The sequence below is a fragment of the Dysidea avara genome, chromosome 10 (genome assembly GCF_963678975.1).
Source record: "Dysidea avara chromosome 10, odDysAvar1.4, whole genome shotgun sequence".
In the NCBI taxonomy this organism is placed as follows: Eukaryota; Metazoa; Porifera; class Demospongiae; order Dictyoceratida; family Dysideidae; genus Dysidea; species Dysidea avara.
In genome coordinates, this window is record NC_089281.1 from 16,463,988 (window position 1) to 16,971,578 (window position 507,591).

The 507,591-nt window shown below is 38.4% G+C and overlaps 22 protein-coding genes and 6 long non-coding RNA genes across 45 annotated transcripts; 19 read left to right on the forward strand and 9 right to left on the reverse strand.

The window, feature by feature from the left end:
- The first annotated feature begins 7,293 nt into the window (after nt 1-7,293).
- LOC136236460 (uncharacterized) lies at nt 7,294-12,828 on the forward strand. The gene is made up of 2 exons (XR_010692134.1): nt 7,294-11,006; nt 12,523-12,828. It is a non-coding gene; the product is annotated as an uncharacterized lncRNA (long non-coding RNA).
- An 896-nt stretch (nt 12,829-13,724) lies between these two features.
- LOC136237080 (uncharacterized) lies at nt 13,725-17,225 on the reverse strand. Of its 2 annotated transcripts, none has more exons than XR_010692303.1 (5): nt 17,070-17,225; nt 16,146-16,194; nt 15,959-16,096; nt 14,184-14,236; nt 13,725-13,869 (listed from the first exon to the last, which is right to left on the reverse strand). It is a non-coding gene; the product is annotated as an uncharacterized lncRNA (long non-coding RNA). The 2 variants fall into 2 exon arrangements; XR_010692304.1 differs by having other exon boundaries at nt 17,065-17,225.
- A 746-nt stretch (nt 17,226-17,971) lies between these two features.
- On the forward strand, nt 17,972-203,984 carry LOC136237086 (uncharacterized). Of its 2 annotated transcripts, XM_066027363.1 has the most exons (17): nt 17,972-18,055; nt 39,675-39,777; nt 40,783-41,014; nt 74,399-74,609; nt 75,495-75,683; nt 75,731-75,814; nt 114,923-115,025; nt 116,030-116,261; nt 153,122-153,332; nt 154,218-154,406; nt 154,454-154,537; nt 168,128-169,820; nt 170,219-170,577; nt 195,682-195,870; nt 198,205-198,546; nt 201,590-201,858; nt 203,655-203,984. In XM_066027363.1, the coding sequence occupies exons 1-17, from the start codon at nt 18,043-18,045 to the stop codon at nt 203,667-203,669; spliced, it is 4,518 nt and encodes a 1,505-aa protein (XP_065883435.1). In that variant the 5' UTR covers nt 17,972-18,042; the 3' UTR covers nt 203,670-203,984. The 2 variants fall into 2 exon arrangements, with proteins under 2 accessions (XP_065883435.1, XP_065883436.1); XM_066027364.1 differs by lacking the exons at nt 17,972-18,055; nt 39,675-39,777; nt 40,783-41,014; ... (1 more) ...; nt 75,495-75,683; nt 75,731-75,814 and adding an exon at nt 92,264-92,347.
- A 4,705-nt stretch (nt 203,985-208,689) lies between these two features.
- Nucleotides 208,690-216,876, forward strand: LOC136237138 (uncharacterized). Its single transcript, XM_066027436.1, has 5 exons — nt 208,690-208,789; nt 211,359-211,634; nt 211,684-211,986; nt 212,738-212,884; nt 216,314-216,876. Exons 1-5 carry the CDS (start codon nt 208,777-208,779, stop codon nt 216,625-216,627), a joined length of 1,053 nt encoding a protein of 350 aa, XP_065883508.1. The 5' UTR covers nt 208,690-208,776; the 3' UTR covers nt 216,628-216,876.
- A 2,123-nt stretch (nt 216,877-218,999) lies between these two features.
- LOC136237139 (uncharacterized) lies at nt 219,000-231,099 on the forward strand. Its single transcript, XM_066027437.1, has 8 exons — nt 219,000-219,124; nt 221,088-221,193; nt 224,454-224,679; nt 228,916-229,129; nt 229,886-230,083; nt 230,137-230,211; nt 230,355-230,636; nt 230,692-231,099. Exons 1-8 carry the CDS (start codon nt 219,112-219,114, stop codon nt 230,982-230,984), a joined length of 1,407 nt encoding a protein of 468 aa, XP_065883509.1. The 5' UTR covers nt 219,000-219,111; the 3' UTR covers nt 230,985-231,099.
- A 2,852-nt stretch (nt 231,100-233,951) lies between these two features.
- LOC136237140 (uncharacterized) lies at nt 233,952-243,442 on the forward strand. Of its 7 annotated transcripts, none has more exons than XM_066027443.1 (8): nt 233,953-234,097; nt 236,647-236,955; nt 240,098-240,387; nt 242,366-242,416; nt 242,471-242,625; nt 242,747-242,896; nt 242,978-243,169; nt 243,227-243,442. In XM_066027443.1, exons 5-8 carry the CDS (start codon nt 242,482-242,484, stop codon nt 243,263-243,265), a joined length of 525 nt encoding a protein of 174 aa, XP_065883515.1. In that variant the 5' UTR covers nt 233,953-234,097; nt 236,647-236,955; nt 240,098-240,387; nt 242,366-242,416; nt 242,471-242,481; the 3' UTR covers nt 243,266-243,442. The 7 variants fall into 7 exon arrangements, with proteins under 7 accessions (XP_065883510.1, XP_065883515.1, XP_065883514.1 ...); XM_066027440.1 differs by lacking the exon at nt 242,366-242,416 and adding an exon at nt 236,376-236,437 and having other exon boundaries at nt 234,021-234,097; XM_066027441.1 differs by lacking the exons at nt 233,953-234,097; nt 242,366-242,416 and adding exons at nt 234,194-234,333; nt 234,385-234,561.
- A 6,634-nt stretch (nt 243,443-250,076) lies between these two features.
- LOC136268935 (uncharacterized) lies at nt 250,077-251,142 on the forward strand. Its single transcript, XM_066064410.1, has 4 exons — nt 250,077-250,278; nt 250,406-250,555; nt 250,660-250,845; nt 250,903-251,142. The coding sequence occupies exons 1-4, from the start codon at nt 250,138-250,140 to the stop codon at nt 250,939-250,941; spliced, it is 516 nt and encodes a 171-aa protein (XP_065920482.1). The 5' UTR covers nt 250,077-250,137; the 3' UTR covers nt 250,942-251,142.
- A 4,676-nt stretch (nt 251,143-255,818) lies between these two features.
- Nucleotides 255,819-256,871, forward strand: LOC136237144 (uncharacterized). The gene is made up of 4 exons (XM_066027448.1): nt 255,819-255,992; nt 256,103-256,252; nt 256,355-256,540; nt 256,596-256,871. The coding sequence occupies exons 1-4, from the start codon at nt 255,852-255,854 to the stop codon at nt 256,632-256,634; spliced, it is 516 nt and encodes a 171-aa protein (XP_065883520.1). The 5' UTR covers nt 255,819-255,851; the 3' UTR covers nt 256,635-256,871.
- A 5,079-nt stretch (nt 256,872-261,950) lies between these two features.
- On the forward strand, nt 261,951-262,972 carry LOC136237143 (uncharacterized). Its single transcript, XM_066027447.1, has 4 exons — nt 261,951-262,136; nt 262,229-262,378; nt 262,494-262,679; nt 262,737-262,972. The coding sequence occupies exons 1-4, from the start codon at nt 261,996-261,998 to the stop codon at nt 262,773-262,775; spliced, it is 516 nt and encodes a 171-aa protein (XP_065883519.1). The 5' UTR covers nt 261,951-261,995; the 3' UTR covers nt 262,776-262,972.
- Nucleotides 262,973-264,685: 1,713 nt separating this feature from the next.
- LOC136268908 (uncharacterized) lies at nt 264,686-267,690 on the reverse strand. Its single transcript, XR_010707143.1, has 3 exons — nt 267,448-267,690; nt 264,896-264,992; nt 264,686-264,840 (listed from the first exon to the last, which is right to left on the reverse strand). It is a non-coding gene; the product is annotated as an uncharacterized lncRNA (long non-coding RNA).
- A 6,236-nt stretch (nt 267,691-273,926) lies between these two features.
- On the forward strand, nt 273,927-274,980 carry LOC136237142 (uncharacterized). The gene is made up of 4 exons (XM_066027446.1): nt 273,927-274,136; nt 274,243-274,392; nt 274,511-274,696; nt 274,754-274,980. The coding sequence occupies exons 1-4, from the start codon at nt 273,996-273,998 to the stop codon at nt 274,790-274,792; spliced, it is 516 nt and encodes a 171-aa protein (XP_065883518.1). The 5' UTR covers nt 273,927-273,995; the 3' UTR covers nt 274,793-274,980.
- Nucleotides 274,981-277,339: 2,359 nt separating this feature from the next.
- LOC136268993 (uncharacterized) lies at nt 277,340-284,932 on the reverse strand. The gene is made up of 2 exons (XR_010707182.1): nt 278,608-284,932; nt 277,340-277,593 (listed from the first exon to the last, which is right to left on the reverse strand). It is a non-coding gene; the product is annotated as an uncharacterized lncRNA (long non-coding RNA).
- Nucleotides 284,933-287,513: 2,581 nt separating this feature from the next.
- Nucleotides 287,514-288,973, forward strand: LOC136268991 (UDP-N-acetylmuramate--L-alanine ligase-like). The gene has a single exon (XM_066064459.1). It carries the CDS (start codon nt 287,545-287,547, stop codon nt 288,880-288,882), a length of 1,338 nt encoding a protein of 445 aa, XP_065920531.1. The 5' UTR covers nt 287,514-287,544; the 3' UTR covers nt 288,883-288,973.
- On the reverse strand, nt 288,875-306,652 carry LOC136268989 (alkyldihydroxyacetonephosphate synthase, peroxisomal-like). Its single transcript, XM_066064458.1, has 21 exons — nt 306,533-306,652; nt 303,593-303,709; nt 303,451-303,543; nt 303,118-303,208; nt 302,132-302,252; nt 301,555-301,629; nt 301,349-301,500; nt 300,184-300,264; nt 299,397-299,522; nt 299,238-299,346; nt 294,051-294,178; nt 293,941-293,992; nt 293,658-293,731; nt 293,537-293,599; nt 292,031-292,080; nt 291,903-291,972; nt 291,789-291,850; nt 289,845-289,934; nt 289,229-289,328; nt 289,120-289,177; nt 288,875-289,069 (listed from the first exon to the last, which is right to left on the reverse strand). Exons 2-21 carry the CDS (start codon nt 303,703-303,705, stop codon nt 288,936-288,938), a joined length of 1,842 nt encoding a protein of 613 aa, XP_065920530.1. The 5' UTR covers nt 303,706-303,709; nt 306,533-306,652; the 3' UTR covers nt 288,875-288,935.
- LOC136268992 (uncharacterized) lies at nt 303,757-305,359 on the forward strand. Of its 8 annotated transcripts, none has more exons than XR_010707175.1 (7): nt 303,757-303,931; nt 303,978-304,153; nt 304,201-304,312; nt 304,361-304,454; nt 304,504-304,743; nt 304,799-304,972; nt 305,029-305,359. It is a non-coding gene; the product is annotated as an uncharacterized lncRNA (long non-coding RNA). The 8 variants fall into 8 exon arrangements; XR_010707181.1 differs by having other exon boundaries at nt 304,054-304,153; nt 304,233-304,312; XR_010707178.1 differs by having other exon boundaries at nt 303,758-303,931; nt 304,054-304,153.
- LOC136268988 (metal cation symporter ZIP14-like) lies at nt 306,075-324,556 on the forward strand. Its single transcript, XM_066064457.1, has 9 exons — nt 306,075-306,931; nt 306,982-307,206; nt 318,451-318,858; nt 320,495-320,789; nt 320,836-321,008; nt 321,202-321,369; nt 321,572-321,899; nt 324,137-324,327; nt 324,373-324,556. Exons 1-9 carry the CDS (start codon nt 306,785-306,787, stop codon nt 324,523-324,525), a joined length of 2,088 nt encoding a protein of 695 aa, XP_065920529.1. The 5' UTR covers nt 306,075-306,784; the 3' UTR covers nt 324,526-324,556.
- Nucleotides 312,524-313,944, reverse strand: LOC136236709 (uncharacterized). Its single transcript, XM_066026939.1, has 4 exons — nt 313,738-313,944; nt 313,594-313,686; nt 313,475-313,542; nt 312,524-312,700 (listed from the first exon to the last, which is right to left on the reverse strand). Exons 1-4 carry the CDS (start codon nt 313,871-313,873, stop codon nt 312,671-312,673), a joined length of 327 nt encoding a protein of 108 aa, XP_065883011.1. The 5' UTR covers nt 313,874-313,944; the 3' UTR covers nt 312,524-312,670.
- Nucleotides 324,557-326,683: 2,127 nt separating the features above from the next.
- LOC136268987 (metal cation symporter ZIP14-like) lies at nt 326,684-338,759 on the forward strand. The gene is made up of 9 exons (XM_066064456.1): nt 326,684-326,861; nt 326,913-327,137; nt 334,978-335,388; nt 335,680-336,004; nt 336,061-336,233; nt 336,438-336,593; nt 337,140-337,461; nt 338,195-338,385; nt 338,443-338,759. Exons 1-9 carry the CDS (start codon nt 326,715-326,717, stop codon nt 338,593-338,595), a joined length of 2,103 nt encoding a protein of 700 aa, XP_065920528.1. The 5' UTR covers nt 326,684-326,714; the 3' UTR covers nt 338,596-338,759.
- On the reverse strand, nt 328,797-329,938 carry LOC136236926 (uncharacterized). 2 transcript variants are annotated; one of them, XR_010692237.1, is made up of 4 exons: nt 329,798-329,938; nt 329,529-329,726; nt 329,099-329,175; nt 328,797-328,936 (listed from the first exon to the last, which is right to left on the reverse strand). It is a non-coding gene; the product is annotated as an uncharacterized lncRNA (long non-coding RNA). The 2 variants fall into 2 exon arrangements; XR_010692236.1 differs by having other exon boundaries at nt 329,529-329,925.
- A 7,640-nt stretch (nt 338,760-346,399) lies between the features above and the next one.
- Nucleotides 346,400-356,854, forward strand: LOC136268994 (zinc transporter ZIP6-like). The gene is made up of 6 exons (XM_066064461.1): nt 346,400-346,625; nt 346,672-346,844; nt 347,038-347,205; nt 347,409-347,736; nt 356,361-356,551; nt 356,597-356,854. Exons 1-6 carry the CDS (start codon nt 346,400-346,402, stop codon nt 356,747-356,749), a joined length of 1,239 nt encoding a protein of 412 aa, XP_065920533.1. The 3' UTR covers nt 356,750-356,854.
- Nucleotides 356,855-359,378: 2,524 nt separating this feature from the next.
- LOC136236344 (uncharacterized) lies at nt 359,379-361,708 on the forward strand. The gene is made up of 4 exons (XM_066026488.1): nt 359,379-359,610; nt 359,671-359,735; nt 359,788-359,976; nt 360,035-361,708. The coding sequence occupies exons 3-4, from the start codon at nt 359,911-359,913 to the stop codon at nt 361,559-361,561; spliced, it is 1,593 nt and encodes a 530-aa protein (XP_065882560.1). The 5' UTR covers nt 359,379-359,610; nt 359,671-359,735; nt 359,788-359,910; the 3' UTR covers nt 361,562-361,708.
- On the reverse strand, nt 361,603-363,698 carry LOC136236343 (uncharacterized). The gene is made up of 2 exons (XM_066026487.1): nt 363,313-363,698; nt 361,603-363,112 (listed from the first exon to the last, which is right to left on the reverse strand). The coding sequence occupies exons 1-2, from the start codon at nt 363,524-363,526 to the stop codon at nt 361,704-361,706; spliced, it is 1,623 nt and encodes a 540-aa protein (XP_065882559.1). The 5' UTR covers nt 363,527-363,698; the 3' UTR covers nt 361,603-361,703.
- Nucleotides 363,699-364,239: 541 nt separating this feature from the next.
- Nucleotides 364,240-377,373, forward strand: LOC136268995 (metal cation symporter ZIP14-like). The gene is made up of 9 exons (XM_066064462.1): nt 364,240-364,424; nt 364,476-364,700; nt 373,731-374,132; nt 374,322-374,646; nt 374,703-374,875; nt 375,073-375,228; nt 375,780-376,101; nt 376,835-377,025; nt 377,083-377,373. Exons 1-9 carry the CDS (start codon nt 364,278-364,280, stop codon nt 377,233-377,235), a joined length of 2,094 nt encoding a protein of 697 aa, XP_065920534.1. The 5' UTR covers nt 364,240-364,277; the 3' UTR covers nt 377,236-377,373.
- Nucleotides 377,374-386,899: 9,526 nt separating this feature from the next.
- LOC136269094 (zinc transporter ZIP4-like) lies at nt 386,900-414,949 on the forward strand. Its single transcript, XM_066064554.1, has 9 exons — nt 386,900-387,106; nt 387,160-387,393; nt 396,267-396,710; nt 399,656-400,019; nt 412,491-412,663; nt 412,792-412,959; nt 413,771-414,104; nt 414,480-414,670; nt 414,723-414,949. Exons 1-9 carry the CDS (start codon nt 386,939-386,941, stop codon nt 414,873-414,875), a joined length of 2,229 nt encoding a protein of 742 aa, XP_065920626.1. The 5' UTR covers nt 386,900-386,938; the 3' UTR covers nt 414,876-414,949.
- Nucleotides 414,950-445,578: 30,629 nt separating this feature from the next.
- Nucleotides 445,579-452,501, forward strand: LOC136269095 (zinc transporter ZIP10-like). Its single transcript, XM_066064555.1, has 8 exons — nt 445,579-445,692; nt 448,901-449,317; nt 449,504-449,810; nt 449,881-450,053; nt 450,367-450,534; nt 451,406-451,730; nt 452,005-452,195; nt 452,251-452,501. Exons 1-8 carry the CDS (start codon nt 445,666-445,668, stop codon nt 452,401-452,403), a joined length of 1,761 nt encoding a protein of 586 aa, XP_065920627.1. The 5' UTR covers nt 445,579-445,665; the 3' UTR covers nt 452,404-452,501.
- Nucleotides 452,502-460,755: 8,254 nt separating this feature from the next.
- On the reverse strand, nt 460,756-471,754 carry LOC136268973 (cytochrome P450 4F4-like). The gene is made up of 14 exons (XM_066064444.1): nt 471,548-471,754; nt 466,605-466,746; nt 466,378-466,550; nt 463,389-463,513; nt 463,264-463,326; nt 463,114-463,210; nt 462,945-463,058; nt 462,785-462,872; nt 462,052-462,154; nt 461,865-461,995; nt 461,744-461,808; nt 461,068-461,150; nt 460,950-461,015; nt 460,756-460,902 (listed from the first exon to the last, which is right to left on the reverse strand). Exons 1-14 carry the CDS (start codon nt 471,710-471,712, stop codon nt 460,797-460,799), a joined length of 1,521 nt encoding a protein of 506 aa, XP_065920516.1. The 5' UTR covers nt 471,713-471,754; the 3' UTR covers nt 460,756-460,796.
- A 655-nt stretch (nt 471,755-472,409) lies between these two features.
- On the reverse strand, nt 472,410-480,708 carry LOC136268974 (cytochrome P450 4B1-like). Of its 2 annotated transcripts, XM_066064445.1 has the most exons (14): nt 480,517-480,708; nt 478,801-478,942; nt 478,578-478,750; nt 478,324-478,448; nt 478,215-478,277; nt 478,070-478,166; nt 477,910-478,023; nt 476,561-476,648; nt 476,300-476,402; nt 476,118-476,248; nt 476,003-476,067; nt 472,874-472,956; nt 472,756-472,821; nt 472,410-472,708 (listed from the first exon to the last, which is right to left on the reverse strand). In XM_066064445.1, exons 1-14 carry the CDS (start codon nt 480,682-480,684, stop codon nt 472,609-472,611), a joined length of 1,518 nt encoding a protein of 505 aa, XP_065920517.1. In that variant the 5' UTR covers nt 480,685-480,708; the 3' UTR covers nt 472,410-472,608. The 2 variants fall into 2 exon arrangements, with proteins under 2 accessions (XP_065920517.1, XP_065920518.1); XM_066064446.1 differs by lacking the exons at nt 472,410-472,708; nt 472,756-472,821; nt 472,874-472,956 and adding an exon at nt 475,184-475,900 and having other exon boundaries at nt 475,950-476,067.
- Nucleotides 480,709-490,371: 9,663 nt separating this feature from the next.
- Nucleotides 490,372-505,601, forward strand: LOC136236123 (cytochrome P450 4A25-like). Its single transcript, XM_066026224.1, has 14 exons — nt 490,372-490,680; nt 494,407-494,548; nt 495,255-495,427; nt 501,651-501,775; nt 501,824-501,886; nt 501,939-502,035; nt 502,083-502,196; nt 502,278-502,365; nt 502,917-503,019; nt 504,026-504,156; nt 504,975-505,039; nt 505,091-505,173; nt 505,289-505,354; nt 505,409-505,601. Exons 1-14 carry the CDS (start codon nt 490,510-490,512, stop codon nt 505,512-505,514), a joined length of 1,527 nt encoding a protein of 508 aa, XP_065882296.1. The 5' UTR covers nt 490,372-490,509; the 3' UTR covers nt 505,515-505,601.
- Nucleotides 505,602-507,591: the final 1,990 nt, after the last annotated feature.

Consider the following 507,591-nt stretch of genomic DNA (forward strand, 5'->3'; position numbering starts at 1 on the left):
AACAGTGTGTAACAATTACGCAATCGAGATTAGCTAATAAAAAAAAAACGACTGCTTGCCACGCCTACCAGATAAACCGCTTGGGGTAATGCTTTGAAAATCGTTGTACAGATGGAGTAATTATCTTAGAAAGGCTCATCAATTGTGTAGAAGAATCAGACTTAAAGCCACGGAGTTATAACACGAAATCCAACTTGGTGCAGTAAGTGCGAGATCGAGATACTCTAATAGAGCAGTCATCCTAATAGAGCAGTCACCCTGAAGAGAATTCAAGAGATCAGCTAGAAATAAGAAACCTGTATAGAGATCAGCTACACACAAGTCACCCTGTAGAGAGATCAGCTAGAAGAAGTTACCTTGTAGGGAGTTCATACAACTATGGAAATAGATAGTTCAACTAGAAAAAATCACCTTGTAGAGTTCAGCTACAAAGAAACCGCCATGTAGAGAGTTCAGCTACAAACAAATCGCCCTGTGGAGAGATCAATAGAAGAAGTTACCTTGCAGAGAGTTCAGCTACAAAGAAACCATCATATAGAGAGTTCAGCTACAAACAAATCTCCCTGTAGAGAGATTAGCTAGAAGAAGTTACCTTGTAGAGAGTTCAGCTACAAAGAAACCATCATGTAGAGAGTTCAGCTACAAACAAATCTCCCTGTAGAGACATCAGCTAGAAGAAGTTACCTTGTAGAGAGTTCAGCTTCAAACAAATCACCCTGTAGAAAGATCAGCTAGAAGAGGTCACCTTGTAGAGAGTTCAGTTACAAAGAAACCACCATGTAGAGAGCTCAGCTACAAACTAGTGACCTTGTAGAGTCTTCAGCTAGAAGAAGTTACCTTGTAGAGAGTTCAGCTACAAAGAAACCATTCTTTAAAGAGCTCAGCTGCAAACAAATCACCTGTACAGAATTCAGCTACAAATAAATCACCCTATAGAAAGATGAGCTAGAAAAAGTTACCTTGTAGAGAGTTCAGTTACAAAGAAATCACCATGTAGAGAATTCAGCTACAAACTAGTGACCCTGTAAAGACATCAGCTAGAAGAAGTTACCTTGAGAGAGTTCAGCTACAAAGAAACCATTATTTAAAGAGCTCAGCTGCAAACAAATCACCTATACAGAATTCAGCTATAAACAAATCACCATGTAGAGAGATCAGCTAGAAGAAGTTATCTTGTAGATAGTTCAGCTACAAGCAAATCACTCTGTAGAGAGATCAGCTAGGAGAAGTTACCTTGTAGAGATTTCAGCTACAAAGAAACCACCAAGTAGAGAGTTCAGCTGTAAAGAAACCATCATTTAGAGAGTTCAGCTTCAAACAAATCACCTGTAGAGAGTTCAGCTACAAACAAATCTCCCTGTAGAGAGATCAGCTAGAAGAAGTTACCTTATAGAGATTTCAGCTACAAAGAAACCACCAAGTAGAGAGTTCAGCTCCAAAGAAATCACCCTGTAGAAAATTCAGCCACAAACAAATTGCCCTGTAGAAAGATCAGTTAGAAGAAGTTACCTATTAGAGAGTTCAGCTACGAAACCATTCTGTAAAGAGCTCAGCTGCAAACAAATCACCTGTACAGAATTCAGCAACAAACAAATCACCCTGTAGAGAGATCAGCTAGAAGAAATTACTTTGTAGAGAGTTCAGCTACAAAGAAACCACCATGTAGAGAGATCAGTTAGAAGAAGTTACCTTGTAGATCGTTCAGCTACAAACAAATCACCCTGTAGAGAGATCAGCAAGAAGAAGTTACCTTGTAGAGAGTTCAGCTACAAAGAAACCACCATGTAGAGAGTTCAGCTGCAAAGAAATCACCCTGTATAAAATTCTGCCACAAACAAATTGTCCTGTAGAAAAATCAGTTAGAAGAAGTTACCTTGTAGAGAGTTCAGCTACAAAGAAACCATTTTGTAAAGAGCTCAGCTGCAAACAAATCACCTGTACAGAATTCAGCTACAAATAAATCACCCTGTAGAGAGATTAGCTAGAAGAAGTTACCTTGTAGAGAGTTCAGCTACAAAGAAAGCACCCTGTAGAGAGATCAGCTAGAAGAAGTTACCTTGTAGATCGTTCAGCTACAAACAAATCACCCTGTAGAGAGATCAGCAAGAAGAAGTTACCTTGTAGAGAGTTCAGCTACAAAGAAACCACCATGTAGAGAGTTCAGCTGCAAAGAAATCACCCTGTATAAAATTCTGCCACAAACAAATTGTCCTGTAGAAAGATCAGTTAGAAGAAGTTACTTTGTAGAGAGTTCAGCTACAAAGAAACCATTTTGTAAAGAGCTCAGCTGCAAACAAATCACCTGTACAGAATTCAGCTACGAACAAATCACCCTGTAGAGAAATCAGCTAGAAGAAGTTACCTTGTACATAGTTCAGCTACAAACAAATCTCCCTGTAGAGAGATCAGCTAGAAGAAATTACCTTGTAGAGACTTCAGCTACAAAGAAACCATTCTGTAAAGAGCTCAGCTGCAAACAAATCACCTGTACAGAATTCAGCTACAAATAAATCACCCTGTAGAGAGATCAGCTAGAAGAAATTACCTTGAAGATAGTTCAGCTACAAACAAATCACCCTGTAGAAAGATCAGTTGGAAGAAGTTACTTTGTAGAGAGTTCAGCTACAAAGAAATCTCCCTGTAGAGAGATCAGCTAGAAGAAATTACCTTGTAGAGAGTTCAGCTACAAACAAACCATTCTGTAAAGAGCTCAGCTGCAAACAAATCACCTGTACAAAATTCAGCTACAAACAAATCATCCTGTAGAGAGATCAGCTAGAAGAAATTACCTTGTAGATAGTTCAGCTACGAACAAATCACCCTGTAGAAAGATCAGTTAGAAGAAGTTACTTTGTAGAGAGTTCAGCTACAAAGAAACCATTTTGTAAAGAGCTCAGCTGCAAACATATCACCTGTACAGAATTCAGCTACGAACAAATCACCCTGTAGAGAGATCAGCTAGAAGAAGTTACCTTGTAGATAGTTCAGCTACAAACAAATCTCCCTGTAGAGAGATCAGCTAGAAGAAATTACCTTGTAGAGAGTTCAGCTGCAAAGAAATCACCACTGCCCAAATTTCAAGGCAATGGCTCTTTCCAATCTGAAGTTATCAATTGTCAAAGTTGGCAAATTGGATGTGTGTGGAAGTCCCCTTTTCGCAAATCCGGTCACATATGTATTATATATATAATTTGTACATTTACTGATAAAATATTTAAAGTACTTCATCTTTTCTTCTTCCTGTAGTAAAGAAAAAAACATAGGTTAAAAAAGTCCCAAAGCTGGCCATAGGCTGGCTTTGGGGCATACAAATACAAAAAGAATTGAAATCTAATCCAAAACAGCCAAGCTGTAAAAAAAGTGTGCGGCCCTCAGAAAGGCTATGGCGAAAAAAGATGTGAAATCCAAGGTGGCAGCCAAGAAATGGCTGTGATGGTAGGTTAATGGTAAAAATTTTAATAACGACAATTCAGGTGAATTTTTGTGCCGCTTCACAAAATTTACCTGAATTGTCATTATTAAAATTTTTACCATTAACCTACCATCAGCCATTTCTTGGCCGCCACCTTGGATTTCACATCTTTTTTCACCGTAGCCTTTCTGAGGGCCGCACACTTTTTTTACAGCTTGGCTGTTTTGGATTAGATATATAATACATATATTTATTACAGAACTGTCCATGGTGGTTTCTGTGTAACTGAACACTCTTCAAGGTAACTTCTTCTAGCTGATCTCTCTACAGGGTGATTTGTTTGTAGCTGAACTATCAACAAGGTAACTTCTTCTAGCTGTTCTCTCTACAGGGTGATTTATTTGTAGCTGGATTCTGTACAGGTGATTTTTTTGCTGCTGAGCTCTTTACAGAATGGTTTCTTTGTGGCTGAACTCTCTACAAGGTAATTTCTTCTAGCTGAACTCTCTACATGGTGGTTTCTTTGTAGCTGAACTCTCTACAAGATAACTTCTTCTAACTGATCTTTCTACAGGGCAATTTGTTTGTGGCAGAATTTTCTACAGGGTGATTTCTTTGCAGCTGAACTCTCTACATGGTGGTTTCTTTTTATTGTAGCTGAACTCTCTACAAGGTAATTTCTTCTAGCTGATCTCTCTACAGGGTGATTTGTTTGTAGCTGAATTCTATACAGGTGATTTGTTTGCAGCTGAGCTCTTTACAGAATGGTTTCTTTGTAGCTGAACTCTCTACAAGGTAACTTCTTCTAACTGAACTCTCTACAGGGAGATTTGTTTGCAGCTGAACTCTCTTCATGATGGTTTCTTTGTAGCTGAACTCTCTACAAGGTAACTTCTTCTAGCTGAACTCCCTATATACATGGTGGTTTCTTTGTAGCTGAACTCTCTACAAGGTGAGCTGATCTTTCTACAGGGTGATTTGTTTGTAGCTGATTTTCTACAGGGTGATTTGCTTGCAGCTGAACTCTCTATATGGTGGTTTCTTTGTAGCTGAACTCTCTACAAGGTGACTTCTTCTAGCTGATCTATCTGCAGGGTGATTTGTTTGTAGCTGAACTCTCTTCATGATGGTTTCTTTGTAGCTGAACTCTCTACAAGGTAACTTCTTCTAACTGAACTCTCTACAGGGAGATGTGTTTGCAGCTGAACTCTCTACATTGTGGTTTCATTGTAGCTGAACTCTACAAGGTGATTTCTTCTAGCTGAATTATCTCTTTCTATAGTTGCATGAATTCCCTACAAGGTAACTTCTTCTAGCTGATCTCTCTACAGGGTGAATTGTTTGTGGCTGATCTCTCTACAGGGTGACTTGTTTATAGCTGATCTCTATACAGGTTATTTGTTTCTAACTGATCTGTTGAATTCTCTTCAGGTGACTGCTCTATTAGGATGACTGCTCTATTAGGATGACTGCTCTATTAGAGTATCTCGATCTCGCACTTGCTACACCAAGTTGGATTTCGTGTTAGGCCACTCCAATTGGTAATTATGTTTCTGGTCCTTTAAAATCAATTTTAGGTGCGGGCGGGCGGAATTCAGCAACAAAGCAACAATGAAGTGACTGCTCAATTAGAATATTTTTTTTGTGATTTACTGACTGTTCTATTAGAGTATATCGATCCGTACTATACACTCTGCCCATTTCTTGCAGGTTTTCACTGATAAAATACAAATCATGACACTTAGATAGTTAGAATTAGCATACTTGTTGCAGCCCAATATTTGTTTCTGAAATCCAAGTTTTTCAAAAAGCTGATGCGGGCATTTTACTCATGTATTTCTGAAATTTCACTTTCTCCAAAAAGGATGCGGGCGGTGGACCAGAAACATAATTACCAATTGGAGTGGCCTTATAACTCCGTGGCTTTAAGTCTGATTCTTCTACACCATTGAAGAGCCTTTCTAAGATGATAACTCCATCTGTACAGCGATTTTCAAAGCATTACCCCAAGCGGTTTACCTGGTAGGCGTGGCAAGCAGTCGTTTTTTATTAGCTAATCTCGATTGCGTAATTGTTACACACTGTTGGTTTTTTCGTTGTATCTTCCTGGTTTGTAGCTCGATTTCTTTCAAACAACAAAAGGTTTGAGGTTCAATAGTTAGCCTATTCACCCACCGATTTTCAGCTTCTTCCCATACGCGGTTTACCCTGTAGGCGGGACAACATATTGGTGTTATTTTTCGTGAATAATCGCTCATAACTCTTTGCCTGTTTATCGTATTCCAGCCAATGTTGGTACAGAGATGCGCCTTTATAACCCCCTTCTGTGTGCCAAATTTCAAGGCGATCGGATATGGCTTTCGCGTTTTATAGCAGTTTTTGTAAGTGTGCGAAAAGAGGAAGAAAAATAAGAAGAAAAAAACAAAACGAAGAAACTAAGCCAATTTTTGAAGTCGCATATCTCGGGAACGCTTGAAGCGATTTCGTTCAAATTTTGAATGTGGAGTGCTGAAGGTAGAGGGAGTGTCCACAGCAAAAATCGTCTTGTTTCATCAAGGAAGCACAGAGCTACGGAGGTGCGAAAATTGCGTTTTCTTTCTTCTAGTCAATATACTCACGGGTGTTACGCGCCGGCTTCTTGGGCCGCACGACACACTACCGTGTGTCTTGATATAGTAGGATCCATCACAAATTGTAGACCAGCAACCTCTGCAACTTAATCTGCACGCAATTGTCCCATGTGGAATGATAGAGAATGCTATGTCTATGGCAGCAGAATTGATTTTGAGGTTTTGAAGAATGCTGAGATTGAACGATTTTATCAATGCAGTTGAGTCAAAGTAGGGGCAGTAACCAGTGGGTCTCTGAGGTTTCCAAAATCTGGTCTCAGGTAGATTACAAGGTAGCTGCAAAAAGTTTTGATCAAAACACCTAGAGCAGTTAATCACCTTAATAAAACTGTCATATGTTTATATAGCTAAGTAATTTACCTGTAATGACACAGTGAAAGTAGTGGGATCTTATTTTCTGGGAACATTATCCTGCCCTCTAAGAATTGCATCCTTGCATGCTTTAAACTTCACATTGCTAACCCTGATACTCTACATTGTCCTGATATTTAAGCAAGCAAAGGAGCCTAGCTATGTCAATAAGTGTTCACAAATGTGATATGATTTATTTACTATCTACTATGCTCATGAAGATTGACACAAACTGTGAGGGAACCATTACCAAACTCTTAGTCTTTGGCATTTAAGCTAACAGTTAGACCATGAAAACTTGTCTTATACTTGCATGGCTAAAACTAGCTATATGTTTTACAACTAGCCCCTGATAGCTGTAGCTAAGTACTTCAAGATCCATGCAGGCTTGAGATATAGCTTTTCTTCAAGACTTTTATAGTCCATTTGGTTTCTTACAGAGCACTAGTGCTGTCAATCAAATAAGTAGCTACTTCTTTAGGCTGGGCCCAGCCTAAAGAGGTAGCTAGTTATTTGACCGTGTAAGAAACCAAATAGACTATAAAAGTCTTAAAGAAAAGTTATAGCTATATATACTGGATCTTGAAGTACTTATAGTCAAACAGTAGACCATATATGGTCAGTATTGGGAAAGTTACTGTTTACAAGTAACTATAGTTACATATTACTTGCAACTGAACTATTTAGTTACAGTTACATATTACCCATAAAATAAAGTAACTATAATAATACATATTATATTACTTTGTGTCCACAGCCTTGAGCTGTCACGTGTGAAACTACCACCTTATCACGTGACATGATTGCGTTGTAGGACAATGTGCAAATCTTGGTTTTATAATGGCCGGGTGAATAAGCTTCATTCAGTAGGCTTCATTACTTCATTGTGGCTAGGCGTTACTCAGTGGATAAATAACGAGATTAGTAACTTCGTTACTTGTAGTAATAATATTACGTAATATTAGACTCGTTACAGTAACTATATTATTTAGGTAACGCGTTACATTTGTAAGTAAAGTAACTTGAGTTATATTACCTGTTTTTATAGCATAATTCTTTATATTACTTAGTTACCACATAAGTAATATTACGTAATGCGTTTCTTATGTAACGCGTTACTCCCAACACTGTATATGGTGCATGCAGCATGCTATTTTAGTCTGACTTTTACAAAGGGGTGCTTAGGTCAAGGCCTCAAGGGACAATATTTTCAGGCTTAAAATAAAATTTTACAGATTTTCAAACATTCCATATGTAATAATATATGGAGGTCTAACTTTTCAAGGATAAAATTTTCACTGATAGCTAACCGGGACTTGCCTCAGTCTATTTAGCTATTTTCTCAGTTTGCTGAGGATTAGCGCTACACAGTTTAATGTAATATGTTGCATTACAATGTGGTTGATTGAATGATTAGCTATGGGGTTACTGAATGGTAGGGGAAAATTGGTAGGGATCACTCTTGTCCGTCGCCATTTTATTTTGTGACGTAATCCCGAATAAGACGGTAACGAGATAAGTTAGACCACGTGATAATGAGCGTCACGGAAGACGATACACAGGTTCTATTGGTTTTCAATCTCGTTATGTACAGACTTGCTCAACCACAAAGTTACGTAATACAGGAAACTGATTAATCACGTGATGACCGCACATTGCTGTTGTGGTCAATCACGTTTTCTGCGTAACAATGACGAGTGAGTGACTTTATAAAGGAGATAAACTGGTGACTGTTATGAATATGGAAAGCACCTTGATTATTATTATTGTTATTATTGTTTACTGTGCAAAACCTCTTACAAAGAGTATATACAAGCACAGATAATAAATCAGCAAAATTAATTATGTGGTTAATTGATGTTCAGCTAGCCTTGCTTTAAATTGGTCTAAACTTGAACAGGTGATGAGGTCGTTGGGTAAGTTATTCCAAATCTTTATACTTGAAGGGAAGAATGATGGAAGGTACGGTAACTCACCCCTGTGTTAAACTAAATTTGTAGTGACTTGCGTATGCACACATTCAAAGGCGTAGGAACGATTTTCAGAGTGGGGGGTGGGCAAAGATAGCCATGACCAGTTAACCATAAAACCATTAATCAGACACACAGGGTCCCATTGATACGGTTCCTCTGTACCCATGCCATACGTACGTTTATATAAAGGTGTTGTGGGGTGTGTTATCACTAGCTAACAGCCCTGCACCTATACTGCATAGCGATCTTCTGTGTACACCCTCCAGAGCCTAACTGGTAAAGTAGATAATAACAATAACAATCTCTTCACTCCCTACACCCGCCGCTATGCTCCTCTACATTTACTGCATGTGCTTGATGCATGTATGTATCACATGAGAAATCATGGTCACGTCAAGGTCTTTTCTTTATGCGAGCTTTACGTACTTCACACTACAAGGATTACAGCATTAATAGTTGTTATCAGCAAAGTGAAACATTGTTAGTGTTACCTTTATGCACCTATCAATGTTTTGCCCCACTACTATGAACACGGGCAGAAGTGGGGGCTAGGCGGGGATTAGTCGGGGAATCGACCTCAACCGTGCCCCAGGTGGTGGGGTATTTGATGCTACGAGGGCACGTAGCGGGTGTTTCGGGGTCTTTTACTGGAGGATAATTGGGGGATTCGACATCAAAAGTAGCCCCAAGCAGTGGGGATAAGAATTTTTAAATGTTCAAATCCCCACCTATCCCCCACCTCTGCCCGTGTTCATAGTAGTGGGGCAAAACATTGATATGCGCATTAAGGAACTATAAGCTGGGATGTCTGTTCTAGCAGGTGTTCCCAAACTGAGTGTAGATCAGGTGAATACTACACTGCGTTCATGGTTGGCCACTTTGATATTCCACATCCTTGTTTGTTTCTCTTCATAAATCAACTTCACCACAAAGTCTTAGTAATGTCTGGTTTAATCGTTGGTAGTCAGCAGCTCCCATACACCCATGCACTACAGTGTGACTGCCCTCTTAGACTTAGATCTGTTACCACCCTCAATTCAAGTTCAATCTTTCCCACATCACGGACATGACACTCTTTCTACTGTTCAAACTTCTCACTGCACGGGATCCAGGAAATATTTGAACAACAGGTATCATGTGCAAGCAGAACAGAAATAAAATTGCAGGTGCTTTTGTGTTTAATACAGTGCCTCGTATAGTACAATGAATGGCTTGATTGCGGTGGACCAGGGGCGGATACAGGGGGGGCTCTTGCCCCCCCCTCCAAAATTTTTTAGTATACAAAGATCGAGATACTCCAATAGAGCAGTCACTCTAATAAAGCAGTCACAGTATTAGAACAGTGTTTAGTGAGCTATTTAAGGATTTTTATGTACTTTATCAGCTATAAATGCATGGTTGGTGAGGTGGGCAGCTATTGTCAGCTGGCTGTGGCCTTTTTAAAAATTATTTTTGGTCTCACCGTATCAAACCAGAGGCAATGTAGTGCCTCAGTTCATTTTTGACCCCCCCTTTCTATAAGTCTGGATCTGCTCCTGCGGTGGACTGGTGATGCCACACCCCAGAGTGCTATTGCGTGGTGGTTGTATGGCTTGTATGGAGGTATGTATTTCTGTGTGTGTATATAACTTTGGCTGATTGGCTACTAGTACTTGGCCCAAAAAATGGGGAGTAAAAACATGCTTTTGAAAATAGTGTGGGGGCCCAGCCCCCGGTTTCGATGCCCTTGGACACATTCATAGTGATGAGTAGTCTGGCGGCGCCCGCCCCATTGCATAGAATAAGGGCGGACGCCGCCAGACTAAGTGATGAGCAAGTGAATCACTATCTTGTAACTTATACTGAACATAATGTATGGCATTGCTTTCAGATGGTTACCAATGTGCCTGACAATGTCATACATATTTAAACTGTAAGCTCACTGGTCATGTACACATGGGGCAAGGTCAAGTACAAGGTTGAGATTTGAACTATGATGAGCACAGCTGAATCTCTGCTTTGTGCTGTTGCAGTTTCACCGTAAATTCTTACTGGTGAAACAACATAACCAAATGGTTAGGACAGTGGCTTGTATGCCCCATGATGCTGGCCGGTTCATGCTGTTGCAGTTTCTTGCACTACTTACCATGACTATAACTGGTTATTATGGAACTTTGAGACAGTTTCTATCCGTGTTAACCTCCTGCAAGTTACTAGTCTTGTCCAAGGTGGATTTGCCCGCACATACTCAAGTGCTTAGGATACTTTCCTCAGCAGATTCAAGCCTAATAGAGCTTTATATGACATGCTTAATATAATGCTGCAGAAATGTTCATTTGATATCTAGCTTTTAATGCTGTGTACCCCCCGACACTAAACAAGACTATGGGACTGGCCATAATTGACGCAGTAAGATACATGAATTATGGTTTAGCTTTTTTCATTGTACCAGTGATAGACATGATGTCATGCACTTATCCAGTATTTTCTATAACACAAACTGAGTACGTATGTAATATTTTATCTTCAAATGTTTAGTAAAACACTTGTTCGTATTCTCCCTATTGTGTTGTGTGTATTGTCAATCTTATATCAATTGCTTTATTTTACAGATTATTGAAACAAGATGCCATAGAACTTGCCAGCTTGAGCAATCTTAGTGTAAGTGTATTTTGTTTGTGATCTTACAATAGACCATATGCAATGTTGGGGGTATGGCTTTGTAGTATTGATGCAAGAATATTATAGGGGTGGGCAATTATCCATTTATCGTGATAATTAGGGCTGGGCGGTTTCTCGGTATTATAGTAATACCGCGGTATTGCAATGAAACGATATCTGTATCGCGTAGATTTCGGTGAAACGATAATATCACGATATCGATATTATTACGATTTTTAGTGTTTGTGACAGCTTATTAAGCCCTTAAGGTTGTTATAATGCACCTCAAATAATCACGTGATACTACTGCAAACAAGGACCTAGTACTAGCTAATCAATAGATCGAGATACTCTAATAGAACAGTCAGCTAGGTTCGAGATACCCTAATAAAGCAGTCAGCTACTCTAATATAGCAGTCATCTTTAATAACCGCGATAAATAGTAATATCGTGATATATTTCTGCACGATATATCGTGAAGCGAAACTCCAATACCGCCCAGCCCTAGTGATAATCATGATTATTTAGTTGGTAATCGTCTAATTTTCATTAACTAGTGATAATTAAAATTGGCAATTATCACATAATCGATCATCTTAAATATTTTTGCCGTTTAGTTGAATATTTTAGGGTTTTTTGTTACAGTACAGTGGTTAAATGTACAATAATTGTGATAATGGCTCATGACAATAATCGTATGACAGAAATGTCAGTACCTCCTATCCCTAGAATACTATAGTCAAACTTGTCAGATGTTCCCTTAAGGTATTTTATAGCTACAAATACAGATTATTGTACACAAGTTAGTACTAATATAATTCCCTACCCCAGGAATTAATAAACCCAGGACCAAAGACCTGCAGGTTCCAGAAAATTTATATGTTTCCTAGTGTTTACACATTCTATAATTGTATTAGATGCCTCTGCAAGTCACAGTGTCTCATCTTACATAGTCATAGCACTTCTGGACCATGCATCACATGACGTCTATCATCAGGTCTGGACTGGCTGCTCACTGGTTACAGCTGGCTTTCTGTATGACAAGTACACTAGTATTGCTTAACTGGAGAAATTCTGTATAACAATTTTTCCAGGAAACATTTTTAGTGAAAGGGTGACTGCTGGCAAGAGCTGCTGGTTACACAAGCAGTTTGACAAAATTATAATAGCTTCGTGTGCTTCATGAGAAGTTAAACTTCTAGTATTTATTAATATTAATGGTGCGTATGGTACCTGGAGATGTGAAAATGAGCACCCATCAGAATGGCCTATGCTAAGCAGTCCAAACCCTCTTTCAGTGTAGGCATTAAATGCTAGGGATTGTGTGAGGCACCATGATATAGAATAAGTGATCTGGCCATGCAAGATGGGATGCTGTGACTTGTAGAGGTAACAGGCATGAATGTGAAGTACCAATTGAGTTCATTTCCAGGTCCACTGCTTATACTACCTCATATTATTTACACATCACATATCACAATAATAATTATTATTTTTGTTAGCATTTATATTCCAGGAAGTGAGTAGTCTATGTGATAGATGATGATGGCCTATAAGTCAGTCCACTCGCTTCAGCAGTGATAAGCCCCCTGCCTATAGTATGGTGAAGAGCCTTAGATGATCTGTAGATGTCCTTATACCAAGAAGCTTAAGACAGCAATCAATCTGCAGCAATTGGTGACTTAATTGTGAATTAGCCGATTTCGACATGTAACCAACAATTCCTTTGTAGCATATCTAAGTGTGTATTACATGTGTTTATGTATAATGTACTGTAATGATACAATGTAAGGAGTGAAAAACATAATGAAGTGTCCATTTATATGTTGGTATTATTCTTCACTTGTATTGTACAAAAGTGTTTGTGGAGCCATCTAGGGACTTGCAATTGTCGTTTGCAACACACACTTGAATGTTGCAGTAATATTTATACAGTCAGAAGTTTTGTGCTCCAAGTATGAAACTTACACATCTGGTTGATATACATGTACTGATAGTACATTTGATAAACTTGTCTTACCACTATTTCATTTATTGTGTTGCAAGCCTTGATTATTGCAAGTGCATCATTTTGAAAAAACCATTGCATCACAGCAGTGAGTGTTATGAAGATGATGTTGACTATAGAGCTGAAACAAACATTCTGTATACCAATGTGTGGCAATGACCATAATACAACAAGACATCGAGATTGGGAAAATGGGCTGGAACGCTGTAGCCTTGTGACCTGACCCTTAATCTGTCGTGTGAGATCACATGACCCTCCGAGATTGGGTCATGGTAAATGTGTACCTCAACATCTATGATAAAGCTCAGGCTGGTATATTTGGTGGTATGCCAATTTACCCCACATCGGATGCCCTATATGATCCCTCCTAACTGATATGCTACAACGCAGCCCATATCCTACTAACTAGCTGTAGTTTGGTACTATGGACCTTTGGTGGGATAAAAAGTTTCCAGCACTGCAAACAATTAGTGATAACGCTGCTCCTTTACTGCCCTGCTATAGCATAGAATGATCTAGAACAGGCAGGCTGCTACATATGGTACTACCCCAAACCTGTTGATACCTTCTAATGAATATCACAATGCATAGTGATCAAGCTAACCCTACTGTTTAGATATTTACTGAATAGTGCATAGTGTTCAACGCTAGTTCCCATCTATTAATGTTATTATGGCCACCTTCAAGTTAACCTTCGATTAAACCTGTAATATGCAACAGGTCTGAACAAGTGATAAAAATATACACAACTCAATCAATATGACAAACAAAACTTAGTTACAGAATAAGTTACAATACACACTATTATAAACCAATTGCATCGTGTGTGGTGTCTTCCCATAATCTCCAGAACACCTATATATCAAGATGACAATTGCTAATAATCATAGAAATAAAAGACCACTAAACAGGTTACAGAAATTGGACAATCAAATCAGCAAATGAAGCCAAAATCTCACTAGCCAAATCAACACTGTTGCAGAACTTCCCAGAAGCATTTTAGGTCACTCTGAAACCATAATAATTTTCCAGTGACATTGTAAGGCAGAAAAGCGACAATCTACATCATTCTTACAATAGCACTGAATGAACTGAGCAAATGACAATGCTCGATTGATGATTTGATTATCCATATGGTACAGTATATACACAGCTGACAATAGACTTACCTCAGCAGTATGCACATGACTCCAATGAATAAATATCTGTGTGTCACTAGCACCTATTATAAAGAGGAACATTCATCACTTGTGACAACAGTTGCTGGTCTTAACTAAAAATCAGCACAATAAATTCTGAAGGTGATTTGTGATGTGTCTGTTGTTGGAAGCTTTAAATATGGGTAATGATTGATGGTACACACCATAGTCCCTTCTTAACATTTCATCGCAATGGATAATGGATATCCTACCATGTTTAATATAGTAGACGATAGTAACAAATTATTATTTGTTGTATGTTGTGAATGGATAAATGTATCACTCATTTCTACATATGTTAATATACCTTGTAGTAGATACTATGCTGCTACGTAGAACAAAAAACATTTGACAACTCACAACCAAGGTTATAACAAGTAGCTCCACTAATGACTACACCAAATTAAAGCAGTAAATGTTCCTCACTATTTTTATATTAGTAGTGCAAAATGTATCCATTTGATGAATCACTGTATTTCAGGGGCATAGCTATACCCGGGCCTCCCTGGGCAATCGTTGCTGGTGTTCAGGTAGCAAGCTCGGTAATGGCTGCACCCATCCAGGTGCACCCGTAATTAATACAGACTAAAAAAATATACACCTTCTATCTCTTTGGAGCATCTAGTAATATTTTTCAACAATAGTATCATAAAAAATCGAATATACTTGAATTTACCAAGATTCCTCTGTCTTCTATGTAATGCTCAGCACCACATGATTCTATATTTGGGTGGTTGAAAGTCAAAACAATGTGCTATAATTTGGTGAAACTGCTCAGTACTGGACGTGTAAAGTAATTGTTAAGGAATATTAAGGAGGATTGTTGTTTACTCAACTTCTCAATGTTGGTTATGAAGTACGCTAAAATGCTCAGTGTGTGTCAGTAGAAAAGACAGAAGAGTGAAGACAAAGTACGATATTGGGGTTGGAGGCTAAGTTAGTCCATCTAAGCTTCGGTACTATTTGTGCAGTAGTATCTTAAGCTGTACAAACAGCAATGTAGTAGCTAGCTAGGCATAACTTCCTTTAAAGCAAATCTGTAATGAAGAGTCCACAGAGATGGGCTCGCATTGCTAGTTAAAGGAGACAGCCAGATCTTGTGCCTGGGTACTTCAGAAAGCTAGCTACACCCCAGTGTGTTTTGTTACAGAGGAAAAAACTTGGACTATTTGCCAAATTCAACTACATTTTACACTGCCTAAGTTATTTACTGTACGGTAACTTTTAGACCTTACCCTCTAGGATTGTGATGACCGACAGTTTAGGCCTTGCTTAAAGGGTGGTACAAATGTGAATGTATGTTAGTGGTGGGGTAGGGGGCTTAAAGCAATCTCCTTACTGAGGACACTGTATTTGTTGTTATAGACTATGTGCAATCTAGAGCATAGTCTCATATATTCCTGAGCAAGAAATTCTATACTGGGAAAATTTTAAATGCTCATACTCTTGATGAAAGGAACATCCCGAGAAGTTACTATAGCATTCTTGCAAGACATTCTGGTTACAGATTGCACACAATCAATACTACAAAGCCATACCCCCAACATTGCATACAGGGGCGGAGGAAGTAGTTGATATGAGGGGGGGCTGGGCTGACCCAGACTTATCTCTGATTTGGTAAGGTGAGACCAAAAAAAAAAAAAAAAAGGTTACAACCAACTGACAATAGCTTTCCACCTCACCAGCTACGCATTTATAGTTGATAAACTACATAAAAATCCTTACATAACTCACTACATACTCACTGCTTTATTAGAGCGACTGCTCTATTAGAGTATCTCGATCTTTATCACGGTTTTCAGCCCCACTCCAAGAAGGATAATTCCGGTGTGATATCAATCTGAGGGGGGGGTTTAGCCCCCTAGCCCCCCCCTTTCCGCCGCCTATGATTACATATGGTCTATTGTAAGATCACAAACAAAATATACTTACACAAAGATTGCTCAAGTTGGCAAGTTCTGTGGCATCTTGTTTTAATAATCTGTAAAATAAAGCAATTGATATAAGATTGACAATACACACAACACAATAGGGAGAATACGAACAAGAGTTTTACTAAACATTTGATAATAAAATATTAAATTTTGTTGCATATGTACTCATGATCAGTTTGTGTTATAGAAAATACTGGATGAGTGCATGACATCATGTCTATCACTGGTACAATGAAAAAAGCTAAACCATAATTCATGTATCTTACTGCGTCAATTATGGCCAGTCCCATAGTCTTGTTTAGTGTCCGGGGGTACACAACATTACAAGAGAAATAAAAGCTAGATATCAAATGAACATTTCTGCAGCATTATATTAAGCATGTCATATAGAGCTCTATTAGGCTTGAATCTGCTGGGGAAAGTATCCTAAACACTTGAATATGTGCAGCAAATCCACCTTGGACAAGACTAGTAACTTGCAGGAGGTTAACACGGATAGAAACTGTCTCAAAGTTCCATAATAACCAGTTATAGTCATGGTAAGTAGTGCAAGAAACTGCAACAGCATGAACCGGCCAGCATCATGGGGCATACAAGCCACTGTCCTAACCATTTGGTTATGTTGTTTCACCAGTAAGAATTTACGGTGAAACTGCAACAGCACAAAGCAGAGATTCAGTCGTGCTCATCATAGTTCAAATCTCAACCTTGTCCCTGCCCCATGTGTACATAACCAGTGAGCTTACAGTTTAAATATGCATGACATTGTCAGGCGCATTGGTAACCACCTGATAGCAATGCCATACATTATGTTCAGCATAAGTTACAAGCTCGAGACAAAAATTAATAGTGATTCACTCGCTCATCACTATGAATGTGTGCATACACAAGTCACTGCAAATTTAGTTGTGAGTTACCGTACATTCCATCAAGGTGCTTTCCATATTCATAACAGTCACCAGTTTATCTCCTTTATAGTCACTCACTCGTCATTGTTACGCAGAAAACGTGGTTGACCACAACAGCAATGTGCGGTGATCACGTGATTAACCAGTTTCCTGTATTATGTAACTTTGTGGTTGAGCAAGTCTGTACATAACGAGATTGACTCTAGTAGAGGACAATCACTATGTTATGCACAGTTACACTATAATATATGCACGCATACCTGTTTATGCATCAAGCAAGACTCCAGGTGGCAGATTTCTCTGCACGGTGCTTATCGATTAGAGATATTAAACGCCTGCTCCTATCCGAGGGTCTGGGGACTATACAATAGAAAAGTTCTGTGCTTGGGTAGGTGAGCCGTTGATTCACTTTCATAAGAAGCGTGCCATAATAGCCACAGATGGATCCCTATGGCTTCAGACTCGTCAACCCACTGCTTTTTTTTTTACCGTAAACGGTTTGTAATGATCAAGTAGTTATTCCTAGTCACTCCTCTTATAAAAGTGGTCAAGGGACAATCAACGCTCACCTACCCAAGCACAGAACTTTTCTATTATAGAGTCCCCAGACCCTCGGATAGGAGCAAGCGTTTAATATCTCTATCTAATCGATTATCGCCGTGTAGAGAAATCTGCCACCTGGAGTCTTGCTTGATGCATAAACAGGTACTGCGTGCATATTATAGTGTAACTGTGCATAATATTGTGATTGTCCTCCACTATACTGTAGGCTGATTTCGTTTCGTTTCCCATTTCGATTCCGGTTTTTATAACTATCCTACTTTTTGCGCGTCGACAAATTTAAAGCGGAAGTCACGTGTAGTAATTGTAGTTTGAAGTTCAAAAATAAATCGATTTGATTGGTCGAAATCCTATGCACGTGCTTTCGCTTGTTTTTGTTGTCGCGCAAGAACTATTAAAAGCTGTGTACAGTGTTAGATCGATACGATGGCCGCCAGTGGTGAGTATTATGGACAGAGTAGATATATCTTTAGATTCGTTAAATGTATATATGCTGTAATTTCTAGTATCACGATCTAGATGTTATCGGCGGCTTGTACGTTGCAGTGGGCGGAACCCCGGCTGGGTGGCTCCACTCAGCGGTGAGGCGTTATAGAGCTTATCCAGGGGGAGTGGTAATTACGACTACGCGCCGGGGCGCAAAATAATTCTATTGGCAGCCGCCATTTTGAGTGGAGAAGGCGTAAAATGCAGAGGAGGGCGGTCACGCTTTAAGCGCTGCTAAAACGTATTGTACAAATGGTTCCTTTATAACGTGCTGAAGAACACTAAGCTAACAACAGGAGTTACCACGTAATGTTTATTGCTGCTTCGTATCGTATGCGAAGGACTGAGGAAATTACGCATGATATACATGACATTGTCAATATCGCCATAAACCAAAGGGTTTTTGAAAAACCAAACGTACCATCCTAAAACTTACACTAACCCAATTCGATTATCCAGTAAACCCCATTCAACCCCACCGTTTGCTAGATTTGTACTGGGTCTATTGAGGCTCACGTGAAATACCAAGTTCAACTATGCAATTAAAGAAATAATTTTAAGTAGCGCTTAAAGCGTGACCGCCCTCTGCGTAAAATGAGTGGAACGTTCTCAAAGTACTACCGTAGGCGGGGAAAGTTACGCGTGGGAAAAGTTTCACGAATTGCACTCTACTTTGTATACTGGCGTAAAAGTTTCACGATAGCTACTGCAATCGCGAAATTCGCGAAACTTTTCCCCACGTAACTTTCCCCGCCTACGGTATTCTGAGCTGGAAAGTGACACGAGGGAGAGATGTGATGAAAAGCTAAGACTGTTAAAAGCTTCAGAAGACCCCTACTATCTGTTTGAACATAGAAGTTGGTTATCAGAAAGAAGATAACGTGTCTTGTGCATGTTGAATGATTCGAGTCGCCTGAGGGAGAAGCCTGACATATTTTTTTTTGCATTACTTGCGTTACGATATAATTTACAATTATTGGATTCTGAACCCCTAGCTATTGTACTAAAGGGTTACAAAAGCTTGGATGGCTATAATTCTTTTGCTAACGGTTGGGTGAGTGACCAAGGCAGCACGCAGGAGCTACTAGACACAGTATTCATTTGTTTGCCTCGCTTGAGAGGCACTCCCAGAGTTTGTACAATTGGCATTGTGGCAGGAATTGTAGACGCCTGTACACACACTGCAGCACTTTTCACTGCAGCAAATACACAAGCTATCCAAAGGCTCACCTGTAATCATATCATTAATAGCAGAGTTTACCAGTGTGTATGTGCCAATATATGAAAAGGGTTTATACCTAAGCTACTTAACAGAACTGCTGCAATGAAAATGGCATATCCAAAAAGATGTGAAAAGGTATTTTCATCTGTTTAATTTTCATTCGGTCAGGCTCAATTAGAAGAGAATACATGGAAACAACGAAGTTGTAGAGTGTGGTTTCAGCAGCAGGTTGGACATATTACAGCCTCTCTATTTTACATGCTGAAGTTTCTCAGCCATCATTGTGTGGGCTGGAGAATGATGCTCCATTTGCTTGTTTCTAAAGGTTGGGATGTCAGAGCCTCCGATGTTTGAAAACTGTGGCCTGTTGCAGAAACTCTTGCCCAGTGACATGCTACTTGCAGACCATGGCTTCACCATACAAGGATTATACTGTGCTGAAGTACGCATTCCACCATTTACAAGAAGTAATTGAAACAACTGAGTAAGGTAGTGATGGAGAAAGTGATCACTTATCTACATGGCAAGAGTAATAGAACTTGTTGGCAGAGGTACAAGATGCTACAATCCATCCTACCTGTAAACAATGTCTGCTGTAGTGAATCAGATGAATTTTCTGTCATTGATAAAATAGAGACTATAATTATGTTCTCCCTTGCGAATTGTTGTGACTTGGTCGTTCCTTTTATTTAGCTAATGTGTGTTGTATTCACTATAGAGAGCTCATATTACTTTATCACAATGCATCTGCTTAGCACGTGATTGTCCTGAATGTAATTTAATGCTTGATTTTATAGTTATGCGTTTATTTTATTTATTTAGGCTTTATGGTGTGAAAACACCAAGTCTGTTGGTTGCAACCAACAGCCATAACAACATACAATTATTAGTAACTACTTAAGTAATTACGTAGTTACGTACAAATCTTGTAGCTATATGTTCTTAGTCAAGACAGTTGGTCAGGATGTGGGATGGTCATTTCAGGAGAGGAAGTCTGATAAATGCCATGTGTTCATTTGTATGTCATGTTCTGGTTTATTCTTGTAGTTTACTTTCCATGTTTGTACTGTGCATTTTGCATGTATGGTCATATGTGTCCCGAGGTATTGTAATTGAGTTTTAAACATCCTAATGATGGTTTTTCTCTCCCAATGCATCTGTATTAACAACATGTGAAATGTGTAAAGTACATATATAATGTATATACGTACATAATCAACACAAGTTTGAAATACAGTAAATGGACTGTGGTACAATTGTAGGTTTCAATGCCTGTTGCAGGGCTACAATTCTTTTGCTAACGGTCAGGTGAGTGATGTACAAGCTATTAGACACAGTATTCATTTGTTTGCCTAGCTTGTGAGGCACTCCCAGAGTTTGTCAAAGCCTCCTTTAAAGGTATGGGTGGCTACATATTCTTCAGAGAAGTCTGTACACAGCACTTCTTTAAGTTTGCTGCAGCAAGTTAAGTCATTTTCCTGACATCTAGGCTTTTGTAAGCCTTTAGTACAAAGCTAGGGGTTCAAAATCCAATAACTGTAAATGATATCATAACGAAAGTAATGTCAGGCAGGCTACTCGAATCATTCGACATGCGCAAGACACGCTATCTTCTTTCTGATAACCAACTGCTATGCTTAAACAGACAGTAGGGGTCTTCTGAAGCTTTTAACAGTCTTAGCTTTTCATCATACCTCTCCCTCGTGTCACTTTCCAGCTCGGAATAGTACTTTGAGAACGTTACGCTCATTTTATGCCTTCTCCACTCAAAATGGCAACTGGCAATAAAATTATTTTGCGCCCCGGCGCGTAGTTGTAATTACCACCCCCCCTGGATAAGCTCTATAGTGAAAAGTGGTCTTGGTATTACACTACAGGCTATGTGTGTCCAGCTAGCTAGCTATAGTCATTGTTTCACAATTGAATCTTACCGACAAATATTCTGTTCACCACATTTCATGACGCTTACATGCATAACTATGAATTTGGTTTTATGATAGGGATCATAGCTGATTGTTGTGTCATAGTGGTAATGCACCTTACTTTATCATACAGTACGATAGTACCGTATATTAGGGACATCGAAGGTGTGGGGGTGATCCGTGATATAATATAACCCAAAAACCTACCTTGATTTTTCCTCACAATGACATGGCAGTATTGGTTGGGTAAAACCAAGCTCAAAAGTGTCTTCAGATCAACCCAAAACGTTTGCGTCAAGTTGCTACAGAATTTAGAAGAAAAATTATTCAACAGAATTTTCTACTGCCTGCCTGCCTGATGCCTTCAGTCAAGCGTAGCAGAAAAGTGGCTACAGCTACAGTCCTAATTTTTTCGCAGAAATGTTTCTAGTTTGCTTAAGAAAAAACTTTTGGTATATTGATAAGCATACAATGCTTGCGCTATTGTCTTACCTTTTATCCTTCTTTACCATGGCCATCAGTCAAGGTTCTACCGCTGAGTGTTAATAGACTAGTGTACGGCTTCCATACCAGTGTATATTGCATTAAACTATTCGAATACACGTGGTCGCCGGTTGCACCAAGAACACATGTGTATGTGACTCGCTGTTGATATCAATCAGAGAGAGCAACTCACGGTGAACTATATAGCAATGTGTAAGTCAATAAATATAGTTTATTTAGTAACAATGTTAAACCGAGTCAGGTCATCCAGGTCCTGCTTTACAGATTATTCGGGTCTGACCCCACGTGCTAAATTAAATGTGGACGTGTTACTACACGTCATAGTGTAGCTCTGCTTCTTTCATGAGCCACGTCCACTTACGTAAATTACAGTCTGTAGACATATGGTAGCCACGTCCATTCATCAGTGTGTAGGTATGCACGAATCCACGCCCACTTACGTAAATTACTGTCTGTAGACATACGGTAGCCACGCCCATTTATCAGTCTGTAGGTATGCATGAATCCACGTCCATTATTGCCTGTAGGCTTATGTAGAGCCATGCCCACTGATCAGTTGTTATTGAATGAGTCGTAATCTAGTATAATAGTGCTGTGAGTAACTCAGCAGATATTTAGTGGTCATGAGCTTGCAAAAAAAACTTCACAAACAAGTATAAGAAAAAATTTGGAATTTTAAATTAGATTAGGGACAGTGTATAATGCTGCAATAAAAAGAACTGAAACAAGCTGGATCAGAGTAGACGTAATGTCCAAATACTGTAAAACAATAAGAAGTGAATATCCCTACTGTGCATTGAGTATAGCACAGTAGGGATATTCACTTCTTATTGTTTTACAGTATTTGGACATTACGTACTACTCTGATCCAGCTTGTTTCAGTACTTTTTATTGCAGCATTATACACTGTCCTTAATCTAATTTAAAATTCCTAATTTTTTCTTATACTACAATGCTTGTAAGAAAAAGACTGAGATACTCTAATAGAGCAGTCAACACTCTAATAGAACAATCACTTTATATTGCATTTATGTCTTTTTTGCAACCTTTTATTTGCAGAGCTTTTAAAACATCAATTTTTTTCTGGGAATCTTGTCCTGGGAGCAACACCCCATAAATAACATCCATAGCTTTGTGTGTTTTATTCTTCAAACTCCACCGTGTAACTTTTACTGTCACTGTTGGGCCCCCCACTCTTCAGCCTGAATTACCTCCCCAGTATACTGAAATTATACCAAGAAAGTCAATTGATTCATTAATAAGTTACTTGATTCATTTGAGAAAGTAAATGTATGGGGTGTTAGTCAATTCACAATGGAACTAGGTTGTATAGGGCTTACTGTCATTAGGATGCTTTTGGGGCTCTCAAAAGGTAACTTGTGCATGTTTATAACCATGCTCAGTTGAATGGAATATCTATATATTTATTCTCGCACAGATTTTCAAACATAGTTTCTTTGTTCTTGGTTGTGTAGCATTGGGCCCTTATAGGACTCCACGTGACTAGCCTATATAACTGATCATGACTTGTAAAGCACACATATTTATAGACAGAGTACAAACATACAAGTACAGTCATATGATAGACATGTGACAGGATGCAGGTGTTACTCGTGATAGTCACATGTTCATTAACATATCACTACATCTCCCTTTCTTTGGTCTTCTTCACCGGAATAGCTTAGACGACGTGTTACCTCAAAATCTGTGGCATCTCTCCAGGCCTGTTCAGCTTTGGTAAAGATCCAGCAAACATCATAAGTCGTGTTTTCGCTATTGGCGCTTGCTCCATCTCTATTACGGGGTTTGGTCTTTGATATTGTTGATCTAGCATCTATGTTATGGTCTTCACTTTTAGCGATAGTCTTTACTCTCTTTGGAATCGTAGGGGAACGGTAGGAACTGTATCCTTCTCGTCCTCTTCTTCTGTCTGATCTTCTCATGACCAGGAGTTATTTCGCTCCTCTCTCGGGTGAGCTCGTCAGTAGGCACCGTAGACTAGTATCTGTTGTCTGATATATAGCCTGTCCGTCGTCTCCCATTGACGGGTGGCGTAGAACTGTCCCTCTCGGACACTAAGGTTTCTGAGGAAACGGGGTAACTGTCTCTTATCTGGAGACATCAGGACGTCTGCCTTTGCTAGACGCCTCACTGTAGCCTTTGCTAAAAGACTCGCCTTGCACGGGCCTTCTTTCCTGCAGCGAACCACTTCTGACACCATGTAGCATTGGGCCCTTATAGGACTCCACATGACTAGCCTATATAACTGATCATGACTTGTAAAGCACACATATTTATAGACAGAGTACAACCATACAAGTACAGTCATATGATAGACATGTGACAGGATGCAGGTGTTACTCGTGATAGTCACATGTTCATTAACATATCACTACAGGTTGGATGCACTTCCCAGAAGTACGCCTTTAATCTATGTTGAAAGGCACATCCTTTCGTAAAGGTTTGGTGGTAATTTATTCCCATGGATTTGTCATTGCTCTCTGGACCACACTGAAATTTGCTGGAGACTCTAATAATGGTGCCAGCCTGCTCCATAAATGTTGTCATTGTTTTGTTGTGCCTTACCCTGTGGTTGCCTGACTGGAAAATCAAGAATTTTAGACATAAACTCATTCTACAAAACCTCTCTAGGCCTACTAACTGCATAAAACTGCATAACTGCATAATGGTTTGGGTAGACCAACAGCACTTGATATCACACTCAGAATCTGGAAGCTCTGGACATCTTCTTTGGAGCGCACGGAATAAAGATCAATCACGTGAAATATTAAAATCCGCGTGTTGCTCCAACAAGGGAACTCAGTTCCAAACCAAGGGTAGTATTAGCGATGGGGCACCAAGGGTAACATACTACAATAGTTGGGGATTTGTTTCTTGCAACTTCATTTTTCACGTTATATGCACGCAGTACCTGTTTATGTAGTCTCGCATGGCCAGACCGCTTTTTTTCTCTTTGTCATTGGGTAGGGAGAAAAAAGGGTCTGGAACAGTTCAAATCCCACAATCGTCTTGACACGTCACGAGGCTACGTCACAAGTATGCAACCCATGCGCTTATACTCCATTGTAACAAGAATGCCACAGCACAACAATAAACAAAGACTTAGCTTACCTAAACAACTAACATTCGATTCAATCTATTATCGCCTCAAAGGCAGCTTTAGATGCTGATAGGTTTATAAATACGCGCTTGAAATTGATTGACGCAAGCGGCTACTATTTGAAAACGCATCACGTTTCTTTGGTTAACACCCCCGAATTAACCGGGGAGTGCCAAGACGAGTGTGGGATTCGAACTGTTCCAGACCCTTTTTTCTTCCTACCCAATGACAAAGAGAAAAAAGCGGTCTGGCCACGCGAGACTACCTGTTTATGCATCAAGCAAGATTCCAGGTGGCACATTTCTCTGCACGGCGCTTATCGATTAGAGATATTAAACGCCTGCTCCTATCCAAGGGTCTGGGGACTATACAATAGAAAAGTTCTGCGCTTGGGTAGGTGAGCCGTTGATTGTCCCTTAACCACTTTCATAAGAAGTGTGCCATAATAGCCACAGATGGATCCCTATGGCTTCAGACTCGTCAACCCATTGCAGCCAATCATAACCGTATACGGTTTGTAATGATCAAGTAGTCACTCCTCTTATAAAAGTGGTCAAGGGACAATCAATGCTCACCTACCCAAGCACAGAACTTTTCTCTATTGTAGAGTCCCCAGACCCTCGGATAGGAGCAGGCGTTTAATATCTCATGTAATCATTGTAACTATGTTTGTAATTGCTAAATTTTTCCTGAGCTAATCAGCACTGAGTGCTGCCTGCTCTGTAATAATAAATAAATAAATATCTCTAATCAATTAGTCTCGCGTCGCCTGACCCTAAAAGTGGGTCTGGTGAAATTGTGTACAATTAGCACATTTGTCGAATCACGTTTTGTGGTTGTTGATGTTGGTGACATCAACATTTATATTTTTGGCAGGTGGTCAGGTTGTTTCATCACGTGATCCGGTGTCACGTGATCCCCTCTCAGTGCAGGTCGGTGACAGGCGCGTAGCTGCTTTTCGAGCCTTTGTTGTAATCTATATGACTCGATGTTGGATTTTTGGCTCCTGCAGCTAACTCGAGCCTATCTGGGCGAGAGTTGCATAGCCCAAAGAAAGCCCATAATGGGGTAGTACGGGTTATAACTAAATGGCTAGTTGAAGTGTAAAATGATCATGTTGTTTGAGCTTAGTTTTCCTGTTGCCCAGATGAGGTCTTGTCACCTTTGATAGGTGCTGTTAAGTGTTAGCACGTGTGTCTACCTATTCGTGGTTGACCTGGCCACCTTGATGCAAACCATGCCAGCAGCGCCGTTAGGAGCTGCAATTAGGTAATGGTTGTTGATACTGACCAGCATAGAAAGGTCAGATGTTTCTGCCACCTTTATTGTAATTGATATGGTCTGATGCCACCTCCTCTGTAATTGATATAGTCTGATGCTAACAGTATAAACTGTATGATGTTACTGGTCTAGCTGTCTTGTTCACTGCAGCTGATCATGGTGCAGTCTGGTGATGACATAGCTGAGGTATGGTTGCTGTGCTGATGTTTCTGCCACCTCGTTGTGATCTGGTCCCGTGCTAATGATATATGTTTGAGTGCTACCAACGTACGTAGCTCGTGTGTGAGTGCTACCAACTTAGCTCACCTTGTGATATGTGGCTCATGTCTAAGTACTAACTTACCTCATTTCAGCCAACATATATAGCTCATGTTTGAGTGCTACCAACGTAGCTCATGTTTAAATGTTACTGACATAGCTCCTGTGTGAGTGCTACCAACGTAGCTTGCATTGTGATATATAACTCATGTTTGAGTGCCAACTTACCTTGTTTCAGTACTACCAGCATAGCTGATGTCTGGCTACTACTGATGTAGTTCATGACTGAGTGTTGCTGACAGCTCATGTCTGGGTATTACTGACATATTGAGTGCTACCGACGTAGCTCAGGTTTGTGTACTAGTGAATGTAGGTGCTACCGACGTAGCTCATGTGTGAGTGCTACCGATGCAGCTCCTGTTTGAGTGCTACCAACGTAGCTCTTGTTTGAGTGGTACCAGTGCGTATATCTCATTCACTCAAGATATTGCACAGTTAGGTGTGCGAATTTCGTATTTATAATATGGGCACGAGTGATCTGCCAGAAATGTATGTCCAAAGTCCTCGGTGCAAGAGTGCTACTGATGTAGCTCATGTTTGAGTGCTACTGATGTAGCTCATGTTTGAGTGCTACCGATGTAGCTCGTGTCTGAGTGTTACCAGTGTAGCTCATGTGTGAGTGTTACCGACGTAGCTCATCACATTGTGACATGCAGCCCATGTCTGAGTACCAACTTACCTCATCTCAGCACTACCAATGCCGCTCATGTTTGAGTACTACTGACATAGCTCATGTGAGTGCTACTGATGTAGCTGATGTGTGAGTGCCACCAATGTAGCTCATGCTTGAATGCCACCGATGCAGCTCGTGCGACCAGCATAGCCTGCATCACAAGATGCAGCTCATGTTAAGTACCATTTGAGTGTTGCCAACATAGCTCCCACTGTGATATATAGCTTACGTTTGAGCACCAACTTGCCTCCTTTCATCAGTACTACCAACATAGCTCGTGTCCGGCTACCACTGATGTAGCTCATGTCTGAGCATTACTGACATATTGAGGGCTACCGGCATAGCTCAGGTGTGAGTACTACTGGCATAGCTCATGTGTGAGTGCTACTGACGTAGCTCATGTTTGAGTGCTACCAGCATAACTGATGTGTGAGTGCTACCGATGTAGCTCATGTTTGAGTGCTACTGACATAGCTCATGTTTGAGTGCTACTGAGGTAGCTCATGTTTGAGTGCTACCAATGTAGCTCATGTGTGAGTGCTACCAACGTAGCTCACATTGTGATATGTAGCTCATGTTCGAGTACCAACTTACCTCATTTCAGTAGTACCAACGTAGCTCATGTTTGAGTACTACTGACACAGCTCATGTTTGAGTACTACTGACATAGCTCATGTGAGTGTTACCGACGTAGTTCATGTGTGGGTGCTACTGATGTAGCTCATGTTTGAGTGCCACCGACGTAACTCACATTGTGATATATAGCTCATGTCTGAGTACCAACTTACCTCGTTTCAGTACTACCAACATAGTTCATGTTAGAGTGCTACTGACACATCTCATGTTTGAGTAATACCCAACTGAGTAATACCCAACTGAGTGATACCGATGTAGCTTATGTGTGAGTGCTACTGATGTGGCTCATGTTTGAGTGCTACCAACGTAGCTCACATTGTGATATATAACTCATGTTTGAGTACCAACTTACCTCATTTCGGTACTACCACCATAGCTCATGTTGGCTACTACTGATGTAGCTCATGACTGAGTGTTGCTGACAGCTCATGTCTGGGTGTTACTGACAGATTGAGTGCTACCGATGTAGCGAGGTGTGCTACCGAAGTAGCTCATGTTTGAGTGCTACCAATGTAGCTCATGTTTGAGTGTTACCGATGTAGCTCATGTTTGAGTGCTCCAGGCATAGCTCATGTTTGAGTGCTACCAACGTAGCTCATGTTTGAGTGCTACCGACATATCTCATGTTTGAGTGCTCCAGGCATAGCTCATGTTTGAGTGCTACCGACGTAGCTCATGTGAGTGCTACCGACGTAGCTCATGTGAGTGCTACCGACGTAGCTCATGTGAGTGCTACCGACGTAGCTCATGTTTGAGTGCTACCAATGTAGCTCATGTTTGAGTGCTACCGACATAGCTCGTGTTTGAGTGCTCCAGGCATAGCTCATGTTTGAGTGCTACCGACGTAGCTCATGTGAGTGCTACCAACGTAGCTCATGTGTGTGCTACCGATGTAGCTCATGTTTGAGTGCTACCGACATAGCTCACGTTTGAGTGCTCCAGGCATAGCTCATGTTTGAGTACTACCGACGTAGCTCATGTGAGTGCTACCGACGTAGCTCGTGTTTGAGTGCTACCGATGTAGCTCATGTTTGAGTGCTACCGATGTAGCTCATGTTTGAGTGCTACCAACATAGCTCATGTTTGAGTACTCCAGGCATAGCTCATGTTTGAGTGCTACCGACGTAGCTCATGTTTGAGTACTATCGGCATAACTGATGCGTGAGTGCTACCGACGTAGCTCACATTGTGAGATGTAGCCCATGTTTAAATACCAACTTACCCCATTTGAGTGTTTCCAATATTGCTCACATTGTGATATGTAGTGATACAGCTTATGCCTGAGATGTAGCTCATGTGTGAGTGCTACCAACGTAGCTCATGTCTGTGAGTGCTACCGGCATAGCTCATGTCTGTAAGTGCCACCGACATAGCTCATGCCTGTGAGTGCTACCGACATAGGTCATGTTTGAGTGCTAGCGACGTAGCTCATGTTTGAGTACTATCGGCATAATTGATGCGTGAGTGTTACCGATGTAGCTCACATTGTGAGACGTAGCCTATGTTTAAGTACCAACTTACTCCATTTGAGTGTTTCCAACATTGCTCACATTGTGATATGTAGTGATACAGCTCATGTATGAGTGCTACCAACGTAGCTCATGTCTGTGAGTGCTACCACTGACATAGCTCATGTCTGTGAGTGCTACCGACATAGCTCATGTTTGAGTGCTACCGATGTAGCTGATGCATGCTACTGACGTAGCTGATGTGTGAGTGCTACCGATGTAGCTCATTGTGAGATGTAGCCCATGTTTAAGTACCAACTTACCCCATTTGAGTGTTTCCAACATTGCTCACATTGATATGTAGTGATACAGCTTATGCATGAGATGGAGCTCATGTGTGAGTGCTACCACCGACGTAGCTCATGTCTGAGTGCTACCAACATAGCTCATGTCTGAGTGCTACCGACGTAGCTCATGTCTGAGTGCTACCGACGTAGCTCATGTCTGAGTGCTACCGACGTAGCTCATGTCTGTGAGTGCTACCGACGTAGCTCATGTCTGTGAGTGCTACCAACGTAGCTCATGTCTGTGAGTGCTACCGACGTAGCTCATGTCTGTGAGTGCTACCGACGTAGCTCATGTTGAGTGCTACTGATGTAGCTGCCAATCCACCTGTCCCTCACTGAACCAAGCCTAGCTAACATCCCCTTTATTTTATTCCCCTCCTACGAGCTAAAACATACAAGAAATGTGGAATCCAATTTAATTTGTGGTCAGCTCATGCCTAAATTCCTTTAAAAAGAAAATTCCAACAACCTTACCCTAACAGGCCAGGTACCCTCTACACCTATCTCCAGGATTTAGTATATTTCACTCCCTTCCTGTTTGAAGGGAGGAGGCACAGTATTAAACCGGTGACTGGTTTGTGGGGACTTCTGGTGGTAGGTGACAACTCACCCGGCGATACGATACTGGGGGATCGATCGATAGAATCAGTTGTTGATCTGTTTGTGTGTATCAGTGCCACCACGGCTAGAGCACTATCGATCAACTAGTGCAACTTGCTTGAACATCTTTATGGTCACAAACTGACGGCTGTCACAGTGGTTCACGGGGAGACAAAAACCTACTGTAGGATATCGTGAGGTAGAAATGTCATTGTTCACCGTCTCACACTTTTACGCACGACAAGTTGAAGTTCGATCACACGAGTCAACAACTGGCGCATTCTGCATCATGTGTGTGATTGGCTGGAGGCGTGCGTGATTCTTTGTGTGCTAACCACGGTTAAACTATTAACCTTCATTAAGTTTGGCGCTGCCGGAATGTTGGAAGCTCCAATCAGATCGCTCCATTTCAAATTGATTATGTATGCGTACATTTCAAAAGATTCGCGGCTTACGGTTAATTACATCTAATCCAAAACAGCCAAGCTGTAAAAAAAGTGTGCGGCCCTCAGAAAGGCTATGGTGAAAAAAGATGTGAAATCCAAGGTGGCAGCCAAGAAATGGCTGTGATGGTAGGTTAATGGTAAAAATTTTAATAACAACAATTCAGGTGAATTTTGTGCACCTTGGATTTCACATCTTTTTTCACCATAGCCTTTCTGAGGGCCGCACACTTTTTTTACAGCTTGGCTGTTTTGGATTAGATTTCATTTCTTTTTGTATTTGTATACCCCAAAGCCGGCCCATAGGCCAGCTTTGGGACTTTTTTAACCTATGTTTTTTTTCTTTACTACAGGAAGAAGAAAAGATGAAGTAGATGTACTTTAAAAATTTTATCAGTAAATGTACAAATTATATATATAATACATATGTGACCGGATTTGCGAAAAGGGGCCTTCCACACACATCCAATTTGCCAACTTTGACAATTGATAACTTCAGATTGGAAAGAGCTATTGCCTTGAAATTTGGGCAGTGGTGATTTCTTTGCAGCTGAACTCTCTACATGATGGTTTCTTTGTAGCTGAACTCTCTACAAGGTAATTTCTTCTAGCTGATCTCTCTACAGGGTGATTTGTTCGTAGCTGAATTCTGTACAGGTGATTTGTTTGCAGCTGAGCTCTTTACAAAATGGTTTCTTTGTAGCTGAACTCTCTACAAAGTAACTTCTTCTAACTGATCTTTCTACAGGGTGATTTGTTTGTAGCTGAACTATCTACAAGGTAATTTCTTCTAGCTGATCTCTCTACAGGGTGATTTGTTTGTAGCTGAATTCTGTACAGGTGATTTGTTGGCAGCTGAGCTCTTTACAAAATGGTTTCTTTGTAGCTGAACTCTCTACAAAGTAACTTCTTCTAACTGATCTTTCTACAGGGTGATTTGTTTGTAGCTGAACTATCTACAAGGTAATTTCTTCTAGCTGATCTCTCTACAGGGTGATTTGTTTGTAGCTGAATTCTGTGCAGGTGATTTGTTTGCAGCTGAGCTCTTTACAGAATGGTTTCTTTGTAGCTGAACTCTCTACAAGATAACTTTTCTAGCTGATGTCTCTACAAGGTGACTAGTTTGTAGCTGAACTCTCTACATGGTGGTTTCTTTGTAACTGAACTTTCTACAAGGTGACTTCTTCTAGCTGATCTTTCTACAGGGTGATTTGTTTGTAGCTGAACTCTCTACAAGGTAACTTCTTCTAGCTGATCTCTCTACAGGGAGATTTGTTTGTAGCTGAACTCTCTACAGGTGATTTGTTTGAAGCTGAACTCTCTAAATGATGGTTTCTTTGTAGCTGAACTCTCTACAAGTTAACTTCTTCTAGTTGATCTCTCTACAGGGTGATTTGCTTGTAGCTGAACTATCTACAAGATAACTTCTTCTAACTGATCTCTCTACATGGTGATTTGTTTGTAGCTGAATTCTGTTTAGGTGATTTGTTTGCAGCTCAGCTCTTTAAATAATGGTTTCTTTGTAGCTGAACTCTCTCAAGGTAACTTCTTCTAGCTGATGTCTTTACAGGGTCACTAGTTTGTAGCTGAATTCTCTACATGGTGGTTTCTTTGTAACTAAACTCTCTACAAGGTAACTTTTTCTAGCTCATCTTTCTACAGGGTGATTTATTTGTAGCTGAATTCTGTACAGGTGATTTGTTTGCAGCTGAGCTCTTTAAAGAATGGTTTCTTTGTAGCTGAACTCTCTACAAGGTAACTTCTTCTAGCTGATGTCTCTACAAGGTCACTAGTTTGTAGCTGAGCTCTCTACACAATGGTTTCTATGTAACTGAACTCTCTACAAGGTGACCTCTTCTATAGGGACCCGCCGATTATGCTCATTATTTTACCTATTATGCTATGCTGCACTGCTCAAAAATTTACCTATTATGCTTAAATTAATGCTTAATATTTACCTATTATGCTCAAATTATGCTGAATATTTTTACCTCAGTTCCCATGTTTTTCTAATAACTTTGCATTTTATGGAAAAGCAGTAAGTGGTTGAAGCACAGACTGTAAATCCTTGCTTGTCAAAATACATGTCACAGAAAAGATCGATATACTCTAATAGAACAGTCAGCTACCTGATAATTTTATTAGAGTTACTGACTGTTCTATTAGAGTATATCGATCTTTTTGTTGGTTATGTATTTTGATAAGCAAGGATTTATAGCATTGCACAACTTTTCTGCCTATTATACTAGCATTATGCTCAATGCTTTCAGGCACCTATTATGCTCATTATTATGCCAGCATAATCGGCAAGTCCCTACTCTTCTAGCTGATCTTTCTACAGGGGGATTTGTTTGAAGCTGAACTCTCTACAAGGTAACTTCTTCTAGCTAATCTCTGTACAGGGAGATTTGTTTGTAGCTGAACTCTCTACATGATGGTTTCTTTGTAGCTGAACTCTCTGCAAGGTAACTTCTTCTATTGATCTCTCCACAGGGCAATTTGTTTGTAGCTGAACTCTCTACATGGTGGTTTCTTTGTAGCTGAACTCTACAAGGTGATTTTTTTAGCTGAACTATCTCTTTCCATAGTTGCATGAACTCCCTACAAGGTAACTTCTTCTAGCTGATCTCTCTACAGGGTGACTTGTGTGTAGCTGATCTCTATACAGGTTTCTTATTTCTAGCTGATCTCTTGAATTCTCTTCAGGGTGACTGCTCTATTAGGATGACTGCTCTATTAGGATGACTGCTCTATTAGAGTATCTCGATCTCGCACTTGCTGCACCAAGTTGGATTTCGTGTTATAACTCCGTGGCTTTAAGTCTGATTCTTCTACACCATTGATGAGCCTTTCTAAGATGATTACTCCATCTGTATAACGATTTTCAAAGCATTACCCCAAGCGGTGTATCTGGTAGGCGTGGCAAGCAGTCGTTTTTTTATTAGCTAATCTTGTTTGCGTAATTGTTACTCACTGTTGGTTTTTTCGTTGTATCTTCCTGTTTTTTAACTCGATTTCTTTCAAACCACAAAAGGTTTGAGGTTCAATAGTTAACCTATTCACCCACCGATTTTCAGCTTCTTCCCATACGCGGTTTACCCTGTAGGCGTGACAACATATTGGTGTTATTTTTCGTGAATAATCGCTCATAACTCTTTGCCTGTGTATCGTATTCTAGCCAAAGTTGGTACCGAGATGCGCCTGTATATTCCCCTTCTGTGTGCCAAATTTCAAGGCAATCGGATATGGCGTTCGAGTTTTATAGCAGTTTTTGTAAGTGTGCAACAAGAAAAAGAAAAATAAGAAGAAAAAAAACGAAGAAACTAAGCCAATTTTTGAAGTCGCATATCTCGGGAACGCGTGAAGCGATTTCGCTCAAATTTGGAACGTAGAGTGCTGCAGTTTGAGGGCATGTCCACAGCAAAAATCGTCTTATTTCATCAAGGCAGCATAGAGCTACGGAGGTGCGAAAATTGTGTTTTCTTTCTTCCTGTCAATATACTCACGGGTGTTACACGCCGGCTTCTTGGGCCGCACGACACACTACCGTGTGTCTTGATCATAGATATACTATCTATGATTACATCCGGTGACTCTGCCGCTTAAACTCATTGAGAAAACAACCATACAATTCTGTTGGGTTCGTTTTAATGTTGAATAAATAAAGTAGCGCTATTAGTTTGGTGATGCTGTAAGCGGATCTGGTTGAATGGATTTCGTGACGTAAACAGTACACTTAAGTAAACAGTGCACTTACGTAACACGTAAAACGTCATTAAACATTCCAGAGCTCAAACTTTTTTCACCAGACCCACTTTTTAGGGTCGGGCGCCGCGAAACTACTAATCGATAAGCACCGTGCAGAGAAATCTGCCACCTGGAGTCTTGCTTGATGCATAAACAGGTACTGCGTGCATATAGTATAGTGTAACTGTGCATAATATAGTGATTGTCCTCCACTAGAGTGTAGGCTGATTTTGTTTCACTTCCCATTTCGATTCTGGTTTTTATAACTATCCGCAGAGAAGGGTCACCCGCCAAAGTTGCATTCACGTGATACAGCGGTGTGAACTTGTATATGAATTTTCATTAATAATTGTTACAGCGGTTCTAAGAGACCTTGCGCGACAACAAAACAAGTGAAAATCACGTGCATAACAGTTCGTCCAATCAAATCAATTCATTTTTGAAGTTCAAACAATAATTACTGCACGTGACGTCTTGTTGCCGCGCAAGGTCTCTTAGAACCGCTGTACAGTATCTATATATGCGTTTAGCTACTGAGCTTGAGGTTATGATAGCGTCCAATGGTAAGTATATTTCAGTTGTAAGATGCACTCGTGTAATTGCGTGTGTGTGTGTTTTCTGATTTAAAATTTGCTAATTCACTGCATTTTCTCGGTGGGCAACTTTGCGCCTGTGTAGTTATTGTAGTGGGCGGTACCCGTACAAGGGGGTGACACACAGCACTCACTGTATAGTCTCGCGTGGCCAGACCACTTTTTTCCATGTATTGGGAGGGGAAAAAAGGGTCTGGTGCAACTCCAATAGCTGTTTACTTCTAAGCCGTCCCCAGACTCTGGGGACGCTAATTGAATAACATTGGCCGCAAAGGAGGCGCCATGACGTCAGTAAAACAATGAAATATTTGTACACTCCTGGTCCGGTTGTGAGTCTTGTTTCAAGATGCTATAAAAAAGACATTTAAAGGATAAACAAATCGAATCCATCTTGAGTTTACTTACTGACGTCATCAGTACCTCCTTTGTGGCCAATGTTATGTAGTCTCGCGTGGCCAGACCACTTTTTTCATATTGGCTGGGGAAAAAAGGGTCTGGTGCAACTCCAATAACTGTTTACTTCTGAGCCGTCCCCAGACACTGGGGACGCTAATTAAATAACATTGGCCGCAAAGGAGGCGCCGATGACGTCAGTAAGTAAATTCGAGATCTGTTTATCCTTTAAACGAATCCTAATTTGCTCCGATGTCTCTTTTATAGTGTCTTGAAAGATCATCCTCATCGTGTAACAAGGCCCACTACCGGAGCAGGAGTGTGGGAATACTTCATAGTTTTACTGACGTCATGGCACCTCCTTTGTGACCAATGTTATTCAATTAGCATCCCCGGAATCTGGGGACGGCTCAGAAGTAAACAGCTATTGGAGTTGCACCAGACCCTTTTTTTCCCCACCTAATACACGGAAAAAAGTGGTCTGGCCACGCGAGACTAAATGTTATGAGGACGCTCAGAAGTAAACAACTATTGGAGCCACCAGACCCTTTTTTCCCCACCCAATACACGGAAAAAAAGTGGTCTGGCCACGTGAGACTACTCACTGTAGGTAGATCTGCGACCGCAGTCAAAGTCTTGACTGGCTGAAATTTCGCTTTGACCAGTGACCAAGAGACTTTTTCGATCGTTGACCAGTGACTTAGTGACGATATTTCAATACTTTTCGATTGTGGGTTGGAAATTTTTACCCTTGACCGTTGACTTGGCATGATTTTGGTTGCCTTTGACTTAGACTTTGACCGCAGTCACAGATCTACCTACAGTGAGTGCCTGTGTGTCACCCCCTTGCCATATGTAGTCTCATGTGGCCAGACTGCTTTTTCTGTGTGTTGGGTGGGAAAAGGGTCTGGTACAACTCCAATAACTGTTTACTTCTGATCCACCCCCAGACTCTGGGGAAGCTAATTGAATAACATTGGCTGCAAAAGAGGTGTCAATGATGTCAGTAAACCAATGATGAGGTGGAAATATTTGTACACTCCTGGTCCGGTTGTGAGTCTTGTTACATGATGAGTATGATCTTTCAAGATGCTACAAGAGAGACATTGGAGCAAATTTAGATTCATTTAAAGGATAAACAGATTGAAGCCATCTTGAGTTTACTTACTGACATTTTTGGCGCCTCTTTTGTGGCCAATGTTATTCGATTAGCATCCCCAATGTCTGGGGACAGCTCAGAAGTAAACAGCTATTAGAGTTGCACAAGACCCTTTTTTCCACTTAATACGTAAAAAAGCAGTCTGGCCATGCGAGACTAGTCTCGTGTGGCCACTTTGGTGTGTGGGCGTGTAAAGTAGGGTGTGGTACAATGACAATAAAAATTCTGTTCATGCTTTCACCAGTTTTCAGTGAACGTTGATTGGCTAAGCAGCCCTAGATTTCCCACCCACACACAAAAAAGAAAAGTAGTGGTCTGGCTATGCGAGAACCCTCATATCAGTGTAGACTACAACATGAGATTTCATCACGTGATCAAAATGACATAACTTCCAGGAAGTAGCCCTTTTGTGTACAGGTAGTATGGTGATATGTGCAGCTTCAGCCGACAGTCTTAAGATTATTGGCTATGCTTGGTTACCTATGGTGGTGTGGCCTCTATTGACACTCAGACTATAAGGCACCCACAAATATTTTAATACATGCCCCTGCCAAGATTAGTCCGGATTATTCTGCATTTTAATGACTTGTAGAGATGGCTGGTTGTTTTATGCTGTGCTCTTGGTTCATCTTTTTGCTGTTTCTCCAGGCCCACCACTATGAGTGTTTGTTGTATGATTGGTAAGCTTTGCCAATAAAACAGTAATTATCTACACACTTGGATGGCTTCGCGTTGCGTACTGCTTTTAGCCAAGGAAAATAACTGCTGTTTCCCGCCCTTGTCAGATAAATAATAGGGTTGATAATGTGGCTTGATCATTGGACAGTGTCCTCAAGATAGTTCAGTTGTATATCGGTGTATCGTATCGGTTTTTAGCAGCAATATCGGCTCCCACCGATATAGTAGAAATGTCTATATCGGCCACCGATACGATATGTATCGGTATATCGGTACACCTCTACTTTCAGATACAACATTACAAAAAGGCAAGACCGTACCCTCGATCTCACAGCTCATCAGTGGGTTTTACTGGAAGAGTTAGCTAAATTACTTGAAGCATTGGAATTAGCAACCATTTTCTTTGTACAGAAAAAAAAGTGTCAATATCTTGCATTTTGCCAATAATGCATAATGTGTTTACTAGCATGGACAGTGAGGAAGGTGATTGAGCAAGTATCATTGCATTCAAGACTGCTGTTAGAGAATCCATCATGAGAAGATGGAGCTTGGATGGAATTGTACCGGATTCACCACATGTGTTAGCTGCTGCGTTAGATCCTCGATTCAAGAGCTTGAATTTCTTACGGATGACGTAACAATCAGTCAGAGAAGAGCTATCACAATGGAAGGATGTTGATTGTAGAAACCCTACCTTTTAGTGTGGTGCTGTCAAAGAGAAGGAGCCATCTGAAACTCAACCTGCAAAAAAAGAAAAAAAAGCAGCATTGGATATGTTGTTATGAGATGACAATGACTCAGAGGGCTCTGAAAATGATACAGAACTTGAAGAATTTTTGCTTGAGAAGTCACTACCTCGTAATTCTGATGTAATGGTTTGGTGGAATATGAACGAGTACAGGTTTCGAAACTTGCTAAGGTTTACCTTGGCATACCTGCTACATCTGCCTCTTCAGAGAGATTGTTTTCTAAAGCAGGAATCATAACAGCTAAGCACCAAAATTGTTTAAAAGCCAAGAATGTAGGCGGATACAGGGGGGATCAAAGGGGGCTCTTGACCCCCTCCAAAAATTTTTAGTATACCAAGATCGAGATACTCTAATAGAGCAGTCACTCTAATAAAGCAGTCACACTAATAAAGCAGTCACAGTATTAGAGCAGTGTGTAGCGAGCTATGTAAGAATTTTTATGTATAGTTTATCAGTGATAGATGTGTAGTTGGTGAGGTGGGTAGCTATTGTCAGCTGGCTATGACTTTTTTTGGTCTCACCTTACCAAACCAGACAATGTGGTGCCTCAGTTCATTTTGACCCCCCTTCCATAAGCCTGGATCCACCACTGAATTCAAACATTTGTTTACTTTATTTATAGAATATTCGAATGTAGAAAATTGACATTTGTCCCAGCACTAGTTCCTAACCTATGGCCATTTATGACTGGATCTGTGACAACCCGGCACAATCATGCATTTTTCAAATTCCTGTTTATGTATAATCTACTTAGCCAAATGCATGCTCTGGCAAAGCTTCAGCCTGATAGAACACTCACCTAAACAACACCTTAGAAAGATCCCAATCACAAAAGAAGCCTTAGAAGTTAATTTGAAAGTATAGGTCCAATGGAAAATATGAAGTCAAATGGAACCAATGAAAATAAATTGAAATATGCCATTCTATTCATCTTATTGTTATTAAAAAACACAGCATGCAAACAATATCCTATCAATACTGGTAGAGCAGCCTGATCCAGAGAGTTGCAAAATCTGTCATAGAATTCTTACAGTTTGAAGCAGCACTGACTTCAGCAAAACATATGTGTTCAGAGATGTCACACCAACAGATTTGCAGAATGACTGGAACTGCTTAGACACACAACCAACGGAGCCAATCACAATTAGAATAACAAAGGTTTTCTTGTTCCACAAACATTTTAGCTCAAATTGGTGATCTTGATACTTATTTATCTTTTCATCCTTTTTTATGACAACTCTTGGATCTGCTTGAATTGAAATATCAATTAATGACACTGTATACAAAGACTTGTCAACAACAACAATATCAGGCTTCTTAGCATGTATAGTATGGTCTGTGTAGATGATGTAATCCCAAAGAATTTTAACCACAGAGTTTTTCACCAATTCATAGGTCTCCCCAAATCATACTTTCCACACAGATGCCAATGAACATTTGATGCCACTTTGTCATGTTGCAACTTGTATGAGCCACCTGTAAGCAAAGAGCACCCACTTACTAGGTGGGGGTATACGTAGGTATAACCTATTATAGGAAGTTCAGTGCCAAAATAAAACCTTTAGAGTGTTTAGAAAAGTATAACAGTGTCCAGCTAGGCAATAAAAAGCAACAGCATCAATAACAGCAACATCAGCATAATATATAAAGTTCACCTGTGGAATCACCTGTAGAAAACTTCTACAATTAATTTTAAAGGTGATCTTTTAGCATTAATAGTGTTATTCATGCTGTGCAGGTGATATGGTTGAGTATCATGAGAGCCTCAAGGAAAGTGGAAAAGAAGTATTTGTTTTACATGAGAGTTTGTTCTCAGAAGTTTCCAAAGCAGTTTGTCTCATGTGAGTGCTATATAACTAATTACGAATGAAAAATTTTGATGTGCTATGTTGAAAACCTATTCCCTAGTTAATGCTCTAATTAATCAACTATGTACTTTTCATATCAATAATATGCATTATGAAATTGTTTGTTTTAGCTAATTTGTTTTTATTTTGTTAATTATCAATTTTTGTAATTTCATGTATTTTGTTCCCTCTTTGCAGCCAGCAATTTTTAATAGCAAAGAAATTTTTATTCAACATTTTCATCACACCCTCCATACCAGAATATAGTCCGTTCTACTGTTTACACTCTCATGAGAATGTAACAGGGTGGCTTGGTGACATGGCAACTTAATGTGATGCAATGAATTCATCTTATTGAGGTCTTGTATAAATGAAACATAGATCCCCAAAATATCCCATTTTCACCTAAACATTATGTTCCTTTCCTAGTATGTAGGCAGTTTACCCCTATTTGCATGATTCAATATAGGCCCCCTGCATTCACCGAATGTCTAATTCTGTCTGTAAGTATAACTTGGGTCAAGCAATCAAAATCATTAGTCCATTTATCTTCATGTTCAAATCCTACTGCTTTAGCGACGTGGCTAACTTTGGCTAGCTCTACCCGCCTGAAATAACATATTATGGATGTGTCTCTTTGAGCACTGGCACATTTCATTTTGCTCTGAAATTACAATTAAAGCAAAGAAAATTTTATTCTATGTGTGACTGCATAATTGAATAAGTAAATAAAGTAGAATGCCTGTGTAATACTGAAACTCCAGGGAATTTCTCTGCAAAGAATTGAAGGAAAGCACTGAGTTACAAATGTGTGAAGATCACCTAGCTTGTTTTCAGTTACATTTTATACCATAATGATCTGTTGCACTGTTACTCAGGCCATATGACATGCTACTATGTGTCTTAATTTTTATATTAATTTTATACATTGTGTTATCTGGTGGCTGAATTTTTAAATGCAGATTAGACATCAATATGCTTTTCTGTCTATTCCTCTAGAACTGTGGAGTGCGGCAGAGCGAAGGGTACTGGTTTTATAGGCCATCTTTCATTGGATGGTACACACACTGTTGTTTTGGTTACTACTCATTATATCATAAACACCATGGATATTGCAATAGCTTCCAGGTATACTTTTCAGTACTATAGAGTACATCATGAAGTAAGAAAAGGAGTGATTGTGGAGGGTGCCAAATTGTTTGACGGATGTAATGGTGTTCACAGGCTATTGGTAGGCTATGGAGTAGTACTAGTATTCTCTTTGTTTTGATCGTAGTAGATCTTAAGTAATTGATGTAGTGTAATATTTAGCTTTTTTTGTGGGGTACTGTCCTTATTAAATTGCTGCAGTGGCATGCAATTGTTTGTGCATAAACGAATGCTAGAATTGAGCATTCAAATGTTTGAATGAAAAACTGCAGATTATTTGAATGTTTCTAACATTTAAAACCCACAATCAAAATTTTAATTTATTGAATTTAATGAGTAAGACCTATAGGCCAGTTTCATGTAAGGGAAAGTATTTTAATTGATCTTTTAATTGTGGTTGTGCAACCACTGGATGCTGTGGTTAGCCATAAAAATGTACAGAAACCATTGGGAAACGGACAACCACGGACACAAAATCTATTGTCACATAGAATCTAATGGAAATATCTGAGTTTTTAAAGCAGCACTGTAGACTGCATTGATTTCTACGCCCTGTGGTGTTTGTCTGCCGTAAATACGCTAAGTCACTAGCGAGTTATGAGCCAATAAAGGTTAGAATGCGTGATAAAAATGTTTTCTGGAGACGAAACACACAAGCAGCTGCTTGTTATTCTTGTTTACCAGATGTACAGTACAAGAACAAGCCGTACTATCACCTGGATGATGTATCTGGGCTCCCTGAACACGCTGTTAGCTTATTAGCTCTCATGCCAATTCAGCGCTTTCCTGCGAAGCGATTTGCAACAAAAACTATTGTTAAGACTTGTTGAAGTTCCTGTGTTATTTTCTGACTTCGAACTTACAAATATCAGCTGTGGAAGGCCTTGTCTGGTGACATTTCTAACTTCACCACCCTATTAACTCGGGCATCTTTCATCCTATTCACAGCGGACAACCACGAAACGAAAGAGAAATCAATGTAGTTTCTTTCCATGTACAGAAAATTAGAACATACCGTATACTTTGTAAGTTACCAAAGTTTTGCTGCCGGTTATCATCGTTTTCCCAATGGCTTCAATACATTTTTATGGGCATCCACAGCATCCAGTGGTTACGCAATAGACAATTAACACTGATTGCATTCTTAAGGCCTTATGTGAAACTGGCCTAGGGTTCTATGCACTTATTTGTTGAAATACTCTTTGATATAGACAGTAAAGTGAGTGTAAACAGTAGTGAAGTAGTAGTTTATCACTGTAATCAACCTCATACCTTGTGGTCACATGTAGCGTTTTTGACTTCACATGCACCTGACTATAGACAACAGGCTGTTAACTAAGTGTAAACAATAGCGAAGTTCATGTTAACAACTTGATACCTGGCGCGTGTTGTGTCCTGTACTATTTTCAACTGCATGTGACCTAATTAGCGCCCGCCCTAATTAGCGCCCGCGTACAGGATTCTAATGTTATGAATTCGTATTCGAATGCTCCTAAACAAATAAATATTTAAATTTCAGAACATTGGTTTATGCACTAGCAATTGTACATGCAGAACATCTATACCATCCATGAATATTATTGACTGTTCTATTGGAGTATTTTAGTGCAGAGTGACTGCTGTATTAGTTTAATAACCCTTTATTTCCCGCCCCATAGAAAATGTGGACAGAATAGGGCTTGATCTTTAGCATTTTTAAAAATATACATTAAGCGATTTTGCGTGACATTTTTAGATTTTCAGGAAGTGGCTATATGGTAACACCTAGAAATAGTAGTCAGGGTGGTTCTAAATAGCACTTGGATGAGAGAAGAGCTGAAACACTACATGGTTGTTGTTTTTTATATTACGCGTGCCTCAAAAACAATGCAGGTGAGTGATAGTGACAAAGAAGAAGGATATGGATTGCTTAGAGGCCAATTTCCACTGAATTTTCTCTCCCTGGTGTCAAACCATCGAATGGGCTAGTTGTGGAAAGATTTTGCTGTCCGTTTATCTTACAGTAGGATGGATAAAATGATTGAAATACTTTATTGATTATTGTAAGCACATGCATGCTTTTATACTGTTGTAAAATCATTGTGGAAAGGTTTATCAACAATTATATTATTTCTACCTGTTACTCATACCTTACTGTTGCTGTGTATCAAGTTGGGTTTAGGAGGACCATTTTAAAAAATGTTCAGTTTTTGTTTACAAGATCCATGTTGATCTTTTTCATGCCATCAATTGGAGAAATGCAGTAGCATTTTATAAATAGATTCTGTGGGTGCTAGAAGCCTAATTGAAAAGCCCATCTAGTCAAACAAGTGCTACTAGTGTGTGAGGACCTTTGAGAGAACAGATTCCATTGGTGAGGAGACGGTTTTTTTTAAAAAACGTGTCTGCAAAACTTGGGAAATGAAGGGTTAATTAGGAAAGATTCAGCAATGCTGCAAAGAAGCATTTTAGTGTAATAGACTAGTTAACTGTTGACGCTGAAAGGTATAATTCCATTGAAAACATACAAGAGTTGAACAATAAAGAAGAGGTATACAAAGTATTATTTATTAAAGTGCATGACAGCATCTCTAAATCTGCAAGAATTCCACATATTAGTGTAAGCTTAATTTTACAGTAGAATGCAATAAGCGTAATGGTAGAAATATTTACAAAATTTTAAATATCTTTGAAGTTTTTTGGCACTTGTTTCACATTGAATCAGAGGCATGTTCAGGAAACCCTTTCTGAAATTTTAACTTGTAGGCCTGCAGCAGGAACACCAGACTGTCATGGTTTAGTAGCACAAACATACAGAACAAATGGGAACAGGACAGGGCAATATAGGTACAGTGTAATAGGAAATTTACATTGATTCCACAAAAGGGAATTAGGGGAGAACAAGGGAAAATCTTTATAAAGATTGACATACTCCAATAGAACAGTCAAAACTATTCTAATAGAATGTTAATAATAATAATGGAATGCTATTTTAAAATAGTAATTGAAACTTACAGTAGTAACTTGAAATTTAAAGAATAATGCAACTAAATCTTGTTAAGTCAATTGGAGAATTTGGTTGACTATTGTCAATGCCTAACCAGTCGTAAACAATAAAAATTGCCATATGTGACTGGATTTTGGGAAAACAATCCAAATCGAACATTAGAAGTTTTGAGATAAACAGTTTTAAAGAATTCAAGTCAGCATAACTTGCCAAGGATAGCAAGTACACGTATGAAATTTGCACAAGAAATGCATCGATCTACAGTATTACCTTTCATACCAACTTGTAGCTGCTTGTAGAGTTTCCCACCAAATAAAATAGAATATCTGAGCAGTTGGACAAGCAAAGTAGTGTCATAAGGGGAGGAAGGTGGTGGCAGGTGGGAAAGAGATAGACTTCAAAATGGAGGTAGACCACGATTGAAGTCCAGACACAAGATTACAGGGCTGTGCTGGCTTATTAGTGGCTAATATGCAGAAAATCAACAGAAACTCTCAAGGTGACGGAAACAAGGAATCTTATTATGTTAGCCTAAAAGCTCCATTCAGCTTATTTTTCTTGCCTCACTGAAGGAGATAGCTGTTTTAACTGTAAAGGGTGTGTCCCTTTATTTTGCCTTATTTTAATGGTTATCACATTGTGTCCACACAGTTTTCAATGACTGATGGAAATACTGGTAATGTCTGTAATGTCAACTGCAGTAAATTAAGTAAAACTAGATTTCTCTCTCTCAGCTACTAGTAAGTTGGCCTCTGATAATTGGTGGTATCAGACTTGTGTCAGTTAAGCTATACATACCTGATACAAACCGATACTTTAAATGATATTGTCATTTAATTACTTTTCAAGATGGTGGTGTACATAGCGCATTGAACGGAGTAGAACAAGAGCTGATATAAGCCATGAATTCTTTGAAAGAAGCCAGCCACTAGCACTATTAGTACAGTGGAAATGGCAGTAAGCCACAAAATAAGATTCATTGTTATCCTTGTCACAAAACCAGTTGATGAGATTAGCAAAATATACCTAAAACAAAAACAGCCTTGAGGCTGTAAAAAAAGTAAAGTAGGATCAATCTAACAAGCTTATTCAACACAAGTGGTAAGGACAAGGACCAATGCCAGGTTGCGGCCAACTAGATTGGAATATTGCCATGATCATTCTTGGTAAGAACAAGGACTGATATCAAGTTACGGCCAAGTGAATGCAGTATTTCCCATTCTCTTTGTATCTAGCTGTAGCTATATAATAACACTAGAGCAAATACACATGCAACTGTCATTAAATTGTCTTTTGGCCGCTTTTTAAAATCACACACTACAAAAAAAAATGGCCAAATGACAATTTAATAACAGTTGCATATGTCTGCTCTAGTGTTATTATATAGCTATAGCTAGATACAAAGAGAATGGGTAATACTTGGCTGCAACTTGATATCAGTCCTTGTTGTTACCAACTGTTTTACAGATTGATCATGATAATATTCCAATCTACTTGGTTGCAACTTGATATCAGTCGTTGTTCTTATCCAGTCTTGTTAAATAAGCTTGTTTGATTGATCCTACTTTGCTTGGCAGCCCCCTTTATTTACAGCCCCAAGGCTGTTTTTGTTTTAGGATATCACACATTTTTGTAACTGACTAATATCAATCAACACAAAAAAAAAATTTATGCATAAAGCTAATAGTTTCATACAAGATTATCACAACAGCTTCAACAGTTATTGTGTGTATTGCATCATAGCGTGGGACATGAAGTGGCAAAACCATAGTGGTGCAGGTACTTGTCAGTGTTGCAACTTCAATAGGGTATGGCTTCTGGCCACCATTAAAACCATCAGTGAACAGATTGAGTAAAGGCCATTTCCCGGCAAGTGAGAATGTGCCCCAAACTTCTTATTACTTTGTAACATACTGGGTTGTCCCTTGAAATGCACAAAAAAAAGCTGTGTTGTGGATTACGTTAGCTACTTCAGACCCATAGTTAAATAACAACTGAATAACAAACACAAGAATAGCATGCGATAGCAAGTTCACCACACTGATTCACCTAGTGTTGAATGGCCGCATTCACCAAGTTCACTGACTGTAAATAAATGCTACTGTAGTTAGAGGTGTCTTAAATGTAAGATAGGGTTCTAAAAGACCGCAAAAGAAATCAGCAATTAGCGTAGGCAACGTTATTATCTTATGAGTGTGCTTATGGAAATTATCTCGCCACTTCCCAGGAAAATGGCAGGTCATAATCAAGTGAAACTACTCCATATGTTTATTTACATATCAAAGATTGTCCCATGAAGCTCAAGAGTAAATGAATCAAACTTCGAGAAAATCACTTATGGTGGCTCTTGCAAGAGAGGTGGAATTCCAAGATTTGTACTGAAGAAACTTAACTAGCCAAAGAACTTGTGATAGTAAATCCAAGGCTGTTGAACTAACACATTCTAAAATATAAGCATCAAAAAATGGGTGGCTCACTCTAGCGAGTATGCAAAGGAGAAGAAGAATACGACATTTTCCATGTGGCATTACTAAAATATAACAGGGATTACTTGCTTGTAATATGCTTATATAACAACATACCAAAGGCTTTTTTGTTGTATTGCAAATTTTTTTTTTACAGAAGAATATTTTAAAGGTAGGTTTTAGGTGTACATTCTATTAGAGTTAGTCGTTTGTGTAAATAACTCACTTGAGTAGTTGCGCGCCCTACTTTCCTTGGCTGCGCAACTCACTACCGTGAGTCTTGATTGATTTCTGTAATCACGTTGTGACAGCAGTGGTCGATTGAGGGATACAATACAATAAGTGATTTCTGGTCTTTTCCTAGTGTTGTATAGAAATGCTGCTGCACAAGTATGGGCACACAACTGTATTGTAGCAACTTGCTATGGTAAATAAAGATCCCCCTCCTGATTGCTCAGTACCTAATCTTAAGATTGTCAGTATTCTCTCTTCGGCATAGTTGTATCTTTCTCACAGCCTGTAGCTATGACATTCGCAGCTGCTATTATATACACAAATAAAGAATGTTGCACTAATACATAAGGCATCAGGCATACAGCTATATGTTATCCAATATATAATCTCCAGTATATCGAGTTACAACAATTCCGTATCTTGATATATACATAGTCATAATCATTGTCATCCTGTCTTGCCGTAAGTGCATGCCTTCATACAAACCGCACATGCTATCCCAATGTACAAGCAATTTGTTACACCTTACCTATGGAGATAGTACATTTTTCAAATGCATTACAATTCTTCAATATGGATTAAAAGTCTCACCAAGTGAGCTGTATCAATTTCTGAAAACCAATCATCCTGCAAGAATGGCATTAGTCATCCAATGGTTCTATAAACAAATAAACAGTAATTTTAACTGTTAAATGGTCTGCATCAAAATCAAGGTTGTAGTTTTGTTAATATATTTGTGTGTAACATTATAAAAGGTTAAACAAGTCAGTCAGCATACTGCAGACCTGCAGGATTGGAAGCCCTGACACAGGATTGGAAGGCGAAATTCCAGAACTTTGCCCTATAACCAGACATTAAACCACTCAGGCCATCATCGTTTCTGTGTGGGAGATGTAAAGAAAGTATAGAGCTAATAAATTTAGAATGTGTCAGTGCACTGTACAGAAAATGGTGCATGTAGGTTACTAGGAAGTATAACTAACTGAAAAGGTATGAAAGTATAGCCATCACAATCACTTCAGTTGTCATCTCACTTGAACTAGATATGCTTTACTGGTGTGCACAAATTATTCAAAATGCGCAGCGCAATTTATAAACTGCACAAATTCAAAAATTGCGCCTAACACCGGGTAATATTGGAATGAGTGTATTGCTATGAGGGAAGCCAGACATCAGGTCTTGGCATTTAATTAAGTAATGTGTTAATGGTTTGGATGTGACCAACAATGCCAGCAGCTGTGAGGTTTCAGGTTACAACCTAGTGCCAGCCTACTTGTATCAACTGTATGTATAAGTAAAGGTGTTTTCACACTTGATGAGAATTAAATGCTGATTAGCTCTAGTTACATTGTAACCGAATTGATGGTGTTTCACACTTGCAAAACTAAACTGCATTGAATGATGACATTCAGTAGATCGCGTGATAACCATTGCACCATTAATTATCACACAATAACAGCATCATTAACATGTGATAAGTGTTAAATGACGATGGATTACGTGGCAGTGTGTTTAGCATTGTTCTTGCTTTAGAAATATGAAGCCCTTTGTAAAAGATATGTGTACGTTTGGCAAGGGAGGCATTAACTACTGTAAAATATAATTTTGATTACTTGAATACACTTGACCTGTTTCTGGAAACCTTAGAAACCCCCTAGATCCGCCCCTGAAAACATTGGTACAGTGGAACAGAAAGGTGGAACGAAGAAGACAGATGCGAAGGCAAGTTCATCGATCCTCAGATTTATTTATTTATTATACTGGACAGCCAGTAATTGCTGATGTGTCCAGGGGGACCAGCCCCAAGAAAAATCAAATGCACACGTACAGATTGTGTATCAAAAAGGATTTTACTCAGTTCTGTTACAAGCTGTGGTGGACTCGCAGGGTCTGTTCATCGATGTAAGTATAGGGTGGCCAGGCAAAGTACACCATGCTCATGTACTTGCAAGTTCATCATTTTGCAATAAATATAACAGAGGAATGTGCTTTCTTGACTGGACTAAATGTATTAATGATGTTGACATTCCATTGCTGATTCTGGGAGATCCTACTTATCTTCTACCATGGTTGATGAAGCCTTACCCAGACACTGGCAACTTAACAAGGCAACAACAGCACTACAACTATCGCCAAAGCAGAGCAAGAATGGTGGTAGAAAATGCCTTCGGTAGAATTAAGGGATGGTGGAGGTATCTATTGAAAAGGATGATCAAGACTCACGGTAGTGAGTCGCGAGGCCAAGAAGCACAAAGCGCGTGCCCACAAAATAATAAACACGCGACCACTACTGTGAGTCATTTACATGAGGGATCGATTACACAATCTTTTAAAATCCGCATGGCGAAATCTCAGCCTTACTAAAAGATTCCGCCTCGAAACCAAGGGCATGTAACCTTTGTATAATGAGTAACTACTACACGAAAAGTCAGGTGAATTGTTGGAGTAGTTTGTTCCATCGCCCACCCATTTATAATGCATTAATTAAATTATTTATTCAATTGTGCATTGTTCTTTTTTTCATTTTCTTCGTCATCGCATCCCATTGGAGCGATTTTCTTTCAACCATGAAGTTGTATTGTAAAAAGGCTGCGGCTATCAGGGGCTTTTTACATAATGTATCTGTACGTTTAATTTCGCTAAGAGTTGTTCGTTGGTTTATGAGATCACTTTTGTGCTCTTTGAAGATTCGAACTTGCCGCCATGACGTCGAGATGTGAGGTGCCCGCTTCAATTCCCAAACCCAAAACAGTGTGGAAGTGGTTAGCCATAGCGAGCTGGCTGATTTCATTGTGCTATCAACTCTTGGTTTAATTGTGAGTCCAGTCACTGATTTGTTTTAAATTCGCCATGGTATGCCTCCACTGACTCGTTATAGCGTGACTCCGCGGCCCATGCAGGGCCGTACATAGCTATAGCCAGCTGTTTCATACCCGCTGTAGTGATGTAGTTGAAGTAACTTACTGCTACATTACCCATGCACGTCTTTAATCCCGCCCCAGCCCTTCAGTGCCTGTGAAATTTCAGTGTTCACTTAAAAGCCAGCATCAGCGCGTCACCTTTCAGTAACCCACAATTATAGACCGAAACTCTTTAATGATAGCATAAATATACTGTAGTAGTAAACATTTACATTATGATGATCCCATAAATTTAAAAAAAAATGACTACAATAGCACAAGAAGCCAGATACACTAGCGTTTGGCTATGAAGTACCACCAAGAGTTCATAATATAGTAGTGGGGTCTTGGTAGCTACCACATATTAATTTTTCTTCACCATTTACGTGATTTGTCCATTGACCATAAACTCACCCGCCAACAGTCACAACATCAGTATCCACCCTGCACATACAGAAAGGGATACAGTATGGTAAGGCACAGCAACTAAAACCATGTAATCAAAAAATATAGTCAGACTAACATGTCAACAAACACTTAATTCCACTGTTATGATTATTGTTAAAGTGAGCATCCCACATAGCCATTCCCAAGATGTATTCAGCATACTGCAGCAGTTGATGACCAATTTTGGAATATAATACTTGACTTGTTTTGTGGTTCTCACCTACATTATTGACATAACAATTTTTGTTGCTAGGAGACATATAAACTAGGAGGGACTAATGGTTATAGCATAATGGTAAACAAGTTACACAACAGCAAAGGAAATTTTAATTAAACTAGCAGTGATTGGATAGTTGATAGATAAAAGTAAAAGACAATTTGTAGTATTTCCAGTCCTGATTGTTTGAGAATAAGTACATTAGCTGCTATAAGCATGAAAAAAGCAAGACAGACTAAATTTTAACATGTAAACTCATTATGCACCTACCAATGTGTTCCCCCCTTGGATGTAATGCCTATAAGTGGGGCTTTACAAGGCGAATTGACATGAAACTGCTGCTTCACTATGGGGCATTTGACAATCATTCATTAAACACCCAAGTATTTTTTCTATGCTATGTCAAATCCCCCACATTGCAAGTGGAGCCAGTGGTGTGGTTTAGACACAATAGGTTTGTCCTACCATGGGGCATTTAACATTCGGTTGTGCCCACTATAGCCCTATATATGCCCGAGGGGGAGGGAGGGGTTAGTAGGGTAATACATTGATATGTGCATTATATATAATATGGTGCATCTACTGGGGTAAGTAGATTAAGCCTGTACCTTGCAGGCCTAAGCATGTTCCTCTCCTGCTTTAAAAAATAATCTTTTATTGCCTGCCCCTAACTGGAGTTTGCCTGACACCTTCAACATCACAAAAAGCTGTCTAAAATGGTTAATTTAGCTTTGACCATTGGCAAACTACAACACTCAATAATTATATCAGAGTATACATAACTCTATATATCTGCCCAGTTACTATATAGTAGGGTCCATGGTTGTCTCAGATCTGCTTATATTATTATCACATCAATCAATCGATGCATATAGTAATTACGGCCTACTGTATGTACGCATTGAGCTGAGCCCTCAAAAATATTAACTCATTTGTAGTATTGACTTACCCGCTAATCATTCAAATGCCTGACACACTATTTATAGCCAAAGTTTTCACCATACATTATAGGAAGCCATAAAAGTATATAGCCTATTAACCTTTCCTGAACTGTTGGTGGAAGCACTTGTTTGCTCTTGACATCTTTGTTGTCATCACCAACCATCTTGGTTGGTTGAAATGTTGAGAAAATATCCTCTTTCATTTTTAACTGTTTTCTCAGGGTTCAGCTCAACTTGTTCATGGTCTGACCCACGCAGCTAAAACAAGCCAGCTACAAGGCTCTGGCAAGGGGGTATCATGTCGGCTCACGCTGTAGGTAGATCTGCGACCGCGATCAAAGTCTTGACCAATTTTCACCTTGGCCTTTGACTTGCAGCATTTATCATCGTGACTTGAGCATTTCTTGTTGAACTTTTGACCTCCACTTATTTCTCTATTTTCCTATACGCACCTGCACTTGTAACCTAGTATGATAATTTCTTAGTGCGTGCTACCAGCAGCTGGGAGAGAAAAATCATTATAATTACGGCGAAATGCCTGTTGGAGCTTTAAAACATCTTGGAGATCCTTACTTCTTGTGAGTTACGTATAATTCCGTAAACTTGATAGTAGCTACGTATAGTTTTCGATTGTGGGTTTCAAATCTTCCGTATCGTCTTGACCCTTGACCCACTGTAAGAGCTATTTTGTGGCCTTGACCGTTGACTTAGAGTTTGACCGCGGTCGCAGATTGACCTACAGTAAGAGCCTGAGTGACACCCCCTTGCTCTGGCCTACATGCACAAGCATAGTATATAATCCCAGGAAGCTACCATGGCATGGGAGATTCCTGTCTAAAAATACGACGGTAATTATATAGCCGTTTACAATGACTTAACTATACATGAACTTACCCGGAAATTTGCTGGGAGAATAGTGTGATGCATTCAGTGCCGTCAGGTTTCATGTCCATTCCGAGGCATACATTCAGCAACAACTCGCAGCTGATTCGGCTCCACTTGTCACGCACAGATTTCGACTGCACTAGTTATATCACCAACCCACTGCTTCAGCAAGAACAGTTAAGACTGTAGCCTTGACTTTGCCGGTTCTTATCTTACGTGAAACATCACATGGGATATCACGTGAGTCCTTGTGGGAATTTGAACGCTAGGCGACCGCAGGAGCCATACCAACAGTGTGACCTTCACACTTCTGGATTTACAGTGTATGTAATATAATACCTAGCTGTATGTTCTCTAGTCAACAAAAAGTAGTGATATCCTGTGCCAAAAACAGCCCAGCTGTAAAAAAAGCGAGGCCAAGAATGCACAAGTACATGTTCATGGAGTAACCAAAAGACACAATATCAAAATCTGGCCAAGAAAGCATTTACAGTATAGGCACTTTTATGCATTCATTTTCTATATGCTTCACATTATCACATCCAGCTAGCTGTACATGTGTGCTTGCAATATAAACAATACTACTGAGATGATAAAAGATATTACACTGCATTGTTACCAAAATTAATTTAACTAAAAATTTACAATTGGTTTCTACTTGGCCATCTTTTTATTTTAATATACAGTGCAAAAAGATGGCCAAGTAGAAACCAACTATAAATTTTTAGTTAAATTAATTTTGGTAACAATGCAGTGTAATATCTTTTATCATCTCAGTAGTATTGTTTATATTGCAAGCACACATGTACAGCTAGCTGGATGTGATAATGTGAAGCATATAGAAAATGAATGCACAAAAGTGCCTATACTGTAAATGCTTTCTTGGCCAGATTTTGATATCATGTCTTTTGGTTACTCCATGAACATGTACTTGTGCATTCTTGGCCTCGCCTTTTTTTACAGCTGGGCTGTTTTTGGCACAGGATATACAATACACTACTGATGTTATAGTAACATGTGTTGTTTTTCACAATATATGTCCAAGACGATGCACTGGAGCTGCTAGCAATGTCAGGGAAACACTGAAAGATTACCTATACTCACATCAGTAAAAACCTTTACACAATCATTACCACCTTGTCATGCCCTTAGTAAAAATTACAATCCTTGCTAACCACTGTTATATTGTTCAGTTTGAATGTACGCTGTCAGTACCATCATGACTTGAAGGGGATGAACAATGACTAATAGAATGATCAAAAGTTGGATACTCTGTAAAATGATTCATAAAGAAACATATTACATTGGTACCCCATGTAAGGAGCTGCAGGGTTCGTGACTCTTGATAGTTGACCAATCAAAGTACCAAACATAGTCATTATTCTCTCCTCATGTTGCTGCTCCATCTTCCATTGTCTCATTTCTCTTTCCTCTTCCATTTCAAGCCACTTCCTCGTCTGATCCTCTGATCTCTTTGCTGCTTCTTCATCTAGCTTTGCCAATTTTTCAATTAAATCTGAATTATCTTTGGATTTTCGTTTCCCTTCTGTATACCAAACATCATGCTACACTCTACTCGCTGACAACGTACTTTTAATGGTAGTTTTGTATCAGTAGCTTTACTAGTAGTGGACTTCACATCTGTCTCAGCAGATGTTCCAGTAGTAGATTTCAAGCTAGTATCGGCTGGTGTACTAGAAGAGCCTAAGGAAATACAGTGGAGCATGTCTCAATGGTGATTGCTATACTCTTTATAAAGGACAACTGTATTCCCAAGGGCAAATATTCTACCCATTAGTGGTATATAACAGCGTTGAAACTGGTTCGGGTCATCCAGGTCACATTTTCTCCGGGTCATCCGGGTCTGACCCGGTTTACAATTTATCCGGGTCTGACCCGGATTGGGAGACAAAATTGTTTGTTTGATGACGTGGAACTTATAAACGCTATCGCGTAGCTCTTTAATGAGCCACGCCCACTTATCGCATTACCAACATATGCTCAGCCACGCCCATTTGTTAGTAAGTGCAGTATGTAGCACGAAACTGAGGGTATCTTTGGTGAGGGGTAGCTATTGTCAGTAGGTGAAAACCTTTTTTTTTTTTTTTTTTGGTCTTCAACCTACAGCTAGGCTGAAGTTGCAATATTTACTCAACATGAATCGAACGCTCAAAATGTAGACTCGTTCGCTCGCTCGAGACTAGCCGAAACACGTCTCGGCTTTAATTAATCCGGGTCACATCCGGGTCAGTGGGTCATCCGGGTCAGCAGTAGTGACCCGGTTTCAACGTTGGTATGTAACCAACTGCTTATTTAAGGCCAAGAAAGTTTGGCTTGTATAGGTGACCAAATGAGACAGGTTACTAAAATACCAAATAAATACACAGACTAACTTGACCTCAAGTCTGATTTCTGGATTTCACTGACTGGGCTATTTGCATTTTGTTCTAGTGTCGCAGTGGATTCTGTACCGTCTGGCTCCTTATCAGCATCTTCAGACTCACTTTTAGGATCTAATGTTATTAATTAAACAAAATACCATTAAGATAACATAGAACAACCTGCTAATCGCCTCAAGAATAACCACAGGCTGGGAGGAGGCTCTCTTGGCCAAAACAGCATCTAGTTCTTCATAATATGGGCACACCTGACGTTTATTGCCCATTTGCCGATTTTTATTTTTGGTCTGCATCATACTTACAATCTAGCAGTGTATATATGTTTTTGTAGGCCCTTACCTTTTGGTACCTTTGTGTTAGGTTTTTTGCTTTGGTTCTACATTGTTCCCACGTGAACATTTTTTCAGCTATGTCTTCATAAATGATCTAGTTTCTCTTAACTGAGTCAAGCTTCTGTTGTACATAGACTTACCCCATATAGCTATCAACACACGAGTAGCGCTAGCACTCCATCCTGATGCTGCCATGCTTCCTGTGCGAGAAGTGTTACATGTATTCATGGCGTGCGTCAACTAATGTGCATTGCGTCCTCACAAACCACTTCAAACCACTTCCACAAGTGGTTTGACAGGTATGCGCATTGGATGGTAATTCAATTACGAAGTGCTTCAAGTATGAAAGCGTGAATTCAGTTTCAATCTAAGTAAGTGTAAAAATGCATTTATAGCCTGTTAGCCATGAGTATCTTTTACTTGTGTGGTATATACCCAACTTTGAATCAAGACACATGATAATGTGTCGTGCGGCCCAAGAAGCCGGCGTGCCACACCGTGAGTATATTGACAGGAAGAAAGAAAACGTCATTTTCACACATTTGTATCTCGGTGATACCTCATCCGATTGGAACCAAAATTGCAGCAGAGTTACCCGCCAGCTAGGGGAGTCTACATTCCAAATTTGAAGGAAATCACTCAAGCCATTTCCGAGATACGAGTGGCCAAAGTTTGGTTTTTTTCTTCATTTTTTTTTCTTCTTCGTCTTTTCGCACACTTGCAAAAATTGCTATAAAACGCAAACACGTATTCTGATCGCCTTGAAATTTAGCACACAGAAGGGGAGTCCAAAGGCAAATCCTAGCATCAAATTTGGTGCACATTCGATGAATGATTCAGGAGTTATTACCGATTATTCACGTAAAACAAGATCGATTTGTTGTCACGCCTACAGGGTAAACCGCTTCATGGAATGAGTTGAAAATTGCTATGTAGATGGAGTAACCATCGTAGGAGTGCCTTTTGGTGGTTTGAAAAGAATCGAGATAAAGACCACGGAGATATGACACAAAACCCAACCTGTGTCACAATTATGCAATCGATTTTTAGGAATAAAAAAGTATTAGTTTTCACGCCTACTAGGCAAACCGCTTAGAGCAATGAGCTGAAAATCGGTGTATAGCTGGAATAATCTTCATTGAAAGTCCTTGCAGTAGTATAGAAGAATTGGAGTACAAACCACTGAGTTATGATTCGAAAGCCAACTCCGTGTAGCAAATGCGAGATCGAGATACTCTAATAGAACAGTCACCCTAATAGAGCATTCAGCTAATTTATTTACTCCATTATAGAATTCTATTACATTACAGGTTATTCTGTAGGGAGTTCAGCTGCAAACAATTAATCTTATAGACAGTTCAGAAAGAAGCAAGTCACCGTATAGAGAGTTCAGCTACAAATATATCGCTGTAGTGATTCAGAACATTACAAGTCACACTGAAGAGAGTTCAGCTATAAACAAGTCATGCACCCTGTAGAGAGTTCGGCTACACTCTCTAGAGAATTCAGCTACAAACAAGTCACTGTGGAGAGAGTTCAGCTACAAAGAAACTACCCTGTAAAGAGTTCATCTATACAAACAAGTTACCCTATAGAGATCACCTGCAAACAAGTAACCCTGAAGAGAGTTCAGCTACAGACAAGTCACTTTATAGTTTATACAGTGTTCAGCTACAAGTAAGTCACTCTGTAGAGAATTCAGCTACCACCAAGTCACTATGTAAAGAATTTTGCTACAAACAAGTCACCGTGTAGAGAGCTCAGCAACCAAAATACTACTCTGTGAAGAGTTCAGCTATACAAACAAATTACTCTGTAGAGAGATCTGCTAGAAACAAGAGAGAGTTCAGCTACTATAGAAGAAGTCACCCTGTAGAGAACTCAGCTGCAAAGAAACCCTGTAGAGAGATCAACTACAAACAAATCACCCTGCAGAACATTCAGCTATAAACAAATCACCCTGTAGAAGGTTCAGGTACAAACAAATCACCCTATATACAGTTCAGCTACAAAAAAAATCACTCTGTAGAGAGTTCAGCTACAAAGAAGTTATGCTACAGTGAGATCAGTTTGAAACAAGAGATTTCAGCTACAAACAAATTAACCTGTAGAGAGTTCAACTATGAACAGATCATCCTGTAGATAGTTCAGCTAGATACAAGTCACCCTATAGAGAGATCAGCTAGTAACAAGAGAGAGTTCAGCTAGAAGAAGTCACCCTGTAGAGAACTCAGCTGCAAAGAAACCCTGTAGAGAGATCAACTACAAACAAATCACCCTACAGAGCATTCAGCTATAAACAAATCACCCTGTAGAAAGTTCAGGTACAAACAAATCACCCTATATACAGTTCAGCTACAAAAAAAATCACTCTGTAGAGAGCTCAGCTACAAAGAAGTTATGCTACAGTGAGATCAGTTTGAAACAAGAGATTTCAGCTACAAACAAATTAACCTGTAGAGAGTTCAACTATGAACAGATCATCCTGTAGATAGTTCAGCTAGATACAAGTCACCCTATAGAGAGATCAGCTAGAAACAAGAGAGAGTTCAGCTAGAAGAAGTCACCCTGTAGAGAACTCAGCTGCAAAGATCCCTGTAGAGAGATCAACTACAAACAAATCACCCTACAGAGCATTCAGCTTTAAACAAATCACCCTGTAGAAAGTTCAGGTACTAACAAATCACCCTATATACAGTTCAGCTACAAAAAAAGTCACTCTGTAGAGAGTTCAGCTACAAAGAAGTTATGCTACAGTGAGATCAGTTTGAAACAAGAGATTTTAGCTGCAAACAAATTAACCTGTAGAGAGTTCAACTATGAACAGATCATCCTGTAGATAGTTCAGCTAGATAAAAGTCACCCTATAGAGAGATCAGCTAGAGGAAGTCACCTTGTAGAGAGATCAGCTAGAAAAAAGTTGCCTTGTAGAAAGTTCAGTAACAAAGAAACCATCCTGTAGAGAGTTCAGCTACAAACAAATCACCCTAGAGACCAGCTGCAAACAAATCACCCTGTATAGAGTTCAGCTACAAACAAATCAACTTGTAGAGAGATCAGCTCGAGGAAGTCACCTTGTAGAGGGATCAGCTAGAAACAAGTAACCTTGTAGAGAGTTCAGGTACAAAGAAACCACCATGTAGACAGTTTAGCTGCAAACATATCGCCTGTAGAGAGTTCACACAGCTAGAAACAAATCACTCTGTAGAGAGTTCAGCTAGAAGAAGTCACCTTGTAGAGAGTTCAGCTACAAAGAAACTATCATGTAGACTCTGAGAGTTAAGCTGCAAACAAATCACTCTGTAGAGAGTTCAGCTAGAAGAAGTCACCTTGTAGAGAGTTCAGCTACAAAGAAACCATTGTGTAGAGAGTTCAGCTACAACGAAACCACCATGTAGAGAGTTTAGCTGCAAACAAATCACCTGTAGAGAGTTCAGCTAGAAACAAATCACCCTGTAGAGAGATCAGCTAGAAGAGGTCACCTTGTAGAGAGTTCAGCTACAAAGAAACCGCCATGTAGAGAGTTCAGCCTCAAACAAATCACCGCTTAGAGAATTCAACTACAAACAAATCGCCCTGTAGAAGGATCAGCTAGAAGAGGTACCTTGTAGAGAGTTCAGCTACAAAGAAACCCATCATGTAGAGAGTTCAGCTACAAAAGAAATCACCTCGTAGAGAGTTCAGCTAGAAGAAGTCACCTTGTAAAGAGTTCAGCTACAAAGAAACCACTATGTAGAGAGTTTAACTGCAACAAATCACCAGTAGATAGTTCAGCTAGAAACACATCACCCTGGAGAGAGATCAGCTAGAAGAGGTCATTTTGTAGTGAGTTCAGCTACAAAGAAACCACCACACAAAGAGGTCAGCTGCAAATAAATCACTTGTTGAGAGTTCAGCTACAAACAAATCCCCCTGTAGAGGGATCAGCTAGAAGAAGTCACCTTGTAGAGAGTTCAACTACAAAGAAACCATCATATAGAGAGTTCAGCTACAAAGAAATCACCCTGTAGAGAGTTCAGCTAGAAGAAGTCACCTTGTAGAGAGTTCAGCTACAAAGAAACCATCATGTAAAGAGTTCAGCTGCAAACAAATCACCTTGTAGAGAGATCAGCTAGAAGAAGTTACCTTGTAGATAGTTCATCTATACAAACAAATCACCCTGTAGAGGGATCAGCTAGAAGAAGTTACCTTGTAGATAGTTCAGCTACAAACAATTCACCCTGTAGAAAGATCAGCTAGAAGAAGTCACCTTGTAGAGTGTTCAGTTACAAAGAAACTGCCATGTAGAGAGTTCAGCCTCAAACAAATCACCCTGTAGAGAATTCAACTACAACAAATCGCCCTGTAGAGGGTTCAGCTAGAAGAAGTTACCTTGTAGAGAGTTCAGCTAGAAGAAGTTACCTTGTAGAGAGTTCAGCTACAAAGAAACCGTCATGTAGAGAGTTCAGCTACAAAGAAACCACCATGTAGTGAGTTTAGCTGCAAACAAATCACCTATAGAGAGTTCAGCTAGAAACAAATCACCCTGTAGAGAGATCAACTAGAAGAAGTCACCTTGTAGAGAGTTCAGCTACAAAGAAACCATTGTGTAGAGAGTTCAGCTACAACGAAACCACCATGTAGAGAGTTTAGCTGCAAACAAATAACCTGTAGAAAGTTCAGCTAGAAACAAATCACCCTGTAGAGAGATCAGCTAGAAGAGGTCACCTTGTAGAGAGTTCAGCTACAAAGAAACCATCATGTAGAGAGTTCAGCTGCAAACAAATCACCCTGTAGAGAGTTCAGCTACAAAAAGATCACCCTGTAGAGAGTTCAGCTAGAAGAAGTCATCTTGTAGAGAGTTCAGCTACAAAGAAACCATCATGTAGACTCTGATAGTTAAGCTGCAAACAAATCACTCTGTAGAGAGTTCAGCTAGAAGAAGTCACCTAGTAGAGAGTTCAGCTACAAGGAAACCATCGTGTAGAGAGTTCAACTACAAAGAAACCACCATTTAGAGAGTTTAGCTGCAAACAAATCACCTGTAGAGAGTTCATCTAGAAACAAATCACCCTGTAGAGTGATCAGCTAGAAGAGGTCACCTTATAGATAGTTCAGCTACATTTCAAGTCACCCAGTAGAGAGATCAGCTGCAAAATAATATCCTGTGGGGAATAATGGGCATGTAAAAAATATATGTATATAATTTGTATAATTACTAATAAAATCATAACTAATTGAAGCATTAAAAATCTTCTTTAAGTTTTTTCTTCTTCCTGTGGTAAAGAAAAAAACACATGGGTTAAAAAAAACCCAAAGCCAGCCATTGGCCGGCTTTGCAGTATACAAATACAAAAAGAAGTGATATCTAATCAAAAACAGCCAAGCTGTAAAAAAAGGTGCAGCCCCCACAAAGGCAATGGTGAAAAAAGATGTGAAATCCAAGGTGGCGGCCAAGAAATGGCTGTGATGGTAGGTTAATGGTAAAAATTTTAATAACGACAATTCAGGTGGATTTTGTGCCGCTTGGTCTTGGCACCAAATTCACCTGAATTATTGTTAATAAAATTTTTACTATTAACCTACCATCACAGCCATTTCTTGGCCGCCACCTTGGATTTCACATCTTTTTTCACCATGGCCTTTTTGGGGCCGCACCTTTTTTTACAGCTTGGTTGTTTTTGATTAGATAGTAACTACAGATTAACACTTGACTGTTTATTAGGCCTGCGCCTATTATGCCGGCATAATTTTGTGAGAATAATTCCGGAATTATAGGATAGTTACAAGCATAATTTTAGAATTATTTGACATCCACAGGGGTGGGGATGGGGGGGGGGGGGGGGGGGGTAAACTGGGACGGGGACACAAAGGGTAAAAACATGACGGGGACGGGAACAACCCTATATAGCTGACCTGCAGAATATCAATATAATGCTCAAATACTCTAATAGAGCAGTCAGGTCGTTTCATGTTAACAATCTGCAGCCAGCATCAGGGATTTAACTGCATGATTATCTGTAAATCTGAAACTTGTACTTCTTATACCAATGTATCTTCTTGAAGACTTTGAACATAATCATTGATATCACTATGTACCAAACTTATCATGTAGCTATAGCTACAGAGCTCTTTAATACACTAATAATTGAAAACTCTTGAATTATTGCTGCAGATAGCTATTCTAAGTCTGTTGCAACTACTTATGGCTAGGAATATGATGTGTAAGATGGAATGCTTCATTTATGGCTATTAGATAATTCTGGTAAAAGTACTTATTAGGCTTAAGTCTATTATGGAAATTGTTTTTTTATTCATCAAAATACTATCTACCTATTATTCCTAAAATCATTCCTGAAGATTATGTAAGTGACTGTTATATTAGAATTATGGGCTCAAAGTTGACTGCTCTATTAGAGTGAATGATTGCGCTGTTAGAGTAAGTGACTGCTCTATTAGAGTATCTTGATCTTTTCAACCGTTTTTATGCTTGCACTATTTCAGTGGTGTATTCAAAAGATTTTTGCATCAGGCTACAAGGAAAAATTTCTACCAATTATTCCTGGAACTCATCTGATTATTTCAGAATATCCTCCAATTCTTTCAACCACCTATTTTTCTCAAAATTATGCTGGCATAACAGATGCATGCCTATATAATCATGGTTCTCTGATAGTATTTGGTCTCTCAGTTGTGTTGGAACCACAATCCTTCTTCTGGATGGCATCATAGCATCTTATTGATACAGAATTCAGTCGACCACATAATAGCCTCTGTTACCGTGACTCACTACTTTCTTAGTGGCAGTGTCATCATCAGCTTCTATTCTACATAATCCAATAATTGCTTTACTTCTACATCTCCACTTTGCTGCTCTTGAATTCTCTGGTCTTGCACTACTACTGTATGTACTTCTGGCTCTCCAACAGGAGCTCTAGATAGAGCATCTGCTACTACACTTGCTCTACCTAGCTTGTACTCTAGTTTCACTGTTGGAAGAAATCTTGCCAGTCGTAAGTACCAACATGCATGCTAAAAGACCTTTAGTCTGACTCTTTAAGTACGGCAAGTATGACTTCACTACCGCTTGATGGTCGGTATGCACAGTCACCTGATTATCCAGAACATACACTTCAAAGTGCTCTAGTGCAAAAACTAGACCTACTACCTCCAACTCTGTAGCGGCAAACTTCTGTTCTGCTGATGAAGTAGGTCTACTGACAAATGCAACAGAGGCTGTCATTCCATCACTAGTCTCTCTTGTTCTAAGACTGCACCAAAACCAGCAGTACTGGCATCCACCCACAAGAAAAATGGCTTTGTCAAAATCTGGTGACTGTAACACTGGTGCTTTAGAAAAATGACTCTTGATCTCCCAAAATGCTTTCTGGCATTCTTCTGACCACTTAAACTCTACAGTCTTTCCTGTTGCTTTATCTGTTCTGGTTAACTCAGTTAATGGCTTTGCCAACATGAATTCCTAAGTCTTGAACATGACTTTGATAGAAATTAACTAGTCCTAAGAAACTCTTGATTTCTTGAGCAGATTTAGGCTGAGGGAACTCTTGTATTGCTTTCATTGTTAAGCTTAACTCCACCTGGGGTCAAAGTGTGTCCAAGACATTCAATCTCAGTTCTCGCAAAGTGACACTTCTCAGACCTCAACCTTAAGCCTACCTTTGTTAGTTTAGTTATCACTGCTGACACATGTGTAGAATGTTCTTCAATTGGCTTAGACACTATGAGTATGTCAACGAGATATGTAAACACAAATGGCCACTTCTTATTGAACAACTTGTCTATTAACCTTTGAAATGTGGCTGGAGCATTTATTAGCCTGAACAGCATTCTTCTGTACTGATGCAATCCTTGGTGACACACAAAAGCTGTCTTGCTTGTCTTCATTTCTAACTTTGACCTGATGGTAGCCCTTCATTAAATCTAATGCAGAGAACACTTTGGCCTTACAACTACCCACTTGATCAATCAACTCTTTTATTCGAGAGATCGGATACTTATCTGGAATTGTATCTCTGTTCAGTGCTCTGTAATCAATGCATATGTGTAAGCCACCTCCATTCTTACATACAAGCACCAATGCTAATGCATATGGGGGTGTTAGACTCTTCAGTACATCCATACCTCTGTAAGTTCTCTAACTCCTTCTCCAGCTCTTCTCTTAGCACATACAGTATTCTCCTTGGACAAGTAGATATAGGTGATGCACCCTTGGTATCAATAACATGCTCTACAATGCTGGTCTCTCCTAGATCCTTGTCAGTCTGTGCAAATGCCTCACCATGTTGCAACAGTAGTTCCACTAATGTTATCTTCTCTACATCACTGACTGCATCTCCAACCTTCGACTGTTCTCTAAGTTGTTTACTTCTGTCTTCACTACTGATGTGGCAGACTCTGGAATTAGCTTCAAATTCAACTTTCCAATGACGATCATCTTGTGCTACAAGCTCAACATGCTCAATCTCACCAACCTGACCTTTTTTTTTCTTCACCAGTACAGGCATATTACTCTAGTTAGTTAAAGAAATCATCACATCCTTCTGTCCATTCCATAATTCCTCTGGAAAATCGTAGTTACTTGCTGCTAGAACTGCATCATTCGGACTCATGATTCACTTGAGGAGGAGTAACAATTTCTCCATCAATAGTGGTTGGAACCAACTTACTACAGCCTGGTTTCAAGTGAATACTCTTCTTCAGATCTATCTTCAAACTATGTTTCTCTTCACTAGAAGTATTAGCCTGGTCCTTGTAAACTGGATGAATTGGGACTTCAGTATATTAAAATTATAATTTTAAAAATGGAGTAGGGATCCAAGCAATCAAAAGTGGTGAAACAAGAGATGAATGATGGTAGCTATTACAGCATAGCTCCTTGAAAAATCCCTACTTTGGCACTGAACACAAAATAATTGTTATACCATGCCAAAGTAGGGATTTCCCACTGAGCTATGCTGTAATAGTTACCATCATTCATCTCTTGTTTCACTACTTATTATCACTTGGATCCCTACTTCATTTTTAAATTTATAGTTTTTAATATTCTAGTTTGTTTAGTTTTCTTTTGTTAAAGCATACAGCTAGTTATTAACGTGTGATTGTTCTATTAGGGTGACAGCTGTATTAGAGTATCTCGAGTCAGCCTACAAAGGTGTGTGCTTACCTTAAAAGGAGTGTGGTCATCGTGGTATCGATCAATAGATCGATAATGTGCGTAGAATAAAGAATGAGCGTGATCTTGTGACCTATTGTGAATACACAGGTATCTAGTACCTCCGTACTGTAGTGTAGTCTGATCTATTGTGAAGATACAGGTATCTAGTAGACAAACCTCCATACAGTAGCGTAGTCTAAGCACCTTAAATAATTTTGTGGTGTCAATTATGCTGCTCAAATAAAGTATTGATATGGAACATTAATGCCTCAATATGGTTTCGTTGCATGAAGAAGACAGAGGAACAGTTTGATTGAAGATAAAAGGAAAGACAAGGTTCAGAGGGCACACACTCATCAGGATCCCAAAAAGGCACATCGCACTGGTGAGTTTGTTATTGTGGCATAAAATTGTGGCTGTGCACTGCTTCGTTTGGCCTCTAGGCTTGCAACTGTGGTCAGTGAGTGAGTGAGGGAGACGGAATTTTGAGTTTTGGCAATTTAAAAAAAAATTCTATATCTGGCTGCCTATAAGTGTTTTCTTGTTTTTAATGCTACATTTTATTCCGTAGAGCTGATTTTCGTCTCGTAAGATGTTTCTAGGCTGGCTTTTAAAGGCAGAATTTTTGCTTGCACACATCATTTCGAGCAATCCCTACTTAAACAGTACTACCGTACTGTTTGATAAGCAACTTTAAATCCAAAATCAGTGAGAGCATTTGTTCCTAGCAGCACAACACAATCTTTCAACTCACCTTGCCACAGTGGCTTGATCGAATCTAGTACATAGCAAAGGATTTCTAAGTTCTGACCTGTCTCATCTATTTCCATCTGGAGAACAACTATTCCACAGGTTCTCAGTTCCTTTCCCATTGCTCCAATAGGTTGAGCACCGGCCCACCACCTTGCAATATGTCTTAGCTATACACTGCTGATCTGACCATCCTTGTTTGTCTTGAATCTTGGGCAAGAGTTGATGTCAAATTATAGAGATTTGTGAACCATGATCAAGAAAAGCTCTTGTAGGAATACCTCTCACAGTCACATCCACTTTATAAATTGGACCAATTGTATGTGTTCTGGGTTGATGCTGCTCATCAGACTGACTGAATGTTAGAACTCTAGTCCATAAGGTGATCTCTTCTGATACTGTCTGATTATCAAATGTCTGAATTTCTGATGTTGTCTCTTCATTTCCTTCCATACTCACTTTAAATGAACCTTTCTTAGCCTTGGGGCAAGAGTGACCTTTCTCATTGCAGTTAAAACATTTAATGCTCTTCGCTTGCATCTACCCAGTGGGCTTGTCTCTGTATGTCTTACTCTTAGCTTGTGTAGATTCTAGTCTGTGCAGGTAGTTTCTTTCTAGTGTCCATGGTAACTTCCTTCATTTCTTCATTCAAGTTATTCCCTGGCTGTCTGGTACTCACTGACTGCTGTCGTCTCTCTCTCTCTTGTACCCAAGCCTCTGCCTTTAAGCAATCTCTGAAATAGCTCTTGGAGTGACCATTCTTTCATTTCACCAACTTCATTCTGCAATGTAACTGGGACTTTGTTTCACAATATTGATTCAAGATTTGTATTTGACAACTTAATAGGTGGTAATCGTTGGTACTCCCTCATCGTCCCTAGTAATTGTTAATGCTTGCACAGATCCCAGTTCTTCATATTGTAATTCATGGCATCTTAAATAAGCAGTCTGTGGATCCATGTGTGTGCCATACTGTCCTTGGAAGATATTCTTAATTGATATCCAGGACCCACGTGTAGCGTCACGGAATATATAGTTAACAGTCTTTATTAGCGATATAACAACAGCAATGAATACAGGGTGCAACGCAACTCAATTTATACTACAACATGAATACATATAGATACACATGTTTACAAAAGTGTTAGTAAGTATATTACAAAAACAACTGTGTTTACCTATTACAAGATTGCCATAAAATAATGTGTTAATACATGTATAAATTACAACCCAATTATGCATACACAGTAAACAGTGTGTGTTGCAGGCTTCTATCTAATTAGTATGTGCATTATGTCACATCTCCCTTCTGAGCTTAGTCATACCTCAGTCTGTTAGGAGGTCTAATGTCAGTACCTGTTTGAGTTCTAGTCATGATTCCGTCTCTTGGAGTCTCAGTAGTGTGAGATGTTGTTGAGGTATCAGGAATATCTGGAGTGCTGTCATTAGCTGTGCTTGTTCAGTCTATGTTTAAGGTATTGTCTGTGTCTGCGTACTTGTCCATTAGGGGTAGACATAATATATGATCTTGGAACGCCAGCATTGGATACAACTCTTCCTGATATTTGACTTTTGCCAGTTCTTACCCACACTGATGATTTATCAGGTAAAGTGTCAGTTGGTCTCACACGATGTTGACGATCATAGTTCTTTTTCTGTTTACTTTTAAAGTCCTTGTCCTTTTGTTGAAAGTCTGGTATGAAGTTCCATTGTGGGGTCAATTGGTTAGCTGTCTGGGGTATGTCAGTCTTCACTTTTCTTCCCATCGATAGCTCTGCAGGACTACAATTGCACCATGGCAGTGGTGTAGATCGGTAGCTAAGCAATGCCATATACGGATCAGTGGTATGTTTTAGCAGACCTTTCATTGTCTTCACTGTCCTTTCTACCAGACCATTGCTCTGTGGGTACCAGACCATTGCTCTGTGGGTAGTGAGGGCTGCTTGTGATGTGTTGGAAAGCATAAGTATTGGCAAACTGTTTCATCTCACTAGAATCAAATTGTGGTCCATTGTCACTCAATAGCACTGAGGGAACACCATGGCGAGAGAATATTGATTTCAGGCTAGAGATCACAGCTTTTGATGTGGTAGAATTGAGTTTTATCACTTCTGGATACCTTGAGAAGTAGTCCACAACTAAAAGGTATGTAGAGTTGTTGAGTTGAAATAAATCGGCTGCTACTCTCTCCCAAGGGTATTTTGGTAAAGGAGTAGGCATTAGAGGTTCCCTGGGGTTTAGAGTCAGTTTTATACATTCAGGACATTGTTGTATAAAGTGTTCTAATTCTTTTGAAATACCTGGCCACCAAACTGAAGAAGCTGCTCTGAGGCAACATCGTACAATGCCTTAATTGATGGCCAGTGTGAATCTTCTGGAGGATTTGTTTTTGTAGCTGCTTTGGAACCACTGTTCTTCCTCCATAAAGCAATAGCTCATCATGAAGAGTGAGGTTGCCTCTGACAGTCCAATAGGGCTTCAGTTCAGGATCATTGCAGTACTTTGGCCATTCTGATTTGCAGTAAGTGATGACTCTGGAGCAAACTGGATCTGCTGCTTGAGCCTTCTGGTACTCTTGAAGTCACTGTTGGCTAGCTGGCAAATGGGAAGTAATAGTGCTAATAAATGACTCTACCTCAGATTGTCTCTGTAAGGTTTGGGCATCAGATTCTCTCTCAGTGGAACTCTAGACAGTGTGTCAGCAGCATACAGAAATTTTCCAGAACATGTTCAATTGAGTAGCTGAATTGCATTAGTCTCAAACAGAATCTCAGCACTCTTGGTGGCAGGTTATCAAGGTGCTTGTTTCCCAATAGTGGAACTATAGAGGTTTGTGATCAGTCTCAATACTGATGTGCTTTCCCAGAATGTAGGTAGAGAATTTCTCACATGCCCATGTGATAGCAAGAGCTTCTTTCTCAATCTGAGCATACCTAGTCTCTGTCTCTGACATAGATCTAGAAGCATATGCTACTGGTCGCCATTCTTGGTTTTGTTTTTGTAGCAGCACAGCTCCAAGCCCATGGTAAGATGCATCAGCAGAAATTTTTGTGTCTGCCTGTGGGTCATACAAAGCCAAAACTGTGTGTGTTGTTAGTTCAGCTTTCACCTTGGCAAATGCTTCTTCTTGAGCTGGCCCCCAGTTCCAGGCTCGTTTGCTGCTGAGTAGTTCTCTCATTGGCTTTGAAAGTTCAGCAATTAGGGGAGAATATTTTCCCAGCTGATTGACCATCCCCATGAAATGTCTTAGCTCAGTAGTAGACTTAGGTGAAGCCATCTTGTTGATTGCTGCTGTTTTCTGAGGATCAGGAGAGATTCCTTTTCCATCAATAGTGTGACCTAGGAAAGTCAATGAGGTTTTATTGTACTCACATTTGTCCTTGTTGAGTGTCACACCAGCTGCTTGGATTCTTTCCAAGGCTGCAGTCAGTCTAACGTCATGTTCCTTCTGGTCTTTGCCAAAAATAAGAATGTCATCTATAAGGCACAGGACACTTACTAGACCATCAAGGACAGTGCTCATTCTTTTCTGAAAATTTTCAGGACCACTTGAGATACCAAATGGTAATTTATTAAAACAATAGCGCCCAAATGGTGTAATAAATGTGGTCAACTCACAGGACTCCTTTGCCAGTGGTATTTGCCAGAATCCACTGTTGACATCTAGTTTGCTCATCACAGTAGTTCCAGTTATTTGTGCCAGTGTCTCATCTACTCCAGGTAGAGGATGTGTTTCTCTGAGAACACTTTCATTGAGAGGTTACAAGTCAACACAAATTATGACATCACCAGACTTCTTGGGAACCACCACCATTCCAGCACACCAAAGGGTTGGTTTGTCCACCTTGGATATCACACCAAGCTTCTCCATGCTTTCCAATTCCTGTTTGACTTCTCCCTGAGTGCTATTGGAACATTTCTTGAGTGTAGAGAGCATAAGGCTTAGCATCGGTTTCAACTCAATCTGGTAATCTCCTTTGAGAGTGCCCAAGCCTTGGAATAATTTAGGAAAGCTCTGCTGAACATTTCCTGTTTGTATGCTATCGACCTTAATCAGTAGTTGTAAGGCTGTGATTGCTGGTAGTCCCAATAAATTGTTTTTCAAGTCCTTTATCACGTAGATTGGCTGTTGACAGGATCTCCCGTTGTAAGTGAGTTGTATGGTTGCTTGGCCCAATACTTTTAGACATTGATTGTTTGGTCCACACAGAACTTTAGCTGTCTGCAATAGCTGAATGTTTGTGAGGGTTTTGAATGTCTTCATTGATACTGCAGTAGCCTCAGCTCAAGTATCCAGTTTGAATACTATTTCTTGGCCATTTACTCTGATTGGAGCAGTCCAAGAAGTACCTTTTGTCTCACTTATACTGTCTAGAAAGCCATTGTCCTCTGGTGTCTCTTCAGAAAGGTTAGCAACTGTTTTGCTGTGACAAACTGAGCTGTAATGACCTTTTTTCTTGCATTTATGACACACCACTTCCCTGGCTGGGCAGGATTGTTTTGGGTGAGGCCCTTTTCCACAGTAGGAGCACTCTTGACCACTTTTGACGGGCTGAGGAAGGCACAACCCTCGACTATTTGCAGGTCACTTGAGTGGCTTCCATGATGTAAAGCTTGGACGGGAGTTCCCCCATCTGGTTTGCTCAGGATTGCCTGTTGTCCTCGTACAGCTTCCTGTTGCCGAACCAGTCGTTTTGCCTTTTCAAGGGTAAGTTCTGAGTCCATCTGCAGCTTTGCTGAGAGTGAGGAGTCACAAATACCCACGACAATTCGGTCACGAATAAGCTGTTCTTTGAAGCCGCCAAATTCACAGTCTGCTGCTAGGCTGTAGAAGGAGGTAATGAACTGTTCTGCAGTTTCTGTTTCTCCTTGAGAGCGTTGGTTGAACCGGGCTCTTTTGAAGACTTCTTCCGGGCTCTTTTGAAGACTTCTTCCAGACTTTGAAGAACTCATCAAATTTCTGGATGACGTCTGCATATTTCTTCCCGTTTTCAGGGGTAATGTTCGTTGAAGTCAGCACATCATCGGCTTCTTCCCCAAGACAGTAAAGCAGAGTGCTCACTTGGCATTCATCATCTTCTTTGTCAAGACCTGAAGCTACTCGGTACTGTTCGAAGCGTCTCTTCCACTTCAGCCACTCATCAGGTGAGTTAAACGTGAATGAGGCAGGAGTCACTGCTGGGTATGCCATTTGACCATGTCCCTCAGCTTCTGACACCATGCAGCATCATGGAATATATAGTTAACAGTCTTTATTAGTGATATAACAATGGCGATGAATACAGGGTACAATGCAACTCAATTTATACTACAGCATGAATACATATAGATAAACTTGTTTACAAAAGTGTTAGTAAGCATATTACAAAAACAACTGTGTTTACCTATTACAAGATTGCCATAAAATAATGTGTTAATACATGTGTAAATTACAACCCAATTATGCATACACAGTAAACAGTGCATGTTGCAGGCTTCTATCTAATTAGTGTGTGCATTATGTCACACCACATTCCTCTGTCGACAGTGTATGCTGCCAGGTGGCCTTTGCTGGACCTTCTACAAACCATGAGAACCAGTTGGCATGTGTCTCACTACTCCAAGTGAAGTCATCAGTTGCCTCTTCAAAGTCAGCTAGCCATAGACCAAAATCTTCATCACATTTTCTGCCACTGGACTTGCCCACTCTTGAGCAAATTTCCTTAAATCCCAATGGTTGAACTAAATGTCGTAGATTTCTTGAAGGTGTTCTCAGGCCTTGGCTGGTATTACTGTCTTCAGACTCACTGGAGTGCTCGTCAGACCTTATGCCCGACGTTAACTGTAATGTCGAATTTGGTTCATTACTCTGTGTAACAGATGCCCTCTCACCCACGTGAACCACTGAGTGCTGCTGCACAGGTGACGTCTTGCCTCTATGCATTACAGCTTCCCACTGTCGGGTTAACCTTTGTTTGTCTTCTAACAAACTATCTATAATATGTTGCTGTTCCTCGAACAAGCGTTCGCTGGCTGGCTGCAGCACGCGCACTCTAACTCTAATTTGAACAGCCGCTTCCCCAAAGAGCCTTTATTTGTACAGGCTCTGCACACATGCACTATACTCTTACTACTACATATAGTAATACTGTGGTATAGATCCTCGGTGAATCTGTCTTCTTCTCGGACACAATACTGATGCTCCCATACCGTATGAAAGAAAACTTTGGCAAATTTGGCGAATCAGTAACAATTCACCAAAGTTTTTGACCTAAGATTATCTCGTGTGAGATCTCGTGAACAAACGCATGTGTACTAAATCTGATATGTTATGTCAATTCTAAAATATTTAAGCGTACTGACAGTAAGTTTCGTCCCTCTGCAAGTGTTTTACCAGATTCTACAGGGCCATTAAGCTCGTAAATTTTGACGGGAGTGATCGCTTTGGCAAACGAACAAGTTGCTGACATAATAAATACATCAGCCGATAGTAAGAAAGGCAGCAGAGGACCATATCAGAAACTAACGTCAGCTCAAAAACTGCTAGTTGCCCGGAAGGCTGCGGAATATGGGACAACAACTGCCATGAAGTTCTTTGCAAAGAAATATCCACAACTGTCGAAGCGGCTAAAAGAAACTAGTGTCCGTCGGCTAAAGAACTTGTATCAAGAGTATCTGCCAGTCCAGGGTGATGTTCCCAGTAAAAAAGAGTTTGAAGAATTTTCTTCAAAAAAAAATGGCCATCCCCTGAATATAGGAGAAGAACTGGATAAGCAAGTCAGAGAATATGTCACCTATATGAGATCTACTGGAACAGCTGTTAATACCACAGTAGTCATGTCATGTGCTGAAGGTATTCTGATGCATGAGGATGCAAGCTTGTTGTCAAGAGTAGATCTGAACGAAGGCTGGGCACAATATATACTTCACTGAATGGGTTTTGTTAAGCGCAAAGCAACTACAAAGGCTAAAGTCACTGTGGAAAATTTTTGCTGAATTGAAGTTTGATTATTTGCTGGAAATCAAGAATGTAATGATAATGGATGAAATTCCAGCAGAGCTAGTATGACCAAATAGGCTTAAATATTGTGCCAACCTCGGATTGGACTATGGAGGCTGAGTGCAGTAAAAGAGTTGAAGTCATTGGGAAAGATGATAAGAGACAGCTCACAGCAGTATTGGCTGGTGCACTTGACGGAGATTTCTTGCCTTCCCAGTTAATTTATCGAGGTACAACTCCATGCTGCTTGCCTAAATATGAATTTCCAAAAAAATGGCACATCACATACTCCGCTAACCACTGGTCTAATAAGGAGACAATGACAGAATATTTAGGCAATGTCCTGGTTTCATTTGTTGCAGAGAAAAGGGAGAGTCTCAATCTTTCTGAAGATTATCCAGCCTTAGTTGTTTTTGACAATTTTAAGGCTCAGTGCATCTCAGCCTTTCTCACACAATTGGATCACAACAACATCAACGTGGTGCTTGTTCCACCTAACTGTTTGCAGCCCTTTGATGTCAGTGTGAACAAGGCAGTGAAAAACCAACTTTGTGCTGAGTTTCAGCATTGGCATGCCCGCCAGGTATGCCAACAACAGCGAGAGGGACAAAGGAAACCTATCAACTTGAAAATGAGTGCCGTAAAGCCACTGAGTGCAAGTTGGATTGTGTCTGCATGTAGTTATGTAAAGAACAACCCAGAGATTATCATTAATGGTTTCAAGGGGTCTGGGATTGCTTCCTGCATCTAGTTGCTATGTACATTAATAGACTGACATGATTGTTATAAACTTTTTTCCAATTATTGCAACATTATTATTAATTTGTAAGAATACAATTAAAAGAATGAATAGAAATGTAGCAACAGCAAATGTTTACAAATTAAAGTGATTTTGTTATTAATGTTACTTGCAAGCGCATGGAAATGGCGTCATCTTTTGTTTTGTAAAACATTCCACTAAGTGAGACCTCATCTTTTGTTGCATGAATTTCAGTTTACTAGGGCATTAATTAAACACCAAGGCCACAGCGAATGCTATTGCAAACAACCCACAATCCTTTCCACCAATTTGTTTTTGACATCTGCTCATAATGATCCTTATATTTTCTATGTCACGTTGATACAGACCACGAACGATTGCCTCAGTTTCTTTGTCACAGTTAGTGAAAACAGAATCAAGCACTCTAACTTCACCTTCCTTACAGTTAATAGTAGAAATAGTTATCCAATGGTGTCTTGTTGAACAATGTACAATCTGAACGCTATCCTCAATTTCTGGAATTTTTCCTATGTACAATGTTGTACAGAGCCCATTAATCTTTGGATGTTTCTCCTTTAGTAATCGTTGAGCATAATTGATTTCGATATCTGAGAACTCTTCTCCCATGATGATTTTCTCAGCATCAAATATCTTTTGCTTTTTGGCTGGTGGCTCGTCAACACTACAACTTTCTGTAATATCTACACTCAGATCTGATAAACGGTCCTCAATCTTTAACATCGGAGCCGGAGAATCAATTGGAACATCACTGTCAACGGGTGTAGAGCTTGAAGACTGATCTTCACTTTGGTTACTCACCATTGGTACAACAACTTCGCTTGATGGCGTTGTAGTACCGGTACACTCGGAAGTACATGTTTGTAATGTAGATTCTAACTGTCTCCTCACCTTGCCTGCTTCATTTAAATTACTCGCAGTGAACTTCAAAATGGAAGATATTTCAATTCCACCTTGTGGCAAATCAGACGAGTATCTACAGGAACCACTTACGAAGCAGACAATACTACCACCACGCCTGATGAATATCAAACATGGCAGAAATTTTTCTTGGGATGTGCCCAACAGTTTTAATGTCTCCTTCGATGGTTTTCTTAATTGCCACAGCATGGGTGTCATAGCAATTACCAATCTCTCATTTGCAAATCCAACTTCCACCAATGCTTGGATTCTCCCAAATACTTTTATATTCATGATAGTCATGAATCATAGACTCCACAGAAAAATCCCACTGTTTCCATCTTCACAAAACAGAATCACACTTGCACCTGGGCACAAACGGCACACGCGGAGCTACGTTTTGAGCTTTAATTAGAATCACGAAGCTAATTACTGATTCCACAATTGTAAATTCGCAAAACTTTTTGATCGCCAATGTTTTCTTCCGTACAGTATCTCACACATTTCGCACAGAAGTGCTTTATCATCATTCTTGACAAGCTGAACAACTTACATAAGGTCTTTTGTAGTTGGGGAGCTTTCTAGAGTGGTGTTTAAATGGGTGTTGTATTAGCAAAAAAAAACATAGACGATCAACTGTGGTTCACAATAGTCCTATTGTGTGTGCATCAACAAGTTCAAAGTGTTAGTAATTACAAAGGCTTCATTGCAAATGTAGATAGCTACAAAGACTGTATTACAAAACTAATGTTGTACTGTTACACAGTAAAGAAAAAAAGACATGGAAAAAAGAAGCACCAAAACTGACTACATGCCAGATTTGGGGCTTGTAATTACAAAAAGAAGTGATACGTATGCCAAAACAGTCAAGCTGTTAAAAAAGGGTGTGACCCCTAAAGAAGTCAGGGTGAAATAAGTTGTGAAATCAAAAGTGGTGGCCAAGAAATGGGAATGAAGAGTGTTAGTCATCATCATTTCTTGGCCGCCACTTTTGATTTCACAACTTCCATGCTGACTTCTTTTGGGGGTTGTACCCTTTTCTACAGTACATGCAGCTTGGCTGTTTTGTTATAGAGTATATCTTACTTTGTTATCACAGGCTAGTCCCTCTGGACTGGATTATTTTATGGCCAAGGTGAATATTGATTATCTTCATTCACTCAAAGATGATACTGGTCATCCACTGGACATCACACCTATTGATCTTATGGACACAGTAGATATTCATGATAATAATGTGGCATATATCATAAAACACTCGGAGGCAGGACCAAGATGCATATCTGCTGGCATGATCATTAGTGTAATTGGTATGCTAATGTACTGTATTGTAGTTATCCCATGAATAAAGGAGGAAACATCACACAGTATGGTTGTATTGTATAGTAGGGATCATGAAGGTTTGGGCTTTTCTGTCCAAAATATCACATTAAAACCATACCATCCTGACACCTTGGCAGGGTATAACCAAACCCAAAAGTGCATTCAGTATGACTCTAAATGCTTCCAAAAGATTGTTATGAAATTTAATTTTTTTATTTAATGGAATTTTTTACTGACTAGCGTAACTCAATAACAGCTAAGGCTATGGGCTTGTTTTTTTTTCACTGTTTGATGTCACTTCATCCCGAGACGTGCCTTTTGGCATACTGCAGTATATACAATGCACACATCATGAACTTACTCCTTTGTGTCCCATTTCTTTATGCTGACAACCCAAGGTGTCGATAAATAAAGTTCAAGAAAAATGTAAGCAAGTCAGGTTTTTGCTCAGCATGTCACATATAATTCGATAGCCATCATTCTAAAGTACCAACAGCATTACAAAAGTTTGAGGAGACAATATAAAGCAAATATTGCTTCCTTCTAAAAGGATATTGCCAAAATTCTTGATTAATATTTTCTGTATTTCCAAGTGTTTGTAGTTACTCACTTCAGGGTTAGTAAAATACCATGGATTGAGATACTCTAAAAGGCTATATGTGTGCTTATCTAATGACCCGTGCAGACTACATTGTATTTTTGAAATGGTACTGTAACTATATCAAAGAAAATCTACTTTATAAAATCAATAGTGATCATCATTTTTGAAGTGTATGAGAAACTTTGTAAATGGTTATAACTTATTGTAAAAGCACTGCTGTACTAAAAATACTCTACAAATAAAGATTACTGATTTCTCTTATACATTACAGGTTCACTGTTGTTTTACTCTTGTCATACTGGTAACGGATCAGGTGGTAGTCCAGTGTTTGTGCAAGTAGACAATGCTGTAAAGCTAGTAGCAGTACACAAAGGTGTTGCAGGGAAATTTTCTGGTGTTAAAACAGGTAGCTTTATATTGTCCATACTTGATCATATAAATCATGGAAAAGTTGGAATCGGTAAGTTTCCAATGTTTAGTTACGTATCTTATTAGTTTTGTTTGCAGCGCCAACAGATGAACAGATTCGTTTGGTAGTCCCCAAAATACAATACAAGCAGAGAAAATACAAGATGCAGAAAGAACCAGAAGGTAAATGATAATAGTGGTACTTGGCAAAGTATAATGTATTTCTGTATGATGTTTATGTATATACCAAAATGTATATATTTGATAAGTAACCGCTTTATGCTTACCATATATTTCACACATTCCGCAGAATCCTCACCTAAACAGTTAACAACTTTCTATTAATATTACTCCTAGCTTTTGCTCTCCTCCACCACATGTGCCTAGACACAGGGTAGAATCTGGAGGACGTTATCATCCAGTCAATGATTGGATGGTGGTTTGGTAGGTGTACAAGAGGTTCCAGCCGTAGGGGGGTTATTGAATCAGGCAAGAAGGGGTAAACTGCCTACCCAGCAGGAAAGGAACATAATGCTTAGGTTCAAAACGGACTATTTTGGGGATTTATGTTTCATTTATATTAGAGGGCATGCAGCTGCCTAATTGAACCTCAACTGTACTGTCACATTCCGAGGAATGGACAATATATATATATACTAACCACAGAACATCTCTTGTTACTAGTAAGGAGCTCTGCATCAAGTGTTTTTGTCTCTGTAGAGCCTTCCTACTACCACATAGGAGAGGACAGAAGACAAGTACCCAAAACACAGTACTATACCAAGTAGAGGCTCCACACAACCACACTTGTAGTTACCTGCAACCTTCATGTCTTCCTACTACCATGTAGGAAAAGATGGGGATGAAGTACCCTGAGCACTGTACAAACACCCCAAGTAGGGCCACACATTAGCAACACTTATTCACTTTGGTGCCTTAAATTCCTACAGAATTATGAAACTGTCTTTGTTGCCAAACAAATCACCCTGTAGAGATTTCAATTACAAATAAGTCACCCTGTAGAGAGTTCAACTACAAACAAGTCACCATGTAGTGAGTTCATTTACAAATAAGTCACCCTGCAAAGAGTTCAACTACAAACAAGTCGCCCTGTAGTGAGTTCAGTTTAAAATAAGTCACCCTGGAGAGATTTCAGCTACAAACAAGTCACCCTGTAGAGAATTCAGTTACAAACAAATCACCCTGTAGAGAGTTCAATTACAAATAAGTCACCCTGTAAAGAATTCAACTACAAACAAGTCACCCTGTAGTGAGTTCAGTTACAAATAAGTCACCCCGAAGACAATTCAGCTACAAACAAGTCACTCTGGAGAGAGTTCAGCTACAAGCAAATCACCCTGTAGAGAGTTTAGTTACAAATAAGTCACCCTGTAGAGAGTTCAACTACAAACAGGTCACCCTATAGAGATACAAACAAATCACCCTGTAGAGAGTTCAGTTACAAATAAGTCACCCTGTAGAGAATTCAACTACAAACAAGTCACCCTGTAGAGAGTTCAACTACAAACAAGTCACCCTGGAGAGAGTTCAGCTACTGTACAAACAAATCACCCTGTAGAGAGTTCAGCTACAAATAAGTCACCCTGTAGAGAGTTCAACTACAAACAAGTTACCCTGTAATGAGTTCAGTTATCACCCTGGAGAGAGTTAAACTATGATCAAGTCACCCTGTAGTGAGTTCAGTTACAAATAAGTCACCCTGGAGAGAGTTCAGCTACAAACAAGTCACCCTGTGGAGAGCTCAGTTACAAATAAGTAACCCTGTAGAGAATTCAACTACGAACAAGTCACCCTGTAGTGAGTTCAGTTACAAATAAGTCACCCTGTAGAGAGTTCAGCTACAAACAAGTCACCCTGTAGAGAGTTCTGCAACAAGCAAGTCACCCTGTAGACTTCAGCTACAAACAAATTACCTTGTGGAGATTTCTGCTACAAATTAGTCTACCTGTAGGAGAGAGGACATGTGATAAGTTTCATACAGTATTAATTTTTGTGAAAAAAATGCATTATTATAAAAAGTGTCCATAGAATTTGGGTCTTGAAGCCTTCTCCTTTCTGCAGAAAAAGTCAAGTAAAAGAACTACAAAGGTGGCCACAGGCTGGCTTTGGAGTATACAAATACAAAAAGAAGTGATATCTATACAAAAACAGCCAAGCTGTGAAAAAAGGGTGTGGCCTTTTTTCAGAGTTGGCTGATTTTGTGTGTATATATATCTAATCCAGAACAGCCAAGCTGTAGAAAAACAGTGCGGCCCTCAAAAAGGCTATGGTGAAAAAAGATGTGAAATCCAAGGTGGCGGCCAAGAAATGGCTGTGATGGTAGGTTAATGGTAAAAATTTTAATAACGACAATTCAGGTGAATTTTTGTGCCGCTTGGTCTTGGCAAAAAATTCACCTAAATTGCCGTTATTAAAATTTTTACCATTAACCTACCATCACAGCCATTTCTTGGCCGCCACCTTGGATTTCACATCTTTTTTCACCATAGCCTTTTTGAGGGCCGCACTGTTTTTTTACAGCTTGGCTGTTTTGGATTAGATTTCATTTCTTTTTGTATTTGTATACCACAAATAGGCCGGCTTTGGGACTTTTTTAACCTGTCTTTTTTTTCTCTACCACAGGAAGAAGAAAAGATGAAGCAGATGTACTTTAAATATTTTTGATTTTATCAGTAAATGTACAAATTATATATATAATACATATATTTATTATAGAACTCTCCATGGTGGTTTCTTTGTAACTGATCACTCTACAAGGTGACTTCTTCTTGCTGCCCTCTCTACAGGGTGAATTGTTAGTAGCTGAACAATCTACAAGGTAACTTCTTCTAGCTGATCTCTCTACAGGGTGATTTGTTTGTAGCTGAACTATCTACAAGGTAATTTCTTTTAGCTGATCTCTCTACAGGGTGATTTGTTTGTAGCTGAATTCTGTGCAGGTGATTTGTTTGCAGCTGAGCTCTTTACAGAATGGTTTCTTTGTAGCTGAACTCTCTACAAGGTAACTTCTAACTGATCTTTCTACAGGGCAATTTGTTTGTGGCTGAATTTTCTACAGGGTGATTTCTTTTGAAGCTGAACTCTCTACATGGTGGTTTCTTTGTAACTGAACTCTCTACAAGGTAATTTCTTCTGGCTGATCTCTCTACAGGGTGATTTGTTTGTAGCTGAACTCTCTACAGGTGATTTCGTTGCAGCTGAACTCTCTACATGATGGTTTCTTTATAGCTGAACTCTCCACAAGGTAACTTCTTCTATCTGATCTCTCTACAGGGAGATTTGTTTGTAGCTTAACTCTCTACAAGTGATTTGTTTGCAGCTGAACTCTCTACATGATGGTTCTTTGTAGCTGAACTCTCTACAAGGTAACTTCTTCTAGCTGATCTTTCTACAGGGAGATTTGTTTGTAGCTGAACTCTCTACAGGTGATTTGTTTGCAGCTGAACTCTCTACATGATGGTTCTTTGTAGCTGAACTCTCTACAAGGTGACTTCTTCTAGCTGATCTTTCTACAGGGAGATTTGTTTGCAGCTGAACTCTCTACATGATGGTTTCTTTGTAACTAAACTCTCTACAAGGTGACTTCTTCTAGCTAATCTTTCTAGAGGGTGATTTGTTTGTAGCTGAATTCTCTACAAGGAAACTTCTTCTAGCTGATCTCTCTACAGGGAGATTTGTTTGTAGCTGAACTCTCTACAGGTGATTTGTTTGCAGCTGAACTCTCTACATGATTGCTTCTTTGTAGCTGAACTCTCTACAAGGTAATTTCTTTTAGCTGATGTCTCTACAAGGTCACTAGTTTGTAGCTGAACTCTCTACATGATGATTTCTTTGTAACTGAACTCTCTACAAGGTGACTCCTTCTAGCTGATCTTTCTACAGGGTGATTTGTTTGTAGCTGAACTCTCTACAAGGAAACTTCTTCTAACTGATCTCTCTACAGGGAGGTTTGTTTGTAGTTGAACTCTCTACAGGTGATTTGTTTGAAGCTGAACTCTCTACATGATGGTTTCTTTGTAATTGAACTTTCTACAAGGTGATTTCTTCTAGCTGATCTTTCTACAGGGAGATTTGTTTGTAGCTGAACTCTCTACAGGTGATTTGTTTGCAGCTGAACTCTCTACAAGGTAACTGATGTCTCTACAAGGTCACTAGTTTGTAGCTGAACTCTCTATATGGTGGTTTCTTTGTAACTGAACTCTCTACAAGGTGACTCCTTCTAGCTGATCTTTCTACAGGGTGATTTGTTTGTAGCTGAACTCTCTACAAGGAAACTTCTTCTAGCGGATCTCTCTACAGGGAGATTTGTTCGTAACTGAACTCTCTACAGGTGATTTGTTTGCAGCTGAACTCTCTACATGATGGTTTCTTTGTAGCTGAACTCTCTACAAGTTAATTTCCTTTAGCTGATGTCTCTACAAGGTCACTAGTTTGTAGCTGAACTCTCTACATGATGATTTCTTTGTAACTGAACTCTCTACAAGGTGACTCCTTCTAGCTGATCTTTCTACAGGGTGATTTGTTTGTAGCTGAACTCTCTACAAGGAAACTTCTTCTAACTGATCTCTCTACAGGGAGGTTTGTTTGTAGTTGAACTCTCTACAGGTGATTTGTTTGAAGCTGAACTCTCTACATGATGGTTTCTTTGTAATTGAACTTTCTACAAGGTGATTTCTTCTAGCTGATCTTTCTACAGGGAGATTTGTTTGTAGCTGAACTCTCTACAGGTGATTTGTTTGCAGCTGAACTCTCTACAAGGTAACTGATGTCTCTACAAGGTCACTAGTTTGTAGCTGAACTCTCTATATGGTGGTTTCTTTGTAACTGAACTCTCTACAAGGTGACTCCTTCTAGCTGATCTTTCTACAGGGTGATTTGTTTGTAGCTGAACTCTCTACAAGGAAACTTCTTCTAGCGGATCTCTCTACAGGGAGATTTGTTCGTAACTGAACTCTCTACAGGTGATTTGTTTGCAGCTGAACTCTCTACATGATGGTTTCTTTGTAGCTGAACTCTCTACAAGTTAATTTCCTTTAGCTGATGTCTCTACAAGGTCACTAGTTTGTAGCTGAACTCTCTACATGATGGTTTCTTTGTAACTGAACTCTCTACAAAGTGACTCCTTCTAGCTGATCTTTCTACAGGGTGATTTGTTTGTAGCTGAACTCTCTATAGGTGATTTGTTTGCAGCTGAACTCTCTACAATATGGTTTCTTTGTAGCTGAACTCTCCACAAGGTAACTTCTTCTAGCTGAGATCTCTCTACAGATTTGTTTGTAGCTGAACTCTCTACAAGGAAACTTCTTCTAGCTGATCTCTCTACAGGGAGATTTGTTTGTAGCTGAACTCTCTACAGGTGATTTGTTTGCAGCTGAACTCTCTACATGATGGTTTCTTTGTAGCTGAACTCTCTACAAGGTAACTTCTTCTAGCTGATCTTTCTACAGGGAGATTTGTTTGTAGCTGAACTCTCTACATGGTGGTTTCTTTGTAGCTGAACTCTCTACATGGTAATTTCTTTTAGCTGATGTCTCTACAAGGTCACTAGTTTGTAGCTGAATTCTCTACATGATGGTTTCTTTGTAACTGAACTCTCTACAAGGTGACTCCTTCTAGCTGATCTTTCTACAGGGTGATTTGTTTGTAGCAGAACTCTCTACAAGGAAACTTATTCTAGCTGATCTCTTTACAGGGAGATTTGTTTGTAGCTGAACTCTCTACAGGTGTTTTGTTTGCAGCTGAACTCTCTACATGATGGTTTCTTTGTAGCTGAACTCTCTACAAGGTAATTTCTTCTAGCTGATCTTTCTACAGGGTGAATTGTTTCTAGCTGATCTCTATACAGGTTACTTGTTTCTAGCTGATCTCTTGAATTCTCTTCAGGGTGACTGCTCTATTAGGATGACTGCTCTATTAGAGTATCTCGATCTCGCACTTACTGCTCCAAGTTGGATTTCGTGTTATAACTCCGTGGCTTTAAGTCTGATTCTTCTACACCATTGAAGAGCCTTTCTAAGATGATTACTCCTTCTATACAGTGATTTTCAAAGCATTCCCCCTAGTGGTTTATCTGGTAGGCGTGCCAAGTAGTCGTTTTTTATTAGCTAATCTCAATTGCATAATTGTTACACACTGTTGGTTTTTTCATTGTATCTTCCTGGTTTTTAGCTCGATTTCTTTCAAACCACAAAAGGTTTGAGGTTCAATAGTTAACCTATTCGTCCACCGATTTTCAGCTTCTTCCCATACGCAGTTTACCCTGTAGGCATGACAACATATTGGTGTTATTTTTTGTGAATAATCGATCATAACTCTTTTCCTGTTTATCGTATTCCAGCCAAAGTTGGTACAGAGATGTGCTGTTGTACCCCCCTTCTGTGAGCCAAATTTCAAGGCAATCGGATAACGCGTTCGCGTTTTATAGCAGTTTTTGTAAGTGTGCGAAAAGAGGAAGAAAAATAAGAAGAAAAAAAACGAAGAAACTAAGCCAATTTTTGAAGTCGCATATCTCGGGAACGCTTGAAGCGATTTTGCTCTAATTTGGAATGTGGAGTGCTGAAGGTAGAGGGAGTGTCCACAGCAAAAATCGTCTTGTTTCATCAAGGCAGCACAGAGCTACGGAGGTGCGAAAATTGCATTTTCTTTCTTCCTGTCAATATACTCACGGGTGTTACGCGCCGGCTTCTTGGGCCGCACGACACACTACCGTGTGTCTTGATATATATATCTAATCCAAAACAGCCAAGCTGTAAAAAAAGTGTGCGGCCCTCAGAAAGGCTATGGTGAAAAAAGATGTGAAATCCAAGGTGGCGGCCAAGAAATGGCTGTGATGGTAGGTTAGTGGTAAAAATTTTAATAATGACAATTCAGGTGAATTTTTGTGCCGCTTCACCTGAATTGTCGTTATTAAAATTTTTACCACTAACCTACCATCACAGCCATTTCTTGGCCGCCACCTTGGATTTCACATCTTTTTTCATCATAGCCTTTCTGAGGGCCGCACACTTTTTTTACAGCTTGGCTGTTTTGGATTAGATTTCATTTCTTTTTGTATTTGTATACCCCAAAGCCGGCCTATGGCCAGCTTTGGGACTTTTTTAACCTATGTTTTTTTCTTTACTACAGGAAGAAGAAAAGATGAAGTAGATGTACTTTAAATATTTTATCAGTAAATGTACAAATTATATATACTGTATAATACATATGTGACCGGATTTGCGAAAAGGGGTCCAATTTGCCAACTTTGACAATTGATAACTTCAGATTGGAAAGAGCTATTGCCTTGATATTTGGGCAGTGGTGAGCACCACTATAGCTGAATACATGGTGAAATGTTCAGGTTAATAATTATGTTACTTGAACACTGAGTTATGGTCTCCAACATTTACGGAATTGGATGTGTGTGGAAGACCCCTTTTCGCAAATCCGGTCACATATATTGATTACAGAAATCTCCATGGTGGTTTCTTTGTAACTGAACACTCTACAAGGTGACTTCTTCTAATTGCTCTCTCTACAGGGTGAATTGTTTGTAGCTGAACGATCTACAAGGTAACTTCTTCTAGCTGATCTCTCTACAGGTGATGTGTTTGTAGCTGAATTTTGTATAGGTGATTTGTTTGCAGCTGAGCTCTTTACAGAATGGTTTCTTTGTAGCTGAACTCTCTAAAAGGTAACTTCTTCTAACTGATCTTTCTACAGGGCAATTTGTTTCTGGCAGAATTTTCTACAGGGTGATTTCTTTGCAGCTGAACTCTCTACATGGTGGTTTCTTTGTAGCTGAACTCTCTACAAGGTAATTTCTTCTAGCTGATCTCTCTACAGGGAGATTTGTTTGTAGCTGAACTATCTACAAGGTAACTTCTTATAGCTGATCTCTACAGGGTGATTTGTTCGTAGTTGAATTCTGTACAGGTGATTTGTTTGCAGCTGAGCTCTTTACAAAATGGTTTCTTTGTAGCTGAACTTTCTCCAAGGTAAGTTCTTCTAACTGATCTTTCTACAGGGTGATTTGTTTGTAGCTGAACTATCTACAAGGTAATTTCTTCTAGCTGATCTCTCTACAGGGCGATTTGTTTGTAGCTGAATTCTGTACAAGTGATTTGTTTGCAGCTGAGCTCTTTACAGAATAGTTTCTTTGTAGCTGAACTCTCTACAGGGTGATTTGTTTGTAGCTGAAATCCCTACAAGGTAACTTCTTCTAGCTGATCTCTCTACAGGGTGATTTGTTTGTAGCTGAACTCTCTACAGGTGATTTGTTTGTAGCTGAACTCTACAAGGTGATACTTCTAGGTGATTTCTCTACAGGATTCCTTGTTTCTAACTGAACTCTCAACAGGGTGATCTGTTCATAGCTGAACTTTCTACTGGGTGATTTGTTTGCAGCTGAACTCTCTAAATGGTGGTTTCTTTGTAGCTGAACTCTCTACAATGTGACTTCTTCTAGCTGAACTCTCTACAAGGTGACTTGTTTCTAGCTGATCTCTCTACAGGGTGACTTGTTTCTAGCTGAACTCTCTACAGGTGATTTGTTTGTAGCTGAACTCTCTACATGGTGGTTTCGTTGTAGCTGAACTCTCTACAAGGTAACTTCTTCTAGCTGATCTTTTTCACTGCATATTTGTTTGTAGCTGAGTTCTCTACAGGGTGATTTGTTTGCAGCTGAACTCTCTACATGGGAGTTTCATTGTAGCTGAACTCTCTACAATGTGACTTCTTCTAGCTGAACTCTCTACAGGGTGACTTGTTTCTAGCTGAACTCTCTACAGGTGATTTGTTTGCAGCTGAACTCTCTACATGGTGGTTTCTTTGTAGCTGAACTCTCTACAAGATAACTTCTTCTAGCCGATCTTTCTACAAGGTGATTGAGTTTTTTGCAGCTGAACTCTTTACATGGTGGTTGCTTTGTAGCTGAACTCTCTAAAAGGTGACTTCTTCTAGCTGAACTCTCTACAGGATGATTTGTTTGCAGCTGGATTCTCTACGTGGTAGTTTCTTTGTAGCTGAACTCTCTACAATGTGACTTCTTCTAGCTGAACTCTCTACAGGGTGACTTGTTTCTAGCTGATCTCTCTACAGGGTGACTTGTTTCTAGCTGAATTCTCTACAGGTGATTTGTTTGCAGCTGAACTCTCTACATGGTGGTTTCTTTGTAGCTGAACTCTCTACAAGGTAACTTCTTCTAGCTGATCTTTCTACAGGGTGATTTGTTTGTAGCTGAATTCTCTACAGGGTGATTTATTTGCAGCTTAACTCTCTACAAGGTGACTTCTTCTAGCTGAACTCTCTACAGAGTGATTGATTTTTTTTGCAGCTGAACTCTCTACATGGTGGTTTCTTTGTAACTTAACTCTCTACAGGGTGATTTGTTTGTAGCTGAACTCTCTACAGGGTGATCTGTTCATAGCTGAACTCCCTATAAAGTAACTTCTTCTAGCTAATCTTTCTACAGGGCGATTTGTTTGTAGCTGAGTTCTCTACAGGGTGATTTGTTTGCAGCTGAACTCTACATGGTAGCTTCTTTGTAGCTCTACAATGTTACTTCTTCTAGCTGAACTCTCTACAAGGTGACTTGTTTCTAGCTGATCTCTCTACAGGGTGACTTGTTTCTAGCTGAACTCTCTACAGGTGATTTGTTTGCAGCTGAACTCTCTACATGATTGTTTCTTTGTAGCTGAACTCTCTACAAGGTAATTTCTTCTAGCTGATCTCTCTACAGGCCGATTTGTTTGTAGCTGAACTCTCTACATGATGGTTTCTTTGTAGCTGAACTCTCTACAAGGTGATTTCTTCTATAGCTGATCTTTCTACAGGGTGATTTGTTTGTAGTTAAACTCTCTACACGATAGATTCTTTGTAGCTGAACTCTCTACAAGGTGATTTCTTCTATAGCTGATCTTTCTACAGGGTGATTTGTTTGTACCTGAACTATCTACATGATGGTTTCTTTGTAGCTGAACTCTCTACAAGGTAACTTCTTCTAGCTGATCTCTCTACAGGACAATTTGTTTGTACCTGAACTCTCACATGATTGTTTCTTTAAAGCTGAACTCTCTACGAGGTGATTTCTTCTAGCTGATCTTTCTACAGGGTGATTTGTTTGTAGCAGAACTCTCTACAAGGAAACTTCTTCTAGCTGATCTCTCTACAGGGAGATTTGTTTGTAGCTGAACTCTCTATACATGATTTGTTTGCGGCTGAATTCTCTACATGATGGTTTCTTTGTAGCTGAACTCTCTACAAGGTAACTTCTTCTAGCTGATCTCTTTACAGGGTGAATTGTTTGTAGCAGAACGATCTACAAGGTAACTTCTTCTTACTTATCTCTCTACAGGGTGATTTGTTTGTAGCTGAACTTTTTACAAGGAAACCTCTTTTAACTGAGCTCTGTACAGGGTGAATTGTTTGTAGCTGAACTATCTACAAGGTAACTTCTTCTAGCTGATCTCTCTACAGGATGATTTGTTTGTAGCTGAACTATCTACAAGGTAACTTCTTCTAGCTGATCTCTCTACAGGGTGATTTGTTTGTAGCTGAATTCTGTATAGGTGATTTGTTTGCAGCTGAGCTCTTTACAGAATGGTTTCTTTGTAGCTGAACTCTCTACAAGGTAACTTCTTCTAGCTGATGTATCTACAGGGTCACTAGTTTGTAGCTGAATTCTCTACATGGTGGTTTCTTTGTAACTGAACTATCTACAAGGTGACATCTTCTAGCTGATCTTTCAACAGGGTGATTTGTTTGTATTTGAACTCTCTACAAGAAATCTTCTTCTAACTGATGTTTTAACAGGGTGAATTGTTTGTAGCTGAACTCTCTACAGGGTGATTTGTTTGTAGCTGATCTCTATACAGGTTACTTATTTCTAACTGATCTCTTTAATTCTGTTCAGGGTGACTGCTCTATTAGGATGACTGCTCTATTAGAGTATCTCGATCTCGCACTTGCTACACCAAGTTGGATTTCGTGTTATAACTCCGTGGATTTAAGTCTGATTCTTCTACACCATTGAAGAGCCTTTCTAAGATGATAACTCCATCTGTACAGCGATTTTGAAAGCATTACCCCAAGCGGTTTACCTGGTAGGCGTGGCAAGCATAATAATAATAATAAAATAAAAATATTAAAAATTAGCTAATCTCGATTGCGTAATTGTTACACACTGTTGATTTTTTCGCTGTATCTTCGTGGTTTTTAGCTCGATTTCTTTCAAACCACAAAAGGTTTGAGGTTCAATAGTTAACCTATTCACCCACCGATTTTCAGCTTCTTCCCATACGCGGTTTACCCTGTAGGCGTGACAACATATTGGTGTTATTTTTCGTGCATAATCGCTCATAACTCTTTGTCTGTTTATGGTATTCCAGCCAAAGTTGGTACCGAGATGCGCCTTTATACCCCCCTTCTGTGTGCCAAATTTCAAGGCAATCGGATAACGCGTTCGAGTTTTATAGCAGTTTTTGTAAGTGTGCGACAAGAAAAAGAAAAATAAGAAGAAGAAGAAGAAGAAGAAAAAAAAAACGAAGAAACTCAGCCAATTTTTGAAGTCGCATATCTCGGGAACGCGCAAAGCGATTTCGCTCAAATTTGGAATGTAGAGTGCTGCAGTTGGGGGGCATGTCCACAGCAAAAATCGTCTTGTTTCATCAAGGAAGCACAGAGCTACGGAGGTGCGAAAATTGCGTTTTCTTTCTTCCTGTCAATATACTCACGGGTGTTACGCGCCGGCTTCTTGGGCCGCACGACACACTACCGTGTGTCTTGATATATATATATATATATATATATATATATATATTAAGGCTCAAATGATTATCCGAATATTTGGATCAATATTCGATTGCTTTGTAGCCGAATAATACAATTAACAAACGATTATTCGCACATGATCATTTATATGGTGACACGCGATTAGCTGTCAGTGATTAACGAAGTGGAAGACGATGTTAAGGGTGCCCTGTACAGTTCGTACAAGGCTTCCCAAGACATACCGTATAACGGGTTATTTTCGAAGAAGTTTAATTTTCGAATGATTCGAAGAACACAGCTCTACGAAAATTTAACTCTTCGAATATAACTATGTGGTTGAATACCACAATCGATTTCGATCTTTACGTGATACCTCGTGCAGTCGGAGAGAGAGTGATAAGCATTTGATACGTCATGGCTTTGCATCGCTATTTTAAACCTATCTCCAGTAAGCTACCAGATCCCAATGGCCCTTTGTCAAAAGAAATGCCATCAGCGGCGATCAGGGAGGCGAACAAAAACGTGGAGAAGACTAGGGCTACCGAAGCACAGAATAGTGAAAAGCCCAGCAGAGGACAATATAGTAGATTTACACCTACACAGGCAGCTCAGGTCGCAAAGTATGCCGTTCAGCATGGCAACCAAGCGACTATAAGTCGATATAGCGAAGAATTTCGCGTCATGAGGATAAAGGATAGTACACTAAGTACCTGGAAGTCTAAATATTACGATGCAATTAAGGAGTTCCAGAAAGAAGGGAAGTACACTGAATCGGGTGAGATTGTTGTGACCAGTTTACCCAGCAAGAAACGAGGAAGACCACTGCTACTTGGAAACAAGCTTGACAAGCAAGTTCAGAGTTATGTTCGTGCTACACGTGACGGAAAAGGAGCTGTTACCACCACAGTAGTTTTGGCAGCGGGAGAAGCTATATTAAAGCATTGCAATAAAAAGCTATCCCATGATAATGGAGGACCGATTAAGCTCACAAGACATTGGGCTAAATCTTTGCTTGATCGAATGGATTACATAAAGCGAAAAGCCACTACTACTGCAAAAATAGTCCCATTACATTTTGATGAACTCAAAGAGCATTTCCTGTTAGATATAAAGGTTGTGATAGAAATGATGAAAATTCCTGGTGAACTTGTGTTTAACTGGGATCACACTGGGATCAACATTGTCCCTGGATCACAATGGACTATGGAGCCAAAGGGGTCAAAGAGGGTGGAATTAGCTGGTCTCAATGATAAACGCCAAATAATGGCAGTATTTTGTGCTTCATTAGCTGGTGAATTTTTACCAGTCCAGTTGATTTACCAGGGCAAGACAACAGCCTGTTTGCCAAGGTTTGTGTTCCCAGACAATTGGGACGTCACATTTACTCCCAACCATTGGAAAAATGAAAACAAGATGAAGGAGTACATAAACAACATTATTGTTCCATACGTTCAAAGAAAAAGGAAGGATCTCAAGCTTGCACCAAACTATCCAGCTCTGGCTATTTATGATGAGTTCAAAGGCCAGCTTACCCCTGCTATATTTTCCTAGTTGGATTCTCATCACATCTTTGTGGTTGTAAAGTTCCCCCAAACTGTACTGACCGTCTTCAACCTATGGACTTGTCAGTGAACAAAGCTGTGAAGGAATTCTTAAGAAAGAAATTTCAACAGTGGTACTCCAGTGAGGTTGAAAGTCTCTGCCACAAAAATGGAAAATTTACTCCTGTGGATTTACATATGAGCAAACTGAAACCAGCCGGAGCAAATTGGCTTGTGGAAGCACACCGTTACCTTCAGAATAATCCTTCATTGGCAAAGAATGGATTTCGTGCAGTAGGAATTACGAGTGCCCTAGAACTGTGATTAATTATGTTTTATTGCTGAATGCTTAATTATCATGATCATGATGTACATTATATACTGCAATAATCATTGTTACAATTTACTTAGCTAAATACGGTTAAGAGTGCTGCACAAATGGAAATGGTAAACAAGCACCCTTTTCAAAACACTGGACCAAGTGGTGACTCATCACCCCTTGGTTAAAAGGAGCAACAAGTTCCTGTTTAAAACAAATGGCTGTTGCAAATGCAATAGCAAAGACTCCACAGTCTGTAACTCCATGCTGCTTTTGTATTTGGATAATTTCTGGCATTGCTGTTGATCCAAACAGACTACGTATGACTGCCAGTGTTCCAGCATCAATGTCATCATACAATGAATCATACACCATTACCCTACTTGAGCTTTCGTTACGGACAGTAGAGGCAAGGATCCAGTGATTGCCACGACAATGTATCACCTGTAGTTGTGATTTCTCTCCATCCACCTGTTTCTTTGCTTGGAGCAGCGTGTTTTGGAGTCCGTTAATATTAGGAAATTGTTTTTTAAGCAACTTTTGAGCAAAGCTCATGATGGCATCATTCAATGGGTTCCCGTGTAATATTGTGTTCTTGTGAGAGTCGAGTAAAGTCGTACGACCAGTTTTAACCCACTGTGAATCGACATCTTTCTTTTCAGCAACCATTAAACTAAACTGGGAACCACTACTACATTCTTGGCCCACCATCATTACTTCGTCGGATTTCGGCTGATTGATGCTTGGTATTGGTATATCAGCTGCTTCCACGGGCTCTAGCTTGATCTTCTTCAGTGGCATTTCAGAATCACCCTTCTTTATAGCAAGATCTAACAGTTTTCGTGTGGTCTTCATAAGTTCTTGATCCGAACAGGAAAATCTCAGCTTGCACGGAATGTGTAAGCCGCCTTGCGGTAGGTCCAACAAATACTGCCTACTACCAGTAACCTCGCACCTTATTGTCCCTGACAAAAGAAATATTGAACAGATGGAGGAGATTTCTCTCCGTACGTGGCCAACAACTTGACTTTCTTTAATAACGGCAACGGCAAATCGATCGTGAATATTAGCTATTTCACGTTGACAAAATAGCATTTCTCCTAGTGGAGCGGTCCATATGTCTTTATAAACATGATATCCTCTAATCACTGAATCGATTTCGATCATACCGCTACACGTGGTCGCCATCTTCACTTGATTGGACACGTCAATAACGAAATTATATTTAGTGGCGCTATGCAAGATGATCGAGCATTCGAAAATAAAACCTTCGAAATTTATTTTACCAGCTGCTTTTCGAAAATTTCCCCTTCGAAATATATCCGTTATACGGTAGTCTGTTATACACTAAAAGAAATATTATGGTCACTTAATTAGTCTGTGACATGTTGACATATTTTAGTACCTGTAAATTAGGTATCCCATAGTAACAAGCACACACATCTTGCTATTTTACACCCTCTCACTTAAATTAGAACTATTCCGTCAATTTTAATCCAATAGACATGAAATTTTCACACAAACTACTTTTAGTAATTTTGCCAAAGAAGAGCGTTTGCCATTTTGAAATAGCAAGTTCAGATGATGAATAACGTGGAAGTAAAGAAAAGGATTTCTGGGAGTGTCAACCCGAAAGATAAATATGTGATGATTGAGAAGCTGAAAGACAAAAATAAAAACACACAATGGTTTGTGCTGTTTAGCATAGTGTATCATAATAGTATCAAGGCTCTTGTATGTAAACTGTAGGACTAGTTCTATAGTATAAAGGGGAAAACTGTAACTCATGTTCTAAAGCAAATTTAGCAGTTGGGTTTGGACTAAACTGTGTACTAGTGTTAGCTTATTTCCAGTAAAGAAGTACAGAACATTTGCTAAAACCATTTGTAAGTTATAGAACAAACAAAATTTCGTGGGAGCCATATAAGCGGACTAAACAGAGCACCCTTAATGAAAATAACAAAAAGGAAAGGACTATGGTGATAAAGGGAAGAGTAGTAATAGAATTAGGCAGCCACTAATTGGTGAAGCTGTACAGTGAATCGCCTTAAGCACAAGACTTCGTACAGATTTGTGGCTTACTTCAGGTACTTCTACTTTGTTAGAATCACTTTCTATCACAGTATCGCTGTGATAATCCTTTCAGATAGGGAATTATGGCATCTCTTTCTTAGTAAAGTTATTCATACGAAGCCACAAAGCTGTTTGTGGTTATTTGTAGGCTTCTTGGTAGAGGCCACCTTAATTACTGAATTGTAATGAAACCTTACACCGATTATACGACTAATTTCGTTAGAGTGAGCGAATATTCGAATACAGTAAACCACTATAATATATGCACGCATACCTGTTTATGCATCAAGCAAGACTCCAGGTGGCAGATTTCTCTGCACGGTGCTTATCGATTAGAGATATTAAACGCCTGCTCCTATCCGAGGGTCTGGGGACTATACAATAGAAAAGTTCTGTGCTTGGGTAGGTGAGCCGTTGATTCACTTTCATAAGAAGCGTGCCATAATAGCCACAGATGGATCCCTATGGCTTCAGACTCGTCAACCCACTGCTTTTTTTTTTACCGTAAACGGTTTGTAATGATCAAGTAGTTATTCCTAGTCACTCCTCTTATAAAAGTGGTCAAGGGACAATCAACGCTCACCTACCCAAGCACAGAACTTTTCTATTATAGAGTCCCCAGACCCTCGGATAGGAGCAAGCGTTTAATATCTCTATCTAATCGATTATCGCCGTGTAGAGAAATCTGCCACCTGGAGTCTTGCTTGATGCATAAACAGGTACTGCGTGCATATTATAGTGTAACTGTGCATAATATTGTGATTGTCCTCCACTATACTGTAGGCTGATTTCGTTTCGTTTCCCATTTCGATTCCGGTTTTTATAACTATCCTACTTTTTGCGCGTCGACAAATTTAAAGCGGAAGTCACGTGTAGTAATTGTAGTTTGAAGTTCAAAAATAAATCGATTTGATTGGTCGAAATCCTATGCACGTGCTTTCGCTTGTTTTTGTTGTCGCGCAAGAACTATTAAAAGCTGTGTACAGTGTTAGATCGATACGATGGCCGCCAGTGGTGAGTATTATGGACAGAGTAGATATATCTTTAGATTCGTTAAATGTATATATGCTGTAATTTCTAGTATCACGATCTAAATGTTATCGGCGGCTTGTACGTTGCAGTGGGCGGAACCCCGGCTGGGTGGCTCCACTCAGCGGTGAGGCGTTATAGAGCTTATCCAGGGGGAGTGGTAATTACGACTACGCGCCGGGGCGCAAAATAATTCTATTGGCAGCCGCCATTTTGAGTGGAGAAGGCGTAAAATGCAGAGGAGGGCGGTCACGCTTTAAGCGCTGCTAAAACGTATTGTACAAATGGTTCCTTTATAACGTGCTGAAGAACACTAAGCTAACAACAGGAGTTACCACGTAATGTTTATTGCTGCTTCGTATCGTATGCGAAGGACTGAGGAAATTACGCATGATATACATGACATTGTCAATATCGCCATAAACCAAAGGGTTTTTGAAAAACCAAACGTACCATCCTAAAACTTACACTAACCCAATTCGATTATCCAGTAAACCCCATTCAACCCCACCGTTTGCTAGATTTGTACTGGGTCTATTGAGGCTCACGTGAAATACCAAGTTCAACTATGCAATTAAAGAAATAATTTTAAGTAGCGCTTAAAGCGTGACCGCCCTCTGCGTAAAATGAGTGGAACGTTCTCAAAGTACTACCGTAGGCGGGGAAAGTTACGCGTGGGAAAAGTTTCACGAATTGCACTCTACTTTGTATACTGGCGTAAAAGTTTCACGATAGCTACTGCAATCGCGAAATTCGCGAAACTTTTCCCCACGTAACTTTCCCCGCCTACGGTATTCTGAGCTGGAAAGTGACACGAGGGAGAGATGTGATGAAAAGCTAAGACTGTTAAAAGCTTCAGAAGACCCCTACTATCTGTTTGAACATAGAAGTTGGTTATCAGAAAGAAGATAACGTGTCTTGTGCATGTTGAATGATTCGAGTCGCCTGAGGGAGAAGCCTGACATATTTTTTTTTGCATTACTTGCGTTACGATATAATTTACAATTATTGGATTCTGAACCCCTAGCTATTGTACTAAAGGGTTACAAAAGCTTGGATGGCTATAATTCTTTTGCTAACGGTTGGGTGAGTGACCAAGGCAGCACGCAGGAGCTACTAGACACAGTATTCATTTGTTTGCCTCGCTTGAGAGGCACTCCCAGAGTTTGTACAATTGGCATTGTGGCAGGAATTGTAGACGCCTGTACACACACTGCAGCACTTTTCACTGCAGCAAATACACAAGCTATCCAAAGGCTCACCTGTAATCATATCATTAATAGCAGAGTTTACCAGTGTGTATGTGCCAATATATGAAAAGGGTTTATACCTAAGCTACTTAACAGAACTGCTGCAATGAAAATGGCATATCCAAAAAGATGTGAAAAGGTATTTTCATCTGTTTAATTTTCATTCGGTCAGGCTCAATTAGAAGAGAATACATGGAAACAACGAAGTTGTAGAGTGTGGTTTCAGCAGCAGGTTGGACATATTACAGCCTCTCTATTTTACATGCTGAAGTTTCTCAGCCATCATTGTGTGGGCTGGAGAATGATGCTCCATTTGCTTGTTTCTAAAGGTTGGGATGTCAGAGCCTCCGATGTTTGAAAACTGTGGCCTGTTGCAGAAACTCTTGCCCAGTGACATGCTACTTGCAGACCATGGCTTCACCATACAAGGATTATACTGTGCTGAAGTACGCATTCCACCATTTACAAGAAGTAATTGAAACAACTGAGTAAGGTAGTGATGGAGAAAGTGATCACTTATCTACATGGCAAGAGTAATAGAACTTGTTGGCAGAGGTACAAGATGCTACAATCCATCCTACCTGTAAACAATGTCTGCTGTAGTGAATCAGATGAATTTTCTGTCATTGATAAAATAGAGACTATAATTATGTTCTCCCTTGCGAATTGTTGTGACTTGGTCGTTCCTTTTATTTAGCTAATGTGTGTTGTATTCACTATAGAGAGCTCATATTACTTTATCACAATGCATCTGCTTAGCACGTGATTGTCCTGAATGTAATTTAATGCTTGATTTTATAGTTATGCGTTTATTTTATTTATTTAGGCTTTATGGTGTGAAAACACCAAGTCTGTTGGTTGCAACCAACAGCCATAACAACATACAATTATTAGTAACTACTTAAGTAATTACGTAGTTACGTACAAATCTTGTAGCTATATGTTCTTAGTCAAGACAGTTGGTCAGGATGTGGGATGGTCATTTCAGGAGAGGAAGTCTGATAAATGCCATGTGTTCATTTGTATGTCATGTTCTGGTTTATTCTTGTAGTTTACTTTCCATGTTTGTACTGTGCATTTTGCATGTATGGTCATATGTGTCCCGAGGTATTGTAATTGAGTTTTAAACATCCTAATGATGGTTTTTCTCTCCCAATGCATCTGTATTAACAACATGTGAAATGTGTAAAGTACATATATAATGTATATACGTACATAATCAACACAAGTTTGAAATACAGTAAATGGACTGTGGTACAATTGTAGGTTTCAATGCCTGTTGCAGGGCTACAATTCTTTTGCTAACGGTCAGGTGAGTGATGTACAAGCTATTAGACACAGTATTCATTTGTTTGCCTAGCTTGTGAGGCACTCCCAGAGTTTGTCAAAGCCTCCTTTAAAGGTATGGGTGGCTACATATTCTTCAGAGAAGTCTGTACACAGCACTTCTTTAAGTTTGCTGCAGCAAGTTAAGTCATTTTCCTGACATCTAGGCTTTTGTAAGCCTTTAGTACAAAGCTAGGGGTTCAAAATCCAATAACTGTAAATGATATCATAACGAAAGTAATGTCAGGCAGGCTACTCGAATCATTCGACATGCGCAAGACACGCTATCTTCTTTCTGATAACCAACTGCTATGCTTAAACAGACAGTAGGGGTCTTCTGAAGCTTTTAACAGTCTTAGCTTTTCATCATACCTCTCCCTCGTGTCACTTTCCAGCTCGGAATAGTACTTTGAGAACGTTACGCTCATTTTATGCCTTCTCCACTCAAAATGGCAACTGGCAATAAAATTATTTTGCGCCCCGGCGCGTAGTTGTAATTACCACCCCCCCTGGATAAGCTCTATAGTGAAAAGTGGTCTTGGTATTACACTACAGGCTATGTGTGTCCAGCTAGCTAGCTATAGTCATTGTTTCACAATTGAATCTTACCGACAAATATTCTGTTCACCACATTTCATGACGCTTACATGCATAACTATGAATTTGGTTTTATGATAGGGATCATAGCTGATTGTTGTGTCATAGTGGTAATGCACCTTACTTTATCATACAGTACGATAGTACCGTATATTAGGGACATCGAAGGTGTGGGGGTGATCCGTGATATAATATAACCCAAAAACCTACCTTGATTTTTCCTCACAATGACATGGCAGTATTGGTTGGGTAAAACCAAGCTCAAAAGTGTCTTCAGATCAACCCAAAACGTTTGCGTCAAGTTGCTACAGAATTTAGAAGAAAAATTATTCAACAGAATTTTCTACTGCCTGCCTGCCTGATGCCTTCAGTCAAGCGTAGCAGAAAAGTGGCTACAGCTACAGTCCTAATTTTTTCGCAGAAATGTTTCTAGTTTGCTTAAGAAAAAACTTTTGGTATATTGATAAGCATACAATGCTTGCGCTATTGTCTTACCTTTTATCCTTCTTTACCATGGCCATCAGTCAAGGTTCTACCGCTGAGTGTTAATAGACTAGTGTACGGCTTCCATACCAGTGTATATTGCATTAAACTATTCGAATACACGTGGTCGCCGGTTGCACCAAGAACACATGTGTATGTGACTCGCTGTTGATATCAATCAGAGAGAGCAACTCACGGTGAACTATATAGCAATGTGTAAGTCAATAAATATAGTTTATTTAGTAACAATGTTAAACCGAGTCAGGTCATCCAGGTCCTGCTTTACAGATTATTCGGGTCTGACCCCACGTGCTAAATTAAATGTGGACGTGTTACTACACGTCATAGTGTAGCTCTGCTTCTTTCATGAGCCACGTCCACTTACGTAAATTACAGTCTGTAGACATATGGTAGCCACGTCCATTCATCAGTGTGTAGGTATGCACGAATCCACGCCCACTTACGTAAATTACTGTCTGTAGACATACGGTAGCCACGCCCATTTATCAGTCTGTAGGTATGCATGAATCCACGTCCATTATTGCCTGTAGGCTTATGTAGAGCCATGCCCACTGATCAGTTGTTATTGAATGAGTCGTAATCTAGTATAATAGTGCTGTGAGTAACTCAGCAGATATTTAGTGGTCATGAGCTTGCAAAAAAAACTTCACAAACAAGTATAAGAAAAAATTTGGAATTTTAAATTAGATTAGGGACAGTGTATAATGCTGCAATAAAAAGAACTGAAACAAGCTGGATCAGAGTAGACGTAATGTCCAAATACTGTAAAACAATAAGAAGTGAATATCCCTACTGTGCATTGAGTATAGCACAGTAGGGATATTCACTTCTTATTGTTTTACAGTATTTGGACATTACGTACTACTCTGATCCAGCTTGTTTCAGTACTTTTTATTGCAGCATTATACACTGTCCTTAATCTAATTTAAAATTCCTAATTTTTTCTTATACTACAATGCTTGTAAGAAAAAGACTGAGATACTCTAATAGAGCAGTCAACACTCTAATAGAACAATCACTTTATATTGCATTTATGTCTTTTTTGCAACCTTTTATTTGCAGAGCTTTTAAAACATCAATTTTTTTCTGGGAATCTTGTCCTGGGAGCAACACCCCATAAATAACATCCATAGCTTTGTGTGTTTTATTCTTCAAACTCCACCGTGTAACTTTTACTGTCACTGTTGGGCCCCCCACTCTTCAGCCTGAATTACCTCCCCAGTATACTGAAATTATACCAAGAAAGTCAATTGATTCATTAATAAGTTACTTGATTCATTTGAGAAAGTAAATGTATGGGGTGTTAGTCAATTCACAATGGAACTAGGTTGTATAGGGCTTACTGTCATTAGGATGCTTTTGGGGCTCTCAAAAGGTAACTTGTGCATGTTTATAACCATGCTCAGTTGAATGGAATATCTATATATTTATTCTCGCACAGATTTTCAAACATAGTTTCTTTGTTCTTGGTTGTGTAGCATTGGGCCCTTATAGGACTCCACGTGACTAGCCTATATAACTGATCATGACTTGTAAAGCACACATATTTATAGACAGAGTACAAACATACAAGTACAGTCATATGATAGACATGTGACAGGATGCAGGTGTTACTCGTGATAGTCACATGTTCATTAACATATCACTACATCTCCCTTTCTTTGGTCTTCTTCACCGGAATAGCTTAGACGACGTGTTACCTCAAAATCTGTGGCATCTCTCCAGGCCTGTTCAGCTTTGGTAAAGATCCAGCAAACATCATAAGTCGTGTTTTCGCTATTGGCGCTTGCTCCATCTCTATTACGGGGTTTGGTCTTTGATATTGTTGATCTAGCATCTATGTTATGGTCTTCACTTTTAGCGATAGTCTTTACTCTCTTTGGAATCGTAGGGGAACGGTAGGAACTGTATCCTTCTCGTCCTCTTCTTCTGTCTGATCTTCTCATGACCAGGAGTTATTTCGCTCCTCTCTCGGGTGAGCTCGTCAGTAGGCACCGTAGACTAGTATCTGTTGTCTGATATATAGCCTGTCCGTCGTCTCCCATTGACGGGTGGCGTAGAACTGTCCCTCTCGGACACTAAGGTTTCTGAGGAAACGGGGTAACTGTCTCTTATCTGGAGACATCAGGACGTCTGCCTTTGCTAGACGCCTCACTGTAGCCTTTGCTAAAAGACTCGCCTTGCACGGGCCTTCTTTCCTGCAGCGAACCACTTCTGACACCATGTAGCATTGGGCCCTTATAGGACTCCACATGACTAGCCTATATAACTGATCATGACTTGTAAAGCACACATATTTATAGACAGAGTACAACCATACAAGTACAGTCATATGATAGACATGTGACAGGATGCAGGTGTTACTCGTGATAGTCACATGTTCATTAACATATCACTACAGGTTGGATGCACTTCCCAGAAGTACGCCTTTAATCTATGTTGAAAGGCACATCCTTTCGTAAAGGTTTGGTGGTAATTTATTCCCATGGATTTGTCATTGCTCTCTGGACCACACTGAAATTTGCTGGAGACTCTAATAATGGTGCCAGCCTGCTCCATAAATGTTGTCATTGTTTTGTTGTGCCTTACCCTGTGGTTGCCTGACTGGAAAATCAAGAATTTTAGACATAAACTCATTCTACAAAACCTCTCTAGGCCTACTAACTGCATAAAACTGCATAACTGCATAATGGTTTGGGTAGACCAACAGCACTTGATATCACACTCAGAATCTGGAAGCTCTGGACATCTTCTTTGGAGCGCACGGAATAAAGATCAATCACGTGAAATATTAAAATCCGCGTGTTGCTCCAACAAGGGAACTCAGTTCCAAACCAAGGGTAGTATTAGCGATGGGGCACCAAGGGTAACATACTACAATAGTTGGGGATTTGTTTCTTGCAACTTCATTTTTCACGTTATATGCACGCAGTACCTGTTTATGTAGTCTCGCATGGCCAGACCGCTTTTTTTCTCTTTGTCATTGGGTAGGGAGAAAAAAGGGTCTGGAACAGTTCAAATCCCACAATCGTCTTGACACGTCACGAGGCTACGTCACAAGTATGCAACCCATGCGCTTATACTCCATTGTAACAAGAATGCCACAGCACAACAATAAACAAAGACTTAGCTTACCTAAACAACTAACATTCGATTCAATCTATTATCGCCTCAAAGGCAGCTTTAGATGCTGATAGGTTTATAAATACGCGCTTGAAATTGATTGACGCAAGCGGCTACTATTTGAAAACGCATCACGTTTCTTTGGTTAACACCCCCGAATTAACCGGGGAGTGCCAAGACGAGTGTGGGATTCGAACTGTTCCAGACCCTTTTTTCTTCCTACCCAATGACAAAGAGAAAAAAGCGGTCTGGCCACGCGAGACTACCTGTTTATGCATCAAGCAAGATTCCAGGTGGCACATTTCTCTGCACGGCGCTTATCGATTAGAGATATTAAACGCCTGCTCCTATCCAAGGGTCTGGGGACTATACAATAGAAAAGTTCTGCGCTTGGGTAGGTGAGCCGTTGATTGTCCCTTAACCACTTTCATAAGAAGTGTGCCATAATAGCCACAGATGGATCCCTATGGCTTCAGACTCGTCAACCCATTGCAGCCAATCATAACCGTATACGGTTTGTAATGATCAAGTAGTCACTCCTCTTATAAAAGTGGTCAAGGGACAATCAATGCTCACCTACCCAAGCACAGAACTTTTCTCTATTGTAGAGTCCCCAGACCCTCGGATAGGAGCAGGCGTTTAATATCTCATGTAATCATTGTAACTATGTTTGTAATTGCTAAATTTTTCCTGAGCTAATCAGCACTGAGTGCTGCCTGCTCTGTAATAATAAATAAATAAATATCTCTAATCAATTAGTCTCGCGTCGCCTGACCCTAAAAGTGGGTCTGGTGAAATTGTGTACAATTAGCACATTTGTCGAATCACGTTTTGTGGTTGTTGATGTTGGTGACATCAACATTTATATTTTTGGCAGGTGGTCAGGTTGTTTCATCACGTGATCCGGTGTCACGTGATCCCCTCTCAGTGCAGGTCGGTGACAGGCGCGTAGCTGCTTTTCGAGCCTTTGTTGTAATCTGTATGACTCGATGTTGGATTTTTGGCTCCTGCAGCTAACTCGAGCCTATCTGGGCGAGAGTTCCATAGCCCGTGCTGTGGAGAAGGGTCCGACCTTTCACCTTATTCCTTGTCTATTAGGAGTAAGGGAGTATGTGGTGGAATATGTAGAACAGGGTTGGGAGTGGGCGGGGCACTTTTACGCACGACAAGTTGAAGTTCGATCACACGAGTCAACAACTGGCGCATTCTGCATCACGTGCGTGATTGGCTGGAGGCGTGCGTGATTCTTTGTGTGCTAACCACGGTTAAACTATTAACCTTCATTTAGCACATTTGTCGAATCACGTTTTGTGGTTGTTGATGTTGGTGGCATCAACATCTATATTTTTGGCAGGTGGTCAGGTTGTTTCATCACGTGATCCGGTGTCACGTGATCCCCTCTCAGTGCAGGTCGGTGACAGGCGCGTAGCTGCTTTTCGAGCCTTTGTTGTAATCTATATGACTCGATGTTGGATTTTTGGCTCCTGCAGCTAACTCGAGCCTATCTGGGCGAGAGTTGCATAGCCCGTGCTGTGGAGAAGGGTCCGACCTTTCACCTTATTCCTTGTCTATTAGGAGTAAGGGAGTATGTGGTGGAATATGTAGAACAGGGTTGGGAGTGGGCGGGGCACTTTTACGCACGACAAGTTGAAGTTCGATCACACGAGTCAACAACTGGCGCATTCTGCATCACGTGCGTGATTGGCTGGAGGCGTGCGTGATTCTTTGTGTGCTAACCACGGTTAAACTATTAACCTTCATTTAGCACATTTGTCGAATCACGTTTTGTGGTTGTTGATGTTGGTGGCATCAACATCTATATTTTTGGCAGGTGGTCAGGTTGTTTCATCACGTGATCCGGTGTCACGTGATCCCCTCTCAGTGCAGGTCGGTGACAGGCGCGTAGCTGCTTTTCGAGCCTTTGTTGTAATCTATATGACTCGATGTTGGATTTTTGGCTCCTGCAGCTAACTCGAGCCTATCTGGGCGAGAGTTGCATAGCCCAAAGAAAGCCCATAATGGGGTAGTACGGGTTATAACTAAATGGCTAGTTGAAGTGTAAAATGATCATGTTGTTTGAGCTTAGTTTTCCTGTTGCCCAGATGAGGTCTTGTCACCTTTGATAGGTGCTGTTAAGTGTTAGCACGTGTGTCTACCTATTCGTGGTTGACCTGGCCACCTTGATGCAAACCATGCCAGCAGCGCCGTTAGGAGCTGCAATTAGGTAATGGTTGTTGATACTGACCAGCATAGAAAGGTCAGATGTTTCTGCCACCTTTATTGTAATTGATATGGTCTGATGCCACCTCCTCTGTAATTGATATAGTCTGATGCTAACAGTATAAACTGTATGATGTTACTGGTCTAGCTGTCTTGTTCACTGCAGCTGATCATGGTGCAGTCTGGTGATGACATAGCTGAGGTATGGTTGCTGTGCTGATGTTTCTGCCACCTCGTTGTGATCTGGTCCCGTGCTAATGATATATGTTTGAGTGCTACCAACGTACGTAGCTCGTGTGTGAGTGCTACCAACTTAGCTCACCTTGTGATATGTGGCTCATGTCTAAGTACTAACTTACCTCATTTCAGCCAACATATATAGCTCATGTTTGAGTGCTACCAACGTAGCTCATGTTTAAATGTTACTGACATAGCTCCTGTGTGAGTGCTACCAACGTAGCTTGCATTGTGATATATAACTCATGTTTGAGTGCCAACTTACCTTGTTTCAGTACTACCAGCATAGCTGATGTCTGGCTACTACTGATGTAGTTCATGACTGAGTGTTGCTGACAGCTCATGTCTGGGTATTACTGACATATTGAGTGCTACCGACGTAGCTCAGGTTTGTGTACTAGTGAATGTAGGTGCTACCGACGTAGCTCATGTGTGAGTGCTACCGATGCAGCTCCTGTTTGAGTGCTACCAACGTAGCTCTTGTTTGAGTGGTACCAGTGCGTATATCTCATTCACTCAAGATATTGCACAGTTAGGTGTGCGAATTTCGTATTTATAATATGGGCACGAGTGATCTGCCAGAAATGTATGTCCAAAGTCCTCGGTGCAAGAGTGCTACTGATGTAGCTCATGTTTGAGTGCTACTGATGTAGCTCATGTTTGAGTGCTACCGATGTAGCTCGTGTCTGAGTGTTACCAGTGTAGCTCATGTGTGAGTGTTACCGACGTAGCTCATCACATTGTGACATGCAGCCCATGTCTGAGTACCAACTTACCTCATCTCAGCACTACCAATGCCGCTCATGTTTGAGTACTACTGACATAGCTCATGTGAGTGCTACTGATGTAGCTGATGTGTGAGTGCCACCAATGTAGCTCATGCTTGAATGCCACCGATGCAGCTCGTGCGACCAGCATAGCCTGCATCACAAGATGCAGCTCATGTTAAGTACCATTTGAGTGTTGCCAACATAGCTCCCACTGTGATATATAGCTTACGTTTGAGCACCAACTTGCCTCCTTTCATCAGTACTACCAACATAGCTCGTGTCCGGCTACCACTGATGTAGCTCATGTCTGAGCATTACTGACATATTGAGGGCTACCGGCATAGCTCAGGTGTGAGTACTACTGGCATAGCTCATGTGTGAGTGCTACTGACGTAGCTCATGTTTGAGTGCTACCAGCATAACTGATGTGTGAGTGCTACCGATGTAGCTCATGTTTGAGTGCTACTGACATAGCTCATGTTTGAGTGCTACTGAGGTAGCTCATGTTTGAGTGCTACCAATGTAGCTCATGTGTGAGTGCTACCAACGTAGCTCACATTGTGATATGTAGCTCATGTTCGAGTACCAACTTACCTCATTTCAGTAGTACCAACGTAGCTCATGTTTGAGTACTACTGACACAGCTCATGTTTGAGTACTACTGACATAGCTCATGTGAGTGTTACCGACGTAGTTCATGTGTGGGTGCTACTGATGTAGCTCATGTTTGAGTGCCACCGACGTAACTCACATTGTGATATATAGCTCATGTCTGAGTACCAACTTACCTCGTTTCAGTACTACCAACATAGTTCATGTTAGAGTGCTACTGACACATCTCATGTTTGAGTAATACCCAACTGAGTAATACCCAACTGAGTGATACCGATGTAGCTTATGTGTGAGTGCTACTGATGTGGCTCATGTTTGAGTGCTACCAACGTAGCTCACATTGTGATATATAACTCATGTTTGAGTACCAACTTACCTCATTTCGGTACTACCACCATAGCTCATGTTGGCTACTACTGATGTAGCTCATGACTGAGTGTTGCTGACAGCTCATGTCTGGGTGTTACTGACAGATTGAGTGCTACCGATGTAGCGAGGTGTGCTACCGAAGTAGCTCATGTTTGAGTGCTACCAATGTAGCTCATGTTTGAGTGTTACCGATGTAGCTCATGTTTGAGTGCTCCAGGCATAGCTCATGTTTGAGTGCTACCAACGTAGCTCATGTTTGAGTGCTACCGACATATCTCATGTTTGAGTGCTCCAGGCATAGCTCATGTTTGAGTGCTACCGACGTAGCTCATGTGAGTGCTACCGACGTAGCTCATGTGAGTGCTACCGACGTAGCTCATGTGAGTGCTACCGACGTAGCTCATGTGAGTGCTACCGACGTAGCTCATGTTTGAGTGCTACCAATGTAGCTCATGTTTGAGTGCTACCGACATAGCTCGTGTTTGAGTGCTCCAGGCATAGCTCATGTTTGAGTGCTACCGACGTAGCTCATGTGAGTGCTACCAACGTAGCTCATGTGTGTGCTACCGATGTAGCTCATGTTTGAGTGCTACCGACATAGCTCACGTTTGAGTGCTCCAGGCATAGCTCATGTTTGAGTACTACCGACGTAGCTCATGTGAGTGCTACCGACGTAGCTCGTGTTTGAGTGCTACCGATGTAGCTCATGTTTGAGTGCTACCGATGTAGCTCATGTTTGAGTGCTACCAACATAGCTCATGTTTGAGTACTCCAGGCATAGCTCATGTTTGAGTGCTACCGACGTAGCTCATGTTTGAGTACTATCGGCATAACTGATGCGTGAGTGCTACCGACGTAGCTCACATTGTGAGATGTAGCCCATGTTTAAATACCAACTTACCCCATTTGAGTGTTTCCAATATTGCTCACATTGTGATATGTAGTGATACAGCTTATGCCTGAGATGTAGCTCATGTGTGAGTGCTACCAACGTAGCTCATGTCTGTGAGTGCTACCGGCATAGCTCATGTCTGTAAGTGCCACCGACATAGCTCATGCCTGTGAGTGCTACCGACATAGGTCATGTTTGAGTGCTAGCGACGTAGCTCATGTTTGAGTACTATCGGCATAATTGATGCGTGAGTGTTACCGATGTAGCTCACATTGTGAGACGTAGCCTATGTTTAAGTACCAACTTACTCCATTTGAGTGTTTCCAACATTGCTCACATTGTGATATGTAGTGATACAGCTCATGTATGAGTGCTACCAACGTAGCTCATGTCTGTGAGTGCTACCACTGACATAGCTCATGTCTGTGAGTGCTACCGACATAGCTCATGTTTGAGTGCTACCGATGTAGCTGATGCATGCTACTGACGTAGCTGATGTGTGAGTGCTACCGATGTAGCTCATTGTGAGATGTAGCCCATGTTTAAGTACCAACTTACCCCATTTGAGTGTTTCCAACATTGCTCACATTGATATGTAGTGATACAGCTTATGCATGAGATGGAGCTCATGTGTGAGTGCTACCACCGACGTAGCTCATGTCTGAGTGCTACCAACATAGCTCATGTCTGAGTGCTACCGACGTAGCTCATGTCTGAGTGCTACCGACGTAGCTCATGTCTGTGAGTGCTACCGACGTAGCTCATGTCTGTGAGTGCTACCAACGTAGCTCATGTCTGTGAGTGCTACCGACGTAGCTCATGTCTGTGAGTGCTACCGACGTAGCTCATGTTGAGTGCTACTGATGTAGCTGCCAATCCACCTGTCCCTCACTGAACCAAGCCTAGCTAACATCCCCTTTATTTTATTCCCCTCCTACGAGCTAAAACATACAAGAAATGTGGAATCCAATTTAATTTGTGGTCAGCTCATGCCTAAATTCCTTTAAAAAGAAAATTCCAACAACCTTACCCTAACAGGCCAGGTACCCTCTACACCTATCTCCAGGATTTAGTATATTTCACTCCCTTCCTGTTTGAAGGGAGGAGGCACAGTATTAAACCGGTGACTGGTTTGTGGGGACTTCTGGTGGTAGGTGACAACTCACCCGGCGATACGATACTGGGGGATCGATCGATAGAATCAGTTGTTGATCTGTTTGTGTGTATCAGTGCCACCACGGCTAGAGCACTATCGATCAACTAGTGCAACTTGCTTGAACATCTTTATGGTCACAAACTGACGGCTGTCACAGTGGTTCACGGGGAGACAAAAACCTACTGTAGGATATCGTGAGGTAGAAATGTCATTGTTCACCGTCTCACACTTTTACGCACGACAAGTTGAAGTTCGATCACACGAGTCAACAACTGGCGCATTCTGCATCATGTGTGTGATTGGCTGGAGGCGTGCGTGATTCTTTGTGTGCTAACCACGGTTAAACTATTAACCTTCATTAAGTTTGGCGCTGCCGGAATGTTGGAAGCTCCAATCAGATCGCTCCATTTCAAATTGATTATGTATGCGTACATTTCAAAAGATTCGCGGCTTACGGTTAATTACATCTAATCCAAAACAGCCAAGCTGTAAAAAAAGTGTGCGGCCCTCAGAAAGGCTATGGTGAAAAAAGATGTGAAATCCAAGGTGGCAGCCAAGAAATGGCTGTGATGGTAGGTTAATGGTAAAAATTTTAATAACAACAATTCAGGTGAATTTTGTGCACCTTGGATTTCACATCTTTTTTCACCATAGCCTTTCTGAGGGCCGCACACTTTTTTTACAGCTTGGCTGTTTTGGATTAGATTTCATTTCTTTTTGTATTTGTATACCCCAAAGCCGGCCCATAGGCCAGCTTTGGGACTTTTTTAACCTATGTTTTTTTTCTTTACTACAGGAAGAAGAAAAGATGAAGTAGATGTACTTTAAAAATTTTATCAGTAAATGTACAAATTATATATATAATACATATGTGACCGGATTTGCGAAAAGGGGCCTTCCACACACATCCAATTTGCCAACTTTGACAATTGATAACTTCAGATTGGAAAGAGCTATTGCCTTGAAATTTGGGCAGTGGTGATTTCTTTGCAGCTGAACTCTCTACATGATGGTTTCTTTGTAGCTGAACTCTCTACAAGGTAATTTCTTCTAGCTGATCTCTCTACAGGGTGATTTGTTCGTAGCTGAATTCTGTACAGGTGATTTGTTTGCAGCTGAGCTCTTTACAAAATGGTTTCTTTGTAGCTGAACTCTCTACAAAGTAACTTCTTCTAACTGATCTTTCTACAGGGTGATTTGTTTGTAGCTGAACTATCTACAAGGTAATTTCTTCTAGCTGATCTCTCTACAGGGTGATTTGTTTGTAGCTGAATTCTGTACAGGTGATTTGTTGGCAGCTGAGCTCTTTACAAAATGGTTTCTTTGTAGCTGAACTCTCTACAAAGTAACTTCTTCTAACTGATCTTTCTACAGGGTGATTTGTTTGTAGCTGAACTATCTACAAGGTAATTTCTTCTAGCTGATCTCTCTACAGGGTGATTTGTTTGTAGCTGAATTCTGTGCAGGTGATTTGTTTGCAGCTGAGCTCTTTACAGAATGGTTTCTTTGTAGCTGAACTCTCTACAAGATAACTTTTCTAGCTGATGTCTCTACAAGGTGACTAGTTTGTAGCTGAACTCTCTACATGGTGGTTTCTTTGTAACTGAACTTTCTACAAGGTGACTTCTTCTAGCTGATCTTTCTACAGGGTGATTTGTTTGTAGCTGAACTCTCTACAAGGTAACTTCTTCTAGCTGATCTCTCTACAGGGAGATTTGTTTGTAGCTGAACTCTCTACAGGTGATTTGTTTGAAGCTGAACTCTCTAAATGATGGTTTCTTTGTAGCTGAACTCTCTACAAGTTAACTTCTTCTAGTTGATCTCTCTACAGGGTGATTTGCTTGTAGCTGAACTATCTACAAGATAACTTCTTCTAACTGATCTCTCTACATGGTGATTTGTTTGTAGCTGAATTCTGTTTAGGTGATTTGTTTGCAGCTCAGCTCTTTAAATAATGGTTTCTTTGTAGCTGAACTCTCTCAAGATAACTTCTTCTAGCTGATGTCTTTACAGGGTCACTAGTTTGTAGCTGAATTCTCTACATGGTGGTTTCTTTGTAACTAAACTCTCTACAAGGTAACTTTTTCTAGCTCATCTTTCTACAGGGTGATTTATTTGTAGCTGAATTCTGTACAGGTGATTTGTTTGCAGCTGAGCTCTTTAAAGAATGGTTTCTTTGTAGCTGAACTCTCTACAAGGTAACTTCTTCTAGCTGATGTCTCTACAAGGTCACTAGTTTGTAGCTGAGCTCTCTACACAATGGTTTCTTTGTAACTGAACTCTCTACAAGGTGACCTCTTCTATAGGGACCCGCCGATTATGCTCATTATTTTACCTATTATGCTATGCTGCACTGCTCAAAAATTTACCTATTATGCTTAAATTAATGCTTAATATTTACCTATTATGCTCAAATTATGCTGAATATTTTTACCTCAGTTCCCATGTTTTTCTAATAACTTTGCATTTTATGGAAAAGCAGTAAGTGGTTGAAGCACAGACTGTAAATCCTTGCTTGTCAAAATACATGTCACAGAAAAGATCGATATACTCTAATAGAACAGTCAGCTACCTGATAATTTTATTAGAGTTACTGACTGTTCTATTAGAGTATATCGATCTTTTTGTTGGTTATGTATTTTGATAAGCAAGGATTTATAGCATTGCACAACTTTTCTGCCTATTATACTAGCATTATGCTCAATGCTTTCAGGCACCTATTATGCTCATTATTATGCCAGCATAATCGGCAAGTCCCTACTCTTCTAGCTGATCTTTCTACAGGGGGATTTGTTTGAAGCTGAACTCTCTACAAGGTAACTTCTTCTAGCTAATCTCTGTACAGGGAGATTTGTTTGTAGCTGAACTCTCTACATGATGGTTTCTTTGTAGCTGAACTCTCTGCAAGGTAACTTCTTCTATTGATCTCTCCACAGGGCAATTTGTTTGTAGCTGAACTCTCTACATGGTGGTTTCTTTGTAGCTGAACTCTACAAGGTGATTTTTTTAGCTGAACTATCTCTTTCCATAGTTGCATGAACTCCCTACAAGGTAACTTCTTCTAGCTGATCTCTCTACAGGGTGACTTGTGTGTAGCTGATCTCTATACAGGTTTCTTATTTCTAGCTGATCTCTTGAATTCTCTTCAGGGTGACTGCTCTATTAGGATGACTGCTCTATTAGGATGACTGCTCTATTAGAGTATCTCGATCTCGCACTTGCTGCACCAAGTTGGATTTCGTGTTATAACTCCGTGGCTTTAAGTCTGATTCTTCTACACCATTGATGAGCCTTTCTAAGATGATTACTCCATCTGTATAACGATTTTCAAAGCATTACCCCAAGCGGTGTATCTGGTAGGCGTGGCAAGCAGTCGTTTTTTTATTAGCTAATCTTGTTTGCGTAATTGTTACTCACTGTTGGTTTTTTCGTTGTATCTTCCTGTTTTTTAACTCGATTTCTTTCAAACCACAAAAGGTTTGAGGTTCAATAGTTAACCTATTCACCCACCGATTTTCAGCTTCTTCCCATACGCGGTTTACCCTGTAGGCGTGACAACATATTGGTGTTATTTTTCGTGAATAATCGCTCATAACTCTTTGCCTGTGTATCGTATTCTAGCCAAAGTTGGTACCGAGATGCGCCTGTATATTCCCCTTCTGTGTGCCAAATTTCAAGGCAATCGGATATGGCGTTCGAGTTTTATAGCAGTTTTTGTAAGTGCGCAACAAGAAAAAGAAAAATAAGAAGAAAAAAAACAAAGAAACTAAGCCAATTTTTGAAGTCGCATATCTCGGGAACGCGTGAAGCGATTTCGCTCAAATTTGGAACGTAGAGTGCTGCAGTTTGAGGGCATGTCCACAGCAAAAATCGTCTTATTTCATCAAGGCAGCATAGAGCTACGGAGGTGCGAAAATTGTGTTTTCTTTCTTCCTGTCAATATACTCACGGGTGTTACACGCCGGCTTCTTGGGCCGCACGACACACTACCGTGTGTCTTGATCATAGATAGTATATACTATCTATGATTACATCCGGTGACTCTGCCGCTTAAACTCATTGAGAAAACAGCCATACAATTCTGTTGGGTTCGTTTTAATGTTGAATAAATAAAGTAGCGCTATTAGTTTGGTGATGCTGTAAGCGGATCTGGTTGAATGGATTTCGTGACGTAAACAGTACACTTACGTAAACAGTGCACTTACGTAACACGTAAAACGTCATTAAACATTCCAGAGCTCAAACTTTTTTCACCAGACCCACTTTTTAGGGTCGGGCGCCGCGAAACTACTAATCGATAAGCACCGTGCAGAGAAATCTGCCACCTGGAGTCTTGCTTGATGCATAAACAGGTACTGCGTGCATATAGTATAGTGTAACTGTGCATAATATAGTGATTGTCCTCCACTAGAGTGTAGGCTGATTTTGTTTCACTTCCCATTTCGATTCTGGTTTTTATAACTATCCGCAGAGAAGGGTCACCCGCCAAAGTTGCATTCACGTGATACAGCGGTGTGAACTTGTATATGAATTTTCATTAATAATTGTTACAGCGGTTCTAAGAGACCTTGCGCGACAACAAAACAAGTGAAAATCACGTGCATAACAGTTCGTCCAATCAAATCAATTCATTTTTGAAGTTCAAACAATAATTACTGCACGTGACGTCTTGTTGCCGCGCAAGGTCTCTTAGAACCGCTGTACAGTATCTATATATGCGTTTAGCTACTGAGCTTGAGGTTATGATAGCGTCCAATGGTAAGTATATTTCAGTTGTAAGATGCACTCGTGTAATTGCGTGTGTGTGTGTTTTCTGATTTAAAATTTGCTAATTCACTGCATTTTCTCGGTGGGCAACTTTGCGCCTGTGTAGTTATTGTAGTGGGCGGTACCCGTACAAGGGGGTGACACACAGCACTCACTGTATAGTCTCGCGTGGCCAGACCACTTTTTTCCATGTATTGGGAGGGGAAAAAAGGGTCTGGTGCAACTCCAATAGCTGTTTACTTCTAAGCCGTCCCCAGACTCTGGGGACGCTAATTGAATAACATTGGCCGCAAAGGAGGCGCCATGACGTCAGTAAAACAATGAAATATTTGTACACTCCTGGTCCGGTTGTGAGTCTTGTTTCAAGATGCTATAAAAAAGACATTTAAAGGATAAACAAATCGAATCCATCTTGAGTTTACTTACTGACGTCATCAGTACCTCCTTTGTGGCCAATGTTATGTAGTCTCGCGTGGCCAGACCACTTTTTTCATATTGGCTGGGGAAAAAAGGGTCTGGTGCAACTCCAATAACTGTTTACTTCTGAGCCGTCCCCAGACACTGGGGACGCTAATTAAATAACATTGGCCGCAAAGGAGGCGCCGATGACGTCAGTAAGTAAATTCGAGATCTGTTTATCCTTTAAACGAATCCTAATTTGCTCCGATGTCTCTTTTATAGTGTCTTGAAAGATCATCCTCATCGTGTAACAAGGCCCACTACCGGAGCAGGAGTGTGGGAATACTTCATAGTTTTACTGACGTCATGGCACCTCCTTTGTGACCAATGTTATTCAATTAGCATCCCCGGAATCTGGGGACGGCTCAGAAGTAAACAGCTATTGGAGTTGCACCAGACCCTTTTTTTCCCCACCTAATACACGGAAAAAAGTGGTCTGGCCACGCGAGACTAAATGTTATGAGGACGCTCAGAAGTAAACAACTATTGGAGCCACCAGACCCTTTTTTCCCCACCCAATACACGGAAAAAAGTGGTCTGGCCACGTGAGACTACTCACTGTAGGTAGATCTGCGACCGCAGTCAAAGTCTTGACTGGCTGAAATTTCGCTTTGACCAGTGACCAAGAGACTTTTTCGATCGTTGACCAGTGACTTAGTGACGATATTTCAATACTTTTCGATTGTGGGTTGGAAATTTTTACCCTTGACCGTTGACTTGGCATGATTTTGGTTGCCTTTGACTTAGACTTTGACCGCAGTCACAGATCTACCTACAGTGAGTGCCTGTGTGTCACCCCCTTGCCATATGTAGTCTCATGTGGCCAGACTGCTTTTTCTGTGTGTTGGGTGGGAAAAGGGTCTGGTACAACTCCAATAACTGTTTACTTCTGATCCACCCCCAGACTCTGGGGAAGCTAATTGAATAACATTGGCTGCAAAAGAGGTGTCAATGATGTCAGTAAACCAATGATGAGGTGGAAATATTTGTACACTCCTGGTCCGGTTGTGAGTCTTGTTACATGATGAGTATGATCTTTCAAGATGCTACAAGAGAGACATTGGAGCAAATTTAGATTCATTTAAAGGATAAACAGATTGAAGCCATCTTGAGTTTACTTACTGACATTTTTGGCGCCTCTTTTGTGGCCAATGTTATTCGATTAGCATCCCCAATGTCTGGGGACAGCTCAGAAGTAAACAGCTATTAGAGTTGCACAAGACCCTTTTTTCCACTTAATACGTAAAAAAGCAGTCTGGCCATGCGAGACTAGTCTCGTGTGGCCACTTTGGTGTGTGGGCGTGTAAAGTAGGGTGTGGTACAATGACAATAAAAATTCTGTTCATGCTTTCACCAGTTTTCAGTGAACGTTGATTGGCTAAGCAGCCCTAGATTTCCCACCCACACACAAAAAAGAAAAGTAGTGGTCTGGCTATGCGAGAACCCTCATATCAGTGTAGACTACAACATGAGATTTCATCACGTGATCAAAATGACATAACTTCCAGGAAGTAGCCCTTTTGTGTACAGGTAGTATGGTGATATGTGCAGCTTCAGCCGACAGTCTTAAGATTATTGGCTATGCTTGGTTACCTATGGTGGTGTGGCCTCTATTGACACTCAGACTATAAGGCACCCACAAATATTTTAATACATGCCCCTGCCAAGATTAGTCCGGATTATTCTGCATTTTAATGACTTGTAGAGATGGCTGGTTGTTTTATGCTGTGCTCTTGGTTCATCTTTTTGCTGTTTCTCCAGGCCCACCACTATGAGTGTTTGTTGTATGATTGGTAAGCTTTGCCAATAAAACAGTAATTATCTACACACTTGGATGGCTTCGCGTTGCGTACTGCTTTTAGCCAAGGAAAATAACTGCTGTTTCCCGCCCTTGTCAGATAAATAATAGGGTTGATAATGTGGCTTGATCATTGGACAGTGTCCTCAAGATAGTTCAGTTGTATATCGGTGTATCGTATCGGTTTTTAGCAGCAATATCGGCTCCCACCGATATAGTAGAAATGTCTATATCGGCCACCGATACGATATGTATCGGTATATCGGTACACCTCTACTTTCAGATACAACATTACAAAAAGGCAAGACCGTACCCTCGATCTCACAGCTCATCAGTGGGTTTTACTGGAAGAGTTAGCTAAATTACTTGAAGCATTGGAATTAGCAACCATTTTCTTTGTACAGAAAAAAAAGTGTCAATATCTTGCATTTTGCCAATAATGCATAATGTGTTTACTAGCATGGACAGTGAGGAAGGTGATTGAGCAAGTATCATTGCATTCAAGACTGCTGTTAGAGAATCCATCATGAGAAGATGGAGCTTGGATGGAATTGTACCGGATTCACCACATGTGTTAGCTGCTGCGTTAGATCCTCGATTCAAGAGCTTGAATTTCTTACGGATGACGTAACAATCAGTCAGAGAAGAGCTATCACAATGGAAGGATGTTGATTGTAGAAACCCTACCTTTTAGTGTGGTGCTGTCAAAGAGAAGGAGCCATCTGAAACTCAACCTGCAAAAAAAGAAAAAAAAGCAGCATTGGATATGTTGTTATGAGATGACAATGACTCAGAGGGCTCTGAAAATGATACAGAACTTGAAGAATTTTTGCTTGAGAAGTCACTACCTCGTAATTCTGATGTAATGGTTTGGTGGAATATGAACGAGTACAGGTTTCGAAACTTGCTAAGGTTTACCTTGGCATACCTGCTACATCTGCCTCTTCAGAGAGATTGTTTTCTAAAGCAGGAATCATAACAGCTAAGCACCAAAATTGTTTAAAAGCCAAGAATGTAGGCGGATACAGGGGGGATCAAAGGGGGCTCTTGACCCCCTCCAAAAATTTTTAGTATACCAAGATCGAGATACTCTAATAGAGCAGTCACTCTAATAAAGCAGTCACACTAATAAAGCAGTCACAGTATTAGAGCAGTGTGTAGCGAGCTATGTAAGAATTTTTATGTATAGTTTATCAGTGATAGATGTGTAGTTGGTGAGGTGGGTAGCTATTGTCAGCTGGCTATGACTTTTTTTGGTCTCACCTTACCAAACCAGACAATGTGGTGCCTCAGTTCATTTTGACCCCCCTTCCATAAGCCTGGATCCACCACTGAATTCAAACATTTGTTTACTTTATTTATAGAATATTCGAATGTAGAAAATTGACATTTGTCCCAGCACTAGTTCCTAACCTATGGCCATTTATGACTGGATCTGTGACAACCCGGCACAATCATGCATTTTTCAAATTCCTGTTTATGTATAATCTACTTAGCCAAATGCATGCTCTGGCAAAGCTTCAGCCTGATAGAACACTCACCTAAACAACACCTTAGAAAGATCCCAATCACAAAAGAAGCCTTAGAAGTTAATTTGAAAGTATAGGTCCAATGGAAAATATGAAGTCAAATGGAACCAATGAAAATAAATTGAAATATGCCATTCTATTCATCTTATTGTTATTAAAAAACACAGCATGCAAACAATATCCTATCAATACTGGTAGAGCAGCCTGATCCAGAGAGTTGCAAAATCTGTCATAGAATTCTTACAGTTTGAAGCAGCACTGACTTCAGCAAAACATATGTGTTCAGAGATGTCACACCAACAGATTTGCAGAATGACTGGAACTGCTTAGACACACAACCAACGGAGCCAATCACAATTAGAATAACAAAGGTTTTCTTGTTCCACAAACATTTTAGCTCAAATTGGTGATCTTGATACTTATTTATCTTTTCATCCTTTTTTATGACAACTCTTGGATCTGCTTGAATTGAAATATCAATTAATGACACTGTATACAAAGACTTGTCAACAACAACAATATCAGGCTTCTTAGCATGTATAGTATGGTCTGTGTAGATGATGTAATCCCAAAGAATTTTAACCACAGAGTTTTTCACCAATTCATAGGTCTCCCCAAATCATACTTTCCACACAGATGCCAATGAACATTTGATGCCACTTTGTCATGTCGCAACTTGTATGAGCCACCAGTAAGCAAAGAGCACCCACTTACTAGGTGGGGGTATACGTAGGTATAACCTATTATAGGAAGTTCAGTGCCAAAATAAAACCTTTAGAGTGTTTAGAAAAGTATAACAGTGTCCAGCTAGGCAATAAAAAGCAACAGCATCAATAACAGCAACATCAGCATAATATATAAAGTTCACCTGTGGAATCACCTGTAGAAAACTTCTACAATTAATTTTAAAGGTGATCTTTTAGCATTAATAGTGTTATTCATGCTGTGCAGGTGATATGGTTGAGTATCATGAGAGCCTCAAGGAAAGTGGAAAAGAAGTATTTGTTTTACATGAGAGTTTGTTCTCAGAAGTTTCCAAAGCAGTTTGTCTCATGTGAGTGCTATATAACTAATTACGAATGAAAATTTTGATGTGCTATGTTGAAAACCTATTCCCTAGTTAATGCTCTAATTAATCAACTATGTACTTTTCATATCAATAATATGCATTATGAAATTGTTTGTTTTAGCTAATTTGTTTTTATTTTGTTAATTATCAATTTTTGTAATTTCATGTATTTTGTTCCCTCTTTGCAGCCAGCAATTTTTAATAGCAAAGAAATTTTTATTCAACATTTTCATCACACCCTCCATACCAGAATATAGTCCGTTCTACTGTTTACACTCTCATGAGAATGTAACAGGGTGGCTTGGTGACATGGCAACTTAATGTGATGCAATGAATTCATCTTATTGAGGTCTTGTATAAATGAAACATAGATCCCCAAAATATCCCATTTTCACCTAAACATTATGTTCCTTTCCTAGTATGTAGGCAGTTTACCCCTATTTGCATGATTCAATATAGGCCCCCTGCATTCACCGAATGTCTAATTCTGTCTGTAAGTATAACTTGGGTCAAGCAATCAAAATCATTAGTCCATTTATCTTCATGTTCAAATCCTACTGCTTTAGCGACGTGGCTAACTTTGGCTAGCTCTACCCGCCTGAAATAACATATTATGGATGTGTCTCTTTGAGCACTGGCACATTTCATTTTGCTCTGAAATTACAATTAAAGCAAAGAAAATTTTATTCTATGTGTGACTGCATAATTGAATAAGTAAATAAAGTAGAATGCCTGTGTAATACTGAAACTCCAGGGAATTTCTCTGCAAAGAATTGAAGGAAAGCACTGAGTTACAAATGTGTGAAGATCACCTAGCTTGTTTTCAGTTACATTTTATACCATAATGATCTGTTGCACTGTTACTCAGGCCATATGACATGCTACTATGTGTCTTAATTTTTATATTAATTTTATACATTGTGTTATCTGGTGGCTGAATTTTTAAATGCAGATTAGACATCAATATGCTTTTCTGTCTATTCCTCTAGAACTGTGGAGTGCGGCAGAGCGAAGGGTACTGGTTTTATAGGCCATCTTTCATTGGATGGTACACACACTGTTGTTTTGGTTACTACTCATTATATCATAAACACCATGGATATTGCAATAGCTTCCAGGTATACTTTTCAGTACTGTGGAGTACATCATGAAGTAAGAAAAGGAGTGATTGTGTGTGGTACCGAATTGTTTGACGGATGTAATGGTGTTCACAGGCTATTGGTAGGTTATGGAGTAGTACTAGTGTTCTTTTTGTTTTGATCGTAGTAGATCTTAAGTAATTGATGTAGTGTAATATTTAGCTTTTTTTGTGGGGTACTGTCCTTATTAAATTGCTGCAGTGGCATGCAATTGTTTGTGCATAAACGAATGCTAGAATTGAGCATTCAAATGTTTGAATGAAAAATTGCAGATTATTTGAATATTTCTAACATTTAAAACCCACAATCAAAATTTAAATTTATTGAATTTAATGAGAAAGACCTATTGTTGTGAGGATTCTATGCACCTAGTTATTTGTTGAAATACTCTTTGATATGGACAGTAAAGTGAGTGTAAACAGTAGTGAAGTACGTAGTAGTTTATCACTGTAATCAACCTCATACCTGGTGTGGTAGCCGTCACATGTAGTATTTTTGACTTCACATGCACCTGACTATAGACAACAGGCTGTTAACTAAGTGTAAACAATAGCAAAGTACATGTTAACAACTTGACACCTGGCGTGTGTTGTGTCCTGTACTATTTTCAGCTGCACGTGACCTAATTAGCGCCCGCATACAGGATTCTAATGTTATGAATTCGTATTCGAATGCTCCCAAACAATAAATATTTAAATTTCAGATCATTGAATTATGCACTAGCAATTGTACATGCAGAATATCTATACCATCCATGAATATTAGTGACTGTTCTATTAGAGTATTTTAGTGCAGAGTGACTGCTGTATTAGTTTAATAACCCTTTATTTCCTGCCCCATAGAAAATGCGGACAGAATAGGGCTTGATCTTTAGCATTTTTAAAAATATGCATTAAGCGATTTTGCATGACATTTTTAGATTTTCAGGAAGTGGCTATATGGTAACACCTAGAAATAGTAGTCAGGGTGGCTCTAAATAGCACTTGGATGAGAGAAGAGCTGAAACACGACATGGTTTACGCGTGCCTCAAAAACAATGCAAGTGAGTGATAGTGACAAAGAAGAAGGATATGGATTGTTTAGAGGCCAATTTCCACTGAATCTTCTCTCCCTGGTATCAAACCATCGAATGGGCTAGTTGTGGAAAGATTTTGCCGTCCGTTTATCTTACAGGAGGATGGATAAAATGATTGAAATACTTTATTGATTATTGTAAGCACACGCATGCTTTTATACTGTTGTAAAATCATTGTGGAAAGGTTTATCAACAATTATATTATTTCTACTTTTTACTCATACCTTACTGTTGCTGTGTATCAAGTTGGGTTTAGGAGGACCATTTTAAAAAATGTTCAGTTTTTATTTACAAGATCCATGTTGATCTTTTTCATGCCATCAATTGGAGAAATGCAGTAGCATTTTATAAATAGATTCTGTGGGTGCTAGAAGCCTAATTGAAAAGCCCACCTAGTCAAACAAGTGCTACTAGTGTGTGAGGACCTTTGAGAGAACAAATTCCATTGGTGAGGAGACATTTTTTTAAAAATGTGTCTGCAAAACTTGGGAAATAAAGGGTTAATTAGGAAAGATTCAGCAATGCTGCAAAGAAGCATTTTGGTGTAATAGACTAGTTAACTGTTGACGCTGAAAGGTATAATTTCATTGAAAACATAAACATTGTACAAGAGTTGAACAATAAAGAAGAGGTATACAAAGTATTATTTATTAAAGTGCATGACAGCATCTCTAAATCTGCAAGAATTCCACATATTAGTGTAAGCTTAATTTTACAGTAGAATGCAATAAGCGTAATGGGGGAAATATTTACAAAATTTTAAATATCTGTGATGTTTTTTGGCACTTGTTTCACATTGAATCAGAGGCATGTTCAGCAAACCCTTTCTGAAATTTTAACTTGTAGGCTTGCAGCAGGAACACCAGACTGTCATGGTTTAGTAGCACAAACATACAGAACAAATGGGAACAGGACAGGGCAATAGTACAGTATCATAGGAAATTTACATTGATTCCACTAAAGGGGATTAGGGGAGAACAAGGAAAAATCTTTATAAAGATTGACATACTCCAATAGAACAGTCAAAACTACTCTAATAGAATGTTAATAATAATGATGGAATGCTATTTTAAAATAGTAATATGAAACTTACAGTAGTAACTTGAAATTTAAAGAATAATGCAACTAAATCTTGTTAAGTCAATTGGAGAATTTGGTTGACTATTGTCAATGCCTAACCAGCCGTAAACAATAAAAATTGCCATATATGACTGGATTTTGGGAAAACAATCCAAATCGAACATTAGAAGTTTTGAGATAAACAGTTTTAAAGAATTCAAGTCAGCATAACTTGCCAAGGATAGCAAGTACACGTATGAAATTTGCACAAGAAATGCATCGATCTACAGTATTACCTTTCATACCAACTTGTAGCTGCTTGTAGAGTTTCCCACCAAATAAAATAGAAAATCTGAGCAGTTGGACAAGCAAAGTAGTGTCATAAGGGGAGGAAGGTTGTGGCAGGTGGGAAATAGATAGACTTCAAAATGGAGGTAGACCACGATTGAAGTCCAGACACAAGATTACAGGGCTGTGCTGGCTTATTAGTGGCTAATATGCAGAAACTCTCAAGGTGACGGAAACAAGGAATCTTATTATGTTAACCTAAAAGCTCCATTCAACTTATTTTTCTTGCCTCACTGAAGGAGATAGCTGTTTTAACTGTAAAGTGTGTGTCCCTTTATTTTGCCTTATTTTAATGGTTATCACATTGTGTCCACACAGTTTTCAATGACTGATGGAAATACTGGTAATGTCTGTAATGTCGTACATAGTGCATTGAACGGAGTAGAAAAAGAGCTGATATAAGCTATGAATTCTTTGAAAGAAGCCAGCCACTAGCACTATTAGTACAGTGGAAATGGCAGTAAGCCACAAAATAAGATTCATTGAAGCCCTGTTATCCTTGTCACAAAACCAGTTGATGAGATTAGCAAAATATACCTAAAACAAAAACAGCCTTGAGGCTGTAAAAAAAGGGCACTGCCAAGTAAAGTAGGATCAATCTAACAAGCTTATTCAACACGAGTGGTAAGAACAAGCACCGATGCCAGGTTGCGGCCAAGTAGATTGTAATATTGCCATGATCATTCTTGGTAAGAACAAGGACTGATATCAAGTTGCGGCCAAGTGAATGCAGTATTTCCCATTCTCTTTGAGCAAATACACATGCAACTGTCATTAAATTGTCTTTTGGCCACTTTTTAAAATCACACACTACAAAAAAAAAAAAAAACCGGCCAAATGACAATTTAATAACAGTTGCATATGTCTGCTCTAGTGTTATTATATAGCTATAGCTAGATACAAAGAGAATGGGTAATACTTGGCCGCAACTTGATATCAGTCCTTGTTGTTACCAACTGTTTTACAGATTGATCAAGGTAATATTCCAATCTACTTGGCTGCAACTTGATATCAGTCCTTGTTCTTATCCAGTCTTGTTGAATAAGTTTGTTTGATTGATCCTACTTTGCTTGGCAGCGCCCTTTATTTACAGCCCCAAGGCTGTTTTTGTTTTAGGATATCACACATTTTTGTAACTGAGTAATATCAATCAACACAAAAAAAAATTTATGCATAAAGCTAATAGTTTCATACAAGATTATCACAACAGCTTCAACAGTTATTGTGCGTATTGCATCATAGCGTGGGACATGAAGTGGCAAAACCATAGTGGTGCAGGTACTTGTCAGTGTTGCAACCTCAATATTGTATGGCTTCTGGCCACCATTAAAGCCATCAGTGAACAGATTGAGTAAAGGCCATTTCCCAGCAGATGAGAATGTGCCCCAAACTTCTTATTACTTTATAACATACTGGATTGTGCCTTGAAATGCACAAAAAAAAGCCGTGTTGTGGATTGCGTTAGCTACTTCAGACCCATAGTTAAATAACAACTGAATAACAACCACAAGAATAGCATGCGATAGCAAGTTCACCACACTGATTCACCTAGTGTTGAATGGCTGCATTCACCAAGTTCACTGACTGTAAATAAATACTACTGTAGTTAGAGGTATCTTAAATGTAAGATAGGGTTCTAAAAGACCGCAAAAGAAATCAGCAATTAGCGTAGGCAACGTTATTATCTTATGAGTGCGCTTATGGAAATTAACTCGCCACTTCCCAGGAAAATGGCAGGTCATAATCGAGCGAAACTACTCCATATGTTTATTTACATATCAAAGATTGTCCCATGAAGCTCAAGAGTAAATGAATCAAACTTCGAGAAAATCACTTATGGTGGCTCTTGCAAGAGAGGTGGAGTTCCAAGATTTCTACTGAAGAAACTTAACTAGCCAAAGAACTTGTGATAGTAAATCCAAGGCTGTCGAACTAACACAGTCTAAAATCAAGACACACGGTAGTGTGTCGTGCGGCCCAAGAAACCGGCGTGCCACCCGTGAGTATATTAACAGGAAGAAAGAAAATGCAATTTTCACACCTATGTAGCTCTGTGATCCCTTATCAGATTGGAACCAAATTTGCTAGAGAGGTGCCGGCCAGTAGGGGAGTCTACACACCAAATTTGAAGAAAATCGCTCCAGCCATTTCCGAGATACGAGCGAACAAAATTTCGTTTAATTTCTTCATTTTTCTTCTTTATTTCGCACACTTCGCAAAATCCGCCATAAAACACGAATACGTGCTCGGATCGGGCTGAAATTTGGCACACTTGAAGGGCTCATTAATGCGGATCTCTGTACCAACTTTGGTAGGAATCCGATGAACATTCACGGAGTTATGACCGATTATTTGCATAAAATAAGGTCGAAGGTCTGTCACGCCTACAGGGTAAACTCCTTTGAGGAATCAGTTGAAAATTGATATGTAGATGGAGCAACCATCGTAGGAGTGCCTTTTTGTGGTTTGAAAGGAATCAGGATAAAGACCATGGAGATATGACACAAAACCCGATCTGTGTCAAAATTACGCGATCGATTTTTATGAATAAAACAACTATTAATTTTCGTGTCTACCAGGCAAACCGCTTAGAGCAACGAGCTGAAAATCAGTATGTAGCTGGTATAACCATCATAGAAAGTCCTTGCAGTAGTACAGAAGAATCGGATTACAAACCACTGAGTTATGATTCGAAAGACAACTACGTGTAACAAATGTGAGATCGAGATACTCTAATAGAACAGTCACCCTAATAAAGTATTCAGCTGCATTTATAATTTACTCAATTATATTACATTGCAAGTTATTCTGTAGGGAATTCAGCTACAAACAAGTCATACATTCTGGCTATTGAACGGTCAGTTGATCCTCTGATTATAGAGCTGCGACATTCTATTTTAGCTAACAGATCCGATATCTCTTCCACTGTCCTTGACTGTTTATCTGCTGCTAAGGCTTCAGTTGCCAACATTCACTCTGCAATTTTCAAGAACCATGCTCGTCACAACTTACGTTCTGCTAACATTGAATATTGGAAATCAAAACTGGAACCATTAACTGTTCAAAATAAATTTTTAGATATTGTAACTCTGGAGCAAGCTTGCCCTCTGTGGAAGAGATTGATGTATGGCCTCCCTGAAAAACAGCAGTCCTTCCTGCTACGTGCTGGTTGTGACACTCTACCAACCCCTATGAACCTGGCCAGATGGAACATCATTACTGATCCTAGATGTGCTCTTTGTCAAGCTCCTCAACCCACAACAAACCATATTTTGACTGGCTGTCCTGCTGCTCTAGATCAAGGCAGGTATACCTGGAGACATGATTCAGTTTTACAGGTCCTTGTTCATGGGCTCCAACAGCATTTACCTGAAACATTCAAACTTTACGCTGACCTTCCAGGTTATCTAGCTAGTTCCAGCCCCCCTAGTACCATCCCAACCAATCTTTCCTCCACCCTCAGCAGGCCTGACTTGGTATTGGTTTCTAATGATTCCATTTGTTTGTTCGAATTGACAGTACCAACTAATACCCAGCAACATCTTCTTGCTGCTAGAGCTAGAAAGGAAGATCGATATAGCTCCTTGCAATATGACCTCCAGCTTTCTGGGTTAACTGTCAATCTTGTTCCAATTGAAATTGGTTGTTTAGGCCACTTTTTGTCAGAAACAATTGCTCAAATGGCTGCTGCTTGTGGAGTGCCAAAGAAAACCATAAGATCCTTGTTTGAGCAGGCAGCTCGCATTGCTGTGTCCTGTTCTTACAGAATTTTTAATTCTAGAGCCTCCCCGGGCTGGGATCTTTTAGACCACCTTAGGTAACTTAAAGTATTACATATATGTAGATATAGTTTTTTTTTTTTTGTGTATTGTAATTTAATTTACCTTTAGTTAATGTAAGTCTTGCCAGGGCTCCTGTACTGATCCATCAGCACATGGTACCCCTGTGTCTAGCCCCCTGTATGCTTGTAATGTATATTTTGTCTTAATCATTAAGACGTTTATTCTCTTCTCTCTCTCTCTCTCACCCTGTAGTCAGATCAGCCAGAAGAAGGTACCTAATAGAGAGTTCAGCTACAAAGAAACCATCATGTAGAGAGTTCAGCTCAAACAAATTGCCCTATAGAGAGATCAGCTAGAAGAAGTTACCTTATAGAGAGTTCAGTTACAAAGAAACAATCATGCAAAGAGTTCAGCTGCAAACAAATAACCCAGTAGAAAGTTCCGCTATGAACAGATCACACTATAGAGAGTTCAGTTAGAAACAAGTCATCTTGTAGAGAGATCAGCTAGAAGTCACATTGTAGAGAGTTCAGCTACAAAGAAACTACCATGTAGAGAGTTCGGCTGCAAACAAATCACCCTGTAGAGAACTCAGCTACAAACAAATATGCCCTGTAGAAAGATCAGCTAGAAGAAGTTACCTTGTAGGGAGTTCAGCTACGAACAAATCACCCTGTAGAAAGATCAGCTAGAAGAAGTTACCTTGTAGAGAATTCAGCTACAAAGAAACCACCATGTAGAGAGTTCAGCTGCAAACAAATCGCCTGTAGAGAGTTCAGCTAGAAACAAGTCACCCTGTAGAGAGATCAGCTAGAAACAAGTCACCCTGTAGAGAGTTCAGCTAGAAGAAGTCACATTGTAGAGAGTTCAGCTACAAAGAAACTACCATGTAGAGAGTTCAGCTGCAAACAAATCACCCTGTAGAGAACTCAGCTACAAACAAATATGCCCTGTAGAGAGATCAGCTAGAAGAAGTTGCCTTGTAGGGAGTTCAGCTATGAACAGATCACCCTGTAGAGAGTTCAGCGACAAACAAATCACCCTGTAGAGAGTTCAGTTACAAAGAAACCACCATGTAGAGAGTTCAGCTGCAAAAAAATCAATCACTCTGTAGAGAGTTCAGCTACAAAGAAACCTCCATGTAGAGAGTTCAGCTGCAAACAAATCACCTGTAGAGAGTTCAGCTAGAAACAAGTCACCCTGTAGAGAGATCAGCTATAAACAAGTCACCCTGTAGAGAGTTCAGCTAGAAGAAGTCACATTGTAGAGAGTTCAGCTACAAAGAAACTACCGTGCAGAGAGTTCAGCTGCAAACAAATCACCCTGTAGAAAGTTCAGCTATGAACAGATCACCCTGTAGAAAGATCAACTAGAAACAAGTCACCCTGTAGAGAGTTCAGCTAGAAGAAGTTACCTTGTAGAGAGTTCAGCTACAAAGAAACCACCATGTAGAGAGTTCAGCTGCAAATAAATCACCCAGTAGAAAGTTCAGCTATGAACAGATCACCCTGTTGAGAGTTCAGTTAGAAACAAGTCATACTGTAGAGAGGTCACCTAGAAGTATCACCTTGTAGAGAGTTCAGTTGCAAACAAATCACCTGTAGAGAGTTCAGCTACAAAGAAATTATCATGTAGAGAGTTCAGCTGCAAACACATCATCCTGTAGAGAGTTCAGCTATGAAAAGATCACCCTGTAGAGAGTTCAGCTATAAGAAGTCACCTTTTAGAGAGTTCAGCAACAAAGCAACCACCATGTAGAGAGTTCAGCTGCAAACAAATCACCCTGTAGAGAATTCAGCTACAAACAAATCTCCCTGTAGAGAGACCAGCTAGAAACAAGTCACCCTGTAGACAGATCAGCTAGAAGAAGTTACCTTGTAGAGAGTTCAGCTGCAAACAAATCACCCTGTAGAGAATTCAACTACAAACAGATAACCCTGCAGAGAGTTCAGCTAGAGTCAAGTCACCCTGTAGAGAGAATCCTGTAAAGAGTTCATCTACGTACAAGCAGATCACCCTGTAGAGAGTTCAGCTACATTTCTCAAGTCACCCAGTAGAGAGATCAGCCGCAAATTATCCTGTGGGGATTAATTGACATGTAATAAATATATGCAAGAGTTCATAATAACATAATGAACTCTTGATATATGCATTATATATATAATTTGTACATTTACTAATAAAATCAGAATGAGTTAAAGTATATATAAAATCTGCTTCATCTTTTTCTTTTTCTTTTGGTAAAGAAAAAAAGATAGGTTTAAAAAGTCCCAAAGCTGGCCATAGGCCGGCTTTGGGGTATACAAATACAAAAAGAAGTGGAATCTAATCAAAAAACAGCCAAACTGTAAAAAAAGGAGTGCGGCCCTTGAAAAGGCTATGGTGAAAAAAGATGTGAAATCCAAGGTGGCGGCCAAGAAATGGCTGTGATGGTAGGTTAATGGTAAAAATTTTAATAACGACAATTCAGGTGAATTTGGTGCCGCTTGGTGCCGCTTGACCAAGCGGCACCAAATTCACCTGAATTGTCGTTATTAAAATTTTTACCATTAACCTACCATCACAGCCATTTCTTGGCCGCCACCTTGGATTTCACATCTTTTTTCACCATAGCCTTTTCAAGGGCCGCACTCCTTTTTTTACAGCTTGGCTGTTTTTGATTAGATATAAGCATCAAAAAATGGGTGGCTCGCTCTAGCGAGTATGCAAAGGAGAAGAAGAATACGACGTTTTCCATGTGGCATTACTAAAATATAACAGGGATTACTTGCTTGTAATATGCTTATATAACAACATACCAAAGGTTTTTTTTGTTGTATTGCAAATTTTTTTTTTACAGAAGAATATTTTAAGGGTAGGTTTTAGGTGTACGTTCTATTAGAGTTAGTCGTTTGTGTAAATAACTCACTTGAGTAGTTGCGCACCCTACTTTCCTTGGATGCGCAACTCATTACCGTGAGTCTTGATTGATTTCTGTAATAGCGTTGTGACAGCAGTGGTTGATTGAGGGATACAATACAATATGAGTGGTTTCTGGTCTTTTCCAAGTGTTGTATAGAAATGCTGCTGCACAAGTATGGGCACACAACTGTATTGTAGCAACTTTCTATTGTCAATGAAGATCCACTCCTGATTGCCCAGTACCTAATCTTAAGATTGTCAGTATTCTCTCTTCGGCATAGCTGTATCTTTCTCACAGCCTGTAGCAATGACTTTCGCAGCTGCTATTATATTCACAAATAAAGAATGTTGCACAAATACATAAGACATCAGGAATACAGCTAAATGTTATCCAATATATAATTTCCAGTATATTGAGTTACAACAATTCCGTATCTTGATATATACATAGTCATAATCATTGTCATCCTGTCTTGCCATAAGTGCATGCCTTCATAAAACCGCACATGATATCCCAATGTACAAGCAATTTGTTACACCTTACCTATGGAGATAGTACATTTTTCAAATGCATTACAATTCTTCAATATGGATTAAAAGTCTCACCAAGTGAGCTATATCAAAATTAATTTTAACTGTTAAATGGTCTGCATCAAAATCAAGGTTGTAGTTTTGTTAATATATTTGTGTGTAACATGAAAAGTTAAACAAGTCAGTCAGCATACTGCAGACCTGCAGGATTGGAAGCCCTGACACAGGATTGGAAGGCGAAATTCCAGAACTTTGCCCTATAACCAGACATTAAACCACTCAGGCCATCATCGTTTCTGTGTGGGAGATGTAAAGAAAGTATAGAGCTAATAAATTTAGAATGTGTCAGTGCACTGTACAGAAAATGGTGCATGTAGGTTACTAGGAAGTATAACTAACTGAAAAGGTATGAAAGTATAGCCATCACAATCACTTCAGTTGTCATCTCACTTGAACTAGATATGCTTTACTGGTGTGCACAAATTATTCAAAATGCGCAACACAATTTATAAACTGCACAAATTCAAAAATTGCGCCTAACACCGGTAATATTGGAATGAGTGTATTGCTATGAGGAAAGCCAGACATCAGGTCTTGGCATTTAATTAAGTAATGTGTTAATGGTTTGGATGTGACCAACAATGCCAGCAGCTGTGAGGTTTCAGGTTACAACCTAGTGCCAGCCTACTTGTATCAACTGTATGTATAATAAATGTTAGTAAAGGTGTTTTCACACTTGATGAGAATTAAATGCGGATTAGCTCTAGTTACATTGTAACCAAATTGATGGTGTTTCACACTTACAAAACTAAACCACATTGGATGATGACATTCAGTAGATCGCGTGATAACCATTGCATCAATAATTATCACACAATAACAGCATCATTAACATGTGATAAGTGTTAAATGACGATGGATTACGTGGCAGTGTGTTTAGCATTGTTCTTGCTTTAGAAATATGAAGCCCTTTGTAAAAGATATGTGTACATTTGGCAAGGGAGGCATTAACTACTGTAAAATATAATTTTGATTACTTGAATACACTTGACCTGTTTCTGGAAACCTTAGAAACCCCCTAGATCCGCCCCTGAAAACATTGGTACAGTGGAACAGAAAGGTGGAACGAAGAAGACAGATGCGAAGGCAAGTTCATCGATCCTCAGATTTATTTATTTATTATACTGGACAGCCAGTAATTGCTGATGTGTCCAGGGGGACCAGCCCCAAGAAAAATCAAATACACACGTACAGATTGTGTATCAAAAAGGATTTTACTCAGTTCTGTTACAAGCTGTGGTGGACTCGCAGGGTCTGTTCATCGATGTAAGTATAGGGTGGCCAGGCAAAGTACACGATGCTCATGTACTTGCAAGTTCATCATTTTGCAATAAATATAACAGAGGAATGTGCTTTCTTGACTGGACTAAATGTATTAATGATGTTGACATTCCATTGCTGATTCTGGGAGATCCTACTTATCTTCTACCATGGTTGATGAAGCCTTACCCAGACACTGGCAACTTAACAAAGCAACAACAGCACTACAACTATCGCCAAAGCAGAGCAAGAATGGTGGTAGAAAATGCCTTCGGTAGAATTAAGGGATGGTGGAGGTATCTATTGAAAAGGATGATCAAGACTCACGGTAGTGAGTCGCGAGGCCAAGAAGCACAAAGCGCGTGCCCACAAAATAATAAACACGCGACCACTACTGTGAGTCATTTACATGAGGGTTACATGAGGGATCGATTACACAATCTTTTAAAATCCGCATGGCGAAATCTCAGCCTTACTAAAAGATTCCGCCTCGAAACCAAGGGCATGTAACCTTTGTATAATGAGTAACTACTACACGAAAAGTCAGGTGAATTGTTGGAGTAGTTTGTTCCATCGCCCATCCATTTATAATGCATTAATTAAATTATTTATTCAAATGTGCATTGTTCTTTTTTTCATTTTCTTCATCATCGCATCCCATTGGAGCGATTTTCTTTCAACCATGAAGTTGTATTGTAAAAAGGCTGCGGCTATCAGGGGCTTTTTACATAATGTATCTGTACATTTAATTTCGCTAAGAGTTGTTCGTTGGTTTATGAGATCGCTTTTGTGCTCTTTGAAGATTCGAACTTGCCGCCATGACGTCGAGATGTGAGGTGCCCGCTTCAATTCCCAAACCCAAAACAGTGTGAAAGTGGTTAGCCATAGCGAGCTGGCTGATTTCATTGTGCTATCAACTCTTGGTTTAATTGTGAGTCCAGTCACTGATTTGTTTTAAATTCGCCATGGTATGCCTCCACTGACTCGTTATAGCGTGACTCCGCGGCCCATGCAGGGCCGTACATAGCTATAGCCAGCTGTTTCATACCCGCTGTAGTGATGTAGTTGAAGTAACTTACTGCTACATTACCCGTGCACGTCTGTAATCCCGCCCCAGCCCTTCAGTGCCTGTGAAATTTCAGTGTTCACTTAAAAGCTCTTCAGTGCCTGTGAAATTTCAGTGTTCACTTAAAAGCCAGCATCAGCGCATCACCTTTCAGTAACCCACAATTATAGACCGAAACTCTTTAATGATAGCATAAATATACTGTAGTAGTAAACATTTACATTATGATGATCCCATAAATTAAAAAAAAATGGCTACAATAGCACAAGAAGCCAGATACACTAGCGTTTGACTATGAAGTACCACCAAGAGTTCATAATATAGTAGTGGGGTCTTGGTAGCTACCACATATTAATTTTTCTTCACCATTTACGTGATTTGTCCATTGACCATAAACTCACCCGCCAACAGTCACAACATCAGTATCCACCCTGCACATACAGAAAGGGATACAGTATGGTAAGGCACAGCAACTAAAACCATGTAATCAAAAAATATAGTCAGACTAACATGTCAACAAACACTTAATTCCACTGTTATGATTATTGTTAAAGTGAGCATCCCACATAGCCATTCCCAAGATGTATTCAGCATACTGCAGCAGTTGATGACCAATTTTGGAATATAATACTTGACTTGTTTTGTGGTTCTCACCTACATTATTGACATAACAATTTTTGTTGCTAGGAGACATATAAACTAGGAGGGACTAATGGTTATAGCATAATGGTAAACAAGTTACACAACAGCAAAGGAAATTTTAATTAAACTAGCAGTGATTGGATAGTTGATAGATAAAAGTAGAAGACAATTTGTAGTATTTCCAGTCCTGATTGTTTGAGAATAAGCATATTAGCTGCTATAAGCATGAAAAAAGCAAGACAGACTAAATTTTAACATGTAAACTCATTATGCACCTACCAATGTGTTCCCCCCTTGGATGTAATGCCTATAAGTGGGGCTTTACAAGGCGAATTGACATGAAACTGCTGCTTCACTATGGGGCATTTGACAATCATTCATTAAACACCCAAGTATTTTTTCTATGCTATGTCAAATCCCCCACATTGCGAGTGGAGCCAATGGTGTGGTTTAGACACAATAGGTTTGTCCTACCATGGGGCATTTAACATTCGGTTGTGCCCACTATAGCCCTATATATGCCTGAGGGGGAGGGAGGGGTTAGTAGGGTAATACATTGATATGTGCATTATATATAATATGGTGCATCTACTGGGGTAAGTAGATTAAGCCTGTACCTTGCAGGCCTAAGCATGTTCCTCTCCTGCTTTAAAAAATAATCTTTTATTGCCTTCCCCTAACTGGAGTTTGCCTGACACCTTCAACATCACAAAAAGCTGTCTAAAATGGTTAATTTAGCTTTGACCATTGGCAAACTACAACACTCAATAATTATATCAGAGTATACATAACTCTATATATCTGCCTAGTTACTATATAGTAGGGTCCATGGTTGTCTCAGATCTGCTTATATTATTATCACATCAATCAATCGATGCATATAGTAATTACGGCCTACTGTATGTACGCATTGAGCTGAACCCTCAAAAATATTAACTCATTTGTAGTATTGACTTACCCGCTAATCATTCAAATGCCTGACACACTATTTATAGCCAAAGTTTTCACCATACATTATAGGAAGCCATAAAAGTATATAGCCTATTAACCTTTCCTGAACTGTTGGTGGAAGCACTTGTTTGCTCTTGACATCTTTGTTGTCATCACCAACCATCTTGGTTGGTTGAAATGTTGAGAAAATATCCTCTTTCATTTTTAACTGTTTTCTCAGGGTTCAGCTCAACTTGTTCATGGTCTGACCCACGCAGCTAAAACAAGCCAGCTACGAGGCTCTGGCAAGGGGGTATCACGTCGGCTCACACTGTAGGTAGATCTGCGACCGCGATCAAAGTCTTGACCAATTTTCACCTTGGCCTTTGACTTGCAGCATTTATCATCGTGACTTGAGCATTTCTTGTTGAACTTTTGACCTCCACTTATTTCTCTATTTTCCTATACGCACCTGCACTTGTAACCTAGTATGATAATTTCTTAGTGCGTGCTACCAGCAGCTGGGAGAGAAAAATCATTATAATTACGGCGAGATGCCTGTTGGAGCTTTAAAACATCTTGGAGATCCTTACTTCTTGTGAGTTACGTATAATTCCGTAAACTTGATAGTAGCTACGTATAGTTTTCGATTGTGGGTTTCAAATCTTCCGTATCGTCTTGACCCACTGTAAGAGCTATTTTGTGGCCTTGACCGTTGACTTAGAGTTTGACCGCGGTCGCAGATTGACCTACAGTAAGAGCCTGAGTGACACCCCCTTGCTCTGGCCTACATGCACAAGCATAGTATATAATCCCAGGAAGCTACCATGGCATGGGAGATTCCTGTCTAAAAATACGACGGTAATTATATAGCCGTTTACAATGACTTAACTATACATGAACTTACCCGGAAATTTGCTGGGAGAATAGTATGATGCATTCAGTGCCGTCAGGTTTCATGTCCATTCCGAGGCATACATTCAGCAACAACTCGCAGCTGATTCGGCTCCACTTGTCACCCACAGATTTCGACTGCACTAGTTATATCACCAACCCACTGCTTCAGCAAGAACAGTTAAGACTGTAGCCTTGACTTTGCCGGTTCTTATCTTACGTGAAACATCACGTGGGATATCACGTGAGTCCTTGTGGGAATTTGAACACTAGGCGACCGCAGGAGCCATACCAACAGTGTGACCTTCACACTTCTGGATTTACAGTGTATGTAATATAATACCTAGCTGTATGTTCTCTAGTCAACAAAAAGTAGTGATATCCTGTGCCAAAAACAGCCCAGCTGTAAAAAAAGCGAGGCCAAGAATGCACAAGTACATGTTCATGGAGTAACCAAAAGACACAATATCAAAATCTGGCCAAGAAAGCATTTACAGTATAGGCACTTTTGTGCATTCATTTTCTATATGCTTCACATTATCACATCCAGCTAGCTGTACATGTGTGCTTGCAATATAAACAATACTACTGAGATGATAAAAGATATTACACTGCATTGTTACCAAAATTAATTTAACTAAAAATTTACAATTGGTTTCTACTTGGCCATCTTTTTATTTTAATATACAGTGCAAAAAGATGGCCAAGTAGAAACCAACTGTAAATTTTTAGTTAAATTAATTTTGGTAACAATGCAGTGTAATATCTTTTATCATCTCAGTAGTATTGTTTATATTGCAAGCACACATGTACAGCTAGCTGGATGTGATAATGTGAAGCATATAGAAAATGAATGCACAAAAGTGCCTATACTGTAAATGTTTTCTTGGCCAGATTTTGATATCATGTCTTTTGGTTACTCCATGAACATGTACTTGTGCATTCTTGGCCTCGCCTTTTTTTACAGCTGGGCTGTTTTTGGCACAGGATATACAATACACTACTGATGTTATAGTAACATGTGTTGTTTTTCACAATATATGTCCAAGACGATGCACTGGAGCTGCTAGCAATGTCAGGGAAACACTGAAAGATTACCTATACTCACATCAGTAAAAACCTTTACACAAACATTACCACCTTGTCATGCCCTTAGTAAAAATTACAATCCTTGCTAACCACTGTTATATTGTTCAGTTTGAATGTACGCTGTCAGTACCATCATGACTTGAAGGGGATGAACAATGACTAATAGAATGATCAAAAGTTGGATACTCTGTAAAATGATTCATAAAGAAACATATTACATTGGTACCCCATGTAAGGAGCTGCAGGGTTCGTGACTCTTGATAGTTGACCAATCAAAGTACCAAACATAGTCATCATTCTCTCCTCATGTTGCTGCTCCATCTTCCATTGTCTCATTTCTCTTTCCTCTTCCATTTCAAGCCACTTCCTCGTCTGATCCTCTGATCTCTTTGCTGCTTCTTCATCTAGCTTTGCCAATTTTTCAATTAAATCTGAATTATCTTTGGATTTTCGTTTCCCTTCTGTATACCAAACATCATGCTACACTCTACTCGCTGACAACGTACTTTTAATGGTAGTTTTGTATCAGTAGCTTTACTAGTAGTGGACTTCACATCTGTCTCAGCAGATGTTCCAGTAGTAGACTTCAAGCTAGTATCGGCTGGTGTACTAGAAGAGCCTAAGGAAATACAGTGGAGCATGTCTCAATGGTGATTGCTATACTCTTTATAAAGGACAACTGTATTCCCAAGGGCAAATATTCTACCCATTAGTGGTATATAACAGCGTTGAAACTGGTTCGGGTCATCCAGGTCACATTTTCTCCGGGTCATCCGGGTCTGACCCGGTTTACAATTTATCCGGGTCTGACCCGGATTGGGAGACAAAATTGTTTGTTTGATGACGTGGAACTTATAAACGCTATCGCGTAGCTCTTTAATGAGCCACGCCCACTTATCGCATTACCAACATATGCTCAGCCACGCCCATTTGTTAGTAAGTGCAGTATGTAGCACGAAACTGAGGATATCTTTGGTGAGGGGTAGCTATTGTCAGTAGGTGAAGACCTTTTTTTTTTTTTTTTGGTCTTCAACCTACAGCTAGGCTGAAGTTGCAATATTTACTCAACATGAATCGAACGCTCAAAATGTAGACTCGTTCGCTCGCTCGAGACTAGCCGAAACACGTCTCGGCTTTAATTAATCCGGGTCACATCCGGGTCAGTGGGTCATCCGGGTCAGCAGTAGTGACCCGGTTTCAACGTTGGTATGTAACCAACTGCTTATTTAAGGCCAAGAAAGTTTGGCTTGTATAGGTGACCAAATGAGACAGGTTACTAAAATACCAAATAAATACACAGACTAACTTGACCTCAAGTCTGATTTCTGGATTTCACTGACTGGGCTATTTGCATTTTGTTCTAGTGTCGCAGTGGATTCTGTACCGTCTGGCTCCTTATCAGCATCTTCAGACTCACTTTTAGGATCTAATGTTATTAATTAAACAAAATACCATTAAGATAACATAGAACAACCTGCTAATCGCCTCAAGAATAACCACAGGCTGGGAGGAGGCTCTCTTGGCCAAAACAGCATCTAGTTCTTCATAATATGGGCACACCTGACGTTTATTGCCCATTTGCCGATTTTTATTTTTGGTCTGCATCATACTTACAATCTAGCAGTGTATATATGTTTTTGTAGGCCCTTACCTTTTGGTACCTTTGTGTTAGGTTTTTTGCTTTGGTTCTACATTGTTCCCACGTGAACATTTTTTCAGCTATGTCTTCATAAATGATCTAGTTTCTCTTAACTGAGTCAAGCTTCTGTTGTACATAGACTTACCCCATATAGCTATCAACACACGAGTAGCGCTAGCACTCCATCCTGATGCTGCCATGCTTCCTGTGCGAGAAGTGTTACATGTATTCATGGCGTGCGTCAACTAATGTGCATTGCGTCCTCACAAACCACTTCAAACCACTTCCACAAGTGGTTTGACAGGTATGCGCATTGGATGGTAATTCAATTACGAAGTGCTTCAAGTATGAAAGCGTGAATTCAGTTTCAATCTAAGTAAGTGTAAAAATGCATTTATAGCCTGTTAGCCATGAGTATCTTTTACTTGTGTGGTATATACCCAACTTTGAATCAAGACACATGATAATGTGTCGTGCGGCCCAAGAAGCCGGCGCGCCACACCGTGAGTATATTGACAGGAAGAAAGAAAACGTCATTTTCACACATTTGTATCTCGGTGATACCTCATCCGATTGGAACCAAAATTGCAGCAGAGTTGCCCGCCAGCTAGGGGAGTCTACATTCCAAATTTGAAGGAAATCACTCAAGCCATTTCCGAGATACGAGTGGCCAAAGTTTGGTTTTTTTCTTCATTTTTTTTTCTTCTTCGTCTTTTCGCACACTTGCAAAAATTGCTATAAAACGCAAACACGTATTCTGATCGCCTTGAAATTTAGCACACAGAAGGGGAGTCCAAAGGCAAATCCTAGCATCAAATTTGGTGCACATTCGATGAATGATTCAGGAGTTATTACCGATTATTCACGTAAAACAAGATCGATTTGTTGTCACGCCTACAGGGTAAACCGCTTCATGGAATGAGTTGAAAATTGCTATGTAGATGGAGTAACCATCGTAGGAGTGCCTTTTGGTGGTTTGAAAAGAATCGAGATAAAGACCACGGAGATATGACACAAAACCCAACCTGTGTCACAATTATGCAATCGATTTTTAGGAATAAAAAAGTATTAGTTTTCACGCCTACTAGGCAAACCGCTTAGAGCAATGAGCTGAAAATCGGTGTATAGCTGGAATAATCTTCATTGAAAGTCCTTGCAGTAGTATAGAAGAATTGGAGTACAAACCACTGAGTTATGATTCGAAAGCCAACTCCGTGTAGCAAATGCGAGATCGAGATACTCTAATAGAACAGTCACCCTAATAGAGCATTCAGCTAATTTATTTACTCCATTATAGAATTCTATTACATTACAGGTTATTCTGTAGGGAGTTCAGCTGCAAACAATTAATCTTATAGACAGTTCAGAAAGAAGCAAGTCACCGTATAGAGAGTTCAGCTACAAATATATCGCTGTAGTGATTCAGAACATTACAAGTCACACTGAAGAGAGTTCAGCTATAAACAAGTCATGCACCCTGTAGAGAGTTCGGCTACACTCTCTAGAGAATTCAGCTACAAACAAGTCACTGTGGAGAGAGTTCAGCTACAAAGAAACTACCCTGTAAAGAGTTCATCTATACAAACAAGTTACCCTATAGAGATCACCTGCAAACAAGTAACCCTGAAGAGAGTTCAGCTACAGACAAGTCACTTTATAGTTTATACAGTGTTCAGCTACAAGTAAGTCACTCTGTAGAGAATTCAGCTACCACCAAGTCACTATGTAAAGAATTTTGCTACAAACAAGTCACCGTGTAGAGAGCTCAGCAACCAAAATACTACTCTGTGAAGAGTTCAGCTATACAAACAAGTTACTCTGTAGAGAGATCTGCTAGAAACAAGAGAGAGTTCAGCTACTATAGAAGAAGTCACCCTGTAGAGAACTCAGCTGCAAAGAAACCCTGTAGAGAGATCAACTACAAACAAATCACCCTGCAGAACATTCAGCTATAAACAAATCACCCTGTAGAAGGTTCAGGTACAAACAAATCACCCTATATACAGTTCAGCTACAAAAAAAATCACTCTGTAGAGAGTTCAGCTACAAAGAAGTTATGCTACAGTGAGATCAGTTTGAAACAAGAGATTTCAGCTACAAACAAATTAACCTGTAGAGAGTTCAACTATGAACAGATCATCCTGTAGATAGTTCAGCTAGATACAAGTCACCCTATAGAGAGATCAGCTAGTAACAAGAGAGAGTTCAGCTAGAAGAAGTCACCCTGTAGAGAACTCAGCTGCAAAGAAACCCTGTAGAGAGATCAACTACAAACAAATCACCCTACAGAGCATTCAGCTATAAACAAATCACCCTGTAGAAAGTTCAGGTACAAACAAATCACCCTATATACAGTTCAGCTACAAAAAAAATCACTCTGTAGAGAGCTCAGCTACAAAGAAGTTATGCTACAGTGAGATCAGTTTGAAACAAGAGATTTCAGCTACAAACAAATTAACCTGTAGAGAGTTCAACTATGAACAGATCATCCTGTAGATAGTTCAGCTAGATACAAGTCACCCTATAGAGAGATCAGCTAGAAACAAGAGAGAGTTCAGCTAGAAGAAGTCACCCTGTAGAGAACTCAGCTGCAAAGATCCCTGTAGAGAGATCAACTACAAACAAATCACCCTACAGAGCATTCAGCTTTAAACAAATCACCCTGTAGAAAGTTCAGGTACTAACAAATCACCCTATATACAGTTCAGCTACAAAAAAAGTCACTCTGTAGAGAGTTCAGCTACAAAGAAGTTATGCTACAGTGAGATCAGTTTGAAACAAGAGATTTTAGCTGCAAACAAATTAACCTGTAGAGAGTTCAACTATGAACAGATCATCCTGTAGATAGTTCAGCTAGATAAAAGTCACCCTATAGAGAGATCAGCTAGAGGAAGTCACCTTGTAGAGAGATCAGCTAGAAAAAAGTTGCCTTGTAGAAAGTTCAGTAACAAAGAAACCATCCTGTAGAGAGTTCAGCTACAAACAAATCACCCTAGAGACCAGCTGCAAACAAATCACCCTGTATAGAGTTCAGCTACAAACAAATCAACTTGTAGAGAGATCAGCTCGAGGAAGTCACCTTGTAGAGGGATCAGCTAGAAACAAGTAACCTTGTAGAGAGTTCAGGTACAAAGAAACCACCATGTAGACAGTTTAGCTGCAAACATATCGCCTGTAGAGAGTTCACACAGCTAGAAACAAATCACTCTGTAGAGAGTTCAGCTAGAAGAAGTCACCTTGTAGAGAGTTCAGCTACAAAGAAACTATCATGTAGACTCTGAGAGTTAAGCTGCAAACAAATCACTCTGTAGAGAGTTCAGCTAGAAGAAGTCACCTTGTAGAGAGTTCAGCTACAAAGAAACCATTGTGTAGAGAGTTCAGCTACAACGAAACCACCATGTAGAGAGTTTAGCTGCAAACAAATCACCTGTAGAGAGTTCAGCTAGAAACAAATCACCCTGTAGAGAGATCAGCTAGAAGAGGTCACCTTGTAGAGAGTTCAGCTACAAAGAAACCGCCATGTAGAGAGTTCAGCCTCAAACAAATCACCGCTTAGAGAATTCAACTACAAACAAATCGCCCTGTAGAAGGATCAGCTAGAAGAGGTACCTTGTAGAGAGTTCAGCTACAAAGAAACCCATCATGTAGAGAGTTCAGCTACAAAAGAAATCACCTCGTAGAGAGTTCAGCTAGAAGAAGTCACCTTGTAAAGAGTTCAGCTACAAAGAAACCACTATGTAGAGAGTTTAACTGCAACAAATCACCAGTAGATAGTTCAGCTAGAAACACATCACCCTGGAGAGAGATCAGCTAGAAGAGGTCATTTTGTAGTGAGTTCAGCTACAAAGAAACCACCACACAAAGAGGTCAGCTGCAAATAAATCACTTGTTGAGAGTTCAGCTACAAACAAATCCCCCTGTAGAGGGATCAGCTAGAAGAAGTCACCTTGTAGAGAGTTCAACTACAAAGAAACCATCATATAGAGAGTTCAGCTACAAAGAAATCACCCTGTAGAGAGTTCAGCTAGAAGAAGTCACCTTGTAGAGAGTTCAGCTACAAAGAAACCATCATGTAAAGAGTTCAGCTGCAAACAAATCACCTTGTAGAGAGATCAGCTAGAAGAAGTTACCTTGTAGATAGTTCATCTATACAAACAAATCACCCTGTAGAGGGATCAGCTAGAAGAAGTTACCTTGTAGATAGTTCAGCTACAAACAATTCACCCTGTAGAAAGATCAGCTAGAAGAAGTCACCTTGTAGAGTGTTCAGTTACAAAGAAACTGCCATGTAGAGAGTTCAGCCTCAAACAAATCACCCTGTAGAGAATTCAACTACAACAAATCGCCCTGTAGAGGGTTCAGCTAGAAGAAGTTACCTTGTAGAGAGTTCAGCTAGAAGAAGTTACCTTGTAGAGAGTTCAGCTACAAAGAAACCGTCATGTAGAGAGTTCAGCTACAAAGAAACCACCATGTAGTGAGTTTAGCTGCAAACAAATCACCTATAGAGAGTTCAGCTAGAAACAAATCACCCTGTAGAGAGATCAACTAGAAGAAGTCACCTTGTAGAGAGTTCAGCTACAAAGAAACCATTGTGTAGAGAGTTCAGCTACAACGAAACCACCATGTAGAGAGTTTAGCTGCAAACAAATAACCTGTAGAAAGTTCAGCTAGAAACAAATCACCCTGTAGAGAGATCAGCTAGAAGAGGTCACCTTGTAGAGAGTTCAGCTACAAAGAAACCATCATGTAGAGAGTTCAGCTGCAAACAAATCACCCTGTAGAGAGTTCAGCTACAAAAAGATCACCCTGTAGAGAGTTCAGCTAGAAGAAGTCATCTTGTAGAGAGTTCAGCTACAAAGAAACCATCATGTAGACTCTGATAGTTAAGCTGCAAACAAATCACTCTGTAGAGAGTTCAGCTAGAAGAAGTCACCTAGTAGAGAGTTCAGCTACAAGGAAACCATCGTGTAGAGAGTTCAACTACAAAGAAACCACCATTTAGAGAGTTTAGCTGCAAACAAATCACCTGTAGAGAGTTCATCTAGAAACAAATCACCCTGTAGAGTGATCAGCTAGAAGAGGTCACCTTATAGATAGTTCAGCTACATTTCAAGTCACCCAGTAGAGAGATCAGCTGCAAAATAATATCCTGTGGGGAATAATGGGCATGTAAAAAATATATGTATATAATTTGTATAATTACTAATAAAATCATAACTAATTGAAGCATTAAAAATCTTCTTTAAGTTTTTTTCTTCTTCCTGTGGTAAAGAAAAAAACACATGGGTTAAAAAAAACCCCAAAGCCAGCCATTGGCCGGCTTTGCAGTATACAAATACAAAAAGAAGTGATATCTAATCAAAAACAGCCAAGCTGTAAAAAAAGGTGCAGCCCCCACAAAGGCAATGGTGAAAAAAGATGTGAAATCCAAGGTGGCGGCCAAGAAATGGCTGTGATGGTAGGTTAATGGTAAAAATTTTAATAACGACAATTCAGGTGGATTTTGTGCCGCTTGGTCTTGGCACCAAATTCACCTGAATTATCGTTAATAAAATTTTTACTATTAACCTACCATCACAGCCATTTCTTGGCCGCCACCTTGGATTTCACATCTTTTTTCACCATGGCCTTTTTGGGGCCGCACCTTTTTTTACAGCTTGGTTGTTTTTGATTAGATAGTAACTACAGATTAACACTTGACTGTTTATTAGGCCTGCGCCTATTATGCCGGCATAATTTTGTGAGAATAATTCCGGAATTATAGGATAGTTACAAGCATAATTTTAGAATTATTTGACATCCACAGGGGTGGGGATGGGGGGGGGGGGGGGGTAAACTGGGACGGGGACACAAAGGGTAAAAACATGACGGGGACGGGAACAACCCTATATAGCTGACCTGCAGAATATCAATATAATGCTCAAATACTCTAATAGAGCAGTCAGGTCGTTTCATGTTAACAATCTGCAGCCAGCATCAGGGATTTAACTGCATGATTATCTGTAAATCTGAAACTTGTACTTCTTATACCAATGTATCTTCTTGAAGACTTTGAACATAATCATTGATATCACTATGTACCAAACTTATCATGTAGCTATAGCTACAGAGCTCTTTAATACACTAATAATTGAAAACTCTTGAATTATTGCTGCAGATAGCTATTCTAAGTCTGTTGCAACTACTTATGGCTAGGAATATGATGTGTAAGATGGAATGCTTCATTTATGGCTATTAGATAATTCTGGTAAAAGTACTTATTAGGCTTAAGTCTATTATGGAAATTGTTTTTTTATTCATCAAAATACTATCTACCTATTATTCCTAAAATCATTCCTGAAGATTATGTAAGTGACTGTTATATTAGAATTATGGGCTCAAAGTTGACTGCTCTATTAGAGTGAATGATTGCGCTGTTAGAGTAAGTGACTGCTCTATTAGAGTATCTTGATCTTTTCAACCGTTTTTATGCTTGCACTATTTCAGTGGTGTATTCAAAAGATTTTTGCATCAGGCTACAAGGAAAAATTTCTACCAATTATTCCTGGAACTCATCTGATTATTTCAGAATATCCTCCAATTCTTTCAACCACCTATTTTTCTCAAAATTATGCTGGCATAACAGATGCATGCCTATATAATCATGGTTCTCTGATAGTATTTGGTCTCTCAGTTGTGTTGGAACCACAATCCTTCTTCTGGATGGCATCATAGCATCTTATTGATACAGAATTCAGTCGACCACATAATAGCCTCTGTTACCGTGACTCACTACTTTCTTAGTGGCAGTGTCATCATCAGCTTCTATTCTACATAATCCAATAATTGCTTTACTTCTACATCTCCACTTTGCTGCTCTTGAATTCTCTGGTCTTGCACTACTACTGTATGTACTTCTGGCTCTCCAACAGGAGCTCTAGATAGAGCATCTGCTACTACACTTGCTCTACCTAGCTTGTACTCTAGTTTCACTGTTGGAAGAAATCTTGCCAGTCGTAAGTACCAACATGCATGCTAAAAGACCTTTAGTCTGACTCTTTAAGTACGGCAAGTATGACTTCACTACCGCTTGATGGTCGGTATGCACAGTCACCTGATTATCCAGAACATACACTTCAAAGTGCTCTAGTGCAAAAACTAGACCTACTACCTCCAACTCTGTAGCGGCAAACTTCTGTTCTGCTGATGAAGTAGGTCTACTGACAAATGCAACAGAGGCTGTCATTCCATCACTAGTCTCTCTTGTTCTAAGACTGCACCAAAACCAGCAGTACTGGCATCCACCCACAAGAAAAATGGCTTTGTCAAAATCTGGTGACTGTAACACTGGTGCTTTAGAAAAATGACTCTTGATCTCCCAAAATGCTTTCTGGCATTCTTCTGACCACTTAAACTCTACAGTCTTTCCTGTTGCTTTATCTGTTCTGGTTAACTCAGTTAATGGCTTTGCCAACATGAATTCCTAAGTCTTGAACATGACTTTGATAGAAATTAACTAGTCCTAAGAAACTCTTGATTTCTTGAGCAGATTTAGGCTGAGGGAACTCTTGTATTGCTTTCATTGTTAAGCTTAACTCCACCTGGGGTCAAAGTGTGTCCAAGACATTCAATCTCAGTTCTCGCAAAGTGACACTTCTCAGACCTCAACCTTAAGCCTACCTTTGTTAGTTTAGTTATCACTGCTGACACATGTGTAGAATGTTCTTCAATTGGCTAAGACACTATGAGTATGTCAACGAGATATGTAAACACAAATGGCCACTTCTTATTGAACAACTTGTCTATTAACCTTTGAAATGTGGCTGGAGCATTTATTAGCCTGAACAGCATTCTTCTGTACTGATGCAATCCTTGGTGACACACAAAAGCTGTCTTGCTTGTCTTCATTTCTAACTTTGACCTGATGGTAGCCCTTCATTAAATCTAATGCAGAGAACACTTTGGCCTTACAACTACCCACTTGATCAATCAACTCTTTTATTCGAGAGATCGGATACTTATCTGGAATTGTATCTCTGTTCAGTGCTCTGTAATCAATGCATATGTGTAAGCCACCTCCATTCTTACATACAAGCACCAATGCTAATGCATATGGGGGTGTTAGACTCTTCAGTACATCCATACCTCTGTAAGTTCTCTAACTCCTTCTCCAGCTCTTCTCTTAGCACATACAGTATTCTCCTTGGACAAGTAGATATAGGTGATGCACCCTTGGTATCAATAACATGCTCTACAATGCTGGTCTCTCCTAGATCCTTGTCAGTCTGTGCAAATGCCTCACCATGTTGCAACAGTAGTTCCACTAATGTTATCTTCTCTACATCACTGACTGCATCTCCAACCTTCGACTGTTCTCTAAGTTGTTTACTTCTGTCTTCACTACTGATGTGGCAGACTCTGGAATTAGCTTCAAATTCAACTTTCCAATGACGATCATCTTGTGCTACAAGCTCAACATGCTCAATCTCACCAACCTGACCTTTTTTTTTCTTCACCAGTACAGGCATATTACTCTAGTTAGTTAAAGAAATCATCACATCCTTCTGTCCATTCCATAGTTCCTCTGGAAAATCGTAGTTACTTGCTGCTAGAACTGCATCATTCGGACTCATGATTCACTTGAGGAGGAGTAACAATTTCTCCATCAATAGTGGTTGGAACCAACTTACTACAGCCTGGTTTCAAGTGAATACTCTTCTTCAGATCTATCTTCAAACTATGTTTCTCTTCACTAGAAGTATTAGCCTGGTCCTTGTAAACTGGATGAATTGGGACTTCAGTATATTAAAATTATAATTTTAAAAATGGAGTAGGGATCCAAGCAATCAAAAGTGGTGAAACAAGAGATGAATGATGGTAGCTATTACAGCATAGCTCCTTGAAAAATCCCTACTTTGGCACTGAACACAAAATAATTGTTATACCATGCCAAAGTAGGGATTTCCCACTGAGCTATGCTGTAATAGTTACCATCATTCATCTCTTGTTTCACTACTTATTATCACTTGGATCCCTACTTCATTTTTAAATTTATAGTTTTTAATATTCTAGTTTGTTTAGTTTTCTTTTGTTAAAGCATACAGCTAGTTATTAACGTGTGATTGTTCTATTAGGGTGACAGCTGTATTAGAGTATCTCGAGTCAGCCTACAAAGGTGTGTGCTTACCTTAAAAGGAGTGTGGTCATCGTGGTATCGATCAATAGATCGATAATGTGCGTAGAATAAAGAATGAGCGTGATCTTGTGACCTATTGTGAATACACAGGTATCTAGTACCTCCGTACTGTAGTGTAGTCTGATCTATTGTGAAGATACAGGTATCTAGTAGACAAACCTCCATACAGTAGCGTAGTCTAAGCACCTTAAATAATTTTGTGGTGTCAATTATGCTGCTCAAATAAAGTATTGATATGGAACATTAATGCCTCAATATGGTTTCGTTGCATGAAGAAGACAGAGGAACAGTTTGATTGAAGATAAAAGGAAAGACAAGGTTCAGAGGGCACACACTCATCAGGATCCCAAAAAGGCACATCGCACTGGTGAGTTTGTTATTGTGGCATAAAATTGTGGCTGTGCACTGCTTCGTTTGGCCTCTAGGCTTGCAACTGTGGTCAGTGAGTGAGTGAGGGAGACGGAATTTTGAGTTTTGGCAATTTAAAAAAAAAATTCTATATCTGGCTGCCTATAAGTGTTTTCTTGTTTTTAATGCTACATTTTATTCCGTAGAGCTGATTTTCGTCTCGTAAGATGTTTCTAGGCTGGCTTTTAAAGGCAGAATTTTTGCTTGCACACATCATTTCGAGCAATCCCTACTTAAACAGTACTACCGTACTGTTTGATAAGCAACTTTAAATCCAAAATCAGTGAGATCATTTGTTCCTAGCAGCACAACACAATCTTTCAACTCACCTTGCCACAGTGGCTTGATCGAATCTAGTACATAGCAAAGGATTTCTAAGTTCTGACCTGTCTCATCTATTTCCATCTGGAGAACAACTATTCCACAGGTTCTCAGTTCCTTTCCCATTGCTCCAATAGGTTGAGCACCGGCCCACCACCTTGCAATATGTCTTAGCTATACACTGCTGATCTGACCATCCTTGTTTGTCTTGAATCTTGGGCAAGAGTTGATGTCAAATTATAGAGATTTGTGAACCATGATCAAGAAAAGCTCTTGTAGGAATACCTCTCACAGTCACATCCACTTTATAAATTGGACCAATTGTATGTGTTCTGGGTTGATGCTGCTCATCAGACTGACTGAATGTTAGAACTCTAGTCCATAAGGTGATCTCTTCTGATACTGTCTGATTATCAAATGTCTGAATTTCTGATGTTGTCTCTTCATTTCCTTCCATACTCACTTTAAATGAACCTTTCTTAGCCTTGGGGCAAGAGTGACCTTTCTCATTGCAGTTAAAACATTTAATGCTCTTCGCTTGCATCTACCCAGTGGGCTTGTCTCTGTATGTCTTACTCTTAGCTTGTGTAGATTCTAGTCTGTGCAGGTAGTTTCTTTCTAGTGTCCATGGTAACTTCCTTCATTTCTTCATTCAAGTTATTCCCTGGCTGTCTGGTACTCACTGACTGCTGTCGTCTCTCTCTCTCTTGTACCCAAGCCTCTGCCTTTAAGCAATCTCTGAAATAGCTCTTGGAGTGACCATTCTTTCATTTCACCAACGTCATTCTGCAATGTAACTGGGACTTTGTTTCACAATATTGATTCAAGATTTGTATTTGACAACTTAATAGGTGGTAATCGTTGGTACTCCCTCATCGTCCCTAGTAATTGTTAATGCTTGCACAGATCCCAGTTCTTCATATTGTAATTCATGGCATCTTAAATAAGCAGTCTGTGGATCCATGTGTGTGCCATACTGTCCTTGGAAGATATTCTTAATTGATATCCAGGACCCACGTGTAGCGTCACGGAATATATAGTTAACAGTCTTTATTAGCGATATAACAACAGCAATGAATACAGGGTGCAACGCAACTCAATTTATACTACAACATGAATACATATAGATACACATGTTTACAAAAGTGTTAGTAAGTATATTACAAAAACAACTGTGTTTACCTATTACAAGATTGCCATAAAATAATGTGTTAATACATGTATAAATTACAACCCAATTATGCATACACAGTAAACAGTGTGTGTTGCAGGCTTCTATCTAATTAGTATGTGCATTATGTCACATCTCCCTTCTGAGCTTAGTCATACCTCAGTCTGTTAGGAGGTCTAATGTCAGTACCTGTTTGAGTTCTAGTCATGATTCCGTCTCTTGGAGTCTCAGTAGTGTGAGATGTTGTTGAGGTATCAGGAATATCTGGAGTGCTGTCATTAGCTGTGCTTGTTCAGTCTATGTTTAAGGTATTGTCTGTGTCTGCGTACTTGTCCATTAGGGGTAGACATAATATATGATCTCGGAACGCCAGCATTGGATACAACTCTTCCTGATATTTGACTTTTGCCAGTTCTTACCCACACTGATGATTTATCAGGTAAAGTGTCAGTTGGTCTCACACGATGTTGACGATCATAGTTCTTTTTCTGTTTACTTTTAAAGTCCTTGTCCTTTTGTTGAAAGTCTGGTATGAAGTTCCATTGTGGGGTCAATTGGTTAGCTGTCTGGGGTATGTCAGTCTTCACTTTTCTTCCCATCGATAGCTCTGCAGGACTACAATTGCACCATGGCAGTGGTGTAGATCGGTAGCTAAGCAATGCCATATACGGATCAGTGGTATGTTTTAGCAGACCTTTCATTGTCTTCACTGTCCTTTCTACCAGACCATTGCTCTGTGGGTACCAGACCATTGCTCTGTGGGTAGTGAGGGCTGCTTGTGATGTGTTGGAAAGCATAAGTATTGGCAAACTGTTTCATCTCACTAGAATCAAATTGTGGTCCATTGTCACTCAATAGCACTGAGGGAACACCATGGCGAGAGAATATTGATTTCAGGCTAGAGATCACAGCTTTTGATGTGGTAGAATTGAGTTTTATCACTTCTGGATACCTTGAGAAGTAGTCCACAACTAAAAGGTATGTAGAGTTGTTGAGTTGAAATAAATCGGCTGCTACTCTCTCCCAAGGGTATTTTGGTAAAGGAGTAGGCATTAGAGGTTCCCTGGGGTTTAGAGTCAGTTTTATACATTCAGGACATTGTTGTATAAAGTGTTCTAATTCTTTTGAAATACCTGGCCACCAAACTGAAGAAGCTGCTCTGAGGCAACATCGTACAATGCCTTAATTGATGGCCAGTGTGAATCTTCTGGAGGATTTGTTTTTGTAGCTGTTTTGGAACCACTGTTCTTCCTCCATAAAGCAATAGCTCATCATGAAGAGTGAGGTTGCCTCTGACAGTCCAATAGGGCTTCAGTTCAGGATCATTGCAGTACTTTGGCCATTCTGATTTGCAGTAAGTGATGACTCTGGAGCAAACTGGATCTGCTGCTTGAGCCTTCTGGTACTCTTGAAGTCACTGTTGGCTAGCTGGCAAATGGGAAGTAATAGTGCTAATAAATGACTCTACCTCAGATTGTCTCTGTAAGGTTTGGGCATCAGATTCTCTCTCAGTGGAACTCTAGACAGTGTGTCAGCAGCATACAGAAATTTTCCAGAACATGTTCAATTGAGTAGCTGAATTGCATTAGTCTCAAACAGAATCTCAGCACTCTTGGTGGCAGGTTATCAAGGTGCTTGTTTCCCAATAGTGGAACTATAGAGGTTTGTGATCAGTCTCAATACTGATGTGCTTTCCCAGAATGTAGGTAGAGAATTTCTCACATGCCCATGTGATAGCAAGAGCTTCTTTCTCAATCTGAGCATACCTAGTCTCTGTGTCTGACATAGATCTAGAAGCATATGCTACTGGTCGCCATTCTTGGTTTTGTTTTTGTAGCAGCACAGCTCCAAGCCCATGGTAAGATGCATCAGCAGAAATTTTTGTGTCTGCCTGTGGGTCATACAAAGCCAAAACTGTGTGTGTTGTTAGTTCAGCTTTCACCTTGGCAAATGCTTCTTCTTGAGCTGGCCCCCAGTTCCAGGCTCGTTTGCTGCTGAGTAGTTCTCTCATTGGCTTTGAAAGTTCAGCAATTAGGGGAGAATATTTTCCCAGCTGATTGACCATCCCCATGAAATGTCTTAGCTCAGTAGTAGACTTAGGTGAAGCCATCTTGTTGATTGCTGCTGTTTTCTGAGGATCAGGAGAGATTCCTTTTCCATCAATAGTGTGACCTAGGAAAGTCAATGAGGTTTTATTGTACTCACATTTGTCCTTGTTGAGTGTCACACCAGCTGCTTGGATTCTTTCCAAGGCTGCAGTCAGTCTAACGTCATGTTCCTTCTGGTCTTTGCCAAAAATAAGAATGTCATCTATAAGGCACAGGACACTTACTAGACCATCAAGGACAGTGCTCATTCTTTTCTGAAAATTTTCAGGACCACTTGAGATACCAAATGGTAATTTATTAAAACAATAGCGCCCAAATGGTGTAATAAATGTGGTCAACTCACAGGACTCCTTTGCCAGTGGTATTTGCCAGAATCCACTGTTGACATCTAGTTTGCTCATCACAGTAGTTCCAGTTATTTGTGCCAGTGTCTCATCTACTCCAGGTAGAGGATGTGTTTCTCTGAGAACACTTTCATTGAGAGGTTACAAGTCAACACAAATTATGACATCACCAGACTTCTTGGGAACCACCACCATTCCAGCACACCAAAGGGTTGGTTTGTCCACCTTGGATATCACACCAAGCTTCTCCATGCTTTCCAATTCCTGTTTGACTTCTCCCTGAGTGCTATTGGAACATTTCTTGAGTGTAGAGAGCATAAGGCTTAGCATCGGTTTCAACTCAATCTGGTAATCTCCTTTGAGAGTGCCCAAGCCTTGGAATAATTTAGGAAAGCTCTGCTGAACATTTCCTGTTTGTATGCTATCGACCTTAATCAGTAGTTGTAAGGCTGTGATTGCTGGTAGTCCCAATAAATTGTTTTTCAAGTCCTTTATCACGTAGATTGGCTGTTGACAGGATCTCCCGTTGTAAGTGAGTTGTATGGTTGCTTGGCCCAATACTTTTAGACATTGATTGTTTGGTCCACACAGAACTTTAGCTGTCTGCAATAGCTGAATGTTTGTGAGGGTTTTGAATGTCTTCATTGATACTGCAGTAGCCTCAGCTCAAGTATCCAGTTTGAATACTATTTCTTGGCCATTTACTCTGATTGGAGCAGTCCAAGAAGTACCTTTTGTCTCACTTATACTGTCTAGAAAGCCATTGTCCTCTGGTGTCTCTTCAGAAAGGTTAGCAACTGTTTTGCTGTGACAAACTGAGCTGTAATGACCTTTTTTCTTGCATTTATGACACACCACTTCCCTGGCTGGGCAGGATTGTTTTGGGTGAGGCCCTTTTCCACAGTAGGAGCACTCTTGACCACTTTTGACGGGCTGAGGAAGGCACAACCCTCGACTATTTGCAGGTCACTTGAGTGGCTTCCATGATGTAAAGCTTGGACGGGAGTTCCCCCATCTGGTTTGCTCAGGATTGCCTGTTGTCCTCGTACAGCTTCCTGTTGCCGGACCAGTCGTTTTGCCTTTTCAAGGGTAAGTTCTGAGTCCATCTGCAGCTTTGCTGAGAGTGAGGAGTCACAAATACCCACGACAATTCGGTCACGAATAAGCTGTTCTTTGAAGCCGCCAAATTCACAGTCTGCTGCTAGGCTGTAGAAGGAGGTAATGAACTGTTCTGCAGTTTCTGTTTCTCCTTGAGAGCATTGGTTGAACCGGGCTCTTTTGAAGACTTCTTCCGGGCTCTTTTGAAGACTTCTTCCAGACTTTGAAGAACTCATCAAATTTCTGGATGACGTCTGCATATTTCTTCCCGTTTTCAGGGGTAATGTTCGTTGAAGTCAGCACATCATCGGCTTCTTCCCCAAGACAGTAAAGCAGAGTGCTCACTTGGCATTCATCATCTTCTTTGTCAAGACCTGAAGCTACTCGGTACTGTTCGAAGCGTCTCTTCCACTTCAGCCACTCATCAGGTGAGTTAAACGTGAATGAGGCAGGAGTCACTGCTGGGTATGCCATTTGACCATGTCCCTCAGCTTCTGACACCATGCAGCATCATGGAATATATAGTTAACAGTCTTTATTAGTGATATAACAATGGCGATGAATACAGGGTACAATGCAACTCAATTTATACTACAGCATGAATACATATAGATAAACTTGTTTACAAAAGTGTTAGTAAGCATATTACAAAAACAACTGTGTTTACCTATTACAAGATTGCCATAAAATAATGTGTTAATACATGTGTAAATTACAACCCAATTATGCATACACAGTAAACAGTGCATGTTGCAGGCTTCTATCTAATTAGTGTGTGCATTATGTCACACCACATTCCTCTGTCGACAGTGTATGCTGCCAGGTGGCCTTTGCTGGACCTTCTACAAACCATGAGAACCAGTTGGCATGTGTCTCACTACTCCAAGTGAAGTCATCAGTTGCCTCTTCAAAGTCAGCTAGCCATAGACCAAAATCTTCATCACATTTTCTGCCACTGGACTTGCCCACTCTTGAGCAAATTTCCTTAAATCCCAATGGTTGAACTAAATGTCGTAGATTTCTTGAAGGTGTTCTCAGGCCTTGGCTGGTATTACTGTCTTCAGACTCACTGGAGTGCTCGTCAGACCTTATGCCCGACGTTAACTGTAATGTCGAATTTGGTTCATTACTCTGTGTAACAGATGCCCTCTCACCCACGTGAACCACTGAGTGCTGCTGCACAGGTGACGTCTTGCCTCTATGCATTACAGCTTCCCACTGTCGGGTTAACCTTTGTTTGTCTTCTAACAAACTATCTATAATATGTTGCTGTTCCTCGAACAAGCGTTCGCTGGCTGGCTGCAGCACGCGCACTCTAACTCTAATTTGAACAGCCGCTTCCCCAAAGAGCCTTTATTTGTACAGGCTCTGCACACATGCACTATACTCTTACTACTACATATAGTAATACTGTGGTATAGATCCTCGGTGAATCTGTCTTCTTCTCGGACACAATACTGATGCTCCCATACCGTATGAAAGAAAACTTTGGCAAATTTGGCGAATCAGTAACAATTCACCAAAGTTTTTGACCTAAGATTATCTCGTGTGAGATCTCGTGAACAAACGCATGTGTACTAAATCTGATATGTTATGTCAATTCTAAAATATTTAAGCGTACTGACAGTAAGTTTCGTCCCTCTGCAAGTGTTTTACCAGATTCTACAGGGCCATTAAGCTCGTAAATTTTGACGGGAGTGATCGCTTCGGCAAACGAACAAGTTGCTGACATAATAAATACATCAGCCGATAGTAAGAAAGGCAGCAGAGGACCATATCAGAAACTAACGTCAGCTCAAAAACTGCTAGTTGCCCGGAAGGCTGCGGAATATGGGACAACAACTGCCATGAAGTTCTTTGCAAAGAAATATCCACAACTGTCGAAGCGGCTAAAAGAAACTAGTGTCCGTCGGCTAAAGAACTTGTATCAAGAGTATCTGCCAGTCCAGGGTGATGTTCCCAGTAAAAAAGAGTTCGAAGAATTTTCTTCAAAAAAAAATGGCCATCCCCTGAATATAGGAGAAGAACTGGATAAGCAAGTCAGAGAATATGTCACCTATATGAGATCTACTGGAACAGCTGTTAATACCACAGTAGTCATGTCATGTGCTGAAGGTATTCTGATGCATGAGGATGCAAGCTTGTTGTCAAGAGTAGATCTGAACGAAGGCTGGGCACAATATATACTTCACTGAATGGGTTTTGTTAAGCGCAAAGCAACTACAAAGGCTAAAGTCACTGTGGAAAATTTTTGCTGAATTGAAGTTTGATTATTTGCTGGAAATCAAGAATGTAATGATAATGGATGAAATTCCAGCAGAGCTAGTATGACCAAATAGGCTTAAATATTGTGCCAACCTCGGATTGGACTATGGAGGCTGAGTGCAGTAAAAGAGTTGAAGTCATTGGGAAAGATGATAAGAGACAGCTCACAGCAGTATTGGCTGGTGCACTTGACGGAGATTTCTTGCCTTCCCAGTTAATTTATCGAGGTACAACTCCATGCTGCTTGCCTAAATATGAATTTCCAAAAAAATGGCACATCACATACTCCGCTAACCACTGGTCTAATAAGGAGACAATGACAGAATATTTAGGCAATGTCCTGGTTTCATTTGTTGCAGAGAAAAGGGAGAGTCTCAATCTTTCTGAAGATTATCCAGCCTTAGTTGTTTTTGACAATTTTAAGGCTCAGTGCATCTCAGCCTTTCTCACACAATTGGATCACAACAACATCAACGTGGTGCTTGTTCCACCTAACTGTTTGCAGCCCTTTGATGTCAGTGTGAACAAGGCAGTGAAAAACCAACTTTGTGCTGAGTTTCAGCATTGGCATGCCCGCCAGGTATGCCAACAACAGCGAGAGGGACAAAGGAAACCTATCAACTTGAAAATGAGTGCCGTAAAGCCACTGAGTGCAAGTTGGATTGTGTCTGCATGTAGTTATGTAAAGAACAACCCAGAGATTATCATTAATGGTTTCAAGGGGTCTGGGATTGCTTCCTGCATCTAGTTGCTATGTACATTAATAGACTGACATGATTGTTATAAACTTTTTTCCAATTATTGCAACATTATTATTAATTTGTAAGAATACAATTAAAAGAATGAATAGAAATGTAGCAACAGCAAATGTTTACAAATTAAAGTGATTTTGTTATTAATGTTACTTGCAAGCGCATGGAAATGGCGTCATCTTTTGTTTTGTAAAACATTCCACTAAGTGAGACCTCATCTTTTGTTGCATGAATTTCAGTTTACTAGGGCATTAATTAAACACCAAGGCCACAGCGAATGCTATTGCAAACAACCCACAATCCTTTCCACCAATTTGTTTTTGACATCTGCTCATAATGATCCTTATATTTTCTATGTCACGTTGATACAGACCACGAACGATTGCCTCAGTTTCTTTGTCACAGTTAGTGAAAACAGAATCAAGCACTCTAACTTCACCTTCCTTACAGTTAATAGTAGAAATAGTTATCCAATGGTGTCTTGTTGAACAATGTACAATCTGAACGCTATCCTCAATTTCTGGAATTTTTCCTATGTACAATGTTGTACAGAGCCCATTAATCTTTGGATGTTTCTCCTTTAGTAATCGTTGAGCATAATTGATTTCGATATCTGAGAACTCTTCTCCCATGATGATTTTCTCAGCATCAAATATCTTTTGCTTTTTGGCTGGTGGCTCGTCAACACTACAACTTTCTGTAATATCTACACTCAGATCTGATAAACGGTCCTCAATCTTTAACATCGGAGCCGGAGAATCAATTGGAACATCACTGTCAACGGGTGTAGAGCTTGAAGACTGATCTTCACTTTGGTTACTCACCATTGGTACAACAACTTCGCTTGATGGCGTTGTAGTACCGGTACACTCGGAAGTACATGTTTGTAATGTAGATTCTAACTGTCTCCTCACCTTGCCTGCTTCATTTAAATTACTCGCAGTGAACTTCAAAATGGAAGATATTTCAATTCCACCTTGTGGCAAATCAGACGAGTATCTACAGGAACCACTTACGAAGCAGACAATACTACCACCACGCCTGATGAATATCAAACATATGGCAGAAATTTTTCTTGGGATGTGCCCAACAGTTTTAATGTCTCCTTCGATGGTTTTCTTAATTGCCACAGCATGGGTGTCATAGCAATTACCAATCTCTCATTTGCAAATCCAACTTCCACCAATGCTTGGATTCTCCCAAATACTTTTATATTCATGATAGTCATGAATCATAGACTCCACAGAAAAATCCCACTGTTTCCATCTTCACAAAACAGAATCACACTTGCACCTGGGCACAAACGGCACACGCGGAGCTACGTTTTGAGCTTTAATTAGAATCACGAAGCTAATTACTGATTCCACAATTGTAAATTCGCAAAACTTTTTGATCGCCAATGTTTTCTTCCGTACAGTATCTCACACATTTCGCACAGAAGTGCTTTATCATCATTCTTGACAAGCTGAACAACTTACATAAGGTCTTTTGTAGTTGGGGAGCTTTCTAGAGTGGTGTTTAAATGGGTGTTGTATTAGCAAAAAAAAACATAGACGATCAACTGTGGTTCACAATAGTCCTATTGTGTGTGCATCAACAAGTTCAAAGTGTTAGTAATTACAAAGGCTTCATTGCAAATGTAGATAGCTACAAAGACTGTATTACAAAACTAATGTTGTACTGTTACACAGTAAAGAAAAAAAGACATGGAAAAAAGAAGCACCAAAACTGACTACATGCCAGATTTGGGGCTTGTAATTACAAAAAGAAGTGATACGTATGCCAAAACAGTCAAGCTGTTAAAAAAGGGTGTGACCCCTAAAGAAGTCAGGGTGAAATAAGTTGTGAAATCAAAAGTGGTGGCCAAGAAATGGGAATGAAGAGTGTTAGTCATCATCATTTCTTGGCCGCCACTTTTGATTTCACAACTTCCATGCTGACTTCTTTTGGGGGTTGTACCCTTTTCTACAGTACATGCAGCTTGGCTGTTTTGTTATAGAGTATATCTTACTTTGTTATCACAGGCTAGTCCCTCTGGACTGGATTATTTTATGGCCAAGGTGAATATTGATTATCTTCATTCACTCAAAGATGATACTGGTCATCCACTGGACATCACACCTATTGATCTTATGGACACAGTAGATATTCATGATAATAATGTGGCATATATCATAAAACACTCGGAGGCAGGACCAAGATGCATATCTGCTGGCATGATCATTAGTGTAATTGGTATGCTAATGTACTGTATTGTAGTTATCCCATGAATAAAGGAGGAAACATCACACAGTATGGTTGTATTGTATAGTAGGGATCATGAAGGTTTGGGCTTTTCTGTCCAAAATATCACATTAAAACCATACCATCCTGACACCTTGGCAGGGTATAACCAAACCCAAAAGTGCATTCAGTATGACTCTAAATGCTTCCAAAAGATTGTTATGAAATTTAATTTTTTTATTTAATGGAATTTTTTACTGACTAGCGTAACTCAATAACAGCTAAGGCTATGGGCTTGTTTTTTTTTCACTGTTTGATGTCACTTCATCCCGAGACGTGCCTTTTGGCATACTGCAGTATATACAATGCACACATCATGAACTTACTCCTTTGTGTCCCATTTCTTTATGCTGACAACCCAAGGTGTCGATAAATAAAGTTCAAGAAAAATGTAAGCAAGTCAGGTTTTTGCTCAGCATGTCACATATAATTCGATAGCCATCATTCTAAAGTACCAACAGCATTACAAAAGTTTGAGGAGACAATATAAAGCAAATATTGCTTCCTTCTAAAAGGATATTGCCAAAATTCTTGATTAATATTTTCTGTATTTCCAAGTGTTTGTAGTTACTCACTTCAGGGTTAGTAAAATACCATGGATTGAGATACTCTAAAAGGCTATATGTGTGCTTATCTAATGACCCGTGCAGACTACATTGTATTTTTGAAATGGTACTGTAACTATATCAAAGAAAATCTACTTTATAAAATCAATAGTGATCATCATTTTTGAAGTGTATGAGAAACTTTGTAAATGGTTATAACTTATTGTAAAAGCACTGCTGTACTAAAAATACTCTACAAATAAAGATTACTGATTTCTCTTATACATTACAGGTTCACTGTTGTTTTACTCTTGTCATACTGGTAACGGATCAGGTGGTAGTCCAGTGTTTGTGCAAGTAGACAATGCTGTAAAGCTAGTAGCAGTACACAAAGGTGTTGCAGGGAAATTTTCTGGTGTTAAAACAGGTAGCTTTATATTGTCCATACTTGATCATATAAATCATGGAAAAGTTGGAATCGGTAAGTTTCCAATGTTTAGTTACGTATCTTATTAGTTTTGTTTGCAGCGCCAACAGATGAACAGATTCGTTTGGTAGTCCCCAAAATACAATACAAGCAGAGAAAATACAAGATGCAGAAAGAACCAGAAGGTAAATGATAATAGTGGTACTTGGCAAAGTATAATGTATTTCTGTATGATGTTTATGTATATACCAAAATGTATATATTTGATAAGTAACCGCTTTATGCTTACCATATATTTCACACATTCCGCAGAATCCTCACCTAAACAGTTAACAACTTTCTATTAATATTACTCCTAGCTTTTGCTCTCCTCCACCACATGTGCCTAGACACAGGGTAGAATCTGGAGGACGTTAGCATCCAGTCAATGATTGGATGGTGGTTTGGTAGGTGTACAAGAGGTTCCAGCCGTAGGGGGGTTATTGAATCAGGCAAGAAGGGGTAAACTGCCTACCCAGCAGGAAAGGAACATAATGCTTAGGTTCAAAACGGACTATTTTGGGGATTTATGTTTCATTTATATTAGAGGGCATGCAGCTGCCTAATTGAACCTCAACTGTACTGTCACATTCCGAGGAATGGACAATATATATATATACTAACCACAGAACATCTCTTGTTACTAGTAAGGAGCTCTGCATCAAGTGTTTTTGTCTCTGTAGAGCCTTCCTACTACCACATAGGAGAGGACAGAAGACAAGTACCCAAAACACAGTACTATACCAAGTAGAGGCTCCACACAACCACACTTGTAGTTACCTGCAACCTTCATGTCTTCCTACTACCATGTAGGAAAAGATGGGGATGAAGTACCCTGAGCACTGTACAAACACCCCAAGTAGGGCCACACATTAGCTACACTTATTCACTTTGGTGCCTTAAATTCCTACAGAATTATGAAACTGTCTTTGTTGCCAAACAAATCACCCTGTAGAGATTTCAATTACAAATAAGTCACCCTGTAGAGAGTTCAACTACAAACAAGTCACCATGTAGTGAGTTCATTTACAAATAAGTCACCCTGCAAAGAGTTCAACTACAAACAAGTCGCCCTGTAGTGAGTTCAGTTTAAAATAAGTCACCCTGGAGAGATTTCAGCTACAAACAAGTCACCCTGTAGAGAATTCAGTTACAAACAAATCACCCTGTAGAGAGTTCAATTACAAATAAGTCACCCTGTAAAGAATTCAACTACAAACAAGTCACCCTGTAGTGAGTTCAGTTACAAATAAGTCACCCCGAAGACAATTCAGCTACAAACAAGTCACTCTGGAGAGAGTTCAGCTACAAGCAAATCACCCTGTAGAGAGTTTAGTTACAAATAAGTCACCCTGTAGAGAGTTCAACTACAAACAGGTCACCCTATAGAGATACAAACAAATCACCCTGTAGAGAGTTCAGTTACAAATAAGTCACCCTGTAGAGAATTCAACTACAAACAAGTCACCCTGTAGAGAGTTCAACTACAAACAAGTCACCCTGGAGAGAGTTCAGCTACTGTACAAACAAATCACCCTGTAGAGAGTTCAGCTACAAATAAGTCACCCTGTAGAGAGTTCAACTACAAACAAGTTACCCTGTAATGAGTTCAGTTATCACCCTGGAGAGAGTTAAACTATGATCAAGTCACCCTGTAGTGAGTTCAGTTACAAATAAGTCACCCTGGAGAGAGTTCAGCTACAAACAAGTCACCCTGTGGAGAGCTCAGTTACAAATAAGTAACCCTGTAGAGAATTCAACTACGAACAAGTCACCCTGTAGTGAGTTCAGTTACAAATAAGTCACCCTGTAGAGAGTTCAGCTACAAACAAGTCACCCTGTAGAGAGTTCTGCGACAAGCAAGTCACCCTGTAGACTTCAGCTACAAACAAATTACCTTGTGGAGATTTCTGCTACAAATTAGCCTACCTGTAGGAGAGAGGACATGTGATAAGTTTCATACAGTATTAATTTTTGTGAAAAAAATGCATTATTACAAAAAGTGTCCATAGAATTTGGGTCTTGAAGCCTTCTCCTTTCTGCAGAAAAAGTCAAGTAAAAGAACTACAAAGGTGGCCACAGGCTGGCTTTGGAGTATACAAATACAAAAAGAAGTGATATCTATACAAAAACAGCCAAGCTGTGAAAAAAGGGTGTGGCCTTTTTTCAGAGTTGGCTGATTTTGTGTGTATATATATCTAATCCAGAACAGCCAAGCTGTAGAAAAACAGTGCGGCCCTCAAAAAGGCTATGGTGAAAAAAGATGTGAAATCCAAGGTGGCGGCCAAGAAATGGCTGTGATGGTAGGTTAATGGTAAAAATTTTAATAACGACAATTCAGGTGAATTTTTGTGCCGCTTGGTCTTGGCAAAAAATTCACCTAAATTGCCGTTATTAAAATTTTTACCATTAACCTACCATCACAGCCATTTCTTGGCCGCCACCTTGGATTTCACATCTTTTTTCACCATAGCCTTTTTGAGGGCCGCACTGTTTTTTTACAGCTTGGCTGTTTTGGATTAGATTTCATTTCTTTTTGTATTTGTATACCACAAATAGGCCGGCTTTGGGACTTTTTTAACCTGTCTTTTTTTTCTCTACCACAGGAAGAAGAAAAGATGAAGCAGATGTACTTTAAATATTTTTGATTTTATCAGTAAATGTACAAATTATATATATAATACATATATTTATTATAGAACTCTCCATGGTGGTTTCTTTGTAACTGATCACTCTACAAGGTGACTTCTTCTTGCTGCCCTCTCTACAGGGTGAATTGTTAGTAGCTGAACAATCTACAAGGTAACTTCTTCTAGCTGATCTCTCTACAGGGTGATTTGTTTGTAGCTGAACTATCTACAAGGTAATTTCTTTTAGCTGATCTCTCTACAGGGTGATTTGTTTGTAGCTGAATTCTGTGCAGGTGATTTGTTTGCAGCTGAGCTCTTTACAGAATGGTTTCTTTGTAGCTGAACTCTCTACAAGGTAACTTCTAACTGATCTTTCTACAGGGCAATTTGTTTGTGGCTGAATTTTCTACAGGGTGATTTCTTTTGAAGCTGAACTCTCTACATGGTGGTTTCTTTGTAACTGAACTCTCTACAAGGTAATTTCTTCTGGCTGATCTCTCTACAGGGTGATTTGTTTGTAGCTGAACTCTCTACAGGTGATTTCGTTGCAGCTGAACTCTCTACATGATGGTTTCTTTATAGCTGAACTCTCCACAAGGTAACTTCTTCTATCTGATCTCTCTACAGGGAGATTTGTTTGTAGCTTAACTCTCTACAAGTGATTTGTTTGCAGCTGAACTCTCTACATGATGGTTCTTTGTAGCTGAACTCTCTACAAGGTAACTTCTTCTAGCTGATCTTTCTACAGGGAGATTTGTTTGTAGCTGAACTCTCTACAGGTGATTTGTTTGCAGCTGAACTCTCTACATGATGGTTCTTTGTAGCTGAACTCTCTACAAGGTGACTTCTTCTAGCTGATCTTTCTACAGGGAGATTTGTTTGCAGCTGAACTCTCTACATGATGGTTTCTTTGTAACTAAACTCTCTACAAGGTGACTTCTTCTAGCTAATCTTTCTAGAGGGTGATTTGTTTGTAGCTGAATTCTCTACAAGGAAACTTCTTCTAGCTGATCTCTCTACAGGGAGATTTGTTTGTAGCTGAACTCTCTACAGGTGATTTGTTTGCAGCTGAACTCTCTACATGATTGCTTCTTTGTAGCTGAACTCTCTACAAGGTAATTTCTTTTAGCTGATGTCTCTACAAGGTCACTAGTTTGTAGCTGAACTCTCTACATGATGATTTCTTTGTAACTGAACTCTCTACAAGGTGACTCCTTCTAGCTGATCTTTCTACAGGGTGATTTGTTTGTAGCTGAACTCTCTACAAGGAAACTTCTTCTAACTGATCTCTCTACAGGGAGGTTTGTTTGTAGTTGAACTCTCTACAGGTGATTTGTTTGAAGCTGAACTCTCTACATGATGGTTTCTTTGTAATTGAACTTTCTACAAGGTGATTTCTTCTAGCTGATCTTTCTACAGGGAGATTTGTTTGTAGCTGAACTCTCTACAGGTGATTTGTTTGCAGCTGAACTCTCTACAAGGTAACTGATGTCTCTACAAGGTCACTAGTTTGTAGCTGAACTCTCTATATGGTGGTTTCTTTGTAACTGAACTCTCTACAAGGTGACTCCTTCTAGCTGATCTTTCTACAGGGTGATTTGTTTGTAGCTGAACTCTCTACAAGGAAACTTCTTCTAGCGGATCTCTCTACAGGGAGATTTGTTCGTAACTGAACTCTCTACAGGTGATTTGTTTGCAGCTGAACTCTCTACATGATGGTTTCTTTGTAGCTGAACTCTCTACAAGTTAATTTCCTTTAGCTGATGTCTCTACAAGGTCACTAGTTTGTAGCTGAACTCTCTACATGATGATTTCTTTGTAACTGAACTCTCTACAAGGTGACTCCTTCTAGCTGATCTTTCTACAGGGTGATTTGTTTGTAGCTGAACTCTCTACAAGGAAACTTCTTCTAACTGATCTCTCTACAGGGAGGTTTGTTTGTAGTTGAACTCTCTACAGGTGATTTGTTTGAAGCTGAACTCTCTACATGATGGTTTCTTTGTAATTGAACTTTCTACAAGGTGATTTCTTCTAGCTGATCTTTCTACAGGGAGATTTGTTTGTAGCTGAACTCTCTACAGGTGATTTGTTTGCAGCTGAACTCTCTACAAGGTAACTGATGTCTCTACAAGGTCACTAGTTTGTAGCTGAACTCTCTATATGGTGGTTTCTTTGTAACTGAACTCTCTACAAGGTGACTCCTTCTAGCTGATCTTTCTACAGGGTGATTTGTTTGTAGCTGAACTCTCTACAAGGAAACTTCTTCTAGCGGATCTCTCTACAGGGAGATTTGTTCGTAACTGAACTCTCTACAGGTGATTTGTTTGCAGCTGAACTCTCTACATGATGGTTTCTTTGTAGCTGAACTCTCTACAAGTTAATTTCCTTTAGCTGATGTCTCTACAAGGTCACTAGTTTGTAGCTGAACTCTCTACATGATGATTTCTTTGTAACTGAACTCTCTACAAAGTGACTCCTTCTAGCTGATCTTTCTACAGGGTGATTTGTTTGTAGCTGAACTCTCTATAGGTGATTTGTTTGCAGCTGAACTCTCTACAATATGGTTTCTTTGTAGCTGAACTCTCCACAAGGTAACTTCTTCTAGCTGAGATCTCTCTACAGATTTGTTTGTAGCTGAACTCTCTACAAGGAAACTTCTTCTAGCTGATCTCTCTACAGGGAGATTTGTTTGTAGCTGAACTCTCTACAGGTGATTTGTTTGCAGCTGAACTCTCTACATGATGGTTTCTTTGTAGCTGAACTCTCTACAAGGTAACTTCTTCTAGCTGATCTTTCTACAGGGAGATTTGTTTGTAGCTGAACTCTCTACATGGTGGTTTCTTTGTAGCTGAACTCTCTACATGGTAATTTCTTTTAGCTGATGTCTCTACAAGGTCACTAGTTTGTAGCTGAATTCTCTACATGATGGTTTCTTTGTAACTGAACTCTCTACAAGGTGACTCCTTCTAGCTGATCTTTCTACAGGGTGATTTGTTTGTAGCAGAACTCTCTACAAGGAAACTTATTCTAGCTGATCTCTTTACAGGGAGATTTGTTTGTAGCTGAACTCTCTACAGGTGTTTTGTTTGCAGCTGAACTCTCTACATGATGGTTTCTTTGTAGCTGAACTCTCTACAAGGTAATTTCTTCTAGCTGATCTTTCTACAGGGTGAATTGTTTCTAGCTGATCTCTATACAGGTTACTTGTTTCTAGCTGATCTCTTGAATTCTCTTCAGGGTGACTGCTCTATTAGGATGACTGCTCTATTAGAGTATCTCGATCTCGCACTTACTGCTCCAAGTTGGATTTCGTGTTATAACTCCGTGGCTTTAAGTCTGATTCTTCTACACCATTGAAGAGCCTTTCTAAGATGATTACTCCTTCTATACAGTGATTTTCAAAGCATTCCCCCTAGTGGTTTATCTGGTAGGCGTGCCAAGTAGTCGTTTTTTATTAGCTAATCTCAATTGCATAATTGTTACACACTGTTGGTTTTTTCATTGTATCTTCCTGGTTTTTAGCTCGATTTCTTTCAAACCACAAAAGGTTTGAGGTTCAATAGTTAACCTATTCGTCCACCGATTTTCAGCTTCTTCCCATACGCAGTTTACCCTGTAGGCATGACAACATATTGGTGTTATTTTTTGTGAATAATCGATCATAACTCTTTTCCTGTTTATCGTATTCCAGCCAAAGTTGGTACAGAGATGTGCTGTTGTACCCCCCTTCTGTGAGCCAAATTTCAAGGCAATCGGATATAGCGTTCGCGTTTTATAGCAGTTTTTGTAAGTGTGCGAAAAGAGGAAGAAAAATAAGAAGAAAAAAAACGAAGAAACTAAGCCAATTTTTGAAGTCGCATATCTCGGGAACGCTTGAAGCGATTTTGCTCTAATTTGGAATGTGGAGTGCTGAAGGTAGAGGGAGTGTCCACAGCAAAAATCGTCTTGTTTCATCAAGGCAGCACAGAGCTACGGAGGTGCGAAAATTGCATTTTCTTTCTTCCTGTCAATATACTCACGGGTGTTACGCGCCGGCTTCTTGGGCCGCACGACACACTACCGTGTGTCTTGATATATATATATATATATATATATATATATATATATATATTAAGGCTCAAATGATTATCCGAATATTTGGATCAATATTCGATTGCTTTGTAGCCGAATAATACAATTAACAAACGATTATTCGCACATGATCATTTATATGGTGACACGCGATTAGCTGTCAGTGATTAACGAAGTGGAAGACGATGTTAAGGGTGCCCTGTACAGTTCGTACAAGGCTTCCCAAGACATACCGTATAACGGGTTATTTTCGAAGAAGTTTAATTTTCGAATGATTCGAAGAACACAGCTCTACGAAAATTTAACTCTTCGAATATAACTATGTGGTTGAATACCACAATCGATTTCGATCTTTACGTGATACCTCGTGCAGTCGGAGAGAGAGTGATAAGCATTTGATACGTCATGGCTTTGCATCGCTATTTTAAACCTATCTCCAGTAAGCTACCAGATCCCAATGGCCCTTTGTCAAAAGAAATGCCATCAGCGGCGATCAGGGAGGCGAACAAAAACGTGGAGAAGACTAGGGCTACCGAAGCACAGAATAGTGAAAAGCCCAGCAGAGGACAATATAGTAGATTTACACCTACACAGGCAGCTCAGGTCGCAAAGTATGCCGTTCAGCATGGCAACCAAGCGACTATAAGTCGATATAGCGAAGAATTTCGCGTCATGAGGATAAAGGATAGTACACTAAGTACCTGGAAGTCTAAATATTACGATGCAATTAAGGAGTTCCAGAAAGAAGGGAAGTACACTGAATCGGGTGAGATTGTTGTGACCAGTTTACCCAGCAAGAAACGAGGAAGACCACTGCTACTTGGAAACAAGCTTGACAAGCAAGTTCAGAGTTATGTTCGTGCTACACGTGACGGAAAAGGAGCTGTTACCACCACAGTAGTTTTGGCAGCGGGAGAAGCTATATTAAAGCATTGCAATAAAAAGCTATCCCATGATAATGGAGGACCGATTAAGCTCACAAGACATTGGGCTAAATCTTTGCTTGATCGAATGGATTACATAAAGCGAAAAGCCACTACTACTGCAAAAATAGTCCCATTACATTTTGATGAACTCAAAGAGCATTTCCTGTTAGATATAAAGGTTGTGATAGAAATGATGAAAATTCCTGGTGAACTTGTGTTTAACTGGGATCACACTGGGATCAACATTGTCCCTGGATCACAATGGACTATGGAGCCAAAGGGGTCAAAGAGGGTGGAATTAGCTGGTCTCAATGATAAACGCCAAATAATGGCAGTATTTTGTGCTTCATTAGCTGGTGAATTTTTACCAGTCCAGTTGATTTACCAGGGCAAGACAACAGCCTGTTTGCCAAGGTTTGTGTTCCCAGACAATTGGGACGTCACATTTACTCCCAACCATTGGAAAAATGAAAACAAGATGAAGGAGTACATAAACAACATTATTGTTCCATACGTTCAAAGAAAAAGGAAGGATCTCAAGCTTGCACCAAACTATCCAGCTCTGGCTATTTATGATGAGTTCAAAGGCCAGCTTACCCCTGCTATATTTTCCTAGTTGGATTCTCATCACATCTTTGTGGTTGTAAAGTTCCCCCAAACTGTACTGACCGTCTTCAACCTATGGACTTGTCAGTGAACAAAGCTGTGAAGGAATTCTTAAGAAAGAAATTTCAACAGTGGTACTCCAGTGAGGTTGAAAGTCTCTGCCACAAAAATGGAAAATTTACTCCTGTGGATTTACATATGAGCAAACTGAAACCAGCCGGAGCAAATTGGCTTGTGGAAGCACACCGTTACCTTCAGAATAATCCTTCATTGGCAAAGAATGGATTTCGTGCAGTAGGAATTACGAGTGCCCTAGAACTGTGATTAATTATGTTTTATTGCTGAATGCTTAATTATCATGATCATGATGTACATTATATACTGCAATAATCATTGTTACAATTTACTTAGCTAAATACGGTTAAGAGTGCTGCACAAATGGAAATGGTAAACAAGCACCCTTTTCAAAACACTGGACCAAGTGGTGACTCATCACCCCTTGGTTAAAAGGAGCAACAAGTTCCTGTTTAAAACAAATGGCTGTTGCAAATGCAATAGCAAAGACTCCACAGTCTGTAACTCCATGCTGCTTTTGTATTTGGATAATTTCTGGCATTGCTGTTGATCCAAACAGACTACGTATGACTGCCAGTGTTCCAGCATCAATGTCATCATACAATGAATCATACACCATTACCCTACTTGAGCTTTCGTTACGGACAGTAGAGGCAAGGATCCAGTGATTGCCACGACAATGTATCACCTGTAGTTGTGATTTCTCTCCATCCACCTGTTTCTTTGCTTGGAGCAGTGTGTTTTGGAGTCCGTTAATATTAGGAAATTGTTTTTTAAGCAACTTTTGAGCAAAGCTCATGATGGCATCATTCAATGGGTTCCCGTGTAATATTGTGTTCTTGTGAGAGTCGAGTAAAGTCGTACGACCAGTTTTAACCCACTGTGAATCGACATCTTTCTTTTCAGCAACCATTAAACTAAACTGGGAACCACTACTACATTCTTGGCCCACCATCATTACTTCGTCGGATTTCGGCTGATTGATGCTTGGTATTGGTATATCAGCTGCTTCCACGGGCTCTAGCTTGATCTTCTTCAGTGGCATTTCAGAATCACCCTTCTTTATAGCAAGATCTAACAGTTTTCGTGTGGTCTTCATAAGTTCTTGATCCGAACAGGAAAATCTCAGCTTGCACGGAATGTGTAAGCCGCCTTGCGGTAGGTCCAACAAATACTGCCTACTACCAGTAACCTCGCACCTTATTGTCCCTGACAAAAGAAATATTGAACAGATGGAGGAGATTTCTCTCCGTACGTGGCCAACAACTTGACTTTCTTTAATAACGGCAACGGCAAATCGATCGTGAATATTAGCTATTTCACGTTGACAAAATAGCATTTCTCCTAGTGGAGCGGTCCATATGTCTTTATAAACATGATATCCTCTAATCACTGAATCGATTTCGATCATACCGCTACACGTGGTCGCCATCTTCACTTGATTGGACACGTCAATAACGAAATTATATTTAGTGGCGCTATGCAAGATGATCGAGCATTCGAAAATAAAACCTTCGAAATTTATTTTACCAGCTGCTTTTCGAAAATTTCCCCTTCGAAATATATCCGTTATACGGTAGTCTGTTATACACTAAAAGAAATATTATGGTCACTTAATTAGTCTGTGACATGTTGACATATTTTAGTACCTGTAAATTAGGTATCCCATAGCAACAAGCACACACATCTTGCTATTTTACACCCTCTCACTTAAATTAGAACTATTCCGTCAATTTTAATCCAATAGACATGAAATTTTCACACAAACTACTTTTAGTAATTTTGCCAAAGAAGAACGTTTGCCATTTTGAAATAGCAAGTTCAGATGATGAATAACGTGGAAGTAAAGAAAAGGATTTCTGGGAGTGTCAACCCGAAAGATAAATATGTGATGATTGAGAAGCTGAAAGACAAAAATAAAAACACACAATGGTTTGTGCTGTTTAGCATAGTGTATCATAATAGTATCAAGGCTCTTGTATGTAAACTGTAGGACTAGTTCTATAGTATAAAGGGGAAAACTGTAACTCATGTTCTAAAGCAAATTTAGCAGTTGGGTTTGGACTAAACTGTGTACTAGTATTAGCTTATTTCCAGTAAAGAAGTACAGAACATTTGCTAAAACCATTTGTAAGTTATAGAACAAACAAAATTTCGTGGGAGCCATATAAGCGGACTAAACAGAGCACCCTTAATGAAAATAACAAAAAGGAAAGGACTATGGTGATAAAGGGAAGAGTAGTAATAGAATTAGGCAGCCACTAATTGGTGAAGCTGTACAGTGAATCGCCTTAAGCACAAGACTTCGTACAGATTTGTGGCTTACTTCAGGTACTTCTACTTTGTTAGAATCACTTTCTATCACAGTATCGCTGTGATAATCCTTTCAGATAGGGAATTATGGCATCTCTTTCTTAGTAAAGTTATTCATACGAAGCCACAAAGCTGTTTGTGGTTATTTGTAGGCTTCTTGGTAGAGGCCACCTTAATTACTGAATTGTAATGAAACCTTACACCGATTATACGACTAATTTCGTTAGAGTGAGCGAATATTCGAATACAGTAAACCACTATTCGTTTGAGCCTTAATATATATATATATATACATATATACCACTTTAGCGTGGGAGTTCAAAGGCGCCGCTCAGTGTTTAACTCGCATATTGCCCAGGCAATATCATGGGAAAGCGGTTTGCCAATGACTTTGATACCCAGCCAGTTCAAAGAATCAATGCACTTTGACTAGTTATATTGAGCGACATAGAGCTTTGTATTGTGCGACTCGGTTTTGTGGAGGTTGCTAAGCTTAGTACATAGGCTAAGATAGAGTAGTTGGTTGTTACTAAAAGATAATGAAGGCACAAAATAATTGTTTGAGCGATTGTGGATGCGTATTTCTACCCACCATGTATCAGCCTTTGAACAGACCATGGAACAGCAAAGCTACTACCTCTACGTTGAAATAGGTTAGTAACTTACAGTTCTAAGTACTTAACTTAATTTAATAACTTACTTACTGTCCCAATAGTGAAGTTAGTTGGCTTAACTTAGTACAAAAATGATAACAATATAAACTCCATCCAACAATCGCAAGTTTTCTAACATTGCGTGTTGAAGCATAGTAACGTATTAATGACATTTTAACGTATGGACGATGCTACTGTATAAAACAAATGGGATGAGTTCTCGTTACTTCTTTCACCTTCACCTAGTACACCCCAAGTGATATATATCACTTGTACCATGGCTGCTTGGGATTTTGCTGACATATACACCCGCAGCCCTCGGGCCTGCGGCCCTCGGGCTTAGGGTGTATATATCAGCAAAATCCCTCACAGCCATGGTATAACTATTACATATATAGGCATGTACACTTGTGCAGCTATGTGATCACAATAAGTCAAGTATGCAAGTGGTACACAACAATGCTGTTGTTCTGGTATGAACTTAATATACTGTGGTTAAATATAGGTAATGATATAGGGTTTCCAAATAAACATGTTAACATGAATAGATTGGAAGCTCATTAACACAATTAACACATTGGTTACCCTTGCAGATGCCAAGCCAGAAGATCAATGGCAAAGTGAACCTACAAGAAGCAAATTTGCTTGAGAATGAGTGTTATCATTGTAATATACATTTAAAAATAGGTGAAGAAAGACATAGAAAGGAAAGTTATGTAGTTTTTATCCCCAAAAAGTTCTCACATTTTGCTCCAGCCTTGTGGAAAAAAAATAAAATGAACAAAATGGCACATTTCAGTTATTTAAAGATTTTTTTATTGGTTCCTTTTGACTTCATATTTTTCAGTGGATCTACACTCCTTCCTAATTAACTTCAAAGGCTTCTTTGTGGTTGGGAGGGCTTCCTAAGGTGGTGTTTAGGTGTGTGTTCTATTAGGATTTTGGCAAAAAAAAACAAAAAACATAGGCAATCTTTATTATGAACCACTACCGTGGTTCATGACTAGTATATCTGTAGCTGTAGATGACCTCCCTTGTTTCCCTACTTTTTGTATGATCCTTAATCAAACTTAAAATTCATTTTCCCTTACGCTTGTTTGTTTACTTTTTGAACCCATGCATACTGCATCGAAAGAAAAGATGACACCAGAGTTAATGTTTTCATCTGAACGTGCACCCCAGCTATCAATTACTGGCTCGAAAGTGAAGTGACCATTATGCTTTGCTTTCAACTATGTTCACCCCATAGTAGAAGAAGTACCTGTGCAATCAGTCCAGTCACCACGAAAAATACAGACAATTCATGTGCCCTAACTATCAATTACTGACTCAAAAGCGAAGTGGCCATTACGCTTTACTTTCAGCCCATTACACAGCGTTACAAGTAAAGAACAGTATATTAGAAGCACCTCTGCAATCCATACAGTCACCACAGAAAATACAGACAATTTTCATTCACAAACATATAGGGAAGCCATGCATTGTGCTATCGCGAATTGACACCTTGGGCTGTTAGGAAAAAGGAATGGGACACAAAAGGTAAGTAAGTCCATGATTCATGCATTGTATGTACTTCATTATGGCAAAAGGCACATCTCAGGACAAAGTGACATCGAACAGTGAATAATCAAGCCAATATCCTTAGCCATTGTTAAGTTATACTTGCCTGAAGGTATCAGGCAAGCAGTCAGTAGAAAATTCCATTGAATAAATTTTTTTTTTAATTTAGTAATAATCTATTGGAAGCATTTAGGGTCATACTGAAGGCACTTTTTTGGGCTTGGTTATACCTAACTAATACTGCCAAGGCACCAGGATGGTATTGTGAAGCTGGGTTTTTTGAGTGAATTTTTTTGCCAGAAAAACTCTTAACCTTCATGATCCCTAATACACAGTATTGTATGATTATTGTAATACTCAATAAATAAACTTTGACAGTCTGGTAGATTAATATGCTGTGAATGTTTCTTAAATGTGTCACTGTTTTCTTCATTCATCAGGAAGTGATATATATCTATATACCTAAAACAGCGAAGTTGTGAAAAAAGGCTGCGGCCTTCCAATGAGGCCAGGGTGAATGACAGCCAAGAAATGGCTGCAATGATGCTAATGCCAATCAAGTTTTTGATTGGCATCAAAAATGATTCGCTAAAACATTTTCACCTTTGATTTCACAACTCTTTTTACCTTGGCCTTTTTGGAGGACCGCACCCTCTTTTCACAGCTCGGCTGCTTTAGTACAAATAATAATCACTGCCCTCACGTAACTTAATGCTTGTTTCTAAATGTACTGTGTAACTTGTAGTGCATTGCAACACTTACTAGTACAGATAATATGTAGCAAGTTACATTTTTAAAGTCTTGATCCAAGTCCTGAGTAATGTGTAGTTTTATAAAAAGCAGCTACATAAGTAGTAGGTGACCACTAAAGCTGTATATTTACCTTCATGTTTCTTTTACAGAGAATGAAGACATAAGAGAAACCATGGCTTACAACTTGGCAGTAGCAAAAGGAGAAACCAATTCTTCCAGTTTCTCTATATATGTGCTTGGTCAAGAAAACTCTGGAAAGACTTGTCTAGTTGCGACATTATTGGGAGAAGATTTTACAGAGAACATTGCTACTCATGGTACTGACGTGACGGTGTGCACTACGCATGCTTCCTCTAGCTGGTGCCGTGTGAAAGCAACTGAGGTTTCTACAAAGCAACAAAAAAGGTATCATTGTAAGTTACGGGTTGCTGCTTCTGCTGAAATTACAATCATGACTGAACTGGCATTTACTACTGGTGAAACTAAAACACCACAAGAACTCTTAAAAACCTTACCTAAGCTACCTGATTCAGTATTGCATCAAGTAGAACAAGCTAAAGTAGCAGAATCAGTAGATGATGATGGTATTAATACAGTTATCTGGGACTTTTCTGGTCAGTCAGTCTATGATGGCCTGCATTGTATGTTCCTAAAACAGGGCAGTGTAATTGCCATAGTGTTTAATGCTTCCCAAGATTTACACAGCCCCACTGAATGTAGAGATAATAGCAAGGATCCATACACAGAGCAGTCTATCAATCGGAAAACAACTGGCTGTGGATCTGTTTGCTATTGGCTGAACACCGTACATTCCATTTGCTGTTTTAAGGATGGCAAGTTGCTTAGGGCTATGTCAAAGTTTGTTCCTACTGTCTTTCTTATTGCTACTCACATTGACAAAATTGGAGATGAAAACGAAATAGAAAAGAAAAGGAAACAAATCATTGATCAGTTAGTTGACTTACTCAAAGGTCATGAATTTGCTCAACACTTAGCTGGTATAGGGCATGACCTTCGAGAAGCTTTAGAGCAGTTTTGTTTTTTCATAAGCAACAAAGAACAAAATGAAAGGAACAAAAAAGAGGTTGACCGACTAAAGCGTGAATTGGTTGGGGCAGCTCAGTATATCCTTGAGAAAAAACATCCAGTCATCTACCTTGATATTGAAAGAAAATTGCAGGAGCAAGTAAAACCAGTTATCACAACAGAAGAGTTTCATACTATTGCCATTGATAGTGGCTTTTCTGCAAAACCACAAAGTGAAGAGTTTAAGGGTGCGTTAACACATTTTCACCATAAGGGAGCAATCTTGCATTTTCCTTCCACTGAGTTGCTACAAAATTTGGTGGTGCTCTCTCCACAATGGCTCACCAAATTAATTTCCTACGTGTTAGTTGCCCATCCTTACAAAACGTCAGGGAGCTGCCATGATGGCCAGTATGATCTTCTGCAGAAACAAGGTATCTTGATTGAAGATTTCATTGTCTACATGACACAGAGATTCAATGAAGACCAGCAACAATTCGGACTCTCTCTGACTTCCGAACAAGTTATAAATCTTGTCAAACACTTTAAACTTATTGCAGAAATAAACAGGAATACACGTCTCCCGGGGAATAAAATTCAAATACCATTAAATGATAAGAAGATGTATATTGTCCCATCAATGCTGCCTTTAAATTTGCCTGATCATATCAAATTACCATCTCCCAAAGACAAACATGCTTGTGTAATCCATTTCGAGTTTCATGAACGTTTTCTTCCTCTAATGATGTTTTATCAGCTACTGGCTGATTGCATTGAAAGAAACATAGTGAAAATGAAGAAGAAGAATGTACGCCTGTAAGTTTTTATCTACAATGAAACCTCTATTGTGTGACACTAAAAAATTGTGTTGGATTAGTGAGAATATTGAATTATCAAGAAAATAATACATAGAAAAAAAGTCTTATTGGTGCAGCAATGTTAGATAGTAGAGGTGTCAGATTAGAGAGGTTTCACTGTATTAGCAGTTAGCAGCCATATTGGTAGTCGTTAGAAGAATGACAGAGTAGGCATTCCTGCTCTGAGTCTTTGAAGGGTGTCCCTTAATACAGAGTAAAGTAGCAGCTACTTAGCAATTTGGTATTGCATATACACAAACTTGCACCATGATTAAAGGCTTTAATAGTGTTAGTGGTGGTTTATATTTTGTTATATTTTATTAATGATCATTATTATTATTATGCAATTTCTGTTAGCTTGACAAGACATCACATCAGTTTTTTTTTTGGTGATAATCAAGTCTGTTACATTGGGTTGTGTGACAAACTTGAAACTGTTATATTGTCTATCACACCAGAAGAGAAAGATGAACAAATTAACTTTAATGAGAGATTGGAGTTAATTGAATTTGTTTATAGCAAACTTCAGGATTTGGTTAAAACATTCATGAAGGCATCTCAACCTCCCACACCATACATTGTCTGTACATGTACATGTTGTAATGAAGAGGTACACATTAAGCTGGATGATATTTTGAATTGTGATGAGCTTGAGACTCCTCGTTGTGACAAAGGAAAAAAAGTGAACGAAGAATATTACAGTGGACTAAGACAAGGTATAAGTTTGTATCCTTATGTACTGTATGGTAGCAGAATCACAAAGATTTATATTATTCTGCCAAAAATGATGAGAAACTATCTTTAAATATCCATCATGCTAACTTGATAAATTACTTAAGCCACTGAATAAGTGCCTCCTATGGTATGTACAAAACAGCTAAAAATTAAAAGCATGCAGATTTTTTCTCGAGACTCAAGAGAGTCAACATTTCAACCAACCAGATAATTAGTGGTGACAGCAAAAGTGTCAACAGCAGACATGCATGGTTTGGCTCCATTACACGTTCGGGAAAGGGCTGTAACAGACACTGTACTTTTATGCCTTCCCCATAGGAAATGTATGGTAGAATTTTTGGTTGGCCATAAATATTGTGTCAGACATTTGAATGAAAAATTTTTGAAACATTTTTAGCGGGTCAAGCAGTTCTACAAATGAGCCAAACTTCAAGATCATGTGTAATTGCATCCATGAACTATTAATTGTTTTGAGGATCCAGCTCAATGCATACATACTATAAGAGTTTGTGTCAAATCAAAATTGTTACATATTTCAACCAATATTGTACCGACAGACGGACCAACCAACCAAAAACCATGCACTCCAGGCATGACAAACTAATGTATATTTTACAGGAACCAGAAAATGCTGTTTTCACGCATCTGTAGCTTAATAATGGTTGGACAGAAATTAGCTATTTTTGTGGTGGAAAATCACTCGAGGTAAAGCACCTCCCATTCCAAATTTGAGGTGAATCCTCCCATCCATCTCTGAGATACACGCCTTCAAAGTTCATCTTATTTTCCTTCTTAATCTTTTTTTCACATCAGTAGTTTACAAGGAATCAGATTAAAAACCACTGAGTTACACAATGAAAGTCAACTAGGTGTAACAAGTGTGTGATCAAGGTACTCTAATAGTGCAGTCACCCTAATAAAACATTCAGCTACGTAATAAGTCACTCTATTAGAATGTCCAGCTACAATCAAATCACCATGCACAAAGTTCAACTGTGATCAAGTCTAGAGGTGTACCGATAATCAGATCAGCTACAATATCGGCCACCGATATGGTATTTTTTACCAATATCGGTATCAGCACAGAACAGCAGGAGGACCGATATCGCTACCGATATTTATACAGTAGCAATAATTTGTACATAAACGGATTTTGCATTGGTTTTCTATGTTATCCATGTGGCTCTGGCTTATTGTTCACTTTGCAACTAGCGCTATGCTACGAGAAGCCATATAAATACACGCGATTCTAGTGTTTGTTGCTGGAAAGTTTATCACAGTCTTTACAAATGAAGCAGTTATAGAGTACCTTTGTAATAAAAGAAGGATCACAGGATAACCAAGGAAACTTGCTGTACCAGCTTTCTCACAAGCCTTTAGAATGCGGAGTAATGCAGAAATATCCATTTAAGGCTTCATGGGAGTATACATAAAAATGTTTGTGGGTACCTAATTTTCTGGATTGCACAATAGAAACCCAAGCTGTATACCACCACAGGCAGAGATAGCAATGAATACATGCACATGTTGTTGTAGGGTAGGTAAATGTACACTTTCGTTTGCTTAACATATTAATGCAAATACCAGATCGACTATCGGTTATCAGCTTCTTTTGGTTGCATCAATATCAGATATCGGTACATGACAAAAACCTATATCGGTACACTTCTAATCAAGTCACCCTATAAAGAATTCAGCTATACAATCAAGTCATCCTGTAGATCACCCTGTAGAGAGATCAGTTACAAACAAGTCACCCTGTAGATAGTTCAACTACAAACAAGTCACCTTGAAGAGAGTTTAGCTGCAAACAAATCACCCTGTAGAGAGTTAAGTCACAAACAAATTGCCTTGTGGGGAGTTCAGCCACAAACAAGTCACCCTGTAGAGAGTTCTGTAGAATAGCGTGGTCGATCACATGATTATCATTACAATTAAAGCACACCATACATATAGAGGTTACAACAACAAGCATACATTATAATACACATAGCTTACAACACAATATGTTACAGTTTACATGTTTCCTCTTAGGTCAATACCTGAGACGATCAGGTGGGTTTACAACAGTTCCAGTTTGGGATCGGGTGACTGGTCTACTTGGGCCAGCAATGGACTCAGCAGGAATAACAGCCTGTTCAATTTCAGAGCGAGTTCTTAAATTGGCACGGTTCCTTCTTACTTGGCCCGAAGCTGTTTCGACTACATATGATCTTGGTGCATCAGCTGCATGTGAAACTCGCCCCGGTGTTTGAAGTCCTCTTGTTCCTACCCAGACTGGCTGATCTTCTGGCAATGGTGGTAGTGTTCTTACTCGGTGGCGTTTGTCATAGTGTTCTTTTTGTGATTGTTTGTATCTCTCATCTAGTCTTCTAAAGTTTGTAATGTGAGGCCATTCAGGTACATAGCTCTCCTTCACCTGGGGAATGTCTGTCCGTATTCTTCTCCCCATCAACAATTCTGCAGGGCTAAGTGCACACCAGGGCATAGGTGTTGCCCTATAGCTGAGGAGAGCCTTGTAAGGGTCTGAAGAGTTCTCAAGCAGACTTTTGACCATCTTTACTGTTCTTTCCGCCAGCCCATTGGCTTGTGGATAATGTGGACTTGTTGTTATATGTCTGAATCCATAGGTCTCTGAGAACTCCTTCATGTCCTGTGAGCTAAATTGTGGCCCATTATCTGATACCATTTCAGCTGGTATACCAAACCTTGCAAAAATAGATTTAAATGTGTGATGACACTGGATGATGTTGTCGAACTCAGTTTCTGTACTTCTGCAAACCTGGAGTAATAGTCAACTGTCAACAGATAAGTAGAATTCTTAAGTTCAAACAGATCTGAAGCAATACGTTCCCAGGGATAGCTAGGTAGTGGTGTACTAATCAGGGGCTCTTTGTTAGGAGCTGTAGTTTTCTGACAGACAGGACAAGATTTTATAAAGGTTTCCATTTCCTTAGATATCCCTGGCCACCAAACAGAAGTAGAAACACGCATCCTACAACGTAGGATTCCCTGATGTCCATGGTGAATCTTTTCTAAAGTAGCTTGTCTCAGGTTTTCTGGGATTACTATCCTAGATTGGTACAGTAATAGAGTTCCACTAAGTGTAAGTTCACCACGAAATCTCCAGAAGTCTTTCAACTCCCTGGACAATTTGTTTCTACTAGGCCAGCCTGACATACAATACTCAATTAGTCTTGAACAGATACTGTCCTCAGCTTGTACCTTGCGATAACCGTCCAAACGGTCAGGGCTTGCGGGAAAAGCAGCAGTGATTGCTTGCATAAATTGTTCAATTTCTTCAGATGATGAAGAACTGCAAGCATCTGGGATTTCTTTAAGTGGTGCTCTTGACAAGGTATCAGCAGTGTAGAGAGTTTTCCCAGGCACATGTTGAATGGAATATTGGAAACGCATCAAGCGGAGTCTGAATCGGAGTACTCGAGGTGGAAGCATGTCTAGGCTCTTCCTGCCTAAGATAGGCACTAGAGGCTTGTGGTCGGTCTCTAATATAACACATTTGCCAAGAACATATTCAGCAAACTTCTCAAGAGCCCATGTCAAAGCCAGTGCCTCTTTTTCAATCTGAGCATAACGAGTTTCCGCTTCATTGAGTGTGCGTGAAGCAAATGCCACTGGTCGCCATGCTCCTTGTTGTTGTTGCATCAAGACAGCTCCAGTTCCATAAGCTGAGGCATCAGCACTGACTTTAGTCTTGGCCTCTATGTCATAGAGAGCAAGTACCCGGGGCGAAGATATCTCCCTTTTTAACTTAGTAAATGCCTCTTCTTGGGCTGCTGCCCATGTCCATGAAATCTTTGAGCTCAACAATTCCCGGAGTGGCTTTGAGATGTGTGAAATATTTGGGGAAAATTTGTTTATCTGGTTAATCATCCCCATGAACCTTCTGAGTTCTGTAACAGAGGATGGTGGTGCCATCTCAAGTATAGCAGTGGTCTTCTTTGGGTCAGGTGAGATTCCATCCTTGTCTATTACATGACCTAGGAAAGATACACGAGACTGATTAAAGCTACATTTACTTTGGTTCAAGGTGATACCAGCTGCCTGGATCCTTTTAAGTGTAGCATGTAGTCTGGATTTGTGTTCTGTCAAATCTTTACCATACACCAAAATGTCATCAACATGGCAAAGTACTCCTGGAAGACCTGAAAGCACATTGTTCATATGGCGTTGAAAGATTTCTGGAGCACTAGAAATTCCGAAGGGTAGCTTATTAAAGCAAAACCTTCCAAAAGGAGTTATGAAGGTAGTCAACAATTTGGAATCCTTGGCTAGTGGGATCTGCCAGAATCCACTATTGGCATCCAACTTGCTGAAAACTGTCGCTCCTGATAACTGTGCAAGTGTGGTATCCACCTTAGGCATAGGGTGTACTTCTCTTAATACGCTTTCGTTTAGTGGCTTAAGATCGACACAGATCCGGACTGCCCCGGAGTCCTTAGGTACCACCACCATTGCTGTACACCAGGGAGTTGGTTCTTGGACAGGTGAGATTACCCCCAAAGTTTCCATCCGTTGTAATTCATTTTGTACCTTTGATCGCAGTGGGAGAGGGATATTTCGTGGAGCATTTAAAGCAAATGGCTGGCTGTTCGGTTTTAGTGTGATAGTGTACTCACATGCAAACGTTCCCAACCCTGTAAACAACAATGGATACTGTGAAATGATACTTTTTCCATTTCCAACAGAGCATACATTCATCAATAATTCCAGTTCCTTAATTGCTGGCAATCCCAAAAGGTCACTCTTCAGGTCTTTGATAACATACACGTCTTGTGTGCAGCACCTCTCATGGTGGGTGAGGGTCAGGTTTATCTTGCCAATGATCTTCAAATGGGTCTGGTCTGGACCATAAAGTGACACTCCTGTCTTTTCTAAAGGCTTGGTGAGGTTTAGACTTCCAAGTAGAATCCGATATGGCAGTAACCTCAGCACCAGTATCGACTTTGACAATCATTGGTTTTCCTTGCATTAGAATTGTTATAACCCACATGTTCTTTTTGCTGCCTTCCACAGTGTCCAGATATTTGTCCGGTGTTTCCAGTTGTGAGTGATCTGACTGACTGGAGAGTTCGTGTACTCCCCTAGTCTGAGGAGCAACTGTGTTGGATAAACACTGACTGCTATAATGCCCTTTTCTGTTGCAGCGGTAACATAGCACTTCTTTCGCCGGGCACAATTGTCGTGGATGGGAGTTTTTCCCACATCTTCTGCAAATCTGTTGAGCTAAGGGTTGTTTCATTGGTATCGCTGGTAGTTTCCTTCTGGGACCCATTTTAGCTACTGTATCTAGAGATGTGTCCCCTTTACTTGGTTGTTTCAGCTCTTCTTGTTGCTCCTTCACTGCTTCACGCTGACGGATTAACCTTTTGGCTTTGTCTAACGTGAGCTCTGCTTCCATCTGCAGACGTTCTGATAGGGCATGGTCTCGAATCCCCACTACTAAACGATCTCTCAAGAGTTCCTCTTTCATTACTCCGTATTCACAGTTATCTGCCAGACTGTGTACATCAGTAATAAATTGCTCGACAGACTCGTTGGGCAGCTGGCATCTCTTATTAAAGCGCGCCCGTTCGAAGATGATATTCTTTCGAACCTTGAAGTAATCGTCAAATGCGTCCACAACTTTGTTGTACTTCTTATCTTCCGATGTAATCCTTGTAGTATCCAATACGTCTTCCGCGTCGTCCCCCAGGCAGTAAAGAAGAGTGCTTACTTGACGCTCGTCTCCCTTGTCTACTAGCCCCGACACCTGGCGGTACTGCTCAAAATGACCTTTCCATTTAGGCCACTCATCTGTCTTGTGGAAGCAAAACGGAGCTGGGGGCTGTAGGTTTACTGTAGACATTACGAAACGACAGTCACTTCTGACACCATGTAGAATAACGTGGTCAATCACGTGATTATCATTACAATTCAAGCACACCATACATATAGAGGTTACAACTAGAGGTGTACCGATATACCGATACATATCGTATCGGTGGCCGATATAGACATTTCTACTATATCGGTGGGAGCCGATATTGCTGCTAAAAACCGATACGATACACCGATATAAAACTGAACTATCTTGAGGACACTGTCCAATGATCAAGCCATATTATAAACCCTATTATTTAGCTAACAAGGGCGGGAAACAGTAGTTATCTTCCTTGTCTAAAAGCAGTACACTACGTGAAGCCATCTAAGTACGTGGATAATTACTGTTTTGTTGTCACAAAACTTACCAATCATACAACAAACACTCAAAGTGGTGGGCCTGGGGAAACAGCAAAAAGATGAACCAAGAGCAGCATAAAAACAATCAGCCATCTTTACAAGCCATTAAAATGCGGAGTAATCCGGACTAATCTTGGCAGGGGCATGTATTAAAATATTTGTGGGTGCCTTATAGTCTGAGCTGTCAATAGAGGCCACACAACCATGGGTAACCAAGCATAGCCAATGATCTTAAGACTGTCTTCAGTAGTTTCTTCAGTAGCTAAGTTAAACATGGCATATGTGGTTCCTCAAACATAAATAGCTACACTTAGTTATATCGGTATATCGTATCGGTATTGGATCGGTTTGAAAATGATTAATCCATATCGTATCGGTATCGGATTGGTTTAGTTTTCTTATATCGGTACACCTCTAGTTACAACAAGAAGCATACATTATAATACACATAGCTTACAACACAATATGTTACAGTTTACATGTTACAAGTTCAGCTACAAACAAGTCACCCTGTAGAGAGTTCAGCTACAAACAAGTAATTTTGTGGAGAGTTCAGCCACAAACAAGTCACCTTGTGGAGAGTTCAGCTGCAAACAAGTCACCCTGTAGAGAGTTCAGTTACAAACAAATCACCCTGTAAAGAGTTTAACTACAAACAAGTATTCAGTGCTGGTCACTGTAAAGCATTAGTTGTACAACCAAGTACTAAGAGTAATAAGAAATGCAGTCGAGATTATGTCATAAAATAAACAGTATAAGAAAAAATTAGGAATTTTAAATTAGAGTAGGGACAGTCAGTATACATAGTGCTGCAATAAAAAGTACTGAAACAAGCTGGGTCGGAGTAGTTTGTAATGTCCAAATACTGTAAAACAATAAGAAGTGAATATCCCTACTGTGCTACACTCAATGCACAGTAGGGATATTCACTTCTTGTTGTTCTACAGTATTTGGACATTACATACTACTCCAATCCAGCTTGTTTCAGTACTTTTTATTGCAGCACTATTCACTGTCCCTACTCTAATTTAAAATTCCTAATTTTTTCTTATACTTGTTTGTGAAGTTTTTTTTTTCAAGTTCATCACCACTAAATAGCCTGCTTTTCACAAAACCAGTCACAATATTTTAAGAGTTAATCGCAGCACTATTATGCTAGATTATGACTCATACAATAACAACTGATCAGTGGGCGTGGCTTTACCTAAGCCTGCAGACAATAATGGACGTGGATTCGTGCATACCTACAGACTGATGAATGGTGTGGCTACCGTATGTCTACAGACAGTATTTTACGTAAGTGGGCGTGGTTCACGAAAGAAGCAGAGCTACGCTATGACATGTAGTGACACATCCACATTTAGTTTAGCAAGTGGGGTCAGACCCGAATAATCTGTAAAGCAGGACCTGGATGACTTGACTCGGTTTAACATTGTTACTAAATAAACTATATTTATTGACTTACACATTGCTATATAGTTTGCCGCGAGTTGCTCTCACTGATCGATATCAACAGCAAGTCACGTATGCATGTGTTCAAAATAGTTTGGTGCACCTGGAAACCATGTGTATTCGAATAGTTTAATGCAATATACACTGGTAGATGGAAGCCGTACTGTAGTCTATTAACACTCAGCAGTAGAACCTTGATTGATGGCCATGGTAAAGAAGGATAAAAGGTAAGACAACAGTGCAAGCATTGTATGTTTATCATTATACCAAAGGTTTTTTCTTAAGTGAGCTAGAAACGTTTCTGCAAAAGAATTAGGGCTGTAGCTGTAGCCAGTTTTCCGCTACGCTTGACTGAAGGCAGGCAGGCAGGCAGGCAGGCAGGCAGGCAGGCAGGCAGGCAGGCAGGCAGGCAGGCAGGCAGGCAGGCAGGCAGGCAGGCAGGCAGGCAGGCAGGCAGGCAGGCAGGCAGGTAGTAGAAAATTCCATTGACTAAATTTTTTTAAATTCTGTAGCAACTTGACGGAAACGTTTCGGGTTAATCTGAAGACACTTTTGGGCTTGGTTTTACCCAACCAATACTGTCATGTCGTTGTGAGGAAAAATCGCGGCAGGTTTTTGGGTATTATATCACGGATCACCCCCACACCCTCAATGTCCCTACTAAACAGTATCATACTGTATGATAAATAGTGTTTGAGAAAGCTGCAAAGCCTAAGGATTTGCACCCACCGGGAATAGAATCCAAGTTGAATGAAGAAACAATCATATAATGGGCGGGTATTTTCATGGAGGTGATAGAAACAGTACGATGATTATATTTAATGCCAATTAAAACAGCTAGTACATGATACCCATTACAAAGCAGTTAATCAATAACCTTATTAATATACTCAACCCCACACCAACCACACCTGATACCTCCCAAGTAATAAATACAAGCTCCCTATATTAGTAGAAAATAACCAACGAACCATTTAATTGTCCTAAAATTAAGCCAAATTATAATTAATTTGCTTAATTTTAGTGAATGCAAAAATGGAATGACTGGGAAAATGTATTTATTTAAGTACACTTTTCCATTCAGCAATTCACAAAATCTTAAAGTAATTTAAGATTTTGCTAAGCAAAATTAATTTATTATTGGGGCAAGCCTGAGCGAGCCCCACACTAGGGAGTCAGCGGTGTAATGGACACGTTTACAATAAATTACGATATAAAGCAGATACCTTACACATGCTTCCAGACCATTCTCCTTATATGGTGTGCATAGTCCATACAAGTGCGCGTAATCATTCATTCCACGGAGGACTTAACGCGCAGATTACTACTTAGCCATATTTGGTATGTGTAATGGTTCATTTCACAGAAGTTAACAGCGTAGACTACTGTTTAACCATATTTGGTATGTGTAATGGTTCATATCACGAGAGTTATCGGTGTAGATTACTGTTATGCCATGTGAGTAATGTCTGGCCACGTGTAGCGATTGAATGGATTCGGAGGAACGTCTTCGACATAGGAGGGAGCATTACAGGCTCAGCAAAAACTCCTGAAGAGACAGAAAGGAGAAACTGATCATTTGTTTTTGAAAGTGTTGCCAGCTGGCATACTAGTCTCAAGTCACCACTCCACGTAAAGGACAAGTTTATGGGTATGTTACAGGTTTTTTTGCAATTGAATTTGGCGACTTTGCAATTGAATTCATCCCGTTTGCAATTGAGTTCGTCGCTTTTGCAATTGAATTCGTCCCGTTTGCAATTGAATTCGTCGGTTTTGCAATTGAATTTGTCCCGTTTGCAATTAAATTTGTCCCGTTTGCAATTGAATTCGTCGCTTTTGCAATTGAATTCGTCGCTTTTGCAGTTAAATTCGTCCGTAACAAGAATGACAGCTGGAGCAAACACGAAAACATGATGTAGCAGCTGCTACAAAAACTTGTTCAAGTACAACAGTAGTAAACAACTCTTTATAAGGCAATAATTCTTCCTTTGCAGCCTCTCCAACAACATTCCAAACTCTACTACGCCATTCGCGATGGATGTGGTCACTCGCTAGCAAGCTAATTAACTTGTCAGACAGCTATCAGCTTTGCATACCACCAGCTTCAATTACCTTCTAGTGTCTCAAGTGTAACTCTCCAAGGCATAAATAGTCCATCTCTTAATGAACGGGTTGGTTTCTTGGAGCCGTTTTGTTTATGACGAATTGTAATGCAAACGCGACGAATTCTATTGCAAAACCGACTAATTCAACTGCAAAACCGATGAATTCAATTGCAAAACCGACGAATTCAATTGCAAACGGGACGAATTCAATTGCAAAACCAACTAATTCAACTGCAAAACCGATGAATTCAATTGCAAAACCGACGAATTCAATTGCAAACGGGACGAATTCAATTGCAAAGGCGACGAATTCAATTGCAAAAACCTGTATCATGTTAACAGTATCGTTTCAGTGTTTGTTTATTAGCATAATATGTATTAATGCTTCATCCTTCACCTGACATGCTAGCTGAATTAGTATTTTCTACCTTCAGCATTGCCGATATTGCCTTGCTTCACTTGATACACTAGCACTACTATATAGCTACAATAATGTGAAGCTGTTTGTTGTAATTCTGTCTTTTCTCCTGGGTACTGACACCAGCTGTGCTGTCTGCCTACATAAATAAATATCTCCTGTATGTTGTGAATGCATATACAATAGTTTGTACACATCACTTTGCCATTGCCATACCACTGATGTACCTGTCTTGGCTACCGGCAGTGGCAATAGGGTTTGTATTTAATGTGCCATAATATTGTATTGGAATCATAACCTGGTTGTGCTGGCCTTCACCACCTTGTCATGAATAGCCTCACTTCTTGAATGAATCATCTTCAGAGGCATCTCAAACCAGCAATGTAAGCAATACAAGCTAAAAATGCAAGTATGCAATGCAACTAATATCTCTGGCATACTTGCTTTTGAATTTTAATTCAAAGTTGTAGCGTTGTGATTGTCAGATACCAGTTAAACCGCTTGCCTGTGTATCTGTATCATTTCCACTGGCTAGTGCTGGCTATGGTGGCACTGTTTGTACATGTCCCATCGGTAGGTTGCCACATTGGTGTATGTACTTGGTTGTATGTGATGCAGTCCTAATAATAATAATAGTACAGGTTCCCTTCACATAATTTTTTAGGTTTTGTAAAATGAATGTATAGACATCATGTTTGTTGTTGGGTTCCCCAAAGCCTTTAGACTTAGTACATGCATAGTAGTAAGCAATGATATGATCAGGTTATTAACAGAAAAAAAAATTCTGGGACCCTGTACAGTGTACACCTACCAAAATAATTGATGGAGGTTGGTTAGCATACTTCATATTACTTCATGGTTGTGTAAAGTGAGCCACATTAACAAACTAAATGACTAAAGTTGGAATCGATTTTTTTACCAGCACATATCATACTAAAATTACTATATTGTAGCACATGCAATAGTTCTACCTTTACAATAACCACAACACCTAGAAGTATTTACATTGTATTCATACAACATCTCCTATGCAAAGAGTCCGGTGGTTTTAATATCTCCTTTCTAGTTTCTATACAGTCAGCTATAAATCTATTTTCAGTAGAGATTTTACCTAATCTGACTTTTTAACTCTATGTAAATCCATGTAATTTTGTAGATAGCTGACTAAAACATCAATTCAGGGTGTTGTTAATGAGTAAAAAGGATAAAAAGATGAGTATGGCCTGGAGTATTGTTTAAAAGCTGTTTCCAGCTCAGTGCGTGAGTCCAGTCCGCGAAATACATTAGGCCATTGAATTATGAGAATTATTTAAATGCTCTCATTCACCAGTTTGGTTTTTGCTATATACAAAAGCAGAACTGTTTTGTCATCCTTGCTATCCTACAAGTTGAGAAATGTTAGTTCCACAAGTGTTTCAGTATGTTATCAATTACATACCAAATCCATAATATGAAAAGTAACTATTCTACAATGAATAAACACTGTGTCAATACCTTACATAACAGGCTTTTTTAAAAAGCACTTATAAATTTGCCAAATTGAGTTTGTCCATACATGATATCCCTGGACTTGTCCATTCATCCTATTAAACATTGCCTCCCAGAGTTGAATTTTTCTGGCTTGTGTTTATAAAATACAGCCAGTGGTTGAACCCATATCAGCCACCTACCAAAGAGTATTAGTCTGCTAGGGGCATGGCACACATCCATTGTATCATGGGGTTTAGTGGTTAACCTAATACATATGTATACCTAATTATGATGGCTACATTCTGTATTATGTAGTATGATTTTATTGGAGCAGTAATAGAATACTTATGTAGTATTGATAGTGTATTTGATAGGTGTTATATACATTTTCCTATATTTTCCCATATACTAATACTATGATGGTTTGTAGACCCTGACATAGCCAATGCAGCTTTAAAAGGCCAACTTGTTACAGAAGATGAGGTGGAGGTGCAACCAGAAAGAGTATCACCATCCTGCTTGGATGAAAATGTATGCCTGGCTTCTTGCCAAAAGTACTTCATCATTGATGCCTGGAAGGCTGTTCTTCAAGTGGTAAATGTCATCAAAAAACAGCCAACATTTTAGCACTAGTGCTAGGGTTGCAGAGATGAGCCAGTACTAATTCTTAGCAGGGTAGCTATAGGTGGCACCCGCCCAGTGAGGTGGTGATGGGGCTATGCAAATAAACTGGCTCATCACTACAGGCCTAACACTAGTGCTAAGTACTGAAGCAACAAAGGAAAAACATCTAACCTACAACTATAGCCTCTATCACACATTTTTACTGCTAGTACTCGTGTATTCTTAGTGCACGTGCTAGTTTGTTGACTTGTAAAGAAGAGCAGTACCAGTAGCCCCATATCACGCTTTATCACTATTAGTACTCGTGTATCATAGGTGTATTCTAATTAATTAGTGCACGCACTGGTTTGTTGACTTGTAGGAAGAGCAGTATCAGCAGTTGTGGCTTGATAGTGGTGTCTCCAGTGTTGCAAGAGATGGATAATGCCTGGATTATTGTTTAAAAGCTGTTTCCAGCATCCAGTCTGCGAGTCCAGTCCGCGAAATACATTAGGCCTAATTCAATGTTTGATAGGAGCCATGGAGTGTTTGGTAAACAAACAACATTTTGCAACTTAAATCTGCCACATCTTCATCCAATAATAATAATAAATACTGTATGTAAATTGCAGTTTATTTACTATGGTTTCTTTCTACAAAACGTTCCTACTATACAGTACTAGATTTTCTTCATAAAGCAGGTGCTCCAATAGGTGGATAAAAGCATTATTTAAGGTGGAAGGCAAGCATTGGGTTGCATTAGGTCAAGTTATATATGCGACCTAGTCTGGGAAAACCGGTCTTATCGTCTATTTAAAAGTATCGAGAAATGCCAGTTTAAAGTATTTAGAGTGTTGTAGCTCGCCAATAGTTGAAGTCAGGTGTACCAAATTTTCACACATTTTACACAAACACCTTACCATCCAGAACATCCACTGTACAAGTAGCCAACAGCTTAGTTTTTAAACCTATATCAGGTGAGCCCCAAACGGAGTGGGAGGCAGAGACCCAGAGGAGGGCAAGAGGCTGTTTAGAAATATTAAAGAAGAAAGCGTAGGGATGAATAGGCCAAGTTATGGGCCATCCAGATATCAAAATGAAAGGAAACTTACAGCACAGGTCTTTATTCAACACCACGGAGCTGTACAGCCACATACAGCCATCCCCATGCTGACCAGAGCTCCATTAAGGCCCTAGACCACACGTACAGATCACCACCATGCTTGGGAAAAGCAGCCAGACCACTCAAGTCTAGCTGATTTTGATGGTGCAATTTGATAGTTTGGTGAACATCAAATTTGCTGTCATGGGCGATAAGACCGGTTTTCCCAGATCCAGTCACATATTCTGGTAACTGCTAAAGTCAGTCATATCCTGACAGTTTATTATAGGCATGGTTTGTAGTCACTGCTAAACCATCAACACATGACTTAATTAAAATGCCAAATAACTTATGTCTAACCTCCCCCACATCATTATATTACGCAGCACAGTGGAGATTAATATCAACTTTGATTTAATCAAAACCGATTAATCAGCTAGTAGCTAACATAGGCCGATACTGATTATTGAACCGATTATCGGTGCAACACTACTCAGCACTACTTCATCACCTAGGTCTTGCAATGAGTGTAGCAACCACAGAGGCAAGCTAATTAAAAATTCATGCAAGATCAGTTTAAAAATTAAGGGGAATGACCGCAGGGCTGACCAAATATGGTTATCATAAAATGATCCAATTGGATTGTTTTTTCTGTGACAAGACCCTAGATCTCACCAAACATTATGTCAGACATGAACCGTTGGAATTTGTTGCATTAATATCAGGTACACATTTAAACTAGAACTGAGCAATAGTTGTGATCTATCACTTATCATGATAGTGAGTAACAATCGTGATATGATAGTCTACAATTGTACTATCGCATTATATTAAACACGTCTGTGCTTAGTCAAAAACCATGGATAACAGAAGCAAACATGATGATGGCATTGAAGTTGATGAAACTGTGCAAGTCTAGTTCACAATGTTTACCAAACAAGTGTTTAAAAAGCAGATGTAATTGGATTATTTATATGCTATTTACATGAGGTTAAGTGTCTTTGATAACTGCTAGTACTATCGTGATACTATCGTTATCGCGATATAAAAGTTACTATCAATCGTGATAGTGATACATAGTTGTACTATCGCTCAGTTCTAATTTAAACACTGTGCAGACACATGTGCACATACACAGCACAAATATACATACATACATACATACATACATACATACATACATACATACATACATACATACATACATACATACATACATACATACATACATACATACATACATACATACATACATGCATACATACATACATACATACATACATACATACATACATACATACATACATACATACATACACATACATACATACACATACACACATACATACATACATATACATACATACATACATACACACACACACATACATACATACATACATAGCTACTTACATACATACATACGTACATCAAGACACACGGTAGTGTGTCGTGCGGCCCAAGAAGCCGGCGCGCCACACCGTGAGTATATTGACAGGAAGAAAGAAAACGTCATTTTCACACCTTTGTATCTCGGTGATCACTTATCTGATTGGAACCAAATTTGCTACACAGTTGCCTGCCAGCCAAGGGAGTCTACATTCCAAATTTGAAGGAAATCGCTCCAGCCATTTCCGAGATACGAGCTGCCAAAGTTTCGGTTTTTTTTCTTCGTTTTTTTTTTCTTCTTCTTCGTCTTTTTGCACACTTGCACAAATTGCTATAACAAGCAAACGCGTACTCCGATCGCCTTGAAATTTGGCACACAGAAAGGGAGTCCAAAGGCAAATCCTAGCATCAAATTTGGTACAAATCCGATGAATGGTTTAGGAGTTATGACCGATTATTCGCGTAAAACAAGATCGATTTGTTGTCACGCCTACAGGGTAAACCGCTTCATGGAATGAGTTGAAAATTGCTATGTAGATGGAGTAACCATCGTAGGAGTGCCTTTTGGTGGTTTGAAAGGAATCGAGATAAAGACCACGGAGATATGACACAAAACCCAACCTGTGTCACAATTACGCGATCGATTTTTATAAATAAAAAAGTATTAGTTTTCACGCCTACTAGGCAAACCGCTTAGAGCAATGAGCTGAAAATCGGTGTATATCTGGAATAATCTTCATAGAAAGTTCTTGCAGTAGTACAGAAGAATCGGATTACAAACCACTGAGTTATGATTCGAAAGCCAACTCCGTGTAGCAAATGCGAGATCGAGATACTCTAATAGAACAGTCACCCTAATAGAGCATTCGGCTAATTTATTTACTCCATTATAGAATTTTATTACATCACAAGTTATTCTGTAGGGAGTTCAGCTGCAAACAGTTAATCTTATAGACAGTTCAGCAAGAAGACAGTCACCATGTGGAGAGTTAAGCAAATATACCACTATAGAGATTCAGAACATTACAAGTCACACTGAAGAAAGTTCAGCTATAAACAAGTCATGCACTGTGTAGAGAATTCAGCTACAATTAAGTCACTCTCTAGAGAATTCAGTTACACAGAATTCTGCTACACACAAGTCACTGTTGAGAGAGTTCAGCTACAAACAAATTACCCTTTAGAGTGATCAGCTACAAACAAAACACTTTGCAGGGTGTTCAACTGCAACAAATCAATTACCTTTAGAGCGATCAGCAATGAACAAATCAACACAAATCTACCTGTAGAGAGATCAGCTAGAAACAAATCACCCTGAAGAGAGTTCAGCTACAAAAAATCACCCTGTAGAGACATCAGCTAGAAACTAGACACAATGTAAGGAGTTCAGCTACAAGCAATCACCCTGTAGATAGTTCAGCTAAAACAAATCAACCTGCAGAGAGATCAGCTACAAACAAATCACCTTATAGAGAGTTCAGCTACAAACAGATTACCTGTAGAGAGATCGGCTACAAACAAATCAACCTGCAGAGAGATCAGCTATATACACACAAATCAACTTGTAGAGAGATCAGCTACAAACAAATCACCCTGTAGAGAGATCAGCTAGAAACTACACACAATGTAAGGAGTTCAGCTACAAACAAATCACCCTGTAGAGAGATCAGCTAGAAACTACACACAATGTAAGGAGTTCAGCTACAAACAAATCACCCTGTAGAGAGATCAGCTACAAACTAGACACAAAGTAAGGAGTTCAGCTACAAGCAAATTACCCTGTAGAGAGTTCATCTACAAACAAATCAACCTGTAGAGCAATCAGCTAGAAACAAATCACCCTGAAGAGAGGTCAGCTACAAATAATCACCCTGTAGAGAGATCAGCTAGAAACAAATCACCCTGAAGAGAGGTCAGCTACAAAAAAATCACCCTGTAGAGAGATCAGCTACAAACAAATTGCCCTGTAGAGAGATCGGCTACAAACAAATCAACCTGCAGAGAGATCAGCTACACACAAATCAACTTGTAGAGAGTTCAGCTACAAACAAATTACCCTGTAGAGAGATCGGCTACAAACAAATCACCCTGTAGAGAGATCAGCTAGAAACTACACACAATGTAAGGAGTTCAGCTACAAATAAATCACCTTATAGAGAGTTCAGCTACAAACAAATCACTCTGTAGAGAGATCAGCTAGAAACTGGACACAATGTAAGGAGTTCAGCTACAAGCAAATCACCCTTTAGTGAGTTCAGCTACAAACAAATCAACCTGCAGTGAGATCACCTACAAAAAAGCACCTTGTACAGAGTTCAGCTACAAACAAATTACCCTGTAGAGAGATCGGCTACAAATAAATCAACCAGTAGAAAGATCAGCTACACACAAATCAACTTGTAGAGAGATCAGCTAGAAACAAATCACCCTGAAGAGAGGTCAGCTAGAAACTATTCACAATGTAAGGAGTTCAGCTACAAGTAAATCACCCTGTAGAGAGTTCAGCTAAAACAAATCAACCTGCAGAGAGATCAGCTACAAATAAATCACTTTATAGACAGTTCAGCTACAAACAAATTACCTTGTAGAGAGATCGGCTGCAAATTAATCAACCTGCAGAGAGATCAGCTACACACAAATCAACTTGTAGAGAGATCAGCTACAAACAAATCACCCTGTAGAGAGATCAGCTAGAAACTAGATACAATGCAAGGAGTTCAGCTACAAGCAAAATCACCCTTTAGTGAGTTCAGCTACAAACAAATCAACCTACAGTGAGATCACCCACAAAAACGCACTTGTACAGAGTTCAGTTACAAACAAATCACCCTGTAGAGAGATCAACTACAAACAAATCACCCTGCAGAGCATTCAGCTATAAACAAATCACCCTGTAGAAAGTTCAGGTACAAACAAATCACCCTATATACAGTTCAGCTACAAATAAAATCACTCTGTAGAGAGTTCAGCTACAAAGAAGTTATGCTACAGTGAGATCAGTTTGAAACAAGAGGTTTCAGCTACAAACAAATTAACCTGTAGAGAGTTCAACTATGAACAGATCATCCTGTAGATAGTTCAGCTAGATACAAGTCACCCTATAGAGAGATCAGCTAGAGGAAGTCACCTTGTAGAGAGATCAGCTAGAAAAAGTTGCCTTGTAGAAAGTTCAGTAACAAAGAAACCATCCTGTAGAGAGTTCAGCTACAAACAAATCACCCTGTAGAGAGTTCAGCTGCAAACAAATCACCCTGTAGAGAGTTCAGCTACAAACAAATCAACCTGCAGAGAGATCAGCTCGAGGAAGTCACCTTGTAGAGGGATCAGCTAGAAACAAGTCACCTTGTAGAGAGTTCAGGTACAAAGAAACCACCATGTAGACAGTTCAGCTGCAAACATATCGCCTGTAGAGAGTTCATACAGCTAGAAACAAATCACCCTGTAGAGAGATCAGCTAGAAGAGGTCACCTTGTAGAGAGTTCAGCTACAAAGAAACCATCATGTAGAGAGTTCAGCTGCAAACAAATCACACTGTAGAGATCGAGTTCAGCTACAAAAAGATCACCCTGTAGAGAGTTCAGCTAGAAGAAGTCACCTTGTAGAGAGTTCAGCTACAAAGAAACCATCATGTAGACTCTGAGAGTTAAGCTGCAAACAAATTACTCTGTAGAGAGTTCAGCTAGAAGAAGTCACCTTGTAGAGAGTTCAGCTACAAAGAAACCATCATGTAGAGAGTTCAGCTACAACAAAACCACCATGTAGAGAGTTTAGCTGCAAACAAATCACCCTGTAGAGAGATCAGCTAGAAGAGGTCACCTTGTAGAGAGTTCAGCTACAAAGAAACCGCCATGTAGAGAGTTCAGCCTCAAACAAATCACCGTGTAGAGAATTCAACTACAAACAAATTGCCCTGTAAAGGGATCAGCTAGAAGAAGTTACCTTGTAGAGAGTTCAGCTACAAAGAAATCGCCATGTAGAGAGTTCAGCCTCAAACAAATCACCATGTAGAGAATTCAACTACAAACAAATCGCCCTGTAGAAGGATCAGCTAGAAGAGGTCACTTTGTAGAGAGTTCAGCTACAAAGAAACCATCATGTAGAGAGTTCAGCTACAAAGAAATCACCTTTTAGAGAGTTCAGCTAGAAGAAGTCACCTTGTAAAGAGTTCAGCTACAAAGAAACCACTATGTAGAGAGTTTAACTGCAACAAATCACCAGTAGAGAGTTCAGCTAGAAACACATCACCCTGGAGAGAGATCAGCTAGAAGAGGTCATCTTATAGTGAGTTCAGCTACAAAGAAACCACCACATAAAGAGGTCAGCTGCAAATAAATCACTTGTTGAGAGTTCAGCTACAAACAAATCCCCCTGTAGAGGGATCAGCTAGAAGAAGTCACCTTGTAGAGAGTTCAGCTACAAAGAAACCATCATATAGAGTTCAGCTACAAAGAAATCACCCTGTAGAGAGTTCAGCTAGAAGAAGTCACCTTGTAGAGAGTTCAGCTACAAAGAAACCATCATGTAAAGAGTTCAGCTGCATACAAATCACCCTGTAGAGAGTTCAGCTACAAAAAGATCACCCTGTAGAGAGTTCAGCTAGAAGAAGTCACCTTGTAGAGAGTTCAGCTACAAAGAAACCATCATATAGAGAGTTCAGCTACAAAGAAAGCACCCTGTAGAAAGATCAGCTAGAAGAAGTCACCTTGTAGAGTGTTCAGTTACAAAGAAACCATCATGTAGAGAGTTCAGCTGCAAACAAATCACCCTGTAGAGAGTTCAGCTACAAAAAGATCACCCTGTAGAGAGTTCAGCTAGAAGAAGTCACCTTGTAGAGAGTTCAGCTACAAAGAAACCATCGTGTAGAGTTCAGCTACAAAGAAACCATCGTGTAGAGTTCAGCTACAAAGAAACCACTATGTAGAGAGTTTAGCTGCAAACAAATCACCTGTAGAGAGTTCATCTAGAAACAAATCACCCTGTAGAGAGATCAGCTAGAAGAGGTCACCTTATAGATAGTTCAGCTACATTTCAAGTCACCCAGTAGAGAGATCAGCTGCAAAATAATACCCTGTGGGGAATAATGGGCATGTAATAAATATATGTATATAATTTGTATAATTACTAATAAAATCAAAAATAATTGAAGTATTAAAAATCTTCTTTAAGTTCTTTTCTTCTTCCTGTGGTAAAGAAAAAACACATGGGTTAAAAAACCCCCAAAGCCAGCCATTGGCCGGCTTTGCAGCAGTATACAAATACAAAAAGAAGTGATATCTAGTCAAAAACAGCCAAGCTGTAAAAAAAGGTGCGGCCCCCAAAAAGGCCATGGTGAAAAAAGATGTGAAATCCAAGGTGGCGGCCAAGAAATGGCTGTGATGGTAGGTTAATGGTAAAAAATTTAATAACGACAATTCAGATGAATTTTGTGCCGCTTGGTCTTGGCACCAAATTCACCTGAATTGTCGTTATTAAATTTTTTACCATTAACTTACCATCACAGCCATTTCTTGGCCGCCACCTTGGATTTCACATCTTTTTTCACCATGGCCTTTTTGGGGGCCGCACCTTTTTTTACAGCTTGGCTGTTTTTGACTAGATACATACACCACACCAAACACTAAAATCAAAGTTCGATCAATACCAAATGGCTAATACAACATTTGATACACACATCATAGTATAGCTGTGTAAGTACCTCCTGGAAAAATGGTTAATCCAGCTTAGCTATCCCAGTACACAAATTTGAACGATGTAGCTAGTTATACCAACCTTTGCTGCTTCCTCTGGCCTGTACTTCTTTGGTGGTATTTTTTACCGCCATAATTACACGACAAGCAGAGAGAGTAGTACTTTAGGTCCTTGCTATGATCTATGGAGTGAGCCCTTAATTAATTAACTGGGACCACGTGATGACATGCCTGAGCAATGGCCTGTGAAAGTCGGGTCTGGCTGCCGGAACAATAGCAACTTCGTAAAATCTTTGCTTTGTAAGGCAATTACGAGATATAGAGCTAGAGTCATGGCTTTGAGATGCCACAAAACCATAAAAGCAAAAGTACAGCAGTTTTTAAAAATGTCATTCGAAGCAACACACGGGACTAAAACTCATCAAGATGTATTAAACTAACCATTAAACATAAATGCTACTCACTGAAATTTGTTTCTGAACCTTTTAGAGTTCTTCAACTCACGTTAGTGAAGGGGGTGTGGTCCATATCCCATCACTGAAACTGCATTCCAGGCACTTTCCTAAGGGCTGCTACAGCCGTTTATCAGTCAAGAATCGACATAACAAGCCTTGTAAGCTATCAGAAATAGCGTAACCCTTTGAATCGAAAAGGGGGTGTGTCCCTTTTGTACATGATCGAAAATTAAAGGCAGCTCCAAAGCTTTGGGGAAAGAATTTTCGAAAGAAAACATTATCACCTTCCAGGATATGTATCAGGCCTTGTAAGCCACCGGAAATTTAATTCAGAAGGTTGTTCAACATCTCTACCTCAGTGTTACAGGCGCTTGCGGGGTTGGAGAAGAAGAAGATGTATGAAGAGAGGGTACAGACATGGGACTTTTACTCCTTTAGTCTTTTCATGCACTGGAGGAACGGGCCCAATGGCTACTGTGGTTTATAAGGGTATTGCTTCTTTGTTATCTGAGCATTCTGGGTAGTCGTACAGTAGAACACTTCACTGGCTGAGATGCAAGTTAACTTTTTCTTTACTTCGATCCATGATCACATGGGGTCTAGGTTCTCTTACCATCGTTTTCATTCTTCTTTTAAGGAGTCAGCAGTAGACCTAGTTTGTGTGGAGAGTTGCTTGGACCTGACTGGATAATTTAATTTATTTTGGTTGTTATTGTGCATTGTTTGTTGTTTTGAAAAAAGTTGTCTTGTTTTTAATGAAAAAAAACATGCTATTGATGTTCAACGTGGCAATGCTGCTTCTGTAATGGCAACAATTCCATCATCACAGGTTTGGGCAGAGTTTGCCTCTCTACCCACTGTTTGAGTGTGAAGACCCTTTCTTTCATTAATATCATCTTTTAATTATATTAAACAAAAAAATTCCATCATAAAAAAAAAAAAACAGAATTAAAAAGAGGAAGTGTCTCCTTTGTACATGGTCAAAAGACTGAGAGCAGTTGCCTTAAGGGTCTGTTTGAGGGAAGACTAAATAATAGCTACAGATAGCTACTTTTTACAGATTGGTAGGGTTTTCCAGCTATATAATTTCAATGCCTTTATTGTTGTGGATCAAAGCATTTAACACGTTGGGTGAATGCAGCCTGTGCATGATCATACCTTTTCAGAGTCTATAGCTATTCCATAAGACTGATCATGAGTACACACTCTATCTGTAGCTAGTAGACAGATGCTTGAGCATCATGAAGCAAGCCTTCGTATACTATATTACTGCTGTACTATATATTACTTCAGTACTATATTACTACATGGAGTGCACACCAGCCATAAAATTGTGTTGTCCAAAAAAATATCAGAAACTATGGGGGAAAAAAATTGTAAATTTAAACAAGTAGAATAAGAATCGAAGTTGTGATTCTGAAAAAAAACTGCGTAAACAAGAAGTAATAGGGATGGTGATTCACAATACTGCTTAATACATCAATACAAGCCAAGCAGCTTGATTTGTGTACATTGAATTTAAGATTCCTATTTCGACTGTTCAAATAAAGATCCGAAATAGGAATCTTAAATTCAATGTACACAAATCAAGCTGCTTGGCTTGTATTGATGTATTACACAGTATCGTGAATCACCATCCCTATTACTTCTTGTTTACGCAGTTTTTTTCAGAATCACAACTTCAATCCCTATTCTACTTGTTTAAATTTTGCCCCCCTAGTTAGTATTAGATCCTTTTAACCAACATCTGTTGAATATCTACTTCAGTTCCGAATAGTGCGATGGGTGCTTTGTTTATAACGATATAATTATATAGATGAATAAAAATTGGAAATTTTAAAATGGGAATAGGGATCGCTGAAAAAAGCCACCAAACAAGAAGGGATCGCTGGGGTGGTAATGCAAACTACAAATCCCTATTTTGACCCTCTGTCATAAATATTTAGTAACATGCTCCCCTGAGTCATTTTAAAATGAGTCAAAATAGGGATTTGTGGTTTGCATTACCACCCCAGTGATCCCTTCTTGTTTGGTGGCTTTTTTCAGCGATCCCTATTCCCATTTTAAAATTTCCAATTTTATTCATCTAGTTTGTGTACTTTTTATTAACCCAGTAATGGATTTGTTTTACTGATAATGATAATTGTTGTAGATATACGTAAAGCAGTTTACAATAGTGGCTGTCAAGTTCAGTGTAAGCTTTGTTGTTATAAGACACACTTGACTGCATTATTAGAGTATTTACCTGACTGCTCTTGGCTGTGGACGAGACTATACATTACACACAACAGTGAGCAGCTGTTGTCTAACTTGTCTTACTACATGTGTCAGGACTCTAGTCTCTTACTCACATTAGCATCCTAATGCAGTGTTCATGAATATACACACACCAAATGGTATGATACTGAGCTAGCTACCTGTCATAAGACATTGAAGACATGGAACTCTGACAAGCATATAATTATAAGTTAAAATAGTCAGTGGCTGTGCATTTATTATTTCAGCCAAGACCGTACACAATAAGAAGAATCATAATATATTATACAGATTTCCATGGGTGCATGGACTACAACATTGGCTCACTGGTGCACAGTAGTATAAATGATAATATAATGCTACGTACAATATAGTTTGTGTAGCTAGAGTTTGTTGTTCATGTGAGTATTATATTCATTGAGTATACCACAGTGAAGAAATCTATGTTGACATGTATATGAATGCATGACTTCCCACAAACAATATGTGTTATTAACACTTTACAGTGACCAGCACTGAAGGTCTGAAGCTAATGTGCATGCACACACATCATTCACAACAACAAAGTCAGGTACTGTGTATAGCTGGAATGCCTATTATAAACCATGGGTTAGCTATAAACAGCATGAAGCCATGTTGTTTACACAATGTAGTCAGACAATTAAGGCACTCACAAATAGTTTTAATTTTAATTAACACTAATACTGACTCCACCCAACTTTAGGCTTTACGTGGAAAGGAAATATGGTTTATAGAAACTATTATTCATAACAATGAATAATCTCTGGTGTCAGCGCTATCACTTCTTTATGTCCGCTCTGAGAGAGCGCTTGTATGGTCGCTCGTAGTACATCGCGACCGTGTGCTTACAGGAAGAAGTAGACTATACTTACCACGCAGAAACGCTATGCGAGATCTTCTAAGTCTAAGAAGTGCTGTTGAGTACTTGATTAACACTGCAACAAAACCCAAAGGAGCTCACACAATGGAATCCTGTAATTTTATTGTTATACGGCTTCTTTAGTATACGGAGCTGCTGCCAATAGTGTAATGGCGAAGAGAACGAAAATTTTTGAGGTGTAGGGTGGTTGGCGATCTGTGGAATACAGGCTTATTAATAGGTCATGGACATGCGGAAGGACTCAGTAAGCATGGCTATATAGTTTTTAGCGCGAAAAAGTGGATAACTTTTGCTGTACATGAGTGAAACAAAATAATATTATGAATAATAAGAATAATAATATGAACAAAACGTCAAATTTCAGTTTTGTCCCAAATACACATACTGTTTCCTTTTCACTTGATACTTACTAGTGGACCAATCCTAATTGCAAATAACCACCAGAGGGTTGTTTTGAGTTGGAGGATGCTTTCCAAGGTGGTTTTTAGGTGTGCGTTCTATTAGAGTTTTTGCAAAAAACATGGGCGATCCCTATTATGAACCCACTATCATGGTTCATGATACTAGCTTAATATACTACCTTTCTAGCACAGGGTCATTGTATTACAGCTGCCATGATACCATGTAGATCCTTCTTTTTGTAATGTAGCAGACTAATACCCTAGAATGTGAAACATTGTCAGTGTACATATTAGGAATCTGTCCGAGAGCTTTCTAAATTAATTATGGATGAAATCTCACAAATGTCATACATGTATCAGTAAAATAAGTTTGCTAAGACAGCATATTGCATTGTCATGTCATATTGGAATATATCATTATGGAGCTTTGAGTCATTACATAAATTCTGTTACAGCCAAGCAGCTAATTTCTGTTTCTATTTTATCATGTTAGTTTACATACCTCTGTAAATGCAGATTTTGTGTGCAAACAACATTTCTATTCATCTCAGTGTACCCAATGTTTTAACAAAGAATGAATTTTGCATTATTTGTATTTTGCAGCAAAACAGCTTGCACTGTCATCTGTATCTCAGCAACAGGATGGTAGTGGGGCCTCCCCTAACATAGTTCATCCATCTCTTAGTCAGGTCATGACCTCTCAAAGGAATTTTCAACAAGGCAGTCACTTTTTGGGTCCACCTATTCAGCAGCATCACCAGCTTTCCAATGAGTCAACCATGTTACAACAATGTGAGGAAATATTGTAGCTATGCATATTATTCTACCTTTTCTATGTACCATAATTTGCTTGTCTGTATATTGTAAACATTTCCATAATTTAAACTGAACAAAATTTGTTTGATGCTTTAAAAGTTTTGATGTTACTAATCACTTATTATCCCCTTGGGGATTTAGTTAAATTTGCGATAGCAGGTGGTAGTGTCAACAAGTGGATGTGGTGACAATGTCTAGCTAGCTTTGAATACCTAATTTTAAGTGATTGTTTTACAGTATTGCTTGAGTTTGATGCTTCCTGGTTGAATGTAAATAGCTACAATATTGAAACCATACAGTTAATTTTGCGATACTGTAGCAGGAGAGGTCTTTTTTCATAGCAAATCAAAATCAACACCTAGTGCAGACAGTTTTGTGCAGACAGTTTTGTACAGTACCCATGCACAAATGACGAAATTACATAGCAACAAAGTGAAAAGCATTTATTGGCCTTCCTTTGAATACATCAAGGAGACTGTAACTCGGAGGTAGTTGATTACAAGGAATGCATGATTGTTGGTCTTGTATATAATCATACTTGCTAGTCTGGTTTACATAGTTGCCAGGGTGAAAATTTACTTGAAACAAATTTCCAGGCCATAATTCAAAACAATCCAGTAACTAATGGGGTAATGATTCCAATTATTCAGCAAGCCAAAATAATAAAGTGAATGTTATGTTAACTTGATGCATGAAATCCCTAATAGATCTAGATCTGTTGACAGACAAAAGCAAGTCCAAAAGCTGGTGTACTGCCAGCTTTGGGACCTAATTCAAAACATCTAATAGATGGAAAATGATATGGCAGCCTTCAATAATAGTTAGTGGTAAAAATGTGAAATTAAAGGTACCAGTTTCCTTTATACCAAACAAAATCATTTTAAAACTAGGCACGAGCCCACAGCTGGCGCTATGGGTTTGTGCTTGTTTCCTAAAATTTTTTTCCATGGAAACATGTGTGTGCATGTGTGTGCCCATCTATGTTTGTCTGTATGCACCCAACTGAACAAAAACATTAACTGGTACTGTAAAAGCAGCCAGTATGTCATAATTAAAGGCTAAATGAAGCTTGTGTTAAACTTTTATACTGGTATGCTTGGCTTTGAGGAGGTTTCTTTTGCTGGTTTGAAATACGGATGTAGTGACTCTGTAGACTTTGTGAACATCCATGTCATCAAGATTTTGCAGGTATGTATCAACCTAAAAGGCTCTGCAGGCTACTGGTATCCCATTGAGTTGAAGGGGGTTAGGTAAAGTGGTCTGTTTTAGTGCATAAACAAATGTTGATTTAAAGCTTCCAAAAGGTTTGGATAGCTATAGCTACAGCTTTTTTTGTAGTTGTTCAAGTTATGCCTCCTTAGCAATGAAAATTAATTAATTACAAATTAATTATGAAATACATTGAACATTGTAAGCTTTTAAATACAAAATAAAGCAATTTGACTAAACCATACAATTTAATCTAATTTAATAATTAGTGTATTAATTACATGGGTGTCATGGCTTTTAAAATATGTAGCTCAACATTAAGTTGTTTTTAGTTTGTGAAATGTGCTACATTGGGATCAAAGGGAGAATACAGACACATAAGCAAATGCAAATAAAGTACATCTGTACTTTGAAGCATGTAAGAGCACTTTAACTCTTTGGGGTAGTTGGAAAAGGCGGATACGGTCGGACGCGGACACGGACACGGACATTTTCAAAAAGCATTTTTACATTTATATAACAGTTATTTTTCATACCTAATGCTGTTTTTACTACAGTCTTCACTTCCAGACTCAGGCATCGATCTTTTCATAGCACTTATCCATTTATAAGCGCACGTGCAAAGGATAGACTAGCACTCTAAAGACCATTATAGTGTTGTATATGTGCTCTAGAAATCTAATTTAGAGTCACAGAGATTAATCTAGCATGTCCCAACGTAATCTCGTAGGCCAGGTCCTTGAAACCCTCAACACTCGGTATAAGCGCCTGCTCCTTATACTGAAAGGCGTAAGATTGTGGATTTGGCCTGCTAAGCTAAGTTGCATGGGGCATACAAGCTAATCTCTATCACAATTATCACACTTCCTGCCTTTCAATGAATGCTATATAATCTATCAGGCTTCAAAAGCAAGTCCAAAAGCTGGTGTACTGCCAACTTTGGGGCCTTGTTCAAAACATCTAATAGGTGGAAAAATATGGCAGCCTTCAATAATAGTTGGTGTAAAAATGTGTAAAAATGTGAAATTATAGGTACGACGTGCATGTTATATGTGCAGTTTTCTTGTTACACTGGAATACCAAAACTGTTCATCTTTGTAGCAAACACATCTGCACTGCCAACTGCACCTCAGCAAGCAGGACTACAGAATATGCAGTATGGGATGAACCCTTCCATCTATCCTACCATGCCTTTGAACCCTGCTGGAGCATTTTTACCCTCAAATCATCTTTCTAGCCAGTTTGTGGTGCCACAGTATTACTTTCAACAGCAACCACAACCACATCAGCCTATTTTTACTCAACAACAACTGCAGTATTTTCAGTCCCAGCAACCTCAAAACCAAGCAATGACGTTGCACCAAGAAGGCTATCCACAGAGCCAGCCGGGAATGATTCAACAAGATCATCAGTCCTCTAAACTACCAATTACATTGCAGCAAGGTATATGCAGGTGTTGGAAATATTTATACTTAATATTTTATTACTAAGAGAAGAGATCATGTTGTGGGTTGACTCACTAATGTAATGTATGATAATTAGGAAGCAAAGTGTCACTTGATGATGTATTTGTAACTAATTATTAGTGTATAACCAGCCAAATAATTTACTAGTTTTCTTTAGACCAAACAAAATTCATTTTAAAACTAGGAATGAGCCCACAGCTGGTGGTGGGTTTGTGCTAGTTTCCTAAAGTTTTTTTCCATGGAAACATGTGTGTCATGCATGTGTGTACCCATCTATGTTTGTCTGTATGCACCCAACTGAGCAAAAACATTAAAATGGTACTGTAAAAGCAGCCAGTATGTGACACTTAAAGGCTAAATGAAGTTTGTATTAAATTTTTGCACTGGTATGCTTGGGTTTGAGGAGGTTTCTTTTGCTGGTTTGAAATATGGGTGTAGTGACTCTGTAGACTTTGTGAACATCCATGTCATCAAGATTTTGCAGGTATGTATCAACCAAAAAGGCTCTGTAGGCTACCGGTATTGTTATTGTTATTAAAGGTATCCCATTGAGTTGAAGGGGGTTAGGTAAAGTGGTTTGTTTTAGTGCATAAACAAATGTTGATTTTAAGCTACCAAAAGGTTTGAATAGCTTTAGCTACAATATTATGCAGTTGGTAGCTAATGGCATAATTTTGAATGTATTGTAGCTTAATTCTTTAACAAAACAACAGTCATCATTTTGGCTCCCTTAAGCAAATCGAATTTCTTGTGTTGGCACTATAATTCGCCTGCATGTGTAACAAGATTGGCAGCTGGAGAAAGCACAAAACAAGATCTTATATAGACCTGCTAAAAGACCTTATGGCTGCTGCTAAAAGACCTTTTATACAACTAGAACAGTGGTACACAGCTCACAAAAATTCTTCCTCTACAGCTTGCCCAGCAACATTCCCAACTGCCCTTCACCATTAAGCCACTCCAAATGAGACTATAGTTTCTCATCCTGATGTTTTCATTATTTGGTGCAGGAGGGAGGCTTATTATCATTGTTCATTATTAAAGATGTGACTGCTCTATTAGAGTATCTCGATCTTGAGAGGATTTCAAGGTCATGAAAATGGATTCTTTGCAAGTTAGCAACTACCAGAACTGTCCAATTTTAGGTTTCATTGTGCTTTTTAGCAATGCAAAATAAAAGGCTCAAGAAGTTTTCGGCAGAAAGCAGCACAGGAAGTGGTTTTGGAAAAATAATGACAATAATGATATGCAATGCGGGTGCCCAGACATGATGCAGGCGGAGGACTGGAAATTACAGTCTCATTTGGAGTGGCCTTAAATAGCAGTGGGTGTGGTCACTCGTGGCACAAGCTAATTAATTTGTCAGACTAGTGGCTTTATACAGCTTCCTTTGTTTACTTTCTAGTGTCTCAAGCGTAACTGCATGTCCACAGTGAAAATAATTCAGGAAGTGATAAACAGTCAGATTATTGTTGTAATTTCAATCACCAATATGATCCAGGTTGCGCAGGCACATATTCGAACATCACTTATATCATTCAAATAATACACCCTTCAAACAATTGAACAAATGCAGTACATTCGTTTATGCACTAGTTTGTTTTGTCATATGAGGTACATGTCCTTAGCTTGAGCAGTGCATAGCAATGTAATTAATAATCAGCAATGTAATTATATAATTGATGAATTACAAATACATTAACTAATATAAATAATCTGCATCATAAAACAAAATAAGTAGTAGTTAGCTACAACATACTAAGCCACTTGCAGCTATCTAGTATTAAATCCCATGCATCCAGTTCAACTAGTCTCGTTTCCAGTTCATATTCTCCAGGGCTGATGCTTAACGATTAGAGTTTTTTTAACAATGAGCCCGGTTTATTTATCGTTCGATTGATACATATAAACTAGTTCAAAATTGTGACATGACAAAACAATTACCTGTGTTAGTGTTTGTTAATATGTAGCTGCACATTTAACTGTTATTCTTACAAATGAACTTTGCTACTATATATAGGACTAAATGCTGTGTCCAAAGTTTAGCTCTTGACATATGCCTTTGTTTTAGTTAAACTGGATCACATCCAAGTACCATCCAAATTACCGTCTGGGTCCAGGGTCAATGGGTCATGGGGTGAATCATATTGTAAAGTAGTAAGTCTTTAATTCATGATAGATTTTTTTACTAACAAGGATTTAGTTCAATTAGAATTTTGAAGAATTGGTCATCAATATTTGTATATGCACATACTAATTGACCAGTAAACCTGAGGCTGTGTTTCATTCCTTACTCCCCAGGTTTTTCTAACTATTGACAGTATTCCTCTAGATCTCCACTGCTATTGCTAGGCTATAGAGTGTAAATTTAAAAAGTTTAAATCTATATGAATGCAGTTGTCAGAGAGCTGTTATGATGTCACCTAACTTATCAGTTTGTATAAATGTTGATTAAAAGTACCATTTTTACACCTATCCCTTCTAAAGGCAGGTAAGTATCCTACATATTCGTACGGCAATAGCTATACTCAGTTTCGAAGCACTCTGTTTCCTTGTACTCTATATTTCACCGGCTAAAACATTATACTTTAGCTACTCAGAATACTCACCCACATGCACTTAGCTACATACAAAATGGAGTTATAAAGTTGACTTATACATCTTGCTTATTCAAACTATTTTTTTTACCGCCAGTCCCATCAATATATTTCTGTCACTTTCAACTAACCTTTAGGAACAACTATAAGTGTTGTATGGTTGTCGTATAATATACGTAATAGGCAGCCACAAAGTGTTTGCATGTATTGCCTACCACTTCTTACTCATTAATTTCATTGATTTGAGATGGACATGTACTTACACTTTTGAATGATGAAATATAACCTTAATTGGATTGTAACACTGTAATTATTATGGACTTTTCAGTGCTCATGTCTGTTTAAATTCTGCTATAGTGGATAGTTTGTAGTTGTGCACCACAGACAGTCATTTAATAATTATGAATGTATTTTTTACTATAGGGACAGGAAATAAGCCGCATTTGCAAGACTTGAGTAAGTATGTACTCAGAATTGGCAAGAACTGGTCTGATTTGGGAATACAGCTACTTGATCGCAGTGTTGTAGATAAACTAGATATAATAAAGGAAAATAATCCTAAAGATGTTGAAGCTTGCTGCACAGCAATGTTCAAATTTTGGATTTCTAACAGTGAGGATGCAAGTTGGAAGATGTTGGTAGAAAAATTGAGGAAAATTGATCTCAATGTGCTGGCCAAGGAAATAGAAAATGTATGTCTTCTAAAGTAGCAGCATAATGTATATGCAAATATGATAGGAAGCTACTAACATTGTGTAGTTGTGTAAAATGTATCTGTGAAAAATCATGCAACCAAGTTGTGTGGCCTTCAAAAGTATGTGTAAAAAAGTAGAAGATAACAGCCAAGAAATGGCTGCAATTGCTAATGAATTTCACAAATTTATTTGCATTAACATTGTTAGTTATTTCTTGGTTGCCACCTTTGATTTCACAACTTTTTTTTAGTTTTAAAACCCACACCTTTCAGACATACATATACTACAAATCAGAGGAAATTTTCATGTAAAAATTTAGTAATGCTATACGAAATTAAATCACATGAAATTTATTCTACTGTGAAAAATTTTTACACTGTAGTTTGTGAACTACCAATCGTAATAATAGCTGTTACCTTCCAGATCACAACATAGGACTGCTAGCCGGAGCCGCCCGGAGATACAGCTTTGTACATGTAGACATACACCATGTAGCTGGCTAGCTGATGTGTTAATGAGCTATATTAAAATATTAGTGTCATGCTTTAGAAATTGTTTCAGCATGCATGGAAATCGGAGGAAGTAGTAAAGATTTATGGCATGTACAATGTGTGCATGCATATCTCTAAGCAGCCTTCACTACTCACCAGCATTAAAGGACAAAGTGGTGAATATGACAAAGAATATTCTAGCAATCTTGTTGTTCGGTTTGCTCATGGTTCACCACTCTTTTAATTCACACAGCTATAAAGGATATGCTGCATGCATGTGACACCTTAAAGTCCATAACCATACCTTGGGACTCTCCCAGGGATGGCTACACATAATTGTTATGATTATGAAAGTAGTCGCATACACCATAGATATACTAACCCATCTATATGCATACACACGTGCAACTGGAAAGTCCATGTGGTCTGTACTTATGCACATAGCTAGCATGCTAGCTAGTAGAATTGCTGTTATAATCTGCTTTTGTATCATGCTGCACTGCTGATCTTCAGCTGCCAGTATGGCTGACAGTTGCCAGTTTACAAGGAGAAAACAGTATGCAACACAAGTGACTGTGTGTTACATATATACCAGTACTTCTTGCTTTTTTTTCACAATATTTTGTGAGTAATATTGAGGATTCATAATTTTTTGCGATAAAATATTTTCATACTGATGGACCTTGACTTTTTTAAAATTAGAACATTCCAGGGTAAATCTCAAAAATTTACTGGAGGAGTGCCTCTGTGTTGGTGGAAACCCCTTTGGAAAAATCTTGCATGCGCTTCTGCTACTCAACCATTTAAAATCCTGCATGAATACCTGACACCACTCACAGAATACCACAGGACCTCAGAGAACAACATTCAAAGGATCAAACCAGGTGATATGATCTTGATACATGATGATTCTCAACGGAACAGGCTTAATTCTATCATTCTATCCATGAAGTAATCCTCCTGCAGATCTGTATTGACAAGCCAGTACTATAAACGCCAATCCTTTATAAAACTTTCATGGTCCCTACTTACAGTACTATTGTACACTTACAGTACCACTGTACGAACTATGTATAAAATATATACACACTTATGTGCATTTTCTTGAATAATGCAATTTAGAATATGGTGCTCTCATGATTATTCAATTTCCTCAGACAATATTCAAAACAGTTTGGATATAATTTAGTGTATATAAAGCATATCACAGTCACTCAAATGCAGATAACCAAGGTCTAGAAATAATCAAGAGAGTACTGTTTGCAATGAATGACTATTATGTTTTTTTCAATTTTGTTCCAGGAACACTGCAAGTGATTTGTTGAGGATAACTGAAACTCATACAAGTTTTGTGACTATTATCTATATTATAATACAGTGCACACATTCCTTGTACCTCTAGCTACATGTAAGTGTAGAGCATGCATATACATTTACTCAATATTATTTTTATAGTTTTGTTGCAAAGAAGGTACATTGGAATTTTAGCATAAGCCCCTATTTTTCTGCTTCTTTTTGTACTACTATATATTGTATACCCCTTAGTTTCGCACCAATAGTTTTTGCCATACATTTTTTGATTTCATGATAATGTTCATTTTTAGATGAATAGAAACAGCTTTAATAATAACATACATTTTTATTGTATCAGTAACCTCTAAGCAAACTTAAGAAATAAAAATTTCCTTATAGGGATCTAGTACAACAAGGTATTGATATATATTCTTATATATCCCCGCATCTACGTCATGACAGTATTTTTTTTGTAAAACCATCATAGAATAATCTTTTGCACTGAATTTTTTTCTGCTTGTGCCTAAATGGTGTAGCTACCCAGCAAACTTGTAAATAAACAGAGTGAATCTATTGTAATAAATTCTTATACATTTAATTACATCATATTTCTAATTAGATTAATCAATCACCATCCCATTTACACCACTAGTGCATAATTATGTAGAGAAGTGCTGCTAAAAATTTGGTGATGATACCTGCAACTATACAAGAGTTATAAGGTTATAAAGCAAGGAGTGTAATTGTTTGGTTAAAGGAATTTGGGAAACGAAGGGATACACAAATAAAATTGTACAATGATTACTATAATTGCTGAATAAGCAGTGCTTAAACTACAGAACTAGTTTACAACAATCAGACAAAATTACATGTGAAAGATTGGCGATACTTTGGTACAATTTAGTGTGCATGGCTCTGGAGGTTTTCATAGAGCTCTGATTTTTTGATATTCATATACTGGTTGTTTGATGTTCTACAAAATAACACAGCTGATCACAGGGGCGGATCCAGACTTATGGAAAGGGGGGGTCAAAATGAACTCTGAGACATTACATTGTCTGGTTTGGTAAGGTGAGACCAAAAAAAAAGGGTCACAGCCAGCTGAAAATAGCTGCCCACCTCACCAACTAGGCATTTATCACTGATAAAGTACATAAAAATCCAGCGGCGGAGGAAGTAGTTGATATGAGAGGGGCTCCGCTGGGCTGACCCAGACTTATTTCTATAGTTTGGTAAGGTGAGACCAAAAAAAAAAAAAAAGGTCACAACCAACTGACAAGAGCTTTCCACCTCACCAGCTACCATTTCTAGTTGATAAACTACATAAAAATCCTTACATAGCTCGCTACACACTGACTGCTTTATTAGAGTGACTGCTCTATTAGAGTATCTCGATCTTTATCACTGTTTTCAGCCCCACTCCAAGAAAGATAATTTCGGTGTGATATCATTCTAAGGGGGGCTAAGCCCCCCCTCAGCAGACCGACGGGGGGCTTCAGCCCCCTAGCCCCCCCCCCTTTCCGCCGCCTATGTAAAAATCCTTACATATATAGTTTGCTACACACTGCTCTAATACTGTGACTGCTTTATCAGAGTGACTGCTCTATTACTGTAGGCATTCCAGCCCGATTTTTAAATTTTGGGAAAATGGGCTTTTTATATGCTCAATAGATCGAGTATTGATTGCCGATCTCAGAAATATATAGTTTGTTGGGTTGGAATTAGCTACTTTGGCATGCACAGTGCTTAAAAACTGAAAAAAGGTCCATTTTTTCTCCAGGGCTCCCCATACATTTTAAAGGGAAAAATGGCACAATTGAATCAGGAAGCCATCTAGTAATCTGGACTATCTTGAAACTACAGTTGCTTCTAGCTGCAAGTTTGTACATGTAATGAGAGTAAAATCTCAATGTAAGAGAATCTTTGATTTAGCAGCGGCAATTTCAATATCCTCTTCTAGGAGAATATTTATGGCGAAGAGCTGCCAAGAATGGTGTGTGGACTTTTGAACATTATGTTGGCAAGACATTTTTCATTATTAATTGTGTGTGTGTGTTTTGTTTTTTGTTAATTGTACTCCTTGCCATGCCCACCTGTGGGGCTTTTTATGCCCTATTTTTGTGGTAGCATGTGTCCAAGGACATTTGATTGTAATTGTTTGTGTCATCAATAATACTGATGGTTCTTCTCTCTCAGATTGTATCAGATCTCAGCGATCTTTGTATGCTTTGTGGTGAGCAAATATGTTTCACCTACTGTACACTTCTCAATACAATGGTGTAGCTATACCTAAAGGCAAGAGGCTATCTCAAGTAAGTAAAAACATCAAGTTAACAACTTATAAAGGTAAAAAACTAAAGTGGAGGTGCCACAATGATGCAACAATACCTAAGGTGAAGTTGTGGGCTGATGACACAGCTATCAGAAAATTGCTCTAGAGCTGAAAATCGCTAACCCAAGCGAAGTAACTACGCACTTTAAAATAAACACCAGTGACTACCTTCCACCCGACAGTAGGTTTTTTTAAGTTTTAAAGTATTCTACATACATTATTATAATGCACCTATCAATGTTATCCCCCACCTCCCCCCTCCCGGGCGTAGTGGGGGAAATGGTGGGGATTTGACTTTTTGAAAAATCAAATTCTCCACCCACTGGGGAACAACTAGTGGTCAAATCTCCGTGTAGTATCGCTGGAATAAACTTTAGGAAACAGATTAATTTTCATAGCTCGCAAGCCACGCCTAAAATTTCGAACGGTCAAATTCCCCACTAGTGGGGCAAAATTTCTGATCAAATCGGCGAAAATCTCCCACTAATCCCTTAGTAAGCCCGGGAGGGGGGTAGTGGGGCTTAACATTGATAGGTGCATAAGGCTTGAAAAGATTACAAAACAACACAAAACTTACTTATATGTAACGCGCACGATAAAACTAAGATTTTCATGATGATCAGCGTGTGGACAAACCCCACAATGATTTTCATCCTCATTGGAGCTCGGACGACGGAGCAATCCGTTATTTTGTGCCTGGGGAATATACGGAGAATTTTTTTATTAAAAAATCTCGGATACTGGAATGCCTACTATTAGAGTATCTCGATCTTCGTATACTAAAAATTTTTGGAGGGGCCCCCTTTGAACCCCCCCCCCCGGGCTGATCAGCGACTTTTTACATGTACCATACGTGCATGTGTATCTTGTTTGATTTTAAACATGTCTATACGACGTAGTTACACTCATCGTTCACTCAAATATGCAAATGCTGAGAAGTGTCAGTTGTCACAAACTCTTTAATTCCTTTGTCATTACTAAATATTTATCTTGCTTCAATGAGTACCTAATTAAATGCATGCTGTTCAAGTTATATACACGCGTGCACACACACACGCACACACATATGCACACACACACACATACACACACACACACACACTGCACACACACACATACACACACGCTCATACACATACATGTGTATGTATATATGTTGGAAGTTTGACTTCCTTTCATCCCAGAGTACAGTTATTTTATACATACGTACGTGGCTCCATTCATAGGCACATATTACAGTACACGAGTACTGCAAACCACTCCTCAGCATCAATTATTTCATTTTTAATCTTACTAATCAGGGCCTTTATGGATGGATTCGAAAGCAGGGCAGTAACAACAAAACCGTAATTTGCTTTTTTATCGTTGTAACTAATAATTTTCGTATGCAAAACTTGTGAGAAAATTTCTGACAAGTTACATAGATTGAACTACTCTAATAGAGCAGTCATTCACGTAAATCTATGAAAATATTTAACACGAAAATTTTTCACGGTTATTTTTTTTGCACAAAAATAAAAGTGAATTACGGTATTCGTAGTATACATGAATTAGAGCTGCAATTCTTAACAGAAACAGAACTCAATTTTTTGTGAGTTTTTTGTTGTTGCGATTATTTAACATGCACCAATTAATCCTTTTTGAATTCCATTATGGTAAAAGTAGCCAATATGATCACTCTGTATAATAGTATTATGCAAGGAATCAGCTATAAAACATTGTAACAAATTTTGTACTTTAAAATCTAAGTTGAGATCTGTGATCCTGACTGTGGGAACTCTCCTTTATAGAGAGGTTAAAATTTATGAGCAGAGGATTCTGCATACAAAGAATTGGACACAATTAACTATAGACACCACGTCACACAGCTACAACATAATATGTAGATGTCACACAAAAGGAATGCACAGACACACCAGCTTCTACATTGTCAAGTAAAAATGTGTCAAATAAAAGCACCTTATAAGTGTTTTAAATGGAATAGGTAGCTATTTTTATTTTATTCTGTTATTAATTAGCAAAGCCCACCAGGGGCAACACGCTAATGTACATTACAAATCACAAATTGTTTAGCTTATCTACAATGTTGTTATTATTATTATTATGTTTGTATTATTATTAGTACTTGGTTATATAATTATCTAATTTGTCAAAATGACAGGGTGGCACCAAAAGGCATAGCCTGTACAAGGGTGCTTCCCTATGTTCTTAAAAGTGTCAAGGTTAATTGTGTCAATGTTATCTATTTTCAAGTTATTCCTGGCAATCAATTATTGTTCTTGGCAGAAAAGAATACTTGTATAAATCAATTCTGCTAGTTATTGTTATCTCCACTACTGGTTAGATTTACTGTCATTTGCTCCCGCAATAACTTGATAATTAAAATGATGCTTGCATGGGTATATCATCAGAAATTACTGGATAGTATAGTCTCCAAAGTAATCTATAACTATATAAAAGGAATAACTTCAGGTACTATAAAAAGTAACACAATCTTTCCATTATTGTACAAAGGGACCTGCAGAGAGGCAACAAATTAGCCTGTAGCACGTGGAATCAGAAACATGAACCTGAAAACTATGCTGAATGCAGGAAAAAATGCCAGACCAGGTAGTGACTTGATTCACAGACAGCTTGCAGCTGTTGCAGTCTAGGCAAGTGCCCGAGGAATAAGTATTTAAGATGTAAACTATTAAATTATTTAAAAGAGAAGCAAAAGTTGACTCACGTGATTACATCGATGGTGGCCGGGACTTCACACTCTAGGACTTCACCGTTTGGCGACCAAAACTGATATACATGGCGTCCAATAGTAAGGGCATTTTTTAAAACTAGTTTTGTGTATGGTTAACTCACAAGTTGCGTTGTAAACCAGCTGTGACCCGAACTATTAATAGTGCACTGGCCGAGGCACTGGCTGGTCAGAGTCCCTCTAATACTGAATTTTCATACACAGTGCAACATAGGGGTCTTGTATTATCTGTGGTGCAACATAGTGTATACATCATCGGCTCACGAATTGCCATGACTCTAGTGGCGATTTGATTCACGATATGATGTAGCCTGACCACACCCAATTGACATATATCTATTGTTGTGTGTTTAATCATAGATCCTAGGGTCTATGCTATGGTTTAATCCATTAAAGGATCCTAGTATTGCATGTCATACCTATACTTGTACGGTACAGGTCAGTACTGCTGATCTGCTAACCACACACTATAACCATAGATTTATGAATAGGGTCTGGTGACAATCACATTGCTAACTGGTTTGGTATTAATTTAATATGTCACTGACACCACCTAGCTGGCCTAGACTTACTAGTAGTAAATGTAGCAGTAAATTTTTCGGTGTACTGATGGCTGAGTGCGATCCCTGTTGTCACCAAATTCTCATCTACAAATTTTACAATAATAAAGTTATTCCCAGTAGGGTTGATTTCCTTCACACTTTTCAAGTATGAAGTTTGATTGTTTCAAACATCGAAATGAATTATTGCAAGTACACTCGAGAAGACTTTGCAGCAGTGCAAACAGTTTTTTCTAGCACGTGGAGGCCAAAAACTAATAATTGACAAGCACATTATAGTATTGTTAACATATGTAAGCATACAACTGCATTAAGAAACAGCTATACATGATATTGAGACATAATGGTCAATATTGGTATGATGCTCTTTCTGTAATGTGGCAGTATTAGATACTGTCAGTAGAAATAATTGTTATTAATATAATACCCAACCCTAGTTCCATACCATTTTTGGAAAAGTCGCTTACATTTTCTAATTGATAAGTACTGTGCTGAGAAAAAGTGATCTAGCTATGTGAGGTTACATCCATACGCATTATCAAGCACGATTAAGCTTGATTAATTTATTGTCATATTTGATCCATTGACATGGATACTGTATAAAGAGGATGAGATCACACAAAATGTGGCCCAGATATATCGCTTGGATCCGGTTTCAATCATGAATTGTACAAGCATCTGGTGGAAGCGCTACAAATGTCTTGTAGAATTGAGTTGATAAGGATCAATAGTGCCTCAGGGTGAAGGGAATCGTTAATTGTTACAAACTAATGTATTCTTAAAATGAGGTAGCCCCAAGTAAGGACGCATTGTTAAAAAAAGTTGAGTGAGATGATTTTATTGCCTCAGCACATTGCACTGTTGATGCATGGTAGACTTATATTCCCAACATTGTTTAGAAATGGATATACTAATACAGGTATATACACTATATAGGAACATCAAAGAATAGCAAAGTGCAAGCTACATCACTGCACATTAGTTTGGTGGTCAGGAGATAAAAGTCATGACCCAGAACTGTTGTCAAGAGTTTATAGGGACTGACCTAGCTCCTAACTGTTTGAACTAAAGGGCACTACCTGCATGCATTTTACTACAAATGCTATACTCATGCATCGTGAAGTTATCAGTTACTGTGGGATATTTATTGCAACAATTAATGAAGTCTGTAAGGGATACCAGATATATAGTAGTCATATATGCACAAATTTAACATGTTTAAATGTATTATTATGTATACGTTACTTCCATCAAGAAAATTGAGCATTGGAACTGTCAATGTAGGTTACTAAAAATGACACCAACCCTAAAAACTGTCCTTAGCCCAATTAAAAATAGGTAGACAAAATTTGGTCAATAGTCCTTATATCCACAAAGGCACTCCACAGCTTTGTGTGTACAGAAGTATCTACAGAAAGAACAATATAAGCTGGACTAAAATGTAATTTGACAGGACACTGAGCAGTTGAACTTCAATTATGATGATCCATTTCCTAATAAGGTACCAACCCATCACCAGATACCAGAAATAATTTTACAAGGGACTAGAAACTGATTTTACAAAGTACACGCTTCAACTGGAGTATTCAAGGCCTCTCAGTGGCTAGAGGCTGTGGATATGCTCACATGTACTCACTTGAGGTCTTTTGTATTTGATACACATTTTGTTGAATAATCTTTGAATGAACACGAGCTGTACTAAGCCAAAAGTGGTGGCAGGTACAATGATGTTAATATCAACCAAGATTAATAATTACAGCATTGGAATATCATTATTAATTTTTTACGTTAACATTATTCACAGCTTGGCAATGTTGGTCTACTATTTCATATTTTAAGGTGATGGTGATAGCTACAAAGTATGTGCATGATAGATAGCCGATAGTGGTAGGAAAATTTTGTGAGGTAAAGGTAAAGATTGCTACATGTTGCTTTGGGATTCTTGTACACAAGGGAAGATAACACTGCTAGTGCCATGAGCTGAATGGCATGACACACTTTTATACTATGGTATTTTCTTTATGACATTGATAGCACTGTTAGGTGGTATTGTTGTGTTGTTCTTATAGAGGAAGGAACATTGTTTCAAAAGATGTGGCCTTTCCTTCAAAAGATTGAAGCAAAATGGAAGGACTTTGCCTATCATTTAGGAATTGACCCGTGGAAGATTGATAATATTAAAGCTAATTGTTTTGCTGGAGCTAATAATAAAGACAGCTGTAGGGAAATGCTGTCCCATTGGTTAGTTGTAACACCAAAGGATAAACGTAAATGGTCTACAATCAAAAAGGCAGCTAGTAATTTGGGACATGAGGTTTTGGTTAAATCACTTGCAGGTGTTAATGGTATGACCAATATTACATGTCATACATGTTATTAATGATATACTGATAGATGAAAAAGAGCCAACCATGAAAGAATTTCTTGATCTAGTAATTTCTAAAATCACTGATAACTGGTTTGAGTTTGGAATCGAGCTTGAGATCCACATTGATAAACTGAACACCATCAAGAAAGATCACAGTGGGGGTGGAAATAGCGAGTGTATGAAAACTGTTGTTTATCACTGGCTCAAGAGTCAGTCTAATTCAAATGCTTGTTGGGAGCATGTGATATCTGCTTTAAATGACATAAAAGAGATTCGTTTAGTTGAAGAAGTGGAGAAATATATTGCACAATTGAAAGAACAGACTAAAGGTAAATAACATGACTGCTATTAGCATAACACAGTTAGGGCAAGTAAACTATGTACTTCATATAATGAAAAATCATTAATTTTGGATTTTGTTTAGGTATAACTACATGCACTATAGAATTGTTGCATGCAATTTTGGAAGGAGAGGTGACACACTGTTAAACTCCATACTTTATAGAGTGAGGGTTTGACGAGTTTCACGTCAAGCTTTTAATTGCGTACTGCATGACTCCTCCAAACACAAACACAAACACACAGACATTAGTTTAATTCACATGCATTAGCTATAGCGATCAGTGTTCTGTATATTTTCTAAGATTTGTTATATTTAACATTTGTTATAGCTATTAAGTCATGTGTCTTGTACACCAGGTAGCTAACTATACATTAAGTTTTAAAAGGCATATACTACAAGGTTGAAAAAAACATTCCACCAAGAATGCTTGCAAGGGGCACCTCATACAAATTATAAGTGTGATTTACAATGGAATGTAATTAAAATCTTGGTTGCTATGCTAAAGCCTCGCAGAAGACAGTAGATAGCAGTTAGAAATAAATTTCTGACAATGAGTGCCCCAGAAATTGCTTTCATCCATGCAACAGTTGGCAATGCACTTTTTCTGCTTTGCTTGTTTCTGCACATGCAGCAGTTGGTGGCAAGATAATCAAATTCCTTTCAGCTTTGTATACTATCAATTATGAAGTTCTTAATGAAATAATAGTGACTGTTAAGGTATTTTTGTTTTTTTACAGAAGAACCATTATCAGTACCTCCACAACAGAATGGCAGTGGGACCAACCTTGACATAACTCAACACGCACAGAATCAGCTGATGACCTTACCAACAGATCCTCACCGAAGCAATCATTCATTACAACTTGTTAATGAATCTATACCAAGTAAGAAAGTGTTGGGATTATCACCTACACTATATAGTACACATTCAATTCCTATACTTCAGTCGTATAGCTGTATAGCCATGACTGAATTAAGCAGGGATTAAATGTCCATCTGCAAGTATAAGTAATCATCCCGTGTTTCATTATTTCTTATTTCTATGATCAAATTTAAAATTCCTTAATTTTTCCTTGTATTTATATTTGTATAATGTATTTATAACTAGTGAATTACAGATACCACATCAAAGGAAAGAGTGGTACCAAGCATATCATAAAGCAAATATCGCATGCCCTGACTATCAGTTATACTAAAAGCAAAGTGGCCATTTCATTTAATTTTCGGCTATGTTTCACTCATTACACAGTGTTGCAAATGAAGAACAGCACAAGAAGTGCGTCTACAAGTAATTCAGTCATTATGGAAAATTCTGACAGCTGACAATAATGTAGTAATCATAGAATATAAGGAAAAATTTACATTTCAGTAGGGATCATAGAAGTATATACACAAAGCATTGAAGCAAGGGAGGTCTTGTGCACCTACAGCTATACTAGTGGACATTTTAATTCCATATATATATATATATACATGTAGTAGAGCAGCTAAGTGAAAAAATTGTTCACTTTTTGATAAAAGCATCAAACTTGGTACAATATTTGTTTGATTCATACTATTTCATATTAGATACAGTGCCATTAAAAATACTAATCATGCCATGCTCAAAGAACCTGGCTGACAAATTAAACCAATGAAAAATGTATGTGAGAAGCAGTGTTGGGCAAGTTACTTTGTAAAAGTAACTAGTTACATATTACATATTACTTGCAACTGAACTATTTAGTTACAGTTACATATTACCCATAAAATAAAGTAACTATAATAATATTACATATTATATTACTTTGTGTCCACAGCCTTAGGCTGTCACGTGTAAAACTACCACCTTATCACGTGACATGATTGTGTTGTTGGACAATGTACAAATCTTGGTTATCACTAAGAAGCTGGTGAATAAGCTTCATTCAGTAGCTTCGTTACTTCGTTGTGGCTAGGCATTACTCAGAGGATAACTAACGAGATTAGTAACTTCGTTACTTATAGTAATAATATTACGTAATATTAGACTCGTTACAGTAACTATATACGCGTTACATTTGTAAGTGAAGTAACTTGAGTTATATTACCTGTTTTTATAGCATATTTCGTTATATTACTTTGTTACCACAAAAGTAATAATATTACGTAACGCGTTACATAAGTAGCACGTTACTCCCAACACTGGTGAGAAGCCATAAAAGTATGCAATAGTAAATATACTGAAACTTTGCATCTGCATAGACAAGTAAGGGATGGTCATATCCAAAAGCTGATCAAGGGAGGTGTCCATCCAGGTCTTTAGCTTGCAATTTAAGAAGCACGGAGGGTCAAGATATCAAAGCTATAGATGTGCAATTGTACTTTTTATACTGAAATATTGCCTCTATTACAAGTGTTAAAAACAGATTATTTTACCACATTTTAAAAGATTTTCTGATTGCACAATTTGAAATACATAAGCTGAAACGATGACATTAGATGCACTTGTATGGTTTCCTGACCAGCTAGGAACAAGCTTATAACCTAGCTTTAAAATTTCCAAGCATGCCCTAAGGCAATGATTTTGATGTGGCACTGTATCTCAAATGATTTAGTGTACCTTACTCAATTTCCACAGAAAATTATCACAAAGTGAATGACTTCATCAAAATTTGTTGATTAGCCGCTCTACTAATGCAGCATGCATGTCAATATATATGATCCCTAATTCAATTGTGTTACATGTGTTATTAAATAGGGTATAAAGGTACTATTTTGGTGCAAATTCAATAACCATCACAGAGCTATGAATGTAAAAACACCAATTTTCCATCCTTAGAAATAAGTTAACAATCCGTTTGAACTATCATAGCTCAAACATTTCGTGGTTTTAAAAAATCTATGCCACGGTAATGGCTATGAAGTTTACAAGACAAAACCCAAACATGTTTAATAAATCACAGCTAAGTGGTAGAAACATGAGGGTGGGAGATTAGAGGGTCATAGCCACATATCCTACTTTTGCTTCAACAAATATTAATCTACTCTAATAGAGTAGTCTCTCTCACACTAATAGAACAGTCACATTTATATCAAGACACACAGTAGTGTGTCATGCAATCAAGAAAGCCAGTGTGCCACACTGTAATGGTATATTGAAAACACACACAATGTTTTCACACATGCATAGCTCCATGGTTCCTTATTCAAAGTACACCATTTTTGCATTATAGTTGCCTGCCAAGTAAGGCAGACCACGCACTAAATTTAAGCAAAAACTCTTTATGGCCATTACTGAGATATGAGTGGCCAAAGTTTCATATTTGTCTTTCTTCACATCAGGTTTTATACTGAGGCCAAATTTTTTCTTGTTTTAGTGGGCATTTCTTGGATTGCAAAAATCCTTTATCTCCTAATATAACCAAGTGATATTTGAAGCCAATAGCCATGCTAAATCACCTTTACTTGTGCTTTGATGGGACATGGAGTTCAGATAAATTTCATTATGGTCAGACATGCATACGATATGTATATATGGATTGTGTCCCGTGTCTAGCCATTGTCTTAAGTCTATGGCATGCATGCATGCCTTTTCCACTATGTATAACTTTCATTGCCAAAGTCACTCAAATTAAACCAAAAATCATAAATTAAACCTTCATGCACAATATTTTGTAAGGTTATGATTGATGTATTAGATATAAAATAACTAAGATCCTGCATGTTGTCTTGAATAAGTCTAATATGGTGCATGTAGAGAATAAGTGAAGACAGGCACTATAGGCTGATAAATGGTGCGGCCTTAAAAAGCCTGGGTGAAAAAAGTTGTGAAATCAAAGGTGGCGGCCAAGAAATGGCTGCAATGATGTTAATGCTAAAAAATTTTAATAATGGCTGTGTGCATTGTTAAAATTTATTAGCATTAACATCATTGCAGCCATTTCTTGGCCGCCACCTTTGATTTCACAACTTTTTTCACCCAGGCTTTTTAAGGCCGCATCATTTTTTCACAGCTTGGCTGTATTTTGTGTGGATTATACATTTCATTGTGGCTATTGACTGGGCGCCATCCTTAATTATCAACATTTTAACCTAAAAGCTTTTTTCACAGCTTGGCTATTTCAGCGTGGATATCATCATTGTAACAGTTTTTATTCTAGTATTATTAGTCAATTTCCAGATATTAAAGGAGGTGAACTAAGAATTTTATAGCTAATAATGTTGTTCCAGGTCAATTTTTTGATATTTATTGTCACAAATATAGGTTCCCAGTTGAGGTGGCAATTGCATGGCATGTAAATAAATTGGAAAAGTGATTTTTATGTTTTATGCACATGATTTGTATGCCTTAGGTTCAAGGCAGAAGCAGAATGTGGAGGATGTGCTAAGGAGTTTTAATCAACGACTAGTACCAGTCTTGCCTATGGAAGATGCAATTTTTCTATCTAGCTTGGATACTGCAGGCCTTTTCCCTGGTGATTCAAAGGCCACAGTGCAGTCTATAGATACATCAGCTGCTAAAGCTGGCTATTTCATAGACAGAGTAATTCTCCCTGATGTGGCCAGTAACAGAACCAACCTTAACAAACTGTTAGCTGTGATGAAGAAGTTTAATAATTCTACTGTAAAGAACCTGGCCGCAGAGATCCAAAAAGCACTACAATAGTGGAACCAGATGTATTCAGCAAATTGTACTATATAATTAACATAATATTTCCTCTATATCACACATACACTCACATTATAATAATATACACATTAAAAATACTTACATATATGTACACCCATTTTTGTACCCTTAATTTCATGTAAACAACTTTAGCTATAGGTGTTGAGATTAGATAATTTGGCTGTTGAAAACAAAACAAAATATGCATCAAATCACTCTTCATAAACCATGCAATCATTCTGTTTTATGCATGGACCCAGCTGCAGCTGATTTTCACTATAAAACATTATAACGTATTCTGTACTTTTCTGAGGTAAAATTTAAGTGGGCATCTGTGGGAACTCTCCTTTATATAGAGAGAGATGAATTTTGAAATTACAGTATATCTTTTATGAGCAGAGGATTCCACATGCATGCACAACTACACACAGCTACAGTAGCTATAAATGTCATTTAACTATGCACTACTATAGCTATATGTCACACAAAAGGCATGCGCAGGCAATAACTTCATTATTTTGTTGGGTACGTATATGAAAGACATGCAGGAGCAAAACTAACCAGTGGAGATAAGAATAACTACTGCATATAAAATAGGAGCTTTTATTTTATGATAGCTATAGATCCTGAATGATTGATGCGGCAGATGTTATCAGAAAGTATACTCCAAATGGAAAATTAGTCTCCAAAGTAATATTTTTCTGTGCTGCAGGCATGCAAGGAAATTTTGATGTAAGAGCTGGTCACTGTAAAGTGCTAATAATAAATAAATAAATAATAAGAAAAAAATTGACGAATCAGCTTATTCATCAAATTAAAATTTGTCAATGCCCATAAGCACCTTTAAAAGTACACATTTGTTTTTTTTAATTTCTAGCTAGCTACAAGTTCTTGATTTTCATCAACATTTAATTTGTCAAATCTGATAAAGTGTGAATTCATCAAATTTTTATTATATTCCTTGCATACGGTATAACTTGAGACACTAAAGTAACCTGCAGTCTTTCAATGGGTGGAGACGCGGTCTGGAATTTAGCTAGATGCAAGGGAGCACTGGATTCTAGAAACCCCATTTTGAATTGATACTCTCTAGCTACACTTAAGGCCACAGGGATTTTATGTGACAAAAATAGTGTTTAAACTGATAAGCAATTACTATAGTAGAGCAGCATAGCACCAAAAAAATGGACATTTCGTGCACTTTGTGATACAATTATGAAACTTTCCACATAAATTGTACTCCTCGCGACATATGTTTTTTGATATAGAGCCATCACAGATTTGACCGTTGGTGACCTTTAGAGCCATGTTTTCACTGAAAATTAATCATTTTTGTTTTTATCTCCCTGAGGCATTATTTTACTGTTAAAACATGGTATCAAATTAAAGGTGTTGATCTAAGAACTATATTGACTTTTGTTTGAAGTTTGTATCTCATTCCACTACAAAGTTATGATCATTTTTGTAAGTCATGAAATTCTTTGCCCTTGGGGTATATATAAATTACTAATGGGCAAGTAATTCATAGAATTTCATGGCATACAAATCATCGTAACTTTGGAATGCAATCACATATTTACTTCAAATAAAAGCCGAGTAGTTCGTTTTAGCAGTAGAAACTGTGCAAAATGATGCCTCAGGGTGTATTTTCAATACAAAAATGGCAAATATGCGATGGCTCTATATTCAAAAATTATGTCACAAGGAGTACAACTTATATGGAAAGTTTCATAATTGTATCAAAAAATTGCACAACTATCACACTTAGTCTCGCGTGGCCAGACCCCTTTTTTCCGTATATTGGCTGGGGAAAAAAGGGTCTGGTGCAACCCCAATAACTGTTTACTTCTAAGCTGTCCCCAGACACTGGGGACGCTAATTGAATAACACTGGCCGCAAAGGAGACGCCGATGACGTCAGTAAGTAAACTCGAGATCTGTTTATCCTTTAAACGAATCTTAATTTGCTCCGATGTCTCTTTTATAGCGTCTTGAAAGTTCATTCTCATCGTGTAACAATACTCACAACCGGAGGAGGAGTGTAGGAATACTTCACAGTTTTACTGACGTCATGGCACCTCCTTTGTGACCAATGTTATTCAATTAGCGTCCCCGGAATCTGGGGACGGCTCAGAAGTAAACAGCTATTGGAGTTGCACCAGACCCTTTTTTCCCCACCCAATACACGGAAAAAAGCGGTCTGGCCACGCGAGCACACTATGCCGCTCTACTACTACGATGTTTTATTCATGAATTATGAAGGCGCTTGCACATCAATCTTTAGGATAGTTTCACCAGCTGCAGACCAGTCTGTGTTCTTTCTTCAGTCGGGGAGTTGGACTATATAGGGATGGTTGTGCATGTGAACATCAACAGTGAATACACAGGTACTAAACTATGGTGCACGTGTGATCTATATACGACTCACGTGATAACATTGTGGTACTTCACCGTTTGGCGACTTCAGATCGATCCAGTATACATGGCGTCCAATGGTAAGAAAAGTTGTGTGCTAGTTTTAGTGTATGATTATATAAACCGACCCGAACTATTAGGTCGTTGATTCAAATAACCGATAGGCCGCGGTGTGTACTGGCTGGCCATGGGTCCTAAATCGAAACTCGGAGTACTGAATCTCTCGATAATCTACCTATGACTGAATTCTGAATTTTCATACACGTACGGAGCAACATGCTCACTAATCTTGACCATGCATTTGCTTGGCAATTTGATTCACGAACATGATTGGCCACACCCAACTGACCATGTAGCATCATGTCATACAACGTGTAGATGCATTGCATGTCGTATCTGTACTTAATTGTACCAGGGTGTAATGGGTCAGTGGTACTGACCCAATGACCTGCACGGTAAGGCCATTCCAAGTCAATTCGCTGTTTCCCATTTCCTGCCCGAATTTAGATACTCTTCTGCATAGTTTTATAAACACAACCCATGGAGACACTGGAATGACCACCTACTAACAAAGCTGTCAACAATGTTACCATAGCAATTAACAACAAATTAATGGCTGTGCATACAAATGTTTGTAATTCCACTACAATAATCATACAATTTAGTCTTAACTTATTCACTAAACTGTCCATCATTGTAAGTACAGTGAATTATTTAGTGGCTGCATGATAGTGACACCTTAACTTCATTGCATTGATGACCACACTTGTGAACAACAATTAGATAGCTAGCCTTCCTCAGTCGTTCTCTTGTCCCACTGCTAAGTAAATTCTGGATCTGATGGATCACAAAATTAACCATGTGATAACTCCGCATTAATTTCTACAGAATAACCTGCTGATCACGAGTAGGTACTAGTTTTTTCACTGTCATCGTGGCATTCCAGGTCATGATAAACTGTATTAACGGTTACCTTTTCAACTCTGGAATCATACATTAAACCAGTTAAAGCACTACGTATGCTTGTGCACTACAGAAAATATAGCACTTTGGTGTGGTCTTGAGCCAAATATAGCACTCGGCTTCACCTCTTGCTATATTTATCTCTTGACCATACCCTAGTGTTATATAGTAATATAATTGCCCTCAGAATCCACAGAACTTTTACCGTATTCTTAGTTTAATATTTGCTATTTGTAGCTCTTAAAGCTGTTGTGTAGGTCATAAACTGTGAAATCATTGGCAATTGCTATAATAAGTAATGAACCGCCTGCCCACATATATTTTTGAGGTCAGTGAAATGGGAAACAATGAATCTGTTGGAGTGGCCTAATCTGGATCTGACACGGTTTGATTTAAAAGCATGCATGTGTTGAGCATTAGCTGCCTTATTTGCAATTTCAAAAAGTAATGTCGTAATCGGCAATAGTGAGGAACTTTATCATGCATTTAATGAACTGAATGTTTTTAGTTTGACTTGATAACAATGGTAAGAGGTAGTAAACATGTAGTGCATTCCTGACCAATTAAGTTATTAAATGATATGCAAATATCCTAGTGCAAATATCCCGAGAATTTTTGATGCTGAACTATCATAAATCCAGTACGAAAGTATGGCTTGCAAATATGTGACTTGGACAATAACTCACCAGTATAAATACAGAGAGGGCTCCTCCTTCCGGTTACCCTACTATACAGGTAATGCTGTAGAGAAGTCCTTGCAACTGATCTATTTTTTGCTATTTGCATTTTCCTACATACGTATACCCACAATAATTACCCAGTTGATCTGATCCAGTTTCCATCAAGCATTCAAACCACCAGAGAAGCACTACTGTCTTGTTCGATAAGGATTAATAGACTCTCGGGGTGAAGCTACATAGATACTATCAATAATTCACTACATAATTTCTCTTGATCATCAAAGGCCTGTCTCTTATTGCAACATGAGTGTGTGCATTCTCCTCCATGAGACTGTAGTTCCAGTGTTTAATCTGCATAATGTGTTTTGTACCTTCATATGTTGTATTTATCATCACATAGGTGGCAATGTGATAGATCATAATGAAGCCTTAGTTAATAATGACAAGGGAGGAGGTATTTATAGTGAGAAAGTGCTCTCGGAAGTCTTAAATACAGTTTGCTTAATGTGAGTATTGTGGATAAAATATATAAATAATGTGCTATTCTGTTGGACTACATTGTTATGTATGCTAGCTATGAAAAAGTCTGGGTTTAAACGTTAAGGATGGCGGCTAACACTACTGGAAGAGTACCCATGAAAACCCAATCAAATTAGTACCTGCCCTCCTGTGATAAGTCAATGGTGGCCTTTCAACACACAATGAAATTTTTTCATACTATGGAATTTCAATTTAAATTTTCATTGAAAAGTCCATAAATTTCAGTAGATATTTTAAGATTGCAACTTTTCTTCACAGCTTGGCGTTTTTGTGTGTCATTTCTTTTTATTTGCAGTCTCCAAGGTTAGCTGTAGGGGCTTGCTTTTACCTGTCCTTTTTCTTAGCTACAAAATATGCTGAAAATAATGTATTGAATTCATATCACTCTAACTGAACAGCACAATTTGAAATTATCATGTACATTTTGTGTGACTGTTCTATTAGAGTATCTCCATCACACACTTGTATTACACATATTTAAGTTTTGCTTTATGACTTTGTAGCTATTACTTTGACTTCATTTAAACTATCTTTTGAGCTAAGATATGTTTCCTAATTGCAGATCAATTTTCACCATTTTTCTATAAGTGGTTTATCCTGAAAGCATTACATACAAAACATCACACTTGTAATGTTTAAAATTGTTCATAATCTGTCATTGCTCTCCTGGCATGACCAAGCTATGTACATAATCATGAAATTCACGTGACACTTGTCTGTCACACACTCACACTGCATGACTTCCCTTCGCTGCGTACCACACTATCATGTGTTTTGATACTGTACTGTATAACACGGTTGTTGTGGTATGTACCTGCCCTTCGTATGAAGTTCCTGGCCTTCTTGCAGGCGATGAGTATTGTATTATATTTGTTTGTACTTAACCATACATGTATAGTAGAGCGGCTAAGTGAAAAAGTCATTCACTTTTTGATAAAAGCACCAACCTTGGTACAACATTTGCTTAATTCATACTATTTCATATTAGATACGGTGCCATTAAAATTACCAATCATATCACGCTGAAAGAACCTGAAAAGTAGTATCAATAGAAAATATGTTGGGGAAGCCATAAAAGAGATCTGAGCTGGCTCAATAGTAAATATACTGAAACTTAGCATCTGAATAGACAAGTGAGGGATGGTAATATCCAAAAGCTGATCAAGGGAAGTGTCCATCCAGGTCACTAGCTTGCCATGTTAAGACGCACAGAGGGTCATGGTATATGAAGTCATAGATGTACAATACATTGTTTCTATTGGGTCATATCTGTACTTTTAACACTGAAATATTGGCTCCATTTGAAAAACTGGTTATTTGAACACATTTAGAAAATTTTTCTGATTACACCTGTAAATTTGAGATGCATTCATGCCATTTAGGTCAAAACGGAGATCCTTAATGCATTTGTGTGGTTTCCTGACCAGTTAGAAATGGACTTATAATCTGGTGTAAAAGTTTCAAAACATGCCCTAAGGCAATGATTTTGACGTGGCACCATATCTCAAATCATTTAGTATACTTTACTCAACTTTCACAGAAAATTTGGTGCTTTTATCACAAAGTGAACAATTTCATCAAAATTTGTTGCTTAGCCGCTCTACTAGTATTATTGTTAAGCAAAATACACTCTAGTGTCCATGTCTATAATCCATTTAGCTCACCGACTGTAGCACTAATTGATGCAGGATATGTTCAAGTTTATGTATACTCTTTTACAGTGATTATACACACGCACATGCATTTGTATTTGTAAAAAATAAAACAAACTGCAAGTGTACATATGTAACATATGGACGTATGGAGTAGTTTGTGCATCCATGTGATTGATCAGTTGAATACGAATTAAAGTTGCCAGCTAGGTGATTATCATGTGATTTCGGGCATTAAAGCTAGTCTAAGGGCGGGTCTGCAAATACAGTTGTTTTCCACTGTTATCCATCTGCTGCACCCATGTGTAAACTATTGGCTTTGAAATTCCATCCTGCCAGCTGTAATTCTCTTGTTCTAACATATATGGTCAATTCCAGTTCCCTCACTCCTAGCCTCCATCACTGCCAGTAGATAGGAACTTCTCAATATTCAAAGCTATGTTGGTTCCGTTTGTCTTTGGCTCACTCAATGCTGTGTTCCTATCCCGTCCCGTTCTGGCCGGTGCTGTTTTTAGCCTTCTCCCGAGTTCATATTCCAGGTGGCTAAAGATACCACCCCTGTTCACATGTCTGTATTGTTTGGCATGGATGTTTTAAAATGGACGTCACTCCAGGCAGAGATGCCTCATTGTTGCTCTTCTACTTTGCTTGTGATCCACCTATTTCCCATTCTAGAAGCACAGAAACTCACTTTATTTCATAGCGCATTGTTTAGAATAGTTCAACACTTCACACACATTTGACATCATTACTATTGACATAGCAATGGGATTTCAAGGTAACTATGTTCCATAAATTTACTTTATTATACTTCAATTTTCCTGTCTGTTTACCTTCATGCTGAATTGTAAGGGTACTTTATTAGTTATACTGTAGGCGTGAATTCCACCAAGGGATATGCAGTTTGGGATAGAGAGTAGGCTTGTAGAGTTTGAAGTTAATTACTGATGAAAATGTGGGCGTGGCACATGTCAGAAAACATTGAAGACTTCTATTCCATAGTGACACCCTAGCGGTAGAATTCGCCATGTAACTACCACCAAAGGGGGTGTTCATTATAATGTAAATCAACGGCATAGGGCTGCAATCGCCATTCCATGTTGTGGGAAGTAGCTGGGCTGGAAACACCTGTTAACGAACTTGTGGTAATGGTGATTTTTCAGTGCTGTACAGCAAACAGAACATGCCAGAAATTTCCAGTAATAAACTTATTGGTGCCAGCAATTAATATGCAGCAAACTGAGGGTCAATCAGTGCTACAGTTCGGAAGTTGGCGGGATCAAGGACAGACAGACAGCTTTTCAGCTCAGCTTTATATAGTAAAAGGGACCCCCTAAAATATAGCATATTTCCATATTCCCTTTCATATTAGTGTGAACATGTTTACTCTGCTGAATTCAGGACGACACCAAATATGAGTTGTTATGTAACATAGGAGTAGAAATTGTATTCCAGTGTCAATTAAGAAATAGTAATTGAGTATCTGAACAAAAAAATAATATTAGTTTTTCAGTAGAAATATATATCTGATGGTATTTAAGGTCTTGTGATTTGTTGTTATTGCTCTCCTGTAGTAAGACTAGCACCCAGTGTGGTACTGGGTTTATAGGACATCTCCCACTGGATGGCAAAGACACTGTCGTGTTGGTGACTGTTAATCATGTCATAAACAAAATGGATACTGCATTAGAAAGTGACTTCACTTTTCAGTATTGTGAAGAAGGACAAGGAGTGGTTGTGAAGGGTGCTGACTTGCTTGCTGGATGTGATCGGGTCCACAAAGCATGTCCCCCAGTAATGGTATGTGATTACTGGTCCAACTTTAGTGGTAGCTCCTAACACAGCTTAATGTTATGATTCATTGTATGGACCAGTTATTAGTCATTTATCTGGTGAAAAACATGTGTCATTTAATTGTGACTTATTTAAACTAAACATTAATTGTATAGTTTTGTCATGCCCAATAGGTGGACATCCACGCTACATGTTAAGCCACACCAGTACCCAGATACTTAAGTAGCAAGTTACATTTATAATTAACCACAAATATCATTTGGTATAAAATCCTGTATCAGTATAATTGACAACATACGTAACAACTCTATTACTAGTATATTAAAAATTTAAAAGTGAAGAGTAAGGATGTACACCACAGTAGTGAAACAAGAGATGAATAATTGTATTGCAGCTTAGCTTGGTGGGAAAATCCCTACATTGGCATGTATATAACAAGGGTTTTGTTCAATGCCAAAGTAGTGATTTTCCCATCAAAGTATGCTTGTAATATCATTATTAATCTCTTTATTATTATTATTAGCACTTTACAGTGGCTAGCACTGAAGGTCTGACATCAACAGGTGGTGCAACCTTTGGATTGTTTCACTACTTTTTATTGCTTGGATTCCTACTTCTTTCTGAATTAATAGCATACTAGTTTGTTTATTTTTTGTTGTAGCATACAGCTATACATGTGTGATGTTTTTATTCCACCTACCAGATGGTGTGGTCACTATTTTATGTTTTCATACATATCATAAAATTTTATTAGTGTCTGAACACATGCCCCAACTATCAATTACTGAAAATGAAGTAGCCATTACACTTCATTTTCAGCTTGTTTAGTCCATACAGCATAACAAACAAAGAACAGTACCAGAAATGCCTCTGCAAGCGACCCACAGGGAAGCCTTACACACAACTGTAAATCAGTACTTTGCACTGTTACCAGAAAATGGGACACAAAGGAGGATATATCCATGATGCTTGTAAGGCTGGACCGATTCTAGTATCGGTATCAGGGCAACACTGCTATTTTCATAAGGTATTGAAATTGGCCAATCTATTGCAGCAGGTACCGGTTATCATGTACACTGGACAAAATGGCATCTGCTTGTACTAGTTTATTTACAGGCACAACAGATGCTTGAAAGCATCAAGCATAATGCTGGTAATAACAGGCAAAGTCATTCTTCTTTGCTGAAAGTTTCTCTGTGATCCACACAATCTGAGGAACAGATTGATATACTCTAATAGAACAGTCAATAGCTCTAATTGAGCAATCAGGTTAGTGGTTTGTCATGAGTGTTTTATCATAGTACCATATAGTGGAAAATTGTTGAAAGGTTAAATTTTCAAAATTTGTTTTTGAAAATATTTTTTCATAATTTAACAGAAATAGCTAGCTAGCTACAAGGACAAACATTACATCTTAGAAGTGACAATCAAAGAAAGTATATTATAAAGTTCGAGTGCATGTTTTCTACTTTATCAGTAACTATAGGCCCCAGACTATAGGCCCCAGTATAACTAGGGCACTGGTCCACTGGAAGACGAACACAATTCAAACTATACCAAGAGTGATACCATGAGTCTTGAAGCCTAAGAGCTCGAGAAGGGCTGAAAAAATGCCATGGCTCCAGAGGCCATTTGGATTAAGGCCAAATACCATGGATCAAGCTACAAAGGAAGAAGAGGCAATTCTGCCAAAGCTAGATGGGCCTTTATCATTATCTATGTTGAGCAATCAGAACAGCAAATTCTACTACATGTGATCAACGCAACCATTGTTAGCTTCCTCCAAAATTAATTATCTATGGTGCGGCACAGTAAAGAGTAACTGTTCAAAAATATTTTTTCAAACATTCAATCAAGAACTCTCTTTCAAAATTCAACCTTTTGAAAATTTCCCACTATACGGTTGTATTTCTGAGACAACCATTATATAAACTTTTTTTCAAGCCATAGTAAAGCATAAAACACTACTTGAGTAGCTGCTGAACCGTTTTGCACTTCACTAGTGAAGCTTGAATTTGTTAGTCGGTCTAATTACAATAATTTATTCATTATTGCGTTAAAACTTGTACAAGAGTACCATGACACAGCTAGGGCTTCATTGGGGGGGGGGGGGGGGGGGGGGGAGGCTTATTTTTAATAAATAATTATATATATATATATATATATAGTTATCTTATGATGTGCATTAAAAATAGCTAAAGTGTGCAGTGATGAAGTAGCTAAGGTACTTGGTATTGGCACTCGTACTTGCAGATACTTCCAAGATAAGCACTTGGTACTTGAAGTATCAGTAAAAAAGTGAAATACAGCCCTAGATGTATGCATTGTATGTACTCTATGGTATGCCAAAAGGCATCTGTTGGGCTGTAGTGACGTCTACCAGAGAAAATCAAGCTTGTAGCCTCAGTCGTTACTTTCATCAGGCAGTCAGTCAGTGAGTTAGTTGGTTGATTAGTTAGCCAGCTAGCTAGCTAGTTGGTTAAATTAGTTATTTTAATTAGTTAGTTAGTTAGTTAGTAGACATTCCAGTTTTGTAGAAGCGTTTCTGATCTCACTGAAAGCGTTAAAGCATGTTTGGAGGTTCTCACTTTCTCACAAAAAAACTGAACAGAAACCAGCCACACATGGTGCTTTGGCAGTATTGGTTAGGTATAATCAAGCCCATGATCCCTAATTTACAGTACTACCATAAACGGCCAAGCTGTATAAAAGGGTGCAGCCTTTAAGCAAGCCATTATTAAAATTTATTATCATCAACATCAGTGCAGCCATTTCATGGCCGCCACGTTTGATTTCACCACTTGATTTTTAAAAGCCTCACTGGCTCAGCTGTTTTTGCATGGATTTCACTTCTTTCATATTAAATAAATAGCTACTCCAAAGCCAACTATAAACTGGCTTGAGGCTTGTTTTTACACAAATCATTGTTCTTATCTATGCAGACATAGATATAAGACAAACTAGTGCTCTACCAATACAGAAAAATACCTACTGATCTGATACCAAAGCCAAGCCAGAATCTATGTTAATACTGATAACTAATTGTTCTATGATTTTGTGCTTGCTTGTTCATGGCTATATATAAAATTAGTGCTTGTATAGTGTTTATAACAATGTAAATTCCTTCCAAGTTATGTATACATGATTGTACTATTTGTCTCTTAGGATTTTGCAGTGACTGTTCTATTAGAGTATCTCGATTTTTCATGCAAAATGTGATAAGTAGCAGTTGCTCAGTTATTAACAAAGCAAATCCTGCACCTTTGATGCTAGAATACAATTTTCAGCCTGTTGTTACAAGTATATTGCTTTTATGATGATGACAATTGGCATGAGTAGGTAGTGTACTACCCCGCTGATCTGTATCAAAATGGCTATAATGCCTGCTTAGATTTGATAGAATGCTGGAGAAGTTACAGTGTTGTTGTATTGCAGAGTTTATTTGATTACTTTTGTAATACTCTAATAGAGCTCACAGTTTTTTTCAAGGATTTCTAATAGATCGCACATAGAATGTTCTAGAACAGTGTAGAACTTTTACTATTGAGTAGATTTTAACTAGAATTTTCATTTATAAAGTAGAAATTAAGTGAGTTGAACAGCTGTGATAGCAGCAGCTCAGTGGTTACAGGATTTTGGTGTTCAGTATGGAGGTCCCTGGTTCAAACGCTACATAGTAAGTTTTTTTCCGACATTATTCAGTAACTCTATATAAAGTTATTCTCATAAGCGGTTTACCCTGTAGGCATGACAACAAGTCAGCCTTTTTAAGCTCTATGACTATTAATCAGATTGCACCAAACTTGGTACGTGATTATGCTGCAACACGTTCTTAAAGTGTACCAAAGCTCAAGAAAATCGAGGTACGCATTTGTGTTTATAATGGTTTTTGTAAAGTGTGCGAAAAGAACCATTTAAGCCCCAGAGTCCCGTAAACGAAGAAAAAAATGAAAATATTAAGCAAATTTTTGAAGACTCATATGTCACGGTTGCATTAGCAATCATGCTCAAATTTGGTATGTGGAGTGCTGAAGGTGGAGGGTGTTTGCGAAAAATGATAGAAGGAGCACTGAACTACATATGCATGAAAATTATGTTTTGTTTCTTCCTGTAGATATACTCACAGTGTGGTGTACCAGCTTTCTTCGCCACGCGACACTATCGTGTGCCTTGATATGTGCACTTAGGCTTTTAGATATACTGCTAGAATGTACTTTATTGCTCATATTTATATTATCACAGTTTGATGGTTCACTTGGACTAGACTATTTCATAGCAAAGATAAATACTGACTATCTGGACTCACTCACAGATGGTGCTGGTAAACCACTGGGTATAAAACCCATTGATCTCACAGATACAGTTGATGTTTCTGAAGGTCATGTAGTGTCTGTCATACAACATCCAAAGGGACAACCAAGAAGTATTTCTTATTTCACAGTTACTAGAGTTATAGGTAAGCTATTTGGATATAAATGGTTTTGACACTTAAAATAACTACAAAAAGGGAAAAGAAACTGATATATGCATGTTAGTCTTTTTACTATTCAAAAGTGTTCTATTTATCTGCATAGCTATACAGTCAAAGAAGTATAGAGGCTACACAATATAACGTCAACCTCAATTTTACATCACTATAGTTTATTCTCTCATGGCATCTGTTCTCCAAACTGTGGCAGTACTCTAACTATTATAACCAACTATTGTATTTAAAAGCACAAAAAATTATAGAGTTAATATGTGACAATGACAATAAACCTGTGATGCACTAAAACATCGGATGTCATGCAGTTTAACTGTCAACTTTTAGGTGTCTGGCAGTTGATAGCAGATATATTGGCAGATTAATTTTACTAATCCTAATGACATTATGCTTATGATATTCAGAAAGAAATGAAAGAAAGATATTGCAGAAATTAAGTAAATATAAGTATTGGATAGGCTGTTTAGAAATATTCACTACCTCTCAACATCTTTAAGATCCTTACTCAGTGCTGCCATTGGAAATCTCCTTTGAAATCTACTGGTTACACTCCTGTGGTGCTTGTAGTTGACTGTTCAATGTGTCCATTGTTGTCCTCTAATCTCTATCATTACTTAGTAGCTATAGTTAAATGGCTATTAGCCTAAATGACATAGTTGAAAGTAAAATAGTCAACCGTTACTCCCTAGGAGTATGAGGACTGGTTTCTTCACTATATCTACCCTATAGGCTCACTGTTATTCTACCAATGTGATACAGAAGGTGGATCATCTGGGTCACCAGTTTTTAAAGTTGTAGACAATGTTCTGAAGATAGTGGCAGTACATAGGGGAGAGCGTTCAGCTAAGGAAGGATTCAGTGGTGTTAATATTGGCAGTCGCGTGTCCTCCATACTTAATCACATAAAGACTAAAGACTTAGGACATAGTAAGTTTACACTTGGGAACTCTATCACTTTGTACTTGTCTCCTATTCTGTAGTGCCTACACCACAAGATGTCAAACTGTTGGAGGAACTAAAACTGAAGAAACCTTTTACAAGAACTGATATACAAGGTACATATTACATGTTTTTGTAATTGTAGTCTGAATGGTGATTGAATATAATATTTTGTATTCCTACCAACTATATAAACAAGTATCGTTTTGTTGGTTGACATAAAAGTGATCATAAACTATAGATGCCATTGTTTTTGCAGACAGAGATAAATTGTTCCAAGAGCTGTGGCGTTTCCTTCAGAAGATTGAGTCAAAGTGGATAAAATTTGCTGATCAGTTGGGAATTGACAAAAGGAAGATTGATAATATTAAAGCTGATGGCTTTTCTGGAGCTGATAATGAAGTTAGTTGCAGAGAAATGCTGTCCAAATGGATGGAGTCAACACTACGGGCTGAGCGTAAGTGGTCTACGATCAAAAAAGCAGCCAAAGAACTGAAACTCAATAATCTGGTGAAATTACTAGAAGAAACAGGTGTTAATGGTATGATAAACATAAGTGTTGTGCTTGTAATCAAATTATTATGTGTTATTGGTAGATGATGACGAGCCAGAAATGAAAGATTTGCAAACACTGGTGATTCCTGAAATCACTGATTACTGGTACGACTTTGGAATGAAGTTAAAAGTCCGTACTAATAAACTGAACACTATCAAGATTAATTATGATGGAGGTGGTGGAAATAAAGAGTGTATGAGATCTGTTGTTGATCACTGGCTCAGATCTACTCCAGGTGCTTCTTGGGATCATGTGATCTCTGCTTTAAAAGAAATGGAAGAGATTAGACTAGCTGAAGAAATAACTGATTACATGTCACATCATGTTAACTAGGTGCTATCTGTTAAGTTTAAGATTGTCTTTTACACAGTTTTGTAGCTTAAATTGAAACATGATATTCATGCATACCATTGTCTATGACATAAGATGAAGAAATACATAAACATTATACTAGCTGGGTATAAGTAGCATAGGAACAGCTTTGCAAAGTAATTGTATACATGTATAGGTACTTTAAGTAATAATTCTTGACTGTTCAATTGAGAAAATGGAAACCTGCAGAACTTATAATAGTAGACAACTTGTGTTCACAAGTATGGCAAAAAAGCATGGTAACCATTAATTATTCTTGGCCATGATTTTGTGTAAAATGCATGATTAGAAAAAATATATATTTTGGAACTACATTTGGCTTATGGCAACAAGCTTAAGAATGCTTTCATGTACTAAAAACCTCTCAATGTATAAGTAAATGAATACTATACCTACATACATGTAAAATATAATCAGTGCAGGATCCAGGTATGTGGCCTTTGACAGGTACCACCATATTCAGCAAATTTGAGGTCTCTGAAAATAATATTTGATGGTGCATGTTTGTGCATATCTAAAAAAGCACTATTATTTAAAGAGTTAAATTAAATTTATATACTGCATGAGTTATGGCTGCATACTACTGTATGCAAGTGTTACTACCACTATGATTTTAACAATGTTCACTCATGTACGGTGACTTTAAATCTGGTTGCACAGTATATATACCAGCATGGTATAATTTAAGTTTTTTTAATTTTATTTAGCGTTAAACTTCTAGCTTGGTGCTCAGTCAAGCAATGTTGAATTCCAGCTTAAGCTTGTTAGCAACAATAAATATAAAGGACCAATTCTTGCAGAGCTGACAAGACACTCAGGAGTGGGGAATGGCCAGTATATGTAGTCCTGCACAAGATGCTGGACCAAATACATGATGAGCCACAACAAACTATGCTTTTGCTGACTGCAAAAGCATGTACAAACATAAAACAGGACACAGTCACCCCGCCACAGTGTACATTCAGGCTAAACTGCTGGATCTTTAGAACAGGAGCAGTGGCGTAGCCAGGAATAATTTTTTATCGAGGCAAAAGTTTATACATTGACCTAATTGAAAGGGTCTGCTTCTGACTCAACTGATTCACAAATACTTTAAAGTATGGGTGGTACAACATTTACATGCTGACTCTCTGGTTGGATGGAAGAAACTGTTTTTCTACATGTCATAAGTAATGCTCCAGCGTACAGTATACCATGCTTCAATTATTAACTAGCTTAATTGCATTCAACAAGTACAAAAAACTGAATTACTCCAGAGATAGTTTGAGTGGTCAGGCTGCAACGGAAGTCATAGTCGTGCACACTATACTTTTATTGATCTGTTGTGATATTTAATCCAGAGATTATCTCTTTCATGTGATGATCAACTGCATGTGTTAAGTGTGTCAAGCAAGGGAGTCTGGGGGCATGCTCCTTCAAGGAAATTATATGCTTTGAAATGACATGTGGAAGCTATTTTTTTATTGTAACTGATTTGTATGATCAATTAGCTCAATGCAATGATGCCATACAGTTGACTTTTGAAAAGCAATTTAAATAAATGTAAATAATTCAGACCAAGCAGTGTAATGAGAACAGTGGCTAATCTGTACTGAATGCCCTATTAGAGTATATTACAATGAATGCTCTATTAGAGTATCTAGATCTTTTGAGTAGTTGAAAAGTGGTCCGGCACCATGTCGCTGTAGGCTCTGGCTCTGCTTAGTACTACATGATACAGTAATGCTGTCTAGTATAAACGATTGAGTAGAAAATCAGGGGTGCCAAAACTCAGGCCTGCTCAGCCTGCATGTTGTTGAGAATTTTTACCGAGGTAGCTGTCTCGGTTGCCTCAATGGTAGCTACGCCACTGCCTGAGGAATCTTAAGGGGTGCTATAGAGTGGTGCTCTAGTGCATGCATATGCATGGTGACTAACCATTCAGTGACTGGCTGAGAATATACATAAGCATGCACATACAGACTGCACCCCATCGTCCCCATGCATCAAATAACAGGTCATATATCTCAGAATCAGAACAAATTTTAACTTGACAGAAGTTCATAATAATAATAAAGATTAATAAGGGATGAAGACTACATGACATAGCATATATATAAATTCATAAATTTTTGGGTTTTCTTGGAAACCTTCTCTAAAATTTATACTGGTAGGCTTGCAGCAGGAGCACCTAATGTCAAATAACTGAAAAGGCGGCACAAACAAGGTAGCTTTCCTGCATAGCTTGGATGGCTCAGAGTCCAAAAAATATAGCTTTCTGGCCAAGTAACCAGCAGATTACCATTTGCAATAACTTAGTATATACTTGACTTGGAATCAATCTTTTCACTAACAAAGCACATGCAGTTAGCTACTAAAATCTATATCTGCAAGCTTCTGCTGGCAACACTTCACCAATAACTATTTAACTCTGTGATAATTTTCATACCGCTTTCCATTTTGTTTGCCCTTGTAGCATCCACTCCAAGTTTTCCTACTTGCTAATTGTCATGTATTTACCTCGCCATGTCACTTTTAAGCATCTTTTTGTGTAGTTTTCTTTGTATGCCTAACTAACTTACTTTTGTGTAACTATAGTTTTGTATTACTGTATTTTCTTTTGTTTCAGTTGTCTGTTTTTGCCATGTAGCTACCTTATTATTGTTGTTTGTTTTACTTTTGGAGGTGGTACTCCTATAGGCTTGTTGCCTTTTGTATTCACCTTACCTTTGTGGTTAAACTAATAAAAATTAATTAACATATGTTTATTTCTGTCTGCAGGCACAGACCTTTAATGCAGGTCAATTATAAATAGCTATCATATAATAGCTGCTACTTTCAGCCAAACTAAAGATGTGGACTGAAGATCAGTAGCTAACTGAAAGCTATGTCTGCAAATCATATTATGTTTTTATCTAATTTACGTGCCCATACTACAATGTCCAGACAATGGAAGCGTCTATTATCTATGGCTGGACAGAGTAACTGGCCGGTCAGACCTAAATTTCCGCGTACGGGGCTTATAGATAAACTGGCAGACTTGTTCACTGGATCACATTCATGCTGTGTCTTGTGCTGGATGGCGGTATCCAATAGTGAGTTGTGCGTAAACTATGATGTATCTATCAATGATTAATTTTGTGACATGATCAGTGTGTTATTTATAATTTAAAGACTCTATCTATGACATTACGATTTCCTTGAGGAATTCCTTAACAACATCCGGTACCCGTACGGCTAGTTTAATCCTTGTAAAGTTGTCTATGTGTTTAGAAAGCGAGTTAGTAAGTATGGTAGTGATTTCTAAAGAGTAGATACAAAGAAACAACAAGTAAGGCTAAATAATTATTTATTTAAATGATGACTGAGGGTCTGGTTTCAGCTCAATTGGCAGTGATGTTAGAACTTGACCAAAGCATCCCTTACTGAGAAGATCTAGGTCCTCGTAAACATCTGATGACAGAACGCAGAAGGAAAAAAGATATCCAGCACCTCACCCATCGCTATGGATACTTCGAACAGGCTCTGCCTTCTGTGTACACCCTCCAGTGCCTAACTGGTAAAGTAGATAATAACAACAATAACATCTCCAAACTGATTTTGGTATACGTATGCTTAACGTCATAATGATGTTAAGAGGGGAGGGGGGTCAGTCCATGACGTATTAATTTTTATTAAGCAGTTATAGTGTAAACAGCTAGGAATAGAGAAAGTGATGTGATTAAGCAGCTAAACTAGTACTGTTTGTGGACTATGTTTTCATGTAAAGATTATAACATTTTGTGCTTCTTAATTGCCAACACATTGTTTTCATAGTGTGACGTTAAGGAGAGGGGGGTCTGGTTAGCGTTATTATGACGTTAAGCATACCAAAATCAGTTTGGAAATTCCCCCTTACGGTAGTGACTTGGTAGCTACTCAATTTTTTTCCGCTTTTGCAGTAATTAAAGAAATTTATTAATTTAATTTGTATACCCATGAAGAAGATCAGGATTTGCTATGTGATTGTAATTTGAATACATCATATTAATAGTAAATAATAAAATTTACTCTTGGTTGTATCAAGTTGGTAAGTTAGTCCTTTCATTGATTGATCTTGATTGTAGATATAAAATGAGAAGGGTGATACTGTCATGTTTCTCTTAGGATCGATAGGAATGTCTGCTTGATGGTGACTTTTTTTTGGTAAATCTGGAGATTTCTAGGTGACAGTTGATTCGATATTGATGGAGCTAGTTCTATTATAATCACTTAAAACCCATTTAGCTTCTTACAAAATTAATTTTGAATGCCTAGAATTCTTGAAATAAATCTTCAAGAGTCCTGGCCTTTACGTTTCATGTGGCAGTGCAGTTATTTTGTTTTATTTGGTTGCACTCAGGGAATTACCTGCAAGTACTAGAGTCGATTGAGCAAGACCAATTTTAAGTATCAAGTATTCCAGATTGGCAAAACAAGGATGTGTCATGTCAGTATACACTGTAGGTATTCACATTTTCTTGTAATATCAACCAAAAACCAACCTCATCTTTCTTTACAGCAACATGACAATATTGTTTATAATCAAGTCTGAATGTGCCCTCAAAACAAACTGAGATGTTTTCTACTGACTGATGGACCAAATGATGCCTTCAGACAAGCGTAACTCAATAACAGATGATGCAGCAGGCTTGATTTTGATTTTTATATAGTTACACTGTAGATGTTACTTTGACCCGACATGTGCTTTTTGGTATACTGCAGTAGGTACAGCTCATACATCATGGAATTACCTTTGTTCTCCTAAGTCTTATTTCTTTAGCTTGCAGCACAAAGGTGTCAATGGCTCTGTGTACTGTCTATCTTGGGAACAAACAGGAATTGTCATAATTTTGTACCACTCCTCCAACAGTCATAGTAAGCAGATTGGTTCTAGGTGAATGTCATATGTTTGTTCTCTGTATGTAATGGGCAGTAAATAGTCCAAACAGCAACATATAGTTCATACCTTTGATGTAGTGTATGGAAGTTCACACAAGAATAGGAAACTTACTGTAGGGATTTTGTATTAGGGATTATAGTTCATAAACGAGGAGACCAATCACTTGACATGTAAATTTGATCCCTACTTTAGCCAAAGATCAAGACAAACTTTAAATCTTGACCGTCATTCTGATTGTGGTCCCATGCAAATCATACTATAGTTACTATTGATCGAAGTAGCATACACATGCACCTCTTGTTTACTTAGAAAGGCATCGATGGCTGTCCTAACATTCTAATCAATTGCTATCCTGTGATTTACATTATATATATTGTTGAAAGTGCATATGAACTCTAGTATCTATGAAAACACTGAGTGGGGGTGTAATATATTATGTACAAGTTATGCAGTTTGTAGAAGTCACCATGGATACATTGAAGGAGAAGCCACTATAAATTCTCATGATATATGGGTTAGTATCTTATATAAGCATATCTGGCAGTGTTAAGCTTCTCTTGATACATTTGTGTGAATAGAAACTCATAGACTTATTTAACTAATCACTTGCATGTTTATATGCACCATATACTCAATTCTGAGTCCTGTACATTACAAATAAATAAATAGACACTGAAAATTGGCCAGAAACATCAAAAAGTTTTTTTTTTTTTTTTTTTGCAGACTGTCATTTTAGCAAAGGCCGGATGAAGATACTTACTATATACAGTTCAGACACTTAATTTTGAGGTCTCAAAATATTCCTTTTGTATGTAAACTGACATGGAACATCAATCACTTGATGACAATGGAAGTTTAGTGTTGTTACTATTGTATTCTTCTGATGTGTTACATTGATATATGAGAAATTTTAGTCCATTATTATGGTACAGGTAGTATGATACAATACAATGATAGCCTGGTAAACAGTGGAAGAGGTGGTGGTAGTGCACATAAGACTGAGTTTGTTCTCAGAAGTTGCCAAAACAGTTTGTGAGTATTGTCACTAATGTATAATACACCTGTAACAGGAAAAAATTTCAGCCATTTAGTGGAATGTTTGTAATATTTGGGTATTTGTTATCGTCATCACAGCCGAAACCCTTTATCCAAAACTATCCTTGTAGGTAATGAAACAGTAAGAAGCAATGCCAATTTCATTATTAAAAAACACTTTCTCTTCACTTCACTACTGGTACTAAATAACCTTCTCAAGCATGTTTCTAAGTATGCACTAACTGTGCATTCTGTTAGGATTTTGACAAATCAACAGGAAATCTCTGAACTGCTATCGTAGTTCGTGATAGACACCTATAACTTCCTGTAGTCAATTACATGCCAATCCAGTAAAGTGGTAATGATAAATGATAGTAGGAGTTTATAAGTTCCAAAGCCTTTGATGCTTATAAGCTCCTGATGATAGGAAGCATTATGTTACAATGATGACGTTGTCAATAGTTTTAATGTGAACTGTGGCTGGTTTCTCTAATAAGTCTATTCATTACACCCACCATATGCTACCTGTATTGGTTAATTTTCATAAATTATTTTACCAGTGTATCCTTTCTAGTACGGCCATATTAACAGCTGATATGTCAGTTATGGGGAAGGAAGCCACTTAATTGACGTATCAGTATTTGGTGAGATAATTTTAGCACTTGTTGCAGGCTTTATGATGACCTGTCACAGTGAGTTGCAGTTTGTAAATATGTCAACGCCATATTTATATAGCTGTTTTGGCATTACAAGGTCCTGTGGAGTCTGTTGTGATTAGTGAAGCTAGCCATCACTACCATACTGTATGATATGTGCCTTATCATCCTTGAAATAAGTGTTTGTTTAAGCCTTATATGTCCAAGATATAAATCTTCCAGAGTTTCCACGAATAATTCCAACATATCATATTTATTTCAAGGATATGCCCTGAACTGAGTTGTTGATCCATACTTCATGCTTGATCAAGTATGAATGTATAGTATAACCATCAACCCCCCAGGGATTGTAGTCTATCAGCCTCTTGTAAGAATGTAATGAAGTATATGTGTAGTATTTTGTGTGTGTCCTAAACTCTTCCTTTGAACCTTGTACTTAACTTGGATGACTAAGAATGTACTGTATGTATCGTGACCTTGCCTTATGAGAAAGCACACTGTGTTCTTTAAACAATGCTGACTAACGGAAAAATTGTTGTAATTTGATATACTATGATGGATTCTAATTTTGTTACTGAATAAAGTAATTATGTTGATTATCCTCATAGTCAGATGGTTCACTTGGACTTGACTATTTCATGACCGAGGCAAAGGTGAACTCTGGCTATTCGAACTCCCTCAAAGATGATACTGGACAATTGTTGAGAATAAAGCCCACCAACCCCACAGAGACAGTGGAGTTGCTGGGATATAACACTCAAAGGGAAAACCATAAAGCATTTCTTTTCGTACACAACTACTGATGTTCTAGGCATGAGTTCTATAAAAGTTGTACTTCATTGGTAATTACAAAGTGCCCAAGATGTATGGCTCCTCCTCAGGCTACACGTGAGAACTATTCATATCTTCATTTATGGACAAAAGTATGAAGACACCTCATTCTCTTGTACTATTAGAAAATTAATCTCAACAAAGAATTGAATTGTACTCATAACGATGTTTGAATGGCATTTCTGTCAACACTGCACATTCACTCCCACCACATACTATGTTGTTGGAATATCGTGTGACTATAAATTATCCATAAAAGTCTTGGTACATCATCAGTAGTTGTAACACAATCAGACTAATCCAACTGTCATCAACATTTTGTGCTGCTTCTTCATGGTGGCAATCTGATACTATAACCATGTAAATACTTTCTGTGTATATATACTTTATGAATATTATAGACTAATGTCCTAGAGTTTTTGTTAGCAAAAGAATGTTTCATTTTTGGCTCCATGATGTAAGTTCTACTCAGCTGCTTAAATTTTGTTTGGCAGTTTGTGATTGTTGATTGCTTCACTGGTCCCACTAATATTCTAAGAATTCCTTAACACAATTCATAACTATTCACCTATATAGTTTAGGAAATGACTCTGCTTTACTGTCTGATACTTAAATTTAGTCTACTACCTAGCCACTGTGGTTGATGTAGTCCTAACTTGTAGAGAGATATAAGATACTCTTTCTGATGTAATTTATAATGTCTTATCTTCACGTTTCATACTGTGTGGTATTATAAAGTAAGTAGGAAGCTAGGTTGTTATTCTTTCAGTAGAGTGGTGTCTGATGGTAGACAGTTACCGTACTTGGCATTTCCCACACATTCCACTGCAATGATTGTCATTTGTTAGCACATTTAACAAAATTGTTCCTGTAAGTTAATAAATAAAACTTCTTTGCTTTGACAATAGGACTGGTATCCATGTGCAAAACTATCTTAAACATTTACAAAATCAATTCTTGTCTGTATATAATGGATTATTGATTTACAATACTTTCAACTGTACAGTGGCTTATGCTAGGCCTAATTTTTTTGAAACGATATCCAGCTAAAATTTCTGTGATTGCTAAACTATAAGACCCATGAATGATTTCTCTGTAATTCTATGTATCACTATTGTTGCATTGTGACAATAACTTTAGAACCAAAGAGCTGTTTTCAAACTACTGTTCATTTGAAATACAAATTTATAAGAAGTTTAGCCTTCTAGCAGATATCTTCGCAGGTTTATTGTTAACTACTTTGCAAATGTCACAGATATTTGGACCTCTCACAAATAACTTGCTGTATGGTAAACATGCACATGCACCGGTATTTGTCATATCTGTACTAAGGAAAACACTTTGTTAAACTTGATATATACGTGTACACCAAGTTGCCAACCAAGGCTTCATTTGTCTGTATTTGAAGATTAATCACTATAATTTTATTTTCTGTTTCCCTAATTGAATCCTGTCTAGTTGATAGTTAATAACGATAGAAGCCTGTTTTTGTGTAACTGAAGATGTTTGAAATACAGACAAAGAATCTTGTGTACAGGTTTAATGAAAAGCCACACATGATGTGTTTTAGCTACATAGTGAATTCCATTCTAAGCCCTTGTCATGTGTTAGCCCACCATTCCTATAATGTTTACAATGGACACATTTTACAGGTTCACTGTAATTCTATCAGAATGATACAGAGGATAGATCATCTGGCTCTCCAGTGTTTGAAGTAGTAAGCAATGTACTCAAGGTGGTTGCAGTATATAGAGGAAGACGAAGGACTAATGCCAGGTCTGGTACTAATACCAGTAGTTGTGTGTCACCAATGCAGTCAGTGAAGTTGGACGTAGGTTGACAATACAGTGAAGCCTTGGGTATCCCTTGACCATGATGAATCCAGATTTTAGATTGCTTAACATTTGGGCACTAAAGGAACCATCGACTCCTGATTTTCAAGGTGTCTAAATTTTTTGTGTATCTTATTTTGAGGGGTTCAAACTATATATATATATATATAGTTCAGTGTTGAATCTATTGATATATTAACAATTGTTGAACTTCATCTGAAACTTGCAATGTTTGTGGTGGCCTCAAAAACAGTCAGAGAAAAAAATGATAGATTCTTTAACTGGAATGTACGTTAATGTTAGTACCAAATCAGAGGACATGCACTTTCATAAAGATTGGTGTAATTGTGGTGTAAATGGGTTAGACTCAGTCTCATCACTACTCAGGTACATTTAGTATAACAACAGGAAGATGGTATTAGTAGAACTCTTCTGTACTGAAGTGTTAGGTACTCTGTAGCTTCTGTGGGACTGCCCATATAGTTATGATCACTTCCAGCAGTTCTGTATTATTCGTCCAAACAAGTTGTGGCTTACCTTTGTCACAACTGGGTGATGAGAAACAATAAAGATGGTATTTGTGGTGATTATGTGAACTCCATAAATTGTATTGCTTCACATATTTAAGGAATGGCATTTGTATATCTTCACCTTCTTTGTACATGTTGTGATATGTCACCAAATGGTGAATCACACAGAACAATGGACCAGTAGAAGCTGTTCCTTACACTTAATCTACACCTATTATCATTAATGGGTAGAGTGTGGCTAATGAAGGGGATATGTGGTTCTGTTTAGTATTATGACATCAGATGTATCGTTGAAACTGAAGATGATACCCAACCAAGTGTTCTACTCAGTGTGTTTGTGTCTATTTACGTAGACTAGAACTATTGATACTTGTTGGTGTATTATATGTAACCAGCTATAATGAGCTATTGATAGAAAAACTCTGTTAGGCAATCGGTTTGTGTGGCAAACACATTAAACAGTTCACAACTGTACTATATATTTCAATGCATCCACGAACAACTCACTACCACACAAATCATGTCAGTGAATATGTAACTTTGTCCCTCATCATAAAAATAATATTCTACATGTATGTGTGTGCAATGATGTGTTGGAGTGTTTGTATGGGTAGTGACCTAATTATATCCGGTCATAATTCTAGTAAAATTATATCATAGTTCTCAGTGTTAAGGTTGGGGAATCACCAAGCTTGATATACTGCAAAATGTAGTTAAAATTCATAGCAAATCTGATGTGCACTAATTCAATTTTAATTACTTGGAAGGAAATGTTATAGAGCTGATTGCTGCAAGGGAAGTAGTAACTGTAGGGATGCACATAGTATCAACGGCACCAGGAGTTAAAACGAAAGTGGTATACAATTAAAACAGCTGTAAAACACTTACACCATGAAGATTACTAGCGGATGAAGGTGTTGATGATATGATTTTTATTAGTACATGTTTGTGATGAAGTGATAATGTGTTTACAGATGACAGAGAGCCTGGTATGAATGATTTAATGAAACTGGTGCGTCCCGATATCAACAGACTCTAGTATTATTTTGGATTACAACTGTGTCTTCATGGGGATAAACTGAACATTATCAAGAGTGATTACAGTGGGGGGTAGAATGAAGAATGTACAAGACATATTATCCTACAACTACTCCAGATATTTGTTTGGAGAACTTCAAATGAAATGGAAGAAATTAGTTTAAGTGAAGCAGTTACAAGAGAATGTATTTCAGTACCCTAGTTGTTACATATATAACATTCAGTTTTGTATTTTAAGTATCATGTCGACCTTACAAACAGCTTAATGTATAGGTACCATTGACCACTATATATTACTAGGCCTATAATGTATTATAACAATATGCACTTGTCTGGCCATAACCCATGAGATGCTAGTTGCCATGGAAGAACACTTCATTTCCAAACCATATGATCAACAGATGAGTTAGTAGTTTGGTGTGAACTATGTTTGGTATCTTAGAATTTGTTGAATCCTTTAACAATAGAAATTGACAGTCATCCTTACTACCATATAAAGTAAAGTGTTATGTTATCACAGGAAATAGAATCCCTGCCAGGTTATCATACAAAAGCAGCTGATAGCCATGCTGTAGGCATAACAAGTTTTAGTGTGAACAATAGTAGTAGTGTGATTATCTTACAGGATCTGCAGAGATGGAAACAACAGACAGGGCAATAAGGATATCTATTGCTAGCCAACTGGACATCATCGATGTTGTAGAGGAAGACAGCAAAGCAATAATGTTGTATACTGACAAGAGTATCTACAACATGCTGAAGAGATCAACAGCCAGCAAGGTAAGAAATCAACAACTAGAGCAACACTAACTCCAGCCTATAGGAAAATATACTATATTGAACAACTATTGAGCTCCTATAGCTTGTAGTAGCTTTACTATACTTTGTGGTTCTTCTATAGCCAACATACTCCAGTCTTGGACTGCAGGATGCTGAACATACAGTGGTCCTTCAGAAGACAGGCCCTTGTCCAAGGTGGTACTCTAGATGGAGAACAAGAGAATTTGCTCTGAAAGGAAACTTCCTCTACTATTACAAAGCACATTTTAAGGTATGAACAATAGCTAATTGTGTAGCTAGTTGCCGCTTATATATCAATAAAGCAAATAATTACTGTCTCCTATTACTGTAGTCCAAACTAGATGATAATATCCCAGTTCTTGGTGCTATCTACATCAGAGGAGCTGCCATTGATGAGGACACAGTTAAAGGATCAAAAAATGCCATAATAATTACTCCACCAGTACCCAGGAGGGTTGGTATGAGAGATGATGAGACATCAGTGTTCTATATCAAGTGTAGTAGTGCACAACAAAGAACTGAAGTAAGTTAAACATCTCTGATCACACCCACACTGTTTTATTAACTCTCTTTAATATAGTGGTGCAAAATACTGAAAGCAGTTGCTAACAAAAGATGATATTTTTGCTACAACAACTGCCAAATGGCTGGCACAAACAATGCACAGGATATACATGAGACATTAAGATAACTAAGTGTTGTGTGTGTGTGAGTCGATTGACCATGTAGTTGGTAAATAACACTTGTATGGTATGTATGTTATTGGATTTTGATAAAATAACCTCATCATTTGCAATTTTGTTTTTGTGAAGACTGTGTGGTTTTGGCATACCACTTATACATATACCATACTTTGGTATACATATCATACATACACTCTGCATATGTCTAGTAAGTCCAATAACAAGATTTGCCATATGCAAGTATTGTGATGGATTCTAACTGTTGCGGTGACAAGTTAATGAGCTGGTGCATTAAGTGTTGATACAAGGTGTCTATAAGTGAACACTGACTATCTGAACTCACTTAAAACAAAATGTTGCATGATGCAGTATACAAACTGCTAATGCATATATATAGAGATGAAATTTATGATACTCCTTCATTTTTTGAATCTAGTATTACTTTTTGTGTTTGTAAGATGGTTGTATGGCTCCTTCTTAGGTAACTAGCCTTCATGCATGTATGCAAGGTCATTAACACATGCTCTTTAGAAAGATGCAAATTCGGACAGATTGAAAGAATTGAATAGTTCTCATCGGGTTATCATTACAAATTAGTTTGAATGGAGTCTCTGTCAACACTGCACATACACTCCTACTATTCTCTTGTTGCAATATCAAGTGACTGATTGGCATATCTCACCAATTCTTAGTACATTGACAAGTGTAACACAATTGAGACTAATCCAAGATATTCATCAACAGTTTGTGAATGTGTTTCTTCATGGTGAAAATGTGATACTAGTCAAGTTATATGTGTACAATAGGAACCTACATATTTTTGTATGAGTTGTCATTTTGAACTGATGAAAAAGGTTGATGTTAGGTCCATATGACTTAGTGCTACCCAGTTGTTCACTTTTACTGTTTGCCAGTATGTGTGTGTGAGTAGATTGTGAGCATTCTTCACTACATGCATACCCAAAATAATATATTACTAGCAAATTGTGAGTGTTCTTCACTGCACGATCCTACCGATATTCAGTTATGGATTCAATGAAATTCACAATTGACAGCATGCCATTAGGTAAGGAAATACTTCTGTTTCACGTACCTGACGCTGTACGTAGTTTTAAATTTTTAATCACTTCCTTAGTCACTAGCTGTAATTGATATATATATAGCTCTATCCTAGCCATGCATGGATGATGTGTACCGTGTACTTCTTTCTTTTGTCACTTGTAATATAATAAACCCTATTAAAAAATGAGAAGTCACAATTGTTAAGTACTGGCTGAATGCAGAGGAAATACTGGATCCCAGGCTGTGTAGCTCCTCAGCACTTGCCTATACTGCAAGCTGTTCTGTGGATCAAGTCACCACCTGGTCCGGGATTTTTTTCTGCATCCAGCATAGCTTTCAGGTTCAGGTTTCTGACTACCTGTGTTACAGGCTAATTTGTTGCCTCCCTGTAGTCTCCCTGCTGGTCCCTAGAGGGTTATATAATTGAACAATAATAATATATACCTCATCACTCACCCTTGGGACATTTCCTTTATAATAGGAAGGTGAACAGTAATACTTCTTACAGTTAATTTCTCCAGTAACAGTGTAGAAAAGAGTATTGAAGCTACACTCCATTGAAATGGCTGAATTGTAGAAATGATTATTTCACAGTACATATTAATTAGGATTTTTTCTTAGACATTAGGACAGGTATATACTGATGGGTAAAATCATACATTTCTTGCCTGTAGCATACAACAGGAAATTTTGACAAAAAAAATGACATTTCGTCAAACCCTATATCAAACATCCTCTAAAAAGTATATGTTTAGATCTATGATTTCTCAATGTTTAATTTCTCAATGCTGATGAAGAGTGGATTCGTCAACTTTCTTTTCCTCTCCTCTAGTACAGAGACCTTCAGCACTTTTGCTGTAAGGCCTTAAAATAAATAAATACATAGATGAAAGACTGTTCGTGTAATTTAGGTGTTTAAGATAGAGACAAAGAATCTTGTGCAGAGGCTTAATTAATGAAAAGCCAAACATGGCTTGTTTTTTTTTGGCTACATAGTAAATTCCATTCTAAGCCCATATCATGTATGGACATCAACCTACCATACTTTTTGTTCACTTTGGACACCTTTTATAGATTCACTGTAATTCTACCAGTGTGGGTGGTCATCTGCATAGTACTATAACGGTTATGTGTCATCAATGGCTTTGTTGCACAGTCATTGGGGAATTTGGGTAGGTTGACAATGCAGTGGGACTCCTTGTATTCCAGACAACCTATGTAACCATGTACAAGCCTCTTGTCCTGATTATCATAGCGTCTACCATTCAGGGTAGCATCATTGAAGAGGTGTATTCTACTATACTATGTATAGGAAGAAGCAAAGCATGCATGATATTGCTGAACAGAACAAAACCTTGAAACTGGCAATGTTTGTGTAGAACGCTGAATGCATAAGTACTGCATGGGAATATAAGCATATACATGCTATTACATATAATATACGCAATCTGATCTTTGGTATAACTTTGATGGCAGTCTTAAATCACACATAAATGTCTTACAATTATATGAACCATCCCATAACTTTACTCTTCTTTCCATTGCTACTAAAACCCCAGACACATCAGTTCCAGCAATTCTGTAAGCTACAGCCTACCTTTGTTGTCACAGCTGAGTGATGAGAAACAATAAAGATGGTAGTCATGATCTCCATAAATTGTATTGCTTCATAATAACAGGAAGCAAATGAAGGAATAGTACGTATTTGAAATGTCTAAACCTTCTTTGTGATTTAACCAAATGGTGAATCACACAGAACAATGGACTAATAGGCCTACCAGTGGTAGCAGCTATTCTTTTCATTTGATCAACGCCTATCATCATAAGTCAGTTCTGTTTAGTGAATAAATTACATCAGAGGTATCATTTAAATATTACTTAGGTGACACCCAACCAAATGTGCTACTGTTTTTGTATTCATCCTGTATTCTATGGAATGCCAAATGCGACAAAAATCAGGCAAATCTTTTATTCAACATCATATTTTGAATTCGATAAGATCTGTTACACCAATGTTTTTAACTCGATCTGATCGATGTTTTGTAATCGATGTTACAGCATCGATCATATCTTCAATGAAAACATTGATGTTTTGTGATCGATGATTTGTGTCTTTGTAACAATGGGTCCCCAGTCAAGAGAAGCTTAGAATGTATACCTTGTAGCTAACCAGCTATTATTAATGAGCTATTAATACAAAACCAAGGATGATATGCTGCAATTGTGTGGCAAACACATTAAATAATTGCCAGCCATGCAACATCCTCAAAAATCTGATATACCACATTCATATAACTGCCTTTGTTCCCCATTACACTACATACATGCTTGTGTGTGTGTGTGTGTGTTGTGTGTTGTGTGTGTGTGTGTGTGTTTGTGTGTGTGTTGTGTGTGTGTGTTGTGTGTGTGTGTGTGTTGTGTGCTGTGTGTTGTGTGTGTATGTGCCACAATGCATGTTTGATTTGTGTCAACGTTGATGTTCTGTACAGTAAATATATCTAATATTACAATCAGTTCTATTGAGATGGAAGAATTACCACGCTTGCTATAATACAGCCTTGAAAGTAAAAATTCATTACAAATCTGATATACAAAGTATCAACCTAGATCATGCAGTTGAAACTTCTGTAATGAGGCTATGTTTACACGGTAGATTTTTACAAGGACACATTTCGCCTGATCCTGGCCGTTTAGTAGTAATGCATATAAAAAGAAAACCAGGGCACTTTAATAAGCCTTGATAGAGTATATAAAGAACACTTTCATGAGTGTCTGCATTATACACAAGCTCCAGGTCACTATGAATGATTTAATGAGATTTGTGTGCGTTATAAGAACTTGGTATAAATGTAATTTATTGTATCACAATAAATTGAAGTTAATATGCATGCTGCAGATATCACGATATAGCACTATAAGAACTTGCACCGTAATTTCTGTGACCTAAGTGCATGCTATAGTGTAAGGGTGCGCTATGATCTAAGCATGTGAAGTAATGTTGAGATGGTTTCAAGTATTGTGTAATCAACAAACTGATTTAACAGGTTTGCTGTCACGTGACATGCCATGTTCTTGAAAGGTGAATGGCCGCTGAAACCATCTCAACATTACTTCACATGCTTAGATCATAGCGCACCCTTACGCTATAGCGTGCACTTAGGTCACAGAAATTATGTGCAAGTTCTTATAGTGGTATATCGCGATATCTGCAGCATGCATGTTAATTTGTACGTAACATGGTATACCTCAACCGATATTTAATTTGGAACCTTAATCCCAGACAGCTCTCAATGTAAAGCTTTTAATTTTCTACTATGTACAGCTACTGTCCTGAAAGGTTTACAGATTACTCAGTTACACTTGCCTTCGTCAGTACATAGTGCCTGTGTGCACAAGAGTATTTATTGTACTTTAAACTTGAAAGCATCTGCATACAATATAAACTGCTACGTGTCTAAAATCATTGCAGGCTTTTATACTACATAAGTAACCTCTTTAGCTCTAATTGCAAGTTTACTCGTGCTTACCAATGTCTGTATGTATAGTACTTGGCTGTATTCAGACTTGGAATACAACTGTTGCTGCTGCTTATGGGCTTTTACATTTATGTTCTGCTTACATGCTTGCAAAAATGCATATCAGTATTTGTAAAGTCACTTAATGCTCACTAATATGTATATACGTTTGTTGCTGCATACAGGTAGTTGACATTCACATACAATCAATTGGAAGGCCTACTGTGTACATTGCATTCATGTCATGTTTACACACTCCTTTATACTTATGCTATACCTGCACACTCCTTGGTACTCACAGGTTCTCAGGCATTAGTCCCTGCTGGTCCTGCAAAAACTCTGCTTAGTAAGATGCTTACCGCTATCGGTACACATACAGGCTCACTTAGTTGCATTCTCATTTGGTATTGTCGTAATTTTCTATATACCATCGGGATGTGTCATATACTTCATGCATACTTGTGCTATGTGTGGTTATTATAACTACAATAATATCACTGTCTAAGTACTATTATAATTCTATATGTGGGGTACAGCAAGCTCGGGAAATTTGGAGGAATTTGGGTGAATTAGATGCTAGTTATGTAGCTGTAATGCTTTATCAATTGATACCAATATTAATGTTCATGACATAGCTTGGTCTGTCATTTTGGTTGCTAGTGATCAATTGCTGCGATTTGACGTGTCTTAGCGGTTTGCTATCATCCCTTGCAAATGCTATGTTCATTCATCTACCCTATTTATGGAAGAACTTACTGCCCGCCCTATGATTTCCTCAGTTGCCCATTATTCATCCAAACTCATCCTCTCTATATCATGATCTATATATATATATATATATATATTAATCCAACAACTGAATGTGTTACTGTATAATACTCTCAATAGCAGCTTGACGTATTATATTGAAATACGTCAAGCGATTAGCCAATAGAATTAGTATTACACTTGTTTGTAAAGGTCCCATGACAAAAATCTATAATACTAATTTGATTGGCTAAAAAAATAGTGTGGTGTGTTTATATTAGAAATAAATGTCCGGCTTGACAACTATTGTTACCATAGTGATAGATGCCCCCAGGTATGACACAATATGGTTGCTTAGCAACGGTTTGATAGGCAACCGATGGTAAAAGTCTTTTGAGACCATAGCAATGGTTGCCAGGCAACGGTTGCTAAGTGTGATAGGTATTTTGCAATGGCTATTTTTTGAATTTCTGTTGCCTAGTAACAGTTACTATGGTTGTCGGATTAATTTGCAATAGGACGGATGGCTGTGGTATTCGGGATTAATAGTTCTCACATTGTAAACAGGAAGGAAATAGTGCGAGGCGAAGCACTATTTTACTTCTTCCTGTTTACAATGCTCGCACTATTAATCCCAAATACCACAGCCATCCATCCTATTACATATACATATATATATATATTGTCATGTCATGCACGATCTCATGTAGATATAATCTTACTTGCTATTATGGTATCATTGTATTCTTGTTGCATGATTGTCGAACTTGTGTATTGTCACGTATACTACGGGCTTTGTGGGAAAATGTTATGTGATTAACATTAGGAAAAAGAGTAGGCAGTGTAGAGCTTGGTGCGGTGGAGGGGTGGATAGCTAGGTAAATAAATGCATTATATATATGAGCACATATGTGTAATTTAATCCTCTATAAATGGTGGCGGTTGCCACTATTCCCAGGGGTGGGCCCCAGCAACCAACATGTTAACTTTGGATTATAATTCATGAGAATATACTTACAGCATGGGTGGATTGTTAACTATTTGTAACAGTTAGGTGGATGACATTTTATGTTTCTTTAAGCTATGCAATTTTAAAGATTTTTAACATGTTTGACCTTACAACATCTGATGTAATGATTAACGTAAGTAGATATACGTAGTTACATAATATAAAAGCAACACCTGATATTAGTCTCCAATATATAGGTGATCACAGTTGCCACGGAAGAACACTTCACTCACTAAACCATGTAGCTAGTCAACAGATGGGTTATGGTGTGAACTATGTGTAGTATCTTAAACATGTTAAATCGTTTATCAACAGAAATTGACTGTCTTCTTCACCACCATTTAAGGTAAAAGTATCATGTTATCACAGGAAATAGAATCCCTGCCAGGCTATCACATAAAAGCAGCTGATAACCATGCTGTAGGCATAACAAGTTTTAGTGCAGTAGTGTGATTATCCCAAAAGATCTGCAGAGATGGAAACAGAGAGACCAATACGGATATCTATGGCTAGCCAACTGGACATCATTGATATTGTAGAAGAAGACAGCAAAGCAATAATGTTGTATACTGACAAGAGCATCTACAACATGCTAAAGAGATCAACAGTCAGCAAGGTAAGAAACAAACAACTTATATAGCTTCAGCCTTTAAAGGAATAATTATATTGCCTGCATATATATATAGCATATAGTACATAGATAAAACTTTACCATATACATATACTATGTGGTTGTTCTATAGCCAACATACTCCAGTCTTGGACTGCAGGATGCTGAACATACAGTGGTCCTTCAGAAGACAGGGCCTTGTCCAGAGTGGTACTCTAGATGGAGAACAAGAGAATTTGCTCTGAAAGGAAACTTCCTCTACTATTGCAAAGCACATGTTAAGGTATGTTCATCAAGTATTATTTTTCCCACAAACTATGTATGTAGCTACCTTCCCATGTTCAGGCATTGTGTAGCAGGGAGTTACACTATTTCCTATTACTTTAGAACAAAGATAATATCTCAGTTCTTGGTGCTATCTACATCAGAGGAGCTGCCATTGATGAAGACACAGTTAAAGGATCAAAAAATGCTATAATAATTACTCCACCAGTACCCAGGAGGGTTGGTATGAGAGATGATGAGACATCAGTGTTCTATATCAAGTGTAGTAGTGCACAACAAAGAACTGAAGTAAGTTAAACATCTCAGATCACCCCCACACTGTTTTACTATTTCTCTTTAATATAGTGGTGCAAAATATTGAAAGCAGTTGCTAACAAGAGATGATTTGTTTCTACGACAACTGCCGAATGGCTGGCACAAGCAGTACACAGGATATATACATGATACATCTCATAACTAAGTGTTGTGTGTGTGTGTGTGACTTGATTGACTAGCTGGTCTACAGCTGAACATTAACACTTGTATGGTATGTACGCATGCGATAATTGTGCTGAGTAAATTGACAGCAATTAATTAACCCTATAAGTGCTAGACTACATCTTCATAATTAATCTAATACATAATACTATTATCATACTTTGGTTGCCAAGCAATAGTTATTAGGGTCTGGTTGTTCTGACACAAAATAATGGAGAATCAAATCAGAATAGCCTGCAACCAAAAATTTTACCCATTTTCAATGCAACACTCATGGTATTTATCCCAAGTTTCACTGTTACCCATATCATGCTGTTACTAGCATTTACTTAGTTTAGGAGCTTCTATAGAAGCTATTTTATCGGCCAAGGACTATCTCTGAAGAGGATGTAGTAATTGTACACTGATGGAAGTTTGTTCTCAATAAATGTTAAAACAGCTGGTAGCAATTAAATATGGGTAGCACATACAAAACATAATCGCTGAAACCAGAAAACGATGAAACAATATTACATACAATCCGGTTTCTGAACATGCATGGCACAAGAGCCATGGCCGGTGCAGTTCTCAGTACCAACAGAGGTACACTATCTATTTCAGCATAAATATCCCTTCAACAAGACAGCAATGGTTTACTTTCTACTACTATTTCCAGTGGCAACATTTGTATAATCAAGTGATTGTTCTGGGTGGGATCTTGGACAAGTCAGTATATCTCCTGTAGGTTTTTCAAGCTCATATACTTTTGAGGCATGTGGCAAGAGCTCTTCCATTATTTACTCTTGTGTGTGGGTATTGTGCATTCTTCATCTTCCTCATGCACTTAATAACACTACTATCATTTCTCCTTGTAAGAGCGTAGCATATCTAATACTTCAAACAAACCTATGATTTATATATATATATATATAACAATCAGTTGCTTCAGGAATTGTGTTAAGTTCCTTCTCATCTATATCTGACATGTGCACATTACGTATATAGCCACACTGGAAAGGTTCTGCTGATGCTGTAGATAAATGTATGGAAATTAACCAACAAAGGTTGGGTGTGTATGTGAATACATGTGCACCATAAAGAAATCACAATTCGGTGTACAAGTTGCATTGTGTTAGTCAGCAACTAACTTCACTTTTTTGTAGTGCCTGTATATTTTGCATACATACCCATTTCATCACATCATGATGTTACACAGTACGGTCATCCATGAACCTGTTTGAAGTCACTGGTGAGGCTTGTATTACCACAAGTACATAATTATAACTCAACATATGTGATAAATATATTATAGTGATTCATTAATGCATGCTGAGCAGCAAGCACTCATGCAGTATAGAAGAGCTAAATATATCAAGAAGGCTTGTGACTAAAGCAACACATTTTTGTTAATAGTTATTGGCACTACATTAGTTCTGTGAGAAATACTGAGGCATCATCAGTACATAGGACAATTGCATGAGTACACTGGTGTTTAGTGTTAGAGACAATCTGGTAAGTTCACTGTATAGCACAATAAAGAATCATTAAATTATGGAATGCAGTATAGTAAGTGCTTGTGCATTATTCATATACGTACAATAAACCACAGTAATTCATCATTAGTTTACTGTTGTTTTTGTGGACACTGTTTAGTGCTGTCATGTACTTGTAAAAAGAGATATTCATACCATATTATCAGTGAAAAGTGTTTGGTATCCTGAACTTTCCTTTTGACCTTTTGTATACTTGACTTGGATACACATGGCTAATAATAGTACTGTATCATGACCTTACCTTATGAGACCTATACACCTTGCATGTGTCTAGTAAGTCCTAACATCAATAGTTTCCTTACAGTACATATAATATTGCAAGTCAACTCTTGAGCCTAATTGTAATTTGATTAACATTGGTGGATTCTAACCATTAATTGTGATGGGTTATCAATGAGTTTGTGCATTGGATTGATTGTAACAATGTGTAATGTATCTGAACTCACTCAAAAGATGACTCTGGACGATTGTTGGAAATAAAGTCCATTGATGTCACGTGGCCATAGTACACATCTAAAAGAAGAATAGTTATTCCAGGTAAGCTCCATGGTGAAGATTGTTAGTATTAGGTTTTAGACTAATTATGTTTATAAAGTATGGCTTCTGCTTAGGCTACAGATGAAGTCTTCATGTGTGTATATACGTATGTATGTATATGTTAGACTTGAAATACACATATTATTAGTGGTTGTACTAACAGAAAGAGTATCTTGAATAGTTTTCATAGCAATGTCGGGTTTATGTTCACTTTACTTTGAATGGCATTTCTGTCAACACTGTACATACATTCCTCCACTATCTTGTTGCAAAATCAGGTGACTAATTTTGCCAATTTTGTCCATATCATACTTCGGTAAGTGTAACACAATCAGACAACAAGATAATCATCAGCATCTTGCACTACACTGATGAATCTGTTTCTTACAATCTGATATCAACCAAGTTATGTGCTGTGCACATCAGTATGTATTTTTATATGAGTATATAGTCATATTGAATAAAATGTTTGATATTTGGCTCATGAGTTGAGTAAGCACTACACAGATGTTTACTTTTACTGTATGTTTGACTGATAAGAAGTCCGAACCCAAATGTTATTACTAGTGGATTGGTGTTTATGTCTTCACTGCACGGATCTATATATGTTAGTACAAACATTCTGAAAGTGTTCTTCAATTATGTTCACGATAAAATTCACCATTGATAATATTCTGAAAGTGTTCTTCAATTATGTTCTCAATAAAATTCACAATCTACAGCAAGGGCTGAAATACCTCTAGATCTGCTTCACTGTCTGATGTTGTAGTTTTAATTGTCTGCTTAGTCACTAGATGTAAATGGCATATATATAATTCTATCCTAACCATGGTGTGATGTGTAATATACTCACCATTCGTCCTGTGGGAAAGATAGGAAGATATACTGTACAGTACAGTGGTGCAATAATATCAATAGCAGCACTGATAGCAAAGAGTAGGAGCAATTTTCATACACATTTCATTAAAATTAATGATTATCATTTATTGGCACATATTCTGTCAATTACAATCCATGCTTTGACATTATATAGGACACGTATTAATGGACAAAACCATAAAGAAACCTTTCTTCTTATCCTGTATATAATATATTGTCTGCAATAATAATTCTGTACTACCGTTTTGTTTAATAGTTCATCACTGTGACCTCAAAGTATCTAGCTATATCCATGTGCAATGCCCTAAGGAGATATTCAGCAAGCAGTTTTAGATAGTTTGTTTTTGAAAATTATAAGCCTCTCTACTTAAAACAGATGGAAGGCTGTTCTGTTGTGTTGGTAACTCAAGCTGGACATTTGAGATATATTTTGTGCTAAGCCGGGCTTAATGAAAAGCCACCTGTTTTGGCTACATAGCAAATTCCATTCTAAGTTCCTATCATGCATTAACATCAACCTACCATTTAAGACTCTGTTTACTATGGACACCTTTTACAGGTTTACTGTAATTTCACCAGTGTGGTACATCACACAGTCAGTGGGTAAGTTGGGAATGGTAGTTTCAGTTGAAAACACAGTTGAACCCTTCTATTCTGGATATCTTAATTAATTGTAACCATATTGAAGTATCTTCATTTGAAAAGTCAGCACAATGTCTGTACATAAAAATGTATTACCATTAAGTCTTGTGTCCTAATTATCGAAGTTTCCACAATTCAGGATAGCCTTATTGAGAGGGTTTAAGCTTTTAATGTGAAAAATTGTGGCCACCTTTGTCACAGCTGGGTGATGAGTAACTCTATAGTGCTTCATAATAATAGGAAATAATTTAGGAATGGCATTTGTATATCTTCACCTTCTTTGTACATGTTGAGATATATCATATGTCACCAAATGGTGAATAACACAGAACAATGGACTAGTACGTAGAAACTGTTCCTTACCCTAGATCAACACCTATTATTATTAATGGATAGACATCACTAGCATGATTAATGCGGGAAGGGTAAATGATAGCACTATGACATCAGAGGATGGTATCTTTAAATATTACCCAGATAACACCCAACCAAGCTTTCTACTTACAAGAAACTATTCACCTTCTGTGTGTAAGATCTTCAAGGGGATAAATTGAATGCTATTACAGCAGAGTGAGTGGAGTGGAGTTATGTAATATTGATTACAAATAGCTGTAGATGCTTGTTGATGTCTACTTTAAAGAAACAAATTCCCAGTAAAACAATTGCAGAAGAATCTACATGATATCAATATATTGTGGCATTGTAATTCTTAGTTTTGGGAACCAGTTATGTGGGTGGGTTTTGTTTTAGTAGCTAATACACACCAGTACAAGATGAGTGCATGTTGTATAACTGTTATATTGCTACCATTCACCTTTGGGTGAAGGTGGCTTGCAGGACAGCTATGTATTTTATGAAGGCCAGGTTTCAATAGTTCTAACAGATTGTGGGTAGCCAGAGGCAGGGCTTTAGCATCAGTATATTCTAACTACATAATATATACATATAGAGTAAAGCTACATATCACAATTGCTATGGAAGAACACTTCATTTGGCTAAACCATGGTGTAAACTATATTGGTATCTTAAACTTGTTGGATTGTTTAACAATTGAAATTGATAGTCGTTCTTACCACCATTTAAAGTAAAGCATCATGCAATTCCAGGGAATAGACACTGAAACCCCACTGGTTATCCTATAAAAGCAGGTGATAACCATTCTGTAGGCATGAAAAGTTTTAGTGTGAACGATAGTAGTAGTGTGATTATCTTATAGGATCTGCAAGGATGGAAACAGAGAGGTCTATTAGGATATCTATTGCTAGCCAACTTGACATCATTGATATTGTAGAGGAAGACAGCAAAGCAATAATGTTGTATACTGACAAGAGCATCTACAACATGCTAAAGAGATCAACAGTCAGTAAGGTAAGAAACAAACAACTGTATAATGATACATATACACCTGTATAGCTCCAACCTTTAAAGATTATTTTATACCTGTAGTTCATAACATATACTTTGTGGTCATTCTTTAGCCAACATACTCCAGCCTTGGACTGGACGATGCTGAACAAAAGGTGGTTCTTCAGAAAACAGGGCCTTGCCCTGAGTGGTATTCTAGATGGAGGACAAGAGAATTTGCTCTTAAAGGAAACTTCCTCTACTATTACAAAGCACATGCTAAGGTATGTCCATCTAAAACAAGCTACATATTTTCATACAAATTGTAGCTACCTTCCCATTAGTGTGTTGTGTAGCAAGATGTTAAATATTTCCTATTACTGTAGAACAAAGATGATATCCCAATTCTTGGTGCTATCTACATAAGAGGAGCTGCTATTGATGAGGACACAGTTAAAGGATCAAACAATGTCATAATAATTACTCCACAAGTACCCAGGAGGGTTGGTATGAGAGATGATGAGACATCAGTGTTCTATATCAAGTGTAGTAGTGTACAACAAAGAACTGAAGTAAGTTAAACATCTCAGATCACACCCACACTGTTTTATTAACTCACTTTTATAGTTGTCCAAAATACTGAAAGAGATTGCTAACAAGAGATGAACGACAACTGCCATGCTGGCACAGGCAGTGCACAGGATATACATGAAACATTTTATAACTATGTGTTGTGTGTATGTGAGTTGATTGACTAGCTGGTCTACAGCTGTTCACTTGTATATAATTATTGCAAATTAACTTATAAGAGCTAGACTTCATAATACTAGTTACTGTCATTTACTTAATTTAAGAGCTTTTATAATTTATAGTTATTGTATCAGCCTCTGAATGAAGAGTGTGTGGTAATTGCATAAGAGTATATACCAAACAATTGGTTGAAGTTGAATGTGGCTAACATGTGCATCCCTGAATCCATGGTATACATTAATTGCATGTAATTGTGCATGTTGAGTACTGAACATGCATGGCACAAGAGCCATCCATGGTCAGCATGTAGCACCAATGAGTGTGTTCACTATACTATCTATTTTCAGCATAAATCGTTCATCTAAACAATAGTACCAGGTGGTTTGCTTTCTATACTACATACTTGTGGCGGTAGCAGTTCCCAGCAGTGGTGGCTTCTTGGACAATCTTAAACAGATCAGTAGATTTTAAATCTTTTTAGGCCCGTAGAGACCTACTGTTGGGGTGTGTTGGCATTGTGCATTCTTTCATCTTCCTCATGGACTTAATGACATTGTAATTGACTGCATTCACAAGAACATACCTAATATTCCAACAAACTTATAACATTGTATATAACTATAGATCTGCCAGATGAATTGTGTTAAGTGACATATGTCATACATATAGCCACACTATATAGAAAGGCTCCACTGATAGATAAATGTATGAAAAACTAACCAAACAATGGTAAAATATGGTTGGATGCATATGTGATTACACCTTAAAGAAATAACAAAGTGTCTTTTCATGTATGTACAAGTTGCATCATTTTGTGTATAGCATTGTGTAGTATCAAAATTTTGCATAGTGCCTTCACCCATGAATCTGACTGGTGATGCTTGCGTTATCAAAACACCACAAGTATGGCTCAACATAATAATTATATTACAGTGAGATTCATTATTAATCGATCATTAACACATTCCAACTAGTCACGTAACTCACAAATAGTAACTCAGCAGCAAGCACTATAATAGCTTAGGGTTTGTGGCTAAAGCAACATAGGTTTGGGGATATTTATTAGCACTACATTCCTGTGAGAATAACTAGTACCTAACATGTACACTGTTGTTTAGTGTTAAAGACAATCTGGTAGGTTTGTTGTATATAGCATAGTAAAGAATCACCAAATTATGTAAGGCAGTATAGCAAATGTTTCTGCATTATTGTAATGAGACAGAAAAACCTGAGTGACTCGTCATTGGGCCATGCAAAGTTGATTCACGGTGTTTCAAAAAAGCATGAGGGTGGGTGGTCATTTTCATCATAAAGACTGCCTACTGCAGAAGTCATGGTGTCTATCAGAGTCATGATGCTAATTGAGTACAGCACTTACTCAACCTAACGTCAAGCATTGTTTTTCAAAATGACTATAAATATGTACATACATACATACATGCGCACATCACGTAACTTGGCTGGTATCAGATTATCAATATGAAGGAGCAGATTTATGTAGGATTACCTTAAATAGTAAAATTAGATGATTTAGTCTGATTGTGTTTCACTTCAGTATCAATGTACAGTAGTACTAGTACATGGACAAAGTGGCACATTCAGTTGCCTGATATTGCAACAAGATAGTGGTAGGAGTACATATACAGTGTTGACAGAAATGCCATTCAAAGTAAAATAAATGCAAACCTGAGCTGACATCACTATGAGGAACATGTCAGTAATTCTTTACTGAATAATCTTTATGTTAGTAGAACCAGTAATTTCTATGTATACTGATCAATTAAGACTGGTCAAGTTGTCCTCATCTGTAACCTAAGCAGGAGCCATACAATGACATCTTATAAACACATGTACAATTAATCCTAACAGTCTTGCTACGGAGCTTACCTACTACATATAGTTGTCTTTTTAAATATTAACTGTTCTATCACATACATGTACCATATCTCTATTAACAGGTTTTACTGTGCCATGCAACAATAGTCCACAACCATCTTTTGAATGGGTTTAAATAATCATTACGTAGTGTTTACAAAGAAAGCACATCCTGCATGGTTACTAGTGTGGATTGTGAGTGTTAATATCTTCACTCCTATGTACCAAATATTCTGAAAGTGTTCCTCTTAACTATGTTCTCAATGAAATTCACAATTGACAGTACACCATTAGGTAAGGAAATACCTCTGCTTTACTACCTGATGTCATAGTTTTAATTGTCTGCTTATAGTCACTAGCTGTAAGTGGTATGCGCATTTGTAATTCTATCCTAACCATGGTGTGATGTGTAATATCACACTTGTGAAAGATATACTGTAATGCTTCCAACACATTAGTGCAATAGTACTAGTAGCAGCACTCACGATCAGTGATAGCTAGCAAAGAGTATAGGAGCAATTTTTTACACACATTTCATTGGCATAATTAGGACAAGTATCAATGGTTGATTTCTGTTATCTTTTATATAGTTACAATACTAAATTCTGCACTATGTTATATAGCACAGTTTTGCTGAATAGCTTATCACTGTGACCTCTCTAGGTATCTATCCATGCATGTGCAATGCTACAAGCAGCAGTATAGAATTATAAGCGGCATGCATGTCTACTTAAAACAGATGGAAGGCTGTTTGTGTAACTCAAGATGTTATTCTGAGGCTTAACATGATGAAAGGCCATCAGACATGGAATGTTTTTGGCTGAATAGCAAATTCCATTCTAAGCTCCTATCATGTATTAATATCAGCCCACCATCCTAACTCTGTTTACTGTGGACACCTTTTACAGGTTTACAGTAATTTCACCAGTATGGTACACATCTGGTACTAACATTGGTAGTTTTGCATGTGTCATCGGCATCAGTATTTCATCACACAGTCAGTGGGGATGTCAGGCATGGAAAGTTTTCTATTCTGGATACCCAGGGGCGGATCCGGGAGCTGGCAAGGGGAGGGGCACAAACAGACTAAGTTGTAAGTGGTTTGGGAGAGCCAGATTCTCTTGTTAGTTGCTGCATTTTTGAAACAGCAAAAACAACCTCTTAGCAGTGTCACACTGTTGATTTTTGCCATTTTGACCTTTGCAGATGGTTGTGAAGCCTTAAACGCTGTTTAAAGGCTCTGAATGTCTTAAATAATAGCAACACAGTAATTATTTTTAGAGACGCTTAATAAGCATGAAGGTGCTAGGTGACAATTTCGCTTTCGCAGCTAGTTTGACTTTGAATTGGTTTGTTTTCAGGTGAATTTGTAATAAATGGCTTTGTTTTCAGGTGAATTTGTAATAAATGCTAGTAAAATGTGCATATTTTCATGGGTTTTATAAACTGATCTTGGCCTGACAAAGTTTAGTATTTTAATCAGAAGTGTGGCTGGCCCCTCCACAAGGAGGGGGGGGGGCTTTGCCTCAAAATGCCCTATCATGGATCCGCCATTAATACCTTATTTGTAACCATGTTGAAGTATTCATCCAAGAAGTCAGCACAATGTCCCGGGTGGCCGGTGTAATGCACAAAAAAATGTAACCATGTGTATTGTATCCTAATTATCATTTTAGCTTTCAATATGATATATTAGTATGTATAAAACTGTATGTGGCCACCTTTGACACAGCTGGGTTATGAGCAACTGTAGTACTTCATCTTCACCTTCTTTGTATGTAGACGTTTGTAATTATCATATGTCATGTCACACAGAACAAAAACTTTTTACATCACTGAATGGACTAGCATGGGTAAATGATATATTCTGTTTAGTATCATGACATCAGTATTTATACACACAACACTCCAGCAAAATACTCTCTTAATATCTGCTACTAAAAATCCATTTCAGTACTTTTCCAAAAAAGCTGAAGTAAAAATCTTACCATCAGTAGAAAAAAAAGTCTACAACACAGGTATTCCCAGGCAGTCACCCATCCAAGTACTAACCAAGTATTCCCAGGCGGTCACCCATCCAAGTAGTAATGATACCAATGGTAAAACCGTACCATTGGTATCATTTAAATATTACCTGGGTGACACCAAATCAAGTGCTCTACTAATAAGAAACCATGCATGCACCCACTTATGTCTTGGTAATGTGTGCTTATAGCTGTAGGACAGGACGAGGAGTATAGAATACATGTTGTGGTGTAATAACAACTATCTATAGGAAATGTTATACCTTTGTGTGGTAAATGCATTAAATAGCTCCCAGCCATATATCATCTGTACAATTTATGATGTCACTTTGTAGTCCCTCGTCATAGCAATAACATTATATGTGTGTGGTGATATGTTGAAATACTTGTGTCAACACTGATGTTTTGTGAAATAATTTGTGACCACTCTGGTCACAAATGTGTATATACTCATGATATGACTTTATAATCAACTTGACAATCCAAAGTATTTCTTCAAAAAGTTAAAGGAAAATTAGCTTGATAGTAACCTATTTCAATTTTTAGAGATGAACATATCTTGTGAAGCTTATGAAATGTGGAAGGAAAGGCAAGTAGTGTACAATTAAAACAACTACAAAGCATCTACTGTAGATTACAAGAGGATGAATACACAATATTAGCACATTGTGGCATTAGTTATGTGAGTGGCATTTTATTTTAGTAATACACACAAACCAGAGCGGGACCCTCATGCTCATGCATATATATATATCAGGTAACACACTAGTGCATGTTGTATAACTGTTGTGTAGCTATACTATTCACTTAATGGATGAAAAGGAAACGTATAGGACATTTATAAAGCTGGTTTCTGTTGGCAGCCAGAGTCTATTAAATGTAGCAATAACTTTCTCACTACTTCCTGAAATATTAAATTTGACCTATACAAATACGCAAGGCTTTATACTAACCTTCATCTGTTGCCATGCCCAACATACCATATCATAGGAGTATATCATTGATTTCATCGACCTGTGATTCTCTTGAGCATCAAAACAACAAGTACATCACTGCAATACCTAACTACATAATGTGTAAAAGCTATCACAGTTGCCATGGAAGAACACTTCATTTACTAAACCATGTAGACCACAGATGGGTTAGTAGTACGTAGATAGGCGTGAACTATGTGTGGTATCTTACACATGTTGAATTGTTTATTAACAGAAATTGATAGTCATCCTTACCACCATTTAAGGTAAAGTATCATGTTATCACAGGAAATAGAATCCCTGCCAGTTTATCCTATAAAAGCAGCTGATAACCATGCTATAGGTACAACAAGCTTTAGTGTGGACAATAGTAGTAGTGTGATTATCACATAGGATCTGCAGAGATGGAAACAGAGAGACCAATAAGGATATCTATGGCTAGCCAACTGGACATCATTGATATTGTAGAAGAAGACAGCAAAGCAATAATGTTGTATACTGACAAGAGCATCTACAACATGCTAAAAAGATCAACAGTCAGTAAGGTAAGAAATGAACAACTTTATATGTATAACTCCAACCTTTAAGGATTATACCTATAAATTTACCACATATTCTTTGTGATTATTCTATATAGCCAACATACTCCAGTCTTGGACTGCAAGATGCTGAACATACAGTGGTCCTTCAGAAGACAGGGCCTTGTCCAGAGTGGTACTCTAGTTGGAGAACAAGAGAATTTACTCTGAAAGGAAACTTCCTCTACTATTACAAAGCACATATTAAGGTATGTTATCAAAGACTAGGTACAGGTATTCTTTGCACAAATTATGTACATAGCTATATACCTTCCCATCAGTGTATTGCATAGCAATGTGTTACATTATTTCCTATTACTGTAGTCCAAAGATAATATCCCAGTTCTTGGTGCTATCTACATCAGAGGAGCCGTCATTGATGAGGACACAGTTAAAGGATCAAAAAATGTCATAATAATTACTCCACCAGTACCCAGGAGGGTTGGTATGAGAGATGATGAGACATCAGTGTTCTATATCAAGTGTAGTAGTGCACAACAAAGAACTGAAGTAAGTTAAACATCTCTGATCACACCCACACTGTTTTATTAACTCTCTTTAATATAGTGGTGCAAAATACTGAAAACAATTGCTAACAAGAGATGAAGTTTTGCTACAACAACTGCCAAATTGGCTGGCACAAACAATACACAGGATATACATGAGCTGGACATTTCATAACTAAGTGTTGTGTGTATGTGGTTTGATTGATTATATAGCTGGTCTTCAGCTGAACCTGTATGTGCATATGTGAAAATTGTACTAAGTAAATTAATTTTATTTATTATGTGGACAGCAGCAGACGTACACTTAATTTGGTATTAGATAGTCAGTATAAAGTATTATCAAATGGCACGATCTTGATGGATAAATTTTAATGTGGGTTTTCATTAGTTAAAGCTATTGTTTTTGTGAACACTATACCATGCATGCAAATACTATATCACCCTTAATACATGTACCTTGCTTGATACATACTTGTGCATCTTAAATATGCCAAAGATTTAAATTTCTAGATTTTCCATGAACAAAACACAACCTTGCGGTGAATCATGCATTGTATTTTTTCTGCCCTGCAGTTGGTGATACATATACTTCTGCTAGCTTGTATGTATAGTGTATTACTGACATCATCACCCTCTATGGATCGTAATCTATCAGTTGCTTGTAAGAATAAGTGGAGTCTTTATTGAGTCTCCTTCCTAATATGATTCTTCCTTTCGGCATAGCCTACTTGACTTGTTTGACCCTTTATTCCATGCACCTACACACCATATCTTCTATAATAGTAATGCAAACATCAAGAGTTCATGTACAGTACTGGATGGTACACCAAGATTTTCTTTATCAACAATTCAGCCACACATAAGCAACAATGTAATATATATTATAGACTTGCATACTTGTCAAAATGGCCACCACAACAAACTGTGCCCATTGTTCATCGTCTGGTCCCACCATTGAGTTTAGGTATTTTCATTAAAGTCCATAACATGGATGCATGTTCTTGCTTCCCTACCACAATGTTTTCACGTGGTTGACCACATAATAATTTCATTTACCATCACTGTGCAATATATGTGTAGATAAATGGTGTGTGTTGTGTGTATTGTATTAGTGTGTGTGTAGTAATTGTGTTAATTAAATTAGTGATACATGTACTTTCAATTACACCAGGCTTGACTCCTTATGTGTGTAGTGTATGTGTGTTTTTATCAGATCTTCTTAAACAGCGACCTCAACAATATGCCGTATTTGTACTTTCCATTCAATTCCTGAGTGGATGCCGTGTGAGGCAGCAGAAGATCAAGTGAAGTATGTGTGTGTGTGTGTAGTGATGGTGTTAATTAAATTAGTGATAAGTATTACGCCAGGCTTGACTCCTTATGCAGGTGTAGATCTCAATGTTTATAACACAAAGCACATAGGATTCATGCTACACTGTATGTGTGAGGGTATTGACAATTGATGTGGTGTTAATTCAATTAGCTGTGTATATTTGGAATTTTAATTAAAGCCTGGTTCAATCTGTTCAGTAGTTGTATGCTCAAATTTAGTTTGTTGTCTTATAGCTCTAGCATGATTATAGAGTTGGTTGTATGTGTGTTTAATTGAATCAGCATTCCACACTACACCACTCATTGAATTTTAACACCATTACCCCGGCAGTACTCACACACATAAAACCAACACTTTATCAATACTCACAAAAGCTTGGCACCATTTTATGCTCAATTTGGAACTCTTTAAAGCAAATGGCACATACATTTTTTTTAGTGTGACATACCTGTGGAGTGGTTCCACCTGTCTACATACGTATACACTGTGTTGCATACATTGTAGGTCTCCTGTTTGGTCTGCTATATCAAGTTGGTTTATCTTCTGTTGAGCAAGCCAACTTGATGTGTTGATTGCGTGCGTGTGTGTGTACATGCATGTCTCTGTGTGTGTGTGTTTGTGTGTGTGTGTGTGTGTGGGGGGGGGGGTGCGTGGGTGCATGCAAACGTTCATTCATAATTGATCAAAGTAATATTTCTTTCTGGTAGATGATCTCTGGACAGATAACATGATAGAGACAATATGCCGTATCTTGCATAAAAACAGAATATAACTATAAATATATTAAAAATAATTACTCTTGATCTTTATGTAATCATAATGGGTGTAGTATCTATGATGTAATCAAGTATTTCTTGTTGTTATCATGTAAACAATGATTTATTCACCTGCCAGTTCCAACAAAATTGATAACAAGATCACGTGATCTGGCCTGCCTTTTCAATTCCATCACACTTCCTATCTACTATCTGTTGGGTAGCACGGCTAATAAGAGAGATGGTAAATACAATGCAGCACTGGGCATATACTCATTTCCACCCCACGTGTATAATTACCGCATCACATGATCTACATGTTTACACATTCCACTAGCTTGCAGTTTGCCATTACTACTCAGTAAGGCATCGATTGATTACTTAGTACCTTGTTTCTTTATTCTATCTTCAAAAACAAAAGGAGTGTTTTTGGTGGTAGAATGAGCTAGCTACCCTTTGAATTCCATCATACACTAACAGCTATCATTTGCTGAATAGGGTACCACCCAGGGAGATCCCCTGGCAATGCCCATGTATGCTTTGGGAGTTGTTCCTTTAATTAACACCTTGTCTGATGATTTTGTTAAGCAAGTTTGGTATGCCGATGATGCTACAGCTTGTGGATCCTTGCCTGATATTCGCCACTGGTGGAATGAACTTGCTTCTATTGGTCCTACCTATGGTTATTTCTCTAATCCATCTAAAACTTGTTTGATTGTCAAGCCTTCTCATTATGATGCTGCCATCCCAATCTTTCATGGTACAGGTATCTTAATCACTGCAGAGGGAAAGCGTCATTTAGGGGCTGCTTTAGGCACAGCCTCTTTTGTTTCTTCCTTTGTTAACCACAAAATTTCTGTGTAGAAGCATGAATTAGAAGTTCTGGCTGATATATCTGTGACACAACCGCATGCAGCTTATGCTGCTTTCACACATGGTGCTATCAGTAGATGGAACTATCTGGTCAGATGTATTCCTGATATAGGTGATTTACTTGGTCCTTTGGAGGAGGTGGTTCGTACCAAGTTGTTACCAACCCTGACTGGACAGTGTGCATTTAACGATGTAGAACGTGAATTGCTTTCTCTTCCTCCTAGACTTGGTATAATCAGTCCATCCAAATATGCATCTCACCAATTTACTTCTTCATTTAGTATTACTGCTCCTTTGGTGGATCTTATTTTACAACAATCTTCCTAATAATGTTTTGGAGCTTCAACTTGGTACTAAACAGCAAGCCTTTACCAACTGTCAACAGTTTTTATCAGGCTTGTATAATCAACTCTTACCTATCCTTTCACCCAAGTTACAACGTTCTCTATTACTCTCTAGTGAGAAAGGCTTGTCTAGCTGGCTTACTACCTTTCCTCTATCTGAGCATGGCTATACTTTACATAAAGGAGCCTTTTGTGATGCCCTTCATCTTCGTTATGGCTGTCAGCCCACTTCCCTGCCCTCAAGTTGTGTTTGTGGGAAATCAATGACTGTTGAGAATGCTTTCAGCTGCTCCTTTGGTGGCTTTCCCTCAATAAGGCATAATGAATTGCGGGATATCACGGCATCCTTGTTATCAGAAGTCTGCCACAATGTTCGCATTGAACCATCATTACAGCCTTTGTCAGGAGAACAATTCCATTATAGATCTGCTAACATTGAAGATGGTGCTAGGCTTGACGTAAGTGCAGAAAGTTTTTGGGAGCAGGATAGGAAGATGGCCTTCTTTGATGCAAAAGTTTTTAACCCTTTGGCTGCTTCCTATGCCTCCTCCCCTCTGGCTCAATGCTATCGTCTAGCTGAACTGGACAAGAAGAGAATGTATGATGAGTGAATACGTGAGGTAGAAAGGGGCACTTACTCTCCTTTGGTGTTTTCATGCACTGGGAGGGATGGGCCCAGCTGCAACTATTGTCTACAAAAGACTTGCAACTCTTATTTCTGAGAAACGGGGTCATCTATATAGTCAAACTCTACTTTGGATAAGATGTAAACTCTCTTACTCTTTACTCCGCTCAGCAGTTATGTGTTTAAGGGGTTCAAGATCGACACACCGCAGATGTAATATACAATTGCAAGATCCAGCTATTGACTTGGCCTGTTCCAACAGTATGGAACTTCAATAATTCATTATACGTGTGTTTACATCCAAGAAGGAAGCAGCTGGCCGTCACAAGAGGACTTGTAGATGATTTATTACCGTTCTAAATGAGTCTACATAAGTTAGAAAATGCGAGGTGAATGCGGTACGTTTGTTCGTACCGTGTAACAGTATTGCAGGGCGATTTATCTGTAAAAGCCCTATCCTACATGCACTTTAGTAAGATACTCAGTTGGCAGTACGCGGAAGGACATAATCCTACTACCCAGGGTACCAAAACCTTACTGGTGGCGTGTATTACTCTGCCAGAGATGCGCATCCGTACTAGTATGCCTGTCTTTTTGTGGGCTCAGTTGGGCTCTGTACTTACAAATGATTAATGCTACTTAGGCCATACCTGCTGGGTCTTATGTTGCACAGGCAAAATTTGGGTAGGTAGGTCGATTTGATAATGATAATAATAATTAGTACATAATAGAAAATTCAAGTATTATGGTGAAATTTACCATACAAAAAGAGCAACAACTACAAAAAACGTTGCATGAAACATATGCAGCACCACAATGTATTACTGTACAATGAAACAAACCTCTTGAGTATACGAACTACTTCGTTTGGAATATTTTCACCATTAAAGCTCAACCTTTTGAAGAGTTTAATGCCTAGAGAACTTATCCCAATAGCTGATTTTCACTAGCACATACGAGATTGACCATCTTGCCACACGTGATCCTATATCACGTGATTATCATTATCATTTCAGGTCATGAAAAAAGACAGTTGGTCGGGCCCGTGCAACATAAAATCCAATAGGTATGGCCTTAATGCCATGTCGCTGAATAGTTGGGTATGTATATGGCTCACCATTTAATGTATTAAAATAGCTCAGAAAACATATTTTTGTGTATGTTTTTCATAATAAAGACTAACTTGAATTCTAGGTCATTCGTTGTACACATACAGAGCTTCTATATGCCTCACCATTTAATGTATTAAAATAGCTCAGAAAACATATTTTTGTGTATGTTTATAACAAATACTGTTTCATAATAAAGACCAATTCTAGGTCATTCTTTGTACACATACAGAGCTTCTATATGCCTCACCATTTAATGTATTAAAATAGCTCAGAAAACATATTTTTGTGTACGTTTACTGTTTCATAATAAAGACCAATTCTAGGTCATTTGTTGTACACGTACAGAGCTGCTGACCATAAGCAACAATGTAGTGTATATTATAGACATGCATACTTGTCCCTAAAGTATCCTAATAAAATGGCCACCACAACAAACTGTGCCCATTGTTCATCATCTGGTCCCATCATTAAGTTTAGGTATTTCCATTAAATTCCATAACATGGATGCATGTTCTTACTTCCCTACCACAATGTTCTCATGTGGTTGACCACATAATAATTTCATTTACCATCACTGTGCAATATATGTGTAGATAAATGGTGTGTGTGTGTGTGTATTGTATTTGTGTGTGTGTGTGTAGTGATTGTGTTAATTAAATTAGTGATACATGTACTTTCAATTACACCAGACTTGACTCCTTATGTGTGTATTGAGAGTGTGTAGTGTATGTGTGTTTTTATCAGATCTTCTTCTTAAACAGCGACCTCAACAATATGCCGTATTTTTACTTTCCATTCAATTCCTGAGTGGATGCCATGTAAAGCAACAGAAGATCAAGTGAAGTGTGTGTATGCGTGTGTGTATGTGTGTGTAGTGATGATGTTAATTAAATCTAATCCAAAACAGCCAAGCTGTAAAAAAAAGAGTGCGACCCTCAAAAAGGCTATGGTGAAAAAAGATGTGAAATCCAAGGTGGCGGCCAAGAAATGGCTGTGATGGTAGGTTAATGGTAAAAATTTTAATAATGACAATTCAGGTGAATTTTGTGCCAAGACCAAGAGGCACCAAAATTCACCTGAATTGTCGTTATTAAAATTTTTACCATTATCCTACCATCACAGCCATTTCTTGGTTGCCACCTTGGATTTCACAGCTTTTTTCACTTTTTTTACAGCTTGGCTGTTTTGGATTAGATTTCACTTCTTTTTGTATTTGTATACCCCAAAGCCGGCCTATGGCCAGCTTTGGGGCTTTTCTAACCTATCTTTTTTTCTTTACCACAGGAAGAAGAAAAGATGAAGCAGATGTTAAATACTTTAAATATTTCTGATTTTATCAGTAAATGTACAAATTATATATATAATACATATGTTTATTACAGGGAACTCTCTACATGGTGGTTTCTTTGTAACTGAACACTCTACAAGGTGACTTCTTTCTAGCTGATTTCTCTACAGGATGAATTGTTTGTAGCTGAACTATCTACAAGGTAACTTCTTCTTTATGATCTCTCTACTAGGGTGATTTGTTTGTAGCTGAATTTTCTACAGGGTGATTTGTTTGCAGCTGAACTCTCTACATGATGGTTTCTTTGTAGCTGAATTCTCTACAAGGTAACTTCTTCTAGCTGATCTCTCTACAGGGTGGTCTGTTCATAGAGCTGAACTCACTACAATTTGATTTGTTTGCAGCTGAACTCGTGGTTTCTTGTAGCTGAACTCTCTACAAGGTGTCAGTGAACATTGTATAAAGGTGTTGGGGTGGTAAATTTTTGATGGCAAATGTCCAGAAATTTTATTAGCAAGTTTTCTTTTTTGACATATAAGCAGAACATTAGCTGCACAGATTGCTTTGGAAATGTCCAACGTAGGTGCTTCTCTCAAATGTTACTGCCTAGTCACTGAAGAAATTTAGATTATCAAGTATGGTAGTTGTCTATACCATTACATACCAATGTGCACATACCATAACATTACATACCATACATACATAACATAACATACATACCATAACTTCCTATATATTTCCTTTAGGGAACCTGGGCCATAAGAAGGATGAAAGATGAGATGCATTATAAGTGACACAAGAAAAATAGAACTTACGTTTGGACATCCTTATGCATGCAAGGTGGTTAGGATACATATTATGATTACACCAACTTCGGTAACAGCATAGGCAATTTGCACACATTCCATTGCAATGACTATCATTTGTTGGCACATTTACAAAATCATTCCTGTAAGTTGATGATTGCATTCATGTCACTATGACACGTATCCATGGGAAATACTGTCTGAAGTTTTATACAATTAAAGCAACAATTATCAGCATTCTCTAGTCCTTAGTAGAAGCCAAGATGTCCAATACAAATGAATGGAAGGAAGCCTCAGAGGATACTTCAAAGGTTTCCAACTGTAATATAGAAAGCCAATGCAGGAGTCTGGCAGGCTCTGAACATTAAAATGATCCAAACTGTAGAGAATTCCATGACATTCCCCAAATGAATTCATTCAGGGATGATTTCATAACTTCCCTAAAGAATTCCTCTTTCAAATTTGATGATATAAACTGGGACTTGCTTGATAGTTATTCACTTCTGTGAGATCAATCATTTTTGAACTAAATCTCATTCAATTAATTGACCAATCAACTCAGACTGCTGGCAACATCCTAGACCTTATTTTAACTGACAGTATTTTTCAATATACACATATGACAATCCTCCACTGCCCATCCCTTAATTCTGATCATCACAATATTACAATTGATATTTCTATATACCTCTTGAACTCCAAGCAATATCACCGGACCCACACAAACTTCAAGACTACAAGGGTCTTTGTTGTTTCCATGCAGAGTGAATTTAATGACTTTATCTGGTCATAAGTGGATGGATGCTTTCCTGTTGCTCCAACACATCACAATAAGCAGTTACAGCCTGCCTGATTTAATTCACTGAGATATTCAGCACTATGTAAAATTGTTTTAGAACACTTACATGCAAACTGAACTTAACAAATATGCTACTACAGACAAAGTACAATAACTTCTCTAACCTCCTTCAAGCTAAAATTAATTTAGCCTATAAACCCAATCTAATAACTTCATTTACTAATGCTATGTATGAAGAGTCTATCTAAATCCCATATCACATAGGCTGCATTAATATTACTGACTCTTTAATGATTACTTTACTACAAGCCCCATCTGATCCTAGTGACACTTCAACTGTCCCTATAAATAAATGTAATTTTATTTCTTTGCCCATGAAGTCAGTAGGTATTCATTTTATCTATGACTGTTCTATTAGAGTACTTTTGGCTGCTCTGATCTAGTATCTCAACCCTTAAATACCCTGGTATAGTCTCAAAGAAACTGTTCCTATAGAGAAGACTGTTGCTTACTACAGACACATTTCACTGTTATTCTACCAGCATGATACAGAGGGTAGATCATCTGGATTGGATATCTACTGTTGGAGGCTGGAAGTAAAAACATACTTAAGTTGATGAGGGCATGATAACACTGGTGAGAACTGGTGTGAACCGTGACATTGTTATCTATAATACCTTATCACACAGCCAGTGGGGAAGTTGAACATAGTACATGGGGGACCTCTTCTGTATTCTTGACCTTGTGGCAATGCTGAAGTGCAATTGACTCTTAAAGTGACTCGACATTGCTAAGAAAGTGTTTTGATTATGGTGTATGCGCAAATGGAACTCTGGACAAGTGTCTTGATTATTATGTGTCCACATTTCAAGGTGGAAGTTTTGAGAGGTTATGCTGACTGTACTATACGTAGTTGTTGTAATCCAGTATTTAAAGTCTAAACTGATCACCTGAAACACTTGCAACAGATGTCAGTGCAAGCAGCTGCAGTCAAAGAAAGCCAATAAATCATTTAACTGGAACACATGTGGGGTACCAAATCAAAGGCTGAGCACCTATATTCTTTGCATTGTAAAAGACGACGGCATATTAGATGGGTAAATTTAACCTCAAACTGCATAATATATTATATGTATCAACTTTGTAGCAGTTTTATTACTGCGCTCTTCTGAATATTGTACAGTAAGCCTGGTACGGCCCTTATTGTATTAATGAATCAGTTCTTGCACTTCTGTGTTATCTTTGTGTACACCCTACCAGTCAGTCTATAACACACAGCTGGGTACCAAGAAAAAATAAAGATGGTATATATATATTCATGCATGGTGGCTTCATAAACAGTGTGGATAATATGATACTTCCCTTCAGTTTTATTACATCACAGGTAGCAATTACATATTACCCTGGTGACACCCAATCAAGTGTTCTACTACTTTAAGAAACCATACAGCTATTAAGTCTGTCTGTGTCACTTTCTAAGCAGTGCTGCAGTGTGTCTTTATATTGGCCTGTTGCCTGTAACATACATGTATGCTCATTGATTAGTCCCTATAGCTATATTGAAGACTTACAGGATGAGAAATACAGAACTCGACACATAATGTGGTCATGTGGCCCAGTGTAATATGTTACCAACTACATACCAATAGAAAAAACAGAAGTGGCTTTGCTAGACAATTAGAGTTTGTGTGGTCAACACATTAAATAGTTCCCAGCCATGCAACATATCAACACATGCACAAACAACTACCACAAACAACTACCACAATCATGACATCATGTTTGTATGTGAATGTGTAACTTTGTCCCTCATCTATATGTGTGTAATGATGCATTGAAATATTTGTGTTGGCAGTTATGTTTACAAATAGACCACAGTAAATATAATAATATATTACAAGGAGAAAACATCCTGACTGCCTGGCAGACTCCTGTAAGCATTCGAGTGTTAATCGGATGACTGCAGGTTCAAGGCAGTCATGGGTTTTTACTTCTTTCTCCACCTTTTCAAACATATTTTATGTAACAACTTTAAACAGGCTGTAGGACCAGGTGTCCTACAGACCTTCAGCACTTGTGCTGTAAAACCTTAATAAATAAATAAATATAAATAAATAAATAAATATAATCCGGTATTGATTCTAGTAAGAAATATATCATAATTCTAAGGTTGTTGATGGGGAATTACCATGTGCTGAAATTCATATACAGTAAATTTGATAATACTAGCTAACTCAATATCAATTACAGTAAAAGCACTTACAACTTCCCACAAATTTAATAGTGCATTTAAAACAGCTACCAAATTGTATACAGTACACAGGCACTTTGGAAAGAGAGCATATAATCCAAACATGTGAAGCCTTCTAAAATTTAAGATGACAATTTTTTACAGGTTATCATAACACCTTCATAATCTGCCCATGGGTTATACGGGCAGTTACTACAAACATGGACAGAATTGTAGAAACGGAATGTTCTGTGAAGCCATTCAATGCACAGAAGAAAAGTTACTTATTGTGTTTACAGATTCCTCAAAGCAACATTAATATTAGAACTGATTGTTGCAGTGCAACTAGTGATTATGCGGCTGAGACATCAGGAGGTAGAAAGAAGGCACTACAACAAATGGTTTGTGATAAAGTGATAATGTGTTTACAGATGACACTGAGCTTGGCATGGGAAATGATTTTTAAAATTGGTGTGCCCCAAGATCAGCAGAAACTGATATATAATTTTGGATTAATTACAACTACATCTTCATAGGGATAAACTGAAGAGTGACTACAATGGGGGGTGGAAATGAAGAATATATGTACAAGACATATTGTCACTCTTTAGCTACAAACAACTTCGGATGATTGTTAGGAGAAAGTGATATCTCCTTTATAAATGACATAGAAGAAATTAGTTTAAGTGCAACAATTACAAGAGAATGTAATTCAATACACAAGTTCTTACTTTAGTAAACCTATCTGTATTAATTAGATGAATGGCATTTTTTTGTGTTCTTATGTTTAGAAGGGTCAAAAATGATGAAATATTTAACATTATTAATAGTATAGTCAACCACTATGTCATTCGTATGATAAAATGGTCACAATCCTTGAGACCCTCCATACAGCTGCCATGGAAGAACACTTCATTTACTAAACTATGTAGTCAACAGATGGATTAGTAGTAGCTTGGTGTGAACTATGTTTGGTATCTTAAACTTTTAACAATAGAAATTGATAGTCATCCTTACCACCATGTAAGGTAAAGAATTATGTAATCACAGGAAATAGAATCCCTGTTGTTATCATATAAAAGCAGCTGACAACCATGCTGTAGGCATAACAAGTTTTACTGTAACATAAGTAGCAGTGTCAAAAGATCTGCAGAGATGGAAACAGAGAGACCAACAAGGATATCTATGGCTTGCCAACTGGACACCATTGATATTGTAGAGGAAGACAGCAGAGCAATAATGTTGTATACTGACAAGAGCATCTACAACATGCTAAAGAGATCAACAGTCAGTAAGGTAAGAACTATAAAAACACTTAGCTCTAAGCAGCCTATACATAGATGTACTTACTTAGCTTGTGGTAGTTAAATTACCTTTACTATAGTTCTTGTGTTTCCTTTAGCCAACATACTCCAGTCTTGGACTGCAGGATACTGAACAAAAGGTGGTCCTTCAGAAGACAGGGCCTTGTCCTCAGTGGTACTCTAGATGGAGAAGAAGAGAATTTGCTCTTAAAGGAAACTTCCTCTACTATTACAAAGCTCACATTAAGGTACGTACACAAAAACTAAATACAAGTGTATATATTCTTTTTCCACAAATGACGTAGCTTATATACCTTCCAATAAGTGTATGTAGCAATGTGTTACATATACTCCCTATTGTTATAGAACAAAGATAATATCTCAGTTCTTGGTGCTATCTACATCAGAGGAGCTGCCATTGATGAGGACACAGTTAAAGGATCAAAAAATGTCATAATAATTACTCCACCAGTACCCAGGAGGGTTGGTATGAGAGATGATGAGACATCAGTGTTCTATATTAAGTGTAGTAGTGTACAACAAAGAACTGAAGTAAGTTAAACATCTCTGATCACACCCACACTGTTTTACTATTTCTCTTTAATATAGTGGTGCAAAATACTGAAAGCAGTTGCTAACAAGAGATGAATTTTATTACACAAACAACTGCCGAATTGGCTGGCACAGATGATATACAGGATACATGAGACATTTTATAACTAAGTGTTGTATTGTGTGTGTGGCTTGATTGCCTATATAGCTGGTCTACAGCTGAATGTTAACACTTGTATGGTACGTATGTATGTTATTGGATGATTGCACTGTATAAATTGAAAGATTCTTATATCATAATGTTAAGGCTAAATCATATGCTGTAAATAGCCTTCAAATGAATATTACAAAGTGTAAATCATATCAAATGCTTGGTCAAGCTGCTAATGGAGTTAGCAGTTAATTTATAGCCATTACACCTAGGGCAGGTACCTGGGTGGAGAGATGTAAATTGGATGCTTAACTAAGTGATGTGGTGAGGCAAAACTAATGGAGCATAATTGTATTTGATGTTTTAGGTTGACCAGAAGTATAACTGAATTTTTGTTGGGTTGTCAGGTCACTCTAACATAATTTATTCCACCAGTAGCAAGAAAGTTACAAGTTGGCTACTGGGAACAGTAGCAGGTATGCATAACTGTCTGTACATTCATCATACATAAATGAAATCACAATGAAAGTGGAGGAAAAGAATTCTTTATAGTGCCCATATCAATTAAGACAAGTTTCTGGTGGAATTTATGTGAGAACTCTGTTGTTACAATGTTTTGCCAGGCTCACTAGAATATCATACAACTTACGCACACAGAAGTCTAATGATTATCACAATGCAATGCATTTTCCTATACCAAGTAAAGCTCTACTGAAACCTCTCTAAGGTTGCTATATACATAATGAGCAAGGCCAAAAGTCAACTTACCATGTTCCTAAGTATGTTTGTTATTTTAGTTCAGAAAGCAACCATGTAATATTCACACAGTGCACTACAATGGAGGCAGCATACAATTGGCGAGCATGCAAGTACATACCACACAACAACCATTATACATATTATACAATCATGTAACCCATTATGATCAGTGTTCAGTCAATCACATGACCATACACATTCATGTAGCAGTGAGAATACACACAGAAGATGCCTTAGGCACTAAGGGACAAACAGTCAACCTTGTACATACATACTTACGCAAAGGTATACTTTCTGCCCATGCATAGCTGAGGGTATATTGTCAGGGTACGCTAAGAAACAAACAGTCTTAAATGCTACATATATCTTAGGTAGATCTACTTGTCTCTGAAGTTTCAATTTGATCCTTAGCTTCCTATAGTCTGTCCCTTTGTCCATGTGATAATACATCTGATAGACAGTTCACAAAGAAGTGTAAACAATAACTGCTGACAGATTTTAAATTCATGGAGAGCTATCCTAACAGTTCAGCTTTTTTACGTGACATAGAGGGGATCACTAATTTAATAAAGTACTGATGAATATGTTAGAGAGTTAGTTTAGTGCACAGCATGAGACACAAGGTCATGTCACAGTTCATTAGGCAAACACTTGCCACCAATACCACATGTAACAGTCATGTGTGGGTCAATGGATGCTTAGCATAGTTTAATAAAGTAAGTTATTTTAGTGAATGTCCTTCACAGATGTTCTTTGCCAACATTTAACCAAAACATTTCCATTTCAATTTCTATGCAATGCTACTAGTTGTTTGCAATGGTGCGTGAGATACTGTATATCATATGGTATGTACATCTAAGGTTGTTATTACATAAACTCATCCCTAATACCAGTATCTACGTAACTGTATACACATACAGTAGAGCATCTGAAGTAGAATTATAGATTACTCTGTTCAAAAGAAAATTTGGATAAAATGCCTCAGTGCAAACATCATAGAACTAGTTTAAACGTCCATTTCCTGAGAATGAGGAAACTTTATATTCCACTGAAAGATATCTTGTATCACTGGCTGATCTAAGATTTTCATTGGAATATTTCCACTTGTTGAGGGCAAATGTACAAAATTAAAAGGTTTTAAATGAATTTCACTACTGCTATACCGCTAGTAGCTGGCCCTACATAAAAGCCTAAAAACCTCACAGTATACTTTGGGGTGGCATATGTCCACCACAAAACCATCAACACATAACTTAATAATTAAATACCAAATACTGTATGTCTGGCCTCCCCCACATAATTATACTGCTATCATGATACATCGATATAACTGATTGCCACCACCTTATTATATCAATACTATCGATATACTGTGGTAACACTATTTCTATTATGTTTGTACCGAGACATTTCAATTGCTTTCACACAGTGCATTACTAAATCCTCAGAAATGGTGGTGTAAACATTATACCATGCGATGTATCACAAAATAATAGCATGTATACTTAAAGATGTAACTAAGTGTTACTTCCAGCACCACCCTGCATGATTAAGCAAAGGATATGATGTAATAAGATCATAGTTTTTTATTTTTTTTACTTGGATACCTGCTAACATACCATCAGCCCATATCCCTTGACAGTAAGCAAGATAAAATGATACAAATACAACACTTCAAAGGATTATTAATGTTTTGACAAAATCAGCTCAAAATGTATGCACATGAAGTTAAGTTAACTCTGGGTGCCAGTAATATAGTATGTGTGAAACACCCAGTTAAACAGCTAGCCATGCATGAGAGCAGCATGATGTATATCAGTGTGCACAAATATGTGGTGTGCATGTGTGCATATACAGTTTTCATACAGTTATAAATGTTGCTAAAAGAAGGTGTCCTCAAAACAGCCATGTAGCCATATAAGGTAATGTATGCGTGTCACTGTTCCATCATGGCATCATTGTGTTCCAATAGTAGAATACCATGAACCTAAACAAAACAATAAGTCAAAATGTTGCAGTTCTTACGAAACAGGTTCCTACATTAAGCAGTATTAAGAATTCTAAGACTCCTACACACGACACAAAAATGAGTAACAATGATTCCTGGTACATAGTTTAAGGATATCCTACAATTTAAGCACATAGAAATCTCTCTGGCAAACTTCAATAGTGTATATATTTCCTACTGTCTCTATAAAAGTCATATCATGGGTACTACATTTCCTACGCACAGCTGCAGGTAAATTTTGGCACATTATCCCATATTAAGGTTGGAACAAGGTCAAAGTAGCTGAGTACCTGATTTGTACATTTGATTTGTATATATTTATGCAGTTATGTGAGAATGAAATCCCCAGAAGGGTAACTAGCATCACCATGGTGACTATAAAGGTGTAGGTTAGATGCTAACATACCCCTCCACTGAGAACCATCTGGTCATAATCACATCTCTAATTAGTACACCCCATTAGTTTAGGTTAGCTCCATTACTGTGTCTAGCCAATATTAGTGAGAAAGTTATCACATGAATGTGAAGTATTCAATACAGTCTACTGGGTCGTGTCACACTCACTTACACACTTCAGACTCGTGTGGTATTAACAAAGACAAGTTACACAGAGCTGTGTCATCAGTGTACTTGTGCAGTCATACAGTAACCAACCAGCAAATTATTGTGTGTAACCATCCCTGCCATCAAGTTACATGAAATAAATCCTGAACTTTTATTGCAGCACAAATGTTGAAGGTCTGTAGGGTCACCTGGTCCTACAGCCTGTCTATTAATGTATGCACTTTCTCTAAGTACGTATCTTGTTTCTTGTATCTTGCACTCTACTGGTATATATTCAGCATTTAAAATATAGGTACATGAATGGTCTTAACTATATCCCTAAACAACTACACAAGTAGCCATATAAGGGCTGGTCCATTATGGTTAATTACATTTCATGGTCTTCATACAGTTCTTGGTAAGAGGCAAACGTATTATAATGTGACCTACCATAGTGAGGTGTCTTCCTCAAAATATGCCCTTCGGCTTTCTTTCATAAAATCAAATTACATGCACTTGAAGAAGAGATCAAAATCTGTGTGGGCAAATTAAAGACAAAACACAACATCAGTTAGACATTGGCCACATAACAGAGTGGAGTATGAACAGTAACGCACAAAATAGCTATACCATTTAACATTAATAAGCTGGTAGCTTTGAACTACTTAATACGTCTCAAATTACACAAGCTATAGCATTTTCATGGTAAAGACAACTAACTGAGAAAAAAGTTAATCCATCACCTTGACTTACATTAAAATTGTGACATAGACATTGAGATATTATTTCACTGACAAGTAATTAAATTCTTGGTTCATAATAAGCATTACATTTACCACACCTAGATAGCTGCTTTATATTCTGTGCCTTATAGTATTTGGAGTAGCAGTTGGGCTAATTTTCTTATCATTGTGTGAAACAATCAAACACAAACAAGGCGATCATAGCAAAGAAACCTAATCGTCAGTCCTGAATGAAAGGGAATAGAAAAGTGAAGATATCTGACAGTAGGGTTACTATATTGTGTCCTACAGGCATTACATTACAATAACAAGGCACTACATTAACAACTAAACATACTAAGAGTTAATGCCCATTATAAACTCTTGGACATACGTACAGATTACTCAGCAGGCAGATGTGTACATTGATTTTATGAATTTTCCACAAGAGCAAACTTTAAGTAATATATCTCTTGAATCTCTTCCTGACAATTTTTCATGCCATGCAGTGTTGATAGTGAAGTGTACATGCAACCTACCAAAAAATTCTGTATAGGATCAAATTTATAAAAAATGCAAGCTGCCCAGAGTGTACTGAACAAATATTATACTCGAATCTAGGGATCTGTGCACCTCACCTGCCCTCAGTATCATTATTTGTACACGCTGTCTGAAAACCACATGAACTTATCTATGCACGTAGTTTGTTTTACAAAAGGGTACTGATAGTGCAGGAAAATTTAGAGGGAGAATAGTCCTTGCTAAAAAAAAAGGCGATGAAATGCTAAAATTCCGGAGTGTGGGTGGCGTCATATGACAAATCGCGCTGCTGAAAATAAATCACAACATTCTCTCTTCAACTAACTTTCCCTACTATATATGGTAATAAATTTCAGCATTCCAGCCCACTATTGCAGCTGACCATTTTACAGTTCACTCACTATTCACGCAAACAATGGGTGCTTTGAGCACTTCACATTATCAATGTTACAAATATGTCTTATATCAAAGCAATGATAAACACAATAACCCACTACAGATAGTTATCACCAGACTATCATGATGGACAATAATAAACTATTATCAACATGAAATGAACACCAAATTGTTATTAATTGGTAACACAGGTGTGTTAATTCAACACCAATCGCATATGTCACAAGGTATGTCATCATTTAAGCCTACAGATAACTCTCGCATACAAAACCCATACTATTTAACACGTACCTCTTGATGTTACACATGTATGTAACTGAGCTTATCTACCTACACTGCTACTCAGTAACTGTATTTACTGTAGTAACAATGTACACAACCATTAGAAACCATGTGACTACGGTACTGACCATGTGACTAAGGTACTGACCATGTGACTAAGGTACTGACCATGTGACTAAGGTACTGACCATGTGACTAAGGTACTGACCATGTGACTATGGTACTGATGATTCTGGACATATGAAAATTTGATATTAATACGTGTGATCTAATTTCACTAGCCAACACTCTGTTGACTGATTCATAGAAAAGCAACACATTCATTAAAAATATATCTGGCTTTGCAGCCACACCAGACATAGCTTAACGATAGTTCACAGTATGCAGAAAATTATGTGTTAATACGTATCACAGTAGTAAGTCTGTAATTCAAGTACAAGAACTGCAAAAATACGTATGGCTGCGTGAGATTAACCCAGCTCCCGCAAATTCACTGATGTATATTTGCACATTAACACTATATTATTCACCACTAAGCGTCCTCCAACCACATGCATAACATGTATTTGTAATCAAACAGACTGTCGAGGTGCTATGATTAAATAATGTGATAATTTAAATATCACGGTACACAATCAAAATAACATTGCATATTTGTACCATTTATAGAAGCTACAAAAAGTATTGAATTAGTAAACACACAAAGTGTTAAAGTGAGCAATATGATACTCTGCACAAGATAAAGGCAAGGACATGACTGTGACAATGTTAAACTAGATGTCAATAATACAATAGCCATGTACATGTTTCATCATACAAATGGGTTAACTGCAGTACTTCTTCAAACACTTTATATTCACCATGGTGATCTGTGATATCACAAGGTTTCAATCTATACAGTGAACTACTAAAACCACTGTGTAATAAGGTCACCAGTTGCGCAACTAAAAATCTCTAACAAAGATGTTATGCAATAATTAAATGATGGCAGCTAAAGATGTTTAAGACCTGGACATCATTGAACTTTCTCATTATTATTAAGACTGGATAACTAGCAATCGTTCGCATCAACAGTCCAACAAGTAAATATGCAATTACAATCTTATTCTTAAAGTAGTTAAATTCATTGTAAAATTGAACTGTGCTATAATGTGAGCCCATAAAGTGCTGCAAGTTTTGGAGCACTAGTAAACTTTGAAAAGCAAAACCATTTTATCAAAACAGGTTAACAATCCATTAATCCTTCATATTTCTGTGATTGTGCAGTTTTAAACATAACAAACTAAATCTTTATCACAAATGTGTGCATGTAGTATATATGATTATCACACAGTTCAGCTGTAAAACCAGATGTAGTCAGAGATGTGCGATATGCCTGAAACAATGTATCTGTATCTAACAGTTGCGTAGTTGTGATACAGTACATTTTGTACATCAAAGAGTGGACGGCTAAAAATTTTTCAATCAACTGGCATGCAAGCTATCGGTTATCCCTGCAGCTGTAGCGCACAAGTGCAACTAGGGTGCTACTAAAGGCCTGAGGATCTATAAATTCTGTAGATTCTGTGTATGTATGTGTAGAGTATTATTTTGTGTGTATGCATGAGCGTGCTTGGTGTGTGTGTGTTTGGTGAGTACTGCATAGCCGGAATCTTATGACGGAATTTTTTTTTGCACATTTCATGAGTGATAAGAACAGCTTTACAAAAATACTACCATACATGTACTACTATTAATTGTTCCTGGGATATTGTGAATAAAAAGATGTACAAAATTTGCAAATCTCCACAAAAATTTGTCCCTCCAAAATTTCTGGCTATACAGTATGTGTGTGTGTGTGTGTGTATGTGTGTGTGTGTGTGTGTGTGTGTGTGTGTGTGTGTGTGTGTGTGTGTGTGTGTGTGTGTGTGTGTGTGTGTGTGTGTGTGTGTGTGCGTGTGTGTGTGTGCATGTGTGTATGTAGCAACTAACTGTGACTCCCAGCTTATATGTAATGTGGTTAACACAGCTAACGCCTAACTCTTATATTTTTGATAATAATTATGCTGTACACAATGTATCACTAGTATGACCAAACCTATCTCTTAATGTGTTGGCTGTTTACAATAAAAAATCAATACTACAGTGGAGCCTGTCAATCAGGACACTTGAAAAGGCAGATACCTGCATAATCTGGACACTTGTTGATGGTCCCAAAGTATCCTTTAACATGTAAACTGACCTGGAAAAGCAGGACATCTTGATAATCAAGACAATTTGGGTTGCTCCCAAGGTGTCCTTAACACACAGTTTTTACAATAATAATAGGGTATGATGTGTTGAAAACTTCCTAAGAAATACATACAAAGTATGTATGTCTTCAAATTGCAAATCATTTCTGATCTATAAGGAATAAGGTTCAGGTCACGATACAATAATATGTGATAGTATGGTATGAGGAATTAAACACTAGCTAGTACATCTTCTCTTGAGTACTTGCATGCATGCAGACCACCAAAATCATTATACTGGCATAACTGCAGAAAATAAATTCATGTATGACCAGAGTCACATAAGAAACAACTGCAGGCTGGAATAGTGGAAAACTTAAGAATAAAAATGAGGGTCCATTGTCACCAGTTATAAGTATAGTAGCATGCTTCAGTGCTAGAACTGTTACGTATCAATTGTGGGTGCCTTCAATACCAAAATACTGTAGATCCAGCCTCATAATTCCTTCACAGTGCCTTGGCAGTATTGGTTAGGTCCAACTCTAAAACAACCTGAACCCTTCTGGAAAGTTTCAGCTATGATGTTCTGTTGAATACCATAGTACAGAAAATTTCTAACAGTACTAAAAAAAATAGCATGAGTAAATTTTTTTTTCAGTTTCAGGACAATACATAATATTCGACTGTACGAAGTTCTGCCAAAGTGCAAATTTTATGTCAAAGGTGTTTGGTAGTATTCCTCATTTTAGAGTATGATTGGCTCATGTCCATCCTAATGAACCTTAAGCCAAATGAAATCAGCCCACTTCTTGCCTCTTCCATGTGCAGCTCCTTCTTGCTACAAACAGCAATTGTTTGAAATATCAATTTGGTCTGGAATTTGAGTCAGTTGTTTGCTTTTTTGTGTTACAAATCTGTCATAACTGGGCTATGATCCTGAAACTCTAGTATAGCATAGAGCTAGTACTTCATAGCTATGGGATTTGATTCCCAGTGTTGGGGTTTCCAAGTAACAAAACACAATACTAATCATAGTGTGGTAAATATAACTTAAGTTACTTTTTAAGAAGCCATGATCCGTTACTACAGTAGTAATGAGAACAGTAATATTATTGCATAACGCAAAGTCACTATAATCATAGCTAAGTGAGTCCAGTCTTGTCTACAAAGCTGAGATAAAGAAAGCAGCCCATGTGGAAGTACCATCAGTTCCACAACACATGTAGGGAGACTTTTACTGTAGTTGGCCGGTTGGCCTTAACAAAAGTAACTTGATGTAAGATATTAAGTTACTTTTCATTGGAGTAATATGTAACTTTAACTTATCACATTGAAGGTTGTTAGGTGCATGGTAAGTACATGTGCCTAATCATACAGTACGGTAGTACTGTATATTAGGGATCACAGAGGTTTGGGTCTTTCTGGCCAAAAAAAATCACCCAAAAACCAACTTCACAATACCATCCTGGCACCTTGGCAGTATTGGTTAGGTATAACCAAGCCCAAAAGCTCCTTTAGTATGATCCCAATAAATTGTTATGAAATTTAAAAAAAAAATTCTATGTAATTTTCTACTGCTGTCAGCATAACTCGATAATGGTTAAGGCTCAGGCTTAATTTTTTCACTGTTCGACGTCGCTTCGTCATGAGACGCGCCTTTTGGCATACCACAGTACATACAATGCATGCATCACGTACTTACTTTTGTCCTCCTTTGTGCTCCGTTTCTTTTTGCTGACAACCCAAGGTGTCGATTCATGGTAGCACAATGCATGGCTTTCATACATTTGTAAACGGGAATCGTCTGTATTTTTGTAACTGGATTGACTGTAAAGGCGCTTCTGATACTGTTCTTCATTTGTAACGCTGTGTAACAGGCTGAAAATAGTTAAAAGCGAAGTATAATGGCCACTTTGATTCACTTTCGAGTCAGTAATTGATAGTTAGGGCATGCGAATCATCCATATTTTTCATGGTGACTGGATTGGTTGCAGAGGTGCTTCTCCTACTGTTCTTCGTTTGTAACAGGTTGAGCATAGTTGAAAGCAAAGTATAATGACCACTTTATTTTAGAGTCAGTAATTGATAGCTGGGACACGTGTTCAGATGAAAACATTAACTCTGGCACTATCCTTTCTTTTGATGCAGTATGTATGTGCAGGTTCACCAGTCATAATAATGTTACAAACAACCCATGACTGAATTAGGGATTAAATGTTCCCTAATATATCTGCAGGTGTAGGCGACCTCCCCTATGATCCTTAATTGAACTTAAAATTCCTAATTTTTCCTTTACTGTATAACAAAAACATCGTCATTAGGAAAATGAATTCACTCTCTTGGGTGGTGTGATTTGCAATCACTACATGTACTAATATTTTGACTCCAGTTTCTGTGCAAACCCTTCCTGTGGAGCATGATTCCCATACTGCATTTCGCTTGGTAAGCTTAATGAAAGGCACATTATTTTGGCCATGTACCACATAGAATTTTATGCCTTGCACCATTGAAAAACCTCTAGTCTCTTGTATAGCTGCACGTCATGTTGGAACTTCATGTTCATCCACATACACTTAACAAATATTATGTGCTTAATATATACATACACTTAACAACCAGATTCACTCTATGGTACACGATATACATTACACTCACCAAGTAACTTGCCAAACACTGTTGATTGTGAGTCAGCAGCTGGGGCAAATAAAATGCTGTCCATGTGAAAGTACACGTACTCCCCTACAATTTTCAGTAGATCCTCAGTTATCTGATACTCATTTATCTGTACTTTGTTAATCTGAAATTGAAAATGACTGTTCTATTAGAGTATTTTGAGTTTTGAGTGCAGGTGTATGTTCTATTAGAGTATTTCAACAGTGTTCTGTATATAAAATGTATGGGATTCAGTTATCCGAACAATTCACTTGTCTGGAAGCTTTACCATTGCCTGGGTTTGGATAACCGAGGGTCCACTGTACTACAGGTTACTACATACAAACACTCTAATACAGGTTTAACTCAGCATGAATCTTCCGTGAAGGGCACAGTATTCAACATCAGATACATGCGAGTATAATTAGGAGCTTCAACAATTTCATATTCACAATAGAATAAGAAAATGATCTCACTTCACCATGCAAGTATCAAAAATTGTATTTACTGTAAGCATAGAAATTTTCGTCATGTATAAATTTTTGTGGATTTTGTGGTTTTCAGCTGATCCACGAAAATTAATCCACATAAAGCTGATCCACGAAAATTAATCCATTTAGAAACTCACGTCTCAGCTCGAGCAAACCTATTAACCGTTGCCACCAATACACTTTCCTTATACTATTAACGCGCATGATATATTAATTCTATGTAATGCGCTACACGCGACCTGGCAACGATACGTGCACCTGTTCACCACGTGAATAGATACTGATGGCCTTGTTCAAGTATCTAAGACCCGTTTCCTCTGATTCCAGCTGGCAAGATTCTTTTGTGGTGAGTCAACCCCGCGAAATGGTTTGCTTAGTCCCAGATAAGTACGCCAGCGTAAATTTTAAACGCGACCTTACAGCACGAATTTTGCTCCCCATTAATTAAACCACAAAAATTTTACCCATGAAATTTAACACGCTTACGGTGTCTTTACCAGTTGGGCATTACAGTAGTACTACATTACAGGCATATACTTACACTGTAAAATATTTTGTCCATTATACTGCATAGCTAGATTTTTTTGAGGAGGAAACTTTTTCATGGATTGCCACCATCCAAAATTTTAAGGGGGAAATTTCACTTCTTCAGGGTGTCTATAATACTTATTTTGAGGGGAAAGATTACTGCCAATCCATGAAAATTGCAAAGTTTTTTTTGCCCTTCGAATAACTACCCATTATATGGTACATTTTTGTCATGTCACCCCCCCCCCCCCCCCCATCTACATCAGGGGAGTAGGACATGATGTCGAAGTGCATACGAGTTTGCATAATTCTGCATTATATTATGCAAAACCAAGCTTTGTAGATGCTGAAATTAATTGCATTTACTACTAATGACTAAGAATACAGAATACATGTACAGTGAACAATAACACACATAATTGAAAATATGACCAGCACATATTCTAAATAATGCACTATTGCCAAATTCACTGACATCTCTGGGGCACACAATTTCTTAGAGTAGTGAACACGACGCTAAACTTCATGGTTTACTAGAACTAAGCCCTATGGACAAATGTACAGTACACACGTTATGCAAATATTGTGACGTCATGTCCTACTCTGAGGTCAGCTAGTAGGAACTGTGGTTTAATTGATTGGCAGGAATTTCTATTTGGTGGTTTTTAATAAATGGTGGACTGTTAATTGACAAAATGTATTGCTATACCGTAGCTATTTAATAGCATTTGGAACTGGTGGAAGATTACACATAACGCTAATTCAAAATCCATTCTCCAACTCAAATATTGTCCTCAGCTGTAATATACAGAACACTCACCATTCCCTAATCTGAGGATAGGTGAAACTAGTCTCGCACAGCCAGACCACTATTTCTCCCCACGGCGCTTATCGATTAGAGATTATAAGCATCTGCTCGAAATAGGGTCTGGTACACTTCCAATAGGCCAGTTGTGACAGCACCCGGCAGGAATGTGAAGGGTCGATTACGACGCTCAAAAAGGCGTTAACAAGCACACGTAAGAATTCGCCATTGCATGCTGGTTCTTTTTTATTTAAATTTTAATCAATACCTATAAATTCTAATCGAGGTGCTGTCACAACTGACCTATTGGAAGTGCACCAGACCCTATTTCGAGCAGGCGCTTATAATCTCTAATCGATAAGCGCCGTGGGAAGAAATAGTGGTCTGGCTGCGCGAGACTAAGGTGAAACCACAGACAGTACAATCTTAATAACGAAGATCTTCACCAGATCATTATAGTAAGCAACCAAACTGTGTTGACAGTTAACACTGCCTAGCTTGTCTTTCTCACAGTTCATAAGCATATACAGAAGTATATTCTTCATACCTGTGGCATAAGTGACACACATCATGGCAGAATCTCTACTCTCAGCCGCTCAGTCGTGAATCTATATAGTCTAAATAAGAACATTTTTAACCTACAGCTAATATCATAATCGACCTTACACTGTCATCCACCATACAGATCATAGGACAGGAGGATAGTTTCTTACTTCTAAATAGTGCCCTGTCTTGCTCTATTTAACGATCACTTAAATATTATGGAGATAGCAGGTGAAAATCTCAGTCGCCCGACTCATTTCTTAGGGATTGGCGGGATAGGAATGAGCGCCCTCGCTCACATAATGTTAGAACGAGGTAAAGAAGTGTACGGATTGGATGGAAAAGAATCACAAATTATTCGGGATCTTCAAACTAAAGGTGCCAGGATTTTCATAGGGGAAGAAGTTCATTTTGATAGCACAGCACAAATCGTGTACAGTTCGTCTATTAAAGAATCCCACCCCGCCCGGCAAGCAGCCAAGTATTTAAACTGTCCAGTGTATCACCGATCTGTCTGCTTGAGCATGCTGATGGAGGGAAAGCAATCACTGTTAATAGCTGGGACTCACGGAAAGACTTCCACAACGGCCTTGCTGTCTTGGGTCCTCAGCCATGCTGGTTTACAACCATCTTATGCTGTTGGTGGAATTCTAAGGAACATTGGCAAAAATGGTGGTCATGGGACAGGCCCACATTTTGTTGCAGAGGCAGATGAAAGTGATGGGTCATTTTTGAATTACAAAGGACACTATGGTATCATCACTAACATTGAACAAGAACATATGAGTTACTGGAAAACCGAACAAGCTTTGCTTGAAGGGTTTAAATCATTTGCCTCCCGTGTAGAAAAACTGCTTTGGTGTGCTGATGACCCTTCTCTCCAATCCTTGAAGTTAACAGGGCAAAGTTATGGTACTAGTGATGAAGCAGATTGGAAATTATTTGATGTTTATCATGAAAATTTAGAGGTTGTTTTCTCCATTGCACACGATGGACAGTCATTTGAGAAAATAAGGTTGCCAATAATGGGTGCACATCAAGCATTGAATTCCACAGCTGTGTGGGCTGTAGCCTGCAAGTTAGGGCTACCCGAAGATAAAATACGTAAAGCATTTTTATCATTTCATGGAGTGCATCGACGACTAGAGAAGAAGGGTGAAGTTAGAGGGATTGTTGTTTATGATGATTACGCCCACCATCCAACTGAGGTTGCAGCTATTTTGGTGGCACTGAAACAAGCAATGAAAGATTGTCATGTAAAGGCAATTTTTCAAGCCCACAAATACACACGTACCCGCGACTGTCTACATCTTTTTGCTGCTGCTTTCCAATCAGCAGATGATGTTTACGTCACTGAAATATATTCTGCTGGAGAGCAACCAATTGAAGGAATTACAGGACAAGTGTTAGCAGCAGCAATCCCTAGTAGCAGATTTATGACTGAAGATGAAATTCTGGAGGATTTGAAAATGACTTCAAAATCTGGTGATGTCATTGTTACCATAGGAGCAGGCAGTGTAACATTTCTAGGACCAAAGATATTGGACATTCTTTAAATTTTCACACCTAATGTTTTTATATAAAGATTTTGTAACTTTGTATGCATTTTTCAAAGTTTTGACTGTAAAAGGTTTCTGCATCCAAAAATGTTTTGAGGGTCTAGTTCTTTTTTGACTGCTTCCAACATTTTCACACCGGTATCTGATAAGCTATCTTTCAACCAGCGTTTTCTGATCTTCCCAACTACAATAACATTCAACTTTACGAACTAGCCACTCAAATAGTTAAATTACCTCCATGATGGTGTGATAGACTGCCCCCTCCTGCAAGGATTTCATCACGAGCTGCAGCCTGAATAACAATGTGTTAAGGCACAACTGTAAAAAAAGATATATAACTTACTTCAATCTGTTCATATACATGCACTGGATCACCAAGTCCAGCGTACTTAAATCCAAAGTAGAAGTACATACAAGCACCAGCATCATATGTCTGTGTTACCCTATAGAATGTCATTGGAGGTGAGATTACACTGGGAATAAATTTGTTAATAAAAACCAATGAAATGCATTAAGAATGAAGATTTGTACTCGATGTGTCTGGTCATAGAAATATCATGGTAAATCCCCAATACCAATCAAAAATCCTTGCATCTTCATGGGATCAAATCATGCATGAAAATGCAACTATGAGTCAATTTATCATGCGTAAGCGTGCACTTATTCCAATAGAATGCACACCTTTCAAAATACTAAGTCACCTATGGTATTCAGGTGATTGATGTTCAACTAACTGTTTGTCATGCCATCTTCTAATTGCCAATGAACTGACATGGGATCAAGTACTAAAAGGCTTGGGGCAAGTGCTTGTGATTCACCAGAATTTGCTAATACTTGGTCCCAAGCCATGTGGGTTTTAACGTACCATTTAAAGCTCACTCTTTTGTTAGGGATGAAACACAAATAATTGTGTCCAAGTGGTTAACAATAGCACAGCATTGACAGCACTATATGCTTACCTGGCTGATATAATTGGGCTAGCTCGTACACCAAGTCTTTCACACTCTCGTTTGATTCTATCAATTACATTGCGTCGAAGATTGATCACCCTGAAAATATAGAAAGCATAAAATTAGGGTGTATCCATTTACTGGACTGGACTACTGGACTCAAGTTTTTTTTTGTTGTCTTGCCTTTTATTGCCAGACTCAAGTGTCTTAGAAACTGACACCATTCACCATGAGGCATAAAACTTGTACATTGATCACAAAAACTACACTAAAACCTTGGTGCAGTTCTTTATTGTAATTTGCCTACTGCTAGCAATGTTTCAAGCACTGCGCACTGTTAACACTGCCATCTTATCTATTTAGCTATTTGTAAAATAGCCACCCTATATACGTTTTACACCATTATGGAAATTGCCTGTAGTCTGTGCATTCACTCTTGCTTTGCCGGCTCTTTGGTTTATAATGTTTGTAAATAGCAACAAGTGTGAAGTGTTAAAGAATTGCTTCCCAATGCACACACTTTCAAACAGGAAGGTAAGGTTACACATATTTGCAAAAAATACAGTGAGTGCAACGGGTTCAAACCAAAGTTATAGACCTCCAAAACTATATAGCACCTTTTTCATACATACTTAATATAACATCTTTAAACAGGCTGTAGGACCAGGTATCTTACAGACCTTCAACACTTGTGCTGTAATGCCTAATTTAAAAAAAGATACTACAGTTAGCTGTATGTGCCTCTTTTTTATTCAAGACAGGACATGGAGAGGAGAGCCCTAGCTTCAAGTGTGGCGTACTACTCTATGAAATCACTTTTAGTGGTTGAAAAAGGTTGAAAAAAATGTGTTTGAGGAAATTTTATGCGAGTCCAGTAGTCCAACCCAGTAGTCCAGTCCAGTAATCCAGTCCAGTAGTCCAGTCCAGTGAATGGATAATTATGTAAGTGAACTGCAAAATACATTTCAGCATAAATGTTGACAATTCAATTCGGATGTATCCATTCACTGGACTGGACTACTGGACTGGAATACTGGACTAGTATATTTTTGGTTTTTGCACATTCTGTGGTTAAAATTTATTGAGTCTCACAAGTCAAGGGTCCTGAGGGAACCTACAGCCCACTACTAAATGCTGAATATGAGCAGTAGAGTATGCGATAACTGTCTTTTAATATTTTCGCTGTGATTTATTATGTCCTACAACACTTATTCCCTACCCTGGTGTACAGTAATGCTGTAGGGAATGTATATCGGCAATAATTAACCAGCGATCGACTTGCCAGTTGACAATATCCTTCAAGATATTCTTAGTGTGAGCTCAGGAATTGAACTAGCATGGACGGACTTGTTTTCAGTGCCACAGGACGCAATGATTATAATTAAGCACACGCTGAAAACTTTCTAATCGCTAAGCCTTTCTCCAGAAGTAAAGGTCTTGCCACGCAAGACTATACTATATATAGCTTGCTCCTTGAGCTCACACTAAGGATATCTTGTCAACTGGTGAGTTGATCGCTGGTTAACTACTGCTGATATACATTCCCTACAGCATCAGGGTATGGAATAAGTGTTGTAGGACACAGCAAAAATATTAAGACAGTTATCGCATACTCCACTGCTCATATTCAGCATTTAGTAGTGGGCTGTAGGTTCCCTCAGGACCCTTGGCTTGCGAGACTCAATAAATTTTAATCACAGAATGTGCAAAAACCAAAAATATGCCAGTCCAGTAGTCCAGTCCAGTATTCCAGTCCAGTATTCCAGTCCAGTAGTCCAGTCCAGTGAATGGATACACCCATTCAATTCACCACTTTGTAAAGATGACTGGTACCCATGCAGAGAAATTTTCATTGTGAATACTAACATTCCCACATGCAAAATGACAGGCTAAAATTGAATTCCTTTGGAGCTCTGAAACTTTCCCCATGACACTTTGTGAATATTTTCTTACCTGTCCCAGGGTACAGAGGTCTCAAACGATTCACCAAGGAAGCTGTAGTCAAACCCCATGTCCTATACACACATCATTACTATCACATTACACATATACACAAATACAGCTCACTCTAATGTAGGCTATGACAAACGTCAGCATGTATCCCTTCTTGCCATTTTCTTCACCACCAGGTATTCCCCTGTTAAACAATGACCAAATAACATGATGCCAGTATATAAGCAATTGAACTTCCATACCCATATTTGGCTGCTATGCTGTATAAACGTTGCTCCTGAGTAGACACTTCCTACAATCGCCCAATACCACACAATACATCTACTGTCATACAAGTAGTAAAAAAGGATTTCTACAACAAAATACAGGTGCGTAGCTACACCTGGGCCTGTCCGGGCAGCAAGTCTGGTAATGGCAGTGCTCCTGTAATTAATACAGACTAAAATACATACTTTCTATCTTTTTTGAGCGTCTTGTACTTTCCAACAGTTGCTATAATAGTATCATCAAAAATCATGTATACTTGAGTTTACCAAGATTTGAGCGGTCGAGAGTCAAACATGTTCTACAATTTGGTGAAACTGCTCAGTGGACAACAACTGCTCAGCACTGGATATAAAGTAGGGCTGGGATGAATATTGAAATTCACCTTCAAACATTCGCTAATAAAATATTTGAACATTCGAAGCTTTGGTGTTAGCTTTCAGGTTACAGGTTTTCTTGTATTATGTACATCTTTCTTAAGTTTTATCTTTCTAAACCTATTTAATAAGTTTGTAAGCATTTGGAAAGTGCATAGCAGCAGTACTGAATAACGCGATCAATTGATTGCAAATGGGCGTGTCCGCTATACTGCAATCATGCATAGGTAAACACCAAGTAGTGGCTAAAAGTACGTTTCCATGCATTATCTATCACTTTATAAGGTGTTTTAAGGCTGTAACTATGGTAGCAAGCTGAACTGCAATGGTTTAAAAGTGGGCGTGGCACACGAAGATCTATCGCGAAGAGATGAACATTGATCACGCAAGAGGAATAAGCAGCTGCAATAAAGATAACGTTTATTTGTAATTCTTTTGTAGACTATGAGTGCACAACGAAGCTTCGAAGGATACTTTTATAATTCAAAGTTTACTTAACCTTTGAACCCACAAAACATTCAAAGCTTCGTCCCAGTCCTAATATAAAGTGATTGTTTTATTAGACATCTAATGGTAGACTGATGAAAGATGGACAAAAGCCAATTCCTACAGTCAATGGGAGGAGCCAGTTGTGGTGCCCATCTTTAGGTGGGACTAAGGAGGATATATGATTGTTTAATTATTCAAGCTTTCTCAGTGTTGGTTAAGAAGTATGTATGCCTAAAGTGCAGCAGCGTGTACAAGTAGAGAAGACAGATGAGTGAAAAAGAAGTCTGATATTGGATGAAGTCAGTCCGTCATTGTTTAGTTTTAGTTTCTATATTATTCATGCAGCAATAGTTCAGTCTAATATAGCTGCACAAACAGCACTGTGTACGCTAACTAGGTACATCTATGCACTTTTAAACAGTTTTTTTGAAAGCAAACAGGTAATAAAGAGTCAAAAGAGATGGGATCGTGTTTCTTGCTAAATAGTTTGCATGGGGACAGCTAGACCTTGTGCCTGGGCAATCCTGAAAGCTAGCTACGCCCCTGACATAATAATTATTATGACATCTACATGACACCCCTAGAAATTTTACTAAAATGTCACACAGTAAGACTCACTGCTGCTGTTCCCTCCAGCAACAACGTACAAGCTGCAATCTTGTCCACTTCATAACCTTTGAACTGCGACAAAACACACACACACATTAAGTACAAATACCACTCAATACATATCACACACCCTGGTCAGATAAACGAGCTTCAGTTTGTCAGTAAATGACTTCCATAGTGAGCTGGCAGGACTCATGGCTTGACCTACATAAGTACAATGACAGAAGTGACACTCAAGAAATGTATAGTGCACATACAGGGAACTTCATGGTGATTTTCTCACATTCATTTTATGCTGATATGCCCATGTTTAGGTGGCATTCAACATAAGTTATAAAGTTCAATATCAAGCACACAAACTTCTGAACAGTTGCCTACTCTAATACAACACACGGTATCTGTTAGAGACTGACCTAACAAGAACTGATCATTGTCCATCAATCTAATGGAGGCTGGAGCACAACGCTGCAATGACACACAAGATCAGTGATCATTACAGAGCACATCTAATTGTGAGACCAACCTGTTTAGCAACTTCTCGTACAAACCCAACCCCCGACTCAAAGTTAGCAAACACCACTGAGCCGTACTTCCTCATCTCTGGAAGTGGCCTGATCTTCATTGTGACCTCTGTGATGACCCCAAGTATACCTACACATGTCACACACACAAAACATACACACAAATATAACTAACACACACAAAAGCAAAAAAGCAAAGCCTTCGGCTACCACTAGTGCAGTGACACCTACTTTGTGTGGTGGAAAGTGTCGCCATGTACTGTATTTTCCATACAGTACCAACTACCTGCAAAACTGTACTGTATGAGTCATACAGTACAAGTACACTTATGCAGCTAATTGGGTAATTACAGTACAGTCATGCGGATAATTGGGCAGATACACTACACATGTATCAAAACTCAAATCTGTATGATGCATGCATGTACACTGTAGCGCTAGCCAATTTTGAACTATCATTTTCAAAGCAAGGCTCAGTGAACTTCTACACTAGATATGTTAAAGGCAAATCCAAGCCACACACACAACACTACTACATTTATTATAACACTACCAGGATAGAATCAAAGTAGAAAGAATGCATTACATGCTGGTCTTGTGATCTATTATGTCACACAACACATACACTTGCACAGGTGCTACAGCAGGACTTGCAACTGAGTCCATTACTGCATACAGGTAGGGTTTTTATTTTCGGATATTCTTCTCTTTGAAAATAAATTCCTAAGTCTTGTTGTTCTTCAAAAATAAATTCCCACAAGTAACAGTAACTTGTCTTCATGTGATCCAACATTTTGGCAATTCACTGATGTGTTTTAGCTCACTATTAATGGTATAATGAGGACGATAGCGGTGAAGACTTTTACGAGAATATAACCAGTGAAGGTGAAACATTTGCCACATCAGATAAAGAGGATGCTGAGTTCCTTCAACTGGCACTTGAAGCACTTACACTTGTTCTCCTTCGAAGTGGCAAGCAAGGGATCCAGCTGAAATGTCATCATCCTGTTGCTGGACAAAGATTTAATGTCTGAGGACGACGTAGATGATCTAGGTAATTGTTTATTGTCACCATTTGTGGTACTAATGCATTCTTTTGGTTTTTAGACCACGAAAGTGCAATTTCAGAAGTGTTTGTGCAAGTGGGGTAGATTGTAGGACCACCACAACATCTGAAGATGAAGAAGGCTTACCACCAAGGAAGAAGCGAAGAAAGACGAGAAGTGCAGCTGCTGTGTCCACCAACAAGAAAAATGACCTTAGTAAACCAGACAATAACGGAGATAAAGACAATGTGCAAAGCCAGAAAAGAGTTAAAAGCAGAGGAAGACTCCGTAAAGGCAAGAAGGAGTCTGGTAGTAAGACACAATGGAAAGGTAGAGGTGGTGGACAAAAGGAGAGTCAGGGAAAAGAAAATGATGTTACCAGTGAGACACGGAGTGTTCCCGTGTATGTGTGGATAAATGTGTAAAACATTGATTTCATTTCTTTCCCCATGCACAGCCCCTTTTCATAATTCACTTTGGCAGTTGATGGCTTTAAAATTTTTCAAGTCCATAGCATTTCTCATTATAAGCGAAATTAGTCTGTATGCACTTGCCCATATGCAAAGGAGTACATATGAAGGAACTACTTTTTGGGCTTCAGTCTCTTTTCTTCAATTCTAAGTAATACCTTTTGAGATTGTGGACCATGTACCGCCTTGCATGAAAGGAACTGCTTTATGTTAGGTTTGTGGATTGGGAAGTGGGCTTGGGTGCTGTGACTTTACACATCTGTATTCCTATCTGGTAGTTTACATTGGGACGGGGTCATGAGGGTCTCGATGAAGTGTGCATGGCTTTGGGACATGGAAGACAGTACAATACAGGGCTTGTGAAGTTCTTGTAAATCCGAACATATGCTCATGCGTATTGTTTGCAGCACAATTTTTAGACACAATTGCGTCAGCCATGTTTACGTAAGCTAATGTACACTTGATTTACATGTAGATAATTGTAGTAGAGTACATTCACATTATGACTAATAAATCTTACTAGAACAATAAACTTGCACTATTAATTGTAAAGACATTTTTGTTCTCTCCATTGTAATGTAAGTAAGTGGTAATTGTGGTTGATTATTATAGTACCTAAGCGTTGATAATCTGGCATCAACGTACCTAATGCATATTTTTCTTATAGAAAAGAGGGAGGGGACAATTGCATTAAATGGAAGACAGAACCAATGAAGACTACTGTTGAAAACCAGCCAAAGCCAAAAGAATTGGCAGAATTTGTTCATGTTCAGGCACTTTTCCTAGCCAAAACACTTTTGGAGATATTTCAATTACTTTTTACAACTGCTATTCTGAGCTGTATTGTGGAGCAAACTAAACTTTTCACGTCCCAGAAAGGAAAAACTCTTGAATTTTGCAATCCAGGACTTATAATTATGGCATTTATTGGCATCAACATCGCCATGGGGACGCTGCACTTGCCACAAGTTAAGGACTACTGGTCTACAGATAAAATTTTGACAACACCTTGGTTTCCGGGAATCGTGTCCAGAGACTGCTTTTACACTATACTAAGATACTTGCATTTAGCTGATTCAAAATCCCAAAAACAGAAAGGTGAGAAAAGTTATTCAAAGTTCGAGATTTAATTGATCACTTAACTGTTGTGTTTCCGCAGTATTACTATCCATCATGCTATCTTAGTATCGATGAAATGATGGTCAATACTAGGTGCTGTATTTCTTTTTTTGCAATATCTACCCAAGAAGCCAACAAATTTGGAATCAGAGTGTGGGTTAATGCTGAGGCCAATGTTCTAAACTTCCAGATATACACTGGTGCTGACATCAAAACGAAGGAGAAGGGCTTGGGTCATCATGTTGTTATGGAATTGATGCAACCTCACTATTTTAAGAACATTGTCTGTTCATAGACAATTTTTGCACAAGCGTTAGATTGCTAGGAGACTTACTCAATAAGGGTACAAATTGTGTTGGCACAGCCCGTTCAAACAGAAAGCATTTTCCATCAGATCTTATCCCAACCAAGGATGATGATAAAGCAACACCAGGAAATTTTCGATTTGCAATTGGTACATGCGTTAGATCCAGTGAAACTACTATAGTAATGGAAGCAGATGAGTTGTCAGTTGGTTACGCTGCTACCATTTGTCCTGTTGAGGCTCCTCCTAAGGTTTCTGTTAATGTAACTACAGAATCTCAAGCTTTTGAAGCTACTGTGGGTCAAGGTGATGATCAAGGTGACAGTCAAGGCAAAATTTCTGCTTGCCAAAACAGTGGGCAAGGTAAAGATGATAAGATAATTGCTCTGTGGTGGCGGGATTGCAGGGATGTTTTGGCTTTGACTACAATATACAACACCTCTGCCTCTGTAATTATGAAGCGTGCAAAAGGAAGTCATGACAAACAACCCTTGCCCTGTCCAACAGCTATAATTGATTATAATCAGTATATGGGAGGTGTGGACCTCATGGATCATAACTTAAGCTATTATTCCTTGACTACAAGATGCATTTTGAAGTGGTGGAAGAAACTCTTTTGGCGATTAGTTGACATCAGTGTGGTCAACTAATGGATTATCTTTTACAAATTAGTACTCTATGAGTTCTGTATCATTACAAGTACACAAGGAATCTTCAGCTAGAGTAGGGACCATAGCACATCGATAAAAAGTACTGAAACAAGCTGGAGTGGTGCATGATATTAAATCACAGTAAAACAATAAGAAGTGTTATATCTCTATTTCCATTATGGTATCTTGAGCACAGTAGGGATATAACACTTCTTATTGTTTTACTGTGATTTAATATCGTGCACTATTCCAGCTTGTTTCAGTACTTTTTTTGATGTGTTATGGTCCCTACTCCAGTTGAAAATTTCAGTTTTTTTTGTGTACTTGTTTGTTAACTTTTTTTGTAAAATAAAATTATTATGACTGGTGAACCCACGCATACCACACCAAAAGAAAGAAATGGCGTTGCGCGCCCCAGCTATCAATTATCGTCTGAAAAGTGAAGCATCCATTACGCTTTGTTGTCAGCTATGTTCAACCTGTTACACAGCATTATGGATCAAGAGCTGTTCAAAAAGCACCTCTGCAATCAAAGTAGCAACTATGAAAATACGGACGATTTCCATTACGAAGGGAAGCCATCTCGTGCTACCGCCAAATCAACACCTTTCACTGTCAGCAAAGATGAATGGCACACAACGGAGGACAGTGGTAAGTCCATGAAGAATGCATTGTACGTACTGCGGTATGCAAAAAGGAATGTGTCCGGCTGAAGCGATGTCGAACAGTGAAAAAATCAAGCCCGTAGCCTTAGCCGCTATCGAGTTATGCTTGTCTGAAGGTATCAGTTACTCAGTGAGTCACTAGAAAATTCCATTTAATAAATTTAAAAAAAAATTCCATAGCAACTTGTTGAAAGCACTCTGGAGGCTTGTTTGGGCTTAGTTTTACCAAACCAATACTGCCTTATCATCATTAGGGAAAAATGAGGCTGGTTTTTGGGTGATGTTTTTTCATATGCCACGTTTGTGGTCCCTACTATACAGTGCTATCGTACTGTATGATTACATACATCAATAGCCAGTAAACAGCTGATCTGGAACAGCCATTGTTGGGAATTGATGCTGTCTACTAGCATAGATACGATTGAGTCAGTGGCCGATTACAGCATTCACTCGATTCGTTTAAGCCTCCCCCAGCCTTCTCTCCAATGTACAGGGATGGGGATTACTTCATCAGTAAGTCATTTTTTTGGCAAGCATGCACATATCTTCATAATTTGTGATATGAATTTCAATTAATTGGAAATCCACCTGGACTTCCAAATATGAAATGTACAACGTTTGAAATACAGATGTTGCCTTTTCTGCAAACCTTCTGCTTTGAAAATAACCCGCTATACAGTATATGATTGTGTACAAGCAATGTAACACCAATATAGATCAATCAGATAAAGAAATAGCCTCACAGTTCTAAAAATAACATGTTACAGCAGCCATTGGCCAATGGTAATTTTCCAAATAATTTCATCGGCAACAACCAGTTCTGACCCTTAATAGCACTGACAGTACATAACAAAAATAGACTGTTAGTGTTTTCCCCAATTCTGGTTGTTTAAAACTCAAGAAGATAACACTTAATTACACACGTGTAACATTACCTTCTGAGCCAAGAATAAAATGATGGATATCTGGACCGATAGATGTCCTTGGTCCTTGGCTTGACTTTTCTATAGTACCCTGAGGGGTTACCATTCTCATACGAACAACCTGCAGACGGGCTATCATGTTTCTGCATACAAAACATTACCTATTATTACCAGATCTTCGATGTTGCCGTAAACGTTCTTTTTCATTCCAGACGATCGTGTTGCTACCCAACCACCTACTGTACTGAATTCCTGAGAGTCTGGTTCATGACCAGTGCAGAAGCCTCTCTCTGTAAGCTAGAAAGGGGCAGGGCTCAAACAACATACTGTACACAAATGCACTTGTAATATAACTAAACCAATAGAAATGTAAAACTGGTGTACAATAAAATCATGTGAAGCTCTGGGGCCTTCATAGCCTGTTACAGTGGAACCATTTGTGAAAGGACACCATGAAATGTGGACACCTTGATCAGTGCACTTGTCCACTGTCCCAGTAGTATTAGTGTACATATTATCCCATACAGTGTATGTACACTTGAACACCTGAAATCAGGACACTTCCCTAATAATGGCACTTTTACTATACTCCCCAAGTGTCTGGAATAGAGGGGTTCCACTGTAGACAGGTATCCTATAGATACAGGATTATCATGTGTGTGTGTGTGTGTGTGTGTGTGTGTGTTTGTGTGTGTGTTTGTGTGTGTGTTTGTGTGTGTGTGTGTGTGTGTGTGTGTGTGTGTGTGTGTGTGTGTGTGTGTGTGTGTGTGTGTGTGTGTGTGTGTGTGTGTGTGTGTGTGCATTTAACAGTGCACTATATTTCTGGGACAACAAGTAAAAGGGTTCAAAGTTCACATATTGTTATCACAAACAGTATTATACACATACTGTATATGCTACAGCAGTGTGTATGTGTTCATTTCATGTTTCCAGTCATGCGATTACATTATGGACTAACCTGTCGTTCCAAGTCTTGTCCTACTATACCAGCCTCCACATGAACTGTCAAGTTTTCCTCATCAATCCACAAAATTTTATCCTAAATGTGAAAAACACAGATTTATGGTTACAACTCAAGATTTTCCCCTTCAGTACATATGTATGTAATTTATGTACACTGTAGCTTCTACCAAAACTATTATGTACGTTTTATCAGTTTGTGACACTGTCTACACCGATTGAGCACAGTGCCACTACACGTACATTACATGCGTCTGGGGGTCATCTTCACTGCCAAGACTCTCCATGGAAGGTACACACTCACCCAGCCAAGGGACGCTGAATAACATACAATTAAGCCAGGTGGGAAGCCCCCAGAGGAATTGACGGGCCACAGACAATTACAGGAACCTAGGTTGGTGGCTTGGTCCTCCTCATGCAAAGCATGGTATATGCATGATGCAAGGTCCTCTTGGTGGCTTGCAAGACCAGATCTCTACCATATGGCAGAGTCAGGGATGCTGCCATTAGCCACATCATCTACAAATGATGTGTTACGTGTCCACCATGCGGGGGCTAACGGTAAGGACACCGCACACGCACGAACGCACATGTGCACACACACATACATGCGCACACACACGCACGCACACACAAAGCCTACAACCATGCGAAACACAGCTATTGCTGCCCAGCAAATCAGTACTGGGATGCCTGTGCACCACTCAGATGCTTGAGCCTTGTGCAGGCAAATCCTCCTAGGGCAGGGCTAGTAACTCACAGGAGGACCGTCCAGGTCTCACGGAGAGAGGTCGTGGAACCCAAGGTTCCACAATGACCCCAACACCGCTAAGCGAGACAAGGACAGTTGGGAATTTACTTCCCCAGTAAACACCAGGTACCCATTGATGTTACAGCTGGGTGGGCTGCTTACCCAGATGACAACAGGCCACAAGGTCCCCAATATACAGCTGGGTAGACTGGAGCAATGTGAGTAAAGTTTCTTGCTCAAGGAAACAACAACACCAAATTGGCACAACCAGGACAACCAGGCATCGAACCTGGAACCTTTCGATTACCAGGCTGATGCTCTAGCCACTTGGTTATGCTGCCTCAGTAACACAACACACACACTACTACTACTACTACGCACAAGTGTATATACTACACTACAAAGAGTTTACCATTTGGGTCATATCAAGGGATACTATAGTTCTCCTCTCTTCCTCAGGACACTCTAAAGCACCAGAGACATTAGTACCACCCCCAAATGGGATTACACACACGTTGTGCTTTACAGCCAATGAAACAATCTTTTCAACATCACTATGGCTGCCTACACAGTAATGTGTTATTACCCACAATGACAATCATTAAGGTATTTACGTACCTGGCCAGACTACATAGTCTGGGAACCTGCCAAAGTTTCCAGTGCGCAGAGAGAACAACTCATGGCAAGTATGTCCTATGGGAAGATAATTTTTTAATGGTACATTACATGTACAAGAAAAGGTGCCTCAAACTCAGAGGATGCAAGCAACTGGAAAACACATACATTAACACTTATACCCCAGTACATGGTAGTGCACTGGGGGATAACTGAGTTATAATCCACCAACTACAGGTATGTGTGGAAGTAACATAAGTTAGGCATATATGATATAGATTCATTGCTTGATATTTAGTAGTAATTCAAGGGAATACATACATCAGCTTAAAGATGGTCTAAAAATGATGATTTGAGCTAGTGCACCCTGGCATTATCCTACAATGTTGCCCAGGATACAGTAAAACCTCTCCGTAAAACCTCTCCTAATAAACATTCAAAATTAGGGGGACACCACAGGAAAATTTCCATAATAAGGACACATGTTTTAGGCTCCAGCAGGTCTGGCTTTGTACCTCAGAAAGGGAAAACCTCTATACTACAGCAAATCCGGTTTAAAAATTCTTGTCCCTCCACTCACCATGAGAGTGTACTAGACGGTCCATACTATCTTCACTGATCTTAACACAGTGTGGACGGACGGCATCCACAAACAGTCGGTGAGGAACAATCTTAGGAACAGCAGAAAGATCTGGTGGAGGCTATTGTAAAGACAACAAGACACGACATAAAAACTTAAACCTGTACAGCAGAGTGAAATTTTCAGATCAGATGGTGACTTGTAGTTAACACAAGACACACTGATTTGTTAATACTGCTGCTAGCATGCCATTAGTGCCTACACACAAACTGTTACTCTTGGTTGGTTGTAATCCAAATCATGTGTGATTTTCAACATTATTTAAGGAGGCTGGGATGCCAGTCCATGGTTTGAAGTGTGCAAAATTTATAGTTCGAATGTTGTTTAAGGTAGGGTGTGCCATATTCCTACCTAGTGGTAAATCGTACAAAATTGCTAAAGTGACAGTTAGTAACATACTAATAGTTGTTGTAAGCCAGCCAAAATATGGATTACATGCAGTCAAATTACTTTCACTCTGCAGTTAACATACGTATGCCTACGTACTTACTTCTAAGGTACGTGTAGCAATACCATAAAATAATGTGAATTTGCGTGGTTATTTCTAGGGATAGGGATGTGATTTTCAGGAAAGTCCACTTTCAAAACTATTGTATTTCAGAGTTGACACAAACACACGCAGTTGTCACCAGAAGCAAAAACTATTAACAAGACTGCAAAAAATGTGCAGCACGTGTTATCATATACACATGCAGCACAACATTTTGATAATTCTAATGAGATGTATCATTCTAGGGACTAACTGGATGGGAAAGTGACTTGTAATCATCTCTCTCATTTATTGTCAGATCACTCTGTCAGCTAGTATGGTCAAACTAACATTTAGCAGGACAACCTATTTTAAACTAGCCAATAAAATTATTAGGCAGTAATAACGCAACAACACCTGCAAGAATTCAGTCCCAGTTCCATTATTGTACACTTACTTGTGAAAAGGTTTTCAAAGTTGTATCAAAGTTAAACGTTTCTTCTAGGTATGGTTTGAACTTGTGCAACTCAGTTCCAGACAGGGTGTACCTAAAGAATAAGTACACTGTGTTAACAACTCTGCTCGATAGGTCTGGCATTTGACAAAATAGTATACAAAATTTCCGGATTTTTCCAGCGAGCAAGGTTTATGATTTCTGATTTCACCCGTGCAATAGAAAAAAATTAAGGATAAATTTAGCATCTAAGACTCTTTCAAATGTTGCAGGATTTTTTTTTGGCATTCACAAATGAACATGCAGCACCGGACCACAATTACACAGTGGAGATACCTTCCTTTCCCTGTAAACTCTATGTTTCCTTTATCATTCACCACAAATCCTGAATCTCTATACCCCCATCCATTCCACTTCAACACTTCTTCCCTGAGGATTGAAAGAAATGGCGTAAATACACCCATCAAATGTGACTCACCTTTTAATAGGAAACGCTTTTTGCACTTCCACTTTACTACTCGAGATGGGAGCACTGGTTTCTTGCGCCTTACAAGGCTGCATCATCACTCTGCGATCTGCTTTCTCCGTCATTTCACTGTAAGGTCAAATCAGGTAATTAACGAAATAAGGTAAGTAAGGGGGTTTCCGGACAGCTGGGTATTCCGGACACTTCGTTTTTAATCCGCTACTGAAGGATGGAATGGAAACCAATCAGGCTATGGTTTGAGTGCCTAAGTACCCCACTTGTGTGCTATAAATACCAAAGTTTTATCTCGATAGCTTCCAGGATTAGTGAGATTCGTCACGATTTGCTTGCGTATGTAGAATATTTTTGTGTAAAAAACTTTCTATACGCGTGTTAGCTAACAGTAGATTGAGGGCATCGTTCGTAATTCTGAGCGACCGTATGCACCAAAAATTGTCAATCACACTATACAGTGAACGGATATATGATTTAGAGATAGTACAACTGGATTCCACGCCGAGCGTTCCACGCCCATTACCCCTAGAAAGGCGATTTATTTACGCCAAGAAAAAGGTACAAAATGCACTTTGCACAAGCCCGCTCAATTCTGTAATCGTCAGGTAAAAATGTTCACGAGTCCTTGTTGATACAGACAGTTTTAACCCAGATACTATCAGACAAGATCCATTCATTGTACGGAAGGGAGGAAATCTATCGCTCTGAAAGATTTTGGTAAGTTAAATTTTGAAACCTGGAACTTTGTCACTTACTCCGTCTTAGGCCAAACTTAAGAATGATGGTGTTTTCTCTGGGGGTAGAACATTGCTTTAAAGAGTGATATGGGATTTAAGTACAAGACAATTAATGACAAGAGGTTAGCATTGAAACTGTTTGTGCTTTAATTTCACTACACGTATGTGCAGGGTATGCTATGAGCAGCCCTGCACAGTCCATCAGTATCATAAATATTAAAGACGAACGAGGTGCAACAGAACTGAAGGAAGACCAGTTGTGTATTTGGATGAGACTTGGGTAATGAAGAACTTCTAGAGCAATTCCTCATCCAAATCGGCAGTGATAGTGAAGATGGTGATGGTGGTATTAATGAATTGTCCACTAGCAGCAGCGGGTCCAAGTCTTCTTCTGGGCTTACTTCATCTGATGTAAGATTGTTTGATATTTGCAGCATTGGTGTTATAACTTGATTTTGTTCCCCAGGAGTCATCGGGTAGCTGGGATTAAACTCTGTGAAGTACATAAAAATACAGATGAAGTACGTGTAAGTGTGTGCACTTTAATAAAAAATATCATTGCTTTATTGTGCTATCCGAAGTTGAACATACCATCCCTTGTATATTTAATCAGTGCAGGAGTGTTTGGAAGTCACTACAGGTACTATCAGCCCAAATTCATACAAACAGTATTATTTCATTTGTTGAAACTTTTAGAGTTTTTTGGGAATGTAACTTCAAAAACAAAATGCTGGCTGGAAAAACTGTGTACATGTGTGGCGAAGTGATGAGAAAAGTATTAAAATGACAAATTGACTAAATGGGAACAGAAGACGATAGTCAGCTGTGGTGAATAATGTGAAGTAAAATACATGTTGTTTGGCTCACTTGCAGGAACACCAATGCTACATAACGGATTTTGAACTGTTATAATTTGGTTTTTTTCTGTTTTGAGGCTGAAGAATGTTTTACCTGAATATAAGCTGTTTTACACACACAAAATCTGTTTTATTTTTCTTGTAAAAGTGTATTACAGCCTCTTACATAAGGGATGGTGAAATCATGCGTGTTGAGGGCGGGAATGTGACGTCTGGCTTCGCCACAAACATGTGTCAACACGACCATCAAAGGGCCGCGCTTTAGAGGCTTCCCCATTGAAAATGTATGGCGAAACTTTACAGTGCCATAACGGGAGTGTCTTACATTCGAATGAAGCGCTTTTAATATATTTTTAGCGGATCGAGAAGCGCTACGTATCGAGCTATACAGGAGCCCCATGCGATGTAGCAATCGTAAGTTATTAATCGTTTTTGAGGGTTCAGCTCAACGCGAACGTACTATAGTCTCGAGTGGCCAGACCGCTTTTTTCCGTATATTGGGTGGGGAAAAAAGGGTCTGGTGCAACTCCAATAGCTGTTTACTTCTGAGCCGTCCCCACATTCCGGGGACGCTAATTGAATAACATTGGTCACAAAGGAGGTGCCATGACGTCAGTAAGTTAACTAGAGATCTGTTTATCCTTTAAACGAATCTTAATTTGCTCCGATGTCTCTTTTATAGCGTCTTGAAAGTTAATCCTCATCGTGTAACAAGACTCACAATCGGAGCAGGAGTGTAGGAATACTTCATAGTTTTACTGACGTCATGGCACCTCCTTTGTGACCAATGTTATTCAATTAGCGTCCCCGGAATGTGGGGACGGCTCAGAAGTAAACAGCTATTGGAGTTGCACCAGACCCTTTTTTCCCCACCCAATATACGGAAAAAAGCGGTCTGGCCACGCGAGACTACCCATTACCTGCGTCGTGTCAGCTTGAATGCGCAATCAACACAACCAGCAGCCCGGAGAAGCCTGCAGCAAGGATCTGCTGGGCCAGTATGCTGTTTCTGTGTTCAGGTAAGGGCTGGTACAGATTTCCAGGCAGTAGATCAAACGTCGCATCTTTGAAAGCGTTGCAAGACAACTGCAAGATCCGAAGCAGCATAACACAATTCTGCTGTAAAAAAAATCGCTGCCATAAACAAAGTAACCAGCCAAACAGAGCGCTATCAGTCTCTGCTGGTCATGGCACTCAGTGGAGTGCAGCAATTCCCATAGCAATGCCAGGTACGCTTACTTTTACTGGTGTCCGGAAACCCCAGCCACACAAATTTTTAGTATTTTCTCAAATTGCAAGTTTAGACCGTTCTTTCTTCTAGCACCTTACACTTTACCACTCACAAATTATACCACTGATAGCCTATTTCATTGGCTACAATTCGACACCAAGCATGTTAGAATCCGTTCTTCTGTTGAGGAGAATTAAACAAACACATGTACAAACTTTGTCCGGAAACGCCCGCCCTTACCTTACTCGGTAGAGGTGAGAAACACTTAAATATTTTAGCAGCAGGCAAAGGGGTATGCTGCACTATAAATTTCTGGCAGCGCATTCTCGGCGCATTCTTTTGCTCCTGACTCGCTCGTGATAACATGAAGAAGAGAAGATTGGTGTTTGTGTTGTGTCTCGTGTTTAACATACTGTATTCTACGGAAAGTTACAACGTTGGACAACTTTATCATACTTTGAACCTCACTTGCTTCGATGAAAGAGACTTGAAAAGGATTTGTGACTCTCAGGTATTTTGAGATTTTTGTACTAAACATTTCATCGGTTTTATCTCATTAAGGTTGTATGTGCTTATCCGTCACTCATTGAAAGGACGGGAGACGACTGTGCTGTTCTGTATCAGCTTTTAGTTCCTGGAGTGACGTGCGATTTGACGAGCCGTGGTCTTCGCTACTCCTACTTGAAGTGGTGGCCCGATGGCAATCTAATTTCTCCTATTCAACTATCAAACTTTGTTTTGGGAATAAAGCGAAGTCTAAAGGAACATTTTGCAGTGAAATTTGTGGTAAGGATGATCTTCATAACACATGTAACAGATACGTGTGGCGTGGTGTGATAGTAATTGCCAGGCTGTATGTATATAGCTAGACATGGGCAGCGTTGTTTTCGAAGTGGCACGTATGCAGATTCTTCCACCACATTACGATAAGCATTACTAATGTAGGCTTTTATTTCAATGTACTGCAATTGTCTTTGTAATGTATCCTTAGTTGTTTGGCTTTGTATTGTATTGTATTGTTTTTGTAGGTGGTACTCATATAGGCATATTTGCCTTTTGTATTCACCTTACCTTTTGGTTAAACTAATAAAAATAAAATAAATAATGATAAATAATACTTTAAAAGCTAGCTTGGGGTATTAAATCAAACAGTCAGGAGATATTCTTTTTTTGTCAACACAACTTTCTTCTGGAACACTGTGCCATTACATATCCTTGAAGACAGTAATCGAAAGTCTTTCCGGCATCACCTTTATAATTACTTATGTGTCAAATAACTTCTTAATCACTGTTTTGTGTTTTGTTGTGTACTGTTTAGTTTGTAGTGTACTGTAGGTATATGTATATGTATGTTTGTTTTTTGTAGGCAGACACCTTGTACAGGCTTTGCCTTTTGTGTATGCCTTCCTTTTTGGTAAATTGATAATAATAATAATAGTCAAGTTCCCTGCCGGGGGGGGGGGGGTTCCCCGGTTGGTTGGGCTGAGGATTGAGGGTCAAGGTTAGCATGATTATGAGTATACCCGATCAATTCATTAAAACATTATACAAAAAATCTAATTTATTATTTTAGCCCAACTGGGGTTCTAATTTATTTTTACATACCGTATAAAAATAAATTATTTGTATAAAAATAAATTATTTATATATACCCGTATCTAATCATAATCATGCTAACTTTGACCCTCAATCCTCAGCGGGGGTTACTATTCAGTGGACTGGACTACTGGACTGGAACACTGGACTGGACTACTGGACTGACATATTTTTGGTTTTTACACATTCTGAGGTTGGTTTTATTGAGTCTTGCTAGTAAGAACCCTTTGGGTACCTGCTAAACACTGAAGACAAACAGTGGAATATGCAAAAACTGTCTCTTAATAATTTCGCTACTGTTCATTATGCCACTATACAACACTTATTCCTTACCTGGTGTGTAGTAATGCTGCAGGCAGTGCAGGGAACTGAATATGACAGCAATAGTTAACCAACGATCAACTAGCCAGTAGACAATCTTTCGAGATATCCTTGAGGAGCAAGCTAGTCTCACCAGCATGGCCAGACCTCTCTAGTCAGTGCAGGGGCTTACCAATTAGAGATTTTTCAGCATGGGCGCTTATAATCTTTATTTGATAAGCCCCTACACTGAAACAGCAAGACTAGTGAGAGCAAGACTAGTGAGAGCAAGACTAGTGAGAGCAAGACTAGTGAGAGCAAGACTAGTGAGAGCAAGACTAATGAGACTAGCTTGTTCCTCAAGCTTGCTCTAAGGATATATCTTGAAGGATATTGCCTACTGGCTAGTTGATTGCTGGTTAACTATTGCTGTCACATTCACAGGCGGAATTCCCTGCACTGCCTGCAGCATTACTACACACGGACACCAGGTAAGGAATAAGTGCTGTATAGTAGCATAATGAACAGTAGCGAAATTATTAAGAGACAGTTTTCGCATATTCCATTGTTTGTCTTCAGTGTTTAGAAGTGGGCTGCAGGTGCCCAAAGGGTGTTTACTAGCAAGACCCCATAAATCCAACCATAGAATGTGCAAAAACCAAAAATATGTCAATCCAGTAGTCCAGTCCAGTGTTCCAGTCCAGTAGTCCAGTCCACTGAATAGTGACGCCCATCCTCAGCCCAACTGACCGGAACTTGACCATTTGATTTAATAAATAATTATCTAATAGCATCCCTGTTACCTGCAGTTGATTATCTACTGTGTCTGTCAAATAACTATGTAGTACATGAAGGTAAGTTTATGGTGAGAGCTAGGGCTGTTGCATGGCTCACCTTCAACAGGATGGGTATTTCAACCCTGAACTACGGAGAGTGAAAGATATATATCATTTTACTTGTCCAATAAACTTCAGCTAGAGTTGGGTTCAACTTTGGTTTATTTTTCTTTACCAGCTTTACTTTAGTATACGTAGTACAAGTTGGAAAGTAATGGAGGTCAGTAGTTGGCATTGCTGTAGCATATAGTGGTGCAGGTTATGTTTTGGGTCCATCATGTCATTACCGACCTGTTTATTGTAGTGGCTATCAGTCATTGTGGGCATTGTTAAAGTTACAAAGTTCTGGGTGTGTCAGACAGTTCAACCTTTGGGAGTAGTTGGCAGCACACCTACCAGAGTGTGTATTAGGAGTGGAATGGTGGAATTGAATTTTAAAAGTCCTTGACTTATGATCTAGTTTACCATTGTATTATAAAGTCAGTTATGCACACAATAGCTGATCTGATGCTAATGTTGGGCCAAGAGGACTTCTGACTTGACATTTGTTCCCAAATCAACAATAAAAAGTTAAAATAAATAATGCATGAAGATCTTTGAACTTTACAAGGTACGTTCGTATACTTTTGACAATGCATATAATATTCTGTAATCAGTTAGCTAATCATTTAGTAACTAAATTCATAATCTTCATCCTGCTTGTAGTTAACATGAAAAAATTACATTCTACTGTTCCATTCCACTGTTCACGCTACCCAGCTATCAGCACCCTGAGACACAGTATAGTTTGCAGCAAGAGTATCATGTTTTAATTGGCACTATTGTGATGACATTGTGGACATTGTTGGGTTAGACGGTGCACCTTTTGGATGCATAGCTATCACCACCTTATAGTTTCCTATAGGGTCATTCCATAACAAATCAACAAAAAAAAATCTGGACCCCTTTTGATTTTCATGAAATTTGGCACAAACATGGACCCTATCAAGAAACTTTCTCACGCGAAAATTTGGCTCATTTCATTGGTCTCCCTTTTATTTAAGTTATGACCATTCAAAGTTTCTGTTGAAAAATTTATTTTGCTTACATGTCTTTAATAAAATGGCCTTAACTTTGTGTGTGATTGACGTAGTCACTTCTGGTTTAGATTTTTGAAATTCTCTTTCAGGTGATATATAAGGTGTTATAATTACTCAAAGGAAAAGGTCAAACCACTAGCCTTTTCCTTTGATCTTAATTTTCAAAAATATTTATTCTTTAATTAATTTTATTTTTATTTTACATGTTGCTCTAATACCCATCATTCACCACTGTGAGTTTAAAGTTGGGACCAATAGTAGATCATGAGTTATAAGTGTTAATGTGTAGCCTTGTAATCACTGCTGTTTGTATGGTATAAATAATTATGTGTATATAGCAATTTCCAATACTAATTGCAAGCAACCTTATATTAGTATGTCACAAATCATTTTATGCATTGAAATAGTTGGGGTTTGTATTGACAAAGGATCACTACAGTGAAATCATACTAACAAAACCATTTTTAAAGCTAAGAAAGTTGGTGCAATAATAAGGCTGCCTAATAAAGGAATCACTGGTTATATTTTGCTGTATGTTCAGTGCCCTATATAATAGAGGTGGCCACTATAACAAGGTGGTCCTATTATAGAGGTAGCTATATTTATAGGGGATTTACTGTACAACTAATGATACTCCAATCTATTCTTTCAATCTTACTGTATAATAATAATACGCTTCCACAGATTATGATGATAGTTTCCAATCTTATATGTGTGTATACAGCTGTAATAAGTTATAGTAACTGCAGGATGCAAACAACACAGTTATTCATATGTATGTACACGTAATGTGGAATTGTTGAATCGAAATGCCATGTCTTAGTGATATCCAAAACTTCTTGGTCTTAATACCTAGGTGATTGCTTCATACAGTTGCATTAGAGTAGAAAATGTCCTATTTAAAGTTGGCCCTTATAAATAGGTGGCCTTTAAGATGGCCACTAAGATATGTTCTACTGTATATCACTTTGAATCATACTTTGAAAGGGCATGCCTACTACTGACCACTTAAAGGCCATCTTTATATGTTTGTACCTATAAAATGTACACTTCTAAAACCACTATGCATTGTCTTACGTGTCAAAAATTTGATGGAATAGAATGGAACCCATGACCTGCCTTAGTGGCCACCTGTATAGAAAGTCCACCACTCCATAAGGGCCAATTTTAAATTACAATTGCCTATACACGTATGCAACTGTATTAAGCAGCTACCTGCACATTAAGACCCAGAAATTTTGGCCCTAAGGTAACTAGCTATTAACTCCATACATCAACTGTATCATGATAAAACTACATAGATATAGCAATGTAGCTCATAATTTGATTCTATAATTGAGAATTGTAGAATCATAGAAATGTTCCATAGAAATTGTGTAACATTGTACAAAGGTTCACTACAGCAATTGCACACTGATACATATCTATAGCTTTAACCCTTAAACGCGCAAAGGCCATTATAATGGCCCTATTATTTATTACACCGAAAACGCACGAAAGTTTATGCTTGCTTTCGCGAAAATAATCGCGTGTCTTTACAAGGCTGTATCTCTGAAAATCCTCAATGTATCAGCTTGAAACTTGGTACACAGATGGTGGATACCCTGGGGTTTACCCATCGTGACTATCAATTGTTTATCATTAATGCTTCTCTATTTATCCAAAGTAATATGCGCATAACTTGGAAATAATCGTCATGGTAGGTGGCTCCGTTGGCGATTCGCCTCAATACTTGGTGTCGAGAAAGAGTTGTACCTTTGATACAAGGTGGTGAAATTCCATTGACATAGCTGCAACTCTCAGGTATTTATGAATTTTAGAAAAAACTTGTGATATTCACACAATTGTGCAAAGTAACCGCACGTCTTTACAAGACTGTATCTGTGAAAATCCTTGATGTATCAGCTTGTAACTTGGTACACAGACGGTGGATAACCTGGAATATTATTATTATGTTTTTATCAATAATACTTCTCCTTTTATCCACAGCAATACGCGCATCATTTGGAAATAATCATGGTAGGCAGCTCCTCTGTCCATTCGCCTCAACACTTGGTGTTTAGAAAGGGTGGTACCCTTGATACAAGGTGGTGAAATTCCATTGACATAGCTACAACTCTCAGGCAGTTGTGAATTGAAAAAAAATTGTCGTATTCTCATAATTATTTTTACCCCGTAGACATGTAACAAAGAACTCCAACACAATCACTGTGGCATTTCAACGTGCTCCCAAGACGTATTCTGGTGACTGGTCAATCTAATACCAGCAGCAATTCATTTTATCATGCACTGTTCATCAAACATAAAGTATTATTATTAGCATTAGAATTTGAAAAACTTTTCAAACATAAAATGTACATGAAATATATACACTAAAGAGCTGGGATCTTTACTCAGTAAAGGGTTTGCCTCATTTAGAAACCACCGATCCAAGTGATTTCAGAGAAAGAACCACAATCGTGGAAAAACCTGAATTACAAACAGCTCTGTACGTAACTAAACAGATAATACTGTCAACACATCTAAACTATATACATCGGCTGAACCTGTAAAAAGTCTAAGACACAGTAAATAGCATACACCCCTTATTTATTTATAGTTTTCCTTGGTGTGGTGTATCTTAAAACAATTTTCAAGGCACAAATGAACCATTCCACAATTTACGCAGCCATACTTAGTACGTTTTCTATGTGTCTTCCGGTCAGAACACACTGCACAGTCACCGTCAGTCCCAAGGTTCTCTATGAAATGGCGTTCTTCAAGCCTCGCAGGCGATTGAGGTGGAAGAGCCTGTGATTGACATCCTCCATGCTGGCGTGAGCTATGTTGACATAAAAGTTTAGTAGCCAGTTGCTCCCTAAAGCTTTTGATGGTCCTACGATCATTCACAGGTGTGAAACAGCACTCTAGAGTATAAGCATTATCGATAGCCACATCCCTACCCCTACCGGTACCTCTACCCCTACCAGTACCTTTCCTCCTACCTCGACTAGGCACAAGATCCATTGGAGACACAGTTCCCATGCCCCTCCCTCTACCTCTACCCCTCCCTCTATTTCTACCAGACAAAGGATCAGATGGAGATGGTGAGTAGTCCCTGCCTCTATCACTAGGTGAAAATGGGGTACGTGGAGAAGAAGAACGAGAGCGCAGGGAAGAACTAACAGGAGAGCCATGGTAAGCCACAGGAGAACCACTACAGGGGTAGTCAGTTTCCAGGCTACCCATCCCACCGTCACTCACTCCACTATGTAGCCCAGATGGTCCAGGATGGCTTGACTCATCATGACCTTCACAATATCTCACATCAGCTATTAGAAGAAGCAGGACTCAAGTTATAAAACATGTGAAAACCATTATACCTTCATAATCATCGTTTGTTTCTTCCTCGATGTCTTCTTCGTCGTTGCTGAACTCTTCCTCACGATCATTTTCTTCCACATTGCCATAATCATCTATAATGGCAGGCAAAGTGATAGGACCGATTCATCTGTCCGCCATTTTACCATCTTGTTCCCTGGTAAGCCTATCAAGGACAAAAGAGTCTTCTCCATGGACAAAAGAGTCCTCTTCGTCCGAGTTGTTCCAGTCATCGTCGGTGTCGCTATAGAAAAGTTGATCAACAACAGTATTTTCATCCATATCTCGCTTATCTTTAATCACAGCACAAAGTCCTTGAGCTCAAATTAAAGCCCAGAAATGTGGCTTTCCGTTGCACTAAACCGTTTCACGATCACGTAATCCTAGTGCGCGCACCTCTGTGCCAAATATGGAGGGCCACTTAAATGGCCCTTGTGATTTCAGTGCAATATTTTGTAAATTCGCGTGCGCGTTTAAGGGTTAAGTGAAATACATCAATAATTGATTAAAGAAAGCGTCAAGGCAATTAACTTCAAAGTTAAATCATCTGATGCATTGATATCAGTACACAATTGAATCTTCAAAGGTGTAAGTTGAAACTTTAGAGCCATTCTACTGCATCAGTCATTTATTACTACTTGTTAGAAAAGCTCTACAATATTTCTTGCTTGTGTTAACAACAAAGAATGCAACTACATAACATCATGTTTTATTTGTAAGCGTTCCAAATTACAGTGGAACTTGTCTTAGCGGCCACCTGTAACGAAAGACCACCTTATATTAAGGGCCAACTTTAAATTGTTCTAGTAAGACACATATATACACATTGAACTGTATAAATAGCCACCCGGCAAAAAAATTTGGCCCTGACTGGCTTAGACAGTTTCCACTATAGCTATCAAAATACGTACTTGCATATCAACAATCAGCATTAAATGCTAACAGTAGCAGTGGAAGTTATTGTAGCTAATGAAAATGTCATCAAGTTCAATATTTCACTACTATATAATAGGCTTGGCGTCATAACCAGAAACAATATATACAAGCTTGATAAAAAAGGTAAATTACTTGAGTATATGTATTTAAGTATAAGCTTTTATTGGGTTTTCTTACAAAACATAAACTTACTTACAGACTAACAATGAATAAAATGATTGTGACATAGTATTATATAAAGTTACTAGCAATTAGTATTGCATCTTTGCATACTTGAACCATACAAACAGCAGTGATTACAAGGCTACACATTAACACTTATAACTCATGATCTACTATTGGTCCCAACTTTAAACTCACAGTGGTGAATGATGGGTATAGAGCAACATGTAAACCAAAAATAAAATTAATTAAAGAATATATATTTTTGAAAATTAAGATCAAAGGAAAAGGCTACACTTTTGTGGTTTGACCTTTTCCTTTGAGCAATTATAAAATGTTATATATCACCAAGAATGAATTTAATAAGCATTTCAAAAATCTAAACCAGAAGTGGCTACGAATCACACGCAAAGGTATGGCCATTTTATTGAAGACATGTAAGTAAAATAAATTTTTCAACAGAAACTTTGAGTGGTCATAACTTAAAGGGAGACCAATGAAATGAGCCAAATTTTCGCATGAGAAAGTTTCTTGATGGGGTCCATGTTTATGCCAAATTTCATGGAAATCGAAAGGGGTCCAGATTTTTTTTTTGTTGAATGACCCTATATCAGTAAGATTTGCCACTGGCCTAGTGTTTTGCTGGGTGGGTAACCAATGACTTTACTTTCTTTTGTGCATGTGTTCACTGCCTATTCATTAGTGATGCCTCCTTGTTTAAGATCATACATAGCTAAAATTTCTTTCAATATAACTACATGAATAGTGTGGCCAGTAGGTATTACATTAGACAATCAAATTTGCTAAACATCATCACTGGGCCATTTATATGTATCATGCAGATCAGGAAAGTGAATCTAAAGCAGTGTGGGCGGGCAGCTCATTATTCATTACAATCTTACATGTACTTGATGTTTTAGCTATACTAGTTAGTACTATCTCACTATTTTGATAAGTGAAAGGATTCTCCCCTGATGTAAAGGAGGTTCTTCAGCCCATCTAACCTACCTTCCTCTATGTGAGCAGGCTACTTCCATAAAATCATTAAACATTGAGATGATTAAGTAATGATGAAAACTTGCATGATGTCCTAATACTGACCAACTTTAGGCAGTGAGACATAGCAACATGGTTTGAACACTCATCAGGATTGCTCATAGATTGTAGCACTGGTTCAACACATAGAAACAATTTTGCCTTGAAAGATAGTGTATATAATCATTTTAACATACAGTACTGTATTTCAGGGACCATGAAGATTTAGGCTTTCCAGCATGCCCAAAAATATCAGTAGCCTCACCTTTTCCTCACGCCAGCTTTTCAGAATTGGTTAGGTATAATCAAGCCCACCAAAATGTCTTCAGAATGGCCTCAAACCCTTCCAACAAGTTTTTCAAAATGTTTCTATTAAATTAATTTTCTACTGACTGACTATCTGATCTTCAGCCAACTCAACTATGCGTAATGCCATTGGCTTGATTTCTTCATTGCTTCAGCCCAAGTGCCTTTTCGTCAACTACAGTACATATGCATTGTGGACTTACCTTTGTCCTCTTTTGTGTTCCCCACTACTGTATAGGTGTTGATTTGCAGTATCGCATGACAACTTCATTCCTGGCTATCACGAGAATTGTTCGTAATTTCCATAATCAGTGGATTGATGCAGGGGCTCTTTTCATACTGTTCTTCAATTGTTTTGCTGTAAAACAGGTGGAACATAGATGAAAACAAAGCAGAATGGCCACATCATTTTGATGTTTAAAACGCTGTAATTTGATTTTGATTTGTGCAGTAACATCAGTACACAACTATAAATTTGAAATTGATGTTTATGGCTTTCTACAACAGGGACAGATCTTGGCAAGGGGACATACACAGTAAGTCACTGCACTGCACAGAAATTATGAAGTATAAGCCTTCTAGGGAAGGTCTGGGCCGATTCTGGGGGTATGTTTCCCATCCCCCAATACGGCATGCAGCAGTTTTCGCTGAAATTTTGAATTGTGAGCTGTATGTATGTGAATGCCATCCTGACTCCTTGCTGAAACTTCAACGGTGAAATGATTAGGATAAATGTTGCACAATATATAGTGATGGAAGTTGTTTATGTGAGGGGACTGGAATCATGTCTTTAAGTAAGGGGCCTGGGCACAACCCCTAGAAGTTATAGCTATTTTGGTTTTCAGGATGTATCAAAGTTTACCAGAATAGAATAATTTGAAACTTAAACTCATCTATCCAAAAGTTGTTTAAACAGAACTGGTTAGGCAATCTGCAGCTGCAGGAACTGTTTTGATAAAATGACTGCTCTGTTAGAGTACCTGACTAGTATATCAATCCTTTTCACATTTGCTTAGCCCCTTATACCTAGAAATACAATTTCAACGAGATCTCAGAGGTGGTCACAAGGTCCCAAATATTTTCAAATGTATATGTTGTTAAGCAGTCACCTGTATAGCAACAGCCTGCCAAGAATTTACCTATGAACTACTGCATATCTATATACATACACAGAAAAATTTGGAATTTTCAACTAGAGTAGGGACCATAGCACATCGATAAAAAGTACTGAAACAAGCTGGGGTAGTGCACGATATTAAATCACAGTAGATATTATTATTATGACTGGTGAACCCACACATACTGCATCTGAAATTACACCGCGTGCCCCAGCTATATCAATTATCATCTGAAAAGTGAAGTATCCATTACGCTTCGTTGTCAGCTATGTTCAACGTGTTACACAGCATTTTGAATCAAGAACTGTTCGAAAAGCCCCTCTGCAATCAAAACAGCCACTATTAAAAATACGGACAATTTCCGTTATTAAGGGAAGCCATCACGTGCTATTGCCAAGTTGACACTTTTTGCTGTCAGCAAAGATGAATGGGACACAAAGAAGGACACTGGTAAGTACGTAAAGAATGCATTGTACGTACTGCAGTATGCCAAAGGCACCTGTCAGGCCGAAGCAACGTCGAACAGTGTAAAAAATCAAGCCCGTAGCCTTAGCCGTTATCGAGTTACACTTGTCTGAAGGCATCAGTCAGTCAGTCAGTAGAAAATTCAGTTAAATAAATTATTTTTAAAATTCTGTAGCAACTTGTTGAAGGCATTTCGGGACAATCTGAAAGCTTGTTTGGGCTTAGTTTTACCTAACCAATACTGCCTCATCATCGTCTGGGAAAATTGAGGCTGTTTTTTTTGGTGATGTTATTTCGTGGGCCACGCCTACTCCTTTGTGGTCCCTACTATACACTACTATCGTAGTGTATGATAATTTCAATTCTCATATACCATCTGTGGTTTGTTCAGCCAACAATCTGGCTACTTGATTGACAATTGGCACCACCACTTCAATTATCACTTTATCATTTCATTTCTTACCTGTCTGGACCTGCTATATGATCTATCATTCATAACAAGCTCACCTTACCCTATCTATGTAATTGGGATTGGCAGGAGCCTCTTGCATTACGTACCCTTTAGGTCATGTCCTAAGGTTTTGTTCTATAACATCCACCTATATACAAAGGGCAGGCCCAAAGGTGATTGTTGTACACAGGTTCCACTATATTCATTTGGATCTGTAAATTATTACATTATACAAAAATGAAGAGTAGTATGTAACGTATTACAATGACTAAGTAACTTGTATGTAACTGCATTTCTTTTTAAATGTTAACCACTAAGTGTTGTTTTTTCACACAAGTGTGTTATCCACTGTATAGCCATAGAGTACAATTGTTGTTTCATTGCAGAGTGAAAATTGTTTTACCACCTCTGACATTTTACAAGATCAAGGATTATCGGCACAAAAATGTTTCCCTTCTTCGTCAGTTGGACAAGTCTGCTCAGCCATTGTGGATAGGTTGTCAAGAGGAGAATCAATCTGTGACACTGAAGTGGTTGATGATGTGTCCTGTGTTGGTGATGTAGTAGAACAACTATTTTATAGACTGGCCGATGAGAGTGGCAAACTGACTTTGACCCAACTACAACAGTTACCTGATGACCATTACAGAGTTGTAAGACAAACAGAAGATCACGAGGATGATGATGATGATGATGAGAACCATGATGATGATGAGAATGATCAGGATGTTGATCATAAGGATGATCATGATGAGAATGATCACCATGATCATGATCGTGATGTTTTGATGAATGTAAGAAATATATTAATCTTTTCTGTCATTTGTACATGGCTAAACCAATATGGCTTTATTGTAGACTGGGTATTAATTTTAGAACGACGCCTGATGTTAAATCAAATTTTAAATCATGGTGAAATACTTATTGTTGTTACAGTAAGAATAGAGAACCTTTATGCAGTGTGTTGCTTCATAAATAAAAGGTAGCCAGGGCCTGAAACCATTGGAAATGAGAAATAAAGTTGCAAGCAACAGAATAAACTTAGAGCAGTGGTAGTTTCTCATAGTTGTAGCATCTTCATCCCTCAGATGGCTCTAAATTTAATTTATAGAAAGGAATAGAAGTACATAGCAGAAAAAGAACAAGAACTAACAATATTAGTCAATTTAAAGCCAGGGAATATGTTTGAAGCCAAGTATCAAAGATCGTTTACTTGAATGTGGCTTTTACAGTAATTGTAATGTAAGATACACGCTTTCACTTTCCTTGTTACATAAGTATAAGGTGCAACCATAAAAAATCTGGGGTGAAACTCATAATGAGTTCATTCTGTTTCACTCCAAGCATTTCATTTTCTAAACTGACCCTCCTAACCTCCATAGGGATTAATGTTCAAAAAGATTGCCCCACACTAGTGCTCTGCGATACAGTGCATTTTGTGTATCACATATCACCATCAATAAATTGTTCGATATGATATTGCATCATGATACTATAATGAAGTGGTCATGGCTATAGTTATGACTGGTACTAGCTAGCATAACAGCTAATAGTTGTAACAATATCCACTTTATCTGTACCTTAAAGAACCAACACCAATATTGCATTCACTGTGTATGAAAATGTCAATAAACTATAGATGTAGCTACACGTATTATACTGAAAAGATGTTGACAATTAGCTTATGTGTTCTGATACGATTTTCAGCATGGAAAAAACAAACAGAGACCTGCTGTTACAAAGCACATCTCTACCTGGATACCTATGGTCTATTGCACTATCCAGATACCACAAACATTATTTTTATTGCATGCTCCCTCCCACAAAGGCTCGTCCTGTATTCCATAGCTATATGTGACTTACCTTGTATGTGTGAACCTAGTTTTTTTGTGTGAATAACTGATAATAGGCTCTGTTACTGTTCAGCACAAGCTTGGTATTGAGATTCACCTTTTACCCCTACCCCTTCTTTATGACTGAATGACATTATGCAAATATGACATGCCCCTGGCCTACACACAAAATTAGAAAATAATAGCCCTGGTCATTTCTAAGCTACAAGCCCTCAAACTTCAGTTATAATTTCTTCTCTCTTCTTTCTATTTTACAAGCTGAAAAGATAGCACAGAACTATGTATCAGCATACAGCAAAACATGACTCAGAGTGTATTACCGCCTTATTTACTTGCTCATAAGGAGTAAAAGTAGGCATGTCATGCTTTTGGTTTATGATGTAGTAGAAGCAAGTTTACCGACTGGCAATCCTGACTCCATTATATTTACTCTTTGTACGTACGTACACAAGATTTACTATAGCTTGATGGATTCATGTGTTCATGATGAACACATGCGCTGAGCCAGGTCACATTTTTGTAGACTATTGTAGTCATGAGTTATGATTCGTTCATTCATTTCACTGTTTTTTTATAGTGTCCCACAGAATTGCAGCTGATGGAAGAGTTCAATCATGTCGTTGAGAAGTTGGGCTTGACGAGGCTCACTTGTTACATGAAACAACATCTCAATGACTCTAGTGATGATCATGATTATGATCATGATAATGACTTTGATGATCATGATAATGCTACTAATTGTTCAACCATATATGAGGTGTGTCATAATCTGATACTGGAGATCGGGCTAACCACTGAGGCTTGTCTTGCTGGGAATGACAGCAGCAACACTGTCAGTGAAGACACACACAGTGATATTTCTGACTCTGAAGGTTAATTGGTAAATAACTGAATTAACATATTATTTATATTACATAGCATATGGCTACGGATTTCTGTCAACAGTCATAATCAGTGCAACATCTCTGCTGGGAGTAATCACTATCATTTTCTCTTACAAAAGTCAAGCCTCCAAGTATCTCTTGTCAATACTTGTAGCCATTGGAGTATCCACCTTAGTCAGTGATGCTGTTCTTCACCTCATTCCACATGTAATGATTTATAATTATATCCCATGTCTATATTATTACATATTTAGTATAGCCCCCACCTGAAAGATTTGATTTGACAGTGTTTGTTATTTGAATGCTCATATGACCTGTATGTCATTGCGATTCTCTCTAGTACTTGTAATTTATAATTGTGTCTGTGACATAAATAATTGCAAATACATGTTATGTGTAGGCATTTGGTACTTATGAAGACGAAGAAGCAGGGGATGGACATGATCATAGTAGTAAAGGAGAACACAACCATGACAGGACAGTTATTTGGAGAGGATGTTGTGTGTTGGCTGGGATCTTCATCTTCTACATGTTTGAGTTTGTGATGGGCATAGTAAAGAAGAGAATGGTAAGGTGTTATCTATAAGAGCACATGTGCAGTAAAGCTAGACATTGTGATTTGCATACTGCTGAGTTTTACTGCTTGCTTTGCAAGTGTGATCAGGCTAGCAGGCAGGTCAGCGGATCTGAATACTTGTCTTTAATGCCATACATTTGACATTAGATTTGTTTTCTATTTCCAAATTGTGTGCAAATTCTCATATTTACAGGAGAAACCAAAACAAATGGATGATAGTGGAAAAGCCATTGAATTAAATGATTCAACCAAAAGGGGTACCCTTCACAAAGCGGATACCAGTTCAACCAGCAGTCATGACGAATGCCTAAATCTTGATATGGATGGCCACCCAGCTTACTTCAACCGACACCAGGGATTCTGTCATGGCATTACCTCTGTAGCATGGATGGTTATCTTAGGAGATGGTATCCACAACTTTGCTGATGGAGTTGCTATTGGAGCATCTTTTACATCCAGTCTTGGAGTAGGTGTTAGTACATCACTGGCAGTTCTGTTCCATGAGCTACCACATGAATTTGGTGAGTGAATGTGGTATAAGGAATATGAAATTATACAAGTTCTGTAATAATAAACTGAAAAAATGACAAATACATATCAAGCATCAAGACACAGCAGCCAAGAAAGCCGGCACACCACACCATGAGTATATTGACAGAAAAAAAGAAAACACCATTTTTATTCGTGCATAGCTCCATGTGGCCCCTTCTCCATAGCACATCGATTTTGCATTATAGCTGTGTCTGCCAAGTAGGCAGCAAATTTGATTAAATTTGCACCAACCATTTGTGAGATATGGACGTTCAAAATTTCTTCATTTTTTTTCTTAAGCCGTAGGGGGCAACGGGGCTTCGATTTATGTTTACATACTTTGCAAAAATTGATATAAAATGCAAATGTGTAACTCAATTGCTACAATCTATGAAGAGCATATTTACATACCAAGTATTTTATGAATCTGATGAATATCCAAAGAATTGTAACATGTATTCATGTAAAAAGATAAAAAAGAAGTGAGTATCCCTACTGTGCTACACTCAATGCACAGTAGGGATATTCACTTCTTATTGTTTTACAGTATTTGGACATTACGTACTACTCTGATCCAGCTTGTTTCAGTACTTTTTATTGCAGCATTATACACTGTCCCTAATCTAACTTAAAATTCTAAATTTTTTCTTATACTTGTATATATAATGTTTGTGGGTGCCTAATTGTCTGGGTTGCACAATAGAAACCCAAGCCACTACCACCATAGGCATAGAGTTGTAGAGTAGGTATAATGTACACTTTTCCATAGATTATCTATGACTTTTGTTTGTAATGTAAATATCAGATCGACTATCGGTTATCAGCTTCTTTTGGTGGCATCAATATCGGATATCGGTACATGCCAAAAATCCATATCAGTACACCTCTAGAAACTTCTATTAGAAATCCTAAAAAATGTGTGCTCTATTAGAGCATTACAAAAGTAATCAAATAAACTCTGTAATACAATATCTCTAGTATTCCATTGAATCAAAGCTGATATTAGAGCCATTTTGGTACAGATCGATGGGATAGTACACTGCTATTAAGACCTACTTGTGCCAATCGTCATCATCATAATCATCATAATAAGTGCTATGCTAATAAAACTTGTGACAACAGGCTACAAATTGCATTCTAGCATAAAAGGTACAGGATTTGTTTTGCAAAAAGCTGCAACTTATCACATTTTGCATGAAAAATCAAGATACTCTAACTGCAAAATCTCAATAGATATAATAGTTTACCCAACTTGGAAGGAATTTATTTTGTTATACTATTGCAAATAAATACAGGATAAGAAGAACAATGATTTGTGTAAAAACAAACCTCATAACCAGTTTATGGTTGGCTTTGGGTATACATTAAAACTACAAAAAGAAGTGAAATCCATGCAAAAGCACCCAAACTATATAAAAAGGGTGTGGCCTTCAAAAAAGCCTGGGTAAAAAAGTTGTGAAATCAAAGGTGGCGGCCATGAAATGGCTGCAATAATGTTAAATTTTATCAATGCACAAAACTATTATTAAAATTTATTATCATCCACATAATTGCAGCCATTTCATGGCCGCTCCTTTTGATTTCACAACTTTTTTCACCCAGGCTTTTTTGAAGGCTGCACCTTTTTTATACATTATACAGCTTGGTTGTTTTTTGCATGGATTTATATTTATAGTATTACTAACCAAGAGTTCATAATATTGTAGGGCCGACAATATTATGAACTCTTGGTATTACAATAATATTATCAAATACTATGACATAAGCTGGTTTTGGGGCCTTATAAAAGAAGTGAAATCCACACAAAAACAGCCAAGCTGTAAAAAAATTGTAAAAAGCCTGGGTGAAAAAGTTGTGAAATCAAAGGTGGCAGCCAAGAAATGGCAGCAATGATGTTAATGCTAATAAATTTTCAACTATGGTTGTGGGGTTGCTAGGTAAGGGCTAGGTAACTGTTGCTAGGGAAAATGTCATTTTGTACCATAGCAATGGTTGCTAGGCAATAGTTGCTAAGTGTGATCGGTCTTTTTGCTGTTGTTAATTTTTATAATTTCTGTTGCTGAGCAACAGTTGCTAGTGTGGGAGGTGGTCACTATGTGATTAGTAGGCAATCACACACATTTGAGTACAATTAGAGAATAATTGTATGAGTAATAGTCAAAATTGCACACAAGGCGAACAGTCTATCTTAATTAAATTCCAAGGACTCTTTTCCATTCCCCTGCAGGTGATTTTGCTATTCTACTGTCCAGTGGGATGAAGTGGTATGTGGCACTGATGTACAACTTCCTCTCTGCCATCACTGCCATTATTGGGATGTTTATTGGAGTGGCTATTGGTAATTCTGAAGAAGATGCCACACCCTGGATATTGTCCATCACTGCTGGAATATTTTTATATGTGGCTCTTGTGGACTTGGTAATTATAATTTAAGTGATTATGAATAATTGTTTGTTTGTCTAGCTGCCAGCTTTGTTGGAGGTCCTCAATAATTGTAAAGACAGGCGATCTCTCATCATATACATAACTTGTCATTTAACTGGCTTCTTCATTGGGTTTGCAATATTGCTACTGATTGCTATCTATGAAGAAGACATCAACAACCTGGTGGATTGATCATTACTTCTTAACCATGTAACATAATAATTATATCTAACCTGATGAGTATGTGTTTTATATGTTTGCATAGTTTTTCCATCATTGTTATAAAACTCTTTTGTACCTGAACTGCTGCACAGCATTAAATCTGTTGAAAGGTAGCTGTTTATAACACAGAGAATGATACCCATTTTGATAAATAGTAAATGAATATATTAATGGCATCACTTGAATCACTTCAAATGAGACATGGGAAGTAGATAACCTGTGGCCTCATCTGCCACTATACTGGACTATACACACAGAGGTGTAACAGTAGCATTTGCATCTTAGTATCTGATTAAGGTTGGAAATTTAAATGACTTATAATTTTGTTAGTGAAGGCTCATGGTGTATACCACACATACAAACCATTTTGCTTTTGATATGACTACACTTGCATTTTTAACAAGCTACACATCACACTAAATTGTTACAGTTACCTATGCTGATTATGAAACTTGTATGCATGTCCTTATGACCATGCAAACATAATCCTCAGTATACATTCAACAGCATGCATGTAGATTTCACAGAGCATACAATTTTTACTTTCCAGATATCCTGAACTAAATCTCTCCGGATACCCTATGGATAGCTATAATACTTACTGTAAAAACGTGACATGATTTGAACCTGCTAGCTTGCTATACTCATAATTTATATCAGAAGCAAACAGCATATTTTGTACAATGATTGGGATTGTAGTATAATCTTTGTATCAAAGAAAATCACCATGGAATTGCTTAGCATCTATCCTGATAGCTTCAAATTATGGAAATCTGTTTCAGCCCTACTTTCATCATGAACGTAACAAGGGTATACTACTGAAGAATGGTATGATCATGGCTGTATTGATATCTCTTATATATAATATTTATGTATATACAAATACGCCTTTGAGTGGGCATACGTGTCATGAACTTGAACATTGTATATACACAATGAGATCGAGTAACCCCAGCATGTGTATATATATAGCCTTGCAAGTATATTTTATATATATAGCCATGGTAAAGACAAGAAATGAACACACCTTAAGTAGCTAATGTCTTAGTATCTAATGTCTTTGAGCAGGCTGTAGGACCAGGTGTCCTACAGACCTTCAGCACTTGTGCTGTAAAGTTTTAATAATAAAAGCACCAATGGGCCTAACAAGTGTCTTTTACGTAGTAGGTTTGACAACCAGACTTTAGTTAGCAAAATGGTCATTGGACATGGTTAGCATGTCATAATCAGTCATGCCTATAGTGATTCATATGACTACAAAAAATTACCAAACCATAACAGGATACAATTATAGTAAGTGTAATGAGGAAGCTCCACAGCGAAGTAGTGAACAATTGCAAGAGGAATTGGATGTCTTAATCTCATTAACTGCATGATTCCGCTGGGGATGACCATTCTCAAATGGATCTGTTGTATATATTATATATACCTTGGCTTAATTCTGTTTCGCAGATAACTGTTAATCCTATAAAACAACATGTTATTCTGCCACAACTAAGAGACCATTATATAGTCAAAACAAGCCCACTGAATCTCATGCATCATCGTTTATTCTGTGAATGCTCATTTATTCTTCACATTGATAATGTAACTGCTACAGATATGCCTCGAGTTCAATTTGCTCTCATGATGACTGACCCCAAGTGGCAACTGCATACTACCTCAGTCAGACCACCGGACCTGACAGACTGACAGATATCTTTAAAACATCCTATCGCATTAACAGAACAATGGAATTTACTGATATAGTAAATGATGATTAGCTAGTATGAATTGTTTACCCATATAGCCTAAATATTTCGAGTGTTGATATTTTCGTGGCTTTGCAAACACTCCCAAAATGTATTAGACTATAGGGAGGTCAAAATATTTCAAGGGTAAAATTTTCGCTGATAACACCCAAAACCGCGAAAAATATTTCCCCTCGAAATATTTTATTATTGTACAACACCATATAAAAGTACTGCATGGAATTACATAGCACAATGATTTCAAATGCAAGTATTAACTACAGGTTCCGGAAAATACCCCGATCTATCGAGAAATACTTATAAATAATGACACAATTATTGAAATAAAGTTAAATACATTTGTGATGCAGGTTATAAGCCACATCCGGTAACACACAATAACCTAAGGTTTTGATCTCGCTTGTGAACATGATGAAAGGACGATTAAGCCTTGTGCTATTTTTCGCTTTTTACTTGCTGTATTCTACCGAGAGCTATAGCGTAGAACAACTTTACCGCTCTTTGAACGTCACCTGTTTCGAAGAGACCGACTTAAAAAGAATTTGTGACTCTCAGGTATTTTTGATTTTTTCGCTAATAACTTTGTATAGATTTTATTTTGTTTAGGTTGTCTGTGCTAGTCCGTCACTTGTTGAAAGGACGGGAGACAAGTGTGCAGTTCTGTATCAGCTTTTAGTTCCTGGAGTGACGTGCGATTTTACGAGCCGTGTTCTTCGCTACTCCTACTTGAAATGGTGGTCCGATGGTGATCTAATTTCGCCTAGTCAACTATCAAACTTTATTTTGGGAATAAAGCGAAGTCTAAAGGACCACTTTTCTGTGAATTTCGTGGTGAGGATGATTTTCATACTTGTCATGTGCCGTGTGGTGTAATAACACGTGACTGTAAAATGGGCGTTGGCTTATATCCCCCATCACCAATCTGATAGCTTAAAAGAGTTTTTATAGTCCCAGATAGAACTGTAGCCCTGGCAAGTGTTAGTCCCCCAAGTACCATTCCACCTCATATTACATCTACCTTAAGCAGACCTGATCTTCCACAGATTCCATCACATTATTAGAACTCTCTGTAGTTACTAATACTGAACATCACCTTTTAGCTGCAAGGAACCATAAAGAAGATCGCTATGGTTCATTACTGACTGACCTTCAACAGGCTGGATTTTCAGTTAATGTTGTGACAATTGAGGTTGGCTGTTTGGGCCATTTCATGCCACAGACTGTCTCTAAACTAAGCGATGTATGCCATCTACCGAAGAATACTATTCGTTGTATTCTTCAGCAAGCAGCTCGTGGTGCAATCTCCTGTTCATATAGGATCTTTAATTCCCGTGCTTCCACTACTTGGGATGTAGTTGATCTGTTTACCTGTTGAGAAGCCATGTGTAATTGTTTAGTTTTGTATGTAGTTTTTTTTTTTTTTTTTTTGGTCTTGCCAGGGCTCCATACTTTTTAGTAATAACTTGGTAACCCTGAGACTGGACTCCTGACTCCTTGTAATTATTTGTTCATGTAATTCAGTTGTCAATTATTATGACGTTTATCTCTCTTGAACGTGAAAAGCATCAACAATTGGTCATTCAACTCAGAGAAAGAAAAAGTCGAGGTGAAACTGGTTTAATAATTAGAAATGGTAAGACTCACGGTAGTGAGTCGCGCGGCCAAAAAACTACAAAGCGCACGCCACAATTAAAACGCGCGGCCACTACTATGAGATATTTACGTGTAGGGACGGTTTTGCAATATTATCCTGAATTGTGCAATCTCTCAATAGGTTTATACTGCGTTTCGTGATTTTAAAAAAACTTGGTGTCATCGTTTTTTTGTCGCAACCTCTAACAAGCGTATTTAGATATAATTCACTCAATTTCTCTCCTTGTGTTTCAGCTGTCGCCACATTGTACCACTCAATGCACTCGTGTTTCTACAGTCCATCTGGCACTAACATTATCTAGTACTGGATCGCCTCTACGCGTATTTTCTCCGTTCAAACCTGTAATTCCTACAATAACTTTTAAAGACACGATGTGGACACAAGCCCTAGCTAACGTCTGACAAACAAGTTGTGAAAGCGTGCAGAGCCGTAAGTTACCTTGGGAAGGCGTTTTAAGCAGAAATCTTATTGACTCCATTCAGTACCACGCCTCATGCGAGCGTTTATAATCGGCAGATGTCTTATAAACAAGGTGTGAAAGCGTAGAGAATGTACAGACACTGGGAAAAGTGTAAGTCATTAGTTAAAACTCCATTTAGTGCCATGCACCATGCAAGTATTATTTTGCAAGTTGGGTGGAATGACCAAAACTCATGTACAAAGTCACAAACTACATTTCAGACAAAGTTTGTTGCTATACAGTACGTACATAATGAAAGCCACGACACAAGCTCCACCTTAATTAGTGCTTTGTGGAAGTGTGAAACTACCGTGACAGCTACAAACAAATATGAGGCGATTCTAATTGCAGATAGGATGGCTGTGAAATCCATGAATTTTTTTTTGCCTTACAGTAAATTAACATATAACAATGTTATTACAACACATAACAAAAATTTAATAACACCACATCAAATAGTTTAACACCAAAAATGATTTCTTGGATGCTGCCTGATGACACAAGACCATGTGAGCCCTGTAAAAGAACAAGCAGGTGCTGAATTAAACGTACAAAAAAAATTTCTTCAGGGCTAAGTGAATCTGGTGCAAAAGAGGTAACGTAAATGTTTGGTACCTAAGTACGTAAACATGAACGCGAGGAGACCTGTCAAACTATAAGCATAACATGCAAACTGACCTGGGTATTTGTTACCATCATATGAGATAGTACAAATATTTACAAATTCACGACAACTTTGATGTCACAATTGAGCACTATAGAGAAAGAAATTACAATACAATTCCTCTGTATGTATGTAAACTGATATGAAATTCACAATACTAATAAGGTTCTGAGTTAAGTATCATGACCACATCCACTCCACTGTTAGTGGGTGAATCGCTATGACTATATAGATTGGCTGCAAAAACTGATAGGTGGGTATTAAATGCAATACACTTAAAATTTGTCACTTTTTACACAAATGGCACATTTGGGGATTTCATTCGTTTAAACAGTTGACATTGTTACACAGAGACACAGGTTTCACTGTACATAAATTCAGACCAGTACGTGTGAATGAGTACTTTTTCATACAAACATCGATATCTGACATAGGTTTGCTTACTGACTTATTCCACCTGCAGCCAAAGTCCCAGAACTTCTGATGATGTAAGTGGCAAATGATAAGAGAGCCATGGTTATTTGGTATTTGGTCCATACACCTTGTCAACAATCCTGAAATTCACTTGATCTCAGTTGCTGTCTGTTCCCAAATTACACACCATGAGACCATATCCGACTGCTAATGTGTAAACCAGATGGTCTGTAAAAACCGTTAGGTGGGCAATAAACTAAAATATGGATACTATGAAAATACACAACATTTTAACTGACCTGGGAATTAGTTTGGTCCCATCATAACAGTATGCCTGATCCTGGAAATTCAGGAAACATGAGATAACACAATATTCCTTAGTACATAGACTGACCTGGAAATTCACGACACCTTTGATGTCACTACAGTTTACATACACTGGAGTACAGAAGAACACACAACTCCTCTGTTAACTGAAATTCACACAACACTCTGATCTTAGCTCCTGCCAGGTACATAAACTGCTATGACCATGCAGATAGCCTGCAAAAATTGACAAGCGGGCATTAAATTCAGAGGGTCATAATCAACTGAGATATAATGCCAAGACCTTACCAGGCCAGATGAATCTCATCGTCCACATACACTTGACAATTGAGAACTAAAGAACACACATAACATTATATAATTCCTCTGTCTATATGAATTTACTCCCCCGAACCTTGATCTTAGTCGCCAAGTTATGTATGTACCACTGCTAGTGAGAGAACCACATGCTATATATGACCAAGTACCCTGTACCTGTAAAATCGACAGACAGGCATTAAATACAATACAGCTAAAAATCTGTCACTTTTTACGCAAATGACAGATTTGGAGATCTGAAAATTCATCACACCCTTGAGGTAATACAAAAATTTCTTAATATACACAAACTGACCTGAAGATCCACAACGTCCTTGATGTTACTACAGTCCATGTACACTTGACAATTGAGAACTAAAGAACACACATAACATTATAAAATTCCTCCGTCTACTTACCCCCGAACCTTGATCTTAGTTGCCAAGCTTAGAGCTCTAGCCAAGTTACTTATGTAGCACTGCTAGTAAGAGAACTGCATGACCAAGCACCTTGTACCTGTAAAATCAACAGGCGGGCATTAAATACAATACAGTTAAAAAATCTATCACTTTTTACGTAAATGACAGATTTGGGGACCTGAAAATTTATTGCACCCTTGAGGTAATATAAAATCTGAGGACCTGAAAATCCATCACACCCTTGAGGTACTACGTTTGAGGATTCACAAGTTGGCCCGGCAGTAACCTTACTACACAGTGTCCTGATTAGACAGGTTTCACTGTACATAAATTTAGTTATTTAGACCAGTATGCAATGTGAATGAGTATTTTTTTTGTACAAGCATCATGTACATTACCTTACTTCTTCCACCTACAGTTCCGGGACTTCTAAATTGGCACTACAGTGACAATACTGAAAGCTGTTTGATCTGTACAAGTACACCTTGTTGACAATCCATCCATGAGATAATTTCAAGCCGGATAATATTGGTGTTTGCTGCTACTCAAGTTGGTACCATCACAGAAGTTTTCAGCTTGGCCTCAGTGAATTTGCACTAGTCAGACTATAGTGCAGACGTCTGACAGTCTAAAAACCAATCGCATACACGCGGTTAATCAGTGTGAATGGATGTGGCACTTTGTACACTAGCCTCATTTTTTCACTCCTCGTTTCGTTACTGAACCTCCACTCCTCGTTTTGTTACTGAACCTCCACTCCTCTTTTCGTTACTGAACCTCCATGAAGAGCTGAGTACATCAGTATTCTCGCGACTCTTTAATATCCATTCGACTTCTTCAAGCGATGTACGTATTAATCAGTTAAAGTACGCTTCACCACTCCATTACAATGCAACAAATATTTAGTAGTATTCAGTCCACTCAAGACATGGACTTCCATCAATAATTAATGTAAACCACGTATCACGTGTGTTCACTTGAGGTGTTACAGGGACTTTCCAAGAGATTTCCCCTAAATAGGCCACGTGATCATTGTCAGTCCAGTGAACTTGTTCTTGGTTATGGCATAGATTATAGAGGTTATGGCTCTACAATGCGGTACATGTACTTTAATGTATTTTAGTGTTTCCTAATATACTTCCCTCTCAAGACATGGACTAGCTGCCATCAATAATAATTTAAATCACGTATCAAGTGTGTTCACTTTTCACTTGAAGTGTTACTGTGCAGGGACTTTCCAAGGGATATCGTCTAAATATGTCACGTGGTAATTGTTAGTCAGGTGGAACTTATTTATATCCATTAATGCACCATGGAGCTTGTGTTGTGGCTTTAATGATTAATCAATCATTATGCACATACCATGGTGCAACAAAGTTTGTAACAAATTGCTGGAATGTGGTTCGTAGTTAGCTGGTATGAGCTTGTGTTGTGGCTTTCAACTTTTGTAACAGATTGCTTAAATGTGGTTCGTGGTTTGCCAATGATTGTGTATAATTTTGAGTTGGGGTTGTTCCACACAGCTTGCACAATATTCAGACTGCATGATGACACAAGATTAAGTGAGACCTGTGAAAGAACAAGCAGGCACTGAACTTAACCTTAAACCTTAAATTAAACACACATGTAACTAACCTGGAACATCGGTCGCAACACCAAAGACACTTGCTTGGATATCCTCGTGGCTTAACTATGGAGTGACATGTGTAATTAACCGGCACTAAACAGAATATACAACACAATTTTCTTTTCTGCAAGAACTTTTTAGCACCAAGTAAGGGCACTACCATCTCACCTACAAGAGCATTTCACAAGAGATGTGATATTAACTTGAGTACAACCAATATGTGATGTATGTTTGTGAACATGTGTGTATAGTGTTTGCACATTTTGTGTGCGTCTTGTGCTTGTGTATGATGTAAGCGTGTGTTTGTATGTAGTGAAATAAAAATAATAGTATGATGTTTGTGATCTCTTTCATAACCCTTAGCAAAACATCTAGCTCTACAAGTGGCAAACCAAGTGGATAAGTTGTCCTCAGGACACCATGGAAGTGGCCATAGCAGATTTTATTCATTGATAAGTACAGAATGATTGATATAATCCAATAGAACAGTCAAGCAATAAATACTCTAATAGAACAGTCAGGCAATAAAATACTCTAATAGAACAGTCATTGAACAATATAGCTGAATATTTACATCTCTGTCTGAAAACACTCCCAGATCCCAGATGCAATCTCAGAGTTGTTATTTCAAGATGGTGGCATTCCCCAAGATCACCTAGAAAAGCATGCTTTAATAAGTGCTTTACACACATGCACATTTGGTAACCCTGACTGTAGTCAATACTTGGCATGATCACTAATTTCTACTGGCTCTTGTCCTAATAAACATGCAGCTACTATAGGAATGTATGTTACATTATAGTATTTATGATCAATGTGACAGCAACATGTATTAGTTAGCACCTCCGGCTTGAAAATAACTAACACTTTGACTTGGTAATAGCTATATCTGGCTATAGGTTTTAAGGAGAAGTGTCACTGATTTCATTCAATAATAGAGCCATTTACGCTAAAGTGACTTCCTTCATGGATGTACACAATAACAAGTATACAGTAAAATTTGGAATTTTCAACTAGAGTAGGGACCATAGCACATCGATAAAAAGTACTGAAACAAGCTGGAGTAGTGCACAATATTAAAATCACAGTAAAACAATATATCCCTACTGTGCTCAAGATACCATAATGGAAATGCACAGTAGGGATACAAAACTTCTTATTGATTTACTGTGATTTAATATTGTGCACTACAGCTTGTTTCAGTACTTTTTATCGATGTGCTATGGTCCCTGCTGTATAGTTGAAAATTCCAAATTTTTCTGTATACTTGTTTGTTAATTTTTTTGAAAATATTATTATGGCTGGTGAACCCATGCATACCGCATCTGAAATTGCGCCGCGCGCCCCAGCTAAATCAATTATCGTTTGAAAAGTGAAGTATCCATTATGCTTCGTTGTCAGCTATGTTCAACCCGTTACACAGCATTTCAAATCAAGAACTGTTTGAAAAGCACCTCTACAACCCACGCTTACCAAAAGAAAGAAATGGTGCCGCGTGCCCTAGTTATATCAATTATCGTCTCAAAGTGCTAATTGAATTGAAGCATCCATTATGCTTCATTGTCGGATATATTCAACCTGTTACACAGCAGTGCGAATCAAGAACTGTTCAAAAAGCCCCTGTGCAATCAAAACAGCCACTATTAAAAATACAGACGATTTCCGTATGAAGGGAAACCATCACGTGCTATCGCCAAATTGACACTTTTCGCTGTCAGCAAAGATGCATGGGACACAAAGAAGGACACTGGTAAGTCCATGGAGAATGCATTGTATGTACTGCGGTATGCCCAAAGGCACCTGTTGGGCTGAAGCGACATCGAACAGTGAAAAAATGAAGTCCGTAGCCTTAGCTGTTATCGAGTTATGCTTGTCTGAAGGCATCAGGAAGTCAGTCAGTCAGTCACTAGAAAATTCCGTTAAACAAATTATTTTTGAAATTCCGTAGCAACTTATTGAAAGCGTTTTGGGTCAGTCTGAAAGCTTGCTTGGGTTTAGTTTTGCCTAACCAATACTGCCTCATTGTCGTCTGGGAAAAATTGAGGCTGTTTTTTGGGTGATGTTATTTTGTGGGCCATGCCTACTCCTTTGTGGTCCCTACTATATACTACTATTGTAGTGTATGATGATGTGCATCTCAGAATAGTTTTTGGTCTTGTTGCACCATGCAGACAGGTCCCCAGTGGAAGATGTCACAGCAATCAAGAATTCCCTTGATCATTGATTGCGGTTTCATGTGTCTGCTCTACATTGACTCATTTACTACATCATAAAGAGCTTGTAACTACTTGATTGATTTTTAAGCGAACACACTCATTTTTCTTAGCCAGCTTGCCAGCTTTATTTGAAATCATGTTGCACAAAGGGTTGGTTAATTAACTTACTGTGTAATGAAGCACATACTCTCTTCTTTGACTATTCATCACTAGAGGTTAAATCAGTGGCTATTCATCACTAGACATATTAATTATTACTACACAGTGCGTTTCATGTCATGATAGCCAATGATGTGATTTCCTGTTTGAATGCAATTTATACTGTTAACATAGAACACACAAGTGATATGACGGTTATGTTTGCTGCATGTGACCTAAGCAATAGCTAATTGATTAATCTTCTGCAGTTGGTCAAAGCAGACTTCATGTTTCAGGCACATGTTAACACTAGTTCCCTCTACATTGTCAATTGTTTGTTCCCGCACTAATAATTGTTATTTATTGTCACCTTGAGTGTTAATTACGTATATCTATCCGTTTTTCTCAATGCTTGAGTGTTAATTACTTATATCTATCCGTTTTTCTCAATGCAGAATAAGAAATGTTTCTCCACCTCTGATATTTTACAAGATCAAGGATTATCAACACAGAAATGCTTCACTTCCTCATCAGTTGGACAAATTTGTTCAGCCGTTGTGGATAGGTTGTCAAGAGGAGAGTCAATCTGTGACAATGAAGTGGTTGATGATGTGTCCTGTGTTGATGATGTAGTAGAACAACTATTTCATAGACTGGCTGATGAGAGTGGCAAACTGACTTTGACCCAACTACAGCAGTTGATCGACCAGTTACCTGATGACCATTACAGAGTTGCAAGACAAACAGAAGATCATGATGATGATCATGACGATGAGGATGGTCATGATGATCATGATGATGAGGATGGTCATGATGATCACGATGATGAGGATGGTCATGATCATGATCATGATATTGCAATGAATGTATGACATATTGTAGTGATATTTATGTGATATCAACACTACCACTTCCCCTATTACACCTGATTATGTAACTATCCAAATACCAGTTGTGAATTAACTCACAAGCCACATTATAGTGATATTTGTGTGATACCAACACTACCACTTCCCCTATTACACCTGATTATGTAGCTATCCAAATGCCAGTTATGAATTTAACTCACAAGCGATACACACACACACACGCATGCACGCACACACACAAATGCCACATTCTAAGGAACACATTAATCACTTGCATTTGCTTTGTAGTGTCCAACCGAATCACAGTTGGAAGAAGAGTTCAACCATGTTGTTGAGGAGTTAGGTTTGATGGATGATGATGGGCTCACTTGTTACATGGAACAACATCTCAATGACTCTAGTGATGATCATCATGATGATCACGATGACGACAACAACCATGATGATGACACCTTTGATGATCATGATAATGCTACTAACTGTTCGGTGATCTACAAAGTGTGTCGTGATTTGATACTGGAAATTGGACTAACCACTGAGGCTTGTCTTGCTGGAAACAGTAGTACTACCACAGGACATGATGACAATGATGACGATGTGTCTGATTCTGAAGGTTAGTATATAAGCATTAATTCTGTCTGATCACACACTACTATTGTTAACATGTAGCATATGGCTATGGATTTCTGTCAACAGTCATAATCAGTGCAGCATCTCAGCTAGGAGTATTCAGTGTTCTATTCTCTTACAGCAGTCAAGGCTCCAAATATATCATGTCAGGTTTCATAGCCATCGGAGTATCCACCTTAGTCAGTGATGCTATTCTTCACCTCATCCCACATGTAATGTATCTGTATGTGATGTATACATTTTAAAACATTTATATGCACCTTAACAACTACCTGTGTTTTGGATAGGTATTATCATCAAAAAATTTTCTTGATATCTGAAAAGAGCATACACTGCATGCCCCAGCTGAAGAGTATACATGTATTGTGTAAAACACTCTAGTGTGCGGTACAACTTACAGCATTTATTTTGTCCAGGCATTTGAAGAAGAAGAAGGAGAGGATGGGCATGGTCATGGTAGCGAAGGCCATGATCATGATAATACTATTATTTGGAGAGGATGTTGTGTGTTGGCTGGGATATTCATCTTCTACATGTTTGAGTTTGTGATGAGCTCAGTAAAGAAGAGAATGGTAAATGCAAGCATCGTGTATGCATGAATTTAATGTTTAGCCCTCAAGATGCAGGATATTAAAAGGGTACATGCTATGTGGTTGACCACTGGGAGCCTGCACCCTTTTTGAAGTATTTGACCCCTGAAAATTGCTTTTAAAATGCCATGTAATGCATTTACGTGCTTTAAATACATGTACGTCTCATTTTCACATAGCATCATTCAGTAACTTATTTCACTGTTGGCATTAATTCTTTATACTTTTACCATGTAATCCAGTCATTGAGAAAAGCATAAATAAGACCTTAAATAGAACTAGTTCATGACATTGTCTATGTGGATTGGCTATGTACACAGACTCAACAAAGTAGTAGTTGTTATAAAAGCCAGGAAGGGTGTACAGTCAACATGCAGTTCTTTGTCTACAAAGTAATGCAATAAACAGCAGTCAGTTGCAAAACAAAACTAAGTAATTCCTTGAATTCTGGTTAAAATATTCTTGTGGTATTGTATACAGTTCAATAATATTATTATGGTAATGTGGTGTATATAAATTTTATTTTAGGAAAAATCTAAACAGACAGGTAACCAGGAGGAAGGCTTCGAATTAAATTCTTTGCCAAATAAAAATATCCAAAGTGATACCAGTTCACAAAGTGATTGTGATGGTTGTCTAAATCTTGATATGGGAGATCATCCAACTTACTACAATCCTAACCAGGGGTTCTTTCGTGGTATACCCTCTGTGGCTTGGATGATTATTTTAGGAGATGGGATCCACAACTTTGCTGATGGCATAGCAATTGGAGCGTCATTTACGACCAGTGTTGGAGTAGGTGTTAGTACATCACTGGCAGTTCTGTTTCATGAGTTGCCACATGAGTTTGGTAAGTGAATAATTAATTATTTTAAACCTGGAACCATTTGTATGGGTACTGTATAGCCTAAATATTTTAAGGGAGAAAATTTTCACTGATTTCGAGGTTTTGGAGGGTATCTCCAAAAGGAAATATTTAGACCTCCATACAGTCTAATACATTTTGGGATTGTTCACAAATCCGCAAAAAAAAATTGATTAGGTAGCATTGCTCAACCTCAAAAATTTTGCCCCTTGAAATATTTAGGATCTTTCTGAAGGTGGTGAGGAGGATAACGGGTTGTGGGAATCTTTGTCTTTCCACTATTAACTGTGATGTATCACCACACCCTGTAGGTAGTAATAAACTGTACAGACTTCTTTATTGAAGGACTCATGTAACAGATGTTGGTAACTCAAGTGAAACTGAATGTACATTTTGAAGCCCTGAGCTTTATATGACTGCTCTTATAATTTTTGTTACTTTGGTATCTGTGGTGGTAACCATCTGCAGTATGCTAAAAATATGTGAAACAGCATGAGACTTAACTATTGTGCTGTCACAACATAGTTATAGTTACTGATATCAGAGCATGTGATTTTGTCTTTTGTTTCACTACTCACGACTTGATAACTGAGGAATATGTTTTTATTTATTCTCTTACTGCTTCATCTGTTTATTATAGTGTAAATGCTTGTATGCACACAGAAAGGACGTAGTATAAAATTCCATACCTGCATGTTTGGGGCTTATCTCTATACAGGTGATTTTGCTATTCTACTGTCCAGTGGGATGAAGTGGTATGTGGCACTGATGTACAACTTCCTCTCTGCCATCACTGCCATTATTGGGATGTTCATTGGAGTGGCTATTGGCAGTTCTGAAGAAGATGCCACACCCTGGATTTTGTCAATCACTGCTGGGATATTTTTATATGTGGCTCTTGTGGACTTGGTAAATATAGTGGTATTGATTTAAGGACACAAGGTTATAGAAATCTGTTTTGTTTAGCTGCCATCATTGTTGGAGATGCTCAACAAATGTAAAGACAATCGATCCATCATCATATACATGTCTTGTCATTTAACTGGCTTCTGCATAGGATTTGTCATATTGCTACTGATTGCCATCTATGAAGAAGACATCAACAATCTGGTGGATTGATGATAACAGATTATATGTGACCATAAATATAACTTATTGAGTTTGTATGTAATTATACTTGTACGTTCACTGTCATAAGGCTCTGCATTGCTTGTACCTTTATTTCTTTGTGCAACAAATGTTTGTGATTTACAGCAACTAGCCATTTTTACTTGAAGTATAAACAAGAGTACATAATACATTATGTACTCTTGGTATAAATGATTGTGCTATATAGCAGCGTAAAGGTCACCAAAGGTCAAATCTGAGGTGGCTCCTATCAAAAATGATCCTTATGATTGTTTGACAAGTTTCTTTATCCAAAAGTACACAAAACCATCTTTTCAAAAGCTTAACTAAAAATAGACTATTTTGCTGTAGCATATAGGTATTATCTGTTGTAGCTACTGACTTTGAAATGCTTCCTTTGATTCTAGTAAAATTTTGATCTTTAAAATTAACAGCATGCTGTGTCTGCTGTTAGGGATTTTATACATGATCCAACTCAACAAAGGTACAAACACATCTAAACTTTACTCCTTTTAGTGCAAAAATGTGACAAAGTTTGCACTTGAGGAATAGTAGATCAACATAAACAACAGAACTACATGCATAATTCCCTTAAATTCTACTTCCATAGGAGATGCACTAAAAACCACAGTATAATGAATTATATAGACCAAAAATTCCTCCACAAGGAGGCATTCCAACCCTTAGTAAAACAGTAGTTGCACCAAGAGCCCATAAGTGTGGCGTTAATGGGTTCCTGGTTGCAACATGCACAGATATATTGCTGGACACTGTCAGTTGCATTTTTAAATATGATTCATTCTGTATCAGACCCTCTAATATTACACTTAAACCATACTGCAGCATTTACCCCTGTATGACAGCTTTAGTGTTGCTTTAGCTAGTATGAAAAAATTAATATTTATTTTAGTTTTACAGTGCTCCCTAGATTCATCTGAATCATTATCTGAACAGTAGATTGCTCTATTAGAGTATTTTGTATAAGATGTATGTTCTATTGGGGTATTTGAACAGGTCTCTGTATATATATATAAATGAATGGGCTTTGATTACCTGAACTTTTTGAAAATGTCTTGGTCCTAAGGGGTCAGATAATTGAGGGAGTACTGTATTTAAAATTAGTTACCTAAAAGTAAATTTGCTGAACTAAAAGTTTTAGTTATATAGTACTTCAGCATGGAAATGAATTTTAGTTTTAGTTTTGATTAGTTTTTAAATTTAAAATATTTAAAATTTGCTTACTAAAAGTAAAAATACTGAACTAAAAGTAAAGTATTTTAGTTTTAGTTCTAGTAATACAACAACACTGATTCAAAAGTCAAAATTGACTCAGAAGGCAAAGCTTTCAAAATTTGCTGTAGGAACATGCACCCTATATGTTATTATTATATTAATTACTGTGCCAGCAGCAATCAATGCAGATTATAATTCACAGGTGTATTACATGCATGCTCTGCATACTGACTGTACTCACACTGTACTAGTTGCATCAACTAGCTATTTACCGATTTTAATATAGTCTCCACTATCATAAATTTTGCCCTGCTTGCACCCCCTGCTGCCATCAAACATGAAGATCTCAGTGCTCCTTTATCCCTGTTTCTTTTTCTCATTTTAAGACTTGCTGACAGGAGCAGCTAGCTAGTGCAGGGACAGAGAAATAGGGAAGGGGGAGCAAAGGGGCAACTGCCCTCCCCACTTTGAAGAGCGGAGCCTCACTTTTTCTAATGCCCAGTTGCTAAAGTACAGCAACTATTGTACCTCTTTTTAGCCATTAGCCAACTTACTTTGCCTTGATTTAGTAGAATATTTGATTTGTGCTAATTAATTAAAGGTTATGCAAGAATGAGATACTATGTGAAACAGTGCTGGGAGTGCATAAAGCGCAGTCACTGTAACTACTCTAATAGAACATTCAGCAGAAAGTACCGTTTGTTCTGTTATCCAATTTATTCAATCTATCTCCATTAACAGATTCATGTGCCAGTACATGAGTCTATCTGAAATGACTTTATTTACTGATGTATCTACTTGTTCAGTGTTTTAATGATAGCCATTGCCATAATATTATGGGAGTATCCTATTCAAGTGCACATGCACCGCTGAAAATGCTCTCAGATTCAATCTCAAATGCATTCAAATTTTCTGTGGGGGGCATGCCCACAGACCCCCCTAGCATTGGCATGCTTTACATGCTAGTGTGTTTCGCACACTAAGGTAGCTACAGTTTTTAAACACTTCAACCACCCCACACGATTTGCCCCTCTCCCTACTTTGGAATACTAGTGTACAGTCTCTGCCCCTGAGTTGCCTACACGGAACTGTCTGTCAACATCCTTTTTAGCCAATTCATATATAGCTACAGGTATAAGGAAACATTAGAATAAAAAGTAGTGAAACAAGGGACTACATCTGAAAGATGAACTAGTGGACATTTAATCCCTATACTACTTGTTCAGTCTATATACTAGGGATTGATACATATATGTTCAGGGGTAGGCAACCTCCCTTGTTCCACTACTTATTATTTCTGTGATCCCTAAGAAAGAATGGTGTCAGACCAAGTGCTTTTGTCTCAATGGACACCCCAACTATCAATTACTGAGGAGTGAAGTGGGGGATTATGCTTTGTTTTCAGCATTGTCCAGCTCATTATACACAATGATAGAAACAAAGAACAATATGAGAAGCACCTCTGCAATCAATTAACTTGCTACAGAAAATACAGATAATTCATGCAAAGGCACATGTGCATGTCAGGTTGAAGTGATGCCCTAACAGTGAAAAAATCAAGCTTGCAGCCTTAGCTGTTATTGAGTTACACTCATCTGAAGGCAGGCAGGCAGGCAGGCAGGCAGGCAGGCAGGCAGGCAGGCAGGCAGGCAGGCAGGCAGGCAGGCAGGCAGGCAGGCAGGCAGGCAGGCAGGCAGGCAGGCAGGCAGGCAGGCAGGCAGGCAGGCAGGCAGGCAGGCAGGCAGGCAGGCAGGCAGGCAGGCAGGCAGGCAGGCAGGCAGGCAGGCAGGCAGGCAGGCAGGCAGGCAGGCAGGCAGGCAGGCAGGCAGGCAGGCAGGCAGGCAGGCAGGCAGGCAGGCAGGCAGGCAGGCAGGCAGGCAGGCAGGCAGGCAGGCAGGCAGGCAGGCAGGCAGGCAGGCAGGCAGGCAGGCAGGCAGGCAGGCAGGCAGGCAGGCAGGCAGGCAGGCAGGCAGGCAGGCAGGCAGGCAGGCAGGCAGGCAGGCAGGCAGGCAGGCAGGCAGGCAGGCAGGCAGGCAGGCAGGCAGGCAGGCAGGCAGGCAGGCAGGCAGGCAGGCAGGCAGGCAGGCAGGCAGGCAGGCAGGCTAAAAAAAATTGTTGCAACAGGCAATTGGAAACAGTGGAAATGGAAACTGGAAACAGAAAGTGGAAATGGAATACGGAAATGGTCAAATCATCATATAAATGTACCCTAGAGTAAAACCCTTGTTTAGTGGCCACCTCTTTAAGACCACTTTCTTATAAAGACCACCTCCATACAAAGACCACATTGCTCAAAGATGGCTAAGGCATACTGACCTGACCACTTCATGGTCACCTTTTATAAAGACCACCCTCTTTACAAAGACCACATCTTCACAATTTATAGATTCCAAACATCTATTTCATGACTTTATCAAAACAGCTATACTTTTAAGGTCATCATTTCCTTATGAGACCTCTTTTTTCATTGATGCAGTAGGTGCAGGTTTCCACTGTTTCCAATTGCCCACTACAGTATAAGACTGCGCCAAGTGAAAATGCCTCAGAAGTTACACTGAGTTGACTATAACCAGCTGGTTTCATCAACTTATGTACTAGCTACATTTCACTCACATGGACTATTTTTGTATGACATATTACTAAATGATGATGATAGATGACTTGAGTGAAGTGTGGACCAGATATGGAAGATGACATAATAATTGGCCCTTTTCTATGAGCTATGAAATTTGTGTTTGAAAATTACCATGTAAAGAGGTGGAGAGGTAGTCTTTATAAAGATGATCATCAAGTATGCCTTTAAAACGTAAGTACAACGTGGTCTTTGTACAGAGGTGGTCTTTGTAAAAAAGTGGTCTGTAAGAGGAGACCACTAAGTGAGGCGTTTACTCTAGAATACATGTATATACCATTTCTGTTTTCCATTTCGACTTTCCGTTTCTGGTTTCCATTTCCGCTGTTTCCAATTGCCCTGTTGGAAGCGTTTCTGTTGTACTGGAGGCACTTTTTGGCCTAACCAGTACTGCATACCAAGGTGCCATAGAGGTATTGTGAGGCTGGTTTCTGGTCAATATTTTCTGCGAGTAAGTGTGTGCAAATTTCCATGATCCTTTAATATAAGTATACTACCATACCATAGTATGGTATGTCTGGAAATGCCATAAACCCAACAGATATTGAAGAGTCTATATAATATGTGCTTCTGAAGTGAGGGGTCTGTCACTCCATGATTAAAGTGCTGAAATTTGAAATGTGAAATCTGTCAAATATTTTCTGTGCACAACTTATAGTGATATTAGTATAACAGTCATCAGTTCTTTCATGGCTTAATGAGTAAAATACGTGGCAGAGCTTATAACAGAAATTTCCTGAAATGTCACCATTGAAATTTGGATTGAAATATGAAATATGAGGGCTAAAATTCAATATTGTTGTTTGACCCCCACTGAGTTCTGAATAGATGATCAATTAAAACAATACATGCATATCACATACAGCCACTATAGCAACACCGGTCTTCTCAGAATCTGCCTTTGGTTGGTGGAAATAGATGGGCCGCATGGACTTCGACTCAGCCTATATAGCTATACATGGGGAGCAAACTGTTGGTTTTGTGACATCATATAACAGAGGGGGATAAGACATGGCTGACAGCTGAGTGGGTTCACTATAAGGTATCAACTACAGCCAATAACTAGCTATGGACTTTGTATAGCCTTCACAAAACAGTCAGTCAGTCAGTAGAAAATTCCGTTAAATAAATAATTTTTAAAATTCTGTAGCAACTTGTTGAAGGTATTTCGGGACGATCTTAAAGCTTGTTTGGGCTTAGTTTTACCTAACCAATACTGCCTCATCATCGTCTGGGAAAATTGAGGCTGTTTTTTGTTTCATGGGCCACGCCTACTCCTTTGTGGTCCCTACTATACACTACTATTGTAGTGTATGATAATTTCAATTCTCATATACCATCTGTGGTTTGTTCAGCCAACAATCTGGCTACTTGATTGACAATTGGCACCACCACTTCAATTATCACTTTATCATTTCATTTCTTACCTGTCTGGACCTGCTATATGATCTATCATTCATAACAAGCTCACCTTGCCCTTTCTATGTAATTGGGATTGGAAGTAGCCTCTTGCATTACGTACCCTTTAGGTCATGTCCTAAGGTTTTGTTCTATAACATCCACCTGTATACAAAGGCCAGGCCCAAAGGTGATTGTTATACACAGGTTCCACTATATATATTCATTTGGATCTGTAAGTTATTACATTATACAAAAATGAAGAGTAGTATGTAACGTATTACAATGACTAAGTAACTTGTATGTAACTGCATTTCTTTTTAAATGTTAACCACTAAGTGTTGTTTTTCACGCAAGTGTGTTATCCACTGTATAGCCATAGAGTACAATTGTTGTTTCATTGCAGAGTGAAAATTGTTTTACCACCTCTGACATTTTACAAGATCAAGGATTATCAGCACAAAAATGTTTCCCTTCTTCGTCAGTTGGACAAGTCTGCTCAGCCATTGTGGATAGGTTGTCAAGAGGAGAATCAATCTGTGACACTGAAGTGGTTGATGATGTGTCCTGTGTTGGTGATGTAGTAGAACAACTATTTTATAGACTGGCCGATGAGAGTGGCAAACTGACTTTGACCCAACTAAAGCAGTTGATCAACCAGTTACCTGATGACCATTACAGAGTTGTAAGACAAACAGAAGATCACAAGGATGATGATGATGATGATGAGAACCATGATGATGATGAGAATGATCAGGATGTTGATCATCATCATAAGGATGATCACGATGAGAATGATCACCATGATCATGACCGTGATGCTTTGATGAATGTAAGAAATATATTAATCTTTTCTGTCATTTGTACTTGGCTAAACCAATATGGCTTTAATGTAGACTGGGTATTAATTTTAGAACGACGCCTGATGTTAAATCAAATTTTAAATCATGGTGAAATACTTATTGTTGTTACAGTAAGAATAGAGAACCTTTATGCAGTGTGTTGCTTCATAAATAAAAGGTAGCCAGGGCCTGAAACCATTGAAAATGAGAAATAAAGTTGCAAGCAACAGAATAAACTTAGAGCAGTGGTAGTTTCTCATAGTTGTAGCATCTTCATCCCTCAGATGGCTCTAAATTTAATTTATAGAAAGGAATAGAAGTACATAGCAGAAACAGAACAAGAACTAACAATATTAGTCAATTTAAAGCCAGGGAATATGTTTGAAGCCAAGTATCAAAGATCGTTTACTTGAATGTGGCTTTTACAGTAATTGTAATGTAAGATACATGCTTTCACTTTCCTTGTTACGTAAGTATAAGGTGCAACCATAAAAAACCTGGGGTGAAAATCATAATGAGTTCATTCTGTTTCACTCCAAGTATTTCATTTTCTAAACTGACACTCCTAACCTCCATAGGGATTAATGTTCAAAAAGATTGCCCCACACTAGTGTTCTGCGATACAGTGCATTTTGTGTATCACGTATCACCATCAATAAACTGTTCGATATGATATTGCATCATGATACTATAATGAAGTGGTCATGGCTATAGTTATGACTGGTGCTAGCTAGCATAACAGCTAATAGTTGTAACAATATCCACTTTATCTGTACCTTAAAGAACCAACACCAATATTGCATTCACTGTGTATGAAAATGTCAATAAACTATAGATGTAGCTACACGTATTATACTGAAAAGATGTTGACAATTAGCTTATGTGTTCTGATACGATTTTCAGCATGGAAAAAAACAAACAGAGACCTGCTGTTACAAAGCACGTCTCTACCTGGATACCTATGGTCTATTGCACTATCCAGATACCACAAACATTATTTTTATTGCATGCTCCCTCCCACAAAGACTCGTCCTGTATTCCATAGCTATATGTGACTTACCTTGTATGTGTGAACCTAGTTTTTTGTGTGAATAACTGTTAATAGGCTCTGTTACTGTTCAGCACAAGCTTGGTATTGAGATTCACCTTTTACCTCTACCCCTTCTTTATGACTGAATGACATTGTGCAAATATGACATGCCCCTGGCCTACACACAAAATTAGAAAATAATTGCCCTGGTCATTTCTAAGCTACAAGCCCTCAAACTTCAGTTATAATTTCTTCTCTTTTTTCTATTTTACAAGCTGAAAAGATAGCACAGAACTATGTATCAGCATACAGCAAAACACGACTTAGAGTGTATTACCGCCTTATTTACTTGCTCATAAGGAGTAAAAGTAGGCATGCCATGCTTTTGGTTTATAATGTAGTAGAAGCAAGTTTACCGACTGGCAATCCTGACTCCTTTATATTTACTCTTTGTACGTACGTACACAAGATTTATTATAGTTTGATGGATTCATGTGTTCATGATGAATACGTGTGCTGAGCCAGGTCACATTTTTGTAGACTATTGTAGTCATGAGTTATGATTCGTTCATTCATTTCACTGTTATTTTATAGTGTCCCACAGAATTGCAGTTGATGGAAGAGTTCAATCGTGTTGTCTTGACGAGGCTCACTTGTTACATGGAACAACATCTCAATGACTCTAGTGATGATCATGATAATGACTTTGATGATCATGATAATGACTTTGATGATCATGATAATGCTACTAATTGTTCAACCATATATGAGGTGTGTCATAATCTGATACTGGAGATCGGGCTAACCACTGAGGCTTGTCTTGCTGGGAATGACAGCAGCAACACTGTCAGTGAAGACACACACAGTGATATTTCTGACTCTGAAGGTTAATTGGTAAATAACTGAATTAACATATTATTTATATTACATAGCATATGGCTACGGATTTCTGTCAACAGTCATAATCAGTGCAACATCTCTGCTGGGAGTAATCACTATCATTTTCTCTTACAAAAGTCAAGCCTCCAAGTATCTCTTGTCAATACTTGTAGCCATTGGAGTATCCACCTTAGTCAGTGATGCTGTTCTTCACCTCATTCCACATGTAATGATTTATAATTATATCCCATGTCTATATTATTACATATTTAGTATAGCCCCCACCTGAAAGATTTGATTTGACAGTGTTTGTTATTTGAATGCTCATATGACCTTTATGTCATTGCGATTCTCTCTAGTACTTGTAATTTATAATTGTGTCTGTGACATAAATAATTGCAAATACATGTTATGTGTAGGCATTTGGTACTTATGAAGAAGAAGAAGCAGGGGATGGACATGATCATAGTAGTAAAGGAGAACACAACCATGACAGGACAGTTATTTGGAGAGGATGTTGTGTGTTGGCTGGGATCTTCATCTTCTACATGTTTGAGTTTGTGATGGGCATAGTAAAGAAGAGAATGGTAAGGTGTTATCTATAAGAGCACATGTGCAGTAAAGCTAGACATTGTGATTTGCATATTGCTGAGTTTTGCTGCTTGCTTTGCAAGTGTGATCAGGCTAGCAGGCAGGTCAGTGGATCTGAATACTTGTCTTTAATGCCATACATTTGACATTAGATTTGTTTTTCTATTTCCAAATTGTGTGCAAATTCTCATATTTACAGGAGAAACCAAAACAAATGGATGATAGTGGAAAAGCCATTGAATTAAATGATTCAACCAAAAGGGGTACCCTTCACAAAGCGGATACCAGTTCAACCAGCAGTCATGACGAATGTCTAAATCTTGATATGGATGGCCACCCAGCTTACTTCAACCGACACCAGGGATTCTGTCATGGCATTACCTCTGTAGCATGGATGATTATCTTAGGAGATGGTATCCACAACTTTGCTGATGGAGTTGCTATTGGAGCATCTTTTACATCCAGTCTTGGAGTAGGTGTTAGTACATCACTGGCAGTTCTGTTCCATGAGCTACCACATGAATTTGGTGAGTGAATGTGGTATAAGGAATGTGAAATTATACAAGTTCTGTAATAATAAACTGAAAAAATGACAAATACATATCAAGCATCCAGACACAGCAGCCAAGAAAGCCGGCACACCACACCATGAGTATATTGACAGAAAAAAAGAAAACACCATTTTTATTCGTGCATAGCTCCATGTGGCCCCTTCTCCATAGCACATCGATTTTGCATTATAGCTGTGTCTGCCAGGTAGGCAGCAAATTTGATTAAATTTGCACCAACCATTTGTGAGATATGGATGTTCAAAATTTCTTCATTTTTTTTCTTAAGCCGTAGGGGGCAACGGGGCTTCGATTTATGTTTACATACTTTGCAAAAATTGATATAAAATGCAAATGTGTAACTCAATTGCTACAATCTATGAAGAGCATATTGTATTTTATGAATCTGATGAATATCCATAGAATTATAACATGTATTCATGTAAAAAGATCAAAAAGAAGTGAATCTCCCTCCTCATACCCGAGATACTCACACAAACACATACTGGTGTGCAGCTGCAGGCGCGGCTACTAGTTCATTTAATTTAACAAACACTACATACACTAATTACAAAACTTAAAATAATGTTATAAACACTAACTATACATATTAACTTAAAAAACTCCCTACTTGTGCCTAACCAGGGTGGGGGCCTACGCAGTGCAATTAATTTAAGACCCACTGTGCCCAAGTGAGCCTAAGGGAAAAAACCGATAGGGGCTTTTTTTTTTTTTTAATTTTGGCTGCCCCTAACCGGAAAAAACCAAGCGTATCCACCCTATTAAATACAATGCGTGCTGTGTGCGAAAAGTCCAGAGTTAGCAGCAAATCTTCACCATTATCTAAATCTGTTAAGGATATACACCAGACACAACTGGGAGGGGGGGTGGGCCAGCCAACACTGTCGCACCTGTCAGCCTAGAATGAACATGCGTTCACACTTTAGCTATATAAATACTCACACATGAATCACGTGCACTAACACACATGCGCAATGTATTACGGCGGGAGATTATTTTCTGTCTAATTCGCAAGCTCAACCGACATAAAATACATCTCCCTCCTCATACCCGAGATACTCACACAAACACATACTGGTGTGCAGCTGCAGGCGCGGCTACTAGTTCATTTAATTTAACAAACAATTAGAGTAACAAAGAAGGCCTAGTGTTGGTTCACACTCTGCAGCTAAGCACCATATGTTACCCCTCCATAAACACCACCACAGGTATCCCCTTAATAAAGATACTGTTATACCCCTATACTCTTGGACACTGTCAGGCGGTTCTCCACAGAGTCCTCAATGTAGCCATCTTTAGCTGTCTCTGATCTCCACCTTCCATGCTGGCGGAACAATCTGTCTGGGACCCCTGCCTGGGCTGCAGCGGAAGCACCACCTGCCCTGAGACTGTGCAGACCATATCCTGAAACAGGGTAGCCCAGTTCCAACATCTTGCCCCTAAACTGCTCTCTCACAGTTGTATAACTGAGCGGAACTGTACCTCTTAGTCTCTCACCACCACTGGTTCTGGTAATCCCTCTAAACAGGAAGAGCTCACTTGTGGTGTCCAACCCAACCTTAGCCATGTACCGCTCCAACATTCCTACTGGGCAGGTCGGCATCCCTGTCCTGGCAATTAATACTTCACTTCCTTGCCTGAGTTGATCAGTCTTGCTACGTGGGATCTGGAGTTTGGCCATTCCCTCAGCAATAGTGACATCACTAGCCCTAATGTGAATGACCTCATCAAACCTGAGGAAACCTGCGAAAGCCAGCAGGCTCAGGGTAGTGATCCTCATGTTTGCCAGAGTTGGATGAGAGTTCATGTTCTCAACCATGTCAGCCAGCATGTCTACAGTCACAGGCTTCTTCTTCCGCACAGGCTTGCAACACGATCTCCTTATTCCTTGCAGTGTAGCTTGTACAAATGTTGCATTCGCTGGAGATTCTAGCCCTGCTAGTGTGTGAGCCCAGTTGATCGCATTGACAGCTTCTTCTGCAGCTGATTTGGATTCAAGGCGGTTGGCAATACTCTGCAGATACAAGGCAATGTGCTGCTCCTTAGCTGGAAATACTGGCAGGTTATGAGTTGAAGCCCAATAGCGCCACCGTTGAAAGGCTCCTAGGTATTTCTTGGCGGATGAGTCTGCTCTGCTCTTGAGCACTGTGGATGGTAGCTGCGAAGCAAGCCTAGCCAGCTCAGGGTCCTCAAGGTCCTTCAGCGTGAGCCAGGTCCCTGTCGTCTGGACATCTGTGGTAATAACACAACATGTGATACAATATCTCCATGCATAGGTGACCTTGAATCCCATTGCACTTATCATTCATGCTTACTAAGAGTCTGATAACTATGTTTCCGTAATTATAAAGTATAACATTCTATGTACAACTAGCAGCTAAGCTAGCTCATTAAACATTAAAACACTTGACTACCCCAGCACCTGGGCTGGTCCATTAAACATTAAAACACCTGACTACCCCAGCGTACATTAAACCTTAAATTACTTGACTACCCCAGCACCTAGACTGGTACATTAAACATTAAAAACACTTGACTACCCCAGCACCTGGGCTGGTACACTAAAACACTTGACTACCCCAGCACCTAGACTGGTACATTAACACACTTGACTACCCCAGCACCTGGGCTGGTACATTAAACATTAAAAACACTTGACTACCCCAGCACCTGGGCTGGTACATTAAAACACTTGACTACCCCAGCACCTGGGCTGGTACACTAAAACACTTGACTACCCCAGCACCTAGGCTGGTACATTAAAAACACTTGACTACCCCAGCACCTGGGCTGGTACATTAAAACACTTGACTACCCCAGCACCTAGACTGGTACATTAAACATTAGGAACACTTGACTACCCCAGCACCTGGGCTGGTACACTAAAACACTTGACTACCCCAGCACCTAGGCTGGTACATCACATTAAGCATTAAAACACTTGACCTCCCCTACATCTGGGCTGAAATCTTTTTATTTATTTAATTAAATTTTTTTTTTTTTTTTATTTATTTATTTATTTATTTATTTTTTTTTAACCTCCAAAACTGATAATAGCACATGCATAGTTTACATAAATATGTCCCTATTACATTTATCATACCTTAACAGTCTACAATGGCTGGCTAGCAAATCCTAGCTGTACAGTTACTGACCCACCACTATGGTATGCGCAGTGCCAACAAGTTAGTGTTGGGGTAACCTACAAACAAGCTGGAGCCTCTTCTTCCAGGAATTATAGTGAAGGTAGCTGGTGTCAGGGTACGGGTTTCTGCAATGAAGCTGGCTGGTTTGCCTCCTTCTGGGAATAACATAGGCCAGAACGGCGCTGATGGCCATTCTGGCAATATCAGAGTTGCTGCTGCCTTGCACTTCAACAGGTGCCTGATAACACGTGGCAGCAAGTTTACAGGCGGACAAAGCCAGTTGTTGTCCATTTGCCAGTCGCAAGTGAAAGCATCCACATCCTCTGTGCCTGGGTTCCAAAACCTAGAATTAAAACGTGGCAGCTGTGTATTGTAATAGCTTGCAAAGCGATCAACTGTGTGAGGGCCCCACACTCTGTCCAATTCCATGAAGGAAACATGATCCAGGCTCCAATCATCATAGTCAACAAGCTGACTGAGGTAATCAGCGACCTCGTTATCCCGCCTTGGTATCCACTCTGGCTCAACGTGGACGCAGTGTGCTAGCGAAGTCGAAAATATAGCAAGTGCTTCATTCTGCAGGTCAGGTTTCTTACTCCCTACTGACAGTATACGTACTACATTCTGATTATCAGTGAACCACCTAACCCGCTCATTAGCCAACTTAGCTGCAAGGGCTTCCAGCACTAGTCTAACTGCTCTTAGCTCACGCCATGTGGAGCTCCTTTTGGATTCATCTGGCAGCCATGTACCCTGTGCTATGTGACACCCGTGTTGCACTGTGTAACCTGCATAACCAGAGTCACTAGCATCGGTGAACACAACCCTTACTGCTGAAGGCCCCATCCATATATTATGCCCATTGAACTTTTCAATTTCGTTATACCAGAACCCGAGTTCCCCTCTTACATGGTCGGATAGTGGCAGGTACTGTAGCCATGACATGCGTGTGTTCAATAAGGTGTACAGTCCCCTGGTCATTAACCTGGTCACTGGACCCAACCCTGGGGACATAGAAATTATCTTACCTGTAATACTAGCTAGGGCCTTAGCAGGGAGGGAGCACTTGCCTATTGCATCTTTAAGTAAGGCTTGCAGTGCATTAATTTTTGCCTGTGGGACTGTTATCTTGCCTTGCTCCAGGTCCAGCTCAAAGCCAAGCCAGGCGCACTGTTGGGATGGTGTCCAATTACACTTTGTATGGTTTGTGACAAAACCTGCTCTACTAAGGTCCTCCTGGACTAGTACACTAGCAATCTGTGCCTCCTTTTTTCCACTTACTGCCACTATCCCATCATCTAAATAGACAACTGCCCGCAAGCCTTGGGCCCTCCAGTGCCGAACCAGAGGTCTCAACAATTTGGTGAATAGGTAGCATGCAGTGGCTAATCCAAAAGGTAACACACAAAAGACATAAAATTGCTGTTTCCTGCCCTGACCCCAGAAATTTCCAGTGTTGCCTATGGATATCTACGTGGTGGTACCCCGATTTGAAGTCAAAAGAAAACATATAGTCCCCTTGTTGAAACATTGACATAGCCACCCTTAGATCTTCGTACTTAAATTTAGCCTTCAGCAGAAATTGGTTAAGATAACGCAGGTTCAGGACTAGTCTCAACTTACCAGAGCTGTTGGACACTACTGAGAGTGGGCTACATATGTGAGGTTTCTGTGTGACTGTTTGGATGCAGCGGTTCCGTAGCAATTCTGCAACTGCCTCAGTGACAAAGCTTGGGTTATTGGTAGCCGACTTCTGGTTCTTAGCTATGAATGGCGGTGGCAGAGAAAGGAGAGGGAGCTTATACCCCTCCTCAATGCACTCAATCACAGGATTGGAGGCATTCAACACTGTTCTCCAGAATTCTATCGAGCCTTTAAGCCTACCTTGCACATCGACTATTTGTTCCGAGTTCTGTTCTAGCTCCCAAAAACGTGTGGGGCCCACCATGTCACCTTCTGTGATCTCCACCATGGTATTGCTCTTTCGTAAACCCTCGTCACCATCATGAGTGTCATTACTTAGGGAACCGACCTGCATCCTGGGCCCACCTGGCTGGACTATGGGCTGTGATACTACACTCACTCTGAACTCATCATCCACAGTTTCCAAAGTGTGGGCACAATCAGTAGCAGATTGGTTACTGCTAACCTTGTATACATCCCCCTTACCCTTAGCATTGAAAACAGTATTGAGGCCATTGGTATTACCCACTACACTAACAGCATAAGCACTATTAGCATTGCATACATTATCAACACCATTAGCATTATCCACTGTAGTTACTACATAAGCACTATTAGCATTGCATACATCATCAACACCCTTAGTATGACCCACCTTACTCACAACAAAATTACTATTAGCATTGCATACATTATCAACACCATTAGCATTATCTACTGTACATACTACATAAGCACTATTAGCATTGCATACATCCTCAACACCCTTAGTGTGACCCACCTTACTCACAACAAAAGCACTCTTAGCATTGCATACATTATTGACACCCTCACAATGACCCACTGTACTCACAATACCCTGACTTGTAGGTAGTACAATGCTCACACCATAAGGTGTACCCCACTGACATTCAGCATAACAATCATTACTATTCACCAAAGGATACGGTCTACCACCCCTGAACCTGGCTGGACATTGAGCCCTCAGGTGTCCCATCTGTAGGCAGTGGAAACATGGACCTGGCACTCTTGTTGGTGGTCCTGGTGGCCCAGTTGGCTTCATGAACATGGGAGGCTGGGGGTGCGGTGGCGGCCCAAATACAGGGGGTGGTGGCATACCACAGGCAGGGCCTGTGCCTACTACTGGAAAGGGGCCAGCAAAACCCTGACTCACAGGCTGAGGCGGCGACTCCCTCTCACTAACTGTCCTCTTTAGTCGCCGTCTCTGCTCCATTGTACGCTTCTCTGCGTCAGACCATTTCTTGGCATCCTTCTCGTCGGTGGCAATCTCTTCCTTTAAGTACTCTTCCACCGCACCCCAGCCGCAGTCTGAGCTATCCGCAAGGCGAATAAGCTTTTGCTGTGCCGCAATGGCGTGCACACCTTCTTGCAGCTGCTCTCTTGCGTTCTTAAGAACGGACACTGCCTGGGGTTGCTCCGGCTTCAGCTTGTCCAACATCGAGGCAGCTGACTTGATGGCGTTGTTCACCGACTGATTGAAGGCGAACTGACGCTCATTCCCTTTTCGACGAAAGGTCGGTTCGGGCTCCTTCTGCTGGATCTTCCGGACGATAAGGTGGGCTGTCTCCTCTTGGCCGTCCGCTACCTCCTTCTCGAGGCGCTCAAACTTGGCGTTCATATCCTGCTGGATCTGCGCGTGGGCCGCCTTCATATCGTCCTGAATCTGGGTGTGGGCCGCCTTCATCGAGTCCACGGACTTAAGAAGTAAGTCCAGCTTCTGGGAGTCATCCATCCTTCGGAGGTAACTATTGTGGCTCGTGAATAGCCGCCTAGTAAATTAACAACTTATATACTTATTACTAGAACAGGTACTAGCAGCCAACACTGTCGCACCTGTCAGCCTAGAATGAACATGCGTTCACACTTTAGCTATATAAATACTCACACATGAATCACGTGCACTAACACACATGCGCAATGTATTACGGCGGGAGATTATTTTCTGTCTAATTCGCAAGCTCAACCGACATAAAATACATATCCCTACTGTGCATTGAGTAGTACAGTAGGGATATTCACTTCTTATTGTTTTACAGTATTTGGACATTACGTACTACTCTGATCCAGCTTGTTTCAGTACTTTTTATTGCAGCATTATACACTGTCCCTAATCTAACTTAAAATTCTAAATTTTTTCTTATACTTGTATATAATGTTTGTGGGTGCCTAATTGTCTGGGTTGCACAATAGAAACCCAAGCCACTACCACCATAGGCATAGAGTTGTAGAGTAGGTATAGAGTTGTAGAGTAGGTATAATGTACACTTTTCCATAGATTATCTATGACTTTTGTTTGTAATGTAAATATCAGATCGACTATCGGTTATCGGCTTCTTTTGGTGACATCAATATCGGATATCGGTACATGCCAAAAATCCATATCAGTACACCTCTAGAAACTTCTATTAGAAATCCTAAAAAATGTGTGCTCTATTAGAGCATTACAAAAGTAATCAAATAAACTCTGTAATACAATATCTCTAGTATTCCATTGAATCAAAGCTGATATTAGAGCCATTTTGGTACAGATCGATGGGGTAGTACACTGCTATTAAGACTTACTTGTGCCAATCGTCATCATCATAATCATCATAATAAGTGCTATGCTAATAAAACTTGTGACAACAGGCTGCAAATTGCATTCTAGCATAAAAGGTACAGGATTTGTTTTGCAAAAAGCTGCAACTTATCACATTTTGCATGAAAAATCAAGATACTCTAACTGCAAAATCTCAATAGATATAATAGTTTACCCAACTTGGAAGGAATTTATTTTGTTATACTATTGCAAATAAATACAGGATAAGAAGAACAATGATTTGTGTAAAAACAAACCTCATAACCAATTTATGGTTGGCTTTGGGTATACATTAAAACTACAAAAAGAAGTGAAATCCATGCAAAAGCACCCAAACTATATAAAAAGGGTGTGGCCTTCAATAAGCCTGGGTAAAAAAGTTGTGAAATCAAAGGTGGCGGCCATGAAATGGCTGCAATAATGTTAAATTTTATTAATGCACAAAACTATTATTAAAATTTATTATCATCCACATAATTGCAGCCATTTCATGGCCGCTCCTTTTGATTTCACAACTTTTTTCACCCAGGCTTTTTTGAAGGCCACACCCTTTTTATACATAATACAGCTTGGTTGTTTTTTGCATGGATTTATATTTATAGTATTACTAACCAAGAGTTCATAATATTGTAGGGCCGACAATATTATGAACTCTTGGTATTACAATAATATTATCAAATACTATGACATAAGCTGGTTTTGGGGCCTTATAAAAGAAGTGAAATCCACACAAAAACAGCCAAGCTGTAAAAAAATTGTAAAAAGCCTGGGTGAAAAAGTTGTGAAATCAAAGGTGGCAGCCAAGAAATGGCAGCAATGATGTTAATGCTAATAAATTTTCAACTATGGTTGTGGGGGTTGCTAGGTAAGGGCTAGGTAACTGTTGCTAGGGAAAATGTCATTTTGTACCATAGCAATGGTTGCTAGGCAATAGTTGCTAAGTGTGATCGGTCTTTTTGCTGTTGTTAATTTTTTATAATTTCTGTTGCTTGGCAACAGTTGCTAGTGTGGGAGGTGGTCACTATGTGATTAGTAGGCAATCACACACATTTGAGTACAATTAGAGAATAGTTGTATGAGTAATAGTCAAAATTGCACAAGGCGAACAGTCTATCTTAATTAAATTCCAAGGACTCTTTTCCATTTCCCTGCAGGTGATTTTGCTATTCTACTGTCCAGTGGGATGAAGTGGTATGTGGCACTGATGTACAACTTTCTTTCTGCCATCACTGCCATTATTGGGATGTTTGTTGGAGTGGCTATTGGTAATTCTGAAGAAGATGCCACACCCTGGATATTGTCCATCACTGCTGGAATATTTTTATATGTGGCTCTTGTGGACTTGGTAATTATAATTTAAGTGATTATGAATAATTGTTTGTTTGTCTAGCTGCCAGCTTTGTTGGAGGTCCTCAATAATTGTAAAGACAGGCGATCTCTCATCATATACATAACTTGTCATTTAACTGGCTTCTTCATTGGGTTTGCAATATTGCTACTGATTGCTATCTATGAAGAAGACATCAACAACCTGGTGGATTGATCATTACTTCTTAACCATGTAACATAACAATAACATCTAACCTGATGAGTATGTGTTTTATATGTTTGCATAGTTTTTCCATCATTGATATAAGTTGTACCTGAACTGCTGCACAGCATTAAATCTGTTGGAAGGTAGCTGTTTATAACACAGAGAATGATACCCATTTTGATTAATAATAAATGAATATATTAATGGCATCACTTGAATCACTTCAAATGAGACATGGGAAGTAGATAACCTGTGGCCTCATCTGCCACTATACTGGACTATACACACAGAGATGTAACAGTAGCATTTGCGTCTTAGTATCTGATTAATGTTGGAAATTTAAATGACTTATAATTTTGTTAGTGAAGGCTCATGGTGTATACCACACATACAAACTATTTTGCTTTTGATATGACTACACTTGCATTTTTAACAAGCTACACATCACACTAAATTGTTACAGTTACCTATGCTGATTATGAAACTTGTATGCATGTCCTTATGACCATGCAAACATAATCCTCAGTATACATTCAACAGCATGCATGTAGATTTCACAGAGCATACAATTTTTACTATCCAGATATCCTGAACTAAATCTATCCGGATACCCTATGGATAGCTATAATACTTACTGTAAAAACGTGACATGATTTGAACCTGCTAGCTTGCTATACTCATAATTTATATCAGAAGCAAACAGCATATTTTGTACAATGATTGGGATTGTAGTATAATAATTAGTGTGAAATCTTTGTATCAAAGAAAATCACCATAAAATTGCTTAGCAACTATCCTGATAGCTTCAAATTATGGAAATCTGTTTCAGCCCTACTTTCATCATGAATGTAACAAGGATATACTACTGAAGAATGGTATGATCATGGCTGTATTGATATCTCTTATATATAATATTTATGTATATACAAATATGCCTTTGAGTGGGCATAAGTGTCATGAACTTGAAAATTGTATATACACAATGAGATCGAGTAACCCCAGCATGTGTATATATATAGCCTTGCAAGTATATTATATATATAGCCATGGTAAAGACAAGAAATGAACACACCTTAAGTAGCTAATGTCTTAGTATCTAATGTCTTTGAGCAGGCTGTAGGACCAGGTGTCCTACAGACCTTCAGCACTTGTGCTGTAAAGCTTTAATAATAAAAGCACCAATGGGCCTAACAAGTGTCTTTTACGTAGTAGGTTTAACCATAGATAATATGTGACTGGATTTGCGAAAAGGTACCTTTTTCACACATTTGACATACCAGCAAACAAAGTGTCATAACTGTTGACTCCTTGCACTGATTGACTTTCTTTTTGTATCACAATGTAGCCACATAATGTAGGCATACTCATGGAAAATTACAGACATGTGCTTGCAATGATACAAACGTTACAAAGTTTGAAAGTTTAAAAAATGGGTCAAATTTTATGTGTGAAAAAGGTACCTTTTCGCAAATCCGGTCACATATATACCTTACCTATATATTATCTATGGTTTGACAACCAGACTTTAGTTAGCAAAATGGTCATTGACCATGGTTAACATGTCATAATCAGTCATGCCTATAGTGATTCATATGACTACAAAAAATTACCAAACCATAACAGGATACAATTATAGTAAGTGTAATGAGGAAGCTCCACAGCGAAGTAGTGAACAATTGCAAGAGGAATAGGATGTCTTAATCTCATTAACTGCATGATTCCACTGGGGATGACCATTCTCAAATGGATCTGTTGTATATATTATATATACCTTGGCTTAATTCTGTTTCGCAGATAACTGTTAATCCTGGAGCATTCACTCACATGCACATGCAATCTTTGCTGTTGGACAAGCTATCAGACATTTTAAAATACATTATTAGCATTGCAGTTGACCTCAGTACTTTAATGCCACAGCTAGTCCATGCACCACCACAGATAATTTTGATATAAGTGGGAAAAAGTGGTTCCCTATTACATTGCATAACTGAGACAAGTTCTGCCATCATTGTCATCAGATGTTTGAGTCTCATTGGCAGTTCTGACAATCTGCATATATAGTAGACCCTTTTGAGTACAGTATAATTCATCATCAGCTCTGGAAAATCACAAAACAGGCTTGCTGCTCAGTGAAACTTGTTTCCCAGCATTTGATGCAGAGCAAGAAACCTATAAAACAACATGTTATTCTGCCACAACTAAGAGACCATTATATAGTCAAAACAAGCCAACTGAATCTCATGCATCATCGTTTATTCTGTGAATGCTCATTTATTCTTCACATTGATAATGTAACTGCTACAGACATGCCTCGAGTTCAGTTTGCTCTCATGATGACTGACCCCAAGTGGCAACTGCATACTACCTCAGTCAGACCACCGGACCTGACAGACTGACAGATGGCTTTAAAACATCCTATCGCATTAACAGAAGAATGGAATTTACTGATATAGTAAATGATGATTAGCTAGTATGAATTGTTTACCCATATAGCCTAAATATTTCGAGTGTTGATATTTTCGTGGCTTTGCAAACACTCCGCTCCCAAAATGTATTAGACTATAGGTATGGTGTAGTATTAGTGTCAAAATAGTACAGTATTTTGGTAGATACAGTGTAATTTTTTTGTGTGCCAGGTGTTGAAATTACAATGAGTCGCACAATTAATTTTTGATGGGTGATGGAATATTTATGAGGGCAGTATAAATAAATTAAAACTGCACATCGATAGAGCGTTTGCACATCCATGGTAACCGTAAATGACGTTGACTGACACACCTCCGCCGCCATATTGCTGTACCACCTGTTATACGAGTGGTCCTATGATTGTGGTAACCGAAGTGGTAATGACTGTTTAGATAGTGAATATGGTATGAAATCAATGCGAATACATAGTAGTGCTGTTACTATTGCATGGCTGTTGTTGATAGGATTCATCTAGTGATGTTTGTCTTAGTCAGCACGCACAGCTATTGAAAGTGAGTGATAAACGAAGGTACCTCAGTGACAAAGATAGCGGATGTTGGCGATCCCTATTGTATACCAAGTGCACAGCTTAGTAAGGAAGTTATCCCGTCGGTCACAAACACAGACATCTTCAACTATCTTGTTTTGACTACAAGCTTCTGTACCTCTGAGATGTGTAAAGCTTTGATACTTACAAGTACTTTATGTGTGACTTTGTGAACTGTTTGGGATCAAAGAAAATTGGTAGTAAAATAGTTACAGTTGCCAAGGTATGTAAGAAAGATAAGTACCCATATTATGTAGTATAGTAGTTTAATACAATTACAGGTGAGACATTCGCAACGAGCTAATGACCCTCCACTTGAATCATGGGTGATATGTCTACTTGATGGAACTGTCGATTGTGGACATTGTACCTGCATGGCAGGACTTGGAGAAGTTTGTTCTCATGTAGCAGCAATCCTTTTCTACCTGGAATCTGCAGCTCGATCAAAACTAACTTGCACACAAACTAGTTGTATGTGGAAGGAACCTACCTTTGTTGATGCTATTCCATACTTGCCAATTTCAGAGCTGCCACTGTCCAAACCAAAGCCTAGAATCAGCTGTAACAAAAGGAGAGGGGCTCATCATCTAAGTGACATTACACCATTTGAGGATATGTTTCAGGTAGCAGAAGAATTGCCAGTTTCTGAGCACCCATCCACTAGTTCATCAGCCTGTCAGTCAACAAGTTCCTTGTTGTGTGTTCCTCCATCTGCTGAGGAGCAAATGGTCTTCCTTAGAGATATTGCTCACAACCGACCGGCAATTTGTTCCATAGTACCTCCATTTTCTAATGAATTTAAACCCACAGCAAATACTATTCAGCTACCTCCATCACTGCTTGATCTGTACAACCCAGAAAATGAAGAATTGCTTTACACTGAGTTGTTGGAAGTATGTGATGAATTGCAGTTATCAGTTAGACCAGAAGAGGTACAGAATATTGAAGTTTACACTCGAGAGCAAGCCAAGAGTCCAGCTTGGTTTAAACAAAGAGCAGGAAGGATTACTGCATCAAAAATGAAAGCAGTTTGTGCCACAGACCCAAGCCATCCTTCGCAATCATTACTAAGCCAGATCTGTTATCCACATTTGAAAAAGTTCACAACGCCAGCAACCACATGGGGGTGTGAACATGAAGCAGTTGCAAGATTGGCATACATTGAGATGATGAAACCCATGCATACAAATTTTCAGTACAGAAATAGTGGATTCATAGTAAGCACAGAATATCCATACATTGGTGCCAGTCCTGATGGAGTGGTGCAGTGTGACTGCTGTGGATGTGGGGTACTGGAAATCAAATGCCCATACTGCGTCAGAGAGAGCACTCCAGATGAAGCACCCTATCTCAATAATGGTAAACTCTCTGAAAAGTATGAATATTATTACCAGGTTCAGACACAACTGCTTGTTTGTTCAGCAAATTATGCTGACTTTGTTATAGCTACAGTCAGTGATGCTTCCCCCAATTTGTCATGTGAACGCATCTTTCTAAATGAAAGTTTTATAGAACATGTTAAAGCTGCCAAAAAGTTTTTCAAAATTTGTCTTTTACCAGAGTTACTTGCTATGTGGTACTCTCGGAAGGCAGTTATGCCTGATCAGACTGCTGCAGCTTCAGTGGTATCTGTTGAATATACATACTGTTACTGTAAGGAAGATAAGGGTGGTGAAATGGTTGGATGTGACAATCCTAATTGTTTACATGGCTCATGGTTTCACCTTGAATGTCTCAAGATACCTAAACCACGTTCCAGTAAGTGGTATTGTCCAAACTGCAGGACAATGCCTGAGTTTTCCCCGTAAACGGCAGCGGACTAAGCAGTGACTTCACCTTGTGTTAGTTTATTATTAACTATTAAAAGTTTGTATAGGTTTTTTAATGAAGTAAATAATAACATGACAAAGTTCATCTATTAATAATAATAATAATTGTTCAATTACATGACTATTTTACTGGTACAACTGAAACACAAAGATTGTTCAGGGCCGAACGCACTAATATTATTTTATCGATTGGTGGTTTGTCGCCAGGGTGTTTAGGCTTTAAAAAATCAATAGGGATACAACTCATCAAAATTGAGTACCTCTGACGGGTAGCTCCAATGACACGTTCTATGTGTATCCGTACATTCGCTAACTTCCTTGTTGCCTCAACATCTATGGGTGAGAGTTGGGAACAGCCTCTTGTAAATGATGGTATATGAAGTGTTTCCTGCATTCTGGCCACATCTTCAGCAATATCAAATCCCCGGTCCGCAAGAACACAATCTCCTGGAAGTAATTTGTTTAAAAATCCAGAGTTGACTGTCAAAAGTTTGTCACTGACCCTTCCACCCCAGGCAGGTGAAATAAAACTTGTTACACCTTGTGGACACATTGCAATGAACACTTTTGCTGTATTTGCATGCTTGTATTGAGACCAAGTGGATGATTTTGCCACTAGATGAGTAGGGGTTTCAATTTTAATCTCAAAACAATCAATCACTACAACAACCTTAGTGCCATATGTTGCCCGAAAACCGCTGGGCATAGTCTTCCATAATTCCTCTCTTTCAGGCCACTTGATGAGCCACTCCAAACGACAAGACATTATATCCAACATTTCATGGAAACGCCTACTGACAGTTGATGTACAAATTCCTAACCGGTAAGCAATGTCTTGTAATCCCAAGTTAAGCCTCAATTTCATGAGCACTATCATGAACGACCTCCAATAGTATGAACGTTTATCACCTAGTGCAAAGGAGCCCATCACTAGTTCAAATGTTTTTAACAGGAGAAGACTAGTAGCTAACCCAGTGTAGTATTGTACCTTGGCATCATCAGACATAATGTTGTTCTCACAGAAAAAATTATCGTCATCCGTCTGTACGGCTTTGTTACACATTTTAGGTGGCCTTGGAGTTTGAGTTTCACCATCAGCTGTCTGTATTGCATGATCTATCAGCCCACTGTTTGAATTAAGTGACAACTGACTGGACTGTCCTGTTGTTGTACTAGTTGAAGTCAAGGTACCGTTTGTCAAAATAAAGGTTGGGCTAGTGATCAAGGTACTGTTTGTTGTAGAAGTTATGGTTGACATAGTGGTTATTGTAGAGGTACTGGTTGAGGTACTAGTTGTTGTAGTTGAGGTACTAGAGGTAGTTGCCAAGGTAGAGGCTGAGGTACTGCCTGATGTACTAATATTTGAATTCGTCTCGAAAACTCTTTTGTTCCTCTCTTTGGCTCGTGCTTCTCTTTCTGAGGCTCTTTCACTAGCTGCATGTGTTACTGCCACATCTAGCTTGCTGTGTCCAAGTTCCAGTGTGGGGAACCAATCAACATTATGCTTATCCATTGTGTCAGCAGGCTTCCCTACAGATCATTTGACAAATGTTAAACTCATGAGTATCAATGATATCAAATCATGGATTATAAATGTCCTAGCTACTCAGGAAATGTATAATCTGAACTGAAAGCCAACACGCATACAGTGTACAAGTATAACAAATAATACACTATAAAATATTTTGTATATAATCAATGCATGCACTTTCAATAGATACTGTACTCACTAGCCACAAAATGACACTCGCAAACCCAGACATTTGCTAGCTTCTCCTCCGTTAAATCCTCTCTCGAAATAGCTTTCAGCCAGGCCCTCCTTCGCTCTCTAGTAATCTCCAACATTTGCTGACCTTGATGCTGAATAATGGCTGGAAGCCTATAAAATGAACATTTAGTCTTGGATGACTTCTTGGAGCTGTTGATTATCGCACATCCAACCATATTTAAGCAACAAATAAACAAACAATTAATCCTTGAATAAGCCGTAAAACCTTGAATAAACAGTAAACCATGAGATACGCCACTCACTAACCACTGTCCACGTGTTTCGGTACAGCAATATGGCGGCGGGGTGTGTCAGCCAACGTCATTTACGGTTACCATGGATATGCAAATGCTCAGGGCGATGAATATTTAATAGCCCTCGCCAAAATTAATCATAGTATTGAATCGACCTTTTTAAAAAATCATACCGCCCTCAGAAATATTCATCACCCTATGGAAAATAATCTATGTGCAGTTTTAATTTATTTATACTGCCCTCATAAATATTCCATCACCCATCAAAAATTAATTGTGCAACTCATTGTAATTTCAACACCTGGCTTCACCCACACAAAAAAATTACACTGTATCTACCATAATACTGTACTATTTTGACACTAATACTACACCATATATAGGGAGGTCAAAATATTTCAATGGTAAAATTTTCGCTGATAACACCCAAAGCCGCTAAAAAAATTTCCCCTCGAAATATTTTATTATTGTACAACACCGTATTAAAGTACTGCATGGAATTACATAGCACAATGATTTCAAATGCAAGTATTAACTACAGGTTCCGGAAAATACCCCGATCTATCGAGAAATACTTATAATTATTGAAATAAAGTTAAATACATTTGTGATGCAGGTTATAAGCCACATCCGGTAACACACAATAACCTAGGTGTTGATCTCGCTTGTGAACATGATGAAAGGACGATTAAGCCTTGTGCTATTTTTCGCTTTTTACTTGCTGTATTCTACCGAGAGCTATAGCGTAGAACAACTTTACCGCTCTTTGAACGCCACCTGTTTCGAAGAGACCGACTTAAAAAGAATTTGTGACTCTCAGGTATTTTTGATTTTTTCGCTAATAACTTTGTATAGATTTTATTTTGTTTAGGTTGTCTGTGCTAGTCCGTCACTTGTTGAAAGGACGGGAGACAAGTGTGCAGTTCTGTATCAGCTTTTAGTTCCTGGAGTGACGTGCGATTTTACGAGCCGTGTTCTTCGCTACTCCTACTTGAAATGGTGGTCCGATGGTGATCTAATTTCGCCTAGTCAACTATCAAACTTTATTTTGGGAATAAAGCGAAGTCTAAAGGACCACTTTTCTGTGAATTTCGTGGTGAGGATGATTTTCATACTTGTCATGTGCCGTGTGGTGTAATAACACGTGACTGTAAAATGGGCGTTGGCTTATATCCCCCATCACAAATCTGATAGCTTAAAAGAGTTTTTATAGTCCCAGATAGAACTGTAGCCCTGGCAAGTGTTAGTCCCCCAAGTACCATTCCACCTCATATTACATCTACCTTAAGCAGACCTGATGTTGTGGTAGTTTCCACAGATTCCATCACATTATTAGAACTCTCTGTAGTTACTAATACTGAACATCACCTTTTAGCTGCAAGGAACCGTAAAGAAGATCGCTATGGTTCATTACTGACTGACCTTCAACAGGCTGGATTTTCAGTTAATATTGTGACAATTGAGGTTGGCTGTTTGGGCCATTTCATGCCACAGACTGTCTCTAAACTAAGCGATGTATGCCATCTACCGAAGAATACTATTCGTTGTATTCTTCAGCAAGCAGCTCGTGTTGCAATCTCCTGTTCATATAGGATCTTTAATTCCCGTGCTTCCACTACTTGGGATGTAGTTGATCTGTTTACCTGTTGAGAAGCCATGTATAATTGTTTAGTTTTTGTTTTTTTTGGTCTTGCCAGGGCTCCATACTTTTTAGTAATAACTTGGTAACCCTGAGACTGGACTCCTGACCCCTTGTAATTATTTGTTCATGTAATTGTCAATTATTATGACGTTTATCTCTCTTGAACGTGAAAAGCATCAACGATTGGTCATTCAACTCAGAGAAAGAAAAAGTCGAGGTGAAACTGGTTTAATAATTAGAAATGGTAAGACTCACGGTAGTGAGTCGCGCGGCCAAGAAACTACAAAGCGCACGCCACAATTAAAACGCGCGGCCACTACTGTGAGTTATTTACGTGTAGGGACGGTTTCACAATATTATTAGCCTGAATTGTGCAATCTCTCAATAGGTTTATACTACGTTTCGTGATTTTAAAAAAACTTGGTGTCATCGTTTTCTTGTCGCAACTTCTAACAAGCGTATTTAGATATAATTCACTCAATTTCTCTCCTTGTGTTTCAGCTGTCGCCACATTGTACCACTCAATGCACTCGTGTTTCTACAGTCCATCTGGCACTAACATTATCTAGTACTGGATCGCCTCTACGCATATTTTCTCCGTTCAAACCTGTAATCCCTACAATAACTTTTAAAGACACGATGTGGACTCAAGCCCTAACGTCTGACAAACAAGTTGTGAAAGCGTGCAGAGCCGTAAGTTACCTTGGGAAGGCGTTTTAAGCAGAAATCTTTTTGACTCCATTCAGTGCCATGCCTCATGCGAGCGTTTATAATTGGCAGATGTCTTATAAACAAGGTGTGAAAGCGTAGAGAACGTACAGACACTGGGAAAAGTGTAAGTCATTAGTTAAGACTCCATTTAGTGCCATGCACCATGCAAGTATTATTATGCAAGTTGGGTGAAATGACCAAAACTCATGTACAAAGTCACAAACTACATTTCAGACAAAGTTTGTTGCTATACAGTACGTACATAATGAAAGCCACGACACAAGCTCCACCTTAATTAGTGCTTTGTGGAAGTGTGAAACTACCGTGACAGCTACAAACAAATATGAGGCGATTCTAATTGCAGATAGGATGGCTGTGAAATCCATGAATTTTTTTTTGCCTTACAGTAAATTAACATATAACAATGTTATTACAACACATAACAAAAATTTAATAACACCACATCAAATAGTTTAACACCAAAAATGATTTCTTGGATGCTGCCTGATAACACAAGACCATGTGAGCCCTGTAAAAGAACAAGTAGGTGCTGAATGTACAAAAAATTTTCTTCAAGGCTAAATGAATCTGGTGCAAAAGAGGTAACGTAAATGTTTGGTACCTAAGTACGTAAACATGAACGCGAGGAGACCTGTCAAACTATAAGCATAACATGCAAACTGACCTGGGTATTTGTTACCATCATATGAGATAGTATACAAATATTTACAAATTCACGACAACTTTGATGTCACAATTGAGCACTATAGAGAAAGAACATACAATACAATTCCTCTGTATGTATGTAAACTGATATGAAATTCACAATACTAATAAGGTTCTGAGTTAAGTATCATGACCACATCCACTCCACTGTTAGTGGGTGAATCACTATGACTATATAGATTGCCTGCAAAAACTGATAGGTGAGTATTAAATGCAATACACTTAAAATTTGTCACTTTTTACACAAATGGCACATTTGGGGATTTCATTCGTTTAAACAGTTGACATTGTTACACAGAGACACAGGTTTCACTGTACATAAATTCAGACCAGTACGTGTGAATGAGTACTTTTTCATACAAACATCGATATCTGACATAGGTTTGCTTACTGACTTATTCCACCTGCAGCCAAAGTCCCAGAACTTCTGATGATGTAAGTGGCAAATGATAAGAGAGCCATGGTTATTTGGTATTTGGTCCATACACCTTGTCAACAATCCTGAAATTCACTTGATCTCAGTTGCTGTCTGTTCCCAAATTACACACCATGAGAACCATATCCGACTGCTAATGTGTAAACCAGATGGTCTGTAAAAACCGTTGGGTGGGCAATAAACTAAAATATGGATACTATGAAAATACACAACATTTTAACTGACCTGGGAATTAGTTTGGTCCCATCATAACAGTATGCCTGATCCTGGAAATTCAGGAAACATGAGATAACACAATATTCCTTAGTACATAGACTGACCTGGAAATTCACGACACCCTTGATGTCACTACAGTTACATACACTGGAGTACAGAAGAACACACAACTCCTCTGTTAACTGAAATTCACACAACACTCTGATCTTAGCTCCTGCCAGGTTCCAAGTTACATAAACTGCTATGGCCAGATAGCCTGCAAAAATTGACAAGCGGGCATTAAATTCAGAGGGTCATAATCAACTGAGATATAATGCCAAGACCTTACCAGGCCAGATGAATCTCATCGTCCACGTACACTTGACAATTGAGAACTAAAGAACACACATAACATTATATAATTCCTCTGTCTATATGAATTTACTCCCCCGAACCTTGATCTTAGTCGCCAAGTTATGTATGTACCACTGCTAGTGAGAGAACCACATGCTATATATGACCAAGTACCCTGTACCTGTAAAATCGACAGACGGGCAATAAATACAATACAGCTAAAAATCTGTCACTTTTTACGCAAATGACAGATTTGGAGATCTGAAAATCCATCACACCCTTGAGGTAATACAAAAATTTCTTAATATACACAGACTGACCTGAAGATCCACAACATCCTTGATGTTACTACAGTCCACGTACACTTGACAATTGAGAACTAAAGAACACACATAACATTATAAAATTCCTCCGTCTACTTACCCCCGAACCTTGATCTTAGTTGCCAAGCTTAGAGCTCTAGCCAAGTTACGTATGTAGCACTGCTAGTAAGAGAACTGCATGACCAAGCACCCTGTACCTGTAAAATCAACAGGCGGGCATTAAATACAATACAGTTAAAAATCTGTCACTTTTTATGTAAATGACAGATTTGGGGACCTGAAAATTTATTGCACCCTTGAGGTAATATAAAATCTGAGGACCTGAAAATCCATCACACCCTTGAGGTAATACGTTTGAGGATTCACAAGTTAGCCCGGCAGTAACCTTACTACACAGTGTCCTGATTAGACAGGTTTCACTGTACATAAATTTAGTTATTTAGACCAGTATGCAATGTGAATGAGTATTTTTTGTACAAGCATCATGTACATTACCTTACTTCTTCCACCTACAGTTCCGGGACATCTAAATTGGCACTACAGTGACAATACTGAAAGCTGTTTGATCTGTACGAGTACACCTTGTTGACAATCCATCCATGAGATAATTTCAAGCCAGATAATATTGGTGTTTGCTGCTACTCAAGTTGGTACCATCACAGAAGTTTTCAGCTTGGCCTCAGTGAATTTGCACTAGTCAGACTATAGTGCAGACGTCTGACAGTCTAAAAACCAATCGCATACACGCGGTTAATCAGTGTGAATGGATGTGGCACTTTGTACACTAGCCTCATTTTTTCACTCCTCGTTTCGTTACTGAACCTCCACGAAGAGCTGAATACACCAGTATTCTCGCGACTCTTTAATATCCATTCGACTTCTTCAAGCGGTGTACGTATTAATCAGTTAAAGTACGCTTCACCACTCCATTACAATGCAATAAATATTTAGTAGTATTCAGTCCTCTCAAGACATGGACTTCCATCAATAATTAAGTAAACCGCGTATCACGTGTGTTCACTTGAGGTGTTACAGGGACTTTCCAAGAGATTTCCCATAAATAGGCCACGTGATCATTGTCAGTCCAGTGGAACTTGTTCTTGGTTATGGCATAGATTATAGAGGTTATGGCTCTACAATGCGGTACATGTACTTTAATGTATTTTAGTGTTTCCTAATATACTTCCCTCTCAAGACATGGACTAGCTGCCATCAATTCAATAATAATATAAATCGCATATCAAGTGTGTTCACTATTCACTTGAAGTTTTACTGTGCAGGGACTGTGCAGGGACTTTCCAAGGGATATCGCCTAATACATCACGTGGTAATTGTTAGTCAGGTGGAACTTATTTATATCCATTAATGCACCATGGAGCTTGTGTTGTGGCTTTAATGATTAATCAATCATTATGCACATACCATGGTGCAACAAAGTTTGTAACAAATTGCTGGAATGTGGTTCGTGGTTAGCTGGTATGAGCTTGTGTTGTGGCTTTCAACTTTTGTAACAGATTGCTTGAATGTGGTTCGTGGTTTGCCAATGATTGTGTATAATTTTGAGTTGGGGTTGTTCCACACAGCTTGCACAATATTCAGATGTCTGCATGACGACACAAGATTAAGTGAGACCTGTGAAAGAACAAGCAGGCACTGAACTTAACCTTAAATTAAACACACATGTAACTAACCTGGAACATCGGTCGCAACACCAAAGACACTTGCTTGTATATCCTCATGGCTTAACTATGGAGTGACATGTGTAATTAACCGGCACTAAACAGACTATACAACACAATTATCTTTTCTGCAAGAACTTTTTAGCACCAAGTAAGGGCACTACCATCTCACCTACAAGAGCATTTCACAAGAGATGTGATATTAACTTGAGTACAACCAATATGTGGTGTATGTTTGTGAACATGTGTGTATAGTGTTTGCACATTTTGTGTGCATCTTGTGCTTGTGTATGATGTAAGCGTGTGTTTGTATGTAGTGAAATAAAAATAATAGTATGATGTTTGTGATCTCTTTCATAACCCTTAGCAAAGCATCTAGCTCTACAAGTGGCAAACCAAGTGGATAAGTTGTCCTCAGGACACCATGGAAGTGGCCATAGCAGATTTTATTCATTGATAAGTACAGAATGATTGATATACTCCAATAGAACAGTCAAGCAATAAATACTCTAATAGAACAGTCAGGCAATAAAATACTCTAATAGAACAGTCATTGAACAATATAGCTGAATATTTACATCTCTGTCTGAAAACACTCCCAGATCCCAGATGCAATCTCAGAGTTGTTATTTCAAGATGGTGGCATTCCCCAAGATCACCTAGAAAAGCATGCTTTAATAAGTGCTTTACACACATGCACATTTGGTAACCCTGACTGTAGTCAATACTTGGCATGACCATTAATTTCTACTGGCCCTTGTCCTAATAAACATGCAGCTACTATAGGAATGTATGTTACATACTCACAACTTGTCAGCAGATTTGTGTTGGGTTGCAACACCTCTACAAGGCAGAATTCATCATACACACCCATGGCTTGAACATTGGGTCTGTAGATTATATAACTGACAAACATTAGTGATATCACCCCCAAAAACACCTTTGCTATAAAAAAAGGTGCGTCCAAAAAACTACAAGTATCTGTAACCCCATGTAAAAACAGATAAACTGTAGAAAACACTCCATGAAATTAATGGGTAACTGAAAGAGCTGATATCTAGAGCGGCCAAGAATCAATAATGTTACTACAACTGACTATGATTACTAAAGAATATCTTGGCTGTAAAACAGGCAAATAAAAGTAACTGGCAACCAAAACAGCTGATATCTGAAGCGGCCAAGAATAAAAGCTAAATTGATACAACTTACTACAATTATTAATTTGCAACATTGAATCTTAATCATTCAACTGTGTTCTATACATTCACCCTTGCTACATCCTGAATTAATTCTTTGTAACTCTAATTAGCTGGTAATTTGGCCGCCTTTTTTTCTTTACTCTGACTACTGAAAAAGGCGGCCAAATTACCAGCCAATTAGAGTTACAAAGAATTAATTTAGGATGTAGCAAGGGTGAATGTATAGAACACAGTTGAATGATTATAAGATTCAATGTTGCAAATTAATAATTGTAGTAAGTTGTATCAACTTAGCTTTTATTCTTGGCCGCTTCAGATATCAGCTGTTTTGGTTGCCAGTTACTTTTATTTGCCTGTTTTACAGCCAAGATATTCTTTAGTAATCATAGTCAGTTGTAGTAAAATTATTGATTCTCGGCTGCTCTAGATATCAGCTCTTTCAGTTACCCATTAATTTCATGGAGTGTTTTTCTACAGCTTATCTGTTTTTACATGGGGTTACAGATACTTGTAGTTTCTTGGACGCGCCTTTTTTTACAGCAAAGGTGTTTTTGGGGGGTATATATAATTACGAGACACCCACACACTGCTGGACAGTAACAGTAATTGTTTATCTGATTTTGAATATAATTATAATTAGTATAGCTAAGTACATAACGTATAATCTTTTATGGATGTACAGGCGCAAGCCTTTATCCTTACAAGTACAAATACAGATAGCTGGTCAGCGATTCATCTATACGGCTGGATAGCCAGCACAACAGTAAATGCAAATTGTTCTTGTCCCCTTTGGGGTTTAATAATCAATGCATAGATATTATAGCATGATACATTATAGTATTTATGATCAATGTGACAGCAACATGTATTAGTTAGCACCTCCGGCTTGAAAATAGCTAACACTTTGACTTGGTAATAGCTATATCTGGCTATAGGTTTTAAGGAGAAGTGTCACTGATTTCATTCAATAATAGAGCCATTTACGCTAAAGTGACTTCCTTCATGGATGTACACAATAACAAGTATACAGTAAAATTTGGAATTTTCAACTAGAGTAGGGACCATAGCACATCGATAAAAAGTACTGAAACAAGCTGGAGTAGTGCACAATATTAAATCACAGTAAATTAATAAGAAGTTTTGTATCCCTACTGTGCATTTCCATTATGGAATCTTGAGCACAGTAGGGATATAACATTTCATATTGTTTTACTGTGATTTTAATATTGTGCACCACTCCAGCTTGTTTCAGTACTTTTTATCGATGTGCTATGGTCCCTGCTCTATAGTCGAAGATTCCAAATTTTTCTGTATACTTGTTTGTTAACTCTTTTGAAAATATTATTATTATGGCTGGTGAACCCACACATACCGCATCTGAAATTGCGCCGCGTGCCCCAGCTAAATCAATTATCGTTTGAAAAGTGAAGTATCCATTATGCTTCGTTGTCAGCTATGTTCTACCCGTTACACAGCATTTCAAATCAAGAACTGTTTGAAAAGCACCTCTACAACCCACGCTTACCAAAAGAAAGAAATGGTGCCGCGTGCCCTAGTTATATCAATTATCGTCTCAAAGTGCTAATTGAATTGAAGCATCCATTATGTTTCATTGTCGGATATATTCAACCTGTTACACAGCAGTGCAAATCAAAAACTGTTCAAAAAGCCCCTGTGCAATCAAAACAGCCACTATTAAAAATACAGACGATTTCCGTATGAAGGGAAACCATCACGTGCTATCACCAAATTGACACTTTTCGCTGTCAGCAAAGATGCATGGGACACAAAGGAGGACATTGGTAAGTCCATGGAGAATGCATTGTATGTACTGGGGTATGCCCAAAGGCACCTGTCGGGCTGAAGCGACGTCAAACAGTGAAAAAATGAAGCCCGTAGCCTTAGCTGTTATCGAGTTATGCTTGTCTGAAGGCATCAGGCAGTCAGTCAGTCAGTCACTAGAAAATTCCGTTAAACAAATTATTTTTGAAATTCTGTAGCAACTTATTGAAAGCGTTTTGGGTCAGTCTGAAAGCTTGCTTGGGTTTAGTTTTGCCTAACCAATACTGCCTCATTGTCGTCTGGGAAAAAATGAGGCTGTTTTTTGGGTGATGTTATTTTGTGGGCCATGCCTACTCCTTTGTGGTCCCTACTATATACTACTATTGTAGTGTATGATGATGTTTATCTCAGAATAGTTTTTGGTCTTGTTGCACCATGCAGACAGGTCCCCAGTGGAAGATGTCACAGCAATCAAGAATTCCCTTGATCATTGATTGCGGTTTCATTTGTCTGCTCTACATTGACTCATTTACTACATCATAAAGAGCTTGTAACTACTTGATTGATTTTTAAGCGAACACACTCATTTTTCTTAGCCAGCTTACCAGCTTTATTTGAAATCATGTTGCACAAAGGGTTGGTTAATTAACTTACTGTGTAAGGCAGCACATACTCTCTTCTTTGACTATTCATCACTAGAGGTTAAATCAGTGGCTATTCATCACTAGACATATTAATTATTACTACACAGTGCGTTTCATGTCATGATAGCCAATGATGTGATTTCCTGTTTGAGTGCAATTTATACTGTTAACATAGAACACACAAGTGATATGACGGTTATGTTTGCTGCATGTGACCTAGGCAATAGCTAATTGATTAATCTTTTGCAGTTGATCAAAGCAGACTTCATGTTTCAGGCACATGTTAACACTAGTTCCCTCTACATTGTCAATTGTTTGTGCCTGCACTTATAATTGTTATTTATTGTCACCTTGAGTGTTAATTACGTATATCTATCCGTTTTTCTCAATGCTTGAGTGTTAATTACTTATATCTATCCGTTTTTCTCAATGCAGAATAAGAAATGTTTCTCCACCTCTGATATTTTACAAGATCAAGGATTATCAACACAGAAATGTTTCACTTCCTCATCAGTTGGACAAATTTGTTCAGCCGTTGTGGATAGGTTGTCAAGGGGAGAGTCAATCTGTGACAATGAAGTGGTTGATGATGTGTCCTGTGTTGATGATGTAGTAGAACAACTATTTCATAGACTGGCTGATGAGAGTGGCAAACTGACTTTGACCCAACTACAGCAGTTGATCGACCAGTTACCTGATGACCATTACAGAGTTGCAAGACAAACAGAAGATCATGATGATGATCATGACGATGAGGATGGTCATGATGATGAGGATGGTCATGACGATCACGATGATGAGGATGGTCATGATCATGATCATGATATTGCAATGAATGTATGACATATTATAGTGATATTTGTGTAATACCAACACTACCACTTCCCCTATTACACCTGATTATGTAGCTATCCAAATTCCAGTTATGAATTTAACTCACAAGCGATACACACACACACGCATGCACGCACACACACAAATGCCACATTCTAAGGAACACATTAATCACTTGCATTTGCTTTGTAGTGTCCAACCGAATCACAGTTGGAAGAAGAGTTCAACCATGTTGTTGAGGAGTTAGGTTTGATGGATGATGATGGGCTCACTTGTTACATGGAACAACATCTCAATGACTCTAGTGATGATCATCATGATGATCACGATGACGACAACAACCATGATGATGACACCTTTGATGATCATGATAATGCTACTAACTGTTCGGTGATCTACAAAGTGTGTCGTGATTTGATACTGGAAATTGGACTAACCACTGAGGCTTGTCTTGCTGGAAACAGTAGTACTACCACAGGACATGATGACAATGATGACGATGTGTCTGATTCTGAAGGTTAGTATATAAGCATTAATTCTGTCTGATCACACACTACTATTGTTAACATGTAGCATATGGCTATGGATTTCTGTCGACAGTCATAATCAGTGCAGCATCTCAGCTAGGAGTATTCAGTGTTCTATTCTCTTACAGCAGTCAAGGCTCCAAATATATCATGTCAGGTCTCATAGCCATTGGAGTATCCACCTTAGTCAGTGATGCTATTCTTCACCTCATCCCACATGTAATGTATCTGTATGTGATGTATACATTTTATATGCACCTTAACAACCACCTGTGTTTTGGATAGGTATTATCATCAAAAATTTTTCTTGATATCTGAAAAGAGCATACACTGCATGCCCCAGCTGAAGAGTATACATGTATTGTGTAAAACACTCTAGTGTGCGGTACAACTATTACAGCATTTATTTTGTCCAGGCATTTGAAGAAGAAGAAGGAGAGGATGGGCATGGTCATGGTAGCGAAGGCCATGATCATGATAATACTATTATTTGGAGAGGATGTTGTGTGTTGGCTGGGATATTCATCTTCTACATGTTTGAGTTTGTGATGAGCTCAGTAAAGAAGAGAATGGTAAATGCAAGCATTGTGTATGCATGGATTTAATGTTTAGCCCTCAAGATGCAGGATATTAAAAGGGTACATGCTATGTGGTTGACCACTGGGAGCCTGCTGCACCCTTTTTGAAGTATTTGACCCCTGAAAATTGCTTTTAAAATGCCATGTAATGCATTTACGTGCTTTAAATACATGTATACATCTCATTTTCACATAGCATCATTCAGTAACTTATTTCACTGTTGGCATTAATTCTTTATACTTTTACCATGTAATCCAGTCATTGAGAAAAGCATAAATAAGACCTTAAATAGAACTAGTTCATGACATTGTCTATGTGGATTGGCTATGTACACAGACTCAACAAAGTAGTAGTTGTTATAAAAGCCAGGAAGGGTGTACAGTCAACATGCAGTTCTTTGTCTACAAAGTAATGCAATAAACAGCAGTCAGTTGCAAAACAAAACTAAGTAATTCCTTGAATTCTGGTTAAAATATTCTTGTGGTATTGTATGTAGTACAATAATATTATTATGGTAATGTGGTGTATATAAATTTTATTTTAGGAAAAATCTAAACAGACGGGTAACCAGGAGCAAGGCTTCGAATTAAATTCTTTGCCAAATAAAAATATCCAAAGTGATACCAGTTCACAAAGTGATTGTGATGGTTGTCTAAATCTTGATATGGGAGATCATCCAACTTACTACAATCCTAACCAGGGGTTCTTTCGTGGTATACCCTCTGTGGCTTGGATGATTATTTTAGGAGATGGGATCCACAACTTTGCTGATGGCATAGCAATTGGAGCGTCATTTACGACCAGTGTTGGAGTAGGTGTTAGTACATCACTGGCAGTTCTGTTTCATGAGTTGCCACATGAGTTTGGTAAGTGAATAATTAATTATTTTAAACCTGGAACCATTTGTATGGGTACCGTATAGCCTAAATATTTTAAGGGAGAAAATTTTCACTGATTTCGAGGTTTTGGAGGGTAACTCCAAAAGGAAATATTTAGACCTCCATACAGTCTAATACATTTTGGGATTGTTCACAAATCCGCAAAAAAAAATTAATTAGGTAGCATTGCTCAACCTCAAAAATTTTGCCCCTTGAAATATTTAGGATCTTTCTGAAGGTGGTGAGGAGGATAACGGGTTGTGGGAATCTTTGTCTTTCCACTATTAACTGTGATGTATCACCACACCCTGTAGGTAGTAATAAACTGTACAGACTTCTTTATTGAAGGACTCATGTAACAGATGTTGGTAACTCAAGTGAAACTGAATGTACTTTTTGAAGCCCTGAGCTATATATGACTGCTCTTATAATTTTTGTTACTTTGGTATCTGTGGTGGTAACCATCTGCAGTATGCTAAAAATATGTGAAACAGCATGAAACTTAACTATTGTGCTGTCACAACATAGTTATAGTTACTGATATCAGAGCATGTGATTTTGTCTTTTGTTTCACTACTCACGACTTGATAACTGAGGAATATGTTTTTATTTATTCTCTTACTGCTTCATCTGTTTATTATAGTGTAAATGCTTGTATGCACACAGAAAGGACATAGTATAAAATTCCATACCTGCATGTTTGGGGCTTATCTCTATACAGGTGATTTTGCTATTCTACTGTCCAGTGGGATGAAGTGGTATGTGGCACTGATGTACAACTTCCTCTCTGCCATCACTGCCATTATTGGGATGTTCATTGGAGTGGCTATTGGCAGTTCTGAAGAAGATGCCACACCCTGGATATTGTCAATCACTGCTGGGATATTTTTATATGTGGCTCTTGTGGACTTGGTAAATATAGTGGTATTGATTTAAGGACACAAGGTTATAGAAATCTGTTTTGTTTAGCTGCCATCATTGTTGGAGATGCTCAACAAATGTAAAGACAATCGATCGATCATCATATACATGTCTTGTCATTTAACTGGCTTCTGCATAGGATTTGTCATATTGCTACTGATTGCCATCTATGAAGAAGACATCAACAATCTGGTGGATTGATGATAACAGATTATATGTGACCATAAATATAACCTATTGAGTTTGTATGTAATTATACTTGTACGTTCACTGTCATAAGGCTCTGCATTGCTTGTACCTTTATTTCTTTGTGCAACAAATGTTTGTGATTTACAGCAACTAGCCATTTTTACTTGAAGTATAAACAAGAGTACATTGAATTATATAGACCAAAAATTCCTCCACCATAGAAGGAGGCATTCCAACCCTTAGTAAAACAGTAGTTGCACCAAGAGCCCATAAGTGTGGCATTAATGGGCTCCTGGTTGCAACATGCATAGATTGCTGGACACCGTCAGATGCATTTTTAAATATGATTCATTCTGTATCAGACCCTCTAATATTACACTTAAACCATACTGCAGCATTTACCCCTGTATGACAGCTTTAGTGTTGCTTTAGCTAGTATGAAAAATTAATATTTATTTTAGTTTTACAGTGCTCCCTAGATTCATCTGAATCTCTATTATCTGAACAGTAGAAATGATTACTCTATTAGAGTATTTTGTATAAGATGTATGTTCTATTGGGGTATTTGAACAGGGCTCTGTATCAAGACACACGGTAGTGTGTCGTGCGGCCCAAGAAGCCGGCGCGTAACACCCGTGAGTATATTGACAGGAAGAAAGAAAACGCAATTTTCGCACCTCCGTAGCTCTGTGCTTCCTTGATGAAACAAGACGATTTTTGCTGTGGACATGCCCCCCAACTGCAGCACTCTACATTCCAAATTTGAGCGAAATCGCTTCGCGCGTTCCCGAGATATGCGACTTCAAAAATTGGCTGAGTTTCTTCGTTTTTTTTTTCTTCTTCTTCTTCTTCTTCTTCTTCTTCTTATTTTTCTTTTTCTTGTCGCACACTTACAAAAACTGCTATAAAACTCGAACGCGTTATCCGATTGCCTTGAAATTTGGCACACAGAAGGGGGGTATAAAGGCGCATCTCGGTACCAACTTTGGCTGGAATACCATAAACAGACAAAGAGTTATGAGCGATTATGCACGAAAAATAACACCAATATGTTGTCACGCCTACAGGGTAAACCGCGTATGGGAAGAAGCTGAAAATCGGTGGGTGAATAGGTTAACTATTGAACCTCAAACCTTTTGTGGTTTGAAAGAAATCGAGCTAAAAACCAGGAAGATACAGCGAAAAAATCAACAGTGTGTAACAATTACGCAATCGAGATTAGCTAATTTTTAATATTTTTATTTTATTATTATTATTATTATTATGCTTGCCACGCCTACCAGGTAAACCGCTTGGGGTAATGCTTTCAAAATCGCTGTACAGATGGAGTTATCATCTTAGAAAGGCTCTTCAATGGTGTAGAAGAATCAGACTTAAATCCACGGAGTTATAACACGAAATCCAACTTGGTGTAGCAAGTGCGAGATCGAGATACTCTAATAGAGCAGTCATCCTAATAGAGCAGTCACCCTGAACAGAATTAAAGAGATCAGTTAGAAATAAGTAACCTGTATAGAGATCAGCTACAAACAAATCACCCTGTAGAGAGTTCAGCTACAAACAATTCACCCTGTTAAAACATCAGTTAGAAGAAGATTTCTTGTAGAGAGTTCAAATACAAACAAATCACCCTGTTGAAAGATCAGCTAGAAGATGTCACCTTGTAGATAGTTCAGTTACAAAGAAACCACCATGTAGAGAATTCAGCTACAAACTAGTGACCCTGTAGATACATCAGCTAGAAGAAGTTACCTTGTAGAGAGTTCAGCTACAAAGAAACCATTCTGTAAAGAGCTCAGCTGCAAACAAATCACCTATACAGAATTCAGCTACAAACAAATCACCCTGTAGAGAGATCAGCTAGAAGAAGTTACCTTGTAGATAGTTCAGCTACAAACAAATCATCCTGTAGAGAGATCAGCTAGAAGAAGTTACCTTGTAGATAGTTCAGCTACAAACAATTCACCCTGTACAGAGCTCAGTTAAAAGAGGTTTCCTTGTAAAAAGTTCAGCTACAAACAAATCACCCTGTAGAGAGATAAGTAAGAAGAAGTTACCTTGTAGATCGTTCTGCTACAAACAATTCACCCTGTAAAGAGATCAGCTAGAAGAAGTTACCTTGTAGAGAGTTCAGCTACAAAGAAACCATCATGTAGAGAATTCAGCCGCAAACAAATCATGTATAGAGAGTTCAGCTACAAACAAATCTCCCTGTAGAGAGATCAGCTAGAAGAAGTTTCCTTGTAGAGAGTTCTGCTACAAACAAATCACCCTGTAGAAAGATCAGCTAGAAGAAATCACCTTGTAGAGAGTTCAGCTTCAAAGAAACAATCATGTGAGAGTTCAGGTACAAACAAATTGTCCTGTAGAGAGATCAGCTAGAAGAAGTTACCTTGTAGAGAGTTCAGCTACAAAGAAACCATCATGTAGATAGTTCAGGTACAAACAAATCACCCTGTAGAAAGATCAGCTATAGAAGAAATCACCTTGTAGAGAGTTCAGCTACAAAGAATCTATCGTGTAGAGAGTTTAACTACAAACAAATCACCCTGTAGAAAGATCAGCTATAGAAGAAATCACCTTGTAGAGAGTTCAGCTACAAAGAAACCATCATGTAGAGAGTTCAGCTACAAACAAATCGGCCTGTAGAGAGATCAGCTAGAAGAAATTACCTTGTAGAGAGTTCAGCTACAAAGAAACAATCATGTAGAGAGTTCAGCTGCAAACAAATCACCTGTAGAGAGTTCAGCTAGAAACAAGTCACCCTGTAGAGAGATCAGCTAGAAACAAGTCACCTTGTAGAGAGTTCAGCTAGAAGAAGTAACATTGTAGAGCTACAAAGAAGCTACCATGTAGAGTTCAGCTGCAAACAAATCACCCTGTAGAGAACTCAGCTACAAACAAATCGCCCTGTAGAAAGATTAGCTAGAAGAAGTTACTTTATAGGGAGTTCAGCTATGAACAGATCACCCTGTAGAGAGTTCAGCTACAAACAAATCACCCTGTAGAGAGTTAAGTTACAAAGAAACCACCATGTAGAGAGTTCAGCTGCAAAAAAAATCAATCACTCTGTAGAGAGTTCAGCTAGAAGAAGTCACCTTGTAGAGAGTTAAGCTGCAAATAAATCACCCTGTAGAGAATTCAGCTACAAACAAATCACCCTGTAGAAAGATCAGCTAGAAGAAGTTACCTTGTAGAGAGTTCAGCTACAAAGAAACCACCATGTAGAGAGTTCAGCTGCAAACAAATCACCTGTAGAGAATTCAGCTAGAAACAAGTCACCCTGTAGAGAGATCAGCTAGAAACAAGTCACCCTGTAGAGAGTTCAGCTAGAAGAAGTCACATTGTAGAGAGTTCAGCTACAAAGAAACTACCACGTAGAGAATCCAGCTGCAAACAAATCATCCTGTAGAGAGTTCAGCTAGAAGAAGTCACCTTTTAGAGAGTTCAGCTACAAAGCAACCACCATGTAAAGAGTTCAGCTGCAAAAAACTCAATCACCTTGTAGAAAGATCGGCTAGAAGAAGTTACCTTGTAGAGAGTTCAGCTACAAAGAAACCACCATGTAGAGAGTTCAGCTGCAAACAAATCACCTGTAGAGAGTTCAGCTAGAAACAAGTCACCCTGTAGAGAGTTCAGCTAGAAGAAGTCACATTGTAGAGAGTTCAGCTACAATGAAACTCCCATGTAGAGAGTTCAGCTGCAAACAAATCACCCTGTAGAGAACTCAGCTACAAACAAATATGCAGTGAAAAAGATCAGCTAGAAGAAGTTACCTTGTAGAGAGTTCAGCTACAACGAAACCACCATGTAGAGAGTTCAGCTACAAACAAATCACCTGTAGAGAGTTCAGCTAGAAACAAGTCACCCTGTAGAGAGATCAGCTAGAAACAAGTCACCTTGTAGAGAGTTCAGCTAGAAGAAGTCACATTGTAGAGAGTTCAGCTACAAAGAAACCACCATTTAGAGAGTTCAGCTGCAAACAAATCACCCAGTAGAAAGTTCAGCTATGAACAGATCACCCTGTTGAGAGTTCAGTTAGAAACAAGGAATCCTGTAGAGAAATCACCTAGAAGTATCACCTTGTAGAGTTCAGCTACAAACAAATCACCTGTAGAGAGTTCAGCTACAAACAAATCACCCTGTAGAGAGATCAGCTAGAAGAAGTTACCTTGTAGGGATTTCAGCTACAAACAAATCACCCTGTAGAGAGTTCAGCTACAAAGAAACTATTCTGTAAAGAGCTCAGCTGCAAACAAATCACTTGTACAGAATTCAGCTACAAACAAATCGCCCTGTAGAGAGATCAGCTAGAAGAAATTACCTTGTAGATAGTTCAGCTACAAACAAATCACCCTGTAGAAAGATCAGTTAGAAGAACTTACCTTGGAGAAAGTTCAGCTACAAAGAAACCATTTTGTAAAGAGCTCAGCTGCAAACAAATCACCTGTACAGAATTCAACTACGAACAAATCACCCTGTAGAGATCAGCTATAAGAAGTTACCTTGTAGATAGTTCAGCTACAAACAAATCTCCCTGTAGAGAGATCAGCTAGAAGAAATTACCTTGTAGAGAGTTCAGCTACAAAGAAACCACCATGTAGAGAGTTCAGCTGCAAAGAAATCACCCTGTAGAAAATTCTGCCAGAAACAAATTGCCCTGTAGAAAGATCAGTTAGAAGAAGTTACCTTTTAGAGAGTTCAGCTACAAAGAAACCATTCTGTAAAGAGCTCAGCTGCAAACAAATCACCTATACAAAATTCAGCTACAAACACATCACCTGTAGAGAGATCAGCTAGAAGAAGTTACCTTGTAGATCGTTCAGCTACAAACAATTCACCCTGTAGAGAGAGCAATTAGAAGAAGTCACCTTGTAGAGTGTTCAGTTACAAAGAAACCACCATGGAGATTTCTGTAATCAATATATGTGACCGGATTTGCGAAAAGGGGTCTTCCACACACATCCAATTCCGTAAATGTTGGAGACCATAACTCAGTGTTCAAGTAACATAATTATTAACCTGAACATTTCACCATGTATTCAGCTATAGTGGTGCTCACCACTGCCCAAATATCAAGGCAATAGCTCTTTCCAATCTGAAGTTATCAATTGTCAAAGTTGGCAAATTGGACCCCTTTTCGCAAATCCGGTCACATATGTATTATACAGTATATATAATTTGTACATTTACTGATAAAATATTTAAAGTACATTACTTCATCTTTTCTTCTTCCTGTAGTAAAGAAAAAAACATAGGTTAAAAAAGTCCCAAAGCTGGCCATAGGCCGGCTTTGGGGTATACAAATACAAAAAGAAATGAAATCTAATCCAAAACAGCCAAGCTGTAAAAAAAGTGTGCGGCCCTCAGAAAGGCTATGGTGAAAAAAGATGTGAAATCCAAGGTGGCGGCCAAGAAATGGCTGTGATGGTAGGTTAGTGGTAAAAATTTTAATAACGACAATTCAGGTGAATTTTTGTGAAGCGGCACAAAAATTCACCTGAATTGTCATTATTAAAATTTTTACCACTAACCTACCATCACAGCCATTTCTTGGCCGCCACCTTGGATTTCACATCTTTTTTCACCATAGCCTTTCTGAGGGCCACACACTTTTTTTACAGCTTGGCTGTTTTGGATTAGATATATATAAATGAATGGGCTTTGATTACCTGAACTTTTTGAAAATGTCTTGGTCCTAAGGGGTCAGATAATTGAGGGAGTACTATATTTAAAATTAGTTACCTAAAAGTAAATTTGCTGAACTAAAAGTTTTAGTTATATAGTACTTCAGCATGGAAATGAATTTTAGTTTTAGTTTTGATTAGTTTTTAAATTTAAAATATTTAAAATTTGCTTACTAAAAGTAAAAATACTGAACTAAAAGTAAAGTATTTTAGTTTTAGTTCTAGTAATACAACAACACTGATTCAAAAGTCAAAATTGACTCAGAAGGCAAAGCTTTCAAAATTTGCTGTAGGAGCATGCACCCTATATGTTATTATTATATTAATTACTGTGCCAGCAGCAATCAATGCAGATTATAATTCACAGGTGTGTTACATGCATGCTCTGCATACTGACTGTACTCACACTGTACTAGTTGCATCAACTAGCTATTTACCGATTTTAATATAGTCTCCACTATCATAAATTTTGCCCTACTTGCACTCCCTGCTGCCATCAAACATGAAGATCTCAGTGATCCTTTATCCCTGTTTCTTTTTCTCATTTTAAGACTTGCTGACAGGAGCAGCTAGCTAGTGCAGGGACAGAGAAATAGGGAAGGAGGAGCAAAGGCCCTCCCCACTTTGAAGAGTGGAGCCTCACTTTTTCTAATGCCCAGTTGCTAAAGTACAGCAACTATTGTACCACTTTTTAGCCATTAGCCAACTTACTTTTCCTTGATTTAGTAGAATATTTGATTTGTGCTAATTAATTAAAGGTTATGCAAGAATGAGATACTATGTGAAGCAGTGCTGGGAGTGCATAAAGCGCAGTCACTGTAACTACTCTAATAGAACATTCAGCAGAAAGTACCGTTTGTTCTGTTATCCAATTTATTCAATCTATCTCCATTAACAGATTCATGTGCCAGTACATGAGTCTATCTGAAATGACTTTATTTACTGATGTATCTACTTGTTCAGTATTTTAATGATAGCCATTGCCATAATATTATGGGAGTATCCTATTGAAGTGCACATACACCGCTGAAAATGCTCTCAGATTCAATCTCAAAAGCATTCAAATTTTCTGTGGGGGGCATGCCCACAGATCCCCCTAGCATTGGCATGCTTTACATGCTAGTGTGTTTCGCACACTAAGGTAGCTACAGTTTTTAAACACTTCAACCACCCCACACGATTTGCCCCTCTCCCTACTTTGGAATACTAGTGTACAGTCTCTGCCCCTGAGCTGCCTACACGGAACTGTCTGTCAACATCCTTTTTAGCCAATTCATATATAGCTACAGGTATAAGGAAAAATTAGAATAAAAAGTAGTGAAACAAGGGACTACATCTGAAGATGAACTAGTGGACATTTAATCCCTACTACTTGTTCAGTCTATATACTAGGGATTGATACATATATCTTCAGGGGTAGGCAACCTCCCTTGTTCCACTACTTATTATTTCTGTGATCCCTAAGAAAGAATGGTGTCAGACCGAGTGCTTTTGTCTCAATGGACACCCCAACTATCAATTACTGAGGAGTGAAGTGGGGGATTATGCTTTGTTTTCAGCATTGTCCAGCTCATTATACACAATGATAGAAACAAAGAACAGTATGAGAAGCACCTCTGTAATCAATTAACTTGCTACAGAAAATACAGATAATTCATGCAAAGGCACCTGTGCATGTCAGGTTGAAGTGATGCCCTAACAGTGAAAAAATCAAGCTTGCAGCCTTAGCTGTTATTGAGTTACACTCATCTGAAGGCAGGCAGGCAGGCAGGCAGGCAGGCAGGCAGGCAGGCAGGCAGGCAGGCAGGCAGGCAGGCAGGCAGGCAGGCAGGCAGGCAGGCAGGCAGGCAGGCAGGCAGGCAGGCAGGCAGGCAGGCAGGCAGGCAGGCAGGCAGGCAGGCAGGCAGGCAGGCAGGCAGGCAGGCAGGCAGGCAGGCATGCAGGCAGGCAGGCAGGCAGGCTAAAAAAAATTGTTGCAACAGGCAATTGGAAACAGTGGAAATGGAAACTGGAAACAGAAAGTGGAAATGGAATACGGAAATGGTCAAATCATCATATAAATGTACCCTAGAGTAAAACCCTTGTTTAGTGGCCACCTCTTTAAGACCACTTTCTTATAAAGACCACCTCTGTACAAAGACCACATTGCTCAAAGATGGCTAAGGCATACTGACCTGACCACTTCATGGTCACCTTTTATAAAGACCACCCTCTTTACAAAGACCACATCTTCACAATTTATAGATTCCAAACATCTATTTTATGACTTTATCAAAACAGCTAGACTTTTAAGGTCAACATTTCCTTATGAGACCTCTTTTTTCATTGATGCAGTAGGTGCAGGTTTCCACTGTTTCCAATTGCCCACTATAGTATAAGACTGCGCCAAGTGAAAATGCCTCAGAAGTTACACTGAGTTGACTATAACCAGCTGGTTTCATCAACTTATGTACTAGCTACATTTCACTCACATGGACTATTTTTGTATGACATATTACTAAATGATGATGATAGATGACTTGAGTGAAGTGTGGACCAAATATGGAAGATGACATAATAATTGACCCCTTTCTATGAGTTATGAAATTCATGTTTGAAAATTACCATGTAAAGAGGTGGAGAGGTAGTCTTTATAAAGATGACCACAATAAGATCATCAAGTATGCCTTTAAAACGTAAGTACAACGTGGTCTTTGTACAGAGGTGGTCTTTGTAAAAAAGTGGTCTGTAAGAGGAGACCACTAAGTGAGGCGTTTACTCTAGAATACATGTATATACCATTTCTGTTTTCCATTTCGACTTTCCGTTTCTGGTTTCCATTTCCGCTGTTTCCAATTGCCCTGTTGGAAGCGTTTCTGTTGTACTGGAGGCACTTTTTGGCCTAACCAGTACTGCATACCAAGGTGCCATAGAGGTATTGTGAGGCTGGTTTCTGGTCAATATTTTCTGCGAGAAAGTGTGTGCAAATTTTCATGATCCCTTAATATAAGTATACTACCATACCATAGTATGGTATGTCTGGAAATGCCATAAACCCAACAGGTATTGAAGATGCTATATAATATGTGCTTCTGAAGTGAGGGGTCTGTCACTCCATGATTAAAGTGCTGAAATTTGAAATGTGAAATCTGTCAAATATTTTCTGTGCACAACTTATAGTGATATTAGTATAACAGTCATCAGTTCTTTCATGGCTTAATGAGTAAAATACGTGGCAGAGCTTATAACAGAAATTTCCTGAAATGTCACCATTGAAATTTGGATTGAAATATGAAATTTGAGGGCTAAAATTCAATATTGTTGTTTGACCCCCACTGAGTTCTGAATAGATGATCAATTAAAACAATACATGCATATCACATACAGCCAATATAGCAACACCGGTCTTCTCAGAATCTGCCTTTGGTTGGTGGAAATACATGGGCCGCATGGACTTCGACTCAGCCTATATAGCTATACATGGGGAGCAAACTGTTGGTTTTGTGACATCATATAACAGAGGGGGATAAGACATGGCTGACAGCTGAGTGGGCTCACTATAAGGTATCAACTACAGCCGATAACTAGCTATGGACTTTGTATAGCCTTCACAAAACAGTTGAAAAGTGTCTAAAGATTTTTAGAGGCATGTAACTCGTACTTTGCATACTTCAACCTTATAATTCAGCAATGTAGTGATCAAAGCTCAGTCTATTCTCTTTGCCAAGAGACTAGAAGGCGGGCGCCGCCAGACCAGCCTTCCACTAGTAGTAGAGGGGGGAGTTCCATGGAAGCCATCCACTGTTTTATAGTTTGGAAGTGCCTTATAGTTTACTGTGACGGCTCATAGATCGAAGTGGATTGGGCCACCACTATCCCAAAGATTTGCGATCAAATTATTTCCGGTGGTAGGCGGGAATTTTTAAAAAATACTTCCGGTATGAAACAAACCTGAATGTGCCGGCTGTCTCGTGTCTGGCTTCATTTAAAATATATATAGAATTGGGATGTAGCTGTATATTTGCCTTGGCAGAAACTCACATTGTGATATGGCTCCGATCAATAAAGGAAGATTGATCGTCACGCTGTTTCTATTTTGCGAGCTATTTTGTAGCCTGCAGGCAATTAACAGTCACGGTGTAGAAGAACTTTACCGCGCTTTGAATGTTACTTGTTTGGAAGAGAGAGACTTAACTAAAGAGATATGTCAATCAGAGGTTAGCCATATAGCTATTAAACTCGCTGAATGGCATCATTTCATTCCTTTTAGACCGCGACCTGTGCTTCTGCGTTGCTGATTGAAAGACTGACGGGAGATAAGTGTGCCGTCCTGTATCAGTTCTTATCTCCTAAGTTGGCCTGCAATTTGAAGAATCACGTCCTCCTTCGCTATTCCGCTTTAAAGTGGTGGTCAGATGGCGCACTAGTTTCTCCTAATCAACTGTCTCGTTTTGTTGTGGGGCTTAAACTCAACTTAGAGGAATACTATTCTGTGGATTTTGTGGTGAGGATTATTAAGCATCCACAAAATATACATAGCTATGCTCCACCTATAGCTCCCTCTGCATTAGCACATAGCTAATTGTCCTATGCAATTGTAGAGACCTTCATGTGCACCTTTAATGATCCTCTATCCTAAGAACAATTCAGCCTTTATCCAACTATAAGTATAGGGGTGGACTAGTGACACTACAGGACGCTAACAGTGACACCAATTGTGTCTTATTTTTTAATGTCAAGGCTTAAGCACAAGTGCTGAAGGTCTGTAATTAAGATACCTGGTCCTATAGCTAGCTGTTTAAAGACGTTAGCTATATTTATGTATGTTGGAGAAATAAAAAGTTGACTGGACCTAGACAGCCTCAAACCTGCAGCCATCCGATTTATACGCTCAAAGTCTGCCAGGCAGTCAGGATTTTTTCCCCCGTGCTAATTTCATGTAATTGTATATAATTATCGGGTTGAGTGTGTGCATGATCATTGATTCACTTTCGTTCTTAGGAACCACAACAAAGGTTACATATCACAACGGATTACCAAGGCTGTAATATGTTTTATCAAGAGTTCATAATATATATACTGAGGAGAGTATCCTACTCTCATATACCCCTGTAGAAGGGCGTATCATGAAGTTATGACGTGACGACAAGATGTTGTGGTTTGTGATGTACGAGCAGCCATAAAAGTGCAGGAATCGTTAGCACCATTTTACACTAGCGACGCTCAGGATAGCCGTATCCGCGAATGGCCTAACAAGAAACGCCTACGAAGCGGTCTTAACCCATGAAGGAACGATTGTAGTTCGGCGAGAAATGCTTAGAGCTGGAGTTAATTTGGTTGCTAGCGATGTTGTTAGGCATGCGTTGAATCGATACCATGTTCAACTAATGACACATTAATTATACAAAGAAAAACGGGCGAACTCAGAAGTGTTATGTCATAACTTCACGATACGCCTTTCTACAGGGGTATATGAGAGTAGGATACTCTCCTTAGTATCAAACAGTACGATAGTACTGTTTAAGTAGGGATCGGGGTGGATTTGGCACGCGCCTCAAATTTCGATCCCTCAAAAATCATCCTAGAAATATCTCACACAGCAAATAAACCTTTTAGTAAAGAGTCTTCAAGTTTCTAACTTTATTTCTAGCGTTATATATCAGGAAACGACTAGAAAAGTGCTGGAATTTTATTTCTAAAAAATCGCTAAAACAGAAATTTTCGTCTGCCTGCCAGCCTGCCTGCCTGCCAGCCTGCCTGCCTGCCTGACCACATTCGCAAGGCTACAGGCCAAACGAAGCAGCGAAGGATCACCATTCTTTGCCACAAAATTTAACTCGCTGCTGGGATGTGCCTTTTCGGGTTCCGACGAGTGTCTGCCTTCTGCGCTTTGCCTTTCCTTCTATCTTCAATTACGGATCGTCTTCTTCTTTTCCAGTCACGGAGGCGTTAATAATTCGTATCGACACTTTCCTTAGAGCAGTCGTATTCGGACGCCACAAAACTAATAACGGATTCCGTACTGTAAGGGCAAGTAGATGCCTGTATAGCAACACTTGCAAAGCGATCAAACAGCCTAGTGAAGTAAGAACACACTGCCACGCCCTTATCAATCAGAGCGCGTGCTCGTACTTAACGATCTGTGGACCACGCCCATTATTAATGGTCCAGCTGTAACTAATTGTAGAAAACAGGAGATAGAAACCCTGCATGCCTTTCAATTTAGTAATTGAGCAGCTTGCATAAAGCAAGCAGCAAGATCGAGATACTCTAATAGAGCAGTCAGTGCCAAAGATCAATATACCTATACCAAAAAAAGTTAACAAACTAGTGAATTTAAAAATTGTTAATTTAGAAATGGAAGTAGGGATCAAGCGATAAAAACTACTGAAACAAGTGATTTGAATGATGGCAACTATTACAACATAGCTTTGTGGGGAAATCCCTACTTTGGCATTGAACATATATGGTGACGTGGTGAGATGCCAATGTAAGGATTTCCCCACAAAGCTATGTTGTAATAGTTGCCATCATTCAAATCACTTGTTTCAGTAGTTTTTATCGCTTGATCCCTACTTCCATTTCTAAATTAACAATTTTTAAATTCACTAGTATCAAGACACACGGTAGTGTGTCGTGCGGCCCAAGAAGCTGGCGCGCCACACCCGTGAGTATATTGACAGGAAGAACGAAAACGTCATTTTCACACATTTGTATCTCGGTGATCACTTATCTGATTGGAACCAAATTTGCTACACAGTTGCCCGCCAGCCAAGGGAGTCTACATTCCAAATTTGAAGGAAATCGCTCCAGCCATTTCCGAGATACGAGCTGCCAAAGTTTCGTTTTTTTTTCTTCGTTTTTTTTTTCTTCTTCTTCTTCGTCTTTTCGCACACTTGCAAAAATTGCTATAACAAGCAAACGCGTACTCCGATCGCCTTGAAATTTGGCACACAGAAAGGGAGTCCAAAGGCGAATCCTAGCATCAAATTTGGTACAAATCCGATGAATGGTTCAGGAGTTATGACCGATTATTCGCGTAAAACAAGATCGATTTGTTGTCACGCCTACAGGGTAAACCGCTTCATGGAATGAGCTGAAAATTGCTATGTAGATGGAGTAACCATCGTAGGAGTGCCTTTTGGTGGTTTGAAAGGAATCGAGATAAAGACCACGGAGATATGACACAAAACCCAACCTGTGTCACAATTACGCGATCGATTTTTATGAATAAAAAAGTATTAGTTTTCACGCCTACTAGGCAAACCGCTTAGAGCAATGAGCTGAAAATCGGTGTATAGCTGGAATAATCTTCATAGAAAGTCCTTGCAGTAGTACAGAAGAATCGGATTACAAACCACTGAGTTATGATTCGAAAGCCAACTCCGTGTAGCAAATGCGAGATCGAGATACTCTAATAGAACAGTCACCCTAATAGAGCATTCGGCTAATTTATTTATTCCATTATAGAATTTTATTACATCACAAGTTATTCTGTAGGGAGTTCAGCTGCAAACAGTTAATCTTATAGACAGTTCAGCAAGAAGACAGTCACCATGTGGAGAGTTATGCAAATATATCACTATAGAGATTCAGAACATTACAAGTCACACTGAAGAAAGTTCAGCTATAAACAAGTCATGCACTGTGTAGAGAATTCAGCTACAATTAAGTCACTCTCTAGAGAATTCAGTTACACAGAATTCAGCTACACACAAGTCACTGTGGAGAGAGTTCAGCTACAAACAAAGTACCCTTTAGAGTGATCAGCTACAAACAAAACACTTTGCAGGGTGTTCAGCTGCAACAAATCAACCTTTAGAGCAATCAGCAATGAACAAATCTACCTGTAGAGAGATAAGCTAGAAACAAATCACCCTGTAGAGAGTTCAGCTACAAAAAATCACCCTGTAGAGACATCAGCTAGAAACTAGACACAATGTAAGGAGTTCAGCTACAAGCAATCACCCTGTAGAGAGTTCAGCTACAAAAAAATCACCCTGTAGAGACATCAGCTACAAACTACACACAATGTAAGGAGTTCAGCTACAAATAAATCACCCTGTAGAGAGTTCAGCTAAAACAAATCAACCTGCAGAGAGATCAGCTACAAACAAATCACCTTTTAGATAGTTCAGCTACAAACAAATTACCTTGTAGAGAGATCGGCTACAAACAAATCAACCTGCAGAGAGATCAGCTATACACAATTCAACTTGTATAGAGATCAGCTACAAACAAATCACCCTGTAGAGAGATCAGCTACAAACTAGACACAATGTAAGGAGTTCAACTACAAGCAAATCACCCTGTAGAGAGTTCAGCTACAAACAAACCAACCTGTAGAGATATCAGCTAGAAACAAATCACCCTGAAGAGAGGTCAGTTACAAAAAATCACCTTGTAGAGAGATCAACTACAAACAAAACACTTTGCAGAGAGCTCAGCTACAAACAAATCAACCTGTAGAGAGATCATCTAGAAACAAATCAACCTGCAGAGTGATCAGCTACAAACAAATCAGCTTGTAGAGAGATCAGTTACACACAAATCAACCTGTAGAGAGATAAGCTAGAAACAAATCACCCTGTAGAGAGTTCAGCTAAAACAAATCAATCTGCAGAGAGATCAGCTACATACAAATCACCATATAGATAGCTCAGCTACAAACAAATTACCTTGTAGAGAGATCGACTACAAACAAATAACCCTGCAGAGAGATCAGCTACACACAAATCAACTTGTATAGAGATCAGCTACAAACAAATCACCCTGTACAGAGATCTGCTACAAACTAGACACAAAGTAAGGAGTTCAGCTACAAGCAAATTACCCTTTAGAGAGTTCATCTACAAACAAATCAACCTGTAGAGCAATCAGCTAGAAAAAAATCACCCTGAAGAGAGGTCAGCTACAAAAATCACCCTGTAGAGAGATCAGCTAGAAACAAATCACCCTGTAGAGAGTTCAGCTACAAGCAAAACACCCTGTAGAGAGTTCAGCAACAAAGAAACCACCATGTAGAGAGTTCAGCTGCAAACGAATCACCTTATAGAGAGTTCAGCTACAAACAAATTACCTTGTAGAGAGATCGGCTACAAATTAATCAACCTGCAGAGAGATCAGCTACACTCAAATCAACTTGTAGAGAGATCAGCTACAAACAAATCACCCTGTAGAGAGATCAGCTAGAAACTAGACACAATGTAAGGAGTTCAGCTACAAGCAAATCACCCTTTAGTGAGTTCAGCTACAAAACAATCAACCTGCAGTGAGATCACCTACAAAAAAGCACCTTGTACAGAGTTCAGCTACAAACAAATTACCTTGTAGAGAGATCGTCTACAAACAAATCAACCTGTAGAAAGATCAGCCACACACAAATCACCCTGTAGAGAGATCAGCTAGAAACTAGACACAATGTAAGGGGTTCAGCTACAAGTAAATCACCCTGTAGAGAGTTCAGCTAAAACAAATCAACCTGCAGAGAGATCAGCTACAAATAAATCACCTTATAGACAGTTCAGTTACAAACAAATTACCTTGTAGAGAGATCGGCTACAAATTAATCAACCTGCAGAGAGATCAGCTACACACAAATAAACTTGTAGAGAGATCAGCTACAAACAAATCACCCTGTAGAGAGATCAGCTAGAAACTAGACACAATGCAAGGAGTTCAGCTACAAGCAAAATCACCCTTTAGTGAGTTCAGCTGCAAACAAATCAACCTGCAGTGAGATCACCCACAAAAATGCACTTGTACAGAGTTCAGTTACAAACAAATTACCCTGTAGAGAGATCAGGTAGAAGAATTCACCTTGTAGAGAGTTCAGCAACAAAGAAACCACCATGTAGAGATTTCAGCTGCAAACAAATCACCCAGTAGAAAGATCAGCTAGAAGAAGTTACCTTGTAGAGAGTTCAGTTACAAAGAAACCATCATATAGAGAGTTCAGCTACAAAGAAATTACCCCATAGAGAGTTCATCTAGAAGAAGTCACCTTGTAAAGAGTTCAGCTACAAAGAAACCATCATGTACAGAGTTCAGCTACAAAGAAACCACCATGTAGAGTGTTTAGCTGCAAAAAATTACCTGTAGAGAGTTCAGCTAGAAACAAATCACCCTGTAGAGAGATCAGCTAAAAGAGGTCACCTTGTAGAGAGTTCAGCTACAAAGAAACCACCACATAAAGAGTTCAGCTGCAAATAAATCACTTGTAGAGAGTTCAGCTACAAGTAAATCCCCCTGTAGAGGGATCAGCTAGAAGAAGTCACCTTGAAGAGAGTTCAGCTACAAAGAAACCATCATGCAGAGAGTTCAGTTACAAACAAATCACCCTGTAGAGAGATCAGCTAGAAGAAGTTACCTTATAGATAGTTCAGCTACAACAATTCACCCTGTAGAAAGATCAGCTAGAAGAAGTCACCTTGTAGAGTGTTCAGTTACAAAGAAACCATTATGTAGAGAGTTCAGCTGCAAACAAATCACTCTGTAGAGAGTTCAGCTACAAAGAAACCGCCATGTAGAGAGTTCAGCCTCAAACAAACCACCTTGTAGAGAATTCAACTACAACAAATCACCCTGTAGAGAAGAAGTTACCTTGTAGAGAGTTCAGCTACAAAGAAACCATCATGTAGGGAGTTCAGCTACAAAGAAACCACCATGTAGAGAATTTAGCTGCAAACAAATCACCTGCAGAGAGTTCAGCTAGAAACAAATCACCCCGTAGAGAGATCAGCTGGACAAAGTCACCTTGTAGAGAGTTCAGCTACAAAGGAACCATCATGTAGAGAGTTCAGCTGCAAACAAATCACCTGCAGAGAGTTCAGCTAGAAACAAATCACCCCGTAGAGAGATCAGCTGGACAAAGTCACCTTGTAGAGAGTTCAGCTACAAAGGAACCATCATGTAGAGAGTTCAGCTGCAAACAAATCACCCTGTAGAGAGTTCAGCTAGACGAAGTCACCTTATGGAGAGTTCAGCTACAAAGAAACCATCATGTAGAGAGTTCTGCTACAAACAAACCACCATGTAGAGAGTTTAGCTGCAAACAAATCACCTGTAGAGAGTTCAGCTAGAAACAAATCACCCTGTAGAGAGACCAGCTAGAAGAGGTCACCTTGTAGAGAGTTCAGCTACAAAGAAACCATCCTGTATATAGTTCAGCTACATTTCAAGTCACCCAGTAGAGAGATCAACTGCAAAAAAATATCCTGTGGGGAATAATGGGCATGTAATAAACATATGTATATAATTTGTATAATTACTAATAAAATCAAAAACAATTGAAGCATTAAAAATCTTCTTTAAGTTCTTTTCTTCTTCCTGTGGTAAAGAAAAAAACACATGGGTTAAAAAAGCCCCAAAGCCAGCCATAGGCTGGCTTTGCAGTATACAAATACAAAAAGAAGTGATATCTAATCAAAAACAGCCAAGCTGTAAAAAAAGGTGCGGCCCCCAAAAAGGCCATGGTGAAAAAAGATGTGAAATCCAAGGTGGCGGCCAAGAAATGGCTGTGATGGTAGGTTAATGGTTACATTTTAATAACGACAATTCAAGTGAATTTTGTGCCGCTTGGTCTTGGCACCAAATTCACCTGAATTGTCGTTATTAAAATGTAACCATTAACCTACCATCACAGCCATTTCTTGGCCGCCACCTTGGATTTCACATCTTTTTTCACCATGGCCTTTTTGGGGGCCGCACCTTTTTTTACAGCTTGGCTGTTTTTGATTAGATATATTATGAACTCTTGGTTTTATATATTCCACTGGATAGAACATTGTCGCTAGGCTATTGTGTTGGTGTTGAAAGTAATGCTGATGTAATTAACTAATTGCCTTAGTTAATAGCTATGGGACTATAATATTAGTACACATTGTTTACATTAATTTAAGTTGTGCCTGCACCCTCACCCACATAGTACCACATATAGTGCCAGTGTTGCTATATAAATAATGAAGGATGGTCAATATAAGACATGCAACTAGTGGTATATGTGAGTCAGGTAGCTTGTGCACCAATACAAATTCATCATTAACTATGTAGTTCATATGTTTGTACATTGTGCCAGCTGTTATATCTTTGTTGTTAAAATTAAGTAGCCTTATCAAAATGACTATATTTTCAGAAAATACGTGGGACATGCCTGCATGCCATCACTTGGTAGTTAGCTCATACAAGGTTTTTTGTCTCGTGCATCGAAATTTATTGGTTTACATGTCAAAAACCAACGATAGCATTATTAAAAGTGCTCTAGTCTACTAAGATAGTATTATTTGTATGAGAATTTCCTTTGAAGGGGGACTCACTCTTAAGTATAAGCAAATTTCATTCATTTTAGCCTCATGCAGGTGTCACTTCAACTGGTCACTGTTCAGAGGTTTGGATTCACCAGCTTGTTGACTGTGAAACTTGAGGTATTTTTAGTTTTGTTTTAACTGATGTGCAATTTTGCTGGTGAGTTTACCAATTTCTAACCAGTAAGGCCCACAAAAAGGTTTTGCAAGATACTGGCTCAATGAAATCATAATGTCACATATTAGTGTTGAAACTGAGTCACAATTACTGACCCACTGGCCTGGATTGATTAAATTGATTAAAACCGAGGCATGTGCATGCCAAGTGCTACATTTTGGGTAGAGAGTGTTTAAGGTAAGTAAATAGGTAGCTATACGATAACTAAACACGTAAGGTTGATAAATCAGTGGGCGTGGTTCACAACGAGCATTTTAGCTATAAATGTATGTAGCTTCGTGCATGCATACAAACTTTATATTGATAAATTAGCATGACTCCATTCCTACAGACAATATCACATTCTTGATAAGTGGGTGTGGCTTGCAAAACTAGCCTGCTGCAAGATTAGACTATGACTCATCCAATAACTATGCTTTATGTAATCACATGCCAAATAGAATCAATTAGTGGGCATGGCTCCACGTAAGGCTGCAGACAGCAATGGACATGGATGTGCATACCTATAGACTGCAATATACCTATCGAGGAATGGGTATGGCTCCACGTATGACTACAGACAGTAACACATAAACCCTATAAATTGGCATGGCTCACGAAAGAAGCTGGTACTAGACTATGATGTGTTAGTGAACTTCCACATCCCAAAACTTATTAGCTCATTTCACACGTGATCGAACCCAGGTCATACCTGGATATTCTATAAAACAGGTCAGATCCAGATCACCTGGACAAAATATGACCCAGGACAGTAGCTAAATCATGTTTTCAATGATCATCACATGATACACATTGTTAATAATCATCAAAGTGTCACTGCATATGGTTAGTTAATTGGATTGGGTGCTCCCTATGCACTTGATGACTGTGTAGTTAACAATGATTATCTAACTACAGGGTGAAAAGTGTTTCTCCACCTCTGACATTTTACAAGATCAAGGATTATCAACACAGAAATGTTTCTCTTCCTCATCAGTTGGAAAAGTCTGTTCAGCTATTGTGGATAGGTTGTCAAGAGGAGAGTCAATCTGTGACACTGAAGTGGTTGATGATGTGTCCTGTGTTGATGATGTAGTAGAACAACTATTTCATAGGCTGGCTGATGAGAGTGGCAAACTGACTTTGACCCAACTACAGCAGTTGATTGACCAGTTACCTGATGACCATTACAGAGTTGCAAAACAAACAGAAGATCATCATGATGATCATGATGACCATGATGATGAGGGTGATCACGATAACCATGATGATGATGATGATGATGATGATGAGAATGATCATGATCATAATCATGGTGATGAGGATGATCATGATCATGACCATGAGGATGCTCAACAGAATGTAAGAAAGATATAGTGATCTGTAGCTACCAATATTATTATCAGTTCTTAACAGTTCTTAACTGGGGAGTCCCAGGGTTCACTGTTTGTAGAACTACCATTAAATATTTGTGGGTGCCTTATTTCCTGGTTTGTGTAAACATTGGTAGGTGCCATGCTGTCTGACTTATCCACAGTGTTGACCATAGCACAGATTGCACATACAAGTTAACCTGTTGGTTCACTGTTAAGTGATGCATTATTACTTTTTGGGCTTGTAAGTAATTTAATGTGATTAACTGACTATTCAATGCAACAGGAATAGCATTACATAATGCTCAGTAATATTATTATGTAATGCTCTATTTATTGTATTACTCAATGCAGAGTAATATTATTATGGAGCTATTATGTAACACTATAAGTTAATAACCCGTTATAACTGATGATTATAATCATTGCTAGGTGTGAGTCTAGTCTAGCCATCTATAGGTATGGCTGACCCATATGGTCCTATAGTCATGGGATGCCCCAAAGACAGGTGTGAAGGCTGAAGTTCATAGGACATCCCCTACTGCAAGTTATGGACTAATCAAAATTATTAACAGTTCACTGTTATTAGTAACATCCCTTGTACTTCCAAAAATGAAAACTTTTCACTTTGATCTAATATTGCTATCTAGTTCTTATTGGGTATTGCTATCTAGTTCTTATTGGGAAAAACGTTCCAGTCATTGAAAATTATTATAAAATTGTAGAATGTGTTTTAAGTTTAACACACCTAATATGTGAGTTAGCTTTAAAACTAAAATTGAGAGACTACAATTGTAACCCACTGAGCAAAAACCTGACTTGTTTGCATTTTCCTCAAACTTCATGTTATGACTTTTTTGTTGTCTAGAGGGAAAAACCAATAGGCTGTTAAAGTTTCAACCTTATCTATTAAGCACTTTTGGAGCACACAACTCAAATTTGCTTTGTGGTAGAGAAACGAAACAACGATATTCTTACTCTCCATGAAGAGGTGAATCCAGCAGTGTATTAGAGACCTCAATTCGTGTCTTCCTTCATGGTTTACTGGAACAATTGAAACATACATTTCTCTCAAAGCCAGACAAGTCGGGTTTTCACTCAGTGGGTCACAATTATTTTTTTAGGCATAGGAATTAGCAAAAAGAATGATTTTCATAGCATTATGCTGGTGCAGTGCTGGGAATATTGCTTACTAAAGGAACTAAAAGTAACACGATACATAGAAGTGTTTTGGGCTTCTAAGTAATTGGGGGGAGCCTTAGTGAGTCCCACCATTATACACCATATGAGGATAGCTGTGATGGATTACTGTCAGCACTGAATAAATCATCACTATCCTTGCAAGCAAACATGCACTAAGACTAGATTGCTATAAAGTAGGCTTGCCCCTTCAATGCTATGCATTCATGTTTATAGTATAAAACTTTGGCAGTATAAAACATTGGCAAATTTGGCAATTTGTCCTTTACTTCTTTCCGCCAAAGTATATTCAACTGTGGTTATCTATATGTAATGTGTAGTGACGCATGATGAAACATGGCAATTCACCAAAGTTTTTTCACCAATCGGATTTCACTAAAGTTTTAAGATATGTTCCATTCATAGTGTGGTAATATAGCTTAAATCTTACTTTTGAAGAAGCCATAATCAGTAATGAAAACAGTAATATTATTACATAACAAAGTAATAATATTATCAAGAGTATATAATAATAACCAAGAGTATCAAACGGCTGTATTACCCTGTGATTAATGATTGCATAAAGTAACACGGATACTTCAGTAATTGTTCGTTTATATTGCCATTAAGGGTTGCTGTATTTAGCCCAATTCAGCCACTAAACCAAGCGAAAACATGATAGCATTAAAGGGAATTCACTAATGTTAAAGTTCAGGCACTGTCAAGTGGATCCCTGAAGGCGTGGCAACATGCTCATTTGTGCAATCATTGTTTTAGTGAGCTGGAGTTATCTTGGATCCTTACTACACTTTCCTTGTACAATAACCATTAAATACTTGGTTGAATAAGACAGAAAAACTGGCATACAACATGTACACATTTCAAATTACTATTTCGCGTAAACGAGCAATTACTGAAATATCCGTGTTACTTTACGCAATCATTAATCATGGGCTATTACTTCTATTATATACTCTTGATAATACCTAATGTACAATAACATTTTAGTAACATGTTACAGCAAGACTTCATAATATTATGGACTCTTGGTTACAGCTAATAACCATAATCATAGCTAGGTGTGAGTCCAGTCTAGCCATTTATAGGCAAGGCTGATTGGCTATAGTAGTATATCAGGTTACTTTTACTTGAATTGATTAGTAACTGTAACTTATTGCATTGCTGCAGAAGCAAAACTGAAAAGCTGTCTGACCATCTCACGCACACTAATTCCTGTGCAATTTTCTTGCCCATACTGAAGTGGTTTTTGCACCAAATGAAGTGCTCATTATCTAAGAATAAAATAGCTGCCTTTGTTCTTTTTCATCACTTTAAGTTCAAAATAAAATACCGAAATACTGTAATTAGTACATAGGGCAAGTACTAGTAGTAGTATGTAATATCAAGACACACGGTAAAAAAAATTAATAATGATAAAAAAATGATAAAAAATTTAAATAATGATAAAAAATTTAATAATGACTGTGTGCATTGTTAAAATTTATTAGCATCAACATCATTGCAGCCATTTCTTGGCTGCCAGCTTTGATTTCACTACTTTTTCACAACTTTTTTGACCCAGGCTTTTTAAGGCTGTGCCATTTTTTCACAGCTTGGCTGTTTTTGTGTGGATTATATTACATTGACCATGTAACTTGCCCAAGGGTGTGCCACAAATTATTGTTAGTCACCACTAGATCACCACTCCCAGATTTGTACTTGTACTAACAATTGAAACTGCTGTCCACTCTGTAGTGTCCTACTGAATCACAGTTGGTGGAAGAGTTCAATCATGTTGTTGAGGAGTTGGGTTTGATGGATGATGATGGGCTCACTTGTTACATGGAACAACATCTCAATGACTCTAGTGATGATGATGATGATTATGATGATGATGATGATGATGATCAACATCATGATGACGATGACGATGATGATCATAATGACAATCATGATCATGACATTGACGATCATGATAATGTTACTAACTGTTCAATAATATATCAAGTATGTCGTAGTTTGATACTGGAGGTTGGGCTAACCACTGAAGCTTGTCTTAATGGGACCTCTGAAGAGCATGGTGATGAAGAGCATAGCCATTCTTTATCTGATTCGAAAGGTTAGCAATTATGTATACAGAGACACTCTTAGGTGACATAAATATTGATGCTACACAATGTTAAAAATGTCTAAAACATTCTACAACTTTAATGTAATTGTATCATTTCTTGGATGCAACCTTGTTTGAGAGGAACAATTGTGCTGCACTGAAGTATATACGTATCTAATAATGTAACACTTTCACACCTCAGATCAAAGGAATTCTTTATGCTACAAATGTGATGTGGCACACTTAGATGTTGCACTGCTAAGTGTGCTGACAACTCATTACTGCATTCCACAAACTGTACAGCTTTAATGCTTCTTACTATTGAATACTGTAGTAAAATGTATATGAAACCTATATGAGCAACATCCACTTTACATTGTGGGCTTCAGTGATCTCCTGTGGCCTACAATTGAGCCCTCCTGTGGCTCTCAATTGAGACCAACCGAATCCCACAATCAAAACTGTCTCATGGTGATAAGGTTTCTTATACATTTTGAAAACATTACATAGTAAGTACTAGTGTTATAGTAAGAGCTAATGTGAAGCTTTGATATAGTACAGACGATTGCGCGATCTTTGCAACTGAATTGCGGATACCGTATATCAGCCTTATGTTTCTATTTTATCGTAGGTACGCGCAAAAGTGTACTGAAATGGCGGGCAATCATCCTGTTACTACTACAGCGGGAAACCTACAGCTTGGATTAGGAAACCCTCTGTTGTCTCTGGGTTCTCTACCACAGCTTCAGCCAACTGCTTCTCCAAAGGCTTTGTGTAAATACACGTATTTGGTACGTTTTGTGAATCCTAAGAAAAAGAGTGAATTTACGTTGCGGGAATGGCATGATGTCGAGGAAAGGTTTACGACCATTGAACACTTGAAGTTCAAATTACTAGACACGTTTCAAAAGGAGTTCCCAGCCACAAACTCTACCACTTTTCAAATTGGTTACCTGGAACCGCCTAACCAAGCTAAAAGGTGGTTATGTGACGAGAGAGATCTACAGAAAATGTATGTGAATTTCTCATCTGGCTCTCGAATAACACTGTGGTGTGAGGTACCAATACCCAAAGACGATAGGGAAGAGCCACCATCAAAAAAGAGAGCGCTGACCCCAAGAGAAAAACTTGATGAAGGTTTGCAAGAGGTACTGACCAAATTGAAGGAAAAACATCCTGAAATGGAAATTCCCAAACTTCGTTTGTGGGCAAAGTTAATACAAAGTGGGCACCACGAAGACCATATCACTCCCCTTAACATTCCATTAATAACTGGGAAAGTAAGCAAACCCAAAAAATCAGCAACAGAAGGAGTAGCAGATGTGGTTACTCAAGCAGCAACAGCAATTGTAAAGGCTTGTAAACCCCCATCTTCTCCAAATAAAGTGTCTAATTGCAGTGATACAAAGGGAATCTCTCCACTCAAACTTGTTTCGCTCCGAAGAAGGTGCCTAGAAGATCTGAAGAAAACGAAAGAGCTTTATGAAGATGAAGTATTAAGTAAAGAAGAATTTGAAGAAGAGAAGACAAGAATTTTGGAGATGTTGAGAGGCTTGGGAAAATAAACTTTAACACGAGTACCTATACTTACAGTCGATTTTCACTTTATGTTTCAATACAATATGTGCATGTATACCACATGCATCTATTCAGTCAGTTGTTATAAAACTAATTATGTACTATCAATAAAACTAATAATACAACAAATACTATACGATAGCTACGTACTAGTATAGTTCAATAACTAGTATAACAGACACTTATGTATATCCACTATGTGCAACCCATGCTTGACAATCTTCTGGAGTTACACAGTTAAATGCAGCTGAAATAGCTGTCTCAATATCAAAACCATTCCAGTTTTCCTCATTACTCTTCAGAACAGATTTAACCTTGCTGAAAGCTTCCTCTATGGGATTGAGGTCAGGACTGTAGGGTGGCAGATAATAAACTAGTAAACCTGCTTGTTCTATGAATTGCACCACCTCTCCAGCATGGTGTATCATAGCATTGTCCATAACCACAACGCTGCATGGATTAATTCCATCAAATGGCTGTAAATGTGGTAATAAAACACTGGACAAAAAGTTGTCAAAAACATCTGCTGTTACACCTCCCACATGAATTGAAAAATCTAGGATACCATTGCATGTTATAGCAGCTATTGCTGAAATATGTTGGCCTCTGTATAAAAATCGTTTTACAGTAGGAGTACTACCTCTTAAGCTGTAAGCATGCTTTCGCTTCTGATCTCTCTCTTGTCTGATCCCATCTCATCGACAAAAACAAAAAATTCTGGGTGATTAGAGAACACCGCCATATCTAAAATGTACTCTGCTCTAAGTAGATCACTCCTTTGAATTGCCATTAGTGACATCTTCTGCCTAGTAAATCCCCACTCTCTTAAGTACCTACAAATTCTACTCTCACTGATGTCAATTCCAGCAACCTGTAGCAACTCTTCTTTAATCTCTCCCAGATAGATACCTGGCTTCTCAATAACCCAATCCAAGATAAGGTACATTCCAATGTCTGTAAGCTTTCTATCTCCAGGTGGATAACTTCTTTTCTGAACATCTCCCGTCTGCTTAAAACGATCCACAGTCCTCTGAACAGTTGAGGGGTCTATATTTAAATTGGTAGCGACATCTCTACACGTTTTCTCTAACCCAATGACTTGGTGTACGATTCTCCAGCGAATATCTGAGCTATACGCAGCAGTGCGATATCTCTCACAACTCATTCAGCTCAGTATTGGACAATAGTCTAGCTAAGTTTAAAAGTAGTTACGTCACTGAGTCACGCGATACGCAACCGGGCTTGTTGCAAAGATCACGCAATCGTCTGTAACCATAATGATATATTCAACCACCACAGAGGATCCTGGGCAAATGCCAGACCACATTAAAGGCACCCTCAACCACATCAAAGGCATTTAACTTAAAAGTGAATTTAGCAGCTTAAAACTACTGTAAAAGTAACTTGAAAGGGTTAGAACTACTTTAAAAAGACTGATATGTACGCACTCGCCCTCGTGCATCGCGCGTACATATCAGGCAATGCCCTCGTGCTACACGCGTACATATCAGGCAATGCCCTCGTGCTACATGTGCGATGCACGACTGATATGTACGCACTCGCGATGCACGACTGGATATGTACGCACTCGCCCTCGTGCATCGCGCATACATATCAGGCAATGCCCTCGTGCATCACGCGTACATATCAGGCAATGCACCCCCCACAGCGCCATAACCATTACATGTCCTGACCCGTAGCTATGTGGTAAAAGGAAGAACCGTGCCAAGCCATTGAGGAAAGTGCATAATTAAGCTGTAATTTAACATGTAAGGTACCTTAGTGAGAGATCAAAATAAATACACATGCTTATTGAAGGAAGAATGCCAGATTATATAGATGGAATATAGTAAACAAGAATAATAAAACTGGGGTAGTTGGAAAAGGCAGATATGGTTGGACACAAACACAGACATGAACATTTTCAAAAATACACTTTTACATTTATACAGCAGTACCTAACATTGTTCTATACAGTAGTCTTCGCTTCCAGACACAGAGATCGACTTCGAATACTATTTATAAGCGCATGTACGGAGGATAGGCTAGCACGCCACAGAGCACCATACACCATATTATACTGTTGTGTACACGCTATAGAAATCTGATGCATACTCACAGAGATTCAGCTGGCATGCCCCAACCTAGCCTCGCAAGCCTAGGTATAGGCACCTGTGCCTTATACTGAAAGCTGAGAACTCCTGGATCTGGCCCACAACAGTAATAGAGTGGATCTCTACAATTACATATTTGCATTAGATTTCTAGAGCATTTGTACAACAGTACATCATCTATAATACTTGTAGCGTGCTAACCAATCCTCCGCATGTGCACTTCTAAATGGATAAGTGCTACGCAAAGACCATGTCTGACCTAGAAGCGAAGACCATGTCTGACCTATAAGCGAAGACTACTGCACAGAATAATATTACGTACTGTTGTATAGATGTAAAAGTGTATTTTGAAATTGTCCATGTTTGTGTCCGTGTCCGCCCATATCCGCCTTTTCCAACTACCCATAAAACTGAGAGAAAGTTATTTACCTTAGAGTTCAGGATTGTCAAACCTCCACACATCAAAGTAAACTGCATGCTATTATCTGGTGAAAAACCCTTACAACTCTGTATGGTTTCTCTAAGTTGTATGAACTTGTCATACATGCGTAGCCATACCACCTGTAGGAAGATTTTTTATAGCGATCTCAGCAATCAAAAGTAAGAACTGATGCCACTCCAACTTGATTTCTTGTTTTCCATCCTGGCCAAACAAACTTTGCCATGCGGACAAATTCCATTATGCTAACTATCACAACTACACATGTTTTGTACATGTCTATTACATAGCTAGACTATAGAGGTATGCAATCAATAGTTAGGTTAACCAATGGGCTTACCTGTGGCATGTGTTCACTTTTGTCTGATAAGAATCCAGACTGTGTGAGGAATAATTTTCTGGCTTGACAAAGAAGACATGTAGGACAGAAAACAGAAAATCCCTTCGTAGTGGTAAAACTAATAATACGCATTCAGTACCTATGTCAGCAATAAATACTGACTAAGCTATTTAACCAACCTCCTTCGGTAATTTTTTAAAGGCTTTACAGCATAAAGGTTTGTAGGACACTTGGTCCTACAGCCTGTTTAATTTTTACAATAACATAGTTTATATAATTATCTCTCTGGATACTATAGAGAGTTATGTCATTACGCAGTCAATCAATTATTGGAAGGATCAATTATGTGAGGGGGAACAATACATTACAGATGCTACAACAACAGATACCATTAAAAGTTCAGTCACATTGTTTAAAGTTTCAACAAATGTGGTACGCTTCATTCCATGGTATATGAAAATCATTTGATGGTTAATAAGAAACTAACACCAAGACTCTCAACATAAACAGCAGTTGCTTTTATCCATCATTGCTTTACAACTATGGTCATACAACAGGCCATAACTGTAATGGAAAATATTGTTGATACTACTTTGACAAATCAGTTGATTAAGCAGTACGCGGTCACTGATCAGCACTCAATAATGCGTCGATCAGTGGTTTTGCCAACATTTTAGTTCATGTAAGCTGAGAATTTATCAAAGTTACTTTTCGTCATAATTTACTCTTGTGGGGTGGTGGTCACTGACAACTACTTATTTGATAGGGATTGGGTAAATAAACATCGCGTTCTTGGGCTATGTCTATGTCTATACATAGGTTTAGTCTAATTCTAATTGAATAATACAAGCTGTCTACTAGGATAATTTCAGAAGTATAAACAATGGTTACTTAAATTACATTAATGCTTTGAAGTTGTGGAGTTGTTAGATTATTTTGCTGACAGTGCTTTTATTTTCAATACACTTGTCATGGAGGCCCTAGAAGTTTCATGCTTTCTTTTATTGGTAAAGAAACCTAACAACAAGGAACTTGCCAACAAGATTGAGGTGTAGTATATATCTAATCCAAAACAGCCAAGCTGTAAAAAAAGGTGCGGCCCCAAAAAGGCCATGGTGAAAAAAGATGTGAAATCCAAGGTGGCGGCCAAGAAATGGCTGTGATGGTAGGTTAATGGTAAAAATTTTAATAACGACAATTTAGGTGAATTCAAGCGGCACCAAACTCTGTCATTATTAAAATTTTTACCATTAACCTACCATCACAGCCATTTCTTGGCCGCCACCTTGGATTTTACGTCTTTTTTCACCATGGCCTTTTTGGGGACCACACCTTTTTTTTACAGCTTGGCTGTTTTGGATTAGATATCGCTAAGTTAGCTAATGTGTCAAGAAAGTTAGCTAAGTTGTTTAAATGATCCAAAATGAAATAAAATAATTTAAGCTCTTTATTCAAATTTGAAGTACTTAGCCCACTAGCCTTCTATTCGGCAAACCTTGAGAAAGTTTCAGTAATCATGTGGGAAAGTTGATGTTTAACTAAAGATTGCCATTTGCCAATCTAGGACCAGTTTGGCAAATGGCAATCTTTAGTTAAACATCAACTTTCCCACATGATTACTGAAACTTTCTCAAGGTTTGCCGAATAGAAGGCTAGTGGGTTAAGTCTTCGCAGTCATGGAAAGTTGAATTTTGAGCTCACCAAAAGCTACTGGCTTTCCAGGAAGTATACTAGTGTTCAGTGATTAAGGATTCAAAGTCATAAGTTTATAGATTCACTATAGAAACATAGATTATCGAGAGAGATAGAAGAGTTACTATAGACCAATCATTAAAGGACCACACTTGAACTGTTAGGAAAAGTCAATAGCTATGGCCTATCCGGATGCTGTTAAGCTAGTGGTCAATGCTACATACTGAAGTTACTTTGGTTACTGGTAACACAAGCATTAATAATAGCTATATAATCAAAGTCAAAACTAATCAGAAACATTTTGGTAGCGCATATATACCTGACTGGTAAGGGTAGTGTGACTGCTCTGTTAGAACTTCTGACTGCTTTATTAGAGTATCTCAATCTTTTGCATAAGTTATTACTGGGTCACATGCACTTAAGCACCTGTAATATTTAATAATAGTCCTCATAAACTGGGGTTCCAGGTTTTCCATGCGGGCAGGTGACCAGAAACTAAGGTTTGACTTGGTGTGGCCTTTTTTATTCATAAACTCGTTTGCATAATTGTGACACAGGTTGGATTTTGTGTCATATCTCGATGGCCTTTATCTGGATTTCTTTCAAACTACAAAAAGGCACTCCTACGATGGTTACTCCATCTACATAGCAATTTTCAGCTCATTCCTTCAAGAGGTTTACCCTGTGAGCATGACAGAAGTTCGATCTTATTTTACTTAAATAATTGGTCATATCTCTGTGATTCTTGATCAGATTCTGACCATACTTGGTACTGAGATTTGCTTTAATACGTCCTTGAAGTGCACCACATTTCAGCTTGATTGGAGTACGCATTTGTATTTTATGGCAGATTTTGCAAAGTGTGTGAAAAGAAGTAGAAGAAACCACCCCCCCCCCCCCCTCCCCGAAACTTTGGCCGTTTGTATCTCGGAAATGGCTGGGGCGATTTTCTTCACATTTCATATGTAGACTTCCCTACCGTGCGGGAAATTCTGTACCAAGTTTGGTTCCAATTGGATAAGAGATCACGGAGCTACATATGTGTGAAAATCGCACTTTCTTCCTGTCAATATACTCACGGTGTGGTGCACTGGCTTCTTGGGCCACACGACACACTACCGTGCATCTTGATAGCAAGATTCTGTTTATATGGTCCATATTTAAAGTGCATTTCTAAGATTCCTGATTTTTCACAAACTTACCATTGGAACTAAGCCATCCAAGGTTAACACTTGTCGTCCAAGGTATTAATCATAAATTCCATGTTTGGGGCATTATAATATGCCAATACAAAGGTCTTCATGAATGTTACTAATGGCTTATCGCTTGAATATGTTAAGCATAATAAGGTATAAAGTGAGCTGCCTTTCACCTGAAGAGGTTAAGGTTGTTGTGTTCATGGGGATCCTGAAGTGCCATCTTCTCCATCAGATTACTGTACAGACTGTTCAGTATGAGTCACTAGTACAATTTGGTGACACAAGAGGACTTAAAATGATTTCAACTTTTGAACAACTCACATTGCAACTTAGTTCCACCCTTGATTATTGATTTGATTATTTTTTTAACGTCATGGTAGTCAGCAAAAGCCGTTCTTCCCTACCAGAGCGCATACAGCAATAAACACAATACAAAACACAACTACAAGCTATACAACCATACTGATAATACAAGATAGGCTACCCTTGGTGTTTATCAAACAGTACAGAGGTGCTGTTTCCCTCCTAAAGTCAATGATGCCTGCCAGAATGCTACCATCATAGAAATGTCAAAATTACTTTTAAGGAACAGTCTTATTGTATCTAGTGTCAAAATCCAGCAATAAGAACAATAAAAACCTGATTTTTTGTCAGCTTGCCTGCTTGTCAGCTAGTCTGACCACAAGTCACAAGGCTAGAGGCCAGTGCACTGCCATCATCAAGACACATGATAGTGTGTCATGCAGCCAAGTACAGCCAGTGCGGGTGCGTGGTCGACAAGTCTGTATTCTGCAGGAACCAAGAAAACGCTGTTTTCCCTTCTGTCATGGCCACGGGTAAACCGAAAACCAAACAAGTGTAAAATCTTGGAACTGAGATAGATACTCTAATAGAGCAGTCACTGTGGGGTAAAAAAGTAGTACAAAAATGTTGGGGGAAAAACTCACCAGAAATTGAACCAAGGACTTTCATACCCAACACCCGCATCCTTAACCACTGAACTGCTGCTGTCTTGGCTGATCACCCTCACTTAATTTCTGCTTTATAAATGAAAATTCTATAGTCGGTTCACGTTCACCCGCAAGCCCTCGTTTCTTGTTAATAACTCCTGTTACATGGGCCAGCTGTCCAAACATTTAGTAGCGCAGTGAAGCCCTTTAAACGCTGGAACTGTTAATCAAAAAGTGCTTTAATGCAAGCAAGAACAAGTGAGGTATGAGGCTTTAAAAATATCCCATACATTTGTAGTATGGAGGATTCAGGCATACAAACATGTTTACAACATGAAAACATGCTTGTTCCAGTACAAAACCATTGGGAGCGAACACATATTCACTTCTTTGATATTACTGCATTTGGCCGGGGGCTCAGGTGAACGCGCACAGACTATAGTGTAAATATTAAGTTTATAGTTTTCATAGATCTACCAATAGAGTACTAGAATATTCTATGTGAGAAGTCCTCAAAAAATGTGCACTCTATTAGGGTATTACAATATTATTACCAAATATTGAAGTAAAGCTCTACCAATGGAAGTTCTAGATTGTTCTAGAACATTCTAAAATGCGTGCTCTATTAGAGTATTACAATAATATTACCAAATATTGAAGTAAAGATTTGTATAAGTCTGTCTTCAATAGTCATCATTGTGTCTGTATAGATAAGAGTAAAAATAAACCCCAAAGTCTGCCAGGGACTGGTTTTGGGACCAAAGTACAAAAAGAAGTAAAATCCGTGCAAAAACAGCCAAGCTGTGAAAAAATGGTGTGGCTTTAAAAAGCCTGGGTGAAAAACATTGTGGAATCAAAGGTGGCAGCCAAGAAAAGGCTGCAGTGATGATAATGCTAATAAATTTTAATAATGGCTGTGTGCATTCTTAAAATTTATTAGCATTAACATCATTGCAGCCATTTCTTGGCTGCCACCTTTGATTTCATACCTTTTTTACCCAGGATTTTTAGGCCGTACCATTTTCTCACAGCTTGGCTGTTTTTGTGCGGATTTCATGTCACAACAACAAACATGCAAGGGAACCATACCAAGGGTTTAATTTTCCGTGTCTACACTTTTGTTTGAGTAGCATATTTAGATGTCGCAAAACTACTGTAAGAGGGAGTACATGGCTGCACTTACAAAACTATCAGAACTTGCCACCATGCTTTTAAATGATAAAAGCACACACCTTAATGATCTATAGCTGCAGCTTTTGTAGTAGCATGGCAACCACACCCTTAGTCTATTGTTTAGCTCACTCAAGATAAGTAGGGACATTGAGATACTCGAATTAAGCAGTCAAAACCACATTTGTGTATCATAGCTATGTTATAACAAGAAAGTTAACAATTAAAAATGAAGTAGAATTCAAACAAAGAGTAGTGAAACAAGATATATGAATGGTGGTAGCTATTACATCATGGCTATGTGGGAAAATCCCTACTTTAGCATTGAGCAGATGGTGATAACATGCCGAAGTAAGGATTTTTCCACAGAGCTATGTTGTAATAGCTACCATCATTCATATCTCTTATTTCACTAGCTTTTTATTACTTGGAAGTACCTGGAACCCGACTTCATGAATAAGTTTTAAATGGACTAGTGTATATAGATATTTGCATTAATCTCTTGGCATATACACATGTGTAGGCAGGGTAGTTCAAAAGGTAGACTTGGAGATGTGGACATATACATGAACAATCCAATCACTTTTTTGTGGAAACCAGTTTAACCAGTTTTTCTGTGGAAACTCCCTTGGGGTAGGGCACCTCCTATTCCAAATTTGAGTTAAATCCACCCAGCCATCACTGAGATATGCGACTTCAAAGTTTGTCTTATTTCTTCATATTTTTCTTCATCTGCTTCTTTTTTCTTCTTTTTGCTCCACTCGCTATAACTCATGCATACTTTTGTTGATTGACTCCAACTGGAGGGCAGTACGAGCATAATGCAGCACATTTACAGCCCAATTTTCATACAGATCAAACTAAGAATAACAGAATTATGTGTGATTTTGAAAATCACAAAAGCGATTTGTTGTCACGCCTACAGGGTCGGAATAACTTGAAAATTGGTCTGTGCATGATGTTACTATTGTAGTGCAAACCTTTGTGGTTTGAAAGAAGTACTAATTAGCTAAGGAGATATAAAGCAAAATCAAACAAATGAAAACGCGCGATCAAGATACTTTAATAAAACAGTCACTGAGATGTAAAAAAATGTAATGTTGGAAAAATTCTCCAGTTTTGAACCAGGGACTTCCACACCTATATGCCCAAGCCCTTACCACTCTGCCACCGCTGTGAGTTACTCACCTCACTTAATTTCCACCTTTTAAAATGAAAATTCCAGTTTAGTACACTAGAATGATAACTCGTAAATCTGTCAGTGGAAATTCTAGAACATTCTATATGTGTTGTATTGAAGTGCTCAGAAAAAATGTTTGCTCTATTAGAGTACTACAAAAAAAAATAGTGTGTGTCGTGTGGCCAAGTACAGCCAGTGCGGGTGGGCAGTATACTTGTTTTACGAAACCAAGAAAATGCTGTTTTTATGTATCCATAGATCGATAGTGCTTGAATAGTAATTAATCATTTCTGCTGTGGAAACTTCCTCAGGGTTAGGACATCTCCAATGAGTTGAACACCTCCCATGAGTTGAATCTGCCCAGCTATCTTCATGCCTTCAAAATTCAGTTCTTCGCAGTCTTCGACCATTCCTAGTAAAGGGAAAAAATAAGTACAAAGGCGAGTTAAAAGGAAGTGTCAAGGCCAACCATAGGTTGGCTTTGGAACAATTACAGAAAGAAGTAATATCCACACAAAAACAGCCAAGCTGTGAAAAAATGTGTGGCTTTAAAAAGCCTGGGTAAAAAAAAAGTTGTGAAATCAAAGGTGGTGGCCAAGGAATGGCTGCATTTTAACAATGCATACAGCCATTATAAAAATTTATTAGCATTAACATCGTTGCAGCCATTTCTTGGCCGCCACTTTTGATTTCATAACTTTTTTACCCAGATTTTTTAAGGTCACCCCCTTTTCACAGCTTGGCTGTTTTATACGGATTCACTTATCTGAATGCTTTTTCCACTGCACTGAGGTTCAGATAGTTGAGGGTCTACTATACTTATAAGAATATATACCATTGGCATTCAAAGGCACCACTAGATGTTCAACTAGCATACTGTCCAGACAATATCTACTGTAGATGCTTCCCTGGCAATATCTGGATGTTGCCCGGGTAGTATCTTGGGAAACGGTTTACTAATGTCTGATACCCAACCAGTTCAAAGGTATGGTACACTTTGACTCATTATATTGAGGAACACACAGCTTTACATTGTGCATTATGGGATTTAACATTACTATATCCTATGACAAATGAGTTTGGGCGTTGCGTGGATGCATATTTCTATGCATCACATGTCAGTCATTAAGCAGACCAGATTGCAACATTGAAAATAGGTTAGCAACTTATAGCACTTAGTACTTTACTTTTAGCAACTCCCAAAAGCAAAGTTAGTGGACTTAATTTGTACAAAGCAGTAAAATTTAAGAAATTCAATCCTACAATCATAGATTTACTAACATTGTGTGTTGAAGCATAATGACGTATGGATAATATTCTGAGGGCTATTGTAAAACCACAATCGATCATTGGATATTAGTGTGTAAAGCAAACGGGGTGAGTGCTCATTAGTTCTTCCACCTGTTAGGTGATGAATCATAATATGAGGAATCATATGTATTAATTCAAGAACAGAGATGAAGTGCTGCTGCAGTGCTGGAACATGCAGGCCCATGTTTATGTCCATCCAAATCTAACTTTTCCGACGACCTACCCTGCTATGTAATCTGCTTTTCTAACCTAGCATTATAAAAATAAGTAACTTGATTAAGATAATCTTAAAGCTTTATACCCTTTTACAAAAAATAAGGGTTCTATAAGTAGCATTTGTTCTAATTAAACACCACTGACCTGTTTACACAGAAATGGTCTGTAAAAGACTTAGTTTATTCCTCCTATATTTGTAATAATTTGAATTTGATACCTTGGGAAACTCTACAATTAAGTACACTGCTTAGCCCAGTTGAAATCATTGGACTTATATTTTGTTTTGTGTAGCATACGGCTATGGATTCCTGTCAACAGTTGTAATCAGTGTGGCATCTCAACTGGGAATAATTGGTATCATCTTCTCTTACAACAGTCAATGGTCCAAATATGGCATGTCATTACTGATAGCCATTGGAGTATCCACCTTAGTCAGTGATGCTATTCTTCACCTCATTCCACATGTAATGTATCTGTATGTGACGTTACCACAACACTTGCTCTATCGTTTGTTTTATATGTGATATTTCTGTAGTGAACTGCATGTTGGCTAGTTTTGTTAGTGTTCTGTCCATGTTGTACATGTCAATAGGGATTTGGTATTCACGATGATGAAGAAGGTGGGGATGGACATGATCATGGCAGTGAAGGGGACCATGAACATGATCGGACAATTATTTGGAGAGGATGTTGTGTGTTGGCTGGGATCTTCATTTTCTACATATTTGAGTTTGTGATGGGAATAGTTAAGAAAAGAATGGTAAGATGCTATTGGATATATTGACTAAGCCAACTCACACCTAGGCATGTGTGTAGTAGTGTTATTTGACGCAATGGGAGTGGAAAGATTAAACAGCAGTGACCAAATACAAGAATGTAGTTTTAGCTAATAATAATTATGAAAGTTCATAAAATGGGATTGTTCTTGTCTTGTAGTGAAGTGGTGATAGAGGTAGAAAACTTACCTAAAATGTTTGCCTTGACAAGGGCAGATGCAGGGGGGTTTATGGTTTTCATGGAACCACATTTTTGGAAGAGCCTTTATATCACTCGGTGAGCTACCGACAAGATTTCTCAAAACCTAAATCAGTTTATCAGTCAAAGAAATACTTACTGCAAGACTTGTAGTGGCTGTATTTTAACTCTCTTTACTTGTAAAAAGAATTATCGTTTGATGTTTTAAAGCTGTTACAACTACTTCTAAACTCTTCAGTTTGTAATTGTAATCTTTAAACAGGGGGTCCACTCAGTAACCAAATACTGATTTTCAATACAGCCCAGTTGCATTTCTAAAGACCTAAATACAACAGTGAAATGTTGCTGGAGAGTAATAATATTATTGTTTGCTATGGAATTACAACTTGGTAGCTCCAGCTACAATTACCATGCTTCAGAGTGGAACTCCCCCTTTTAAAAGTCTGGATCTGCCCCTGCTTGAAACAGCATACAGGAGACTGTTATTCCAATAGTTTTCATACCATCCAATAATGGTCTTTTATGAATAAGTGTATATTGTTCTTTTATTTAGTGATTGTGACGTTAGCGTAACGATAACATGTGTGCATATATAGGGAAATCAAGAACAGACTAACAACAGCGGGAAAACTATCAGGCTGCACAATATAGCTACAGAGACTGAGGGAGTCAATAAAGACACCACTTCACAGACTGAAAGTGAAGAGGAGTGCTTTCCAACTATAAAAGAAAATGGACGCCCACCCTACTACAACCCCAACCAGGGATTCATTCATGGTATACCCTCTGTGGCTTGGATGATAATTTTAGGAGATGGAATCCACAATTTTGCTGATGGGATAGCTATTGGAACATCATTTACATCAAGCATTGGAATTGGTTTTAGCACATCACTAGCAGTTTTGTTCCATGAAATACCACATGAGTTTGGTAAGTACATATTATGATGATTAAAGTACTCGGTAAAGGCAGAGCCTGTATACCAGAAGGCCTTACAAAGGCCTAATATGTTTATATTAACTTCACTAAGTATGTTTGAAAAGTAGGAGAAAGAAGAAAAAATCCATGACTGGACCTGGGCCGCCTCAAACCTGCAGCCATCCGATTAATGCTCGAACGCTTACAGGAGTCTGCCAGGCGGTCAGGATATTTTCTTCTTACTATTTTCATGTATTTGTATCCATAGGAACCCTAGAGAGTGACTTATTATCTCTAAGTACCCCAAGTGGAACCAAATGGACATTGTTTTATTATGATTAAAGTATTTGGTCTAATATATACAGTGTTAGTATTGCATTTCAACAGGTGATTTTGCTATCCTACTGTCCAGTGGGATGAAGTGGCATGTGGCACTTATGTACAACTTTCTTTCTGCTATCACTGCCATCATTGGGATGTTCATTGGAGTGGCTATTGGTAATTCTGAAGAAGATGCTACAGCCTGGATATTGTCCATTACTGCTGGGATATTTTTATATGTGGCTCTTGTGGACTTGGTAATTATAAATAATTTATAACTGAATTAAATTACAATGGTGCTTTGTTTAGTTGCCATCATTGTTCGAGGTTCCCAACAAATGCAAAGACTATCGATCTATCATCATATACATGTCTTGTCATTTAACTGGCTTCATTTTAGGATTCATCATATTGCTACTGATTGCAATCTATGAAGATGACATCAACCATCTGTTTGATTAATATGAATTATCTAACTGGCTGAGTATTGCTGTTGTTACTGTATTTACTTTGTTTAACCTGCTTATTGTATCAAACTATCAATGTGTCTTCAGTGCAGTGTGTACTCATAGGAGGCGGAAGGGTGCTACAGTTGGGGGTGCCCAAAATTTATGGTGGTGGTAGTAGGTGTGCAAAGCACACCAAGCATGCTAATTCTAGGGGGGTCTGGGGGCATGCTCCCCAGGAAAATTTTAAAAAATTAAGTGTCAGGAGATTAAATTTGGAGGAAATTTTGGTGGTTTTAGCTGTTAATCAAATCCTAGTACTTTTTAATACATACTTGACTGTTATATTAGGGTGACTGCTCTATTAGAGCATTTCGATCGTGATTGACAAGTTTCTGGAAGTTCACGTGACGACTATTGCGCAATACAGCTTTGAGTTGGGGTGCTCAGCACCTCCAGTAAAATAGTTGGGGGTGCTGGAGCACCCCAGCACCCCCTCTTCCGCCACCTATGGTACTAATTTGATAGTCTCGTGCCCAGACCGCTTTTTTTTCTTTTTGTGTGGGGGCGGAGAAAAAAAGGGTCTGGTGGATCTCCAATACATTTTTTGTGCAGCCGGATCTACAACTTTTGGGGATCGTTGATTAGTGGTGATGAATAGCAAAGGCTTGTTAACGAAGCGACAATAGGAAACACGGCGCGCGTTTGCTTGGCAAGGCTGCATCCTTGGGTACGCGCGCCGTATTTACTATTGTCGCTTCGTTAACAAGCCTTTGCTATTCATCACCACTAATCAACGATCCCCAAAAGTTGTAGATCCGGCTGCACAAAAAATGTATTGGAGATCCACCAGACCCTTTTTTTCTCCGCCCCCACACAAAAAGAAAAAAAGCGGTCTGGGCACGAGACTACTAATTTGATGTCAATTCTGTTTATCTGAGCTTAATACAGCTGATACTATTGTTCTGACAACCTACTAGACCAATAGCCCTGGCGAGGTGCATCCTGGCCAGCCGGAACAACAGAAACTTCATAATTTGCTGCAGTTCTAAACACAGAAACAACTATAGATGTGTAAAGCTACTCAGTAAATGTGCAAGCATGCAACAAGAGTGAACATGCATATGTGCACAATCAAAAAACCGATCTTGACCTGAGGGAGGGGATAACTTAAATGACCTTGATTTCACTTATGGACAATTTAACACCCTAAATCATTTAAATCAAAGTGTTTACAAAAAGTATTCTATGATAGCTAGGAGGTGCATGCTAATTTTTTAAGTGTTACAGTTAGTCTATTAGCCGCCTTTGGATTGTCATAAGGCTATGATAAAAGAATGTATTACAGACATATATGGGAATGCAAATTTAAGGCAACCTAGTACAACAGTGAAAGGACTACTGGTGCTACATAACCTCAAAAGTTATAAGCCAACTATTGCCTTTTGATTTAGCATCAGAAAAACCAGGAAAATGTATTGCCATCTGGCAATTCAATTATTTTATAATACCGTATAGTAAAAAACTTTGGCGAACAGCGTTCAATTCCCAGTCGCCAAAGTTCTTTTCGCCAATTATTTAGATGATCACACGAGCACATTGAATAACTAGAACTTGAGATGGTCAGCTCGTACCACCACGCAATCAGATCTAGCTGACTTTGGATATCCTCGAAATGTGTCCCACAGTTTAAGCACTCCAGCCACTCCTTGGGATAGCATTTCAAACCGGCTTCCCGTTCGCACGTCAGCTAGTTCATCGTCTCGTGATGGATTTGGCCAAATACTTTGATTTACGTGATCACCTGAAAAAGTAAATACGGTCACTCTCGGCGGTGGGGTCTATTCTACGGAACGGAACGGAACGGAACGGAACGGAACGGAACGATGGACTAAACTGCGGAACGGAATGCTTTCTCAGATTGAAGCTTGCAGCTTACCATTGCTGTACAAGTTATCAGTGGCACTTCCAGCAGGTAATCAAACGTACCCCAAGAAAGATAAAACGAATTTAAGGATCGATTGTGGGTTCTTGTTGGTTGTCATTAGTAACGAAGTACTAATTGTGGCCGGAATTAATAGCTGACTCAGTGTGTTCATCTTCGGATATATCAAGTAGGGAACTTAATGCATGACTTGTTTTTACTAGTATGTGAGTTATTTTTACTTACTTGACCTTAGAATGTACAGTCTGAGGCCCAGCCTTTCTAATCGGCATAAATCAGTATGTGTGTATAGCTACACTACAAAGGAAACAAGTATGGTGACAAGCTGAATCAACTCAGTCTAAGCAGAATCTAAAGGAATTTTGTGCAGTGTGTGAGGAGCAAACATTCAGATACCTCAAGGAGGCTATATTGTGTGAACATCAATGATTCATTAACAGAGTAGTGGACTATTGTCAGATATCTCAGCTTGAGTACTGAGTTGAATTCTGGATGGGGTCTATTGTACAGAATGGAATGCTTTCTGAATCAACTTGCAGCTTGTCTAACTGCTATCATTGCTGAAATTGCATTTTATCAGTGGAACCTCCAGGAAAATGGAATAGGATAATTATAAAACATTAATTAAGTGATTGTTTAGGTAATCATGACTTTATTCAGTCTAATAAACAGAATATATGGTTGATTGAGTGAGGTATCACTTTCAGAATGTTCAGACGACCAGTGATGAGATGCATGGATTCATCGAATTTTTGTTGTGGTTGGAGACATTAAATATCCAAAAGCAAACTGACTGTATAATATTAATTCACTTTATATTTTCTCAATTTTGAGCCTGTATACAAATAATTGAATTTTCCTTGTCAATAGAAATCCTAGAATAAGATGGGAGAGAAACTTATCTTTGTTTACCTATACTGTACAACCAAGAGTTCGTAATACTGATTTGTATGGGGGAGAGTGTCTAACTCTCAGTATGGCCTGTACAAACACCCTGCATAAAGTTCACCTTTCATCAAATCAACACCTTTACTGGAGGATAGAAAACTGTTGATTAGTGTTGCTGAAGAAGGTAAAGCCTTTGTTCTAAAATAAGGCCGAGGTGTTACTTTAAGCAGGGTGTTTGGTGAATGCATTCAAGTTAGACACTCTCCACCTTATTATGAACTCTTGGTACAACTTCAAAGGAAAATGAAGAAAACATACAGATGAATCAATAAAATCACTACAGTAAGGTGAATTACAGACTAGTGAGATCTTGGTTAATTAATGACAGTGGTTGGAAATTAAGTGTGGTAGCTTCTTGTTCTTGAATATGTTGCAAAGTGGAAGTACAAATCAAAATGGGATATCAATTTCATTATGAAAAATTTGTATACATAAATAATCTAGCATTACTATTTCATTTGTCCTCCACTTAAACATGCTACAACAGTACTAGTATCAGTACATTGGCAGTGAGTCTACCTTGAAATTTCAACTCTAGAGTAGATCCAACACAGGACAGCCCGCACTGTAACAAATACATGTGATCCCATTGTAATTTCATGGACCAGCTGGACTGGGAATCACTTGAAAATAGACGAACAAATTTAACCTGTTTTGTTTGAAGTGAAGCATGTGAAATGTTACACTTAAGAAATCCTAGGATTCTTAGGTGGTATGTAATTAATGTGAGTGTTCTATTTCAGGTCTGACTAGATACATTGAAATTACACACACATCCTGGTCCAAATCACGTTTGCCTGGTGGCTACGGGCATGGTTTCACATGCGGCTTATAATAGAGATTTGGCTGATCTTGCATTTAGCCTGATTCAAGGCTAGCAGTCAGACACATCCTTGAATTGTGCAACAGATAAAATCAGCTCACTATTGAATACGGCATTAGTCCACTGCACCAGCTGTTAATATATAAATAACTCCATGCATACACTTCAGTGATGTTTGCAGAATATACCCTCCTTGCGGTCTGCCAAAATATTTGCTCCTCACACACTGCACAAAATTCTTCAAGTTTTAATTCAGCTGGCTCTTTCCTGTTACCAGTATCTTCCTGCTTGTTTATTTATACACTGACTTATGACTTGAAAGACCGGCCCAGACTGTTTTCTAAAGTCTAAATAAGAAAAACAGCTCACATAAAGTTCCCTTCCGTATGGATGAACATCACTGATACAGCTCATCCCACAATAATACTTCGTTACTAATGACAACCAACAAAAACCCACAATCGATCCGTTAATTCTTTTTATCTTATGTTTAATCACCCACTGGAGATGCCACTGCTAACTAATAAGGGAAGTTTCAGCAATGGTAAGTTGCAAGCTTCAATTTGAGAAAGCGTTCCGTTCCGTGGTTTAGTCCATCATTCCGTTCCGTTCCGTTCCGTTCCGTTCCGTAGAATAGTCCCCACCGCTCTCGGCATCGAAGGAGATAGCGAAGCACGTCTTTCAATCTTTGCCAGGGCCGCCCACAACTGGGGCATTTTGCCCTGGGCCCCAGCCTGAAAGGGGCCCCAGGAGGCCTCCTCGAATACCTGTTTAAAAGATCGATATACTCTAATAGAGCAGTCAGATCTAGATACTCTAATAGAGCAGTCACAGTATTCTTCAGAGGAGCAGTGTAGCAAGCTTATAATAAGGAGATGTGGTTGGTGCCGGAGGGGTAGCTATTGTCATTGTCAGCATGTAATGACCTTTTTTTTGATCTTCAACTTACAGCTTAGGTGAAGTTGTGATTCAGAATGGAAACCTCCTTGCCACTGGGGCCCCACTTTAACTCTTTGCCCTGGGCCCCTTAATTTCTCTGGGCGGCCCTGGTCTTTGCTAGCACGTCGTTATTTTATTTATTTATTAATGCTTTATAGTACACACATACAAGCATGAGCTTAGGTACACACACAGATACAAGAATTGACAATACACATGGTGTACTAAAGGTCTGTAGGCTTGTTCCTACAGCCAAAAGTAGTAATTATAAAATAATAATAAAAGAACACATGATAAATTGTCTAAAACAGTGTGTAGTTAATCGAGAAATGATCAGTAACACACCGACTACAGGGACAGTGGTAGTGCAGTGTATGAGGGTTGAGGGGGTCAAAGTTATGAATGAAATGATTCCAGAAGTGGGACTTGACTCTGTTCCTGATAGTGTAAATAGACAGATTAACGTCAATTAATGGAAGCGCATTCCATAAGCGACAGATCCTTACAAAGTAAAAGTGTCGTTGCTTGTTAGTGGTGGTTAGATCAGTAGCACAAAAGTACTGCTACAAAAACACAAAAGTACTGCTACAAAAACAACGCTAGATCAGTAGCACAAAAGATCAGTAGCACAAAAGAACGCTAGATCAGTAGCACAAAAGATCAGTAGTTAGATCAGTAGCACAAAAGTACTGCTACAAAAACAATGCTAGCTACCTATACACTTACTACACTACTTAACTGATGAGTTGACACCAAGGTTGACACCTTGCCGTTATCCTTACGTACCCTCGAGTAAAAACTTTGGCGAATATTATTTCAATAGCCAAAGTTTTTTCCGCCAATTCAACAGAGGGGTTTCGTCACACTTTTTTACCGCCAAAGTTTTTCACTATACGGTATTGCATTTCTGGCAATTTTAATGAACTGTTTTTTTTTTCAAATCGTTGATCTCAACTGACTATAGGCCTGCGTCAAATATGCCAACATAATAAAAAGCATAATAGGCTGGAGTGCTATGCTGGTATATTAGGTGGATATTTCCATAGATTATCTATGATATTTCAAACCGTACCGTAATTTGTTGTAAAATAATTTTCGTACGTAAGGTATATGCTGATATTTTGGGTCAGGTTGTATTAAGGGTCGCATAGCTTAAAATATGCTCAGAGGGTTAAATCCTGTAGATTTAGAAAGAAATGAATGATAGTACTTCAGATCAACATAGACAGTGATCATAAGCTAACCACAAATCCAATTAAGAGATAACTTAGTTCATTAAGCAGGAATACTGCTCTGGATTAGCTACATGTACCTCTTACCATGTAGTAAGGAGCATGAAGATATAAAGTGCAAAAAGCAAGTCAACCATGGTGTTTTGAATGCCATTAGAGTGCCTGTAAATATTTCCACAACATTTACCATAATTGAATATAAAATAATTAGCTTATGAAGTAATGAATATTATGACCCATAATACCCCCATATGACTCATAATAGGAGGACATAAAGTACTTTAGAGAATGATCATACAGCCCACCACATGATAGGATAAGTTTTGAAATTTTAGGATAGTGTAGTTTACGGTTACACCTTTGCCTACAAGTAGTATGAAAAATTGGGGTCACATTATTAGGTGATAGGAATGTTTTTAACCTAAATGACTCATGATACCCACATATACCTTATGCAAACACTTGTACGAAAATTTTTTGAATGAAAATTTTTATATATGATCGAACTACTCTAATAGAGCGGTCATTCACGTAAATCGTACGAAAATATTTTTACAATGAAAATTTTTGCACGAAATAAAGCAAATTACGGTATGGAGCTTAATTCCTAGTCTGGCGTAGCCGACCCGCGCGCGTAACGCGAGGGTCTGGTGACATCCGCATTCAGTACCTGTGCCAGCCTTACGAAAAACTGGTGCGTCCAATCAGATCGCTTAGTGACCAATTAACAACATTCTATGACGTTATTTCCGATTTGGCCACTGATTATGGCGAGCTTCTTATGTCTTTTCCACAACCAGTACAACTGAATGTAAGGGTTTGTAGAGGAAATAGACGACATTCAAGCGCAAGTACAGTAGCTGTCGCGCTCTGTTACCGGAAATTGTCCACGTGTTTCGCACGTATTTTCAAATTTAATTGCATTCCATCTGCACAAGTACTGAATGCGGCTGTCACCAGACCCTCGCGCTACGCGCGCGGGTCGGCTACGCCAGACTACTTAATTCCACAATAATAGATCGATACTTCCTATTAATAGAGCAGTCAGTGGAAACTGCAATAGAGCACTCAAATGCATTGTACTTGTACATAGCTCCTTAGATCGATGCTCTCTACTAGAACAGTCACTTTATAGTGAAATACTCTAATAGAGCATTCGCTGATTAAAATGTTCCAAGATAATTGTAACAAATATTGCTAACTTAGGAGCATAATGCAAGCATAACAGAAACACTGAAAGAGCATAGCTAATGGGTGAAAAATTTGGGAAATTCCTGAAAGCATTTTGGGCAAAATTTTGAGCATATTTGATCAGGTCTACAACTGACAGAAAATAATGCCTCTACATGAGACTCTTTGAATCTCTTAGCTATTCCCAATAGTTAGCATACTATGATTATGATTATGATTATGATTATGATTATGATTATGATTATGATTATGATTTGATTATGATTATGATTATATACTGGGTCGAGACAGCATAGCTGATAATTGACCCAGGTAATTACAAAAAAAAAACAAAAAACAACAACATTTAACACGTACATGCATACATAAAATTATTTATTGTGTGATGACAAAGTGGTTGGTAAAAATTTCTGTGGATTGCTCTTCAATAAAGTTGTTAGGTAAAGTGTTCCATTCTCTTAAAGTATTCGGAAAGAAACTTTTCTGATACGATACAGTGGAACTGACTGGGATGATAAATCGATGTTGATGAAGCTGTCTAGTTGGATACTGAGCTGGTAAGAAATAAGATGGTAGCTGTATGGAAGGAGTAAGCTGATGAACAATTTTGTGAAATTGGCTTAACCTATTAATGTGTCTTCTCTCTTGTAGGGTTGGGCATTCAAGGAAGTTCAACATATCTGTCACACTACTGTACCAACTAAAATCAGAAAGGATCCATCTTGCAGCACGCCGTTGGATTTTTTCTATGTCATATATTAAGTATTCATGATAAGGGTCCCAGACACAAGCTGCATACTCTAACAATTGTCTTATAATGGTAATGTAGGCATTTTGCTTGACATTACTACTACATTTACTTAAGTTGTGCCGAAGAAAATTTAAGGATCTGTTTGCTTTAATGCACATAGCTTGAATATGATGCGACCATTGCATGCTTTCATGAAAAATAAGTCCCAGGTATCGATGTTGTTCTGAGTTTCATCATTTAAATTATAGTCATAATTAATGAATCATAATTAATGGGAGGTGTTGATCTTGTACACCTTAATACTACACATTTGTCAATGTTCAATTGCATCTGCCACTTTTTAGTCCAGTTAAGAATGGTACTGAGGTCTCTTTGAAGGCACAGTGAATCTTCTAAGGAATCAATTATCCTATACATAATGCAATCATCAGCAAATAGCCAAACAGTTAAGGAAATATTTTCATCAATGTCATTAATGTACATCAAAAACATGAGAGGTCCCAATACGGTTCCTTGTGGAACTCCACTTATACCACTATATGTGTGCCAAGGGAAATTCATTACATTTACAACCCCTCCCCTCTCTCTCACACACACACACACACACACATACACACACACACACACGCATCAACTCAGCCTCGCCATATGCCATAAACCAGCAGCAATTGAACTTCCGCATCCCCACCCTCACTATATTATACCACTAATAGATCTAGGCCCCCTTACCTTACCTTGTAGCTATTCCTGTATGTCGTCATTATCGTGATGTTCACTACTTTTTAAAAATTCACTTGAGATATTACATAATTTAGTTATAATAATTGCATACATAGTCCTATGAAAATAGTTGACATGTTATACTTACAAACATGAAAATGAGTACACACACAGCAAAGCAAAGCAAACAGTAGAAACTCAGTATCACTTTTTTTTACCCTGATATACATGTTCTTTCGATGACATTAATAAGTTTAATCTACAGCTAAATGTGCATACAACTGCTACTGAAGACATGAGACAAGGCACACTTATACAAGTGCTTGCATGTAAAAACTAGCCATGACCAAAAAGAGACAACCCAGGCAATCATCATCAAGGCGTGTGCTATGTTAGGGTGTTTTGCATGCATGCATTCAGTCATGACATTCCTTGTACCCAAATTAAGGTATGTACCATTAAAACATTGTCCTATTATAGTAGATTAATAAAATCAGAGCAAGTGTATACTCTATTTGAGTAATTTAATGATATTCTGAAATAAACATCCTTCTCTAGCCACCTCCTAGTTGGTAATACTACTTGTCATCTGTAATCAGCACTATATAATTTTTGTCAATAGTTCAAAAATTCACTCACCAAACTCATGTGGTAGCCCATGGAATAGAACTGCCAGTGACATGCTAACACCTATTCCGAGACTGGATTTAATACTCTAATAACAACCCCTTACTTCAACTCTGTAGCATGGATGATTATCTTAGGAGATGGTATCCACCGCAACTTATGGGTGGCCATTAAGATTTAGGCATCCATCATGATCACTGGCATTCATTTTGTGAGAGGTATCTCCTTTTTGCTATGTCATTCGATTCAAAAGTTTGAATTGCTCCAGATAATCAAATTTTTTTTTGAAATCTTCCATTGCCACTCCATGCAGTACAGTAGGGATACTATATATAGAATTGTGATATATAGAATCACACATACACACACACACACACACACACACACACGTCAAACTGTTTGTATAATAGGCAATGGAGCATATAATTATGATGAAGTTTAAAGTTGCTACCATCCATATAAATGTATACAAACTGTTTGCCACTATACAGCAGATTCTTCCTATTATCATGCAGGCAGCTTTGTGTGTTGACGTTGCATCATATACCTTTAACTATCTTCTACAAATGATTTTGCCTATTCTGAGATGAAGTGGTATGTGGCACCGATGTACAACTCTCTTTCTGCCATCACTGTTGTAATATTATTGGGGATGTTCATTGAAGTGCAGTGGCTATTAATAATTCCCATGTTCTCATGAAGATGGCACAGCCTGGATATTGTCCATCACTGCTGGATTTTTTCTATGTATCTCTCATTAATTTGGTTATTTTAAAGTCAAAATGAAATAAATTACACTAGTGTTCTTCTATATACCATCATTACTTAGTATACGTAAAAATAAACAATCTTTCATCATATACATGCCTTGTCATTTAACTATTGAGTTTGTCATATTGCTACTGATTGCCATTTATGAAGAAAACATCAACAATCTGGAGGATTGATCTGATGTTAACTATCTGACATAAATTCTTGGTGATTGGCATGCATGTTCTGTATATGGATGTAGCTGCAGTGGCCGTTTCAGTTCTTGAATTTCCTGGAGAATTCTTTCAATGGCTCCTTTTCCTTAATGTAATGTATATACACTATAGCTATATGAATTATGTATTATAACTTACAATGATAGGATCACTGAGTTATTAGACAGCTGACAGCTTCCCCATGAAACACAGAGTGTGTAGTAGTCTGATACTGTCTTCTGGAAACATTTCCTTTATCTACAGTGAACCTGCCTCTGATGTTAAATATACTATATGCTGGAATTCTTTTTGGGTGTCCCAAACCTCACTACTTTGACATGCATACTTTTACTCATGTTGCATGTGTTAACAGTGCTATGTGATCAGGTCATGATCATTGTTTCACTCTGACCTAGCAATGATTCCAATGAAATGCATATATGTAGTTAGGAACTTACTATACAGTTTCACCAAACACCATTACCATATGCAAATCAAACTACATGATGATGATAAGTTATACCTGATAAATGCACTCACTCATAATCTAAGTAATGACTTATATTAAACTATTAACATATGGCACCATGTTATAGTATGAAGGTGAAGAAGGACATGATATTAAACATGCTGTAGGACCAGGTGTCTTACAGACCTTCAGCACTTAATGCTGTAAAGCCTTAATAATAAAACTAATGTCCATTTGGTTCCACACGGGGTGCTTTGAGATAATAAATCACTCTCCATAGAGTTCTTATGGATACAAATGCATGAAATTTACAAGGAGAAAACATCCTGATTGCCTGGCAGACTCCTGTAAGCTTTTTTCTCCTTTCTGCAACTTTTCGAACACACTTAATGTAACAACTTTAAACAGGCTGTAGGACCAGGTGTCCTACAGACCTTCAACACTTGTGCTGTAAAGCCTTAAATATATAAAATAAAATGACATGGCAACCAATTGGAAAGGGTGTCACTTGATTGTTGATTCAACTCAATTTTTCTCCCAATTTGCTGTGTGAATGTTTAGCTGCATATCCTACTGTATTTTATAAATATAGTTATATTTGTGGATACACAAATGTGCCTTTGTGTTGGTGTGTATCAGGAGGACAGAAGTGATAGTCAAAACAATACACACAATTATTAATGGTTATATAAAAGTTCTTACATAATATATACACAATTATTAATGGTTAAGAGTTCTTACATAATACCAGTATGTGCACAAAACATGAAGTGCCTTCTTCAAGGGTGTCACTTGATTGTTGGGTCAACTCAATTTTTTCTCCCAATTTGCTGTGTGAATGTTTAGCTGCATATCCTACTGTATTTTATAAATATAGTTATATTTGTGGATACACAAATGTGCCTTTGTGTTGGTGTGTATCAGGAGGACAGAAGTGATAGTCAAAACAATACACACAATTATTAATGGTTATATAAAAGTTCTTACATAATATATTATATAGTTATACAATGGCCACGAGTGCTCTGCCTGATATAAACATGAAGTGCCTTCTTCATGTTTTAGTTACATGTTTCTGACTCTCTGTATTCACAAGCTTTAACTCACAGGTCCATGCATAGTGGGATAGCATTCAAAGAATACATTAAAGTACTACATGTACATAAAAAGAATTATAACCATAGAGTGAATGGTAATTCAGTAATTCATTGTGGACATGACAAAAAAAGCTTCATAAAATTTGCCACCTTGGATAATATTCCCTCAGCGTGACCAGGCTTCCCATTATAAACATATTATAGTAAAATACTGTATACATGCAGATTTTGGAATGGAATTCTTGAAATAAGCCATACTAGAAATGAGTACAGTGCTGCTCCACAGGACACGCCTTTACAACTGAGCTTGATAAAGAAGGATGCACCACCCATATAAGGGTTTTCATTATGTGGCTAATGCTGAATCTGCTGATGAATTGAAACTTGGAGCATTTCTACATCAAGCATTAGGGTAGGCCTCAGTACACATCACTAGTAATTTTGTTCTAATGCCTCATGATTTTAGTGCAAAGTTTAATCTAAGGAGCGTTGTACTTGTGTAGCTGAGTGTATCACCACAAGTGATTTTGCCATTCTATCAAGACACACGGTAGTGTGTCGTGCGGCCCAAGAAGCCGGCGTGCCACCCGTGAGTATATTAACAGGAAGAAAGAAAACGCAATTTTCACACCTATGTAGCTCTGTGATCCCTTATCCGATTGGAACCAAATTTGCTAGAGAGGTGTCGGCCAGTAAGGGGAGTCTACACACCAAATTTGAAGAAAATCGCTCCAGCCATTTCCGAGATACGAGCGAACAAGATTTCGTTTTAATTTCTTCGTTTTTTTCTTCTTCTATATACTTCTTCTTCATTTCGCACATTCGCAAAATCCGCCATAAAACACGAATGCGTGCTCGGATCGGACTGAAATTTGGCACACTTAAAGGGCTCGTTAGGTCGGATCTGTGTACCAACTTTGGTAGGAATCCGATGAACATTCACGGGGTTATGACCGATTATTTGCGTAAAATAAGGTCGAAGGTCTGTCACGCCTACAGGGTAAACTCCTTTGAGGAATCAGTTGAAAATTGATATGTAGATGGAGCAACCATCGTAGGAGTGCCTTTTTGTGGTTTGAAAGGAATCGGGATAAAGACCACGGAGATATGATACAAAACCCGACCTGTGTCAAAATTACGCAATCGATTTTTATGAATAAAAAACTATTAGTTTTCGTATCTACCAGGCAAACCGCTTAGAGCAATGAGCTGAAAATCAGTATGTAGCTGGAATAATCATCATAGAAAGTCCTTGCAGTAGTACAAAAGAATTGGATTACAAACCACTGAGTTATGATTCGAAAGGCAACTACGTGTAGCAAATGCGAGATCGAGATACTCTAATAGAACAGTCACCCTAATAAAGCATTCAGCTGCATTTATAATTTACTCAATTATATTACATTGCAAATTATTCTGTAGGGAATTCAGTTACAAACAAGTCACCCTGTAGTCAGATCAGCCAGAAGAAGGTACCTAATAGAGAGTTCAGCTACAAAGAAACCATCATGTAGAGAGTTCAGCTCAAACAAATTGCCCTGTAGAGAGATCAGCTAGAAGAAGTTACCTTGTAGAGAGTTCAGTTACAAAGAAACAATCATGCAAAGTGTTCAGCTACAAACAAATCACCCAGTAGAAAGTTCCGCTATGAACAGATCACACTGTAGAGAGTTTAGTTAGAAGCAAGTCATGTTGTAGAGAGATCAGCTAGAAGAAGTAACCTTGTAGAGAGTTCAGCTACAAAGAAACCACCATGTAAGAAAGTTCAGCTGCAAACAAATCACCTGTAGAGAGTTCAGCAGGAACAAGTCACCCTGTACAGAGATCAGCTAGAAACAAGTCACCATGTAGAGAATTCAGCTACAAACAAATCACCCTGTAGAAAGATCAGGTAGAAGAAGTTACCTTGTAGAGAGTTCAGCTGCAAACAAATCCCTGTAGAGAGATCAGCTAGAAACAAGTCACCCTGTAGAGAGTTCAGCTAGAAGAAGTCGCATTGTAGAGAGTTCAGCTACAAAGAAACTACCATGTAGAGAGTTCAGCTGCAAACAAATCACCCTGTAGAGAACTCAGCTACAAACAAATCGCCCTGTAGAAAGATCAGCTAGAAGAAGTTACCTTGTAGGGAGTTCAGCTACGAACAGATCACCCTGTAGAGAGTTCAGCTACAAACAAATCGCACTGTAGAGAGTTCAGTTACAAAGAAACCACAATGTAGAGAGTTCAGCTGCAAAAAAATCAATCACTCTGTAGAGAGTTCAGCTAGAAGAAGTCACCTTGTAGAGAGTTCAGCTGCAAATAAATCACCCTGTAGAGAATTCAGCTACAAACAAATCACCCTGTAGAAAGATCAGCTAGAAGAAGTTACCTTGTAGAGAGTTCAGCTACAATGAAACCAGAGTTCAGCTGCAAACAAATCACCTGTAGAGAGTTCAGCTAGAAAAAAGTCACCCTGTAGAGAGATCAGCTAGAAACAAGTCACCCTGTAGAGAGTTCAGCTAGAAGAAGTCACATTGTAGAGAGTTCAGTTACAATGAAACTCCCATGTAGAGAGTTCAGCTGCAAACAAACCACCCTGTAGAGAACTCAGCTACAATCAAATATGCCATGTAAAAAGATCTGCTAGAAGAAGTTACCTTGTAGAGAGTTCAGCTACAACAAAACCATCATGTAGAGAGTTCAGCTACAAACAAATCACCTGTAGAGAGTTCAGCTAGAAACAAGTCACCCTGTAGAGAGATCAGCTAGAAAACAAGTCACCTTGTAGAGAGTTCAGCTAGAAGAAGTCACATTGTATAGAATTCAGCTACAAAGAAACTACCATGTATAGAGAGTTCAGCTGCAAACAAATCACCCCGTAGAAAGTTCAACTATGAACAGATCACCCTGCAGAGAGATCAGCTAGAAACAAGTCACCCTGTAGAGAGTTCAGCTAGAAGAAATTACCTTGTAGAGAGTTCAGCTACAAAGAAACCACCATGTAGAGAGTTCAGCTGCAAACAAATCACCCAGTAGAAAGTTCAGCTATGAACAGATCACCCTGTTGAGAGTTCAGTTAGAAACAAGTCATCCTGTAGAGAGATCACCTAGAAGTATCACCTTGTAGAGAGTTCAGCTACAAACAAATCACCTGTAGAGAGTTCAGCTACAAACAAATCACCCTGTAGAGAGATCAGCTAGAAGAAGTCACCTTGTAGAGAGTTCAGCTATAAAGAAACCACCATGTAGAGAATTCAGCTGCAAACGAACACCCTGTAGAGAACTCAGCTACAAACAAATCGCCCTGTAGAAAGATCAGCTAGAAGAAGTTACCTTGTAGGGATTTCAGCTACAAACAAATCACCCTGTAGAGAGTTCAGCTACAAAGAAATCATCATGTAGAGAGTTCAGCTGCAAACAAATCATCCTGTAGAGAGTTCAGCTATGAAAAGATCACCCTGTAGAGAGTTCAGCTAGAAGAAGTCACTTATTAGAGAGTTTAGCTACAAAGCAACCACCATGTAGAGAGTTCAGCTGCAAACACATCACCCTGTAGAGAATTCAGCTACAAACAAATCGCCCTGTAGAGAGACCAGCTAGAAACAAGTAACCCTGTAGACAGATCAGCTAGAAGAAGTTACCTTGTAGAGTGTTCATCAGCTGCAAACAAATCACCCTGTAGAGAATTCAACTACAAACAGATAACCCTGCAGAGAGTACAGCTAGAGTCAAGTCACCCTGTAGAGAGAATCCTGTAAAGAGTTCATCTACATACAAGCAGATCACCCTGTAGAGAGTTCAGCTACATTTCAAGTCACCCAGTAGAGAAATCAGCTGCAAATTATCCTGTGGGGATTAATTGACATGTAAAAAATATATGCTCTCTTTTTATATTATGAACTCTTGATATATGCATTATATACATAATTTGTACATTTACTGATAAAATCAGAATGAGTTAAAGTATTTATAAAATCTGCTTCATCTTTTTCTTTTTCCTGTGGTAAAGAAAAATATATAGGTTAAAAAGCCCCAAAGCTGGCCATAGGCCGGCTTTGGAGTATACAAATACAAAAAGAAGTGAAATCTAATCAAAAACAGCCAAGCTGTAAAAAAAGGAGTGCGGCCCTTGAAAAGGCTATGGTGAAAAAAGATGTGAAATCCAAGGTGGCGGTCAAGAAATGGCTGTGATGGTAGGTTAATGGTAAAAATTTTAATAACGACAATTCAGGTGAATTTTGTGCCAATTGACCAAATTCACCTGAATTGTCGTTATTAAAATTTTTACCATTAACCTACCATCACAGCCATTTCTTGGCCGCCACCTTGGATTTCACATCTTTTTTCACCATAGCCTTTTCAAGGGCCGCACTCCTTTTTTTACAGCTTGGCTGTTTTTGATTAGATAATATATAACATTGTGGTTAACTGGTTATGATTATCCACATGAAAATAGCCAAGCTGTGAAGAAATGATGCAGCCTTAAAACGCCTGGGTGAAAAAAGTTGTGAACAGGCTGAAAAGCCTGTATAAGCAGGAAGTCAGAAACTTGTTATTGAAACAGACCAAACTATATAGGCGGTGGCCTGATTCCCAGATGACTTTCATAAAGATGCATGTCCTGTCATTTACATGGCTTTCTAATTAGATTTATTGTATTAAAAGTTCGTATATAATTGGCGAGCCTTAGCAAACAACTCCATGGTAGTGTCTGTCCAACCATACATCCGACCATCTGACCGTTCCCAAAAGTTTACATAACGAATACAGACAGTCTCAAGCTAAGGCTCACCCATAATGCTGTGTAGCATCCGTCTAGTACCAGTATGTGCATGAACAAAACATGCACATGTGTCATTTACATACTTAAAAAGTAGTCACTACTATAACCATACAGTGAATGGTAATTCAGTAAAACTATTTCGTTGTAAACATGACCAAAAAGGCTGGATAATACTCCTTCTCAGCTTGGCCAGGTTTCCCAATTCTAAACATACAGTAAAATACTGTACACAGATTTTGGCATGGAATTCTTGAGATGGAATGAATACAGTGAGTATATAAACTGCTCCAAAGAACATGACTTCACAACATGAGCTTAATTGATAAGAAGGATGTACGTACCTCTTATACAAGGGTTTTCATTATGTACTAAAAATCAAGACTTTGATTATTATAATGCATATAGGCAAAAATTTTCAAGACACAATTTTTGCAAAAATATGTAAATATTCACAAAACAAGATATTTTTTCCACCACCACAACTCACCACAACTAAAAGTGATATGTGTAAACTCAAACATAAATGATTACATTATTCATAAAGCTGCTATCAATCACAAAATTTTGTGAAAACTTTGTCCACCCATAACTACAGACACAGAGGTTAGAGGTGTTGAAGTACAGGAACTTTATGGTTTGTTATTCAGGAAATCGTGGAGGACATACAAGTTTATTTGTGGTTTGTGCACAATGAATATGACTGTAAGTGCCGGCAAAGTAGACCTATGATTGGCAGTGCTGGGCAAGTTACTTGGTATATTACATAATTCTTCTGCAGTGATGTAATGAGTTACAACTACTTATTTTTTGTAGTAGAAGGTTATGGGTATATAGTGCTTAACAACATATTCTTTCCGGCATTAGCCATTTTTGCACTGGCGGTTTTTGAGATGACAATAGAATGTCCCATGTTTTAGACATCCTATAGTGTTCCAGAAAACATCATGGCTATTACATGACGTAAACACCAACGTAATGGTGACCCATAAATATATGTGTTTTGGGATTCTTCTGAAGACCTCTATAAATGAATTTCTAAAAGTCTTTGGTGAATTGACAATTTCTTCTGGGAGGGTATTCCATAGTCTGAAAGAAGGAGTGCAGGTATGTGTTCATTCTAACTGCCAGCTGTATTATATCTCATACTGTGGCTCTGGATGGATGTAGATAACTGGGCAAGATGGTCATGTGGTACTGCACACTGAGATCAGATTATTAATAGTTCAGTTCTGTATACAACAAAAAAACTCCAGGCCCCAAAACGTCCATAATAGAGAGGTTCCACTGTATACGTAGCTTGGCATTCAGATGGTTTAACATTGTTGTAACACTAGATGTTCTGTTAAAGTTGCTATTCACACACCTTGCAGAGTGATGTAGGACCATTTCAATTAATTTTTGTTTATATCTCTGACTAGAGGGGACCAGACAGTTGAAGCGTAGTCTTAAGTATGTGGTGGATATAAGTATGTAGGTTGTGTAACAAGCTGGCTTGACAATGCTTGACATTGATTAAGGTTTCTTAGGAAGAAGGCTCTGGTGGAATTGGTATGAGAGAGATGTCTTACAGGTGACAATTAGATGTGTGAATTTGGAAAGGTTAAAACTCATTAGCCATTTTTGTGCCATTCAGATAAGGTATCAAAGTCTATTTGTAGCATTGATATATCTTTAAGTGTGTGTGAATAGTTCTGTATATTAAAGTGTCATCTGCGTACAGCTAAACATAGAACAAAACAGTGGAAGGAATATCACTAATGTACAAAGAGGCCCCAGGACAATATATTAGTTGAACTACTAGTGACATTAGTTGATACAACATGATGTGTTCTTTAGTAAGAAAATCTTTAATCAATTCAAGTACCAAGTCTCAGATTCCATAACGTGCAAGCTTTAAAAACAGGTGTTGAAGCAGCACCTTATTGAAAGTTTTGGAGAAATCTAATAATATAACATTGATTTGTGCCCCAGAGTTAATATGTCATAAGAAATCTTCACTATAGTAATAAGGAGTTGACTATCACATGAGTGACATTTTCTGAACCCATGTTGTCACTACAGAGTACGTTGTGATGCTTGAATATGTAGCTATAAATACGTAACATGTTCAAAAATCTTACAAGGGATACATGTCAGTTAGATATAGGGTGGTAGTTAGATGGACATGTATGGTCACCTTTCTTAAAGACTGCATGGGGCAACTAGTGCAATAATCTGAAGGAACTTTGTGCTGTTTGAAGGAAGCTGCATACAATATTATAAGCATAGAAGCAATATTATGAGAAGTTTCTTTTAGTAGTCTGCGGTAGATTCCATCTGGGCCACAGGCTATATGCACATTTAGATCACACAGTAAGGAGACAATTCCATGCATTTACTCTAATGACTATAGAACTATGGAGTAGCATGGAGGTTGGTAAATTATCAGCATTTTCCTTATTGAAAGTAGTTATTTATGCTCTATTGTTGTCCTTCAGAGATGGTATATGCCAAAATTTTCCTTATATTGCAAGTATTAGGAATTTTATGTTTGATTAGGGATCATAAAAAAGTAGGGAAACAATGGAGGTCGCCTATACCTGCAGATGTACTAGTGAACATTTAATTCCTACTTCAGTCTATAATCATGATTGAATTATATTAATTGTTCACTTAGTAGTATATTTGCAGGTATATTTGCAGATCTGCAGATATACTAGTGAACATTTAATCCCTACTTCAGTCTATAACTATGGGATTAAATGTTCACTATATATTTACAGGTGTAGGCAACCTCCTTTGTTTACCTACTTTTTTCTATGATCCCTAATGAACTTTTCCCTTATACTTACCTTTTTTGTAATATTATTATGACTGGTAAACTCACCCTGTAGAGATCGGCTAGAAACAAATCACCCTGTAGAGAGATCAGCTAGAAACAAGTCACCCAGTAGAGAGATCAGCTGGAAACAGGAGAGAATTCAGCTACATTTTGTAGAGTGTTTCAGCTAGAAATAAGCCACCATGTGGTGAGTTCAACTACAAACCATTCACCATTTAGTCAAAGAGTACAGTTACATTATGAGGCTTCCTGTAGAACTACATAGCAAAAAGAAATGTGACACAAATGAGGACAAGGGTAAGTCCATGATGCATGTATTGTATGTACTGTGGTATGCACAAAAGGCATGTCTTGGGACGAAGGGACGTTGAACAGTAAAAAAAATTCAAGCCTGTAGCCTTAACTGTTATCAAGTTGCACTTGGAAGTTAGAAAATTCCATTGAATAAAATTGTAAAAAGTTTGTAACAATCTATTGGGATTATACCGAAGGCACTTTTGGGCTTGGTTTTACCTAACCAACACTGCCAAGGCTCCAGTATATTATTATAAAGCTTGTGATCCCTAATGTACATTAACACTTTACAGTGACCAGCACTGAAAGTCTGACAGCAACATGTGCTGCAGCTTTAGGATTACTTAACCTAACCTAATTTCAAGGACTTAGATTTAATGACTTATGACTGATAAGGTGTAACAGAAAAGGGGCCAAAGTAAGGCAAGGAAAAAAATCCCTCCAACCCCAGGATTCGAACTGCAGGTCACCCAATGTCTAGTCAGGGTCACATTTGGTCTTCCTCCAGGGGGGATGGATTTTCTTCCTTAAACCTAAAGCATTTATTATCAACATTTTACAGTGACCAGCACTGAAGATATGGTCGCTTGTAGTTGGTGTGGATAGATATTGGTTGTGTGCTTCACAGATAGTTTCTTAAGGTTGACCAGTCAGATGCTAGACCAGTAGTATATGCTTTGTTGCATGCTCATGCACTTTTTTGCATTAGAAAGGCATTTGATTATGATGTCAATTGGGCAGAGGTAAAAAGCCTGTACACCCATTCAATTACATACATACATAAATTAGATACAATAAACAAAATGAATATAATCCGCATTACATTAACATAAATTATTATAGATATAAGCAGATCCAGGGGAGCTTTAAAGGTTTTTTTGGAGGAGGGATTAGATTGAGACATTCAGAGCCTTAAAATTAAGCTGTCTATAGTACTGTATTTGAACTAGGGTGTCTGGTGAACAGTTTGACAAAACTTCAAGAGCATTGCATCATGAGTCTTTCTAGATTGTAGATCTTTGGTGGACTCAGCTATTTGATGCACAATCATTGCGTTTCTCCGTCTCTCTTTATGATAGTCAGTAATGACATCTGGGCCTGATCATTGGGTGTTTGCAATGGTTGGGCTGGCAGTGCACTGGTACTGGGATTGTTGGTGAGTTTAGTTCACTTATTTGAAGTGAGGTGACCAGTTTAACTTTTCAATTTCAATTGCTTGGTGCATTGAGGGCAAAGGTAGCTAAGGCCATTCCAAATAAATTCTCTGTTTCCCGTCCACCGCCCGCATCTAGTTACTGTCAGCTCTAAATATTCCATTATTTTCCGGTTATTCTTGCATACTGACAGACTCACTTGAAACAGAGTCAGCTCAAGTGTCAACAGTGCTATCAAGTCGGCACAAACTTCACGTTTGTGCTATTTTTGCAACTTAAAAGGGAAGGAACAAGCTCAAGCATCCTTTTACACAGCTTACTATGGTTGTGCCAGGCAAATAATGGCTTGAAAAGCTGCCAATCTTATAATGAAATAATGGAAATGGACCGCCCGCCCGCATGCAAATATGCTTGAGTCCAGGACGGGACTCAGAAACAGATTCTTGTCCGGTGTTTGTGTCTCTGGCGGTGTGTCATGTTCGGAGTTATTTCTCTTTGACATATGGGTGCCGAACACATGTAACCTGGCTATCAGTAAGAGCAACGATGACAGCGCTGAGTCTACTGACAATACGGCCATAGCTACTACCCGGCGTTACTTATTTTTAATAACGCGCACGCGCATAGTCTTATTGTGTGTGTATAAATTTCAGTAGATATCCGGCAGTATAGTTCACTTTTGTGCTTTGATCTCTTAGCATGAAGAAAGGAAGATTGAGTCTTGTGCTGCTTTTAGCTTTTCAATTACTATATTCTACGGAAAGCTACAACGTTGAGCAACTTTACCGCTCTTTGAACGTCACTTGCTTCGAGGACTTGAAAAGGATTTGCCATTCTCAGGTTGTTAGACTATATTTTGAACTTTCATCAATATTTTCATTTAGATTGTTGTATGTGCTTCTCCGCCACTCATCGAAAGGACTGGAGACAAGTGTGCCGTTCTGTATCAGCTTTTAGCTCCTGGTGTGATGTGCAATTTGACGAGCCGTGGCCTTCGTTACTCCCACTTGAAATGGTGGTCCGACAGTTCTCTAATCGCACCTAGTCAGCTATCAAACTTTGTTTTGGGAATAAAGCAAAGTCTAAAGGAACACTTTTCAGTGGAATTTATGGTAAGGTGATTTTGGCGCCATGCAGATATACGTGCCGTGTGGCGTGATGCTTAGCTCGCGTGACTCGTTGTATGAAGTCGTTTCTCGGAAGTGAAAACAGAATCTTGCTATGGTGCAACAGCGGGTTCTTCCAGCACTTTACGATAATTGTAACACCTTATTATAAAGTAATCACAATCAAGACTCGCAGTGAGTCGCGCAGCCAAGAAAGTAAAAAGCGCACACGGCACGCCTATAAATGAGGTAATTTATGGTTTCTTTTTTTTAATATGGTTTCGCAATCATCGTGACGTTACCATTTTTTAACACCTCAGCTCATTTTAACTCCATATCCGACACAAAACACATAAAGAGCTATTAAATTGTTTTGTCCATGCTAAATCGATATGAAGCGAATTATCCTGTCGCGCACGCCCATAGTTAATGAGTTTTAGCCATTAGTTTCCTTTCCCCTGAATAGAAGCCACACGATTATGTTCTCCTAGGGGATCGCCAATGGCTTGGGACTCGTACGCTATCTGAGAAATCCATTAAATATTTAGAAAGCTAGCAAAAATGGGGCGGGGTATGAGTCCCAGGGGAATATAGCCAGGATTTTCTTGAAGGGGGGTTCGGATTTGAAGTGACAGGTCTTTAGGGGAAGGCCCGGGTGCTTCCCTCTAGACCACGTTTGAACGAAAATGATGCATACACAAAATGTTACCTTAGGCAGTAACATTAAAAGGTGTTGTTTGTGCATCTAGCTAACCTTCACACTGCTGTTTATGCCCCTATATAAACCTAATATTATAATAATATTCACTTCCAGACAACATACTGTCAACAGCCAACTTCATTTTCTCTAGCACACAGAAGCCCTCCACACTGGAGTCCCTTAGTTGGCCTTTTTCCAGGTATACATTATTCTCGGCCGGTCCTCCTGTTGATGGTCAGTAACCTCAGACTTGGCTTGTACTCCAATGCATTTGAGACATCACATGCCTGCAACGTGTGACAAATAAAATAAATCATTTATCGGGTAAATATACATCAACGATTCACAGTTTGTGCCCACCTGTCACATGTTTTCACAGCTGCTGCCTTGTAATATGTCTCAACCAACCAACAGTCCTTTGCCATTTCCAACATGATGCATTGGATCTCGATGATTTACAATAGCTCAGCATTAATGTAATGCGACCCTCAAGAGTAGTACAGAGGAGCACCAGTGTGCAAGTAGCTACCTGAGCTCCAGAGCTATAAGATTTGATGTAATTTTAATTTTAAAAAATTCTGCTCTGAAAGGAGGTTCATCTGAACCATCGGAACCCCCTACCTCCAGCTACACCTTTGAATGACATCTCACATACACCCTTCAGCAACTAAATTGTAAATCAACAAAATTTAATTTCGAGTGATTTCGCCCACACAAATAATTAAAACTGTTTGTAAACTAGTCTTGAAAACATATTTTTAAACAATACAAGCTCACAGTGATACAATACTAGTTTTTAGTCATGAACTATTGTCCTTCAGAACCCATGTAATAATCTCACAACTCACGCTACAGCAATCACGCGTGAAGTTTCAAATCACAAATCCAATTTCAAATCACAAATCAGGTTTCAAATTACAAAATGATTTCAACTTTAGAATATGCTTGTACAGTGTGGAATCCTCACACTGCCTCAGACAAGGCCACACTAGAAACTGTTCAATGGTGTGCAGCTATGTAAGAGTTGCTGGTCTCCTTTGACAAGTCGATGGAGTAGATGTTTGCCTACAAGAACTACATTGGCCTTCCCTTGCATCTCATAGAAATTACTTGAGTGTATCAATGGTACAGTGAAACCTGTCTAATCAGGTCACTGCATAAAAGAGATCACCTGTCTAAACTGGCCATTACTAAAATCCCTACAAGGGCCAACTGTGTGCAAAGTGACCTGCTTGACGCAGCCACCTCCTTAATGAGGTCAGAAATTTTTATCCCTATGATGACTGGAATAGACAGGTTTCACTACATCATGCATGATCAGTAGAGTTCTTTTTTGTTTGTGAAATACTGTACTCAGTTCAACTCATGCTCATCTTGTTCCACCGCAATCTACAATCAACTCTTTCAGACACTCCTTTTCGTGAGCACAGTATTCTTGTGGAACAATGTTCCGGCTTCTGTTTTGACACTCAGTCCTCCAAACTTTTGTCCTACCCTGTATCATATTGGTCATCATTAACTTCAGTAATTGTAATTTGTTTTTGTAGCTGTAACTGTGCTGATAATATTCAGTTTTATTTAGATATTTTTGTTTTGTGTCTTGGGAAGCACCCTCATACAGGCTTTGCCTCTGGTGCCACCCTGTCTTTTGACAATCAGATAAATTAATACAGTGGAACCTCAGTTATCCGGACCCCACTTATCCAGATTCTCGGTTAACTGAACTACGGAAATGACTGCTCTACTAGAGTAGTGACTGTTCTATTAGGGTAGTTGAAAATGTTGATATTTTAAAAGTTTATTTCTTTATGATATTTTAAGGTTATTTATATACAGTTTCAGAGGTACAGACTTTTCAGACTTATGAACCACCCTTGGTCCCAAGGGGTTCGGATAGCTGAGGTTCCACTGTACTAGAAATCCTGAAATCTGCAATTATTTATAAAATTGTATATTTTCATTTCTGTCTGCTCTCAATAAGTGCAAGTAGATAGTATCACTGACTTGGAGTAATTGACTACCCTTGTATTCCCGTCAAGGCTCCTGTGATCTACTGTTTCATTCATGCACAAGTACAAGTGAAACATCTTGGCAAAACAACTAATATTGTATTTAGAAATATTTTTGAAATACGTAAATATTGGGACTCTTGTAAACCATTTTGAGATTTTGTAGGGGCATTGGTGACCCCTCCTACTGTTGGACTTATTACTACGATAATTGTGTTATTTAGATTGGAAGTGTGGTATCTGACATTTTGGCAGATCCTTGGTAATTAAAATCCTACCACAAACAAGTATTTTAAATGAGATCGCCACTATTTTCTCAGGGTGGCACTTCAAATATAAGCGCCCCTTCGAGGGGGCACTTATAATAAATCCTTAAGCGCCACCCCTAGAAAATAGGGTCTGGCTACATGAAACTAATCGTCATATTATGAATACGCTATAAGAAATATGACAATTAAAGGGTAAAATCTCTTCTTATTAGAGCATCACGAAGATCGTTCTTTCAGAGTTTATTGTGATGACTGCTCTATTAGAGTATCTCATTTTTTCAAAATTCAAGTAGCTGAAAAGTGGTTTGGCCTGATTCGCCCTAAAGAATGTTCTCATGATTTAAATTTCTGCAAAAATAGTTGCCAGTGACAAAAGCTACAATAGTTATCCAGAGTCTGAGAGCTTATAAAGTCTTGGGGGCATTTACAAGCAAGAGGAAAAGTGGGTGAAAGGTAGGTAAGTTACATGATAGAGCATACCAACTCTGATGATGGATGACTCCAATTTTGGAAAGGAGACATATTAACCTATGATTGTGAGTATATATGTATTAAATCAAGACACACGGTAGTGTGTCGTGCGGCCCAAGAAGCCGGCGCGCCACACCGTGAGTATATTTACAGGAAGAAATAAACGCGATTTTCACACCTTTGTAGCTCCGCGATTCCTTATCCTATTAATACCAAAGTTGCTACAGAAATGCCGGCGAGGTAGGGGAGTCCACATACCAACTTTGAAGAAAATCGCTCCAGCCATTTCCGAGATACGAGCGGCCAAAGTTAGGGTTTTTTTTCTTCGTTTTTTTCTTCTACTTCTTTTCGCACACTTTGCAAAATCCGCAATAAAACACGAATTCGTGCTTGGATCGGGCTGAAATTTGGCACACTTAAAGGGCTCATTACGGCGAATCTCAGTACCAAGTTTGGTAGGAATCCGATGAACATTCACGGAGTTATTACCGATTATTTGCGTAAAATTAGGTCGAAGGTCTGTCACGCCCACAGGGTAAACCGCTTGAAGGAATGAGCTGAAAATTGCTATGTAGATGGAGTAACTATCGTAGGAGTGCCTTTTTGTGGTTTGAAAGGAATCCAGTTAAAGGCCATCGAGATATGATACGAAACCCAACCTATGTCACAATTACGCGATCGACTTTTATGAATAAAAAAACTATTAGTTTTCACGCCTACCTGGCAAACCGCTTAGAACAGTGAGCTGAAAATCGGTGTGTAGCTGGAATAATTATTATAGAAAGACCTTGCAGTAGTACAGAAGAATCGGATTACAAACCACTGAGTTATGATTCCAAAGCCAACTACGTGTAGCATATGCGAGATCGTAATACTCTAATAGAACAGTCACCCTAATAAAGCATTCAGCTACGTTTATAACTTACTCCATTATAGAATTATATGGCATTGCAAGTTATTCTGTAGGGAGTTCAGCTACAAACAGTTAATCTTATAGACAATTCAGCTACAAGCAAGTCATCCTGTAGAGAGTTCAGCTACAAATATGTTGCTGTAGAGATTCAGAACATTATAAGTCACACTGAAGAGAATTCAACTATAAACAAGTCACCTTGTAGAGAGTTCAGCTACAACAAGTCACTCTGTAGAGAATTCAGCTACAAACAAGTCACTGCGTAAAGGGTTCAGCTACAAAGAAGCTACCTAGTAGAGAGTTCATCTAGATCAGCTACAAACAAGTTACTTTATGCAATGTTCAGCTACAAGTAAGTCACTCTGTAGAGAGTTCAGCTACAAACAAGTCACTCTGTAGTACAAACAAGTCACCGTGGAGAGAGAGTTCTCAAAACACCACCATGTAAAAAAGTTCAGCTATACAAACAAGATATAACTCTATAGAGAGATCAGGTAGAAACTTAACAGATCACACTGTAGAGAGTTCAGCTAGAAACAAGTCATCCAGACTGAGTAGAGAGATCAACTAGAAAACATCACCTTGTATAGAGAGTTCAAATCACCCTGCAGATAGTTCAGCTACAAACAAATCACCCTATAGAGAGATCAGCTAGAAGAAGTCACCTTGTAAAGAGTTTAGCTACAAAGAAACTACCATGTAGAGAATTCAGCTATAAACAGATCATCCTGTCGAGAGTTCAGCTAGAAACAAGTCATCCTGTAGAGAGATCAACTAGAAGAAGTTACTTTGTAGAGAGTTCAGCTACAAAGAAACAACCATGTAGAAAGTTCAGCTGCAAACAAATCATCCTGTAGTGAGTTCAGCTACGAAAGGATCACCCTATACAGAGTTCAGCTAGATACAAGTCATCCTGTAGAGAGATCAGCTAGAAGAAGCTACCTTGTAGAGAGTTCAGCTACAAAGAAACCACCATGTAGAGAGTTCAGCTGCAAACAAATCGAATTGTAGAGAGTTTAGCTACCAACAAATCACCCTGTAGAGAGTTCAGCTAGAAACAAGTTATCCTGTAAAGAGATAAGCTAGAAGAGGTTACCTTGCAGAGTGTTCAGCTATGAACAAACCATCATGTAGAAAGTTCAGCTGCAAACGAATCACCCTGCAGAGATTTCAGCTACGAGAAGATCGCCCTATAGAGAGTTCAGCTAGAAGAAGTCACCTTGTAGAGAATTCAGCTGCAAAGAAACCACCATGTAGATAGTTCAGCTGTAAACAAATCATCCTGTAGAGAGTTCAGCTACGAACAGATCACCCGGTAGAGTTCAGCTAGAAACAAGTCACCCTGCAGAGAGATCAGCTAGAAACAAGTCATCCTGTAGAGAGACCAGCTAGAACAAGTCACTTTGTATGTAGAAAGTTCAGCTACAAAAAAATCACCCTGTAGAGAGGTCAGATACAAGCAAATCTCCCTGTAGAGAGATCAGCTAGAAGAAGTTACCTTGTAGAGAGTTCAGCTACAAAAGAAACCATCATGTAGAGAGTTCAGCTGCAAACAAATCACCTGTAGAGAGTTCAGCTACAAACAAATCACCCTCTAGAAAGATCAGCTAGAAGAAGTCACCATGTAGAGAGTTCAGTTACAAACTAGTGACCTTGTAGAGACATCAGTTATCTTGTAGAGAGTTCAGTTACAAAAAAACCATCATGTAGAGAGTTCAGCTGCAAACAAATCACCTGTAGAGAGTGCAGCTACAACCAAATCTCCCTGTAGAAAGGTCAGCTAGAAGAAGTCACCTTGTAGAGAGTTCAGCTGCAAACAAATCTCCCTGTAGAGAGATCAGCTAGAAGAAATTATCTTGTAGAGAGTTCAGCTACAAAGAACCATCATGTAGAGAATTCAGCAGCAAACAAATCACCTGTAGAGAGTTCAGCTACAAACAAATCACCCTCTAGAAAGATCAGCTAGAAGAAGTCACCTTGTAGAGAGTTCAGTTACAAAAAAACCACCATGTAGAGAGTTCAGCTACAAACTAGTGACCTTGTAGAGACATCAGTTATCTTGTAGAGAGTTCAGTTACAAAGAAACCATCATGTAGAGAGTTCAGCTGCAAACAAATCTCCCTGTAGAAAGGTCAGCTAGAAGAAGTCACCTTGTAGAGAGTTCAGCTACAAAGAACCATCATGTAGAGAGTTCAGCTACAAACAAATCACCTGTAGAGAGTTCAGCTATAAACAAATCACCCTGTAGAAAGATCAGCTAGAAGAAGTTACCTTGTGGAGAGTTCAGCTACAAAGAAACCATCATGTAGAGAGTTCAGCTGCAAACAAATCACCTGTAGAGAGTTCAGCTACAAACAAATCTCCCTGTAGAGAGATCAGCTAGAAGAAGTTTCTTTGTAGAGAGTTCAGCTACAAACAAATCACCCTGTAGAAAGATTAGCTAGAAGAAGTTACCTTGTGGAGAGTTCAGCTACAAAGAAACCATCATGTAGAGAGTTCAGCTGCAAACAAATCACCTGTAGAGAGTGCAGCTACAAACAAATCTCCCTGTAGAAAGGTCAGCTAGAAGAAGTCACCTTGTAGAGAATTCAGCTACAAAGAACCATCATGTAGAGAGTTCAGCTGCAAACAAATCACCCTGTAGAGAGATCAGCTAGAAGACGTTTCCTTGTAGAGAGTTCAGCTACAAAGAAACCATCATGTAGAGAGTTCAGCTGCAAACAAATCACCTGTAGAGAGTGCAGCTACAAACAAATCTCCTTGTAGAAAGGTCAGCTAGAAGAAGTCACCTTGTAGAGAGTTGATCTACAAAGAACCATCATGTAGAGAGTTCAGTTGCAAACAAATCACCTGTAGAGAGTTCAGCTACAAACAAATCACCCTGTAGAGATATCAGCTAGAAGAAGTTTCCTTGTAGAGAGTTCAACTATACAAACAAATCACCCTGTAGAAAGATCAGCTAGAAGAAGTTACCTTGTGGAGAGTTCAGCTACAAAGAAACCATCATGTAGAGAGTTCAGCTGCAAACAAATCACCTGTAGAGAGTTCAGCTACAAACAAATCTCCCTGTAGAAAGGTCAGCTAGAAGAAATCACCTTGTAGAGAGTTCAGCTACAAAGAACCATCATGCAGAGAGTTCAGCTGCAAACAATCACCTGTAGAGAGTTCAGCTACAAACAAATCTCCCTGTAGAGAGATCAGCTAGAAGAAGTTACCTTGTAGAGAGTTCAGCTACAAAGAAACCATCATGTAGAGAGTTCAGCTGCAAACAAATCTCCCTGTAGAGAGATCAGCTAGAAGAAATTACCTTGTAGAGAGTTCAGTTACAAAGAAACCACCATGTAGAGAGTTCAGCTGCAAAGAAATTACCCTGTAGAAAATTCAGCCACAAACAAATTGCCCTGTAGAAAGATCAGTTAGAAGAAGTTACCTTGTAGAGAGTTCAGCTACAAAGAAACCATTCTGTAAAGAGCTCAGCTGCAAACAAATCACCTGCACAGAATTCAGCTACAAACAAATCACCCTGTAGAGAGATCAGCTAGAAGAAGTTACCTTGTAGATTGTTCAGCTACAAACAATTCACCCTGTAGAGAGAGAGCAGCAAGAAGAAGTCACTTTGTAGAGTGTTCAGTTACAAAGAAACCACCATGAAGAGTTCTGTAATAAATATATGTGAGAGGTTCAACCAAATTTTATTTCTTTTGAACAAATCTGAAAAAAATGCAGATTAAAATTTAGCATTATGATGTCATCAATATGGCATCATCATTATGACTTCACCATGCACAAGATTTATCAAAATTAGTTATTATGTTGATACGATATTCCTCACAGACTAAATTATATAATTGTATTTTTAAAAATTAAGTTTTTAAAATACGGCAATAATACTTTGATTTTACTTGAACCACTCACATATGTATTATATATATATAATTTGTACATTTACTGATAAAATTTAAAGTACATCTGCTTCATCTTTTCTTCTTCCTGTAGTAAAGAAAAAAAGACAGCTTAAAAAAGTCCCAAAGCCGGCCATATTGGGGTATACAAATACAAAAAGAACTAATCCAAAACAGCCAAGCTGTAAAAAAAGTGTGCGGCCCTCAAAAAGGCTATGGTGAAAAAAGATGTGAAATCCAAGGTGGCGGCCAAGAAATGGCTGTGATGGTAGGTTAATGGTAAAAATTTTAATAACGGCAATTTAGGTGAATTTTTTGCCAAGACCAAGTGGCACAAAAATTCTCCTGAATTGTCGTTATTAAATTTTTTACCATTAACCTACCATCACAGCCATTTCTTGGCCGCCACCTTGGATTTCACATCTTTTTTCACCATAGCCTTTTTGAGGGCCGCACACTTTTTTTACAGCTTGGCTGTTTTGGATTAGATTACAATTACCCTAATGTACCAGGAGCATAAAGAGTGTCATGAATTGGTTTTTTGATTCACATGAAAACCTACACTTCTATCCTCTGTGATTCACCTACAATCTGGAGGAAAACAAGCATCTGTTTCTCTGACTAGGAAGAAATATGGAGCTTCATTCAACTACTCTTAGACTAACAGAGTGTACATACACTAATAGAACACATGCATAATGGAGCACAGATTAACCCTCCAACAGGTAAATACAAATTACATGAAATAGTTACATTGTTATGCATAAATTTGTCACACAGTTTCTCTAAGAAGGAATGGAACTTCTTAATTACTCTAATAGAGCATACACTACTCTACAACTACTTTTCATCTAAGGTGTTAGGGAACCAGAAGAGGTTCCCTCACACCTGTGTGGGGAGTTTGTAAATGCAAAACAGAGCAGCTATATGGTACAGCAATTGATCTTGCCCAGATAATACAACCTACAACACAACGTATCAATTATGACACTGGGGTATATATAGTTCATACATTGCAATCATGATTTTAGTCAATCACATTTGGAGAGTAAATCATTGATTTGGTATGTATGCTAACTTTGCATCCAAGTTGTAAGAGCCGTGGAGCAGCTGTAGTAGGCTTCATGCAACACTCTAATAGTAGTGTACTGTAAGCATTACAAGTCTTCAAGGAAGGCACTCTTCCCTGCCTGCATTGCTGTAAGCAGGACACATTGTACTTGCACAACATATTGCTGATGGATTGCTAAGCTTACTGTCTGGATAGAAGCACATATTAAGGCAAACACAACATACCATCACTTTTAAATATTCATCGATGCCACACAGTGACAAGATACTCTAATTGAACAGTCATGATATTTGAGGTACTTGGATAACAGGTTCAAAGATCCACTGTATATGTGAAGAATTGGAATAGGTGTTTGTGGTGTTGTACCAACAACTGGTGATGGAAACTGCATCTGACAGAAGTACATGAATTGACCAGCCTAGCTTCCTAGATGTGAAACCTGCAACACAATATGCATTATAGTTATCACACTCATGTAAGTTCATACAAAAATAGACTGTATTAAATACTTCTGCACTAATTAGCATACTGCCTGATGATGATGGCAAAATCCATTGACACCATCAGAGCTGACTGAGAGGCTGTGTCTTTTCATATTGAAAGTGGATGCTATGTTCTTATTACATAAACTAAACTGAAAGTTTTACATATTGGGACATATTTTATGATATGCTGCCTTCATTAAAATTGCATAGTTGCTCACACAGCAAATATGTCAGTGTTAATACCGCAAATTCAACTAACACAATTCCAGCTGTAACACAATTTTGTTGCTTGGGCTCACTTCCCACTTACTCCATGACCAATAGTAAAGTAACTAGAACAAACAACTCAGAAAGTTGGAATGCATCTTTGTATGTGGCATTTTTAAGAGCCTGTGACATTATAGATGTTAGTGCCCAATGCATACACCACCGAATGAGTCATGGTGCAACGTACATATCAAATATTGTATGCAAAGTCTTTTGGTATGTAATGATGTGATTACTCCTTGATCAATAATATCAAGTTCATCATCAGCCAATAATCGGTTTGAGTGCCACTGTATGTTTAGTTACAGCAAATACTGATCAAATACAACATGCCAATACTACTATATACATTATTTACAAAGCAATATCAATTAATTTTTGTGCAGTGCAGGTAAAACTAGTACTGAACTAACATGTAAAAGTTTCATGATGTTGTTAGCATGATATCCTCAGAAATTGTTTACATACAGTTATACCACTGATTAAGTACAGCTAAATGTATACAAATTTAATATTTGCAAGTTTTGTGTGCAAGCTACTACAATATAATTGTGGCGATTTACCATATACTGTGACTGGCTCATATGATATGCAGAATTTCTGAGACCGAATCATCTTTTGATGTTGCTGTTGCATTAATTATTACAACTGTGAGATGTTTGTCAGCTGGCTGCCAACTATGGCTGCACAAGTTGTATCTTGAAGCAACTGAATCTGCATCACATACTCATAGTATAGTTTATATCAATACATTTGATCCACAGAAATAAGCGAAATCCTTTGTAAGAAAAAAACGACAGTTTGGCTGTAGGAAAACGCACGTCCATGAAAATCGAAGTATCTGGCAACCAAAGGAGGTGGTATCAGGAGCAGCTAAGAATGTATGTTAATATAACTAACTATAATAACACCCCACGTAACATTGGGTCTTTATCATTGGCTCGTGCTGTACTTGCTTTGAACCCTTGCTTTGAACTCTGATTGACTAGTAATTTGACCACTTTTTTCCTCTACTCTGATTATGGAAAAAGGCAGCCAAACCAATTAAAGTTAAAAGGAACTGATTACAGGAGGGGGAAATCCAAGAGGGAGCATAGGGGCATGTTCCTCCAAAAAAATTTATATAAAAGATTGAAATACTCTAATACAGCAGTCAGTAAAATACTCTAATAGAACAGTCACCACACATAACACTGCTAAGAATCCTCCACAGCTGTTGAGTATGAAAACTTGCATATGCAGCACTATCCCATGGGTGCATTTGAATATTTTGCAAATGTAATGCACATGGTCCATTGTATGCTATTCTTTAGTATAGCTGAACTACTCATTCTTATCCCCACATTATTTTAGCTTCTGGGGCCCCCCAGAATCCCTGCTCCATATACCTATTATCCTGGTGAGCCCCTCCCCCTTTTAAAGACTTGGATCTGATATAAGGCCCAATGTTACTACTTTGTTTATTATGCGTTGACAATCACTCTTGGCTGCTTCAGATATCAGTTCTTTCAGTTGCCAGTGCTTTTACTTTCATGCATGGAAGCGCTTTTTTTACAGCCAAACTGTTTTTGCATGGAGGATAACAATTACATTAACTTAGCACCTAACATATCTTCCACTCAAAATTTCCAAATACCTCTAGTTAATCATGTGAAATATCTGGGTGTGATCATTGACAAGCATATATGCATTTAAACTGGATACAGTAACAGCTATAGCTGTAAGTGGATTCCTACAACGTACCTTGTGCTGTCCTTGTCATGAAGCTAAATATCATGAAATCATGATTCACCACTTTCTGTTTGGAATGAAGCTAACCTCTTGCATAGAATGAAATTCCTCTCATTTTCATTGAGAACTTGTGAGACATGATGTGTTTGTCATAAGGAGCTGATGACTAATTAAATGACCAATGAGTTCATCTTTTGTTAATGAAAGCCAACTTTGATCTTCAGCACCCCTAATCAACTATGAAATTCTACAAATATTGTCCTACAAAAATCGCATTATACGACACATCTCTGCAACATTATGCACCTACAACCTTATCCTAAGCTATGTAAACCAATTAAGTGTATCAGGCAGTAATAAGTTTTTATCTCACCGCAGAATGATAAGTGTTTCTCCACCTCTGACATTTTACAAGATCAAGGATTATCAACACAAAATTGTTTCTCTTCCTCATCAGTTGGACAAGTTTGCTCAGCCATTGTGGGTAGATTGTCAAGAGGAGAGTCAATCTGTGACACTGAAGTGGTTAATGATGTGTCCTGTGTTGATGATGTAGTAGAACAACTATATCATAGACTGGCTGATGAGAGTGGCAAACTGACTTTGACCCAAATACAACTGTTGATTGACCAGTTACCTGATTCTCATTACAGAGTTGTAAGACAAACAGAAGTTCAAGATGATGATGATGATGACGATGATCATCATGATGACGATGATCATCATGATGACGATGATGTCAATCATCATGGCAATGAGAATGATCATGATCATGATCACAATGCTGTGATAAATGTAAGAGTAAAACTTGTTTGGTTATACTGTAACACTACAGCTTCCCCTATTATATCTGATTACATAACTGTCATTCTAAGAGTTAACCTAGTATCATTTTCAGTGTAAATATTTAAACTTCATGTACTAAGTATTGAGAGGCTAATGTGAAGTATTTATTATGTAAGTGTATTATTTTTGTTGCAGTGTCCCAGCGAAGCACAGTTGAAGGAAGAGTTCAATCATGTTGTTGAAGAGTTGGGTTTGATGAATGACGATGGGCTCACTTGTTACATGGAACAACATCTCAATGATTCTCATGACAATGATCACAATCTTGATGATCATGATAATATCCCTGATGATCATGATGACGCTACTAACTGTTCAACAGTGTATGAAACATGTCGTGATTTGATACTGGAGATTGGACTAACAACTGAGGCTTGTCTTGCTGGGAACAGTAGCACTGTTGATGAACACGATGACAATGATGATGTTTCTGATTCTGACGGTGAGTATAATTATAATGTGCTTGCTTAATTCTGTCTGATCATGTACTATCACTATTACCAACATTATAGCATATGGCTGGGGATTCCTGTCAACAGTAATAATCAGTGTGGCATCTCAGCTGGGAGTAATCGCTATCGTCTTCTCTTACAACAGTCAAGCCTCCAAGTATCTCATGTCAATACTTATAGCTACTGGGATATCCACCTTAGTCAGTGATGCTGTTCTTCACCTTACTCCACACGTAATATGCATGTAGTTGTGATGTGGGTAGATAAATGAGGGCACATGCGTGCACGTGTTCCTAATTCCACCAACTAATCTTTTGCAGTGTTTCAGACAATTGATATATACACTAAGTATAAGGACAAAAACTTATAATACTTGCATAGTTATAATATAATGAAAATTTGAATAACCTAGCTAGGTCTCTGCTGTGCTTCTGTCAGACTTGCATGCCTTGTAACACTGTGTGAATTTGCATCTGGTAAAACACTTGATGATGTACTGGGATCCACCCCTGTGTGTCTTTGCTATAATATTTGTTGTTATTTCAGGGATTCGGTATTCATGAAGAAGAAGATGCAGGAGATGGACATGATCATAGTAGTGAGGAAGAACACGACCATGACAGGACAGTTATTTGGAGAGGATGTTGTGTGTTGGGGGGAATATTTATTTTCTACATACTCGAGTTTGTGATGAGCTTAATAAATAAGAAAATGGTTAGTGTATGCATGGGTTTATTATAATTCTTAGCCTTAAACATACTTATGTTTGGAGAAGAGTGTTTCTGAGGTAGTGTGTAATCAATCACAGATGAGGAAGTCTGTCAGTACAGCCATGCTTGTCACATTGGTTGGCCATGCATCTGCTGCCAATAAACTTGTGATGCAATAATATTAAATCACAGCAAAATGTATAACACGTACTGAAAAGTAATAGGCTTTAAAATAGGAATTTTAGGGCTAAATTAAAACTAGACTTTAAATAGCATTAGGCTTAAAAATAGAATTTATCATTCAACAGTCTGTTCATGCTAAAGTATCTGAGGTAGCGGCCAACAATATGATGATATTTTATCATATATCAGTAATCAGCATGTGAAGTGTTTCAACATTTAAAAAAGAACCAAGGTTAACAATGTGCGCATACCATACACTGTTGTACAGTCAACAGTGTACATGGTGTTCTTTCTCAATGAATTATTGTCAGAGTCTAGGCAATTATATTGTCTACATCCTATAAAACCGCAAACAAATAGATTTAGAATACTTATAGGAAGTTTGTATCTGGTCTTTTGTGTGGAGGTGGATTATTTAAACCCAAATGAACTGGTACCCTTTACCTTGCCATAATACTGTAACTGCAATATCAATGATCATGCTTTGCATATGGTTAGCACAATATAATGAGAAGTTTTATATTTTATTGATATAATGTTTGGTTTTAAATTATTTGATTCTTTGGGGGTATGTTGCTTAAGTAAAGCACCAGTGACTATCTAGTATATATAGACTGTACGTACCACCTGTGAGTTTAAACAATATCCCTTAAATGCTGTAATTATTAAAGAGCATTTATTTTTATATGCAGGAGAAACCTAAGGTGATGGATAACCAGGAGCAAACCTTTGAATTAAATAATTTGCCAAATAAAGAAAGCCACAAAGAAGCCAATTCACAGAGTGGTTGTGCCGATGGGTGTCTAAATCTTGATATGGATGATCACCCAGCTTACTTCAACCCACACCAGGGATTCTGTTATGGTATTAGCTCTGTAGCATGCATAATTATTTTAGGAGATGGCATCCACAACTTTGCTGATGGAGTTGCTATTGGAGCATCTTTTACATCCAGTATTGGAATGGGTATTAGTACATCACTGGCAATTCTGTTTCATGAGCTACCACATGAGTTTGGTGAGTGAATTATGAAATTAAAAGTGTTATTGTAAAATCTGGATGCATTTGTGAGCAAACTTTCACCAGTGTACATGTGATTTGAGCAATTTCACAAAATCAAATGAACTGTATCCTAATGTAACACTTGCAATCCAGCCATTCATATCAAAACTTTTTAAGCATTAATTAGCACTTTTAACATCATATTTTCACATCTTTTATCCTATGTAAATATTTTAATTCAGTTGACACACTGTAACCTAAACTACGTACCATACATGTTTCCCTGCAGGTGATTTTGCTATTCTACTGTCCAGTGGGATGAAGTGGTATGTGGCACTGGTGTACAACTTTCTTTCTGCTATCACTGCCATCATTGGGATGTTTATTGGAGTGGCTATTGGTAATTCTCATGAAGATGCCACAGCCTGGATATTGTCCATTACTGCTGGAATATTTTTCTATGTGGCCCTCGTTGATTTGGTAAATACAAATTGTGTTGGTTTAAGTGAATACAACTATACAAAATTATTTTTAGCTGCCACTATTGATAGAGATGCTCAAAAAATGCGAAGACAGACGATCAGTCATCATATACATGTCTTGTCATTTAACTGGCTTCTTCATTGGGTTTGCAATATTGCTACTGATTGCTATCTATGAAGAGGATATCAACAGTTTGGTAGATTGATCTGTATAAACATTAATTACATATTGCTGATTGAATTTGTTTATCTTTATATGCTTGTACATGCTTGTCCTTGCAGTATTTGCAAATAATGGTATAAATTGAAAGCTGAACTTGTTAATGGACAACATTGAAATAATACCATTGCTTGTGAGCTTTTAAAATTCATTTTTGCTTCACATCATCCACCTTATGCAAAATTATTACTAGTTAGCTTTGCAGACAACATAGCAAATAAAGTACACATAAACCTTACTGCATGCACTTGAAAACTTCACAAGTCTGCATGCTCACACAATTTAACAACTCCAGTGAATATGCACAAAACAATGGAAATTTCAATTTGTATTACTGAAAATCTTGCAATTGTAAAATACCATGGGTTTGATAAGCATCCAGTCTGCTAAGTGCATATGGTGCTTGTTAAGTTGCAACACTTATGTGCCCATTGGGTGGAAGTGGTATACAGCACTGATGTACAATTTTCATTACTGCTGTTGTTATTATAGTCAGTTCTGCCTGGATTTCTGTAAAAGCAAGCAGTTTAACTGCTGCATCATTCCACTACATCACACCAGGAGCTCGTTGAGTCTGGACTCAATGAGCTCCTGTCATGATGCATGAACACAAGTTATTAATTGGAATCCACTGGAATATGGGATAGCAGAACTTGCAAATGCTTATAGATTTCACTAACTAATCTGACTTCTACTGGGAATTTCACAATCAGAACATTTTTGCAAAAGCTGATTGCACTCTGTTTATTTTAGGATTATTTACAATTTTTACATGTACAATTACAGATAACCAGCAGCTGCCTGAAGGACAAATGGCTATTAATAGTGGTATGGATGCACAGGACATATTATGGAAAAATCACAGTTATGTACGTACATAATCATCCTAGTATAACTATGCTACTGCACCATGGTTAGAGCTAAAAAGCTTGGTGTATGTATATAATGAAAGTATATATGATTGTGTTAATATTTTAATCTGTCATCACTAATTTCATCACAAAAGTACTTGTGTGGTGACACTCACAGTAACTATATCAGGGAGGAGAGGGGCACAAACAAGTTCAGATCCATGCAAGGGAAGCCACTCTGAGCAGCTAGTATATAGCTAACTATGCAGCCTTTTAAATTGATGTATACACATAGCAGTAGAATTACCAAAGTTTTATTGTTTAGACATTCCAATTTTTATGAGACACTGGAATTGTACTTTGCCATCATCAACATTTCTCTGTTAAGAATGTACTGTATTGTTTCAAGCATTTGAATGAATAAGTGGACAGGGAGGAGAGGGGCACAAACAAGTTCAGATCCATGCCATTAAAAAGGGGAAGCCACTCTGAGCAGCTAGTATATAGCTAACTATGCAGCCTTTTAAAAATTGATGTATACACATAGCAGCGAACAGTCATCATGCACTCAGTATAGTGTTTAGCTGTTGAATTTTACCATTTATATATAGACCATTGCAGAAGGTTGTGAAGTCTTAAAAAGCTGTTGCAAAAGCTATTAGTGGATTAAACACCTGATAAATGATAATTATTTGTAGAGGTGCTTACTATGTATGAAGGTACTGGGTAACAGTGTGGGTTTGATTTCAGGTGAATTTGCAGTAAAGGGAGAACTGCCTTTCAAGCTAAAAGTATTCAATAAAATTATGTCTATATTCTTGACTGTACTGGCATCAAGTGATTCTCCTTCTTATAATAAACCTTGAAAATGATTGACTATATAAACTTGGCTTTTACATAATAATAACAATCAATATGTGTGTGAATATACAATGTCGGATCCAGTATGCTGCCATTTCCTTCTATATCACTTTGCAAGTGCAGTTTTGGGGGGAAGAAAAGAAAGAGAAAAGAAAAATGTGGTGCATTATTATGTATAGTGTATTTAAAATTAAGGAGGGATCCTAAAGCAGAGTATGTTGTAATGCCATCATTTATGTCTTTTGTTTCTCTATTTTCCCTACTTCATTTTTAAATTAATGATTATACTGGTTTGTTTAGTTTCTTTATTATATATAGCTATGATATACTGTTTTAATAGAATATGGCACATGGTTGTTGTATTAGGTGATTGCTTTCTTAGAATATCTAGAGTCAGCCTCTGGCCTACATGATATTTCAATAGACGTGGTCACCATATGCTTTGTTATACACACAGCCAGACTAATAAGTGGACATGGTAGCCACATTTGAATGCTATAAATACAGCTAGATCGTGCATTTGGGGTATGTGTTCAATGCACCTCCATTGTTATTAATGCAGTGTGGACATGATCACTGTGTTTGATCACCATAAGTGCATCCTTTCATGCCAATCACTATGTTTTAGCCTTTTAATAAAGGGTGTGGTCACTGTGCTAAGTCTAGCTAGATTGACTTTAGCTCTTTGGATTGTGATCACTATCTCCAGTCAGCTAGGCCCTGCAAGTAGAGTAAAGTAGAATTACCAACGTTTTATTGTTTAAACATTCTAATTTTTATGAGACACCGGAATTGTTCTTTGCCATCATCAACATTTCTCTGTTAAGAATGTACTGTATTGTGTCAAGCATTTGAATGAAAAGATTTTGAAATGTTTTTAGTGTGCCAAGTAGTACTACAAATGAGCCAAATTTCAAGATTGTGTGTAATTGCATCATCCATGAGTTATTAAATGTTTTTGCAGACGCTGCTGCAAAAGACTGTATCTCAGCTTCTTAGAGGATATTATGTTTTCTCCAGACCTGAAGTGAATTAGACTGCATTAAATAGCTACTATATTTGTATATAGGTAAGTCACTCCTTGCCAACCCCATATCACAGATGTGAGCACAATATTGTGGATCGTGGCTATACAATGTGTCATTTAGCCTCTAGCTGCCTGTCGGGCAGGCAGGCAGGCAGGCAGACAGGCAGGCAGGCAGGCAGGCAGGCAGGCAGGCAGGCAGGCAGGCCAAACTTCAGGATTTGGAAATTTCTAATAGGTTTCTTGCTTCTAATGTTATACTGTATAGCAGGTTGTGTCAAGGGGGAAAATATTTTGCAGATCACCACCATCCAAACTTTAAGGGTAAAGGATCATTTATAAATTTATAATACTTAAACAATGTGATTTTAATTGAGCTGCAATTCTTTTTTCAAAAAGTTTGGATAATCAAGGCCTATTCATCTATATACAGAGACCTGTTCAGGTAGTTTAATAGAACATGCATCTGAGAAAATACTCTAATAAAGCAGTCATTTCTACTGTTCAGATAATCAAGTATTCAGATAATGGAGGTTCGGATAATCGAGGGAACACTGTACCTTGATAAAAAAAACTATCTAAAATAACATGGCTGTTGGATACTTGTACAGAATGCAAGAATTATTGTAGAACGTGTGAAAATTTGGTAGCAAAAACAGAGCCTTGATTCTGGTTGATTTTGACTTGTATATTATGTCGGCATAATTTTGAGAGTAAAAGATGATGAAAAGAATCAGAGAATATTCCAGACCAGGAGAGTTCTGAAAGTATCTTGGAATAATCAGGAAGTTTCTGGGAATAGCTATGGTGTTTTGAACAACATTCTTCATTCTGATGAACATAGTGTGAGTGATGACAGTGACAAATTCGACAAGAAATAGCTAAGGACTCAGACGTATTACAATTGTAAATGACTAAAATATTGATAATACTATGATTCTAAACAATTTATGCAGTGAATTCTACAAATGGTGTATAAATTGTGAGCATAATTTGGGGAATAATAGGTGAGAAAAAAAGAATTGCCCGAAAGTGATTGGAAAAGCTTGGAGCATATTCAACTATCTTTAAGCATCCCTTTTCATTACTGTGCATCTTTTTGAAGAGCACCTCTCTAACATAGATGTAACAGAATTATATCTTCCATGATCAACATCTTGCAGCTCTTCACTGAACTTTTTCTAGTTGCTGGACTCTAATATCTCTGACATGGTAGGGATCCCAGACAGCCGTAGAAGGAAGTACCATTGTAAGGTATGCTGCAGCTTTATGTCAGGCTAAAATCAATTTATCACTCAGGAAATCCATTTATTGCAAACTAAAGTTAAACCAACTCACAATGCCAAACTTCACCCAGCACCGGACCTTCATGCACACTAAGCACCTTTAAAATAATTATTGTGTCGCTGGTGTTAAAGTCATTTTTAGCTTTTCTAACAGTTTTATAAGACTTCGCTAACATCTGCAAAGGCCAAAATGGTGAGACACTACTAGGAGGTGATTATTTGCTGCTTAAAAATGGTTACAGGAACAAACAAGAGAATATGTTCTCTCCAACCTACCTACAACTAAGCCCCTCCTCCTACCAGCTCCTGAATCCACTCCTGGAGAGTATCATGGATCTGAATTTGGCTTGCCATGATATGTGTGTGGCTGTGACCATTATGTAATAAGATCTTGCTGCTTATTTTCAGTGAGTTGTGCAATAGATGGATGCCATGCAAGATACCATGTCTTGTTTATTTCTACAGCACAACTATATACAGCTGATTGATTGCAGCTAGAGATGTACAGTTCTGATTAATAAGGGAGTAGTGGTGTGTTCTGATCATACTAGGACGTGGTTGGACCATGTGATCGTTTAGGCCACATAAACTTAATTGTGCTGCTTATCAATTAGAGATTATAAGCACATCCCTTGGAAAAGGTCTGGCCATCTTCCCATACCATTTTTGCTCTCTGAAAAGTTACCAACTTTTGTCATGTTGTTAACCAACTTCTAAGTGGTCAGGGCTTCTTTGTACCACTTAGAAGTCGGTTAACAACAATTAACATGTGACAAAAGTTGTTGATTTTTCAAAACAAAAATAGTATGGCAGATGACAGAGGGAGGCTCTTATAATCTCTAATCGATAAGCGCCACCCCCAAGGAAATAGGGTTTGGGTACAAGACTATATAACAAGGAGCCCACAACTCCTTTGAAATCTTGTAGATACAGCTTCGTTGAAATCTCCTTGAAACCTCAAATCTCAGCTCATTTTGAACTCTGAAATTTAGTATATTTCACGTAACTTCCACATATGCAGCATCACATGTGCTATGCTTTCCAACCTCATCAAGGATTGGTAGTTAACTTCTAAAATGTTTTCTGGTGAGAATTTCTGTATTCCAGATACCAAACATCTTGTGATCCAACTATTCTAAAAATCTTGCATAAAACTTAAATATTTGAAATCTCAAACAGGATTTCTCAAGTTGTAGACTCTTCACTTTATAAGCACAGTTACCTAATGATTGAAAGTAACACTCTACACCTAGCTGCAAACACTACCCAACTATTGATTGACATTTTTTATAGCAAATAATTAGATGTATTATGACTGTATTATTTTAGGCTGGTCCCCTGGGCACCATCTGTCTGTCCAGCAAATTAAAATAAATAAGCCAAACGTCAAACAATTTTGTGGTATTTACAGATACGCTCTTCTAAGGAAAATGGCGATAATGGAAAATCAAATTAATGCACCTATCAATGTATAATGCTCCACTACCCACCCTCTTGGGCATATATGGGGCTATGGTGGGAATTTGACACACCCAAATGTCAAATGCTCATAGTAAGGCAAACCTAACATGTCAACTCCCCAATTGAAACCCCAGGTATTTGATGTTGTGTGTATATATATATATATATATATTATTAAACCATGGCTAATTTATACAATGCAAACATCACAGGGAAACTGGGAAAGTCATTATCTTGTAGAGGATTATCCATATATATATACATACACTTAATTTCATTTGTTCATCATAATCATGATGGTGTTTTATAATAAGAAAATCTGAGCAGTTGGACGAGCGAAGTAGTATCACGAGTGCTCACAAAGGGGAGGATAGTGGGAGGTTGGCAAGAGATCTTCAAAATGAGGCAGACCATGATTGAAGTCCAGATGAGATTACAGGGCTGTGCTGGCTTCTAACATTATCAGGCCATCTATTAGTAAACCACTGATTTTTGCCAAGCCAGGTCCTTCACAAGGCCTGAAACTGCATGCCATTCAAGCTCTCCACACCACCCAAGACGACTGTTAAAACTGGCCTCGAGTAGTACTGAGAGTCAAAACTAGTAGTAGCTATCTACTGGTGGTGTTAGTTTGATGTGCGATTTGGAACAGTTTTGTAAAATCTGGTCACATTTTAAGGTTTCATCCTGATGGCCATCCTACCTATCATGATTTTGATGTCTCTGTCTGCAGTACTACTCAGCCTGCTCATATTTTCTTTTTTGCTTCCTGTGCTGGGGTGGCTGCAAGGTGGCTGCAAGGTGGCTAAGGATGCTAAACACCTGCCGGCTGCTGTGGACATCTGTACACTGTCAATTCTTAGATCTATTGTTGATCATACCACTATTTGTAGATCCCTACTCATAGTCATAGTGCATGGTGCTCCACCCAAAGTGGCTAGGAAAAATTTGCATCAACAACTTTAGTATATTTATGGACAAACAAAGCCAGGATGATTGGGTTCTACTGTAATACAGTGCCAATTACAAATCATATATCACACACAAAGAACCTGACAAATAAAACCAATACAAAATACATGAGGAAGCTATAAAAGTATACTTGATAGTAAATGTACTGAAAGTTTGCATCTTTATAGGAAAGTGAGGATAGTTAGATCCAAAAGCTGATCAATGGAGGTGTCTATCCAGGTCATTAGGTTGCAATCTTAAGAAGTTCAGAGGGTTATGTTATATGAAGCCATAGCTGTATAACATATTATTTCTATTGGAGTAGTTTTACTGGCACCTTTAGAAAAATGAGACAGTTTATTTTGGGTGTATCCATTCACTGGACTGGACTCACATAAAGTTTGTTCAAATACCTTTTTCAACCACTAAAAGTGATTAGCCATTTGATCATTACTTTGTATGCCACACACTCAGAGTTCTCAGTGTCTTGTCTTACATTTAGAGGCACATACAGCTAACTGTAGTCTAGTTTTAGTGGTTAAAAGTATGATAAATTTGTAATCAATGTAAGTTGAATTCTTCTTAAAAATTTGTATACTACACGTAGTTTTTCTTACCTATCTGTTAGATGGTGTGTGCATTGGGTCTGGCTAACTGAATACTGTGCACTTGTTGCTATTTACAAACATTATAAATCAAGGAGCTATATAATTATATATGCAGACTGCTGAAAGATTAGAAATGCTACATTATTTCAATATAATCGCAGGTGTAAAACTGACCAAATTTTATGTCAATGTGTGCTATTTTACAAAACACTGACAGATGCATTTAGCAGACAGTGCACAGTGCATGTATTATTGCTACAAATTATTTTTGATAACAAGCCACACTGAGGTTTTAGTGTAGTTTAGTGAATAATGTGCAAGTTTATATGCCTTGTATGCAAGTTTTATGTCTTGTGGTAAATGGTGTGATCTCTAAAATACTTCTGTGGTTAAGTAGCTGTAAAAGGCAAGAAAACAAAAAAGTTTGAGCCAGTAGTCCAGTGAATGGACACACTAATTTATTTTACCACATTTTGAAAGAGTTTCTGATTGGATCTGTAATACTGATGACAATTATGTAAGCTAAACAGTTTAAGTGCACTTGTATGGCTTTCTGACTAGCTAGAAATGATTTTATAACCTAGCTACTCTAAAATTTCCAAAAACTACCTCAGGCAATAATTTTAATGTGGTACAGTATCTCAGTGTACCTTACTCAATTTCCACAGAAAATTTGGTGTTTTTATCACAAAGTGAACAATTTTAGCAAAATTTGTTACTACACTACATGACCTTGTTCACAATTGCCATATACCTTAAGGTGACTAAAATTTAGCGATACACTAAATTTAGCAATTTTAGCGATTTTGGTTGTTTCACTAAATTTAGTACACACTAAACCTGCAAAATGTATGGTTAATTATAATTACATCAATTTAATTATAATTACATCAATTTGCAAATTCGTAAAATCACTAAATTTTGTATGCACTAATTTTGCCAATATACAAGTTACCACAGTTTCACACTCACGATGCTCAGAACAGCCGTATTCGTGAAAGGCTTAACAAGAAATGCCTGTGCAGCAGTCAAGACCTATGAAGGCATGCCTGTAGTTCGTTGAAAATGCAGAGAGCTTAAGTTAATTCAGTTGCTAGCGACATTGTATCGCTAAATTTAGTCACCTTAAAGTATATAGAATTTAAGTCAGTATTTGGCAGTCCTATGAAACACTTTGGTAGGTAGCCCATCCAGAAGTTGTAATGGAAAGGTGCCACAGCCCAAAGACTAGATGCACACCTATGTACTTGTTTTACTGTGATTATATGGGCCAGCACCAATCCTGTTACTACAGCATTATATGAGGCACATATATTTCTTGAACTGAACAATCAAATTCATGTAGTGAGTGGCTTTAGCTTCAGTTTGATGCCATGTTTGGCACGTAAGATCATGGTAGACACCCACTCCACTGGATGATCCTCATCCAGTTCCAGTGAAAACCTGTCACAAATTTGCACACACTTATCACTACAGTAACAACATGTTACTTGTTCAGTATTGAACTAATCACTATCCTCTCTTCATTTAGTGCAAATGTCTGTCCAATACAATTTCTATATAAGGTGAATGTTTATAAAAAATGACATCACTGTAAGTAATTCAAACCTTGGTCCAGCTGAGAATGGCATGTAGGTAAAACTGTCTCTTTCATCACACCTCTCTGGTAGGAACCTCAAAGGATCAAATACCTGTAGAATAAATGAGGCACTGCTTTCATATTTATATAAGCTCTCTATTATCAGGAGCACCATGCTCAATTAAGCTGCTTTGCAGTACTTATGGGGATTGTACTATTATGAACCACTAGCAAGGCTCTAACAATCCAATTACTTTGCCATTTGTACAACAAATTTTAAGCACTTTCAAGGCACAACCCTTTACATGTATGTAGATGTTGTTATTGAAGAAAAGCTGTAGCTTTGTTAAGGCAGATGTATTGAGATGGCACAGGTATCTTCCACATGGCCTTCTCCAGCATAACCAGGTGGAACTTTAGCCTGCAGGTTCTGAGTGGGATGGTGAAAAACAAAAAAAAATTATAATCAAAAACATTCTAATAGAGCAGTCAAAACTCTTCTAGTACAGTCATTACAGTGTTTACAACTCTTTAGACCATTGAAACAATGACATTTGAATATCTCAGAGTCACTATAGCTAGAGAACTACTTTCCCTGACACCTGTATCTTGGCTAGGTATACCATTCACCTCTATGTGCACCACTCTTCAAATATAACAAACCAAGTATTAAAGCCTATAACACTATCACCTTACAGCCTTTACCTTAGGATTTTCCCACAAATCTGGTTGGTAATGTAATTCCAGTGCATTAATGCCGACCATTGTTCCTAAGTTGATGATAAATGTCAGCTGGCCAAGTGTGACACTGTTATATAATTATTACCTTTAGGTATCAGGTGTCCCTTAATGATCGTGTCTTCTGATACATTCCTAAAATAATGGGGCACAGGAGGATTAAGTCTCATTGATTCCTTTATACACATTGTAGTGTAGGAGAGTGACTTTAGGTCATCCCTGGAGAGTCAGTAACAAATCACATGATTTAATTGATCACATCACAAATCAGTCACCATTCAAATGTATCTCTTCCATTGAGTATTGACCATATCTCCTCCCTACATTTCTCCTGATGGACAGGATACTTGGCTAAACAGTACAGTGTCCAGGATATACCTGTGTGTAATGAAATTCATCATAATGTATACCAGTACAGTGGTTTTGCTTGTATGAATGATGCTAAGCCCTGTGTATTCAAGTCAGGCCAAGATCAGTTTATAAAACTCATGAAAATATGCACATTTTACTAGCATTTATTACAAATTCGCCTGAAACTAAAGTAAACCAAAGTCAAGCTAACTGTGAAATAGCCACTCAGTACCTTCGTGCGTCCTAAGCACCTCTAAAAATAATTACTGTGTTGCTATTGTTTAAGACATTCAGAGCCTTTAAAACAGCTTTTTAAAGACTTTACAACCATCTGCAAAGGCCAAAACGGCAAAAATCAACAGTGAGACACTACTAAAAGGTGATAATTTGCTGCTTCAAAAATGCAGCAACTAACAAGAGAATCTACAACCTACACCTACAACTTAGCCTACAACTTAGCCTGTTTGCGCCCCTCCCCTTGCCAGCTCCTGGATCTGCCCCTAGTTACCTACAATCACTATATACTGCAATTATATTAGTTTCATAAAGTTAGCTAACAAAGAGTATGCCTTTTGTTACTTTGCGTGCACTACAGACTAAATAGTCAAACTTCAAGAAGTCTAGTTAGTTAGCAGTTACACCACTGGTAAAACTTACCAGAAGCAGTAGTGTCATGTCCCTCAAACATAAATGTATCCACTTCAGCTCTGATTTGTTCATCACTTAATCCAACACCATCTTCATCCTATAACATTAAGAGTGTGGTATCTATGTCTCTGTGTCTTGAGTTATGTATTTACTACATAAATACACTTACCTTACTAGTCAATAAGACGTCCAGGAAATCCAAATACTTCCTACCATTAGTTGGTTTTATTGGTTCTCCCTTCCTAACCTGTTCCTCCAGAACAGTCTTCCTATCCCTTATCACCTGTTGACACAATGACAGTGTGTTATTAGGATTATAATATCATTTACCAGATCACCTTCTCTGAGTGGTCATGTAGAACTTTTAGAACTCTGTTGAATTCTCTCCCGGATGGTGACAGATAAAATAAGAAGTCTATTAGGTGAAGTGGGTACCTGCACAACAAATGACACTAAACACGTGTTGCCAGTATTGCAAGCAGCATTACTGTATTCTCTGTGACACCAGTTTACCCAGTGAACCAATAGCACTAACATATGGAGTCTTTATCCTGTGTATAATAGGAAAACCATACGTTTACCACAATAAATAATAATGTATGTATAACTGTACCCAGGGTCTTGACAATTGCTCTTGTAGCTGAAGGCACATCTTAAAACAACATCCAAGGTTAACAGGCTGACTGGCTCACAAATTTCTACTGGTTTATTTGATATAGATTGGTTTGTCCATTTGTCCTATTGAGAGATATACAACATAACCTGTATTCTGCCACTGACAGCCTGTTTTGTACAGTATATAGGTAAAGTATAATGAAGACACACAATGTGGTCAGTACTAGAGTTGGGCAATATACCAGTATTGTTAGTAATCTGTGATATTTAAGTCATACTGGTTTTGATACCACCTGTTTTTTTTAAATACCGCCATACTGTCTGGGCACTATGGCCTCCCTGTGGGCTTGTTTCATCCATATTTAGAAGGTAACCAGACATGTGACAATGTTTGTAGGCAGGTGCTGATGTAGTCAGCTAGGGTAGTTGGAAAAGGCGGATACGGTTGGACGCAGACACGGACGTGGATAATTTTAAAAATACACTTTTACATTTACAAAACAGTTATTTTTCATACCTACCGTTGTTTTTACAGCAGCATTCGCTTCCAGACCCAAGCGTCGATCTTGTCATAGTGGTTATCCATATATAAGCACATGTGCGAAGGATAGACTAGCACTCTACAGACCATATAGTGTTATATATCTAATTCAGAGTCATAGAGATTAATCTAGCATGTCCCAACCTAATCTCGTAGGCCAGGTCCTTGAAACCCTCAACACTTGGTATAACCGCCTGCACCTTATACTAAAAGGAGTAAGATTGTGGATTTGACCCACTAAGCTATTTTGCATGGGGCATATAAGCTAATCTCTACAACTACATAACTCTGTAATAGACTTTAGAGCATGTGTAGAACACTATATTGTCTTTGGCATGCTGGGAGTGCTGGTCTAGTCCTTCGCACGTGCGCTTATAAATGGATAAGCGCTATGACAAGATTGATGCCTGGGTCTGGAAGTGAAGACTGCTGTAAAAACAGTGTTAGGTATGAAAAATAACTGTTATATAAATGTAAAAGCGCTTTTTGAAAATGTCCGTGTCCGACCGTATCCGCCCTTTCCAACTACCCAGTCAGCTAACCAAACTATGTAAACAAGCTTGTTTGTGGTAATTTGTATCTGAAGCTTGCTGAGCTACCATGGGTATTTGGTGCTTTTGTTGAGGTAAATGGCTTTTACATTAATACCAATGACTTTTACATTAATACCGATGGCTTTTACATTAATATTGATGGCTTTTACATTGATACCGGTGGCTTTTACATTAATATCGATGGCTTTTACATTAATACCGATGGCTTTTACATTAATATCGATGGCTTTTACATTAATACCAATGGCTTTTACATTAATACCGTGATATTTAGTAATACCGTGATACTTTTTATGGAAGGTATACTGTTTGCTATTTTTCAATACCGCCCAGCACTGGTCAGTACAGGTACCCCATTTCCTTGTATAAAAGTTTTAGCTTTTATTTTCTTCTCAGCATTTTTGGCCCAGACTGTAGGGGAGGGTGCCAGATATTTTCTTAGTTGTCCTTTTTCAAGCGATTCAACTGTAACTATATTACTTAGTCTAAGTGGCTTCAATTTTTTCCCTTAATTGCTGCTGCTGTTTCTTCAAACTTTTTAATAATCAGAACCTTCTGAGGGATGAAGGCACTACAAGTAATCACGTAAGTAGTTTGCAGCATGTATCGTATATATGTAAAGCATTTTGGGCATTGACTACACTTGTTTATGTATGTAGTCAACAGACTTTATAAAGGTTCTCTATGGTTACTGTTACAGTAATGACATTCTACTATTCAATTAAACGCCCGGCATCACTTGGACCATCTAAACTAAATGCCTTGTTTCAAATAAAGGCCCTATTTGTTTACACTGTAAATTAGATTGCATAGAGGTAATAGTAAAGGTTGATCCACTACCATGTAAATTGCAATATTATAAATGAGCTATATAGAACAGACATGCAGTTGAGAGCATTAAGGGGGGCTTGTGCCATTGTTTAATGTTGTAAACCTACTGCTTCTAGCAACTGGAAAGCACTAATGACAACTGTCTCTGATTTAGATATCCACAAGTGTTGATAATTTATGGCTGCATGGTGCAGTATCTATGGGAGATCAATTTATTATAGCTGAAATATTATTCTTTTTGGGAAGCTGAATCAAAATACTATAATGAATTGGACCAGGATCCATTTTTTACAGTTAAGGTCCGAATATACCCACCCATTTTAAGTGATATATACAAGCATTTGCTTTGAGTTCTTAACCAGGTAGACTGAAGTAATGCAAGTAAATGCTTGTTGTTAAGGGAAATAAAAGTAAAAACAGCTGAGCAACTTGGATATACTTACATTATACATAGTGGCTATTCGTCTGGTTCCAGATGCTGACTTATACAGGCTATTTGTCCGGCTCTCACTCATCACAACTCAAGTGTCAAACACACTAGTTGTATGAAGGTAAGTTTTTGGTGAGTTCAATGCGAGCTAGAGTTACAGCAAGCGAAGCGAATGTCCTGGCAAAGCCGGGCTAACCCTAGCTTGCCTCGAACTCACCAAAAACTACAGATAATAAAGGACATCATTATGCTTAACAGGCAAACTTAAGGTTAGCATTAGGGTTAGGGTCGGGTTCTTTGGTTTCTTCTTCACCTAGTATTCTCACTATATACAGGTTACTTATTGAATCACATTTATAAGACAGAAAAGTAAGAGAGCTGAGGAACTAGTAGCAGTAGCACTTGTTGGTACCACACTTGTCTTTCACACCAGTGGTCCAGGTTCAAGCCCTGTTTTTTGTTGTTGTTTTCTTGCCAACCTTTTTGGCTAATTTTTTCTTTTATTACGTACAGAACTAGATGAATAGCCCCTTCCTATATTATACACAGTCACATGTACAACCATACACATACATAAACAAACACACACACTCTCTCTCTCTCTCTTTTCACTCACACTACACACACTTACCATCAAAATCTGTGCACATTCATTATACACTTGTACATATGGTTTAAGTACTCCAAAATGGAAAGCTGGTGTTAGAAGTCTTCTGCTACGAAACCACTTGTCACCATTTGCTATCAGTAAGCCTCTTCCCAGCCAAGGAACAAGTAGACGATACATTTGATCACTTTTATCCTCTACAAATGATTCGATCACAAATATTACCATCAATACTCTACACAATCACTAACCTTTCAACACTATTTTAATTGTGTCAGGACGAAAGCACTCTACACAAGGTATCATAGGACCATACCACATTACCCCTAGTTCTAGTTTCCTTTGCAATATAATGTTGAGAATGTAATGGATCGATTCTTCTGAATCATTAAGCTATAAAATACAGATTTTTGATCAGTAACACACTTCATAAAACAGTAATACACAATATTATACTCCTTTATCTAGCTGAGCAGGTAGAAACAGTCCACACAAAAACAACCAAGCTGTGAAACAGTGGTGCAGTCTTAAAAGCCTGGGTGAAAAAGTGAAATCAAAGGTGGCAGCCAAAAAATGATGTTAATGCCCAATGCACACAGCCACTATTAAAATTTTAAAATTTATTAGCAATAACATCATTACAGCCATTTCTTGGCCACTAGCTTTAATTTCACAATTTTTTCACCTAGGCTTTTTAAGGCCGCACAATTTTTTTACAGCTTGGCTGTTTTGTGTGGATTTCACTTCTTTTTGTACTTTATAAGGCTCCAAAACCAGCCTATATGTATTGTATCACATGACTTGCTTCAATATTATTGTAATACTCTAATAGAAAGCACATTTTTGAGGACTTCTAATAGAATCCACTCAAAAACAGCCAAGCTGTGCAGCCTTGAAAAGCCTGGGTGAAAAAGTTGTGAAATCAAAGGTGGCAACCAAGAAATGGCTGCTATGATGTTAATGCTATAATAATGTACACAGCCATTATTAAAATTTATATTACATCATTGCAGTCATTTGTTGGTCACCACCTTTTTTTTCACCTAGTCTTTTTAAGGCTGCAACTTTCTTCACAGCTTGGCTGTTTTGTGTGGATATCATTTCTTTTAGTAATTGTAAGTTCCAAAGCCAGCCTATGGTTGGCCTTGATACTTGCTTTTAACTTTTTTTCCCTTTACTACAGGAATTGTCGAAGACTGCGTGTATATGTATTTAAGTACGAAGAACTGAAATAAGATGAATGTTGAAGGCATGTATATCCCAATGATAGCTGGGAAGATTCAACCCAAGTTAGAGATTCCTTACCCTGAGGAAGCTTCCACAGCAGAAATGGTTAAGTACCATTCAAGCACTATGGAGCTATGGATACATAACAATGGCATTTTCTTGGTTCCATAAAACGAGTATGTCATCTGTCTGCACCGGCTGTACTTGGCCGCACGACACACTTATTTTCATAAATTTTGTAGTACTCTAATAAATCACACTTTTTTTTTCTGAGGACTTCTACATAGAATGTTCTTGAACTAGAAATATCATTTATAAAACAGAAATTAAGTGAGGTGATCAGCCAAGATGGCAGTGGTTAAGGATGCGGGTGTTAGGTATGGAGGTCCCTGGTTTGAATTCTGGTATGTTTTTTCAACATTTTTGTGCACCTTTTTTACTCCACGGTGACTGCTCTATTGGAGTATCTCAATCACACAATTTTACACTTGTTTGTTTTTTGCTTTATAACTATGTAGCTGTAACTTTATTGCTTTTCAAACCAACAAAAGGCACTGATAAATAAGCATTCATAACTTGTTGGATATTCATAAGGTTCACAGCAAACTTAGTACCTTTATATGCTCTTTCATTTGTGCCAAAGATCAAGGCAATCAAGTTACATGCTTGCATTTTGTAGCAATTTTTGCAAAGTGTGTGAAAATAAATCAAAGCCCCCGTAGTCCCTCTATGGTTTAAGAAAAAAGTAAATCAAAACTTTGAATGTACTTATCATGCAAATGGCTGGTGCTTATTTAATCAAAGTTGCTGTGTGGCCTACCCGACAACTATAATGAAAAATGCTGTGCTTTGAAGAAGGGGCCATGGAGCTATGCACACGTGAAAATGCTGTTAAAGTATTTCAATCAAGACACATTGTAGTGTGTTGTGCGGCCAAGAAAGCCAACATGCCACACCATGAGCATATTGACAAGAAGAAAGAAAATGGTGACTATACAGTCAGGCAACATAGTGACTATTCTAATAGTACAGTTGCTTAATTGCAATAGAGCTGGCTAGAAGCTTCCTTTGTTCTCAACAGTCAGTTTGAAAATTTCCTTTAAAAGTCTGCATATGTCCTTGCATTGTGACACAAATAGTGAACTTTTAAGGTAGATATATAACACTTGAAGTCATTAAAAATTTGATCTTTATAGATCACTTTAATGTGGAACACCACACTAAGCAGTTTAGGCAATCTTACAATTGTTACACCAGAAGATGCAACAGTTTATGTATGTATCTAGGATCTCAATTATCTGAATCTCAATTTTTCAAACCTTAATTATCCAAACAGCATAAGTGACTGCTCTATTAAAGAATTTCGTCATTAGGTGAATGTTCTATTAGAATAAGTGTATGTTCTATTAGAGTAGTTGAACAGAACTCTGTATATTAACAAGTTAAAGGAAAAATTAGAAATTTTAAGTTCAATTAGGGATCATAGAAAAAAAAGTAAGGAAACAAAAGAGGTTGCCTACACCTGCAGATATACTAGTGAACATTTAATCCCTAATTCAGTCTATACCCAAGATCAAGACTGAATTAGGGATTAAATGTTCACTAGTATATCTGGAGATGTAGGCAACCTCCCTTGTTTCCCTACTTTTTTTCTATGATCCCTAATCAAACTTGAAATTTCTAATTTTTCCTTTAACTTGTTTGTTTACTTTTTTGTAACATTATTATGACTGGTGAACCCACACATACTGAATAAAAAGAAAGGATGGCGCCAGAATTAATGGTTTCGTCTAAACGCGCGCGCCAGCTATCACAAACTGCTTCGAAAGTACAGTGGCCATTACGCTTCGATTTCAGCTATGCTCAGCCCATTACACAGTGCCACAGATGAAAAACAGTAAAAGAAGTCCCTCTGCAACAATCCTGTTACCACGAAAATATGACAATTCGCGCACCCCCAACTATCAATTACTGCCTTGTAAGTGCAGCGGCTATATTACGCTTCGCTTTCAGCTATGTTCAGCCCGTTACAAACAAAGCAGTGTTAGAATCATCTCTGCAATCAGTCCAGCCATGACGGAAAATACAGACGATTCCCATTTACAAATGTACTGTAGGGAAGCCATGCATCGCGCTACTGCGAATAGACACCTTTGGCTGTAAGTAAAAAGAAATTGGACACAAAGAAGGACAAAGGTAAGTCCATGATGCGTGCATTGTATGTACTGCGGTATGCCAAAAGGCACGTCTCAGGACGAAGCGACGTCAAACAGTGAAAAAAATCAAGCCCATAGCCTTAGCCGTTATCGAGTTATGCTTGCCTGAAGGCATCAGGCAGGCAGGCAGGCAGGCAGGCAGGCAGGCAGGCAGGCAGGCAGGCAGGCAGGCAGGCAGGCAGGCAGGCAGGCAGGCAGGCAGGCAGGCAGGCAGGCAGGCAGGCAGGCAGGCAGGCAGGCAGGCAGGCAGGCAGGCAGGCAGGCAGGCAGGCAGGCAGGCAGGCAGGCAGGCAGGCAGGCAGGCAGGCAGGCAGGCAGGCAGGCAGGCAGGCAGGCAGGCAGGCAGACAGTTAGTCAGTAGAAAATTCCATTGTATAATTTTTATTTTTTTATTTTGTAACAATTTATTGGAAGCCTTTAGGATCGTACTGAAGACACTTTTGGGCTTGGTTATACCTAATCAATACTGCCAAGGTGCCAGGATGGAGTTGTGAAGCTGGTTTTTGGGTGAATTTTTTGGCTAGAAAAACCTAAATCTCTATGATCCCTAATATACAGTACTACCGTATTGTATGATGAATGTACAAATTCAGTTATCTGAAAACTTTTATGATTGAACTGGCACACTTTAGTTCAGATAATGGAGGTCCTACTTATGTGCTAATGTGCTGGTGATTTAACTTTCATTATACAATATGGTAGTACTGTAATTAGGTAGGGATCATGAAGAACTCTCCCAGCCAAAAATAAAAACCAGCCTCAATTTCCATTCATGACAGCTTGGCAACATTGGTTAGCATAGCCATGTCTTCAGACCAACCCCAAATCCCAATAATGGGTAAACTGTATCATTACTGTGCCAATAACCAGAAAACAGGTGATCCAGAATGGGAATTGATGCCGTCTGCTCTAGAATCTATGCTAGCTATGATCAAGCATGATCGAGCCAGTGAATTTACTTCACTAGAAACTCCCTCGGTCTTCTCTCCAGTGCACAGGGATGGGGATTATTCCATCAGTAAGTCAGTTTTTGGCAAACATTCATAATGTGTGATACGAATTTCCATTTATTTGAAATCCATCCGGACTTCGAAATATACACTCTTCAAAATTAAAATCCTTCAAAATTCAGATTTTGCTTCTTGTGCAAAATTTCTGTTTCGAAAATAACCCACTATACGGTAGTTCTTAAAGCTTTAACTAGCCTAGTAAAGGAACAGCTTGATTTGGAGTATTTTCTTCACAATGAAAAATGACCTCCCTTCCACATAGAAATCCAAATTTTTGTTGATGAAAAACAAGTAAGGCCAGACAAAGTGGATTGCTAGTTTCCCGTATGCCTTAATAGAAGTGCCGCAAAATATTCATTACATGGCTATTTTCACCACATGGATTTTCAAATATTCACAATAGAAAATTATTGTTATTTTAGTGTTTTCAAGGTTTTAACCATAATGAATAATGACCTTCCGCCTGCATGATATTTTGAAAATCTTGAAACAGGAAACTAGCAATCAAGTTTGCCTGGCCTAATCAAGTTTGCCAAGCCTTACATGAGTATGGGGTTACAAAAACAAAAACGATTTGGTATCAAAACAGTCAAGGTAGCTACAAACATGTTGATTCGTTATAATTTAAAGTCGCGAAAATTACACTGCATAGACTAGGGTGACGGTGCCGCGCCAGCTTAAATAAGCAGCCAACTGCACATATGAACGAACGAAATATATACTCCCTTTCGAAGCACTTACAACAGGTAAATTTCCCAGTAGAGGGTGAAAAGGTAGAAACTGAAGACTTCGTAGATGATACCATTGTCTGCAGTAGGTAATGAACGAAGGGTACAGTTTAACAATCACACTTCCCACTAGTAGACACACCACAGTGTATAGTAGCCAGGTCAAAGTCACTGCCATATAAATTATCTCGCGTAATAGTCTTGGTCACGTGCAACTGATCACTCCACCTCCCCGGAAGTGATACATAACCCACACCAGGAGCCTTGCGGCGCTTATGAGCTCCTGCCCACATGCAGACAATGTGTATCATGCATGTGCATTCATGTAGATGCAAAAATTTTATAGCAACTTGCAAAAATGTTGTAATCTGCAGTTAATATTATGGTCTCAACATGATGGCTTCAACGAACACATGCAGTGCCGGAAATACAACCAGCTGACGCTGACACTGACTCAGCCGGTTCTCCAACTGGTATGACTTTTAATAGTAAACTAAAAATTAAATCCTCAAATTAGTAATTTTCAGCAATCAGTGTCCACATATCTATACTGTAATAAAACAGTGCTTTGCAAAAATGATCTAAATCAGTGTTAGTAAAATAGCAGGCTATACTATTTGATGGTTTTCTGTTTTTCATCATGCAGTGCCTGCATTTGTCTTCACTGCTGCCCCATCATAAAGAGTAATGAAATATTTTGAGTGTGCACCAACAGTTCAGTTCTCAAGATTGCTACACTCATACAGTAGCTATTTCATGTAGTGCAGCCTTATTACATTGAAAGATTTGTGCAGTGAACCCCCTGACACTTGGCATCTGCAGAATTGTACAAGAAGTTTAACTGACCTGTCACTCTCCTTTCACAAAGGACGACTGTATGTCCCTACATTTAAAGTGGACCAGAATCTTGTGACTGTTGCTTTCCAACTCAGCTAACTGCTAGTGATGGAGAGACAGAGGTATGAAAATAAGCCTAGCTAACTGTGCTGTGGCAAATTCTATAACAGATAATGGTAATCCTCACTCTACATTAAATTTTGGAATTTTACGATGAAAAACAGAATATGGCCTTAGTTATAATGGGTTTAGATTTAGTTTAATTCCATATTTGGCACGTAGGATGAGCAGAGGCATCCATTCCACTGTATGATCTTCATCCAGTTCCAATGAAAACCTGTCACAAATTTGCACACACTTATCACTACAGTAACAACATGTTACTTGTTCAGTATTGAGCTAATCACTATCCTCTCTTCATTTAGTGCAAATGTCTGTCCAATACAATTTCTATATAAGGTGAATGTTCATAAAGAATGACTTCACTGTAAGTAATTCAAACCTTGGTCCAGCTGAAAATGCCATGTAAGCAAAACTGTCTCTTTCATCACACCTCTCTGGTAGGAATCTCAAAGGATCATAATCCTGTAGAATATGCCATTCTGTATAGTATACTCATCATACAGTACGATAGTAGGGACCACAAAGGAGTAGGTGTGGCCTACGAAAAACATCACCCAAAAACCAGCCTCAATTTTCCCTGACGACAATGAGGCAGTATTGGTTAGGTAAAACACCCAAACAAGCTTTCAGATTGACCCGAAACTCTTTCAACAAGTTGCTATGGATTTAAAAAAAAAAAATTAAATAGAATTTTCTACTGCCTGGCTGCCTGACTGACTAGCTGATGCCTTCATTCAGACAAGTGTAACTCGATAACAGCTAAGGCTATGGGCTTGATCTTGATTTTTTCACTGTTTGATGTCGCTTCGGTCCGAGAGGTGCCTTTTGGCATACCGCAGTACATACAATGCATTCTTCATGGACTTACCAGTATCCTCCTTTGTGTCCCATTTGTCTTTACTGACAGCAAAACGTGTCGATTTGGCAGTAGTACATGATGGTTTCCCTTCATAACGGAAATCATCCGTATTTTTCATAGTGGTTACTTTGATTGCAGAGGTGCTTTTCTGCTGTGTAATGGGTTGAACGTAGCTGACAAGAAAGCATAATGGATACTTCACTTTTCAGACGATTATAGTGGTGGAGGTCATGATAATGACAACGAATAGCTACAAGGTAAGTTAAGGGGGGCCTAGACTCAGGGGTACACAACTACCTGAAACACAGGTAGCTAGATCCCTGGCAAGACAAAACCATAAATCACAATATACCCAATTACAACATTAACTAAAAAACAGTTATAAGTTATGTAATATCCCACAATTCTGATGAGCGAGCATTGAAGATCCCATAGGAGCATAAAATAGCAACTGTTTGAAAATAGATCTAACAGAGCGTTTTTTTAGATGACAAACTCTACATAATTAGATATTGTTGATAACCTAGACACCCAACTTCAATTGTAACCAATTCAACAAATAAGCCAGTATGCTCAAGCTCTGAAAGTAAAAAGGCTATAACAAGCTACTTTCCTAAAGCTGGCAGTTGCAAAGTGTTGTTCTCTATTGGTAACAACTGACAGATCCAGTAAGATACTGTGATCAAAACTATATCTGACCCACTTGATGATGATGATGAGAAGCTTGGTGGAACAGTGCTTGGTGGGCTAGTGCTAGCCAAGTGACCAGGGAGATCAGCATAAAGTTTATAACAAGGTGGTATGTTCTTCTGTAGGCCATGAACAAAATCCTGTAGAACTGAGTCATAGCGTCAGGTATATCTTCCCTGATCAAGAGCAGTAGAGCAACCAGTTAAAATATGGTAGGTTGTAGGCTGGTTTGAGCAACAAAGAGGGCATACTGGATTTACAATTATGTTCCATCAAGCGAAGTTCATTGGGGTAGGGAGGGTATCACACCCAGCACGCAAGAGAAAAGACAGTTGTTTTTCAGGCAGACCACACATCAACCTCCTTCATAGAGGACATTGCTGCTTTAAAGTAATTATGCCCAAAAATTTATTTTGAACAGTCAGTGACTCAAGCTGGATCTCCCAATGGTTGGCATGACAGGCCCGCAAGTATTTATGGGTGTTGTTCTTAAAGTTGGCAGAATTGATATAGCTATGGGGTGCCATCGCCAATTCTTTCTTTGATATGGTACGCGTGGATTGCAGAAGTATTTTTGAAAGTTCTTGATTCGTAATGTTGTGTAACAGGTTGGACATAGCTGACAACAAAGCGTAATGGGTACTTCACTTTTCAGGCAATTATTGATATAGCTGAGGCATGCGGTGCCAATTCTTTCTTTTGATGTGGTAGCTATATGTGGGTTGACCAGCCATAATGATTATTTACAAAAAAAGTTAACAAACAAGTACACAAAAAAAATTTGAATTTTCAACTAGAGTAGGGACCATAGCACGTCGATAAAAAGTACTGAAACAAGCTGGAGAAGTGTATAATATTAAATCACAGTAAAACGATAAGAAGTGTTATAATCCCTACTGTGCATTTTTATCTTAAGCACAGTAGGGATATAACACTTCTTATTGTTTTACTGTGATTTAATATCGTGCACTACTCCAGCTTGTTTCAGTACTTTTTATCGATGTGCTATGGTCCCTACTCTAGTTGAAAGTTCCAAATATTTTTTGTGTAATTGTTGCAATAAACAACTGCATGCCTTATCATTCAGGTCATGTGCCCATGCGGTATATAATTATCCCTATAAATCCTATCGTTTACTGGTAACTTTTAGTTGATTGATTTATGAATTATATCCAACAACTACTTTACACACCATAACAAGCACAAACTAAACATGTACAATTCACATATAAAAGCTCTATTACAAATCATAACAAATTACATAAGAACATAACAGCAACAGTAAAATTATCATCAGTAGAGGGATTCATTATGAGGCCTCATAATCAAAATAGCCCTAGCTTTATAGAATATAGATGGCATCAGGTTAGCAAAGAAAGAGTGCGATATAGTATCATGATGATGTGAATAGGTGGCTGTAGTGGAATTATTTAGAGTAGTTGGTAAAAGTGAGGCACAAGAACATTTTTTTATTGTATTAAAAACTACGTCCAATGATGCAACACAGTTTAAAATACTAGCTACTTAGAGTTTATAATTTCTGCCAAATAGCAGCCATGTCTGTATTTAAAAAAAAAATCCAATGCATCATTTTCACTGCTAAAGTTGGTGCCCAACATTTTGCAGAATTTAGCTACTTGCTGCTAGGTCTCAAACAAAGAGTTTATCATCTGCATGACCAATTTTTTGGATGCCAAGAATTTACTAATTGTGCCAATTAATTGAATACAAAACATTAATCATCTGGGAATGAAATAAGTCATTGTCAAAAGCTTCGCTTGTTGTTCGTCATTCTTGATTAGAAGACCACATCAACTGCAGCTTATAAAGATGGTGAAGAATTGATGAATAGACATCCTATGATTTAGTACTAATTTTTGCCAAAAACACTACTTTTAATACTAACCAAACTGCTGGTTCTGTATATGAGTCATTGTATATAGCTAACAAATCCTTTACCTCTGGATTCTCCCACACATCTGGTTGGCGATGTAGTGATAGTGTATCGATGCAAATAATTGTTCCTTCAGATGACTGCAATTAAACACCATAAATAGCACCACACTGTAACTACCTTTAGGTATTAAGTGTTCCTTTATGACAGTGTCCTCTGATAACTGCCTGAAATAGTATGGCACAGGAGGGTACAGTCTCATTGCCTCTTTTATACACATCGTAGTGTAGGAAAGTGACTTCAGGTCATCCCTGGAGAGTAACAATCACATAATCCAATTGGTCACATCACAAATCAATCACCATTCAAATGTATCTCTTCCGTTCAGTACTAACTGTATCTCCTCCCTGCACTTCTCTTGATGAACAGGATGCTTGGCTAAACAGTACAGTGTCCAGGATATACCTGTGTGTAGTGGAAAACAGTGTGATGCTATGCCTGCATGTTCATTGATACTAAATGTCACTTACTATGGGTTTACACGTGCGCACACACACACACACACACACACACACACACACACATACCAGGCATAGGCACATACAATGCATAGTGCCAATTACCAGAAGCAGTAGTGTCATGTCCCTCAAACATGAATGTATCCACCTCAGCTCTGATTTGCTCATCACTTAAACCAGCATCATTTTCATCCTACAACATTTCAACAACTTAATTAGTCTATAGGTGTAGTGTATGTTAGTACAAGTGTACAGAAAATGGCACTTTGCTATTTCAGTCATTGATGTGTGTGCATTCAGATAAAAACAATAAGCTTGACACTATTCTTTCTTCTAATGTGGTATGCATGGGTTCAAAAGAGTAAACAAACAAGTACAAGGAAAACTAGGAATTTTAAGCTTGATTAGGAATCAAAGAAGTAAAAAGTAGTAATACAGGGAGGTCACTGACACCTGGAGATACTAGTGGACATTCAATTCCTAATCCATTCATGGGTATGGACTGTTAAATGTCCGCTAATATCTTCAGGAATAGGCAACCTCCTTTGTTTCACTACTTATTTCTTTGGTCCCTTAATCAAACTTATCTTTCCTTGTTTGTGACTAATACCGCATTAAAGAAAGAATGGCACCAGACATATCATAAAATTAATTCTGTGAATGCTATCCCACTAGGGACCTGTGAGAAGGCTTAAAGCCTGTGAATACAGGGAGTCAGAAACGTGTAACTAAAATATGAAGAATATCCAAGACCTTTGATCCCCAGCAACATGCAGTAATTGTGTCTGAACTATCAATTTCAATTAAAGTAAAGAGGCCATTATACTTCATTTTTCAGCTATGTTCAATCTAGTACACAGTGTTATAAATGAAGCACAGTACAAGAAGTGTCACTGCAATTACTACAGAAAATTAAGGATGATTACCATTCTAAATGTGATAGTCAGCACAGGGAAGCCATAACCTGCTATTGTGAATTGACACCTTAACCTGTCAGAAAAATGAAATGGGACACAAAGGAGGACATAGGTAAGTCCATGAAGCATGCATTGCATGCATTGCGTATGCCAAAAGGAACTTGTCTGGCTGACATGACATTTAACTGCGAAAAATTGTGTCCATATTCCATAGCCTTAGCCGTTATTGAGTTACATTTCTCTGAGTAGAAATTCCATGAAAAATAAAAAGCAACCTATTGCAGTGTTTTAGGTTGCACTGAAGCAATTTTTGGCCTGTCATGGTGCCATGAAAGTGCAAATCTTCATGATCCCTAATATACAGTACTTACACCCATATTGATTTTTTTGGGTAGTTGGTTGCCCACTATGGGGTATTAGCTCAGTTGCATCATATACCCATGTCCTCAGGATCATGGCTCTTGGGCTTGGGTGTACACATCAAGCAAGTCACTCAGGCCCATGATACAACTACTACATGTGTCAGTAATGACCCACCTTACTAGTTAATAAGATGTCCAGAAAATCCGAATAGTTCCTACCACTAGTTGGTTTTATTGGTTTTCCCTTCCTAACCTGTTCCTCCAGAACAGTCTTCCTATCCCTTATCACCTGTGAATGTTGTGTTATTAGGATAGTAACAACATCATTAGATCACCTTCTCTGAGTGGTCATGAACAATTTTTAATGATCTTTTAAATTCTCTCCCAGATGGTGACAGGTAAAACAGCAAGTCACTTTGATGAGGTAAATACCTGAACAAAACACACCATCATAATTTTACAGTTGTTTACTGATATTACATAATCCGTTGTGATATCAATCTTGATAGTTTGTAGATTGCAGTAACATATGGAGTGTTCAGTCTAATTGTAATAATATCATATATAAACAGTAACAATATAACTGTACCCAGGATCTTGACAATCGCTCTCGTAACTGAAGGCACATCTTAAAACAACATCCAGAGTTAACAGACTGACTGGCTTACAAATCTCTACTGATTCATTTGATGAAGCTAATTTAGTCCAATTGTCCTGCAGAAGTATAATAATACGTATTGTAGGAGCCACAAAGAATAGCTAATAGGATTATACACATGCATACATGCACCACACTTCAAAGACACATATACAATTTGTACTGCACTCACACTACACACTTACTATCAAAATCTGTGCACACTCATTATATACTTGTACATATGGTTTAAGTACACCAAAATGGAAAGCTGGTGTTAGAAGTCTCCTACTACGAAACCACTTGTCACCATTTGCTAGTAATAAACCTCTCCCCAGCCAGGGAACAAGCAGACGATACAATTGATCACTTTTACCCTCTAAAGACATCAAACAAACTTGCAGAGTAGCTATGTAACAAATCCATTACCTTTTAATACAGCTCTGATAGTATCAGGACGGAAACATTCTACAGTGGCAATGAAGGGACCATACCATACTGATACTATTTGTAGCTTTCTTTGTACAACAATATCAAGGATTGCAAGAAGTGTTTCCTGTGTTTCATTTATCTGTAGAAAAAAAGTAATGGAAATAAACTTGAAGTGCATAATTAGAATTTTAAACCTTTTTATGTAATTCACCTTTTTGGCTTTTTGGTGAGCTTGACTTACAGTGAATACTACCAAAAGCTCATTAAAAGCAAGCATTCATACTGTAAAAGGGTTGACAGGACCAAAACCCTGTAAATGAACATTGTCTGGCCTAATTTTTGTGAGGAAAAATTTATAAGCTATATTATAGTAACCTGAAGTGCAAACTCCTAGCTTGACACTATAGGATTAAATTTACACTTCAGATAGTGATCTGTCTTGCTTAGCACTTTTATTTGAACTGCATAAAAGAAGAAAATGGTGTCAGATGCATTTAGCAAGATGAACCATGCACCCCCATACTGTTTCACTACCACTGTGTTCTGCCTATTACACAGCCCTAACAATTCATGGAGTATGCTCGGGATTGTTCTCTTCCAAATATCAATTTTCAACCTCTCCTAAAATTCATCTGATTTCCTTCTGCTCTAGCTCATTAAAATCGCTATTCATTGCTCTTTCCAAATCTAGTCCGGAATCTGAGGTATCTGTCACATGTTATAGTCATTACGCCATTTATCACATGCCCCAAAACGTCTAAATTAACACAAAATGTATAGGTTAAATTTGTTATACTGGATTGCATTGGTTTAGATGTGCTAAAATCTCCAATAATTGGACTTCTTCTAGCAGGATTGTGTTTGCAGAGATTTACTGTACATGTATCATGCCCCACAAAGTTATCAAACAGAAACGAGGTAGGCTGTACACAATAATTAATGATTTTTAAATAGAAGCGTATTGGACATACCTGGCATTTTTGCCATGAAACTACACAACTTCTATTATGATACTGAGACTATGCTAAACTTAATACTTAGCTTCTCATCCCCATCCATGTCACCATTAATTCCATATTGTAACAATGAATATTGTGTACAATTGGTGTCGGGCAGAAGTTATTAAGCAACTTTAAATGCCTAATACCTAGAGCATGACACCAAGATTGCATTCTGTACATCTATCAAAACACTTTCTGCATTTCCATTTTGAGTAGCTATTGGCATATAAGAAACTAATACAACAGTTTAGACCAAGCAACACCACAACTAGAGGTCACCATCAAAGATTTCTGCAGTTGCCAACAAGGGTAGATGCTTATATGAACTCCTTCTTTCCTTTTACAATAAAATTATGAAACCAACTAGATGATCATATTATCCAAGCTCCATCTCTTGACTTATTTAACAATTATATAAATTTGTAAATAAGTAGCTAACTACATATGTACGAATATACTCATGATTGAGTTTGTACATTAACAAATATATATAATAATTAAGTTTATATAGGTTCTATGTTCACTGCTTTGTACATCATTCATGATTTACTAAGCACTTGCACCCAATCGCTAAAATTAGTTTCGCCAAATTTTGCCACACAGACATCCGAGCGAGTCCGAGAAATCGGAGAAACTATCAGAGCGCAACGCCAATACGTAGACTACACTACGAGTGAACAAAACAAGGTGAGCAGATGATGCCGTAACTCACTACATGTAGGTTTCCTAGTAGCCAGTGGTAGGGCAGAAACTGAAGACTTCGTAGATGATACCATTGTCTGCAGTAGATAATAAACGAAGGGTACAATTTAATAATCACAGCCCCCACTAGTAGACACACCACTGCGTATAATAGATAACTCGAAAGGAACACCGCCATCAAGATCAAATAGCATAATATAATCCGACGACTTTGCGGCGCCCGCTTCATAGGTAGGCGGAGTCTCCGGCATTTTAATTTGATTTGTGGTACTGCACAGACTCAATTACTATAAGACCAGGCAAACTTGATTACTTGTTTCTCATCCACAAAATTTGGATTTACATACAAGTGCATGGGAGGTCATTTTTCATTATTGAAGAATGCAAAACACAGGTTAACCGTTACTGTGTAGGTTGCCTAAAGCCTTCTAAACACTCGTACTTACATTTCACTGCCTTAGTTGAGCTGTAAGAGATGTTTCCTGTGCTGTAAAGTGATGGCCAACCTTTGGATTAAAATACCTGCGCAGGTTATTAATATTAGCAATAATGAAATTTGAGGTGGCAGAGTAAAAATTGGTGCAGGCAGGGATGAGAAACAAGTAATCAAGCCTAATATATAATGTACGTGTATAGATTATCTAATCCAAAACAGCCAAGCTGTAAAAAAAGTGCGGCCCTCAGAAAGGCTATGGTGAAAAAAGATGTGAAATCCAAGGTGGCGGCCAAGAAATGGCTGTGATGGTAGGTTGATGGTAAAAAATTTAATAACAGCAATTCAGGTGAATTTGGTGCCGCTTGGTCTTGGCACAAAATTCACCTGAATTGTCGTTATTAAAATTTTTACCATTAACCTACCATCACAGCCATTTCTTGGCCGCCACCTTGGATTTCACATCTTTTTTCACCATAGCCTTTCTGAGGGCCGCACTCTTTTTTTACAGCTTGGCTGTTTTGGATTAGATTTCACTTCTTTTTGTATTTGTATACCCCAAAGCTGGCCTATGGCCGGCTTTAGGGCTTTTTAACCTATCATTTTTTCTTTACCACAGGAAGAAGAAAAAATGAAGCAGGGTGATTTCTTTGTAGCTGACCTCTCTACAAGGTGATCCTTCTAGCTGATCTCTCTACCAGATGACTTGTTTGTAACTGAACTCTCTACAGGGTGGTTTGTTTGTAGCTGAATTCTCTACAGGGCGATTTGTTTGCAGCTCAACTCTCTACATGGTAGTTTCTTTTTAGCTGAACTGTCTACAATGTAACTTCTTCTAGCTGAACTCTCTACAGCAAGGGCGGATTTAGGGGGAGTGCTTGGGGTGCTGAAGCACCCCCCTCCAAAGTTTTACCATGTGCAAGCTAGAAAGCTTCTAGAAGTTGCAGTATAGATGCAATTGTATGTTATACGTATGCATGGGCAATGAAAAGATGGAAATAGAAGGGAAAATGGCTAATCTTTACTTAGAATTACTAAGAAGGGTTCAAATTATACTTTTAGTGTGAGACTTAACCTAAAAGCTGCTAAAAATTGACATACTCTAATAGAACAGTCAACTACTCTAATAGAACATCCATCATAATGTGTTTTCAAGAAGATGCCAGTGTGTTTTCTTGACCTGTGCACTGCTATCTTACCATTGCTCCAAACATCCTGCCATATACTAATCACTTTCTGAGAACAACTTTTGTCAAATAGTTTAATAATATTATAGTGGGTATTTTCAGTTGTTGCTACATTGATGCTTGGGTTAACATGCTTAAGTAAAACAGTTAATTTCTTAGCATGTATACAGTTAACAAGGCTATAGTATCTGAGAACTGTTTGTTTTTGCTTTATCAGTACCAAAGTTCCATGCTGCATTTATCTGAATCTAGCATCGATTGAAGCTAGTAAAATTTTAATGTCATACAGGGTTTGCACTCCCAAACCCCTTGAAGCTCAACTTTATAAGCTCAAATGATACCACAGCATTTATGCTGTCATGTTATAAGGGGGTTAGTTGTGGCCAAAAACTAGTTGTATATGTAAGTGACTTTCGACTCTGGTTGTAAAAAATTAATATGGTGATGGGGCAATATAGTTGAAAAAGTCAGATTGAAATAGTAACAGAACAGTCTGTGGCTATATATACTACAATGTTGAAGTTATTTTTGTGTGCATTTTAAATCTCTACAGTGACCTTACAATCCAATCCTGTGTATGTCTTTGACAATCCGCTATTATGTATTGCCTTATAATCCAATAGCATTTAAAGGCAGTGTTTATTCTAGGGCTGTTAGTGGGGGAAGTTCGGACTCACCCTCTACAATTGTGAGTGACTACTACACTATACATAAGTTAAGCTGCTTTAAAATGACACTAAACTTATCAAAAATGCTCTCAAATTCAATCCCAGTATGTAAAATTTTCCCAGGTTAAAAATTGCAAACACAACCTTAAAGTGCTCTCAGATTCTATATCAGATCAATAAAAATCTCCTAGTATACAACTAACAAAAGTTCATGTACATAGTGATAACTATTCATCCAGTATAGACAAAATAGCATGCTTAGCTCTCAAAATTGTCCTTAAATTCAATCTCAGAACATGTAATTTTGTACAAATTTCTGCTTGGCATGCACAACCAGCACAAATACCCCCAGATGTAATATCAGAAAGCCTGATTAAAAAAAATTCTTGTTTTGCTATAACCCTGAAAATGCCGGCCTATAAGTATTTAATTTCAAACACCCCAAGTTTTAAATTATTTCTTAGAAGACATCCATCCATGCAGATCTTGTAATCTTTGTGGTATCATACATTATAATGATGGTCAATACTGATCTCACACAAATTGTAAAGATTCAACACTTGATATGCAGTGCATTATTAATTGAATAAAATACATGCATTTGCATATGGTTGTCCTAAGCATTACATCATTATGTCATCACTACTATACACTCATGCATCAACCGACCTTACGAGATGGCTTCACCCAATCACAAAAATCTAAAGCAACACTCATAACACACTAAATGACTAACCAGTTTGGCAACTATTTCAAATGTTTTTTTTATATAGTGAACTTCAATAACTACAACAGACTTTCACCTGGTCACTCCCTAATTCCTGATTCCCAGAGAAATCCTAGAGCAAACACTGTTTAAAGGTGTAGTTCTGTTTTTCTAAAATTGCTGTACCCCCACAATCTTTCAGTACTATAGAGAATTTGGTTAAAATAGCTTTCAGATTCAATCTTGTGATAGCTATATTCCAAAAATTTCCAGAGAAAGCATCACTCCAGACCCCCTAGCTGGAAAATTCTACGTATGCTTACTCTACACATTGCATGGTGAGTGTATACTTGCCTCTCAAACCCTCTCTTCATTGTTACTGTTTGGATGTCATAGTTTGAGCCATGAGACTGTAAAGCACACTATTAAGCCAAGCAATACACTAAATTTAGCAATCTTGTATATTGATGAATTTACCATATAAATTTTATTAATTCTTGACTTGATGTAATCAATTAACAAAAAGCCAAACTCTAAAATTGCTAAATTTAATGTACCACTAAATTAAGGTATTTCAAACACAAGATTAATGATCATGTATAGCTACATCCTTCTCCTTCCTGTTCTTTATGTAAAGAATATATATTTTAGTTACTGGCTGTGCCCTTATATGACAGCTAGTATTACAACTGTTCTGGAATAATGGTGTCATTTTATCATTATTACACTTAGGTGACTCACAATGCTTTACAAGCGTTGTGAATCACTTAAACAAAATGACATTATTTTTCAGTTAAAAATATTGCCAAATATTAATACTGAATTAGCTAAATTTGCAAAACTTTTCTGTGGGGGCATGCCTCCAGATCCCCTTGTCGCTTTTCTTAGTCAACCAACCATTATGTTAGCACCCCTCCTTCTGAAATTCTAGATCCACCCCTGTACAGGGTGACTTGTTTCTAGCTGATCTCTCTACAGGGTGACTTGTTTCTAGCTGAACTCTCTATAGGGTGATTTGTTTGTAGCTGAACTCTCTACAAGGTAACTTCTTCTAGCTGATCTTTCTACAGGGTGATTTGTTTGTAGCTGAATTCTCTACAGGGTGACTTGTTTCTAGCTGAACTCTCTACAGGTGATTTGTTTGAAGCTGAACTCTCTTACATGGTGGTTTCTTTGTAGCTGAACTCTCTACAAGGTGACTTCTTCTAGCTGATCTCTCTACAAGATGACTTGTTTCTAACTGAACTCTCTACAGTGTGATCTGTTCATAGCGGAACTTTCTACTGGGTGATTTGTTTGCAGCTGAACTCTTTGCATGATTGTTTCTTTGTAACTGAACTCTCTACAAGGTAACTTCTTCTAGCTGATCTCTCTACAGGGCAATTTGTTTGTAGCTGAATTCTCTACAGGGTGATTTGTTTGAGCTAAACTCTCTACATGATGGTTTCTTTGTAGCTGAACTCTCTATTAGGTACCTTCTTCTGGCTGATCTGACTACAGGGTGACTTGTTTGTAGCTGAATTCCCTACAGAATAACTTGCAATATAATATAATTGAGTAAATTATAAATGCAGCTGAAGGGTGACTGTTCTATTAGAGTATCTCGATCTCGCATTTGCTACACGTAGTTGTCTTTCGAATCATAACTCAGTGGTTTGTAATCCGATTCTTCTGTACTACTGCAAGGACTTTCTATGATGATTATTCCAGCTACATACTGATTTTCAGCTCGTTGCTCTAAGCGGTTTGCCTGGTAGACACGAAAACTAATAGTTTTTTATTCATAAAAATCGATCGCGTAATTTTGACACAGGTCGGGTTTTGTGTCATATCTCCATGGTCTTTATCCCGATTCCTTTCAAACCACAAAAAGGCACTCCTACGATGGTTGCTCCATCTACATATCAATTTTCAACTGATTCCTCAAAGGAGTTTACCCTGTAGGCGTGACAGACCTTCGACCTTATTTTACGCAAATAATCGGTCATAACTCCGTGAATGTTCATCGGATTCCTACCAAAGTTGGTACGGAGATCCGCCTTAATGAGCCCTTTAAGTGTGCCAAATTTCAGCCCTATCCGAGCACGTATACGTGTTTTATGGTGGATTTTGCGAAGTGTGCGAAATGAAGAAGTAGAAGAAATTAAAACGAAATTTGTTCGCTCGTATCTCGGAAATGGCTGGAGCGATTTTCTTCAAAATTGGTGTCTAGACTCCCCTAGCTGGCCGGCACGTCTCTAGCAAATTTGGTTCCAATCGAATAAGGGATCACAGAGCTACATAAGTGTGAAAATTGCGTTTTCTTTCTTCCTGTTAATATACTCACGGGTGGCGCGCCGGCTTCTTGGGCCGCACGACACACTACCGTGTGTATTGATTCTTAAAGTCTGTTATAAGTATTGTTAATGTAGTCTCAGTGTACAACACGTCAGAGGGTACATAGTAAATTCCATAGCTGAATGAAGATAAGCTGCTAGATATCAATCCTGCATGGAGGGACTTGCCTAAGTTATGACCATGTGCACATTAAGCAGAATCCCACATGTGTTAACAGGGGAATTTTCTTACAGGTCTCTATAATGGAATATAGAAAGCGGATTTTGGTAGGATGCTGAAGTACCCACCTCAATATTTAGAACATATCAAGCCAGAGGATGCATGTGCTTTTAAGCATAAGTAATATGTGGAAAGAGTAAAGGGATGGGTCTAAGCTCTTTTAAGAATCAATAAAGTGAAAGGTGATATTATAGGATTAATAGCTTTTACTACGTAAGTTCTATTAGAGTACTAACTAGCTACTCCAATTGAACATTTTAAAAGGGCTGTTTCACTTCTTAGGTTACTAAAAGAACCAGCAGTGTATGAACTGAAATGAACCTATTCTTCTTAGCCTCTGCACAGTTATCTCACCATTGTGCTATATCTTGCCATGCATATACTTTCTTTGTTCATTTCCAAGTGATAATTCGCTTTAGAAAACTGCCTACCAAAGTGAATACTTGCCATTTTCAGCTAAGCGTGAACTGTAGTATTAACATGGCTTTTGTATCTGGGAGGTGCACCCCTAGATACCTTGCTTCCAGAAATTCTATGCTCCATCAAGCTCCATGCACAATTAAATGTTCTCCTTTTAGATAACTTCAGGAATTTCAAACATACAACAATGTGACTATACTGTATCCCTCTACTACTAGTCTACTATACTACTGTATACTTGTTACCTGGATATAATATACTACTGACTAAGAACTTAGCGCCACCTTGTGAAATCCTAGATGCCCTGTGATTACAGTTACTACAGTATCATGTTGAAGCTTAAAAAATGCATCCAATACTTCACGCTTTGTAATAGTTTTATCATTGCAATCAACCTATTCAAGCATTTCATTATGCACTTTGATAATAAAATATGTCATGTAGTAATATGTCATAGTATCATATAAATATCCCTTAAACTGTACATAAGAAATTGTAAAGAGCAATTACCTAATTATAAATCTTTGACTGCTTCATTGTTTACAGGCCTCCAAATAGGTCTATTGATTACTTAGAATCCGTTTGTTTTATATCCAGGGGGGGTTCAAAGGGTTCCATGGAACCCCCCTTTTGAAAGAGCCTCTCTTACGTGAGATACTCTAATAGAGCAGTCAAATCGAGATACTCTAATAGAGCAGTCACAGTAGCCTTTTGAGGAACAGCGTAGCAAGCTATGTATACAGTTATAAATAAGGAAATGTAGTTGGTGAGGGCATCTATGGTGAGGGGTAGCTATTGTCAGCAGGTGATGACCTTTTTTTTGTCTTCAACTTACAGCTAGGCTGAAGTTGCAATTCCAAAGTGGAACCCCCCTTTTTAAAAGTCTGGATCCGCCCCTGATATCTTCCTGATCAATAGACCCTCCTTTATTAATTACTGTGTCCCAATACCGTATATTCCTAGTGTCTCCGACCATGAGGCTGTACTGACTGAATCAAACATTGCCACCACCCTATATACACAATTGTTCTAAGAGAAAATTATGTTTATGGACAGAATTGATCCCAACCTGATAAAGTCCTTTTTCTATGACTTCATGCAGCATAGAATCCCTAAACAGCAACTACATTGACATGCCCATTAATCAATTATGGGTAGACTTTAAATCCGCTTTGTGTCTTGATCACTTTGTTCTCAGCAAGTTCTCTTCAACCAAATCACACCAATTTTGGATTACTGCACACATAAAGCGACTTTGCAGGTATAAAGAATGGGTATATGCTGAATATCGCAGATCCTATTCCAAATATTACAAGTCACTTAAAAACTCAACCCAAAAAAGAGTGTTGTCAAGCTTACAATAATTACTTTTTGAAACTTATCATAACTCCCCAGGAAACTCTATAAAATAATTCACAAACAAAAAGGCTCTGCAATATTTCTATGTTATCGGCTGTAATATCATGGAGTGACTAATCCACTCCCATCTCTATTCCCATTTAGAATCACTAAACATACTTTGTGACCAGCAACATAGCTTCCATGCAAGAATACCTTGTGAATCCCAATTCATCTCAACTTTAAACAATATTGGTAGTACGCTAGTTTCTGGGTTTCAAACTGACATTATCTTCCTGGATCTATCCAAAGCCTCTGACAAAGTGCCACATCATCGCCTATGCATTAAGCTGATTTACTATGGGAAAGTTCTAATATGGTTACACAACACCTGAACTTTCTAACCAACAAGTTGTTCATAATGGTGTTAACTACGGTCATGTTCCTTGGGGTACTATCCTTGCTCCCCCACTATTTTTATGTCATTTCGCCATTATTTGTTCATGCTAAAGTTAGTCTATAGGGCTGATGACACTATTCTGTATTCTGTTATCCTCTGACTTCAAGATGATCTTAATTTCTTGATGCACTGGACCACTCAATCTGATAAGAATTTTAATTGTGTATATATGAGAATTACTCATAAACAAAATCCTATCATTTACAATTATACTTTGAATAGCATCTCCATCATCAACAAAGGCAGGGGTGGATCCAGGGGGGGGGGGGGGGGGGGCTTTGGGGGCTGAAGCCTCCCCCCCCCCCCCCCCCCCCCCCCCCCTTCACTTTTAGGCTTTCAATATGCTGAGTATTATAATGAAATTTTGTCTTAGCATAATTATATGATCACTAATAATACAAATACTCATAAAACCACCTTATAAACATCTTTCCAAGGTATTATCAGTGGATTTATGCTAAAGTTTATGCAACAAGGGCCCGGATCAGCATTGGAGGTGTACAAGATCGAGATACTCTAATAGAGCATTCAGCTAACTACTCTAATAGAATATACACTGGAAACATGTAGTTGGTTCTGTTATGGAATTTTTCCAAATCTGCCTACTCCTATACATACAATGAAGTACATTGGTCTGTTTAAAGGGCTTCATTCATCTACTTATGTAGTTAATATGTATGGCAATACTTAATTCAGGTACACAATTTCAATTGAAAATGCTCTCAGATTCAATCTTGTATTGTTCAAATTTCAAAATTTTCCACTTTCAACATTATTATTCTAACATGCACCTATTCAGTGTTGTGCAATTGTGAGAGGGGTGTATCATGTACTTGGTTGTCTGTACCTACCCAAACTTTTCCATTAACAAAATGCTTCAGATAGCCATACCTATAATCTAAAGGCAGTATATAAAATATCTACAGGCAGAAAATATTATGAATTTTATGTGGAAATGTCTCCAAATTGCAGTATTTTAGCATCTATTTTTCAAAAATTTCCTGGGGGGGCATGCCCCCAGACCCCCTAGTTCCAGCATGCTTTGCATGCTGGGAAGTGTGCTTCACACACCTCTACCTAATAGATTAATACCTTGAGTTAGCCCCCCCCCCTTTTATAAATCCTAGATCCGCCCCTGAAAGGGGTAACAATTACAGGTGACTTATCATGGGATACCCATATCAATAACATCACTCTACATTCTTACAAAGAAATCTGAAATCCTGTCCAATTCATCTCTAGTTAAATGTTATAACACCATGATACAACCAATAATAGAGTATGTCAACCCAGTCTGGTCACCTCATACATATGAAGATAATGAACAACTTGAATGAATGCAAAGACGGTGTGCAAGATTTATAACAGGTGATTATTCCCACTTCAGTGGCATAACTAACATGCATTCGGATCTTAGCATCCCCAGTCTTGAATGTAGAAGAGAAATTTCTAGTATCATCCTGTTCTATAAGATTGCTAATAACTTGATTGAAATTCCCTCATCCTACTGACCTTATTTCTGTTAACCCATTCACCAGAGGTCACAATCAAAAGTTCTGTCACATCTATGCTTGACACAGCAATTCAAAGAATCAGGTTATGGAACTCGATCGCTACCACAAGAACTTATCCTACAACCATTACCATCCATCTTTAAACAGCAGTTGAAATTGTTAATTTTTTCAGTAAATTAACATCATAGTAGCAACATTGCCTCTTTTAATCATATAATGCATAGCTTAATGCAATGTATATACATTTGTCCTCAAGCACATTTAAATAAATCACATGTATCCCCTTGCCTTAACAACACGGAGATCATCAAATTAGTCTATAGCCATGTTATGGGCAGTTGACAGAGTATCTCATCAGAGGTTCTTCACAAACTAGGTTAGCTACTATTGCATTTGAGACAAAAATGCCTTGAAAATACAATAGTATCAAATATTTACTCTAATAGAGCATACAGTGGGTGTGTATATTTTGTATCACATGACGTTAATTGATATACACAGCTTCTAGTGCTTGCGCGACAACAAAAACAAGCGAAATCACGTGCATAGGATTTCGACCAATAAAATCGTGAACTTCAAACTATAATCACCACACGTGACTTCCGCTTTAAATTTGTCGACGCGCAAGAACTATTAGAACCTGTGTACTCGACTGACTAAACAACTCAAGACCACAGAGGCTAGGCCTTGTCGAGGACCTTGTTGACCTAAGCTGGGACCGATGATGCTTCCATTGATCACCGGATGGGTGCTCTACATGGCGGCATGCCTGTTTTCCGTTTGGCTGTGCTACACGGTGTATCCCCCGATCGTCCTCTTCTTCAGACAGTGGTACCATCTGAACTATCTAGTCTACACACAAGCTCACATGATTTGGGGCCACCTCCACATCGTAAGTTACTGCAGTGTTGTAGTCTCGGTTGTAGTTCAATGAATGTAAACCCTTTTTACCCCACTGCTTCTCATTATTGCTGTTATCAATCACGTGCACAAGTAGTTTGATGGCCAGAAGGCTGGCTATCATTACAGCACAGCAAATGTAATTTGCACCTCAGAAATGGTGATGAAATGCAAGAACTAGTTTTTAAAGGTTTTAGCTTACCTTTGTAGTAACAGACACCTTGATTTGGAGTATTTTCTTTAATGAAAGTAGTATTAAGGCCAGGCAAACTTGATTACTTGTTTCTCATTAGTGCATATGCAGTTGCCACAAAATGGTAATCACTTTTTCACAGTTTGATCCGTCCCTGAGTCGCAATTTTCACCTTGATTGCTTTATTTTCGCCTAGCTATAATAGAGTCTTTATAATTATGCTGATCATCAACCCTAAAAGCTTTCAAGATTAGGCCACTCCATATTAATTCTGTTTTCCGTCCTGGACTCAGGTATGTTTGCATGTGGGCAAGCGGTCCATTTCCATTCTTCCATTATAAGATTGGCCGATTTTCAAGACCTGGAACAATCATAAAAAGCTGCATAAAAGCATGCTTAAGCTTGTACCTTCCTTTTTAAGTTGAAAAAATTACACAAATGTCAATTTGTACCGACTTGATAGCACTGCTGACACGTGAGATGACACTGTAGCAAGATAAGCCTGTATGGAATGCAAGAATAAGTGGAAGAATTTGGAATTTTAGAATACTTAGAGCTGACAGTAACAAGATGCGGGTGATAGACAGGAAACAGAGAATTTATTTGGAGTGGCCTTACCTTCTGTGTATATATGCAGGGTATACAAGTACACATGCTGCAACAAATGTGGGCATAACCCTACATGCCAAGGGGTAGCTTACAAAGCCCAACATTGTGTAGAGTCCCATTTCAAAATATTATATTGGTATTTCAAACAATATTAAATTTTTTTACCAGATGTTTCACTCGCATTCTCACTTATACCTGTGCAAGAGATGGGACAATAGATAGCAACAAGGGAGCATAGGAATGTCAACAGGCACAAGTGCGCATTGTAAAGATTACTTCAGAAAACATATCCAGCGCAAATGCTCCAAATAGTCATCATAGTTGTCTATTCATCGTCCATCTTCATTGTGGTCTCATGGTCATGGTTTTAGTCGATGACCTCAAGGTTCTCGTAATTGGGTGCATGAATAGACAGAAACAAAGATAATTGAGTATATAGGTTCCAGATTTCAGGATTTCTAAATATTTCTGTTTGAAATTTTCAGATAATGAACAAGAGTCCCAGCTCATAAGCTACCACTTGCTATTATTATATAGTTTAAATATAGCAGCAGTAGCTGACCCAGTTTACTGTGTAAGAACATCTACTAGTTGACCCAGTTACGGATCGGGAACTTATGTAGGAGCTTCAGAAGAAAGGTTTAGGTTAGAGTTAACATGTTTGTTGCTGGGGGCCACCCCTGGGAATAGTGGCAACCACCACCATTTATAGAGGATTAAATTACACATATGTGCTCATATATATGATACATTTATTAAAGTTAAGGTAATGTTCGTATTATATCGTACCTGTGTTTACCAATGTGTACTGGTGTTTACAGTGTATACCAGTGTTTACTGGTGTCTAGTATGCACAGTTTGCCCATGTAATCCAGCATTTGCTTTTGTATGCATCATGCATGCTGTGCTAATATAGCATGTAGGATTACCCTAAGTAACCACTGATGCTATATCATGCCATCAGCTAATGAGAATATCCAATGAAAGCTTATGGATTTTTTGAAATACAATTACTCCTGATTATTTCAGCGTTTAGACAGTTACCATAGATTATATTCGTTTTACTAGTGTATATACAAAGCAAACAGTTCTAGGACAATGGAGTCACATGCAGGCACTCACCATAAGTAAATCTGCAACTGCATTCAAAGTTTGACAACCAAAAGGCAGACATGTACCTTGACCTGTAACTTAGTCAGTGTTTATCATATAACTTCATAATGAATTGTGGGTTTCAAATTTTCTGTCCTTGAACGGCAATGGGCATAGATTTGTAGGATCTGTAAACTAGATAAATTGTGCCAACTGTGTAGCACCAAAATTGTAAATGAGGGGTTAAGAAGGATATAACTGGTTGATACAAATTGCACAGTATACTCAGCATGTGAAACATACCTAAGGGAATGGAGGGAGCAGTCTGGTGAGATGCCCCAACAGGAAATTAGCTTTCTGAAATTAAATTTGAGACTGCATGTTATTTTGAAAATGCAAAATACATTTGAATGCTGCGAGTACATGACTGCTCTATTAGAGTATCTTGACTACATAAATTGCTGCAGCACTACTCCATGTCTTTTACCAACCTACAATATTTCAGTCAAAAATTGTAACCGATATCCAAAAGTATGACTTAAAAACAATAGCCAATCCATCTCATGAACCCAAAACTGTATAAGAAAGGAAGAATTGACAATTTGCATGGATTGGTGTAGGATTATTATAGTGACAAGTATACACAGAAATGCATGAGCATGTAGTTGGAGCATAGATGGTTAAATAGGCTTGCAGCAACATCGCTTTTTTGTAAGAATGAAGACCAGAATCAGTATTTCTATGGGATTATGTACTTGGAGACTTACTACCTGTAACCACCTACAGTAGCTTCACTGGTCATTACAAACTAACATCACATCACAGCTTTATAGACTTGTCCAACAGTGAAGAATAACATAGTGTGACCCGCCGAGTGAGACCTGACTAGTTTACATTTTTCTTGACCTTTTGTGGTCTAGAGAAAATTAACCAACAAGCTGTTAAAGTTTTATCCTTGTCTGATGATTACTTTTGCAGTTATAGTGATAGACAGCAAAACAATTGATGTCTACAGTGTCTATGTTGAATAAATTACAGGCACTTGATTAATCAATCTGAAGTCACGAGTTCTCATTGTGTTCAGCATGAATTGGGCAAGGTATAGTTTTTGACCTATACCCACCCATGCTTATAATTATAAGCAAGAGGCTGTTCAAGCTAGAAATGGCAATGACGAAATTGCATTTTACCGCAACATAAACATACTTAACATAAACATACTTAACTCACATTTGACAAAACTGAAACAAAGATTTGTACTCTCCTTGAACAGGGAAATGCTATGGTATGTCAGCTATATAAATTCAAGTCCCATTTCATTGTTACTAAAGTCATTAAAATGTGCATAGAATTATTCTTGTAGCACGCATTTTCACCCTATGTATTTCATTCAAAAGAGAATTGTATAAACTATTCAGCATGTCACATATAGATCTTGTGCCACAGTTGTGTAAATAGAAAATATTTGTAGACAGATATTTTTAACTGTCTGGATAGCAGTGGCACACTTACCATTGAGGCAGCTGCCTCAGAAAATTGAGTTTGAAAGCAGATCAAGATGCTCTAATAGAGCAGTCACCTAGCTATGTTCAACTCTAACAGAGTAGTCAGGTTTGCCTCATTCCTGGCCACACCCCATGTCCAACATTAAAATTACAATTTGACAACTGGTTGTATAGAATTCCACTAATTTCTAACATGCTGATTGTACATTATACCTATGTATGTAACTCACAGTAGTATTCTAATTGAACAGCCAGGTACTGTAGTTATTAAAGTGTTGCATTTTACTGCATAGAATTATTTTGATATATCATTGCATAGGTCCAAGCAACTGAAGAGGCTATGTTAGCCACAATTGCCTATGGCATCAAAAATGAGATAACATTTTCAGTGACTTGGTTTGGACCATTCATTCCGACAGTATGGTGTTATCGTCCTGAATCTATTAAAGCTGTGTTAAAAGGTACTTAGTGACCTGTTAAACTATTATTGTGGATGTAATCTGGTCACCATTAATGGTTACCAATATTTGCTAGTCACATTCCTGAACACTCACATATGTGACTGAATCTGGGAAAACCAGTCTTATCACCTGTGACAGCAGTTTGATTTTTCACAAGAACACAAAGCTAGATGAATAAACTATCAAATTTCACAATCAAAATGGTTGCTGGCTGCTTTTCCCAAGCCCAGTGGCAAGCTGTACAAGCAATCTGGGGCCTTAATGGAGCTGTGGACAACCTGGGGATGGCTGCATAGCTCCATGGTGTTGAATGAAAGTATTGGCTTTCATTTTAGCCAGTTTTGATACCTGAATGGGTCACAATTTGGCCTAATCCATCCCTGCATTCCTCTTTCGCTTTAAAAACACCTCTTGCCCTCCCCCCACCCCCTTCCACCACCTCTATTGGAGCTTCCTGATACAGTCAACTTCGCTTTAAAAACCATCTAAAATGGTGAGAAGCTTAGCTGTTGACTACTTGTACAGTGGATGCTCTGGAAAGTAAGGAATTGGTGAAAATTTGGTAAATTTAGCTTCAACCATTGGTGAGCTACAATATACTAAATACTTTAAAACTGGCATTTTAGATAGGTAGATAGGCAATGAGACTGGTTTTCCCATATGTGCAACTGGTGAGACTGTATGCATATCATTTTGTCATTAACAGAACCAAAAACTGATCGTCTTTATCACATGATGGTCCCTTGGATAGGGACTGGACTACTTGTAGCTAATGGTGACAAATGGTTTCGTAGTAGGAGACTTCTAACACCAGCTTTCCATTTTGGAGTACTTAAACCATATATACAAGTGTATAATGAATGTGCACAGATTTTGATAGTAAGTATAATGAATGTGTGATTTTCTTTCTTTTGTGTGCATGCGGTGTGTGTCTCTATATGGATGAGTGTGTATGTGTGTTCATGCTCATGTACATTAACATCACTGTAGCCATTTCTTGGCTGCCACTGTTGTTTTCACAGCCTTTTTTCACAAAGGCTGTACCATTTTTCACAGCTTTGCTGTTTTGTGTGGATTGTACATCACTTTGACATTAATTGTGCTTAAGTGAAATACCTGCTAAAAAGTCAACTTTTTATATATTTCCGATATTACTGATATAGTGATCTAATCCAAAACAGCCAAGCTGTAAAAAAAGAGTGCGGCCCTCAAAAAGGCTATGGTGAAAAAAAGATGTGAAATCCAAGGTGGTGGCCAAGAAATGTAGGTTAATGGTAAAAAATTTAATAATGACAATTCAGGTGAATTTTGTGCCAAGACCAAGTGGCACCAAAATTCACCTGAATTGCCGTTATTAAAATTTTTCCATTAACCTACCATCGCAGCCATTTCTTGGCTGCCACCTTGGATTTCACATCTTTTTTCACCATAGCCTTTTTGAAGGCCGCACTCTTTTTTTACAGCTTGGCTGTTTTGGATTAGATTTCACTTCTTTTTGTATTTGTATGGCCGGCTTTGGGGCTTTTTTAACCCATCTTTTTTTTATTTACCACAGTAAGAAGAAAAGATGAAGCAGATGTTAAATCCTTTAAATATTTCTGATTTTATCAGTAAATGTATAATACATTTATTTATTACAGAACTCTCTACATGGAGGTTTCTTTGTAACTGAACACTCTACAAGGTGAGTCCTACTAGCTGATCTCTCTACAGGGTGAATTGTTTGTAGCTGAACTATCTACAAGGTAACTTCTTCTAGCTGATCTCTCTACAGGATGATTTGTTTGTAGCTGAGCTATCTACGAGGTAACTTCACCTAGCCGATCTCTCTACTGGGTGATTTGTTTGTAGCTGAACTCTCTACAGGTGATTTGTTTGCAGCTGAACTCTCTACATGATGGTTTCTTTGTAGCTGAACTCTCTACAAGGTAACTTCTTCTAGCTGATCCCTCTACAGGGCAATTTGTTTGTAGCTGAACTCTACATAGTGGTTTCTTTGTAGCCGAACTCTCTACAAGGTGACTTCTTCTAGCTGATCTCTCTACAGGGTGAACTATTTGTAGCTGAACTCTCTACATGGTAATTGGTTTGTAGCTGATCTCTATATTTTACCAGTTTCTAGCCGATCTCTTAAATTCTTTTCAGGGTGACTGCTCTATTAGAGTATCTTGATCTCGCACTTGCTACACCAAGTTTGATTTCGTGTTATAACTCTGTGGCTTTAAGTCTGATTCTTCTACACCATTGAAGAGCCTTTCTAAGATAATTACTCCATCTGTACAGTGAATTTCAAAGCATTACCCCAAGCGGTTTTCCTGGTAGGCATGGAAAGTAGTCGTTTTTTTATTAGCTAATCTTGATTGCATAGTTGTTACACACTGTTGGTTTTTTTTGTTGTATCTTCCTGGTTTTTAGCTCGATTTCTTTCAAACCACAAAAGGTTTGAGGTTCAATAGTTGACCTATTCACCCACCGATTTTCAGCTTCTTCCCATAAGCGGTTTACCCTGTAGGCGTGACAACATATTGGTGTTATTTTTTGTGAGTAATCACTAATAACTCTTTGCCTGTTTATCGTATTCCAGCCAAAGTTGGTACAGAGATGTGCCTTTGTACCCCCCCCCCCCCCCCCCTCCCCCCCTTCTGTGTGCCAAATTACAAGGCAATCGGATATTGCTTTCGCGTTTTATAGCAGTTTTTGTAAGTGTGCGAAAAGAGGAAGAAAAATAAGAAGAAAAAACGAAGAAATTAAACCAATTTTTGAAGTCGCGTATCTTGGGAACGCTTGAAATGATTTTGCTCAAATTTGAGTACTGAAGTTGGAGGGCATGTCCACAGCAAAAATCATCTTGTTTCATAAAGGCAGCACAGAGCTACGGAGGTGCGAAAATTGCGTTTTCATTCTTCCTGACAATATACTCACGGGTATTGCGCGCCGGCTTCTTGGGCCGATTGGTAGTACTGATATTTACATTGGTACTCCTCTAGCATCTATAGTCAGGTAAGCAGACCAAATTTGGGTGTTGTAATTTTTTAAAACTCAGTATTGCTACTTTTGTGTGGGCACAATACCGGATTTGATTGTAAATTCAAATTAATGCTCAGCCATTTTTATATTAGCATTAACATCATTGCAGCCATTTCTTAGCCACCACCTTTGATTTCACAACTTTTTTACCCAGGCTTTTTAAACCAAACCATTTTTTCACAGCTTGGCTGTTTTTGTGTGGATTTCACTTCTTTTTGTACCTTATATGGTCCCCAAACCAGCCTATGGCCAAGTTTTTTTACTCACATTTCTTCTTTTCTATACAGAAACAATGATGATTATTGAAGACAGACTTATAAATGTATTGTATTGCTTTAACAAGTTTAAGGAATTTTAAGTTCGATTAGGGATCATAGAAAAAAAAGTAGGGAAACAAGGGAGGTCACCTACACCTGCAGATATACTAGCGAACATTTAATCCCTAATCCAGTCTTTTCATCCTTATACCTGTTTGTTTACTTTTTTTTGTAACATTATTATGACTGGTGAACCCACGCATACCGCATCAAAACAAAGGATGGTGCCAGAATTAATGTTTTCATCTGAATGTGCACCCCAGCTATCTAAAACTGCTCAAAAGTGCAGTGGCCATTATGCTTCGCTTTCAGCTATGTTCAGCCCGTTACACAGTGCTACAGACAAAAAAACAGTGGAAGAAGTGCCTCTGCAACAATCCAGTCACCACAACAATACAACAATTCTCGCGCCCCCAACTGCCTCGAAAGTGCAGCGGCCATTATGCTTCGCTTTCAGCTATGTTCAGCCCATTACACAGTGTTACAAACGAAGAACAGTGTTAGAATCATCTCTGCAATCAGTCCAGTCACCACAGAAAATACGGACGATTCCCGTTTACAGACGTACTGTAGGGAAGCCATGCATCATGCTACTGCGAATCAACACCTTGAGCTGTCAGCAAAAAGAAATGGGACACAAAGGAGGACAAAGGTAAGTCCATGATGCGTGCATTGTATGTACTGTGGTATGCCAAAAGGCACATCTCGGGACGAAGCGATGTTGAACAGTGAAAAAATCAAGCCCATAGCTTTAGCCGTTATTGAGTTACGCTTGTCTGAAGGCATCAGGCAGGCAGTTAGTCAGTAGAAAATTCCATTGAATATATATTTTTTAAATTTTGTAACAATTCATTGGAAGCCTTTAGGATCATACTGAAGGTACTTTTGGGCTTGGTTATACCTAACTAATACTGCCAAGGTGCCAGGATGGATAGGCACTGGCCTATTATGCCCGAAATTTTACCTATTATGCTTTTGAGCATTGCTCAAAAATTGAGCCTATTATGCTCAAAATTATGCTTTCAAAATCAAGATTATGCTCTAGAAGTGACTGTGTTATTAGAGTATATCAGCCTTTCCTGACTGCTCTATTAGAGTATCTCGATCTTATTTCAGCAAAGTGTGAATAACCAACAAAGAAACGGTTTAATAAGTTATATTACGTGTTTTCGATTATAAAATGCACTAATAATACCATTGGCAGTGAATATTTGCTTTCTTTCAGGTGCGTATTGCGCATTTAATTAATTTTTCAAACATCGTTCCTATTATGCTGGCATTATGCTTGATGCTTTTGGTCACCTATTATGCTTTAAATTATGCCGGCATAATCGGCCGGTGCCTAAGGATGGAGTTGTGAAGCTGGTTTTTTCTGGCTAGGAAAACCCAAATCTCTATGATCCCTAATATACAGTACTGTCGTACTGTATGATATTAATTTTGTTGATATTATTGTAATACTCTAATAGAGTGCACATATTTGAGGACTTTTAATAGAACATACATAGAATGTTCTAGAACATACATAGAATGTTCTAGAACAATCTGGAACTATTGGTAGATCTTTAGTATTTGGTAATATTATTGTAATACTTTAATAGAGAGCTCATTTTTTGATAACTTCTAATAGAACATACATAGAATGTTCTAGAACAATCTATAGTACTTCTATTGGTAGATCTTTGAAATTATAAGCATTTATTAAAATAAGGGATCCAAGTGATAAAAACTAGAGATGAATGATGGCATTACAGCATACTCGGTGGGAAAATCCCTAAATTGGTATGTTATAATAATGATTTTCTTCAATACCAAAGTAGCCACCGAGCTATGCTGTAATACCATCATCCATCTCTTGTTTCACTACTTTTATCACTTGTATCCCTACTTTTTAAAATTAACAATTTTAATATACTGGCTTTTTGTTATAGCATCAACTCTACACATGTGACTGTTCTATTAGGGTGACTGCTGTATTAGAGTATCTCGATTCAGTTAGTGGGTGTGCCACTGTTTCATATTTTTGCTGTGCTAGTATTATTAGACCAATAATAATGGTTTGTGTCATCATGGTAGATTGTTAAGAGATGTGGTCTCAGTGCTTGATCGTTATTAATCAACCAAGATCGCGTTAATTAATTAATAGGTGTGGCATTGAACCTATTGTGACGTCACAAGTATCTACTGAGCATAAGTCCTTAAATAAGTTTGTGGTGTCTAACCATGCTGCTCAAGGATTAATGCCTTGATATGGTTTCATTACAACAACAACAAGACGATGAGCCTGATTGAAGATAAAAGGAGAAAGACAAGGAGCGGAAGGGACAAACTCGTTGGAACCCCCAAAAAGTACATCCCATTGGTGAGTTTGTTATTGTAGCAAAATAGTGGCCATGCACTGCTTTGTTTGGCCTCTAGGCTAGCTATTGTGGTCATTCAAGCAGGCAGTCTGACAGTCAGTTTATGGTTTTCAACATTTTTGTGCACCTTTTTTAGCTGCTCTATTAGAGTATCTTGATCCCGGGATTTTACACTTGTTTGGTTTTTGCTTTTTTAACTTTGTATGTAAACCTATTGCTATTCAAACTATCAAAAGGTACTGTTACGATGATCAGCCTATGTACACACAAATTTTCATTGTTCCCATACTCAGTTGAAAATTTGATCTTGTTACATGATAATTCCTTGGATATTGATCAGTTTCACAGCAATCTTGGTATGTGAATTCACCTTTATATGCCCTTCATTTGTGCCAAAGGTTGAGGCAATCGAGTTTTATAGCAATATTTATAAAGTGTGCAAAAAGAAATTGAAGCCCCCCATAGCCCCTACACCATAAGAAAAACGAAGAAATTGAATCAAAAATTTGAATGTCCATATTTTGCAAATAGCTGTTACAAATTTAATCAAATTTGCTGTGTAGCCTACCCTACCTGACGGACAGCTATAGTGCTAAAATGGCATGCTTTGAAGAAGGGGCCACGGAATTACGTATGCATACATGAAAGTGCTGTTTTCTTTCTTCCTGTCAATATATTCACAGTGTGGCTCACCGCCTTTCTTTACCGTGTGTCTTGATGTACAAGTGATGTATAATGCACAAGTAATAATTTTTTATATGATGTATAGAGTGTGAGACAAGACTGGAATAAGTTTAAAATTAAAATCGTTTCTACAATTCTTGCATATTTTGGGGAGTATGGGCTCCTTGAAATCAACTCATGGGTTATGTCTTTTGGGAGTTCTGACAAGTATCTACTCTCTGTACCATGCATGGCTTCAGGTTTTATCTTTACTATAAAAGAAAGTTGTACCAAGGTGTGAGTGTTTCATATCGGCATCTTTCTTTACAGGCGTGCATATAGATACCACAAAATTTTGGGAGCACATGCTAGGGTAACTATGGCAAGGAGTGCTGCATTTATAATGATCAATTTTGCTATAGACAACAGAGAATAGGTACCATGCCCCTTAAAGATCTATCATATGGGATTTCGTTACCATAAGCTTACTTAAACTCAGTAGATACTCCAATATACCTAACACAGAGAAGTCATATACAATATTCTAATAGAACAGTCACATAACAGAAAGCAACGAATTAGTATAATTTCAAACTTTAACTGTCATTAAAATAAAACTAAAAAAACAAGAGAGCTATGTTGTAATACCATAATGTCTCCTAATTCGTTTTTGTCTAATGGATTACTACCATTTTTAAATTAATGGCTTAATATATTGATTTTTATTTTTAACAGAATAAATGGACTAAATTAACTTCATCAAATGAGTCAGTGGAGATTTGTGAGCCAATCAGCCTGTTAACCCTGGATGTTATTTTAAGATGTGCCTTCAGCCACAAGAGCAATTGTCAAAACACAGGGTAACTATTATATGTTTAACATCATATCCCCTGCTATGCTACATACAGGCACCAGTCTCCTTATGTTCAGTCGGTGTATGCTTTATCAAAGATACTTACACAAAGATTATTGTAAGAAAATTACTGTTATTTATCTGTGTGTATGGTATATTTGATTTCATAGATTTATACCTCATCAATCAGACTTTTTGTTTTACCTGTCACCATCTGGAAGAAAATTTTTAAGAGCATGCAAAGTTGTTCATGACCACTCAGAGAAGGTGATCTGGTAAATGATATTACAATCCTAATAACACAACATTCACAGGTGATAAGGGATAGGAAGGCTGTTCTGGAGGAACAGATTATGAAGGGAGAACCAATAAAACCAACCAGTGGTAGAAAGTATCTGGATTTCCTGGATATCTTATTGACTAGTAAGGTAAGTGCATTTGTGTAGTAAATACATAATTCAAGACACATAGACATAGATACATACTGTTTAGCTGTCTTAATGTTATAGGATGAAGATGGTGTTGGATTAAGTGATGAGCAAATCAGAGCTGAGGTGGATACATTCATGTTTGAGGGACATGACACTACTGCATCTGGTAACAGTGGTGCATGAGATATTTAATGTGATACATTTGTTTATCAAACCACTGTGAGCTCCTGCTCTGAAACCTCATGAGTATGTACACTTACATTACCACCTGCTGTATCAGGAACCTGCTCCTCTTTATCAAGCTTAGTACCTGCATTGTCGAGAATAACCAAGCTAAATATTCTCTATCATGCATGCCAAGTCTGACCCATTAAGTGGATAAGACCCACTTGGCCTGGACAAAATGTATGGTGTCTCGTTAACTACCCAACTGTCAAAATGAATACTGCTGCAGCTCCTACCTATGTAGCGTACACGGTAGTGCATACAATAAAAATTATAATATATGCTTCATCAAATGGCCCATTTAAATCATTCAAGGACAATAAAATGTAATGCAATTGCACACATCAATCAATAGATTTGGATGTACTGTGATGGCCAATACTCAGTAGCATGGAGGTATTCATACAAAATACACACCCTGATCTTAGTATCAAGCATATGTGTAATCTACTGGTAGGATAAGTGAATAACATAGCATGTATATTAATACAGGGATATATTGGACCCTATACTGTTTGGCCAAACATCCCTTCCACCAACAGAAGTGCAGGGAAGAGATCAGAACTGTACTTGATGACAGAGACTGCATTGAATGGTATGTACATACTACAACTAGTTCTGTTATTGCTACATAACATCAGGAGACTGCTCATATTTGTTTTGTGGTTTGGTATACGCATAATCTATTGTTTTAAACTCTACATTCATTAAACCTGTATATTAAGGACACCAGAGATCAATAAAAAAATGTCTTGATTTTCCAGATCAATTTACATGCTAAGGGATACTTTGGGACCAATACCAAGTGTCCAGGCTACACAGGTATCCTCATTTTCAAGTACAGGTTCCATTGTATACTCTTTTGTCTATAAAAAGGGTGTAGCGTGTGTCTGTGAATGTGTGTAGAGGTTTGGTGTCTGTATAGTATGATTGCTTAGCGTGTGTAATTGCATGTGCTGCAGGTATGCATGTAAAGCTGCCGTTGAGCCATTAAATTTTTTTTTGATAATTAGGTACAAATACCTGCTGTATTTATCCTGAAGTCTTAGGATGAAGTCTAGTTATACACTTGATTAAGTGTTTGGTGTCATATGTTACTTACTTGATAGTGTGGATATGCTTTGTACTCAGTAACGGCGTATTATCATTGTGTGTATGCATGTGTGTGTAGTAGTGTGTGTGTAGTGCAATGTGTGAAGTGTGTGTAGTGCAATGTGTGTAGTGTTATGTGTATAGTGTTTGTAAATTAATTATAATACTGAGATATAAAATTTCATCAAGGAGTAATCATTTACACCATAATAATAACAATGGGATGTCCTGTTTATAGCTTCAACAAATGTTATCTACTAAACATTTAATTGTAACTAAAGTAGTGTAACTATGTTGCATTGTTTATTATTTATGATAATTTCGTAGAAGCAATACGATATATGTAGCGTTAAGACTATTGCACAAGTGTAACATTGGAAGAATCCTTCAATACTATTCTTAATAAGTTAATATCAGACAATTTATTTTCAAAATAGTCCCATGTGCTTATTTGTTCATTTTAACTTGTAATGCCATCATTAATTTATGGCATGACTTTTCCTCTCCAGGGATGACCTAAAGTCACTCTCCTACACTACAATGTGTATAAAGGAGTCAATGAGACTGTACCCTCCTGTGCCCCTTTATTTCAGGAACATCTCAGAAGATACCACCATAAAAGGACACCTGATACCTAAAAGTAATGCAAAAGATGTTTCCACTAATGTAGCTGTATTCTACGTAATTATTAAAGATTCATGACTCATTTAGTAATTGCTTTGTGTAAAGAGATTTTTATAGAGTATTTCCTTATCCGGCCTATTGGTTGAATGTCTATACCCAAAACTTTTTTATACAGTAATATTGAGTCCTTAATTCATAGACACAACAAAGAATATGTGACCGTAACCTGACTTGTTTACACAACTTCCATTTTTTTTGTGTTCTCAGAAGGAAAGGATGACCAAAGTTTCAGCCTTTAGCACTAGACAGTAGGAAGAGCCAGAAACCCAATTCATACAGTGACTATACTGAAAACAAGAAATAACAACAATTTTGTTTACGTTTACCACATTGTAAACAAATGTATATGATACACATACTGTTGGGGCTGAAACAAAGATTTTTGAACTCTCCATCAGCAGGCGAATAAGATAACATATATATTTTTAATTGATTTGGGTCTTTCTTCTCTGAAACTGAGTAATGGCCCAATAAAAACTTGCGTATTTTTTCTTTGTATTTTGTTTTTCTCAAAATGTATATAATTGTGCAAACAAGTTGGGTTTTTGCTGAGATCGTCACATATGCTAAAAGAGATATTCTCCTTGTTATACCCACAACTTTAGATGTGCAATAACCTGTTGGTAATAAATAATTTGTTGGCAACATATCTTGAAATTCGAGTGACCTGTGCAGTGTTATCAATTTACTATGTTGCAACTATCCAATGACAACCCTTAATTGTTGTGTAAATTGTTATCAAGAATAAGTTTGTTTGATACATTGTGTATATAGACACATTTGTGACTATTGCTCCAATTGGACTACATCGTCAACCTGACATCTGGGAGAATCCTGAGGTATGACAAATATACACAGTACTGATGTGATGACAATATGTACTCACTAAGGAATATGATCCTTTGAGGTTTCTACCAGAGAGGTGTGAAGGAAGAGATAACTTTGCTTACATGCCATTCTCAGCTGGTCCAAGGTATGTGTGTTTAAGAAACTAAATGAAAGATAACACTTACCGAAATGTTTACAAACATGAAGTTGTAAATGAAACATTTACAAACTATGCAGTTGTGACTGTTGCGTTTTTGCAGAAATTGTATTGGCCAAACTTTTGCACTAAATGAGGAGAAGGTAGTGATTGGCAATATACTAAACAAGTACGTGATGTGGTGTACCATGTCATTCTTGAAGATGTTGTGACTGTTTAACAGGTTCTCTCTGCATCTTGATGATGATCACGTAGTTGAAATGGTACCTGAAATTATTTTGCGAGCAAAGTATGGAATCAAACTAAAGCTTGAATTGCTCAAAGAATAGTGTAAAGCATCGAGTTTTCTATATGTATACAATATCATATGTACCACATTTAAACGTTTATTGTGAATCAATTGTGTTGTATAGAGACATAGTACAGATGGGAACTGCCAGTAAGCGCGTGTGATTAGCATATATAACTGGTGTCAAAGTTGACATTTTATCTTATAGTAATTATTACTAATGACCATAGTATTGTGTTTCTCAAAGTTGTAATCCATGTCAACTTTACTATCACTATAGCTCATACTTATGTGAGTATTGTTTATGAGCTGATGCACACATGTATACATGACTGATTGGAAAATTAGAATGCATACGGAACTTTTAACAAAGAAAGTTTGTAATCATCATCTGTGACTGACTTTTGCTTCTATTGTGATTCACTGATGTACAACAAAAATGTTTGTTCATGTATGGAAGCTCAGATGATTACCTTCCCTAATACACTTGTTTAGTAACCATTTAATTTAAAGACACTTTGAGTAAGAGATTATATGGTGCAAAACCCAAAGGAGCAATGCTAAGTCTGACACCAGCTACATTTGAATACACACAAAAAGACAAGACACACTACTCATAAAAAACTGATGATGAAATTCCTATACTCTTTCTGTATCTATTATTTGCTACTAAAAATTAAACTTAACATCTCAGGCAAGCCAGAAAACACTAACTCTTTAGCTTATAGGCTAATTTGGGGAAAAAATTGCCCAGGACTTCACTGGGCCATGCAAAATCCCTCAAATGAAGAGGCTAGGGTGTCGCTGTGATCTCTGCATTTGATCGGCTGCACTTGAGAGAGATGCAATATATGGCTATGCCCATCAACGTTACGGTTATTCTTCAAGCAATATCACTGCACCCCTCCATCCTGGGATGCCAGGTTGGTTGTTAAACAAAGAAGATAAGTTTAAAATAGGTGGGCAACCACAGGGTGACTTGCTGAATACCCAAATCACTGTAACCACAAGGTACCAATATAGGTTGTTGAATGGCAAGTGCTACAACTCATTGTTGTGTGAAACTGCTATCCCATGATATGATTGTGGAGAGGTGGTGCAATGCTTCATTAGCGCATTCCAAACAGGCCTGTTTGCACATGTCTGCCCTATGCCCTCCCATAGTGCCTAGTCTGTTACTGGGTAAATTGGTATTCAACTCTTGAAATTTACTCAAGGTTTTTTGGGCAATTGGAAACAGTGGAAATGGAAAACAGAAATGGTCAAATCGTCATATAAATGTACTAAAACTCTTGTTTAGTGGCCACCTCTTAAAGACCACCTCTGTACAAAGACCACATTGTAATTAGATCTCAAAGATGGCTAAGGACCACTTCGTGGTCGCCTTTGATAAAGACCACCTCTTTACATGGTAATATTTGGTAAGCTCCAAACATGTATTTCATGACTCATATCAATGTCATCTCTTTGTCCACACTTCACTCAAGTCATACCATCATCGCTTAGTTTGTACCAACATAAATAATACTATAGTATCAGAATGTGTTATACAAAAATATATTCCATGTAAGTGAAATGTAGCTAGTACACTACAACCTACTGTATCAACAAAAAATGAGGTCTCATAGGAGATGATGACCTTAAGACCCTAGTCGTTTAGCTGTTTTGATAAAGTGGTCATGACATATATAGGATGTTTGGGACCTAGCTATTGTTGCAATGGGAAGAGGTGGTCTTTGTAAAGAGGTGATCTTTATAAAAAAGGTGACCATGAGGTGGTCAGTATGCCTTAGCCATCTTTGAGATCTAATTACAATGTGGTTTTTGTACAGATGTGGTCTTTATAAGAAGGTGGTCTTTAAGAGGTGGCCACTAAACAAGGGTTTTATTCTAGGGTACATTTATATGACGATTTGACTATTTCCATTTCCACTGTTTCCAATTGCCCAGGTTTTTCACACTGTATTTTCAGCAGATTGAAGGAGGGTCTGTACTTGCCCCTTAAGTTATTTGTCACTAATCATTTTTTATGCTCTTAACTTATAATAAAACTGTATGAGGTTGAAGTGGAGACCACACACAGAGTTAGTTTTGTAGCTGACATACGTATAACCATG

Excerpts from the sequence above, each read along its gene's own strand:
- LOC136268973 (XM_066064444.1), bottom strand. The coding sequence starts at position 471,712 with ATGGCAGTGACTTTGACCTGGCTACTATACACTGTGGTGTGTCTACTA. Across the intron at positions 463,211-463,263 it reads CTGGTGTCACAGAGAATACA|GTACCCACTTCACCTAATAG; the intron begins GTAATGCTGCTT and ends TTTGTTGTGCAG. Across the intron at positions 461,016-461,067 it reads CCATTCTCAGCTGGACCAAG|AAATTGTATTGGACAGACAT; the intron begins GTTTGAATTACT and ends CACCTTATATAG.
- LOC136236709 (XM_066026939.1), bottom strand. The coding sequence starts at position 313,873 with ATGGATGAAAATACTGTTGTTGATCAACTTTTCTATAGCGACACCGAC. Across the intron at positions 313,543-313,593 it reads AACAAACGATGATTATGAAG|CTGATGTGAGATATTGTGAA; the intron begins GTATAATGGTTT and ends TTCTTCTAATAG. Across the intron at positions 312,701-313,474 it reads CATCTGGGCTACATAGTGGA|GTTTTTCCACGATTGTGGTT; the intron begins GTGAGTGACGGT and ends TTTGTAATTCAG.
- LOC136237139 (XM_066027437.1), top strand. Across the intron at positions 221,194-224,453 it reads TTAAATACAGTTTGCTTAAT|TAAGACTAGCACCCAGTGTG; the intron begins GTGAGTATTGTG and ends GCTCTCCTGTAG. Across the intron at positions 230,212-230,354 it reads TACAAGAACTGATATACAAG|ACAGAGATAAATTGTTCCAA; the intron begins GTACATATTACA and ends TTGTTTTTGCAG.
- LOC136236344 (XM_066026488.1), top strand. The coding sequence starts at position 359,911 with ATGTGTGACTTTGTGAACTGTTTGGGATCAAAGAAAATTGGTAGTAAA. Across the intron at positions 359,977-360,034 it reads AAATAGTTACAGTTGCCAAG|GTGAGACATTCGCAACGAGC; the intron begins GTATGTAAGAAA and ends ATACAATTACAG.
- LOC136268987 (XM_066064456.1), top strand. The coding sequence starts at position 326,715 with ATGATGAAAGGACGATTAAGCCTTGTGCTATTTTTCGCTTTTTACTTG. Across the intron at positions 326,862-326,912 it reads AAAGAATTTGTGACTCTCAG|GTTGTCTGTGCTAGTCCGTC; the intron begins GTATTTTTGATT and ends TATTTTGTTTAG. Across the intron at positions 336,594-337,139 it reads GCTCAGTAAAGAAGAGAATG|GAAAAATCTAAACAGACAGG; the intron begins GTAAATGCAAGC and ends ATTTTATTTTAG.
- LOC136268994 (XM_066064461.1), top strand. The coding sequence starts at position 346,400 with ATGGAACAACATCTCAATGACTCTAGTGATGATCATGATAATGACTTT. Across the intron at positions 347,737-356,360 it reads TGAGCTACCACATGAATTTG|GTGATTTTGCTATTCTACTG; the intron begins GTGAGTGAATGT and ends ATTTCCCTGCAG. Across the intron at positions 356,552-356,596 it reads ATGTGGCTCTTGTGGACTTG|CTGCCAGCTTTGTTGGAGGT; the intron begins GTAATTATAATT and ends TTGTTTGTCTAG.
- LOC136237143 (XM_066027447.1), top strand. The coding sequence starts at position 261,996 with ATGGAAACAGAGAGACCAATAAGGATATCTATGGCTAGCCAACTGGAC. Across the intron at positions 262,379-262,493 it reads ATTACAAAGCACATATTAAG|TCCAAAGATAATATCCCAGT; the intron begins GTATGTTATCAA and ends CTATTACTGTAG. Across the intron at positions 262,680-262,736 it reads GTGCACAACAAAGAACTGAA|TGGTGCAAAATACTGAAAAC; the intron begins GTAAGTTAAACA and ends TCTTTAATATAG.
- LOC136268991 (XM_066064459.1), top strand. The coding sequence starts at position 287,545 with ATGGAGATAGCAGGTGAAAATCTCAGTCGCCCGACTCATTTCTTAGGG.
- LOC136236343 (XM_066026487.1), bottom strand. The coding sequence starts at position 363,526 with ATGGTTGGATGTGCGATAATCAACAGCTCCAAGAAGTCATCCAAGACT. Across the intron at positions 363,113-363,312 it reads CGAGTGTCATTTTGTGGCTA|GGAAGCCTGCTGACACAATG; the intron begins GTGAGTACAGTA and ends AATGATCTGTAG.
- LOC136268974 (XM_066064445.1), bottom strand. The coding sequence starts at position 480,684 with ATGGCGGTGTTCCTTTCGAGTTATCTATTATACGCAGTGGTGTGTCTA. Across the intron at positions 478,943-480,516 it reads TACTAGGAAACCTACATGTA|ATAAATGAAACACAGGAAAC; the intron begins GTGAGTTACGGC and ends TTTTTTCTACAG. Across the intron at positions 478,449-478,577 it reads AGTGTGCACAGATTTTGATA|GACAATTGGACTAAATTAGC; the intron begins GTAAGTGTGTAG and ends ATACTTCTGCAG.
- LOC136268935 (XM_066064410.1), top strand. The coding sequence starts at position 250,138 with ATGGAAACAGAGAGACCAATACGGATATCTATGGCTAGCCAACTGGAC. Across the intron at positions 250,279-250,405 it reads AGAGATCAACAGTCAGCAAG|CCAACATACTCCAGTCTTGG; the intron begins GTAAGAAACAAA and ends GTTGTTCTATAG. Across the intron at positions 250,556-250,659 it reads ATTGCAAAGCACATGTTAAG|AACAAAGATAATATCTCAGT; the intron begins GTATGTTCATCA and ends CTATTACTTTAG.
- LOC136237140 (XM_066027438.1), top strand. The coding sequence starts at position 240,318 with ATGATGAATCCAGATTTTAGATTGCTTAACATTTGGGCACTAAAGGAA. Across the intron at positions 240,388-242,470 it reads ATCGACTCCTGATTTTCAAG|GATCTGCAGAGATGGAAACA; the intron begins GTGTCTAAATTT and ends ATTATCTTACAG. Across the intron at positions 242,897-242,977 it reads ATTACAAAGCACATTTTAAG|TCCAAACTAGATGATAATAT; the intron begins GTATGAACAATA and ends CTATTACTGTAG.
- LOC136237086 (XM_066027363.1), top strand. Across the intron at positions 116,262-153,121 it reads ATGGTGTTCACAGGCTATTG|GCTAGTCCCTCTGGACTGGA; the intron begins GTAGGTTATGGA and ends TTGTTATCACAG. Across the intron at positions 154,407-154,453 it reads TCATGGAAAAGTTGGAATCG|CGCCAACAGATGAACAGATT; the intron begins GTAAGTTTCCAA and ends TTTTGTTTGCAG.
- LOC136268988 (XM_066064457.1), top strand. The coding sequence starts at position 306,785 with ATGAAGAAGAGAAGATTGGTGTTTGTGTTGTGTCTCGTGTTTAACATA. Across the intron at positions 320,790-320,835 it reads TGATATTTCTGACTCTGAAG|CATATGGCTACGGATTTCTG; the intron begins GTTAATTGGTAA and ends TATATTACATAG. Across the intron at positions 321,370-321,571 it reads GCATAGTAAAGAAGAGAATG|GAGAAACCAAAACAAATGGA; the intron begins GTAAGGTGTTAT and ends TCATATTTACAG.
- LOC136268995 (XM_066064462.1), top strand. The coding sequence starts at position 364,278 with ATGATGAAAGGACGATTAAGCCTTGTGCTATTTTTCGCTTTTTACTTG. Across the intron at positions 374,876-375,072 it reads TTCTTCACCTCATCCCACAT|GCATTTGAAGAAGAAGAAGG; the intron begins GTAATGTATCTG and ends TATTTTGTCCAG. Across the intron at positions 376,102-376,834 it reads TGAGTTGCCACATGAGTTTG|GTGATTTTGCTATTCTACTG; the intron begins GTAAGTGAATAA and ends ATCTCTATACAG.
- LOC136268989 (XM_066064458.1), bottom strand. The coding sequence starts at position 303,705 with ATGACGGAGAAAGCAGATCGCAGAGTGATGATGCAGCCTTGTAAGGCG. Across the intron at positions 303,544-303,592 it reads AAAGCGTTTCCTATTAAAAG|GGAAGAAGTGTTGAAGTGGA; the intron begins GTGAGTCACATT and ends TTCAATCCTCAG. Across the intron at positions 292,081-293,536 it reads TGCTGGAGGGAACAGCAGCA|GAAGTGTCTACTCAGGAGCA; the intron begins GTGAGTCTTACT and ends GGGCGATTGTAG.
- LOC136237144 (XM_066027448.1), top strand. The coding sequence starts at position 255,852 with ATGGAAACAGAGAGGTCTATTAGGATATCTATTGCTAGCCAACTTGAC. Across the intron at positions 255,993-256,102 it reads AGAGATCAACAGTCAGTAAG|CCAACATACTCCAGCCTTGG; the intron begins GTAAGAAACAAA and ends GTCATTCTTTAG. Across the intron at positions 256,541-256,595 it reads GTGTACAACAAAGAACTGAA|TTGTCCAAAATACTGAAAGA; the intron begins GTAAGTTAAACA and ends TCACTTTTATAG.
- LOC136237138 (XM_066027436.1), top strand. Across the intron at positions 211,635-211,683 it reads ATCACTTGCAGGTGTTAATG|ATGAAAAAGAGCCAACCATG; the intron begins GTATGACCAATA and ends ATATACTGATAG. Across the intron at positions 211,987-212,737 it reads ATTGAAAGAACAGACTAAAG|AAGAACCATTATCAGTACCT; the intron begins GTAAATAACATG and ends GTTTTTTTACAG.
- LOC136237142 (XM_066027446.1), top strand. The coding sequence starts at position 273,996 with ATGGAAACAGAGAGACCAACAAGGATATCTATGGCTTGCCAACTGGAC. Across the intron at positions 274,137-274,242 it reads AGAGATCAACAGTCAGTAAG|CCAACATACTCCAGTCTTGG; the intron begins GTAAGAACTATA and ends TGTTTCCTTTAG. Across the intron at positions 274,393-274,510 it reads ATTACAAAGCTCACATTAAG|AACAAAGATAATATCTCAGT; the intron begins GTACGTACACAA and ends CTATTGTTATAG.
- LOC136269094 (XM_066064554.1), top strand. The coding sequence starts at position 386,939 with ATGGCTCCGATCAATAAAGGAAGATTGATCGTCACGCTGTTTCTATTT. Across the intron at positions 412,664-412,791 it reads TTCTTCACCTCATTCCACAT|GGATTTGGTATTCACGATGA; the intron begins GTAATGTATCTG and ends ACATGTCAATAG. Across the intron at positions 414,105-414,479 it reads TGAAATACCACATGAGTTTG|GTGATTTTGCTATCCTACTG; the intron begins GTAAGTACATAT and ends GCATTTCAACAG.
- LOC136236123 (XM_066026224.1), top strand. The coding sequence starts at position 490,510 with ATGATGCTTCCATTGATCACCGGATGGGTGCTCTACATGGCGGCATGC. Across the intron at positions 503,020-504,025 it reads GACAGAGACTGCATTGAATG|GGATGACCTAAAGTCACTCT; the intron begins GTATGTACATAC and ends TTTCCTCTCCAG. Across the intron at positions 505,040-505,090 it reads ACATCTGGGAGAATCCTGAG|GAATATGATCCTTTGAGGTT; the intron begins GTATGACAAATA and ends GTACTCACTAAG.
- LOC136269095 (XM_066064555.1), top strand. The coding sequence starts at position 445,666 with ATGGAGCACAGATTAACCCTCCAACAG. Across the intron at positions 449,811-449,880 it reads TGATGTTTCTGATTCTGACG|CATATGGCTGGGGATTCCTG; the intron begins GTGAGTATAATT and ends CCAACATTATAG. Across the intron at positions 450,054-450,366 it reads TTCTTCACCTTACTCCACAC|GGATTCGGTATTCATGAAGA; the intron begins GTAATATGCATG and ends TTGTTATTTCAG.